This window comes from Elephas maximus, chromosome 9 (assembly GCF_024166365.1).
Source record: "Elephas maximus indicus isolate mEleMax1 chromosome 9, mEleMax1 primary haplotype, whole genome shotgun sequence".
In the NCBI taxonomy this organism is placed as follows: Eukaryota; Metazoa; Chordata; class Mammalia; order Proboscidea; family Elephantidae; genus Elephas; species Elephas maximus.
Genome location: NC_064827.1, coordinates 123,669,209 through 124,245,924, shown reverse-complemented (window position 1 = coordinate 124,245,924; position 576,716 = coordinate 123,669,209). Strand labels below are relative to the sequence as shown.

General features: G+C 41.1%; 2 protein-coding genes, 1 long non-coding RNA gene and 1 other non-coding gene across 5 annotated transcripts; 2 read left to right on the top strand and 2 right to left on the bottom strand.

Moving 5' to 3' along the window:
* The first annotated feature begins 186,833 nt into the window (after window positions 1-186,833).
* S1PR3 (sphingosine-1-phosphate receptor 3) lies at window positions 186,834-205,304 on the top strand. Of its 2 annotated transcripts, XM_049895582.1 has the most exons (3): window positions 186,834-186,896; window positions 187,711-187,918; window positions 200,082-205,304. In XM_049895582.1, the coding sequence occupies exon 3, from the start codon at window positions 200,237-200,239 to the stop codon at window positions 201,362-201,364; it is 1,128 nt and encodes a 375-aa protein (XP_049751539.1). In that variant the 5' UTR covers window positions 186,834-186,896; window positions 187,711-187,918; window positions 200,082-200,236; the 3' UTR covers window positions 201,365-205,304. The 2 variants fall into 2 exon arrangements, with proteins under 2 accessions (XP_049751539.1, XP_049751538.1); XM_049895581.1 differs by lacking the exon at window positions 186,834-186,896 and having other exon boundaries at window positions 187,624-187,918.
* An 8,483-nt stretch (window positions 205,305-213,787) lies between these two features.
* SHC3 (SHC adaptor protein 3) lies at window positions 213,788-506,059 on the bottom strand. The gene is made up of 12 exons (XM_049895033.1): window positions 505,148-506,059; window positions 397,715-397,785; window positions 338,299-338,362; window positions 333,818-333,937; window positions 329,976-330,029; window positions 324,486-324,537; window positions 274,130-274,256; window positions 255,785-255,935; window positions 254,724-254,811; window positions 252,717-252,911; window positions 248,143-248,438; window positions 213,788-213,916 (listed from the first exon to the last, which is right to left on the bottom strand). The coding sequence occupies exons 1-12, from the start codon at window positions 505,655-505,657 to the stop codon at window positions 213,788-213,790; spliced, it is 1,857 nt and encodes a 618-aa protein (XP_049750990.1). The 5' UTR covers window positions 505,658-506,059.
* On the top strand, window positions 407,935-408,045 carry LOC126083469 (U6 spliceosomal RNA). Its single transcript, XR_007518815.1, has one exon. It is a non-coding gene; the product is annotated as a U6 spliceosomal RNA (small nuclear RNA).
* A 40,733-nt stretch (window positions 506,060-546,792) lies between the features above and the next one.
* Window positions 546,793-560,316, bottom strand: LOC126082730 (uncharacterized). The gene is made up of 3 exons (XR_007518629.1): window positions 559,914-560,316; window positions 550,372-550,476; window positions 546,793-546,955 (listed from the first exon to the last, which is right to left on the bottom strand). It is a non-coding gene; the product is annotated as an uncharacterized LOC126082730 (long non-coding RNA).
* Between the last annotated feature and the right edge of the window lie 16,400 nt (window positions 560,317-576,716).

Sequence of the window (576,716 nt, the reverse complement as noted above, 5' to 3'; positions counted from 1 at the left end):
TGACAAGAGTAACTCGAAAGATTATATAGGAAACATAGGGGGCAGTATGTTTATGCTTATGGGAGAGGAACAATTCTAAAAGAGAGATGAGAATGACTACACAATTTGAAGAATGTAATCAACGTCATTGAATTGTACATGTAGAAATTGTTGAACTGGTGAATGCTGTGTGTATTCTCAACAACAACAATAAAAAATAAAATAAAATAAATTATTTAAAAAAACACTTGGAGGATAGATGCAATTTTTCTCAAACTTTGGCAAGCATCAGAACCACCTGGCTGGGGGAACTGTTAAACAAAAGTCGTTATACCGCCCCCAGAGTTTCTGACGCAGTGGGTCTGAGGGAGGGCCTGAAAAGTGCATTTCTGACAAGTTCTAGGCAACGCTGCGGCTACTGGTCCACACTTGGAGAACTACAGGATAAATGAAGCAAGATTGCGAGATGTTGATAATTGTTGAAGCTGGGTTTAGGGTACATGGGTTTCATTATGCTATTCCCTCTGCATGTGTGTGCTTGAAACAGAAAGTTTTTAAGATCTTTTAAACAATATGTTCTCTGCAACTGCTGAAAGCAAGTTGGAAATGTATGGACAACTCAAAAATCAAACCCTTTCCCGTATCTTTATCTACCCAGAGCTTCTATGAAAGATCAAGTGGCAACTCTAGTAGAAACTCAAAGCTTTGTTTTCTTCTCTCTCTTCTAACACTTCCTCAGAGGTCCTGGTGAGAGTAAAGCAGGCATAAATAAGCACTGGGAGCAAAAGAGAACTCACAGAGTGGTCCAAATGGTTCACTGCAATTGGAAGGTCTATCTTTAAAGACTATCAGGTAGCAGTAGAAGCAGTTAGTACTAAGGTTGGCTGTACATCCCAGAAACTCACCTGCCACCCACCCCCCACCACCAGAAAACAAAACAAAAAACAGTGCCTTAAACTGGAGAAATGTCCCTTTTTCCTTTTGGCGCTCCTGGGGTAGTCAGGAGCAGCCCCTCGCTCTGCCTGGTCTCGTGCCCCAAGATGTTCCAGCCCCAGGCAGAAATGAAGAGGAAGGGACAAAGGAAGTACAACAAAAGATGTGCTCACTCTGAGTCATCAGAAAAGTCCCTCAGGCCCCCACATGAGCCTCTCAGAGGGAGGCAGAGGCTGAGCCACGTGGCATGTAGTCAGAAGGGGAGGACCTGGACTGCAGGAGAATCAGAGCTCTTTGCCTAGAGTATGGTCGGACAAGACGTGTAATGAAACGATGACATGTTCTCTCTTTACAGTTCTGAACCCACCAAATTCCATAACCCCCCCTTTCAAACCGCTTGTGATTGTTCTATCAAGTGTCTTGTAAGAACCAACTGAGCTATTCAGAAAAAAAAGTGGCGAGGCTATATTATCATGCAATATAGGGGAAATAAGAGTACAATTCCCATGTAGACCATGTAAATGGGTGGAAATATATCCCCCTAAAATAGGTACTGAAGTCCTAACCTTTGGACCTGTGGCTGTGATCCTGTAAGGAAAAAGGGTTTTTCTTTTTAATGTTCATGAGGTCATATGGAGTAGGGTGGATCCTAAACCTAATCACTTCTAAGTTACAGAAAGATCAGAATAGACACGGAGACACACACAGGGGAAAGACAGACACCAAAGAAAGCCAAGGAATGCCAAAGAACTAAGGAACACCCAAAGCATACAAAGAAGGGATCAATATAGCCTCCATCCTGACGGGACTTTTAGCTTCCGTAAGTGTGAGGAAGTAAACTTCTGCTCTTTAAAGCCACCCTCTGGTGGCGTTTGTGTTACAGTAGCACTAGGAAACTGAGACCATATCACCTCATCAGCGATGGAACTTGAATGCCAGTCTCTCCAAGCAAAAAGAAAAGAGAAACCCATCACCTCGTCCTTCTCCACCCCAGCATTAATTGATGTAAGGGGGGAGGAACTGTCCTCTTTCACCTGCAGGACCAGCAGATATGTGTTTGTATCTCGCCTCAGTCCACAATGATTGAAGTGTGTGATTTCAGAATAAGCTATCTCATGTGCTTTTGCCGACCTAAAAATAGCTTCTTGTTGTTGTTATGTGCTGTGGAGTCAGCTCTGACTCATAGCAACCCTGTAGGACAGAGTAGAACTGCCCCATAAGGTTTCCAGGGAGCCCCTGGTGGAACTGAACTGTTGACCTTTTTGTTAGCAGCCCAGCTCTTAACCATTGTGCCAGCAGGGCTCCAAAAATAGCTTACATTTTAATATATAAAATCTCTTCTGGGACCCATGACAACCCTTTGGAATTGACAAAGCCGTTTACAGACAGAGCAGGAGTCTGAAATTTACCAAGAATCACCCTGCAGGTGGCAAAGCTTCTCCCAGGTGGCCTATGTGATTGATGGTGGAGAGAGCGAGGAAGAAGAGCTGTTACTTCCCATAAGGCCATTTGAAAGGTTCTTTAAATTGTTTTGCAAGTCAAACTTGGTCTTAAGATGATACTTGAAATGACACAGTATTTTTTACTTAAAGTTAAGGTAAAATGACACAATTAATATACACGTTCCTTGTAGAAAATTAAGAAAGAAATCATACTTCCATCATAAGCCCTACTAAGTAAATATATATATGTATGCATGTATACATATATAAGTATGCATATATAGGACGGCAACTAACAACATGCACGCACATATGTACATACATATTATATATATTATAGTATACATTTTACTAGAAATATTCTACTTTTTTGCATATGTATAACTGATTTTGATATAAAAACCTGAAGTTAACTAAGTGTTCAATAATTTTCACACCTTATAGAAAGCTTTAAAATAATTGAGGTTCAGGAGATAATGCCTGGGAATTTCAAACTTTGACTTAACATGGTCAATTAAAGTTCAGTGATGCCGAGTTTTACACACAATCTCCAGGTAATTTGGCAAAGCAAACCTCTAGGGCACTACAAGCCCTTGCCCTGACATGGGGGGATAGGAGGCTGCTGTTGGAGGCTCCACATCAGGCAGCATCAGTGTTCCTTTCCCAGGATAAAGCCTGTTGGAGCACTTACTAGGTGCCAGGTATTTGCGTGTGTTTTCTTCTTCTTTCCCCCTCAAGAAGCCAATGAAAGTGAGCTTCAAAGCCTGGCTGAGAGATGTGTGGCAAAGGCAAAATTCAGGCCCAGGCCTGCCTGACCAGGCCCATGCCTGTGTCAGGAAGGCTGCCTGCACAAGAAGCAGGGAGGAGGCAGCCAGGCTGGGCCTTGTCAGCTCCTATAGACCCACATAGCCTCAAAGCTCCCACACTGCAGGAGGTAGCACCTGGGGGGAAGATGGGCTCCTGCCGTGACTTCCCAGATTCAGGAACCACAGAGCCCATTTTCTCTTATGAAGAATGTTATACGGATGGTTGGCTTCCAGTCCAGCCCACAAAGTTTTTTATCAGGTTGTATAGAGGAAATGGGAGTACACTTCACACATACGTTAGCAAAATGATCGTTTGTGTGGGCCAGCCTAGGAATCTAGACACAATTTAACTATGTCTTTAATAAAATTGGGACCAAATTCCAAAAAGCAAGCTTGGAACCATTTGAAGGCAAGGGCTGGATTAAAGCACAGGAAGAACAATGTTGGAATTGGTTATTCATTCATTCCCACCCTACATCCTTTAGGAATTAGTAGCCCTACTCTGTGTCCCATCTGGGGGGATGTGAATATGGAAATGGAGATATGATAGGTGGTCATTTGGCAAACCATCATTGGAGCCTCATCTCCCAGCACCCATACCCTTGGGTGACCCCACACCCTTGAATTTGGGCTGAGCCCAAGACCTGCTTTAACCAATGGAATGTAACAGAGGTCATGCCAGGCTGTGCACTAAGTATAAAGCACTTAATCCTCCCCATAAACTACGAGATAGATCCTACTATTGCACCTGTTTACAGAGATGGCAGCTACACGGGATCACAAGCTAGCTCATTGCATTAATGTAAGTATGTGCTATTACACTAGGGCTGGCTCTGTGCTACTCTCTGTTAACCTTCGCTGTCGTCTGAAAGCAAAGCAAGTTGAGAGAAACAAGATTGTAGAGACTGTAAATTTTAAAGCCTCTCCTATGCTAAATTAGGAGCTGTCAGGGAAGAATACTTTCCCTAGAAGAGGCAAGATGATTAGAGTTGAGGAAAAATTAGTTAAAAATCAGTTGTCATTAATTCCAACTCATGATGACTCCATGTGTGTCAGAGTAGATCTGCTCTCCATCGGTTTTTCAATGGCTGATTTTTCAAAAGTAACTTTCCAGATCTTTCTTCTGAGGTGTCTCTGGGTGACCTGAACCTCCAATCTTTCAGTTAGCAGCTGAGCATGTTAACTGTTTACACTATCCACAGATTCTTATGACATCAGGAAGACTCGGAATCCTGAGATTCCAGAATCATATATGTTCCAGAAAGAGAATTTTTGTCTTGATTTGGTTTGGTACTGATTGCTATAGGCCATTTTGAATCAGACCATCATAAGGTTTACTATTCTGGGAATGACAAATTGAAGAGGAATGGCATAGCATTCATTGTCAAAAAGAGCATTTCAAGGTCTATCCTGAAGTATAACCTTGTCAGTGATAGAATAATATCCATACACCTACAAGGAAGACCAGTTAATAGCATTATTATTCAAATTTACACAGCAACCACTAAGGCCAAAGATGAAGAAATTAAACATTCTTGCCAACTTCTGCAGTCTGAAATTGATCAAACATGTGATCAAGATGCATTGATAATTACTGGTGTTTGGAATGTGAAAGTTGGAAACAAAGAAGGATTGGTAGTTGAAAAATGTAGCTTTGGTGATAAAAAACAACAATGGAGATCGCATGATAGAATTTTGCCAGACCAATGGCTTCTTCATTGCAAATACTTTTTCTCAACAACATACATGGCAACTATACATATGGACCTCAGCACATGGTATACAGAGGAATCAAATTGGCTACATTTGTGGAAAGAGATGATGGAAAAGCTCAATATCATCAGTCAGAACAAGGCCAGGAGCCGACTGTGGAGCAGACCATCAATTGCTCGTATGCAAATTCAAGTTGAAGTTGAAGAAATTTAGAATAAGTCTACGAGAGCCAAAGTACAACCTTGAGTATATCCCACCTGAATTTAGAGATCATCTTGATTTGATGCATTGAACACAAATAACCAAGGACCAGACAAGTTGTGGAATGGCATCAAGGACATCATACACAAAGAAAGCAAGAGATCATTAAAAAGACAGGAAAAAAAGAAAAGACCAAAACATATATCAGAAGAGACGTTAAAAGTTGTTCTTGAATGTAGATTAGCTAAAGTGAAAGGAAGAAATGATGAAGTAAAAGAGCTGAACAGAAGATTTCAAAGGATGGCTTGAGAAGGCAAAGTAAAATATCATAATGAAATGCGCAAAGACCTGGAGATAGAAAACCAAAACGGAAGAACATGCTTGGCATTTCTCAAACTGAAAGTACTGAAGAAAAAATTCAAGCCTTGAGTTGCAGTATTGAAAGTTTCTATGGGCAAAATATTGAACGATGCAGGAAGCATCAAAAGAAGATGGAAGAAATACACAGAGTCACTGTACCAAAAAGAATTGGTTGACATTCAGGAATTCCAGGAGGTAGCATATGATCAAGAACCCATGAAAATGGGAGCTGGTATTGATTTGTAGGAGTTATTTATGTAGTCTAGATATGATCCCTTTGTTGGATATTTGTATAAATGGCAAATAATTTGTGTCACTCTCCAGCTTGCTTTCTTATACTCTTAATATTGTCTTTTGATGGCTAGAATCTGTACTTATAGCCCTATTTTATTCTTGTTACTGGTTATTTCTTCTCTTCTCCCCTTCCCATCTCTTCTTTCTTCTCTTTTTTATTCTTTTTCATTCAGTTTTATTAGTCTTTCCAAAGAAGCAGCTGTTGGCTTTGTTGATTTTCTTTAATGTGTGTTTGTTCTATTTCAATGAACTCTGCTTTTATGATTTTTTTCATCAACTTTATTTGTTAAACTGCTATTCTTCTTCCAGCTTTTTGAGAGACATACATGAGTAGTCTATTTCAGTCTTTATTCTTTTTTAAATAAATTTTCCCTCTAAGAACTACCATATTTGTATCCCACAAGTCTTGCTATGGCATATTTTCATTGGCATTATTCTAAAATATTTTTAAATATTTATTGACCAATGGGTTTTTTAGAAGAGTATTGCTTAATTCTCAAGCATTTAGAGATTTTTTACTTTTCTACTATTGATTTTTTAAACCTTTTATTGTACTTTATGTGAAAGTTTACAGAGCAAACTTGTTTCCCATTTAACAATTTATACACAAACTGTTTCATGACATTGATTGTAATCCTCACAATGTGTCAGCACTCTCCCAGTTTCCACGCCAGTTTCCCTTTTTCCATTTTTCCTGCCTCTTCCTGCCCTCTCATCTTTGCTTTTGGACAGGCACTGCCCAATCGGTCTCATATGCTTGATTGTTCCAAGGAAAACCTTCCTCAAGGGTATTGTTTGTTTTATGTTGTTGCTGTGTTAGGTGCCATTGAGTCAGTTCTGATTCATGGTGATCCTATGTGCAACAAAATGAAACACTGCCCAGTCCTGCACTATCCTCATAATCTCTGTCATGCATGAGCCCATTGTTACAACCACTGTGTCAATCCCTCACGTTGAGGGTCTTCCTCTTTTTTTCGCTCACTCTCTACTTTACCAAGCATTACATCCTTTTCCAGGGACTGGTCCCACCTGATAACATGCCCAAAGTATGTGAAATGAAGTCTTGCCATCCTTGCTTCTAAGGAGCATTCTGGCTGTACTTCTTCCAAGACAGGTCTGTTTGTTCTTCCGGCTTGTTGTTGTTGTTAGGTGCCATTGGGTTTGTTCCAACTCATAGCGATCCCATGCCCAACAGAATGAAACACTGCCTGGTCCTACACCATCCCCACAATCATTACTATGCTTGAGCTCATTGTTGCAGCCACTGTGTCAATCCACCTCGTCGAGGGTCTTCCTCTTTTCCACTGACCCTGTACTCTGCCACACATGATATCCTTCTCCAGGGGCTGATCCCTCCTGACAACTTGTCCAAAGCATGTAAGATGCAGTCTCACCATTCTTGCTTCAAAGGAACATTGTGGTTGTATTTCTTCTAAGACAGATTTGTTCTTTCTTTTGGCAGTCCATGGTATATTCAATATTCTTCTCCAACACCACAATTCAAAGGCATCAATTCTTCTTCAGTCTTCCTTATTCACTGTCCGGCTTTTACATGCATATGATATGATGGAAAACATCACTGCTTGGGTCAGACGCATCTTAGTCTTCAAGGTGACATCTTTGCTATTCAACATTTCAAAGAGGTCCTTTGAAGCAAATTTACCCAATGCAATGTGTCTTTTGATTTCTTGACCACTGCTTCCATGGCTGTTGATTGTGGATCCAAGTAAAATGAAGTCCTTGAAAACTTCAGTCTTTTTTCTGTTTATCATGATGTTGCTCATTGGTCCAGTTGTGAGGATTTTTGTTTTCTTTATGTTGAGGTGTAATCCATACTGAAGGCTGTGGTCCTTGATCTTCATCAGTAAATGCTTCAAGTCCTCTTCACTTTCAGCAAGCAAGGTTGTGTCATCTGCATAATGCAGGATGTTAATGAGACTTCCTCCAATACTGATGCCCCATTCTTCTTCATAAGGTCCAGCTTCTCATATTATTTGCTCAGCATACATATTGAATAGGCATGGTGAAAGAATACAACCCTGATGCACACCTTTCCTGGCTTTAAACCAATCAGTATCCCCTTGTTCTGTCCAAACAACTGCCTCTTGATCAATGTCTGATATAGTGCTGGAAGATGAGTCCCCCAGGTTGGAAGGCTCTCAAAAGATGACTGGGGAAGAGCTGGCTCCTCAAAGTAGAGTCAATCTTAATGATGTGGATGGAGTAAAACTATTGGGACCTTTATTTGCTCATGTGGCACGACTCAAATTGAGAAGAAACAGCTGCAAAAATCCATTAATGATTGGAACCTGGAATGTATGAAGTATGAATCTAGGAAAATTGGAAATCATCAAAAATGAAATGGAACACATGAACATCAATATCCTAGGCATTAGTGAACTGAAATGGACTGGTATTGGCCATTTAGAATCAGACAATAGTATAGTCCACTATGCTGGGAATGACGGCTTGAAGAGGCATGGTGTTGCATTCATCAAAAAGAACGTTTCAAGATCTATCCTGAAGTACAACACTGTCAGTGATAGGATAATGTATATACGCATACGAGGAAGACCAGTTAATATGCCAATTATTCAAATTTACACAACAACCACTAGGGCCAAATATGAAGAAATAGAAGATTTTTCTCAGCTGCTGCAGTCTGAAATTGATCAAACATGCAATCAAGATGCATTGATAATTACTGGTGATTGGAGTGTGAAAGTTGGAAACAAAGAAGAAGGATCAGTAGTTGGAAAATATGGCCTTGGTGATAGAAACAATCCCGGAGATCAAATGATAGAATTTTGCAAGACCAATGACTTCTTCATTGCAAATACCTTCTTTCACCAACATAAATGGTAACTGTACACATAGACCTCACCAGATGGAACACACAGGAATCAAACTGACTACATCTGTGGAAAGAGAGACGATGGAAAACCTCAATATCATCAGTCAGAAAAAGGCCAGGGGCCGATAGTGGAACAGACCATCAACTGCTCATATGCAAGTTCAAGCTGAAACTGAAGAAAATCAGAGCAAGTCCATGAGAGCCAAAATATGACCTTAAGTATATGCCACCTGAATTTAGAGACCATCTGAAGAATAGATTTGATGCATTGAACACTAGTGACTGCAGACCAGACAAGTTGTGGAATGACATCAAGGACATCATCCATGAAGAAAGCAAGAGGTCATAGAAAAGACAAGAAAGAAAAGACCAAGATGGATGCAGAGGAGACTCTGAAATTTGCTTTCGAATGTCAAGCAGCCAAAACAAAAGGAAGAATTGATGAAGTAAAATAACTGAACAGAAGATTTCAAAGGGCCTCTCGAGAAGACAAAGTAAAGTGTTATAATGACATGTGCAAAGAGCTGGAGGTGGAAAGCCAAAAGGGAAGAACACACTCGGGATTTCTCAGGCTGAAAGAACTGAAGAAAAAATTCAAGCCTCGAGTTGTAATAGTGAAGGATTCTATGGGGAAAATATTAAATGATGCAGGAAGCATCAAAAGAAGATAGAAGGAATACAGAGTCATTATACCAAAAAGAATTAGTCAACGTTCAACCATTTCAAGAGGTAGCATATGATCACGAACCCACGGTACTGAAGGAAGAAGTCCAAGCTGCTCTGAAGGCACTGGGGAAAACAAGGCTCCGGGAATTGATGAAATATCAATTGAGATGTTTCAACAAACAGATGCAGCGCTGGAGGCGCTCATTCATCTATGCCAAGAAATATGGAAAAGAGCTTCCTGGCCAACTGATTGGAAGAGATCCATATGTATACCTAGTGCCTAGAAAAGTGATCCAACTGAAGGTGGAAATTATAAACAGTATCATTAATATCACACACAAGCAAAATTTTGCTGAAGATCATTCAAAAACGCCTGCGGCAGTGTATCGACAGGGAACTGCCAGAAATTCAGGCGGGTTTCAGAAGAGGATGTGGAATCAGGGATATCATTGCTGATGTCAGATGGATCCTGGCTGAGAGCAGAGAATACCAGAAGGATGTTTACCTGTCTTTTATTGACTATGCAAAAGCATTCGGCTGTGTGGATCATAACAAAATATGGATAACAGTGCGAAGAATGGGAATTCCAGAACACTTAATTGTTCTTCTGGCAGTCCATGGTATATTAATATCCTTCACTAACACCATAATTCAAAGGCATGAATTCTTCTTTGGTCTTTCTTATTCATTGTCCAGCTTTCATGTGATGTGAGGCCATTGAAAACACCACGGCTTGAGTCAGATGCACCATAGTCCTTAAAAGTGACGTCTTTGCTTTTTAATACTTTAAAGAAGTCTTTTGCCTCAGATTTACCCAACGCAATGCATTGTCTGATTTCTTGACTGCCACTTCCATGGGTGTTGATTATGAATTCAAGTAAAACAAAATCCTTGACATCTTCAATCTGTTCTTCATTTATCATGAATGTTGCTTACTGGTCCAGTTGTGAGGATTTTTTTTTTTTTCTTCAGGTTGAGGTGCAATCCATGCTGAAGGCTGTGGTCTTTGATCTTCATCAGTAAGTGCTTCAAGTTGTCTTAACTTTCAGCAAGCAAGGTTGTGTCATCTGCATAATGCAGGTTGTTAGTGAGTCTTCCTCCACTTCTGATGTCCCGTTCTTCTTCATATAGTCCAGATTCTCAGACATGGAGGCCTCCCATTTTTGTTTTGTAGACCTGTGTAATATTTGGCTGAAAGGTGAACTTTGGGAGTGGCTTCAGTTCTGAGTTAGAAGGGTGTCTAGGGGCCATAGTCTTGGAGGTTCCCCCAGTCTCTGTCAGACCAGTAAGTCTAGCCTGTTTTTGTGAATTTGAATTTTGTTCTACACTTTTCTCCCACTCTGTCCTGGACCCTCCATTGTGATCCCGGTCAAAGCAGTTGCAGGTGGTAGCTGGGCACCATCTAGTTCTTCTGGTCTCAAGCTAAGGGAGGTTGTGATTCATGTGGCTCATTAGTCCTTTGGAATAATTTCTTCCTTTTGTCTTTTGCTTTCTTCATTCTCCTTTGATCCTGAAGGGATAAGACAATTAGTTATATCTTATATGGACACTTGCAAGCTTTTAAGACCTCAGACACTACTCACCAAATAGGAAGTAAAACATTTTCTTTATTAACTAACCTAATCTAACCTCCTGCCACCGAGTCAATTCCAACTCCTAGCATCCCTATAGGACAGGGTAGAACTGCCCCACAGGGTTTCCAAGGAGTACTTGGTAGATTCGAACTGCCAACCTTTTGGTTAACAGCCATATCTCCTAACCACTATGCTGCCAGGGTTTCCCTTTATGAACTATGTTATGCCAATTGACCTAGATGTTCCTCGAGACCATGGTCCTAGGCCTCAGTGCCATCAGCTCAGTCCTTCGAAGTGTTCAGTTGTGTCTAGGAACCTTTATCAGATAAGTCATTGCCAATTTTTTTTTCCCCCAGTCTGTAGGTTCTCTTTTTACTCTCTTGGAGAAGTTTTTGATGGGCATAGGGTTTAATTTTTAGGAGGTCTCTTATCTAGTTTATCTTCTGTAGTTCATGCATTTTTAGTTATGCTTAATATTCTATTTATGCCATAGATTAGGGCCTCTAGCTTTGTCCCTATGTTTTCTTTCATGATCTTTTGCGTTGGTTTTCGTGTATGGTGTGAGGTATGGATCTTGTTTCATATTTTTCTGCAAGTGGTTATCCAGTTTTGCTAGCATCATTTTTTGAAGAGACTACCTCTTCCCCATTTAATGGATTTCAACACTAGGTCGAAGATTAGCTCTCCATAGCTGGATGAATTTACTTTTGGATTCTCAATTCTGTTCCATTGGTCTATGTGTCTGTGTTTGTACCAGAACCAGGATTTTTTGACTACTGTGGCTGTATAGTAGGTTCTGAGATTGGAAAGTGTTAAGCCTCTTACTTTTTTCTTCTTTTTCAATAATGTTTTACTTATCTGGGGGTTCTTTCCTTTCCATATAAAGTTGGTAATTAGTTTTTCCATCTTGCTAAAGGATATTGTTGGAATTTGAATCAGGAATGCATTGTACTTGCAGATCCCTTTTGAGTAGTATTGACATTTTTACAATGTTAAATCTCTCTGTCCATGAGTGTGGTATATTTTTCCATCTACTATTGATAAAAAAAAAAAAAAAAAAATTGATATTTAACCTAATTTCACTGTGGCCAGCAAACATATTCTGTATGAGTTCAATCCATTCTAGATTCTAAGGTTTGTGATTCTAAGGCCCACCACCCTAGAGGCACAGCTTATCCAACCACAGTTTTATATCCTTGAAGGAGTGAAAAACTCTCAAAACCTGTGGCTGCAGTAAAGAATTTCACATAATAAATGTGTATGCTCCCCTCCAGGAGGTAAAGTTTAATTCCATCTCCTTCCTCCCTGGATAATAGGCCAGATTTAGTAATTTGCTTCCAAAGAATACTGTAGACAAAGGGGGAAATGGTTAATTTTACAGTGGAGAAACCTGGAATACATCACCTAAACCCAGTGATGAAAGTTAACATCATTAGTGATGTTGAGTAAATATCATATACTCTCAGATATGATGTCATGAGATGGACACTTCACCTCTGTGGTATTTTTTCTAAAGCCCATACCCAGTCTAATCATGAGAAAAAAGAAAAAAGCATTAGGCAAAACCTGATTGGGGAACATTCTACAGGATACCTGACCTATCTTTCACAAGACTATCAAGGTCATGAAAAAGATGTAAAGACTGAAAAATTATCACAGACCAGAGGAGACTGGGAGGCATGACAACTAAATGCAGTGTGGTACCCTGGATTGCTCCCTGGAACAGAAAGAAGATGCTAATGGAAAAACTGGTGAAATCCAAATAAACTGTGGACTTAGATAATAGTAATGTACCAAGGTTGGTTTCCTATTTTTGACAAATGTACTATAGTGATGCAAGATATTAACAATGGGTGAAATTGGGTGACTGGTTTATGGAAACTCTTTGTACTAGCTTTGTAATTTTTCTGTAAATCTAAAATTATTTCAGAATAGATAATTTATAAAAAGAAGGAAGAGGAAGAGGAGATCGATGATGAGGAGGAGATAGAGAAGTGGAAGAAGATGCTGCATGGTTATCAGTTCATTTTCAGGGTAGTCTTGAGTCCTCAGTTCAGTCAAAGTGCTGTTTCTCCACATGAATTGGAAAACTGGGAGCTTCCAGTGGGTGAATTCTCCCAAAGAATATACAATACTTTTACAACTTTTACTGACACAGAACAAAGAGTCTTTGTTGCTCATAGGTCATATTCTATCAATATTAAGAGTATCCTTTATGGTCTACAACTTCATATGATAAAATTTAGTTAAGCCATTATTTTTGCTTGTGAGGGGGCCCACTAGCTTGCTCATTCATGCTAGCTCTGAAATCCAAATCTTAAAGTATGATTCTATCGATTTTGAAAATTTTTTCTTTTTTTTTTTTCCATGCTTGTTATATTTTTCATTTTCATGTCTCCCTGCTGTTTCAGGTAGAAGAAGAATTGCAAATGGTCAAGTCCTATGAAAAGAGTCTTCTTGGCACTGCTGCTGCCAAAGGAAAAAGGATGATGTTCCAGGAATTACACAGAAAAGCCCATTCTCACAAGCTTTCTGGCTGAACTGTGCAGCTGCAGGGGGTTTGTATTATTTTGGACACACAAGTGTGTGTGTCGGAATGCATATCCAATGAACCTGAACTTTGCCTTTCATTTTTCTCAACCTGGTTCTCACCAGAAATTTATGTGAAATGCTGTAGACATAAATCTTGATGTCTTGTTCACAACAACTCTGAGATCAATTATACCCATTACCAGGCCACAGTCTACAAAGAAGGAGAATTTTGGAGATCATTGCCTAAACAGTACTAACACCCTTGTCTTACGATAAATACCTTATTTCTCCTCCTTCAAAACCAAAGAAGTGATGTTGATTTATGGGTTCCAAACAGTGGACCTAAAATAGAACTTTGTTATGGATTGAATTGTGTCCCCCAAAATATGTGTTGGAATCCTAACCCCTATATTGTGGATGCAATCCCTTGTGAATAGATTTTTCTATTTTATATTAAGGAGACCATATCAATGTAGGGTGTGTCCTAAACCTGATCACTTCTGAGTTACAAAATGATTAGGCACAGAGAGAAGCCAGCACAAACTGAGGAAGACAGAAGCACACGTGGATATCACCAAGGAACCAAGGAACACTGGGGCTACACAAGCTGAGACAAGTATCTTTCCCCAGAGCTGACAGAGAGAGACTTCTCCTAGAACCAGTGCCCTGAATTCAGACGTATAGCCCCATAAACAGTGAGGAAAAAAATTTCTGTTCTTTAAAGCCACCGATTTGTGGTATTTCTGTTATAGCAAGACAAAGAAACGAAGACATACTCTAACTCATATCTAGTCCTGACCATCTAAAAAAAGAGCAGCAGGTGAGAGCAGGTAAGCTCACAGAGGGCTTTAAAGGAACCCTTGGGACAAAGAACTCAGATACCTCGTAACTGACTGTAAGAGATTCATATTTGTTCCGATTCCAAAGAAAGGTGATCCAACAGAAAACGGAAATTATCGAACAATGTCATTAACATACACAAGTAAAATTTTGCTGAAAATCATTAAAAAAATGCTTGCAGCAGTACATCAACAGGAAACTTCCAGAAACTTAAGCCAGATTCAGAAGACGATGTGGAACTAGGGATATCATTGCTGATGTCAGATGGAAAATAGACAATACTGGAAGGATGTTTACTTGTGTTTTATTGATTATGCAAAGGCATTCAGTTGTGTGGATCGTAACAAATTATGGATAACATTGTGAAGAATGAGAATTTCAAGACACTTAACTGTGCTCATGTGGAACCTGTACATAGGCCAGGAGACAGTTTTTAGAACAGAATGGGGGGATACTGCATAGCTTAAAATCATAAAAGATGTGCATTAGGGTTGTATCCTTCCAACATACTTATTTAATCTGCATGCTGAGCAAGTGATCTGAGAATCTGGACTATATGAAGAAGAACATGGTATCAAGATTGGGGAAAGACTCATTAATAACCTGCATTATGCAGATAACACAACTTGGCTTGCTAAAAGCAAACAAGATTTGAAGAACTTACTGATGAAGGCCAAAGGCACAAGGACAACAAAAATCCTCACAGCTGAACTAATAAGCAACATCATGAAAACAGACAGAATATTGAAGGTGTCAAGGATTTCATTTTACTTGAATCCACAATCAACACCCAAGAAAACAACTAACTTATTGCATTGGGAAAATCTACTGGAAAATACTTTTTTTTAAGTGTTCAAAAGCAAAGACATCACTTTGAGGACTAAGGTGCACCTGACTAAAGCCGTGGTATTTCAATCACCATATATGCCTGCGAAAGCTGGACAATGAATAAGGAAGGCTGAAGAAGAATTGATGTATTTGAATTAAGGTAATGGCAAAGAATATTGAAAATATCATTAACTGCCAGAGGAATGAACAAATCTGTATTGGAAGAAGTACAGGCAGAATGCTCCTTAGAAGCAAGGATGGTGAGATTTCATCTTATGTATTCTGGACATGCTATCAAGAGAGACCAGTCCCTGGAGAAGGACATCATGCTTGGCAAGGTAGAGGGCTCACAAAAAAGAGGAAGACCATCTATGAGATGGATTGACACAATGACTGCAGCAATGTGCTCAAACACAGCAATGATTGTGTGGATGGTGCAGGACCGGGCAGTATGTTGTTCTTTTGTACATATGGTTACTACAAGTCTGAACCAACTCAATGACACCTAACAGCAACAAAAAAAGGGATATGAATCTACAATTCCGAAAAGCTCAAAGAACCCCAAGGAGGATAAACCCAATCTACACCTAGACTTATTATAGTTGGGCCCTATAAGAGTAAGGATAAAGACAGAATCCTGAAAACAGTGAGAGAGAGGCAAAAAGTCACATACAAAGGATGCCCCATAAGATTAAGTGCCAATTCCTCTCAGACATATTGGAGATCAGAAGGCAATGGAATTTAAATTGCTGAAAGAAAAAACTGTCAACCAAGAATACTATACACAAAGAAAATTTCTTCCAAGAGTCAAGATGAAATTAAAACATACCCAGACAAACAGAGGCTGAGAGAGTTTATATCCACCAGACCAGCCCTGTAAAGAATACTAATGGGAGTTCTGTAGATGGAAGGGAAAAGACACTAGAGAGTAATTCAAAGTTATACATAAAAAGATTCTCAATAAAGGGAAATGCCTGGAAAAGAATAAGGGCTAATAATAAGGTATTCATGCTTGGTAATTCTAAATGTTTTGTCCTTCATGATTTTTAATAACAAATATATAAGGAGCAAAATTATGTTACAGGGTACATGAAATATAAAGACATAATTAGTGATAACAACAACAAAAAGGGGAGAAGATGGAATACATATAGAATTTCTTGTATGTTACTAAAGTTAAGTTGGTACCACCTTACCCTGGAATGAAAGACAAGCTGTTAATTGTTGTATTCATGGTAACCACTAAGAAAATATATTTTAAAAAAATACACAAAAGGAAAGAAGGGAACCAAATACAATAAACCAACAAAACACAAAAGTAAGCAGTATTAAAGGGCAAAGACAAAGAAGGCTTAAGACATACAAAAAATAGATAACAAAATGGCAGACATAAGTCACTTCTTACCTGTAATTACAGTGAAAGTAAATGGATTAAATGCTCCAATCAAAGACATGGAGGGGCAGAATGGATTAAAAAAAAATGATCCAACTATATGCTGTGTACAAGAGTTGCACCTTAAATCCAAGGACACAAACAGATCGAAAGAGAAAGAATTGAAAAAATATTCCATGCAAATAATAGCTGAATGAGAGCTGGGGTGGCGATTTTATTATTAGATAAGGTAGACTTTAATACGAAATCTGTTAGAAGAGATAAAGATGGATATAAAAGAGTCAGTTAATCAAGAAGATTTAACAATTATAATTATGTATGCAACCAACAATAGGGCACCTTAATATATACAGCAAACGCTGATAGGCTTGAAGGAATAAATAGTGCTACAATAATAGTTGGAGAATTCAATACACCACTTTAAATATTAGACAGAACATCTAGAAAGAAGATCAACAGGAAAACAAAAGACTTGAATGACACCATAAACCAACTAGACTTAACAGACATATATAGAACACTCCACCTAAAACAGCACAATATACAGTCTACTCCAGTGCACATGGATCATTCTCCAGGATAGACCACATTTTAGGTCACAAAGCAAGTCTCAATAAATTTAAAAAGCCTGAGATCATACAAAGTATTTTACCTGGCCACAATAGAGTAAAGCTAGAAATCAATAACAGAAAAAAAACTGGAAAATACACAATCATATGGAAATTAAATAACACACTATTAAAGTACCAATGAGTCAAGGAATAAATAAATAAATAAATCCTTGAGTCAAATGAAAACACAACATACCAAAACTTATTAGATGCAGCAAAAACAGTGCTCAGAGGGAAACTTATAGCAATAAAAGTCTACATGAAAAAAGAAGAAAGATCTCAAATTAACAGCCTAACTTGACAACTCCAGGAACTAGAAAGAGGAGAGGAAACTAAGCCTAAACCTACCAGAATAAGGGAAATAACAAATATCAGAGCAGAAATAAATGGAATCAAAAACAAAAGAAAATGAATAAAACCAAAAATTGGTGTTATGAAAAGATCAATAAAATTGACAAAACTTTAGTGAGACAGATGAAGAAAAAAGGGGTGGGGGGGAATGCAAATAAAATACGAAATGAAACAGAGGACATTGCAACTGACTCCGTGGAAATAAAACAATTATGACAGAATATTAGGAACAACTGTAGAGTCACAAACTGGATAACCTAGATGAAATGGAGAAATTCTTAGAAGCACACAACCTACCCAAACTGACTCAAGAAGAAATAGAAAGTCTCAACAGAGCCATAACAAGTGAAGAGATTGAATCAGTGATCAACAACATCCCAACAAAAAGTAAGTCCTGGACCAGATGGCTTCACTGGAGGAATTCTACTGAACATTTAGAGAAGAATTGACACTAATTCTTTTTAAACTCTTCCAAAAGACAGAGAAGGAAAATATTCCCTAATTCATTCTATGAAGCAAACATAACCCTTACACCCAAACCATACAAAGACACTACAAGAAAAGGAAACTACAGGCCAATATTTCTTATGAATATAGATGCAAAAGTCCTCAACAAAATACTAGCAAACAGAATCCAACAGCATAATAGAGTCATACAGAATGACCAAGTGGGATTTATTCCAGGAATGCAGGGATGGTTCAACATTAGAAAATCAATCAGTGTAATACCCCACAATAGAAGAAAAGAAAAGAACCATGTAATCATCTGTATGGATGCAGAAAAAGCATTTGAAAATCCAAACCCTTTCTTAATAAAAACTCTAAAGAAGATTGGAATAGAAGGGAAATTCCTCAATATGGTTCAGGGCTTATATAAAAAGCCAACAGCCAACATTATACTTAATGGAGAAAGACTGAGGGTATTCTTCTTGAAATTCGGAACAAGACAAGGGTGCCTGTTCTCACCAATTTTATTCAATATTGTATAAGAAGTCCTAAACAGAGCAATAAGACAAGAAAAAAAGGAGAGAAAGAAAGAAAAAGTTTCCAGATTAGAAAAGAGGTAAAATTATCTCTGTTCTTGGATGATATGATTCTATATACAAAAAACCTCAGAGTCCACAACAGAACTTCCAGAGCTAATCGGAATAGAAGGAATTTAGCAAAGTTTCAGGGTACAAGGTCAACAAACAAAAATCAGTTGGACTTCTACACACCAGCAGTGAGAAATATGGAAGGAAAATTAGGGACAAAATTCCATTTACAATAGCATCTAAGGGAATAAAATACCTAGGAATAAATCTAACAAGGGACATGAAGGACTTAACAATGAAATGATAAAACACTGCTGAAAGAGATTAAAGAAGACTTAAATAATTGGGAAAGAAAGTGTTCCATGTTCATGGATTGGAAGACTTAATATTGGTAAGATGTCAATACTACCCAAAGCAATCTAGAGATTCCATGCAATCCGAATCGAAATCCCATCAACCTTCTTTACAGAAATAGAAAATCCAATCCTCAACTTTACAAGGAATGGTAAGAGGCTCAGAATAGCTAAAGCAATGTTGAAAGAGAAGAGCAAAGTAGGAGGACTCACACTTCCTGATTTTAAAACATGCTATATAGCCCCAGTAATCAAAACAGCCTGGTACCAGTATAATAATAGACACACAGACCAATGGAATAGAATTGAAAGTCCAGAAATAAGCCCACACATCTATGGTCAACTGATTTTTGACAAGGATGCTGAGTACATTAGATGGGAAAAGAAGGGTTTCTTCAATATATGGTGCTGGGAAAATTGGATTTGCACATGCAGAAAAGTGAAACAGGACCCATGCCTCACACCATACACAAAAGCAAATTCAAAATGGATTAAAGACTTAAATGTGCAAACTAAAACCATACGATTTTTAGAAGAAAAAGCAGGGGCACTGCTGTCAGGCCTAGTTTTAACAATGGATTATCTAATATAATAACAAACTCACAAACAGCAAAAGACAAAATAAATAAATAGAACCTAATATAACTTAAAAACTTTTTTCATCAAAAGACTTTACCAAAAAAGTGAAAAACAAGCTACAGACTGGGAGAATATCTTCAGAAACCATATATCCAACAAGAATCTAATTAATGAAAATATATATAAAACTTGAACAACTTAAACAAAAAGACAATTAACCCCATTGCAAAGTACTTGAACAGACATTTCACCAAAGAGGACATTAAAAGATACTCGGCATCACTAGCCATCCAATAAGTGCAAATCAAAATCACAAGGAGATACCATTTCAATCCCACTAGGATGGCTTTGGACAAGTTGTCAGGAGAAACTAGTCCCTAGAAAAGGATATCATGCTTGGTAAAATAGAGGGTCAGTGAAAAAGAGGAAGGCCCTCAATGAGATGGACTGACACAGTAGCTGCAACAACGGGCTCAACCATAATAACAGATGTGAGGATGGTGCAGGACTGGGCAGTATTTCATTCTGATGTATGTAGGGTCACTATGAGTCAGCACCAATTCAATAGCACCTAACGACAAAAGGATGGCTAAGATAGAAAAAAAAGAATATAACAAAAGTTGGCAAAGATGTGGGGAAATTGGAGCCCTTATTCATTGTTGGTGGGAGTGCAAAATGATAGTGCTGATGTGGAAAACAGTTTGATTGTTCCTCAAAAAACTAAAAATAGAACTTACCATATGAACCAGCAATTCCACTCCTAGGTATATACCCAAAAGACTTGAAAGAAGAGACTAAGAGACTTGTACACTAATGTTCATTGTAGCACTATTCACAATAGCCAAAAGGTGGAAACAACATAAATGCCCATCAGTAGGTGAATGGATAAACAAAATGTGGTAAGTACATACAATGGAATACTACTCAGCCAGTAGGAGAAATGAAGTCTTGATACATGTTATGATATAGATGGGACAGAAAGACCTTTAGTGAGTGAAATATGTCATTCACAAAAGGACAAATACTGCATGACCTAGCTAGTATAAAAAAAACAATACAAGGCAAATATACAGAGAACAATGTTTATTAGTGGTTACCAGGGCAGAAGAGAGGTAGAAAGGGTATGTGGGGGGGGGGGGTGTTAACAGTGATGGAAATATCACATTGATTAAGGGTAAGTTTACACAGCTGATTATTATAATTATTATCAATAAGTTGTACACCTGTAAAAAGTTAAATTGAGAAAAGTTGTGTGATAGATACATTTACAACAATGACCAAAAAAGAGTAGTTGCTGAGGCTGTTTACGTACAACCAAAAACATCATGGGATTTGGGTCCTTGTTTAGGTCATGGTTTCATTTGACATTGAGTTAATCCATCTAATAATATGTTTAGTGGTTCTGCTTTATCTCCTGGTGCGTTGCTTAGTGCCTAGAGTATTAAAAGCTTGCAAGCAGAAGTCCAAGGCACAACAATTGGCCTCTAGTCACCTGGAGAAAGAGATGAAGAAGGAGAATCAAGAATAGGAGAAGGATGTGGAATGTGTGACTAGTTACCTCCATGCACAGCTGCCTCCTTTGCCACAAGACCAAAAGAACCTGATGGTGCACAGCTACCATTACTGACCCTTTTGATCAAAGATTCTGTAGAAGAATACTGATCAAAATGGGGAAAATGCAAAGCAGACTTTCAAATTCTCGTGGACTCCAGACTTCCTGGAGCCATGAAGGGTGGAGAAACTCCTGAAACTATTGCCCTGAGGTAATCTTTAAACCTTAAACCAAAAATAACCCCTGAAGTTTTCTTAGAACCAAACAATAGTTTAGCTTAATTAGTAAAAAACGTGTGCCTTCAGCGTTATGCTTTTTTTTTATTAACTTTTATTGAGCTTCAAGTGAACGTTTACAAATCAAGTCAGACTGTCACATATATGTTTATATACACCTTACTCCGTACTCCCACTTGCTCTCCCCCTAATGAGTTAGCCCTTCCAGTCTCTCCTTTCGTGACAATTTTGCCAGCTTCCATCTCTCTCTATCCTCCCATCCCCCCTGCCAACACAGTCTCAAGTGTCCACCTGATATAATTAGATCACTCTTCATCAGCATCTCTCTCCTACCTACTGCCCAGTCCCTTCCATGTCTGATGAGTTGTCTTCGGGAATGGCTCCTGTCCTGGGCCAACAGAATGTTTGGGGACCATGACCTCCGGGATTCCTCTAGTCTCAGACCATTAAGTATGGTCTTTTTATGAGAATTTGGGGTCTGTATCCCACTGATCTCCTGCTCCCTCAGGGGTCCTCTGTTGTGCTCCCTGTCAGGGCAGTCATCAATTGTGGCCGGGCACCAACTAGTTCTTCTGGTCTCAGGATGATGTAGGTCTCTGGTTCATGTGGCCCTTTCTGTCTCTTGGGCTCTTAGTTATCGTGTGACCTTGGTGTTCTTCATTCTCCTTTGATCCAGGTGGGTTGAGACCAATTGATGCATTTTAGTTGGCCGCTTGTTAGCATTTAAGACCCCAGACGCCACATTTCAAAGTGGGATGCAGAATGTTTTCATAATAGAATTATTTTGCCAATTGACTTAGAAGTCCCCTTAAACCATGGTCCCCAAACCCCTACTCTTGCTCTGCTCACCTTTGAAGCATTCAGTTTATCCCGGAAACTTCTTTGCTTTTGGTCCAGTCCAGTTGAGCTGACCTTCCATGTATTGAGTATTGTCCTTCTCTTCACCTAAAGCACTTCTTATCTGCTAATTAATCAGTAAAAACCCCTCTCTCACCCTCCCTCCCCACCTCGTAACCACAAAAGTATGTGTTCTTCTCAGTTTATACTATTTCTCAAGATCTTATAATAGTGGTCTTATACAATAGTTGTCCTTTTGCCTCTGACTCATTTCGCTCAGCATAATGCCTTCCAGGTTCCTCCATGTTATGAATGTTTCACAGATTCGTCACTGTTCTTTATCGATGCGTAGTATTCCATTGTGTGAATATCCCACAATTTACTTACCCATTCATCCGTTGATGGACACCTTGGTTGCTTCCAGCTTTTTGCTATTGTAAACAGAGCTGCAATAAACATGGGTGTGCATATATCTGTTTGTGTGAAGGCTCTTATTTCTCTAGGGTATATTCCAAGGAGTGGGATTTCTGGGTTGTATGGTAGTTCTATTTCTAACTGTTTAAGATAACGCCACATAGATTTCCAAAGTGGTTGTACCATTTTACACTCCCACCAGCAGTGTATAAGAATTCCAATCTCTCCGCAGCGTCTCCAACATTTATTATTTTGTGTTTTTTGGATTAATGCCAGCCTTGTTGGAGTGAGAAGGAATCTCATCGTAGTTTTAATTTGCATTTCTCTAATGGCTAATGATCGAGAGCATTTTCTCATGTATCTCTTAGCTGCCTGAATATCTTCTTTAGTGAAGTGTGTGTTCATATCCTTTGGCCACTTCTTGATTGGGTTGTTTGTCTTTTTGTGGTTGAGTTTTAACAGAATCATATAGATTTTAGAGATCAGGCACTGGTCGGAGATGTCATAGCTGAAAATTCTTTCCCAGTCTGTAGGTGGTCTTTTTACTCTTTTGGTGAAGTCTTTAGATGAGCATAGGTGTTTGATTTTTAGGAGCTCCCAGTTATCGGGTTTCTCTTCATCATTTTTGGTAATGTTTTGTATTCTGTTTATGCCTTGTATTAGGGCTGCTAATGTTGTCCCTATTTTTTCTTCCATGATCTTTATCGTTTTAGTCTTTATGTTTAGGTCTTTGATCCACTTGGAGTTAGTTTTTGTGCATGGTGTGAGGTATGGGTCCTGTTTCATTCTTTTGCAAATGGATATCCAGTTATGCCAGCACCATTTGTTAAAAAGACTATCTTTTCCCCAATTAACTGACACTGGGCCTTTGTCAAATATCAGCTGCTCGTATGTGGATGGATTTATATCTGGGTTCTCAATTCTGTTCCATTGGTCTATGTGTCTGTTGTTGTACCAGTACCAGGCTGCTTTGACTACTGTGGCTGTATAATAGGTTCTGAAATCGGGTAGAGTGAGGCCTCCCACTTTCTTCTTCTTTTTCAGTAATGCTTTGCTTATCCGAGGCTTCTTTCCCTTCCATATGAAGTTGTTGATTTGTTTCTCTATCACCTTAAAAAATGACATTGGAATTTGGATCGGAAGTGCATTGTATGTATAGACGGCTTTTGGTAGAATAGACATTTTTACTATGTTAAGTCTTCCTATCCATGAGCAAGGTATGTTTTTCCACTTAAGTGAACAAGTAGGTCCTTTTTAATTTCTTGTAGTAGAGCTTTGTAGTTTTCTTTGTATAGATCTTTTACATCCTTGGTAAGATTTACTCCTAAGTATTTTATCTTCTTGGGGGCTACGGTGAATGGTATTGATTTGGTTATTTCCTCTTCGATGTTCTTTTTGTTGATGTAGAGGAATCCAAGTGATTTTTGTATGTTTATCTTATAACCTGAGACTCTGCCAAACTCTTCTGTTAGTTTCAGTAGTTTTCTGGAGGATTCCTTCGGGTTTTCTGTGTATAAGATCATGTCATCTTCAAATAGAGATAATTTTACTTCCTCCTTGCCAATCCGGATGCCCTTTATTTCTTTGTCTAGCCTAATTGCTCTGGCTAGGACTTCTAGCACAATGTTGAATAAGAGCGGTGATAAAGGGCATCCTTGTCTGGTTTCCGTTCTCAAGGGAAATGCTTTCTGGCTCTCTCCATTTAGAGTGATGTTGGCTGTTGGCTTTGCATAGATGCCCTTTATTATGTTGAGGAATTTTCCTTCTATTCCTATTTTGGTGCGAGTTTTTATCATAAATGGGTGTTGGACTTTGTCAAATGCCTTTTCTGCATCAATTGATAAGATCATGTGGTTTTTGTCTTTTGTTTTATTTATATGGTGGATTACATTAATGGTTTTTCTAATATTAAACCAGCCTTGCATACGTGGTATAAATCCCACTTGGTCATGGTGAATTATTTTTTTGATATGTTGTTGAATTCTATTGGCTAGAATTTTGTTGAGGATTTTTGCATCTATGTTCATGAGGGATATAGGTCTGTAATTTTCTTTTTTTGTGATGTCTTTACCTGGTTTTGGTATCAGGGAGATGGTGGCTTCATAGAATGAGTTGGGTAGTATTCCGTCATTTTCTATGCTTTGAAATACCTTTAGTAGTAGTGGTGTTAACTCTTCTCTGAAAGTTTGGTAGAACTCTGCAGTATAGCCATCCGGGCCAGGGCTTTTTTTTGTTGAGAGTTTTTTGATTACCGTTTCAATCTCTTTTTTTGTTATGGGTCTATTTAGTTGTTCTACTTCTGTTTGTGTTAGTTTAGGTAGGTAGTGTTTTTCCGGGAATTCATCCGTTTCTTCTAGGTTTGCAAATTTGTTAGAGTACAATTTTTCATAATAATCTGATATGATTCTTTTAATTTCAGTTGGGTCTGTTGTGATGCGGCCCATCTCGTTTCTTACTCGGGTTATATGTTTCCTTTCCTGTATTTCTTTAGTCAGTCTAGCCAATGGTTAATCGATTTTGTTATTTTTTTCAAAGAACCAGCTTTTGGCTTTGTTAATTCTTTCAATTGTTTTTCTGTTCTCTAATTCATTTAGTTCAGCTCTAATTTTTATTATTTGTTTTCTTCTGGTGCCTGATGGATTCTTTTGTTGCTCACTTTCTGTTTGTTCAAGTTGTAGGGACAGTTCTCTGCTTTTGGCTCTTTCTTCTTTTTGTATGTGTGCATTTATCGATATAAATTGGCCTCTGAGCACTGCTTTTGCTGTGTCCCAGAGGTTTTGATAGGAAGTATTTTCATTGTTGTTGCATTCTATGAATTTCCTTATTCCCTCCTTAATGTCTTCTATAACCCAGTCTTTTTTCAGGAGGGTATTGTTCAGTTTCCAAGTATTTGATTTCTTTTCCCTAGTTTTTCTGTTATTGATTTCTACTTTTATGGCCTTGTGGTCTGAGAAGATGCTTTGTAATATTTCGATGTTTTGGATTCTGCAAAGGTTTGTGTTATGACCTGATATGTGGTCTATTCTAGAGAATGTTCCATGTGCGCTAGAAAAAAAAGTATACTTTCCAGCAGTTGGGTGGAGAGTTCTGTATAAGTCAATGAGGTCAAGTTGGTTGATTGTTGTAATTGGGTCTTCCGTGTCTCTATTGAGCTTCCTACCTGATGTCCTGTCCTTCTCTGAAAGTGGTGTGTTGAAGTCTCCTACTATAATTGTGGAGGTGTCTATCTCACTTTTTGGTTCTGTTAAAATTTGATTTATGTATCTTGCAGCCCTGTCATTGGGTGCATACTATTTAATATGGTTATATCTTCCTGATCAATTGTCCCTTTTATCATTATGTAGTGTCCTTCTTTATCCTTTGTGGTGGATTTAAGTTTAAAGTCTATTTTGTCAGAAATTAATATTGCTACTCCCCTTCTTTTTTGCTTATTGTTTGCTTGATATATTTTTTTCCATCCTTTGAGCTTTAGTTTGTTTGTGTCTCTAAGTCTAAGGTGTGTCTCTTGTAGGCAGCATATAGACGGATCGTGTTTCTTTATCCAGTCCGAGACTCTCTGTCTCTTTATTGGTGCATTTTGTCCATTTACATTCAGTGTAATTATAGATAAGTAAGTGTTTAGTGTTGTCATTTTGATGCCTTTTTATGTGTGTTGTTGACAATTTCATTTTTCCACTTACTTTTTTGTGCTGAGACGTTTTTCTTTGTAAATTGTGTGTTCCTCATTTTCATAGTATTTAACTTTATGTTTGCTGAGTCATTATGTTTTTCTTGGTTTTTATTTTGAGCTGTGGAATTGTTAGACCTCTTTGTGGTTACCTTAATATTTACCCCTATTTTTCTAAGTAAAAACCTAACTTGTATTGTCCTATATCGCCCTGTATCCCTCTCCATATGGCAGTTCTGTGCCACCTGTGTTTAGTCCCTCTTTTTGATTATTGTGATCTTTTACATATTGACTTCAATGATTCTCTGTTTTGAGCATTGTTTTCTTTTTAAAATTAATCTTAATTTGTTTTTGTGATTTCCCTATTTGAGTTGATATCAGGATGTTCTGTTCCGTGACCTTGTGTTGTGCTGGCATCTGATATTATTGGTTTTCTGACCAATTTCCTTTAGTATTTCTTGTAGCTTTGGTTTGGTTTTTGCAAATTCTCTAAGCTTGTGTTTATCTGTAAATATCTTAATTTCGCCTTCATATTTCAGAGAGAGTTTTGCTGGATATATGATCCTTCGCTGGCAGTTTTTCTCCTTCAGTGCTCTGTGTATGTCATCCCATTGCCTTCTTGCCTGCATGGTTTCTGCTGAGTAGTCTGAACTTATTCTTATTGATTCTCCCTTGAAGGAGACCTTTCTTTTATCCCTGGCTGCTTTTAAATTTTTCTCTTTATCTTTGGTTTTGGCAAGTTTGATGATAATATGTCTTGGTGTTTTTCTTTTTGGATCAATCTTCAATGGGGTTCGATGAGCATCTTGGATAGATATCCTTTCGTCTTTCATGATGTCAGGGAAGTTTTCTGTCAGCAGATCTTCAACTATTTTCTCTGTGTTCTCTGTCCTCCCTCCCTGTTCTGGGACTCCAATCACACACAAGTTATCCTTCTTGATAGAGTCCCACATGATTCTTAGGGTTTCTTCATTTTTTAAAATTTTTTTATCTGATTTTTTTTCAGCTATGTTGGTGTTAATTCCCTGGTCCTCCAGATTTCCCAGTCTGCATTCTAATTGCTCGATTCTGCTCCTCTGACTTCCTATTGCCTTGTCTAATTCTTTAATTTTATTGTTAATCTTTTGGATTTCTGAGTGCTGTCTCTCTATGGATTCTTGCGACTTATTAATTTTTCCACTATGTTCTTGAATAATCTTCTTGAGTTCTTCAACTGTTTTATCAGTGTGTTCCTTGGCTTTTTCTGCAGTTTGCCTTATTTCATTTTTGAGGTCATCCCTGATGTCTTGAAGCATTCTGTAAATTAGTTTTTTATATTCTGTGCCTGATAATTCCAGGATTGTATCTTCATTTGGGAAAGATTTTGATTCTTTTGTTTGGGGGGTTGTAGAAGCTGTCATGGTCTGCTTCTTTATGTGGTTTGATATCGACTGCTGTCTCTGAGCCATCACTAAGATATAAAAAAAAAAAAAAGACATAGTAGTGATTTAGTCTATAATTGCTCACTGAGTCTTATCTTGTTTTGTTTTCTTTCAATATACGTGGATGGGCTACTAGATTGTGCTGTCTTGATTGTTATAGCCCTTGACTTACTTATGACCTATTACCAGCTGGTTTGGGCTGTTGCCAGATATATATGCCTGAGTCTATTCACTATTCTTGAGTAGAATCTGATTTTGGGTCATCAAGTGTGTGCTGCACCCTAACACCTATCCACCTCGAGAAGTAGTGGTGATAGTTGTGTGCACCAGATTCTATTAGCAGCTGGGGTTCACACTCCAGGGGGGGCAGGATGCTGACAGGCTTCCCCCAAGTGTCAGTGAGGTAGGTGTGTCTCTATTCCTAAAGCACCTTGGTGGGAGGGCTCTGCAGCTGTACCTTAGGCCTCCAATGCAAGTACCTCTACTGATTGGTAGGTGTCACCCTCCTTAGACCCTAAGGCAAGAGGCTAGGTGGTCTGGGGGGAGCTTCAGCCCTCAGTTCCCTGTTGTGGGTCAGTTAGGGCTCTGTTGAATAAGCAGAGATATCAGACCTGGGAAACTTGTTTTTCCAGTAAATCCACTAAAAAATATATAGTCAGATCCCTGTCAGAACTGCCTTTGCATTATAACAGCCACCTTGTTCCCTGTAAGGATGAAAGCCCGAGATTTGGATCATATATGCTTGGCTGTGGCTGGTTCTGTGTTTTTAGTCCAATTAGGGAAGGATTTTTGGTCCCTGGGTTTTTTGTGGTTGCTTCTCTCAGGCCGGAAGAATGGGTTAGGAAAAGACCAAAAAAAAAAAAAAAAGGGAAAAGCAAAGCCTCCGCAGAGCCGGAGGCATTCTCCCTCTGGCTCAGGAAATTCCAATGTTAATGAAGCCGCCTGGGAAGGTGAGGGGAGGGTTCAGAAAAACAGCAGAGAGTAGCACCCCGGAATATAGCCAAAGTTGCTTATCTTGCTTGGGATGACTATTTTATCTGAGATTCCCGAGGGGCGTGTCGCCTATGTGTGCTGGCTGTGTGGAGATTGTCCCCAAGGGTCTGGCCCACTGAAGCCACGGTCAGATCCTCTGCTGCCAGTTCAAAGCCCAGCGCCAAGGTTCCCTTGCTGGGACGCTGCACTCCTGGCTCCAAAACCAGTCACCATCTTCTGGGGACTTCTCCCACCAGCTGGCTGGGCCCCCTCCCGGGGTCAGTTCAGGGGGCTAGGGCTGCGCCCTGTGTTTGCGCCATCACAGATGTCGTGTTCAGCTCCCCCGCGCCCAGTCCTAAGCCCGGCACCAAGGTTACCTGACTGGGACGCTGGCTCCAGGCTCCAAAAACAGTCGCTGCTTCCCCGTAGTTGTTCGTTCTCCGTCTCTGTCACTCAGGTCAACTCTTTAAATCTTAGTTGTTCAGGGTTCGTAGATTGTCATGTATGTGATCGATTCACTTGTTTTTCCGAGTCTTTGTTGCAAGAGGGATCCATGGTAGTGTCTACCTAGTCAGCCATCTTGGCCCAAACAAGCATTATGCTTTTTAAAGAACCATTTATATATATATATTTTTTATTTATATAGGGTCAAACTGATAACAGCAACTTGAAATTAGGTGGGAACCTCTGGGGGCAGTGAATTTACATTAATGGGGGAGAAACAACTCAGAAAAGGAGGGTGACAGTGGTTATACAACTTGAAGAATGTAATCAGTATCACTAAATGGTACATGTAGAAACTGTTGGTGTATTTTTCCTTTGTATATTCTCAACAAAAACAACAAAATAAAACACACACACAAAGGAAAAAAAATAAATTTTACTTTAGCAAAATTAAAAAGTTTTATACTTGGAATGACATCACCTCAGAGAATGGGATAAAATATTCACAATATATATATCTGACAAAGGACTTGCCTACAGAATATGAAATTATTTCATCTCAATAATAAGACAAACAACCCAATTTTTAAAAATAGGTACAAATTTGAATGGACACTTGACAAAAGAAGTTACACAAACAGCCAATTGACATGTGAGAAAATGTTTAACATCATTAGTCATTATGTAAAATTAAAAATAAAAAATGGCTAAAAAGACTGACAATACAGAATGTTTACAAGGATGTGATACAACTAGAACTCACATACTTTGCTAGTAGGAATGTAAAATGGTGCCACTTGGCAATTTCTTAAAAAAAAATTAAAGTTACACCTGCCATTCCCTTCCTAGGTATTTACACAAGAGAAATGAAGACCCGTGTCCACACAAAGACTTGTACTCCAATGTTCAGACCAGCTTTAATCACATGAAGAGCTGGAAGCAATTCAAAAGTCCATCAGTGGGTGAATGGATAAACAAAGTGGGGTATTACCATGAAGTGGAATACTACTAGCAATAAAGAGGAAAAACCAAAAAAAAAAAAAAAAAAAAATCCACTGCCGTGGAGTCAATTCTGACTCATAACAACCCTATAGGACAGAGTAGAACTGCCCTGTAGGTTTTCCAAAGCTGTACTCTTTACAGAAGCAGACTACCACACCTTTCCCCTGCCAAGTGGCTGGTGGGTTCCAACTGTCCACCTGTCGGTGAGCAGCCAAGCACTTAACCACTGTGCCACTAGAGCTCCTTAATAAAAAGAAATCACTACTAAAAATCATTATGACAAGAGAAGAAAGCGAAAAGCAAAGAAGTACATACTATATGATCTCGTTTACATAAAACTCCAGAAAATGAAATCAAATCTGTGGTGACAGAAGACAGGTCAGCTGTGCTGGGCCCAGGTGCCGAGGGAGGAAGGTGCTGCACAGGGGCATGAGGACATTTCGGAGGTGATGGAGATGTCCTGTATCCTAATTGTGGTTTCACAGGTGTCCATGTCTGCCGACAGTCATCAAATTGTACACTTCAAATGAATGCAGTTTCTTATACGTAAATCACACCTTAATAAAGTTGAAAAATCTAAAAAAAAAAAAAAAGAACCAAAGGTTCTAAAATTGCTGACTGTGGGTTTCCTGCCTTCCCGCTGGCATAGGGATCAGTCATGGCATTAGTCAAGGCCCAGGGCACACTGGCTACATGGGATAGGGGACTGCTTTGCTCATGAGGACTCATGGCTTTGGGGTGCTCGTGCCCCTCCTCTCTGTAATGATGATGACGGCACCATCTGATTGAATCCAAATGGTATTTAATATCTGCATTATATGGATGTGAAAATTGAAGCTCGGGGCTTCACAAGTGGTCCCTACAGCCAAGTTCAAAAATTTAAAAAATGTGTATATGCAGAGCTGGTCAGCTCGGAGTCCATACAGTCTTTCAGGAATCGTCGTTTACATTATTTTTATTTACAAACTTTACTTCTCACATTCTTCCTCCTCATCACCCTGACTGTTTTCTCATGCTGTCATCCTGGACACCCAAAGCTAACATTTCCTGGAGTCCATTTGGATTGCTGGGAAATTCTAAGGCTAAAAAAATTACTCTAGAATAAATGTTCCATGTCCATACATTTCGTGGAGCTGTTCTCCAGACCGTAAACCCCATGGAAGATGTGAGCATCTGTATATCATTAACCAGGAAAGCAGAGCTTGGGGAGGCTAACGGTGTGCTGAAGTCTAAAGTGAGGAAGAGGGGATCGAGGTCCAATGGACTGTCTTGATCTCGCTCAAGTGTGCATATCATTGAACAGACCACTCTGATGAGAAGCTACCCCTTAGAGGAGGGCTGGGAGGAGGGCTGGGCCCCTCCTAGCTAGCAGAAATCACTAAAGCCAAGAGGAAAATCACATTTTGAAACTGCCCTGCATCCAACTCAGTTAAGGAAATGGTGAGGCTAACCTTGACTCCCTCGGCCTCACCCGTCAACCACTGCAGTTCCCCATGTCACCCTGAAACCATGGTCCCCAAACCCCCACCACTGCTACTCTGGACTTTGAAGCATTCATTTTATTCAGGAAACTTCTTTGCTTTTGGTATAGTCCAGCTGTGCTGACCTCGCCTGTATTGCGTGTTGTCTTTCCCTTCACCTAAATTAGTTCTTATCTACTATCTAATTAGTGAATAGCCCTCACCGCCCTCCCTCCCTCCCTCCCCCTCTCATAACCATCAAAGAATATTTTCTTCTCTGTTTAAACTACTTCCCGAGTTCTTATAATAGTGGTCTTACACAATATTTGTCATTTTGCAACTGATTCCTCCATGTTATGAAATGTTTCACAAATTCATCACTGTTCTTTATCAACGCGTAGTATTCCATTCTGTGAATATACCATGATTTATTTATCCATTCATCTGTTGATGGGCACCTTGGTTGCTTCCATCTTTTTGCTATTGTAAACAGTGACGCAATGAACATGGGTGTGCATATATCTGTTCCTGTAAAGGCTCTTATTTCTCTAGGATATATTCTAAGGAGTAGGATTGCTAGATTGACGGTAGTTCTATTTCTAGCTTTTTAAAGAAATGCCAAATCACTTTCCAAAGTGGTTATACCATTTTACATTCCCCTCAACAGTGTATAAATGTTCCAATCTCTGCACAGCCTCTCCAACATTTATTGTTTTGTGTTTTTTGGATTAATGCCAGCCTAGTTGGAGTGAGATGGAATCTCATTGTAGTTTTTTCATTTGCATTTCTCTAATGGCTAATGATCATGAGCATTTCCTCATGTATCTGTTAGGTACCTGAACGTCTTCTTTAGTGAAGTGCCTGTTCATATCTTTTGCCCATTTTTGAATTGCATTATTTGTCTTTTTGTAGTTGAGTTTTTGCAGTAGATTTTAGAGATCAGGTGCTGATCAGAAATGTCATAACTAAAAACTTTTTCCCAGTCTGTAAGTAAATTTTTTACTGTTTTGGTGAAGTCTTTGGATGAGCATAGGTGTTTGATTTTTAGGAGCTCCCAGTTATCTAGTTTTTCTTCTTCATTGTTAGTAATGTTTTGTATACTGTTTATGCCATGTATTAGGGCTCCTAACATTGTCCCTATTTTTTCTTCCATAATCTTTGTCATTTTAGATTTTATATTTAGGTCTTTGATCCATTTTGAGCTCGTTTTTGTGGATGGAGTGAGGTACAGGTCTAGTTTCATTTTTTTGCAGATGGATAACCAGTTATACCAGCACCATTTGTTAAAAAGACTGTCTTTTCCCCATTTAACTGTTTTGGGGCCTTTGTCAAATATCAACTGCTCATATGTGGATGGATTTATGTCTGGATTCTCAATTCTGTTCCGTTGGCTTATGTATCTGTTGTTTTACCAGTACCAGGCTGTTTTGACTACTGTGGCGGTATAATAGGCTCTAAAATCAATTAGAGTGAGGCCTCCCACTTTGTTCTTCTTCTTCAGTAATGCTTTACTTATCCGGGCCTCTTTCCCTTCCATATGAAGTTGGTGATTTGTTTCTCAATCTCATTAAAAAATGCCATAAGAATTTGGATCAGAATCGCATTGTATCTATAGATCGCGCTTTTGGTAGAATAGACATTTTTGCAATGTTAAGTCTTCCTATCCATGAGCAAGGTATGTTTTTCCACTTACGTAGGTCTCTTTTGGTTTCTTGCAGAAGTGTTTTGTAGTTTGCTTTGTATAAGTCTTTTACATCTCTGGTAAGATTTATTCCTAAGTATTTTATCTTCTTAGGGGCTACTGTAAAGAGTATTGATTTGGTGATTTCCTCTTCGATGTTCTTTTTGTTGGTGTAGAGGAATCCAACTGATTTTTGTATATTTATCTTGTATCCTGATTCTCTGCTGAACTCTTCTGTTAGTTTCAGTAGTTTTTTTGAGGCTTTCTGTGTGTAAGATCATGTCATCTGCAAATAGAGATACTTTTACTTCTTCTTTGCCAGTCTGGATGCACTTTATTTCTTTATCAAGCCTAATTGCTCTGGCTAGGACCTCCAGCACAATGTTGAATAAGAGCAGTGATAAAGGGCATCTTTGTCTGGTTCCCGATCTCAAGGGGAATGCTTTCAGACTCTTTCCATTTAGGATGATATTGGCTATTAGCTTTGTATAAATGCCCTTTCTTACGTTGAGAAATTGCCTTCTATCCTACAGGGTTGCTATGAGTCAGAATCGACTCGACGGCACTGGGTTGAGTTTATTCCTATTTGCTGGCATTTTTTATCATGAATAGGTGTTGAACTTTGTCAAATGCCTTTTCTGCATCAATTGATAAAATCATGTGATTCTTGTCTTTTGTTTTATTTATGTGATACCCAGTGCCATCGAGTCGATTCCGATGGATTACATTAATTGTTTTTCTAATGTTGAACCATCCCTGCATACCTGGTATGAATCCCACTTGATCATGGTGAATTATTTTTTTGATACATTGTTGAATTCTATTGGCTAGAATTTTGTTGAGGATTTTTGCATCTAAGTTCATGAGGGATATAGGTCTGTAATTTTCTTTTTTGATGTGTCTTTACCTGATCTTGGTATCAGGGATATGCTGGCTTCATAGAATGAGTTTGGGAGTATTCCGTCCTTTTCTATGTGCTGAAATACCGTTAGTAGTAGTGGTGTTAACTCTTCTTTGAAATTTTGGTAGAACTCTGCAGCGAAGCTGTCCTGGCCAGGGCTTTTTTTTTATTGGGAGTTTTTTTTTTACCTCCTTTTCAATCTCTTCTTTTGTTATGGCTCTTTTTAGTTGTTCTACCTCTGTTTGTGTTAGTTTAGGTAGGTAGTGTGTTTCTAGGAATTCATCCATTTTTTCCAGGTTTTCGAATTTGTTAGAGTACAGTTTTTCATAGTAATCTGATATGATTGTTTTAATTTCAGTTGGGTCTGTTGTAACATTGCCCATCTCATTTCTTATTTGGGTTATTTACCTCCTCTCCTGTTTTTCTTTTGTCAGTTTGGCCAATGGTTTATCAGTTTTGTTGATTTTTTCAAAGAACCAGGTATTGGTCTTGTTAACTCTTTCAATTGTTTTTCTGTTTTCTATTTCATTGAGTTCTGCTCTCATTTTCATTGTTTGTTTATTTCTGGTGTCTGAGGGTTTCTTTTGTTGATCTCTGTTTGTTCAAGTTGTAGAGATAATTCTTTGATTTTGGCCCTTTCTTCCTTTTGGATGTGTGCATTTATTGATATAAATTGATCTCTGAACACTGCTTTGACTGTGTCCCATGGGTTCTGATAGGAAGTGTTTTCATTCTCATTGGAATGTATGAATTTCTTTATTCCATCCTTAATGTCTTCTATAATCCAGCCTTTTTTGAGCAAGGTATTGGTCCGTTTCCAAGTGTTTGATTTTTTTTCCCTGCTTTTTCTGTTATTGATTTCCACTTTTATGGCCTTTGGTCAGGGAAGATTCTTTGTAATATTTCAATGTTTTGGTTTTTGCTAAGGCTTGCTTTATGACCTAATACATGGTCTATTCTAGAGAATGTTCCATGTGCACTAGAAAAGAAAGTATACTTGGCTGCTGTTAGATGGAGTGCTCTGTATATGTCTATGAGACCAAGTTCGTTGATTATGACATTTAGATCTTCCCTGTCTTTATTGAGCTTCTTTCTGGATGTCCTGTCCTTCACCGAAAGTGGTGTGTTGAAGTCTGCTAGTATTATTGTGGAGCTGTCTATCTCACTTTTCAGTACTGATGCAGTTTGTTTTATGTATCTTGCAGCCCTGTCATTGGGTACATAAATATTTAATATGGTTATATCTTCTTCGTGTTTTGTCCCTTTAATCATTATATAGTGTTCTTCCTTATCCTTTCTGATGGATTTAACTTTAAAGTCTATTTTGTCAGAAATTAATATTGCCACTCCAGCTCTTTTTTGATGTTTGCTTGGTATATTTTTTTCCATCCTTTGAGTTTTAGTTTGTGTCTCTAAGTCTAAGGTGTGTCTCTTGTAGGCAGCATTTAGATGGATTGTGTTTTTAATCCATTCTGCCACTCTCTGTCTCTTTATTGGTGCAGTTAGTCTATTTACATTCAGTGTAATTATGGGTAGGTATGAATTAATTGCTATCATTTGATGTCTTTTTTGTGTGTGTTGTTGACAGTTTCTTTTTCCTACTTAATTTTATGTGCTGAGTAGATTATCTTTATATGTTGTCCTTTCCTCATATTCATTGTTGTCGATTTTGTTTCTGCTGAGTCTTTATTTTTTTCTTGTATTTTATTTTGATGTGTAGAATTGTCTGTCTCCTTTGTGGTTACCTTATTATTTACCCCTATTTTTCTAAATTTAAACCTAATTTTATTTCTTAGTATCACCTTATCTTCCTCTCCATGGGGAAGATCTATGGCTGCATTTCTTAGTCCCTCTTTATTTTTCTAATGTTGTCTTCTTTTTCATAATAACATCACTGTTACCCTGTTTTGAGCGTCTTTTTTTTTTTTTAATCTTGATTTTTTTTTTTTTTTTTTTGATTTCCCTGTCTGGGTTGACTTCTGATTGCTCTGCCCAGTGTTCTAGTCTTGGGTTGATAACTAATATTTTTGATTTTTTACCAAAGAACCCATTTAGTACTTTGGTAGTTTTGGTTTGGTTTTTACAAATTCCCTAAACTTTTGTTTATCTGGTCATGTCCTAATTTCACCTTCATATTTGAGAGACAGTTTTGCTGGCTGTCAATTTTTTTCATTCACTTTTTTATATAAGTCATCCCATTGCCTTTCTGCCTGTGTGGTTTCTGCCAAGTAGTCTGAGCATATTCTTATTGACTCTCCTTTGTAGGTGACTATTCGTTTATCCCTAGCTGCTCTTAAAATTCCCTCTTTATCTTTGGTTTTAGCAAGTTTGATTATAGTATGTCTTGGTGACTTTCTTTTAACATCTACCTCATGTGGAGTTCAATGAGCATCTTGGATAGATATCTTCTCACCTTTTACGATATCAGGGAAGTTTTCTGCCAACAAATCTTCAACAATTCTCTCTGTATTTTCTGTTATCTGTCCCTGTTCTGGTACTCCAATCAGAGGTAGGTTATTTCTCTTGATAAGAGTTGCACATGATTCTTGAGTTTTCTTCATTTTTTAAAATTCTTTTATCTGATTTTTTTCAAATATATTAGTGCCAAGTGCTTTATCTTCAAGTTTAGAAGCTCTGCCTTCCACTTGCTCGATTCTGCTCCCCTGACTCTATTGAGTTGTCTACTTCTGTAATTTTATCGTTAATCTTCCAAATTTCTGATTGCTGTCTGTCTATGGATTTTTCCAGCTTATTACATTTTTCATTATGTTCCTGAATAATCTTTTTAGTTTCTTCAATTGCTTTATCTGTGTGTTCCTTGGCTTGTTCTGTGTATTGCCTGATTTCCTTCCTGATGTCTTGAAGGGCTCTGTATATTAATCTTTTGTATTCTCCTCTGGTAATACCAGGAATGCACTTTCATCTAGAAGATCCCCGATTCTTTGTTTTGAGAGCTTGTCAAGGTGATCACGGTCTGTTTCTCCATGTGACCTGATATTGCCTGTTGTCTTTGAGCCTTCTATAAGTTATCATATTAGTTTATTTTATGTTTTCTTACTGTGTCACAGCTCCTTGCTTTGTTTTGTTTTGATATGCCCAAATGGATTGACTGAGTGAGCTAGCTTGATTATTTTTGCCTTTGGAGCTCTGACATCCTGTCCCCAGATGGCTAGAGCTGTTATTAGGTATATCAGTCTAGGAATCCATTCACTTTTCTTGTGTGAATTCAGCTCAGGTTTCCAGGTAGCTGATCATCAAGTGTGTGATACAGGCTCTGTCCTACAGTCTTAGAGGGGCAGGGGTGATTAGTGTAGGTACTGGTATCTGGTTGCAGCAAGGGTTCACACTTTGAACAAGGCAGGGACCTGAGAATCATCCCCCATGTGTCTCTGAGGAAAGCTTGTCCTTGTTCCCTAGATTGTAGAGGTGGGTGGGTTCTGCAGACAGAACATGGGCACCCAATGTTTTTGTTTGTAAGGACTTGGAGTTACTAGTTATCCTTGGACCCCTGTCATGGGTGTCTGGGTGACCTGAGTAGAGCTACCAGTTCCTAGGCCCCTGATGTGGGTAGGTGAGGGCCCTGTTTAATAGGCAAAGCTATGTCAAACATCAAACACCCACCTCTCTGCCGCAGAGCTGAAATGGTTGGAGTCTGCCAACAAGGATCTATTCTCCTGAAATAGGCCCACACAGGTCCATGCAGAGAGGAAAGTTACTCAAAACCCATGGACTGTTTATGCCTGGACAGGAGCCACTTCTGTCCTGAGCTCCCCCGTTTAGTGGAGCTGGGAAATTGTCTTTCCCCCTAATTCCAAGTTTATTCCTTCTCCAAGGCTGGGAGGATGGCTGTAGGCACTCAGCAGGGCCTATCTCAGGCCCAGGGAAGTCAGCCGTTGAAGCTAGCTTGGGGGGTTGGCATTAAAATATACGCAAGTACTTAGCTTTTGCTGAGAACGCCATTCTTCTCTGATTGCAGAGGTGTGAGTAGGCTGTGTGGCTGGCTGATTCTCCCTGAGGAAACTGCAGCAGAATGGTAGTACCAGCCTGCCAACACCGCTCCTGGGAATGGTGCCAGATGGTTCCCTGCAATTCAGATCCGATAACTCCTCTCTGCTTCTAAGCCATCTTTTTCTCCCCCTGCCCCTCAGTTCATTTTCTAAGTTTGCCTTTGATGTTCAGGGCTCCTAGCTTGTCATAAATGTACTCATTTCACTTGTTTTTTCAGCTCTTTGTTGTAAAGAGGGCTCACCGGAAGTGTCTGTCTGTTCCACCATTTTGGCTCTGCCTCCTCCAGGTCCTCTCTTAAGCTTGGCCCTTTCATACACTTGGAGACACCCCTAAAAAGACCTGAGAGTCAAGACAGGAAACTGGTTCTTGTTCTCTGGTGGAAGGAGGGACACGGGCATGTTCCCAGTATATTTGGGTTAATTCTGCAAACCACACATGGATGGCCAATGGAAGAGATACCTGATTGCTTTGATTGAAAGAGAAACTTATCTTTTCAATGTTTCACGTTGACCACATTTTTGAATAGTGTCAATCCTCGACACCCACACACTTCTGAAAGGTTTAGAAGTGCCACGTTCAGCAAAAGGAGAATACCAATGAGAAGGTATAAATTTCCAGCAAATTCTCACCAGATGTCCCCTCTAATCACCACACCAAATGTAAAATTCACTCTACTACGATGCATGTTTGTATGAATCACAAAACAATGATGATGAGTAAGACACAAAAGAAAAAGAACTATGGGGAAAAAAATAGCTTAAAGACCCTACAGATTTCCCAGAATTCAGTTACTTCATTAGAGCAAAGAATTCCACTTTTGTTGGCTTAATAGGAGACCAGTTGCTTAGGAAACTTCAGCCTTCCTGTGCTCTAAGGCCAGTGCTTTTCAAACGTTAGTTAATAGGCATGTAATACACCCACGCATCTCGTTAAATGTGGAGTCCCATTTAGTAGGTCTGGAATGGGGCCTAAGATTCTGCACATCTAAAAAGCTTGCAGGTAATGTCTTCTGTAATAGTCTGCAAACCATGCTATGTGTAACAAGGTATAGAATCCCAAAACTGACCATGAACTGTTAGCCTCATAATCATTCAGGTCCACCCAGGTGTACTGATCTGAACTGGCATTGTAACAGGATCCCTGGGTGATCTGAGGGCCACTCCGGAGAGTCTGATTTAGCAGGCACATGACGGGGGGCTGGAAAGCTACATGTTTACAGATTTCCTAAAGTGATTGACAAGTAAGCGGAAGGAAGAGGTATGCGGGAAGCAGGAAAACAGTGTTGGGCTCTGCAATCACATGGCCCTTACCATAGGTCCTCTCAGGCCCCAAATATATAGTTCAGGGGGTAGTCTAGGGATGTTGCATGTTACAAGTATTCAAAACGACCAGAAAGTTTGTCTCATGTGCTCCCAGGAAGCTCTGCTGTGACCACCTGTACAATCAGACCATGTTCTCTGCTGTTACTGTAGCAGAACAAATGAACCACAAGAGCTTCCTTGGGTGGGAGACTGTCAAATGATCTTTTTGTCCCAACACAAGGCTTGAGCCTTGATCTTTGAGATTGATCTGTAAATTTACAAGCCAGAAAAATCCACAAGCAAGGGTCACGAAGGTTCACAGCACATCCAGATGCCAATAGCCAAGACTTGTTTTCATCTGCTAATGGAGGCTTCTGTGGACATCAGAGCTCATTGATGAGGCCATCTTTTTTTTCTCCTTTCCATCTGTCTCACACCTACCTGATCATCTACTAACAAGAAAAAAATTTAAAGTAAATTGAAAATTTCATCTTATGACTGTCTCTTTTAAATCCAATCTATTAATGAGTTGTCCTCCAATCCTGATGCCCCATTCTTCTTCAAATAGTCCAGTTTCTTGGATTATTTGCTCACCGTAAAGATTGAATAGGTATGGTGAAAGGATACAACCCTGACGCACACCTTTCCTGACTTTAAACCATGCAGTACCCCCTTTTTCTGTTCGAATGACTGCCTCTTGATCCATGTACAGATTCCTCATGAGCACAATTAAGTGTTCTGGAATTCCCATTCTTCACAATGTTGTCCATAATTTGTTAAGATCCACACAATCAAATGCCTTTGCATAGTCAATAAAGCACAGGTAAACATCTTTCTGGTATTCTCTGCTTTCAGCCAGGATCCATCTGACATCAGCGATGATACCCCTGGCTCCACCTCCTCTTCTGAATCCAGCTGGAATTTCTGGCAGTTTCATGTCAATATGCTGCTGTAGTCGCTTTTGAATGATCTTCAGCAAAATTTTACTTGTGTGTGATACTAATGATATTGTTCAATAATTTCTGCATTCGCTTGGGTCACCTTTCTTTTGAGTAGGCATAAATATGGATCTCTTCCAGTTGGTTGGCCAGGAAACTGTCTTCCAAATTTCTTGGCATAGAGGAATGAGTGCTTCTAGAGTTTCATTCATTTGTTGAAACGTCTCGATTGGTATTCTGTCAATTCCTGGAGGCTTGTTTTTCATCTATGCCTTCAGTACAGCTTGGACTTCTTCAGTACCATTGATTCTTGATCATATGCTACCTCCTGAGATGCTTGAACTTTGACCAATTCTTTTTGGCATACTGATAATGTATTCCTTCAATCTACTTTTTTTTTTTAATAATTTTTATTGAGCTTTAAGTGAACATTTACAAATCAAGTCGGTCTGTCACATATAAGCTTATATACACCTTATTCCATACTCCCACTTACTCTCCCCCTAATGAGTCAGCCTTTCCAGTCTATCCTTTCGTGACAATTTTGCCAGTTTCTAACCCTCTCTACCCTCCTATCTCCCCTCCAGACAGGAGATGCCAACACAGCCTCAAGTGTCTACCTGGTACAAGTAGTTCACTCTTCATCAGCGTCTCTCTCCAACCCATTGTCCAGTCCCTTCCATGTCTGATGAGTTGTCTTCGGGAATGGATCCTGTCCTGGGCCAACAGAAGGTCTGGGACCATGACCGCCGAGATTCCTCTAGTCTCAGTCAGACCATTAAGTATGGTCTCTTTATATAAAGAGAATTTGGGGTCTGCATCCCACTGATCTCCTGCTCCCTCAGGGGTTCTCTGTTGTGCTCCCTGTCAGGGCAGTCATCGGTTGTGGCCGGGCACCATCTAGTTCTTCTGGTCTCAGGATGATGTAAGTCTCTGGTTCATGTGGCCCTTTCTGTCTCTTGGGCTCATAGTTATCGTGTGACCTTGGTGTTCTTGTTCTTCATTCTCCTTTGATCCAGCTGGGTTGAGACGCATTAATGCATCTAGATGGCCGCTTCTTAGCCTTTAAGACCCCAGACGCCACATTTCAAAGTGGGATGCAGAATGTTTTCATGATAGTAGTATTTTGCCAATTGACTGAGAAGTTCCCTTAAGCCATAGTCCCCAAACCCCCGCCCTTGCTACGCTGACCTTTGAAGCATTCAGTTTATCCCAGAAACTTCTTTGCTTTTGGTCCAGTCCAGTTGAGCTGACCTTCCATGTATTGAGTATTGTCCTTCCCTTCACCTAAAATAGTTCTTATCTACTAACTAATCAGTAAATAACCCTCTCCCACCCTCCCTCCCTCCCCCACTTGTAACCACAAAAGTATGTGTTCTTCTCAGTTTATACTATTTCTCAAGATCTTATAATAGTGGTCTTATACAATAGTTGTCCTTTTGCCTCTGACTCATTTCGCTCAGCATAATGCCTTCCAGGTTTCTCCATGTTATGAAATGTTTCACAGATTCTTCACTGTTCTTTATCGATGCGTAGTATTCCATTGTGTGAATATACCACAATTTATTTAACCATTCATCCGTTGATGGACACCTTGGTTGCTTCCAGCTTTTTGCTATTGTAAACAGAGCTGCAATAAACATGGGTGTGCATATATCTGTTTGTGTGAAGGCTCTTATTTCTCTAGGGTATATTCCAAGGAGTGGGATTTCTGGGTGGTATGGTAGTTCTATTTCTAACTGTTTAAGATAACGCCACATAGATTTCCAAAGTGGTTGTACCATTTTACATTCCCACCAGCAGTGTATAAGAGTTCCAATCTCTCCGCAGCCTCTGCAACATTTATTATTTTGTGTTTTTTGGATTAATGCCAGCCTTGTTGGAGTAAGATGGAATCTCATCTTAGTTTTAATTTGCATTTCTCTAATGGCTAATGATCGAGAGCATTTTCTCATGTATCTCTTAGCTGCCTGAATATCTTCTTTAGTGAAGTGTGCGTTCATATCCTTTGGCCACTTCTTGATTGGGTTGTTTGTCTTTTTGTGGTTGAGTTTTGACAGAATCACATAGATTTTAGAGATCAGGCACTGGTCGGAGATGTCATAGCTGAAAATTCTTTCCCAATCTGTAGGTGGTCTTTTTACTCTTTTGGTGAAGTCTTTAGATGAGCATAGGTGTTTGATTTTTAGGAGCTCCCAGTTATCGGGTTTCTCTTCATCATTTTTGGTAATGTTTTGTATTCTGTTTATGCCTTGTATTAGGGCTCCTAAGGTTGTCCCTATTTTTTCTTCCATGATCTTTATCGTTTTAGTCTTTATGTTTAGGTCTTTGATCCACTTGGAGTTAGTTTTTGTGCATGGTGTGAGGTATGGGTCCTGTTTCATTTTTTTTTTTGCAAATGGATATCCAGTTATGCCAGCACCATTTGTTAAAAAGACTACCTTCTCCCCAATTAACTGACACTGGGCCTTTGTCAAATATCAGCTGCTCGTATGTGGATGGATTTATATCTGGGTTCTCAATTCTGTTCCACTGGTCTATGTGCCTGTTGTTGTACCAGTACCAGGCTGTTTTGATTACTGTGGCTGTATAATACATTCTAAAATCAGGTAGAGTGAGGCCTCCCACTTTCTTCTTCTTTTTCAGTAATGCTTTACTTATCCAAGGCTTCTTCCCCTTCCATATGAAGTTGGTAATTTGTTTCTCCATCACATTAAAAAATGACATTGGAATTTGGATCGGAAGTGCATTACATGTATAGATGGCTTTTGGTAGAAAAGACGTTTTTACTATGTTAAGTCTTCCTTTCCATGAGCAAGGTATGTTTTTCCACTTAAGTAGGTCCTTTTTAGTTTCTTGTACTAGTACTTTGTAGTTTTCTTTGTATAGGTCTTTTACATCTTTGGTAAGATTTATTCCTAAGTATTTTATCTTCTTGGGGGCTATTGTGAATGGTATTGATTTGGTAATTTCCTCTTCAATGTTCTTTTTGTTGATGTAGAGGAATCCAAGTGATTTTTGTATGTTTATCTTATAACCTGAGACTCTGCCAAACTCTTCTATTAGTTTCAGTAGTTTTCTGGAGGATTCCTTGGGGTTTTCTGTGTATAAGATCATTTCATCTTCAAATAGAGATAATTTTACTTCCTCCTTGCCAATCCGGATGCCCTTTATTTCTTTGTCTAGCCTAATTGCTCTGGCTAGGACTTCTAGCACAATGTTGAATAAGAGCGGTGATAAAGGGCATCCTTGTCTGGTTCCCGTTCTCAAGGGAAATGCTTTCTGGCTCTCTCCATTTAGAGTGATGTTGGCTGTTGGCTTTGCATAGATGCCCTTTATTATGTTGAGGAATTTTCCTTCTATTCCTATTTTGGTGAGAGTTTTTATCATAAATGGGTGTTGGACCTTGTCAAATGCCTTTTCTGCATCAATTGATAAGATCATGTGGTTTTTGTCTTTTGTTTTATTTATATGGTGGATTATATTAATGGTTTTTCTAATATCAAACCAGCCTTGCATAATATCAAACCAGCCTTGCATATGTAGTATAAATCCCACTTGGTCATGGTGGATTATTTTTTTGATATGTTGTTGAATTCTATTGGCTAGAATTTTGTTGAGGATATTTGTGTCTATGTTTATGAGGGATATAGGTCTGTAATTTTCTTTTTTTGTAATGTCTTTACCTGGTTTTGGTATCAGGGATATGGCGGCTTCATAGCATGAGTTAGGCAGTATTCCATCATTTTCCATGCTTTGAAATACCTTTAGTAGTAGTGGTGTTAACTCTTCTCTGAAAGTTTGGTAGAACTCTGCAGTAAAGCCATCCGGGCCAGGCCTTTTTTTTGTTGGGAGTTTTTTGATTACCGTTTCAATCTCTTTTTTTGTTATGGGTCTATTTAGTTGTTCTACTTCTGATTGTGTTAGTTTAGGTAGGTATTGTTTTCCTAGGAATTCATCCATTTCTTCTAGGTTTGCAAATTTGTTAGAGTACAATTTTTTGTAATAATCTGATATGATTCTTTTAATTTCATTTGGGTCTGTTGTGATATGGCCCATCTCGTTTCTTATTCGGGTTATTTGTTTCCTTTCCTGTATTTCTTTAGTCAGTCTGGCCAATGGTTTATCAATTTTGTTAATTTTTTCAAAGAACCAGCTTTTGGCTTTGTTAATTCTTTCAATTGTTTTTCTGTTCTCTAATTCATTTAGTTCAGCTCTAATTTTTATTATTTGTTTTCTTCTGGTGCCTGACGGATTCTTTTGTTGCTCACTTTCTATTTGTTCAAGTTGTAGGGACGGTTCTCTGATTTTGGCTCTTTCTTTTTTTTGTATGTGTGCATTTATCGATATAAATTGGCCTCTGAGCACTGCTTTTGCTGTGTCCCGGAGGTTTTGATAGGAAGTATTTTCATTCTCGTTGCAGTCTATGAATTTCTTTATTCCCTCCTTAATGTCTTCTATAACCCAGTCTTTTTTGAGCAGGGTATTGTTCAGTTTCCAAGTATTTGATTTCTTTTCCCTAGTTTTTCTGTTATCGATTTCTACTTTTATGGGCTTGTGGTCTGAGAAGATGCTTTGTAATATTTCAATGTTTTGGATTCTGCAAAGGTTTGTTTTATGACCTAATATGTGGTCTATTCTAGAGAATGTTCCATGTGTGCTAGAAAAAAAAAGTATACTTTGCAGCAGTTGGGTGGAGTTTTCTGTATAAATCAATGAGGTCAGGTTGGTTGATTGTAGCAATTAGGCCTTCCGTGTCTCTATTGAGCTTCTTACTGGATGTCCTATCCTTCTCCAAAAGTGGTGTGTTGAAGTCTCCTACTATAGTTGTTCCTTCCAACTACTTTCGATGCTTCCTGTGTTGTTGAATACTTTCCCCATACAGCCCTTCAGTATTGCAACTCAAGGCTTGAATTTTTTCTTGATAAGCAACATCATGATAAATGGAGAAAAGATTGAAGTTGTCAAGGATTTCATTTTACTTGGATCCACAATCAATACCCATGGAAGCAGCAGTCAGGAAAGCAAAAGACACATTGCACTGGGCAAATCAACTGCAAAAGACCTCTTTGAAGTGTTGAAAAGGAAAGACGAGGATTAAGGTGTTCCTCACCCAAGCCATGATGTTTTCAATCACCTCATGTTCATGTAAAAGCTAAGAAAGACAGGAGAAGAATTAATGCCTTTGAATTGTGGTGTTGGCAAAGAATATTGAACATACCGTGGACTGCCAAAAGAATGAAAAAATCTGTCTTGGAAGAAGAACAACCAGACGCTCCTTAGAAGCAATGTCGGTGAGACTACGCCTCACATACTTTGGACATGTTATGAGGAGGGAGCAGTCCTTGGAGAACGACATCATGCTTGGTAAAATAGACAGTCAGGGAAAAAGAAGACCCTCAGCAAGATGGATTGACACAGTGGCTGCAACAACAGGCTCTAGCAAAGCAACAATTGTAAGGATAGGACCAGGCAGCATTTCATTCTGTTGTGCAGAGGGTTGCTATGAGTTGGAACTGACTCAACAGCACCTAACAACAACAACAACAACAAAGCACAATAATAGATGTGCGTGTGCGTGTTTCGATTTTATGCTGAAGATCAAAAAGTAGAACTCTGTCTGTGAAAATCTCCATCTTTATTTGGTCCAAAAGAAGAACTTAGAACTAACATATTTCAAGTAAACACGATTGGATGCAGCCCTTTTGATTATTTTTGTATATACATGATTCATCAAGATCAAAGATGCTTCAAATGTCAATGTTTAGATAATCTCCCAAGTGAAGTTGTAACAAAAGAGCTGTCCTTCAATTTTTAATTGTGTTAGGAGGATTTCCTTGTCTATGAGCACTTTCTGTTTTGTTTTTCCCCTCTTTTATTCTTTTTTTTTTCTTTTGTGTGATTTTGCTTCCTGTTGCTGGTATTTGGATCCTCTTTTTCATCTCTCCTTGTCTCCTGTGTTTTCTCTTTTCCCTTTTCCTTGATTCTTTCTTTCAGTTTTCACTTGCTCCAATGAAACACTGGTTTATTAAAATTCAGAGCAGGATGAGGTTTTTCTTTTTCATTTTTGTCTTTTTGTATGTTTTCCTTCAACAGATTATAAATGTATACATACTACCATGTGGCAACAAAATTTCAGGACATTCAAAAGTGTGGAACCACTTGTCTGCAGATGGTTTTATGATGCAACGCTCCACACTGCATCGCTCTCTGCTGGGCAGAGGGGCTGAACGGGGGCGCAAAAGCTATTTTGAGTTCTCTTTTCCTCTGTTTGCACAGTGACATTCATACCTGTTGGAGTCTCCCCATCTTCATAGTGCGCAATATAAAAAAATACAGAACACTTTTTCTAGAAGATTCCGGTTAACTAAGTTAGCTTTCCTCTAGATGTTCCTAGGTTTTGTATGTGTGTGTGTGTGTAGTAAAATATATATATAAACATTCGTCAATTCAACATTTTTTTACATGTAAAGTTCAGTGACATTGATTGCGTTAATCATGTTGTGCAACCATCACCCATATCTGTCGCCAAGCTTCCCATCATCCAAGTGTTTTCTAAATGCACATCCCTGTTCTAATTTATTCACAAGGTTCAGAGCAGCTCTGTTCCTTCTTACTTTGCCTCAGATATTTCACTCCATTCTGTTTTTCTCTCCTCGATTTTTCATACAGAACAGATTTCTCTGTCCTCAGAAATTTTAGTGTAATTCTGACTTTCAGACCATTCATTAGTCACAGAACAAAAGGCCAAGCTGGGCCTCCCCACATGTGTTTTCCTGACTGCTCTGTTGCCTCGTTGGGCTGGGATGGAGACTTAACCATGTGTGTCCTGGTTTGTGGCCAGCACAGAACTCTGGCTCCCAGGCTGTCAAGTCGAGCTTATGTGGTTTCATGGTGCTCTGTGCCAAGGAGAAGCTGGTGGGTGGCTGAGGAGTCATTCTCTGAACACACAAGATATCACTGATAGATGTGACAATCAGAGCAGACTTTCATGGGTGGGACAATGAGGTGGCCAGCTACACCTACGCTACCAGAGTCCAGAGTTGGTCAGACTCTAGAGGGCCAACTCCCACTCCCTAACATGCTCGTGGGCCTGAAGCACACGCTGTGGGCTCAGTGTATTAACTTCCCCATAGGCCTCTCATGTCAGTTCTTTGGTGCATTTTGTCCTCAAATTTACTCTACACAGAAACCAAATCACAGTCAGAAGGTATGTGACTGATTCATCATGAAAAAATGGTTTTCAAACAACCCATTCTGGCTATGTAGACCGAGTCAAACAGCAGTTCAGCGGCTTGCCTAGACACCCTACTGGAGCTGTTGGTGTCAAGGGCTGGCCAAGCTGGCCCACACACTGCTCTGCAGAGGTTCAGCATATGAGGTTTGCACACACCCCACAGAAGTGTGTGTCGCATGTTGACACATTGGAAAAACCATTTAGAAGTCTGATATTGATTACTTAAGGGTGTGTAGTTTTCCCTTTGGCTCAGAAAACAAGAAATAAAAAAAGTAAATACAAACACAATTGCAGAAGAATGAGCAGCTGCAAACAGCCTGGAAGCAAAGTAGCCATGTGGGCCTCCAGCCCCTTTAGGGTCCCAGTGAGCAGGTGGGGCCAGTTCAGCATCTCTAGGAGGCAATGGGGTGGTGCAATTACTGCCGACAGGCAGGCATGTGTTTCTGAAAAGTCTACCCCAGGTGATGCATTTCCCTTTTCTGACCCCTCTGAGAACCCATGGGCTGGTGTCCTTGAGGATGTCTTCCTAGGCCGATAGTCTATCTGGGGTGTTCCACATAACTTTCAATGTGAGAGACCATGAGTATTTGAGTATATAAAGAATAATCACGTGCATCATCTCAATTCACGGGAGAACCAAAAATCTAAGAGGCCTCAGGTCCCTACTACAAGGACATAGGCCAGCACATGTCAGGTGGCTCCATGTCAGGCCTCTGGTTCCAAGCCCAGCATTCTCTGGCTCCCTAGACTGAGGCTCCATTCCTGGGCTGTTGAGTAAAAGGCCCCAGGAACTTATCTTCCATCCCTTCCTGACCTGTAGCCCCAATAGCCTGCCTTCACATTGTGTTCTCCAGCTGAAAAAAACTTCTTTCAGATTTCCATCTGAAATCCAGTTTTTTATTATTGTTTCAAGTTTGAGCCAAATGCTTATCAAGGTCAATAACATCTTTGTCAGTAAAATTCTTTTAACCTTGTAGATAAATAACCCCAAGTGGCCTTTCACAAAACACATTTTAGAAACATTTTCAATGGGATTCAGCTCAGACAGGTGAGCCACGTGCTCTGTGTGAGGGGGTTCCTCACTGGAGTATCCTTAAAAGATGCTGAAGGATGGGACGTCTACCCTTCTTCCATCTGTATCTCAAATCAGACAACCTCATTCTTCTGATGGGAAGAGTTAAGCTGTGATGTTTAATTTTACGTGTCATGTTGGCTTGGCTAGGCTATGGCTCCCAGTAGTTTAGTCAAACACTAGTTGCTGTTCCATAACATAATGTAATGTAATGTAACGTACTGTAATCACTTTCCATAACATAATGTAATCTAATGTAATGTGATCCCTCAGTTGAAAAGGGAGTTTCTTTGAGATGTGTTCTACTTCCAGACTATAGAAGTTTTGGCAGAACACTTTCTCTCTCTCTTCATTCTGCATTCTTTCAGTCACCTGACCTATGGATTGTGGGAAGGAGAGTCTGTAGGAGGAGCCTCCAACCTGCCGTTTGACTTTGGGTTTGTCAGGCCCCACAATTGTATGAGCTAATTCCTTGAAGTAAATCTTCCTCTCTCTCTCGCCGTATATATATATATATATATATACACACACACACATATATATATATCACTGATTCTGTTTCTCTACAGATCCCTAAGACATAAGCCAATTAATTTATTCAATATCTATCGCATATCTTTTAAATTAAGATAAGATGGTTATTTGCCAAATTCTCTGCCTTCCAAAATTGCTCATCTGGGCACATGGACTACTTCCACAGTGCCCCCATTACTCCTCCACCCCAACACATCAGCTCTCTTCTTAGCTGGAGGCAGGTGACTGGCATTGGTGGCCAGGAGGGTTAGCTCCTTCTGCAGAAACTCGCAGCTGAGCCCACCTACTGCCCAGTTGTCCCTCGTACCCTTGCTAGGCAACTGTGTCCAAGGGTGATGGATGACCTCCAAGCAAGAGTATTTTTCCTGGAAACATCTGACATCCATTCCAAGTTCTTTCCCAGAGTCTTTCTTTAGCCGAGGAGGAAAGAGCCCTGCTGTGGACCGAGTGCAAATGTGGGCCAGATGATTCCAGCCATGCCAGAATTCCACAGACCGTGAACCATCTTCCCTGGCCCGAGGGTCTGTTTCCTATCAAGCAGGCAGTACTGGGGCAAGAGTTTCAGAAGGCACTTCCTTTTTCTCTTATTCCCACCAAACACTGATCTAGTATGTGGAAGTTCAATCTGGAGCATCTGTGGATCTCTAAAATTGTGAATTTCATAAGTAAATTCTCAGAAAGATATATCAGCTTGGCAGAAGCTTAAGAAAATTGTCAATTCAGAGTTTGACAGACTCGGTAGCATTCCTGGTGTGGAATTGTATCTCCTGGGAGGTCAGGTGTATATCAAAGGTGATTGCTGACCCCAGCTGTGGGGTAGGAATGAGGAAAAAACTGTATGCCAGTGTTTGCTGTGCAAAAGGACACAGATTGAAGTTTCTCCGTGATTCTCTCGAAACTAACAGAATCACTTCAGTTCTTCATAAACGTGAAACAACCCACGTAAAACCTTTCAAATTAATTACAAGGAGCATTTAAAAGGCAGTGGGGGAAGTTTTTATTGGAACGCACTGTGGGCAATGCTTTGAAGGAGTCTTATTTTTCTCACAGCCACCAGAGTTTTAAATGTACTGGTCTCTCAGCAGGTTACCTCCACTCTAAAATGCTTGGAATTCAATACATTCCAAATTAGCTGTTAGGGAGGGTTCATGTCGTAGCCCTTTAAGACTAGTCTATCTTATTTTAAAGGATTTAAAATGTTGAAAGAGGGAGCTTAATGGAGAGAGAGAGAAAAAAAAGGCAGGGAAGGGAAGGGAGAAGAATAAAAGAGAAAAGAAGGAGGAAAAGAGAAGATAGGAAGAGGAGCGGAGGGGGAGGGAAGAGTGAGAGAAAAAGATTGATTCCTCTAAAAAAGTTTCAGAAAACCAGATTTAAAAAGAAGTGCTCATTTCAGTTAAAAAAAAAAAACAAAACAACCATGTGGACATCTATGAGGGAAGAAAATGAGATGGACGTTCTGACAGGCAGAATTCTAAGATGGCTGTAAATCTTTTTTGTTGTTTTTTTTTTTTGTACTTTAGATGGAGATTTTCAGAACAAACTAGTTTCTCATCAGTTCATACACATATCGTTCTATGACGTGGGTTAACAACCCCATGACATGTCAACACTCGCCCTTCTCAACTCTGGGTTCCCTATTACCAGCTTTCCTGTCCTTCTTGCCTTCCTTTCCAGTCCCTGTCCCAGGGCTGGTGTGCCCCTTTAGTCTTGTTTTGTTCCATGGGCCTGTTCAATCTTTGGTTGAAGGGTGAACCTCAGGAGTGGCCTCATTACTGAGCTGAAGTGTCTGGGAGCCATACTCTCAGGGTTTCTCCAGTCTCCGTCAGGCCAGTAAATCTGGTCTTTCTTTTTGAGTTAGAATTTTGTTCTACATTTTTCTCCAGCTCTGTCCGGGACTCTCTATTGTGATCCCTGTCGGAGCAGTCAGTTGTTGTAACTGGGCACCATCTAGTTTCACTGGACTCAAGACTAAAGCTTTATGGAAGTAGACGGCCACATCTTTTTCCCATGGAGCAACTGGGAGTTTGATAAAGATGGCACTGAATCTGTAGGTCACTTTGGAGAGTATTGCCATCTTAATAATTGTCTTAGGCTGGATTCTTGGAGAAGCAAAACCAGCAAACATATAAAAATCTATACAGAGATTTATATCAAGGAAATGGCTCACGTGGTTGTAGAGGCTGGAACATCCCAAATTCAAAGGTCAGGCTGGAAGTTTCTCCTTCACGTAGCCCTGGGGACTGGAGAACCCAAGACTGGTAGGTCAGACAGCAGGGCTCTTGCTCACAGGCTGTGAAAATCAACAAATCCCAAGATCGGCAGGTAAAACAGCAGGTAAGCTGCTTTGCTCAAGTTCCAAGAGCCAGAGGTCAGATAAACAGGAGCCGGCTGCAGGATCCGGAGTGAGCAAAAGCCCCTGAGCCTTACCAGAGAGTCTGCTCATATTTGATGCAGGCCACACCCACAAGGAAACGCCCTTTCAACTGATTGGCTACTCACAGCAGATCCCATCTTGGAGGTGATCGCATTTTATCAAATCTCATCATGGGAGTGATCACATCATCATACAAGTGTCAAACTATATCATAACTGCCAAACCACTGAGAATCATGGCCCAGCCAAGTTGACGCACAACCTGAACGATCACAATAATATTAAAATTCATGAATATGGGCTACCATTCCATTGACTTAGATATTCTTTCATTTCTTTCAACAATATTTTGTAGTTTTCAGAGTAAATTTTTGCATTTTTTTGTTAAATTTATTTCTAAGTATGTTATTCTTTTTAATAGTAAGATCAATGAAATTGTTTCCTTAATTTCTTTTCCAATTGTTCATTGCGAAAGTGTGGAAATACAATAGATTTTTGTATATTTTATCGTGTATCCTGAGATCTTGCTGAACTCATTTAATAAGTTCTAATAGTAAACTTTTTAGTGGATTTCTTAGGATTTTGTATGTACAAGATCATGCCACCTGTCAATAAAGATAGTTTAACTCTTCTTCAATATGAATGCTTTTTTTTTTTTCCTGATTATCCTGACTAGACATTTCAAAACAAGTTTGAATACAAATGGAGAGAGCAGACCCCCCTGTTTTATTCCTGATTTTAAGGGGAAAGTGTTCACTTTTTCACCATTAAGTAGGATATTAGCTCTGAATTTTTCATATATGTTCTGTACCAGATTGAGGAAGTTCCCTTCTATTTTAATTTGTGGAGTGATTTTATTATGAAAAAATTTTAGATTTTATCAAATGATTTTTCTGCATCTATTGATATAATCATATATTTTGCATTTTTATTCTATTAATACGGTGTATTACATTAATTGATTTTCAGATGATAGACCAACTGAGGAATCCAACTCCTGTCTAAAAACCTGTATGTGATGTTTCAGGCATGACCATAGGCAATTTCAAAGGCTTTACCTGGCAGGCCTCAGGGAGAAAGCTGCCCTCCTACACCAGACTTGGTGCACAGTCAACGCATTGCCGTCTCTGAAAGGAGTCAGGTCTTTCACACATCTGCATTCCTAGCCCAAGATGCCTCCACAGGAAGGCCTTTGTATTGGGTGCCCTCAACCTAGGTCTCCCTTAGGCATCTCTGCAGAAGCCTCGTTATCAAGGGGAATATTGAAGACACTTTTCTTCGCTCAATATTTTTCTACAACCAGCCCTTCCCTCTTCCCTTCTACCCCTTACTTTCCTCTGTGAACTGCTGGAACCTTTTGTTCAGGACTTCCTAGCAGTGAGACAGGCCTGCATGTCTGTGCTGATCCACCTGACCCTCATCTGGGTGCCATTCCTGGGAAAATATGGAATTGAGGAGCCAGGCACCATTTTCTGGGTTTGATCTCCTGCTATACTATCTCTTGCTTATATTATGTTTATACCATTGTAGTAAGTGATTGAAGGCTAGACTGTCATTTTCACCTTCACTAGATGTCTTAATCCACTACTTTGGACACCTGGCAGCTCAGTTCAGCTCTCTCAGCTCAGCTTCCTGACACTAACCTTGCATTCCAGGGAAAATATTTAGATAATACAATACTTTTTAAACGTTGCTAGATTAGTTTGCTAGCTTTTTATTGCTGATTTTTGCATCTGTATTCATAAAAGATAGTGGCCTGTAGTATTCTTTCCTTGTGATGTTTTTGTCTGGTTTTGATGTTAGGATAATATTTACCTCATGGTGTAAGTTTAGAAGTATATCCTCTTCTTGTTATTTTTGGAGAAGTTTGTGAAGGATTCGTATTAGTTTTTTCATTAAATATTTGGTGGAATTCACTGGTGAAACTACCTATGCCTGGGTTTATCTTTGTGAGAAGTTTTCAACTCCAAATTTGATTCATTTACTTGTTATAGGTCTATTAAGATATTCTTGAGTCAGTTTCCATAATTTGTATCTTCTAGGAGTTTGCCCATTTCATCTAAGTTATTTAATTTACTGGCATTTAGTTGCTCATAAAGAAGCCCTAGTGGCTCAGCTGCTAACCAAAAGGTCGGTGGTTAGAACCCACCAGCTGCTCTGCTGGAGAAAAGACCTGGCAACCTGCTCCTGTAAAGATTAAAACAAAACCAAACCAAATCCATTGCTGTTCAGTCAATTCCAACTCACAGCTATCCTGTAGGACAGAGTAGAACTGTCTCATAGGGTTTCCAAGGAGCATCTGATAGATTTGAACTGCTGACATTTGGTTAATAGCCAAGCTCTTAACCTCTTCCCCACCAGGAATCCCCATAAAGATTATAGCCTAGGAAACCCTATGGGACAGTTCTACTCTGTCACGTAGGGTTGCTATGAGTCAGAATTGGCAGGATGGAAAACGACAGCAACAATGGCTGATAGCATTCCGTTATAATCCACTTCATGTCTGTACAATCACGTCTTCTCTCTTTTTTCTTTGGTCATTACAAATAAAGTGTTGTCAATTTTGTTAACTTTTCTAAAATCCAAATTTGGTTTCATTAATTTTCTCTATTGTTTTACTTTTCTCTATTTTTTAAATTTCTGCTGTAATCTTTATTGTTTCTTTCCTTCTGTGTGTTTTAGGTTTAGGTTGCTCTTTTTCTTTTTCTCAGTGTCTTAAGGTGGAAAGATAGGATATCAGTTTGAGATCTTTTTTGTTTTTAACATACATGCTTACAGCTATAAATTCTCCTTATGCCCTGCCTTAGTTGCATTCAATAAATTTTAAATTATTATGCCTTCATTTTAATTCCCCTCAAATAATTTCCTAATTTCCCCGTGATATCTTCTTTGAATCATTGGTTTATTTAGAAATGTATTGCTTAATTTCCACATATTTGTGAATTTCCTAATTTTTCTTCTATTAATTATTTTTTATTTTATTCCATTGAGGTCAAAGAACATACTTTGCAAGATTTCAATCCTTTTAAATTTACTGAGACTTATTTTATGGCGTTGCATGGGTTTTATCCTAGAGAATGTTCCATGTGTACTTGAGAAGAATGTGTATTCTCTTGCTGTTGTGTGGAGTGTTTTATAGATTAAAAAAAAAACAAACAAGTTAGCTATATTATATAGTGTTGTTCAAGTCTTCTATTTGTTTACCTAGCTTTTCTAACCATTATTGAGAGTGGCATACTACAGACTTAAACTTATTGTTGAACTGTCTTTTTCTTCCTTCCATTTTGACAGTTTTTGTTTCATGTATTTTGGAGCTCTGTTGTTAGGTGCATACATGATTATAATTGTTATATCTTCTGGATGGATTGACCCTTTTATCTTTATAAAGTGTTCCTGTTTATATATAGTAAGATTATTTGTTTTAAAGCCTAATTTATGTATTAGGATTGCCATTCTACCTCTTTAAGGTTGTTGTTTCTATGATATTTATTTTTCGATCCTTTTATTTCCAACCTAGTCGAACTTTAGAATCTAAAGTTTGTCTCCTGTTAACCCATTGCCATCAAGTCAATTCTGACTCATAGCGGCCCTATAGGACAGAGTAGAATTACCCTATAGGATTCCCAAGGAGTGCCTGGTGGATTCGAACTGCTGACCTTTTGGTTAGCAGCTGAACTCTTTACCACTTTGCCAGCAGGGTTTCTTTGTCTCCTGTTGTTGTTGTTAGGGGCCGTTGAGTTGGTTCTGACTCATAGCGACCCTATGCACAACAGAACGAAGCACTGCCCAGTCCTGTGCCATATTACAATCATTGTTATGCTTGAGCTCATTGTTGCAGCCACTGTGTCAACAACATGTCCAAAGTATGTAAGACGTAGTCTCACCATTCTTGCTTCTAAGGAGCATCCTGGTTGTACTTCTTCTAGGAAAGATTTGTTTGTTCTTTTGGCAGTCCAAGGTATATTCAATATTCTTCACCAACACCACAATTGAAAGGTGTCAGTTCTTCTTCAGTCTTCCTTATTCGTTGTCCAGCTTTCAGATGCATATGATGCGACTGAAAATACCATTGCTTGGGTCAGGTGCACCTTAGTCTTCAAGGTGACATCTTTGCTCTTCAACACTTTAAAGAGGTTCTTTGCAGCAGATTTACCCAATGCAATGCGTCTTTTGATTTCTTCACTGCTGCTTCCGTGGCTGTTGATTGTGGATCCAAGCAAAATGAAATACTTGACGACTTCAACCTTTTCTCCATTTATCATGATGTTGCTCATTGGTTCACTTGTGAGGATTTTTGTTTTCTTTATGCTGAGGTCCAATCCGTACTGACGGCTGTGGTCTTTGATCTTCGTTAGTAAGTGCTTCAAGTCCTTTTCACTTTCAGCAAGCAAAGTTATGTCATCTGCATAATGCAGGTTGTTAATGAGTCTTCCTCCAATCCTGATGCCCTGTTTTTCTTCTCCTGTAGACATCATATGTTGGAATCTTGATTTTTGTTCGACATTATCTGTCTTTTGATTGGATTGCCCAATGCACTCACGTTTAATTTATTATTGATATGGTTGGATTTATATCTGTCGTTTTACTTTCTGTTTTATATTACTTGTGTGTTTTTATTACACTGTTCCTCCTTTATTGCTTTTTAAAACTTTTAGCATTTTCTAGTGTAATATTTTAATTTTTTAATTCTTTTTTCAGTTTTCTTTATAAGTTATTTTCTTAGCAATTGTTGTTGGACTCACAATACACATCTTAATGTAACATAATTTACTTCCGATTGTTACTAACTTAGTTCCAATAAGATTAATGTTCCCCTTTTTGTGTTATTATGGTTGTTATACATATTATGTCTATATATATTACAAATCCGACACTACATTGTTATAATTATTACTTTATAAGACTTTATATTTTGCTAAAAAGCCGAGAGAAAAAAAGAAAAGCAAATGTACATTTTTAGAGTTTGCTATATTAACTTTATTATTTACTAACTATTTCTGATTTTTTAAATTTCCTTTTCTGGGTTCAAGTTACCATTTGGTGTCATTTTCTTAGTTCAGTAAAGTTTTGTCACTTATCTGCCTTTTTTGTGCTGTTACTGTGAAATGTATTTTATTTTTATATGTAATTATTGTTGTTCTTAGTTGCCATCAAGTTGACTCTGATTCATGACAAACTTACGTATAATAAAACAAATCATTGCTGGTCCTGTACCATCTTCAGGATCATTGGTGTGTTTGAGTTCATCGTTGTGGTTATTGTGTCAATCCATCTCATTGAAGCTTTGCCCTTTTTTTGCAATCTACCAACCATGATGTCCTTTTCTGGTGATTGGTCTTTCTTGATGACTTGTCCAAATTAACCCAGCTGAAGCCTCATCATTCTTGCTCATAAGGAGTATTATGGTTGTATTTTTTTTTTTTTCCAGACTGATTTGTTTGCTTTTCTGGCAGGCCATGGTGTATTCAATATTCTTCACCAACACCACAGTCTGAATATATCAATTCTTCTTCTGTCTTTCTTTTTCATTGTCCAGCTATTGCATGCATATGAGGCAACTGAAAAGACCATGGCTTGTGTCAGGCCCACCTTAGCCATTGTTATAAGTTGCCAGTGTCTCTTCAAAATACATTTTGGAATCCTAACCTATATACTTGTGGATGTAATCCCATTTGGGAATAGGGTTTCCTTTTTTATGTTAATGATGCCATATCAGTGTAGGATATGTCCTAAACCTAATCTCCTCTAAGTTATAAGGTGCAGCATTAACACAGAGATAAGCAAGCACATACGGAGGAAGACATATGTTATCTGAAAACAATGGAGGCAGGTGAGCCTACAAGCCCAGGGACTCCAAAGATTTCTGGCTACTAGGAGCTGAACTAGAAAAAGAAAAGACCTCCTTATAGATCCTTACTCTGAATTCAGACTTCTAGCCTTCTAAACTGTGAGAAAATAAATAGATGATCTTTAAAGCTAACCACTTGTAGTATTTCTGTTACAGCAACACTAAGAAACTTAGATAGAATTTGGTACCAAGAAGTGGGGGTGCTGCTCTAATAAATACCTAAATTGTGGAAAGGGCTTTGGAATTGGGTAATGAATATAAACTGGAAAAGTATTAATATGTTTGATACTAAGAGCCTAGATTGCCTTAAAAAGATTGCTAATGGAGCTATGCACCTTAAGGGTGAATCTCCTGAGGGCTCAGAAAGAATTAATTGAGAGCTGTGGGGAAAGCTTCTACTGTCATTAATAGAATGTTGCTAGAAACACAGACATTAAATGTTCTGCTGAGGCTGAAGAGGTTATTGGACAGTGGAGGAAGGGTAATCTTTTTTATGCAGTGGCAAAGAACGTGTTCAAATGTTTGGTGGGAAATAGCACTTGTAAGTAATAAACTTGGATATTTGGCTGAGGAAACTTCTAAGCAAGATCTTAAAGAGACAGTCTGTTTTCTCCTTGTTACAGTAAAATATGGGAGGAAGGAAATAATTTTAAAAATGAACTATGCAAATGAAACTAGAACTTTAAGATTTGGAAAATTCTATTGTAAAAACTAAGGATAGCTGGCTGCCTCTTAGAATTCTTCAGGCAAGAAACAGGCCAGTAGAGCTCCTTGGCTGCAAATATCTGTTGTCTTCCAAGAAAAGGAAAGAACCATCCCAGGAGCAGTTCCAAGATCAGCAAAACTGTTGAAAGGAGCATGAGAATGTCAAAGGGTGAAAAAATGACCTCCTGGGTTTCAAAGAGCCAGGTCTCTACCACCTTGGTTCTACAGGGTGGGGCTGCAATGCCATGGGCCAAGAATGAGGCTGCCACCCAAAGCTGAGGAGGCAGTACTGCCATGTCAGTGGCCCTCAAGAATGGAGTCACTCAAGGCCAACAGGCTGGAGTCACCACTCATGTGTGGACTTGAAGAATGGGGCCACCCAAAGCTGAGGGAGCAGTATTGCTCTCCTACTGGGTCTAGAAAGTGTAAGTAATGCCCAGGGCCAAGGGACCTCTATCCAGAATCCAGACAGCATGAAAAATGGTAGAGTCTGGAGGGCAGAGCCATTGCACAGATGGTCCCAGAGAATAGAGGATTATTCTCAAGATTTGAGAGCTGATGAAATTTGCCCTGCTGGGTTTTGAACTTGCTTGGTGCCTGTAATACCCTTCTTTCACTCCATTTTCTCCTCTTTGGAATGGGAATGCCTGTCTTGTGCCTATTCCACCATTGTACTTTAGAAACAGATAACTTGCACTCCAGTTTTTACAGGTCCACTGATGGAAAGAAATTCTGTTCCCAAATGGAACACATCCAGAAACATACTTGATTTAGGTGGTTCAGAAGATGAAATTTTGGATTTAGAGTTGATACTGGAATGCGATAAGGCTTTTAGGATGATGTGAAAGGGTGAATATATTTTGTATGTGGGAAGGATATAAATTTGGAGGGTGGTAAAGAGTGGAATATTATGGATTGAATTGTGTCCCCAAAAAATACGTGTTGTAAATCCTAACGCCTATACCTGTGTATGCAATATCAATTAGAAATAGGGTTTTCTTTGTAATGTTAATGAGGCCATATTAGTGTAGGATGTGTCCTAAACCTAATCGCCTCTGAGTTATAAGGAGTAACACAGACACAGAGATAAGCAAGCACACATGGGGGACAACAGATGTTATCTGAAGACAACGAAAGCAAATGAATCTACAAGCCCAGGAGCTCCAAGGATTGCTGGTCACAAGAAGCTGAAAGAGACAAAGAAATGCTGAATTCAGACTTCAAGTCTCCGAAACTTTGAGAAAATAAATTTACTTTCTTTAAACACACCCACTTGTGATATTTGTTACAGCAGCACAAAGAAATTAAGACAGCCATCAAAGTAACATCTTTGTTTTTAAAACTTTAAAAAGATCTTTTGCAGCAGATTTGCCCACTGCATTACATTGTTTGATTTCCTGACTACTAATTCCATGAGTGTTGATTGTTGATCCAAGTAGAATGAAATCCTTGACAACTTCAATTTTCTTCTTCATTTATCACGACATGGCTTATAGGTCCAGTTGTGAGAATTTTTGTTTTCTTCATGTTCAAGTGTAATCCATACTGAAGGATGTAGTGTTTGACTTTCCTCAGTAAGTGCTTCAAGTCATCTTCATTTTCAACAAGAAAGATTATGTCATCAAGTCATCTTCATTTTCAACAAGAAAGATTATGTCATCTATGTATTGCAGGTTGTTAATTAGTCTTTCTCTAATCCTGATGCTGCGATGTTCTTCATATAGTTCAGCTTCTCAGATTATTTGTTCAGCACGCAGATTGAATAAGTAAGGTGAAAGAATATAACCCTTCTGTACAATTTTTCCAATTCTGTATCTCTTTGTTCTGTTTGACTGACTGCCTCTTGATCCATGGACAGGTTCCACATGAGCACAATTAAGTGTACTGGAGTTTCCATTTTTCCTAATATTATCCATACTTTGTTATGATTCACACAGTTGAATGCCTCCACATAGTCAATAAAACACAGGTAAGCATCCTTCTGGTATGCTCTTCTTTCAACCTAGATTCATCTGAAATTAGAAATGATATTCCTCATTCTACATCCTCTTCTGAATCTGGCTTGAACTTTTGGCAGTTTCCTGTTGATGTATGGCTACAGTTGTTTTGTTTTTCAGGTTTTTTTTTTGTTGTTGTTTTTTATTTAGGGCTTTATCTATCTACACACACACACACACACATATATATATATTGTTGTTGAGAATATTATAGCAAAACATATACCAATTCAACAGTTTCTACATGTACCATTTAGTGACATTGATTATATTCTTTAAGTTGTGTAACCATTCTTACCCTTCTTTTCTGAGTTGTTCCTCTCCATTAACACAAATTACCTGCACCCTAATGTTCCTATCTAATCTTTCAAGTTGCAGTTGTCCATATGATCCCATACAGATAGTTCTTAAAAGAACATAATGCTCAAGGCAGATCTTTTTTTACTAAAAAAAAAAAAAATTTTTTTACTAGTTAAGCTAAACTATGGTTTGGTTTTAAGAAGACTTCAGGGGATGTTTTTGGTTTAAGATTTGGGTTCAGAGCAATATTTTCAGGGACTCATCCAGCCTTCATGGCTCCAGAAAGCCTGGAGTCCATAAGAATTTGAAATTTTGTTCTGCATTTTCCCCCTTTTGATCATAATTCTTCTATGGAACTTTTGATCAATATGTTCAGTAATTTTTTAGCTCCCTGGGTGCCATCCAGTTCTTCTGGTCTCATGGCAAATGAGGCAGTTGTTTATGGAGGCAATGAGCTACTGTCATGGATGGACTTGTGTTCCCCCAAAATATGTGCCAACTTCACCAAGCCATGATTACCAGTATTGTGTGATTGCCCTCCATTTTGTGGTCTCATTGTCTTCCATTTATGTGGTGTGTTGTAAATTCTGGTCTCTATGCCTGTGGTTATGGTCCCATTTGGGAGCGAGCTGTTCCTTATGATAATGAGGATTACGGTGGAATGCAACACCCTTACTCAGGTAAAAGGATACAAACTGAAGCCAGCCGAAGGAAGAGACACATAGGATGTAATCTGGAAGGATTCCAAATGTGAAGCTTTAATCATCTTCAGAGACACAATACCCTCTATATGTAGTAGTATGCATAAAGAATTGCCAGCCTAGGAAGCTCAACCAAGCTTTGATGCCCAAAGTTTTTAACTGAAGCTCATTACATAGGCATTATTGATTTAACTAAACCTCCAGCTCACTCTTCTTCCTGAGAGTCAAGCTGATATGATGTAGCTCAAAGTCCCAACCCTCTTATCACATGGTTGGTCTTTCTGGCATGGCCAGCCGCACCTTAAGGCAATCAGTGTGGCAGAACCCACCCTGAGTCATCTCATTAGCATAAACAAACAGGTGTGTTCCGAGAGGCTCACAATGAGTAATATAGACACTCCTATCTCTTGGAAAATTTCAAGGGTTAGAGGTTACATGCCAGGAACTAGAAACAAAGGCCAGACCTCTCTTTGGGCTGAGACCTGAGGGTGATGAAAGGAGAACTAGATTTCAGAGCAAGAAGTAACTAGGAAACCCAAAAGAGATGAGAGTGAAGAGGGTGATGGATCTGCCCTAAGCATTAAGAATGATTTTAAAATGAAGAGATGTACTGTTTTTTAAAAACTCATAACAACCTGAACTATAAATTTTAAACTATTGGCAACACTAGGACTTGTGGGTAGGTGGAGTAAAGTGAGGAGAAAGATGGTGTTTTCAGCATTTCATATTGGTGTGTGGAGAGAGAAGGATGCCACAGAAGTATTTTGGAGAAACATAATTAGTTAATATTTATGTTATAGATAAATAAATATTTTGTTATAAATATTTAAAATGGGAAGGGAATAAAAAAGTGTTACAGGAATTCCAATATAAAATGGAATGAATGAGAATAAAGAAAATTTGATTAAGAGACTGATAACCCAGTAGGAAAAAATGGGAAAATAAATGGGAAGATATTTCACAAATACAGTCAACAGCACATGAAGTTTGTCAATTGTACAATGCAGGGTAAGACTAAGATGAAGTATAAATACACACATTTGATGGGAAAGAAACAAAGATCCTGAGAACACCAACGGTGGGAGAGGATGTGGAAGGATGAGCTCTCAGACATGCCCCGGGGGAGTGCAAATCCCAGCAACCACTATGGAAATTCATGATCTCTTACAGTTGTATATCCATATACATACGACTCAGCAATTGCATCTTTAAGAGTGTAGCCAAGAAAAACCCTTGCACATTTGTATCAGAAGACCTGTACAAAAAGACCTGTTCACACTGGTTAAAAAAATAGAAACAATGAAAACGCCAGTCCACCAAAGAATGGAAAAATATGTTGTGGCATATTCACCAAAGGAATGTCATACAGCCATCCAGGTGACTGAACAACAGCTACAGACAACAGCATGACTCAGTTGTAGTTACATGAACTTGCATTAAAAAAGCAGTCTCAGGAGACTATGATATCCTTTTAATGAAGTTCAAAAATAAGTATGGCTAAACAATATACTTACCGCCCATCTGTCAGGTTGTCAAGCTGTGGTGACTTGCATGTTGCTATAATGCTGGAAGAAATCCTGGTGGGGTAATGGTAAGAGCTACAGCTGCTAACCAAAAGGCCGGCAGTTCAAAATTACCAGGCACTCCTTGGAAACTCTATGAAGCAGTTCTACTCTGTCCTATAGCGTTGCTATAAGCCAGAATTGACTTGATGACAATGGGTTTGTTTGTTTTAAATAATACTGGAAGCTATCTCACCAGTATTTCAAATACCAGCAGGGTAACCCATGGTGTAGGGTTTCAGAGGAGCTTCTGGGCTGAGACAGACTAGGAAGTAAGGCCTGGCAATCTAATTCTGAAAATTAGCCAGTGAAAACCTTATGTATCGAGACTTCAACTCACTTACTTTGGACATGTTATCAGGAAAGAGCAATTGCTGGAGAAGGACATTATGGTTGGCAAGGGAAAACCTCAATGAGATGGATTGACACGTTAGCTGCAACAATTGACTCAAACATACCAACAATCATGAAGATGGCACAGGACTGGGCAATATTTTGTTCTGTTATGCATGGTGTTGCCATGAGTTAGAGCCACCTTGACATCAAGTAACTATGACAGTAACAAACAATATATAGTTTAGGCATACAAATAATCTATTGAAAAGCAAAAAATGGGTAAACACAAAATTCAGCATAGCAAATGTAGCTCTTGAAGGAGTAAGCAGAAGTTGCCGTTATCTTTAAACATGTTCTCAGATTACTCTTTAATCATTTTCCAGATAAATCAGGTACGACTGCTGCTAGCAAATTAAAATTTTATGCAAGCTTTGTCCCAGCAGTTTTTCTGCACCAAGTAAATGTGTCATTTCCATTTCTATTTCCTTGCTGGCTTGTTTGAGAGTTTTTTTTTTTTTTTTTTTTAGTTCTTCTTTTGAGAGTAACCTTTCTTGTAGTGTGGAAATTTTCTGATACCTGGTGGGATAATGAAATGAAAGTATACTATATGTATGAAACAATTAAATGGTTAAGAGAGGAGTTATTTTTATTTTTTTCTTGGCAAAAAGCCCAGTTAAGTAATTCTATTATCCTTCTGAATGCATAGCATTTCAATGTGAGATTCCACGCTGAGGGGTGGAAGGCAGTGTGGACTGGAATTTGGCACTTTTTTTTAAGACCTAGGGCCTGCTCAGCTCACAGGAATAGAGGCAGGTACTTCCTAGATTCATGCCTGGTGTGAATTCATAATCTGAAAGGACTCTCCAAATGTAATGGTCCTTAATATCAGGTAAAGTTACAATGTTTTGCAGCTAACCTCTATTTATCTTGAAAGATGATTGAGCCCCAATGTCAAAGGATAGGATTCTTTAATTATAAATGGAATCCCACTATGATTCAAATAAAACTGACCATGATGCTACTGCCTACTTTTTGTGTACATGTCATTTAAAATAAGGCAATTCAGTGATCTAAGAATATTTACTAAGTGGGATTTTCATTTGGAAAGTAATGACAGCAGGAAGGCTGGACGACCTGGTGATTTCCATTTTTCTAAATTCTCCAAGCAACAGGAACATTAGGAAAAAATGACAGATCTAAGTGAGTATCTAGCCTTAAGGGAGCATTTTCCTAAATCACAGAGTTACATTACCAAAAGCCCACCAGAATTTTGAATCTCTTTAGATGGTACAAGGGTCACATTGCCTCTTCTTAACCAATTTGGTGAATCATCAATCCTTAAAACTTCCTCAACTTTTAATGGCCAGAGCACATCCCATTTGAGGAGTATACAGGCAGATAAACAGGCCCTTTTCCCTTTCCTTATTCTTTATATAAAGGAGAACCAAAGTGGTAGGAGGAGAAATAGGAGAGAATTGGCACTTCTTGGCAGAGGCATGGGCACAGAGCCAGGATGAATGAGTTCCTTGGGAGTAGGACACTGGTGGCATTGGAGCTCAGTCAGTCTTGGAACCTGCTGCCTCCCAGATGGTATAATGTCAGCGACATATGTGATGGGCAGGGCCTCTTAGCTGCAAGCCATCATGGTCACTGCTGACTGGGGAGAGTCTCATTGAATTTTTGTTGTGATTTACTCTTATCTTGATGTTAGGAAAATGAAGTTGGAAACTAAAGCTTTGCCAAGAACATTATCTGTATGTACCAAGAAAGTTGTATTTTTTTTTCCCCTCCCTAATCTAAACCCTGGTGGTGTACTGGTTAAGTGCTACAGCTACTAATCAAAAGGTAGGCAGTTCAAATCCACCAGGCGCTCCTTGGAAACTCTGTGGCACAGTACTACTCTGTCCTATAGGGTAGCTATGAGTCAGAATCAACATGACGGCAATGGGATTTTTGGTAATCTAAACCTACCTACCCCATCAATAAAATGATGGTAAAATAAAGAGGAAGATATTAGTATGAACCCATGTTTGTTTTAATGTAGATACAGATAAATACATATTGAAATAAATGTAGATACACAGCACTTAAGGGTAAGTGTGTACACATACATATTTTCCCTGGCTCTGTCTGCAGAGAGATCCTAGAATCAGTGGCACCCTAGGAGGAACAAGCACATCCAGCATCCAGATCTTAGTTTCTAAATTCTATTTTCCAGTAAATGAAACCAAAGCTTCCTGGAGAAATGATTGATAACAGAATGCGAGCAAGAAAAATACAAGGTAAGCCTGGAACATCATATAGTGCCAGAAATTAAGGAAGTACTCAAAATAGGGACAGATTACCCAATAAGCAAGGTAAGCATGTGCTTAGGGCATCAACAAAACAGGAGCACCAGTTGTCCAAAGCAAAGACCCATAGATGCCAAGAAGACAATACACAAGGAAAAGCAAGCGCTGTAGTGGAGGGGAGCCAGCAAGGCACTAAATGAAGTTGATACCAGCTCCAGGGCGTGAGAACATGCTAGCTAGAAATAAAGTTCATGCAGGGTCATGACAATGCCTATGCACAAGGTTGTTTAAGCTATGAGGTCCCTACCACTTCAACACCTTCATTGAATCTGTCTCCTAAGGTCTCGTCCTATGTAATCGAAACTCCTTATCTCATCAGGTCTCTTGGGGGTACACTATTTCTTTCCGATAAACAAGAGGTGGGGGTGGGCTGTCAAGTCTAACTCTTGCTACATTCACCTAATATGCAACTGGATCTGACATATGAGATTACTGGGCAAGGATGGATTATATTAGCCGAAAGCAGAGAATACCAGGAGGAGGTTTACCTATGTTTTGTTGACTAGTCAAAGGCATTCGACTCTGTGGATCATAACAAATTACAGATAACATTGTGAAGAATGGGAATTCCAGAACACTTAATCGTGCTCATGAGGAACCTATACGTAAATCAAGAGGCTCCTCAGAAGCAAGGATGGCAAGACTGTGTCTTACATACTCTGGGCATGTTGACAGGAAGGATCAGTCCCCGGAGAAGGATATCATGCTTGGTAAAGTACAGGGTCAGTGGAAAAGAGGAAAGCCCTCAACAAGGTGGATTTTCACAGTGGCTACAACAATGGGCTCAAGCATAACAATGATTGTGAGCATGGCAAAGAACAGGCAGTGTTTCGTCCTCTGGTATATAGGGTCACTATGAGTCAGAGCCAACTTAACAGCACCTAACAACAACAACAACAATGATGCAGATTATTGGATCCAAAGAGGGCCAAGTGATTGTCAGCATCACAGTGGACCATTTGAAAATTCATGCAGAATATTTCTGGATGGTAAACAAACAAGGTTCTGTAGCCAGAATATATTTCTAGTACGTAAAGCTAATGGTGAAAATTATATAAGGGATTGGCTGCTGTATTATGTATCAGTGAGCTCTGCATGTTGTTTGTTTGCAAAGTATTCGGTTCTAAATCATTTAATTATAGATTGGCTATGGATAGATTTAGTAATTGGTGCAATTTGAATATGATTGATAAACATGAAAACAGTTCAATTCATAGAAATTGCATGTTGTCATATTTAAATCAAATACATGGCTTTGACTTAATGCATGATCTAGAAACAAATTATTGAAGAACATCATATCGAAAAACCATTTTGCAACACATTGTTGCTGTCAAAAAAAAAAATCACTGAATGTGGGCTATCTTTTCGAGGAAAAAATGAAGTGTTTGGGTCCCCACAGAATAGAAATTTTGGGTTTACTTGACATTGTTACTCAGTTTGGTCCATTTTTAGTAAGTTACATCTCAAAATATTGTAATACAGGAAAAGGTAACCCATCTTATATGTCTGAAACAATGTATGATGAATTAATAAACTTAATAAAATGATATAGTTCAGTCAATTGTTTTCAGGGAAACAAGCAAAGCTCAGTATTTCAGTTTGTCTGTAGATCCCACTCCCGATCTTTCTCATACAGATCAGCTAAGTGTTGTTTTAGGATGCGCACCTCCAACAGATGGAAGACTGGGGCGGGATTTATCACACCTACTAGCTTCAAAAGTCACACCAGTGAAGAAATTGCAAATCAAGTATTTCACTACTTATGAGCGGTTTGCAGAACTGATCTTTCTAAGTGTAGAGGCCAGTCCTATGACAACGCTGCCAATGTGCTGTAAAGGCACGCAACGGAAAATTTTAGAAGTAACGAATGTGCCATTTTCATACCGCGTGCTGTGCGTTCACCTAATCAGATCGCTGCCCAGAAGCCGCTGATTTTTTTTTCTGCTGTTCAGTTGCTCTACACATTTTTTGCCACCTCTACTCACCAATGGGCAATTCTTAAAACATATTTAGGCAATGATTGAGTATTAAAATGTTTTTCTAATACACATCACATTTCTAGATGCCTTAGAAAATATTGCTGAAGACCAGACACAAAAAGTAGACACCAAAGGAGAAACTGCAACATCGTCAACAAAGAGCAAACACCAGAGTGTGCGTTTCTGTTGGCCACACGGGAGAAGCACCGCAAGAGTTCTCCTCAGAAGTAAGGATGGCAAGACTTCATCTCATGTGCTTTGGACATGTTGTCAGGACGTATCAGTTCCTGGAGAAGGTTATCATGCTTGGTAGCGTGGAGGATCGGTGAAAAAGAGGTAGACCCTCAGTGAGATGGACTGACACAGTGGCTGAAAAATGGGCTCAAACATAACAACAATTGTGAGGATGGCACAGGACCGGGCAGTGTTTCCATTCAGTGTACATAGGGTCGCTATGAATCAGAACCAACTCGATGGCACCTAACAACAATGTGGAATAATACATTGGAGCATTTCCTTGAACAAGTCAAGCTCTTTAAAATTCAGAAGTAAATTTAAAAACATGCACAGATCTCTAACAGTCATTAACAGGGTATTTACCTAATTTAAGAGAAGATTTTGAAAATTTCGAAAACACAACAAAACAAATATTGGCAAATACTGATTATCAAGCAGTTCACCATCATAGAAACATTAAATAGAAACAAGCAAATGATGGACATGCTTTCGGAAGTATTGAGTGCCAGAGATCAATTTCCCAAACCACGTATTATACTGTCATTGACATACTTGAATCTTGCATGAAAAGAAGGGTGAAAGTATACGAAGTTGTTTCAAATAGATTTTTATTCTTAAGCAATGTGGATATACCTGATGAAGGATGCAGGAAGGCATCCAAGGAATTAGTGCAGGCTTATCCTGATGACTTCAACAAACCTTTATCAAGAAGTGGGACAATTTCATTCTCTCACAAGAACTAAGTTTACAAATTCAGAAAAGACATATTTTACTCACGTAGGCACGTATGATTCCAAAGAGGGTAAAATATAATGCATGTTTCCCAATGCTGAAATTGCTTTACCCATATTCCTAATTTTAATGATCACAAACTGTACAACAGAATGCTCATTTCTATCCCTAAAGAGACTCAAAACCCTCAGGGTACAGCAATGATTCAAGACTCAATTCATTATCTTTACCATGTGTGGAAGCAGATATTGTTTGGCAGCTTAATTGTGATGAAATCATTGAAGAATTTGTAAGAGCAAAGAATAGAAAAAATGTTTTTAATTTACAGCATGTTAAAGATGAAGGATCTATAGAAAAATAAAATACAGTAATTTGTTGTGTTGTTTGTTTTCTGATCATTCAATATTTTATGACATCTCATTTGTTCATTTGTAATTATAGTATTTATTATGAAACAAGCATCAAAATTGAAGTATGAGCTGCTTAAAGCAAACTTGGTGAAAGTCAGTTTTTCCTTGTAAGAGAGCTATAGGGTTACACATTGTTGAAACAACTTAAGTTCACTGACTCATTTTCTTTGTTGGAATAATCTTTTTGTAGAAAATGCGGTATATAGTAAAAATTTTAGTACCCCACAGCCACTAAATTTTTTTTAATCCAGTTCTTATTTGGTTAAAATGGCACACCCCACTTCTGTGTTCAATCAACAATATTATATTTGCATTTAAAAAGAAGTTACATCACGGATAGCTACGAGACACACACACACTCACACACATAACTCACATATCCCATTTGAATGCTTGAGTAAGCAGAGTAGGGGACACCACAGATTATCAGCGTTTAGGGCTCTCACATGCCTTAATCCAGCCCGAACTCAAAAAAAGGAAAGAAAGAAAAAACAAGTCAGACTCATTTTGAAAGGACATAGGAGCCAACCTGAAATAACTCCCAATGGCCAAAGTGGGAACAAATTGAGCGACAAAATAAATAATGACAGTATTGATTGTAAGCAAGAAAATAAAATAAATATTCATGTGTACATGCTGAAATAAATAAATGATTAAAAAATAAATAAATGGGGAGATGCAAAAAATCTTCCTTAAAGAATCCAAATAATAAATGCAGAAGGGAGGTGGGAAATAGAAATCACTATTAGAATACCGGAGTAATAATTGCTGCTGACAAGGTCCGCTAAAGAATGCTAAAATTAGAGGGCAAAACTTTAAAGAGAAACAGAAATTAATGCAGCCTCAAAACATTAACATAACCCAAACAAGGCCCAAAAATATTTATTAGTTACTGTGGTAGCTTTAACATATGTCCACAAATTCTTCAATCTGCCTCCAGGAGGTGAATCTTACCTACTCTTCACTTGAGTTTTGGCTGGACTTAGTGATTCACTTCTAACCAATGGAGTATGGAAAGAGAAAAACGGTAATTTTATAAGAAAATGTTCTACATTCTATTTTGGTAGCATTTGGGGTCTTAAAAGCCTGTGAGCGGCCATCTAAGATACTCCACAGGTCTCACCCCTTTCGGGAGCAAGGGAGAAAGAAGAAAACTAAAAATACAAGGGAAAGAGGAGTCCAAAGGAGTAATGGACCACATCTATCACGGCCTCCACCAGACTGAGTCCAGTACAAGTAGATGGTGCCTGGCTACCACCACTGACTGCTGTGACAGAGATCACAATAGAGGGTCCCAGGCAGAGCTGGAGAAAAATGTAGAACAAAATTCTAACTCGAAAAGAAAGACCAGACTTGCTGGCCTGACAAAGACTGGAGAAACCCTGAGAGAATGGCCCCCAGAAACCCTTTCAGCTCAGTAATGAAGTCACTCCTGAGGTTCACCCTTCAGCCAGAGATTGGAGAGGCCCATAAAACAAAATGAGACTAAAGGGGCATGCCAGGCCTGAGGCAAGGACTAGAAGGCAGGAGGGGACAGGAAAGCTGGTAATAGGGAACCCAAGGTCAAGAAGTGAGTGTTGACATGTTGACGGGTTGTTAACCAATGTCATAAAACAATATGAGTGCTATCTCTTTACTGAGAAACTAGTTCGTTCTGTACTTCTTCTAAAGTACAATAGAGAACAGAAAAAGAAGTGGTAACTTCATAGAGGATAAATTCAGCAGACGCCACTTCTTAGTTTTGACAAATGTTCTGCACTTATATATAAGCTGTTAATACGAAGGGAAGCCAAGCGAAGATGAGAACACTCTGTATGATCTTATAACCCTTCTGTAAATCTAAAATGACTTCAAAATAAAAAGTTAAATTAAAAAAAGGAGAAGGTGATCCTCAAAGGCTGAAGTGCATGGTTTTAACTAGCAGAAATTTATTTCCTCACAGGTTAAGAGGCTAGAAGTCCAAATTAAGGGCATTGACTCTAAGGGAAGTCTTTCTCTCTCTGTTGGCTCTGGGGGAAGGTCCTTGTCTCTTTTTAGCTTCTGTTCCTCATTTCCTTGGCAATCTTTATATGGGATCAGTCTTCTCCCTTTTGTGTTTCTGTGTCTAATTTGTTCTTTTTGTATGTCAAAACTGCTTGGATTCAAGACACATCCTAGACTGATATGGTCTTATTAACGTAACAAATGGGATTATATCCACAGGTATCGGGATTAGAATTGTAATACATATTTTAGAGGGACACAAAAGGACCTGGTACATATTAGGTACTCAAAGAATGTTGGTTCCCTTCCTTTCCCATCCTACATTCTTTGTCTTACCAAGGAAACAGAATTCGTTTATAAAGTGGTAGCCATTGGATGTATTTTTTCTTAATGAGGTTGTAACCATTTTTGAATAGAGGTGGAATTTCAGGCATCAGAGACTAGCTAGGCGAGGGGGTGGGTGAAAGGCCAGTACGGTGTGTATGTACTAAAATGTGACCCCCACCATTTGGCTTAGCCAGTCTGCTTGCAGGAATTTTTCTGAAGGAAAAAATCACATGTATGTGCAAAGATTTAGCTATAAAGATGTTCACTGCTGTGTTGTTTATAATAGTAAAAAAGAAAAAAAATGCAACATCTAAGAATAAAGAGTTGAAATAAATCATGGTATGTCTGCAAAAGAAATGGTATGCAGCCACTATAAGAGAGGTTGAAGAACCTGAGAGCACACGGAAAAGTGTAAGAGTATATGGTTATATGAAAAAAGCAGGTTGAAAAGAGTACCTAAAATATATGGTTTTTGTAAAACACACACGCACACTCACACACAACAAAAGAAAATAAAGAAAGATGCCAAAATGTTCACAGCTCTGGGTGGTGGGAACAACAGTGGTTGTTAATTGCTTTTCATTCACCCATTTTTTCTAAATTTTATGGGAATTTGGCATTCTTGAACTATAAAAATCACAGAAAAATTTCTGTTGCTGAGGGTGACTTGGGAGGCTCCATAAGGTATTTTGAACCTGGAGCTCAACTTACATGGGAGTAGTTCCTGAGAGTGTGGAGTGGTGAGGAGCCACGGAGAGAGGTCTCTTGAAGGCTATTCACCTTTCCCCAAAATGTTTCTTTGCCTGATAAAGTGGAATTCTAGAAAGGTCCTTGCAAAGCCTGTAACAATCCTGTTCCCATTCTGTCAAAAGTGTTAAATCTGAGGGGCCTCTGGCTCACGCTTGCATGGTGAAGTTCACCAAGACCCCTGGGAGCTCCGTGAGTTCTTTTCTTCATCAGCAAATTCACCTCCTGCTGACACTTCTGAAATCCTTCCCTCTTCACATTCATCATCTTTTTTTTTTTTCTTATATTCTGAGAGTTTCTAATTGTACCTCTTTAGAGGCTCCTTGGCCTGGGGACGTAGTGGTCTAGAGAAGGGTCAGAGTTTGGGGTTTCATCCTCAATTGTCCCCCTTAGTGTAAAATTGTGCTTCCAAAAAGAAAGGCACTGAACCATGCAAATAAAATTGCAGAACTTCTACTTCTGTCACTTTCCATCTCATCCTTTTTTATTTCTATTTTTGTGATTATGTTATCATTCATATATGTCACTAGTGAGGCTTAGCAATTATAGAAAGATAAATGAATGAACAGCATGTATTAAGAATGCATTCAAAACATATTCCCCATGACTGCTTAATCAAAATAGACAGGGGACCGCTGGCCAGGTGGACAAAGCTAAAGCTCCTTCCACCACATGGACACTGGAACCTCGTCCAGCTTTGGGTCTCCCTGAACCTTTTCATTCCCTGTTCTCCAATCAACTGAACTATGTTTATCGTTCCAGCCCCATGGTTCCATTTTCTTTGCTCATTATAGCCTTTCTTATGGGACTGTCTTTACGTCCCTTTGAAGCTTATCAGTTTCTTCAATGCTTCTCACAGAGTCAATGCTAAAAGTAAAGTGGTTTTTTAAATGAGTGATTGAATTATTGAACAAATTAGAACAGCAAGTTCTCCCCACAGGCAATTAAAGCAGTGGTTAAGCATTCGGCTGCTAACCAAAAGTTCAGCAGTTCTAATCCACCAGCTGCTCCTTAGAAACCCTGTGGGGCAGTTCTACTCTGTCCTATAGGGTCGCCGCGAGTCGGAATCAACTGGAGGGCAATGGGTTTGGTTGGTTTTGGTTATAATCATTGAAAGTCAAGGCAGGAAAATTAACAATGCAAATCATGAGAAAAGAATAATGAAAGAACTGATAGGAAATATCGGGGCCATGGTGCCTGTTAGGGCTTTAGTTGCATTCCCCCCCAAATATGTGTAGGAATGCTGATCCATATACCCGTGGGTGTAATATTTAGAAATAGGGTTTTATTATGTTAATGAGACCATCTCTGTGGAGGGTGTGTCCTAAACCTAATCACTTCTGAGTTATGAAAAGAGCAGATTAGCAAGCACAAACTGGGGGAAGGCAGATGCCACATGAAGGTCGCCAAAGAACTGTAGAACTCTAGGGCTACAAACACTGAAAGAAACAAGGATCTTCCCTCAAGGAGACAGAAGGAGAGCTTTCCTCCAGAGCTGGTGTCCTGAATTCATATTTTTAGTCTCCTACCTTGAGAAAATATATTTCTGTTCTTTAAAGCCACCCACTTGTGGTATTTTTCTTAGAGCAGCTCTAGGTAAAAAAAAAAAAAAAAAAAATTTTTTTTTTTTTTAGCTCTAGGTACCTACTTGTATTTTGTTAGGGTAAAAAAAAAATTTTGTTAGGGTAGCTGAGAAAAATTAACCAGCATTGCCTTTTGGCTGATGTATGTATATTTTATTGGTCAATATGTCAGTTTTTTACCACAAGTTGCTCTGTCATGAGATGGCTGAGGAGCAAATGTATTTCCCGTGTCTCTTACCCAACCCCAATATTTTGTCCTCTTTGGGTTGCTGGATGCCAGCCCAGAGGAGCCTGGCGTATGCTTTCTCATAAGGCAGAGTCAGGATGCATGAGGCTGAGGGATTTACTCGGCACACAGTTACGACGAGCACAGTGACAAAAATCCCTCACTAGGCTGACCCTTTATTTTTATACTTTGATGTTTGTTTCCTTTAAAAACACACTAAAACAAAGTTATGTTTGATGACATTATGGACACAATAGAAGCCCACAGGACCAAGCAAAACAGCTGACAATAAAATGTTCCCAAAAAAGAACTCTTTATGTACCCTTCCAATTATTTAGTAGAGAATAAAGCAGGTCAGAGAGCACAAAAGATTTTAGCCATGGTAGTCTTCAGGGAAAGGAGCCCTGGTGGTGCAATGGTTAAACTCCTGGCTGCTAAGTAAAAGGTAGGTGGAATAAGCCCACCCAGCAGCGCCGAGGGAGAAAAGACCCAGCTATCTGCTTCCATAAATGTTACAGCCTAGGAAACCCTATATGGGACAGTTCTACTCTGTCATAGAGTTGCAACGAGTCAGAATCAACTCGATAGCACACAACAACAACAAAGTCTTCGGCAAGGCTGGGCCTTTTGACAAAAATGAGGGGGGGTGCAATTAGAGGAAACTGAAAATTGTATAAAAATTTTCAGGAATCTGTTCGATTGTGCTCTAAGATTCAAACAGTTTCCTTGAGAATATTCTGGGTAAACAGCACTGATCTCAGCAAATACACCTTGTTCCTTTAATTGTAAGAAGCACTGTTGATTCTGGCCCCCTTTCCAGCAGTTGTCCCCAGTGTTGCTTGGAGTGATGAAAACCCTGAGGAGAGAGGCCTTCCACACTGTGTCATGCACCCACATTAGGAAACAGTGACCTCGAGCTCCTCCAGGTCCTCCTGTGTGGGAGAGAGAGTTCAAAGAGAGCAGGGAGCTCTCTCCAGCTTACCAAGTCTGCCTCTTTTACCCTGGGCTGGGGATCCCGACATTGCAGAGCCGACATATGAAAGGAAGGTAAGGACTGAAAGGCAAACTAATGGGCTACTTAACACCCACAGGATTCATCACCGGACAGAAAGAGGAATACAGGTGGAGAACATCACCATAGCACTAGCTTTGATCATGCTGCTACTTCAGCAGTACAGTTAGTCATTTTTTTAAGTTAGTGATTGACTCTTTTTTTTTTTTGTACACATCCTTGGGTGGTACAAATGCTTAAGCACTCATCCACAAGCCAAAAGGTTGGCCATTTGAATCCACCTGATGTGTCTCAAAAGAAAGGCCTGGAGACCTGCTTCTGAAAGGTCCCAGTCTTCAAAAGGCTATGCAGCAGCTCTACTCTGCATACATGGTGTCGCCAGAAGTCGGGGTCTATTCAATGGCAGCTAACAATGATTTCTTTTTTTTTTTTGGTTAGTGAGTACATTTTTTCCAGGATATAAGCATTTTCTTGATTTAATATCAATGATTTACATAGAAAAATTAATACTCATAGCACACTTTGCCTCCTTTGCATTTTAATTATGTTTTATTTATTCTATTTAATATTTGTACTTCTACATAAAATATAGTCAATTCCGACTCATAGTGACCCTATAAGACAGAGTAGAACTGCCCCATAGTGTTTCCAAGGAGTGGCTCCTAGATTAGAGCTGCCAACCTCTTGGTTAGTGGCTGAGCTCTTAACCACTACACCACCAGGGATCCATATTAAATATAATTATATTATATATATATTTATTGTTATTAACTATTCCAGAAATACAAAAAGATGAACAGACAATAAAATAAACATTCAAGTACATTCCATCCAGTTTAAAACATTACCCCTGAGTGCCCTCCCCATAGTGTCCTTCTCTTTGTTCCACAAAGATGGTTGCCATGCCCAACCTGAGGCCCATCATCTCTACCCACTGTATTGTGCTATACTGTTCTTGGAATCTTACGGGAGGTTTTAGCGTGGCTATCTTTGTAAGTCTTTAAACATTATATAAATTGTATCATAACACATGTGTTTCTTCACAATTTGCTTTTTTCCTTGAGCATTTTGCTGTGGAAATTTATCTACATGATTAGAGATAAATCTGTCAGTTGTTTTCATTGCTTGGTGGCTAAACCACTGTCTGACTCTACTGTCACGGACTTAGCCAACCTTCTGGTGATGAACGTGTGGTTTGTTTCCAGCTTTCTACACTTAAAAATTGCTGCCATGAATATCCTTTGCGTGTATTCATTTTTAAGAGTTTCTGTATAGCACATACCTAATAGGAGAATTGCTAAATCATACGGTCTGCATATTAGATACTGCTTTTTCAAGTTTGTTTATAATAAAATTCTTTGGGTTTATCACAGATAAAGGTGCAAAGATGCTGCAGTACAGTAGGTTTATCGTAAATTTGGCCTTTCTGGTCTTGGGTTTGTAATTCTGCCAAAAATAATTGGCTGGGCCACAATCTTGCTATGCAGGTTTAGTGACTTATGGTCTACCAAGGGGATTGGTCAGTTCGTGGTCTGACTAGGAGAGCCATACCTTGAAACTGAATATAAGGGCTAATCTCACAGAGGTTCAGGGAGACCTCACTACCATCAAGAAGACTCTGGAGCGGAGCGTGCCTTTTGGACTCAGGATTCCTGCACTGAGAACCTCCTAGACTCAGAAGAGAGAGCTGTAACACTGAAGACAGTGCAAGATGATGTGACATGGTCCAAGACAGCAGCAGCAGTACAAGTAGCAGAAACCACAGGACCAAACGGCTACAGTGGTGCTTACTGGCCTATGAAGAGAGAGAGCTGAACTCCTTCAGGCATGAGGCTTGCAGGCAGAGCAGAGTGCCTCAGGGTAATTGCCAGGTAGAGCCAAAAGAGTTGCAACATGTGCCAGAGCAGGGCAAAGATCCAGGAAGGCCCAGAGGCAGAGGCAAGGCCCAACGAAGCCCAGAGGCCCAGAAGAAGCTGAGAACTGTCTTGGTTAGAAGCTACCCTGATTGAAAGTCTGTAGCCTCTCCCCTGAGTTGTTTCCTATTACTTCCAAGTAGGTCCTGACCCTGAGTTTTAGTCATTACTTCCCTAATAAACCTCATAACTGTGAGTATTGTCTGTGAGTTCTGTGTGGCCATTGCAATGAATTATCAAATCCAGTAAGTAGAGAGTACTGTCGGGGGCGGGGGGGAGGGGAGGCAGGGGGTGGCATGGGTGGTATCAGAAATGGTGAAAAGATTGGAGAGTGTAGGTATGTCCAATCTCCACCTCATAGAAACCGGTCTGATGCTGATCCTGACTCTTATCCCTCCTCCTGAAGTTAGGTATGTCCTGACTCTCTATTACGGACGCAGCTCTCAAACTCACCTGTGGCCTGAATTTCCTCTCTTGGAGCTCTCCCACAGGCTCTCAGGAGTGAGTGTCATAAACTCAACCATACTGAGGTATAATGACTAATATCTGTTAGGCTCAGAGGTTCAGACTAAATATCACCTGGTTTCAAAGGAAACCAAAAACCATCGCCATCGAGTCAATTCTGACTCATAGCGACCCTGTAGAACAGAGTAGAACTGCCCCATAGTTTCCAAGGAGCGCCTGGCGGATTTGAACTGCTAACCTCTTGGTTAGCAACTGTAGCACTTAATCACTATGCCACCAGGGTTTGGTTTCAAAGGAAATGAGTATCTAATTTAGCAAAAAAAAAAAAAAAAAATTTTTTTTTTTCAGCAGGGAGTGGCTAAGGGGGTGCAAGTTAGGGAGCGAGTGGGTTCTCTGTGTCCCTGAAGTCATGTGCATGGCAGCCACCAACCCCATGAGGATGTGTGGCCTGCGTGTCATTGTTGAATCCCAAGAGAGGAAGTCAACTGCAGAAACAGGAGGGGTGTTCAGCTTGGCCATGCCAGCGACACAAAATGTGTGTGTATGTGTGTGTCTGAGTGTGTGGTATGTGTGCGAGAGTGTGTATGTGAGCATGTGTGAGAGTGTGCGTGATTATGTTTGTGAGAGTGTGTCAGAGTGAGCGTATGAGTGTCTGAGTGTGTGGAGGGCAAAGTGTCCTTTATACTTCTTCTATCTGGTGCAATGGAATCTTCTATCTCTATCAAAATTTTTAAATTGCCTCTTTCTTTGTGGCTGGAGAGGCATGTTGGTTGATTTCCTCTGACGCTGGCTAATGCATGCAGGTCTTAAGCCATTACGGATAATTATAAAGAAGGTTACAATGCCCTCAAAGCAGTTGCTTCAAAACCAGACTTTTTTCCATCTCTTATGAGATGGGCACTTCAGTACAGGCAAGGAGTGGTTATTTTTCCCAGAACAGTTCTCAAGCACGGACGCCCAAAAACAAAAATAGAACTGGATAAAAAAAATATTAGCATACCCATAAGATAAAATCTGCCAGAGAAGCATCCTTGAGTTTTTGTTTTCGTTTTGTTTTTTGTAGTGAAAATATATGCAACAAAACATTTGCCAATTCAACAACTACTTCTTCAGCATGTATTTTATTTTTTTAATTATTCTGTAGATGAAGGTTTACAGAGTTAATTAGTTTCTCATTAAACAGTACACATATTGTTTCATGACGTTGGTTGCTAACCCTACCACATGTTAACATTCCACTTCTCAACCTTTGGTTCCCCACTACCAGCTTTCCTGTCCCCTCCTGCCTTCTTGTCCTTGTCCCTGGGCTGGTGTGCCCCTTTAGTCTCATTTTGTTTTATGGGCCTATCTAATCTCTGCCTGAAGGGTGAACCTCAGGAGTGACTTCGGTACTGATTTAAAAGGGTGTCTCAGGGCCGTTTGCTCAGGGTTTCTCCAGTCTGTGTCAGACCAATCCAACAATTTCTACAGGTATAATTCAGGGACATTGACTGCATTCTTCACGTTGTGCAACCATTATTGCTATCCTGTTCCAAATCACTCCACCATCATCAACATGAACTCAATGCCCTCTATGCAAAAGCTTCCCCTTTGCCCCTCCTCCCACCACTGGTAACCACTAATAATCTTTGGTTTCTGTATTTTTGCTTATTTTATGTGCTTCAGATCATATACAATTTGTTCTTTTGTGACTGACTTATTTCTCTCTCAACACGTTTCCAAGAGCACTTTTAAGTTTATAGAAAGGAAACTAGGTTAAAAAAAAAAAGATGCCTTGTGACTCTGACACTATGTGCATGACATTCTGTGTGCCTTCTCCGGTGACACGGAGTGCGACGCTGACACTGTGTGCGTGACGTTCTGTGTGCCTTCTCCGGTGACACGGAGTGCGACGCTGACACTGTGTGCGTGACGTTCTGTGTGCCTTCTCCGGTGACACGGAGTGCGACGCTGACACTGTGTGCATGACGTTCTGTGTGCCTTCTCCGGTGACACGGAGTGCGACGCTGACACTGTGTGCATGACGTTCTGTGTGCCTTCTCCGGTGACACGGAGTGCGACGCTGACACTGTGTGCATGACGTTCTGTGTGCCTTCTCCGGTGACACGGAGTGCGACGCTGACACTGTGTGCATGACGTTCTGTGTGCCTTCTCCGGTGACACGGAGTGCGACGCTGACACTGTGTGCATGACGTTCTGTGTGCCTTCTCCGGTGACACGGAGTGCGACGCTGACACTGTGTGCATGACATTCTGTGTGCCTTCTCCGGTGACACGGAGTGCGACTCTGACACTGTGTGCATGACATTCTGTGTGCCTTCTCCCGTGAGACGGAGTGCGACTCTGACACTGTGTGCATGACATTCTGTGTGCCTTCTCCCGTGAGACGGAGTGTGACTCTGACACTGTACTCACGATATTCTGTATGTGCTTTTTGTGGTGAGATGTTCTTCATGAAACCAGTCACAGAAAGTTGGATTTTCAGACAGCCAAGGGACACCTTTTCCGTAAACATGTCACATTCAACAACAAAAAGAATTTGCAGCCAGCACCAATTCTCTGAGAGTTTTTTTTTTTTTTTCCTCCTGTACTAGCAGTTTATCCTTAATCTGACTCTACAGTGTCACCCTGGAGACTCCAGCGCAGTTTATTTTAAGGCTCGGCTAATCAACAATGCCCACACACTCCTAACTGATAGGAAAAGCTCAAAGGTGGAATAGAATGTTCCCAGAATAGAAACTCTCACTGCTGGAACTCTCAGAGCCACCTGTATGCTGAACCGCGTCAGAGATGCTGTGGATCCTCTCTTCTCTCCACCTACATGCAGCAAGTTGGTGCTCATCTCCCTTCCTGGTGCTCCGAAGATGAGTGTTCCCATCCTTTGCCTGGAGACACTCCGTGAAACCACTCCTGCACAGACGACAGACAAAAGAAGAGCTGAAGGTCACAGCTATTGACAACACAGGCAAGGTTGTAAAAATGCACCTGAATTTTGTTAAATGTATACTTGAATTCCCCAAAAGAAATCAAGTTCAAACTTTCATATTCCAAATGCACCCGCTCAATGTTTTGGCATTTCCTCCATGAGTCAGAATCGACTCGATGGCACTGGGTTACTGGGTTCCACGTGAGTGTGCTCTTGTTAAAAAGGTTATTATTGTTGTTGTTGTTGGCTGCTGTCAAGTTGGCCCCTAATTTACGGTGGCCCCAGGCACGGTGAATGAAACACTGCCTAGCCCTACACCATCTGCATGACTGGTTGCAGATCCATTCGGTTTTCATTGACCGATTTTTCAGAAGTAGATCATCAGGCCTTTCTTCCTAGCCCATTTTAGTCTGGAAACTCCGCTGAAGCCTGTTTAGCATCATTGCAACACACAAGCCTCCACTGACAGACGAGTGATGGCTGCATATGAGGAGGACTGTCTGGGAACCTCACCCAGGTCTCCGGCATGGAAGGTGAGAATTCTGCCACAGAACCACCGATGCTCCCAGTAAGTGATTATCCCCTCCCCTCCCCTCATACACACACACTTAAAAAAAAAGTTGCTGAGCCTTATAATGGAAACCCTGGTGGCATAGTGGTTAAGAGCTACAGTTGCTAACCAAAAGGTCGGCAGTTCGAATCCACCAGGCACTCCTTGGAAACCCTATGGGGCGGTTCTACTCTATCCTATAGGGTCACTATGAGTCAGAATTGACTTGCCCACAATCAGTTTGGGTTTTTTTGGTGCCTTATAATAGTCTTCTAAACTTAACCCACCGGCCTAAAGAGCTCACATTTCTTTTAGCATTTATCCAGTCTTTACAATATTTCGAAGAGAAAGTAGAGACTTGATTTTACAGGTAGGCAAACTTGAGTGTGAAATGACTTGTTCATGTTAGTGCCTGCTCAGTGAGCAAAGAAAAGCTAGCATGTGTGCTGGCATCTGCCTCATTCAGTGGCTTGTTTTCCAGCCCCCAGCCTGCGGTCTCCGCAAGAAGGCTTAGAACATCCGCCATATTATCGGCGCCTCCCGGGAAGCCATCCACACTCAGCACTCACCCTCAGGCCCTGTAACCTCATTCTTGTCACCACTTGACCAACGCCAGTCTCACCAAAGCAGTGACTTTCAACCTTGCTGAGTCACGGGTTCCTTTGAAACTTTGATTAAAGCCTGGGGAACAAAGGCACTTGCTCCTGGAAACATTTTGCATACCTGTCCTCAGTTGTCAGTGACATCTTGCCAGACCACCTCAACAGCCAACAGCCCCTGCTTCTCTCTCTCACCGACCAGACCCTTCTGTGACCTCTGACACTGCTCCACAACACAGGGCCATGTCCTCCTACTTCCTGATAAGGTCTCCCTTATCTCCTCAGGGCCCCACATCCTCCCTGGGCCCTGAGCGCCTCCACTCTCCACACTCACTCTTAAATTTATGCACGGGTAGAATTTAACAGACCACGGGAGTTCCTTTATACTCTTGCATTGTTTGTGTCTTTCGCAATGATAAAGCTGTGAAATGTTCTTGTTCAAACACATCCCAGACCAAGGCAAACGAGACAAAAGCTTTTTTTTTTAAATTTCACTTAAGTGTACTCACTACTTTTATCAGCTTAAAATTATCAACACTTAATGAATTTAAAGCTCGGGAAAATGAATCCTCCTCTGTCATTTCTCTGAAAGAAAAGCATACACCCTAGTCTATTTAATGATGTAGCTGTTCGATCATTTTATTTTGATTTAGGAAATAATATTAGAGTCATTATTCCCAGTCCTTGAGCATAGAGAATGTGACCCAGCTGGGGCTGGGCTCACAAGGACTCACAAGGACACATCAACTGAGCCCTGAGATAAAGACAATAGATGGGACAGTCTTGGAAATTATCTTTTAGGGAAGAAAAATATCTTTTAGGGAGTCTTTCACATAAGCCAGAACATGAAAGACTTTCCACTCTTAACTTTTTTCTCTTAGCATTTAGTGAACAGAAAATTTGTTGGACCAATAAAGACCCTCCTGACTATCATTACTGAAACCTGTACCAACTATTGTTAAGAAAGACAATTCCAAATGTGAGATCACAGTTTCTAGCCAATCTGTGAAAAGACGAAGCTTTCAATGATTTTGCCCATTTGTAATGGTAATATATACTGTTGACTCTGTACCCATCCTTGGACTCGGGCGGACATGGCTGTGGCAGCCTGCTTGTCCGTTTTCCTACTTGTCTGTGTTGTAATTTCCTAAGACTCGGGCAGACATGGTTCTGGCAACATGCTTGTTTCCTTCTCAACTTTTGTCTTTTTTATATGTTGTAGCGTAAAAAAATCACAAAGTTTAGTAAGGCAAAAAGAAAGTTTTATTCAGTGTATATTCACAAAAGGCAAAAGTGGGATGTGGACAAGCATGTTGCTAGAGCCATGTCTGCCTGAGTCCAAGGAAATATTACAGAATAAGTAAGAATGGGAAAATGCACAAGCATGCTACCGCAGCCGTGTCTGCCTGAGTCCAGAGGCTATTAAAGTCATCAGTATATATTAACACTACAAAATAAGCAAAACCATTGAAAGCTTCACCTTTTCACTGATTGGCTAGAAACTGTGATCCTGCATTTTGAATTCTCCCTCTCAACAAGCATTGGTGCAGGGTTGAGTAACCTACAGTCAGGAGGGTCTTCATTGGTCCAACAAATTGTCTATTCGCTAAATGCTAATAGAAAATGACAAGAATGGAAAGTCTTTTGTGTTCTGTTTTACCAGAAAGTTAGACCAAGGTGGAACGGCAGGGATTTTCATGCGGGAAGATCATGAGTCTCGAGCAAACAACAGAACACCACACCCTGGAAAAAGAACCTATTATCAGCAATATTAATCAGAGCTTGCTTAGCTCACTTAACCACAAGGCTGTTTTTCTTGAGCAACCAGGTGCCCAGCATGCTCTGTGAAGAAAGAGATGACCACTATATGACCTCCATTAGAGACAGGAGGAAACCCTGGTGGCGTAGTGGTTAAGAGCTACAGCTGCTAACCAAAAGGTCGGGAGTTCAAATCCACCAGGCGCTCCTTGGAAACCCTAGGGGCAGTTCTACTCTGTCCTATAGGGTCGCTATAAATCGGAATCAACTCGATGGCAATGGGTTTTTGGTTTAGAGACAGGAGTGAGCAAAAGTCCCTCACAGGGAATCGAACTACGATCTTAACAAAAGGACCTCAACTGGGCATGTGCGAAAGTGACATAGCAGGCACTATGCTGAACAAGGGCAACTCCATCTTGAAAGAAACGTTCGCACATTTCATTATAATAAACTACTCCCCTTCCTAGAAGACCACACCTATTCCCAGAAAATCCTTGAATAAAGATGACACGATTATCCTACCCTAAACCATAAGAGCTTAAACGTCCCTGACTCTGGCAAGTCAGTGTTTTGGAGAGGCTTAGTCCCCCTGACTTCTTTTACTTGTCACAAGTAAAATAAACTTGCCAAAGTGAGGACCAACTCTGTCTCCCTTATGTACTCTCACTGAGGGAAAGACAAGGACCCTTCGTGTCAATTGGATACCTGGATATGGGTAACAAAGGTTCCCTAAAAGATATTTTCCAAGATTAAACTATCTGTTGTCTTTCTACCTCAGGGCCTGGTTGATGTGTCCTCGTGAGTCCTTGTGAATCCTTGTGAGCCCAGCTCCAGCTGGGTCACAAACTCTGTGCTCAAGGACAGGGAATAATGACTACTTTATTATTTCCTAAATCAAATATATGCCAAATAAAGCTTTCTTTTTGCTTTACTAAACTTTGTGATGTTTTTTGCCCTACGACAATTTTTATCTCTATTGTTTCTAAGAAAGGAGAAAGATAGATTGTGATAAAAAGAAAGAATCATGACAAAAAGGAAATCATAGTTTACTGGAGGTCAAAATACTAAATTTAGACTCCTCAGCACAGCCATAGATTTCTTAGAAGTGCTTCTTGTGAGGTAAACACCAAGGGGAAAAGGATGAGTCAGACTAGTTAGGGACTGCAAACATGGCTTGAAGTAATTTTTAGATTTTGAAAAGTTAATTTCTCACTACCTTTTCTAGATCGACCTTAGCTGTTTAGGAGAGTCAATGCAGAAACTAGTAAAATTCCTTGGGTTTTGAATTACTTGACCTGGCCTTTAAGTTCTCAGTGGTGTTCTATGGACATTGCTAAACTCTGCATGGCTTTGGACCTGCTTTTGTGTTACACAGAAAAATGCGTGTCTGGTTGATGGTGAAAATCAAAACCTCAGGATAACAAGTTCACCTCAGGGACGCTTTTGGGAGGTCATTCCTGTGTTCTTGTGGTCTGTACATTGAGAGCGTGTGTGTGTGTCCATTCAGTCCGTTGTCCTTAGGCATCCTTTCGAACCTTAAGCCTTAAGGAAACTGGTTTCCTAATGTTGCCTTTAGGTCCAACAATTGTCTAACTTAATTTGTAAAACATGTCCTCCTTGGGCCTTGTGAAGAATTATCTGTTTTGAGAAACAGAAACTCCAAGCTCAGACTAGAAGCTGTGGTTTAGGGTAAATTGTTATTATGAAAACACTGTTCTGGCCCTGTTTCCATGGCAATGTCAATGAGATGATGAGATGGGATATAAGAGTCTTTGGAGGTTTTCTTTCTCACCTTCAGAACATTTTTTACTCCCTTATGAATTGTATATTAAACAAACTTCAGTCATTTTCTGTTATTGGTTTAATGTGATTTTTGTTTTAACACCAGGAATTCTTTAAAAGCCCCTCAAAGTCCTACCTACAGTCAGCCTTCCCTGAGCCTGGCCCAAACCCATGATGGACAGTCTGGGCTATGCCTCTTACTATTTTTCAAAGCTCAAATAATTTGACATCAGAGGCTTCTCAGACGTGGGCAGCTGGAGCCAAGGGAGTCATGCCTTCTTTTGCAGGGTCTGGGGCTTCTGGCAGGAGGGGCAGAGAGTGAGGCTGGCTTAGGAGAGTGTCAGGCAGGCCTAGCTCAGCTCTTGCCCCTTTCAGCTCCTCCTCTAAGGCACCCCTTGCAAATGTGCATTGCACCACCCTGCCTCAGTAGTTTCTCCCTCCTTTCCCTGCGGTCATAGTCATGGAGTGGGAGTGCCTCCCTGTAGAGCCCAAATGTGGCTCTCATGGATTGAATTGTGCCCCCAAAATTATGTGTATCAATTCGGCAAGGCCATGATTCCCAGTATTGTGTGACTGTCCACCATTTTGTCATCTGATGTGATTTTTCTATGTGCTATAAATCCTACCTCTATGATGTTAATGAGGTGGGATAGGTGGCAGTTATGTTAATAAGGCAGAACTCAGTCTACAATATTGGATTGTGTCTTAAGCCAATCTCTTTTGAGATATAAAAGAAACAAGCAGAGAGATAGGGGGTCTTCATACCCCCAAGAAAGCAGCCTAGCAGCAGAGTGCATCCTTTGGGCCCAGGGTTCCTGTGCGGAGAAGTTGCTAGTCCAGGGAAAGATTGATGAAAAGGACCTTTCCCCAGAGCCAACTACAGAGAGAAAGCCTTCTCCTGGAGCCGGTGCCTAGAATTTGGACTTGTAGCCTCCTAGACTATGAGAGAATACTTGTGAAATTTCTGTTATAACAGCAGTAGATGACTAAGACAGTGGCCCTGGTCAGTGGGACGGGGACACCTGGCTTAGCCCTTGAAGGTAGATAAACACCATTCAACTCAACGTTAATAAAACCTGCACCTTTGAACAAATGATAGCATGCAGAGTGAAAATTCACCCATGAATTAATCACAGCTGGCGTGACCTGACGTCTTTTACTTTCTGCATCTCAGAGAGAATGAAGCCTGTAAGCCGCACTCATGGACGTGAATTCCATTCTGACTTCCAAGTCCAGGTCAACGCTGTTGCTGGGGCATTTGCTGCACCTTGATCAGAGCAGGGAGATAGGCTTTTGTACTGAATTAGGAAGAAACAAAAGGTGTTTCCCCTGGGGGTGGTTGGTTCCAGGTGTGGCCTTCTTTTCTCCAGGGTAAGGGAGGGGACAGTGATAGGCCCTGGTGGTTGGATGACAAGATGTTGCCAGCCAAGTGTAGGCTTCCCAGGACAACTTGGTTGTGGCCCATCTCCTAGACCCATCTAACAACTATCTATGCCCAGGAAGTCGGGGGAATGGACCTTCTGTGTTTGGAGAATCCAAAAGCAAAAGTGATAATGGGGTTAGAATCCCGGAGACAAGATTCAGGGCTTCAAGTGGGCCAGAGGTCAAAGCTGGGTTTGTTTGCCTTCAGGGGCTCTTGGCTGAGGTGGCTGTGGATGTCTGTCCAGGCTGGGCCTGAGAACGGAGATCAGAGGAGCTGAGTTCAGCATGAGGGAGGAGAGTTCTTGTGGAGTCGACCCACTTGGGCACAGAACAGGCTGTACAGGAAGCTCAGGCTCCCACAGGTAACAACCATAGAAAGTCAGTAGGGGTTTGCACCAACTGTGCATCCTGTAGCCACAACATCTGTGAGCTCTCTGAGAGAACAGGGCTCTGCTTAGTGAAGAAGGGAAGCCTGGTGGACGTACCCTCAGGCCTGCAGGAGAAACACCCTTGAGGTTTGTGTGCCTTCCAAAGGAAGGGCAAAGAACCCCTCAAAATTAGTGATACTAGTCAATTAGCTGGTGCAGCCCTGAGCCAGTTCTAATTAAATTCAAGGAAAGAAACATGGCATTCTTTGCTGGCCAAGTCAGGCAGTATGCCGCATCCTTCATATGATCCAACCCCTGCACTTATAATAGAGGAAATGGTGCTGAGATGCTACCAGAAGTTCAGAAAGGGCATAGTGGGGGTCCTTCCATGAGTGGCAACACTCTAGCCAGGGGTAGAGACGGGGAAGCCTATCCAGACCTACAGAAGAAGATTGGCTGGAACTAAATGGAACCCCAGAGTCCCTGGGTGTTACAAAGTGTTAACACCCTTGGCTGCTAACTGAATGGTTGGAGGTTTGAGTCCACCCATTAACACTGTGGAAGAAAGACTTGGCTATCTACTTCCAAAAAATCAGCCATTGAGAACCCCATGGAACGCAGTTCTACTCTGACACATAGGCAGTCGCCACGGGTTGGAGTCCACTCCACAGGAACTAGTAAATGGAACCTCAAGACTGTAAGCAGGCTTTGAGGTTAAGGTTAGTGTCTTCTCTGAATGAGGAACATAGTGCCATTCAGGGAAAGGAAGGCTAAAGTTTAATCTGTGAGCAAGGCTACTTCTGCAGGGACAGAAAAAGCCCAGGAGGTGGAAAAAGTCCTGGGATCTCAAAGACACACAGGTTCCATAGTAAAGCCCTTCCTCCCACGCGCTCTACCAGGCTTTGGGGAGCAAGACTGAATTCTAAGCCCTTCCAGGAGATAGAATAGAAGTTTCTGAATACACTTCCTTACCTGGGACTATCCACAGAACGCCTGTGAGGGAATGAAGGGACCAGGGTGCAGTGGCAAGGAGCGATGGCACTCAATGTCCCATGACAAGTTTCCAGATGCCAAACCCAAGGCTCTGCTCCTGAGCATCACCTTCCCTGGATGACAGAGTAGCAGGTGCCAAATTACCAAGAAGTGGGACTTCGTCCAGGTGAACATGCCTAGCTTATGCCTCTGAGCAGCTGCCTTTGTGTGAATTCAGAGTATGGTACTCAAATGTGCAGTTTCTCTGGGCCATGTGGAAGGTCTTCAAAGTTCAGGGTTTGCCAAACAAATTCTTTCTATGCTAACATGAAGTCACCCACAATTCATGGAAAGATCTTTCTACTATAATTAACAAGGAACTTCTTCAAGTTAACTGCTTTTGCTTCCAAGCATGGCTACTCAGAGAAGTGTGAAAGTTACATGCAATATCGACCAGGTGCTTTGGTACTTTGGTGTGTACTCGTCTTAACTACAAGGGGAAATGGTGGTTCAGTGGTAGAATCCTCACCTTCCATGAGGGAGACCAGAGTTTATTCCTGGTGATTTAGGAAATAATATTGTAGTCATTATTCCCTGTCCTTGAGCATAGAGAATGTGACCCAGCTGGAGCTGGTCTCACAAGGGCCCACAAGGACTCAGAAGGACACATCAACTGGGCCCTCAGATAAAGACAATAGATAGAATAATCTCAGGAATTATTTTTTAGGGAATTTTTCACATAAAGCCAATCAAACAGAACACAAAAGACTTTCCACGGTTATCTTTTTTCTATTAGCATTTACTGAATAGAAGATTTGTTGGACTAGTGAAGACCCTCCTGACTGTAGGTTACTGAAACCTGCAGCAATGATTAAGAAAGGCAACTGAAAATGTAAGATCACAGTTTGTAGCCAATCTGTGAAAAGGTGAAGCTTTCAATGGTTTTGTCCATTTGCAATGGTAGCTGATGACTCTGTAACCTTCCCTGGACTCAGGCAGACATGGCTGTGGTAGCATGCTTGTCCATTTTCCCATTCTTGCGTATTCTGTGATATTTCCTTGGACTCAGTCAGACATTAGCTCTGGCAGCATGCTTGTCAGCTTCTCAACTTTTGCGTTTTTGAATGTATGCCGAATAAAACTTTCTTTTTGCTTTACTAAACTTTGTGATTTTTTTTTTTTTTTTTTTTTACCCTACAACACTGGCCAATGCACTTTACGCACGGCCGCCACCAGCCTGCCAGTGCAGGTGTCTGTGTTGCTATGCTGCTGAACAGGTTTCAGCAGAGTTTTCAGACTAAGACAGTCCAGAAAGAAAGGCCTGGTGATTGATTTCTGAAAATCAGTCAACCAAAACCTCTGAATCACAATGGTCTGATCCCGTTGTGCACGGGGTCGCCATGAGTTGGGGGCTTATTCAATGGCAGCTAACAACACCTTAAGTATAGGAAAAGTTTTGAGGATTTACTTCCTGTGCAACTGGGCACTAACACCAGGAAACACCTGATTAACAGTGCCATCACATTATTAGAGCACTCACATACTTTTAGAGATATCCTGAAATTGTGAAGCTATTTTGAAGCATCTTCATGAGCGCTACATCAGTGGTTCTCAACCAAGGCTGATTTTGTCCCCAGGGAACATTTGTCAATGTCTGGAAGCCTTTTTGGTTATCACAACTGGCAGGAGTGGCGGAGGTACTTGCTATCGTCATCTAATGGGTCCCAGAGTTGTTGCTCAACATCCTACAATGCACAGGATGGCCCCTCACAAGGATGAATTATCCATCCTAAAATGTCATTAGTGCCAAGGATGAGAAGTCCTGCTCCACATGTTTTTTTTTTTTTTTTTAATTGATTCTATCTTTTAATGATTAGGCTAAAATTTCCCAAACATGCTGTGCTTTCTCGTGTATACATGGGCTACCCCTTTTCCATGTGTCTGGAAGCCCTTACCCATCCCCACCTCTCCCTGAACAAACCCACTCTGCCTGCTATGTGAGGTCCTAGACATACTACCCCACCCAGCTCCAGGTGGAGTGCTTGTGTCTCAGCTTGAGTCCTTCCAAGAACAGACCCCGAGACAACTTTGGCTACAAATAGCTTATTTGGAAGATGATTCCAGAAAACACTACAGGGAAGAGGGAAAGGAAAGAGGGCCAATGAGGGGTGTGTTGATGAGGGATTCACTACTGTGGGCACCCGGAGCTCAGGCTTGCCGGGACCCTCCATAGACTGGGTAGAACACCTTCAGAATTTTCCACCCAAGGAGCAAGGATAGTATAATCCACCATCTCTGTTCCTTCTTGGTGTGGATTGATCCTGGGGCACTGATTCCCCAGCACTTTCAGGGCCCAGCAGACTCCTAAGGACACGGAAGCCCAGGCAGAGGGCAGTGGTGTTTGAGGTCTAAGGCTGGGGCAGGTCCAGGAGCTGTCAGGGACTGTGCCGGCTCCATACCCCAAGTAAACATGGGCTGGGAAGCCTCCTGAGCACAGCTCCACCAAACAGCATCCACATCTCACAGTAACTAGGGCTGTTTGTCTACAAACACCTGTATAGCAGTGATTGTGTCATTTATCTTTGAATGGTGCTGGTAACCTCAAAAAGCCTTTGTTGTATGGAGGAATGGAATGAACACCTGCATTAGTGGTGACAGGCACTGAAGTGACTGATTCCACCAACACTGCCTAGCTTGGCAAAATAATAAGAAACTCTGAGAATCAATTAGTCAATCCACTTTACAAGAGTATTTGAAAACGTACTCTGTGCTCAGCATTGATCTGAGCTGATAACCTAACTGAGAAGAGTCATGCACCACAATCACTGGACTGACAAAACCCGGCAATGTCAGCATAACAAAAGATCTCTAGGTCCGCCTCCCAGGCCCTTGGCTTGAGCTAAATTGGAAGAACTTGAGAAAATCAAAGCCATGGGGATTTTGAAAGACCTTGACCAGCTTTCCCATCTGCCCTTCTTTTCCTAACATTTTATTATGGAAATTTTCAAATATACAAAACATTTGAAAGAATTTCACAGTAAACACCAATATTTTTTTTTTTTTTTTTTAGAGTCTAGTCTACCATTAAAATTTCACTGTACTTGCTTTGCGGAAACCCTGGTGACGTAGTGCTAACCAAAGGGTCAGCAGTTCGAATCCGCCAGGTGCTCCTTGGAAACTCTGTGGGGCAGTTCTGCTCTGTCCTATAGGGTGGCTATGAGTCAGAATCGACTCGATGGCACTGGGTTTGTACTTGCTTTATTACAAATCTATCCATGTATCCTTCCCTTCACCCACCCACCAATCCTCCACCCTCTACCTCTAAGCCAAATCACAAAATTAACAAGTCCAGATCTCTGTGTTTTATTTGTTCAGGGAAGATACGGCAATGACATCAAAGGCAACTATAAGAGGTAAAGAGTTCAGATTGAAGAAACTAACCTTTTACAAGAAAATATACCTTCAGGCCACATTATAAAGAGGCTTAAAATTATAAATTGCATAAAATATTTCCCAGGGTTACCTGTGGCCAAGCTATTCTCACACCTGCCCTCCAAATCCTTGGGAGTTGGCCAAATCCGTGAGCATACTGTAGACAGTTTAGTTGTGGCAGAGTATTGTTTCAGGACTGAAGAGAAAAGGCTGGGCTCATAAGGGTTGATGGGGGAAACATAGTCTCTAATGTTATGGCCACCACCTGTCTGTCAATTGGTTGTACTGTGGTGGCCTGCATGTTGCTGTGATGCTGGAAGCTATGCTACCAGTAGTTCAAATAGCAGCAGCGTCATCCATGTTGGACAGGTTATAGCAGAGCTTTCAAGCTAAGATGGGCTAGGACGAAAGGTCTGGTGATCTACTTCTGAAAACTAGCCAGTGAAAACCCTATGGATCACAACAGAACATTGCCCTATACAGTGCTGGAAGATAAGCCCCCTAGGTTGGAAGGCACTCAAAATACAGTGGCTGCAACAATGGACTTGTGCATACAAGTGACTGTGAAGATGGCACAGGACCAGGCAATGTTTCATTCTTTCGTAGATGTGGTAACCGTGAGTCAGAGCTGACTTGACAGCAACTAACAACGAATTGGCTGTGGACTCTCAACAGAGTCTGATGTCTGCAAGTCTAACCGACGTATCAGGAAATGGTACCCACAAAACCCACGCTGAAAATTTACCTGTGTTAACTTTAAATAGCTGGGAATTTATTTACTTAATGTTTTGGAAATAGAACTTTCAGTTTCTATAGGTATTAAGTATCAACATTTTGAACTCAATAAGATGGATAATATTATTTATCAAGTAATAATTCATTCATTTACTCTAACAATTCTATGCATTTTTGAGCAATTTTTAAAATTTGAATTGAAAAGAAATGCCTGGGAAGAATAATAGAAATCTTTAAAAGGAAAAGAATAGAGAGGGGAGAACATATAAACCACAAGGCCAAGATGACACTATAAAATGATAAAAGTAGGCAGGGAAAAAAATGAGATAAAAATTGAGAGAGAATGCTTGAAAAAGCAGAAAAATGTAAGTCGGAATCAGAACCAAACAAAACACAAAGTAATTAAGCAAAACTCTCAGACAGGAGAAAATACAACAAAGAAATTATATGTTACAATTTTGAGCACTACATACTACGGGCAAGATGAGAGCTATTTTATTTCCTTCTGCTCCGGGGACCCCCTCTTTCAGCTCAACAAAGAGTAATTTGTGTTTGTTCCTATTGAAACAACACACATACACACACACACAAACGCCTTCTTGTGTGTGGATGAGAGGCAATAGAACTGTTATGGAATGAATTGTGTCCTCCAAAAAGATATGTTGATGTCTAACACCAGTACCTGGGAATGTGGCTTTGTTTTGGGGGCAATAGAGTTTTTCATTAGTTAGCAGTGGGATCAAATGAGGTCATTCCAGAGTAAGGTGGATCCTAGTGCTAGTTCCTTCTGAGCAGTGTCCTACCAAAACAGAGTGACACACAGAGGAAGACAGGCACTATGCGACAACAACGGAGGCCGATGTATCTATAAGCAGCAAAGGAACACCAAGGGTTGCCAGCGACACCAGAAACTAGGAATGAAGCTCACAGAAGGAAGCGACACAGCTGAGACCCTGATTTGTTCTTCCAGCCTCCAAGACAGAGAGATGATACATTTATGCTCCTTAAAGCCCCCCTCTTCGTGGTGTTTTGTGATGGAGCCCTAGGAGATTAAGACAGTGGTGGACAGCGTGCTATTGGCAAGGGGTTTTCTGGGAACCCCGGGACCACACTGATGCTTGCATTACAACAGAGGTTTTGTCTTAGCCTGGAAGCTCTGCTGTAACCTGTCCACTTCCAGCAGAGACGTGAAAGTCCAGAGTTGCAGCCCCAACTTTCTGTCTCCTCCTATACTGTGTCGAGGAGGTACCTGGTGACCTGTAAGCACGTGAGTATCCTTGTCAGCACGTGAGTATCCTTGTCAGCCAGCACACACACCACTGATGGCTCATTGGAGGGAAGTCAAGCCCCTAGTTGCTTCACTCATTGACTGATTGACTCCACTGATTGATCAGCCTCTTAAGATACCAACATATTACAATGTTCAAGAAATACATATTAATTAATGTTTCCCAGTGCACTAAGCCCATACTGTATAACTTCCAGTGCTGAAAAAAAATAAAGAAATTTTAACTAACGTAAAAAAAAATCCATGTGGTGTTCCTAGCCTCCTTGGCAATAGTCTTCTCGATGGAATGCCTTCCTCTCATTTTTCCTGTTGTTGTTGTTGCTCTCAAATTAGCTTCAGTTCACGGTGACCCCAGAGAAACTTTGTCTTGGCCCACGTCATCTTCCAGATCATAGCTTAGTGTCAGATATTGTAACACCTTCTACTGAGTGAGACAATTCTGCAGGTTTCTATAGAATGCATGCTGTTCAACAGCTCATTTTCCAACTTTTGGAGAAGGTCTAAGAATACTAAAACAAAGATTTTTTTAATTCTACCTGTGAGTTTTACCAACTTGTGTTAATTTGTAAAAGTAAGTTATGATTATAGTAATTCCCCTGCAATTTACATACTAGCCCATATAAACACTTAAAAAGTGAAACATTTCCACTTTCTTTCTAAAGACACAGTGAAACTTGCGGCAGCCAGAACTCCATGGGACCGCCTTGTTTTTCTAGGTCTCGTAAGTTTTCCGCCTTTGACAGGCCACAGTCACCACTTTTCTATCACTCTTTATTTAGTGGAGAATTTCTGAGCTTTCCTTCTTTGATAGGTTCCTGCCTTACACAAGATTTCACTGTCACAGTTTTCGCTATCCAAGTACATTAAACACAGCAAGTATGTGACTTAAAATGAATGATTAAATAACGTAGGGATTATGTTGAAGGTGGCTTTTAAATTTAGTGGAAAAATGAGATAGAGTTGCAGAAAATAGAGAAGGGAATCTCAAAACTACCTATTTCCCTTTTGCAATGTAAAGGGGGCCTAACTCATAATAAGCTGTATTGTATTTTGCTTCTGTTCTGCTTTAAAAGGTTCCGTATCATTGTTCCGTTGAACGAGTCGCTGGAAGAGCTCTGGAAAGCATGCAAGGGCTGAACCAGGGAAGAGGCCTTGGCCAGAAGCAGCTGGACAGGAGATGACATCATGTCCCAGCTGCCTCTACTCACTGGGCTGAAACACAGGGTGGGCAGTGAAGGCTCTGGGGGCGCCCAGGCAGCTCGCTTCTGATGGGGTCACGGCAGGTTCCAGGAACACACCAAAGGGCTCCTCCGGCCTGTCTTCTCTCCAGGCTCCTAAATCAGTATACCTCCCTACTTAAAATCCTCCAAGGGCCACATGTAGGATAAAAACCCACACACCTCACCTGGCTAACAAAGATTGTAATAGGCAGAATAATTGCCCCACCCCAACCCCTAAAGATGTCCCCATCCTAAACCCTAGGGTTTGTAAGTATGTTAGTTTATCTGGCAAAGGGCAATTAAGGTTGTAGATGGAGTTAAAGTTGCTAATTGGCTGACCTTAAGATAGGGAAATTACTGTGGATTATCCAGCTCGGACCACTGTAATGATAAACCAAACCCATTGTTGCCATTGAGCTTACTCTGACTTATAGCGACACTATAGGACAGAGTAGAACTGCCTCACACAGTTTCCAAGGAGCAGCTGGTGGATTCGAACTGCTAACCTTTGGTTAGCAGCCAAACGCTTAATCACCATGCCACCAAGGCCCCACACTGTAATCTTAAGGGTCATTAAAAAAGGAAGAGAGAACCAGAGAGACACCATCATGAGAAGGACTTGGCCTATCATCGCTAGCTTTGAAGATGGAGGATAGGGCCACAAGCTAAGGAATGTGGGTGGCCTCTAGAAAATGCAAGGAAACAGATTTTCCTCGAGAATCTCCAGAAAGGAACGCACCCTGCCAACACCTTGATCTTAGTCCAGTGAGATCCTTTTGTGATTTCTGACCTACAGAACTGTAAGACAATAAATTCGTGTTGTTTTAAGCCACTAAGTTTGTGGTAACTTGTACAACAGCAACAGGAAGCTAATACAGAGGCTTTCAGGATTTGCCCAGGGCCAGTCTCTCTGGGCTTTGTTGTAGGACTCTCACCACGGGTCATTATGCTCTGGGTGACTGACTTTCTCATTCTGCCTTAAAGTGCCAAGCTGGTCCCCACCTCAGGACCTTTGCATTGGCTGCTTCTGCGGTTTGACCACTTGGCTATCCCTCACTTGACTCCCAGCAATTGCTTACAGGTAAGCACATCCTCAGAGGGGTCTTCCTTGACTTCTCCCCTTGAGTTCCCCTCCCCCAGTCACTCCCTGCCCATAACCATGCTGGTGACTTGGGAGGTAGAGGAAAATGGTTCTGTCACAGGCTCAGGAGTCAGATTGCTTTGGGTTGTGTTTTCATTTGGACCTTTACCTGTGGTGAGTTCTTTGGCAAGTGACTTAACCTTTCCATGCCTCAGTTTCCTCATCTGTTGTGACGGTTAAAACTGTAATACATGTGAAGTGCAAAGAAGCGTTCCTGGCACGTGGTTAACACTCAGTGCATTCTAGGCATCATCATCATCATCACTCAACCAGATGTGTTCTTGTGTATTTCATTGCTTTTTTAAAAAATCATCATTTAGTCTCTCCTCCCTGAAAGGCTGAAAGCAACATTGTCTGTCCTACTGAGGGAGAGACACACGATCAGAGATCACAGGATGAATGAACTGTCTTACGGAATCAAGGAAAAGGGCAGGATCAACTCTCACGCTTAGGTACAGCTCCTGAGTACATGATTCTATGTCATGAGCACTGAGACGTATTTTAAGCTCTCTTTCTGTGTGACCAAATATCTGTCTCCTTTGGGAATCAACAGCTTTAAAATAATGTCTTTGACAACTTAACAACAAAAGAGACAAATAACTCAATCATAAAATGGGAAAGGAATAGAATAGACATTTCACCAGAGAGGACATTCAAATGGCCACCAAATACATGAAAAGATGTTCAAAATCATTACCCGTTAGATAGATGCAAATCAAAACCACAAAGAGATGCCATTTCACTCCCACTAGAATTTTTTTTTAGAATGGCTAAGATAAAATAAATAAATAAAGAGCGAATGTTGGCGAGGATCTGGGAAAATTGGAACTCTTACCCATTGCTGGAGGGAATGTAAAATCGTACATCAGTGTTGACAAACAGGGTGGTGGTTCCTCAAAAATCTAAAACTAGAATTACCCTGTGACCCAGCAATTCCACTCCTAGGTCCATACCCAAAAGACTTGTAAGCAGAGACTCAGGGACTTGTACACCAATGTTCATCGCAGCACTACTCACAATAGCCAAAAGGTGGAAACAACCTAAATGCCCATTAACAGACGAATGGATAAACAAAATGTGGTACATACATACAATGGAATACTACTCAACCAGTAGGAAAAATAAAGTCTTGATACCTGCTACAATATGGATGGAGTTAGAAAACATTATGCTGAGTGAAACAAGTCAATCACAAAAGGACAAATGTATGACCTCACTTATACAAAAAGGCCAAAAAAAGCAAATGTATAGAGGCCAAAGCTTATTGGTGATCACCAGAGGCAGAAGGAGGGGAGAAGGGGTGTTAACAGTGACTAAAAAAAAATCACATTGACTATGGGTATGTCTGCAGAGCTGTCAATAAATCGTACGCCTGTAACAAGCTTAATTGACAAAAGTTGTATGATATATATTCTTACAACAATAACCAAAAAAAAAAAGAGTAGCTGCTGAGGCTCCTTATGAAAAACCAAAAACCTCATGGATTTGGTGCCTTGGTTTGGAGGTTTAGGGTCGTGGTTTCATGGGACATCCCAGTTAGTTGGACTAATAACATGTTTAATGCTTCTGTTCCACCTCCTAGCTTGTTGCATAGTGCCTGGGGCTTAAAATCTTGCAAGAGGCCAACGAAGGCACAACAATTGGTCTCTGTTCACCTGGAGCAACAGATAAAAAGGAGTTAGGAATAGGAGGAGAAAATGGAATGTGTGGCTTATTGCCTCCATGAACATCTGCCTCATTTGCCATGAGAGCAGAAGAACTGAATGGTGCTTGGCTAACATTACTGAACATTTTGATCAAAGAATCAACAAAAGAATCCTGATCAAAAGGGGGAGAATGTAGAACAGAATTTCAAATTCTTGTAGACTCCATACTTTCTGGAGCCATGAAGTTTGGACGAAGTCATGGAACTCTTGCCCTGAGATAATCTTTAAACCTTAAACCAAAAATATCCCCTGAAGTCTTCTTAAAACCAAACAATAGCTTACTAGTAAAGGATATCTACCTTAAGGATTGTGCTCTATTTATATGGGATAAACTGACAACAGCAACTTGAAAGTTTAGATAGGAAATTAAGGGCCAGTGAGTTTATGTTAATGAGGGGGAACAACTCAGAAAAGGAAGGAGAGATTGGTTGCACAACTTGAATGTAATCAATGTCACTGAACTGTACATGTAGAAATGGTTGAATTGGTATTGTTTTCCTGTGTATATTTTCAACAACAACAAAATAAATAAAATTTTTTAAAAAATATCTTTATTGAGGGAAGAAATGTTCATTGCAGAGGACCACCTCAAGGGATACCTGCAGACCTCAAGTGCTCCCCACTGTGGCTTGAGGTGACTTGGGCCAACAGCCACAGCTCACCAGATGCACCTACCCCCATTCGTCACACAGAGTGTGAACAGCCAAGCACTCTGCTCACTCCAGCCACTTTCATTTCTGTTTACTTTCTTAATTCTAGTAATCTCTTCATTTTCTGCTTTTCCTTTGCACTTTTCCCTCTCTCTCTTCGACCTCTTATAGTTTGAAACCCAAACTTAAGCATAGTTTCACAGGCTTCCTCAACTCTGAACCTAGTAAAGACAGAACCTCAGCTACTTTGGAACATCCCAGGTGCCCAGCCTGGCGACAAAATGGGCCAGGAATGGAACGTCCTAGAGAAAGAGCGATGATCCTCAAAGGCCCTCAGAGCCTCTACAAAGCCTTTGTATTAGTTTCCTGTAGCTGTTGCAACAAATTTCCCAGATGCATAAGTGTTGTTGCTTTTGTTGTTGTTAGCTGCCGTTGACTCATGAGGACCCCATTCACAAGGCAACTAAATGCTGCCTCATCCTACACCATCCCCACAATCAGTTGCATATCAGACCATTGTGATCCACAGGGTTTTCATTGGCTGATTTTCAGAAGTAGGTCTCCAGGCCTTTCTTCCTAGCTTATTTTAGTCGGGAAGTTCTGCTGAAACCCGTTCAGCATCGTAGCAGCACACTGACAGATGTGGTGGCTGCGCATGAGGTGCACTGGCTGGGAATCGAAACTGAGTTTTCTACATGGAAGGCGAGAAGCTTTTCACTGAACTACCACCGTCGCCAGAGGCACAAGTGAGAGGCTTAAACTCTTAAGTGTATGGTTTTATGAATACAGTTGTTTTACCTCCTGGAGATTTTTATTCTTATAACAACTATATTTGAAGTGAGTGCTTTAAAAACGCTTTGAAATTACCTTTGATCCTGGCTCTGAGAGCCACCTGCCAGGACGTGTATCACTGTGGCAGCTGCTGTCATGGCTGGTTAGTCGGGACGCTATGTTTCCCCCTCACCTTGTACATCCAGGCCTCAGAGAAAGCGAGGTTCCTGCCTCCACCAGGGTAAGTGAGAGGCTACCTTTCCCCACTAGAGCTGCCAAAGCATTTGGCACTGATATTGTTAGTCAAAGGTAGAATCACTGTAAGGCAAGGTGTTCAAGACTCTGTAGTAACAATGACAAAAGCTTAAAAAAATTTTTTTTTTTATTATAAACTTATGTTGAGTTTTATGGATCTAATTGTGTTCTACAAAAAGATATGTTGAATTGTGTCTCCCAAAAATGTATGTTGAAGACCTTTAAACATATATTTAACCAAGTTGTTCATCATCTGTTTTCAACCTTTGATGGTTGACTTGTATTCCCCCAAGATTTATATTGAAGTTCTGACCCCTGGTATCTGTGAACATGACCTTGTACTGAAATAGGGTCTTTGAAGATGGTATCAGTTAACACAAAGTCATCCTGGAATAGGGTGGGTACTAGTCCAATCTGAGTGGTGTCCTATAAAAGAGAAGAGACAAAGAGAGACATGCAGAGGGAAGATGGCCACATGATGACAGGGTTATGCTGTAGCTGAAAGCCAAGGAGCACCTGTAGTTAGCAGAAGCTGAGAGATCAAGAAGTGATCTTTCCCTACAGTCCTCACAGACAGCATTCACTCATCTAGACTCAAAGACTATGAGAAAATAAAATTCTGTTCTCATAAGCCATCCAGTTTATGGTCCTTTGTTATGGCAGCCCTGGGAAGCTAATACATTAACTTTCTGAAACAGAAGGGAGAAACTGGAAAGGACTTTGTAAATAATAAGTCATCTATTATAGCTCTGACAGAAGAATTTTTTGATAGCTAGAATGAATTAGACCAAAATATTTTCCCACTAGATTACAACTATAGGGGTAAGAAGCAAAAAGTTTCAGATATTGTTGGGAAGGTTCCTCCAGTGGGTTAAGTTCAACGGAATTAACTTCTTGGAAGTCAACATACGGAAATATTCCTGTATTAACTGCTCAATGCTTGAAAGCAAGTTTCAGAGTCTCCTCTGACATCCATCTTGGTCTTTTCTGTTTTTTCAATGACCTCATACTTTCTTCATGTATGATGTCCTTGACGTCATTCCACAACTCCTCTGGTCTTCAGTCATTAGTGTTCAATGCTTCAAATCTATTCTTGAGATGGTCTGTAAATTCAGGTAGGATACACTCAAAGTCATATTTTGGCTCTCGTGGACTTGCTCTGATTTTCTTCAGTTTCAGCTTGAACTTGCATATGAGCAATTGATGGTCTGTCGCACAGATGGCCCCTGGCCTTGTTCTGATTGATATTGACCTTTTCCATAGTCTCCACAGATATAGTCGATTTGATTCCTGTGTATTCCATCTGGTGAGGTCCATGTGTATACTTGCCATTTATGTTGGTGAAAAAAGGTATTTGCAATGGAGAAGTCATTGGTCTTGCAAAATTCTGTCTTTCAATCTTTGGCATTATTTCTATCACCAAGGCCATAATTTCCAACTACCGATCCTTCTCATTTGTTTCTGACTTTCGCATTCCTATCACCAGTAATTATCAATGCATTGTGATTGCATGTTAGATCAATTTAAGACTGCAGAAGCTGATAAAAACCTTCAATTTAAAGTCAGGAAAGATGTGCATCAGAGTTGTATCCTTTCACCATACCTATTCAATCTGTATGCTGAGCAAATAACCTGAGAAGCTGGACTACATGAAGAAGAACAGGACACCAGGTTTGGAGGAAGATTCCAATGCAGATGACACAACCTTGCTTGCTGAATGTGAAGAGGACTTGAAGTACCTACAAATGAAGAACAAAAATCACAGCCTTCAGTATGGATTACACCTCAACATAAAAAAAACAAAAATCCTCACAACTGGATCAATGAGCAACATCATGATAAACAGAGAAAAGATTCAGGCTGTCAAGGATTTCATTTTATTTAGATCCACAATCAACACCCATGGAACCAGCAGTCAGCAAATTAAAAGATGCATTGAGTTGGGCAAATCTGCTGCAAAGGATCTCTTTAAAGAAATCAAAGATGTCACCTTGAAGATGAAGGTGCGCCTGACCCAAGCCATGATATTTTCAATCGCATCATATGCATGCGAAAGCTGGAGACTGAATAAGGAAGACTAAAGAAGAATTGACACCTTTCAATTGTGGTGTTGGCGAAGAATATTGAATATACCATGCACTGCCAAAAGAATGAATAAATCTGTCTTGGAAGAAGTACAACCAGAATGCTCCTTAGAAGCAAGGATGGCGAGACTGAGTCTTATATACTTTGGACATGTTGTCAGGAGGGATCAGTCTCTGGAGAAGAACATCATGCTTGGTAAAGTACAAGGTCAGTGGAAAAGAGGAAGACCCGCAACGAGATGGATTGACACAGTGGCTGCAATAATGGGCTCAAGCATAACAATGATTGTAAGGATCGCTCAGGACCAGGCAGTGTTCCGTTCTGTTGTGCAGAGGGTCGCTATGAGTCAGAATGACTTGACGGCACCTAACAAGAACAACTGCAGTAGACATCCTATCTTGGGCCCGACTGCCACCAGGCCTCTTGAATAATATACACAAATTCTGCATAGTGACTTGTGGCATTGTTTTCTTTTGTCTGAATCCTGTGTGGCCACATGAGAGAGCAGACCTTCATGTCCCCCCAGATGGCATGTTTGCACACCAGGTAACTCTATATTCCTAGAGGTGAAAATCTCCCTGACGTCCTGAAATGTCATAGTCCTTCCTTTCATCGCATTTCCATGTCCCTATTTTTTTTTTTATTCTTGATCTCTAAGCTTGGGTCTACATTGTCTATCACTGTGACATGTCGAATGACTTCAGGAAGTTTTCATAATTGTTAAGGTTCTTACCTTGATGCACATCCTTCATAATCCTCCTTCTGTAAAGTGAACTGGGAGGAAGTACTACACAAAATTCTTCCAGGGCAAAATATGTCTGCATTTCTCAGTGAAATAGGAAAAGAGAGAGAGGAGAGCCCCACTGACAAACCCAAAATTTATGTTAAATATCAACTTCTTATTTATTTATTTTTTCTATGCCAACCATCCCATCATCTGTCTGTCAGTCTGTCATACTGTAGCGGTTTGCATGTTGCTGCAACACTGGAAGTTGTGCCAACAATATTTCGTGTATCAGCAGGGCCACCCATGGTGGACAGGTTTCAGTGGAGCTTCCAGATTAAGACAGAGTAGGAAGAAAGGCCTGGTGATCTACTTCCAAAAATTAGTCAATGAAAACCCTATAGTCACAAAAGAATATTGTCTGATACACTGCTGGAAGATGACTCCCCTAGGTTGGAAGGCACTCAAAATACACAAGGGCTACAACAATGAACTCAAGTATACCAATAATAGTGAAGATGGCGCATAACCAGGCAATGTTGCACTCTGTTGTACATGGGTTGCCATGAGTTGGAACCTACTTGACAGCAACTAACAACAATAACATCAACATGCCAAGTATCATAAAGGTCTTTGCTTTGAGAATCATCCTTGAAAAGCACTCAGAATGGGAACTGTCCTTGTTTTCTGAAGTAATTTATTCTCATGCTATTCATTTCTCCCGATTGCATTGTTTTTATCTATCATTCCAAAGTGCCTTAAAATTAAAAAAAAAAAAAGGCTGTATTCATAGTCTTATAAAACAGCCTTGAGCATTTCTTTGTTATAGTCTTTAATATTAATATGGCATTGTTCTATAACCATTCATCTTGCATTGAAAGTCACAGCCAGCAGAATAATCAATTTCCAAATCTTCATTATGAAAAACAATGAGTTTTCCTAGGACACCACCACCTAGGAATTCACACAACTCCTTTCTGCTGGGCTGCATGTGGCTGCGTTCCTGTCCGCCTTAAGAAACTCTCCCTCCTGAGATGTCCTGGAAGTTCCTGAAAGGTCTGTGAACCACCAGTTGTGACTGGGCAACAGCCACAAGCCAGAAGACCCTTGAGCCAGAGTTAGGCCTGACCAGGGGCTGCAGAGGACAGGCTTGTGGTTTCCACCAGTGCCTGTCAGCTCAGGCCAAGGCCCGTGTTCCTGCCAGACCCCTGGCTCTAAATCTAGCCCAGGGAAGCCTCTGCTTTGTCTGCCACCTCACATTTGTGTGCTAAGATGATCTTTGCATAGAGGAAACCCCTCCCCAGGAGTGAGATAGTCTGGCCTGGTCGCCACAGCTGACCACATCCTGCCCTGTCTAAGGCCAGTCTGGAGGCCTTTCATCTCAGTTCTTGGCAACTGGTCAGCCTGAGCAGTAAGGCAAGGCCTCCTTTCCCTGCCCCAAGGTGGAGTGCTGATTGGGGCTGGGAGTCCTTCCTTTCAGTCAGCCACCCAGGTTGTTGTCATTAGATGCCACACGCATGGCTGTCCTCTGAAGGATTTCTTAACCCTTCACTTCTTCAAAGGCACTCCTTCATCTTGGGTTTCATGATTCATTTTCCTTTCTTTTCTTTTTTCTGTGTGTGTATGTGTGTTTGTGCACAACCATCACCAACATTCACTTCCAAATGTTCATCACCCCAAATTCAGGATCCTTAAGCAATAGCTCCTATTCCTCTTTACCACCCCCTGGTAACCACTCAGCTATGCATTTGTTTATAAGTGAGATCATACAGTATTTGTCCTCTTGTGACTGATTTCACTCAGCGTGACATTTTCAAGGTTCATCTATGTTGCAGCATGTATCAGAACTTCATTTCTTTTTATAGCTGAATCATTTTTTATGGCTAATTTTCCATCCCCAGCTCTTGCAGTACAGTGACTCTCAAAGCTTGTCTCTTAACTTAAACCAAACCCATCACTGTCAAGTCTATTTCAACTCAGAGTGGCCCTATAGGACAGAGTAGAATTGCCCTATAGGGTTTGCAAGGAGCAGCTGGTGGATTCATACTGCCAACCTTTTGGTTAGCAGCTAAACTCTTAACCACTGTGTCACCAGCGCTCTGTCTTTTAACTTACTGCTTATGTTTAATCTATTTCCTAAAATAAAAGAGAGTTTTTGAGTAGAAGTTCATGTTGTTTGCCTTCAGCACGTCCTGTAACCTTACTGTGTCTCTGCATGGTAGAACAGGCAACTAAGAGTGGAAAGTCAACATTAAAATACACAAAGCAAGAAGTGGAGCCAACACAGCACTATAGACTGAAGCACCACACCATCCCTTCACAGCAAAAACCTGAAAAACTAAGTAAAACAGAGACAAACATCAGCCCTGGAACCTTAAGTGTCAAATGAAGAGATAAACAGCTCATTTCAGCACCAAATGGAATAAGAATCTGACAAAGAATGGAGAGCAAGGAGAGATATGGAGTGGAGGTCCCTTATCAGCTAACACAGCATGGATTTGCCATCTTGGACTCCTGTCGGAGGTTGGTGGACAGGGAGTACAGGAAAGCAGCTTCATGGAGCTCCCTGCAGGAGACACAGCACCCAGTAACCAGTGATACATGCTTTCCCACCCCTCACCCTTCTTCCCCTGGCTTCATCCACTGCTTCCCAGCAGGCAGAGGTGTCTTGGCTGGGAGTCTCCAGCTCCATGCTGCTTGGATTCACCCTGCTGACACTGGCTGGCTCCTTCAGTGGCATCTCTTTGTTGGTGGTGCTTTTTTTTTTTTTTTTTTGGCTTCTTTTTGTTCCTTCCCTGTCTCTCACCTCCTCCCCCTACTTTCTCTCAAACACCTGGCTCCGTGAGCCATCCTTGCTTCTTCTTGACAGGCTGTGAAGCATTGCTCACCTGGGGAACTGCTTCCCCTGTCCACACCGCCACACTGGTGGGATCCCTGGGGCCTTTTTTTTTTTTTTTTTTGCTTCATTCCTTGGTTTCTTGTCTTTCTCTACTTACCTTCTTTTCCTGCCTCCTGAATACCTGGTGCTGTGTACCATCTCCACCCTTTCAAACCAGGCTATACTGGGCGGCTCAGGAGCCACTTGCCTGATATATGCAGCCATGTAGCTGGGATCCCTGGGGGCATTTCTTTTTTATTTTTATTTATTTTTCTTTTTCTTCATGTCTGTTTCTCATCTTTCTCTACTTTCCTTCTTTTCCTGTCTCCTGAATACCTGGTGCTATGTGCCATCTCTACCATTTGTAGATGGGCTGTGTCTCAAGGCCTGGGAGCCATTTCCCTGGTTGCCAGTGGGATCCTGGGGGCATTTCTTTTTGTTTCCTTCTTTTTTTTTCTATTTTTCTTTATTCCTTTTCATTTTACTTCATTTCTCAGTTTCTCATCTCTCTCTACTTTCCTTCTTTTCCTCTCTCCTGAATAACTGGTGCTATGTGCCAGCTCCACCCCTGCTACATGGGCTGTGTCTTGAGGTCTGGGAGCCACTTCCCCAGTCACCGGTGGGATCCCTGGGGGCATTTCTTTCTTTTCCTTTTTAATTTTTATTTATTTATTTTCCATTTTGTTTTTCTCATTTATTGGTTTCTTTTTTCTCCACTCCAATGGCAGACTCCCTCAGCACTTTTTTTCCCCCTGAACCTGTTTCTCTGTCCTCTCTCTCTTCTTTCCCATACACATCTTAGTGCCACACATCACAACCTCCCCCTCTCTTCTGCCTACCTGTACTGTAAGCTGAACATTGCATCCCCAAGCAGCACAGGCATGGCCTACTGGAACCTGCTCTGCATTGACACCTGGCCCACCATGTCAGTCCCAGTAGATGCCACAAGCAACCCATCCCAGCCCCTCTCCTTAAGCTAGACCTGCCCTGTTGCACTAGAACTGAGCGGCTGGTCCTGCTCATTGGACAAGAGCTGAGTGGCTGGTCCTGCTCATTGGACAAGGAGGTGAAAATTATCATGCCTACAGATGAGCAAAAACCAAAGGATGCACAGCCTGCCTGCTCAGACATAACCAAATAAAACAAAAAATGAAGGATGAAACAAACAAATCTACTATCAATAAATGAAGAAAATAACTACTAAATGTCCCAAAGAGAGCAGACAATATCAAAACATGAAAGAAAAAAAAAAAGAACAGAATAGCTCCAGTAGGCAACCAAAATAAAATAACTTTCCAGTAGAAGAAAAGGCCCTGGAACTACCTGATAGGGAATTCAAATCTCTGATATTCAGAGCTATCCAAGAGTTGAAGCAAAAAGACAAAAATGAGGAAAAAATAGACAAATTCATGGAAAATACAGACAAAAAAATGGAAGAATTCAGGAACAAAATGATAAAATAAATTCACAAATAGAAATTATACAAAAACAACAATTAGTAATCCAAAAGGTAAACAACAAGATTTCAGAAATGGACAGTGTCATAGAAGGTCAGAGGAGCAGAGTTGAAAAAATGGAAGACAAGATCAGTAAAATTGAAGACAAATAGTTAGATACCACTTTCTTTGAGGAAAAATCAGAAAAATGAAGAAACCCTGAGAATGATGTGGGATACAATCAAAAGCAAAAATTTGTGAGCAATTGAAGTTCCAGAACAGGGGGACAAAACGGAAAACACAGAGAGGATCATTTAAGAATTGCTGACAGAAAACATTTGTAACATCATGAAAGATGAAAAGCTGATCGTCCAAGAAACTCAGCGAGCGCTATATAGGATAAAGCCAAAAGAAAATCACCAAGGTATATCTTAATTACACTTGCTAAAACCAAAGACAAAGAACGGAAGCTAAGAGCAGCTCAAGAAACACGAAAAGTCATATAAAGAGGGGAAACAATAAGACTAAGCTCTAGTCACTCAGCAGACTATGCAGGCAAGAAGGCAATGGGATAACATATATAAAACCTTAAAGAAAAAAAATTGCCAACCGAGGATAATATATCCTGCAAAATTCTCGTTCAAATATGATGGTGAAATTAGGACATGTCCAGATAAACAAAAATTACGGGAATATGTAAAAACCAAATAAAACTTACAAGAATTATTAAAGGGACTCCTTCAGACTGAGAGCAAACAACATGAGACAACAGCCTGATTCTAGGATGCAAGATTGCACCAGTCAGTTACCAACCTAGGAAATGAATTCTCGAGGACTATTCAAAACTAAAATATTTACAACAGGAAACCAGAGAGGTTAATTTGTAAATGACAACATCAGAACAATAAAAGAGGGAATAAATGGTGTAGGTATAGAACTTTCGAATGGAGAGGACGGCAAGGTAATACCGAGTAATAAAGGACTGATTCAAACCTAGGAAGATAGGGTAAACTTCAAGGTAACGATAAAGAAAGTTAACAAACCTACTCATCAAAATAAAGAAAATGAAAGTCTCAGGAAGAAAAAAATCTATGAAAACAAAAGAAATGAAAAAAAATCCACAAAGAAAAGGAATTTGGCACAGGAGAGTAAGAGAAACAAAGAAAACATCAGCACCACAAAAAAAAGCACTACAAAATGACAGCAATAAACTCACAGCTATCAAAAATTATACTGAATGTAAATGGCCTAAATGTACCCATAAAGAGACATACAGTGACAGAATGGATAAAAAAAAAAAAAAAAAAAAACAGGATCCATCAATATATTGTCTACAAGACACACACCTTAGAAACAAAGATGTAAATTTATTAAAAATCAAAAGATGTAAAAATATATACCAAGCAAACAGTTATCAAAAAAGAACAGGAGTGGCAATAGTCATCTCAGACAGGCTTTAAAACAAAATGCACCATAAAGGACAAAGAAGGGCATTATATAATGATTAAACAGATGATCCTTCATGAAGACACAACCATCATATCTATGCACCCAATGACAGGGCTCCAAAATACATAAACCAAACTCTAACAGCACTGAAAAGAGAAATTGACAGTTCCACTCTCGGTAAAGGACAGAACATCTAGAAAGAAACTCAACAAAGATAAAGAAGATCTGAAAGCCACAATCAGCCAACTTGAAATCATAGACTTTTATAGAACACTTCACCCAACAGCTGCAAAGTACACATTCTTTTCCAGCACATATGGAACATGGAGCATTCTCCAGAATACACTACATCTTAGGCCACAAAGCAACCTTCAACAAAGTCCAAAACACTGAGATAATACAAAGTATCTTCTCTGATCACAACACCATCAAAGTAGAAATTAGCGACAGGAAAAGCAAGGAACAAAAATCAATTGCATGGAAACAGAGTGCTTAAAAACCACTGAGTAATAGAAGAAATCAAAGATGGAATAAAAAAAAAATTCCTAGAATCAAATGAGAATGAAAACACATCATACCAAAACTTTGGGACACAGCAAAGGCAGTGCTCAGAGGTCAATTTATAGCAATAAATGCACACATCACAAAAGAAGAAAGAGACAAAATCAAAACATTAGCTATACAACTCAAACAAATAGAAAGAGAACAGCAAAGGAAGCCCATGGCCACCAGAAGAAAGGAAATAATAAAGATCAGATCGGAAATAAATGAAATAGAAAACAGAAAAACAATAGAAAGAATCAACAAAAGCAAAATTGTTTCTTTGAAAGGATCAACAAAATCAGCAAACCTCTCACCAAATTGACCAAACAGAAACAGAAGAGGATGCAAATAACCCAAATAAGAAATTAAATGGGGGACATTATAACAGACTCAACTGCAATAAAAACAGATCATAGCAGAGTATTTCAAAAAACTATACTCCGACAAATTTGAAAACCCAGAGGAAATGGACAAATTTCTAGAAACATACTACCTGCCCAAACTAACACAAAATGATGTTGAAAATCTGAACAGATCCTTAGCAAGAGATTGAAAAGGTAATTAAAAAAAAAATCCCAACAAAAAAAAGCCCTGGCCCAAATGGTTTCACTGGAGAATTCTATCAAACATTCAGAGAAGAACTTGCATCAGTAATACTCAAACTATTTCAGGACATAGAAAAGGAAGGAATACTTCTGAATCATTTCTATGAAGCCAGCATAACCCCAATACCAAAACCAGGCAAAGACACCACAAAAAAAGAAAATTACAGACCAGCATTTCTCATGAATATAGATGCAAATATTCTTAACAAAATTCTAGCCAACAAGATTCAGCATCATATCAAAAAATAATACACCATGATCAAGTAGGACTCATACCAGGTATGCAAGGATGGTTAAACATTAAAAAATTAATGTAATCTACCACATAAATAAAAGAATCACATGATCATCTCAACTGACGCAGAAAAGGCATTCAACAAAGTCCAACACCCATTCCTGATAAAAACTCTCAATAAAATATGTATAAAAGGGAAATTCCTCAACATAATAAATGGCATTTATACAAAACCAACAGCCAGCATCATTATTAATGGGAAGAGGCTGAAAACATCCCACTTGAGAACAGGAACAAGACAAGGATGCCCTTCTTCACCACTCCTATTTAACATTGCACTGGAAGTCCCAGCTAGAGAAATAAGGCAAGAAAAAGAAATAAAGGACATCCAAATTGGTAAAGAAGAAGTAAAACTGCCCCTATTTGCAGATGATATAATACTATACATAGAAAACTCAAAATACTCCATGAAAAAACTACTAGAACTAATAGAAAGATTCAGCAGAGTTGCAAGATACAAGATAAATATACAAAAATCAGTTGGATTCCTATACACCAAAAAAGATAATAATGAAAAGGAAATCAGGATAACAATACCATTTATAATGGCTCCTAAAAAAAAAAAAAAAAAAACAACTTAGGAATAAATCTAACCAGGGATGTTAAAGAACTACACAAAGAAAACTACAAAACCCTACTGCAAGAAACCAAAAGAGACATACATAAACAGAAAAACATACCATTCTCATGGATAGGTAGACTCAACATTGTGAAAATGACAATTCTACCCAAAGCAATCTACAAATACAATGCAATCCCGATCCAAATACCAACAGCATTCTTTAAAGAGATAGAAAAACTGATCATTAACTTGATATGGAAATGGAAGAGGACCTGGATAAGTAACGCACTATTGAAGAAGAAGAATAAAGCAAGAGGACTACCACTACGTGACCTCAGAATCTACTATACAGCTATGGTAGTCAAAACAGCATGGTACTGGTACAACGACATATACTGACCAATGGAAGAGAAATGAGAACCCAGATGTAAATCTATCCACCTATGGTCTCCTGATCCTTGACAAGGGTCCAAAGTCCACCAAATGGGGAAAAAGCAGTCTTTTTAACAAACTGTGCCAGCAAAACTGGATGTCCATCTGCAAAAAAATGAAACAGGACCCATACGTCACAACATACACAAAAACTAAAGCAAAACAGATCAAAGACCTAAATATAAAACCCAAAACTATGAAGATCTTAGAAGAAAAAATAGGATCAATGCTAGAGGCCCTAATACACGGCATTAGCAGGATACAAACCATAACCAACAACACACAAACTCCAGAAGATAAGCTAGGTAACTGGGATCTTCTAAAAACTAAACAATTATGTTCATCAAAGGACTTCATCAAAAGAGTAAAAAGCAAACCTACAGGCTGGGAAAAAAAAATTGGCTATTACAAATCCTACAAAGGTCTAATCTCTAAAATCTACAGGAAAATCCAACACCTCTACCATAAAAAGACAAATAAGCCAATTTTAAAAAATGAGCAAAGGAAATGTACAGACACTTCGCCAGAGAAGACATTCAGGTGGCTAGCAGGCACATGAGGAAATGCTTGCAATCACTAAAAAAAAACAAAAAAACAAACCCACTGCCATAGAGTCGATTCTGACTCATAGCAACCCTATAGGACAGAATAAAACTGCCCCATAGATTTTTTAAGAAGCACCTGGTGGATTCAAACTGCCGACCTTTTAGTTAGCAGCTGTAGCACTTAACCACTACGCCACCAGGGTTTCCCACTAGCCATTAAAAGAGAAATGTAAATCAAAACAACAATTAGATACCATTTCACTCCAGCATTACTGGCAAGAATGAATAAACCATAAAACAAGAAACATTGGACAGGCTGTGGGGAGATCAGAACTCTTATGCACTGCTGGTGGGAATGCAAAATGAAACCAGCACTTTGGAAAACGATGTGGTCCTTTCTTAGAAAGCTAGAAATACCATATGATCCAGCAATTCCATTCCTAGACAAATAAGAGCCATCGCCCAAATAGACATATGCACACCCATGTTCATTGCAGCATTGTTCACGATAGCAAAAAGATGGAAACAACCTAGATGCCTGTTAACAGATGTACGGATAAAGTATGGTACATACACACAATGGAGTAATACACAAGGATAAAGAACAATGATGAATCTGCACAGCATCTCACAACATGGATGAATCTGGAAGGCATTATGTTCAGTGAAATAAGTCAATCACGAAAGGACAAATATTTTATGAGACCACTGCTATAAACCCCCACATGTCTGTCAGTTTGTCGTACTGTAGGGGCTTGTGTATTGCTGTGATGCTGGAAGCTATGCCACAGGTATTCAGATACCAGCAGGGTGACCCGTGGAGGACAGGTTTCAGCTGAGCTTCCAGACTAATACAGACTAGAAGAAGGAACCCACAGTCTACTTCTGAAAAGCATTAGCCAGTGAAAACCTTATGAATAGCAGTGGAACACTGTCTGATATAGTGCTGGAAGATGAGCCCCCCAGGTTGGAAGGCACTCAGAAGATGACTGGGGAAGAGCTGCCTCCTCAAAGTAGAGTCGACCTTAATGACGTGGATAGAGTAAAGCTTTCGGGACCTTCATTTGCTGATGTGGCATGAGATTCAAAACGAGAAGAAACAGCTGCAAACATCCAGTAATAATCGGAACCTGGAATGTACAAAGTATGAATCTAGGAAAACTGGAAATTATCAAAAAGAAATGGAACACAAAAACATCGATATCCTAGGCATTAGTGAGCTGAAATGGACTGGTATTGGCCATTTGGAATCGGACAATCATATAGTCTACGATGCTGGGAATAACAACTTGAAGAGGAATGGTGTTGCATTCATCGTCAAAAAGAATGTTTCAAAATCTATCCTGAAGTACAACGCTGTCAGTGATAAGATAATATCCATACGCCTACAAGGAAAACCAGTTAATACGACTATTATTCAGATTTATGCACCAGCCACTAGGGCCAAAGATGAAGAAATAGAAGATTTTTATCAGCTGCTACAGTCTGAAATTGATCGAACATGCAATCAAGATGCATTGATAATTACTGGCGATTGGAATGCAAAAGTTGGAAACAAAGAAGGATCAGTAGTTGGAAAATATGGCCTTGGTGATAGAAACAATGCTGGAGATCGAATGATAGAATTTTGCAAGACCAACTTACGACTTCTTCATTGGAAATACCTTCTTTCACCAACATAAACGGTGACTATACACATGGACTTCGCCAGATGGAACACACAGAAATCAAATTGACTACATCTGTGGAAAGAGATGATGGAAAAACTCAATATCATCAGTCAGAAAAAGGCCAGGGGCTGACTGTGGAACAGACCATCAATTGCTCATATGCAAGTTCAAGCTGAAACTGAAGAAAATCAGAGCAAGTCCACGAGAGCCAAAATATGACCTTGAGTATATCCCACTTGAATTTAGAGACAATCTCAAGAATAGATGTGATGCATTGAACACTAGTGACCACAGACCAGATGAGTTGTGGAATGACATCAAGGACATCATCCATGAAGAAAGCAAGAGGTCACTGAAAAGACAGGAAAGAAAGAAAAGACCAAGATGGATGTCAGAGGAGACTCTGAAACTTGCTCTTGAGCGTCGAGCAGCTAAAGCAAAAAGAAGAATTGATGAAGTAAAAGAACTGAACAAAAGATTTCAAAGGGCCTCTCGAGAAGACAAAGTATTATCATGACATGTGCAAAGAGGTGGAGATGGAAAACCAAAAGGGAAGAACACACTCGGCGTTTCTCAAGCTGAAAGAGCTGAAGAAAAAATTCAAGCCTCGAGTTGCAATAGTGAAGGATTCCACAGGGAAAATATTAAATGACGCAGAAAGCATCAAAAGAAGATGGAAGAAATACACAGAGTCATTATACCAAAAAGAATTAGTCGATGTTCAACCATTTCAAGAGGTGGCATATGATCAGGAACCAACGGTACTGAAGGAAGAAGTCCAAGCTGCTCTGAAGGCATTGGTGAAAAACAAGGCTCCAGGAACTGACAGAATATCAATTGAGATGTTTCAACAAACAGATGCAGTGCTGGAGGTGCTCACTCGCCTATGCCAAGAAATATGGAAGACAGCTTCCTGGCCAACTGATTAGAAGAGATCCATATTTATGCCTATTCCCAAGAAAGGTGATGCAACCGAATGTGGAAATTATAGAACAATATCGTTAATATCACATGCAAGCAAAATTTTGCTGAAGATCATTCAAAAACGGCTGCAGCAGTATATCGACAGGGAACTGCCAGGAATTCAGGCTGGTTTCAGAAGAGGACGTGGAACCAGGGATATCATTGCTGATGTCAGATGGATCCTGAAAGCAGAGAATACCAGAAGGATGTTTACCTGTGTTTTATTGACTATGCAAAGGCATTCGACTGTGTGATCATAACAAACTATGGATAACACTGCGAAGAATGGGAATTCCAGAACACTTAATTGTGCTCTTGAGGAACCTTTACATGGATCAAGAGGCAGTTGTTCAGACAGAACAAGGGGATACTGATTGGTTTAAAGTCAGGAAAGGTGTGCATCAGGGTTGTATTTTTTCGCCATACCTATTTAATCTGTATGCTGAACAAATAATACAGGAAGCTGGACTATATGAAGAAGAATGGGGCATCAGGATTGGAGGAAGACTCATTAACAACCTGCATCGTGCTGATCACACAACCTTCCTTGCTGAAAGTGAAGAAGACTTGAAGCACTTACTAATGAAGATCAAAGACCACAGCCTTCAGTATGGATTATACCTCAATATAAAGAAAACAAAAATCCTCACAACTGGACCAATGAGCAACATCATGACAAACGGAGAAAAGATTGAACTTGTCAAGGATTTCATTTTACTTGGATCCACAATCAACACCCGTGGAAGCAGCAGTCAAGAAATGAAAAGACGCATTGCATTGGGCAAATCTGCTGCAAAGGACCTCTTCAAAGTGTTGAAGAGCAAAGATGTCACCTTGAAGACTAAGGTGCGCCTGACCCAAGCCATGGTATTTTCAATCGTATCATATGCGTGTGAAAGCTGGACAATGAATAAGGAAGACCGAAGAAGAGTTGAAGCCTTTGAATTGTGGTGTTGGCAAAGAATATTGAATATACCATGGACTGCCAAAAGAAGGAACAATCTGTCTTGGAGAAGTGCGGCCAGAATGCTCCTTAGAGGCAAGGATGGCGAGACTGCGTCTTGCATACTTTGGACATGTTGTCAGGAGAGATCAGTCCCTGGAGAAGGACATCATGCTTGGCAGAGTACAGGGTCAGCAGAAAAGAGGAAGACCCTCAACAAGGTGGATTGACACAGTGGCTGCAACAATGAGCTCAAGCATAACAATGATTGTAAGGATGGCACAGGACGGGGTAGTGTTTCGTTCTGTTGTGCATTGGGTCTCTATGAGTCGGAACCGACTCAATGGCGCCTAACAACAACAACAACTGGTATAAAAACTCATGAAAAGGTTTACACAGAGAAAGGAAAAATCTTTGATGGTTATGAGATATGGAAGGAGTAGGGAGAAAAAACAATAAGTAGACAATAGATAAGTGGTAACTGGTGAAGGGTAAGACAGTACACAATACTGGGGAAGCCAGCACATCTTGTACAAGACAAGGTGATGGACGCTCCATAGACACATCTGGACTCCCTGAGGGGCTGAATTACTGGGCTAAGGGCTATGGGGACCATGGTCTCGGGGAACATCTAGCTCAATTGGCATAACATAGTCTATAAAGAAAATATTCTACATTCTTCTTTGGTGAGTAGCATTTGGGATCTTAAAAGCTTGTGAGCAGCCATCTATGATACTCCACTAGTTTCACCCCTTCAGAAGCAAAAGAGAATGAAGAAAACTAAAGACACAAAGAAAAGATTAGTCCCAAGGACTAATGGACCACAACTGCCAAGGCCTGCACCAGACTGAGTCCAGTACTACTAGATGGTGCCTGGCTACCACCGCTGACTGGTCTGACAAGGATGACAATAGAGGGTCCCAGACAGAGCTGGAGAAAAATGTAGAACAAAATTCTAACTCATAAAAATAAGACCAGACTTACCGGTCTGACAGAGACTGGAGAAATCCTGAGAGTATGGCCCCCAGAAACCCTTTCATCTCAGTAATGAAGTCGCTGCTGAGGTTCACACTTTAGCTAAAGATCCCCCTTCGCTGTTAAGTCAATTCCAACCAACAGCAACCCTATAGGACAGAATAGAACTGCCTCACAGAGTTTCTAAGGAGCACCTGGTGGATCTGAACTGCTGACCTCTTGGTGAACAGCTGTAGCACTTAACCACTACACCACCAGGGTTTCCAGCCAAAGATTAGACAGGTCCATATAACAAAACAAGACTAAAGGGGCACACCAGCCCAGGGGCAAGGACTAGAAGGCAGGCAGGGACAGACAAGCTGGTAATAAGGAACTCAAGGTGGAGAGGGGAGAGTATTGACATGTCATGGGGCTGTAAACCAATGTCATCAAACAGTGTGTGTACTAACTGTTAAACGAGAAACTAGTTTGTTCTGTAAACCTTCATCTAAAGTACATTAAGAAACAAAAAATTTGGAGATTCAATTTGAGTCCACCCAAAGGAGCCTCAGAAGAAAGGTCTGGCAATCTGCTTCAAAAAATCAGCCTTTGGAAACCCTATGAAATGTAGTTCTACTCTAACACACATGGGATCCCTATAAGTCAGAGTCAATTCCATGGCAACTGGTGGTTTTTCTGGGTGGTTCAAATACAGGTAATCCCAGGACCCCACTGGAAACCAAGCAGAACCATGGTTTTGAATCTTGCTTGCAAATCTAATCACCTGATGCATGATATGGAATCATCTTATCAAAAAATAATTTGGCCTTTTGGTCCTCTTCCTGATCCTTGCCCCAGCCGACATTTATCAGAATTTATTGGGATGCCTTCCTGGTCTGACCATTACCCAGACTGGCTGGGAAGCAACACCTTGTAGTTGACCTTTACGTGGATTGGCTGGAGTGGGGGAGGGGTGCCTGGTAGTTGGCCTTTAGTTGGTGTGATGGTTAAGGTTGTGTTTCAATTTGCCTGGGACATGATTCTCAGTGGTTTGGCAGTTACGATGTAATATGGCAGCTGTGTAATGATGCAATCACTTCTGTAATGAGATCTGATATAATGTAATCAATAGTCTTCATGATGAGATCTGTTATAAGCAGTCAATCAGTTGAAAGGGCGTTTTCTCAGGGGTATAGTCTCCACTAATATAGGTGAACTGTCTGGCAAAGCTCTCTGGCTTTTGCTTGCTCTGGATTCTGCAGCCAGCTCCTGTTCATCTGACCTCCTGTTCTTGAGACTTGAGCTAGCAGCTTACCTGCCAACCTTGGGGCTTTCTAGCGTTTACAACCGCATGAGTCATTTCCTTGATATAAATCCCTCTCGATATATATATATTTATACACTTCACTGGTTTTGATTCTCTAGAGAACCCAGCCAAGGACATTTGGATTGGCTGGAAGCCCTCTGCAGTCTGACCTTTACCCAGATTGGCTGGGGGACCCGCCCTGTGACTGATAAAAACCCTAGAAAACAGAGGATCAGATGAGGTTCCCTGACCCAATATATTTCCTGACCAATATAGCCAAGAAGTGAGCACATCTTTTGACACTGGGAAACCTGTGCTATGACCCTCCCAGACCTGCCAGGGAGATGGAGGCAGCAGCTGCTACTGTATGAAACAAAAGGGGCAGAGACAACAAGCGGACCTAGGTGACAGCAGCAGAGTAAGAAGGCAGAGCCCTGGCCAAGAGCAGTAACACTCTGAAAGCAAGGAGCCACCTGCAAAGCATGTGCTGTTCGAGAGCTGTCTTGGGGCTGGCCAAGAGGAACTGGGAGCCAACCGAGAGGAGTGGCTGATAGCTGAGCCCACCAAGTGACATACATCACTGAGTTTCCTGTTGGGTGAACATTTCCTGGTGGGTGAAAATGAACATTACTTTTAGGGAAGGGTAAGCAGGTCTCCTTTGAGACATAGTGGGTTCCTTTGAGATGTTAAAGTTCCATGCTGGTACCCCTCCTGAACCTGGCTGTATGCAAGTCTTCATTGTTTGCTCATATCCTCTGTTTACATCCTTCTCTGTTATATTAAATTTACTCTTGCAGATATGCTGTTGCCTTCAGTTTTCTGTGACTGTCGCAATGCATTATCAAACCTAATAGAGAAAGGGAACCATTGGGGAACCAGGTGGTGTCAGAAATGGTGGGGAAGTTGGAGAACAGGAGTATATTTAACCCCCACTTCATAGAAACCAGTTTTGTGTCTATTGTTATTATCAGGGTTCTCCTTTCACCTGGGGTATGAAAAACACAAAGCCTGGAATTCATACCCATACAGCCTAGAGTGTGGAAGAAGTGCTGGCATCTTTCAAAGCTTCTAAATCACTCAAAAGTGTAGCCAGGCTTGAAATCTACTGTGTGACCCCCAGAGGTTCTCCTTGGCTTTTCTCAACTTCTCTCCACTCCCTGGCATAATGCTGCCCAGGTCAGCCCCCGAGACCTCTTGCCCTTCCCTCCTCTCAGCCCCATAGGACACCTATTTGGTCCTGTTTGGCCTTTTCTCAGGCCTAGGACAACTGGAAAATAAAGATGACACAGCAGGATCAGAGCAGGGTCAGGCATTTGTAACACATTAAATATACAGAAAATAAATGCTAAATTAAATATGCAATCAATGCCTACCCAGCGAAACTGGCCTTTTAACCACCTGAAGAAGCAGGGCCAAGATGGTGGAAAAGACAGACACTTCTGGCGAGCCCTCTTACAACACAGACCTGAAAAAACAAGTGAAATGATTATATTTATGACAAGCTAGGAGCCCTGAACATCAAAGGCAAAGTTAGAAAACAGACTGAGTGGCAGGGGGAGGAAGAGATGGTTCAGAAGTGGAGAGGAGTTATCAAACCTGAATTGCTGGGAGCCCTCAGACACCATTCCCGGGAGTGGCTGTGGTGGGCTGGTACTACCACTTGGCTGCAGTTTCCTCAGAGTGAAGCAGCCATCCACAAATTCTACTCACACCTCCAGAACCAGAGAAGAACGGTGCTCTTGGCAAAAGCTAAGTACTTGCATATATCTTACCATGCCCCCCACTCCCAAGATGGCTTCAGTGGCTGTTGATTTGCCTGGGCCTCAGATAGGCCTTGTTGAGCACCTAGAGCCATCCTCCTGACCTTGGAGAAGGAATAAATTCTAAATTGGGAGAAAAGATAATTTGCCAGCCCCACTAACCCGAGGGGCTCAGGACAGAAGTGGCTCCTGTCCATGCATAAATGGTCCATGGCCTTTGAACACCTTTCACGCCTGCATGGACCCATGTGCACCTATTTCAGGAGAATAGGCACTTGTCGGCAGACTACAACTGTTTCAGCTATGTGGTGGAGAGGTGGGTGTTTGATGTTCGACACCATTTTGCCTATTAAACAGGGTCCTCATCTGCCTACATCAGGGGCCTAAGGACTGGTGGCCCCACTCAGGTCACCCAGGCACCCATGTCAGGGGTCCAAGGATAACTGGTACCTCCCAGTCCTTACCAAAAACACATTGGGTGCCCATGGTCCATCTGCAGAACCCACCCACAAGTACACTCTAGGGAACAGGGACAAGCTTTCCTCAGAGACACTTGGGGGACAATTCTCATCCCCCTTCCTTGTTCAGGGTGTGACCCCCTGCTGCAACCAAACACTGGTACCTACACCAATCACCCCTGCCCCTCTAAGACTGTAGTAGAGAGCCTATACCGCACACTTGATGATCAGCTAGCTGGACACCTGAGCAGAATACGTACAAGAAAAGTGAATGGACTGCTAGACTAATATACCTGATAAGAGCTCTAGTCATCTAGTGACAGGTGTCTGAGCTTCAAAGGTGAAAATAATCAAGCTAGCTCACTCAAGCAACCCATTTGGGCATATCAAAATAAAACAAAGCAAGAAGCTAGGATACAGTAAAAAAAAAAAAAAAAGTAAGCAAACATAAAATAAACTACTACAAAAATTTATAGATGGCTCAGAGACAACAGCCAATATCAAATCACATAAAGAGACAGACCATGATTGCTTCAGCAAGCTCTCAAAACAAAGAATCAAGGGATCTTCTAGATGAAACTGCGTTCCTGGAATCATCATTGCAGAATACGAAAGATTAATATACTGAACTCTTCAAGACTTCAGGAAGGAAATGAGGTAATACGCAGAACAAGCCAAGGAACACACAGATAAAGCAGTTGAAGAAATTAAAAAGGTTATTCAGGAACATAATGAAAAATTTAATAAGCTGGAAGAATCCATAGTCAGACAGCAATCAGAAATTCAGAAGATTAACAATAAAATTACAGAATTAGACAACCCAAAAGAAAGTCAGAAGAGTAGAATTGAGCAAGTGGAAGGTAGAACTGGTGAACTTGAAGACAAAGCACATGGCAATAGTATAGTCAAAGAAAAATCAGTTTAAACCATTTTTAAAAAATCAAGAAACTTTAAGAATCACGTGGGACTCTATCAAGAGAAATAACCTACAAGAGATTGAAGTACCAGAATAGGGAGGGATAACAGAAAATACAGAGAGAATTCTTGAAGATTTGTTGCCAGAAAACTCTGATATGGTGAAAGATGAGGAGATACCTATCCAAGAAGCTCATTGAATGCCACGTAAGGTGGATTTTAAAAGAAAGTCACCAAGACATATTATAATCAAACTTGCCAAAACCAAAGATAAAGAGAGAATTTTAAGAGCAGCTAGGGATAAACAAAAAGTCACCTACAAAGAAGAGTCAATAAAAACAATCTCAGACTACTCAGCAGAAACCATGCAGGAAAGAAGGCAATGGGGTGACTTACATAAAGCATTGAAGGAAAAAATTGCCAGCCTAGAATCATACATCCAGCAAAACTGTCTCTCAAATATGAAGGTGAAATTAGGGCATTTCAAGATAAGCAAAAGTTTAGGGAATTCATAAAAACCGAACCAAAACTACAAGAAATACTAAAGGTAGTTCTTTGTTTAGAAAATCAGTAATATCAGGTATCAGCCCAAGACTAGAACACTGGACAGAGCAATCAGATATTAACCCAGACAGGGAAATCATAAAAATAAATCAAGGTAAAAAAAATGCTCAAGACGGGGAAACAGTGATGTTATTATGAAAAGACAAGAACATTAAAATAATAAAGAGGGACTAAGAAATGTAGTCATAGATCTTTCATATGGAGAGGAAGACAAGGTGATATAAAGAAATTAAAGTTAGGTTTAAATTTGGAAAAACACTGGTAAATATTAAAGCAACCACAAAGGAGACAAACTAACCTACACATCAAAAGAAAATACTGACTCAGCAGAAAAAAAAATCAACAACAACAAATAAGAGGAAAAGGCAATATATAAAGAAAAACTACTCAGCACAAAAAATTATGTGGAAAAAAGCAACTGTCAACAACACACACAAAAAAAAGACACCAAAATGACAGCACTAAATTCATAAAAAAAAAAAAACCTACCCATAATTACACTAAATAGACTAAATGCACCAATAAAGAGAGAGAGTGGCAAAATGGATCAAAAAACACAATCCGTCTAGATGCTGCCTGCAAGAGACACACCTTAGGCTTAGAGACACAAACAAACTAAAACTCAAAGGATGAAAAAATTATATCAACAATCAAATAAAAGCAGGGATGGCGATATTAATTTCTGACAAAATAGGCTTTAAAGTTAAATACACCACAAAGGATAAAGAAGGACACTACATTATGATTAAAGGGACAATATATTTTTTTTTATACCTGGAGTCTATAACCATATTAAATATATATGCACCCATTGACAGGGCTGCAAGATACATAAAACAAATTCTAACAGCATTGAAAAGTGAGATAGACAGCTTCACAATTATAGTAGGAGACTCCAACACACAACTTTCAGTGAAGGACAGGACATCCAGAAAGAAGCTCAATAAAGACATGGAACATCTAAATACCACAATAAACCAACTTGACCTCATAGGCATATACAGAACACTCCACCTAACAGCAGTCAAGTATACTTTCTTTTCTAGTGCACATGGAACATTCTCTAGAATAGACCAAATATTAGGTCATAAAGCAAGCCTTAGCAGAATCCAAATAGGTGAAACACTACAAAACATCTTCTCTGACCATAAGGCCATAAAAGTGGAAATCAACAACAGAAAAAGCAGGGAAAAAAATCAAGCACTTGTAAACTGAACAATACCCTGCTCAAAAAAGACTGGGTTGTAGAAGACATCAAGGATGGAGTAAAGAAATTCATAAAATCCAATGAGAATGAAAACGCTTCCTATCAGAACCTTTGGGACACAGAGAAAGCAATGCTCAGAGGTCAATTTAGATCAATAAATGCACACATACAGAAAGAAGAAAGGGCCAAAATCAAAGAATTATCCCTACAACTTGAATAAATAGAAAGATGGCAGCAAAAGAAATCCTCAGGCACCAGAAGAAAGCAAATAAAGAAAAATTAGAGCAGAACTAAATGAAATAGAAAATAGAAAAATAATTGAAAATTAACAAGACCAAAAACTGGTTCTTTGAAAAAATTAACAAAATTGATAAACCATTAGCCAAACTGAGAAAAGAAAAATAGGGGAGGAAATAAATAACCTGAATAAGAAACGAGATGGGTGATATTACAAGAAACGCAACTGAAATTAAAAGAATCATATCAGATTACAATGAAAAATTGTACTCTAACAAATTTGAAAATCTAGAAGAAATGGATGAATTCCTAGAAACACACTACCTATCTAAACTAACACAGAGGTAGAATGACTAAATAGACTTATAACAAAAGAAGAGATTGAAAAGGTAATCAAAAAACTCCCAACAACAAAAAAAAAGCCCTGGCCCAGACAGCTTCACTGCAGAGTTCTACCAAACTTTCAGAGAAGAGTTAACACCACTACTACTAAAGGTATTTCAGAGCATAGAAAAGGGCAGAATACTCCCAAACTCATTCTATGAAGGCAGCATATCCCTGATACCAAAACCAGGTAAAGACACAAGAAAAAAAGAAAATTATAGACCTATATCCCTCATAAACTTAGATGCAAAAATCCTCAACAGAATTCTAGCCAATAGAATTCAACAACATATCAAAAAAGTAATTCACCATGACCAAGTGGGATTCATACCAGGTATGCAGGGATGGTTCAACATTAGAAAAACAATTAATGTAATCCATCACATAAATAAAACAAAAGACAAGAATCACATGATTTTATCAATTGATGCAGAAAAGGCATTTGACAAAGTTCAACACCAATTCATGATAAAAATTATCAGCAAAATAGGAATAGAAAGAAAATTCCTCAACATAATTAAGGGCATTTATACAAAGCCAATAGATAACATCTTCCCAAATGGAGACAGCCTGAAAACCTTTCCCTTGAAATCAGGAACCAGGCAAGGATGCCCTTTATCACCACTCTTATTGAACATTGTGCTGGAGGTTCTAACCGGAGCAATTAGGCTAGGTAAAGAAATAAAGGGCATCCAGACTGGCAAGGAAGAAGGAAAAGTATCTCTGTTCACATATGACATGATCTTATACACAGAATACCCTAAAGAATCCTTAAGAAAACTACTGAAACTACTAGAAGAGTTCAGCAGAGCATCAGGATAAAAGATAAACATACAAAAATCAGTTGGGTTCCTCTACACCAACAAAAAGAACATCGAAGAGGAAATCTCCAAATCGATACCATTTACAGTAACCCCCAAGAAGGTCCAATGCTTATGAATAAATCTTACCAGAGATGTAAAGGACTTATACAAAGAAAACTACAAAACACTTCTGCAAAAAACCAAAAGAGACTTACATAAGAGGAAATACATATCTTGCTCAACATTTAACATTGTAAAAATGTCTATTCTACCTAAAGCAATCTGTAGATACAATGCAATTCTAATCCAAATTCCAATGGCATTTTTTAATAGGATAGAGAAACAAATCACCAACTTCATATGAAAAGGAAAGAGGCCCCAGATAAGTAAAGCATTACTGAAAAAGAACAAAGGGAGAGACCTCACTCTACCTGATTTTAGAACCTATTATACCGCCACAGTATACCGCCACAGTAGTCAAAACAACCTAGTTCTGGTACAATAACAGAGACATACACCAATGGAACAGAGTTGAGAATCCAGACTTTAATCTGCCCACATATGAGCAGTTGATATTTGTCAAAGGCCCAAAGTCAGTTAAATGGGGAAAAGATAGTCTTTTTAACAAATGGCATAACTGGATACCCATCTGCAAAAAAAATGATACAAGACCCATACCTCACACCATGAATAAAAACTAACTCAAAATAGATCAAAGACCTAAATATAAAATCTAAAACAATAAAGATCATGGAAGAAAAAATAGGGACAACGTTAGGAGCCCTAACACATGGCATAAACAGTATACAAAACATTACTAACAATGCAGAAGAGAAACTAGATAACTGGGAGCTCCTAAAAACCAAACACCTATGCTCATACAGAGACTTCACCAAAAGAGTAAAAAGATTGCCTACAGATTGGGAAAAAAGTTTTTAGCTATGACAGTTCTGATCAGCGCCTGATCTCTAAAGTCTACATGATACTGCAAAAACTCAACTACACAAAGACAAATAACCCAATTTAAAAATGGGCAAAGGATATGAACATGCACTTCACTAAAGAAGACATTCAGGTAGCTAACAGATACATGAGAAAATGCTCTCGATTTTTAGCTATTAGAGAAACGCAAATCAAAACTACAATGAGATTCCATCTCACTCCAACAAGACTCCTGATAAAAAAAATACAAAAAAATAAATGTTGGAGAGGTTGTAGAGAGACTGGAACCCTTCTACACTGCTGGTGAGAATGTAAAATAGTACAACCACTTTAGAAATCTGTTTTACACTTCCTTAAAAAGCTAGAAATAGAACTGCCATATGATCCAGCAATCCCACTCCTAGAAATAATTTAAAAAATCCTAGAGAAATAAGAGCCTTTACATGAACATATATATGCATGCCCATGTTCAATGCAGTACTGTTTACAATAGCAAAATGATGGAAGCAACCAAGTGCCCATCAATGGATGAATAGATAAATCAATTATGGTATATTCACACAACGGAATACTATGTATCAATAAAGAACAGTGAGGAACCTGCAAAACATTTCATAAAATGGAGGAATCTGGAAGGCATTATGCTGAGGGAAATTAGTTGCTAAAGGGCAAATATTGTATAAGACCACTATTATAAGAACTTGAGAAATAGTTTAAACAGAGAAGAAAATATTCTTTGATGGTTACGAGAGGGGGACAGGAGGGAGGGAGCAAGAGGGGTATTCCCTAATTTGATAGTAAAAGACTATTTTAGGTGAAGGGAAAGACAACACACAATACAGGCAAGGTCAGCACAGCTGGACTAAACCAAAAGAAAAGAAGTTTCCTGAATAAATTGAATGTTTCGAAGGCCACCATAGCAGGGGCCGGCATTTGGGGACCATGGATCTGGGGGACATCTAAGTCAGTTGGCATAATAAAATATATTAAGAAAACATTCTGCATCCCACTTTGGAGAGTGGCGTCTGGGGTCTTAAGTGCTACCAAGCAGCCATCTAAGATGCATCAGTGAGTCTCAACCCACCTGGATCAAAGGAGAATGAAGAATACCAAAGACACAGGTAATTATGAGCCCAAGAGACAGAAAGGGCCACATAAACCAGAGACTACATCAGCCTGAGACCAGAAGAACTAGATGATGCCTGGCTACAACGGATGACTGCCCTGAGAGGGATCACAACAGAGAGCCCCTGAGGGAGCAGGAGAGCAATGGGATGCAGACCCCAAATTCTCATAAAAAGACCAGGATTTATGGTCTGACTGAGACTAGAAGGACCTCGGTGGTCATGCTCCCCAGACCTTCTGTTAGGCCAAGACAGGAACCATTCCCAAAGCCAACTCTTCAGACAGGGATTGGACTGGAAAATGAAATAGAAAAAGATGCTGATGAAGAATGAGCTTCTTGGATCAAGTAGACTCATGAGACTATGTTGGCATCTCCTGTCTGGAGGGGAGATGAGAGGGCAGAGCGGGTCAGAAGCTGGCTGAATGGACATGAAAAGAAGAGTGGAGGGAAGGAGTGTGCTGTCTCATTAGGGGGAGGGCATTTAAGAGTATATGCCAAATCGTATATAAATTTCTGTATGAGAGACTGACTTGATTTGTAAACTTTCACTTAAAGCACAATAAAAAATTAAAAAAAAAAAAAGAAAATTGCTTTATTGGGATCCTCCTGCCTGCTCCTATGAGTGTGTCACTGCTTAGAGCAAAGAGCACCGTCTCACTGGTATCTTACCAGAAATCTGAAGTCCCTCCCAGCTCCCAATGATCCTATGGTCTCAGACACCCCCTCTTGTAGTCACTGCTGAAGTTGGGATTCAGGACCTTCTTTCTCACCCTTGCAATAGGTGATGTCTTGCAGCCAAGTTTGCCCTCCAAGTCCCTGGCCCCCAGATGTGCATCCTAACATGTCTATTGGATCAGGTTGCCTGCCTAATGCAAAACTTTCAAGGGTCTCATTGGCCTCCAGAAGACTGTTGGAAAGCCTTAGCATGACATATGGGAGCACCATAATCTGAGCCTTTGTGCTACTTCGCCATCTCCCTCCTCCTTCCCCCCAGCACAGAGACCTCAAGCCCTTTATAACCACATATAATTCCCAGAGGAAGTATACTCTGCAGGCCAGGTGCCTAACATCCAGCCTTCCACCACTGTTTATATCCATGCTGTCATTCTGATCAATAGAGGTCAGGCCCAACTCCTTCATGAAGCCTCTGCTGCCACTCTAGGCTGAGCCAGGCTGGGAGCCTCCACTGTACCTGTGGGTCTGCAATGACCTCTGTTATTGCCTCATCCTCTTGTCCTTCCCCTCTTGAGATCAGTTTACGGTTTATAGGCTTCTTGAGATCAGATATTTGGTTCTATTCATCATTGTATCTTCAATGCCAGTTATTGGTCTGATGTACTTTTTGATGTACTGAGTAAAGGAATAAACTAATAAATAGATGGAAGAGGAGGGGGCAGAGTAAATTATTTGGTTGCTCAAACCCCATTTGTTATTTTCTTTTTTGGGGGGTAGGGTGGTGAAATTTTACTACCGAATGCCACATTCCTCACACATACTTACCCTGTACCAAAACCAAACCCCTTGCCATCAGGTCGATTCTGACTCATAGTGACCCTACAAAACAGAGTAGAACTGCCCCATAGGGCAGGTGGAGTGGTTGGTGGATTTGAACTGCAGACCTTTTGGTTAGCAGCCAAGCTTTTAACCACCGCACCACCAAGGCTCTCACCCTGTACCAAGGTCTCCAAGATCCTATTCCATTATAGGACTAGGTTAAGGCAAAGATCTTGTCATTTAAACCAGGTTTAGGTGCATACGAGGCTCCTCAAGTGTAGTTCTTTGATTACAGCCCTTCAAGTACATTTTCTCTCAATCTGATGACCTGTGAACTGAAGAGACAAGTCATTTGCTCCTCACACACAGAATACACTGGTACGATAAGGATACATTAGTTGCTATGAACCCTGTCACAGTGGGACACACAAGAGTCACTGCTCCACAGCAATTCTAAGATCTATTTTGGCAACTCCTTAAGTAAGAGCAAAGATGTCACTTTGAAGACTAAGGTGCGCCTGACCCAAGCCATAGTATTTTCAATCGCATCATATGCATGTGAAAGCTGGACAATGAATAAGGAAGACCAAAGAATTGATGCCTTTGAATTGTGGTGTTGGCGAAGAATATTGAATATACCACAGACTGCCAGAAGAATGAACAAATCTCTCTTGGAAGAAGTACAACCAGAATGCTCCTTAGAAGCAAGGATGGTGAGAGTGCATCTTACATACTTTGGACGTGTTGTCAGGAGGGATCAGTCTCTGGAGAAGGATATCATGCTTGGTAAAGTACAGCGTCAGCGGAAAAGAGGAAGACCCTCAAAGAGGTGGATTGACACAGTGGCTGCAGCAACAGGCTCAAGCATAACCACGAATGTAAGGATGGCGCAGGACCGGGCAGTGTTTCATTCTGTTGTGCATAGGGTTGCTATCAGTCGGAACGAACTCTACGGCACCTAACAACGTAACAACAACACCTAAATAGGAGTCAGTACTACTACCTCCTTGGAATGACTCTCCATGATTCTTGGGTCAACAATCTGGGATCTTGATTCCATCCTTTGAGTCAGCCTTTCTTTTCCGAAAAAGGTCACATTTGAGTAGTTTTCTCACTGTTTCCTACCCGTAGAAGTTTGTTGGCCCAAAGGCCTCTTTTCATTGTATACTGTTTCTTGACCCGTTTAGTTCAAGCTAGTATACTTCTTTTAAAATGTTGTGGGTCTCCTATGAGTCCTATTGAGTTCACTCTATTAGACGCAGCCAGCACCAATATAACATTGTAACAAAAATCTCTTTAACAGTGAGCCCTTTTGTTCCTTGGGCTTCTTTGAGACAGCAGGGATAAAATATCCTTAAGTTTCTTAGAAGTTCTTAGATCTTTATGGGGTCTTAACAAAGAATTTTGCAGTCACACCCTCAGCTTCAATCTTTAGAATATGTTTTCCTGACAGTGCTCCAGATAGAATCTTTGTGTGAAAGCTAGTCTTTCATTTTAGCCATTCCTTAATTATTGCCATCTGAAGAGGCTGGGAATTTTTAAACTGAATAAGTCTCGATTCCTCTATGTTTAGCTTTCTCCCTTTAGCTCATATCTTTCCTCTCACATTTTACTATAAGCAACAAGAAGATCCTTAGCTAGATTACCCAGTGCATTAAGTACAATTTATACTTTTCACAGTACTTCAGGTGGCAGTGTTACTAAACTTTCTGCAGTTTGTCAGTTTCTCAAAAAGTTAAACATAGAATTACCTTATGACCCAGCAATTCCACCCTTAGGCATATACTCAAAAGAATTGAAAGCAGAGACTCAGACACTTTCATATCAATGTTCATAGCAGCATTATTCACAATCGCCAAAAGGTGGAAACAATCCAAATGTCCATCAACAGTTGAATGGATAAGCAAAATGTAGTATAAACAATGGAATATTATTCAGTCATAAAAAGGAATGAAGTTCTGATAGTGCTACCACTTGGATGAAACTAGAAGATGTTATACTAAGGGAAATAAGCCAGACACAAAAGGACAAATATTGTATGAATCCACTTATATGTGGTATTTCAAATAGGCAAATTTACATGGACAGAAGGTAGAATAGAGGTTACCAGGGAATGGGGTGGGGGGTAGTGGGGGATTATTGTTTATGGGTATAGAGTTTCTGTTTGGGATAAAAGATCTGGAAATAGTAGTGATGGTTACACAACATTGTGAATATACTTAACACTACTGAATTGTACACTCAGAAACAGTTAAAATGGTCAATTTTATGTGTATTTTGCCACAGTGATACCCCTAAGATACCTCACAAACGATAATTAAAAAATGCTCTTGAGGTTCATTTCAATAATTCATACCTCATTTAATTATCATAGAAAAAATAAGTACTTTGAAATAATCTCACAATAAAAAATTAGAAACACTGCAAGAAACAAATAACTGTAATAAAAACTAACACTTATAGACCATTTACTAAGCGCTCCATAGTTTTGGGAAACACTGGTGTCGTAGTGGTTAGGAGCTATGGCTGCTAACCGAAAGGTCCCTTTCCTCTTTAGACCACTAGGAGGTTTTAAAGGGTCACACCAGGAAAACAATATTCCAGCAGTTCCCTGTGTAGCCTGTTCCCACTTTGCGATGCTGAAGCCTGTGAACCACATCAAACACTGCTGTCTCCTGGGAACAAGGAAATACTGTGGTGAGTTAGGATCAAACGTGTGGGATGAGTTGAGGCTTGCTGACGGAGGAAGGGTGACTAGGAAGAGAAAGAGGAAAGAAAGATGTTCCTGTGCTTTTGGTAGAAGGAAAGGAGGGTTACTGAGGAAAACTATTCATTCAACCATATGAAATTGCCAGTACTTGGCCTGTTTTTAACCTGTGACAGCTTTTCTATGGTCCATGCTAATAAGATTACAAAAAGCTCTCAAGTGTATATTAAAAAAATAAAATGTATTATAAAACCTCTCTAGTTTACATGTCCTCAGTCTTCCACAAACCAAACATACAAACCCACGTACAGCTATGCCCATGCTGTCTTCATTCCCGTCTCCCCTTCCCTGACTCTCTTGCTCCCTTTGCTACCCCAAACAATAAGGAAAGAAATAAACTGAGCTCTCTAAGTTCCTGAGCCCCAGGAGTCCGTGAAGGCATCCAATCCTTACTTCAGGGCAGAACTTCTGTGAATTTTAAAATCAAAGCGACTACTGCAAATTTATCCAGATTCCTAGTTCAGTAGGTTGCTGTAGTCTCAGGATTGTGGGAAGTCAGATAAAAGCAGAGGAAAATCATAAACTAGAAAAGAAATTTCTGCCTGCGAGATTTAACCTACTATCTGAATCCTTATAGGTAGTTTAGAATCTTCTGTCACCTGAAAAAAAATGCCATTATGCTAGAATAAATTGACTTTGATTCACGAAGAATAGAGTTGACTCCATTCAATTAGAAGCTACAGGGGGAAAAATGGTACCAGAAGCTTCATAGAATATAACCATGCACATAAGCACTTAAAAATAAATCAAAGGGGGAAAAAACTTTGGAGCATTATGATGTTAAATTTAGGTGCTTAGGCTAACCAAGAGGAGAAAATGGATAAACTCAGGAAAAATAAACACTCCACAGGGAAACTATCCAGTTATCTGAAAATCTGAGAACCGGCAAGAACAACCCACAGGGGCCAGGCTTGATTTCTTCAAGGAGGAAATGTCCCTGAGAGCCACCAGCTCCACGCACTTCTCTCTGGGCTCAGAGAGCCCTGAGCTCTACGGCCATCCTGCAGCTTCCTCCATTACTCGGGATTCCAGGATTAAGGTCTAAGGCTTAAGGTTCTTTACTTCTATGAGCTCTACTGCATTGCCTGGAAGGAGGTTATTTCAGAACAGCCAGTCCTCCTGGAGACCACAGCTCAAGGGGCAGTGACAGGTTCAGCCATTCAGTCTGCTTCTTTCTCACTGGTGGTTCTAGACTCCAGCATTTGCTTTGGGTCCTGAGAGACTACAACTGCCTTCAAATTGCCCAATACAGCAGACTTGCTAAGTCTGTCACCAAAGAAAATGGATTTTCTGATTTTTACTTAAAACATTTTTCAATCTTCTTTTGAAATAATTATAGATTCATAGAAACTTGTGAAGATAGTACAGAGGGTCCCAAGTACCCGTCACACAATTTTCCCCAGTGGTTACCTCTTGCATAATTTTAGTGGTATGCCAAAACCAGGAAATTCTCATCGGAATGAATAGTGGGTGATCTAGTTCTACGCTATTTTATCACATATATATATATTCATGTGAACACCAGAACCATCAAGATACAGAACTTCTCCATCACCATAGAGATCCCCCTCTTGGTACCTTTTATATTCACACACCCTCTCACTTCCCAACATCCGTAACCTCTGACAACCACTCATCTGTCCTACATTCCTATAATCTTGGCATTTCAGATGTTACATAAATACATATAAATGGAATCATACAGTATGTGACCTTTCAAGATAGCCTTTTTTCCACTCAGCATAATGCCCTTGAGACCTGTCCAAGTTGCTGTGTGTATCAATAATTCATTCCTTTTTATTGACGAGTAGTATTCCATGGTAGCAAGCACTGCAGCATGTTTAACAATTCATCCATTGAGGGAGGTTTGGGTTGTTTCCAGTTATTCATTAGTACAAATACAGCTTCTATGAACAACCGTGTACCCACTTCTGTATGGGACATAAGTTTTCATTTCTCTGGGATAAATTCCCAGAAGGACAGTTGATGTTGACATGGTAAACGCATGTCCAGTTTTATAAGAAGCTGCCAGCTATTTTCCAATGTGGCTGTCTCATTTTGCACCCCCACTAACAATGTATGGGTGATCAAGTTTCTCTGCATCCTCGCCAGCATTTGCTATTTTCACTACCTTTTGATATAGCTATTCTAGCAGACATGTAGGGAAAGTGAATCGTGGCCTTGATTTGCATTTCTCTAATGGTTAGAGATGTTGAACATCTTTGCATGTGCTTATTTGCCATGCATATAGTCTCTTCATGTCTTTTGCCCATTTTCTATTCGAATTGTTGTTTGTTTTTTATTTTATTTATTGTCAAGTTTTGAGAGTTCTTTATATATTCTACATATGAATCCTTTGTCAGATATGTGATTTGCAAATAGTTTCTTCCAGTCTGTACCTTTCTTTTCATCTTTTTAATAAGGTCATTCACAGAACAAACATTTTTAATTTTGATCAAGTCCAATTTATTGATATTTTCTTTTATGGATCATGCTTTTAAAGTCATATCTATTCACTAAAGTCAATGTCCTCCTATTATCTTCTAAAAGTTTTATAGATCCATATTGAAATTTATATTTAAATCTACAATCCATTTTTAAGTTCATTTTTGTATGAAGTGTAAGGTTTAAGTCCAGGTTCCTTTTTTTTGTTTTTGCATGTGGGTATTCAATCATTTCATTCTACCACCATTTACTGAAAAAAGTGTTATTTCTCTATTGAATTGCTTTTGCAGCTTTGTTAAAAATCAGTTGACTGCATTGGTATAGGTCTATTTCTGGGTTCTTCTATTTCATTCCATTGACCTGTGTGTCTCTCCCTCTGAGAATCCCATAAAGTTTTGATTAATGTAACTACGAAAGTCTTGAAATTGGGTAAAGTGATTCCTCCCACTTCATTCCTTCTTTTCACGATCATTTTAGCTTCTTTGACTTTCCATATAAATTATAGCTAGATCTTGTCCATATCTACACAAAATCTTGCTGGAATATTGATAGGAATTGCATTGAACCTGTGGATCAAATTGGAAATAACTGACATTTTTATTATGATGAGTCCTCCAATCCATGAATATGGTATGTGTTTCCATTTACTTAGATCTTCGATTTCTCTTGTCAGCACATTGTTGTCTTCAGCAGAGAAGTCCTTTACAGTTTTTGTTAGATTTATACTTATTAGCAATTGTAGATGGTAGTGTATTTTTTATTTTGGTTTCTACATGTTTATTGTTAGTATATAGAAAAACAATTGATTTTTTTGTGTGTGTGTGTGGATTTTCTACCTTGCAGCCTTGCTTATTTGTTCCAGGAATTTTTTTTTGGTAGATTCCTTGGGATTTTTTATATGGACCTTCATTCCAAAATTGTTGTTCTTAGCTACTACTGAGTTAGCTCTGACTTATGGTATCCTTATGCAGAGTAGAATGAAATGTTGCTTGGTCCTGCCTTGTCTTCATGATTGTTGGTAATAGGGTTTTCATTGGCTAACTTTCAGAAGTAGATCACCAGGCATTTCTTCTTAGTTTGTTGTAGTCTGGAAGCTCTGTTGAAACCTGTGGGTGATCCTGCTGGTATTTGAAATACCAGTGGCATAGCCTCTAGCATTATAGCAACTCACAAGCCACCATAGTACAACAAACTGACAGATAGGTGGTAGATTTTGCAAATAGAGACAGCTTTATTTCTTTCTTTTTGAAAAAGTATGCCTTTCCTTCTCTTTTCTTTCTTTATTACACTGTCTAAAACTTTAATACCATGTTGAACAGCAGTGGTGAATCTTTCAGTCTTTTACTATTAAGTATGTTGTTAGTCATAGGTATTTTGTAGATATTCCTTACCAAGTTGAGGAAGTTTTCCTTTATTACTAGCTTTCTGACTGTTTTATCATGAATGGGTATTGACTTTTGTCAAATACTTTTTCTGCATCAATTGATATGATCTGATAATTTTTCTCCTTTAGCCTGTTAATATAATGAAATGCATTAATTGATTTTTTAAATATTGAACCAGACTTCCATCTCTGAAATAAAACCCACTAGGTCATGGTGTAATGCTTTTTATATATTGTTGAATTCTATTTGTCAATATTTTGTTAAGAATGTTTACATCTGTATTTACAAAGGATGTTGGTCTGTAGTTTTCTTTTTATGTACTATCTTTTTACAATATCAAGGTAGTATTTGTTCCATAAAATGAGTTGAGAAGTGATCCTTTCTCTTCTATTTTCTGGGCGAGATTGTGTAGAATAGGTATTAGTTCTTCTGTAAATACTTAGTAGAATTTTTCAGTGAGATCATCTGAGTCTAGAGATTTCTTTTTTGGGACTTTTAAAATTATTAATTCCATTTCCTTGATAGTTATTTTAAAAAAAAAAGCATTGCCATCAACTCAATTCTGACTCATAGTGACCCCATAGGACAGGGGAGAACTGCCCCATAGGGCTTCCAAGGAGCACTTGGTGGATTTGAACTGCAGACATTTTGGTTAGCAGCCAAGCTCTTAACCATTATGCCACCAAAACCCAAAAAACCAAACCCGCTGCCGTCAAGTCAATTCCTACTCATAGCGACCCTGTAGGACAGAGTAGAACTGCCCCATAGAGTTTCCAAGGAATGCCTGGTGGATTCAAACTGCTGACCCTTTGGTTAGCAGCCGTAGTACTTAACCAGTACACCACCAGGGTTACCACTTAATAGTTATAGTGTTGTTCAAATGATCTATTCATATTGTGTCAGCTGTGGTAATTAATATTTTTAAGAAACTGGTCCATTTTGTCTAAGTTGTCAAATTTACGGGTTGTAATATTCCCTGAAACGTTATGGGGCAGCTCTACTCTGTCCTATAGGTGTGCTATCAGTCAGAATCGACTCTACGGCGTGGGTTTGGTTTTTAGTTTTGATCCCTCTGATGTCTGCAGGGTCTATAGTGATAAATCCTGTTTCCATTTTTCTTTTCTAGCCTAGGTAGACATTTGTCAATTGTATGCATCTTTTCAAAGTACCAGCTTTTTGTTTTATTGATTTTTCTACTGTTTTTCTGTTTTAGTAAATTTCTCCTCTTATCTTTATGATTTCCTTCCTTCTGCTTGCTTTTGGTTTGTTTTGCTCTTCTTTTTTTAGTTTCTAAAAGTGAGAGCTTAGATTATTGATTTGAGACTTTCCTCTTTTCTAGTCTTAGCTCTTTTTAAAAACTTTTTAAACTAAGAAGGCATGTTTGTGCATCATTTCAATTCAATTAACCTAGAGGAAAAAACGTTTTACACATGTACATATTGTGTAAAATTAGGTAGAATATCTAGAATCCTTTTACAAATCCAGATATTTAGCAACATACTCATTGAACATGGGTGCAATGTACCATTTTCCAGATGAGCACACTGACGTTCAGAGATTAAACAGCTTGTTAGTTAAAGCAACAGAACTAATCAAGAATGCAGGTGGAAGTGGGAGAAGAAGTGATCTTTTTGATGCCCACTGCTCTCCCTGTCACAGCATGAGAATGGCTGTAAAGCTTGCAGGCTGGGGCAGGGGTTCACAGAAGGATCTGGGTGGTATCCATTCCATCTCCCCAAAATTGAGCCCACACTAGTGCAGTGCCCAGGAGCAGAAAGGGAGGTCAGCAGATGGGGCCTTCCTCCTCTCCTCCCTGTCTTCAGGCTCCAGCCAAGCAACGTTGGAGGGAGACTGCCCCCACCCTCAGGTGCTCAGAGGTGGTCATCCAGGCATGAAGGTCAGCACAATGTCTTTCAGGAGAGCTGCAGCCTCCAAAGTGGATCAACAAACCTCAACCGGACAAGGCATTTTTACCCTCATTGTTTTCCAAGAAAAAAAAAAAAAAAAAAAGCTGGGTCAAAACACAGCTTTGCCACTTACCAGCTATGTGACTTTGGGCATCTTTATGAATATCTCTGTGCCTCAGTTTCCTCCTCTGAAAAATGGGATGATACTGGCATTGACCTTCAGGGTTGTTTTGAAGATTAAGTTACTATTTACAAAGTTCTTTGAACAGTGCCTGGTAACGGTAAGTACTAGGCCTGTGTTTGCATTACTTGTTATTATTGTCCCCATCAGAACTCTTTCAACCACTTCTGTTTAAAATCCACGGGACTTTGATGTTGGGGGAATGAGGAAATTGGCAACTACTGTTTATGTTCTTTGTCATCCTCTCCCCCACCCCTACCACCAAGTAAACCTTTTGGTAGCTAAGAATAAACAAAAGCTATTCCACAGCACTTCAGACACTTGTTTAGAGAGCCAGGGGCACAGGAAGAATACACTAAACCAGTCTAAGCAGAACGCAAACAGGTTTGCTCATAACCACTCCACTGCATGTTATGGAAATGTTTAGATGAACAGGACCAGGGTACCAAAAAAAAAAAAAAAAACATTGATTCCAACTCATAGTGACCCCATAGAAAAAAGTAGAGCTGTCTACAGGGTTTTCAAGGAGCCACTGGTGGATTCAAACCACTGATCTTTTGGTTAACAGCCGAGCTCTTCACCACTGCACCACTAGGGCTCCTCTGAATTACAGTATATTGTGCATAAGCAGTTCTCAGTAAATGAAGAGTGCTGCTCCAGCAGGCACCCTCCCACGACTTCCCAGGTGTGGCATCCACCAAGACAAAGACACTTTTCTGGACTAACTTGACTAAGAGTATCAGGACTGCTAAAATCTAGCTACCCATCTGTAGGACTCAGAGGCTTGTGTCAGCCACAAGCCCCTGGCAATTCTCCTCCCTCCTCCAAAACAACAGAGGGAAAGAATCAAGACTTCCTCAATCCAAGAATGTGTCTTCCAACGCGCCCTTCTCATCTTGCTTTCAGAATGCAAAGGCGTTTAGTTTAAGGAAAACTCAGGCACGTTGGCACAACACACAACACAACAGTCCTTCATCCCTTCCCCAGGATGACTTCAGGGTTGCCTTTCTGTTTGCTCTCAATGAAGCTGAAAACTCCTACATCCTTTCCATCCTAAGTCCTTACTCATGAGGCCAAAAGAATTTACATTTTTTTCCAAATCTGAAAGTGAGAGTACAGGTAGCAAACTCTGAGTTGACCTATGTTCTTTGAACAATCATTATAGATAAACATTCTTGTGATCAATGCAGTAATGATGGACCCTGGGCAGATTATCTAACAGGCAAGGTAAGCACAATGCTTACCTTGCTTACCAGTAGTGAACAATTTCACATGGGTTTCGCCACATCAAAGATGTGTACAGATTAGTAAGTAAACACAACTAAGCCTGTGCTTACCTTGCTTACTGGATCATTCACCCCTTGTCAGTGATCGTGAATTTAAAAAGGGACTTGGATTCTGTAGGAAGGTGCTGTAGGGTTGGAAGAGAGACAGACACCAGCTATACCTAGAAGCAGAATGCTTGATGTGTTGAAGAAATGTGAAACTGTTCACTAAAGATGATCTGTTAAGCCTACTGGATAATCTGCCCCTGTGATGGAGTTATTGTTGCTGTCGTCAGGCGCCATCGAGTCAGTTCTGACTCCTAGCAAGCTTATGTAAACCAGAACAAAATGCTGCCAGGGCCTACGTCATCCTCATAATCATTGCTATGTTTGAGCCCACTGCTGCAGCCACTGTGTCAATCCGTCTCATTGAGGGTCTTGCTCTTTTTCGATGACCCTCTACTTTAACAAACATGAAGTCTTTCTCCAGGGATTGGTCCCTCCTGACAACATCTCCAAAGTAAGTGAAATGAAGACTCCCCATCCTTGCTTCTAAGGAGCATTCTGGCTGTACTTCTTCCAAGACAGATTTTTTTGTTCTTCTGGCAGCCTATGGTCTAGTCAACATTCTTCACCAACACCATAATTCAAAAGCATTCCTCTTTGGTCTTCCTTATTCATTACCCAGCTTTGCAAGCATGAGGAGAAATACCATGGCTTGAGTCAAGCCTGTGTTAGTCCTCAAAGTGACTTCTTTATTTTTTAACACTTTAAAGACATCTTTTGTAGCAGATTTGCCCAATGCAATACGTCTTTTGATTTCTTAACTTCTGCTTCCATAAGCATTGATCGTGGAGTCAAGTAAAATAAAATCCTTGACAACTTTAATATTTTCTCCATTTATCATGGTGTTGCTTATTGGTCCAGTTGTGAGAATATGGGTTTTTGTGTGTGTGTGTGTGTTGAGGTGTAATTCATACTGAGGGCTGTAGTCTTTGATCTGGGCAAATGTTGCCAGGCAGCTGTTTGCTGCAATAATTTGCTTCTCCTTTCTTGTAAAACATGGTTCCTTTAATGTGGTGGTAAAACAGCATGTCCCTCAACAGCATGACCAGGAAGGGAGTTGGGAGGCAGGAAGGACAGAGGTGTTTACGGCTATGCGAGAATGCGAATCAGCGGCTCTCCTGTTTAGGACTTCTGTGGACTTGAACCCTTGCCACTTTCTGAGCCTTTGTTGGCTCATTTGTAAACCTGAACGGGCGCTGTTCTGCTTCTGACACTGTCCCTGGTCCTTCACATGCAGCAGGAACTAGGTGAGTGCTCATTTTTTGCCCCATCATACCTATGCCTCTCCCTAAGTTTGTTTCTATGTTTAAAATAGATAAAACCAACAGTGTTCTCATTTACTATGAGATTATTTTATTTCGTATAATTATCTGCAAATTGAGTTCTTACAATTGAGATGGATGGAGGTGATATTGGGTACACTGATGAAAAATTGTTCTGGTTTTGTTTGGCTTTTTATTTAAACTTGTTGCCTCACCCAAATTCTTTTCAGATGATTTTCATTTTGCTTTCAGATAGTTTAAGAACATTTCATTCTACTACACAAAGGCTGAAAAGAGAGAGCGTGTGGTCACTTGTTCAAAAGGTGTTTTATCTCCATTCTTTTATCAGCCAGGATCCACTTTTGGAGGGAGGATTCACCCAAAAAAGGGATGTTATTGCTTGAATTTACCTTTTCATTATTAAAAGTATTGATGTACCTTTCACCAACAAGGATTTAGGGGTCCCCAGAAGTGCATGAACCTCATGTGATTGCGGGTTTCCTTGCAACTTTGGGATCACTCGAATTCTGTCTGGGCCAGAGAGAGCAGGGGGCAAGCAAGGAGAAGAAGGCAGAGCTCAGAGCCCACCGAAGGACAGAAGTGCCTGTGAGAGAGGCTTCAGGCTCCTCCCTTCTACGCTCACACCTTTTCCCCACAGCGATCGGGGCAATGGCTAGTGTTAAGGCAAGGAAGCAATCTGGCTGGGACCTTCTGTTCTCCAGGGGTCCCCCCATCTGCTGGCTACCAAACCTCAGCCTGGCCCTGGGCTCTTTGCCCTGCTGACACCACCAGGAACCCAAGTAGGAGCCTGGAGCCAAGTGAAGGGATACAGGGGAAGCCTATACTCTTCATGGCCCTGGTCTTCAGTCTCCAAAGAACCACGGAGGTGTGCTGCTGTGCAGAGCAGAGTTCTACTGGGCAATGGGATGGGGTGGAGGACAGCACAGCAAAGGGCAGGGAAAGGTTAATGGTGAATATCATGCAATATTGATCTTCTGATAAAAATGGTGCTGCCCTGAACACTTCTGTGCAGACATTTGTATACACCCATGCAAGTTCACTTAAATGATCAAGTCTCCCAACTTATTTTTCTTTAGCAGTAATATGTACACATGGTAAAAAAACAAAAAACGAAAAACACCCAAGTTATAAAGAAAGGAATAAACAAATAAACTAAGTTAATGCACACCACAACACCTAGTCCTACTCCCCAAAATATACGCAGTCTTCCAGAAATCTCCTATACAAGCATATGCAATAATATTTAACAACTTTATTAAGAATAAAGTCATGCCATATGTAATTGCAGTGTTATTCACTCATCTATGCCAAGAAATATGGAAGACAGCTTCCTGGCCAACTGACTAGAAGAGATCCATATTTATGTCTATTCCCAAGACAGGTGATCCAACCAAATGTGGAAATTATAGAACAATATCATTAATATCACACGCAAGCAAAATTTTGCTGAAGATCATTCAAAAACCGCTGCAGCAATATATTGACAGGGAACAGCCAGAAATTCAGGCTGGTTTCAGAAGAGGACATGGAACCAGGGATATCATTGCTGATCCTGGCTGAAAGCAGAGAATACCAGAAGGATGTTTACCTGTGTTTTATTGACTATGCAAAGGCATTCGACTGTGTGGATCATAACAAACTATGGATAATACTGCGAAGAATGGGAATTCCAGAACACTTAATTGTGCTCATAAGGAACCTTTACATAGATCAAGAGGCAGTTGTTCAGACAGAACAAGGGGATACTGATTGGTTTAAAGTCAGGAAAGGTGTGCATCAGGGTTGTATTCTTTCACCATACCTATTTAACCTGTATGTGAGCAAATAATCCGAGAAGCTGGACCATATGAAGAAGCACGGAGCATCAGGATTGGAGGAAGACTCATTAACAACCTGCATTATGCAAATGACACAACCTTGCTTGCTGAAAGTGAAGAGGACTTGAAGCACTTATTAATGAAGATCAAAGACCGCAGCCTTGAGTATGGATTACACCTCTACATAAAGAAAACAAAAATCCTCACAACTGGACCAATGAGCAACATCGTGATAAATGAAGAAAAGATTGAACTTGTCAAGGATTTCATTTTACTTGGATCCACAATCAACAGCCATGGAAGCAGCAGTCAAGAAATTAAAAGACGCATTGCATTGGGCAAATCTGCTGCAAAGGACCTCTTCAAAGTGTTGAAGAGCAAAGATGTCACTCTGAAGACTGAGGTGTACCTGACCCAAGCCATGGTGTTTTCAATCACATCATACGCATGTGAAAGCTGGACAATGAATAAGGAAGACAGAAGAAGAGTTGATGCCTTTGAATTGTGGTGCTGGCGAAGAATATTGAATATACCACGGACCGCCAAAAGAAGGAACAAATCTGTCTTGGAAGAAGTGCGGCCAGAATGCTCCTTAGAGGCAAGGATGGCGAGACTGTGTCTTGAATACTTCGGACATGTTGTCAGGAGGTACGAGTCCCTGGAGAAGGACATCACGCTTGGCAGAGTACAGGGTCAGCAGAAAAGAGGAAGACCCTCAACAAGGTGGATTGACACAGTGGCTGTAACAATGAGCTCAAGCATAACAAAGATTATAAGGATGGGGCAGGACCGGGCAGTGTTTTGTTCTGTTTCACATAGGGTTACTATGAGTTGGAACTGACTTGACAGCACCTAACAACAAGAACAACAACATACGTAATAGGTTGAATTGTGCCCCAAAAATATATGTCGAATTTCTAACACACTGAACCTGTGAACGTGACCTGACAGAAATAGTTCTTTGCAGATGTGATTAAGTTCAGGTGAGGTCATTCTGGATTCGAGTGGGCCATAATACACTGACTGGTGTCCTTATAAAGAGAGGGAGAGCCAGAAACACAGACGCACACAGAGAAGGCCACGTGAAGACAGAGGCAGAGGCTGGAAGGGTGTAGCCATAAGCCCTTGATGCCAAAAACTGCTGGCAACCACCAAAACACCTTTCTGGAAGAGAAAAGAACAATTCCTGGAATTTCTAATGGACTCTGAGTGAGAGTATGAATGGAAAAAGGTGACTTATTCAGGACATAATGACAGGGACAAGGTAATCTAATAATTGCAGAAGTCACAATTAAGTAATAGATTTAACTTCAGTTGACATTTTTTTCAATGAATGAACACTTTTTGTTGAAGAGTTCTGGTGGTGAGTCAAAGGCTCCATTTGGGTCCACAAAGGGTTATGGAACAAAATGCTAAGTTTCATTTTGAAAATCCATATCCACACCAAGACTTTAAATGCTCTTTCGCTGGAATTCTGTGTAAAGGAAGACATCAGAGAAGAAATGGCTCCAAGTTCATTAACAAGTCCACAGAGAGAGTATGACAAGACCAAAGTCCCCAACGTTGTCCAGTACTTCTTTCTACCCCAGATGTCTATAAATACAGAGAGCAGAGGATCCTCACTTCTTCATTCACTCACTCAGCAAACCCTACTGAGCCCCCAACACTCACCAGGCTCTGAGATACAGCAGAGAACAAGAGAACAGATTCTCGCCCTCTCAGAGCTCATATTTTCCAGGAGGACTCACAACAAATGGGTAAACAAAGAATTCCAGAAGATGGTAAGTGCTACATGAGAAATAAAACGAGATGGGGCCATGAAGAGTGGCTGTAAGATCGCTGAGGAAATGACGATTTAGCCTTAATAGTGAGGAGCGGAGCAGAGATGGATACCCAATAAGCACAATATGCACGGGCTTACTTGTGCTTCCTTACTAATCCATTGTTCACTACGGATTAGTAAATAAACACAATTAAGCCCGTGCATACCTTGTTGTTGTTGTTAGGTGTCATCGGGTTGGTTCCAACTCATGGTGACCCTATATAAAACAGAACGAAACATGGCCCAGTCCTGTGCCATCCTCATGATCATTGTTATGCTTGAGCCCAATGTTGCAGCCACTGTGTCAATCCATCTATTTGAGGGTCTTCCTCTTTTCGACGACCCTCCACTTTACCAAACATGATGTCCGTCTCCAGGGACTGAGCTCTCCTGATAACACGTCCAAAGTATGTGAGACGAAGTCTCGCTATCCTTGTTTCTAAGGAGCATTCTGGCTGTACTTCTTCGAAGACGGATTTGTTCATTCTTTTGGCAGTCCATGGTATATTCAATATTCTTTGCCAACACCGCAATTCAAAGGTGCCAATTATTCTTTGATCTTCCTTATTCATCGTCCAGCTTTTGCATGTGTATGAGATGATTGAAAACAGCATAGATTGGGTCAGGAACACCTTAGTCTTCAAGGTAACGTCTTTACTTTTCAACACTTTAAAGGGGTCCTTTGCAGCAGATTCGCCCAATGCAACACATCTTTTTATTTGCTGATTGCTGCTTCCATGGGTGTTGATTGTGGATCCAAGTGAAATGAAATCCTTTACAACCTCAATCTTTTCTCCATTTATCATGATGTTGCTTATTGGTCCAGTTGTGAGGATTTTTGTTTTCTTTATGTTGAGGTATAATCCATACTGAAGGTTGTCATCTTTGATCTTCATTAGTGTTTCAAGTCCACTTCACTTTAAGCAAGCAAGGTTGTATTACCTGCATATGACAGGTTGTTAATGAATCTTCCTCCAATCCTGGTGCCACATTCTTCACATAGTCCAGCTTCTCAGACTATTTGTTCAGCATACAGATTGAATAGGTATGGTGAAAGGATATAGCCCTGACACACACCTTTCCTGACTTTAAACCACACAGTATCCCTTGTTCTGTCAGAACAACTACCTCTTGATCTATGTAAAGGTTCCTCACGAGCACAATTGAGTGTTCTGGAATCCCCATTCTTTGCAATGTTATCCATAATTTGTTATGATCCACACAGTTGAATGCCTTTGCATAGTCAATAAAGCACAGGTAAACATCCTTCTGTTATTCTCTGCTTTCAGCCAGGATTCGTCTCACATCAGCTATGATATCCCTGGTTTCACGTCCTCTTCTGAATCCGGCTTGAGTTTCTGGCAGTTCCCTGTTGACATACAGCTGCAGCTGCTTTTGATTGATCAGCAAAATTTTGGTTGCATGTGATATCAATAATATTGTTCAATAATTTCTGCATTCGGTCAGATCACCTTTCTTGGGAATAGGCATAAATATGGATCTCTTCCAGTCAGTTGGCCAGGTAGCTGTCTTCCAAGTTTCTTGGCATAGACGAGTGAGTGCTTCCAGTGCTGCATCCATTTGTTGAAACATCTCAGTTGGTATTCTGTCAATTTCTGGAACCTTGATTTTTCACCAATGCCTTCATGGCAGCTTGGACTTCTTCCTTCAGTTCCATTGTTTCCAGATCACATGCATACGTTGCTTACTGGTTAATCCACCCCTGGTGTGGGGAACTAAATGTGAACACATCTTAGGGTGGAAGAATCCAAACAGGGGGCACAGCAGGCAAAGCTGTGGGCCTGTCGAGGAATGGAAAAAAGAGGTGGGGATCCCAGAAGTGGATCACAGAGGGCTTTCCCAGCCGTGATCAGGAACCAGTTTTCACAGAGTTGACCCTGACTCATGATGACCCCCTTGTGTGTCAGAGCAGAACTGTGCTTTATAAGGTTTTCAATGGCTGTGATCTTTCAGAAGACTGCCAGGCCTTTCTTCAGAGGCACCTCTGGTTGGTTCGAAGCTCCAACCTTTAGGTCAGCAGCTGTGCGTGTTTACCATTTGCACCACCCAGGGACTCCTCATGACAGGTTAGTGGGTTTACTTCTGAATGTAATGGGACATACTGGAGAGTTTCAATGAGCAGCATGATCTGGTTTATATTCTTAAAACACGAATTAGAAACAAAACAATGGATGCACACAGTAAGGTGGGTGAATCACAAAAGCATGGTGCTGAGTGAGGGGAGCCAGACTCCAAAGAGCGAAGAGTCTGTGACTGTAAAGCAGGCAAAACTACTCTATGGTGGAAAGAGAACCAGAACAGAGGCTGCTCAGAGACCAGGAGGGAGGATGGGGCCAGGAGTTACGAGGAAGGGAAGTGGACAGTATTAGAAGTTCTGCGCTTTACATTTCTGGAAGGTTTAGAAATAATTTAATTTATGTAACGCCTATTTATCACTGAGTGGGAACTAACTCGACAGAACCTAACAATGATGACATACATATTGATATATAATGTAATTTATGATATATATAATTTGCATAATTTGTAATCTTAGCACCATGTTTAGGAGCCTCGGGCACTCTGTGTGCTGAGCCTTGGGGAGCATATCCTTAACTGGGGAGGTGGGGACCCACTGTGAGAGGAGCGTACTCAGGCCGAATGGCCTCCAGGTCATCTCGTGCCCCTTATCCACAACCAGGGTTTCTGAACAAGGGGCGGGCGACCTAGTAAATGGACTTGGGTGGGAGCCCACACACAGGAACTGCTCCTTCCAATAGCCAATTTGCCTATGCTGGGCTTCTTAGTAGTGGATGGTTGTTTAAACAAGAGGAATTTATGTTTCCTTTGGTCTTAATAGGTAGTTGTAGGCTGCAAGAGATGACTTTCCAGGGAAGGCTTAAATTTTATGAACTCATTGGTGGAAAATATTTTCGCACTGCCTCTAACTCTTCTTTCCGCTATAAGCAAAACCTCACCTGTATAATGGGTGGAAACCTATTGCCATCAAGTTGATTCTGACTTACCGTGACTCTTATAAGACAGAGAAGAACTGCCCAGTAGGGTTTCCAAGGCTGCAAATATTTATGGAAGCAGACTTACGACATCTTTCTCTTGTAAAAGTGGCCGGTGGGTTCGAACTGCTGACCTTTTGGTTACCAGCGGAGCTCTTAACCACTGTGCTACCAGGACTCCTTATAACGGGTGAAAATAATGCTTTATTTACTCACTTTTTAAATGGGAGTTTTAACTCCATTTAATAACCTTGTGGCAGAAGATTAATTTTCACATACCTGGAGCAAGATGATAAAATATATTGTCGTCCGTTGCAGAAAAAAAGCAAGTTGTTGCTAAAAATTGCTACTTTTTTTTTTGTTGTTGTTGTTGATAGGTGCAACTTCAGCACCTAGAGCTCGGTAATTAAGTGCTGAATAAACAAGTGATATCTTGTTAATACAAGCGATCATCTGGTTTGAAATTTTCCCGTTTTTGATATAAAATATTTCAGATATACAAAGGACACAGACTAGAGAATAACGTAAGAATACTGTGTACCCACCGTCCAAGTTAAGAAACAAAGTATTACACAGATCGTTTCCATCCTGTGTGCATTCCTTTCCAATTGCTTTCCCCTCCCTCTGCTCTGAGAGAAAATCACAACCCACATTTGGTAATTACCACTTCTGTGCAGGTCTCCATTCTTCTATTCATGGGCAGGTATCTCCGAACAATATAAAACAGATTTTTCATATTTTAAAACCCACGTAACTGCTTACCTCCTCTATTTGTTTTTTAGGTTGCTTTCCCTCACTCAACACCGTCTTTGTGAGATGAATCCCTGTCGGTTCACTCAGCTCTACGGCACACGTTCCCTGCAGCATAGTGCTCCACCGCGTATCATCCCACGCTGAGCCCGTGTGTCTTCCCTTGGATGGGAGTGTAGCTTGTTTCCCATATTTGGCTGTTGTGGTAAAAAAAAAAAAAAAAAAAAATTGTGGTAGGCGGTTTTATAAACAGCCAGGCTCTTGGCTTTTAATATCGCTGTGCTGAAGACTCACAGATGTATCTTTCGAGCCCAGGCCTCTCCCTAGAAGCCTGCTCTGTGTCTCCACTCAGAGTCTCACAGCTGCTTCCCATTGATGAAGCTGCCAATCTAACTCTTCACTCTTCTCCCTCCATGGCACTCGTTAGGCTCAGTAAGCAGCACCTCCTTCCTGACTTCCATCTTTATCTCCTTCATCTGCAAGCTGTTGGCAAAGCCTTTTGGCTTCACCATGTCCTACCACCTCCTGCCACCCTCCTAGCCCAGGCTATCATAATTGATACTGTAATAGCCACAAAATATGTCTCTCTGGGCCACCCTTGCCCTCTAATGTCCGTTCTCCACGTGGCAGCCAGAACATCCTTCTACAATGTTGGTGTGGTTATGTCCCTTCTCTGCTCACTCAGAGTAAAACGTGAGTGATCCGGAGTCATACCATACCCATGAGTCCCACCTGATGTCATGCCTGTTGCATCCCCCGTCTCACTTCCTGTTACGTTCCCTCCCCTCCACTCCAGCCACACTGGCCTCCTGGCTCTCCCTTCAACATACCTAGCAAGCTGCTGCCTCAGGTCCTTTGCACTTGCTGGGCCCTGTGCCTGAGACCTTCCCGTGGTTCACCACCTGACTTCCTTCATGCTTCTTCTCCAGTGGTCCCTTCTCAGGGTGGCCTTCCCTGATGACCCTGTATAAAGTGTCACCCTATACCATCCTCCTCCTCCACTGCCCCCCTTTTTAATTTTATTGTCTTCACAGCATATTTTTATTTCATTTTCTGTGAGAGCAGGGACTCCGTTTTGTTTCTTGCTCTATCTCCAGATCCCGGGGATAGTGGCTCAATGTCTGTTGAATTAGGTCTTAGTAAATGCTTTCACACACTTTGTGTTCATGTACAAGAATTTCCTAGGGTGTACACCTTGAGGCTGACTCGCTGCATCTTTGGGCATGTTCCACTTTTCTGTAATGGGCATTTCACATTATAATTCCATGAGTATTACAGGAGGACTGTTTTTGTTCACATCTCCAACACTTGGCATTTTCAGACTTTTAAATTTCTGCTCATCTGATAGGTGTGAAATGCTATTTCATGACGGTTTTCATTTGCACATCTGGGACTATGACACATTTTAAAGAGTTCTTAATTAGTAGCATAATAGCTGAATCTTGGAGTTCTTATCTGTCTCTGATCAAAAAACCTGGAGAAATTTGTCAAGTGTGGGTACATTCAATAAACAGGCTAGGACTCGCTGGTAACCGTGTCCTGAGCTGGAGGAGTCTCAGTTTCTCTGTAAGAATGCTGCATGAGTTTCAGCACTAGTATTAAGGGGCAAAGGTTATCATCCCGCTGAGGAAGATGAAAAGGTAGCATTCATTGTTTGGTAGGATTTTTTCTGATTCGATTAAAGACTGGGTGTTTTCATGGTTCTGTATAGGAAGTGGCCGTGAACTTGAACTCTTGGAATATCTGTTGTGTCTAGATGCTGTGGCAGAGGGAGAGCTCAAGGAGGGACTCCTTAGGAGCTGGACTTCCCTGGGGGTGGTCAAATGGGACCATCTCTGACCTGCTTCTCTGTGAAGGCTGTGCTGGCCTGGGGATGGGCATGGCCTCTTGAAAGGGGGAAGCACGAATCCTGACAAGTTTCTTCCCTTACTCATCGGCATTGCCCCATAATTTAAAACAGTAGTCACTGGGGTGGGTGGCTTGTCTGGGAGGACATGGAGGACTGCTGTGGTAGGGAACAGATACTGAGGCTTCTGTTTGTGGTTATTTTCAATTTGAAATGAAGGAAACCATTGAGCTATGCTAAACCCATCGCCATCAAGTCCAATCCGACTCATAGCAACCCTAGAGGACAGAGTAGAACGGCCCCATAGAGTTTCCAAGGAGCACCTGGTGGATTTGAACTGCCAACCTTTTGGCTAGTAGCTGTAGCACTTAACCACTATGCCACCAGGGTTTCCAAGCTATGCTAGTATATACAAATTGGAGTCCCAAAGAAACCCTGGTGGCATAGTGGTTAAAAGCTACGGCTGCTAACCAAAAGGTTGGCAGTTCAAATCCGCCAGGTGCTCCTTGGAAACTCTATGGGGCAATTTTACTCTGTCATATAGCTTCATTATGAGTCCGAGTCAACTCAACCGGAACAGGTTTGATTTGAGTGATGTAAGGAGCCCTAGTGGTGCAGTGGCTAAGAACTAGGCTGCTCACCAAAGAAGTCTGCAGTTCAAATCCAGCAGGCACTCTTTGGAAATCCTGTGGGGCAGTTCTACTCTGTCCTATAGGGCCGCTATGAGTCAGAATCCACTCAACAGCAATGGGTTTGGGAGTGGTATAAATATTTAACCTGCTCCACTCCTAATGGAAAGGTTGGAGGTTCAAGTTCACCCAGAGATGCCTTGGTAGAAGGCCTGGTGATCTACTTCTGAAAAAGCAGCCCCTAAAAACCCTATGGAGCACGGTTCTACTTTAACACACATGAGGTGGCCAGGAATCAGGGTTGACTCCGTGGCAACTGGTTGGTACTGGCTGGTGTACGAAATTCACGCTGAGTCAGTGACACTCTGGTGTCGGCTGGTCACCTGTCATGTACGGTCCGGGGAGAAGTGGGCTGGCTGCAAGGTGGGGGTGGAGGGGTGCTCTCAGGCCCTGGGTGGGGCTCTCAGGCCCTGGGGATGCTCTCAGCCTCTTATGCTGAAGATTCAAAGTTAAGTGGTTCAGTGAAGTGAATTTCCACCTTATATTAACCCTCTCAGAAAGACTGTAAATTAAGAATTATACTAATAATTGCAGCTCAAGCAAACCGCAAGGAAAAGGAAAGGTTGATTTACACATTTACTTCCAATTTAAACATTTCATAAACCATATTTCAAAGTAAAAAAGATTAGGAAAAATATTTAAAAGATGGATATTACTCATGGCTAGTAATGATGAACCTCTCCTCAAGGGGGTTATGCCTTGAGATGGTAAGTGTGAGGTTTACAGGGCTAACAAGACAGCTTACACTCTTATTTTACCTTTTTTGTAGCCTTTTAAATGTCTTTTTATAGATATTTTATAATAGATATAATAAATTAAAATCGAAGTACTTGTTTCTAATTTATCAACAAATAGGCACACAGATGGGACACGTGCTCTAAGCGTCTTTACTGATGAAGTTGCGTGGAAGACTTAGAGACCACTGGTTAGAGGAGTAAAGAATTCTGGGGTGTTAGTAGGTGTACTGGACAATGCTGTGCCCCCTGATGTCCAGTTCTCCTGTTCCTTCAAGCTGGCAAAGACTGTACTTCCCAGTGCCCTGTGTGTGGGAGGGGCCAAGTGACAGCTCTGTGCAATGGGCCAGGAGCAGAATGGATGAAGCATTAGGTCTGGGGCAAGCCCTGCTTTTTTGCTCTCCCCTGCAATTGAGGAGGAAGCCTTGAGCTGAGATTCAGGGCCAAAAGATCTAAGCAGCCTGTACCACTGAGTCACCACATAGAGGACAGCTCCCTCAGAAAGGTGCCCAGAAAGAAGTGAGCAAAAGCAGACCTGTGGTTTCAGACTCTGAGGTCTTGAGAGTGTTTGTTACTGCAGCATAACTTGCCTATCCTAACAGAGTAGCTATCACAGTGAGAGAGCATGCCCAGATGGCCAAGCCTCTCACCAGTTTGACTTGAGGGGCCCTAGCCTCCCGTAGTACATTTAGCTGGCAAATGGACAGGAGCAGCCTTGAGGGCTGATGGAGAGGTGGAGCCACTAGCCCCAGGACATATCAGGAGAGATGAAAACATGATAACTTGGCATTTTGAATGATCAGGGTGTAGCTGGGCACTGCCTTCTGGTCCACAGGCATTTACCATTCTTCAGGGATTGGAAGACTCCAGGTTTGTCCTGCAAAGGCTCTCACAGGAAGGAAACGTGTGCTGGCCCCAGTTCTCTCCTGCATGAACACAAGGGCCATCTCTCATTCATAAGTTAGGTGTTGCTCTGAAGTGGCCCATCTCAGGTATACGGTGTACTTTGTAGTGTGGGCTGATGAATGCTCCTCACTTAGGCCAGAGCTGAGCTGGCAACTCTGGGGCAGCCTTAGGCTAGATCTCCTGGAGGGAGAGGATTCAGAATGTGTGTAGGGCAGGGCTAAGCAAGACAGAGGGAATCACTGGGGGGGGGGGGGGCAAACAGTTAACCCTTGAAGTGCTAACCAAAAATTGGAGGTTCAAGTCCACCCAGAGGTGCCTCAGAAGAAAGGGCTGGTGATCTACTTCTGAAAAATCATCTATTAAAAACCGTATGGAGTGCAGTTTATACCCTGACACACATGGGGTCACCAGGAGTCGGAATAAACTCAAACACAGCTGATAAGCAAGAGAGAGACAAAGTCAGCCAGGGAGCTCCCCCTCAGACCACTGCTCTATCACAGGCTGCTGGCATCAGCATACTGGAAGAAACCCCGTTTTATCTCCCATTTTTTTGTCTGGGACCACTGTTTAGATTTTACAAAATCGTATTCAGTCTTGATTTTGTGCGTTCACATTCTGCACGTTTCTCTCGATTGTGATTCTTTTGGCTCTGTCACTTCCTCTGTGGAGAGGTTACCACAGAGTTAAGAAGCACCAATGACCACATTTGGGGGAAGGCCTCATAATTTGTAATGTTCCCTCCAAATCACTCAGGCCAGGTTAAAATACAGAGTAGACCAAAGGTGAGAACACAGGCCCACGGAGACAGGCAAAGTCCAGGGTTAATTGTGGATTCAGAGTGAGCTTATAGACCATGTCAGAGACCGTTTTTTTAAAAATAAGGTAAGGCGTATTTACATGTGAATCTCCAGTACGTGACAAAGTAAGGAAATAACATCAGAAAGTGTTGGTTTTAACCAGCAGCAGCATTGTTCCCACATCTGCACGTTTCTCAGCAAACCCCATATCCGATTTTGGATTGAGAGGACATCCTTGCGCTGCTCGTGGTGCACCTGAAATCGTCCTCCCCACCTCCCTTTGGGTGACCAGATAATAACTACACAAAGCAGCTACTGTGTCCTGATTAACTAGAAAGGGGAGAGCTGGGGCCACCTCATCCTCTCTCATCTCTGCTTTAGCCCCAGTGCATGTTCCCCTGTTGCTCAGCTTTCCTGCTGACATTATAAAATAAAGTGGTCAAGTGTATTACTGTTTAATTACCTCCAAACTCTCTTGTCACTAAACAGCCACCATCCAAGTGGCTTCTCTTCAATTCTGTCTTTGAATCTCTATCCTAGCTTTCTGCTAGTGGCAAAGGCTTCCTGAGTTTCACCTGCTTATTTATTTGCCGAGTTGACTCTCACCTTGTTCCAGAGATGATTTCAGGCAGTATTGAAAAGAGAGCTAGACAGCTCCACAAGAATAGTAGGGAGACTTCAACATACTACTTTCAGTGAAGAACAGAATATCCAGAAAAAAGCTCAATAAAGACACAGAAGCTCTAAATGCCACAATCAGTAAACTTGACCTCATAGAGGTATACAGAACACTCTATCCAACAGCATCCTAGTATACTTTCTTTTCCATTGCACATAGAACATTCTCCAGAATAGACCACATATTAGGCAAAAAGGAAGCCTTAACAGAATCCAAAGGATCTAAATATTACAAAGCATCTTTTTTGAGCCTAAAGTCATAAAAGCAGAAATCAATACCAGAAAAAGCAAAGGAAAAAAAATTAAACACAAGGAAACTGAACACCTTGTTCAAAAACTACTGGGTTATCAAGGAAATTAAGGATGGAATAAAGAAATTCACAGATTAAATGAGAAAGAAAACACTTCCCACCAGAACCTTTGGGACACAGCAAAAACAGTGCTCAGAGGTCAATTTACAGCAATAAATGCACACATCCAAAAAGAAGAAAGGGCTGAAATCAAAGAATTATCTCTACTACTTGAACAAATAAAAAGAGAGCAGCAAAAGAAGCCCTTGGGCACCAGAAGAACACAAATAATAAAAATTAGAGCAGAATTAAATGAAATACAGAACAGAAAAGCAATTCAAAGAGTTAACAACATCAAAAGCTGGTTCTTTGCAAAGATCAACAAAATTGATAAACAATTGGCCAAACTGAAAAACAGGAGATGAAACAAATGATCCGAATAAGAAATGAGATGGGCAATATCACAACAGACCCAACTGAAATTAAAAGAATCATAAAAGAATACTATGAAAAACTGCACTCTAATAAATTTGAAAACCTAGAGGAAATGGACAAATTTCTAGAAATTTGTCTACCTACCTAAACTAACACAAACAGAAGTAGAGCAACTAAATAAACCCATAACAAAAGAAGTTGAAAAGGCAGTTTAAAAACTCCCAAGAAAAAAAGCCCTGGCCCTGACAGCTTCACTGGAGAATTCTTCCAAACTTTCAGAGAAAAGTTAACGTCACGGCTACTAAAGGTATTTCAGAGTATAAAAAAGTTGAAATACTCCCAAACTCATTCTATGAAGCCAGCATAACCTTGATACCAAAGCCAGGTAAAGACACCACAAAAAAAGAAAATTACAGACAAATATCCCTCATGAACTCAGACACAAAAGTCCGCAACAAAATTCTAGCCAATAGAATTCAACAACATATCAAAAAAATAATTCGCCATGACCAAGTGGAATTCTTACCAGGTATAAAGGGATAGTTCAACATTAGAAAAACAATCAATGTAATCCACACCATAAATAAAAGAACCACATGATCTTATCAAATGATGCAGAAATGCATTTGACAAAGTTCAACACCCATTTATGACAAAAAAAAAAAAAAAGTCTCAGCAAAATAGGAATGGGAGCAAAACTACTCAACATAATAAAGGGCATTTATACAAAGCCAATAGCCAACATCACCCTAAATGGAGAGAGTCTGAAAGCATTCCCCTTGAGAACAGAAACCAGACAAGGATGCCCTTTATCACAACTCTTATTCAACACTGTGCTGTAGGTCCTAGCCAGAGCAATGAGGCTAGAAAAAGAAATAAAGGGAACCCAAATCGGTAAGGAAGAACTAAAAGTATCTCTATTTGCAGATGATATGATCTCATACACAGAAAACTCTAAAGAATCCGCAAGAAAACCACTGGAACTAATAGAAGATTTCACCAAAGTATCAGGATAAAAGATAAACATACAAAAATCAGTTGGTTTCCTCTACACCAACAAAGAGAATGTTGAACAGGAAATCATCAAATCCCTGTACTATTTACAATAGCCCCCAAGAAGATAAAATAAAATTTATTGCTAAGATAAAATTAAAAAAAAAAAGATAAAATACTTAGCAATAAATCTAACCAAAGATGTAAAAGACCTATACAAAGAAAACTATACGACACTACTGCAAGAAACCAAAAGAGAACTACATAAGTGGAAGAGCATAACTTGCTCATGGATAGAAAGACTCAACATTGTAAAAATGTCTATTCTACCCCAAGTGATCTACAGACACAATGCAATCCCGATCCAAATTCCAATGGCATTTTTTAACAAGATCAGAAACAAATCAACCTCATATACAAAGGGAAGAGGCCCCAGATAAGTAAAGCATTACTGAAAAAGAACAAAGTGGGAGGCCTCACACTACTTGATTTTAGAACCTATTATACCACCACGGTAGTCAAAATAGCCTGGTACTGGTACAACAGATACATAGACAAATGGAACAGAACTGAGAATACAGATGTAAAATCATCCACCTACGAGCATCTGATATTTGACAAAGGCCCAAAGTCCGTTAATTGGGGAAAAGACAATCTCTTTAACAAATGGTGCTGGCATAACTGTATATCTATCTGAAAAAACAAAAAAAAATGAAGCAAGACTCTTACCTCACACCATGCCCAAAAACTAACTCAAAAGGGGTTAAAGACCTAAATACAAAATCTAAAACAATAAACATCACGGAAAAGAGGAAATAGGGACAACACTAGAAGCCCTAATACATGGCATAAACAGAATACAAAACATAACTAACAATGTGCAAACACCAGAAGAGAAACTAGATAACTGGGAGCTCCTAAAAATCCAAAGACTTCACCAAAAGATTAAAAAGATTACCTACAGACTGGGAAAAAATTGTTGGTTATGACAAATCCGATCAATGTCTAATCTCTAAAATGTACAAGATTCTGTGAAACCTCAACAACAAATAACTCAATTAAAAAATGGGCAAAGGATATGGACAGACACTTCACCAAGGAAGACATTCAGGCAGCTAACAGATACATGAGGAAATGCCCACGATCATTAGCCCTTACAGAAATGCAAATCAAAACTACAAGGAGCTAACATCTCACCCCAATAAGGCCAGCATTAATCCAAAAAACACAAAATTATAGATGTTGGAGAGGTTGTGGAGAGACTAGAACTCTTATACCCTGCTGGTGGGAATGTAGAATGGCACAACCACTTTGGTATTTGAAATAAGAGTCCTCACACGAATAGATACATGCACGTCCATGTTCATTGCAGCACTGTCCACAATAACAAAAAGATGGAAACAACCTAGGTGTCTGTCAATGGATGAATGGATAAAAAATTATGGTATATTCACACAATGGGGTACTACACACAATGATGGACCATGATTAATCCATGAAACATCACATAACATTGATGAATCTGGAAGGCATTATGCTGAATGAAATTAATCCTCACAAAAGGACAAATATTCTATGAAACAAATATTATAAGAACTCAAGAAAAGGTTTAAAGACAGAAAAAAATACTTCGATGGTTACGAGGATGGGGAGGAAGGGAGATGGGCATTCACTAACTATATAGTAAAAAAAAAATTATTTTAGGTGAAGGAAAGGACAACACACAATATAGGGGATTTCAGCACAAGTGGGCTGGACTAAAAGCTAAGAAGTCTCCTGAATACAACCATTTTGAGGGACAGAGTAGCAGGGGCGGGGTCTGGGGACCTTGGTTTTAGGGGACATCTAGGTCAATTGGCATAACAAAGTTTATTAAGAAAATGTTCTGTATTCCCCTTTGGTGAGTGGCGTCTGGGTCTTAAAAGCTAGTGGCCATCTAAGATGCATCAAATGGTCCCAACCTACCTGGAGCAAAGAGAATGAAGAACACCAAAGACACAAGGAAAATATTAGCCCAAGAGACAAAAAGGGCTGTATAAACCAGAGACTCCATCAGCCTGAGACCAGAACTAGATGATGCCTGGCTACCACCAATGTCTGCCCTGACAGGGAACACAACAGAGAGTCCCTGATGGAGCAGGAGAAAAGTGGGGTGCACAACTCAAATTCTAGTGAAAAGACCATACTTGATGGTCTGAATAAGACTGGAGGGACCCCAGAAGATCCCCAGACTCTCTCTTAACCCGGAACTAAAACCATTCCCGAAGCCAACACTTCAGACAAAGATTAGACTGGACTATAAGACATAAAATCATACTGGTGAAGAGTATGCTTCTTGGTTTAAGTAGATACATGAGACTAAACGGGCAGCTCCTGTCTGGAGGTGAGATGAGAAGACAGAAGGGGACAGGAGCTGGTTGAATGGATACGGGAAATATAGGGTGGAGTGGAGGAGTGTGCTGTGACATTATAGGGAGAGCAACAGGGTCACATAACAATGCGTGTATAAGTTTTTTTGTGTGTGTGTGACCAGCATTTTTTTAACTTTTTTTTTTAATTGAACTTTAGATGAAGGTTTACAGAACAAACTAGATTCTCATCAAACTGTTAGTACGCACACTGTTGTATGACATTCGTTAACAACCCCACGACATGTCAACACTGTCCTTTCTCAACCCTGGGTTCCCTATTAACAGCTTTCCTGTTCCTACCTTCTAATCCCTGCCCCAGGGCTGGCCCGCCCCTTTAGTCTTGTTTTGTTCCATGAGCCTGTTCGATCTTTGGCTGAAGGGTGAAACTCAGAAGTGACCTCATTACTCAGCTGAAAGGGTGTCCGGGGCCATACTCTCAGGGTTTCTCCAGTCTGTCAGGCCAGTAAGTGTGGTCTTTCTTTTTGGGTTAGAATTTTGTTCTACATTTTTCTCCAGCTCTGCCTGGGACCATCTATTGTGATCCCTGTCAGAGCAGTCAATGGTGGTGGCCGGGCACCATCTAGTTGTACTGGACTCAGTCTGGTGGAGGCCATGGTAGATGTGGTCCATTAGTCCTTTGGACTAACCTTTCCCTTGTGTCTTTAGTTTTCTTCATTCTTCCTTTCTCACAGGCTTTTAAGACACCAGACACTACTCACCAAAGTAGAATGTAAAATATTTTCTTTATAAACTCTGTTATGCCCAACTGAGCTAGGGGTTCCTGGAGACTATGGTCTCCACAGCCCTCAGCACAGCAATTTGGTCCCTCAGGGAGTTTGGATTTGTCTGTGGAGCTACTGTGGCCTTGCCTTGTACAGGTTGTGCTGGCTTCCCCAGTATTGTGTACTGCCTTACGCTTCATCAATGTTACTGCTTATCTTTTGTCTATTGTTTTTCCAACCCCACTCCTCCCTTCCCTCTTAACTATCAAATATTGTTTCTTTTTTTATGTAAACCTTTTTCATGAGTTTTTACAGTAGTGGTCTCCTGCAATATTTGTGCTTTCGTGATTGACTTTTTTTGCTCAGAATAATGTCCTCCAGATGCATCCATGTTATGAGATGTTTCACAGATTCATCATTGTTCTTTACCCTTGGGTTCCTTGGGTTTATTGCTGTCATTTGGTACTGTTTTTTTTTTTTTTTTTTTTGTGGTATTACTGTTTTCTTTGTTGCTCCCACTCTTCTGTGCTGAGTTCTTTTCTTGTGGATTTCTTTTGTTTTCGTAGATTTTGTTTGTATTGTAACTTTATGCTTTTCTTCTTTATTTTGATGAGTAGGTTTGTTAACTTTCTTTGTGGTTACCTTGAAATTTACCCTCATCTTCCTAGGTTTGAACCAGTCTATTATTACTTGGTATCTCCTTGCCTTCTTCCCCATTAGAAAGTTCTATACCGATACCATTTATTCCTTTTATTGTTCTGACATTGTTGTCATTTACAGATTAACCTCTCTGGTACCCTGTTGCAATTGTTTTTGTTTTGGTTTTTTGGTTTATGAGAGTTCGTTACCTAGGTTGGTATCTGGCTGGTAGAATCTTGCATCCTAGAGTCAGTCTGTGGTCTGATGTTGTTTGTTCTCAAACTGAAGGACTACCTTTAATAATTCCTGAAGTTTGGCCTGGTTTTTACATATTCCCTTAATTTCTGTTTACCTGGAAATGTCCTAATTTCACCATCATATATGAACAAGAGTTTTGCAGGATATATTATTCTTGGTTGGCATTTTTTTTCTTTCAAGTTTTTATATATGTCATCCCATTGCCTTCTTTCCTGCATGGTTCCTGCCAAATAATCAAAGCCTAGTCTCCTCTGTTATGATCCACACAGTCGAAATGCCTTTGCATAGTCATTAAACCACAGGTAAACATAAACATCCTTCTGGTATTCTCTGCTTTCAGCCAGGGTCCATCTTACATCAGCAATGATATCCCTGGTTCCACATCCTCTCCTGAAACCGGCCTGAATTTCTGGCAGTTCCCTGTCGATATACTGCTGCAGCCATTTTTGAATGATCTTCAGCAAAATTTTGCCTGTTTGTAATATTAACGATATTGTTCTATAATTTTCACATTCGGTTGGATCACCTTTCTTGGGAATAGGCATAAATATGGATCTCTTCCAGTCAGCTGGCTAGGAAGCTGTCCTCCATATTTCTTGACATAGATGAGTGAGCACCTCCAGTGCTGCATCAGTTTGTTGAAACATCTCAATTGATATTCCATCAATTCCTGGAGCCTTGTTTTTCGCCAATGCCTTCAGAGCACCTTGGACTTCTTCCTTCAGTACCATCAGTTCCTGATCATATGCTTCCTCTTGAAATGGTACCAAAAAAATCGACTAATTTTTTTTGGTATAATGACTCTGTGTATTTCTTCCATCTTCTTTTGATGCTTCCTGTGTCGTTTAATAGGTTCCCCATAGAATTCTTCACTATTGTAACTTGAGGCTTGAATTTTTTCTTCAGTTCCTTCAGCTTCAGAAACACCGAGTGTGTTCTCCCCGCCCCCCCACCCCACGTGTCTGTCAGTTTGCTGTACTGTGGGGGTTTGCGTGTTGCTGTGATGCTGGAAGCTATGCCACTGGTATTCAGATACCAGCAGGGTCACCCATGGAGGACAGATTTCAGTTGAACTTCCAGACTAAGACAGACTCGGAAGAAGGACCCGGCAGTCTACTTCGGAAAAGCATTAGCCAGTGAAAACCTTATGAATACCAGCAGAACTTTGATATAGTGCTGGAAGATGACCCCCAGGTTAGAGGGCACTCAAAAGATGACTGGGGAAGAGCTGCCTACTCAAAGTAGAGTTGACCTTAATGACGTGGGTGGAGTAAAGTTTTCGGGACCTTCATTTGCTGATGTGGCATGACTCAAAATGAGAAGAAACAGCTGCAAACATCCATTAATAATCGGAACCTGGAATGTACGAAGTATATGTTTTACTCATCTGTATGGATCATAACAAATTATGGATAAAATTGTGAAGAATGGGAATTACAGAACACTTAATTGTGCTCATGAGGAACCTTTATATAGATCAAGAGGCAGTTGTTCAGACAGAGCAAGGGGATACTGATTGGTTTCAAGTCAGGAAAGTTGTGTGTCAGGGTTGTATTCTTTCACCATACCTATTCAATCTGTATACTGAGCAAATAATACGAGAAGCTAGACCAAATGAAGAACGGGGCATCAGGATTGAAGCAATACTCATTAACAACCTGCATTATGCAGACGACACAACCTTGCTTGCTGAAAGTGAAAAGGACTTGAAGCACTTACTAAGGAAGGTCAAAGACCACAGCCTTCAGTATGGATTACACCTCAACATAAAGAAAACAAAAATCCTCACAACTGGACCAATGAGCAACATCATGATAAACGGAGAAAAGATTGAAGTTGTCAAGGATTTCATTTTACTTGGATCCACAATCAACAGCCATGGAAGCAGCAGTCAAGAAATCAAAAGATGCATTGCATTGGGCAAATCTGCTGCAAAGGACCTCTCGAAAGTGTTGAAGAGCAAAGATGTCACCTTGAAGACTAAGGTGTGCCTGACCCAAGCCATGGTATTTTTAGTCACATCATATGCATGTGAAAGCTGGACAATGAATAAGGAAGACCGAAGAAGAATTGTGGTGTTGGCGAAGTATATTGAATATACCCTGGACTGCCAAAAGAAGGAACAAATCTGTCTTAGAAGAGGTACAACCAGGTTGCTCCTTAGAAGCAAGGATGGTGAGACTGGACATGTTGTCAGGAGAGATCAGTCCCTGGAGAAGGACATCATGCTTGGCAAAGTACAGGGTCAGCAGAAAAGAGGAAGACCCTCAACGGGGTGGATTGACACAGTGGCTGCAACAATGAGCTTAAGCATAACAAAGATTGTAAGGATGGTGCAAGACTGGGCAGTGTTTTGTTCTGTTGTGCATAGGGTCACTATGAGTCAGAACCAACTCAACGGCACCTAAGAACAGCAGCAGTCTCCTCCGTATGTGACGTTTTGTTTTTGTTGACCTGCTCAAAGATTTTTTCTTTGTCTTTGGTTTTAGCAAGTGTGATTATGATATGACTTGGTGTTTTTCTTTGGGGTCTATTCTATATGGTGTTTGTTGAGCTTCTTGGGTGGTCAGCTTTTTATCATTCATGATATTAGGGAAGTTTTCTGTCAGCAGTTCTTCAATGATCCTCTCTGTGTTTTCTCTCCTTGTTCTGGAGTTCCAATCACTTGCAAATTTTTGCTTTTGGTTGTATCCCACATAATTCTTAGGGTTTCTTCATTTTTCTTCATTTTTTTTTATGATTTTTCCTCAGAGTGCTATCCAAATGTTTGTCTTCAATTTCACTGATTCTGTCTTCCATCATTTCAAACCTGCTCCTCAGCCCTTCTATGACACTGTCCATTTCTGAAATCCTGTCGTTTATCTTTTGGATTTCTAATTGTTTTTGTGTGATTTCTAGTTGTGAATTTATATTTCCCAAATTCTTCCATATTTTTGTCTGTATTTTCCATGAATTTGTCTGCCTTTTCCAAAAATTTGTCTGTTTTTTGCTTCAATGCTTGGGTTGCTGTGTATTAGAGATTTGAATTCCCTATCAGGTACTTCTAGTGCCTTTTCTTCTGGAAAGTCATCTGCTGTTTTATCTTGGACTCCTACTGGGCCCATCCTGTCCTGTTTTTTTTAATATATTTTGATATTATCTGCTGTCCTCGGGACATCCAGTAGTTATTTTCTTTGTTCCTTCATTGTAGATTTGTTTCATCCTGCTTTTTTGTTTTATTTGGTTATGTCTGAGCACTTGGGCTGTGTGTTCTTTGTTTTTTGCTCATCTGTAGTCACGATACTTTTCACCTCCTTGTCCAATGGGCAGGGCCAGTCATTCAGCTATGCTGCAGCAGGTCAAATCCAACTGAAAGAGAGGGGCTGGAATGGGTTTTTTTGTGGCACATACTGGCTTCGATAGGGCAGGCCAGGAATCGGTGCCGGGCAGGTTCCAGTAGGCTGTGCCTTTGCTGCTCGGAGGTGTGATGTTCAGTGCACAGTGCAGGTAGGCAGGAAAGAGGGGAGAGGTTGTAATGTGTGGAGCTAATAGGTGTATGGGAAAGAGGAGAGAGAGGAGAGAAAAACAGGAGTCAAAAACAAATAAGCAAACAAAGAGAAAAAAAAAGGTACTAAGGGAGTTGCCATTGGAGTGGAGAGATGAGAAACCAAGAAATGGAGAAATGCCTAAAGGGAAAAGAAAAAGGGAAAAAGGAAGAAAAATAACTAGAAAAGAATTTGGGAAAGAAAAAAAGAAAAGCTCCCAGGAGTCCTGGAGTCTCACCGGTGGGACTGCTAAGACTGGGGAAGTGGTTCCCAGGCTGCACCGTATAGCCTAACTAGAGGGGGTATAGATGTCACACAGCACCAGTTATTCAGGAGACAGGAAAAGAAGATAAGTGTAAAGAGACAAGAACTGAGAAATGACGACAGTCAGAAAGGGAAAAAGAGAGAGAAAAGAAAAAAAGAAATGCCCCCAGGTATCCTACCTATATGGCTGTGCAGATTGGGGGAGTGGCTCCTAAGCTGTGCAGTGCAGCCCAGCTAGAAGGGGCTCCCAAGCTGCAAAAAGAAAAAGAAAACAAACAAACAAAACAAAACCAAACAAAGCAAAACAAGGGGGGAAAAAAGCCCAGGGGTGCCACCAGCTTGGTGTCACAGGCTGGGGGAGTGGTTCTCCAGTCCAGTGTGGCTTCACAGTATTTTAGGAAGAAGCAAAGATGGTACATGGAGCCAGGTGTTCCAGAGAAAGGGGGAGAAGGTGGTAGAAGGCACTGAAGAAACCAAAAGAGACAGAAAGAACCAACAGCAGCTCAGGGGCCTGGCCAGAGTGGGCAGGGCAAATCCAATCAGCCTGAGGCCAAAGCAGTTGCCTCCCAGCCAACAGACTGCAGCTGGCAGGAAGCAGAGGAGGTGGGGGAAGGGGAGAGAAGCGGGGGCTAGAAAAGCATATATGGCTCGTTAGCAGGTGGTCTGTCTCCTGTTGGGAACTTTGTGAAGCTGCTTTCCCTACTCCCTGTCCACTGATCTCCGACATGGGTGGAGAAAATCCAAGCAGCACAGATGCCACGCTTCCCAGCCAGCTGAGCCACCGTGGCAGCCAGCCAGGAAGCTCTGGGGTAGAGCAGCGGAAAGAGAATGGGGGGTGAGAAAGTGTGTATTGCTGGTTACTGGGTGCTCTGTCTCCTGCTGGGAGTTCCAAGAAGCTGTTTTTCTGTGCTCCCTGTTGCCGATCCCCGACTGGAGTCCAAGATAATGGATGCGTGCTGTGTTAGCTGATGGGGTCCTCCGCACATATCTCTCCTGCTCTCCGTCCTCTGTCAGTTTCTTATTCCATTTGGTGCTTTGCTGAATATCTCTTCATTTGGCACTTCAGGTTCCAGGAATGACGTTTGTCTGTGTTTTACTTAGTTTCGGGTCTTTGCTGTGGAGGGACGGAGTGGTGCTTCTGTCTATGGCACCATGTTGGCCGGACGTCACGTGTATAAGTTTTTGTATGAGAAACTGACTTGAGATGTAAACTTTCACTTAAAGCACAGTAAAATAGTTACCCCCATTTCTTAAGAAATTGGGACAGTACCAAAGTTACTACCTCCCAAGAGTTTCCATCAAAATCAGTCCTCTGCTTTGGTAAGGAATGTGTTTGTAAAACATCAGAGTCATTTTTCTAATTGCTGAAAATGAGTATGCAACTCTGCAAAGATCAAAGGAAACATTTACTAAAGGGCAATGGTAAAAACTATAGCTTTGTGCTGAAGTTAGGTGGCACCTTTCTTTCAATAATTCAAACATACCTAGTTAAAACATAAGTTGCCTAAGCTCTCAGTCTTTCTACAGTAAGTGTAATGTTGGCTATCAGATTTTCTTATATGCCCTTAACATACTGAGGAATTTCCTTTCTATTCCAATATTCTTTAGGGTTTTCATCAAGAAAGGGTGTTGGATTTTATCAACTGCTTTTTGTGCATCCGTAGAGATGATCATGTGTTTTTTTTTTTCTTTGTCCTATTAATATGGTGTATTACTTTGATTGATTTTCTAATGTTGAACCATCCTTGCATGCCTGGAATAAATCTCAATTGGCCATGCTGTATGGCTCTTTTAATATGCTGTTGTATTCTGTTCAGTAGTATTTTGTTGAGGATTTTGGCATCTATCTTCATAAGAGATATTGGCCTGTAATTTTCTTTTCTTGTGGTGTCATTGTCTGGTCTTGGTATCTGGGTTATGTTTGCTTCATAGAATGAATTAAGGAGCATTCCTCCCTTCACTATCTTTTGGAATAGTTTAAAAAATATTGGTATCAATATTTCTCTAAATGTTTGGTGGAATTCCCTAGTGAAGCCATCTGATCCAGGACTTTTTTGTTGTTGTTGTTGAGAGGTTTTTGATCACTGATTCAATCTCTTCATATGTTATGGGTCAGCTGAGACTTTCTATTTCCTCTTGAGTCAGTTTGAGTAGGTTGTGTGCATCTAAGAATTTGTCCATTTCGTCTAGGTTACACAGTTGATCATAATATTCTATCATAATTCCCTTTATTCCTATCTGGTCACTTGTGATGTCTTCTCTTTTATTTTTTATTTATTTTGGTTATTTGTGTCTTTTCTTTATAAGTATAGCTAAAGGCTTGTCAATTTTATTCATCTTTTCCAAGAATCAACTTTGGTTTTGTTGATTCTCTCTACTGTTTTTCTGTTTTCAATTTTATTTATTTCTGCTCTGATCTTTGTTATTTCTTTTCTTCTGGTAACTTTAGGTTTAGTTTGCTCTTCCTTTCTAGTTCGTGGAGTTGCTGAGCTAGGCTGTTTATTTGAGATCTTTCTTCTTTCTTCATGTAGACATTTATTGCTATAAGTTTCCCCCTGAGTACTGCCTTCACTGCATCCCATAAGTTTTGTTATATTGTGCTTTCATTTTAATTAAAAAATAATAATAATAATACGACCGTAGTAATATCTTGTTCATCTAGTGCTGCTGTAACAAAAATACCACAAGTACCACACGTAGATGGCTTTAAAAAACAGAACTTCATTCTCTCACAATCCATTAGGCTAGAAGTTCGAATTCAGGGCACAGGTTCCAGGGGAAGGCTTTCTCTCTCTGCTGGCTCTGGAAGAGTGTCCGTGTTATCATCTTCCCTTGGTCTGGGAGCATCTCAGCACAGAAACCTCAGATCCAAAAGATGCGCTCTGCACCGGCACTGATTTCTTGGTGGTATGAGGTGCCCATGTCTCTCTGCTTGTTTCTCTCTTTTATATCTCAAAAAAGATTGGCTTAAGACACTATCTAATCTTGTAGATCTCATCAATGTAAGTGTCACTAATCCATCTCATTACAACACATAGGGAAATCACATCAAAGCACAAATGGTAGACAATCATACAATACTGGGAATCATGATCTAGCCAAGCTGACATATTTTGGGGAGACACAATCCAATCCATGACAAGGAAATTTGTGATTTCTCCCTTGATTCATTTGTAGTTTAATAATGTGTTGTTTAATTTTCATATGTTTGTGCATTTTCCAAGTTTTTTTCTGTTATTGATTTCTAACTTCACTCCATTGTGATCACAGAAAATACTTTCATGATTTCAATCTTTTAAAATTTGTTAAGAGTTGCTTTTTGGGTCCTAACGTGGTCTATTCTGGAGAATGATCTTGTACACTGGAGTAGAATGTATATTGTGCTGTTTTGGGGTGGAGTGTTCTATATATGCCTGTTAAGTCTAGTTGGTTTATAGGGTCATTCAAGCCCTCTGTTTCCTTGTTGATCTTGTTGCTAGATATTTTGTCCAATATTGAAAGTGGTGTATTCAACCCTCCAACTATTATTGTAGTACTGTCTATTTCCTCCTTCAATTCTGTTAATGTTTGCTTTACGTATTTATGTAGGTGCCCCGATGTCTGTGACTTACATATTTATGATTGTTAAATCTTCTTGATTAGTTGATGATTTTATCAATATATAATGTCCATCTTTATCTCTTCTAACAAGTTTTATCTTAAAGTCTACTTTGTCTGATACTAACATTGACACCCTACTCTCATTTGGTTGTCATTTGCATGGAATATTTTTCCATCTTATCACATTCAACCTATTTGTGCCCTGGAATTTAATATGTGTCTCCAGTAAACATCATAGAGTTGGATCCTGTTTTTCTTTTTTTTTAATCCATTCTGCCACTCTCTGCCTTTTGATTGGAGCATTTAATCCATTTACATTCACTGTAATGACTGATAAAAAGTGAATTCTGCCATTTTGTTGTTTATTGTGTCTTAAACCTTCTTTGTCTTGTCCTTTTCTACTGCTTGCTTTCATGTTTGTGGGTTTAATGTAGTAAGCCTTTTTGGTTCCCTTCTGCTTTCCTTTAGTATATTTAGTGGTTACCATGAATGTTACTTTGGACAGCTTTTATTTATGACATTCTAGGATAAGAAAACTCCGTAGAAGCAAGGGTGGCAAGACCGTCTCACATACTTTGGACATGTTATCAGGAGGGATCCAGTCCTTGGAGAAGGACATCATGCTTGGTAAAGCAGAGGGCCAGGAAAAAAGAGGAAGACTCTCAACAACATGGATTGACACAGTGGCTGCAAATATGGGCTCAAGCATACCAATGATTGTGCGGATGATGCGGGAGCAGGTAGTGTTTCGTTTTGTAGTACCTAAGGCCGCTATGAGTTGGACTCCCATGCTCTGTCAGTTTGTCATAGTGTAGAGGCTTGTGTGTTGCTGTGATACTGGAAGCTATGCCAACAGTATTCAAATACCAGCAGGATCACCCATGGTGGACAGGTTTCAGCTGAGCTTCCAGACCAAGAAAGACTAGAAAGAAGGTCCCGGTAGTCTACTTCTGAAAAGAATTAGCCAGTGAAAACTTTATAAATAGTAGTGGAACATTGTTTGATATAGTGCTGGAAGATGAGCTCCTCAGGTTGGAAGGCACTCAAAAGATGACTGGGGAAGAGCTATCTCGTCAAAGCAGAGTCGACTTTAATGACATGGATGGAATCAAGCTTTCAGGACCTTTATTTCTGATGTGGCACTACTGAAAATGAGAAGAAACAGCTGCAAAAACCATTAATAATCAGAACTTGGAATGTACAAAGTATGAATCTATGAAAACCAGAAATTGTCAAAAATGACATGGAATGTATAAATGTCAATATCCTAAGCATTAGTGAGCTGAAATGGACTGGTATTGGTCATTTTGAATCGGACAATCATGTGGTCTAATATGCCAGGAATAACCACTTGAAGAGGAATGGCATTGCATTCATTGTCAAAAAGAACATTTAAAGATCTATCCTGCAGTACAATGCTGTCAGTGATAGGATAATATCCATAGGCCTAGAGGGGTGACCAATTAATAGACTATTATTCAAAATTATGCACCAACCACTAAGGCCAAAGATGAAGAAATAAGATTTTTTTACCAACTTCTGCAGTCTGAAATTGATCAAACATGCAATCAGGATGCACTGACAATTATTGGCAATTGGAATGCGAAATATGGAAACAAAGAAGAAGCAGTGGTAGTTGAAAATATGGCCTTGGTAATAGAAATGATGCCAGAGATAACATGACTGAATTTTGCAAGATCAACGGCCTCTTTGTAAATGCCTTTTTTCACCAACATAGACGGTAACTATACACACGGACCTTATCAGATGAAATACAGGAATCGAATCCATTACATCCATGAAAAGAGATGATGGAAAAGCTCAATATCATCAGTCAGAACAAGGCCAGGGGCCGACTGTGGAACAGACCATCAATTGCTCATATGCAAGTTCAAGCTGATACTGAAGAAAATCAGAGCGAGTCCACAAGAGCCAAAATATGACCTTGAGTATATCCCACCTGAATTTACAGACCATCTCAAGAATAGATTTGACCCACTGAACACCAGTGACCGAAGACCAGACGAGTTGTGGAATGACATCAAGGACATCATCCATGAAGAAAGGAAGAGGTCACTGAAAAGACAGGAAAGAAAGAAAAGACCAAGATGGATGTCAGAGGAGACTCTGAAACTTGCTCTTGAGTGTCTAGCAGCTAAAGCAAAAGGAAGAATTGATGAAGTAAAAGAACTGAATGAACAGAAGATTTCAAAGGTCGGCTCGAGAAGACAAAGTAAAGTATTGTAATGACATGTGCAAAGAGCTGGATATGGAAAACCAAAAGGGAAGAACATGCTCGGCATTTCTCAAGCTTGAAAGAACTGAAGAAAAAATTCAAGCCTCGAGTTGCAATAGTGAAGGATTCCATGGGGAAGATATTAAACGACCCAGGAAGCATCAAAAGAAGATGGAAGGAATACACAGAGTCATTATACCAAAAAGAATTAGTTGATGTTCAACCATTTCAAGAGGTGGCATATGATCAGGAACTGATGGTACTGAAGGAAGAAGTCCAAGCTGCTCTGAAGGCATTGGCGAAAAACAAGGCTCCAGGAATTGATGGAATATCAATTGAGATCTTTCAACAAACAGATGCAGTGCTGGAGGTGCTCACTCATCTTTGCCAAGAAATATGGAAGACAGCTTCCTGGTCAACTGACTGGAAGAGATCCATATTTATGCCTATTCCCAAGAAAGTGATCCAACCGAATGTGGAAATTATAGAACAGTATCATTAATATTACACACAAGCAAAATTTTGCTGAAGATCATTCAAAAATGGCTGCAGCAGTATATCGACAGGGAACTGCCAGAAATTCAGGCCGGTTTCAGAAGAGGACGTGGAACCAGGGATATCACTGCTGATGTCAGATAGATCCTGGCTGAAAGCAGAGAATACCAGAAGGATGTTTACCTGTGTTTTCTTGATTATGCAAAGGCATTTGACTGTGTGGATCGTAACAAACTATGGATAACACTGCAAAGAATGGGAATTCCAGAACACTTAATTGTGCTCATGAGGAACCTTTACATAGATCAAGAGGCAGTTGTTTGGACAGAACAAGGGGACACTGTTGGTTGAAAGTGAGGAAAGGTGTGCGTCAGGGTTGTATTCTTTCACCATACCTATTTAATCTGTATGCTGAACAAATAATACAAGAAGCTGGACTATATGAAGAAGAACAGGGCATCAGGATTGGGGGAAGACTCATTAACAACCTGCATTGTGCTGATGACACAACCTTGCTTGCTGAAAGTGAAGAGGACTTGAAGCACTTACTGATGAAGATCAAAGACCATAGCCTTCAGTATGGATTACACCTCAACATAAAGAAAACAAAAATCCTCACAACTGGACCAATGAGCAACATCATGATAAACGGAGAAAAGATTGAAGTTGTGGAGGATTTTATTTTACTTGGATCCGTAATCAACAGCCATGGAGACGGCAGTCAAGAAATGAAAAGACGCATTACATTGGGCAAATGTGCTGCAAAGGACCTCTTCAAAGTGTTGAAGAGCAAAGATGTCACCTTGAAGACTAAGGTGCGCCTGACCCAAGCCATGGTATTTGCAGTCACATCATATGCATGTGAAAGCTGGACGATGAATAAGGAAGACTGAAGAAGAGTTGACGCCTTTGAATTGTGGTGTTGGCGAAGAATATTGAATATACCATGGACTGCCAAAAGAAGGAACAAATCTGTCTTGGAAGAAGTGCAGCCAGAATGCTCCTTAGAGGCAAGAATGGCAAAACTGCATCTTACATACTTTGGACATGTTGTCAGGAGGGATCAGTCCTTGGAGAAGGACATCATGGTTGGCAGAGTACAGGGTCAGCGGAAAAGAGGAAGACCCTCAATGAGGTGGATTGACACAGTGGCTGCAACAATGACCTCAAGCATAACAACAATTGTAAGGATGACGCAGGACCGGGTAGTGTTTTGTTCTGTTGTGCATAAGGTCACTATGAGTCGGAACCGACTCGACGGCACCTAACAACAACACCATCATTAATATCACATGCAAGCAAAATTTTGCTGAAGATCACTCAAAAATGCCTGCAGCAGTATATTGACAGGGAACTGCCAGAAATTCAAGCTGGATTTAGAAGAGAACTTGGAACCAGGGAACTCACTGATGATATCAGATGGATTCCTGTTGAAAGCAGAGAATACCAGAAAGATATTTTCCTGTGTTTTATTGACTATGCAAAGGCATTCGACGGTATGGATCATAACAAGTTATGGATAACAGTGTGGAGAATGGTTATTCCAGAACACTTAATTGTGATCGTGAGGAATCTGTACATAGATCAAGAGGGAGTCTTTCGAACAGAACAAGGGGGTACTGAGTGGTTTAAAGTCAGGAAAGGTGTGCATCAGGGTTGTATCCTTTCACCATACCTATTCAATCTGTATGCTGAGCAAATAATCTGAGAAGCTGGAGTATATGAAGAAGAATGTGGCATCAGGATTGGAAGAAGACTCATTATGCAGATGACACAACCTTGCTTGCTGAAAGTGAAGAGGACTTGAAGCATTTACTGATGAAGATCAAGGACCACAGCCTTCAGTATGGATTACACCTCAACATAAAGAAAGCAAAAATCCTCACAACTGGACCAACCAGCAACATCATGATAAATGAAGAAAAGATTGAAGTTGTCAAGGATTTTGTTTTACTTGTATCCACAATCAACACCTATGGAAGCAGCAGACAAGAAGTCAACAGATGCATTGCATTGGGCAAATCAGCTGCGAAAGACCTCTTTAAAGTGTTGCAAAGCAAAGATGTCACCTTGAGAATGAAGGTGCACCTGACCCAAGCCATGGTGTTTTCAATCACCTCATCAGCACGCAAAAGCTGGGCAATAAATAAGGAAGCCCAAAGAAGAATTGACACCTTTGAATCGTGGTATTGGCGTAGAAGACTGAATATACCATGAACTGCCAAGAGAAGGAACAAATCTGTCTTGGAAGAAGTACAGCCAGAATGCTCCTTAGAAGCAAGGATGGTGAGACTGCGTCTCACATACTTTGGACATGTTATCAGGAGGAATCTGTACTGGAGAAGAACGTCATGCTGGGTAAAGTGAAAAAGAGAAAGACCCTCAACAAGGTGGAATGACACAATGGGCTTAAGCATAGCAACAACTGTGAGAACTTTGCAGGCCTGGGCAGTGTTTCCTGCTGTTATGCATTGGGTCGCTATGAGTCAGAACCAACTAGATGGCACCTAACAACAACAAGGGTAAGTTGGTACCAAGTTAACTTCAGTAATGTATAAGAATTTCTAAATCTATACCATTCCTCTCCTCTACTTGTGTTGTTGTTTTATCACTATTTATGTCTTTATATTTCATGTGGCATGTAACATAATTTTATCCTTGCTTTTTATATATTTGTTATTAGAAAATACAAATGACAAAACATTTAGAGTTATCAGGCATAAGTATCTCATCTTATGACTAGCCCCTATGCTTGTCCATGCATTTCCCTTTATTATCTTTCTTTTCATGTATGGCTTTGAATTACTTTTTACTGTCTTTTTCCCCTTCATCTTCAGAACTCTCATTATACTTTTTGTTGGGGCAGCGTGGTGGATATGTACTCTCTTAGCTTTGTTTGTCTGGGAGTGTTTTAACTTCACCCTCATTCCTGAAGGATAGTTTTGCTGGATATACTATTCTTGGTTGACAGCTTTTTTTCTTTCAGCACTTTAAATTCACTGCCTTCTGGCCTCCCATGTTTCTGAGGAGAAATCAACACTTAATCATATGGGAGATCCTTTGTATGTGACTACTTCTCACTCACTGCTTTCAGGATTCTCCCTTTATCTTTACTTTTTCAGAGCCTAACTATGATGTGTTTTGGTGTAGATCTCTTTAGGTTTATCCTGCTTGGGGTACTTTGAGATTCTTGGAATTGTAGATTCATGTCCTTCATTAGATTGGGGAAATTTTCTGTCATTATTTCTTCAAGTATTCTTTCTGTGTCTTTTTCTTTCTCATCTCCCTCAGGAATTCCCGTGATATTAGGTCTTTTGTTGTGGTCCCATAATTCCATTAAACTGTGCTCAAACTTCTTGAGCCTCCATTCTTACTGATCTTCAGTGTTTGTAATTTTAACTATATTATCCTCTAATTTGTTGATTCTTCTGGCTGATTAAATCTGTCGATTAGCCCTTCTATTTTGTTTTTCATTTCAGTTATTGTCCCTTTCAGTTGCAATATCTCTCTTTTTAGATCCTCATTTTGGTCTTGCTTTGTCTTCCTAATTTCTTTTAGCTCTTTGACTATGTTTTCCTTAGTTCTTTAAACATGTTTAATGCTATTGTCTTATTTTCTTCCATTTTTTTGTTATTTGGTCATCCCTTTCACTTACTTCGTCACATTAATTTGAATGGGCCGTTATCTCTCTCTTCTTTGTGTGTCCTATGATTTTTTGTTGAGGCGTTGGAGTTTTTGAGGGTCTTCACATTCTGTTTCCCCTGTATTTGTTGTTTTTGTCTATACTACTTTCTATAAAAAAAACTCTTAAGCAGGCAGAGCTTTTGGCTTTTGCTTACTGTTTTCTCTCTCTGTGATAGCTCCTTTTCCCTCCCTGGTTTAATTGTGATTTGAAATTTCCAGATCTCATTTTTCTACTTTTAATCTCTTCCAAACACACCAGAGAACACAGTGGTCAGTCTGTCAACCGGGAGGCACCACCACCCAGGCAAGATATTATGTACTGATGAATCTGTCCACAAGGATGTGCATTCTCTCTCTGGTTATTACTCCCTTCTCTTCTGTTTCTGCAACCATGTTTTTAGTCAGAAAACCCACACCCAGCAAGCTCCTTTCAGGGCTAGGTGTTGCCTTCTGGTTTTGCCAGAGGCTTCCTTTCCTGCTCTGTGGGGCTACTTATATCTGAGTTTGCATTCAGGGGAACCACAGGCAGACTTTCTTCCTATTTAAGAAGAGGAGGGGCTGGCACTCCCCAGAAGGACCTCCTAGAGATCTGTCTTGTTGGTTTCAGAGCCCCAGTGGCCCTGTGGTGGTTGAAGGAGCAATCTCCCCTTAGGTGACCCACCTCTGGGCTCCACTGTAGAGAACCTTCTGTAGGAGTTTGTATCAGTCCAGCAGTCAACAGTTATGAGTTGAAGGAGGGGTAGTCACACATTCCAAATGGACCCCTGGAACAGTCTGTCTTGTTACTACCTGAGTCCCCCGCTCCCCCCCACCCCAGGTAGACTGCTGGCTGTGAGTGCAGTCTCCACTCAAGATTTCTGCTTCCTAGCACACAGCAGCCTCAGTCAGAAGTCCTCAATACCAACCAGAAGTGGGGGCAGACAACCCTAATTAACCCCCTAGGAGGTTTGTCTTTTTTATTTCAGAGGCGAAAGCTATGGGCTATGCAGGGAGGCAGGTAGAATGCTGACTATGGGATCAGATTCTACCACAGGAATCTACTGTAGCAATTCAAAGTCTCAAATTCGTTTAAATACAAATAATTTTTTTAGAACATGTTGCCAGGATGGTAATGACTGATGAATGCATATCCCTCTAAATTCATTTTAAAAGGTTGCCCTTCTTCATTTTTTCAAATCACCACATGTGGTAATCAACACTTTACTACCACTAAGATGCCAGTGAAGCCCTGGTGGTGCAGTGGTTAAGGGCTACAGCAAGTTATTGCTGCTAACCAAAAGGTCGGCGGTTCGAATCCACCGCTCCTTGGAAACTCTATGGGGCAGTTCTACTCTGTACTACAGGGCTGCTATGAGTTAGAATCAACTCGACTGCAATGGATTTGATTTGGTTTCGTTTAAGATGACAGTTAAAAACTTGAACTAAGTCCATTGAATAGATCAAGATTCATTCAACAAAAGCCAGTTAAAGTCCATTTTTTAAGGTAATTGAGGCCTTAGAGGGACTAAGTTAGTGTTAAATTCAGTTTTTTTGTCATGCTGAGGTTTCTTATTAAAGACCCCTTCCCTACTAAACTAAGAATTGATATTTTGTTGACACTAAAGAAATTGAAGAACAATCACATTGAACTTAAAACTTTCATATATTATTTTAAAATAGAAGCTATCGTTCTGGAGAGACCAGGCTATTAAGGAATGAATCCCTACAGTGAAACTTGATTGCAGTGGGTTCCCCAGGGGTGAGCTTAAAGGTAGATAGTTAAGACTTATCATGAAGGACTCATTCTTCTTTTGGTTCCTCTGTCCCGCTATCTTAGTCATCTAGTGCTGCTATGACAGAAATACTGAGACAGATAGAGTGAACTGTGCCTGGAGCTGAACAAAAGAGGTGTTAAAAGATTACCATCTAGAAGTTGGATAAACAGGGACCCACCCTGTCAGCATGAGATAAGATTGAAACAACCCGAGAACTACTCTCCTTCTTAGTGTTTTTCTAGCCCCCTTCTCCTTTACAGGCTCTGCGTGCACAGAACAACAAAGTGTGACCGCTGTTTAACCATCCTTAGCCCTCCGAAGATGGAGATGTAGTGCCGAAGATCAAGTGTGCTATATCCCATAATAAGTGATGCCAAGGGCTGCCTAGAGGACTCCATCTTGAATATCAGCGGTTTCCATCTTAGATTACAGATGCATGTGCAACCTAATTAGCACACACTGCCATTCTGAGAAGTACCCACCCCTTGAAAGAAGCCCACTAAATATTCGTTACTCCATTGTCTCCACTGAACCCATATAAGCCCTAGCCTTGCTTACCTTTTTGAGTCAGTCTTTGGAGAGACTTAGATCCCTGCTGACTCCTTTTGCTTGACTCAAGTGTAATAAAGCTTGCTGCAGATAAAGTTTGTCTTTCACGTGTGTTCTTACTCGGGAAAAGACAAGGACCCTTTGTGTCAGATTGGCAATTGGTAACAATACCACAAGTGGATGGCTTTAACAAAGAGAAATTTATTTCTTCACAGTAAAGCAGGCTAAAAGTCCAAATTCAGGGTGTCAGTTCCAGGAGAAGGCCTTTTCTCTCTTTAGGCCTTCTCATCAATCTTCCCCCGGACTAGGAGCTTCTTTGCATAGGAACCCCGGGTCCAAAGGATGCTCTCTACTCCTAGCACTGCTTTCTTGGTGGTATGAGGTCCCCAACTCTCTGCTTACTCCCCTTTCCTTTTTATCTCTTGAGAGATAAAAGATGGTGCAGGCCACGTCCTAGAGAAACTCCCTTTACAGTGGATCAGGGACATGACCTGGGTAAGGGTGGTATTACAATCCCACTCTAATCCTTTTTAACATGAAATTATAAACACGAAATGGAGGACAGTCACACTATGCTGGAAATCACGGCCCAGCCAAATTGATACACACATTTTTGGGGGGACCTAATTCAATCCATGACACCCGTCTCAGGAAGGTCTTCATGTAGGAAGGCCCAGTAGTCAATGTGGGTCTCTAATGGGCCTTGTGTTCCTTCCTCTCACAACTTGTCATGTACTGGAATGTTGTGGAGGGCTGGCCCAGAATGTCATCAGCTCCATTGGACAAGCCGTTGAGCTTTGGTTTAAGCAATATTTACAGTGTCCTTCCAAGATACCTACTGTTCCTGATCAGTGAGTAATGCTGAGACACAGTTGGCAAAATTTCCTTTCTGGATGTATGATCTTTCCTGTTAAAAATAGTCAAAAGGAGAAAACCACAATACAGACTACCAGGTGTGGTCTGTACATACACAATTCATCTTTAGGCTGTGGTTTAACATAGGTCTTCCTGGGCTCGCGGACCCCTGGTTGGTCGGGAGTGGGCTGTGGCTCAGGAAACCCACAGATGGAAGCCAACACACAGATGATGCTTCGAATCTTGAGGAAAAAAACTTTTTTTTCATTCCAACTAGTGACAGTAGCCAAGGTTACAAGAAAGCTATTTTATTATCATTTTTTTGTTTTTGTTGTTCTGTTTCTTATGTTACCTAATTGGCTCACCCAATCACTACAGGTTCTGCATGTTCCATTGTCCTTGTTGTCATGACTAGCCAAAATCCTGATACAGGAGATTTCCTCTGGGAGGCTATGTCCTCAGTGTTGGCACCAGGAGAAGGACCAGCTTCTTTTCTGCCTTAGATTGGCCTTATTTTGTGGGTGTTAAGGAATAGAACACAAGGCATCATAAAAGATATAAACAGCTCAAACCTGACAGTTGAAGGATATTTTCATATTGGATAAAAATAAATAAATAACTTGACACAATGACAAATATTGTCTGCTTCCACTTGTATGAAATATCTAGAATAGGCAAATCCATTGAGGCAAAAGATTAGCCTTTACCAGGAGAGAGGAATGAGGAGTTAAACAAAACAAAATACACAGTATAAGATATATATATATATATATGTCCTCTTTACAAAATACATGCAAAAAATATAGCAAAACGATGAGAAAAACATATACCAAAAAAAATGTATCCTAAAGAGAGTTGATTAACAACAAAAAAACCCAGACTCATGCCATCAAGTCAGTTCTGACTCAAGGTCCCTGTGTTTGGCCTTGACTACTAACGTAAAGGTTGGTGGTTTTAACTCACCCAGTGCCACCGTGGAAGAAAGCCATGGTGATTTGCTTCTGTAAAGATTACAGGCAAGAAAACCCGATGGAGCACTTACTGTATGTAGAACTTACTCTATAACCGATGGGGTTGCCACGGAGAGATGATAGAACTATTAACATCGGACAAAACAAAGTAATGAGAAATGAAAAATGGAACAATTCACTAGAAACACAGAGAATTTATAAGGCCTTTATTACATAAACTCAAAAGTACAAATTGAGAGAAACTGAAAACTTACAATCTTAGAAGATGCCTTTAACACACAGAGGTGTGTGAAAGGAAAAACCAGTGGAACAGTCAGAGTGCTTCTAAGGGCAGAGAAGAATTTAGCAGTATGGTGAGCACCCTTGGTTTAATACAGAACTGTAGGATGCTGCACCTTGACAGTTCAAAGCACGTATTAACAAGGACCACGTTGTAAGCACAGCAAACGTCTCAGCAGGAACCGGAGACTCTGTGTCCCACAGACCACAGCAAAACACACATGGGAGTCAGCAACAACAAGAAAACTGAAGTATCCATGTACTGGGCAATGTGTACAGAAAGAATTTCACGGTGAACACCTGCATACCCTCCATCTGGTTTCTATCCTTAACGTTTTATTATCAAGTATCTATTTTTTTTATTTACCTGTCCAAAGTGTGAAGAATTTTATTTCTAAAAAAAGGGGGGGGGGAATATATAACAAAATTTAACACTTGTTTATTCTCAGTCATGGATGCATAAATAGCTTTTATATTAATTACTACACTTTCCTGTGTTTTTGAAATATTGTAAGAAAGTAAAACAAATACTGTTAAGATAATATGCGCAGAACTGGTGGGGAGAGTTTACTGAACTCCCATGCTTCTCTGGCAATATACTTAAGATATGAATCCCTGGGTATGTTTCTATATAATACAGTTTGGGGAAAAGAAAATGAAATAGATAGAATCTTATCTACTGAGAAAGCCTTCGATTACAAATACAAGTATTGGCATAAAATTTCTAAAGCAGAGCAGCAACAAGGGGCTGGCTTCCAGCTTAGTGTTGTAGGTGAATTCCCCACCCAACTCTCTCACGTTGTCTGAGGGCTGCTCTGGTGACCACTGAGAAGGGCCTGCCAGCACAGGCAAGAATAGACGCTCCCTGGGGCCCACTCTTCCTAGGTTCCAGGCTCACCGCACCCAGCTCTGAGGTGCATACAGCCAGTTGCTCCCTCCTCCCACTCCACTGCCCTGTTCTCTGCAGACCTGGACTGCGGGGGGTGAGGGGCACCACAGGTTTTCCTCCTAAGACACTGAGATCCCTGAGGCCAGGTTCAGAGGAGCTTCTATCTGTGAAGGGTTGTCCTTCAGGCCATATCTCCCCACTCTGGGAAACATTAGCTGGGGGTGTTAGATCTGGCTGATTGTGCCTCTTTGCCCACATTGCTTAGGGTGGAGATGGGGAACCCTGAAGCTGGAAGGAGTGTCGCAATGTTAGGGCCGATCAGGCTGAGCCCGGTTCCTCATTTTTCAATGTGGGTAATGTGAGGTTCCCCCTTTTCTCTTCTTTTACTGCTGGTGAGGATAGATTTCCTTTCTTTTCTGGCCCTGGAGTTACGTGTTAGGTGAGAGGTGATCGGGATTCATCTTCCAACCACAACTAGGGATAAAACAGTACTTTTAATGAGTGGTGTTTTTCTTCTTTTAGTTATAGTTTGATTTTCCTTTGAGGGAAATACAGCAGAAATCCAACAGCATTTCAACACAAAATGATAGAAGACAATGAAAAGCAAATCAAATGTAGCTACAGTTCCACTTATTATTTTTTCATTGAGATATAATTCATATATGATAAAATTCACCCTTTCAAAGTGTACAATTTGGTGGGTTTTAGTGTATTCAAAGGTCCTGCAATCAGCACCTCTAATTCAAGAACATTTTTGTCACCCCAAAATGAAATCCTGTACCCATTAAAATTCATACCCCACTCTCCACCCTCATCCCCAGGAAACTACTAATCTACTTCTTCTTTATGGATTTGCCTTCTGTGTCTGGCTTCTTTCACTGAATTGATTTTTTCAAGGTTCGTCAATGTTGTAGCATGTATCCAAACTTTGTTCTCTCAGTTGTTGTTGTTGTGTGCATCGAGTTGACCCCGACTCATAGCAACACTATAGGGCAGAGCAGAACTGTCCCACAAGGTTTCCTAGGCTGTAATCTTTATGGGAGCAGATCGCCAGGTCTTTTCTCCCTTGGAGCCACCAGTGGGACGGAATTGCCAACTTTTCCATTAGCAGCCGAGGGCTTAACTATTGCAGAACCTGGGCTTCTTTCATTCTCTTTAAGGACGAATAATATTCTTTTGTATGGATATATTTGCAGAAACCCTGGTGGCATAGTGGTTAAGTGCTACGGCTGTTAACCAAGAGGTCAGAAGTTCAAATCCTCCAGGCACTCCTTGGAAACTCTACGGGACAGTTCTACTCTGTCCTATAGGGTCGCTTTGAGTCGGAATCGACTCGACGTTAGTGAGTTTGGTTTTTTGTTTGTTTGTTTGTTTGTTTATGTATATATTTTGTTTATCCATTTATCCATTCACTAGTTGATGGACAACTGGGTTTTTTTTGTTGTTGTTGTTTAGCTATTAAAATTAATACTACTATGAAGATTTGTGCACAAATTTTTGTGTGGACATATGTTTCAATTCTCTTGAACTGAAAAGGAGTGGAATTTACTGTTGAAAAAGTGAAAACAACTAGGAGTGTAATTGCTGAGTCATATGTTAACACTATGCTTAACCTTTGGGGAGCTGCCAGACTGTTTCCCAAAGTAGCTGTGCCAAGTTACACTTTCACCAGCAAGGTATGAGGGTTCCAATCTCTCCACATTGTCACTAACACTTATTTTCCAACTGTTTTATTACAGCCATGATAGTAGGTGTAGAGTGGTATCTCACTGTGGCTTTGATTTGCATTACCCTAGTGACTAATGCTGTTGAGCACATTTTCATGTGATTTTTGGTCATTTGTATATCTTCTCTAGAGCAAAGTCTGCCAGAATTCTTTGCCCATTTTTTAAATTAAACTATTTGTCTTCTTAATGATGTGTTGTTAGAGTTCTTATTAGATATGCTAAACCCCAAACCCATTGCCTTTGTGTCAATTCTGACTCATGGTGATCCCACGTGTTACAGAGTAGAACTGCTCCACAGAATTTTCTTGGCCACCAATCTTTTAGTTAGTAGTCAAGTGCAAACCATTTGCACCACCCAGGGACCTTATTAGATATATAACTTGCAAATATTTTCTCCCATTATGTGAGTTATCTTTTTCACTGTTTGATAGCATACTTCAAAGCACATTTTTAATTTCAATCAAGTTCAATTTACTTTTTTTGTTCTTGTTGTTGCTGTTGTTGGTTGCTTGTGATTTTGACATCATGTCTAAGAAACCAAAGTCACAAAGATTTAGACCTATGTTTTCTAAAAGTTTTAGCTCTTACAGTTTTATCAAGTTGTCTCAGCACTTACTTTTTATCAAGTTGTCTCAGCACTATTTGTTGAAAAGACCATTCTTTCCACATTGAATTGACATGGTGCCCTTGTCAAACATCAACTGACCACAGATGTATGGAGCTATGGACTCCGAATTCTATTCCATTGATCTGTTCTTATGTCAGTATCACCATAACTGTGAAATAACTTGGAAATTGGCCAATTGGGGTCCTACAAGTTTGTTCTTTTTCCAGATTGTTTTGCCTATCTCTTGTTTTTCCATACAAATTTTAGGACCAGCTTGTCTGTTGCTGCAAAAAACTTACCTGGTATTTTGACAGGGATTACTTTGAATCTGTGGATTAATTCAGGGAGTATTGTCATTTTAACAAAATAGTAAGTCTTCCAATCTGTAAACATGGGATGTCTCTCCACTTAGATTTTCCTTAATTTCTTTTCACAATGTTTTGTAGTTTTCATTGTATAAGTCTTACACTTGCTTCGTTAAATGTTTTCCTAAATATTTTATTGTGCTATTGTGGATAGAATTGTTTTCTTAATTTTACTTTTGGATTTTTCATTGTTAATATACAAAAGTACAATTGATTTTTATATTTGATATTTTTCCTTACTTTTCTTTTTTTAAGATAAAATTCATATAACATAAAATTCAACATTTTAACCATTTAAAGTGTCCAATTTACTGACTTTTAATATATTCATGACGTTGTGTAATCATCACTACTGACTAATTCCAGAACATTTTCATCACCCAAAAGGAAACCTACCCATTAAGCAGTCACTCAGTATTCCTCTTTTCCCCAGCCTCTGACAACCACTAAGTGGTTTCCTGTTTCTATAGATTTGCCTATTTAGTTAATGGAATCATACACTATGAGGTCTTTGCACCCGGCTTCTTTCATGTAGTGTAATGTTTTCAAAGTTCATCCATTTTATAGTGTGTATAGGGATTTCATTCCATTTCTTGACTGAATAATATTCCATTGTTCGAGCATGTCACATTTTGATGATCCATTCATTGACGGACACTTGGGCTGTTCCCATTTTTGACTATAGCAAACAGTACTGCTGTGAACATTTGTGTACAAGTTTTTGTTTGAACATATGTTTTCCGTTATCTTGAGTATATACCTAAGAATGGGATTGCTTGGTCATACGGAAATTCTATCCTTAGCTTTTTGGGAAACCACCAAACTTCCACAGCGGCTGCATCATTTTGCATTTCTGCCAGCAATCTACAAGGGTTTTAATTTTTCCACATCCTTGGCAACTCTTGTCATTTTTTAAAAATTATATCCATCCTAATGGGTGTGACGTGGTATCTCATTGAGGTTTTGACATGAATTTCCTAATGACTAATGATGCTGAGTAAATTTTCTGTGCTTGCTGGTTATTTGTGTATCTTCTTTGGAGAAATGTCTATTCGACCCCTTTATCCAGTTTCTAATTGGCTTGATTGTTGGTCTAATATTGACTTTTAATAGTTTTTTATGTATTCTGTATAGTAGACCCTTATCAGATGTTGGATTTTCTCCCATTCTGTGGGTCATTTTTTTCACTTTCTTGATTGCATCTTTTGATGCACAAAGTTTTTAATTTTGAGGAAGTTTGATTTATCTATCTTTTCTTTGTTTTTCTTCTACTTTTAGTGTCAGTTTAAGAAACCACTGCCTAATCCATGGTCACAAAAATTTACTCCTGTTCCCAAGAGTTTATCATTTTAGTTCTTCGGTTTTCTTTATTTGTTTGTATGTTTGTTTAAATGTTATTGTGATTACACAGCACAATCGGTTCCCACTTGACAATCTCTATACACCTTGTTCAATGACATTGGTTACATTTTTCACAATGTGTCAACATTCTCATTTCCTTTCAGGTTACAATAATGTCTCCATTAGTCTAGTTTCCCTGCCCCCCCTTGCCTTCTCACCTTTGCTTTAGGGTAAATGTTGACCTTTTGGTATTGTATGGATGTTTTTTTAAAAGAAGCACAGTATTCATGGGTCATATTGTTTATTTTATGTGCCAATCAGTTATTTAGCTGAAAGATGACCCCCAGGAGTTGTTTCATTTAAAAAGTATTTCAGGGTGATACTCAGGGTTTCATTTTAGCTCTTTGATCTATTTTGAGTTAATTAGCACAGAATGGCTTTCCATTTGCTTGGGTTGCTTTAATTTCTTTAGTTATGCTTTGTAATTTTCAGTGTACAAGTATACAAGTCTTGTACCTCCTTGGTTAAATTTTTTTGAAAATTTAATTTGTTGTTGTTCAAAATATATGGAGCAAAATATACACCAATTTAACTGTTTCTACATGTGCAATGACATTGAGTACATTCTTCAAGTAGTGCAACCATACTCACCATCCTTTTCTGAGGTGTTCCTCTCACATTAACATAAACTCACTGCCCCCTATGTTCCTATTTAATCTTTTGAGGTGGTGTTGTTACTTTGATCCTATATGTTGTCGTCGTTGTTAGGTGCCATGAAGCCGATTCTGCTCAAAGCCACCTATGCACAACAGAATGAAACGCTGCCTGGTCTTGTGCCGTCCTCATGTTTGAGCCCACTGTTACAGCCACAGTGTTAATCCATCTCATTGAGGGTCTTCCTCTTTTTTGCTAGCCATTTATTTTACCAAGCATGACTTCCTTCTCCAGAAACTGGTCCCTCCTGAAAACATGTCCAAAGTATGTGAGACAAAGGCTCACAATCCTCACTTCTAAGGAGCATTAAGTCTGCACTTCTTACAAAACAGATTTCTTCATTATTCTTGTAGTCCATGGTGTATTCAATATTCTTTGCCAACACCATAATTTAAAGGCTTCAATTATTATTCAGTCCTCCTTATTCACTCTCCAGATTTCACATGCACATGAGGCAATTGAAAATACCATGGCTTGGGTCAGGTACACCCAAAGTGACGTCTTTGCTTTTTAACAATTTAAAGAGGTCTATTTTTTTTTTTTTTTTTTTATTGTAGTAGATTTGGCCAAAGCACTACATCATTTGATTTCTTGACTGCTTCTTCCACAGCTGTTGATTGTGGATCCAAGTAAAATGAAACCCTTCAAAACTTCAGTATTTTTTCCTTTCATCATGATATTCCGTATTGGTCCAGTTGTGAGGGCTTTAGTTTTCTTTATATTAAGATGTAATCTATGCTGAAAGCTGTAGTATTTGATCTTCATCAGTAAGTGCTTCAAGTCTTCCTCACTTTCAGCAAGGAAGTTTGTGTCATCTGCATATTGTAGGTTGTTAATGAGTCTCCCTCCAATCTTGATACAGAGTTTTTCTTCATATAGTTCAGCTTCTCAGATTATTTGCTTAGCATACAGATTGAATAAATATGGTGAAAAGATATAACCCTGACAATCACCTGTCTTGGTTTAAGCCACACAGTATTCCTTATTCTGTCCAGATGACAGCTTTCTGGTCTATTTACAGGTTCCACAAGAGCACAATTAATTGTTCTGGAATTCCCGTTCTTCAAAATTTATCCACAATTTATTATTATCCACCCTTTTGAATGCCTTTGCAGAGTCAGTAAAACAGAGGTAAACATCTTTTTGGTATTCTCTGCTTTCAGCCAAGATCCATCTGACATCAGCAGTGATATCCCTCGTTCCAAGTCTTCTTCTGAATCCGGCTTGAATTTCTTGCAGTTCCTTGTTGATTTCCTGCTACAACCCTTTTTTAGTTATCTTCAGCAAAATTTTACTTGCATGTGATATTGTTCATTTTACTTGCATTAATATTGTTCAATAACTTCTGCAATCTGTTGGATCAACTTTCTTTGGAATGGGCATAAATATTGGATCTCTTCCAGTTGGTTGACCAGGTAGCTATCTTCCAAATTTCTTGGCATAGATGAGTGAGCACTTTTGGCATTGAAACATCTCAATTGGTATTCCATCAATTCCTGGAAACTTTTTTTTCACCAATGGTTTCAGTACAGCTTGGACTTCTTCCATCATTCTTTATCATGTGCTACCTCCTGAAATGGTTGAATGTCAGCCAATTCTTTTTGGTACAGAGACTATTCTTTCCATCTTCTTTTGATGCTTCCAGCATCATTCAATATTTTGCCCGTAGAATCTTTCAATATTGCAACTTGAGATGTGTATTTTTCTTCAGTTCTTTCAGCATGTTCTTCCCTATTGGTTTTCTAGCTTCAGGTCTTTGCACTTTTTGTTGTAATACTTTACGTTGTCTTCTTGATCTGCTCTCTGAAATCTTCTGTTCAGCTCCTTTAATTCATCATTTCTTCCATTTGCTTTAGGCACTCTATATTCAAGAGCAAGTTTCAGTGTCTCTTCTGACATAATTTTCATTTTTTGTTCCTTTTTTGTCTTTTTAATGGCCTTTTGTCTTCTTCATGTATGAGGTCCTTGATGTCATACCACAACTCCTCTGGTCCATGATCATTAGTGTTCAATGCTTAGGATCTATTCTTGAGATGCTCCCTAACTTCAGGTGGGATATACTCAAGGTTGTGCTTTGGTTTTCATTGACTTGTTTTAATTTTCTTCAGCTTCAACTTGAACTTGCTTATGAGCAACTGATGCTCTGTTTCACGGTTGGCACCTGGCCTTGTTCTGACTGATGATATTGAGCTTCTACATTATCTCTTTCCACAGACGTAGTCAAATAGATTCCTGAGATCCCATATAGGTAGTTATTAATAGATCTTAATGCTTGTCTTAGTTATCTAGTGCTGCTATAACAGAAATACCAAAAGTGGATGGCTTTAACAAACGTAAATACATTCTCTCACAGTGTAGGAAGCTAGAAGTCTGATTCAGTCACTGGATCCAGGGGAAGGATTTCTCTGTCTGTCGGCTCTGGGGAAAGGCTCTTGTCATCAATCTTCCCCTGGGTATAGGAGTTTTTCAGCGCAGGGACCCCAGGTACAAAGGATGCACTTTGCTTCTGGATGTTCTTCCTTGGTGGTAGGAGGTTTTATTTATTTTGTTGTTGTTGTTGAGGATACACACAGCAAAACATACATCAATTCGACAGTTTCTAGATGTACGATTTAGCGACAATGATTATGTTCTTTGAGTTGTGCAACCATTCTCACCTTCCTTTTCTGAATTGTTCCTTTCCCATTAACATACATTCACTGCCCCAAAAGGTTCCTATCCAATCTTTCAAGTTGTTGTTATCAATTTGACCCTATATAGATAGTTCTTAAAACAGCACAAAGTTCAAGGCAGACATTTTGTACTAGTTAAGCTAAACTGTTGTTTGGCTTTACAAAGGTTTCAGTGAATATTTTTGGTTTAAGGTTTAAAGATTATCTCAGGACAACTGTTTCAGGTGTTCAACCAATCTTTGTGGCTAAAGGAAGTATGGAGTCCATGAGAATTGGAAATTCTATTCTACATTTCCCCCCTTTTGATCAGGATCCTTCTATAGAATCTTTTATCAAAATGTTCAGTAATAGTAGCTGAGCACCATCCAGTTCTTCTGGTCTCATGGCAAAGGAGGTATTTGTTCATGGATGCATCTATCCACACATTCCATATCCTCACCCTAATCCCGATTCTCCTTCTTCCTCTGTTTCTCCAGGTGAATAGAGATGAATTGTTGTGCCTCACGTGGCTGCTTGCAAGCATTTAAGACCTCAGGCACTACACAATGAACTGGGAGACAGAACAGAAGCACTAAACGTGTTATTAGGCCAATTAACTGGGATATCCCAAGAAACCATGACCCTAAATCTCCAAACCAGTAACTGAATCCCACCAGGTTTCTGGTTGTACAGAAGCAGTCTCAGCAGCTACTTTTTTGTTGTTGCTGTCATAAATATATTTATCGTACAACTTTCACCAATTCAATTTTTAACAAGTGTACAACTTATCGATGGCAATTACAATAACTGGCTGTGCAACTCTACCTTTAATCAATATGATATTTCCATCACCTTTCACCCCTTTTCCCCTCCCTCCTGATCCCACTCCATCTGGAGCAAGGGAGAATGAAGAAAACCAAAGAAACATGGGAAAGATTAGTCCAAACGACTAATGGAACACAACTACCACAGCCTCCACCAGGCTGAGCCCAGCATAACTAGATGATGCCCAGCTGCCACCACTGACTGCTCTGATAGGGATCACAATAGAGGGTTCTGAACATTATGGAGAAAAATGCAGAACAGAACTTAAACTCACACAAAAAAGAACAAACTTATTAGTCTGATGGAGACTGGAGAAACCCAGAGAGCATGGGCCCCGGGCATCATTTTAACTCAGCACTGAAATAACTTCTGAGATTCACCCTTCAGCCAAAGATTAGACAGACCCATAAGATAAACAATAATACACATAGTTCAACCACATATATGAGACTAAATGGGCATGCCAGCCCAGAGGCAAGGACATGAAGACAGGAAGGGACAGGAAACCTGGATGAATGGAAATTGGGAACCCAAGGTGAAGAAGGGGAGAGTGTAAACAAGTCATGGGATTGGCAAGCAATGTCACAAAATAATATATGTATTAATTGTTTAATGGATTGCTCTGTAAACCCTCACCTAAAACACAATTAAAAAAAAAAAAAAAAAGGAAAGGACAGGAAAGAAAGAAAAGAACACAATGAACACCAGAAAAGACTCTGAAATTTGCTCCTGGACGTAGAGTAGCTAAAGCAAAAGGAAGAACTGATCAAGTAAAAGACCTGAACAGAAGATTTTAAAAAGCAGCTCCAGAAGACAAAGTATTATAATGAAATGTGCAAAGACCTGGAGATAGAAAACCAAAAGGGAAGAATATGTTTGGCAATTCTAAAGCTGAAAGAACTGAAGAAAAAATTCAAGCCTTGAGATGCAATTTTGAAGGATTCTATAAGCAAAGATGGAAACCTTGGTGGTGTAGTGGTTAACTGCTATGGCTGCTAACCAATAGGTCAGCAGTTCGAATTCGCCAGGCACTCCTTGGAAACTCTATCGGGCAGTTCTAGTCTGTCCTATAGGGTTGCTATGAGTCGGAATCGACTCGACGGCACTGGGTTTTTTTTTTTTTTTTTTTTTTTCGATGAGCAAAATATTGAACACTGCATGAAGCAACAAAAGAAGATGGAAAGAATACACAGAGACACTGTACCAATAAGAGTTGGTCGATGTTCAATCATTTCAGGAGGTAGTGTATGATCAAGAACCGGTGGTATGGAAGGAAGAAGTCCAAACTGCACTGAAGGTATTGGTGAAAAACAAGGCTCCAGGAATTGAAAAAAAAAACAAGGAATTGAGAGACTACCAATTAAGATGTTTCAGCAAATGGATGCAACACCGAAGTGCTCACTCATCTATGCCAAAAAATTGGAAGACAGCTACCTGGCCAACTGACTGGTTGTTGTTGTTATGTGCCGTCGACCGTATGCACAACAGAACAAAACACTGCCCAGTCCTGCGCCATCCTTACAATCGCTGTTATGCTTGACCTCATTGTTGCAGCCACTGTGTCAATCCACCTTGTTGAAGGTCTTTCTCTTTTCTGCTGACCCTGTACTTTGCCAAGGATGATGTCCTTCTCCAGGGACTGATACTTCCTAACGATATGTCCAGAGTATGTAAGATGCAGTCTCGCCATCCTTGCTTCTAGGGAACATTTTGATTGTACTTCTTCTAGGAAGGATTTGTTCATTCTTTTGGCAGTCCATGGTATATTCAATATTCTTCACCAATACGACAGTTTGAAGGCGTCAATTCTTCTTCGGTTTTCCTTATCCATTGTCCAGATTTTACATGCATGTGATGAGATTGAAAATATCATGGCTTGGGTCAGGCGCACCTTAGTAATCAAGGTGACATCTTTGCTTTACAATACTTTAAAGAGGTTCTTTGCAGCAGATTAACCCAATGCAATGCATGGTTTGATTTCTCGACTGCTGCTTCCATGGCTGTTGATTGTGGATCCAAGTAAAATGAAATCCTTGACAACTTCATTCTTTTCTCTGTTTATCATGACGTTGCTCATTGGTCCAGCTGTGAGGATTTTTGTTTTCTGTATGATGAGGTGCAATCCATACTGAAGGCTGTGGTCTTTGACTGGAGGACATACATATTCGTGCCCATTCAAAGAAAGTGATCCAACACAATGCAGAAATTATTGAACAATATCATTAATATCACACATAAGTAAAATTTTGCTGAAGAGCATTCAAAAACAATTGTAGCAGTACATTGACAGGGAACTGCCAGAAATTCAAACCAGACTCAGAAAAGGACATGGAACAAGGGATGTCATTGCTGATGTCAGATGGGTCTTGGCTGAAAGCAGAGAATACCAGAAAGATGTTTTCCTGTGTTTTTGACAGTGCAAATGCATTTGAATGTGTGGATCATAACAAATTATGGATAACATTGAGAAGAACGGCAACTCCAGAACACTTAATTGTGCTCATGTGAAACCTATATATGGACCAAAAGGCCATTGTTCAAACAGAACAAGGGAGGATGGTGAGACAGCATCTCATGTACTTTGGACATGTGGACATATTATCAGTAAAAAACAGTCCCTAGAGAAAGAGATCATACTTGGTTAGGTAGAGGGTCATTGAAATAGAGGAAAACCCTCAATGAGATGTACTGGCACAAACGTAGCAATGATTATGAGGATGGCACAGGATTGGGCAGTGTTCTGTTCTACTGTGTTGTACATCGTACACACATGGACTATGAGTATTATGAGTGGGAACCTATTTGACCACACCTACCAACAACAACAAATGCTACGTAGTATAAAGGAGTTAATTCAACACGTTTACTGATGAACAACTGGCCATTACAGTAACATGTGGACACAGGAGCCAATGTGCCTGGCTATGGTGAGGGGCCAAAGGAGCATGCTGCCTCCTCTCCTCCTCTTGACTTGGTGCTGTAGGAAGGAAATCCAGGCACATTATGTCCCATTTGTAATTTGAGACAGAAATGGCTGCTCAGGGCTTGTGGACAGGACACTGAGCAAGTCTGGAAGCTACACTGCTGGAAGGCTCAGGACAAACCCAAGTGAGCATAAGCAAATTGAATTATGTCAAACACTAGGTGGGTCACTCTCCCATGCTCACTGGAGCTGACAGCAATAGCACCAACTCCTAAGGGCAGGCTGAGCTTGGCAGCCTCCTGGGCAGTGAACTCCCACAGTTTCTGTGCATCTCAATGGGGAACAGCAGAGAAGGTCAACAAAGCCTCAGTAACTTCCACTCTGCTACTTTAATATGCCGGGTGCCCAGCCCGGCCAACCCACACCCAAACTTCGCTCCTTGCCCTAAGGGAAGGATGCGCTAGACTCGATCTCTGGAGGTTAAGACCGGTAAGTGGAGACCTTCCCCCTACCCCCCAGACTCCTGAAGCCCAGTGGCTGACTCCCTCCAGAGACTCCTGCCAGCCCAGATCCTGTCCACCCAGGAAACCGCAGGCTTGCCGTGGGTAACAAACCTTGGGTTCTTCCTTTTTGCCTTCTCCTTCCCCTTCTTCTCTCCTTTTTCTCCTTTCTGTTTCTGTTTTTCTCCTTCCCCTCACCTCAAAAAGCTTTAGTGTTTCTTTGTTCACTACCTTTGCTTTCCGCTTCCAATTGGAAAATCGTGGTAGCTGCCTTCTTGAGAATGTGTTTTTGTTTTTTAAACGCTTTGCGTTTGTTATCACCACAAAAGAGGCACATCCACGTGCAGGGCGGAGAGCCGGCTGAGATGGCCCGCTGGAGGTCTGTGAGTGGTGCTGCCACGTCCCCAAAGGGAGGGGTGCAGGGGAGGATTAGGGTGCACAGAGCCCTTCTTCCCAGCTGGAGTCTGGGTCTCTGCGTGGGAGAGGGTCGGGGCAGGAAAGGGAGGACGCGAGGGCGAGAGAGGGAGAGGGCTTAGAAGAGTGGACAAGTCCAAGTGAAACTTCTCCTAGGGACCAGATGCTTCGTCACAAGTTTCTGCCCTTAGCCGGTCAATTTCCAACGGAAATTATAATGATAATAAACGGCCCAAACCTTCCCTGCGCGGCCCGGCTTCTCCCCAAGGTTAACGCAGCGGGCGCGGGGGCCAAGTCTAACTCGCGTCTTCTCCCCAGACCTGGATCGGAATTTGTCCCCGCTACGTCCTGGGGTCCCCAGGGCCAGCACCCTGGAGGCTCGTCACACGGGCGCAGGGATGGAAGCTGGCCTGGGAAGGAGAGAGAGGAGAGGGCTTCCAAGGCCGCGGAGCCTAGGAGCTCTCAGGGAGCTGGTGGCGAGGAGAGAAGGGCAAACCGAGGGGACTGTGGAAAGGGGTGGGGACAACGAGGGGAAGGCGTCCAGGCCAGGTGAGGAATTTGGTCTGGGAGGGGCTCTGGGCTGGCGTGGGGCGGCTTGCGGCCCCAGGCGTGCCCCACTCGGGAAAGCGGCCGGTGTGGGGCGCGGGGAGACCCGGGCGTAGGGGAGATGGGGCCGGCGGGAGCGCGAGGAGATGGGGGCGGAGGAACCGCTGAGGCAGGCGCCGGAGGCCCCGCCCCGGCGGGCTACTGGAAAACTTTGCGCTCTGGCTGGTTGGCAGTGGCTGAGCGATCCTGTCCCGGAGACACACAACCGGGATCCCTCGCGAGCGTGGTGGCTGGACCGCGCGGGTGGTGAACCCGAGCTAGAACCGCAGCGCCCTGTGTCTGCCTCCCAGCTGGCACCCGAGCGGAAGAAGAGACGCCCCGGGCACCGCCGTGCACCGCCCGCCAGCATGCTGGTGGCCAGAGTGCCCTTCCAAGACCGAGGTGAGCCGGCGAGGTTCTATTCGAGTGGGGGCGGAGACCAGCTGGGCCCACTTTTCTGACAAAATTCCAACTGATCTTGGGCTGGACAGTGACGGGGCGGTGGAGCAGAGTGCGCCATAGCTGCCAGGGCTACCCACATCAGCATCCACTCTTCCCTTCTGCCATCCCGTTCCGGCAGCCAAAGCCCGGGTCGGAGTGATTAATTACAATTAAAGCATTTAAATGAGCTGGACTCTAATAACCTAAGTGAAGGAGAGGGTCCCCTTCCATGAGGAAGTTCTACCAGACCTTTTCCCTAGACAATGAAAAAGTTGGGCGCTCTCCCAGGGAGAGGACCTGGGGACGCTGCGGGGCATTGTGGTCATTCGCCTGGGGAAATCATTCCTTTTCATTATGTTCACCATAAAATTCCATTTGTCCTTCTATTTCTTAAACGAGGGGCTAGGCTGCCAGAATCCGGGGCTAGAAGGTAAAGTCCCCGCAATCTAAGAATGAGGCTCCCACGGAAAAGTACTGGGTTTCGCCTTCGTGGCTGAGACACAGCCTGGAGCAAGGCAGGGAAAGCCCTTCTTTGGCCTGAGGCGGGGAGCTTGTGGAAGCTTTGCCGCTTTTAGCGCCCAGCCTCTGTAGGTCTTGTCTCTGTCTTTCCATGTCTGTATCCCAGTCTGTACAGTCTCTGGTTGGTCTACATCTGTCTCTCTGTCTGGCACTGGACACTGCCAATGGCATATTTCTTTGTGGTGTTTTTATATTTAGATTTGAGAGGAACTTGCTGTTGGAATTTTTTAAAGGGAATACACCTTGCTTTGAAGATTTAGAAACCCTGGTGGCATAACGGTTAAGTGCTACAGCTGCTAACCAATAGGTTGGCAGTTCATATCTACCAGGTGCTCCTTGGAAACTCAATGGGGCAGTTCTCCTCTGCCCTATAGGGTTGCTATGAGTCGGAATCGACTCAGAGGCAATGGGTTTGGTTTTTGGTTTTTGTTTTGAAGATTAAGAAGAAGAAAGGGTGATAGCATGAGCAAAGTGGTTTTCTGGATGATTACTTTAAAAACAGAAGTGCCCACCACTAAACTGGAACTCTGAGTACTTCATTTATACGTCTTTCGAAATCCAGACAGTGGAAGTGGCAAATGGTGTATATAATCACATGTTCCTAATTCATCTTTTCAGTATTCTTTTCTTCATAGATGAAATCTTGCAGGTGTAATTAAGAAAAAATTTAATTCCTAGAAAGCGTGATGGCAGGACAAGGTTCTGAGAGCATGTGACTAAGGATGGCCTTGCCAGTGGCTGGTAGCCATGGTGACTGGGGGTGGTAGTGTGTGTCAGTGTTCTGGCCATGGTGACTGGGGGTGGTAGTGTGTGTCAGTGTTCTGTGCTCCCGAGCGTCCACATCTGCTCAATTCCCTTCTTAACTGACGCAGGGCTCGGCACTTAGGTGAGTGATTCCATTGGCATGGAAGAACCACACGTTGGGTTTTGTCAGTTAGCAGATGTCGCAGTGGGCCAACTCGTTGCATGAGCTCTAAGATATACCACCAGTTGCTGTGGGTTCGACTCCGACTCCTGACTACTCCATGTGTGTCAGAGTGGAACTATTCTCCATCGGGTCTTCAGGGTAGGTTTTTCGGTTGTAGATCACCAGGGCGCCTCTAAACCAAAACCAAACCCAGTGCCATCGAGTCAATTCCAACTTCTAGTGACCCTATAGGACAGAGTAGAATTGCCCCATAGAGTTTCCAAGGAGCGCCTGGCAGACTTGAACTGCCGACCCTTTGGTTAGCAGCTGTAGCACTTAACCACTATGCCACCAGGGTTTCCAGGGCATCTCTAGGTGGACTCAAACTTCTACCCTTTCTTTTTGCAGTTGAGCACATTAAGCATTTGCACCACCTAGGGACTCCAGGCTTCTCTTTGAAATGGCATTTTTTTCTTTGCATTTGGGAGTTATGTTAAGTGCACAGCCCAACTGTCCTAGTTTTCGATCTGGAAGCTATAACTCCCATTCCCTGCAGAAGGAGCCTTATTTCTCAAAACTCGTGCAATGATTTTCCTCTTTCTGGATATTAAGATACTAACTTGATTCCATGGCATCTCTTCTACCTTCCGAGAAATGCTTCAACATCTACAGTGTATGCGTGTATTTTCAATTATACAAAAATTGAGAATTTGAGCATGCTTCAACTCGATGGCACTGGGTGGCTGGGTTATAATCTTGGAACACTGAGGAATGCCCTACTGCAGAGTCCCTTTTGCAGCCTGGACTTTAGACATTGACCCAGGTGCTGACACAGTGGGCTAGCCGCCCTTAGCCCATCTGTTTACCTCAGCCAGAACTCCGTGTTGTGGGAGCTTTTTATTGCTTCACATTTGCCTTTGTAATTTCCTTATCAATTTTAGCGTCATCCAATACCACCCATTTGCCGTAACCTTTTTGTCTGATTAACTTGTAGGGATTTCCCGTAAGCTTTTGGAGCTGATACAATGCTTGGGAGAAAAGGATATACTGGGTGGAATCACATCCATTGTTGTTAGCTGCCCACGAGTCAGCCCAAGTCATGGCGACCTCGTGCGTTACAGAGCAGAAATGCTCCATAAGGTACTTTTGTCTGTAATCTTCGTAAAAGCAGTTTGCCAGGCCCTTCCTCTGCAGAGCTGCTGGGTGGGTTCACACCACCAACCTTTAGGTTAGCAGCCAGTTACAAAGCACTTGTGCCACCCAGGCTCCTGGAATCATACCTAGTTGTAGTTAATAACACAGATCAGCTATTGTTCGTCTCATGGCTTCTGGGCAGGAAGTCACTACCTTCATCTGCATTCTGTGTTTTTATTGTTTCATTTGTATTTTACATACATTAAGGGTGCAGAAACTAGGTAATACACAAAAAAGAAAAAATTTAAATCACCCTATCCCATACAGAAATCATAACTAAATATCATTAACATTTTAGGTGTATCCTTTTATATTTTTATGCCTAAATATGCATGTAAATATTATTTATATTTCATAAAATAATATTATTATACATCAACTTTTTTTAATTCAGTACTTGAAGTCTATTTAAATGACCCACATGAGTATAAAATCATGTTAAATGATTCAACATTGCACTAGAAAAATTAACTTTTTCCCTTTGATTTCTTCTTTTTAGCTTTTTTTTTTTTTTTAATTCTCATACCCCACTTCCTGCATTCCCTGGTAACACTAATCTGTCTTGATGGATTCATCTATTTTAGTTATGTCATCAAAGTGGGGCCATTCAACATTTGTCCTTTTGTATTTGTCTTCCTTTATTTAACAAAATGTTTTTAAGGTTCATCCACGTGGTAACACGCATCAGAGCTTCATTTGTTTCTATAACCGAGTAATATTCTACTCTACCACCTGTCAGTTTGTCCTGCTGTGGAGGCTTGTGTGAAACTGTGATGCTAGACAAGCTGTGCCACTGGTATTTCAGGGACTAGCAGGATCACATACGGTGGACAGGTTTCATCAGAGCTTCCAGACTAAGACAGACTAGAAGGAAAGACCTGGCAAACTACTCCTGAAAATTAAACACTAAAAACTTTATGGATCACAGCAGAACATTGATATAGAGCTAGAAGACAAACCCCCTAGGTTGGAAGACACTGAAAGTACGCAGTGGCTGCAACAGTGGGTTCGAGCATACCAATGATCGGGAAGATGACACAGGCCCAGGCAATGTTTCTTCCTGTTGTGCATGTGGTTGGAGCCCACTCCAGGCAAGTAACAACAACAACATTCCATTGTGTGTATGTGCCACGTGTCGTTGATCCATTCCTCTGTTGGTGGACAGTTGGGTTGTTACATTCTATTTCTGAGGCATTGAAACGGTATTTATAAGAGACAAGGCAATGGGCTAGTTAAGTCAAATCAGTGAAAAACTGTTCATTGGAGAGTGTTACCCAATGAGTGGATTTTCCCCGTTCAGCAATCGATATGGTGTCAGGCCTGCACAGTTAGGGCCTGGGGTGGGGTTCCTGAGTCAGTTTGTCCTTGATGATGCTACTCCATTTCCCTGACTTCACTGTTTTCAAAATATTTTAGTCAGATCCCTGAGATTAGCACTCCAGCTTTGTGCTAGTAGAATAGCTAGAAGCAATTTGGCTCTAAAATCATGCCAGTGAAGTTTTTGTCACCATTTAGATAAAGAACAAGGAGAAAGGTTGCAGCCACCCACCCAGAAAGCTTATCTCTGACCTGGTGTACGGGGTCAGGCCAACATGGACATATATGTGTGCCCAGCCCAGCCTGCCCATTTCAAGCTGTGGGACTAAGCGCAGGTGACCTCCTCCCCTTCAGCCTCAGTTTCCCCTGTGACATTCGGAAGGCAGATGTGCTGTGAGGACATGTGCCCACGTTTGGTGCATTGAATTAGTGTGGTGTGGCTGAGAAGGGATGGCAGAGATCGCAGAATCGGAGACTTCTTAGGCAGGATACCTCCTGTTCTTCCAGATGCACTGTTTGGCTTCGTTCCACACACCTTCGTTTGTCCTGTTGAAGTCTTGATAGAATTCAAGCCTGTGCCTTGTTAAGAGCAAGCAGAACAGAAAGAGTTTGAAAAGGGTTGAAAAGCAAAGGATCTAAAAGATCTCTTGTATCAAAATCAGCTGCCTTCCGATGGACGAAGCCCAGGAGACCTTTTCCTGAGGCAGACCCTGGGGATCTGTTCCGAGGTTTTCTGTGACACAGAGCCGGAGTATTTGGGCTTTCCCTGGACTGTACCCAGTTCCACACTAGCATCTTGTTTGCCAAAGAGAATGGCTTGGAAGCAGGAAGCCTGGCCAGGAAGGCTAATTCATTCCTGTGTTCTGAAGAAGAAAAGGGGGAAAAATGGCAAACCCTTACCTAGCTCATCTCTCATGGCTTTTACTTCACTGAGCAACTCTAGTAATGAACCTAGAGCTGAGTTCCAAACAGGCGGCTCCTGTGCGGGTGAAGTATGCATCTTGCAACGAATTAACTCTGAAACCATGAGTTGAAAAGATTTTGCTGCAGCCACAAAACTGCCAACTTATTATTTCCTTTCTAAATTCTTTTAGATGGGAAAAAACAATTCTTGCTTTCCAAGAAATTTTGCTTGTTGGCAAATGGCTGGTGTTTTAATTTAGTTTGGATGATGAACTCTTTGATTAAGCTGGGAAAATGTACAGCGTCATGCATCCGACCAGGAGAATGTTCTCGCTGTCTCACTGGGCCTTACTGTTATACCATTAAAGAGACAGAGAGAGAGACCAGACTTTGTGGAAATACTTTTCCCTTCTGTCCATAATTTGTTTATTTTTCAAATTGACGTGTAGAGAAAGTGAATTGCTAGAGTAAAAAGCACATCTGGAATCCATCTGACCTCCCCTCACAGGCTGCCCCCTCCCAGGGGGAAAGAAAGTGAGCCTCACTGACACTGACATGGGTCCAACTTGGGGTCATGCAAGTGGATCTAAAAGGCATCTTATTCCTTCTCAGCAAAAAGAAAAAGCATTGGTGTTAAAAGGCTTGGAGGTCAGCTTTGGTGACCCTGACTTAATGAGGGTGAAATGAAAATTCTTAGATACCAGGGTTTTTATTGAGTAGAACTAAGAGAAGTTCAGATGTGGGCAGTGTATCTCATTAAATACGAAATGACTGAAGATGCAAATTAAATACTAAAGGCCCTTGCAGAGTGGGGTGACAGGGACAGGTTTTCCTGGTTGTCAAGGCAAGATTGTTTGTTAAACACTGAGCAGTGAGTGCTTTGTGCTAGTGACAAGGGTTCGTTTAAATGGCAGCTCACTGTAGGAATCTGTAATTGTTGTAAGACCGCTAGTAATGAGAAAGAGCATTTTTATCCTGGCACTTTTCCTCATTCCCATACCTTCTGGAATGTGCCCCAGCTCTCTGAATATGTGCAAAACCAGCCAACACATAGCCACATTCACCAACTTGTGGCTTTATTTTTAAGTGTTCAGGTGGAAATGAAGCAATGGCCACACTTTAACAATGCCAGCGATAGAAACTTGCATTTTAAAATAAAATACAATGTAAGGATTTATAATATTTAAGTACTGCCCTCTGTTGATTGACCCCATTCCTCACACACACAGATTTTGCAGGACGGGGAGGTCCAGTACTTGTAGCCTCCGCAGGGACCCTTCCTCTTAAATGCTTATTCCTAGGGAAGCATGGCCCAGCACCTCCACAATGATAAACCTCCCAACTATAAGCCGACACAACACTCAGAAGTCAAGGGGACCCCACAGAAATGCAGGCACGTGTTCAGCAATAGCATGGCCTCAACCAGTCCTAGCCAGCACTTGGAAATTAGTCCATGTCCGATGGTGGAGAGCTCACACAGTGGAAGCGATGAGAATGAATTATCAATATCTACAGGCAGCCACATGCTTGTTTCTCGTGAGCACAATGTTGAGAGGAGGCCAGATGCAGCTCTATACCGTAGGGTTCCATTAACAAAAAGGTCAGAAACAGGCCAAACTGATCTAGGGGCTTAGAAGTTGGCATAGTGGTTGTGCTTGGGGGTGGGGAGGGGGTGGCTAGGAAGGGCACGAGGAGGCCTGCTGGGACCGGGGCCTACCCTTCTTGGTCTGACTTCTGGTGGGTGTTGAGGTTTTGGACTTTGACTGAGCCATGGGACGAGCTGGCTTCCCAGATAGCTTCCCTTTGGCCTAGCATTCAACTCTCAGGATGGGGCCTACTTTGTAATTTTGACAATCCAAAGAAAATAGGCTTTTAGATTCCAAAGACAGCTCAGATACCTTTCAGTTATGCAAAGGGAGGAGAATAGCGTTTAACATGGACGTTCTGAGAAATACGCTCCTTGAGCGACGAATATCAAATTAAGGAAATTATCAATCAAAGGTTGATGGGAAAAGAGGTTCACCCTCAAGTCATAGTTCTGCTGTGTCTCTGGCATACCTTATATTATTGTGGTTATTCTACTGCTATTAATTTCTATTGTTTCCTTGTGTTTTAATTTGTTCAGTTTTGTAAAAACCCTATACGTGTCAGGAAAAAGGAGGTGGGGCCTGAAGAGCCAGCTGTCTATTTGCTCTTCACACTCAAGTACAAGTTCAAGACTCACAATCTTGAAGAAACTCAGTTTGCCCCCTATCCATGCTGCATGGCAGAATAAGGTGGGGAGAGCGCTCACGAAAGATCACACAGTATATAAAGTGTTATATATGTTATGGGGGCCGCCAGGCCCTGAGGCACAGAAGACAAACTAATTTCAAAGGTCCTTGCAGCTTTCAGCATAGACACACGCGGTCACCATGCAGATACTGGAAGCCTCTGTCTCCCAGCTCAGGTTGGAATTCAAGGACAAATTCATGTTTCTCACCTTTTTACTAGTATAGTATATTTTCATAATTCAGATGATTCTGATATTAACTCACTTTTGCCCTCCTCCGTTTCTGAGGCAGAAGTCTTCCGGTGGTATGCCAAATGTGCTGGGGCATTTTAGATAAAAAACAGGGGGTGATGGTGTGCTGGAAAGAGGGAGATGGTCCCACTGACGGCAGGCCAGGCTGCCTCCTGTGGGTGGAAGGCCACTCTCACTGCTGTGCCCCGGGCAAGTCTGAGCCTTAGCTATTTCCCTCTTCAGCGGGGTAATGACTTCTGGCCCCAACATCCTTCTGCCCAGAGAAAAGAAGACACTCTCAGGAAGCTGGCTCTGGGCACCTTTTGTTTTTAACTCTCTGGAGGAGCTGCAGCTAACCAAACCAGTTGTCAGTGAGTCAACCCTGACTCATGGCCACCCCCACGTGTCAGAGGAGAACTGCACTCTGTAGGGTTTTCAGGGGCTGATTTTTCAGCAGTAGATCACCCAGCCTTTCTTCCAAGGCACCTCTGAGTGGATTTGAATCCCCAACCTTTCCATTAGTAGTTGAGCATTTAGCCATTAGTACCACTCGCAAAGAGCGTTTAAATTCTGCCTTTTTTCTGTGTCATTTCTTCCTTAAAAGGAAACACTATTGGTGTGATTTACTGACCTGTGGCTGTGTGAAATAGCAGAATGCTCACTGGTTTTAATGCAACACTGCTGTTAAAATGGTGATAAGACAACCAGAGAGGCATATGGTCTCCTCATGCTGGTGTTTTGTCACGGGTGAGGGCCATGGCATGGGTAGAAGCACCTACATGACTCCTCTGATGGAGTATGGAATCTGAGTGTCTTAGTCATCTAGTGCTGCTATAACAGAAATACCACAAGGGAAATTTATTTTCTCACAGTCTAGTAGGCTGGAACTCCAAATTCAGGGTGTCAGCTCCAGGGGAAAGCTTTCTTTCTTGTTGGCTCTGAAGGAAGGTCCTTCTCGTCAGTATTCCCCTGGACTGGAACTTTCTCCACTTCTAGTCCAGGTCCAAAGGATGAGCTTTGTTCCCAGTGCCTCTTTCTTGGTGGTATGAGGTCCCCCCTCTCTGCTTGCTTTCCTTTCTTCTTATCTCTTGAAAGATAAAAGGTAGTGTAGGCCACACCCCAGGGAAACTCTCTTAACAGTTGGATCAAGGATGTGACCTTTGTAAGGGTGTTGCAATCCCACACTAATCCTCTTTAACATAAAATTACAATCACAAAATGGAGGACAACAGCACAATACTGGGAATCATGGCCTAACCAAGTTGACACATATTTTAGTGGGACACAATTCGATCCATGACGCTGAGCAACATGTGGGCAGTGGGAATAGTGACTCTCCACTCACAGATTAAGAAATAAATAGATCAACAAATAATAAAGAACACAAGCATTGATTGAGTGCCTGCGAAAGTAGAAGGTGCTATGAAACATACTACAGATGCCAGCGTTGCTGCAAGTATTAAACAAGATCACCCAGTAAGTCATCCTCCGGACTAAATGGCACATACTCGTTGCTCAGGGAATGTCAGCTGCCATTATTATTTCTGGGGTGCCTAGGTAGTGCAAACCGTTAACACACTCAGCTGGTAACTGAAAAGTTGGAGATTCGAGTCCACCCAGAAGAAAGGCCTGGTCATCTACATCCAGAAAAATCAGCCGTTGAAAATCCTATGGAGCACAGTACTACCCTGACACACACGGGGTCGCCATGTATCAGAGTCAACTCAACCACAACTGTTTTTTTGTTGTTGTTTTTGTTTTATTACTTCTACTTGCAATGAAAAACTAAGTGGTATGCAGTCTCAGAGAAAAGTCACTGGGCACTGGGCTGATTCCAGACAGTGTTACTGAGCAGGTGGAATGACTTGGGCTTTAAGGATGATAAAAAATTAAATAAAATTAGAGGAGCAAAAGTGTAAGGGAGCTGCTGGGAAAGATGCCGAGCATCTTGACCATCTGCAGGAGTGTCTGCCGACAAGGCCAAGCTCTTCTTTGGGCTGGGAGAGGCGGTCCACCTTCTGTCCAGAAAGCAATAAGATGCCTCTTGGCTCAGGGTGGGCCACGGCCGGAGGAGGGAGTGTGGGAGCTAGGCTGCCTCTTACGGGTACCCCAGGGGACGGTGTCCCCCTCTAGTCCTTTAAAGGATGGCACTGAGTTTTTTTCTTTTTTTTAGCCATTATTAGCCCCATCTCAAAACTGATCTGCTTTTTCCTCTTTGAGGTTAGAAGAGGGCCTTTGCTAAACTATACAGCTTTCTTCCAGCTGTTGTTTTTAGATGCCATCGAGTGGGAGCTGACTTGTATTGACTTTATGTATAACAGAACAAAACATTGCCTGGTCCTGTGCCGTCTTTATGATCATTGGTATGTTTGAGCCCATTGTTGTGGCCGTTGTGTCAATCCTGCTCACCCCCAACCCGAAATTAATCAATAAGCAAGGTAACTACACCTGGCTTACCAGATCATTGGTGGTGAACAGTTTCATTTTTTTTTTCTTTGTCTCCACATCAAACGTTCTGCTTCTAGGTGTGGCTGGCATCTGTCTCTCTCCCAGCCCTGTCGCACCTTCCTACAGACTCGAATGCTCTTTTTAAATTTACAATCCCTGATGGGGACAGATGACTCAGTAAGCAAAGTAAGCACAGGTTTACTTGTGCTTACTAATCTGCAGTGACAATTTCACATGGGTTTCAAAGATGTGAAACCCATGTGAAATTGCTCACTACAGATGATCGGGTACTTTGATTATTGGAAAATTTGCCCCTGCATCTCACTGAAGGTTTCCATCAACTTCCCTGGTCTCCTGCTTTACCAAACACGATGTCCTTCTCCAGCAATTGGTCTTTACTGGAGACCCATCCAAAGTACAGAATTCAAAGTCTCAGTATTCCGTGATCCATAGGGTTTTCACTGGATAATTCTTAGAAGTACATCACACCATGCCTTTCTTCTTAGTTTTTCATAGTCTGGAAGCTCTGCTGAAACCTGTTCACCATGGCCAACCCTGCTGGTCTTTAAAATACTGGTGGCATAGCTTCCAGTGTCATAGCAACACACAAGCCACCACAGTAGGACAACCTGACAGACAGGTGGCGCAGGTATGTGACATCAGACCTGACCTCAAACTTCTCCGTCCTTTGTAACTTCACACTGGATTCCTCTCAGAGCCACAGAAGAGTTCCGCGGGGCAGTTCCAGGTAGAGGGCAGGTGGACACTGGAGTCCACGTGGTTTCAAGTACAACTGACACGCCTAAGTTCCATGACACAGGGAGATGTCTATGCAAAGAAACAGCAGGGCCACCTCTTCCAGATGTCAGGAAATTGAAGACCCTCAAACCAAGTAAGGGAGGGGAGGCTCTGACAGGGTCAACAGGGCCCCCCAGCATAGGTGGGAAACCTGTCTGAAGTCTCCTTTTCTTCTCACCTCCACACACCAGTCCCACCACAGAGCTCCCAGGTTCTGGAAGGACCTAGGCCCTCTGTTAAAAAGCCCCCCTGGGCCTCAGACCTGGAGTGAACTCCGTGAGTGGAGGACGCCTTCAGATTCCATCGGGCTCCAAAATGCAGGGCCCCATCATTAGAGAGTGGTCCATTTGGCTCTGGGTAGTATTTTAAACATTAAAAAAAAAAAAATCTTCACTTCATACACACAAATGAGCTGTTTTTAAATTAACCTCATTTGATCTTCATTAGATATTTAAATACCCAAATAAAATTAATTTAAAGTAACGAGACCACTGAAGATTTCTACATCAATAGTTGGGTCTACTTCATAACCAACATCACAGAAGTCAGATCCGTTTAGCCCAGTGGGTGGAGGTGGGAGAGGGGTGGAATATCCAGGGTCAAGGGGAGAAAGGATTAATGTTTAGCATCCAAAGAGAGTCTGGCTCCTTGGTTCACCACCTTCACCATCTCACTAGTGCTTCCAACGTTAGTTTCTTTCAGCTCAAACGCATTGATTTTGGTTTGGGAGATGAGATGTTCATATCTGAAATCCAGGGCTCTGAATGTTTTTAAGACACCCTGGAAATCTGTGTGTCTATCATTGCTTTCCCTTCCTTCCCTTAACTTCAGTAGGAATTGATTCCATTTTTGGTAAGTTTGCATTCCTTTCGTCACCTGTTCCAGCCATAGCTGCTCATTCCAAATCGGGTTTGGGGGGGCATGCATGGCATTATGGCTCTTCGTTCTTCAGTAGTTGTGCAGTGGGGCCTCAGGGCTGCAGCCCACCCAGATCCGGTTTCTGTCTCTGGCCTGGCACAGGGGAGGCTGTCCAGGAATTGTGGTTGCTTTCCCACCACATTGCCCCAAAGCTCAACCATCTGGGAGGTCCCGGGAATTAGGCCATCCTCCCAATCCCATCTGACTTTTTGTCCTGAGAAAATCCTTCGTTTCCCTCGTAGTAACTGGGTACAATTGTTTACCAGCTCCCATGGGGATAGATTGAGGATGAACTGGTTAGCATTTCTAAGTGCTTTGAGATTTCAGAAGAAAACCGAATTTGGGCCTGTGTATCATCATTTCATGAGTAAATGATCTTGGCGCTCACACACTGGCTTTCCCCGCCCGCTACTCCAGACACCAAATGACTTCTCATAGTCACCCTCAGTCGCTTATAAACTTGGCATGTATTTTAAAAAGCACTCCCTGCATCCTTGACATGCCCAGCCTTAAAAACGCTTTAGTATCCTCGGGCCTCTCCAGCTTGGCTGCTGTCATCGTTGTTTTGGTGGTGTTTAATTTTTTGATGGCACCCTTCCCTTTTGTCTTTTCTACAGGAACCTATTTTCAGCATCGCTACTGGAGTTTGGCATGTAATCCTTCCGAAGCCTGAGCTGCAGTCATTGTTTTTCTTTGAAAAGATTGCCTTGGAGGATGTTCCCAGAGCACCCTCTCGTGGATTTCGGAGGTAAAGTTCTGTGAATTCCAAGGGATGGCTGCTATCTTCATGCCCCAGGCAAAGCCCTCATCAGGGAACACAACGCTGCACGAACACTACAACTACGTGGGAAAGCTGGAGGCCAGGCTGAAGGAGGCCACGCAGGGCAGCACGTTCACCACGGCCATGTTCCTGATCATCTGTAGCTTCATTGTCTTGGAGAACCTGATGGTTTTGATCGCCATCTGGAAAAACAACAAGTTTCACAACCGCATGTACTTTTTCATCGGCAACCTGGCTCTCTGCGACTTACTGGCCGGCATAGCATATAAGGTCAACATTTTGATGTCAGGCAAGAAAACTCTCACCCTGTCTCCAACGGTCTGGTTTGTAAGGGAAGGCAGTATGTTTGTGGCTCTCGGGGCCTCCACCTGCAGCTTGTTGGCCATTGCTATTGAAAGACACTTGACAATGATCAAAATGAGGCCTTACGACGCCAACAAGAAACACCGTGTCTTCCTCCTGATCGGAATGTGCTGGCTCATTGCCTTCTCCCTGGGTGCCTTACCCATTCTGGGCTGGAACTGCCTCCACAACCTCTCCGACTGCTCCACCATCCTGCCTCTCTACTCCAAGAAGTACATTGCATTTTGCATCAGCATCTTCATAGCCATTTTGGTGACGATCGTGATCCTCTATGCACGCATCTATTTCCTAGTGAAGTCCAGCAGCCGCAAGGTGACCAACCCCAACAACTCAGAGCGGTCCATGGCCCTGCTGCGGACAGTGGTGATTGTGGTGAGTGTGTTCATCGCCTGCTGGTCCCCTCTCTTCATCCTCTTCCTCATCGATGTGGCCTGCAGGGTGAAGGCATGTGCCATCCTGTTCAAGGCCCAGTGGTTCATCATGCTGGCCGTGCTCAACTCTGCCATGAACCCCGTCATCTACACGCTGGCCAGCAAGGAGATGCGGCGGGCCTTCTTCCGTCTGGTCTGCAACTGCCTGGTCAGGGGCCGGGGCGCCCGCTCCTCGCCCATCCAGCCCGCTCTGGATCCAAGTCGCAGCAAATCAAGCAGCAGCAACAACAGCAGCCACTCCCCGAAGATCAAGGAAGACCTTCCCCAGACGCCCCCCCGTGTCACTGACAACAGAACACTAACAAATGGGATCCTCTGCAAGTGAGGATGCTGGCTTTTGGGAGCAAAGGGAGAGTCCACGCATCGCCCACCATTAGTTACAGGGAGAGACGGCGCCCCGCTCTGTGACCGTGTTCTTATTTATTGCATGCATCCTACCCACGGGGTTCTTCCAGAGCTGTGACTCAGGAAGCACATTGTATGTGGCCTGACAGCCTGCCCACTGTGGGAGTTGCCCAGGGAGCAGAACCTAAGGAATTGCCAACCCATTTCAGTGCAGACAGTGGGTGCACCTAGTCTGCATCAGGTTCTAGAGCTCTCCAACTGTATTAAGCGGCTGACATTATCAGCCGCTTGATACTGAATCTTCATCATTCTGGTTCACACATGTGCCTCTGGATGACATTAGGATAATTTTACACTCTGTTTATTTTGCAGAGAATGAATGAGTCTGTATTCATATATTTCTGTGTTACAGCACCTTTGTGGTTCACGTGTTTGCCATATGGCCCCTACATGATGTTGCAATAGACCAAGCAGCTATATAGCAGGTTATGTACGTGTGTTCTGATTGCGCAAACAGCTGAGAGGATACAGTTGTGAATTGAGTGGACATGCTGTTCTTAGTCTCCTCACACTGATATGAAGTCTAAGGTTATGCAAGATTTTAAGGTCTAAGTTCCCAAAAGATTTTGTCCAAGGCTGGTCCCAGGTATGCGGATCTGACTTTGCCTCTGTTGGAGGACCCTGGTGAATATGAGCTGGGTCTGTGGGCCTAGGTCCTCTCACAGCTGGGTCCAGCACTGTCATCAGTCACATGTCCCTGACATGGTTTTAAAGCAGATCAAAAAGCCAAATTACGTGATTATTTGGGGGTTTCTCCAAATCAGAGAAAAGCCAGCCAAGATCTTCTAGGAGCCCTGTGCTACCAGGCCACCCAAGGAACAAACCACGAGGGTAACGAAGGAAAGAACCACGAGAGTAACCAAGGAAAGAACCATTAGAGTAGCTAAGGAAGAAACCACAAAGGTAAAGCAATGAGACAAACCACGGGCCTGTTCAACATTTCCAAGTCGCCAGGTAGTAGTTTATCTAATGTAATGAAGAGTTTTTGATTCTATATTGGAAAAGCACCAAGTCAGTAACATCTACCATGTCGTCTCAACTGAATAACTGGCACCGTAAGCAAAGTTTCACGGCTTCCTGAAAGTTGACACTGAGAATAAGTAGTACTGACAGTAGTTTATCAGGCCAGAAAACATGATCTGGCACTTTTTGCCTTCTTCAAAAAGGTGTGTTTTAATACTAGGTACATGACACTAATTTTGTATTCCAACATAGGTTGAATCTATGTCACTCTGCTTACCTTATGAAGGGATTACTCAGAAGGCATTTATGTACATATTATTCCCCAAGGATTCTACATGTAAGCCAAATACGTGGAAAGAAAAATACCCATGTTTGTAGAGCTACCATAAGCATATGTTGATGTTTTCAGTTCTTTGTTAAAAAAAAAAGAAAAGAAAAAGACCTTCAGAAGGAGACTTACTTGTGTAAACCACTCCTCAGAGCCTCTTTACGTTTAGGTTCAGTGGGAATTAGGCCTGCATGAAGACCCAAAGAGTGGTCTTCATAAGTTCGTCACTTTTTCCAAGAGAAATTGACACCTGTTGTCAGAATCAGGTGGCTCTTACCGAGAAACATTTTTGTAGGTGCTAGGTAGTATTTGTTTGTTTTTAGGTAGTATCCACATACTGACCAAAGACCTTCTTCATTTTTGTCACTGTTAAGACCTTTTTGTAAGGAGATGATCATAGGTGGCCTTTTTTGCTGTCTTTTAACATCACTAAGAAGTAGCTTGCTCTCTAATCAAATAGCCTGAGAATACTGATGGGATTTCTAGAAAGCAAAGCATTAGGGTACTAAGTTAAGAAAACAGAAAACAATCAAATGCATTAAAGAGACAAAGTGTTTGGTATTGTATTTTCACTTAGGGAATGAAATGAATTTAGGACTTTATTTATACCATAATTTTGACTTGCTTTGGGGCCCTGGATCTCTCTTGAGCTAATATTACTAACACTTTGCATCATAACCCTGTCTTCCCTGATATCTAAGCATCTCAGCTTTCATCCATTGACCCTTCCAGGAAGCCCACAACTACCATTCCCATTAGGAGGTATCAACATTCATGGTATCATGTAGACTTCTTTGAGATAACCCAAAACTTTTAAGCCACTTGAAATAAAAGTACAGCAAAAAGTAATGGTGTTAGTTTGATGTATTCAAAAATTAAAAAATCAACCTTGATCCCAGTATGTACATTCATCACAGCTAGCCTGAGATGACTGAGAAATTGAGTGTTTCAAGGCCATAACCCTCAAGTTTGGCAAGAGGCAATCTTATCCACCACAGAGAAGCTGTGCATTAAATCTCATTTCAATTAGTAACCTTTACTATGTCCGGTGTGCGTTTGTTAAAAAAATTAAGCAAAAACCTTCATACAAATCCATTCTTGGGAGTCCATATTGTAGGGTTGTTACCCATGGGGCCACCACTTGGGTTGTGGAATGCAGCAACCTCGCTTCTCAACTGGTGCCAGTGCTTCTTAGTATTCCAGAATCTGAACCACTAGGAGAACCTCAAATATCCATTTTCTTCCTATATGCCCCCACTACCATAGATGATATATTTAGTGAAGCATCACTGGCTTGGGGACATTATATTTCAAGGAAGGTCAATGGATTGCCCTTTGAATAGGGAGAAAATCCTGAGAGTCACGGCAATAAAAGTACAGATAAAAGAGAGGGGATGTTTGGTTCTGCTGTTTGTTGTGATTGGTTCGTACACCAGGTGCAGCAGGAGAGGGCAGGTCAGAACCGGCCTTTTACGCTGCTGTTAGCTGCCACAGAGTCAGTCCCTGACTCACAGTGACCCTGTGCACAAGGGAACAAAATGCTGTCCAGTCCTGGGCCATGCCATCTTCATGATCGGTGTGTGATCCATAAGGTTTTCATTGGTTGATTTTCGGAAGTAGATCACTAGGCCTTTCTTCCTAGTTTGTCTTAGTCTGAAAACTCCACTGAAATCTGTTTAGCATCATAGCAACACGCAGTCCTCCACTGAAGTGGTGCAGCTGTACATGAGGTTCAAACTGGTATCTCCTGCATGGAAGGCGAGAATTCTACCACTAAACCAGCACTGCCTCCTACCCTTTAGCCTAGCTTTGTTCTTTACAAGTGGTAGGTCCTAGCCTCTCCGTCCTGTGTTGTGCATAGAGAGAAGCCCAGTGCTCAGGCAGACTATTCTACAGTGACACTTGTTAGGAAGAAATCCTTGCAACACAACTGGGGCTTCAGGCTTCTTGCCTATCTATCCACCTTTGATTCTGCCCAAGAGCCAACTGGTGGCACAGTGGTTAAGAGCTCAGCTGCCAACCAACAGGTCGGCAGTTCCAATTCACCAGCAGCTCCTTGGAAATCCTATGGGGCAGTTCTACTCCTTCCTATAGGGTTGCTATGAGTCAGAATTGACTTGAGGGCAATGAGTTTGGTTTGGTTTTTTGAGGAGCTAAATCACATTATTTAACCTCAATTCTCATTTGAATGTTCCTGCCCAGCTGCCTTTTGGACTCCACACCCTCAACAGATGGAGTAAGGCTTTGTTGTGATCATTTTTTAAGGAGTTCCCTGGGAGAAAAGAATATCGGCTTTGTATGGAAAAGTTTCAAATTCTCCTCCAACATGGCCTCTCTTTTGTGAGACAATGCAAGATCCACTACCCCAAGGAAGAGACTTTTCACAGTATTCTTTATTGCCAACAGACTTACAGTTACAGTCTTGTATATGATAGAATTCTTTAGAAAACAATTGTCTTTCTCCACCCTTTGAGCCTTGGTTTCTATGTAATGGTCAGGGACCTTTTACAGAAATATAACAAGGTTAGTTTTATAGAAAACTTAAATGATTAATTCCATGCTTTTGAATTGTATCTACAAGTGCAAAACCTAACACCTAAATGGGTTTTAGTAGCCAAGTCAAATATCCAAAGGGTTTGCTACATAATCAGAAATGCACACACCACGATTCTGATAATAAAGGCACATTTTTTGATAACCATTTACGAGGAGACGTGCAGCATCACCTACAGGTGCGTCACCATCCGCTCCTGGGGTACAGAGGACAATGACACCGGGAATGCAGTGCAGGCACCCCTACTTGACTGCCCTCGATGAGTCAAGGGACAGTAGCTGGAAGTCATCGTTTTCTAAAGAAGTGCAATGGGCTCATTCAATGTGAGGAGGGAATTGAAGCCAGTTCTCCTCACCCATTGCATTTTCAAATCTCCAGGATGTTGGCCAAATGGCATAGGTTTTATCATTTTTCATGGAGCACAGATTAGAAAACTTCAAATCAATTTTGTATTTCCACTCCTCAGGGATTCTCAAAAAGCCAATTCTGTTCCAATATCTAAATAGAAAGTGGTGAATTGTCAATAAGCAGAGACTTAGAGACCTTTACGATAATTCTTTTTTTTTTCTTTTCACAGAAGTGAATGGAAAACAAACCACAATATTTTCAAGCACTACTCATTTATCAATATGTATAATTTACCATCCAAGTGCTTCTTCAAAAGTAATAAATAACACATTAAATTTACATGGAGTTTTCTCCTAGTTCTTGGATTTAAACACCAAACGTTTAATTCTTGTTTAATTCTGAAGACAAATAAACATTGTTTCACTTAATTTTACAGTATTTACTCTGAAACAAGTTATATTTGAAAATCAAATGAACAAAGAACATCCCACTTGGAACCAACACAGTCATTACAAAAAAAGTCATTCGATGCTCAAAGATGGATTTGCCTGGTAATTTCTGCTTTAATTGTCACTAGAGTTTGATGGTTAGAAACTTTGGTTGTGGTGAAAATCCTAGATGACTGTGAATTAATTACCTCAAAACTAAGTACCACAGCATTTATTCCTCATGTGCATATTTTTATACCTATAGCATTTCAAGATGAAACAACAAAATAGAAGTTTAAAATTGTATGTGATCTTGTTTCTGGTGCATTCTTTAGTGAGAATGGTTCATCCAGCCTTTAGGAAGGAGCTACACTATTTGGGACCTAAGGGGTTCATTTGGTCAGGGCATTGGTGACAGCAGAAGAGGAAAGAAGCGATGCTGGAAGCAGTCTCCCCTCTGCCTCTAGCCTGCCCTGCTAACATCGGCAATTCAATTCATGCATTCCTGAACGTGTCCTTCCCTCTTCCTGGGGCCTCCCTGCCTCTGCCTGCCTCCTGTAAACTCAACATCTATCACCTACTTTGCAAAGCCTTCACTGACTCCTAGACCAAGCTGGGGGCTTTGTCTGCCGTGGCCCTATTGAACTTGGACCTGCCATCATTGTAGCAATTAGCACACTAATACCCTTGTGCCTGCATGCTCTTCCTAAGAGAGTATAAACAAGGCAGGCACTCACCAGAGTGTCTGTCACAGTTAGTTAGCTGTGCAGTAAATACTTGCTGCCTCAATGGAATAATGGACAAACAAGGTCAAGAGAAGGTGTGGTTAGAAACACCAAGAGGCTATGGTCAACTGTCAGGCGGCTGCACGGGGGGAGGCAAAGCTTGTCCCTCCCGTCCCTCCAAGCACCAAGCCTTCCCCAGCAGACAGGTGTGCTCTTTTCTTTGGTAAACACAATAGATGTCACTGCTGGATAAATGAGAAATGGAAGTCTGAACTTCCGTCTTGGCCCTCTCATCTTCTTCCCTTTCATCCTACCTCTGTCCTCTCGTCCTCTCCTTTCCTTACCTCCCCTCACTGGCTTCCTGCTTCTCCTGTGTCCTTCTATCATGTCCCGCCTCGATTCCCTGCTGCTCCTCGTGTCTTGTCTCCCATCCACATCCGCGGTATCCAGGACCCTTTCTCAAGTGTCCATAAATGCCAGGCCTGCTCCTCTCCGGACACTTGAGGTCCATGTTCCCCTTTCTAGTTATCCTTGTTAGTTAAAAAATTAAAACTCTGTGAGGAGTCCCAAGATGTACACACAGAGCCAATCTATATGTGTACCTGTAGATAGGTGCATATCTGTTTGAATACAATTATGTGTATATACATATACATATATACACATGCAACTGACATTCGCAAGTCCTGGTATAAAATTTCAATTTTTCTGGCTGCTATAAAATGTACCAGTTTTAAAACTGCATTTTTGCTTGCAAACTTATAAATATGTATAAACCCCATTATAAATAAATTGTAGCTGGCAGATGGCATTTTATCTGCCAGCAATAATCGAATGGAGTTATAAATGCTTATTAATCTTCCACTTTTAAACTCACAGCATGGGCCCTGGGATCTATGACATGAAGTGTTATAAAAACATAATTTTAAATTAGAGAAGGTGGAAAGTCATCAATGGGAGACCCGTGAGGGCTGGTGACCCACACTCATCAGTGGTTCTCAAAGCGTAGACTCCTGACTAGCAGCACCTTACAATTTATTTGAAATGCAAATTCACAGGCCCCACTCCAAATACACTGAGTCAGAAACACTGGAGGTGAGGCCCTGCAATCTGTGTTTGAACAAGCCTTCCAGGTGGTTCTATGCCTGCCTTCTTAGCGCCATCTGCTCATCTCAAACACCTGTGTCTCTGCCACAAGCTTCCCGCTCAGGTGTGCACAGGACAAGCCAGAGTGTGGTTGTGCCAGAAGCAACCTTGAACCACTGATGGGTTTGGTGGATGATATCCCAACTTCCCATAACTCCATTGGGTCAGCCCCAGGTGTGTTCAGTGCTGTCTCCCAGGGTTCGCCAGTGGGATCAGCTCCAGTTGCCCACGTCACAACAACTTGCTAGATAACACACTGTTTATCAGCTTCCTTCCCTTCCTTACTCCTGGGATCAGTGCCCAAATAAACTGCACACATGCAAATCCTATCTCAGGATCTGAAGAACTCAAACTAAGAGGAAGTGGAAACATTTCCTCTTCCATTCGAGTGACTCCCAGCTTTATGCTTTTTATGATGGAGCATAAACAAATCAAGGAGCGAAGAGCTCTTGCCATTTTTCATAGGGGTGAGCTTTATGGATAAGTCTCAAAGGGCCTTAATAAACCTTGCACTCAACCCTCGATTCAGCCACTAGCATCATGACCCTCCAGAAAGTCACCTGGCTTCAGTTTCCTCATCTGAAGTATGGGGCCCTTCAGCTGGGTCAGTCTAGGAAGGTTCCCGTTATCCCGTATGAAGCAGTGACAGTTTTAAGTTTGCAATACGTTCCATTTCATCTTTCTTAGGATTTGCTTTACAAGCTCCGTTGAAGAGCCAGATTTTCATCCTGAAACCTGGTAGAAAGGTTTGTCTGCATCCTGCAATGACATGTTGGCAAATTTGCCACAATTTCCTTTCCATTTCCAGTAAGGTGGTCACCCTTTCACAGAGAGGTATTTGTGGCTGGATATAAGCCAGCCAGACCTGGGCCAATGAGACAGAACGGGTGTGCATGTTTGTGAATGACGAATCCCAGGGGGCAGCCATTCTTCCTGCCTTACACCTACACGCTCGACCCTCCGACCACTCTCATGACCTTCAGCCCTTCTGTGTGGGTGGCCCACCAAGGCTTGGAAAGTCCAGTCATGACCACGAGACCCTGCATGTGCTGCAGCCCAGCTGACCCACGGCAATGTTCAGCCCTTCTGTGTGGGTGGCCCACCAAGGCTTGGAAAGTCCAGTCATGACCATGAGGCCCTGCGTGTGCTGCAGCCCAGCTGACCCACGGCCTCTGCTTCCTACCTGCCCCTCCAGCAGGCAGGAAATGGGCGACTGGTCTCCACACACAGTAACAGATTCAGGACCAGCTAAGGACCAGGACGAGAGCTTTAAAGCATTATTTTTATAAAGAACCTACCCAAGCTTCCAACGCTACCTGAAAGAAGCATTCTATTCAGGAGCCAGGGCCACCTTCAGGACCCTAGGAAGGGGGAAGAGGCAGGAGACATGTGTCCACTGAGGCCTGAGCACTAGGGCCCTCCTGGGAGTCATGGAAAAGTGCCCACTTTTACCCTAGGCTTGTTCTTCTTTCTAAGCTGGCCCTTTACCTCCTCACAATGGTGTGTCCCTTTCTAGCTTCATTCTAAATTTTTCATGACCTCACCTTCTCCACCGGAGGATCCTCAGAAACACCATATGTACCTATTGGCCTTTGTCTAGCCCCCAACCCCTCCCCCCTGCCACCTTCCGAAAAGACCTTAAGTAAAATTGTTGCTGTAATGACTTAGGGGTGGCAGCTGAGCAGACACCCAGTCATCTGGCCCCTCTAATATAAAAGGCCAAGAAAGTGCTAAGTTGAGCATAGTATTTTGGACTAGGACTTGTTTGAATGCTTTATCAGACTGCCCACCTGATTCCACAGGAGCAATGCAAGCGTAGCCTTGATAGCCGAGAGCCAAGGCTGGTTTAAGCCAGCAATGAACAGCCCCATAGAAGGCCTGGCAAGCTGCTCGGCAGAACTAGGGTGCAATTTTAAGAACAACCTTAATTCATGCAGAGTAGTGCGCATGGGAGGTCCCTGGGTGGCACAAATGATTTGAACTCAGCACAGATGATCTGAATTGCCAAAACACTGGCAATTCAAATCTACCCAGCAGTGCCGCAGAAGGAAGGCCTGGTAATCTACTTCCATAAAATTTAAAAATAAAACTGTTGCCATTGAGTCATTCCCGACTCATGGCAACCCCACATGTTATAAAGTTCCTCCATAGGGTTTTCTTGGCTGGACAGAAGGAGCCTGGTGGCACACTGGTTAAGTGCTCGGCTGTTAACTGAAAGGTCAGCAGAGTGAACCCACCAGCTGCTCCGCAGGGGAAGGATGTGGCAGTCTGCTTCCATAAAGATTTACGATCTTGGAAAGCCAATGGGGGCAGTTCTACTCTGTCCGCAGAGCTGGTATGAGTCAGAATTGACTCGACAGCAACGGGTTTTTAATCTTAAGAGAAGCAGATCACCAGGCCTCTCTTCCACAGTACTGCTGGGGGTTTGTAGCCGAGCACAACCTGTGCCGCCTAGAGACCTTCCGTAAGATTCCAGCCATTGGAAGCCCCGTGGAGTGCTGCTCTGCTCTGACATGCATGGGGCCCCCAGGAGTCAGAGTCGACTAGACAGCAGTGGGTTTTGTAGGCCTGGAAAGGAGAGTAGGCCTCCAGGGCAACTCAGCGAGAGCAGAGACGGGCCATTTTAGGAACGCTGAGCCCGTCCACTTGTGCTCCAGGCAGACACAGAGGCTGGCATTGCGTGGCAAGGTGGCCCCACAAGAGGGGCAGCAGCCCCGGGCAGACTCAGAGAGTCCAGGGTGAGCCGGTGTAGCAGCGCAGAGCAAGCCCAGCAGAGCCCTGGAGTCAGGGCCCTGGAGCCCAGGGGCAGGTGCTGCTCTGCCTGGTTGCTCAGCAGCCCTTCCACGCCCAGACAGACATGCAGTCTCATAAATCAGGGAAGAGGGGCCCAGGCTGGGTGGAGGGTAAGCCCCATCTCCTCTGTCTCTGCATTCTGAGCTGCAAGCACAGGGCTGGGCCGGCAGCAGCTCAGGAAATGCTGAGTGAGTGAAGGGCTGAGCCCTCGCTTCAGAGAGCTGACCCTGTGGCCTGGGACAGGTTGTAATGCCCACTGAGCCTCATTTTCTCCCTCTGTGAAGCGAGGAGTATAGTAATACCCCATCACATGGATGTTTGAAGGAAGAGATGAGCTGGCTTCTGCGGGCTCTATGGCACTTTCCAAAGGAAAGGGATGAACAATTGAAAAATCGCTGCCATCTGCCATGCCTGAAATCTGCTTCAATGGCTAAAAAGGAGTGCCAGTTTTCTCACTGGCACCATTTCGTTGTAAGTAATCTTGTAATCTGAGATTAGAAATATACGTTTTGAATTACTACGGAAAAGAAAAAAATTGACCCCCGATACTTGTACTTTTCTAAATTGATTCCCACATAAGAGTTACGTGTGTATGTATATACACACATGCACGTAGACCACCACTGAGACAGACAGTGCCTCCAAGGAGCGGGTTACTAAAACTATGGATTTCCACGGCATAAGTGCCCCAAGACCATAAAGAAAGCAGGCCAAATCTCAAGGTGTTCATGGTTCTTAAAATTTTCCCACTTTGCTCTTGCCCCTTAATATTTGCATTTTGGCCTTGCTCAAGTGCAGTGTGCAAGGATGTCAGAAAAAGTCATTTTATACACTCCTATCTAGGGGCCACTCACATGCAGGAGAATCACCCCTCCCCGGGAAGTCAAGCCTTCACATATGTCTGCAGGCCACAGCCTCCTAGAGCCTGGGGCACAGAGCGGTCCTGACGGCAGTCTACGTAGTCACGAGGCAGGAGCTTATTTCCACAGCTGCCCGGAACCCCCAGTTGGCTGCCATTCTGCTTGGGTGACTTGGAGTCCAGGATCAGCTCTGGATCTGAAACCAGAGCCGTCCCAGGAAGCAGTAGGGTGGTCTGGACAAGGGTCAGGACTCTCCATAGAGTTCTAATCCACTGCAGACTATTCTAGCAGATTGTTTTCACTGCTGTCTTGGACTCAATGGGCCTTCTAAGGGAAAAAACTCCAAAGAAGCCTGGTCCTTCCATCTCGACTACCTCATCTGCCTACTCACATACACAGAATTTTGCAGTTACTAATCACCAGGTTCTTTAAAATCTATTTCCATTCCACCCTAATCCTGTTCAGAACATCTTTCTTTTCCACTGGTCAAGGGGGAGAGGAGTTCATGCCGAGGGAATTCACAAGGAATCCTAGACCACTGCTCAGGGTGCCCAAGGAGGTATGAAGTCACCCATCTTTTAAAAGACAACATGTTTCAAATCAGGTGATGACCTCTACCTAGATATAAAACAAAGCTATCGATATTGTCAGCTTCCTAATACCAAGTGGCCTTGCAGGAAATCACAGTGTTTGATCTCAAAGGGGTTCAAGACAAAGCACTGCACATGGAACGTGCCCTTGTCCTTGAGGAGCTGGTAAACTTGGTTGTAGAGACAAGAAGACATTTCGCCCATCAATCATTCTGTAAGCAGAACCCCAAAAGGATTCCAAAAAATCCCAAACCTTGTAGCACATTTCAGGCAAATGTAAACCTGGGGGTAACAGCCAATTCGCCTGTTCCCAGGACCCAAGGCTGAGGAGATGCACTTACTTGTGCCTTCAGCACAGCTCTTACACATGCTTTTTTTTTTTTTTTTCCTTCTTCTTCCATAGCAGGGAAAGGAGCAATTTCACTAGCAGTTACCCCAAGCAGAAGAGTCTCTGGGTGGCACAAACAGTTAACACACTTGGCTGCTAACCGAAAGGTCGAAGGTTCAAGTCCACTTAGAGGCGCTTTGGAAGAAAGCCTTGGTGACTGACTTCTGAAAAATCAGCCACTGAAAACACTTTGGAGCACAGTTCTACTCTAATGCACATGGGTCGCCATTGAGTCAGAGCTGACATGACAGCGACTGGTTACCACAAGCAGCCTGTCATCAACTAGTTGGCCAGGAGGATAGATAAGCCAAACATTTGCCCCAATTATCCCTCAGCGGAAACTCATTTTGTCATTATACAGGTAAGAACAGAGAAGTGTTTGTTAATCAAGACCTCGATCAGGGAGGCTTGCTTATTTTGTACCAGACCGGCAGTAAAATGAATTTCCCCAAGAAGCCCTTGACGACAAGGTCTGACATGTGGTGAAGGATGACCAGTTCTCAGCCCAGCTGCAAGGAGCTGGAATGATGCCTGCTGTTTCATAAAGCCGCGTGCATCGCCCAGTAAAGAAAACCCAGGGCCCGCAGCGTGGAGGCAGTCGACAAGGCCCCAGCATCCTCAGGGAGGAGTCTGAGCTCCCAGCCAGAAAGCCCACGGTGCTTCACAGAGATTTAAACACAGAGCTGGACCTTTATGGGCAGCATCTTGACTTACTATTTCAATTCAGTTTTTATGATCTAACCCCTGCAGGGTTGCTATGAATTGGAATTGACTCAAGGGCAATGGGTTGGTTGTTGTAACCACTGTTTGCCTTCTATTGGCCTCATATTGTGCTTATTGGGTAAAGCCACAGGTAGCTTCTTCCTAAAGGAATTCCCCAATGGCATGGGTCAGTTGAATTAAATATTTACCGGGATAATGACAGTCAAACTTGTTGTTTTTTCATTAAAAACATACAGCACAGAACATTAACCTTATCTTTCTCAGTCTTAAAAAATATAGATATAGAGGAATAATTTGTACAGGATGTATAGGTATCTACACCTTTAATATGCATATGAGAACTTGGAAAATGTTTATTAAACTTGACCTGTAAGGAAGCCTTCCCTTTGGGGTTTTGAATAAGACCCCAAGCCTCCAGGCACTGCCCGATTTCCACAGCCCTGATACCAATCTGCCGAAAGAGGCCTGAGCTCCTTCGCATCCGTCGGCTGGACCAGTCAGTGCTTCCTTTCCACTGGCTGCTGGAGGCAGAGGTCACTCCCGGCAGAGACGATGGGTATGCCGTTCTCCAGGTGGTGGTTGATGAGATGGCCGATGCTGTCAAAGACCCTGTCCTTGGTGCGGATCTGCGAAGGAAGCCGAGGCAGGTTGAGAGTTCCGCAGGCTGAATACGGAGATCACGCCTTGCCCCCTCCTGCATATGGAAGCAGCCAGACCCTCTGAATTGGCACGCAAGGCCCAGGGTCCAGGTAGGAGCATTTCCCTGGGACCCTGCGGCTCCTCGCACTTTTAGAGATGGAAGCTGCCAAGACCCCTGGCAGCTGAGTATGATCAATTTGGTCCATTCATCTGTCCATCCCTCTGGAACCAAGCGCTGCAATGTCACAGGCCCCTGCTCTGGACACTGCCTGAGCCCCTCTGACCTCTGTCCCAAACCAGAAGCAGAGCCGGGAGACATGCCCCCACCCTCAGGCACCCTGGGGGCTCGGGAGCTTGCTGGCCTTCCCACGCTCGTCCTGCCTGCCCTGCTGCTGGTGGTGTTGGCTGCTGCAGAGTTAGTCCACCAATGACCTCATGAACAACAGAACTAAACGCTGCCCAGTCCTGCGCCATCCTCACGATCGGTGCGGGTCACAGGGCTGTGATCCATAGGGCCACAGGGTTTTCACTGGCTGATTTTCAGAAGTAGATTGCCAGTCTTTCCTTCCTCCCTGCCCAGCTACCACCTTAGAAACCTCTGTCCAGCTTCCTGCACTGCTGGGAGCTGTAGGCTTTCTGCTCTTTCTCTTCTAGGCCTTTGCGTGGCACTTCCTCGGCCCAGAATGTGCTTCCTCCCCCTGGGACTCTGCTTACTACTCCCTCTCCTTCAGCCTCAGTCTTCGGGCCAACACCTCACAGCCTTCTTCCTCACCACCCTCCCAGACAGGCCCATAGCACACCATGCTCCCATCAGGTACACCCCCTAGTTCTGTAGGGGCACTCCATGCAGCCTGTCAGGTTTCCCATGTAGGGGAAGCCGGACCATGACAGGCTGGGGCTCTGGCTCTCTCTTTCTGGATTCCTGGAGGCTGCGCCTGCCCTGACGAACCTTCCCTGAATGAAAGAATGAACAAAGGAACTAATGAATGCCTGACCAAAGTGTCTTAGCCTTCTAGTGCTGCCATAACAGAAATACCACAAGTGGATGGCTTTAAAGAAGAGAAATCCATTCTCTCACAGTCTAGTAGGTTACAAGTCCAAATTCAGGGTGTCAACTCCAGGGGAAGGCTTTCTCTCTCTGGCTCCTTGTCCCCAGTCTTCCCCTGGTCAAGGAGCTTCTCAGGTGCAGGGACCCTGTGTCCAAAGGAAGCGCTCTGCTCCTGGTGCTACTTTCTTGGTGGTATGATGTCCCCAATTCTCTGTTTCCTTCCTTTTCCTTTTATTTCTTGAGAGATAAAAGGTGCTGCAGGCCACACCCCAGGGAAACTCACTTTACCTTGGATCAGGGAAGTGACCTGAGTAACGGTGGTGTTACAATCCCACCCTAATCCTCTTTAACATAAAATTACAATCACAAAATGGAAGACAGCCACAGAATACTGGGAATCATGGCCTCACCAAGCTAATACACACACTATTGGGGGGACACAATTCAATCCATGACACGAGGTGCAAGGAAGAGTCTCCCTCTCTACTCTTCTCAGGGAGCCTGTGCCATGGGCCTGGGGACAGCTGGCCCACTGTCCTGAGCTAGTGCATCTATGGGCGTCCACCACTCTGAAGAAGGCAGCACAAGGCCTGTTGGAACCCAGTCTCTTAGGGTTTTTTTAATTCTCCTTTGAGAGGCTGAGATCCATGATAGGATTTATGGTGGGGGTGAGGGGGATATGACAGAAAGCAGACGCCTGGCCACATCCAGTTATGCCCCTCAACCCTCAGAGGGTCCTGCAGGATGTGCTACAGAGATCTGGGTGCCCCTGGCTGCTCCAGCCCCATGGAATTCCCTCTCCATTAGTCCTGGTGGTGCAGTGGTTAAGAGTCCTGCTGCTAACCAAAAGGTCGGCAGTTCAAGTCCACCAGCCACTCCTTGGAAACCCCATGGGGCAGTTCTACTCTGTCCTATAGGGTTGCTATGAGTTTCTGGAAACCCTGGTGGCATAGTGGTTAAGAGCTCTGGCTGTTAAACAAAAGGTCAGCAGTTCGAATCTACCAGGTGCTCCTCGAAAACTCTATGGGGCAGTTCTACTCTGTCCTATAGGATCACTATGAGTCGGAATCAACTCCTAGGGGATGGGTTTTTTTTTTCTTTTTTAGTACTCATATTAGAGGCCATTCATTCGTTCCATGGGGGACCAAGCTCTCCCCTCCTTCCCTCCTGCAGGGACACATTGGGGACTTGTGTTCTTCTGCCTATATGTTTGTTCAAGTTATCTTCCTTTCCCCGAACTCTTCACTGCATTCCCACCTCCCCCAGTGTGGCCACTCCTCTCCTCCTCTGTCACCCAACCAATGGGATATAGACTACAGCTTCCACCCAGATCCCACCTCCATGCCAAAACCAAACACCCTAGGGCGCTCTGCTGAGCAGCAGGGAGCAGCAGCAGGAGCCTTGAGATGACTGCAGTTTCCTTTCTCAGGGTCCAGCTCCAAGTCAGAGATCTCTCGTCATAGACCTCCGTAAGCACCAAACCTCCACAGGGGCCTCCTGACTCTGGGAAATGAAGCCTCTCTTGAGCATATTTAAAAAGGAATCTTTTTGCAAGACCTTCCAGCGTCTTCCAGCTAAAGTCAGTTCTCCTGGGGTTCTTTAGAATTCCTGACCCAGAAAGACTCTGGACAACATGAACAGGACACATCCTTGGAAGCTAGGGCACCCAGGAACCCAGCTTACAACTAGCATTGTCGGGTGTTATCTTGGCATTGATTATTTATCTCTGTTTCTTAACAGAAAACCCTGGTGGTGTAGTGGTTAAGAGCTACATCTGCTAACCAAAAGGTGGGCAGTTCAAATTCACCAGGCACTCTTTGGATACTCTATGGGGCAGTTCTACTCTGTCCTACAGGGTTGCTATGAGTCAGAATTGACTCGACGGCAATGGATATTCTTTAGCAGCAAGCACGTTTATATTCTAGGGTCCTTGGGAAGGATGGATGAGGATCTATGATGGGGGAGTGACTGGGTTCACCTCAGAACAACCTGGGGGGCTCCTAAGCCAATCACATCAGCAGGGTTTAGGCTCCCTAGGTGACTCAAATATGCCGCCAAAGCTGAGAACTACTGCTTAGCTTCTTTGGAGTACAGGCTGGTATAAACAAACATGGTGGGTGACACAGACCCTGATGCATGTGAATGAAGACATATATAAGAGATACATATGTACTGCCCAAAGAAAGAGAAATGCCCGATTTTCCACTCCAATAAACCCATTCCAATAAATACCCCCAGAAACCGCCATGGCAGGGACTCAGTGATGTCACTGAGCTCCGATTTCCCCATCCTTCCGTTCCCGAGCTCACCGTTTCCGCCATAGACAGTGATCACATGGGCATGGACACTGTGTGAAGGCGTGCCCATGAGCAGCTGCCCAGAGCACCAGCATATCCTGAACTCGGCAGTCATGGCTCTTTACCTGGATGGTCATCACAAGCGCCCAAGTGGTGGCAGAATGAAGTGTACAGAAGCCTCGCGCTCTTCTAATGCACAGGAGAGTTATAAGGATATCTCGGGGTGGGATGGTGTAGCTGGGGCAGTAACCCAGGAGGCCAGAGACTTGAGTTGTGGGCCTACTTTTGTTTGACTTAACACAGACCACTTCTCCACAGGGAGCCCAGTTTCCTCACAGGAAACAGGAGGTGGCTGGACCAGACCTTTGGAACTCTAACTCCAGGCAGCCCTGGGCTTGTAATGTCTGTTTTCCTAACTCTGTGGAAAATACAACACCAATTGTTTCTGTCAACTATCATAGCCAATTCCATCTTTTAAAAAACAAATATTTGAGAATCCCTGGATGGTGCAAATGGTTAACACGCTCCACTGCTAACCACAAGGTTGAAGGTTCAAGTCCACACAGAGCCACCTCAGAAGAAAGACCTGCCGACCCACTTCTGAAGCCCCATGGAGCACATTTCTACTCTGACAACATGGGGTTGCCATGAGTCGAGTCAACTCCACGGCAGCTGGTTGGTTTACTTGTTCTTTAGGAGCCTCCGAGTGGTGTCAACAGTTAACATGCTTGGTTGCTGACAGATAGGTTGGCAGTTTGAGCCCACCCAGAGGTGCCTCGGAAGAAAGTCCTGTTAATATACTTCCAAAACATAAAAGCCACTGAAAACATTCTGGGCACAGCTCCACGCTGACATCGCAGGGTAGCCGTGAGCAGGAGTCCACCCCACAGCAACTCTTTCTATGCAGTTGGGTAGGATGGTAAATTCTCCAAATGTAACTCTCTTATCCCAGGAGAGCAACTCAAGGGCCTGCTAGATCCCAAAGCCCAGGGCTCCTGGGCCAGGCTTCTGCTTCACCTGCCCTGTGGGGCCCAGGCTACTCCAGAAGGAGTGTTCCTCTTTGTCCAGCCACCAAGATGCCGTTGGATGAATTGGAAGCCACCAAGAAGTCCCGACCCAGCTGCTGAAGGAAAGAGGCTGGGACCACCCAACTCTTAGGGTCCCCAAAAGAGCCTGCCCCAGCGGATGCCATGGGTGACCAAAGGCAACGACCAGTCCACTCACAGGGGGAGGGCCTGGCCTCAGCACTGCCCAGGAGGGCAGAGCAAAACTCTAACCTGATACCTTCCTAAAACCCACGAACACAAGCAAATCTGACTGAGAGAAGGAAGGAAAAGAGTGAAATGAGCAGCAGACAGGAGTCAACTTTCCAGAGGACACTATCCCTCTGGGCTGGGAAAGCAGGCAGGATGCGCACGGGAACTGCGAGCTCCGGAGGACTAGTGGGAAACGGTGTTGTCTCATCGCCCTCTTGTGGCCAACATCAGAACAGCAGCCGCCGACCCAGAGGGCACCATTCAGAGACTGACGTTGGAAATGTGAGAGCAGGAAGGTTCCTTCATTGCTGGGTGTTGCTTTGGCACTGTAATTTCTATATGTCCTTTGTACTGAATGAAGGCTCAGTGCCAGGGTTGGAAATCAGCATATCATCAGCACGCCCAGTTGAAGCCTTCGTGTGTTCTGCTCAGCAGGGCGTTCTCCCCTATCCCTGCCCTGCAAGAGTTGGGATAGTCTTGCTAGAGCTGCTTCCCCAGCCAGGGTCCAGCACAGAAGCCTACATAGGCACCCTGACCTTCCTTCAGGGGTCCCAGAGCAGGCCCAAGAACCTGCATTTATCACAGGTTCCAGGTGATGCTGATGCTGCTGGTGGGGGGACCCCCTCAGAACCTCTGGGCTAGAATAGCTGAGCTCAAAGCTCCGTGGATCTATATTTCGCAGAACATAATACTGCCTTCCCAGGTCATCCAATGGGTCTGATTTGTATTATTTCCTGGAACGTAGCATTACCTTCCCAGTTCATCCAGCACGCACCCTCCCCGCCCCGCCCATTATCCAAAACCACCCCCACCCCAGTGGTCCATCACTGGATAAAAACCTGGTGCACCAAAACCTGTCACCCTGGTGGCCCCTCGCTGCCTCAGTGCACCAGTACATCCCTGGCAAGGAGTAGGCATTTCAGGTGAAACTTGGTCCATATCATCAGGTTCTTTCCAGAACCCCTGGTGCAAGCAGTCCAGTGCAGTGCAGAAGTACAGAGGCACCTCAGAGCTGGGTCCAGCCATGCCTCTTCCCAGCAGCACCCCTGGGGCAGGTTTCTTGACCTCTCTGAGCTTCCATCTCCCCACCGTAAAATGGATACCTCCATCATCCTACTGCATAAAGTTGCTGTGGGAACTAAATGACTCATACACAGGAAACATTTAGTACAAAGGATGTTGTTGTCGTTGCTGTGAGCTGCTGCCAAGTGCCCTCCACACACACACTCATGGCGACCCCATGCACAACAGAACAAAACACTGCCCAGCCCTGCACCACCCTCATGATTGGCTGCAGTCAGACCATTGTGATCCACACAGTTTTCACTGGCCGATTTTCAGAAGTAGATCACCAGGCCTTCCTAGTCCGTCTTAGTCTGGAAGCTTCCCTGAAACCTGTTCAGCATCATAGCAACATGCAAGCCTCCACTGACAGATGGGTGGTAGCTGTGCATAAAATGCACTAGCTGAGAATCAGATCCAGGTCTCCCTTGCGGAAGATGAGAATTCTACCACTAAACCACCACAAAGCCACAGTACGGGGCAAGCCACTTGAATTAATTTTACCATGCTGAGGAGTTAAACTCACGCTATAGGCAATGAGTGTCACTGAAAGGCCTGGAGCAGAGGAGTGCCATTAGAAGAGCTTCTGCTAGCAGGGGGCGGGGGGCAGTCTAGGACAGGGGATTGGGTTGGTGTTGACAGTTCCAGGGTCGGGGAGAAGGGGTGTCTTTCAGAGAGTGTGGGAGCCTGAGAAGGGCGGTGTTCTGGTGACCGAGGTATGGTGCTTGGGAGACTGTGGTATCGGGCACTGAGAGACAGAACCCAGGATGAGCAGTTCGGCAAAGAGGAAGAGAAGGTTCATCCCACTTTACATATGGCAGGTGTGAGTTGCCTAGGAAACATTTAAGTGAAGTTGCCCTGTAGGCAGTTGGAAATACTGTGTAAAGACTTGTGTTAACCAGCACTCTCAATCAGTGACAAAATAATCATGGCAGGTGTGTTAAAGGGTCGCACTGAAATGGTCACATCTCCCGATTGAAAGTCTGCTCACATTGGAGTCCGCTGCACACTCAGAGTGGTAGCCCTTTGTCTACTTCCTCAGCTTTGTTGGGATTCGCAGGATCTGCTGAGAGACCTCCACCCAAAAGCTCATTCCTGACTCCGACCTAACCCAGGTAGGATGAGATCAATCCTAGCCACATTGCCCAGACCTAGTTTGAAATTAAGGTGTGTTCCAGATCCTTCTGACCCAATGACCCAGCCTCAGCCCTGGACACGCACCAGCCCTCAGGGCTGCTTGCCAAGAGTCACCCTTGGGCTCTTGCACACCGTTGCTCACATCATTTGATCACCCCCCTCGCCCCACAGGAGCACATATTTTCTGCCCAAACAATCCAGCTTCCCTTTCAATAGGTCCCCAGAGCCCAGTCTTGAATCCCACCCAGGTGACTGGGTTCTGGATTGCTTTCCCCGACCCTGTGGCCCCAGCCTGCCCTGTGGGGACTAAGGAGAATGAGAAGGAGACTGATGGGCTCAGTTCAGCCTTTCCCCACCTTCCTCCCTTCTAGACCTAACCTTCCTTCCCTTCCCAGACCCAAGGTATGAGAAGCCTCCAATCATTTCGTTTGCCCAAGAGCCAGAAAATTCTGTTTACAACAATACCAAAACCAAAAACCCATTGTCATTGAGTCGACTCTGACTCATAGCGACCATATAGGACTGAGTAGAACTGCCCCATAGAGTTTCCAAGGAGTGCCTGGTGGATTTGCACTGCTGACCTTTTGGTTAGCAGCCATAGCACTAACCACTATGCACCCAGGTTTCCTATCCACCAGTAGAAAGGGGAAAAAAGTGGAGAGCTGACAGTTGTAGCCAGAAAGGAAGACATCAAAAAGGGTTACCAATTAGGGCTTTAGAGAAGAGCAGGAGAGCTGTGGACTCAGGAGCTCCAGTTCCCTGGGACAGGGTCATTAAGGAAGAAGGACCTGGCAGTCTACTTCTGAAAAGCATTAGCCAGTGAAAACCTTATGAATAGCAGTGGAACATTGTCTGATATAGTGCTGGAAGATGAGCCCCCCAGGTTGGAAGGCACTCAAAAGATGACTGGGGAAGAGCTGCCTCCTCAAAGTAGAGTCGACCTTAACGACGTGGATGGAGTAAAGCCTTCGGGACCTTCATTTGCTGACATGGCATGAGACTCAAAATGAGAAGAAACAGCTGCAAACATCCATTAATAATCGGAACCTGGAATGTACAAAGTATGAATCTAGGAAAATTGGAAGCCATCAAAAATGAAATAGAAGTCATAAAGATTGATATCCTAGGCATTAGTGAGCTGAAATGGACTGCTATTGGCCATTTTGAGTCAGACAATCATATAGTCTACTACGCTGGGAACAACAACTTGAAGAGGAATGGTGTTGCATTCATCGTCAAAAAGAATGTTTCAAAATCTATCCTGAAGTACAACGCTGTCAGTGATAGGATAATATCCATATGCCTACAAGGAAGACCAGTTAATACGACTATTATTCAACTTTATGCACCAACCACTAAGGCCAAAGATGAAGAAATAGAAGATTTTTATCAGCTGCTGCAGTCTGAAATTGATCAAATATGCAATCAGGATGCATTGATAATTACCGGTGATTGGAATGCAAAAGTTGGAAACAAAGAAGAAGGATCAGTAGTTGGAAAATATGGCCTTGGTGATAGAAACAATGCCAGAGATAGAATGACAGAATTTTGCAAGGCCATACGACTTCTTCATTGCAAACACCTTTTTCCACCAACATAAATGGTGACTATACACATAGATCTCACCAGATGGAACACACAGGAGTCAAATCAACTACATCTGTGAAAAGAGACACTGGAAAAGCTCAATATCATCAGTCAGAACAAGGCCAGGGGCTGACTGTGGAACAGACCATCAATTGTTCATATGCAAGTTCAAGCTGAAACTGAAGAAAATCAGAGCAAGTCCACGAGAGGGAAAATAGGACCTTGAGTATATCCCACCTGAATTTACAGACCATCTCAAGAATAGATTTGACCCACTGAACACTAGTGACCAAAGACCAGACAATTTGTGGAATGACATCAAGGACAACATACACGAAGAAAGCAAGTGGTCATTAAAAAGATAGGAAAGAAAGAAAAGACCAAGATAGATGTCAGAGGAGACTCTGAAACTTGCTCATGAACATCGAGAAGCTAAAGCAAAAGGAAGAAATGATGAAGTAAAAGAACTGAACAGAAGATTTCAAAGGGCAGCTTGAGAAGACAAAGTAAACGATTAAAATGACATGTGCAAAGAGCTGGAGATAGAAAACCAAAAGGGAAGAACACGCTCGACATTTCTCAAGCTGAAAGAACTGAAGAAAAAATTCAAGCCTCGAGTTGCAGTAGTGAAAGATTCTATGGGGAAAATATTAACGATGCAGGAAGCATCAAAGAAGATGGAAGGAATACACAGAGACATTATACCAAAAAGAATTAGTCATTTCAAGAGTTAGCATATGATCAGGAACCGATGGTACTGAAGGAAGAACTCCAAGCTGCTCTGAAGGCATTGGCGAAAAACGAGGCTCCAGGTATCGATGGAATATCAATTGAGATGTTTCAAAAAACAGATGCAGCGTTGGAGGTGCTCACTCGCCTATGCCAAGAAATATGGAAGACAGCTTCCTGGCCAACTGACTGGAAGAGATCCATATTTATGCCTATTCCCAAGAAAGGTGATCCAACCAAATGTGGAAATTATAGAACAATATCGTTAATATCAAACACAAGCAAAATTTTGCTGAAGATCACTCAAAAACGGCTGCAGCAATATATCAACAGGGAACTGCCAGAAATTCAGGCTGGTTTCAGAAGAGGACGTGGAACCAGGGATATCATTGCTGATGTCAGATGGATCCTGGCTGAAAGCAGAGAATACTAGAAGGATGTTTACCTGTGTTTTATTGACTATGCAAAGGCATTCGACTGTGTTTATCATAAAAAAATTACAGATAACATTGCGAAGAATGGGAATTGCAGAACACTTAATTGTGCTCATGAGGAACCTTTACGTAGATCAAGAGGCAGTTGTTTAGACAGAACAAGGGATACTGATTGGTTTAAGTCAGGAAAGGTGTGCGTCAGGGTTGTATTCTTTCACCATACCTATTTAATCTGTATGCTCAGCAAATAATCTGAGAAGCTGGACTGTAAAAAGAAGAACAGGGCATCAGGATTGGAGAAAGACTCATTAACAACCTGCATTATGCAGATGACACAATGTTGCTTGCCAAAAGCAAAGAGGACTTGAAGCACTTACTAATGAAGATCAAAGACCACAGCCTTCAGCATGGGTTGCACCTCAACATAAAGAAAACAAAAATCCTTACAACTGGACCAATAAGCAACATCATGATAAGCAAAGATTGAATTTGTCAAGGATTTCATTTTATTTGGATACACTATCAACTGCCATGGAAACAGCAGTCAAATCAAACGAGGCATTGCACTGGGTAAATCTGCTGCAAAGGACCTCTTTAAAGTGTTGAACAGCAAAGATGTCACCCTGAAGACTAAGGTGCGCCTGGCCCAAGCCATTGTATTTTCAATCACATCACATGAATGTGAACGCTGGACAGTGAATAAGTAAGAGCGAAGAAGAATTGATGCCTTTGAATTGTGGTGTTGGCAAAGAATATTGAATAAACCATGGACTGCCAAAAGAACGAACAAATCTGTCTTGGAAGAAGTACAGCCAGAACGCTCCTTAGAAGCAAGGATGGAGAGACTGTGTCTTACATACTTTGGACATGTTGTCAGGAGGAGTCAGTCCCTGGAGAAGGACATCATCCTTGGCAAAGTACAGGGTCAGCGGAAAAGAGGAAGACTCTCAACAAGGTGAATTGACACAGTGGCTGCAGCAATGAGCTCAAGCATAACAATGATTGTAAGGATGGCGCAGGAGCGGGCAGTGTTTCATTCTGTTGTGCACAGGGTCACTACGAGTCGGAACCAACTCGACGGCACCTAACAACAACAACATTTGTGTCCCTACAGAGAGGAGGGAAGGCTCCTTACAAATGAATATGTAGGAAGATGTTAGAATTTACCTATGTGTTTTTATTTCTTTAATTTTGCTAAATTTTAAAATCTTTGATAGAAAATGATCCAAGATCGGTGAACAACAGATGTTTATGTCAGGAAACAATTCTATTTTGACAGGAAAAGCATAAGCATCAGTAAAAGAATTCTCATTTAAAATGTTAGATGAGGATGAGCATTGTCCTGTCCCATCTTACCCATCCCAGGAAAATGACAACAAAGGAATAAACTTGTCAAACAAAAGACAAGGAGGGGAATCACCAGAGAATATGTGACCTCAACACACTGTTGGCTAACAAAAAAGATGAAAGCCTGTTGAAAGATAAAAAAGAGCAATGAAAAGGGACAGCCTCAAATGCTGGGAAAGAAACTGCAGCTGAGGAGTGATCTGCTCAACAGTGGAGGGAGAAGGGGTGGAGAGCTTTTAGGCTGCTTGGAAGACACCTCCTGAGTGCTTAAGCCCCTGGCTCCCAAAGTTGCCCCTCCTTCCGTTTTGCCTCCTTAGAGCCAAATTAGCATTTTGCCTCCAGGGAAGATGTCAGAGAACTTTTATACAAAGAAATTAAATGAGCTACCTGGGGAGAATTGAGGCTGCAAGAAGGGGATGGTAACCCCAAGTAAAGTTATCTTGGGAGGCCCCCATCCTAAAAGTCCAAGCCCCTTCTCTTCTCACCTCAAGCTAACCTGCAAGACAACACCCACCTGTATCCCCACCTACTCCACACTCACAGGTAGTCTCAGTCAGTCTTCTTTCCAATGCAGGTGACAGACTAGAGAAAGGACATCTCCCATATCACACAGAAGAGGCCACCCCAAGGAAAATTAACCCAGCTCCTGGTCTTAAATACCACAGGCAGTGAAGGGTGCCAGGCCTCCTAAGAACACCAGCACCATGAAGGAAGAAGATCATGATGAGCAAACAAAGCACTTGACTCCACAAGATAGACAATTTAAGGAACTAGGTGCATGGAAACTAAACAGAGGGCAAGAAAGACCTTTAGAACTAAATATGTTGTTAGGTTAGGATACGTCAAGTCATTTCTGACTCAAAGCGACCCTATGTACAACAGAACAAAGCACTTCCGGGTCCTAAGATATTTTCACCATCACTGCTATGCTTGAGCTGATTCTTGCAGCCACTGTGTCAATCCATCTTGTTGAGGGTCTTCGTCTATTTTGCTGATCCTCTACTTTACCAAGCACGATGTCCTTCTCCAGGGCCTGGTCCCTCCTGATAACATGTCCAAAGTACGTGAGATGAAGTCTTGCTATCCTCGCTTCCATGAAGCATTCTGTCTATACTCCTCCCAAGACAGATTTGCTTTTTCTTTTAGCAGATAATGGCATATTCAATATTCTTTGCCAACACCATAACTCAAAGGCAACAATTCTTCTTCAGTCTTCTTTATTCATTGTTCAGCTTTCACATGCATATAAGATGATTGAAAATACCATGGCTTGGGTCAAGTACACCCTAGCCCTCAAAGTGACAGCTTTGCATTTTAACACTTTAAAGAGGTCTTTTGCAGCAGCTTTGCCCAATACATTACATTGTCTGATTTCTTGACTGCTACTTCCATGGGCATTGATTGTGGATCCAAGTAAAATGAGATTCTTGACAACCTCAATCTTTTCTCCGTTTATCATAATGTTGCTCATTGGTCCAGTTGTGAGGATTTTTGTTTTCTTTATGTTGAGGTGTAATCCATACTGAAGGTTGTGGTCTTTGATCTTCATTAGTAAGTGCTTCAAGTCCTCTTCACTTTCAGCAAGCAAGGTTGTGTCATCTACGTATCATAGATTGTTAATAAGCTTTCCTCCAATCCTGATGCTGCCTTCTTTTTCATATAGCCTGGCTTCTCAGATTATTTCCTCAGTGTACAAACTGAATAAGTGTGATGAGTGGATATAACCCTGATGCACAACTTTCTTGATTTTAAACCATGAAGTTTTGCCTTCTGTTCAACTGCCTCTTGGTCTATGTACAGGTTCTGCATGAGCATGACTAAGTTTTCTGGAGTCCTCATTCCTCACAATGTTATCCCTAGTTTCTTATGATCCACACAGTTGAATGCCTTTGCATAGTCAGTAAAATACAGGTAAACATCTTTCTGGTATTCTCTGCTTTCAGCTAGGATCCAACTGACATTAGCAATGATATCCCTGGTTCCACAACCTCTTCTGAATCCTGCTTGAATTTCTCACAGGAAATTTGAATTATCTTCAGCAAAATTTTTTTTGTGGGTGATATTGTTTGATAATTTCTGTATTATGTTGGATCACCTTTCTTTGGAATGGACGCAAATATGGATCTCTTCCAGTCTGTTGGCCAGGTAGCTGTCTTCCAAATTTCTTGGCATGGACAGAGTAAGAACTTCCAAACTTGCATCTGTTTGTTGGAACTTCTCAGTTGGTATTCCATCAATTGCTGGAACCTTGTTTTTTGGCACTGTCTTCAGTGCAGCTTGGACTTCTTCCAATACCATTGGTTCTTGATTGTATGCTACCTCCTGAAATGGTTGAAAGTCGACTAATTATTTTTGGTACTGTGACTGTGTATACTCCTTTCCATCTTCTTTTGATGCTTCCTGGGTCATTCAATATTTTGCCCATAAAACCAAAAAAACCAAACACGTTGCCGCTGAGTTGATTCCAACTCATAGTAATCCTACAGGACAGAGTAGAATTGCTCCACAGAGTTTTGAAGGAGTGTCTGGTGAAGTTAAACTGCTGACCTTTTGGTTAGCAGGTATAGCACTTAACTACCATGCTACCAGGGTTTCAATTTTGTCCGTTGAATCTTTCAATATTGCAACTCTAAGCTTGAATTTTTCTCTTCAGTTCTTTCAGCTTGAGAAATGCCAAGGGTGTCCTTTCCTTTTGGTTTTCTAACTTCAGGTCTTTGCACATTTCATTATTATACTTCACTTTGTCTTCTCAAACTGCCCTTTGAGATCTTCTGTTCAGGTCTTTTACTTCATCATTTCTTCCTTTTGTGTTAGCTACTCGATGTTCAAGAGCAAGTTTCAGAGTCTCTTCTAACATCCATTATGGTCTTTTCTTTCTTTCCTGTCTTTTTTAAAGACCTTTTGCTTTCTTTATGTATGATGTCCTTGATGTCATCCCAAAACTCCTCTAGAGGGCGGGGCCAAGACAGCAGAATAGCCAAACGCTGTGAACCCTCTTACAACAAAGACCCCCAAAAAACAGTGAAACAATTATATTTATGACAACCTAGGAGCCCTGAACATCAAAGGCAAAGATAGAAAAAGGACCGAAGAGCAGGGGGAGAGATGGTTCAGAAGCACAGAGGAGTTGCCAGACCTGAATCACCAGGATCCGTCAGGCACTACTCCTGGAAGCAGCTGTGGTGGGCTAGTAGTAGCATTTGGCTGCAGTTTCTTCAGGGAGAAGCAGCCAGCTGCACAGCCTACTCACACCTCCAGACCCAGAGAAGTACAGCATTCTCATCAAAAGCTAAGTACTTATATGTATTTTACCACGCCCCCCACTCCTTAGCCAGCTTCAGTGGCTGCAGATTTCCCCAGGCCTGAGATAGGCCCTGTTGAGCACCTGGAGCCATTCTCCCAGAAGGAATAAATTCGCAAGTGAGGGAAAAAGTAATTTCCCAGCTCCACTAACCTGGGGAACTCAGGACAGAAGCGGATCCTGTTCAGGCATAGATAGTCCACAGACTTTGAATAACTTTCCCCACTGCATGGACCTGTGTGGGCCTATTTCAGGAGAATAGGCCTTTGTTGGCAGACTACAACTGTTTCAGCTCTGTGGTAGATAGAGAATGGGTGTTTGATGTTTGACACTGCTTTGTCTATTATAAAGTGCCCTCACCTACCCACATCTGGGACCTAAGGACTGGTGGCTCCACTTAGGTCATGAGCCACCTGAGAAAGGGGTCCAAGGATAACTGGTACCTCCCAGTCCTTACAACCAAAAATATTGGGTGCCCATGGTCTGTCTGCAGAACCCACCTACATGTACAATCTAGAAAACAGGGACACACTTTCCTCAGAGAAACCTGGCGGATGATTCTCAGCCCTCTGCCTTGTTCACAGCATGAACCCCTGCTGAAACCACATACCAGTACCTACACCAACCACAGATGCCCCTCTAAGACTGTAGTACAGAGCCTGTACAACATACTTGATGATCAGCTACCTGGACACCTGGGCTGAATTCATACAAGAAAAGTGAATGAACTCCTAGACTGATATACCTAATAACATCTCTAGCCATCTGGGGACAGGATGTCAGAGCTCCAAAGGTGAAAATAATCAAGCTAGCTTACTCAAGCAACCCATTTGGGTATATCAAAACAAAACAATGCAAGAAGCTACGACACAGTAAGCAAACATAAACTAATACAATAACCTATAGATGGCTCAGAGGCAACAGTCAATATGAAGTCACATAAAGAAACAGACCATGATTGCCTCAACAAGCTCTCAAAACAAAGAATCAATGAATCTTCTGGATAAAGGTGCCTTCCTGGAATTATCGGATGCAGAATTCAAAAGATTAATATATAGAACTCTTCAAGACATCAGGAAGGAAATTGGGAAGGAGATCAGTACACAGAATAAGCCAAGGAACACACATATAAAAGAGTTGAAGAAATTAAAAAGCTTATTCAAGAACATAGTGAAAAATTTAATACACTGCAAGAATCCGCAGAGAGACAACAATCAGAAATTCAGAAGAATAACAATAAAGTTACAGAATTAGACAACTCAATAGTCAGAGGACAAGTATTGAGCAAGTGGAAGACAGAATTGGTGAACTTGAAGATAAAGCTTGGCACCAATATATTTGAAGAAAAATCACATAAAAGAATTTTTAAAAATGAAGAAAGCTTAAAAATCATGTGAGACCCTATCAAGAGAAATAACCTATAAGTGATTGGAGTACAAGAACAGGGAGGGATAACAGAAAGTACAGAGAGAATTGTGGAAGATTTATTGGCAGAAAACTTCCCTGATATCGTGAAAGATGAGGAGGTATCTATCCAAGATGCTCATCGAACTCCACATAAGGTAGATTTTAAAAGAAAGTCACCAAGATATATTATAATCAGACTTGCTAAAACCAAAGATAAAGAGACAATTTTAAGAGCAGCTAGGGATAAAAGAAAAGCCACCTACAAAGGAAAGCCAATAAGAATAAGCTCAGACTACTTAGCAGAAACCATGCAGGCAATAGGATGACTTATATAAAGTATTGAAGGAAAATAATTGCCAACCAAGAATAATATACCCAGCAAAAGTGTCTCTCAAATACAAAGGTGAAATTAAGACACTCCCAGAAAAACAGAAGTTTAGGGAATTCATAGAAACCAAACCAAAACTACAAGAAATACTAAAAGTAGTTTTTGGTCAGAATATCAGGTACCAACCCAAGACTAGAACACTGGACAGAGCAATCAGAAGTCAACCCAGACAGGAAAATCAAAAAAATAAATCGAGATAAAAAAAATTCAAAACAGGGAAACAGCAAAATTATGTAAAAGAAGGCAACATTAAAACACTAAAGAGGGACTAAGAAATGTAGTCATAGATCTTTCATATGGAAAGGAAGACAAGGCGATATAAAGAAATAAAAGTTAGGTTTAAATTTAGAAAAACAGGGGTAAATATTAAGGTAACCACAAAGGAGACAAACTATCATACACATCAAAATAAAATTCAAAAATAGAGACTCAGCAGAAACAAAGGCAACAACAACGAATATGAGGAAAAGACAATATATAAACTACTCAACATAAAAAATTAAGTGGAAAAAAGAAACTATCAACAATACACAAAAAAAGACATCCAAATGACAGCACTAAATTCATACCTATCCATAATTACGCTGAATGTAAGTGGACTAAATGCACCAATAAAGAGACATAGAGTGTCAGAATGGATTAAAAAGCACGATCTGTCCATATGCTGCCTACAATAAACACACCTTAGACTTAGAGACACAAACAAAAACTCAAAAGATGGAAAAAATATATCAAGTGAACAACAATCAAAAAACAGCAGGAGTGGCAATATTAATTTCTGACAAAATACATATACAGACATGTACAGAACACTCCACCTAACAGCAGTCGAGTATACTTTTTTTCCAATGCACATGGAACATTCTCTAGAATAGACCACATATTAGGTCATAAAGCAAGCCTTAGCAGAATCCAAAACATCCAAATATTACAAAGCATCTTCTCTGACCATGAGGCCAATAACAGAAAAAGCAGGGGAATGAAATAAAACACTTGGAAACTGAACAATACTCTGCTCAAAAAAGACTGGATTATAGAAGACATTAAGGATAGAATAAACAAATTCATAGAATCCAATGAAAATGAAAACAGTACCTGTCAGAACCTTTGGAACATAGCAAAAGTAGTGCTCAGAGGTCAATTTATATCAATAAATGCACACATCCAAAAAGAAGAAAGGCAAAAATCAAAGAATTATCCTTACAACCTGAAAAAATACAAAGACAGCAACAAAAGAAATTCTCAGGCACCAGAAGAAAGCACATAATAAAAATTAGAGCGGAATTAAATGAAAGAGAAAACAGAAGAACAATTAAAAGAATTAACAAGACCAAAAGCTGGCTCTTTGAAAAAATCAACAAAATTGATAAACCATTGGCCAAACTGACAAAAGAAAAACAGGAGAGGAAGCAAATAATCCAAATAAGAAATGAAATTGGCGATATTACAACAAACCCAACTGAAATTAAAGGAATCACATCAGATTCCTACATAAAATTGTACTTTAAAATATTTGAAAATTTAGAAGAAATAGATGAATTCCTAGAAACACACTACTTACCTAAACTAATACAAACAGAGGTAGAACAACTAAATAGACCCCTAACAAAAGAAGAGATTGAAAAGGTAATCAAAAAATGCCCAAGAAAAAAAAAGTCCTGCCCCGGAGAGCTTCACTGCATATTTCTACCAAACTTTCAGAGAAGAGTTAATACCATTGCTACTAAAGGTATTTCAGAGTATAGAAAAGATGGAATACTCTCAAACTCATTCTGTGAAGCCAGCATATCTGATACCAAAACCAGGTAAAGACACCACAAAAAAAGAAAATTACAGACCTATATCCCTCATGAACTTAGATGCAAAAATCCTCAAAATATTCTAGCCAATAGAATTCAACAACATATCAAAAAAATAATTCACCATGACCAAGTGGGATTCATACCAGGTATGCAGGGATGATTCAACATCAGAAAAACAATTAATGTAGTCCATCATATAAATAAAATGAAAGACAAGAATCACATGATTTTATCAATTGATGCAAAAAAAGGCATTTGACAAAGTTCAACACCCATTCATGATAAAAAAAAACTCTCAGCAAAATAGGAATAGAAGGAAAATTCCTCAACATAATAAAGGGCATTTATACAAAGCCAATAGATAACATTTTCCTAAATGGAGACAGCCTGAAAGCCTTCCCCTTGAGATCAGGAACCAGACGAGGATGCCGTTTACCACCACTCCTATTGAACATTGTGCTGGAGGTCCTAGCCAGAGCAATTAGGCTAGATAAAGAAATGAAGTGCATCCAGACTGGTAAGGAAGAAGTAAAAACCCATTGCCAATGAGTCGATTCCGTCTCATAGTATCTCTATTTGCAGATGGGAACCCTGGTGGTGTAGTGGTTAAGTGTTATGGCTGCTAACCAAGAGGTCGGCAGTTCGAATCCACCAAGCACTCCTTGGAAGCTCTATCAGGCAGTTCTAATCTGTCCTATAGAGTCGTTATGATTCAGAATCAACTCGAAGGCAGTGGGTTTGGTTTTTGGGTGTATTTTCAGATGACATGATCTTATACACAGAAAACCCTAGGAAATCATCAAGAAAACTACCAAAGATAATGAAAGAGTTCAGCAGAGCATCAGGATACAAGATAAACATACAAAAATCAGTTGGATTCCTCTACACCAACAAAAAGAACATCGAAGAGAAAATTATCAAATCAATACTATTTACAGTAGTCCCCGAGAATATAAAATATTTAGGAATAAATCTTACACAGATGTAAAAGCCTTATACAAAGAAAGCTACAGTACACTTCTGCAAGAAACCAAAAGAGACCTACATAATTGGAAAAACATACCTTGCTCATGGATAGGAAGACTTAACATTGTAAAAATGTCTATTCTACCAAAAGCAATCTATAGATACAGTACAATTCCAATCCAAATTACAAAGACATTTTTTAATGAGATGGAGAAACAAGCCACCAACTTCATATGGAAGGGAAAGAGGCCCTGGATAAGTAAAGCATTACTGTAAAAGAAGAACAAAGTGGGAGGTCTCATGCTACCTGATTTTAGAACCTATTATACTGCCACAGTAGTCAAAACAGCGTGGTACTGGTACAACAGATACACAGACCAATGGAACAGAATTGAGAATCTAGACATAAATCCATCCACATATGAGTAGTTGATATTTGACAAAGGCCCAAAACCAGTTAAATGGGGAAAAGACAGTCTTTTAACAAACAGTGCTGGCATAACTGGATATCCATCTGCAAAAAATGAAACAAGACCCATACCTCACACCATGCACAAAAACTAACTCAAAATGGATCAAAGACCTAAATAGAAAACTGAAAATGATAAAGATTATGGAAGAAAAAATAGGGACAATGTTAGGAGCCCTAAAAAATGGCATAAACAGTATGCAAAACATTTCTAACAATGCAGAAGAGAAACTAGATAACCAGGAGCTCCTAAAAATAAACACCAATGCCCATCCAAAGACTTCACGAAAAGAGTAAAAAGATTACCTACAGACTGGGAAAAAGTTTTTAGCTATGACATTTCTGGTCAGTGCCTGATGTCTAAAATCTACATGAAACTACAAAAACTCAACTATAAAAAGACAAACAACCCAATTAAAAAATGGGCAAAAGACATGAATAGACACTTCACTAAAGAAGACATTCAGGTAGCTAACAGATATATGAGGAAATATTCATCACGATCATTAGCCATTAGAGACATGCAATGAGATTCCATCTCACTCCAACGAGGCTGGCATTAATCCAAAAAAACACAAAATAATAAATGTTGGAGAGGTTATGAAGAGACTGGAACACTTGTACATTGCTGGTGGGAATGTAAAATGGTACAACCACTTCGGAAATCAATTTGGCACTTCCTTAAAAAGCTAAAAATACAACTGCCATATGATCCAGCAATCCCACTCCTTGGAATATATCCTAGAGAAATAAGAGCCTTTACAAATAGATACATGCACACCCATGTTCACTGCAGCACTGTTTACAAAGCAAATAGATGGAAGCAACCAAGGTGCCCATCAACAGACAAACGGATAAACCAATTATGGTATATTCACACAATGGAATACTACGTAAGCATTGATAATGAAAAGTGATGACTCAGTGAAACATTTCATAACATGGAGGAACCTGGAAGGCATTATGCTGAGTGAAATTAGTCAGTTGCAAAGGACAAATATTGTATAAGACCACTGTTATAAGAACTTGAGAAACAGAGAAGAATATATTCTTTGACGGTTACGAGAGGGGGGAGAAGGGAGGGAGGGAGAGGGTTATTCACTAATTACGTGGTAGATAAGAACTACTTTAGGTGAAGAGAAAGACAGCACACAATACAGGAGAGGTCAGCACAGCTGGACTAAACCAAAAGCAGAGAAGTTTCCTGAATAAACTGAATGCTTTGAAGGCCAGCATAGCAGGGGCGGGGGTTTGGGGACCATGGTCTCAGGGAACATCAAAGTCACTTGGCATAATAAAATCTATTAAGAAAACATTCTGCATCCCAGAATGCGTCTGGGGTCTTAAACACTAGCAAGTGGCCATCTAAGATACATCAATTGGTCTCAGCCCAGCTGGAGCAAAGGAGAATGAAGAACACCAAAAACACAAGGTAATTATGAGCCCAAGAGACAGAAAGGGCCACATAAATCAAAGACTACATCAGCCTGATACCAGAAGAACTAGATGGTGCCCGGCTACAACCGATGACTGCCCTGACAGGGAACACAACAGAGAACCCCTGAGGCAGCGGGAGGGCAGTGGGATGTAGACCCCAAATTCTCACAAAAAAGCCAGACTTAATGGTCTGACTGAGACTAGACGGACCCTGGTGGTCATGGTCCCCAGGCCTTCTGGTAGCCCAAGACAGCAACCATTCCCAAAGCCAACTCTTCAGACAGGGATTGGACTGGACAATGGGATAGAAAATGATGCTGGTGAAGAATGAGCTTCTTGGATCAAGTAGACTCATGAGACTATGTTGGCGTCTCCTATCTGGAGGGGAGATGAGAGGGCAGAGGGGGTCAGAAGCTGGCGGAATGGACAGGAAAAAAGAAAGTGAAGGGAAGGAGTGTGATGTCTCATTAGGGGGAGACCAATAAATTTTCGTATGAAAGACTGACTTGACTTGTAAACTTTCACTTAAAGCACAATAAAAATTTTTTAAAAAAGAGCTAATAAAAAAACTCATCTGGTCTTCAGGTTTTTAGTATTCAGTGCCTCAAATCTGTTCTTGAGTTGATCTCTAAATTCAAGTGAGGTGTACTCAAGGTCATACACTGGCTCTCATGCAAATACTCCATGGCTCCCTCACATTTCTCAGCCTCTCTTGCAGTCCTGTTGGGGCTACTGGCCCGTGAGAGGGAGTGACATGTGTCATGTCCCCAGAAAGACAGCTGAGACTGGTTGTGTCCTTCACACTTCTCTCCTCCTTTAACAGCTATTTCAGAGCCCCTGTGTCGATGTCCCATCACCTCTGAGTACGTGGGTGCACACTTCCTCCAAACAAGATGGAAATGCCTGGATTACTGAGTCACTCATAGACCAGAGAGGCCTGGAGAGTCACCTGACACATGGGACTTGGCATACGTGGAAAGTGAAGCTTTGTTGGTTAAACTCCTGAGAATTCGCATTTCATTTGTTATACAGTACACCCGATACTGACTGATACAAAAGGGAACTTAAAAAATAACAGGGCTTTATTAAGTGATGGGATTAGAGGGCTTTTTGTTTTCTTAATTATTGTCTGAATAGAATAAAAAAACAGTAAATGTGGAGGTGTGAGGGGTTGTTGCTGTTTTGTATTTATGAATGCAAAAGGCCCAGTGGATGCTCTCAAATGTGCTATAATCTGAGACTACGTTAGCCAAGCCCATGTGAACTAGGCTTTTGGCCAGAAAGCCAGAGTTCTAAGCCAGCCCCTTTAGTGGTAGCAGCTTATTCAAGTATCAATCCAGGACCCACCTCACTTTGCTGGTCCTTCAAGGCCAAACAAATGAATCCATGACAAATGATCAGAGCATACTTTTAGACACAAGAAGTTTGACCGAATGAATTCGAAGATATAAAGGAAAAATAAACTCGTGTTTGAGACTCCATTCCTGAGGCTGCTCCTGCAGACCCAGCGACCGGCCTGTTTCCGACTGTTGTGTCAGGGTTAGTGTTCCCAGCACCCAGCAGCAAGGCTCTGAGGCCTGCCAGCCACCCTCAGTGATCTCAGGCTTGCTTACTTTGAGCTCTCAGTGGGAAGGCACACGGGTTGGTATACTCTCAGGTAAATTTAGACACAGAACTATTTCACATCCTCGTTTCTCTGAGTAATCTGTTCTGCCAAGTGCTCGCCTTTACAGTCAGGGTCTATCAATTACCATGAAGTCAGACGAATGAATACGGAAGAGAGCGTGCTCATGGTTTGTTTGGTGCATTCACAATGAGGAAGCAACATTACATTTTGACTAAGTCTCATTTTTAGTTTCTTTTTCAGATAAAAATGCCCTCAATAGAATCAATTAAACTAGATAATCATCAGATTGAGCAAAAAGTCCCCCAAAGAGTGGTTATTAGTATGTGTGACTTACACGTTTTCTCAACAGTACTACACATTTCCTCCCCAAACTGAAATTATGTGGACAGCACAGCTTTGGCTTCTGACTTGCTTGCATGTGCACACCTGCCTTAAACACGTTTAACCAGTTGCCGTGCAGTCAGTTCCAACACGTTCCACCCATGTCTGCCAGAGTAGAACTGCACGCCACAGTGGCTAACTCCTGGAAGTAGATCACCAGGCCTTTCCTCTGAGGTACCTCTGTGTGGACTTGAACCAACAACCTTTTGGTTATCAGCCAAGCACATTTCCTGGGCCACCCAGGGACTCTTTAACCACATTACCACAATTTCATTTCCTCCTGATTGTCTATATTGTCTTGATATTTCTTCTTGAATATACAATAAATATATTATTGGTGGTGAATTTTTTTTTATTATTATTCTTTGGTCTGTAAGGACTAAGTGAACAAAAATATCAAGATGTCATATTTAGCTAAATCTTAGCTTTTCTTTTTTTTAATTACCTAAAATTTTCAACCAAGATATCTTCTCAGAGTATTGTTTGGATTCTTTTTCTCCTTTTTTTTTTTTTTTTTAAAGATACAGCAACTGAACTATTAGCCAGCAGATTCCAATGGAAAGAACTTTGGACTGATTCCATTTAGAAAACCTTGCTTGTGGTTCCACATCTGCCAATAGCATGTGACCTTTAACAACCCACTTCACCTTCTCGAGATTTTGTTTCCTAACCTGTAGAAGTCTGGAGTTGAGCTATGCATTCATTCACCTGGTGTTTGTTGAATTGAACACCTACTATGTGCCGGGCACTGTTCTAAGTGCTGAGGATACAGCGATGAATGAAACTGCTACCCTCTTGTAGACTATACCCTAGTGGAAGGAGCTAAATCATAAATAAGTTAACCAATGTAGGAATTCACATTTGTGATAAGTGCTGTAAAGTAAAAATGAAGCAGGGTAAAGAAATAAGAGTGTCTGGGGATTCTATTCGAGATAAAATGGGTAGGGAAGGCTTCCGTGACAGGTAACATTCAGAGTTAGCTAACCTTAAGAGGGAAGTGTAGCCATGTAGTGTTCATACTCAAACCACATGAGGGCAGTGCAAGCAAAGGCAGCAAGGACAACTAAGACTGATTTCACTATTAACCCACACTCAAAAAACTCCCTCCCAAAGAAAGATTAGGTACCCAAATCCAGCAATGTATTAAACAAGTAATATGTCAAGATCAGGCTGGGCTTCTACGAGGTAGATGAGATCAGAAAATCTATCCATGCAATTTCCCCATCTTAATGGATTTAAGGAGAAAATTACATCATCTGAAAAGATACTGGAAAAAGCATCTGATAAAGTTCAATATCCACATGTGATGAAAATAATTAGGAAATTAGTATGAATAAGTTTCATGAGATCAACGATTTTCTTTTTCAACCATATGTATCCCAGGTATCCAAATATAAATGTCTACATTTACTAGACATTTGCTACATATTTGCTGAATGAATGAACGAAGTCCTTTAGAATGGTAAATAATCTACCAAAAGCCTACCGCAGACATCATTCTTAATTGAAAAAAGCCTCAAAAATATTCTCTTTCAAGTTGGGAACAAGGCAAGGGCACTGTCTCCTGCTCAATACACGAAGTTGGCTGTAGTCAGCATGGCTTTGGGGGGCAATGGTGGTTTAATGGCAGGAATCTCACCTTCCGTGCTGGAGACATGAGTCTGGTTCCCAGTCTATACACCTCATGCACAGCCGCCACCTGTCAGTCAGTGCAGGCCTGTGTGTTGCTACAACGCTTAGCCAGTGAAGATGGATCACAACAGTCCGATCCTTTTTTGCATGGGATCCCCATGAGTTGGGGCCAACTTGACAGCAGCTAACAACAACAAGTCAACACAGCGGAGCAAGGACAGGGGTTAGAAGGCAAAGCTGTCTCTGTTTACAAGGACATGATCACTATTCCAGTAAAGCCACTGAAATCCACTGTTCAGAAAGTTTCCTGGTAACAAAGTTTCTGGGCATAAAAATCACACTGTATTCCTCTCCCCACAGCAATACTTGTTGAGAAAAAGTAACCAAAGCAACATACCACTTACAACTGGGACCAAAGCCAGAAACTATAGGAAATTATCTAACAAAGAAAACAGAAGATGTTTCTGGAGAAAAATTTTGAAACTCCATCAAAAGAGATCTTAAAAACTAAAAGAGAAGGAGGCAGGGCCAAGATGGTAGAGTAGTCAGATGCTTTTGGTAATCCCTCTTACAACAAAGACAAGAAAAAAAAGTGAGGCGAATATATATACGACAAGCTAGAAGCCCTGAACATCGAAGTCAAAGTTAGAAAATGGACTGAGTGGGGCGGGGGTGGGGGGGAGAGACAGTTCAGAAGTAGCAAGGAGTTGCTGGACCTGAATCATTGTGAACCCCCAGGCACCATTCCCTGAAGCTACTGCAGGGGGCTGGTGTTAGCGTTTAGGACACAGTTTCCTCAGGGAGAGACAGCAATCCTCACAGCCTACTCACACCTCTGGAACCACAGAAGAATGGCACTCTAGGCAAAAGCTAAGTACTCCCACTTATTTTACTGAGCCCCCAGCCCCCAAGTCAGCTTCAGTAGCTGTTTATTTCTCTGGGCCTGAGATGGGTCCTGCTACATGCCTGAGCCATTTTCCTGGCCTTGGAGAAGGAATAAAATAACAACTGTGGGAAAAGATAACCTGCAAGCTCCACTAAGCTGGAGAGCTCAGGAGAGAAGCAGCTCCTGTCCAGGCACAAATGGTCCACAAACTTTGAATACCTTTCACCCCTGCATGGAACTGTGTGGACCCATTTCAGGAGAATAGGCCCTTGTTGGCAGACTGTGACTGTTTAAGCTGTGTGGTGAAGAGATGGGTGTTTGATATTTGACATTGTTTTGCCTATTAAACAGGGTCCTCACCCACCCAAACCAGGGGCCTAATAACTGGTGGCTCCACCCACATCGGAAACTCTGGTGGCACAGTGGTTAAGTGCTATAGCTGCTAACCAAGAGGTCGGTAGTTCAAATCCGCCAGGAGCTCCTTGGAAACTCTATGGGGCAATTCTACTCTGTATTATAAGGTCGTTATGAGTCGGAATTGACTCGATGGCACTGGGTTTGGTTTTTTATTGGTGCCACCCACATCACCTAACCACCCACAACAGGGATACAAGAATAACTTGTACCTCCCAGGACCTAAAAGCAAAAGCTTTGGGTGTCCATGGTCCAGCTGCAGAACCCACCCACTTATGTGTTCTAGGGAACAGGGATGTGCTTTCCTCACAGACACTCACGGGACAGTTGTAAGGCCCCTGTCTTGTTTAGAGAGGGATGCCCTGCTACAACCAGATACCTGTACCTACACCAATCACCCCTGCCCCTCTAAGACTGTAGGACAGGGCCTGTACCACACACTTGATGACCAACTACCTGGAAACCTGAGCTGAATCCATACAAGAAAAGTGAATGGACTCCTAGGCTCATATACCTGGTAATAGGTCTAGCCATCTGGTGACAGGACGTGAGAGCTTCAAAGGCAAAAATAATCAAGCTAGCTTACTCAAGCAGCCTATTTGGGCAAATCAAAACAAGCAAGAAACTAGGATACAGTAAGCAAACATAAACTAATACAATAACTTATAGATGGCTCAGAGACAATAGTCAATAACAAATCACATAAAGAAGCAGGCTATAATTGCTTCAACAAACTCTCAAGCCAAAGAATCAAGGAATCTTCCAGATGAAGGTGTATTCCTGGAATTACCAGATGTAGAATACAAGAGATTAATATACAGAACTCTTCAAGACATCAGGAAGGAGATCAGGCAAAATGAAGAACAAGCCAAGGAACACACAGACAAAGTAGGTGAAATAATTAAAAAGCTTATTCAAGAACACAATGAAAAAATTAAAAAGCTACAAGAATCCATAGAGAGAGCAATCAGAAATTCAGAATACCCAAACCCAGAAATTCAGAATATTAACAATAAAATTACAGAATTAGAAAACTCAATAGAAAGTCAGAGGAGCAGAACTGAGGAAGTGGAAGGCAGAAACAGTGAGAATGGAGATAAAACAATTGGCACCAATATAGTCAAAGAAAAATCAGATAAAAGAATTAAAAAAAATGAAGAAACCCTAAGACTCATGTGGAACTCTATCAAGAGAAATAATCTACAAGTGATTGGAGTACCAGAACAGAGAGGGATAACAGAAAATATGGAGAGAATTGTTGAAGGTTTGTTGGCAGAAAACTTCCCTGATATCGTGAAAGATGAGAAGATATCTATCCAAGATGCTCTCCAAACTCCACATAAGGTAGATTTTAAAGGAAAGTTACCAAGACATATTATAATCGAACTTCCAAAACTAAAGATAAAGAGAGAATTTTAAGAGCAGCTAGGGATAAACAAAAAGTCACCTACAAAGAAGAGTCAATAAGAGTAAACTCAGACTACTCAGCAGAAATTATGCAGGCAAGAAGGCAATGGGAAGACTTCTATAAAGTATTGAAGGAAAAAAATTGCCAGCCAAGAATCATATATCCAGCAAAACTGTCTCTCAAATATGAAGGCGAAATTAGAACATTTCCAGATAAACAGAATTGCAGAGAATTCGTAAAAACCAAACCAAGACTACAAGAAATACTAAAGGGAGTTCTCTGGTTAGAAAATCAATAATATCAGATATCAAACCAAGACTAGAATACAGGACAGAGCAACCGGATGTCAACCCAGCTAGGGAAATCACAAAAATTAATCAAGATAAAAAAATGCTCAAAACAGGGAAACAGCAATGTCTTTATGTAAAAGAAGACAATTTTAAAACAATAAAAGGGGACTAAGAAATGTAGTTATCAATCTTTCATATGATGAGGAAGTCAAGGTGACGTAAAGAAAAAAAAGTTAGGCTAAAACTTAGAAAAATAGGTGTAAATATTCAGGTAACCACAAAGGAGACTAACAATCCAACCCATCAAAGTAAAATACAAGAAAAAAATAAAGACTCAGCAAAAACAAAATCAACAACAATGAATAAGAGGAAAACACAATATATAAAGATAAACTACTCAGCACAAAAAATTAAGTGGGGGAAAAAAATGTCAATAACACACAAAAGAACACATCAATATAACAGCATTAACTCATACCTTTCCATAATAATGCTGAATGTAAATGGACTAAAGGCACCAATAAACAAAGAGTGGCAGAATGGAAAAAAAAATGATCCGTCTATATGCTGCCTACAAGAGACACACCTTAGACTTAGAGATACAAACTAAAACTCAAAGGATGGAAAAAAATATATCAAGCAAAAAAGGATCAAAAAAGAGCAGGAGTGGCAATATTAATTTCCGACAAAATAGACCTAAAGTTAAATCCACCACAAAGGATAAAGAAGGACACTACATAATGATTAAATGGACAATATACCAGGAGGATATAACTGTGTTAAATATTTATGTACCCAATGACAGGCCTTCAGGATACATCAAACTAACTCTAACAGCACTGAAAAGTGAGATAGCTCCACAATAATAGCAGGAGACTTCAACACACCACTTTTGGTAGAAGACAGAACATCCAGAAAGAGGCTCAATAAAGACATGGAAGATCTAAATGCCACAACCAACCAACTTGACCTCATAGACGTATACAGAACACTTCACCCAACAGCAGCCAAGTATACTTTCTTTTCTAGTGCACATGGAACATTCTCTAGAATAGACCACATATTAGGTCATAAAGCAAGTCTTAGCAGAATCTAAAACATCAAAATATTACAAACCATCTTCTCTGACGTTAAGGCCATAAAAGTAAAAATCAATAACAGAAAAAGCAGGGAAAAGAAATCAAACACTTGGAAACCAGACAATACCCTGTTCAAAAATGACTGGGTTGTTTAGGATGGACTAAAGGAATTCGTAGAATCCAATGAGAATGAAAACATTTCCTATCAGAACCTTTGGGACACAGCTAAAGCAGTGCACAGAGGTCAATTTGTATCAATAAATGCACACATACAAAAAGAAGAAAGGGCCAAAATCAAAGAACAAATACAAAGAGAACAACAAAAGAAACTCTCAGGCACCAGAAGAAAGCAAACAATAAAAATTAGAGCATAGTTAAATGAAATAGCCCAATAAATGAAATAGGGAACAGAAAAACAATTAAAAGAGTTAATAAGACCAAAAGCTGGTTCTTTGAAAAAATCAACCAAATTGATAAACCATTGGCCAAAATGACAAAAGAAAAACAGGAAAGGAAGCAAATAACCCAATAAGAAATGAGATGGGTAATATCACAACAGATCCAACTGAAATTTAAAAAAATAAGATCTGATTACTACGAAAAATTGTACCCTAACAAATTTGAAAACCTAGAATAAATGGGTGAATTTCTAGAAACACACTACTTACCTAAACTAACACAAACAGAGGTAGAACAACTAAATAAACCCAAAATAAAAGAAGAGATTGAAAAGATAATCAGAAAACTCCCAAGAACAAAAAAAGCCCTGGCCCAGGCGGCTTCACTGGAGAGTTTTATCAAACTTTCAGGGAAGAGTTAACACCACTACTACTAAAGGTATTTCAGAGCGCAGAAAATGATGGAATACTCCCAAACTCATTCTATGAAGCCAGCATATCCCTGATACCCAAACCAAGTAAAGACAACACAAAAAAGGAAATTATAGACCTATACTCCTCATGACTTAAATGCAAAAATCCTCAACAAAATTCTAGCTGGTAGAATTCAACAACATATCAAAAAAATAATTCACCATGACCAAGTGGGATTCATACCAGGATTGCAGGGATGGTTCAACATTAGAAAAACAATTAATGTAATCCATCATATAAATAAAACTAAAGACAAGAACCACATGATCTTATCAATTGATGTAGAAAAGGCATTTGACAAAGTTCAACACCATTCATGATAAAAATTCTCAGCAAAATAGGAATAGAAGGAAAATTCCTCAACATAGAAAGGGCATTTATACAAAGCCTATAGCCAACATCATCCTAAATGGAGAGAGTCTGAAAGCATTCTGCTTGAGATTGGGAACCAGACAAGGATGCCCTTTATCACCACTCTTATTCAACATTGTGCTGGAGATCCTAGCCAGAGCAATTAAGCTAGATAAAAAAATAAAGTGCATCCAGATTGGTAAGGAAGAAGTAAAAGTACCTCCATTTGCAAATGACATGATCTTATACACAGAAAACCCTAAGGAATCCTCCAGAAAACTACTGAAACTAATAGGAGAGTTCAGCTGGGTATCAGGATACAAGATAAACATACAAAAATCATTTGGATTCCTTTACACCAACAAAGAAAACATCAAAGAGGAAATTACCAAATCAATACCATTTACAGTAGCCCCGAAGAGGATAAAATAGTTAGGAATAAAACTAACCAGAGATGTAAAAGACCTATACAAAGAAAACTATGACACTACTTCAAGAAACCAAAAAAGATCTAAGTAAGTGGAAAAACATACCTTGCTCATGGATAGGAAGATTCAACATTGTAAAGATGTCTATTCTACCAAAAGCGATCTATGGATTTAATGCAATTCTGATCCAGATTCCAATGACATCTTTTAATGAGATGGAGAAACAAATCATCAACTTCATATGGAAGGGAAAGAGCCCCCAGATAAGTAAAGCATTACTGAAAAAGAAGAACAAAGTGGGAGGCCTCACACTACCTGATTTTAGAACCTATTATACTACTGCAGTAGTCAAAACAGCCTGGAAGTGGTACAAAAACAGATACATAGACCAATGGAACAGAATTGAGAATCCAGACATAAATCCATCCACATATGAGCAGCTGATATTTGACAAAGGCTCAAAGTCAGTTAAATTGGGAAAGACAGTCTCTTTAACAAATGGTGCTGGCATAACTGGATATCCATCTGCAAAAAAATGAAATAAGTCCCATACCTCACACCATGCACAAAAACTAACTCAAAATGGATCAAAGACCCTAATAGAAAATCTAAAATGATAAAGATCATGGAAGAAAAAATAGGGACAATGCTAGGAGCCCTAATACATGGCATAACAGTATTTAAAACATTATTAATTTTTAACAGTGTATAAACACCAGAAGAGAAACTAGATAACTGAGAGCTCCTAAAAATTAAACACCCATGCTCATCCAAAGACTTCACCAAAAGAGTAAAAACATTACCTACAGACTGGTAAAAGTTTTTAGCTATGACATTTCTGATCAGCGCCTGATCTCTAAAGTCTACATGATACTGCAAAAACTCAACTACAAAATGACAAATAACCCAATTAAAAAATGGGCAAAGGATATGAACAGGTACTTCACTAAAGAAGATACTCCGGTACCTACCAGACACATGAGGAAATGCTCACGTTCTTTAGCCATTAGAGAAATGCAAATCAAAACTGCAATGAGATTCCATCTGATTCCAACAAGGCTGGCATTAATCCAAAAAACACAAAATAATAAATGTTGGAGAGGTTGTGGAGAGACTGGAACACTTTTACACTGGTAGGAATGTAAACTGGTACAACCACTTTGGAAATCAATCTGGCACTTCCTTAAAAAGCTAGAAATAGAACTACCATATGATCCAGCAATCCCACTCCTTGGAATATACCCTAGAGAAATAAGAGCCTTTACACGAACAGATACATGTACTCTCATGTTTTTTGCAGCACTGTTTACAATAGCAAAAAGACGGAAGCAACCAAGGTGCCCATTGACAGATGAATGGATAAATAAAGTATGGTATATTCACATAATGAAATACTATGCATCGATAAAGAACAATGATGAATCTGTGAAACATTTCATAACATGGAGAAATCTGGAAGGCATCACGCTGAGTGAAACTAGTCTGTTGCAAAAGGACAAATATTGTATGAGACCACGATTACGAGAACTCAAGAAATAGTTTAAACGCAGAAGAAAATATTCTTTGGTGGTTTCTAGAGTGGGGAGGGAGAGAGGGAGAGGGGTATTCACTAATTAGATAGTAGACAAGAACTATTTTAGGTGAAGGGAAAGACAAAGCACAATACAGGATATGTCAGCACAACTGGACTAAACCAAAAGCAAAGAAGTTTCCTGAATAAACCGAATGCTTCGAAGGCCAGTGTAGCAGGGATGGGGTTTTGGGGACCATGGTTTCAGGGGACATATAAGTCGACTGGCATAGTAAAATCTATTAAGAAAACATTCTGCATCCCACTTTGGAGAGTGGGCCCTAGGGTCTTAAACACTAGCAAGTGGCCATCTATGATGCATTGATTGGTCTCAACCCACCTGGAACAAAGGAGAATTAAGAACACCAAAGACACAGGTAATTATGAGCCCAAGAGACAGAAAGGACCACATAAATCAGAGACTACATCAGACTATAACCAATGACTGCCCTGACAGGGAAGAAAACAGAGAATCCCTGAAGGAGCAGGAGAGCAGTGGGATGCAGACCCCATATTCTTGTAAAAAGGCCAGACTCAATGGTCTGACTGAGACTGAAAGGACCCCGGAGATCATGGTCCCCAGACCTTCTGTTAGCCCAAGACAGGGATCATTCCCAAAGCCAACTCTTCAGACAGGGATTGTACTGGAGTATAAGAAAGAAAATGATACTGGTGAGGAGTGAGCTTCTTGGATCAAGTAGCTCAAGTAATGTAATGTTTTAATATGTCTGTTCTCCCCCAATGTAACCTAAAAATTTAATTCAATTCCAATCAAAATCCCAACATGTATTTTTGAAACTTGACAAAGTCATTCTAAAATCTATGGAAGAATAAAGGTCTGAGAAATTCTTTAGAAAGTTCAGAAATTAATTTTGTTTAATTTATAAATTAATTAGTTTATTTAGTTGATTTCTATATTAATTTAGAGAAGGAAAATGAAGAGGATGATTCACATATCCTAATATTAAGACAGTTTCAAAGACAGTAATAAAAAAAGTATGTTGGCTGTGTGAGGAATAAATAGTCATAGCAAAAGAGCAGGATAGATCAAAAGCCCAGAAACAGACCCATGATATGAGAAAACTTAGTATGTGATAGAAGGAACATCACAGTGTGGTAGAGAAAAGGATTAATTATTTGGTACATGGTGACAGAGGAATTGGCTTACTAAATGGAAATTTAAAAATTTTGGGGTTACTAGTTCAAAATTCCAAAAAATTCAAGAACTTCCTTCTGAGTACCCAGTGTGTTTCTTCTTAGTTATGGAGAAAATATGCAGGCGTGTTTGCAGTGGCTTTAGCGTCCTCCTCTAGAGAGGCCAGTAAGTGGCACGTGAACTGGGCAGAAGATGGAATCCCAGGCTGTCCACCAAAGTGATGGTTCAACACACAGAAGGCAACTTGGTAGATCTCAAAAACACGTACCGAATGAAAAAAGGAAAAAACTGAATGATATTTATGGAACAATGCCTTGTTTGCAAATTTCTAAAACTCACAAACACAAAAAATATATCTCTGCATTTGTACATATATGCTTAAAAAAAAAAGTAACTACTAAAGAAAGTGGATTGAAAGGATGTCATTACATTCATGGGAAAGCAGTTGCCCAAGGTGGAGAGAACAAGACCTGTGTGCACCGATGGATGTTTAGAGAGTTCCAGGAGCTGAGGTGTGCAGACAACACAGCCTAGGCACCTGAGGTAACAAATTACCTCAGGAAGAGTTCCCTGCCCCGCTCAATTTCCTCACCACACACACACACACACACACACACACACACACACACAGATTGTGTTCAAGTCCAGCTGAAGATTATGGCTTCATCACTACCTATCAATAAGAAAACGCAATGCTTTTACTATCATTTAAGTAACTCTATCCTGCTCCTTTATTTTCATGAAATAAAGGGTTTAAATAACAATCCTAGAATTTGATCAATGGTTAGGTTAATCCAATTGCATTTATTAAATGTAGCAATTCTTGGGCTGTGCCAATGTGAAGTCAAATACATCCCTTGACTGGAAGATGTAAAATTCAGTCAAACCCATAGAATTATTTGGATACAACAATGCTGCCATAAATAGCTAACCTCCATGTCACTAGGCACTTTCCTACTTCTCCGAATGGGAAAACAGGAGGCTAAATGACAGGGGATTTGTTTCCTGCTCCATAGCATTTTACCATCTGCAAATGAAAATTTTATTAATTCAATTTCCAGAGATACAAATCAAAAGCCCAGGAGCCTGTACTTCCTTTTCCACTATGAATACATCTGGAAGAAAAACATACCCCGTTTTTTATTTACTTACTTTATAAAAATTATAGGGCATGAAAATCAGGCTTTCAGCCAGGGCCATGATCATTTTCCAAGTTTAACAACTCAAATGCAGACCTTTCCCTTATCTCCTATTGCCCTTCTGGTCTGAGAGCATAATTCCTTCTGTCTCTGTGCTCCTGGGTGTTAGAAGAGACATTTCAGCAGGTAGAGTTAGACATAGGAGGGGAACTTGTGGTCATCAAGGGCAGCAGCCAAGGGGAGACATAAAAGGTGGGTTTGAGCTTACTTAATGGAGGCGGCCTGCCTGACACCCAGCCCCCACCATGCTCACCGTGCCTTCAGGATCCACCAGCAGCAGGTGCTTGGCCTGGCCGTTGTGCATGCCCGTGAGGACGAAGGAACCGGAGTTTGTGGTACTTCTTCTGACCAGGAAGTCCCCATCCTTCTTGAGCAGCCCCTCCGCCTCCTTCCTGCTCATCTCTCCTTGGTACCATGGCTCTTCCTTTAGTTCTTCCACCATCTTGGCATCCGGGGCTCTGGGCGGGATGGGGCTGATGCACTCTACGGAGGCAGCCTTGCTTAACATGGGTCCCATGGTCTGGTTCTTGAGAGCATCTTCAAAAGGCTCTGTCAAGAACATTTGCCAACAACAAATCAACCCCAAGAAGAGCAAATGGTAAAAAGTAAAAAGTCAGCAATGGAAATACAAAGGCGACTTCTACAGAAAAAAAAACTTGAGAAAAATAACTGGCTGTTAATGTAATAAGGCATCCTAGCAAGTGTTTTAAAGCACAGCCAAAATTTTGGGATGACTCTTTCCAATAAGTCTGCTTTTCCAAGATAACTGGAATTTGTCAGTTGTGCTGAGGATTCGAGCACATGCTTTGTCCAGCTGGTTTGAATGACTTCACTTTGCACACTGCCTAATGCAAGAGGTCATGCGTATGGCATGCTATCTACTTTCTGGAACATTAGACCACCTCTTAAAATACCTGTACTCCTTCGGAATAAAAACCTACAAATACTCAGAGGAAATAAACAAAGGAAAAGACATGCTGAAAGGTTCTGATTTAATTCAGAACCTAAGTCCAAACCACCAAATGTTTATTTCAAAATCTTTGCATCAGACAAAATGTGAAAAGAGGAGAAAACTGGCATTTGTTCAGTGTTTTTTATGTGGCTTGCCCCAGGCCAGGAGATCTACCGTCCCTTGACCTTCACTCGTGTCCCTGTGGAAAAAGGCTCCTGTATGAGTGTCTGAGATCAAATCTGGCTTTATCCCCTTCAGAACACTCTTCTCACTGCAGCTTATCAGTGAATGTGGGATCGACCGCTCTCAAAGCAACAAATACCAGTGGCCCAAGAAAGAGCCAGGCATGTTTACTTAAATCTCATTGTTAGCTCTTCTAATAAGGTAATATGCACAAAAGTACCCTAAAACGGGTACACGGTATAAGTGTAAGGTATTATGATGATTACAGAAGACCACACTGACCATCCAGTACAATGCAAGCTACACAAGAGCAGAAACAGTCATGTCCTGGCCACTATTATATCCCCGGAGCCCAGCGCTGTTCCTGGGATATGATTTGCATTCTATAAATACTCAGTAAATGCTGTAAAATAAGACCCGTTTGTTAAACTTTAATAGACGATGGGCATAAGTAAGGTGAATAAATGAAACCAAAAGTGAGTCACTTTGACACTTGTTAACCCATTTATAGATTTGGGGAGAGGAAGAAGTTAAAACTATTGATTAAAATTATGTTTGAGAATTTTTCTTTTTTTTTCTACTTTTTTCCAGATTACCCTGAGTAGCTGAAAATTTGTATTATACGGTTTCTGCACCATCACCACCGTCCACATCAGAATGATCAGCACCTCCATTACCACCATCATCAGTTCCGTAAGAACCACAATTTACCACCATCAGCACTACCACTATCACCCCCACATTTGTCTTTATCAACACCATCATCACCACCATCACCACCAGTACCACCAGAACCACTATCAGTACAATCACCATCATCACCACCATCAACATCAGCACCCTCATCACCACCATCACCATCACCACCAGCACCACTATCACCACCATCAGCATCATCACCACCTTCAACATCAGCACCCTCATCACCACCATCACCACCAGCACCACTATCACCACCATCACCTTCATCACCACCATCACCATCAGCACCATCACCACCATCAATATCAGCACCATCATCACCACCATCAACATCAGCACCACCATTACCACTATCACCACCATCACCATCATCACCACCACCATCAGCACCATCATCACCACCAACACCATCAGCACCATCATCACCACCATCACCATCAACATCAGCACCACCATTACCACCATCACCACCATCACCATCATCACCACCAACACCATCAGCACCATCATCACCACCATCACCATCAACATCAGCACCACCATTACTACTATAACCACCATCACCATCATCACCACCAACACCATCAGCACCACCATCACCACTATCAGCACCACCATTACCACTATCACCACCATCACCATCATCACTACCATCACCATCAGCACCATCATCACCACCATCACCATCAACATCAGCACCACCATTACCACCATCACCACCATCACCATCATCACCACCATCACCATCAACATCAGCACCACCATTACCACCATCACCACCATCACCATCATCACCACCAACACCATCAGCACCATCATCACCACCATCACCATCAACATCAGCACCACCATTACTACTATAACCACCATCACCATCATCACCACCAACACCATCAGCACCACCAACACCATCAGCACCACCATCACCACCATCAGCACCACCATTACCACTATCACCACCATCACCATCATCACCACCATCACCATCATCACCACCATCACCACCGTCAACATCAGCACCACCATTACCACTATCACCACCATCACCATCATCACCACCAACACCATCAGCACCATCATCACCACCATCAACATCAGCACCACCATCAACATCAGCACCACCATTACTACTATCACCACCATCACCATCATCACCACCAACACCATCAGCACCACCAACACCATCAGCACCACCATTACCACTATCACCACCATCACCATCATCACCACCATCACCACCATCAACATCAGCACCACCATTACCACTATCACTACCATCACCATCATCACCACCAACACCATCAGCACCATCATCATCACCATCACCATCAGCACCACTAGCACCATAAGCACCATCTCACCGTCATGACCATCATTGTTTAGTCTTAGAGGTTCAAGATAAGTAAGACAGAATGCTGGCTTTACTTCTATTTCCCTACCTTCAATACATACCAGCTTCTCCCAGGCCCTTTCCACTTTCTGTCTCCCTTTCTCTAGTTTTGGAAGCAGTAGTAGTAGAAATCAACTGAAGGAAAAGGGGTTTGGCCCCTGTTTTTCCCAACTAAACCCCCAGTCCAATCTAACTTTCCTCAAGCTCTGGGACAGAGAGTCACTGGTAAGTTGACTATGTCAAGCAGTAACCCTGTCCTCACACACATAAAGCACCAAAAATATCAAGTGTTGAACCAGCAAGTGTGGACTTGGCCACCCAGCTCTGCCTTTCACAAGTGATAAAGTTATTTAACCTCTAGGTTCTCTGCTTCCTTCTCTGTAAAATAAGGGTAATAATAATATCATTCACCTGTAGGACTGTTGTGAACATTAAATAAACTCGCTAGTGTTGGTATCCTCTCCCTCCTTCTTCAGCTTGTAAAATTCAAAAGAGATTTGAAAAAGTAATTTTAGAATGTAAAACTATGACTTTTTGTGCATTTGGGAAGCTCTTTTGAAATTCTTTAATGACAATTTCCACTTGCATTAATCAGTTCATAAACAATTTAATTTTCCCAATCTCTATTCCCAATGAAAACTCCATGGTAGTCATCACTCTATATTGCCATCAAAGACAGCTTGCAGTTGCTCTCCTTACCTGCCTTGCTTCATCCCCGCACTTATCATTACCTACTAGCGCACATTTAGCTGTTTCCTTAAGCTCCCTGAAATAGAGACTTGTTCTGTTTTGTTTTCCTGTGCATCCCTAGTAAGTAGAATAGTATCTGGCACATGGTAGGCACTCAACAAATATTTGGAGAGTGTAGGGGAGAAGAGGAGAGAGAATAAGAGAAAGAGAGTATGTGTATACATGCAAGAGAAAGTGTATTGCAATTCCTTGTTTATATTTTGGTCTTGCTTAATAGACTGAGAGTCCCTTGAAAACAGGGGCTATGCCATTTCATCTTTGCATCCTAAGCAACTAAAACAGCATTTGGCACATAATGAAACAAGACCAGTTGCCATTGAATCAACTCCAACCCGTGGAGATTCTATGTGTGTCAGAGAACTGTGCTACATAGAGATTTTGATGGCTGATTTTTCAGAAATAGATCACCAGGCTTTTCTTCCAAGGCACCTCTGGGTGGACTTGAACCTTCGAACTTTTGGTTAGAGCCAGTTAACCATTTGTACCACCCAGGGACTCCTGGCCCATAATAGCCAATTAATATTTAAACAAACAAATATATGAATACATTTAATTATATACAGTTTGAATATATTTGCAGATCTTCAAAAGGAAAATTAATTCCAGAAAGAGAAAGAAACTGCTATGCCTCTTGACTGCAGAGAAGGTTGGCATGTAATCCCAAAGCAGAGATAGGACAAGTTCAAAAACCTATATACCCACCATCATAACCCAGACAAGCACAACTAATCATTTCCATTAATCCAAACCTTGCTAGCAGAAAACTCAGTAATTGCACAAATTTCAAGTAAAAGGCAATGTATAAAACAATCTCAAAAGAGAAGGAAACCTGAGGCAAATGGAAACTCACTCATGTCAAACAAATCTTTCCGCGGGCTGTTTTCTCCACTGCTGCTGGCGGCTCCCGTGTCCATGTTCAGTGCAGCTCCTGCCTGGGTCAGCCCAGCCTGCTGTGGGATGTTCTGGGTATTGACGTAGGTGGGTGCTACTCCTGGAGGGGCCTCAAGTGACTTTCTTTCTGGCATGCTGTAGATGTCCAAAGACCCTACAAAAAGAAGATGAGCCCTCTTTCTTCTTCTGATGTTAATGATATTCATGCATCTGTAGTTAAGCCACCAAACACTTAAAAGAGAAGTCCCTTAAGCTATCAATAAAAAAGAAAAAAATTCTTCCAGGTAGCTATCAGTGGGTTAAGTTCTCCCCTTCTGATTCTGTCACAACACGTGGATGTGTTCTGGACACTGAAAGTGTCCAGTCCTTCGTGCCAAAATGGGATCTGTGAGCCAATCTCAGGGCAGACATCCCTGATGGTTAGGAACCTTACCAAAGATTCTGGGCCTCCCTAACAGGAAACCCGTGAGAGTGGAGCACACAGCATGGGTGGTTGACAGGCAACATGGAAGAAAAGCCTGGTGATCTACTTCCCAGTCTCCTCATCCCCAGTATAAATGCCTTGATACCAAATAATTGGACAGGAGATTGACAAGCTTTATTTTAATTGCTCCTTTCTTTAAGTGCAAGTGAATGCTTTATAAAGTAACTCCATGCTACCAATACAATACAGGTGCTCCGATCCCCACTTCAGAAACGTACTTGGTAACAAACTAAGACATGTTCCTTGTAAACCAGAGCTGGCATTGCTGACGTGGGCTCCACAAAGGAACCCTGGGTGGGCATGTGATGGAGGATCCCCACCCTCCCCCCCGAGGCTGCGACATTACCACAGTGGGGTCCCCAGCTGGCGAGACCATGAGCTGAGGCACATCTTCAGATGTAGATATAGCAGTAGAGGCACAGTAGATGTAGGTGTAGGCTTAGGCATAGGCTTAGGCATAGGCGTGTGCAGAGAAGTAGGTAATAGACATAGAATAGGTGTAGGTGTAGATTAGATATAGGAATGGGTATAGATACAGATATAGAATAGATACATAGAAGGGTATAATACATTGAGAGAATAGATTCAGATGCATTTATTTATGTGCATGTATGTATCTAGAGAATATAGACTTACGTCAACAGATAGCTTCCCATCAGCTCTTAAACAATTATGTCTAAATCATTTTTAATGTGGGGTGTAGGTGCATTTTAATAGGTTTGATAAGATGTGGATGTGTCCTGTAATAATATCAGGGCCAACAAGAGACTTATACCCCAGTGTCCATCACTGTCCCATTCTGCTGTATGGGCATCTACCCACAAACCTAACTGCCATCCTCAGTGGCATTGAAAAAAGCAGGAATAAGATGCATATTATTCCCCTTGAGAATGGTTTCTCCCCTACAGCTTTGGGTGCATCTCAAAGGAAATTTTGTCTCTGGTGCTATATCAATCCCTAGCCTAGGGTAAAATTCTTTGATATTCCTCCTGAAGCAGTCCCCGGGAGGAGAGAAGTGGGAAGTGAGACAAGGAAGAGAAGGCAGCCAAAACAGGGCATGTCAATGAGCAAGTTACTGCTACGAGTCACTGGGGCTCAAGCCTGCTGGGAAGCTTATAGATAGCATAAACACCCTTCAGAGTTACCTTCCTATCCCCATTTGAAATTGGTCAAGGGTGCTCCTTGCAATGCCAGTTCCTCAGCACCTCTGGACACGCAATCTCTCATTCCAGAGGAGAATGTCTCCAGGCTCTGTGGGCCTGCACTGGTTCCTGGATTTTACAGCAGGCATCATTTAATTTGTGCCAGTGGACACCCCAGACAGCTGGTATTTCTATGATTTAATTAGGGATCTGCAGCACCAACCACAGGAAATATTCGTAGTAGGTTTCTCCCTTTCCACAAGAAATGAACTACCTACTGATAAGCACGTCAATTTTTAAAAACATTCTTGCTTCTCACCGACCTCACCTTGCCTCTTACCTTGTCTAACAGGTGGTTGTTGCCAGTCTTCACCGAACTTGTCTCCTAAGTGTCTTCCCTGGTAATAAGTTTGCTCTTTTCCTGCAAACTATAGACAGATATAAATACATACACCCAGATAAAAAATTATTCTCTTCTCATTTCACCATCTTTGTAGCAAGGACCTTAATGGTAGGCCAATTGCACCCCATATTCACACCTAGTTCTCCCTTCATGCTTCACAGCTGGCATTAAGATCTGGGAAATAGGTTTCTGCGAATATGAGGAGGAGTCTGCATCTCCAAAAAACTACACACACACCCCCTTGTTTTCATTACCCCCACATTCCCTCCTTAAGTGTGGCCATAAATTGAGCTTGTCCATATGCAGCTGCATCACTCAATATATCTTGAAATAAATTTCAACTAGAGAGTGTCTATGTGTCAGAATATACTTTCCATCCAACACATATACCTATGATCTGTTCATGCTTGGGCAAGTCCATCCAACACAATCCAGTCTATTTCTTCTCATTGTTAGATCCTTGATTTCAATGTTATTTTGACACTTTTATTGGCATCATCATTGATCACATTAGGTAGATGATGTTAAAAAAAAATCCCCAAAACAAAATAGATACATCATAACTATAGACGACAATTGTCTTATTAGAATTTTGAGTTGGAGGGAAAATCAAGGAAATGAGTAAAGGGGAACAACTCATAAAATGCTCAACATTTTAAGGGCCTAAATCCACTCTCTTTTCAAGGGCCCCAGAGCACCCCAGGCCTTTTAAAAGTCTCAAAATTTCCCTTATCCTCATTAGGACTACAGCATGAGGGAATTTGTCCTACACTGGGGAGGAAACCTCAGACTCCTTTCTCAAGAATCACAATAGAGTTCCAAGGCATTTGACTAATGCCTCGTCATGTTAAACAGAAGCCTCTCCTATCTGTGAAATCTGGTGGGCCAGAGTTCATGAGGTCTTCTGTCAAGGGGAGATAGAACATCAGGCTGAAACAAAATTGAAGGAAATAAAGTTTAGCTGGCCACCATTAAAAAAAAAAAAGTTCAAGATTTACCTGGGCTGTGTCAGGAACATAGGGCCTAACTTTCTGTCGAGCATCACGAAACCCCCCTGGAGGAGGCACCTTGTTTGGCATGCTATTGTAGTATGGATGGTCAGAATCATCTCCCTCTTCTTTGGTCCATGGCTCATCCAGACTCTGCATCCTGTAAAAAGAATATTTTCAAAAGCTTTGAGCTGACAATCAAGACTAACAAATCTACAGTGCTTATTGCCCAAAAATGAGTTTAGTCACTGACCCATCCCTAGTCACTAGGTGTCAGGCATATGTGAAAAAAGATGAGTGGTTTGGCTAAATATCCCTGCCGTATTCAGAATTCTACCCATTGGAAAAGTCCAGTCATGCCCGAAACAGGAAAAAACTTCTTTTGCAAGTATATTTTAATTTGGAAAGAAAGAAGTTATGCATAAGGATAACTAGATATTCATGGCACAGACACACATATGTCGGTCATAAAATTTACCCAAATTGAGACCAACTCAGAAACAGAGCTTTAGTTATATCAGCAAAAATGGCAGAGTAAAAGCCTCTGAAGATTCTCTCCTGCCCAAAAGCAATGAGAAAACTGGCATAAATTGCCAGAATCAACTTTTTACAGAATTCTAGAAATGAATGAGAGGCTTGCAGCAAATCACAGAGTGTTTATTCAAGAAATATAGCTGAATAGCAGTAACAATGGCAGTTTTGTGGCATTTTGACTTGCCCTATCCACATCTTCAGAAAACTTAACTGTGCTCAGGAGGGAGTCTTTTGAACAGAACAATGGGATACTGCATAGTTGAAAGTCAGGAAAGGTGTGCATTGGGGTTGCATCATTTCACAATACCTATTCAATCTGTACACGGAGCAAATACTCCAAGAAGCTGAACTCTATGAAGAACGGGGCATCAAGACTGGAAGACGACTCATTAACAACCTGTGATATGCAGATGACACTACGTTGCTTGCTGAAAGTGAAGAGGACTTGAAGCACTTACTGATGAAGATCAAAGACCACAGTCTTCAGTGTGGATTGCACCTCAACAAAAAGAAAACAAAAATCCTCAAAGCTGGACCAATAAGCAATATCATGATAAACTGAGAAAAGATTGAAGCTGTCAAGGACTTCATTTTACTTGGACACACAATCAACATCTATGGAAGCAGCAGTCAAGAAAACAAAAGACTCATTGCATTGGGCAAATCCACTGCAAGGGACCTCTTTACAGTGTTGAAAAGCAAAGATGTCACCTTGAACACTAAGGTGTGCCTGACCTAATACATGGTATTTTCAATTGCCTCCTATGCATGTGAAAGCTGGACGATGAATAATGAAGACTGAAGAAGAATTGATGCTTTTGAATTACGGTGTTGGTGAAGACTACTGAATAGACCATGGACAGCCAAAAGAATGAACAAATCTGTCTTGGAAGAAGTACAACCAGAATGCTCCTTGGAAGCAAGGATGGCAAGACTATGTCTCATGTACTTTGGACATGTTATCAGGAGGAACCAGTCCCTGGAGAAGGACATCATGCTTGGTAATGTAGAGGGTCAGTGAAAAAGAGGAAGACCCTCAACAAGATGGACTGACACAGTGGCTGCAACAATGGGCTCAAGCATAACAATGATCATGAGGATGGTACAGGCAGGATGGGGCAATTTTTCATTCTGTTGTACATAGGGTTGTTATGAGTCAGAACCAACTCAACAGCACCTAACAACAATGACAACAATATTCCTATCTCCATGGTGGCCTTGAATACCAAGAGGCCACAACCATAATGAAAAACAGCAGCCTGGAGCCTCAAGAGGAGGGAGAATATTGTCCTATTTCTTTAACACTCCATTCCCAGAGAACTGTCATTATTTGATCTGTCTGGTGGTTCCCTGGAAAACCCCACTCCCAAGGCTGTCTACATTTGACTTGATTCACAGTTTGCCCAGGGAAAAATGTCTTTTTCCAGGAGCATTTGTTGAAAATAGTTAGAGGCAATAGTTTAACAACATGGTAGCTTAAGGTGGTGGATAACAGTTGGGGCAAATAGTAGGCTAATCAAAAGGCTTAAAAGGAAAAGATGGGGAATGAGATGTCCACAAGGACATTGACATGCTCTGACATATTTCTGGGAATCTAGAAAACCACACACATGTGCTGAGCTGTGTACCTGTCCAGGATTATGTGCCTGCTCAGGAATGATCTGACACGGTCCTAAGCTTTTACCTATGGATGACTTTAAGCCCTGCAAAAGTGCACATACAGAACCTCTCAGCAAAGACTGGGAAACTTACTGGTTCCAGGAACCTAAAGAAATCTCTGGAATTGGCTGATCGCTAAGTTAGCCAAATAGAGATGTCAGAGACCATCTATGACAAAGACAAAGACTTTACAGAATCAGTTCAGAAAAGTCACTAGAACAAAGAACATCAAGAATAAACCCCAGAAAACCGTGCTCAGAGGTCAATTTGTACCAATGAATGTACACATACAAAAAGAAGAAAATGCAAAAATCACACAATTATGCCTACAACTTGAACAAATAGAAAGAGAGCAACAAAAGAAACCCTCAGGTACCAGGAAAAAACAAATAGTAAAAATTAGAGCAGAAATAAATGAAATAGAAAACAGAAAATGATTGCAACAATTAACAAGACCAAAAGCTGGTTCTCTGAAAAAATCTACAAAATTGATAAACCACTGGTCAAACTGACAAAACAAAAACAGGACAGGAAGCAAATAACCCAAATAAGAAATGAGATGGGTGATATTACAACAGACCCAACAAATTAAAAGAATCATACCAGATTACGATGAAAAATTGTACTCTAACAAATTTGAAAACATAGAAGAAATGGATGGATTCCTAGAAACACATGACCAACCTAAACTAACACAGAGGTAGAACAACTAAATAGACCTGAAAAAAATAAATAAATAAATAAGAAGAAGAAAACACAATAAAAAAAACTCCCAACACAAAAAAAGCTTTGGCCTGGACAGCTTCACTACAGAGCTCTACCAAACATTCAGAGAAGAGTTAACACCACTACTACTAAAGGTGTTTCAGAGCATAGAAAAGGACGGAATACTTCCAAACTCATTCCATGAAGCCAGCATATACCTGATATAAAAAGTGGGTAAAGACACCACAAAAAAAGAAAATTACAGATCTATATCCCTCAAGAACTTAGATGCAAAAATCCTCAACAAAATTCTAACCAATAGAATTCAACAACATATCAAAAAATAATTCGCCTTGACCAAGTGGGATTCATATCAGGTACACAGGGATGGTTCAACATTAGAAAAACATTAATGTAATTAATCATATAAATAAAAGACAATAATCACATGACTATCAATTGATGCGGAAAAGGCATTTCACAAAGTTCAACACCCATTCATGATAAAAGCGCTCAGCAAAATAGGAATAGAAGGAAAATTCCTCAACATAATAAAGAACTTGTATACAAAGCCAAAAGCCAACATCATCCTAAATGGAGAGAGCCTGAAAGCATTCTGCTTGAGATCGGGAACCAGACAAGGATGTACTTTATCACCACTCTTATTCGGCATTGTGCTGGAGGTCCTAGCCAGAACAAATACACTAGATAAAGAAATAAAGTGCATCCAGATTGGTAAGGAAGAAGGATAAGTATCTCTATTTGCAGATGACATGATCTTATACACAGAAAACCCTAAAGAATCCTCAAGAAAACTACTGAAACTAATAGAAGAGTTCAGAAGAGTATCAGGATACAAGATAAACATATAAAAATCAGTTGGATTCCTCTACACCAACAAAGAGAACATCGAAGAGGAAATCGCCAAATCAATGTCATTTACAGTAGCCCCCAAGAATATAAAATACTTAGGAATAGATCTTACCAGAGATGTAAAAGACTTACACAAAGAAAACTACAAAACACTTCTGGAAGAAACCAAAAGAAGCCTACATAAGTGGAAAAACACACTTTGCTCATGGATAGGAAGACTTAACATTATACAAATGTCTATTATACCAAAAGCGACCTATGGATTTAATGCAATTCTGATCCAAATTCCAACAACATTCTTTAATGAAATGGAGAAACAAATCACCAACTTCATATGGAAGGGAAAGAGACCCCGGATAAGTAAAGCATTACTGAAAAAGAAGAACAAAGTGAGAGGCCTTACTCTACGTGATTTTATCACCACAGTATTCAGAACAGCTTGGTACTGCTACAACAACAGATACATAGACCAACGGAACAGAACTGAGAATCCAGACATAAATCCATCCACATATGACCAGTTGATATTTGACAAATGCCCCAAAACAGTTAAATGGGGAAAAGACAGTCTTCTTAACAAACGGTGCTGGATATCCATCTGCAAAAAAATGAAACAGGGCCCATACCTCACTCCATATACAAAAATGAGCTCAAGATGGATCAAAGACCTAAATATAAAATCTAAAATGATAAAGATCATGGAAGAAAAAATAGGGACAACGTTAGGAGCCCTAATACATGGCATACGAAAAACCTAAACCTAGTGCCACCGAGTCGATTCCAACTCATAGTTAATACATGGCATAAAAAGTATAAAAAACGTTACTAACAATGCAGAAGAGAAACAAGATAACTGGGAGCTCCTAAAAATCAAACACCTATGCTCATCCAAAGATTTCACCAAAAGAGTAAAAAGATTACCTACCGACTGGGTAAAAGTTTTTAGCTATGACATTTCCGATCAGGGTCTGATCTGTAAAATCTACATGATACTGCAAAAACTCAACTACAAATAAAAGACAAATAACCCAATTAAAAAATGGGCAAAAGATATGAGGAGACACTTCACTAAAGAAGACATTCAGGTAGCTCCTAGGTACATGAGGAAATGTTCACAATCATTAGCCATTAGAGAAATGCAGATCAAAACTACGATGAGATTCCATCTCACTCCAACAAGGCTGACATTAATCCAAAAAAAAAAAAAACAACAAAATAATAAATGTTGGAGAGGTTGTGGAGATACTTGAACACTTATACATTGCAGAAGGGAATGTAAAATGGTACAACCACTTTGGAAATCGATTTGGTGCTTCCTTAAAAAGCTAGAAATAGAACTACTATACGATCCAGCAATCCCACTCCTTGGAATATACCCTAAAGAAATAAGAGCCTTTACACGAACAGATATATGCACACCCATGTTTACTGCAGCGCTGTTTACAATAGCAAAAAGATGGAAGCAACCAAGATGCCCATCAACAGATGAATGGATAAATAAATTACGGTATATTCACACAATGGAATACTACACATCCATAAAGAATAGTGAGGAATCTGTGAAACATTTCGTAACATGGAGGAACTTGGAAGACATTATGCTGAGTGAAATTAGTCAGTTGCAAAAGGACAAATATTGTATAAGACCACTATTATAAGAACTTGAGAAATAGTTTAAACTGAGAAGAAAACATTCTTTTGTGGTTATGAGAGGGGGAAGAGAGGGAGGGAGTGAGAGAGAGGGGTATTTACTAATTAGATAGCAGATAAGAACTACTTTAGGTGAAGGGAAAGAGAACACAATACAGGTGAGGTCAGCACAACTGGACTAAACCAAAAGCAAAGTTTCCTGAATAAACTGAATGCTTCGAAGGCCAGTGTATCATGGGCAGGGGTTTGGGAACCATGATTTCAGGGGACATCTAAGTCAATTGGCATAATAAAATCTATTAAGAAAACATTCTGCATCCCACTTTGAAGAGTGGCATCTGGGGTCTTAAACGCTAGCAAGCAGCCATTTAAGATGCATCAATTGGTCTCAACCCACCTGGATCAAAGGAGAATGAAGAACACCAAGGACACAAGGTAATTATGAGCCCAGGAGACAGAAAGGGCCACATAAACCAGAGACTACATCAGCCTGAGATCAGAAGAGCTAGATGGTGCCTGGCTACAACCGATTACTGCCCTGACAGGGAACGCAAGAGAGAACCCCTGAGGGAACAGGAGAGCAGTGGGATGTAGACCCCAAATTCTCATAAAAAGACCAGACTTAATGGTCTGACTGAGACTAGAAGGACCTCGGTGGTCATGGCCCTCAGACCTTCTGTTGGCCCAGGAGAAGAACCATTCCCGAAGCCAACTCTTCAGACATGGATTGGACTGGACAATGGGTTGGAGAGGGATGCTGCTGAGGACTGAGCTTCTTGGATCAGGTGGACACTTGACACCATGTTGGCATCTCCTGCCTGGAGGGTAGATGAGAGGGATAGAAGCTGGCAAAATGGACAGGAAAAGAGAGAGTGGAGGGAGAGAGCGGGCTGTCTCATTAGGGAGAGAGTAATTGGGAGTATGTAGCAAGGTGTATATAAGTTTTTATGTGAGAGACTGACCTGATTTGTAAACTTTCACTTAAAGCACAATAAAAATTATTTAAAAAAAAAAAAAAAAGCCCTGGCCAGGACGACTTCACTGCAGAGTTGTGCCATACTTTCAGGGAAAAATTAACACCACTACTACTAACGGTATTTCCAAAAAACCGAAACCAAACCCACTGCCATCGAGTCAATTCTGACTCATAGCGACCCTACAGGACAGGGTAGAACAGCCTCATAGAGTTTCTAAGGAGCACCTGGTGGATGTGAACTGCTGACCTCTTGGTTAGCAGCCATAGCACTTAGCCACAATGCCACCAGGGTTTCCAGAACATAGAAAAGGACGGAATACTCCCAAACTCATTCTATGAAGCCAGCATATCCCTGATACCAAAACCAGGTAAAGACATCACGAAAAAAGAAAATTACAGACCTATATCCCTCATGAACTTAGATGCAAAAATCCTCGACAAAATTCTAGCCAATAGAATTCAACAACGTATCAAAAAAATAATTCACCATGACCAAGTGGGATTCATACCAGTTATGAAGGGACAGTTCAACATTAGAAAAACAATTAATGTACTCCATCATACAAATAAGACAAAAGACAAGAATCACATGATTTTATTAATTGATAAAGAAAAGGCATTTGAGAAAATTCAACACCCATTCATGATAAGAACTCTCAGCAAAATAGGAATAGAAGGAAAATTCCTCAACATAATAAAGGGCATTTATACAAAGCCAACAGGCAACATCACCCTAAATGGAGAGAGCCTGAAAGCATTCCCCTTGAGATTGGGAGCCAGACAAGGATGCCCTTTATCACCACTCTTATTCATCATTGTCCTGGAGGTCCTAGCCAGAGCAGTTAGGCTACATAAAAAAATAAAAGGCATCAAGATTGGTAAGGAAGAAGTAAATGTATCTCTATTTGCAGGTGACATGATCTTATACACAGAAAACCCTGAAGAATCCTCAAGAAAACTATTGAAACTAATAAAAGATTTCAGCAAAGTATCAGTATACCATATAAACATAGAAAAATCAGTTGGATTCCTCTACATTAACAAAAAGAACATCAAAGAGGAAATTACCAAATCAATGCCATCTACAGTAGGCCCCCCAGAAAAAATACTTATTAATAAATCTTACCAGAGAAGTAAAAGACCAATACAAAGAAAACCATGATCCCACTGCAAGAAACCAAAAGAGACCTACATAAGTGTAAAAATATACTTTGCTCATGGATAGGAAGTCTTAACATTGTAAAAATGTCTATTCTACCAAAAGGGATCTATACGTGCAATGGAATTCCAATCCAAATTCCAACGACATTTTTTAATGAGATGGAAAAACAAGTCACCAACTTCCTATGGAAGGGAAAGAGGCCCTGGATAAGTAAAGCATTACTGACAGAGAAGAACAAAGTTGGAGGCCTCACTCTACCTGATTTTAGAACCTATTATATCACCACAGTAGTCAAAACAGCCTGGTACTGGTACAACAACAGATACACAGACCAATGGAACAGAATTGAGAGTCTAGACACAAGTCCATCCACATATGAGCAGTTGATATTTGAGAAGGCCCAAAGTCAGTTAAATGGGGGAAAAGACAGTCTTTTTAACAAATGACGCTGGCATAACTGGATATCCATCTGCAAAAAAATGAAACAAGACCCATACCTCACACCATGCACAGAAACTAACTCAAAATGGATCAAAGACCTAAATAGAAAATCGAAAATGATAAAGATCATGGAAGAAAAAATAGAGACAATGTTAGGAGCCCTAATACACGGCATAAATATTATATAAAACATTACCAACAATTCGGAAGAGAAACTAGATAAATGGGAGCTCCTAAAAATCAAATGCCTATGCCCATCCAAAGACTTCACCAAAAGAGTAAAAACATTACCTACAGACTGGGAAAAAGTTTTTAACATTGACATTTCCTATCAGTGTCTGATCTCTAAAATCTATCAGATACTGCAAAAACTCAACTACAAAAAGACAAATAACCCTATTAAAAAATGGGCAAAAGGTATGAACAGACACTTCACTAAAGAAGACATTCAGGTAGCTAACAGATACATGAGGAAATGTTCACCGTCATTAACCATTAGAGAAATGCAGATCAAAACTACGATGAGATTCCATCTCCTCCAACAAGGCTGACATTAATCCAAAAAAACACAAAATAATAAATGTTGGAGAGGTTGTGGAGAGACTGGAACACTTTTACATTGCTGGTGGGAATGTAAAATGGTACAACCACTTTGGAAATCGATTTGATGCTTCCTTAAAAAGCTAGAAATAGAACTACCATACAGTCCAGCAATCCCACTCCTTGTAATATGTCCTAGAGAAATAAGGGCCTTTACATGAACAGATATATACACACCCATGTTCATTGCAGCACTCTTTACAATAGCAAAAAGATGGAAGCAACCAAGGTGCCCATCAACGTATGAATGGATAAGTAAATTATGGTATTTTCACACAATGGAATACTATACATTAATAAACAACAATGGTGAAACCATGAATCATATCATAACATGGAGAAATCTGGAAGGCATTATGCTGAGTGAAATTAGTCAATTGCAAAAGTCAAATATTCTATAAGATCACTGTTAAAAAACTGGAGAAATACTTTAAACAAAGAAGAAAATATTCTTTGATGGTTACGAGAGGGGGGAGGGAGGGAGAGAGGGAAGTTTTAATTAGACAGTAGATAAGAACTATTTTAGGTGAAGGGAAAGACAACACACAATACAGGAGGTGTCAACACAACTGGACTAAACCAAAAGCAAAGAAGTTTCCTGAATAAATTGAATGCTCCAAAGCCCAGAGTAGCAGGGTAGGGGTTTGGGGATCATGGTTTCAGGGGACATCTAAGTCAATTGGCACAGTAAAATCTATTAAGAAAACATTCTGCAACACACTTTGGAGAGTGGAGTCTGGGATCTTAAACACTAGCAAGCAGCCACCTAAGATCATCAATTGGTCTCAACTTGCCTGGATCAAAGGAGAATGAAGAACACCAAGGACACAAGGTAATTATGAGCCCAAGAGACAGAAAGGGCCACATAAACCAGAGACTACATCAGCCTGAGATCAGAAGAGCTAGATGGTGCCTGGCCACAACCGATGACTGCCCTGACAGGGAAAGTAACAGAGAACCCCTGAGGGAGCAGGAGAGCAGTGGAATGCAGACCCCAAATTCTGATAAAAAGATCAGACTTAATGGTCTGACTGAGACTAGAAGGACCCTGGTGGTCATGGTCCCTAGACCTTCTGTTAGCCCAAGACAGGAACCATTCCCAAAGCCCACTCTCCAGACAGGGATTAGACTGGGCAATGGGTTGGAGAGGGATGCTGGTGAGGAATGAGCTTCTTTGATCAGGTGGACACATGAGACTGTGTAGGCGTCTCCTGTCTGGAGTGGAGATGAGAGGGTGGAGGGGGTCAGAAACTGGCTGAATGGACACAAAAAGAGAGAGTGAAGGGAAGCAGTGTGCTGTCTCATTAGGGGAAGAGCAATTAGTAGTATATAGCAAGACGTATATAAATTTTTGTATGGGAGACTGACTTGATTTTTAAACTTTCACTTATAGCACAATAAATATTAAACAACAACAACAACAACAAAAAGATCATTCAAAAGTGATCTCAGCAGTAAAGCGACAGGGAACTGTGAGAAATTCAAGCCGTATTTAGAAGAGGACATTGAACAAGCGATATCATTGCTGACATCAGATGGATCTTGGCTGAAAGCAGAGAACACCAGAAAGATGTTCACCTGTGTTTTTTGGATATACAAATGCATTCAACAGTGTGGGTTGTAACAAATTATGGATAACATTTCGGAGAATGGGAATTCCAGAACACTTAATTGTGCTCATGAGGAACCTGTATATAGATCAAGAGGCAGTCTTTTGAACAAAACAAGTGAATACTGTGTGGTTTTAAAATCAAGAAAGGTGTGTGTCAGGGTGTATCCTTTCACTGTATTTATTCAATATATATTCTGAGCAAATAATCCAAGAAGCTGGACTATTTGAAGGAGAACGGAGCATCAGGATTGGAGAAAACTCACTAAAAAAACCTGTGATATGCAGATGACACAACCTTGCTTGGTGAAAGTGAAAAGAACTTGAAGCACTTTCTAGTGAAGATCAAAGACTATAGCCATCAGTATAGATTACACCTTAATATAAAGAAAACTAAAATCCTCACAACTGGACCAATACACAATATCGTGGTAAACGTAGAAAATATTGAAGTTGTCAAGAACTTCATTTTAGTTGGATCCACAATCAACACTCATGGAATTAGCAGTCTAGAAATCAAGTGATGTATTGCCTTGGGTAAATCTGCTGCAAAAGACCTCTTTAAAGTGTTATAAAGCAAAGACGTCACTTTGAGGACTAAGGTGCACCTAATCCAAGCCATGGTGTTTTCAATCCCCTCATATGCATGAGAAAGCTGGACAGAGACTAACAAAGACCAAAGAATAATTGATGCCTTTGAATTATGGTGTTAGCAAAGAATATTGAACGGACTGCCAGAAGAATGAAGGGATCTGTTTTGGAAGATGTATAGCCAAAGTGGTCCCTAGAAGCGAGGATGGTGGGACTTCGGGTCACATAATTTGGACATGTTATCAGGAGGGACCAGTCCCTAGAGAAGAATATCATATTTGATAAAGTAGAGGGTCATCGAAAAAGAGGAAGACCCTCTACTAGATGGACTAACACAGTGGCTGTAACAGTGAGCTCAAACATAGCAACTATCGTGAGGATGGTGCAGGACCAGACAGTGTTCCGTTCTGTTTTACATAGGGTCACTCTGGGTCAATAACAGACTCGAGGGCACCTAACAACAACAACATATGGGATCAAAGTAACAATAGCAACTCAAGATTAGATAGAAACCTTAGGGGTTTATATTAAACGAGGGAAGAACAACTCAGAAAAGGCAGGGGAGATGGTTATGCTACTCGAAGAAAGTGATCAATGTCAAATGAATTGTACATGTAGAAACAGTTGAATTGGTATATATTTTGCCATGTATATTCTCAACAACAAAAAAATATATTTTTAAAAAATTTAACCAAGGAGGTACAAGACTTGTCCCCTAAAAAATACAAAGCATAACAAATAACTTAAAGTAACCTAAGTAAAAGGAAAGACATTCTATGCTAATGGATTGGAAGATTTAATATTGTAATGATGGCAATATGCCCAAAAGTCACCTGCAGATACAGTGCAATCTCTACCAACAACCCAAATGCATTTTTTACAGAAATGGAAAAGCTTATTTTGAATAACAAGTGAAATCTGGATAGCCAAAACAATCTGCAAAAAGAACAAAAAGTTGGAAAACTTATAGTTCCTAATTTCAAGGTTTATTACAAAGGTAAAGTAATCAAAATAGCATGCTCTGGAATTAAGATAAACATAAAGACCAACAGAATAAAATTGAGAATCCATAAGCAGACCCATACATCCATGGTCAGCTGATTTTCCATAAGAGTGTCAAGACCATCCTATTGGGAAAGAAGTCTTTTTAAACAAATGGTGCTGGACAACAGAACATCCACATGAAAAGGAATGAATTTGGATCCCTACTTCACATTTTATTAAAAAATTAACTCAAAATAGATCAAAGTGCTAAAACGAACCCTGAGACTCTCATCCTGAGATACTCTTTAAACTGAAACCAGTCCTGGAGGTCATCTTCCAGCTAAGCAACAAGTTGGCACATAAAATAAGCAATTTCAACAGTGGGTACTGTGCTCCTTGAAAAAAACATCTATATGGGACCAAATGGTCAACATTTACCCTAAAGCAAAGATGAGAAGGTAAAGGGGATGAGGAAACTAGACTAATGGAAACAGAATAACTAAAACAGAAATAATGAGAATGTTGATACATTGTAAAAAAAAATGTAACCAATGCCCCTGAACAAGTTGTATAGAAAGAAATTGTTAAATGGGAACTTAATTTGCCAGAAATTCAAGCTAGATTCAGAAGAGGAGGTGGAACCAGGGATATCATTGCTGACGTCAGATGGATCCCAGCTAAAAGCAGAGAATACCAGAAGGATGTTTACCTGTGTTTTATTGACTATGCAAAGGCATTCAACTGTGTGGATCAAAACAAATTATGGATAACATTGTGAAGAATGGACATTCCAGAACACTTAATTGTGCTCGTGAGAAACCTGTGCATAGATCAAGAGGCAGTCATTCGAACATAACAAGGTGAAGCTGCATGGTTTAAAGTCAGGAAAGGTGTGTGTCAGGGTTGTATCCTTTCACCATACTTATTCAATGTGTATGCGGAGCAAATAATCTGAGAATCTGGACTATATGAAGAAGATTGGGGCATCAGGATTGGAGGAAGACTTATTAACAACCTGCATTATGCAGATAACACAACCTTGCTTGCCGAAAGTGAAGAAGACTTGAAGCACTTACTGATGAAGATCAAAGACCACAGTCTTCAGTATGGATGACATCTCAGCATAAAGAAAACGAAAATCCTCACAACTGGGCCAATAAGCAACATCATTATAGACTGAGAAAATACTGAAGTTCTCAAGGATTTCATTTTACTTGGATCCACGATCAACAGCCATGGTAGCAGCAGTCAAGAAATCAAAAGATGCATTGCATTGGGCAAATCTGCTACAAAAGACCTCTTTAAAATGTTGAAAAGCAAAGACGTCACCTTGAAGAGCAAGTTGCATCTGATCGAAACCATGATGTTTTTAATTGCTTCTATGCATGTGAAAGCCGGACAATGAATAAGGAAGACTGAAGAAGAATTGACACCTTTGAATTGTGGTGTTGGTGAAGAATATTGATATATCATGGACTACCAAAAGAATAAACTGATCTGTCTTGGAAGAAGTACAATCAGAATGCTCCTAAGAAGCAAGGATGGTGAGACTGTGATTCACATACTTTGGACATGTTATCAGGAGGGATCAGCCCCTGGAGAAGGACATCATGCTGGGTAAAGTAGATGGCTAGAGAAAAAGAGCAACACCCTCAATGAGGTAGATTGACACAGTGGCTGCAACAATGGGCTCAAGCATAACAACGATTTTGAGGATGGTGCAGGATGAGACAGTATTTTGTTCTGTTGTACATATGGTCAGTATGAGTTGGAATCAACTCAACAACTGTGTAAATTTTCACTGAAAACACAATGAAATACTATTTAAACAAACATACATACTAATAAAACAAAACAAAAATGAAGTTAAAATGATAAACTCTTAGAAGGAAACATAAAAGTAAATTTTTGTGACCTTGGATTAGGCAATGGTTTCTTAAATATGACACTAAAAGTAAAAGCAAAATGAAGGAAAAAATAAAGAAGTCAAACTTCCTCAAAATTAAAAGCTTTCTGTATCAAAAGACACAGTCAAAAAAGTGAAAAAAAAAATAACCCACAGAATGGGACAAAATCATGTCTGATAAGGCTCTAATATACAGAATTTATAAAGAACTCTTAAAACTTAACATCAAAACAACAATCTACCCAATTTAAAAAATGAGTAAAGGACTTGAACAGACATTTCTCCAAAGAAGATGTACGAATAACCAGCAAGCACAGAAAATGTGTTCAATATCATTACTCATTAGAGAAATTCATGTCAAAACCACAATGAGATACCACTTCACACCCACTAGGATGGCTATAATAAAAACAAAATGACAAGTGTTGCCAAGAATGTGGAAAAATTGAAACCCTGGTAGATTGCTGGCAGAAATGTAAAATGATACAGCCACTGTGGAAAAGTTTAGTGGTTCTTCAAAAAGTTAGAAAAACATAGAATTGCCATATGACCAAGCAAATCCTCTCTTAGATATACACTCAGGATAACTGCAAACATATGTTCAAACAAACACTTGAACACAAATGTTCACAGCAGCACTGTTCACTATAGTCAGCAGACGGAGACATCTCAAATGCCCGTCGATGGATGAATGGATCATCAAAATGTGATATCCGCATACAATGGAATATTATTCAGTCAAAAAATGGAATGAAATCCTGATACACACTACAACATGAATGAGCCTTGAAAACATAATGCTACATGAAAGAAGCCAGACGCAAAGACCACACAGTATATAATTCCATTTATAGAAGTGTCCAGAATAGGGTGGTTGGGATAGAGACAGAAAACCACTTAGTGGTTGCCAGAGGGTGGGGAAAAGAGGAATGGGGAGTGATTGCTTAATGGGAGCAGGTGACCTTTTTGGGGTGATGAAAATGTTCTGGAATTGGACAGTAGTGATGGTTAACACATTATGAACATATTAAGAGTCATTAAATTGGACAATACCAGTTTGGATATTGAATTTTATGTTATATGAATTTCATCTTAATAAGGAAAAAATATTGAATGTAAAAATCTATTGTACTTTTACACATTAACAATGAAAAATCCAAATGTGAAATTAAGAAAACAATTTTATTCACAGTAGCATCAAAAAGAATAAAATATTTAGGAAAACTTATAATAAAGCAAGTGCAAGACTTATACAATGAAAACTACAAACATTGTCAAAATAAATTAAAGAAAATATAAACAAATGGAGAGACATCCTATGTTCATGGATTAGAAGACTTAATATATTGTTAAAATGGCAATACTCCCCAAATTAATCTACAGATCAAAATAATCCCTATCAAAATCATTCGTAGCTAGTTTTTTTGCAGTAACAGACAAACTGGCCCTAAAATTCATATGGAAATACAAAGTTGTAGGACTCCAACTTGCCAGTTTCAAACTTATTACAAAGCTACGGTGATCAAGGCTGTGATACTGACATAAGAACAGATATATAGATCAATGGACTAGAACTCAGAGTCCCTAACTCCATACAGTTACGGCCAGCTGATGTATGACCAGGATTCCAAGACAACTGAATGGGAGAAGAACAGTCTTTTCAACAAATGGCGCTGAGACAACTGGATAGCCATATATCAAAGAATGGAACTGGACCTCTACCTCATAACATATACAAAAATCAACTCAAAATAGATCAAAGACCTAACTGTAAGGGCTAACACTATAAAACTTTTAGAAACTTTGTGACTTTGGATTAGACATTGGTTTCTTAGGCATGATGTCAAAATCGCAAGTAACCAATGGCAAAAATAGATAAACTGAACTTGATCAAAATTAAAAATGTGTTTCAAAGAATGCTATCAAGACAGTGAAAAAATAACTCACATAATGGGAGAAAAATATTCACAAGTTATATATCTAATAAGGTCCCTGGGTGGGGCAAATGGTTTGTACTTGACTACTAACCAAAAGATTGGTGGTTTGAACCCATATGGTGGCCAAGAAAATCCTATGGAGTAGTTCTACTCTGTAACACATGGGATCTCCATGAATCAGAATCGACTCAAAGGCAATGGGTTTTGATGTGATATATCTAATAAGAACTCTTACAATGCAACACTAAGAAGACAAATAGTTTAATTTAAAAAATGGGCAAATAATTGGAGCAGACATTTCTCCAAAGCAGATATACAAATGGCCACAAATCACATGAAAAAGTGCTCAACATCATTAGTCACTAGGGCAATGCAAATCAAAACCACAGTGGGATACCACTCTACACTCACCACCGTGGCTGTAATAAAACAGATGGAAAATAACAAGTGTTACTGATGATGTGGAGAAATTGGAACCCTCATACATTGCTGGTGAAAGTGTAAATTGGTGCAGCTACTTTGGGAAACAGTCTGGCAGCTCCCCAAAAAGTTAAGCATAGTGTTACCATCTGACTCACCAATTCCACTCTTAGGTATTTTCAAATTTTCAATAGTAAATTCCATTCTTTGAATGTTCAGTTCAAGAGAATTGAAACATATGTCCACACAAAACTTGTACACAAATCTTCACAGCATCGTTATTCATAAAAGTTAAAAAAAAAAAGTGAAAATAATTCACATGTCCATCAACTAGTAAATGGATAAATAAATGTGGAATATCCATAAAATAAATATTACTCATCCCTAAAGAGAATGAAAGAAGCCCTGGTTGTGCAACGGTTAAGCACTTGGCTGCTGATGGAAAAGCTGGCAGTTGCATCCCACCAGTGGCTCCAAGGGAGAAAAGACCTGACAATCTGCTCCAGTAAAGATGACAGCCTAGGAGTTCTTATGTGGCAGTTCTGCTCTTACAAATTTTCAACTATATATTTCTAGTGAATTGTTCCTTTTCTCATTTTTCATTATTATTGCTTTGTCTGATATTAATATATAGTGCTATCATTTCTCCATGGCAACCCATATGTACAGAGGAGAACTACTCCATAAGATTTTCTTGTCTGCAATATTTACAGAAGCAAACCGTCACACCTTTAATCTATGGTGCCACTTGGTGGGTTTGAACCACCAACATTTACGTTAGTAGTTAAGGGTAAACATTGGAAACTTGGGTCAGGGTTGACTCAACAGCAATGAGCTTGCTTTTTTTTTTTTTCTTTTAATCATCTCCCCTGGAGACACATCTTTCTGGTATATGTTTTTCTCATCCTTTTGTTTTGTTGTATTTTGTAAAGAGCAAGTATATATATATATATATATATATATATATATATATATATATAAACCAAAAACCCATTGCCGTCAAGTTGATTCCGACTCATAGCGACCCTATAGGACAGAGTAGAACTGCTCCATAGAGTTTCCAAGGGGTGCCTGGGGGATTTCAACTGCCAGCCTTTTGGTTAGCAGCTGTAGCATTTAACCACTATGGCACCAGGGTTTCCATATATCTATATCTATATCTATATCTATATCTATATCTATATCTATATCTATATCTATATCTATATCTATATCTATATCTATATCTATATCTATATCTATATCTATATCTATATCTATATCTATATCTATATCTATATCTATATCTATATCTATATCTACATCTATATCTATATCTATATCTACATCTACATCTACATCTACATCTACATCTACATCTACATCTACATCTACATCTACATCTACATCTACATCTACATCTACATCTACATCTACATCTACATCTACATCTACATCTACATCTACATCTACATCTATATCTATATCTATATCTATATCTATATCTATATCTATATCTATATATATCTTAAACTGTATATTTTGTTTTGTTTGTTTTATCTCCCCATTCCTCTCTCTCCCAGTCCCTGGTAACTTCTCATCTTCTTTTGCCTCAATGGATTTGCCTACTCTAGATATCTCATATAAGGGGAATCAGACAATATTTGTCCTTTTGTGTCCTTACATATGTATTTTTTATTCAATATGAAAATATCCTTTAACTGTCAGGTTTGATCTATTTACATCTTTTATGATGCCCTGTGTTCTGTGTCCTGACACCCAGAAACTAAGACCAGTCAAAGGCAGAAACGATGCTGGTCCTTCTGGTGCCAACACCAAGGACACGGCCTCCCAGAAAGAACCTCCTGTATCAGGATTTTGGCTAATCATGACAACAAGGACAGTGCAACATGCAGAACCTATGGTGATACAGACCCATTTAGGTGACATATGGAAACATCAGACAGTTGGAGAGGAAACAGAACAACAACAACAACAACAAAATATATATATATATAACAATGAAATAGCTTTATTGTAAACTTGGCTACTGTCACTATAGTTTCAATGAAAAAATTTTTTTTCCCTCAAGATTCAAAGTGTCATCCATATGTCGGCTTCCATCTGTGGGTTTCCTGAGCCTCAGCCCATTCCCGACTAACCAGGTGTTTGCGAGCCCAGGAAGCCCCGTGTTAAACCACAGGGTGAAGATGGATTGTGTCACTGCAGAGCACATCTAGTAGGTTGTTATGTACTTAGGAGTATTTTTAAGAGGAAAGGTTATATCCAGAAGGGAAATTTTTCAAACTGTGTCTCAGCATTACTCACCGATCTTGAAGAGCAGGCATCTTGGAAGGACACTGTAAATATTGCTTAAACCGAAGCTCGAAGGCTTGTCCAATGGAGCTGATGACATCCTGGGCCAGCCCTCCACAACATTCCAGTATGTGACAAGCTGTGAGAGCAAGGAACACAAAGTCCATCAGAAACCCACGTTGACAGCACCTGGGCCCTTCTACATAAAGACCTTCCTGAGGCAGGACAGAGGGCCGAAAGGACAATGTGTCCTTCATGATATGTCTTAACTATCTATCTTTAAGCTCATCCCTGGGGAACCCCCCACAATCAAGTTTCATTATAGGGATTCATTCCTTAATAGCCTGGTCTCTCCACAACTATAGCTTCTATTTTAAAAGTTTTAAGTTCAATGCTATTGCTCTTCAATTTCTTTAGTGTTCATAAGATATCAATTCTTAATTCAGTAGGGAAAGAATTCTTAGCAAGAAACCTCCGCACAACAACAACAACAAAAAACTGATTTTAACACTAACTTAGTCCCTCTAAGGCCTCATTTACCTTAAAAAATGGACTTAAACTGGCTTTTGTCTAATGAATCTTGGTCTGTTCAATGGACTTAGAGCAAGTTGTCAACTGACATCTTAGTCATAGTAAAATGTTGATCACCACATGTGGCAATTTCAAAAAATAGGAAGGGCAACCTTTTAAAATGAATTTAGAAGGAGATTCACTCATCTGTCATTATCAATCCAGCAACATGTCACTTGCATTTAAATTAATTTGAAACTGTATTCATACTCTGAGAAGCAGCTTTTGATAAAAACTAGATGAAAATTAGGGGCGTCAGCAGGTCAGGACAAAGACCTCCACCCACAGGCATGGAGAGGCCCCCCCTAACTGCTTTACAACTGGTTGCCAGTTAGTCTGACAGGAACAAGAGCAAGGACACTGTCCTGGAGGAAAGGCCTTGAGCATGATGTAAAACAAGGCCATTAGGGAAAAGAGAGTCTAGTGGAAAAGGAACATAGGAAGCTCCCCACCTGCCCAAAAATACACCCACGGCTCCCCACCAAAGGAATCTCCACCTCCTATCCCTGTGCCCCTCCTGAGAAGTCCACAGGCCCTGTCTCCGTGACCAGCTGCAAGGTGGCTTTATTACTAATGGAGTGGAGGAGCTCTCCCAGGGGAAAATGATGAATGCACAAGCCACACTCCCCCTTCCTCCTCAGAGCAGTCACACCATAATTATATTCCAACAGGGCTTTCCTCCTGGAGCTCTTTTCATCCAGGCAGTGGGGAGGAATCTGCGTCAGGAGTTATTCCACCCAGAAGGCAGCCTCCAGGCCCCAAGTCCTCAGCCTCCTTCCCCTCCAGGCTCAGAGGGAAACGTACTTCTGGTAGACACCAGGAAAAGCACTTCTTGGGGAGATCTAGTGTAACTGTGTCGTGGCATTCAGAGAACAACACAATGCCTCGGACGTGCTGGTTCTACCTTCAGGTATGGTCAAAGGGATTGGTCTACAAGCATACAGGTGTACTAGCTGGTATTGGTATTATTGCAGCCACCACCTGGCTTCCTTACAAAGCAAGCCCACGTTACACACGTGTCACAGCTGCACAGCCTGTTAGCTGACTGGAATGGATGTGTCTCTCAAGCAAACAGGAAGCCAGAGGTGAGGCTTCAGTGAGGGAAAGCTAGAAAGAATCATCGTGCCTCTGATTTGTCCCTCCGGTTCCCAGCCACACTGCTCCGGCCCCCTCGTTCTGCTGCTCTGTGTCCCCTGCCACTCTGACACTAGTGGAGGGAACGGGCTGCTCAGGACTTTGGTGAGCCAGGACAAACACTGGGAAAGGGTCAACAAGTGTGTAGCTTATTTTTATTTTAAGGGAAAAAGCAGCAACCTAACATTTTAAAGCAGTCTCCGGGTGGTTCAAATAGGTAATATGCTCAGCAGCTAACTGAAAGGTCAGAGGTTCAAGTCCACCCAGAGGCACCTGGGAAGAAAGTCCTGGTGATCTCCTTCTGAAAAAGCAGGCATTGAGAATCTGTGGGGCGTAGCCGTGCTCTGACGCGTGGGGCTGCCACGAGTTGGAGTCAACGCAACAGCAGCTGGTTTTCGACATTTAAGACGGCTAACGAAGAACAAGATTTCTTCCGTGGGGCTGTGTGATTTCATTCCCAAGACCCATTTATCTTCTATATACCAGAGAACACTAAACCCTGAAAAGGGTTCTGTAAGTAAGTTCCCAGGACGTTCTGAAAAGCACAGGGCTCTGGGTCGAAGTGTGGTTGCCTGGTGAGGCTGGAGCCTTCCCAGTGTGGTCTACGAGTGGAGTGATGGACTGGCAGAGAGAGGGCAGAGACAAGCTGAACTTTCCGCACTGTCCCTGGCACGGTCCTTAGTGAACTGAAAAGTCATCATCTATTAGTTTGGTCTGATAATACCTTCTGTGAAATGATCTCTGAGAGGATTCGGGGAGGATGGCAGCATAAACCAACCATCATTCTGACCCTCTCCCACAAATACAACAAGAAACACAAGGAAATGGTACTCAGCTTTGAGAGAGTCTGGATTGAAGAGCAGAGGAAAGCAGTGGGGAACTGCAGACAAGCAAAAATCAAATAATCAATGAGTTGTGTAGAGTAAGAAAATTGCTTCTCCCACCAGCCTGACCCTACCCCCAGTCGTGTGGGCTACCGGCTGCTGTGAACAGAGGAAGTGGCCCCAGAAACGAAGCCTGCTTCCCTAACCACCACAGGCCCTGCCTGTACAAACAGACAGGACCACAAGCTTCTGCACTAAAATCAACCAGATAGACTTCCCTTGGGGCCCATTTGGGGTGTGCCAACACCTCCCCCACCTGGACACTGTCAGCAGCAAGTCTACTGTGAATTGCTATAAAGGACCCATTCAGTGGAGTCTGTTCTCATAGTCAAGACTCTACCTGCCTCCTTGTGTACCCCATAGCTCAGGCCTCTGAAACCAACAGGACAGACTTCCCAGGGAGTTGCCTCAGGTCTGTCTGCTCCCCCTTTTGATTGGTACTGAGGACTGCTAACTAAGAATTCTGGGTGCCGGGAAGCAGGCATCTTTAATGGAGGATATATCCACAGCCAACATAATGTGGCGGGGGGGGGGCGGTGAAGTCTTCACCCAGACACTGTCGCCTGCAAGCTGCTGTGCATTGCTACAGAGGATTCCTGTAGTAGAGCCTGATTCCATAGTCAGCACTCTATTTGCCTCCCTGTGTACCCCATAGATGTGACCTCTGAAATCAAAAGGACAAATCTCCCTGGGGCCAATTAGGGTTAACCTGCCCCCATTTCTGGTTGGCACTGAGGACTGCTAACTGAGGCTGGTGTGTGCTAGGAAGAAGAAGTTTTGAGTGGAAGCTGTACTCACAGGAAACAATCTACGGGGAGGACTCTGGCAACAATAAAGCAGACATCCCTGGGGGTCCATTTGGAGTCTGTGACAGTCCCTCCTCCAACCAGTAAATGTTGGCGGCTTGACTGATATGAACTCCTACATAAGATTCCCTACAGTGGAGCCAAGAGATGGTCACCTAAGTGGAGACCACTCCCCCATTCTCCCCAGGGCCGCTGGTGTTGTGAAACCAATAGGAGAGATCTCTTGGAAGTCTTCCTGGGCTCCTTCTGAAACAGAAGAAAGTCTGACGTGGTTTCCCTGAATGCCAACTGAAATATAAGTAGCCCTATATAAGAAAGCCTCTGGCAAAAACGGAAGCCAACACTAAGCCCTGAGGGAGCTCAGAGGGTATGGGTTTTCCGACTAAAAACGTGGTTGAAGAAACAGAACAGAAGGGAATAATAACCAGAGACAGAGGACTGTACCCCTGGTGGACAGACTGATTGTACATAATATCTCACCTGAGGGGCAGTGCCTGCTGGTGGACAGAATGACTACAGTGTGTTCTCTGGTGTGTTCAGAAAAGATTAAAAGTAGGAAAATGAGAAGTGGAAATTTCAAATCATAATTAAAACAGGGAGGGAGAAAGAGCCATCACAGAGAGGAAGAAGAAACAGCAAGAAAAAGCCAAAGGCTTTGCCAACCTAAGAATTTTTGCAGAAAGTAGTACAGGCAAAAACACCCAATACCGGGAAAAATGAGAAAGTGAACATCCTTGAAAATTCCAATGCCCCAACAAAACATCACAAGACACAGAAAGAACAGAGAAATAATGGCCCATTCAAATGAACATGACAAAGGGAGTGAAAGTGCATCAAGGAATGATCAAATAATGGGAAAAAGTGAAAGAATATAAGACAACAACAATAAACATAATTAAAGAACTAAGGGAAAACTTAGATGAAGAGCTAAAAGAAATAAAGAAAAACAATGCAAGGACAAAATGAGGATCTAAAAAAAGAGATATTGCAACTGAAAGGGACAATAACTGAAATGAGAAACTGAATAGAAGGAATTACCAACAGATTTAATCAGGCAGAAGAAAGAATCAGCAAATTAGAGGATAACATAGTTAAAATTACAGACACTGAAGATCAACAAGAGTGGAAGCTCAAGAAGGTTGAGCACAGTTTAATGGAATTATGGGATAACAATAAGAGACCTAATATACACATCATGCAAGTTCCAGAAGATGTGAGAGAGCAAGAGACAGAAACAATATCTGAAGAAATAATGACAGTAAATTTCCCCAATCTAACGAAGGACATGAATCTACAATTCCGAGAATCTCAAAGAACCCAAACAAGATAAACCCAAAGAGATCTACACTAAGACACATCATAGATTCACAAAAAGTAAAGATAGAGAGTCATGTAAGCAGTGACAGAGAAGCAGTCACATACAAAAGACCCCCAAAAAGGTTAAGTGTTGATTCTACTCAGAAACACTGGAGGCAAGAAGACAATGGAATTTAAAGTGCTGGAAGAAAAAAAAAAATGCCAACCAAGAATATTATACCACCCAGCTAAACCATCCTTCAAGAATCAGGGTGACATTAAAGCATTACCAGACAAACAGAAATTGAGAGTACATATCCACCAGACTGGCCTTATAAAAAATACAAATGGGAATTTTGGAGATGGAAGGAAAAAGACACTAGAAAGTAATTCAAAGTTATACATAAAAAGAAAGATCCCCAATAAAGGGAAATGCACAGACTAGCAATGAAGTATACATTATTGGTAATTCTAAATGTTTTGTTCTTCCTGTTTTTTAATAACAAATATATAAAAAGCAAGGATAAAATTATGTTACAGGCCACATGAAATATAAAGACATAATTAGTGATAACAACAACAAAAGGGGGGAGATGAATGGTATAAGTATAGAATTTATTGTATGTTACTGAAGTTAACTTGGTACCGACTTACCCTAGAATGTTATAAATATAAGCTATTAAATGTAATAGTCATGGTAACCACTCAGAAAATATATTAAAAAACATACACAAAAGGAAAGGAGAAGTGAACTAAAAAGACTCATTACAATACACCAACAAAACACAAAAGCAAGCCATAGTAAAGGACAAAGACAAAGAAGGCTTAAGACATGCAATAAACAAATAACAGGACAGCAGAAGTAAGTCAATTTTTACCAGGAATTACAGTGAATGTAAATGGAATAAATGCTCCAATCAAAAAGCAGAGAGTGGCAGGGTGGAATTGAAAAAAAAAAAAAAAAAGATCCAATTATATGCTGTTTACAAGACACACATCTTAAACCCAAGGATACAAATAGGTTGAAAGTCAAAGGATGGAAAAAATATTCCATCCAAATAATAACCAAAAGAGAGCTGGGGTGGTAATCTTAATATCAGACAAAGTTGACTTTAAGACAAAACTGTTAGAAGAAATAAAGATGAACATTATATAGTGATAAAAGTGTCAGTTAATCAAGAAGATTTAACAGTCATAAATACATAAGCAACCAACATCAGGGAACCTAAATATATAAAGCAAACATTGACAGAATTGAAAGAAGAAATATATACTACTACAATAATAGTTGGAGACTTGAATACACCACTTTCAATATTGGACAAAACATCTAGAAACAAGATCAACAAGAAAACAGAGGACTTGAATGACACTACAAACCAACCAGACTTAAAGGACATGTATAGAACACTCCACCCCAAAACAGTACAATACATCCTACTCCAGTGCACATGGATCATTCTCCAGAATAAATCACATGTTAGGTCAAAAAGCAAGTCCTGATAATTTAAAAAAGACTGAGATCATATAAAATATTTTCCCTGACCACAATGGAGTGAAGCCAGAAATCAATAACAGAAGAAAAAAAAAAAACCTGAAAAATACACAAACATATGTTTGAAAAAAGAAAATTACAGGTCAATATCTCATGGAAAGTAAACAACACAATATTAAACTACCAATGGGTCAAGGAAGAAATCAAAACAGAAATCACAAATTTACTAAAGTCAGATTAAAATTAAAGTACCATATACCAAAACTTATGGGTTGCAGTGAAGACAGTATTCAAAGGGAAAAGTACCGCAGTAAATGCCTATATGAAGTAGAAGAAAGATCTCAAATAAACAGCCTAATCTGACAACTGCAGGAACTAGAAAGACAAGAGCAAACTAAGCCTAAAGCTACCAGAAGGAAGGCAATAACAAAGATCAGAGCAGAAACAAATAAAATTGAAAACAGAAGAACAGGAGAGAGAAACAATAAAGCCAAAGTTGGTTCTTTGAAAAAAAACCAATAAAATTGACAAATCTTTAGCTAGACTTACAAAGAAAAGATGCAAATAACCAAAATAAAAAATAAAAGAGGAAACATTACAACTGACCAGACAGAGATAAAGAGAATTATGACAGAATATGAACAACTGTAAAACCTAGATGAAATGGACATATTCTTAGAAGCACAAAACCTACACAAACTGACTCAAGAGGAAATAGAAAGTCTCAACAGACCCATAAAAAGTGAAGAGATTGAATCAGTGATCAAAACCTCCCCAAAAAAAGTCCTGGACCACATGGCTTCCCTGGGAAATTCTACCAAACATTTAGAGAAGAATTGCCACCAGTACTGTTTAAACTTTTCCAAAAGATAGAGAAGGGAGGAATACTCCCTAATTCATTCTATGAAGCAAACATAACCCTGATACCAAAACAGGACAAAGACACCACAAAAAAAGAAAATTATAGGCCAATATCTCTTATGAATACAGATGCAAAAATCCCCAACAAAATAGCAGGGAACAGAATTCAACAGCATATTAAGAGTCATGCAGCATGACCACATGGGATTTATCCCAGGAATGCAAAGATGGTTCAACATAAGAAAATCAATTAACAAATAGAACAAAGGAAAAAAAAAAACACATGATCATCTCTATGGATATAGAAAAAGCATTTGATAAAATCCAACATCCTTTCTTGATGAAAACCCTAAAGAAGATTGGACCAGAAGGGAAATTCCTCAATATGATTCTGGGCATATATGAAAACCCAACAGTCAACGTACTTAATGGAGAAAGACAGAGAGCTTTCACCTTGAAATCAGGAACAAGACATAGGTGCCTGCTCTCACCTGTTCTCTTCAATATTGTATTAGAAGTCCTAGCCAGAGCAGTAAGACAAGAAAAAGAAATAAAAGGTGTCCAGATTGGGGAAGAAGAAGTAAATTTTTCCCTATTCATGGATGACATGATCCTAAATATAGAAAATCCTGAAGAGTTCGCAAGGAAACTTCTAGAGCTAACAGAGGAATTTAGCAAAGTTGTAGGGTACAAGGTCAACAAACAAAAATCAGTTGGGTTTATATACACCAGCAATGAGAAATCTGAAAGGAAGATTAGGGAAACAATTCCATTTACAATAGCATCTAAGAGAGCAAGATACTTAGGAATTAATCTGACCAGAGACGTGAAGGACCTATACAATGAAAACTATAAAAACGGTGCTGAAAGTCATTAAAGAAGACTTAAATAAATGGAAAGATGTTCCATGTTTATGGATTGGAAGATTTAATGTGGTTAACATGTCAGTACTACTCAAATAGATCTATAGATTCAATGCACTCCTGATTGAAATTCCAACAGCCTTCTTTACAGAAAGAGAAAACCCAATCCTCAACTTTATATGAAATGACAAGAGGTCCCAAATAGCAAAAGCAATTTGAAAGAGAAGAGCAAAGTAGGAAGACTCACATTTCTTGATTTTAAAACACACTACATAGCTACAGTAATCAAAACAGCCTAGTACTCGTATGAAAATAGACACATAGATTAATGGAGTAGAACCGAGAGTCCAGAAATAAACCCACACATCTATGATTTATAGGGTCTCTATGAGTCAGAGTCAACTCGAAGGAAATGAGTTTGGTTTGGGTTTTGGTAACCATGGTCAAATGATTTTTTACAAGGTGCTAGGTCTATTCAATGGAGAAAGAAAAGTCTCTTCACTAAATTGTGTTGGGAAAATTGGATTTCTCAGTGCAAAAAAATGAAATACAACCTATGCCTCACACTATCTAAATAAAAAATTCCAAATGGATTAAGGACATAGATGTGCAAACTAAACCATAAAATTCTTAGAAAAAAAAGCAGGGGCAATGCTGTCAAGCCTAGCTTTTCAACAATGGATTATCTAATATAACAACAAAAGCACAAATAGCAAAAAGCAAAATAAAATAAAGGGGAACTCATAAAAATTTAAAAAATTTGTCCATCAAAAGACTTTACCAAAAAATTTGAAGGACAAGCTACTTAGGAGGACAACATCTTCAGAAACCATATATCTGATAAGAACCTAGTAACTAAAATACACATAAAACTCTGGGTGGGGGGAGGGAGGATGGAAAAACACTAAATAGACAATAGATAAGTGATAACTTTGGTGAAGGGTAAGAGAGTACACAATATTGGGGAAGCCAGCACAACTTGTACAAGGCAAGGTCATGGATGCTCCATAGATACATTCAAACTCCCTGAGGGGCCAAATTACTGGACTGAGGGCTGTGGGAACCATGGTCTCAGGGAACTTCTAGCTCAACTGGCATAATGTAGTTTATAAAGAAAATGTTCTACATTCTACTTTTCGGTAAGTAGCATCTGGGGTCTTAAAAGCTTGCGAGCGGCCATCTAAGATACTCCACTGGTCTCACCTCATCTGGAGCAGGGGAGAATGAAGAAAACCAAAGACACAAGGGAAAAGTTGGTACAAAGGACTGATGGACCACAACTACCACAGCCTACACCAGACTGAGTCCAGCATAACTAGATTGTACCTAGCTACCACTACCAACTGATCCGACAGGGATCACAATAGAGGGTCCCGGACAGAGCTGGATAAAAATGTAGAACAAAGTTCTAACTCACACATACAAAAAAGACCAGACTTACTGGTCTGACAGAGACTGGAGAAACCCCGAGAGTATGGCCCACCAACATGCTTTTAGCTCGGTAATGAAGTCACTTCTGAGTTTCATACTTCAACCAAAGATTAGGCAGGCTCGTAAAACAAAACCAGACTAAATGGGCATACCAGTCCAGGGGCAAGAATGAGAAGGCAGGAGGGGACAGGATAGCTGGTATTGGGGAACCTAAGGTCAAGAAGGGGAGGGTGTTGGCATGTCATGGGATTGGCAGCCAATGTTACAAAACAACATGAGTATTAATTGTTTAATGAGAAGCTAGTTTGTTCTCTAAACCTTCATCTAAAGTACAGTAAAAACTAAAATATATATAAAACTTCAACAACTTAACAACAAATAAGCATAAAATAGTCAAATGACTTGAATAGACATTTCATCAAAGAGGACATTCAAACGGCCACAAAACACATGAAAAGATGTTCAGCATCATTAGCCATCAGAGATTTGTAAATCAAAACCACAATGAGATACAATTTCACTTCCGCTAGGGCGGTTAGGGTCACGATGAGTCGGAGCTGACTTGACGGCATACAACAACAAGGATAGTTAAGATAAAAAAAAAAAAAATGTTGGCAAGGACATGGGAAAATTGGAACCCTTACCCATTGTGGGTGGGAATGCAAAATGGTACAGCTGTTGTGGAAAACATTGTGGCAGTTCCTTAAAAAACTAAAACACAGAACTATCATATGACCCAGCAATTCCACTCCTACGTATATACCCAAAAGATTTAAAAGTAGAGATTCAGAGATTTGTAGATAGATGTTCATTGCAGCACTATTCACAATAACCTAAAAGTGGAAGAACCTAAATGCCCATCAGCAGATGAATGGATAGACAAAATGTGGTACAACATACTATGGAAGACTACTCAGCCAGTAGGAGAAATGAAGCCTTGATACATGCTACAGTGTGGGTAGAGATGGAAGAGCTTATGACGAGTGAAATAAGTCAATTACAAAAGTCAAATATTGTATGACCTCACTTACATAAAAAGACAAGAAAAGGCAAATATATAGAGACCAAAGTTTATTAGCGGTTACCAGTGGTGGAAGGGAAGGGAAAGAGGAGTTCACAGTGATGGCAAAATCACATTGATTGATTAAGGGTAGGGTTCCACAGATTATCATTGCAGTTGCTGTCAATAAGTTGTAACCTGTTAAAAGTTGAATTGGCAAAAGTGTGATTGATATATTTGCTGCAACAACAAGAAAAGAAAGAAAGAGTAGCTGCTGAGGCTGCTATATATAACCGAAAACCTCATGGGATTTGTTTTCTTGGTTTGGAGGTTTAGGGTCATAGTTTCATGGGACATCTCAGTTAATTGGCCTAATAACATGTTTCATGCCTCTCTTCCACTATTTCGATGTGCAGTGCCTGGGGCCTAAAAGCATGCAAGTGGCCATCTGAGGCACAATAATTGGTCTCTATTCATTTTTTTTTTTTTTAATTCATCCAGAAGAAACCCTGGCTTAGTGGATAAGAGCTACGACTACTAACCAAAAGGTCGGCAGTTTGAATCCACAGGTGCTCCTCGGAAACTCTGTGGGGCAGTTCTGTTCTGTCCTATAGGGTCGCTATGAGTCGGAATCAACTCGATGGCAATGGGTTTGTTTTTTTGTTTGTTTGTTTTTGGTATTCACCTGGAGCAACAGAAGGAGAGCCAGGAATAGGAGGAGGATATGGAATGTGTGGCTAATTGCTTCCCCGAACAACTGCCTCCCTTGCCACGAAATCAGAAGAACTAGAAGGTGCCCGGCTACCATTACTAAACATTTTGATCAACGATTCTATAGAAGAATCCTGATCAAAAGGGGAAAAATGCAGAACAGAATTTCAAAGTCTCATGGACTTCAGGCTTCCTGGATCCATGAAGTTTGGATGAACCTCTGAAACTGCTGCTGTGAGATAATCTTTAAAACTTAAACCAAAAAATACCCTCTGAAGCCCTCTTGAAACCAAACAATAGTCTAGGTTTACAAACAAAAATGTCTCCCTTAAGCATTATATTCTTTTAAGGACTATCTATATGGAATCAAACAACAGCAACTAGAAAGATTGGACAGGAATCTTAGTGGACAGTGAATTTATGTTAATAGAGGAGGAACAAATCAGAAAATAAAGGTGAGAATGCTCACACAACTCAACGAATGTAATCAATGTCACTAAATGGTATATGTTGAATTGGCATATGTTTTGCCGTGTATTTCTCAACAGCAACAAAATAAATAAAATTATATTCAAAAAAAGAAGTGCAATTTGGTTTCCATGGTAAACCTTCCAACTCCTAATGGCAGTACAATAGATAAGTGGTAACTTTCGTGAAGGGTAAGACAGTATACAACACTGAGGAAGCTAGCATAACCTGTCTAAGGCAGTGTCATGGGATCTCCATAGACGCATCCAAACTCATGGGACTACAAAGTGTTTTGAAAACAGAAAATCTCAGTGGACAAGGAAATATTTCTGGAGTACGGTAAGCAACTTATGTTTTAACTAGGCATGTTTGAATTATTGAAAGAAAGGTGCCACCCAAGTTCAGCATAAAGCTATAGGTTTTACCATTAAAAAATGTATATAGTTTTTACCATTGCCCTTTAGTAAATGTTTCCTTCGATCTTTGCAGAGTTGTAGGCTCATTTTCAGCAATTAGAATAATTACCCTGATATATTACAAACACATAACTTACCATAAAAGAGGACGGATTTTGATGGAAAACTCTCAGGAGGTAGCAACTTTGGTACTATTCCAAGTTCTTAATAAATGAGGGTAACTCTTGAGACTCATGCACTTGGAACACTGGTCAGAGTCAATGGTAGTGTTCCCACACAGGCAAATACCATTTCTGAGAAACCCACATTACACACCCCCCAACACAAATTTAAGCAAGCAATAAGCTGCCTGAAATCCTCTCAGGAGCAAGGTGAGGGTCAACTCAGCAAATAAATAAGCAGGGGAACGCAGGAAGCCTTTCCCACCAGCAGAAAGTTAGAATAGAGAATCAAAGACAACTCTTTGAGTAAAGAAATAACTGAAGAGAAGTGTTGGTGGCTGTTTAGTGATAAGGAAAGTTGGAGGTAACTAAACCGTAATACACGCTATCACTTTATTTTGTAATGTCAGCAGGAAAGCTGAGCAACAAAGGTACGTGCACTGGGACTAAAGCAGAGATGAGAGAGGCTGAGGTGGCCCCAGCTCTCCCCTTTCTAGTTAATCAGCTTCAGATCCCTCATCAGCTGAGCGAGCACAATCATGCCCACCATGCTAGGAGAGTGAAAATGCAGAGAAAGTGCTTACTCTGGCGGCTGGCACACAGTAGGTGCTTTGTGTAGTTATTATCTGGTCACCCAAAGAGCGGTGGGAAGGACTGTGATTTCAGGTGCACCATGAGCAGCGTAAAGATGTCCTCTCAATCCAAAATCAGACACGGGGTTTGCTGAGAAAATGGCAGATATGGGGACAATACTGCCGCTAGTTAAAACCAAGAACCTTGATGTTTTATTTCCTTACTTTGTCAGGCTTCTAAGATTCATACGTAAGTAAACACTACCTCATTAAAAAAAAAAAAAAAGCCTCTAATACGGTCCAGAAGCTCACTCTGAATCCCCAGTTAACCCTGGACTTTGCCTGTCTCTGTGTACCTGTGTTCTCACCTGAGGTCTACTCTGTATTTTAACCTGGCCTGAGTGATTTGGAGGGAACATGACAAATTATGAGGCCTTCCCTAAAATGTGGTCGTTGGTGCTTCTCGGCTCAGTGGTAACCTCTCCACAGAGGAAGCTACAGAGCCAAAAGCATCACAATTGAGAGAAATGTATAGAATGTAAACACACAAAATCAAGACTGAAAATGATTTTGTAAAATCTAAACAGTGGCCCCAGACAAAAAAATGGGGGACAAAATGGGGTTCCCTCCAGTTTGCTGGTGCCTCCAGTGGTCTGAAGGGGACCTTGCTGGCTGACTTTTTTTTCCTTGCTTATCAGCTGTCTTTGAGTTCATTCCGACTCCTGGTGACCCCATGTGTGTCAGGGTATAAACTGCACTCTGTACGGTTTTTAATAGATGATTTTTCAGAAGTAGATCACCAGCCCTTTCTTCTGAGGCACCTCTGGGTGGACTTGAACCTCCAACCTTTTGGTTAGCACCTAGAGGGTTAACTGTTTTTCACTCCCACCCCCACCCCAGTGATTCCCTCTGTCTTCCTTAGCCCTGCCCTACACACATGCTGAATCCTCTCTCTCCAGGAGATCTAGCCCAAGGCTGCCCTAGAGTTGCCAGCTCAGCTCTGGCCTAAGTGAGGAGCATTTCATCAGCCCACACTACAAAGTACACCATACACCTGAGATGGGCCACTTCAGAGCAACACCTAACTTATGAATGAGAGATGGCCCTTGTGTTCACGCAGGAGAGAACAGGGGCCAGCACACGCTTCCTTCCTGTGAGAGCCTTTGCAGGACAAACCTGGAGTCTTCCAGTCTCTGAAGAATGGTAAATGCCTGTGGACCAGAAAGCAGTGCCCAGCTACACCCTGATTGTTCAAAACACCAAGTTATCATTTCTTCGTTTCTCCTGATATGTCCTGGGGCTAGTGGCTCCACCTCTCCATCAGCCCTCAAGGCTGCCCCTGTCCATCTGCCAGCTAAATGTACTATGGGAGGCTAAGGCCCCTCAAGTCAAACTGGTGAGAGGCTTGGCCATCTGGGCACGCTCTCTCACTGTGATAGCTACTCTGTTAGTCAGGATAGGCAAGTTATACTGCGGTAACAAACACTCCCAAGACCTCAGAGTCCCACAGGTCTGCTTTTGCTCACTTCTTTCTGGGCAGCTTTCTGAGGGAGCTGTCCTCTGTGTGGTGACTCAGTGGTACAGGCAGCTTAGATCTTTTGGCCCTGAATCTCAGCTTAAGGCTTCCTCCTCAATTGCAGGGGAGAGCAAAAAAGCAGGGCCTGCCCCAGACCTAATGCTTCATCCATTCTGCTCCTGGCCCATTGCACAGAGCTGTCACTTGGCCCTTCCCACACACAAGGCACTGGGAAGTACAGTCTTTGCCAGCTTGAAGGAACAGGAAAACTGGCCATCAGGGGCACGGCATTGTCCAGCACACCTACTAACCCCCAGAATTCTTTACTCCTCTAATCAGAGGTTTTCAAGTCTTCCACGCAACTTCATCAGTAAAGACGCTTTGAGCACGTGTCCCATCTGTGTGCCTATTTGTTGATAAATTAGAAACAAGTACTTTGATTTTAATTTATTATATCTATTATAAAATATCTAAAAAACGACATTAAAAAGGCTACAACAAAGATAAAATAAACAGGAGTGTAAGCTGCCTTGTTAGTCCTGCAAGCCTCACATTTACCATCTCAAGGTACAACACAAGCCTGGGGAGAGGTTCATCGTTAATAACGATGGTTAACATCCATCTTTCAAATACATTTCTTAATCATTTTGAACTTGGAAGTGTTGATTTCTTATCATAACTCATTAGATTATCTTTTTTTTTTTACTTTAAAATATGGTTTTTGAAATGTTTAAATTGCAAGTAAATGTGTGAATAAACCTTTCCTTTTCCTTGCGGTTTGCTTGAGCTGCAATTATTAGTATAATTCCTAACTTACAGCTTTTCTATGAGGGTTAGTCCAGTTAATATGATGGAAATTCACTTCACCGAACCACTTAACTTTGATTCTTCAACACAAGAGACTGAGAGCACCCTAGGGCCTGAGAGCCCCCCTCCCCCACCTCGGGCCTGAGAGCCACCCCAGGGCCTGAGAGCACCCCAGGGCCTGGGAGCACCCTGCAGCCAGCCCACTTCTCCCCAGGCCCTACATGGTAGGTGACCAGCTGACACACAGAAAGAGTATCACTGACTCACTGTGAACTTCATATACTAACCAGCACCGACCAGTTTTCATGGAGTCAATCCTGACTCCTGGTGACCCCATGTATGTCAAAGTAGAACTGTGCTCCGTAGGGTTTTCAATGGCTGCTTTTCTAAAGGTCTTCCTCCAAGGCATCTCTGGGTGGACTTGAACTTCCAACTTCCAACTTTTCACTTAGTTACAGAGCACTTTAAATATTTATACCACCCCCAAACCTGCTGCTGTCTTGTTGATTCTGACTCATAGCAACCCTATAGGACAGAGTAGAACTGCCCCATAGGGTTTCCAAGGAACAGCTGGTAGATTCAAACTGCCAACCTTTTTAATTAGCAGCTGAACTCTTAACTACTGTGCCACCAGGGATCCTTGCACCACCCAGACACTCCAATTTTATACACTAGTTGTAAAAATGATAGGGAGGCAGTCTTTGACCTCCTCTAAATTCACAAGGGGAAAGGAGAATCAAGACCAAAAGCCTAAGGATGATTCCCAGCAGTCAGAGGTCTGACATGCCTTCTCTCTCCACCATCTTTACCAACTCTGACACCAACTGTCCCTCGCATAGCACTCTCTACTTCTCTGCTGGGTTCAATAATTCACTGCAATGAGCACACAGAACTCACAGACCATACTCATGATTATGGAGTTTATTAGGGAAGTAACAGGTTACAATTCAGGCTCAAGAACACTCAAGGATACAGTTCTTCCATCAGGACAGCCTCTTCTCAGCCATGCTCACAGACACACCTTTCCCTGGCCCTAGGATTCTGCCCAGGGGCACTCGGCTTTCTATCTTCATGGGCCAGGAAGCCCTATGTGTCATCTCATGCTCCCAGGTCTCTGCTGCCGAGGCTCTACTGCCGGGTTTCTCCTGCTACCACTTCACAGCATCTTCAGGGTTACAGCTCATTCTTTCTCGGTCTTTAGATTGCAGGAAATTCTCAGGTTGAGGATCCCAGATCCAAAGGACATGGTGGCTTCTAGCTGTTCTTCCTTAGTGGCAATGCAATCTTCTCTTTCCCAATTCCAGGTTGGCTCTTCGAAGCCCAGCAGGATGGCAAAATGGACCAATCCCCTTGGTAGGCCACAATCACCCTATCACACAGTCCGGCCAATCACTTCGGTGGAAGTTACAAAACTGTGGCTAGAATGGCCATACATAGTGATCTATGGCACCACACTAGTATAGCTTATTGCCTTCTTTCATTTCAGATTGAAAATAACCACAAAGGGCAGTCTCGATATCTGCTCCCCACCACAACAGACTGTCCTCCATGTCCTCCAGGACAAGCTACCACCCTCAGTGACCTGTTTTAAATGATGAGGTGTGATACCAGTGAGTAAGGGAAGAAACTTGTCAGAATTTGTATTTCCCCCTTTCAACTGGCCATACCCCTCCCCACCTCCCCCAGCACAGTCTTCCCAGAGATGCAGGTTAGAGATGGTCCCATCTGACCTCCTCAAGGGGAGCCCAGCTCCTAAGGAGTCCCTTCTTGAGCTCTCCCTCCGCTACAGTATCTAGACACAACAGATATTCCAAGAGTTCAAGTTCACAGCCACTTCCTATATAGAATCACGAAAACACCCAGAGTCATTACTCAAGTCAGAAAAAATCCTTCCAAGAAAAGAATGCTACCTTTTCACCTTCCGCGGTGAGGTGGTAACCTTCGCGTCTTAATACTAATGCTGAAACTCATGCAGCATTCTTACAGAGAAACTGAGACTCCTCCAGCTCAGGACGCAGGTACCAGCAAGTCCTAGCCTGTTTATTGAATGTACCCACACTTGCCAAATTTCTCCAGGTTTTTCGATCAGAAACAGATAAGAACTCCAAGATTCAGCTATTATGCTACTAATTAAGAACTCTTTAAAATGTGTCATAGTCCCAGATGTGCAAATGAAAACTGTCATGAAATAGCATTTCACACCTATCAGATGAGCAGAAACTCGAAAGTCTGAAAATGCCAAGTGTTGAAGGAGATGTGAACAAAAACGGTCCTCCTGTACTACTCGTGGAATTATAACGTGAAATGCCCATTACAGAAAAGTGGAATGTGCCCAAAGATGCAGCAAGTCAGCCTCAAGGTGTACACCCTAGGAAATTCTTGCACATGAACACAAAGTGTGTGAAAGTATTTACTAAGACCTAATTCAACAGACATTGAGCCATTATCCCTGGGATCTGGAGATAGAGCAAGAAACAAAACAGAGTCCCTGCTCTCACAGAAAATAAAGAAATAAAAATATACCGTGAAAACCCACTGCCGTTGAGCCGATTCCGACTCATAGCGACCCTACAGGGCATATACCGTGAAGGCAATAAAATTAAAAAGGGGGGCAGTGGAGGAGGAGGATGGTATAGGGTGACACTTTATACAGGGTCATCAGGGAAGGCTACCCTGAGAAGGGACCACTGGAGAAGAAGCATGAAGGAAGTCAGGTGGTGAACCACGGGAAGGTCTCAGGCACAGGGCCCAGCAAGTGCAAAGGACCTGAGGCAGCAGCTTGCTAGGTATGTTGAAGGGAGAGCCAGGAGGCCAGTGTGGCTGGAGTGGAGGGGAGGGAACGTAACAGGAAGTGAGATGGGGGATGCAACAGGCATGACATCAGGTGGGACTCGTGGGTATGGTATGACTCCGGATCACTCACGTTTTACTCTGAGTGAGCAGAGAAGGGACATAACCACACCAACATTGTAGAAGGATGTTCTGGCTGCCATGTGGAGAACAGACATTAGAGGGCAAGGGTGGCCCAGAGAGACATATTTTGTGGCTATTACAGTATCAATTATGATAGCCTGGGCTAGGAGGGTGGCAGGGGGTGGTAGGACATGGTGAAGCCAAAAGGCTTTGCCAACAGCTTGCAGATGAAGGAGATAAAGATGGAAGTCAGAAAGGAGGTGCTGCTTACTGAGCCTAACAAGTGCCATGGAGGGAGAAGAATGAAGAGTTAGATTGGCAGCTTCATCAATGGGAAGCAGCTGTGAGACTCTGAGTGGAGACACGGAGCAGGCTTCCAGGAAGAGGCCTGGGCTCGAAAGATACATCCATGAATCTTCAGCACAGCGATATTAAAAGCCAAGAGCCTGGCTGTTTATAAAACCACCTACCACAATAGCCAAATATGGGGAACAAGCTACACTCCCACCCAAGGGAAGACACATGGGCTCAGCGTGGGATGACACGTGGTGGAGCACTATGCTGCAGGGAACATGTGCTGTAGAGCTGAGTGAACCGATGGGGATTCATCTCACAAAGACAGTGTTGAGTGAGGGAAAGCAACCTAAAAAAGATACATACAGTAAGAAAGCAGTTATGTAGATTTTAAAATATGAAAAATTCTGTTTTGTATTTTTCAGCAATATATGCCCATGAATAGAAGAAAGGAGACACGCACAGAACTGATAATCACCAAATCTGGGTTGCGATTTTCTCAGAGCAGAGGGAGAGGGATGCAATTGGAAAGGAATACACACAGGACTAAAATGATCTTTGTAATATTTTGTTTCTTAACTTGGACAGTGGGTACACAATATTCTTACATTATTCTCTAGCCTGTATCCTTCGTATGTCTGAAACATTTTTACTAAAAATGGGAAAATTTCAAATCAGATGATCACTTGTATTAACCAGATATCAATCATTTTTTCATCATTCTATTCTTAATTACCGAGCTCCGGACACTGCTCTAGATGCTGAAGTTACACCTATAAACAACAACCAAAAAAGTAGCAACTTTTAACAACTTGCTTTTTACTGGAAGGGCCAATAATATATTTTATCATCTTAATCCAGCTATGTATAAATTAATCTTCTGCCACAATGTCACTAGATGGAGTTTAAGCCCCTGGTTTTAAAAGTGAATAAATAAAGCATTTCTTCCACTCATTACAAGGAGTCCTGGTAGCACAGTTGTTAAGAGCTCTGCTCTTAACTGAAAGGTCGGCAGTTCAAAACCACCAGCCATTTCTCCAGGAGAAAGATGTGGCAATCTCCTTCCGTAAAGATTTGCAGCCTCGGAAACCCTACAGAGCCGTTCTACCCTGTCCAATAGGATCACAAGGAGTTGGAATCAACTCAATGGCAATGTGTTTCCACCCCTTATACAGATGAAGCTTTGCTTACAGGGGAAAGAAATGTCAGAGGCAATGCTGAATTATCTTCCACCAGCGAGTTCATTATATTCAAGCCTCCCCCAGTAAGTCACCTCTTGTAGCTACAACCGTCTGTTAAGACCAAACCCAAAAACCCGTTGTGGTTGAGTCAATTCCGACTCATAGCAACCCTATAAGACAGGGCAGAACTGCCTTATATAGTTTCCAAGGAGCACCTGGTAGGTTCGAACTGCTGACTGTTTGGTTGGCAGCCAAGCTCTTAACCACTAAGCCACTAGGACTCCTAGAAGGTGGCTGTTGATATATGTAGAGATGCACTTGATATATGTAGAGATAAGAGCTTGGCTGCTAACCAAGTGGTCAGCAGTTCAAATCCTCCGTCCATTCCTTGGAAACCCTATGGGGCAGTTCTACTTTGCCCTATAGGGTTGCTTTGAGTCAGAATTGGCTCAACAGATTTGGGTCTTTGTTTTGTTTTGTTTTTAGGCATCTTATGGAAGCCCTAGTGACACAATGGTTAAGCACTCAGCTGCTAACCGAAAGGTCAGTGGTTCAAACCTACCAGCCACACTGCAGAAGAAAAGACCTGTCTGCTCCCATAAAGAAGACAGCCTAGGAAACCCTATGGGGCGGATCTATGTTATAGCACACAGAAACAACAACAACAGGCAGCCTATTGGTCTCAGCTTTAAACTGTCCTCACTGGCTTCATTAAACGTCACTCATTTTGTGACCCTTATCTCCTTCGGATGATGGTGCTACTTACCATACAACCAACTCGCTGGACTGACCTCATCTTATATGCAGATCTTCAGACTGTGGTTACAGTACTTCTGGCACATTAAGATGAAGTACTGAGTCCAAAGAAGGGAAAAATCAATCTTAATATAATAGTCTAAGTTGGCAGACCAAGTAGAAATTTTATTTTGCAAGTTGATGTCCAAGTGTCCGGTCCCCTACCCTCACCAAAAAGAAGTTGAGTGGGCATGAAGGGTAGGAAATTACCCTGCTTATGCCCACCCTTGGGTATCCCTATTCCTGCTCCTCCCTATGGCAGGGGCCAATGAGCTCATATCTTCTGGCAGAATAAATAGACCCTCCTTTGAGGTACCAGTCTACTTCCCAGATGATGGCCCTTCAAGTCATAGGCAGGCAAATTACAGCCCGTAGTGGAATGAACAATCTTAAGCAAAGGATTCTTCCCCCAACTGCTGTGTTGCCCACCCTTCTGCAGAATCTTCCTCTTGGGGCATGATGACTGAGATAAAAATTATTCAGAAGGGTAGGAAAGGCAAAAGGTTGGGAAGATAAAATATAAAAGCAAAATTTTTCTTGCAAGAGGCCACAGTATATGAGCAATGATGATTAACATTACAAGACCCAGCATTTCCTTGGCCACAAGAATCCCCTTTTGCCCAGTAATAATTACAAGTCACCATGAAATCAATTTGATCAAACACAAGTAAATAAAGCCTGATGACAAAGCATGGGTGTGTCGCTGCCAACCTAACCAGGGTCTGGAGAGCAATAGTCCTGAGCAAAGAACCTCTGAACACATTAAGCACATAAAGACATGTGAAGTAACCAATTACACAACTTAGGGACACCAACTGTTAAGCCTGGAAGCCCTCCTTGGGAATCAGTACAGACGGGGCCATTTTTTCCTACTATAAGCCCTACAGAGAGACATGGAAGTGGCTCCAGGCACACTGTTCCTCTCGGCTATTACTGTTTGGACACTTGGGCAAGCTTAACGTGCTCCGCATACCCACCCACCCCACACTCATGTACCCAATAAAAGATGTTAAAGATGTCTCCAGAGTGGACTTCAGACAGAGTTCTGCTCTGGTGCTGTGTTCAGATCAGATCATTGAACCCTTGGACCTCTCACCCAGGACTTCAGCTCCTTTAAATAATTTGGGCTAGACCAACACTCCACTCTCCTCCCCCTGTCAGTGCCCTATAGTCACTAGGACTTTAGGCCCCCTGGCCCCACTGGGGGCTCTACAGGAGCTCAGGGACCCAAAAGCAACCACCAGAAGCTGAAAAAGCTAATTGGAAACAGTGTAGACAGCTGGTTCACCCAGCTGGGCTTTGGAGACACCCAGGCATCCACTTAGTCTCTCCTCAGTCTCTTGCCCAAAATTAAGTCTGTAAGTCTGTAAGACTGTATATCATGGAGGGGAAATCTCAAAAGTCTTCTCCACAATTTTTGGTGAGGATGCTTCAGCCCTCATATGGAGCAAGTACATCAACTTGCTCCCAGAAATTTAAAAAACTGACCTTCTAATAATGTCTATATAAAAAGGGTATTATAGAAAATTAACTCAAATATTTTAAAAGTCTAGTTCATAACCAGAGTGAGATACGCTTTCACTCTCACTAGGATGGCTAAAACAAAAATAATAATAATAGCAAATGTTGGCATGAATGTGGAGAAATTGGAACCCTTATCCATTGCTGGTGGGAATACAAAATAGTACAGCCACTATGGGAAACAGTGTGGTGGTTTCTCAAAAAAAAAAAACTAAAAATAGAACTACCATATGGACCAGCAATTCCACTGTTACATATATCCCCAAAAGATTTGAAAGCAGAGACTTATACACCAATGTTCATTACAGCACTATTCACAATAGCCAAAAGGTGGAAACAACCTAAATGCCCATCAGCAGATGAATGCATAAACTAAATGTGGTACACATATACAGTGAAATACTACTCAGCCAGCAGGAGAAATGAAGTCTTGATATATGCTACAGTATGGATGGAGCTTGAAGACATTATGTTGAGTGAAATAAGTCAGTCGCAAAAGGACAAATACTGTATGACCTCATCTATATATAGAAACACAAGAAAAGGCCAGTGCATAGATAGAGACCAAAGTTTATTACTGCCTACCAGGGGTGGAAGGGGGAGTTCACAGTGGTGGAAAAACTGCATTGATTAAGGGTAGTCTTGCACAGCCGATTAAGAAAAAAGACTCTAATTTGGCCCTAAAATAAAATAGCTGGCTATTCCAGAACGAGAAAGAGGAAAGTGAGGACAAAACCTGGGTGGATGTGGATAGTAGTAAAGGTTTGTGGAAAAAGAATTTTGTAATGGCTAAGATTTGGTAGGTTTATTTATATGATTTTCAAAGGACCTTAGTATTGAATAGTATACTGAAGCAAAACTAGAATTTGGTTTTCTCTCTGTTAAAATGATAAACTTTTCTTAAATTTCTATCTTACTCTTAGTACAAATAAAAAAACAAAAAATAAGCCAGTTGATGTCAAATTGATTCTGACTCACGGCAATTCTATGTGTTTTAGAGTAGAACTATCAGAAGCAGATGGCCAACTGCCAACCTTTTGGTTAGTAGCCCCAGTGCCTAACGGTTTGCTTCACCCAGGAACTCCTTTACTCTTAGTAAGTTGCTGTAAGAGGTTATCTTTACTTTTCGAGCAGTCCACCTAGAAGGGAAAGATTCTGTGTTTTATAAGAATTATTTCCTGAGCTTAAAATGACTTTATCATGTCCTTGATTGTCTTAGAGAAGGAAATTTTCTCACTTTTGAAAGAGGTAACTATCGTGTTACATCCTACATTTCCTTTAAAACCTTTTATTGACACTTTGGTTAATAGGGATCCAAACATTTTTTCCTCAGTCGCATGATCTTATTCAGCCAAACTTTAAGACCTCCTGATGTGTGTGTGCGTGTTAGGTGCTTCCGACTCATAGCGACCCTATGTACAACAGAACGAAACACTGCCCAGTCCTGCACCATCCTCACAATCGTTGTTATGCTTGAACCCATTGTTGCAGCCCCTGTGTCAATCCATCTCATTGAGGGTCTTCCTCTTTTTTGCTGACCCTCTACTTTACCAAGCATGATGTCCTCCTCCAGGGACTGATCCATCCTGACAACCTGTCCAAAGTATGTGAGACGAAGTTTCACCATCCTTGTTCCTGATGAGTATTCGGCTGTACTTCTTCCAAGACAGATTTGTTCATTCTTTTGGCAGTCCATGGTATATTCATTATTTTTCTCCAACACCATAATTCCAAGGCATCAATCCTTCTTCTGTCTTCCTTATTCATCGTACAACGTTTACACGCATATGAGGTGATTGAAAATACCATGTTTTGGGTCAGGAGCGCCCTCATCCTCAAAGTGACGTCATTGCTTTCCAACACTTTAAAGAGGTCTTTTGAAGCAGGTTTGCCAAAACCAATATGTCATTTGATTTCTTGACTGCTGCTTCCATGGGTTTTGACATGGTTCCAAAGAAAATGAAATCCTTTACAACTTCAATATTTTCTCTATTTGTCATGATGTTGCTTATTGGTCCATTTTCAAGGATTTTTGTTTATGTTGACGTCTAATCCATACTGAAGGCTGTGGTCTTTGATCTTCATCAGTAAATATTTTAAGACCTCTTTCCTTTCAGCAATTGAGTTTGTGTCATCTGCATATTGCAGGTTGTTAATGAGTCCTCCTCCAATCCTGATGCCACATTCTTCTTCATATAGTCCAGCTTCTTGGATTATTTACTCGGCATGGAAATTGAATAAGTATGATGAAAGGATACAACCCTCATGCCCACCTTTCCTGACTTTAAATCACTCAGTATCCCCTTGTTCTGTTCAAATGACTGCCTCTTGGTCTATGTACAGGTTCCTCATGAGCACAATTAAGTATTCTGGAATTCTCTTTCTTTGAAATGTTACCCATAATTTGTTATGACCCACACAGTCGAATGCTTTTGCATAGTCAAATAAAACAAAGATAAACATCTTTCTGCTATTCTCTGCTTTCAGCCAGGATCCATCTGACATCAGCAATGATGCCCTTTGTTCCATTTCTGAATTCAGCTTGAATTTCTGGCAGTTCCCTGTCAATGTACTGCTGCAAAAACCTCCCGATAACGTTGATATTTTGCCTTTTCCAAATCTAATCATAAATGATATCTTCTTTTGAGATTGCCCAGGGGGCCTCTAAGTCACAAAGGATTTGTTCTTTCACTTTATTAAAAACAAAGGTATTAGAAATAATTAGGCTTATTTGATATGTTAAGAGTTGCATGAAATTGTTGTCAGAGTAAAACTGTGCTCTACAGGTTTTCAAGAGCTGATTTTTTGGAAATAAATCACGAATCCTTTCTTCCAAAGGATCTCTGGGTGGACTCGAACCTCTAAACTTTCAGTTAGCAACCAAGTGTGTTAACTGTTTGCGCCACCCAGGGACTCCAAAAGTTTAGTGTTAAAATCTGCTTTTCAGCAAATAATTGTTTCTTTTCTCCTCTTCTTCCCAAGAATACTCATGAATCAAAGAATCCCACAAGCTCAGATACCCTGTGGCACGTTCACCTGCAGTGTGTGTCTCATCTCCTGTTCCTCCGAGAATATGGGCTTCTGTAATAATGGTTTCAGAAGAGCTATCTGCCTTTAGGGAGGCACTCACTCAGGTTGGGACCTCGGGCTGTGGGGAGAGGTCTGCACAGGGCAGCCCTGCTGCTGCTTTCATTCCCGCATTAGCACTTCTGCATCCTGATGTCAGTAATATTTTTGTCCATGTGAATTAATCTTTATTTTAGCCTTCATTATTTTAGAATACTTAAATGATATAAGTTTTGCTATAAATATAATGTTTAACTTCATCCCAAAAGACACACATTCTTGTTTTGTTTTTCAACTAACACACTTAGGTAAGAAGTTACTTTTACTCATGACTTGTGACTCTCGGAAATACATTCTGGCAAATGAAGACTGCTGATTACTTTGGATAGTCTTATTACTACATGAACAAACTCTTCACCAAAGAGGCTATTCAAATGGCTGACAAACACATGAAAAGATACTCAGCATCATTAGCCTTCAGAGAAATGTAAATCAAAACCAAAATGAGATACAATTTCAGTCCAGGATGGATAAGATTAAAAGAAAAGGAAAATAATAAGTGGTGGAGAGAATGTGGAGAAAATGGAACCCACATCCATTCTGGTGTGAATGCAAAATGGTACCACCATTGTGGAACATAGCCTGCTAGTTCCTCAAAAAACTAGAGGTTGTTGCTGTTGTTGTTAGGTGCTGTTGAGTCCGTTCCAATTCCTAGCAACCCTAAGTACAACAGAATGAAACACTGCCAGGTCCTGCCCCATCCTCACAATCATTGTTATGTTTCATTCCATTGTTGTAGCCACTGGGTCAATCCATCTCTTTGAGGGTCTTCCTCTTTTCACTGACCCTCTACCTTACCAAGTATGATGTCCTTCTCCAGGTGCTCATTCCTCCTGGTAACGTGTCCTATGTATATGGCACGAAGTTTCACCATCCTCGCTTCCAAGGAGCACTCTGGCTGTATTTCTTCTTCCAAGACAGATTTTTGTTCTCCTGGTAGTCCATGGTATACTCAATATTCTTTGCCAATACCGTAATTCAAAGGCATCAATTCTTCTTCAGTGTTCTTTATTCATTGTCCAGCTTTCGCTTGCATGAGGCAATTGAAAATACCATGGCTTAGGTCAGGTACACCTTAATCCTCAAAGTGACATCTTTGCTTTTCAACACTTTAAAGAGGTCTTTTGCAGCAGATTTACCCAATGCAATGCATCTTTTGATTTCTTGACTGCAAAAAAAAAAAAAAAATTTTTTTTTTTTTACTTCCATGGGTGCTGATTGTGGCTCCAAGTAAAACGAAATCCTTGGCAACTTCGATCTTTTCTCCATTTGTCATGATGTTGCTTATCAGTCCAGTCGTGAGGGTTTTTGTTTTCTCTATGTTGAGGTGTAATCCATATTAAATGCTGTAGTCTTTGATCTTCATCAGTAAGCACTTCAAGTCCTCTTCATGTTTTTCTTCATATAGTCTAGCTTCCCGAATTATTTGCTCAGCATACAGATTGAATAAGTTTGGTGAAAAGATACAACCCTGAAGCACATCTTTCCTGATTTTAAACCAACATTAACCCCCTGTTCTGTTCGAATGACTATATCTTGGTCTATAGGTTCTACGTGAGCACAATTAAGTGTTCTGAAATGCCCATTCTTCGTAATGTTATCCATAATTTCTTATGATGCACACAGTCAAATGCATCTGTATAATCAATAAAACACACGTAAACATCTTTCTGGTATTCTCTGCTTTCAGCCAAGAAATATCTGATATCAACAATGATATCATTTGTTCCACGTGAAGAAAATGGAAACTTCATCCATTTCTGGTGAGAATGCAAAATGATACAGCTGTCGTGGAAAACAACCTGGCAGTCCCTCAAAACACCAGAGGGAGAGCCGCCATATATCCCCGTAATCCTACTCCTAGGTATGTGCCCAAGGGATTTAATAGAAGTGACACTAATAAACATACGTACACTTATATTCATCACAGCGGTATTTGCAATAGCAAAAATGTGTAAACAACCTAATTTCCCATCAATGGATGACTGGATAGACAAAACGTGGTACATACATACAATGAAATGCTACTCAGCAATAAAGAAAAATGAGTTCCTGAAACATCTCTCAATGTGGATGAGCTTAGAGGACATTACATTGAGCAAAATAAGTCAATCACAAAATGACATATTGTCTGTTCTCACTCTTATGAAATTACATGAATAGGTAAATATACAGAAATTAATGTTCTTTAGTGATTAGCTGGTGTGGGGGTGGGGGGGGAAGGAGACATACTCCCTAGGTAGCAGTTACTATTTTTTTATAATAATAGTAAAAGTGGCACTGAATGTGAGTGAGGCATACACAGCATGACTGATGTAACTGATGTCAGTAAGCTGTACATAGGGAAAAGGGGATGAACGGGCAAAGGCTAGGTTGTGTATAGTTTTGCAACAATAACAACAACCAAAACAAGGGGTGGTCTACAGATGTTAATACCAATTAGACATAACCAGTCACCTCATGGGATTAGTTCTCTTGGTTAGGGAGCTTAGGGTTATGGTCTTGTGGGACAATCCAATCAATTGGCATAACATACTCCTTAAAGTTCATGTTCTACCTCAGTATGGTAAGAAATGTCTGGGGTCTTAAAAGCTTACAAGCAGCCATCTAAGAACAACTATTGCTCTTTATTCATCAGGAGCAAAAAACAATGAAGGAAACCAAAAAATCAGAGAAAGAATTACACTATAGGACTAATTATCTGCATGAACCATTGCCTCCTCCACCTTGAAACCAGAAGAACTAGATGGTGCCCAGCGATCACTACCGAATGTTCTGATCAGGAACACAATAGATGAATCCTGATAAAAAGGGAGAAAAATGTGGAAAAGAACTTCAAATTCTTAAATAATCCAGACTTTACTGGACCTATTGAGGCTGAAAGAGTCCTGAGACTATGGTCCGAAATTGCTCTTCAAACCTAGAATTGAAACTATACCCTGAAATCATCTTTAAACTAAGCAATGATTTAGCACAAAGAGTACAGATTGTCCCCCTTGAGAACTGTGAAAGGTGTGTGACAGATATATTTACAATAACCAAAAAAAAAAAAAAAGAGAGAGAGAGAGGCTGCTTATGTACAACCAAAAACCCCATGGGTTTGTGCCTTAGTTTAGAGGTTTAGGGTCGTGGTTTCATGGACATACCAGCTAATTGGCTTAATAATGTGTTTACTTTCTGTTCTACCTTCTAGTAGGTTGCATAGTGCCTGGGGCCTTAAAAGCTTGCAAGCAGCCATCCAAGGGACAAAAATTTGTCTCTATTTGCCTGGAGCAACAGAAGAAGAAGGAGAGACAGCAATAGGAAGAGGATACAGATGCAGAACATGTGGCTAATGGCCTCTTTGCCATGAGACCAGAAGAACTGTATGATGCCCAGCTACCATTACTGAACAGTTTGATCAAGGATTCCATAGAAGAATCCTGATTAAAGGGGGTAAAATACAGAACAGAACTTCAAATTCTCATAGACTTCAGACTTTCTAGAGCCATGGAGACTGAAAGAATCCCTGAACCTATTGCCCTGAGATAATCTTTAAACCTTAAACCAAAAATATCCCCTGAAGTCTTCTTATAACTAAACAATAATTTAGCTTAACTAGTAAAAAATGTCTGCCTTGATCATTATGTTCTTTTAAGAACTATTTATACAGAATCAAAGTGACAACACCAACTTTTTGTGTGCATATTCTCAACAACAACAACAAAATTAAACAAATTTAAGTTAAAAAAAGGGAGGCAGAGCAATATGGCAGAGGAAACAATCACTCCCACTTATTGCCCCTGCAACTGACTCACTGAACAACAAATAAATACAGGCACAGGCTGAGATCTCCAAACTCTGGACAGAGTTGAAGTGTCTAAGAGTTGAGGTGAATCCCAAAACAGGAGAAAGGAAAAGCAGAGTGAGCAAAGAAGCCAGTAGTTTTTGGCTGCTGGCATCCAGAGGACTTGGCTCACTGTAGCCATTTTGGGACAAGGATGGCAACAGCTTGAACAAAGAACACAGGACAAGAGCTAAACTGACAAAAGTTTAAGGTGGCTCAGATTAGCCAGGGGCACGGGAAAGCACATATGCTGTCAGTGAGTGCTGCTGAATCTCACCAAGACCCAAGGTCAGTCAGCACTAGTACCTGGGACCACTGAAGCATCACAGGACCCATCCATCAGCCAGGGTGAGAAAAATACACCAAACAGGCAACACAGTGGGAAGCACCTGGCCACCTACCCACAACTAGGCACTGCAGGAGAGTCTGCTCAGTGCTGCCCATGAGGGAAAGAAATAAAGTCCTCTTCTGCCTCATCTTGGGAAAGATGAGTACCACCACTTCTACCTGTGGCCATTGGAAAAGTCCCATGCATGGGCAATTAGTCAGAGAGGAAAAACCAAGCCCCAATACTACAAAAGGGAAGTAAAAGAATCCAGCCCCAGGACTGCAACCATCTTGGGAAGGCTTCAGCCAAATCCACAGAAGACAGAGGGATCTTTACACCAGTAAAGTCAGCCACCTTAGGAAAAACCAGCCAGAGCAATCACCTAGAGGCCTAAAACCTTCCAAAACATCTAAAATCTGTGGAGATTAATCAAAACTCAATAGAAATAGACATAAATCTTCAGACAGAACTGCTGACTCAGTGTTGAAAGGACCAAAGGCCAGAATGACTGCTAGTGGAATTTAGGAGAAGATAGTGGAGGTAAACCTAAGATAAATAGTTCCTAGAAATAGAGAAAACTCCAAATTTTAAATTACCACAGTAAGATATTAAAATGCCACATGGTCAACAAAACATAATAAAACTTACAAGATCACAAGAGAAGAAGGCTCAATCAAAAAAAAAAAAATGAAGAATTGGAAATTTCTCCTACGGAGACCAGGATAATGGAAAAAATAGCACAGTTACAGACAATAGTGTTAAATATGTTTAAAGAAAGCAAAGAACACACAGAAAACATACTAATGGAATCAGGAAACAAAACAAGAAACTCAATAAGGAGATTGAGAAGATTTTTAAAAAACCAAAGAGAAATAATGGAACTGAAGATTAAAATAATTGAATTAAAAATGCGAGACATTCAACAATAGATTCGAGCAGATAGGAGATAGAATAAATGCACTAGAAGACACAGTGGCTGAATGTATTTAGTCTTCAAAAAAAAGAGAGAGAGAAAAGTGAACAAAGCCAAATGGAAATGTGGGATTCAGTTAAGAAATCTAACATTAGAATGTTTTGAACTCCAGAACATCACGGTAATAATAAAGGCATAGAAAGAATATTCCAAGAGATAATCACAGATAATTTCCCAGACTTGAGAAAGGAACCAAACCTACAAATACAGGAAGCTACATGAACTCCAAACAGAAGAAATACAACAAGGTTCACTCCAAGATACATTGTAATAGAATTCTTAAAAACCATACACAAGGAGAGAATTCTGAAAGCAGCAAGAGAACAACAGCCCAATAAAACATTTCAAGGGTCCACCATAAGAATTAGTACAGATTTCTCCCCAGAAACCCTGGAAGCTAGAAAACAATGGAGCAATACGTATAAAATATAGAAAGAAAACAATTGCCAGCCAAGAATTCCTTACTCAGCAAAGGTGTCATTAAAAAGTGGGGAGGAAATCAAGACATTTTCAAATAAATAGGAGCTCTGAGAATTTGCCACTACCTGACCAGTTTTGCAAGTAGTACCTAAGGGAGTTTTTCAAATGTAAAAGAAAGAACATTAAGCAAATACTTGAATCTACACACGTGAACAAAAATAAAAATTAAACAGATAGATCTCCAAAAAAAGTAACAGCATGGGCAAATATAAGGATCAAGGATATGATACTTTCTGGGAATAAACTCAGTAGTTAAGTCCCACAAGCAATATATCATCAAGTGCATAAGAAATAAGTACAAATTAAACCTATCAGATATAGGATATATACCGATGTCAATGGAGATTCATCAACAGAACAGGAGGTAGGAGGAGCATTAACAAGAATAATTGTATTATGTTAATATTGTATGTTACTTTTTGTATGTTAAACGTCGTGATTGCAAGTTGCATAATGTAATATTTGTGGCAACCACTAAGAAAACACCATAAAAAATACACAGAAGAAAAAATAGAAAAAAACAAAAAGGCTTATCAGTAAAAAACAGCTAAACAAAACAAAACAAAAAAATGAGAAATAAAAAGACAAAGAAGATATGACATTCAAAAAGCAAATAGCAAAATGATTGAAATAGACACTTCACTTTCAGTGATAACCTTAAATGTAAATAATCTAAACTCCTCATGCGAAATGCAGAGAGTGACAGAATAGATAGAAAAACACAATGTATCCTTTTGCTGACTACAAGAAACATGCCTTAGACAAGGACACAAACAGACTGAAAATAGAAGGATGGGAAAAAATTTTCATGCAACTAGTAACCAAAAAAGAGCAGAGGTGGTCATACTGATGTCAGATAAAATAGACTTTAAACCAAATGCTATTACAAAAGATAAAGAGGGACATTACTTAATACTAAGAGGGTCAATCCATCAAAAAGACATAACAATTATAAATACATATGCATCTAACATCAATGCTCCAAATACATGAAACAAATACTGTCTAATGTAAAAGGAGAAATAGGTAACTCCACAGTAATAGTTGGCTACTTCAACACACCATTTTCAATTCTAGATAGAATGTCTAAAAAGAAGATTGGTAAGGACATTGAGAGCTGAAATAAAACCATAGGCCAATTTGACCTAATGGACGTATATAGAATACTCCACCCATTAGCAGTACAATACACATTTTTCTCCAGTTCACATGGATCATTTTTCAGAATAGACCATATGTTAGACTACAAAATAAGCCTCAACAAATTTTAAGAGATTGAAATCTTACAAAGCACGTCCTGTGACCATAACGGTATGAAGCTAGAAATCAACAACAGGAAGAATAAGGAAAAAAAAATTACATTGAAACTAAATAAATACACTACTAAAAACTATTGGATCATAGGACAAACCAAAACTGAAATTAAAAAAATACTTGGAATCAAATGAAAATGAAAACACAACATATCAAAACCTTTTGGATGCAGAAAAGCACTGATCAGAGGGAAATTCATAGCAATAAATGCTTACCTGAAAAAAGAAGATCCAAAATCAATAACTTAAATTGACGACTTGAACAGATAGAAAAGGAATAGCAAAAGAAGCCCAAAGCTACCAGAAGTAAAGAAATAATAAAGATCAGAGCAGAAGTGAATGATGCAGAAAACAGAAAACAACAGAAAGAATCAACAAAATCAGAAGTTAGTTCTTTGGGGAAAGAAACTGGCCAGACTGACAAAAGAGAAAAGGCAAATAACCAAAATAGGAAGTGAAATTGGAGACATTACAACAGACCAAACTGAGATAAAGAGGATCATGACAGGATACTATGAAAAACCACACTCCAACAAACTTGAAAACCTAAATGAAATGGACGAATTCCTGGAAAAACACTACCTACCTCAACTAACTTAAATAGAGGTAGACAATCTAAATAAACCCATAACAAAAGAAGACATTGAAGATGTCACAAAAAAAGCTGCCAACACCAGCAAAAAGAAAGCCCAGGACCAGATGGCTTTGATGAGAAAATTTACCATTCAGAGAAGAGCTAACACCAATTTACTCAAACACTTCAAAAACTCAGAAAAGGAATGAATACTCCAACTTAATCTATGAAGTCAGCATCACCCTGATACCAAAACCAGGCAAAGATATGACAAAAAATGAAGTCTAAGAGGCCAATATCACTCGAGCATATAGATGCAAAATTTTTCAACAAAATTCTAGCCAACAGAATTCACCAAAATACAAAAAAAGAAAAAAAAAATCATATACCCTGATCAAGTGGGATTCATACAAGGATGAAAGGATGGTTCAACATTAGAAAATCAATCAGCATAATCCACCACATAAATAAAATGAAGGAAAAGAACCATACAATCATATTAATTGATGTAGAAAATCCAACACCATTTCCTGTTAAGAACTCTCAGCAAAACAGGCATAAAAGGGCAGTTTCTCAACATAATTAAGGGCATATATGCAAAACAAACAACCAACGTTATTCTCAATGGAGAAAGACTGAAAGCCTTCCTCTTGAGAATCAGAATGAGACAAGGATGCCCATTACCACCACTCTTATTCAATATTGTACTGTAAGTCTTAGTCAGATCAATAAGATAAGAAAGAGAAATAAAAGGTACTCAAATTGGAAAGGAAGAAGTAAAACTATCCCTATTCACAAAAATGACCTGATCCTTCACATAGAAAACCCTAAAGATTTCACAAGAAAACTGCCAGATCTAATAGAAGAATTCAGCAACATTGCAGGGTACAAGATCAACAGACAAAAATAAGTTGGGTTCCTTTACACCAGCAAGGAATATTACAAAAAGGAAATTGAGGGAACAATACCATTTACAATAGCCATAAAAACAATAAAATACCTAGAAATTAACCTAGCCAGGGACGTAAAAGATTTATAAAATGAAAATTATAAACATTACTACAAGAGACTAAAAGAGACCTACATAAATGGAAGAACATTCTGTCCTCATGGTTTAGAAGACTTAATATAGTGAAAATATCAATACTACCTAAGGTGATCTACAGACACAATGCAATCCCAATACAAATCCCAATAGCATTCCTCACAGGAATGGAAAAACTAATGACCAACTTTATATGGAAAAAGAAGAGGTCCCAAATAGCCAAAGCACTACTGAAGAAGAACAAAATAGGAGGTCTCACACTCCCCAATATCAAAACTTACTTTTGGATTACAGCCACTGTAATCCAAACAGCCTGGTATTCATTCACTGATTGGCACGTAGACCAGTGGGACAGCATTGAGAACCCAGAAATAAATCCATCCTTTTATAGACAACTGATTTTTGACCAGGGAACAAAATCCATGCAATAGGGAAGAAACACTCTCTTTAATAAGTGGTGCTGGCAAAACTGAATATCTATTTGCAGAAAAATGAAACAAGATCTGTACTTCACACCACACACAAAAACTAACTCAAAACGGATCAAAGACCTATATGTTAAACCTAAAACTAAGAAGTTCCAGGGAGAAAACTATGGGACATAATTTTTTTTATAAAAATAGGCTAAAAAACATAACTACAAATGCATAAGTAGCAGAAAACAAACTAGATAATTTGGATCTTATAAAAACTGGACACTAATGCTCATCAAAAGAGTAAAAGTTAACCTGCAGATTGGGAAAAAATCTTTGGAAACAACATGTCTGATAAGGGTCTAATCTCTAAAATATATTAAAAAATTTCATCAACAAGACAAACAACCCAATTAAAAAACTGGCAAAGGATATGATTGGACACTTCACCAAAGAGGAAATTCAAGTGGTCAACAAACACAGGAAAAGACCCTCAAGATCATTAGAGATCCAAATCAAAACTACAATGAGATACCATCTCACTACAGCTAAATGGCACTGATAGATAAAAAAAAAAAAAAAGACAATGACAAATGTTGGCAAGGATGTGGAACCCTTAGCCATTCCTGGTGGGATTGTTGAATGGTACAATCACTATGGAAAATGGTATGGCACTTCCTCAAAAATTCTGGAAATAGAACTACCTTATGATCCCGCAATCCCACACTTAACTATGTACCTTAGTGGAAGTGACAGGAACAGACATATGCAAACATATGTTCATTGCAGCATTATTTACAGAGCAAAAAAAATGGAAACAGCCTAAGTCCCCTCAGTGGATGAATAGATAAGCAAAATTGGGTACATGCATACAATGGAATACTACACAACCACAAAGAAAAATGATGAGTCCTTGAAACATATTGTAACATAGATGCACCTGGAGGACATAATGCCAGGTAAAATAAGCCAATCATATAAGGACAAGTATTATATGATCCCACTTGTATAAGAAGACAAGAATAGATATATACACAGAGACCAATGTTCATTGTGGTTACCAAGGGTGGGTGTGGGGGCGGGATCTACTCTCTTGATTATATATACTTATTATTTTGGTGATGGAGACAGTAGCACAGAATGTGGGTGTAAAGAGCACAGCTTGACCAAAGTAAACAATGCTACTAAGAAGTGTGCAAAAGAAAAGATGGTTGTGGTAAAGAATACGAAATATATAATTATACATATATAATATATAATTTGACAACAAAACCAACAATAACAGAGGAGGCAGGGCCAAGATGGCAGAGTAGCTTCTGGTGACCCCCCCAAAACAAGCGAAACGATTATATTTATGACAAGCTAGGAGAGCTGAATATCAAAGGCAAAGTTAGAAAATGGACTGAGCAGCAGGGGAAGAGAGAGGTGGTTCAAAAGCAGAAAGGAGTTGCTGGACCTGAATCGCTATGATCCCCCAGGTACCATTCCCAGGAGTCACTACAGCAGGCTGGTAGTAGTGTTCAGCCACAGTTTCCTCACGGAGAAACAGCCAGCCGCACAGCTCACTCACACCTCCGGAACCAGAGAAGAACAGCGCTCTTGGCAAAAGCTAAGTACTGCGGTATATTTTACCATGCCCCTGCCCCAAAGCTGGCTTCAGTGGCTGTTGATTTCCCCAGAGCCTGAGATAGGTTCTGCTGAGTGCTCTGAGCCATTCTCCCAGCCTTGGAGCAGGAATAAATTCACAGTTCGGGGAAAAGATAATTTGCCAGCTCCACTAACCCGGAGAGCTCAGGACAGGAGCGGCTCCTGTCCAGGCATAAACAGTCCATGGACTTTGAATACCTTTGCCCTCTGCATGGACCTGTGTGGGCCTGTTTCAGGAGGATAAGCCCTTGTTGGCAGACTGCAACTCTTTCTGCTGTGAGATGGAGAGGTGGGTGTTTGATGTTTGACATTGCCTTGCCTATTAAAAACAGTTCTCACCTATCCGCATCAGGAGCCTAAGGACTAGTAGCTCCACTCAGGTCACCCAGCCACCCTTGACAGGGGTCCAAGGATAACTGCTACCTCCCAGTCCTTACAACCAAAAACTTTGGGTGCCCATGGTCCCTCTGGAGAAACCACCCACCTGTATGCTCTAGGGAACAGGGACACACTTTCCTCAGAGACACTTGGGGGATGATTTTCAGCCCCCTGCCTTGTTCAGAGCATGACACACTGCTGCAACCAGATACTGGTACCTACACCAATCATCCCTGCTCCTCTAAGTCTGTAGGACAGAGTCTGTGCCGCACACTTGATGATCAGCTACCTGGACATGTGAGCTGAATTCGTATAAGAAAAGTGAATCCATTACTGATATACCTGATAACAGCTCTAGCGGTCTGAGGACAGGACGTCAAAGCTCCAAAGGTGAAAATAATCAAGCTAGCTCACTCAAACAACACATATGGGTATATCAAAACAAAAAAAGCAAGAAGCTATGATATGGTAAGCAAACATAAAATAAACTAATACAATAACTTATAGACAGCTCAGAGACAACAGTCAATATCAAGTCATATAAAGAAACAGACCATGATCGCCTCACCAAGCTCTCAAAACAAAGAATCAAGGGATCTTCAAGATGAAAGTGCCTTCCTGGAATTACTGGAGGCAGAATACAAAAGATCAATATACAGAACCCTTCAAGACATCAGGAAGGAAATGAAGTAATACACAGAACAAGCCAAGGAACACACAGATAAAGCAGATGAAGAAATTGAAAAGGTTATTCCTGAACATAATGAAAAATTTAATAAGCTGGAAAAATCCATAGGCAGCAACCAGAAATACAGAAGATTAACAAGAAAATTACAGAAGTAGACACTTCAATAGAAAGTCAGAGGAGCAGAATTGAACAAGTGGAAGGCAGAATTTGTGAACTTGAAGATAAAGCACTTGGCACCAATATATTTGAAGAAAAATCAGATAAAAAGAATTTAAAAAAGAAGAAGAAGCCTTAGAATCATGTGGTAGTCTATCAAGAGAAATAACCTACAAGTGATTGGAGTACCAGAACAGGGAGGGATAACAGAAAATACAGAGAGAATTGTTGAAGATTTGTTGGCAGAAAACTTCCCTGATATCATGAAAGATGAGAAGATATCTATCCAGGATGCACATCAAACTAAACATAAGGTAGATATTAAAAGACAGTTGCCAAGATATATAATAATCAAACTTGCGAAAACCAAAGACAAGAAGAGAATTTTAAGAGCAGCTAGGGATGAATGAAAAGTCACCTACAAAGCAGAGTCAATAAGAATAAGCTCGGACTACTCAGCAGAAACCATGCAGGCAAGAAGGCAGTGGGATGACTTATGCAAAGAACAGAATGAAAAAAATTCCCAGCCAAGAATCACCTATCCAGCAAAACTGTCTGTCAAATATGAAGATGAAATTGGACATTTCCCGATAAATAGAAGTTTAAGAAATTTATAAAAACTAAACCAAAACTACAAGATATACTACAGGGAGTTCTTTGGTTAGAAAATCAATAATATCAGGTATCAACCCAAGACTAGATCACTGGGCAGAACAATCAGATGTCAACCCAGGCAGGGAAATCACAAAAATAAATCAAGACTAAAAAATGCTCAAAACAGGGAAACAGTGATATTATTATGTAAAGGAAGACAACATTAAAACAATAAAGAGGGACTAAGAAATATAGTCATAGATCTTTCATATGGAGAGGAAGATAAGGTGATACACAGAAATAAAAGTTAGGTTTAAATTTAGAAAAATAGGGGTAAATAATAAGGTAACCACTAAGGAGACAAACTATCCTACATATCAAAATAAAACACAAGAAAACAATACTCAGCAGAAACAAAATCAACAACAAATACGAGGAAAAGACAATATATAAGGATAATTTACTCAGCACATAAAATTAAGTGGGAAAAACAAACCGTCAACAACACAGAAAAAAAGATATCAAAATGTTAGCACTAAATTCATACCTTTCCATAACTGCTCTGAATGTAAATGGACTAAATGCACCGATAAAAGGACAGAGAGTGGCAAAATGGATTGAAAAACACGATCCATCTATATGCTGCTTACAAGAGACACACCTTAGACTTAGAGACACAAACAAACAGAAATTCGAAGGATGAAAAAAAATATATCAAGCAAACAACAATCAAAAAAGAGCAGGAGCGGCAATATTAACTTCTGACAAAATAGTCTTGAAAGTTAAATCCACCATAAAGGATAAGGAAGGACACTATGTAATGACTAAAGGGACAATATACCAGAAGGATATAGCCATATTAATATTAATGCACCCAATGACAGGGCTGCAAGATACATAAAATGAACTCTATCAGCATTGAAAAGTGACATACACAGCTCCACAATAATAGTAGGAGGCTTCAACACACCACTTTCAGTGAAGGACAGGACATCCAGAAAAAAGCTCAATAAAGACACAGAAGATCTAAATGCCACAATCAACCAACTTGACCTCATAGACATACACAGAACACTCCACCCAACAGCAACCAAGTATACCTTCTTTTCTAGTACACATGGAACATTCTCTAGAATAGACCACATATTAGGTCATAAAGCAAGCCTTACCAGAATCCAAAATATTGAAATATTACAAAGCATCTTCTCTGGCATAAGGCCATAAAGGTGGAAATCAATAACAGAAAAAGCAGGGAAAAGAAATCAAACACTTGGAAACTGAACAATACCCTGCTCAAAAAAGACTGGGTTATAGAAGACATTAAGGATGGAATAAAGAAATTCATACATTCCAATGAGAATGAAAACACTTCCTATCAGAACCTTTGGGACATAGCAAAAGCAGTGCCCAGAGGTCAGTTTATACCAATAAATGTACACATACAAAAAGAAGAAAGGGCCAAAATCAAAGAATTATCCCTACAACTTGAACAAGTAGAAAGAGAGCAACAAAAGAACCCTCAGGCACCAGAAGAAAACAAATAAAAAAAAGTTAAAGCAGAACTAAATGAAATAGAAAAACAGAAAAACAATTGAAAGAATTAACAAGACCAAAAGCTGGCTCTTTGAAAAAATCAACAAAATTGATAAACCACTGGCCAAACTGACAGACAAAAAACAGGAGAGGAAGCCAATGACCCAAATAAGAAATAAGATGGGAGATATTACAATAGACCCAACTGAAATTACATGAATCATATTAGATTACTATGAAAAATTGTACTATAACAAATTTGAAAACCTTGGAGAAATGGGGGAATTCTTAGAAAAAAACTACCTACCTAAACCAACACAAACAGAGGTAGAACAACTAAATAGACCCATAACAAAAGAAGAGATTGAAAAGGTATTCAAAAAACTCCCAACAAAAAAAAAAGCCCTGGCCCAGATGGCTTCACTGCAGAGTTCTACCAAACTTTCAGAGAAAAGTTAATGCCAATACTACTAAAGGTATTTCAGAGCATAGAAAAGGACGGAATTCTCTCAAATTCATTCTGTGAAGCCAGCATATCCCTGATACCAAAACCAGGTAAAGACACCACAAAAAAAGAAAATTACAGACCTATATCCTTCATAAACTTAGATGCAAAAATCCTCAACAAAATTCTAACCAACAGAATTCAACAATATATAAAAAAAAAATAATAATAATTCACCATAACCAAGTGGAATTCATACCAGGTATGCAGGGATGGTTCAACATTAGAAAAACAATTAATGGAATCCATCATATAAATAAAAAACAAGAATGACATGAGTTTATCAATTGATGCAAAAAAGACATTTGACAAAGTTCAACACCATTCATGATAAAAACTCTCAGCAAAATAGGAATAGAAGGAAAATTCCTCAACATAATAAAGGGCATTTATACAAAGCAAACATCCAACACCATCCTAAATGGAGAGAGCCTAAAAGCCTTCCCCTTGAGATCAGGAACCAGACAAGGATGCCCTTTATCACCACTCTTATTCAACATTGTGCTGGAGATCCTAGCCAGAGCAATTAGGCAAGATAGAGAAATAAAGGGCATCAAGGTTGGCAAGGAAGAAGGAAAATTATCTCTATTTGCAGACGACATGATCTTATACACAGGAAACCCTATGGAATCCTCAAGAAAACTACTGAAACTAATAGAAGAGTTCAGCAGAGTATCAAGATACAGGATAAACATACAAAAATCAGTTGGATTTCTCTACACCAACAAAAAGAATTTCAAAGAGGAAATCGTCAAATCAATACCATTTACAGCAGCCCCCAAGAAGATAAATTATTCAGGAATAAATCTTACCAGAGATGTAAAAGACCAATACAAAGGAACTATAAAACACTTCTGCAAGAAACCAAAAGAGACCTACATAAGCGGAAAAACATACCTTGCTCATGGATAGGAAGACCTAACATGGTAAAAATGTCTATTTTACCAAAAGAGATCTATAGATTTAATGCAAGTCTGATCCAAATTCCAATCACATTTTTTAATGTGATGGAGAAAGAAATTGCTGACTTCCTGTGGAAGGGAAAGAGGCCCTGGATAAGTAAAGCATTATGGAAAAAGAAAAAAAAGTGACAGGCCTCACTCTACCTGATTTTAGAGCCCATTATACTGTCACAGTAGTCGAAACAGCCCGGTACTGGTACAACAGATACATAGACCAGTGGAACAGAATTGAAAATCCAGACATAAATCCATCCACATATGAGCCGCTGATATTTGACAAAGGCCCCACATCACTGGGAAAAGACTGTCTGTATAACAAAATTTACTGGCATAACTGGATATCCACCTGCAAAAAATGAAACAAGACCCATACCTCACACCATGCACAAAGACGAACTCAAAATGGATCAAAGATCTATACATACAATCTAAAACGATAGAGATCATGGAAGAAAAAATAGGGACAACGTGGTTGTTGTTGTTGTTAGGTGCCGTCAAATCGGTTCCGACTCATATTGACCCTGTGCACAACATAACGGAACACTGCCCAGTCCTGCGCCATCCTTACAATCGTTCTCATGTTTGAGCTCATTGTTGCATCCACTGTGTCAATCCACCTCGTTGAGGGTCTTCCTCTTTTCCACCGGACCCTGTACTCTGACAAGCATGATGTCCTTCTCCAGGGACTGACTTCTCCTGACAACATGTCCAAAGTATGTAAGATGCAGTCTCGCCATCCTTCCTTCTAAGCAGCATTCTGGTTGTGCTTCTTCCAAGACAGATTTGTTTGTTCTTTTGGCAGTCCATGGTATATTCAATATTCTTCGCCAACACCAGAATTCAAAGACGTTAACTCTTTTTCGGTCTTCCTTATTCATTGTCCAGCTTTCACATGCATATGATGCGATTGAAAACACCATGACTTGGGTCAAGCACACCTTAGTCTTCAAGGTGACATTTTTGCTCTTCAACACTTTGAAGAGGTCCTTTGCAGAAGATTTATCCAATGCAATGCGTCTTTTGATTTCTTGACTGCTGCTTCCATGGCTGTTAAGTGTGGATCCAAGTAAAATAAAATCCTTGACAACTTCAATCTTTTCTCCGTTTATCATGTTGTTGCTCATTGGTCCAGTTGTGAGGATTTTTGTTTTCTTTATGTTGAGGTGTAATCCATACTGAAGGCTGTGGTCTTTGATCTTCATTAGTAAGTGCTTCAAGTCTTCTTCACTTTCAGCAAGGAAGGTTGTGTGATCAGCACGATGCAGGTTGTTAATGAGTCTTCCTCCAATCCTGATGCCCCATTCTTCTTCATATAGTCCAGCTTCCCGTATTATTTGTTCAGCATACAGATTAAATAGGTATGGCGAAAAAATACAACCCTGATGCACACCTTTCCTGACTTTAAACCAATCAGTATCCCCTTGTTCTGTCTGAACAACTGCCTCTTGATCCATGTAAAGGTTCCTCAAGAGCACAATTAAGTGTTCTGGAATTCCCATTCGTCGCAGTGTTATCCATAGTTTGTTATGATCACACAGTCGAATGCCTTTGCATAGTCAATAAAACACAGGTAAACATCCTTCTGGTATTCTCTGCTTTCAGCCAGGATCCAATTGACATCAGCAATGATATCCCTGGTTCCATGTCCTCTTCTGAAACCGGCCTGAATTTCTGGCAGTTCTGTGTTGATATATTGTTGCAGCCGTTTTTGAGTGATCTTCAGCAAAATTTTGCTTGCATGTGATATTAATGATATTGTTCTATAATTTCCACATTTGGTTGGATCATCTTTCTTGGGACTAGGCATAAATATGGGTCTCTTCCAGTCAGTTGGCCAGGAAGCTGTCTTCCATATTTCTTGGCATAGATGACTGAGCACCTCCAGCGCTGCATCTGTTTGTTGAAACATCTCAATTGATATTCCATCAATTCCTGGAGCCTTGTTTTTTGCCAATGCCTTCACAGCAGCTTGGACTTCTTCCTTCAGTACCATCAGTTCCTGATCATATGCTACCTCTTGAAATGGTTGAATATTGACTAATTCTTTTTGGTATAATGACTCTGTGTATTCCTTCCATCTTCTTTTGATGCTTCCTGGGTCGTTTAATATCTTCCCCATGGAATCCTTCACTATTGCAACTCTAGGCTTGAGTTTTCACAGCAGCTTGGACTTCTTCCTTCAGTACCATCAGTTCCTGATCATATGCCACCTCTTGAAATGGTTGAATATTGACTAATTCTTTTTGGTATAATGACTCTGTGTATTCCTTCCATCTTCTTTTGATGCTTCCTGGGTCGTTTAATATCTTCCCCATGGAATCCTTCACTATTGCAACTCTAGGCTTGAGTTTTCTCTTCAGTTCTTTCAGCTTGAGAAATGCCGAACGTGTTCTTCTCTTTTGGTTTTCCATCTCCGGCTCTTTGCACATGTCATTATAATACTTTACTTTGTCTTCTCGAGATGCCCTTTGAAATCTTCTATTCAGTTCTTTTACTTCATCAATTCTTCCTTTTGCTTTAGCTGCTCAATGCTCAAAAACAAGTTTCAGAGTCTCCTCTGACATCCATCTTGGTCTTTTCTTTCTTTCCTGTCTTTGCAGTGCCCTCTTGCTTTCTTCATGGATGATGTCCTTGATGTCATTCCACAACTCATCTGGTCTGCGGTCACTAGCGTTCAATGGGTCAAATCTATTCTTGAGATGGTCTCCAAGTTCAGGTGGGATATACTCAAGGTCATATTTTGGCTCTCGTGGACTTGCTCTGATTTTCTTCAGTTTCAGCTTGAACTTGCATATGAGCAATTGATGGTCTGTTCCACAGTCAGCCCCTGGCCTTGTTCTGACTGATGATATTGAGCTTTTCCATTGTCTCTTTCCACAGATGTAGTCAATTTGATTTCTGTGTGTTTCATCTGGAGAGGTGCATGTGTATAGTCGCTGCTTATGATGGTGAAAGAAGGTATTTGCAATGAAGAAGTTGTTGGCCTTGCAAAATTCTATCATTCGATCTCCAGCATTGTTTCTATCACCAAGGCCATATTTTCCAACTACTGATCCTTCTTCTTTGTTTCCAACTTTTGGATTCCAATAGCCAGTAATTATCAATGCGTCTTGATTGCATGTTCGATCAATTTCAGACTGTAGCAGCTGATAACGCTAATACATGGCATAAACAGTATACAAAACATTACTAATAATGTAGAAGAAAAACTGGATAGCTGGGAGCTTCTGAAAATCAAACACCTATGCTTATCCAAAGACTTCAGCAAAAGAGTAAAAACATTACCTATAGACTGGGAAAAAGTTTTTAGCTATGACATTTCTGATCAGCACCTGATCTCCTAAATCTACATGATACTGCAAAAACTCAACTACAAAAAGACAAATAACCCAATTAAAAAATGGGCAAAAGATATGAACAGACAATTCACTAAAGAAGACATTCAGGCATCTAACAGATACATGAGGAGATGCTCACGATCATTAGCCACTAGAGAAATGCAGATCAAAACTACAATGAGATTCCATCTCACTCCAACAAGGCTGGCATTAATCCAAAAAATACAAAATAATAAATGTTGGAGAGGTTGTGGAGAGATTGGAACTCTTATACACTGCTGGTGTGAATGTAAAATAGAACAACCACTTTGGAAATTGATTTGGCACTTCCTTAAAAAGCTAGAAATAGAACTACCATATGATCCAGCAATCCCACTCCTTGGAACATATCCTAGAGAAATAAGAGCCTTTACACGAACAGATATATGCACTCCCATGTTCACTGCAGCACTGTTTACAATAGCAAAAACATGGAAGCAACTAAGGTGCCCATCAACGTATGAATGCATAAATAAATTATGGCATATTCACACAATGGAATACTACACATCGATAAAGAACAATGAGGAATCTGTGAAACATTTTATAACATGGAGGAATCTGGAAGGTATTATGCTGAGTGAAATTAGTCAGTTGCAAAAGGACAAATATTGTAGAAGACCACTATTATAAGAACTTGAGAAATAGTTTAAACAAAGAAGAAAATATTCTTTGATTATCACGATAAGGGGGAGGGAAGGAAGGTGGGAGAGGTGTATTCACTAATTAGATAGCAGATAAGAACTACTTTAGGTGAAGGGAAGGACAACACACAATACAGGCAGGGTCAGCACAACTAGACTAAACCAAAAGCAAAGATGTTTCCTGAATAAACTGAATGCTTCAAAGGCCACCGTAGCAGGGGCGGGAATTTGGGGACCATGCTTTCAGGGAACATCTAAGTCAATTGGCGTAATAAAATCTATTACAAAAGCATTGTGAATGCCACTTTGGAGAGTGGTGTCTGGGGTCTTGAATGCTAGCAAGTCGCCCTCTAACATGCATCAATTGGTCTCAACCCACCTGGAGGTAAGGAGAATGAAGAACACAAAGGACACAAGGTAGTTACAAGCCCAAGAGACAGAAAGGGCCACACAAACCAGAGACTACATCAGTCTGACACCAGAAGAACTAGATGGTGCATAGCTACAATGGATGACTGCCCTGACAGGAAACACAACAGAGAACCCCTGAGGGAGCAGGAAAGCAGTGGGATGCAGACCCCAAATTCTTGTAAAAAGACCAGACTTAATGGTCTGACTGAACCTAGAAGGACCGCAGTGGTCATGGCCCCTAGACCTTCTGTTAGCCTAGGACAGGAACCATTCCCAAAGCCAACTCTTCAGACAGGGATTGGACTGGACAATGGGATAGAAAAAGATGCTGGTGAAGAAAGAGCTTCTTGGATCAAGTAGACACTTGACACTATGTTGGCATCTCCTATCTGGAGGGGAGAGGAGAGGGCAGTGGGGGTTAGAAGCTGGTGGAATGCACAGTAAAAGAGAGAGTGGAGGGAAGGATTGGGCTGTCTTATTAGAGGAAGGGCAATTAGGAGTATATAGCAAAGTATATATAAATTGCTTTATGAGAGACTGTCTTGATTGGTAAACTTTCACTGAAATGATAAAAATTAAAAGATAAATAAAAATAATTTTAAAAAAATCTTAGCATTAAACTGCATATATTTTAAAATTATAATGCTATATATAATAAAAAATAGAGATAGAAAAATAAAATAGAAATAATTTGCTTTATATATAAATAATTACTAATTATTTAATTAACAGGTAAATAAACATTTTCTTAGTAGTGTAATTTGATCATTTTCATTTGGATTATAGTCTGTTGAGTACCTGCTGATGAGTGATAATTCAACCTTTCAATACAAGAATAAAAATGAAAGAAATCAGAATGCAAAAAAAAAAAAAAAAGATGCTCCCAACAGCCCTTGTCACCAGAGTATGTATCTTTGCCCTACAAGTATTGAACCAAGGAAATAATATTGGACATGAGCTGTCTTGGAAAAAGACATTATCTGTAATCTATCACTTATTTACTTGTGTCCTTTGGCCCTGCCTCCAGATTAACTACATAAACTATGGGTTCTTGACACCTGGAAGGCAAATGTAGATTCTCATCATAAATATTTCTAAATTAACCAAAAACGCATTTAAAAATATATAAACACTCTGGAAAAGGATAGCAATAACGGCTGTGCAACATAAAGAATACAATCGATGTCACTGTATTTTAAATGTAGAAACTTTTATATTAGCAGATGTTTTGGTGTGTGTATCTTCACCACAATAAAAACATTTTTAAAAAATGCATAATCAGAAATCAGCATGGAATAAGGTGAGCTTTTTTTTTTTTTATAACACTAACTAGGGATTTTGACCCATCTTTGTAGGATTTTGACAGAAGACTTTCTGGGACTTAAGAGGTCTCATGATACCTGCCTGTCTTATAACCCAAGGAACTACAGTGTCACGAGGCCTACTCTAGCACGCAGACCTCGGAGACCACTGCATGAGGATTTTGATATTTAAAAGCCCAAAAAGGAACATCTGCCCCCAGAATTTCTTACTAACCTGACTCCCAAATGGCAGAAACCATTCATACTAAACTCTCCACCTGGCCTGGGGGGAGAAAGAAGGAGAACTGAAGTAGTTGGGAGAAATCCCTTCCACTAGCTTCTAACTGGAAGGAGTAATATTGGGGTAGACACATCTGACATGGACGGAGGCAAAGCATGCTCCAAGATAATATTCCTGGTTGGGACGCTGCAGGCAGCTAGACAACCCTTTCTTCCCAAACTGTCTTCCAGGAAGTTGGGCCCACCCGTATGTGGAGAGCAGACATGTAATAAAAAAAAAAGTTGGCTGCAAGTTCTTTGGCACTCCTCCCAGTGAAGGGTGGGGTCTAGTCCCCGTGCCCTTGAATCTGAGCTGAACTGTGACTGCTTTAATCAATAAACTATGACAGAAGTGAAGTTATCCCTAGCCTTTCTGAGGACCACCAGCTTCCACACGGGTCTTGTGGAACCCAGAGCTGCCATGTCTCAAGTCTTGATGATGAGACCAGTTGGAGAGGTTCTGGGCCTCCACAGGGAGGGAACAGACCCTGATGAGCTTGGCCTTCTAGCCCTCCCCGCCAAGATATGAGGCACGCAAGTGAAGCCAAGTTGGACCTCTAGGCCATCCCAGGCACCAGCTAAAGACCACCCAACAACCCCCATTGATGCGACTGGAGCAGAAGGCATAGCCAGCTGAGGCCTGCATAGATCCCTGACTCATATCGTAAGATAAAATAGTTGACATTAAACAACTAAGCTTTGAGCAGTTTGTTACAGGGAATAGATAATTGGAACACCTCTCACTAAATAGCTCAAACAAAGAGCATCTCTGCTGGTGGTGTCCCCAAGTGCCGAAAACAGTGCCGAGGTCTGACAGCAGCCTTCACAATACTAATGCATGCAGCTCTCAGAGGGAACCTGGGCAGCACCACAGCGCAGGGGGTGCATGCTGATTGCCACACCTCTGAAAACGTACTGTGGGCAGATGCTTTCCTGGTTTGCCCTGTGGAACTCAATGGCAGCCTGTACATTATACAGTCCTAAATCAAGTTATACCTGGTTAAACTCCTTCAGACTAAAAAACTAGAGCCTTATTTCCCAACCTTGGCTGTGCGTTGTAATCGCCTGGAGAGCTTTTTTAAAATACTCTTATCTGGGCTCTTCCCTCAGAAATTCTGAGGTCTGAGCATTGGGATTTATAAGAGCTCTCCAGGTGATTCCAAAGTGCAGCTCATTTTGAGAACCACTGACCTAGGAGATGTTAAAACTTTCCAAAAAAACCCAAAAAATCAGTCTAGGATTGCTTGACATTTATTTGGAACAAACAAAAATAGAGAATTTCAACAGCTATTAGCCTTGGGCTCAAACTTGGAATTCTGTGCCTAGGGAAGTACAGCCTGTCAGCCCCTCCTTTTTTCCCTTTCCTCTTGCCCTGACTTGGAGGGGCACTGGGATGGTTGAAGGGGTTGACCTCTAACTGCCAAAAATGAGGCTTTTTCAATGGCCTTGGTGACATCCTCATTGTAACATAGCCTTCTGTCCCCTACCTACCTGTTATGAATTGGACTGTGTCCCCCCAAAACTGTGTGTCAACTTGGCTATGCCATGATTGTATTGTGTGATTGTCCTCCATTTTGCGATCTGATGCAATTTTCCTATGTGTTGTAAATCCTAATCTCTATGATATTAGTGAGGCAGGACTAGAGGCAGTTATGTTAATGAGGCAGGAACAATCTACAGGATTAGGTTGTTTCTTGAGTCAATCTCTTTTGAGATATAAAAGAGAAAAATGAGCAGAGAGCAGGGGGACCTCTTACTACCAAGAAACAAGAGCCAGGAGCACAGCACCTCCTTTGGACCCAGGGTCCCTGCACTGAGAAACTCCTAGGCCAGGGGAAGATGAATGACAAGGACCTTTCCCCAGATCCAACAGAAAGAGAAAGCCTTCCCCTGGAGCTGGTGCACTGAATCTGAACTTCTAGCCTCCTAAACTGTGAGAGAATAAATTTTTATTTGTTAAAGCCATCCATTCACTTATGGTATTTCTGTTATAGCAGTCCTAGATAACTGAGACACTACCTGAGACAAATAGTAGTTATCTGTTATTATTGTGTAAAAGCTGCTTCAAGTTCAAGAAGTATTGGGCTAGAATGTGTTAGCGAGGGGTCTTGGGGACAACACTTAGTTCATCTAGACCACCCGTGCCCCCTTCCTTTCTACCCTCAGAACTTTGTAATTACCCCACCTCTGGTTCAGGAATGAAAATGTGACCATCATAAAACAGGAAGGTATTGTATTAGAACCTCTCATCTACAGAATCCTCCCCACCTCACCCCCCCCCAAAAGATATGGTGAAGCTCCAGCTCATTATCTTCAACCTCGAGAAACCACTGAAACAGAAAGGCAGCCCCACTAACCTGGAGTTGGAAAGGTCCCAGGTGAATATTCTCACATACTATGTTTACAACCATCTTTGGCGGACAATTTGCAAGGTCCACCAACATGTCGCCTGTCCAGTCCTGCTGCTCTGTAAATGCCTCCTTAGGGGTAACCCCCAGCTCCCTCAGTAAGAACAGTACAATGAGCACATCGTTCTGCAGAGGGTGCCAGAGAGGGCTGTAGACGACTCCTGGTAGAGCCACCTCATAGTCTAGTCCATTCATTCTGCATGAGCTGTTTTGGAAATACATCCAAGACACAGTGTTGGGGCAAGGGGTACCAGAGCAGAATGTTAATATCTCATCTGTACTGAAATTTAAAATGGGGAAGAGAACACATTTGTGTATAGATATGGATAAAAAAAATCTACAAGGCACACTAGAAAATCTAAATTGTTGGTACCTGGGGCATGGGGTAGGAGGAGTACAGGACTCAGCAGTAGAAGAAACCATTATTTTGCATTGTTATAAATTTTGAATTGGAGTTGTGGTATGGCAGATCAGGGATTGTCTGTTATTCATGGGGTTTAAAAAAATAGTTGCTGTCAAGTTGATTCTGACTCTGATGACCCCATGTGTGTCAGAGTAGAACAGTGCTCCATAGGGTTTTCAATGGTGGTTTTTTTTTTCAGAAGTAGATTACCAGGCCTTTCTTCCACAGCATCTCTGGATGGACTCAAATCTCCAACATTTCTGCTTGCAGCCAAGCATGTTAACTCTTTGCACCACCCAGGGACTCTCATTCAAGGGTATGTTTTTATTTGTTAGCTGCCATTGAGTTGGCCCCCAACTCATGGTGACTCCATGCGCAGTGGAACAAAACGTTGCCTAGTCCTACATCATCCAGTTGATTGATTGTGGGCCAAGTGATTGTGATCCTTACGATTTTCATTGGCTGATTTTTGGAAATAGATTGTCAGGCCTTTCTTCCTAGGCTGTCTTAGTCTGGAAGCTCCACCAAAACCTACTCAGCACCACAGCAACATGAAAACCTCCACTGAGAGATGGCTAGTGACTGCACCTTGGGTGCATTGGCTGGCGAGGGATCCCAGGTCTCCTACAGGGAAGGAAGGGATTCTACCCCTGAACCATCACTGCCCCCTCATTCAAGGGTTAGCACATCCTTAGTCGGCCTCTCCCACCCCCAAGTTGTTGCCTACATTCCAAAGGATGAGATTTTTTTTTTAAATGAGTAAAAGAAATGGGGTGGTAGGCATTGGGGGGACTAGAGGAAAAGGGTCTATGAGAATGGAAAGTACTTGAAAGCCTCAAATGCTCTACCCATCCTGTGCTTAAGGTCCTAGAAGCTTTGAGGTGTTGGGGACAGCACTCTAAGCCTGGACTCTAGCCTGTCAGGCTGGGCAGGGTGGGGAAGGCTTCTGGGGTGGCAGTAGGCACAGATAAGGAGCTGGAGCTGGCAAGAGGACTAGGGGTTTGTAGTGTCTTCTGGGTGAAACCAAGGACACTTTCAGAGTCTGGGTGAAGCTGCTATTGTGCTGGTCAGGTGTACCAACTGTGGCCAAGGACACAGGTGTGCATTTGAAGCTCAGAGTCCAGTGTCTCCTAACCCAGGCAGGTGAGCTGTGCCCTTGACTGCCTGCAAACCTCAATTACCATTAGAAATACCTTGGGACACGTCCTCATTTTGTTGGAGGGGGCCGAGATAATGAGAAATATCTGGTACCTTGTGTTAAGACTGGCTACATGCGAATGAGAGATTAGAAAGGTCAAGTATTGCTTACCTCTGCGATTAACAGGGTCTTTAGCTACATAGGCAACATAGTCTGTTGTGTCCTGTTAAAGAAAAATGAGACATCCACATCACTAATCACAAGTGCGAGAGATAGACTAGTCCACATGCCAGAAAGCTTATGAGGACTCAACCCCCCATGGCTAAATACCAAATGCTGTCTAAATAGCAGCCCATCTGAGACAGCATTTCTGAGACCGTAATGTGGGCAGGAATCACTGGGGGTCTTGTTGAAACATAGATTCAGATTCAGTAGGTCAGGAGCGGGGCCTAAGGTTCTGCATTTCTAACTAGCTCCATGTGATGCTAAGGTTACTGCTCCATGGACCACACCTGGAGCAGTAAGGATGATAGGCACCAGTTCACCCGAATCGCAACTACCTCATAATCTGATTGAATTGATCCTGGGCATCAGGATTTTCTAGAAGGTCACCAGATGACTCTAATGTTAGCCAAAGTTGAGAACAACTGCTGCTAGCTCTGTCTTGAACCAAACCATACACCTGTTGCCTTCGAGTTGATTCCAACTCAGCAACAGAGTAGAACTACCCCATAGAGTTTCCAAGGAGCACCTGGTGGATTCCAGCTGCTGACCTTTTGGTTAGCAGCCATAGCTCTTAACCACTCTGCCACCAGGGTTTCCGTCTTGAACCAAAGGCAGGGGAGAGCAGCTGTCATTGAGGAGATTCCAATTTATGGTGACCCCATGTGTTGCAGATTAGAACTGAGCTCCATCGGGTTTTCACGGCTGTGACCTTTTGGAAGTAGATCACCAGGTTTTTCTTCTAAGGCAACTCTGGCTGGGTTCAAATTGCCAAGCTTTTGGTTAGCAGCTGAGCACTTAACTGTTTGCACCACCCACGGGCTCCTCTGTCTAGATCCAAAACCAAATAACAAACCCCTTGCCGTGGAGTCAATTCTGACTCATGGTAGCCCCATGTGTTGCAGAGTAGAACTGCTCCATAGAGGTTTTTTGGCTGTGAGCTTTTATGGAAGCAGATCACCAGGCTTTTCTTCCATACCACGACTGGGTGGGTTCAAACTGCCAACCTTTAGGTTAGTAGTTGAGCATTAACTGCTTGTTTGTGCCACTCAGGGAGCTTGTGTCTAGAACAGTGCTCCTCAAGTCGGGTTGGCCCCATAATTCCCTGTAACCCAGATAGGGCTCATTAAAGCAGATTGCTGGGCCCCCCACAGTTTTCTCAGTGGACCTGGGGTGAGGTTTTAAAATTTATGTTTTTGACAAGTTCCCAGGTGATGCTGATGCTGCTGGTCTGGGACACTCACTTGAGAACCACTGGTCTAGAGGAAAACCAGAAGTGGATTTGCAGAGTTTGTTTGCAAACACCCCTTCATGGATGGATGAGATCTGAGGGTTCTTTACTTCTTCTACTTAAGTTATTTTAATCCTTTGAGGTGTTCCAGAACTAATAGTTCTATCTAGAAGTCTCACCAGTCCACATCAAACATGGGCCCTCTAGCCAGCCCTTTCATATAAGCAGTGCAATGGAGGAAAATAAGACCTCGGAAATGTGCTAAGGCAACCGTGTGAATTTTAGTTTCTAAACAAATACTTAGAGGAACCAATAATTCTCTTAATTCTTTAAAGCAGAAAGACTTCCCTCCAAAGTTGATATTTTCAACATTCAAAAGAGTCTCGGGGAGTCACTGGTAAAGGTCTACCTCATTTTTCAGATCTTTCTCAAATGTTATTGCTACAATGGGCTTCAAGGTGATTGACCAGCTGCCAATGCCTTCAGCATCTAAAATGATTCTCTGTAGCAAGTTCTTTTGTGTTAGTCTCTATGGATGAGGAAAGATCCCCTTCTCTCTCTACAGGACTTTAGAAAAAACTCAAATGAGAGAGGGAGAGAGGGAGCAAGTGAGTGCGGGGAGGACATGTAACAGTTATTTAACACCTACTGCAGGCTAATGCACAATACATGACACTTTCCTGTAAATCATTTCCCCTGGAACTCACAACAACCCAATAAAACTAAATAGGAGAAGGAGAAATCTTCCAGGAGATTTCGAGATAACAGTCATTCTCCAAGATGAGGCTCATCTAGTTCTTTCCTTTTCCCGCTCAGACCACTGTTATTGGTATAGTTACAGACTGACTTGCAAAAGAGAGTGGAAGACCTGGCTTCTGGTCATTTCCACCAAGGATGGTCTGGTCAGAAGCTGAAGCTACTGGCAAAAAATAAGCACTAGAGCTTGAAACCAAAAAGACTCTTTCTGGATTCACGAGATGTTGATGTCAGAAGGAGTCCCTGGGTGGTACAGTTAACACACTCTGCTGCTAACAAAAAGGCTGGCGGTTTGAGTCCACACAGAGATGCCTTGGAAGAAAGGCCTGGTGATCTGCTTCTGAAAACTCAGCCACTGAAAACCCTATGGAGCACAGTTCTACTGTGACACTCATGGGGTCGCCATGAGTCAGAGCTGACTCAGCAGTAACTGGTTTGGTTTTCGGTTTTCAGTATCAGAAGGTGCCTAGAGACCATCTAGTCCAGTTCTCAAACTGAGGTCCACAGAAGCCCAGGGCTGGGCAGCTGCAATCGCCAGTGTTGGAGATGTCACCAGAGGTTGTTTTTTGTTTTAATTTTGTGTCTTCATTTCCATGACAATCTTAAAAATTAATACGAGAATATCCAGGATCACCTGGATGATCACTGTGTCATCAAGTTCTGTAGGCAATTTCAGTGCCAAAATTTTCATTTGGGTTTCTAACATTTTTGGTGCCGGGTTTTTAAAAAATTGGAGAGAAAAGAGCAGACAGGCTAGATATCTTTGTCCCCACTCGAAGCAAACTGATGTCACACTTGTACAAGATGTACAACTGAAGTTCTTGCTTGAATACGAGAAATTAGTAGAAGAATTGAGTCATCTGGGCGTACATGGTAGTAGAGAGATGTTGAACTCAAAAGGTTGTGCGCCATGGCGACCAGCTTCAAGTCACACTGGGAGCAGAGATTTAGTTTCTGCAAAACATTACCCACCACAGCAAATTGTTAAACTTTGAATGTTATTGCTTTACAGTGTTTATTTGTCTTTAACTTCTGCCCTGATTGCTCAGTGGCTTAAAATCTAGCTGCTAACCAGAAGGTTGGTGATTCGAATCCACCAGCCACTCCTTGGAAACCCTATGTGGCAGTTCTACTCTGTCTTATAGGATCACTATAAGTTGGAATCGACTCAATGGCAAGGGGTTTGGTGGGGTTTTTTATGTTTTTTTTTTTTATGAAAAGTATGAACATAAGGGTCATGCATAGTTTACTTTTCTATATAATTAAGCAGCATAATTAATGTGGCTGAATGCTAGAGGTGTATGCAAGGAGATTCTTTTTAGATTTTTACTCTGGTCAGAGAAGCTCTGTTCTGATTCCAAACCCTTATGTTGCTGCTGGGGGATGAGGCCCAGAAAGAGAAGTGAGTGTCCCTGTCACTCAGATAGTGGCCCAGCTAGAACTGAAAATCTGTAGCTTTTCTGATGCCAGTTTTGAACGTTTTCTGGCAGAGTGGGGGAGTACATATATTGCTATTCAAAACAATATTCTTGACATCGCCCAGTCACACAATGAGTTCACTAGGTTTCAAAGATGGGGGCTACAAAGTGCCAGTTCTGTACTTGACTCATGCCTTCTCTCACCCCCCCAAGGTCCTCTGAGCCCTGTCCATTGTCCCAGTATTCTTTTGCTAATCTTTTAACATTGCTAATAGTCTAATTACATAGATCTAATAATAATAGATTGCTATTACAGTGTGCTTTTTGAGGGGAGCGATTAATAGTGTCTTCTAGTCTGTTTTATTTGACATTTCAAAATACCACTTCCCCAACAGCTAAGCTGAGGCACTAAGCAATAGGTGACATATACACTTAGCAGTAGAAGGACTCGAACCTAGAATTGTTGGTTTTATTAAAACATATACTAACTGCAATGCATTAATTTTGTGGTTACAAACCAATATGGAACGGGAACTCATGTGCAATGTAATATACATATGGACTGGTTAAAAGGGAAAGTAACCAAGCTTCCTGCCCCTTGGTACCACGAAGTTTTCTGTAGCAACATAAAATATATTAAAAGTTATGGATTACTTTCAGGGTCACTGAATGGTTCCAATTATTATTTTTTTAATGATGAGGCGATGACATTTGAAAGAAGGTCATAGGCCTGTGGGCATCTTGGAGAAGAAAATAATTCTGAAGCAAGCGAATGTATGCGGCTTCTCATTTTCTAGCCCTTTGAATGTTCACTCATAGGTAAGACAGATCTTGGAAAGGCACAGGCTCTGGAGCCTGCAGTTGAAATCCCTCTCTTGGTCTGGCTTTCAATATGCCAACAGCAGTTCTATAGTCAGGCTAGCCAGGTAGAAGAAGCACAGGAGGAAAAGCAGATGAGATAAACACAAGGACGATGGGAAATCTCCTTTCCTGGGACTAGAGATAAACAGCGTTCCTGGTTTTGGAATAAAGAGTAATAGAAAGCACTCATTACTCAGGCTATCTTGGAGCGTTAAACTTCTAAGTAAAATTGGAGGGTTGCCTACGGATAATTTTGCCAAACAATGCAAAAAAAAAAAAAAAAAACCATCTGTAAACCATCATTATTTTATTATAAAAAAAGCTACTTAACTCCAAAAAGTAAAAAGGACATCTTCCTGGATATAGAAAAATTTTCTAATTGAATAAATTTACCTTTATGAAAAATTCACTCCATTTTCCTAATTTTTAGATATTTTCCTGGACTGGTAAAAACTTTACCCAGACCAATGTAAAATGAATATGATAACATTCTTGGGGGTGAGACTTTCTCCTCCTGACTGCTGGAAGGGACTTCCTTTTCTTCCCTATTCCTTCTCTATTTTGTCCCCTAGTGAATGATTTCCTACAAGAGTTTCTTTTAAAGGGTAGACTGTCAACAGCAAATAGGCAGTTAGTGTGTGGACATGCCCCTGCCTTTCACAGCTCTACAGCTTAGAGACAGAGCCACTGACATCACATAGGAGTCAAAAGACAGCAATGTCAAATTTGGAGAGAAAAAAGGCCAATTTTTAAATGCTCATGAATAAGCCAAATGAAGTAAATTCACAGCCTTCAAGTAGACTTAGCATATAAAGCTGGAGGGTCCTAGCAGAGGTCTGGTAGGAAAAAAGTGAGGCCAGCGTAGAGTCAAAATATTAGAATACCATGGCAACTGTGAAAAACTGGGGTGCTATTTTATTACCTCTTAAGAAGAGTAATGCCTCCAGGATTTCTGACAGTGTTTGGCTAATGAAATGAACATTAATGGTAGCTCCTTGTCATGGCTTACCCCTGAAAAAAATGATAGTTGAAAAGAGCTTATGAAATCAGGAGGGGGAGAAATGGTCACCATGGTTAACTTTCTTTCAGTGTCCTAAGGGGCACGCTTTGAGCAGGGATCTCTTCTCAGAAATCCCCCACAGGAGTATAAAAAGCCAGCTGTGGAGCACTTACCGGGTCTCCTCCGGAGGCAAAGGAGATGGACTGCATGTGATGGTTTGCAATGATCTGCCAAGGCCAAGACAAGAAACAGACATGCGTTAGTCCTCCTCCCATTTCCTGGAAAATCAACTGTTTGTTGGCAGAAAGTAATGCATCAACAAGGTTTCCTAAAGTGGGTAAAACTGGTGCCCACATAAAAATATAAATTCTTAAAGTAATAATAACAACAGGGTAATTTAATGATCTTTCACCACGTTAACAGGCGCTCATTGAGCTTCTGTGTCAGAATTATCTCATTTATGGCTCACAACGACCCTGTGATACAGAAATATTATAATCCCCACTCTACAGATGAGGAACCTGAGGCACAGAGGGGTCATGTGGCTTGCCCAAAGTACTAAAGTTAGTGATTGGCAGAGCTGCGATCAAACACAGGGAGTCCAACCTGGAGACATGGTCTCAACAACCCAGCCTCTTCAAGAAGAAGAATGTCTCAGCCATACACCAAAACCTTTAACTGTGTGGTTTCCAGGGTCTCCAATACAGACCTGTAGCTAGAAGTGGGGAAGCACACCCTGCCCCCTCTTCATCCCATTTTTACCATGTGCATATAAATTAGAAAGCCTGCAGCCAAGATTTAAAGCCTGTGCCATCTAAGGCACTCTCGTAATTTATCAATTTTAAAACCAGAGAGGGCCTTCCAAGTTAATTTTTAAAAGGGAAATTTCCATTAGCATTATAAACTGCAGCACACAATAGAATTTAGTAGAGACACTCAGTAAATTGGAAGCCGCCCTCAATTTAAAAAGCTACATAAGTCTTCCATGCTATTTTTATATTTGTAATGACATTGAAGTAGGTTTCAGGGGGTGGGAAGGGCATGCTTGTCGCCATTCCAACACAGGCAGCATTATTTCTGCAGGCCACCCCCCTCCCAGACCCTTGTAGCAGGCAGGCAGAATTTACACAGCTGCAAGTCTCCCATCCCTGTGAATTTTTCAACTTTTTTTCCTATAAAACTCTACACACAACTATAATTGAATTATGCAATAAAATAAATATTTTTAAATGCCTACTTTAGTTGTTGGCACTTGCAAAACTTAAGAATCTAGAAAAACACAAATATATAAAGGCATCTAAAACAACAAGGCTGACTGTAACCTGTGCCCAAGCTGAGTGGAGTGACAGTAATAGCTGCTCTTCACAGCACCCTCTGAGCCTGCCCGAGCTCCAGCTGTAAAGGGTTCCTAAGACAATGATGAAGAAATGGTGATTGCTAAGTCATGATAACCTAGGGCTTCCAAAGAACATTTGTTTCTCATAAGCTAGCTCTAAAACTGGGGTCTGGAAATCAAAGTGTGAACTATATGCTTTGGGGAAAAAATCAAAATCCTATGTGACCAGCAAGATGCATGCCTTCAGGTAAGACAGACACTGAAAGCGGGGATAAAAAAAATTAAAGCTATTTAACCTAAAGCTCGTGTTTCTCCTCTGAGGGTATTTCACTCTACTTGAGAACTCTGTAAAGAGTGTCTGCCAGGACTGGCTGTCTATAGACCAGTAGAGCCCCTCTCCTGTCTCTCTGGAATGACAAGGGCGGCCCAGCTGCAGCCCGTCTCAGTCAGCCCAACAGGAGAACCAGAGAGATGCATGCTGTGTGTGGGGGGGGGGGGGCGGGGGGCGGGGCGGGGAGTCACCCAATAGGCAGGTAAGTACAGTACTTACCTTGCTTACCAGATCATCTGTAGTGGACAATTTCACATTTTTTCACCACATCAAACATTCTGCTTCTAGGTATGGCTAGCATCTGTCTCTCTCCCAAACCCATAGCACCTTCCTACAGAATCAAAGCCGCTTTTCAAATTTACAATCCCTGACAGGGGTAGATGACCCAGTAAGCTAGGTAAGCACGACTTTACTTGTGCTTACTTACTAATCTGTAGTGAACAATTTCACATGGGTGTTACCACATCAAAGACGTGACATTGTTAATCAAGTAAACACAGTAAGCACTGTGCTTACCTTACCTATTGGGTAATCTGCCCCAGTGTGGCTTCTGCCAGACCCCCACAGACTTGCTCATGGCATCTCTCAGGGATCTGAGCTCAGTACTTACTTCCACCCACCTAAACCATGGGGAGCAAATGTGAATTGGACCCACCCCAGCATGCCCCTCAGAGCTGTCCTTGCCCCAGAAGGGAGCAGGGTCAACTGCTGCAGCCTCATCATTAACTGCTGTTCCTGAGTGTTTGTTGTCTGGTTTTTTTGAGGTGGAGAATAAGATAAAAGGAGAAATTGGAAGAGAAGGTCCCAAAGAATCAAGGGCTGTGTTCTGAGGAGTCCCAGAAATAAAAGGTCCAGCAGCCATACAGAAAAGAACGGATATGGGTGTCATGCGAATTCAAATTAAGTGTGACTAACCCATAAGTCACTAACCACCACCATGTGCATCTGCAATCCTGCAGCAGTTACTGACGCTCAGCCTTGAGACAGCGCCAGAGAAAGGTGAGACCTGCTCAACACTCTTTATCCACAGCCTAAGTGTTTGGTCAGCACGGCCCTTAAAGGGGCCAGTGTGAGAAGACAAGGGATGATGATTGATAAGATCAAAAGGATGCAGCAAGAAGTGCTATCCAGTGTGGTTCAAAGCCTTAACCTTGTCTCTCATTTCTACTCTGGACCTAGAATTCTTTTCAACATCTTTGGGTTGATCAGAGGAGGGGTAAATGAAGCTGGTAGTGCTGCTTGCTTATCTGGGGAATATGGAAATCAATAATAAAAATATAAATAACAGACATTGATATAATAGAGATAGGTATAACAGACATGGAGCCCTGGTGGTGCAGTGGCTAACAGCTCTAAGAGCTTGGTTGAATAGAGATAGATATAATAGATATAGATAAAAATGAAGATGATATAGATATAAATATAAAGGTAACTATGGGCATTCCTGGTAAAATACATTGCCTGTAAGACCCAGGAAGTATGTCATACAGAGGCCTGTGAATTGTCCATCTTTCCTCTGTGTGGGCACATCCTATTTCCAACTTTTTACTGCCAGCAGCAAGGCTGAGACTAAGCAGAACAGGTGAAGGATTATCACATTCACCTCTCCCTCTTTATATTTAATAAGCATTGTCACCGGTGTTGCCTCATTTGACCTGAAGCACTGCCCCGTTGATAGCCACGACAGATGCTGATGTAGCCACTTTCCAGCTGAAGAAGCAAATGATCAGAGAAACCTGAAAGATAAGCATTGCACAGGAATTCCCTCCTCCTAAACAGAATTAGCGTTAATAAACATTGTGGCTGTGTCTCCTCGATCTGCTCAGAACTCATTCCACACTGGGCATGCGATAGATACGCCACGTTTCATCATCTGTAAAACACTATCAATAACAGGGTGCTCCATCGTTATGAACCATCAGGAAAGAAAGACATTGTCAATCTAACCATGACATGCCACCCATTTCAAGGATGACAAAGTGTGAAAATAAAATGTGGGGTCATGGAGTCAATGAAATGTGGTTTAAAGGTAAATAAAACAGAGACAAGGACATTAGAAGGAGGTTCTACACATGCCTACACCTCTTTTTTACATTGCACATAAACCAATGATTTCATGCGTTATCTTAAAAAATAATAATAATTTATAGCAGAATTAAAGTGAAACGATTTTATCTATCACTCTGTTGGTGATACTCCCAAATGGGCCAATCAAAGTTTTGTAGACAATAAAGAATTCACACACATGTGTTCCACATGGACTCAATTAGACTGAACCTGGGAGCCCTGGTGGCACCCATCCTTACCAGGGGACTCAGCTGGGACCAGGAGGCCTAGCCCCTACAGACCTGTTTGGAGTCAGGTGTCCGCAGATTCAGGCTGGTGGTGGAAATGGTGAGAGAGATACTCATTCCTGCAAACTGGAGGTTGCTCTTTCCCAAGATGCTGGACAGCATTTTGCTTGGAGGCTGTGCAATCAAACAGCACAATTTTAGCTTTCTTTTACTGGAGGCCACATAGTCCAGGGGAGCCTATGTTGTTCGTGTCTAAACAGATGGTGATGCTAATATCTGCCCACAAAGTCTCTGCACTCCCAAACCTTGACCCTTTCCGCCTCATTAGGCTCTTAAAAGTAAATGTGCCAATGAATTAGCTGAGGGGTTGGGATTCAATACCAATACACAAATTAGGAAACTTGTAATATGCAAATTGATACAGCTAATATGCAAATGATGAATGAGGACTCTTGCTCCAGGCTGCCTCTGGCCACACTGGAGTGTGCCTCAGCCAGCCCTCTGCTCACTGGGGAGCACCCCATAAGCCCTCAGCTTTGCAGGCTCAGAAACCTGGTTTTCATCACACCAAGAGCCAAACCACTTCTCAGGGGCAAGCTAAAATGAACTAGCTCATGGGGCTTGTGAGCAGTATCAGAAAGTCATAAGAATGCACATTGCTGAAGGGACTAAATCCCAAAACTTTGACTGGAGTATTCTCCCGGCTCACGTGGATAGTCCAGTTAGAATCAACGGGCCTGGAGCCAGACAAGGACAGACAGACATGGTCTGACTCCAATGATCATCCTATTAGGCCAGGCACTTTCTCCAGGGTACCGGGTGGGCACTGCCAACACTTGTCTCTGTGCATTGCCAACCCAGCCTTTCTTTTTGGATAAGAACATTCTCTCTTTGATATGCTAATTACCGCTATTTCTTAACCAGACATGTACTGGTTTGAATCACCTGCTGAGCCATGTAAAAACAGAGATGGCTGGGCTCCACCCCTGAGATTTTGATAAGATATGTCTGTGGTACAGCACAAAAATATGTGTTGTTTCCGTCTCCTTCACTATGAAAACCACGAGGGTACCCCAAGATGTGCTGGTTGGTGATAGCCCCCATTGCTGCTGTCAGATGCCTTCTTATGTCTTATATTCAAGATTCTGAAGCCTTGCTAAAAAACCCACTGCTCTCAAGTTGATTCTGACTCATGACAACTCCCGAGAGCCTTTGGGGGTTGACCAGATGACAGGCCGGCCTGGCTGAGCCTTTGCTCAAAGTTCTCTGCCTGACGCTGTCTGGGCTTATGAAGTTCCCCCGGCTTTGAAGGCAGAACCTACCTGGAGCCCTGGGAATAGCCAAGGTGAGCACACAGCCTGTTCACAGGATCTGAAATTAAGAGCTCTCTGCCTGAGAACAGATTCACAGATACTTGGAATCTCTGAGGATTTCCCTACACTCTGTATAGGCAGAGTCTTGATTTGGGGTATTTAGTTATGTATTCACTAGACAATTAATTAAGAGTTTTTCTGTGCTTTCTTTTAGCCCAGGTGTTTTTTTTTTTTTTTTTTCTTCTGACCCAGTGTTCTTTGAAATGAAAAGATTCAATACGCTGGTTGAACACACAGCCTTTGGCGTCAGGTGGCCTGGGCCTATGGGCTTTCATCTCTGTACCTCAGGTTTTTTTTTTTTTTTAAGTGAAAGTATACACATCAAGTCAACCTCTCATACAAAACCTTAGATACATCTTGCTATATACTCTAGTTGCTCTCCCCCCTAATGAGACAGCACATTCCTTCCCTCCACCCTGTTTTCATGTCCATTCAGCCAGCTTCTGTCCCCCTCAGCCTTCACATCTCCTCTCCAGACAGGAGCTGCCCAGATAGTCTTACGTGTCTCCTTGATCCAAGAAGCCTCACTCCTCACCAGTTATCATTTTCTGTCTTGTAGTCCAGTCCAATCCTTGTCTGGAGAGTTGGCTTCAAGGATGGTTCCTGTTTTGGGCTAACAGAAGGTCTGGGGACCATGACCTCTGGGATCCCTCTGGTCTCAGTCAGACCGTTAAGTCTGGTCTTTTTACTAGAATTTGGGGTCTGCATCCCACTGCTCTCCTGCTCCTTCAGAGATTCTCCACTGTGCTCCCTGTCAAGGCAGTTATCAGTTGTAGCTGGGCACCATCTAGTTCTTCTGGTCTCAGGCTGACATAGTCTTTGATTTATGTGGCCCATTCTAACTCTTGGGCTCGTACTTACCTTGTGTCTTTAGTGTTCTTCATTCACCTTTGCTCCAGGTGGGTTGAGACCAATTGTTACATCTTAGATGGTCACTTGCTAGCATTTAAGACCCCAGATTCCACTGTCCAAAATGGGATGCAGAATGTTTTCTTAATAGTTTTTATTACGCCAATTGACCTAGATGTCCCCTGAAACCATGGTCCCCATACCCCAGCCTCTGCTACTCTGGCCTTTGAAGCATTCAGTTTATTCAGAAAACTTCTTTGCTTTTGGTATAGTCCAGTTGTGCTAACCTCTCCTGTATTGTGTGTTGTCCATCACTTCATCTAAATTAGTTCTTGTCTACTATCTAATTAATGAGTCCCTTTCTCCCTCCCCACTCTTGTAACCATCAAAGAATATTTTCTTCTCTGTTTAGCCTATTTTTTCAGTTCTTATAATAGTGGTCTCATACAATATTTGTCCTTTTGCATCTGACTAATTTCACTCAACATAATGCTTTCCAGGTTCCTCCATGTTATGAAATGTTTCACAGAATCATCACTGTTCTTTATCGATGCATACTATTCCATTATGCGAATATACCATAATTTATTTATCCATTCATCCGTTGACGGGCACCTTGGTTGCTTCCAACTTTTTGCTATTGTAAACAGTGCTGCAATGAACATGTGTGTGCATATACCCATTTATGTGATGACTCTTACTTCTCTAGGATATATTCCAAGCAGTGGGATTGCTGGATCGTATGGTAGTTCTATTTCTAGCTTTTAAGGAAGAACCAGACAGATTTCCAAAGTGGTTGTACCATATTACATTCTCCCCAGCAGTGTATAAGTGTTCCAGTCTCTCCACAACCTCTCCAACATTTATTATTCTGTGTTTTTTGGATTAATGCCAGCCTTGATGGAGTGAGATAGAATCTCATTATAATTTTGATTTGCATTTCCCTCATAGCTAATGAACGTGAGCATTTCCTCATGTATCTGTTAGCTATCTGAATGTCTTCTTTAGTGAAGTGCCTGTTCATATCTTTTGCCCATTTTTTAATTGGGCTGTCTTTTTGTAGTTGAGTTTTTACAGTAATGTAGATTTTAGAGATCAGCCACTGATCAGAGATGTCATAGCTAAGAACTGTTTCCCAATTTGTAGGTAATCTTTTTACTCCTTTGGTGAAGTCTTTGGATGAGCATAGGTATTTGACTTTTAGGAGCTCCCAGTTATCTAATTTCTGTTTTGCTATTTTTGCAGTTCTAGTAATGTTTTGTATACTGTTTACGTCGTGTATTAGGGCTCCTAGCATTCCTATTTTTTTCTTCCATATACTTTATCATTTTAGGTTTTATATTCAGGTTTTTAATCCATTTTGAGTTGGTTTTTTGTACCTCAGGTTTAAAAAAAATCTGTTGCTGTCGAGTGGATTCTGATTCATAGCAACCCTGTAGGACAGAGTACAACTGCCCCATAGAGCTTCCAAGGAGCGCCTGGTGGATTTGAACTGCTGACCTTTTGGTTAGCAGCCATAGCACTTAACCACTACACCACCAGGATTTCCCACCTCAGGTTTTATCATCTGTAAAATGAGGATATCCAGTGGTGTTCAAGAGCGGCTCATACCAGCTTATGAAAGTCAACTGTTAAGTTTTTAGGGAATTTGTGAACCAGTCATTAAAAATTAATTTGTGTAAGCTTATAATTAAATAAATTACATAAGTAGGATAATAAATACTCAAAATTCTTCACTTCCTAATTATTTCAGTGCACTGTACCATGCTTCTCAAGTTATGTCTATCAGTGCAAATACAGTATAAGGATATGCTCCTGCGTACTGCTGCCCAGCTCTATTTTCAGCAACATCATGTTGACAGCTTGAAACCAGCCATGGTGAAAATATTTATACCACAGAAATTGGCAAATGCTAAGATCAATGCTTCTCATCACTGCCCTCCTGATCCTGAGAGCTGGTGGTTAAAAGTTTACCAGTATACCACTGAGGATGTCTACCACAAAGAATTGTTAAAATTGAGCGAATTAGTGTACAGAAAGTGCTTGAAAGTATGCCTGTTGTGTTCCAAGTGTGCATTGTTATCACCATCTTCAGGGTTGAAGCCCTCGGTGAGCAGCATGGGTCTCTTGTTGGCTGTGTCGGCTAACTGACCCCTCTACCTGTCTGGGAAAAAGAAGAATCAATGCTCTTTTCATTTTCAAAAGTGACAAGAGCAAGGCCATAGACGTGGGGAAATGAGTGATTTGTGAAGATTAAAGATCCTGAGAGGTGAGATGAGAGAGAAGTCAGACACAGAACAGCGAGGATAGTACCTTCCTTTTCTTCATGGCTCCTCTGGCACCAGGAACAGCTTCACAAACACGGCTGATGGCTTCCCTTAAAAAGAAAAGAAGAAAGATCCATTTTATGACATACCCATCAGGATTATGCAACCCAGAGAGGCTACACTTACACATTCCCTGAGAAAATAATTATCTGTTTATTTCAGCACAGAAAATAGACCTGCCAGTTCAGCAGCCATTAAATTCTCTTCTAAAACCCCAAACTAAATAGAACACAAACAGGGCATCATAAAACCTCTGAATGGCAATATCCCAGGTTTTTTGTTTCACTTTGTTTTTTTGTTTTAAGCTGTCTCCTAATAGCGTAATTGCTATGATTCCATGTTTAAAAATCAGTACTCTAAAATGTACTCTTCCTGATGCTATCTTCATGGCTATATCACCGCACCAGGTCCCAATCTAACCACCACTGCTGTTGACCAAGGCACTTCTAAAAGTGAGTTAGAATACAGTTAAAAGAAATTTGATCCTCTGAGTTCTGTCCCATTTCTGCAGTTACTAAATATTATAAAATCAAGAGGGTCTTGAAGAAGGACTCCAGTGGTATACAAATAACCCATAAATGAAATAATATGCCAGGCAGCTCTAAGTAACAGGCATTTGTCCTAGGTGAATGAGGACACAGAGTCCTCAGTATAGAGGGAGACAGACAAGTTGCAGCCAGAGTTTCAGCTACAAGTTTACACAGGGCACCCAAGAGCACAGGTTGGGAAAGAGTGGGGAGGGGGAGAAATCAAGGCAAGATGGAGATTACTGCAGTCCTTCAAGTGCAAGAAACTGAGGGTCAACATGGAAGAGGAAAGGGAATAGGGAGGAAGGAGCTGGGGTTAGAACGCTTGAAAGCAAATAGTTTAATACTGTGAGCGGATATGGGTGAGAGATGAGGGCGAGATGAGCCAAATGTGACTCCAAGGTCAGGAGCCCAGAAGGAAGTGGAGTGGACTCCTCAACTCCCACATGAAGAAGGAGAAAATACCAAGAGAACAAGGAACACAATAAAGAAAACGGAATTGAAGGGCATGTGAATGACACAGAAGATAATGGGTTCTCAGAAACACTCTGCAAACTTTCCAAGCTGTATCCTTCTTGAAATTATTTTTTATCATCTACATGAAAAATAACTACCATGACACACAATGCTTTTAAGAGAAATATGTCATAAAATAGGGTAAGAGACTGTTAAGATAAACTCCATATTTGCTATTTGGTTCCTTGCAGAGAATAGGCAAAGAAATATTTTTTTAAAAGGGTCAGATACCATGAAAACTGTAAACTATAAATAACATGACTTGGAAAAAGTAAAATGAGAAATAAATTTTTCTGATGATGATGCTTACTTCTATTTAATTTATAATGATAACCTAACTGTGTTTATATCAAAATGATCAATCATCTGTCTTCCAAAGTACTTCCTAAAAGTAAAGTCCTTATTGATGAAGATCAAGTAATCTCTTCAGAAAAATATATAAACTCTAGTATTTTATATTTTATCTGTTTAATTAAAAAAAATTATTTGATACATCTCAGCACTGTGCTTATTATATTAAGTGATTTATTGAGCTAAGCAAAGCAGCTAAATATCTGATGGTCCCAGTAGGCTAGAAAGAGATTATATGGTAGAAAGTTTCCCGTAAGTCATTCTTTAAATATCTCTAATGAAGGTTGATTTATTTTGCCATCTACCAACATGGAGAATAAGAGGGGAAAAAAAAAAATCAGTCTCAAACAACAGTTATCAAAAAGGACCCACACCATCAAACATCTAACCTATCTAGGCCACAAAGATTTGTACTACAGGCCTCTGTTACTAATATACCACCTCTGGGAATGGAAGGTAGAAACTCAAAATTAGCACTAACAATATGATTATCAAAAAGGCATTGCAAATAATAAACTCTTGTATTGACCAAGTGTTTGCCTAGAAGGGCAGGCAAGGGCACATTCAGAAACTCAATCATTTGTCCTTAAAGTTTGCAAGTGAAAGACATTCCAGAAATTTCTCTGAGCCCACATACTCAAGAAAAGTCCTCAGGAATTCATGAAGAGGTTTTCAAATCAAACTGCTATTCAGAAAAATGCCCCCTTCATAACTGAGGTCTCTGGGTGGCACAAAGGGTTTGTGCTTGTCTACTAACCTAAAGGTTGGCAGTTAGGACCCACCCAGTGGCACCACAGAAGAAAGGCCTGGAAACCTACTTTTGTAAAAATTACAGCCAAGACAACCCTATGGAGCAGTTCTACTGTGTGACACATGGGGCCACGATGAGTCGGAATTGACTCAGTGGCAATGGTTTTGGTTTCTAATGTTCATGTGGTAACACGTGTGTGAATTTTGATTTCAGCCAGGCTGATGTTACCTATTTCTGTTTGAAATAGAAATGTGACATAACTGCCAATAATTGCAATATTTAGATGGCTAAAATTAGTAACTTTAACTCCAAAATCTAATTTTCAATGTAATTATGCTCACTTTCCCTCCTTAATGTTTAAGCACAGTGCATTATGGTAAGCAGTACAGTCTCAATTTGCTCATTTAGCAGAAATTATTTAGCTTTGTGTATTTCCATTTATTCCCAGATTGAGACTCAGATACCACTTTTTCCCTGTTTTTAACAACAGAGATTGCTTAACATTCTCTTCAGCATGACACCATCGAAGTAAGCCAAATCATCGCCTCAGAGCTCAGCTAATAAGAAAATAGAAACACTTGGCAGCCTATGTGGTAGTAACCAAAAGCCAGCCCTTCCCTAAGTGCTAGCCTTCGTTTACCCCATGATTTCACCACCTTTTCTTACTCAGTCTAAAATGCTCATCCCTGGAGCTGGTACCTTTCCCACAGTAGGCATTCAATCATTTTTTTCATTGGAATGTAGAATTTTAGAACCGGATCCTTTAAAATCACATAGTTCTATCTTTCTCCCTAATACCCACCTCATTGCCATTCCATCCCATCTCCTTAAAACACACACACACATATTTTATAGACTAAAACAACAAAATGTAGAAGAGTTTGTTTATTTCTGCACTTCCGCAGTTACATTCTAGCCGGAAGGGGGGAGGGACAACAAATACATATAATAAAAAAACTAAAGGAATAACATATGTGATAAATGTGATATTGTTATTGTTGTTGTTAGGTGCCATCCAGTCAGTTTTGACTCACGGCAACCCTATATACAACAAAATGAAACACTGCCCAGTCTTGCACAATTCTCACAATCATTGTTATGCTTGAGCCCATTGTTGCAACCACTGTGTCAATCCATCCCATTAAGGGTCTTCCTCTTTCTTTGCTGACCCTCTGCCTTACCAAGCATGATGTCCTTCTCCAGGGATTGATCCCTCCTGATAACGCATCCAAAATGTGTGAGACGAAGTCTCGTTATCCCTGCTTCTAAGGAGCTTTCTGGCTTTAAGTCTTCCCAGACAGATTTGTTCCTTCTTTTGGCTGTCTGTGGTATATTCAACATTCTTCGCCAGCACCATAATTCAAAGGCATCAATTCTTCTTCGGTCTTCCTTATTCGTTGTCCAGCTTTCATATGCATATGAGGCAATTGAAAACACCATGGCTTGGGTCAGGCACACCTTAGTCCTCAAAAGTGACTCTTTTCAACAAGAGATCTTTTGCAGCAGATTTGCCCAAAGCAATGCAACATTTGACTTCTTGACTGTTGCTTCCATGGGTGTTGATTGTGGATCCAAGTAAAATGAAATCCTTGACAGCTTCAATGTTTTCTCCAGTTATCCTGACGTTGTTTATTGGTCCAGTTGTGAGAATTTTCATTTATTTCATGTTGAGGCGTCATCCATACTGAAGGCTGTAATCTTTGATCTTCATCCGTGTTTCAAGTCCTCTTCACTTCCAGCAAATAAGTTTGTGTCACCTGCATAACTCAGGGTGTTAATGAATCTTCCTCCAATCCTGATGCCCAATTCTTCTTCATCTAGTCCAGCTTCTTAGATTATTTGTTCATCATACAGATTGAATAAGTGTGGTGAAAGTATACAACCCCGACACAAACTTCTGACTTTAAACCACACAGCATCCCCTTGTGCTGTTCAAATGACTGCCTCTTGGTCTAAGTACAGGTTCCTCATGACCACAATCAGGTGTTCTGGAATTCCCATTCTTTGCAGTGTTATCCATAATTTGTTATGACCCACAGAGTTGAACGCCTTTGCATAGTCAATAAAACACAGCTCAGTGTCTTTCTGGTATTCTCTGCTTTCAGCCATGAACCATATGATATCAGCAATGTTCCACATCCTCTTCTGAATCTGAATCTCTTCGGAATCTGCCTTGAATTTCTGGTAGTTCCCTGTCAATGTACTGCTGCAACCACATTTGCATGATCTTCAGCAAAATTTTATTTCTGCGTGATATTAATGATATTGTTCAATGATTTCTACATTCTCCTGGACCACCTTTCTTTAGAATGGTTACAAATATGGATCTCTTCAAGTCGGTTGACCAGGTAGCTATCTTCCAAATTTCGTGCACAGATGAGTGACCATTTCCAGTGCTGCATCCCTTTGTTGAAACATCCCAAGTGCTGTTCTGTCAGTTCTTGGAGCCTTGCTTTACACAAATCCGTTCACTGCAGCTTGGACTTCTTTCTTCAGTACCATTGGTTCTCGGTCATATGTTGTTGTTGTTAGGTGCCGTCGGGTCGGTTCCAACTCATAGCGACCCTATGCACAACAGAACAAAATACTGCCTGGGCCTGCGCCATCCTTACAATCATTGTTATGCTTGAGCCAATTATTGCAGCCACAGTGTCAATCCACCTCGTTGAGGGCCTTCCTCTTCTCCTTTGACCCTGTACTTTGCCAAGCATCATGTCCTTCTCCAGAGAATGATCCCTCCTGACAACATGTCCAAAGTGTGTAAGACACAGTCTCGCCATCCTTGCTTCTAAGGAGCATCCTGGTTGTACTTGTTCCAAGACAGATTCATTCGTTCTTCTGGCAGACCATGGTATGTTCAATATTCTCCGCCAACACCACAATTCAAAGGCATCAATTCTTCTTTGGTCTTCCTTATTCATTTTCCAGCTTTCACATGCATATGATGTGATTGAAAACACCATGACTTGAGTCGGGCACACCTTAGTCTTCAAGGTGACATCTTTGCTCTTCAACACTTTGAAGAGGTCCTTTGCAGCATATTTACCCAATGCAATGCGTCTTTTCATTTCTTGACTGCTGCTTCCATGGCTGTTGATTGTGGATCCAAGTAAAATGAAATCCTTGACAATTTCAATCTTTTCTCCGTTTATCATGATGTTTCTCATTGGTCCAGTTGTGAGGATTTTTGTTTTCTTTATGTTCAGGTGCCATCCATGCTGAAGGCTGTGGTCTTTGATCTTCATTAGTAAGCGCTTCAAGTCCTCTTCACATTCAGCAAGCAAAGTTGTGTCATCTGCATAACGCCCGTTATTAATAAGTCTTCCTCCAATCCCAATGCCCTGTTCTTCTTTGCACAGTCCAGCTTCTCAGATTATTTGCTCTTTATATAGTCCAGCCGCTTGTATTATTTGTTCAGCATAAAGATTAAATAGGTATGGTGAAAGAATACAACCCTGGCGCACAGCTTTCCTGACTTTAAACCAATCAGTATCCCCTTGTTCTGTCCGAACAACTGCCTCTTGACCTATGTAAAGATTCCTCATGAGCACAATTAAGTGTTCTGGAATTCCCATTCTTCCCAACATTGTCCATAATTTGTTATGATCCACGCAGCCGAACGCCTTTGCATAGTCAATAAAACACAGGTAAACATCCTTCTGGTATTCTCTGCTTTCAGCCAGGATCCATCTGACATCAGCAATGATATCCCTGGTTCCACATCCTCTTCTGAATCCAGCCTGAGTTTCTGGCAGTTCTCTGTCGATATACTGCTGTGGGCGTTTTTGAATGATCTTCAGCAAAATTTTGCTTGCGTGTTATATTAACGATATTGTTCTATAATTTTCACATTCAGTTGGATCACCTTTCTTGGGAATAGGCATAAATATGGATCTCTTCCAGTCAGTTGGCCAGAAAGCTGTCTTCCATATTTCTTGGCATAGACGAGCGAGCACCTCCAGCACTGCATCTGTTTGTTGAAACATCTCAATTGATATTCCATCAATTCCTGGAGCCTTGTTTTTCACCAGTGCCTTCAGAGCAGCTTGGACTTCTTCCTTCAGTACCGTTGGTTCCTGATCATATGCTACCTCTTGAAATGGTTGAACATCGACTAATTCTTTTTGGTATAACGACTCTGTGTATTCCTTCCATCTTCTTTTGATGCTTCCTGCATTATTTACTATTTTCCCCATAGAACCCTTCACTATTGAAACTTGAGGCTTCAATTTTTTCTTCAGTTCTTTCAGCTTGAGAAACACCGATCATATGTTACCACCTGAAATGGTTGAATATCAACCAATTCTTTTTGGTACAATGACTCTCTTTATTCCTTCCATGTTCTTTTGATGCTTTCTGCGTTCTTTTGATGCTTTCCCCCATAGAATCCTACAATATTACAACCCGAGACTTGAATTTTTTCTTCAATTCTTTCAGCTTGAGAAAAGCCAAGTGTGTTTTTCCATTTTAGTTTTCTATCTCCAGAGCTTTGCATATGTCATCAAATACTTTACTTTGTCTTCTTGAGTTGCCCTTTGAAATCTTCTGTTCAGCTCTTTTACTTCAAGAGCAAGTTTCAGAGTCTCTTCTGACATCCATTTTGTTCTTTTCTTTCTTTTCTGCATTTTTAATGACCTCTTGTTCTCTTCATGTATAATGTCCTTGATATCATTACACAACTCTTCTGGTCTTCGTTCATTAGTGTTCAATGCACCAAATCTGTTCTTGAGATGGCCTCTAAATTCAGGTGGGATATACTCAAGGTTGTACTTTGGCTCCTGTGGACTTCTTCTAATTTTCTTCAACTTCACCTTGACCTTGCATATGAGCAATTGATGGTCTGTTACACAGTTTGCCCCTGGCCTTGTTCTGACTGATGATATTGAGTTTTTCCATCATCTCTTTCCATAGATGTAGTTGATTTGATTCCTGTGTGTTCCATCTGGCAAGGTCCATACAAGGTCTATACAGTCACCATTTATATTGGTGAAAAAAAGGTATTTGTAATGAAGAAGTCCTTGGTCTTGCAAAATTCTATCAGGAAATCTCTGGCATGATTTCTATCACCAAGGACATATTTTCTAACTACCAGTCCTTCTTCGTTTCCAACTTTTGCATTCCAATCATCAGTAATTATCAATGCATCTTGATTGCATGTTTGATCAATTTCAGACCACAGAAGGTGGTAAAAATCTTTAGCTTCTTTATCTTTGGCCTTAGTAGTTGGTGTGCAGATTGGAATAATAGTATTAACTGGTCTTCCTTGTAAGCATATGGATATTACCCTATCACCGACAGCATTGTACTCCAGGATAGATCTTGAAGTGTTCTTTTTGACTATGAACAGAACACCATTCTTCTTCAAGCTCTCATCCCTGGCATAGTAGACCATATGGTTGTCTGGTTCAAAATGACCAATGCCAGTCCAGTTCAGGTCACTAATGCCAAGGATATCGATGTTTATGCATTCCATTTCATTTTTGATGATTTCCAATTTTCCTAGATTCATTCTTCATACAGTCCATATTCCTATTATTAATGGATTTTTGCAGCTGTTTCTTCTCATTTTGCACTGTGCCACATCAGCAAATGAAGGACCCGAAAGCTTGACTCCATCCACATCATTAAGGTCAACTATTTTGAGGAGACAGCTTTTCCCCATCATCTTTCGAGTGCCCTCCAATCAGAAGGGCTCATCTTCTAGTACTATATCAGGCAATGTTCTGCTGCTATTCCTAAGGTTTTCACTGGCTAATTTTTTCAGAAGTAGACTACCAAGTCCTTCTTCCTAGTCTGTCTTAGTCTGGAATCTCTGCTAAAATCTGTCCACCAAAAGTAACCCTTCTAGTATTTGAGTATAGGTGGCATATGTTTCAGCATCACAGCAACATACAAGCGCCTACAGTGTGACTAACTGACAGATCCATGGAGGAATGACTGAATAAATATGGTGAAAGGATATAACCCTAAGACACACCTTTCCTGATTTTATACCACACAGTATCCTCTTGTCCTGTTCCAACTGCCTCTTTGCCTATGTACAGGTTCTGCAGGAGCACGATTAAGTGTTCTGGAATTCTCATTCTTCCAAGTGTTTTCCATAATTTGTTACGATCCACACAGTCAAATACCTTTGCATAGTCAAAAAAAAATACAGGTAAACATCTTTCTGGTAATCTTTGCTTTCAACCAAGATCCATATGACATCACCAATGATATCCCTCATTCCACGTCCTCTCCTGAATCTGGCTTGAATTTCTGTCAGTTCCCTGTCAAAGTACTGCTGCAGCTGTTTTAGAATGATCTTCAGCAAAATTTGTGTGTGATATTTATGATATTGCTGGATAATCTCCACATTCTGTTGGATCACCCTTCCTTCGAATGGATCTCTTTCAGTTGGTTGGCCAAGTAGCTCTCTTTCAAATTTCTTGGCATAGACAAATGAGCACTTTCAGCATTGCATCCATTTTTTGAAACATCTCAATTGCTATTCTGTCAATTCCTGAAGCCTTTTTTTTTTCACCAAAGCCTTCAGTGCAGGTTGAATATTTTCCTTCAATACCATCTGTTCTTGATAATGTGGTACCTCCTGAAATGGCTGAACATCGACCAAATCTTTTTGGTACAGTTACTCTTTGCATTCCTTCTATTTTCTTTTGATGATCCCTACATTGTTCAATATTTTGCCCATAGAATCCTGCAGTATTGCAACTCAAGGCTTGAATTTTTTCTTCAGTTCTTTCTGCTTGAGAAAAGCCAAGTGTGTTCTTCCATTTTGGTTTTCTATCTCCAGGTCTTTGTCTGTCATTATAATGCTTTACTTTGTCTCCTTAAGCCACCCTAAGAAATCTTCTGTTCAGCTCTTTTACTTCATCATTCCTTCCGTTCTTTTTAGCTATTCACAATGATGAGCAAGTTTCAGAGTCTCTTCTGACATCCATTTTGCTCTTTTCTTTCTTTTCAGTCTTTTTAATGACCTTTTGCTTTCTTCATGTATGATATCCTCAATGTCATCCCACAACTCAACTGGTCTTTTGTCACTAGTGTTTGACGTGTCAAATCTATTCTTTAAATGATCTCTAAATTCAGATGGGATATACTCAAGGTCTTATTTTGGCTCTTGTGAACTTGTTTGAATTTTCTTCAGCTTCAACTTGAACTAGCATATAAGCAATTGATGGTCTGTTCAGCAGTTGGCATCTGGCCTTCATCTGACGGATGATATCGAGCTTCTCCATCTTTTATTTCCACAGATGTAGTCGATTTGATACCTGTGTGTTCCATCTGGCAAGGTCCAGGTATACAGTCACAGTTTATATTGTTGAAGAAAGGTATTACAGATGAATAAATCATCGATCTTACAGAATTCCATCATGCAATCCCTAGCGTCATTTCTAACACCAAGGCCATATTTTCCAACTACTGATCCTTCTTCTTTGTTTCCAACTTTCACGTTTCAATCACCAGTAATTATCAATGCATCTTGATTGCATGTTTGATCAATTACTGGGTGATAAACACTGGTTGATAATTACTAAACAGATGTTTAAAATTTTTATTATGCTAGAAATTCACATAAAAACCTCAGTAGGAAACTAGAAAGTGAAACAAAATGAAAGATGAACTATTGGGATTACTAAGAATTTGTTGACCAAAATCTAGAGCTCGAACAGAGACAAGATTGAGATTAATATTCCTTTTATTGTTTTAGTTACTAATTATAGCAATCACTGGAGGTCAAAAGTGATGTCACAGATGTCTTCGTTGGACAGATCAGGGAATTTGCTTTATTCATATGAACATTTTCATGGTTTTTTTTTTTTTTTAATCCTTTAGAACTCTAATAGTTGGGATGGAAAACGTCTTCTGCTGTCAACTCAACTACTTCCTGGTGCTGATAGGCCAACCAAAGACAGAAATATACACTCCTTAATTTCTCCTTTGGTCAGGCACAGTTTTAGCAATAAGCCAAGTTCTTGGGCAATCAGGATTCAATAACCACTCTGAAGAACTCCATGAACCTTCAGCAGGACCCCCTGAGGCTGTACTGGGCTTCCGAAAACAGGGAATCATCTGCAGACCCACCAAACTCTGCACATGTATGTCTTCACCACCAGCTTTTAAAAATTACTTATCTTTTTGGAGAGCTGCATCTTTTGAGACATCACAGCCTTGAATTGCTAATCAAATACCACAAGCACTAAAGACCATGATTCTACTGAAATCCACTTACTTAGTAGCAAAGCACTAATAGCACAAGAACCATGTGAGCCTGGCCCAAAGGACTTTAACCCTTTAAGCACTCATTCCAAAAACAACAGTGGACAGCCATGTGGCCTGACATTGTGCCAGGCACTGTGCTAAATGCTTTCAAGGTCTTGCCTTATTTAATCTTCACACACATAGGAAGTAAAAACCATGTGTGCCCATTTTATTGTTAAGGAAAGAAGTTAAGCAACTTGTCTGTCATGGAGTAAATTGTGTCTCCCAAAAATATGTGCCAGTGTGGCTAGATGATGATTCCCAGTATTGTGAGTTGTCCACCGTTTTGTGATCTGATGTGATTATACTGTGTGTTGTAAATCTTAATCTCTGGGGATGCAGTGGTTAACAGCTTGACTGCTAACCAAAAGTTCAGAAGTTTGAATCCCCTTGGAAACCCTATGGGGCAGTTCTACTCTGTCTTATAGGATTGCTGGCAACAGGTTTGGTTTGGAAGATGTATGATGTTAATGACGCAGGATGAGAGGCAGTTATGTAAATTAGGCAGGACACAATCTACAGAATTCAGACTCTAGCCTCCTAAACTGTGAGAGAATAAATTTCTCTTTGTTTAAACCATTCAATTGTGGTATTTATATTACAGCAATACTAGATAACTAAGACAATGTCTAAGATCATGAAGAAAAAAAATTTTTCTTTTCTTTTTTTTTTTCAGAACTGAAAAATGCCTGATTCTGGATTTTAACCAAAGTAGGAGCCCTGAGACCCACGTGTCTGTCAGTTTATCGTACTGTGGGGGCTTCCATGTTGCTGTGATGCTGGAAGCTATGCCACTGGTATTCAGATACCAGCAGGGTCACCCATAGAGGATAGGTTTCAGCTGAGCTTCCAGACTAAGACAGATTAGGAAGAAGGACCAGGCAGTCTACTTCTGAAAACAATTAGCCAGTGAAAACCTTATGAATAGCAGTGGAACATAGTCTGATGTAGTGCTGGAAGATGAGCCCCCCCAGGTTGGAAGGCACTCAAAAGATGACTGGGGAAGAGTTGCCTCCTCAAAGTAGAGTCGACCTTAAAGACGTGGATGGAGTAAAGTTTTTAGGACCTTCATTTGCTGATGTGGCACGACTCAAAATGAGAAGAAACAGCTGCAAATATCCATTAATAATCGGAACCTGGAATGTACAAAGTATGAATCTAGGAAAATTGGGAATCATCAAAAATGAAATGGAATGCATAACCATGGATATCCTAGGCATTAGTGAGCTGAAATGGACTGGTATTGGCCATTTTGAATCGGACAATCATATAGTCTGGGAATGACAACTTGAAGAAGTTGCATTCATTGTCAAAAAGAACATTTCAAGATCTATCCTGAAGTACAACACTGTCAGTGATAGGATAATATTCATCCACCTACAAGGCAGACCAGTTCATACGACTGTTATTCAAATTTATGCACCAGCCACTAAGGCCAAAGATGAAGAAATTGAAGATTTTTATCAGCTTCTGCAGTCTGAAATTTATGCAACATGAAATCAGCATGCATTGATAATTACTGGTGATTGGAATGCAAAAGCTGGAAAAAAAGAAGGATCGCCAGTTGGAAAATATGGCCTTAGTGACAGTAACAATGCCAGAGATCAGATGATAGAATTTTGCAAGACCAACAACTTCTTCATTGCAACATAAACGGTGACAATACACATGGACCTCACCAGAGGGAGCACACAAGAATCAAATCAACTACATCTGTGGAAAGAGATGATGGAAAACTCAATATCATCAGTCAGAACAAGGCCAGGGGCCGACTGTGGAACAGACCATGAATTGCTCATATGCAAGTTCAAGCTGAAACTGAAGAAAATCAGAGCAAGTCCATGAGAGATAAAATATGAGCTTGAGTATATCCCACCTGAATTTGGAGATCATCTCAAGAATAGATTTGATATGTTGAACACTAACGATCGAAGACCAGGCGAGTTGTGGAAGGACATCAAGAACATCACACATGAAGAAAGCAAGAGGTCATTGAAAAGACAGGAAAGAAAGAAAAGACCAAGATGGATGTCAGAAGAGACTCTGAAACTTGCTCTCGAATGTCGAGCAGCTAAAGCAAAAGGAAGAAATGATAAAGTAAAAGAACTGAACAGACTGTTTCAAAGGGTGGCTTGAGAAGACAAAGTACTTCTTTATGTATTATAATGACATGTGCAAAGACCTGGAGATAGAAAACCAAAAAGGAAGAACGTGCTCAGCATTTCTCAAGCTAAAAGAACTGAAGAAAAAATTCAAGCCTCAAGTTGCAATAGTAAAAGATTCTATGCCGAAAATATTAAACAACACAGGAAGCATCAAAAGAAGATGGAAGGAATACACAGAGCCATTATACTAAAAAGAATTAGTCGACGTTCAACCATTTCAAGAGGTAGCATATGATCAGGAACCAATGATACTGAAGTGGAAGTCCAAACTGCACTGAAGGCATTGGCAAAAAACAAAGCTCCAGGAACTGACAGAATATCAATTGAGATATTTCAACAAACGGATGCGGTGATGGAAATGCTCACTCCTTTATGCCAAGAAATATGGAAGACAGCCTCCTGGCAGCCTGACTGGAAGAGATACATGTTTATGCCTATTCCCAAGAAAGGTGATCCAATCGAATGCAGAAATTATAGAACAGTATCATTAATATCACACGTGAGCAAAATCTTGCTGAAGATCATTCAAAAGCGGCTGCAGCAGTATATCGACAGAGAACTGCCAGAAATTCAGGCTGGATTCAGAAGAGGATGTGGAACCAGGGATATCATTGCTGATGTCAGATGGATCCTGGCTGAAAAGAGAATACCAGAAGGATGTGTTTTATTGACTATACAAAAGCATTCAAACGTGTAGATCATAAGAAATTATGGACAACACTGTGAAGAATGGGAATTCCAGAACACTTAATTGTGCTCATGAGGAACCTTTACATAGATCAAGAGGCAGATGTTCATACAAAACAAGGTGATACTGAGTGGTTTAAAGTCAGGAAAGGTGTGCATCAGGGTTGTATCCTTTCGCCATACCTATTCAATCTGTATGCTGAGCAAATAATCTGAGAAGCTGGACTATATGAAGAAGAACGGGGCATCAGGATTGGAGGAAGACTCATTAACAACCTGTGTTATGCAGATGACACAACCTTCCTTGCTGAAAGCGAAGAGGACTTGAAGCTCTTACCGATGAAGATCAAAGACCACAGCCTCAGTATGGATTACACCTGAACACAAAGAAAACAAAAATCCTCACAACTGGACCAATGAGCAACATCATGATAAATGGAGAAAAGATTGAAGTTGTCAAGAATTTCATTTTACTTGGATCCACAATTAACACCCATGGAAGCAGCAGTCAAGAAATCAAAAGACGAATTGCATTGGGCAAATCTGCTGCAAAGGACCTCTTTAAAGTATTGAACAGCAAAGATGTCACCTTGAAGACTAAGGTACGCCTGACCCAAGCCATGGTATTTTCAATCACATACGCATGTTAAAGCTGGACAATGAATAAGGAGGACCAAAGATGAATTGACACCTTTGAATTATGGAGTTGGTGAAGAATATTGAATATACCATGGCTGCCAAAAGAACAAACAAACCTGTCTTGGAAGAAGTACAACCAGAAGGCTCCTTAGAAGCAAGGATGGTGAGACTGCGTCTTACATACTTTGGACATGTTGTCAGAAGGGATCAGTCCCTCAAAAAGGACATCATGCTTGGTAAAGTACAGGGTCAGTGGAAAAAGACCCTCAATGAGATGGATTGACACAGTGGCTGCAACAAAGGAGTCAAGGATAACAATGATTGTAAAGATGACATAGGACTGGGCAGTGTATCGTTCTGTTGTGCATAGTGTCTCTATGTGTCGGAACTGACTCAATGGCACCTAACAACAACAACAACAAGGAGCCCTGGTGTTGCAATGGTTAAGCACTTGGCTGTTAACCAAAAGGTAGGCAGTTCAAAGCTACCAGTGACTCTGTGGGAGAAAAGACCTGGTAATCTGCTCCTGTAAAGAATACTGCTTCGGAAACCCCACGGGGCAATTCTATTTTGTCCTTCAGGGTCACTGTGAGTTGGAATACATTCAACAGTGCACAGCAACAATAACAGTGTGCCACCAGGGCCATAAACCCACGTGGTATGAAATTCATGCCAAGTGGAATGTCCACAGAGAACAGAGTTCTCCTGGGCACCAGCTGCTGGACTTTTACCTTTGAGGAGCCTCTCTGCATGTTCTCCAACAAGGCCATGCACAACAAGGGCCTGGGTTGGTATCTGCTTAGAACCACAGGATGATATAAGACCTTAGAAATCCTTGACTTCAATTCTACTCCAGCAGGAGGTTGAAGGATGTGCAGGATGATGGATGGTGGGGATCAAAGGCCAAGTGTCATAATGTCTAAAAAATGGCCTCAAATGGGTAAACAAACCATGGTACTCAATGGCAATAAAAATGGCCAGACTATTAATGCATACAACAACGTGAAGGAATATTAAAATAATAACACTGAGTGGAAGAAGCCAGATATACTGAATGATTCCATTTACAGAAAACTAGGAAATGCAAACTCATCTATAGTGACAAAGCAGATCAGTGAGTTCCTGAGGCAGGGAGAGGCAGGAAGGAAGGAGTCGGGATGACAAAGGGGCATAAGGAGACTTATGGGGGTGATGAATATCTTTCAGTGTCTTGATTGTGGTGATGGTTTCATGGTTGTATATATATGCCAAAGTTTGTCAAATTGTATACTTTAAAAATGTGGAGTTCATGGGATGTCAATTATACCTCAATAAAGCCATTTTTAAAAACCCACCTTCCCTTTGTGCTGTGATGTCTACCTGCCTTTTATGTATTTTCTTCAAAAAGTCCACACAGTCCAGTGACAGTCTTAATGGAATTCCCATAATCTCCTGGTTAGACAAGATATTAAGGATTCGAATACAAGGGCTGGGTGGTGGTTAACAGTGAGGCTCTGTGCAAAGCCAGCTCTGACCCTTACTAGCTATGAATCCTGGGCAAATTACTTAACTTTCCTGTGCCTAAATATCTCCATTTGTAAAATGGAGATAAAATAAGGCCACTTTGCAGGTTAATTGAGGTGACAGAGTGAAATGCTTAGCCCAGATCTCAGTGTAGAACACACGCTGCATGTGAAGCCCTTCAGAGCCCCAGCAAGCCACTACCTCTTGGGGAGCTCTTCCTGATATTGAACAAAATCTGATTTCCTTTCACCTTTAGGCACTACAGGGTCGCCATGAGTTGGAATTGACTGGTCGGCAACGGGTTACGGTTTTATGGTTTTAGTCACTGGTCCTGCTAGTTCCAGCACCACACAGATTCATCCCATTTCTCCTCCGTGCTCTGCCTTCAAAAATCTGAAGGCCCCCCTCACTTCCTTACCAAATGATTTCTTTTCTAGGAGAAATCCCCAGATCCCACAGCTAAGGTCATAAAACGTGCTTCTCTGACAATCCAGCTTCCTGGTTGCTCTTTCCTGCATGCACAGAAATATTTCAATGGCCTTTTTAAGTTGCCAAAACTTCAAATTTTGTGTGATATATTTACAACAGCAACAAAAAAGCAGCTGCTGAGGCTGCTTACATACACTCAAATACCTCATGGGATTTGGTTTCTTCGTTTGGAGGTTTAGGGTCATGGTCTCATGGACCATCCTGGCTAATCAGCCTAATATCTTATTTAGTGCTCTATTCTGCCTCCTAGTTTGTTGCGTAGTGCCTAGGGTCTTAAAAGCTTGCAAACATCTATCCAAGGTACAACAACTGGCTCTATTCACCTGGATCAACACAGAAAGAAGAAGTCAGGAATAGGAGGAGGGAATGGAATGTGTGGCTAACTGCCTCCATAAACAACCACCTCCATTGCCATGAGACCAGAACTGGATGGTGCCCAGCTACTATGACTGAACATTTTGATCAAAGTTTCTATAGAAGAATTCTGATCAAAAAGGGGAAAAAGCAGATCAGAATTTCAAATTCTTAAGAAACACAGACTTTCTGAAGCCACTGAAGCTGGACAAACCCCCTACACTGTTGCCCTGAGATAATCTTTAAACCTTAAACCAAAAATATTCTCTGGAGTCTTCTTTAAACCAAACAATAGTTTAGCTTAATTAGTAAAGAATGTCTGCCTTGAGCATTGTGCTTTTTTAAAGAACTACCTATATGGGATCAAACTGACAACAGCAACTTGAAAGGTTAGATAGGAAGCTAGGGGGCAGTGAGTTTATGTTAATGGGGGAGGAACAATTCAGAAAAGGAGGGTGAGAATGGTTGCACAACTTGAAAAATGTAATCAACGTCACCGAATTGTACATATACAAATTGTTAAATTGGTGTATGTTCTGTTGCTTATATTCTCAACAACAGCAAAAATAAAATAAATTATTTAAAAAATAAATAAATAAAGTTGCCAAAACCTTACTCAGTACTTCTGTGGTCATCTCCGTAGGTGTGGCCACTAAGCTTCTATTGCTGCCACCTAAGATCAATGATTTGTTCCAGCTTATGTTACCTCGGAGATTCAAAGAGAATCTAAAGGCTACTACCCCTTTCTACATGAATCCTCCAGATGTCTGTCAGTTTGTCATACTGTGATGGCTTGTGTGTTATTATTATGCTGGAAACTATGCCACCAGTTTTTCAAATACCAGCAAGGTCACCCCCGGGGGACAGGTGTCAGATGAGATTCCTGACTAAGACAGATTAGGAAGAAGGACCAGGCAGTCTACTTCTGAAAATAATTAGCCAGTGAAAACTTATGAATAGAAGTAGAACATTGTCTGATAGAGTGCTGGAAGATGAGCTCCCCAGGTTGGAAGGTACTCAAAATACACAGTGGCCACAAGAATGAACTCAAGCCAATGATTGTGGAGATGGCACAGGACCAGGCAAGGTTTCATTGTTTCATACATGGGGTTGCCATGAGTTGGAGCCAACTCCAAGGCGACTAACAACAACCTCCCCAGAGATTTTCGTTCCACAGGGGTACAGCTCACGTAACACGTCCCATCCTAGACTTGTGTGGAGTCATTTGTAGACTTACAGGCAGGAGCTTACACTTCTATGTACTCAGTTTCATCATACCAGCCTTCTCTGATTATTCCAGCCTATAGGGTCCTATTGATATCCAACATCTCATAGATTTCCCCAGTTTCTGGGCAGTTGCAAATTGTATCCGTGTTTTCCAACTCTCCAATAAAAACTGTAGATGACAGTAAGCCTTAGAAGCAAGCTCAATTATACAACAGGAAGGAACCACTGGTTGACTAGGTTTTATAATGGAGGAGGTGCCACAAGAAAAATAATTGTGAAAGGAGGATGCCATAAAAGTGGCTGGCCTCAGATGTCACAGTTGCAGTGCACAGAAAAGAGAACAAGCAGTAAAGGCCCTCTTAGAGGAGCCTCCAGTGCTCAGTGGGATTGATGTCACCATTGGTTAGGATTGGAAATGAAAGCCAGCTGATACAGATTACACTGTGTTTCCTCCAGAATATGTGTTGGAATCCTAACCCCTCTACCTGAGAATGTAATCCTGTTTAGAAATAGGTTTTATTGTCATGTTAATTAGATCATACCAGAGTAGGTTGGGTTCTAAACCTAATCACTTCTGAGTTCTTAAAGAGTAGATTAGACACAGAGATGTGCACACACAGTGGAGGAGGAGGAGACAGATGTCATGTGAGGATCCTCTACAAGGCAAAGAACCAAGAACACCCAGAATTACCTACAAGGAAGGAATCCACACGGCAGAAGCCCTGATTTGGACATTTAGCCTACAGAACTGTGAGAAAACAAATTTCTGTTTTTTTAAAAGCCACCCACCTATGGTATTTGCATTACAGTAGCACTGGGAAACTAAGACAGTAACATAGTGATGAACTGCAAGACAGGTACCTGGGTGACAAGCAGGGCTCTGAACAGAGAGAGAAATTGTGAAGCATTTGACTAAGAGCTGCTGAACCAAAGGGACATCACAGGAGGGGCCTGTAGGCAGCCCCACAACAGGGGCATATGACTGTCCCACCAGACGGAGGATATGGATGAAAATGTAGTCCTGACACAGGCAAAATTAACGCTGAAGTACTTCAATAATCCGGAGATGAGGTGAGGAGCTTGCCTTGCTGAGAGCTGTATCTCCTAGGAGGGGTAGAAAATAATAAGGCGAACTTCAATCTTAAACCTAATTTTGAACCCATTCTGAACCCAAACAAGATACGACTGCGGTATAAGGAAGAGCCCAATTGGACAGAATGCAGGGTTTACGTGGAGAGGTGGGGCAGGGAGTAGTAGGAGGGGTCAGAGGCAGATGGTGGGAGGTCTGAAGTGCAAGGCTGAGGAGTCTGGACTCTGGGTCCCTTGTGATGGGAAGTGGTCTGCAGGAGCCTGAAGCTCCTAAGAAGCACCAGATGGAATGGAAGAGCCGCAGTAAATGCGAACGAGGCTCTTGCAACAGTAAACTGGTTGAGGAGACTTGGTCAGGTTCCTCCCAAGGGCGCCACAGTCTCTTTTCCACAAGTCTTCCTAGACGAACCACGTGGTCTCTTCCCTCAGCCTTCTATGTTCGTTTTCTCTGTAGAATGGTATCTAAGTCATTTGGGGTGCCTTCATTAGCGGGGGTAGCTCAGGAACCTAGGCGTACTCTTTAAGGCGTGAGAGATTGCTTCCGAATGAAGCCTTCGCCTTTACGATCCTGCAGATGGCTAGGTACAGGTCTCAGAGGCAGCTAAAAATAGGTTCAGTCAGCAGAAAGATTTGAAATGCAGCCCGTTTAACAGCCCTACGCCACACACAAACACTTCATCTGTAACCGTTCCACAGTGTCCTAAGTGATTCTCATCAAATTTTAGGGAGGAGAAAAAAAAAAAAAAAGTACCAGCTTTCCACGATTAACTGTGTTTGGGAGTATCCTCGAAATATTTGAAATTTTAAGGAAAAAAATTTAAGTTCCTGGATTTATCTGCTGTGATTTTAGATTTGTTTTTTAGGAGGTAGGGGCCAGAGCGGAAGGATAAATAGAGCTCTGCTGGAAACAAGCAGCGAGGGGCCAGTGGCAGGGAGCCGTGTTCAAGGATCAGATACTGGTTTCCTTTCAGCGGAAACAATATTGTGTGCTGGGGACAGGAGGTGAGGTGGTATTTCCCAGAGCAATCATAAGCGCTCTTAGGTTTCACTGTGGGTAATGCTTCTCTTTGTTGGGTTCTGCTTCTAACCCAGCCGGTAGGTGGGGTTCCTTTTCCTGACCTGGAAACACAGCACCTGAGGCCTGGCAGAAGGGGCGGAGGGCGGGAAGGAGCGCTTTGTGGGCTTCCTTCTCTCCCCACTCAAATCATTCCTGTCAAGACCTTTAAAGAGATAAAAGCAAGGAAGAGAAATTGCCCTCTATGTCACCAATTTGGGGACAAAAGAGAACCTTACCACGTAGTGTGCCTTTGGGCAATCAAGAGGTGATTTTTTTTCCCCCAACTCATATGTATTAAAGTTCTGCATAAACCTGTTGCCATGGAGACGACTCAGCCACATGCCCCACCCCCCATGAGTCAGAGTAGAACTGTACTCCACAGGGCTGTGACCCTTCAGAGGTAGAGAGCCAGGCCTTTCTTCTGAGGTGTCTCTGGGTGGACTCAAACCTCCAACCCTTCAGTTAGCAGCCCAGTGCCTTACCTGCACCACCCAGGGGCTCCTGGATATTCAGACAAACCTCAAATTCAGACCATCATCTTCCTTCTAGGTGACCACATTTTTGTATCAACTAGGCAAAGCACTGAGCTTCCACTCAGATATTTAGCCTAAGTTTAGAATTGGGAGGCCTGGCAAGTCCAGGAAAAAAAAAAAAAATAATTTCTTCCTAAGTCTAAAGCCAGTAGTTTCTTGACCACTGCACCAAATACCTCCTGTCCTTTGACTTTTGATAAAAGATTTAAATGAACATGACGTGAAACGCCATTCGGTTAGCAAACCGCCCAGGAACCCAAGCTCACAGTGGCACCGACTGGGACCCAGGGGTGAATGGAATGGTGAGTGAGCCTCATACACGCTTTCCCAGGCACATAGCTCACAGAAATAACACAAAGCCACTTAACAAACACACTGGCTTTCCAAAACAAGGACACAGGCTGGGTCAACCCTCAAGGTGTTAGAATTTAGACAGATACTTTCCAAATCCCTCCTCCATCAGCCCTGGCAAGAAAAGACCCTGCAGTTCCTTCCCCAGTAAGACCCTCTGGCTCCCTAGGCCCTCATTCTAGATGTATAAGCTTGTGTTAGGGGCACGGATGCAATTCTGACCTGTCACCTGCTGCCTCCATGACCTTGAAAACTACTTAACCTTGCTCTGTTCAGTCTGTTAATAGGGTTAATGATTAGACCTGCCCCTTGGGCTTTCTCCAGGATTAAATGGGATAATCTATGAATCCATGAAACCTCTTAGCCTCTTGCCTGGCAAGCAGCCAGTGCTAAGTAACTATAATGTTATCGTCATCTATATTCAAATCAAAGCTATGTGCCTTCCTTCAGAAGAAGAGTTTTAATTGATGAAGGCATATGAAATCACACATATATCCATATATCAGAGAGAGTTGTAAAGTCCTAGTAGCTAACTCTGGCTCCAGACACAATGTACATCCACATTAGCCATAGTCTGATTCATTTACAGACACATGATCCCAGAAGCCATAGAATTCTACTAGAAAATTCTAGGAAGAGAAGATTTGTATTTGTAAGCATAAGCTACTAAAAAGTTGATTTTTGGATTTGTATTAACAGTTTTATATTATTATACACACAGCGAGTATGTAAAAGGCTTGCCACAGTGACCTTGTTTCTCCCCACCAAGGCCCGCGTGAGCACGTCCCACAGTGCACACACACACTGTCCATACATATACGAGCGTCAAGTGCTTCCAAGCATCCGTGACTCTATTGCGCAAATCCTCAGGAAGTCAATGCTGGAACTGGAATTAAAACCAATTTTTCTATTTTCCAATCAAGGAGCCTTTGGCAAAGCCAGACACATAATAGTAAAACAGTTGTCAGTGAGCACAGCAAACACCAGGGAACCTTTCACCCAAAGGAAATGAAATCTTACTTGCTTGATTCCTGAAGTGAAAGACAACCTCATCTCAGCACGGTTTTCTCCAGCATTGGCCATTATGTGGTAGGTGTAACTAATTTGGAAATATTCTGCAGGATTGACAAGAATAAATACTCTCCAACATTAAGCTCCATTTAGAGGGAAAACGAAATGGATTACATGCCAGAGCCTTGGGTGGCCACTGTCACAAGATCTTCTTCCTTGCTCTTGGGGCAGTTGTAGGGAGGGGCCAGTGAGGGAAGAAGCCCTGAGGAGACAAGGCCTCTTCAAAGCCCAGGGGGTCAAAGAAGGAAAGGAAAGCCAGATAGCTCTCCCACTCTTGCTTTCCTGGTGGGCCTCTTGACTCATCTAAACCCCAAAATATCTCCCATTATTACTATAAAGTAACCCTAGAAGACCAGCAACATGAAATACAAGAAATCAAAATACAAACTCCTGGAAGTGAATACTTTACGGACACAACAAGTCTAGTTTTTTCAGAAATATATTTAATATCTGGAAAGTGCTACCACACAATCAGTAAAGGTATATTAAACAGGCTTTAGAGAAAAGAGAAGGAAGACAGGCTGAGGTGTGGGAGAAGGCAGTGAGAGAGCCACGGGAAAAGCAAAAGGCAGGCAGAATGAAGAGATGGGAGGTAGGAACACAGGGAGAGCGAGCGTCAGAGCTGAGGCATGCTGGCAATGCCTGTGTGGAGAATTCAGAGTGCCAGCGGGTGGGCAAGGACAACAGGAGGCTGCAAGGAAAGCCTTCAACACTGTCAGAGCGGTTCTCCAGAGTCCACGCAGGAAGTGTCTTTGTGTGAAGGCTCATCTGCAAGACAAGAGGAAAATGCTGCTTTTATTTTTCATTGCTTATAAACGATGATAATGGTATTCAAACCTTCATGTGGGAGGAACACTGTCTTGCAGTACTTATTTAGACAATAATATAAATTTGTAACATTGTTCTGTTGCAGAATCTGCCTCCATAATATATTTCCCTCTTCTGACCTGGATAAAGCCTGTTCATGATAGGACTGTTGTACTTGGAGAGACCATCACCTGTCAGTTTGTCGTAGTGTAGTGGCTTGTATGTTGGTATGATACTGGAAGGTATGCCATGTATGTATTTCAAATACCAGCAGGGTCATCGATGGTGAAAAAGTTTTGGTGGAGCTTCCAGACTAAGTCAGACTAAGAAGAAAGTCCCAGAGATCTATCTCTGAAAATTAGCCAATGAAAACCTTAATGGATCCCCACAGGACATTGTCTGACTTGCTTTGGACACATCATCAGAAGGCATCAATTGCTGGAGGAGATATCATGTTTGGTGAAGTAGAGGGCCAGCAAGGACAAGAGAGACCTTGGTGAGACTGATTGCTATTGCCGCAACAATGGATTTGAGCATGCCAGCGATCATGAAGATGACACAAGGCCAGGCAATGTTGCATTCTGTTGTACCTAAGGTCACCATGAGTCAGAGTCAACTCCAGGGCAGCCATCTGTCTATCTGTTTATCTATTTGGAGAGAGAGTTGCAAAGACTACCTGTCCCTTTCTTAGTCCTTATCTCTGACTTTTCTGTCTGTATTTATAAATTTCTATGCACATGTGAAAAGAAAGTCCCATTGATTTGATTTGGGGAACAGAAAGGGCAAAAGAGAATTAGAAGGGCCTGAGTGAAACCTTAGAAAATACAAACATACTTTCAAAGGAATACATTTAGGAGATGGGTTGATCTGAGTGTAACCTATGATTTCAGAGGCAGAGCTGGGGTCTGAGAAGGTGGAGACAGTGCATCAAGGGGGCAGGGTGGAGTGTGGGACATGGGCTGTCCTAGAACCCCCTGAGAACAAACATTCCTGGACCCGCCTCCCCTCCTGAGTGGGAAAGAGCCCACAGGTGCTCCAGGGACAAGTGCTCTGGCAGGGGATAGAGACAGGACTTCAAGGGCTCTTGGAGGCAGCCACACACCCAACATCATCTTAGCCATAGGAATCATCATTCCTACTTTGCAAGAAGAAAGTAAAAGGAATTCAACTCAGAGAAGCTATTTAACCTTTCTTAGAATCACATAGCCCTAAAAAAAAACAACCTTTGCCATCAAGTGGAGCCCAACTCATAGCGACCCTACAGGGCAGGATAGAACTGCCCCATAGGGTTTCCAAGGAGTGGCTGGTGGATTTGAACCGCTGAAGTTTCAGTTAGCAACCATAGCTCTTAACCACTACACCAGCAGGGCTCCACACAATCCTAGTGGAGTCAAAATCTGAATTTAGACCTTCCAGGCCCAGAGCGTAGGCTTTTCCCACGCCTGAGTAAAGACGCTGCTGGGTGTGGTGAGGAGTCCGGCCATGCCAGCACCCCTCGCTTCCTGCACTCAGTACATGCAGGAACCCCATGAGGGAGGCACTGTGAGCAGCCCCCTCAGAGTCAGGAAGGAGGCATGGAGCATGCTATGACACCTGGGGTGGCACAGCTCTAAGAGGCAGGCACACTGAGCTCCATGGCCCATCCCTACAGTGCTGCAGAAAGAGAGAATAAGTCCTGGCAGCCCAGCAGCTTGGCCTGTAAAGTAATACTGGGTAAGGGCCCTGAATCTCTGTGCCTTCATTTCCTCCAGTGAAAATGCTAAACATGCCCGCCCTACCTTTACAAGCTACCTGGCTCATCCGAAGATACACACACAAACACCTGTGAGGTCTATGAGTGCCCAGAATGGATGTCGTATACAGCAGGCAGCTGCTTCATCGCAGTGCCACATTTACTTTCTAGCCCAACACAAGACATGATATTATCCTTATTTATAGATGAGGATACTGTTTATCCTTCCACATTTCTCTCTCCTACCAAAAGACACAGAGAGCCTAGCCAGTTGATCAAGCCCATTGCGGCCTGAGCCAAGTGCAGCCCCTCTCGCGGTGTCGGGAGCCTCCTTATCTGCTTGTTGAGCTCCTCCAGAGTAGCTGCACTCTGACTGCAGGTGGGACATGCAAGAAGGCCGGGCGCTGCACTCAGGGGGCTCAGAACTGACCTGAGAAAACAAGACTGTATGCATACAGCCATGAGAAGGAATGAATAGCAATAACCAGGCAAATATTGTCTGATGGGGCAAATGGTTCAGAGAGAGGCAGGAACCTGGGGGTCAAGGGACGTCAGAGTTTGGAAATAATTTTCTACCTGAGCGGGAGCTGATGCCCTGGTGGAGTTTGCCTGGACACCCTGTTAGAAAGGATGCTGAGGACATTGTGGCCATTATTGCACCTGCCCCCCTTCTGTCTTCCTTAGGGAGAGGAGAGGGCTTCTCAAGAGGTAAGGAGGTGAGGCCTGGCCTGGGCCTTGGGGGCTGAGGAAAGTTTGGAGAAAGGGGACAAGCAAAGCACATGGCGATGGTGAGCAGAGAGGAGAGACTGACCCAGTGGGTCAGGAAGCACACTGGATGCAGCTACTGAGGACAGAGCGGCTGCCAGGAGCAGGACCCCAATGGAGCCCCAATGCAACAAGCAAGGAAACCACATGAGTGGCATTACAAACACGTAAAATGATTATCTTCTAGAAGAGTTTTAAGAAAAACGACTAGGAACTAATGTGATGATTAGGCAATATAGACAGAAACAAGAATCTTCTTCTCACAGCAATACCAGTTGCTATTGAGTTGATTCTGACTCATGGTAACCCCGACATGTGTCAGAGTTGAACTGTGCTACACAGGGTTTTCAGTGGCTGATTTTTCCAAAGTAGATTACCAGGCCTTTCCCTGAGGTGCCTCTGGGTGGACTCAAACCGTTAACCATCTGCACCACCCAGGGACTCCCTCATAGCAACAAGCACATAGAAATGGAACAGGCAGGTGACAGTCGAGAGCACTAGTCACACCAAGGACAAAAATGTACAAGACATAGGACTCGACGGACCAATTCAGGCATGGCCTGCTGAAGAAAAGAGTAAAATTTTATTGCAGGACGTAAAGCATGATCTGAATAAGTGGGAACTCATGCCATGCCCCCAAACATAAAGACTGAATATTTTTAAAATGTAACTTCTCCTCAAATGGGTTTGATTATAACTATAATCCTAATAAGATCTTTTCGAACTAAACAAAATGATATTAGAACACTACAGAGACCATAAAAAGGTCAGTGGTAAATCCTGAAGAGTCGACAAGAAAACTTCTAGAGCTAATAGAGGAACTTAGCAAAGTTGCAGAGTGCGAAGTCAAAAAACAAAAATCAGTTGGGTTTCAATTCACCATCAGTGAGAAATCTGAAAGGGAAATTGGGAAAACAATTCATTTACAATAGCATCTAAGGGAATAGAATACCTAGGGAGGAATAAAATAATGAGGAATGTGAAGGACTTATACAATGAAAACTATAAAACACTGCTGAAAGAGATTAAAGAAGGCTTAAACAAATGGAAAGATGTTCTGTGTACTTGGGTTAGAAGACTTAATATTGTTAAGATGTTGATCTATAGATTCAACACAATCCCAATCAAAATTCCCACAGCCTTCTTCACAGAAGAGATAGAAAAACCAATCTTCAACTTTATGTGGCATGGCAAGAGGCCCCAAATAGCTAAAATAATGTTGAAAGAGAAGAACAAAGTAGGAAGACTCACACTTCCTGATATTAAAACATACTATGCTGCTACGGTAATCAAAACAGCCTGGTACTGGTATAACAATAGACACATAGACCAATGGAAAGAATCGAGAGTCCAGAAATACATTGGCACATCTACGGTCAACTGATTTTTGACAAGGGTGCTAAGTCCATTCAATGGGGAAAGAAGAGTCTCTTCAATAAATGGTGCTGGGAAAATTGAATTTCCACATGCAGAAAATGAAACAGGACCCATGCTTCACACCAAATACAAAAACAAATTCAAAATGGATTAAGGACCTAAATGTGTAAATTAAAACCATGAAATTCTTAGAAGAACAAGCAGGGGCAACACTGTCAGACCTAGCTTTCAAGAGTGGATTATCCAATATAATAACAAAAACACAAACAGCAAAAGACAAAATAAATAATGGAACCTCATAAAAATTAAAAACTTTTGTTTGTCAAAAGATTTTATCAAAAAAGTGAAAAGACAAGCTTCCAATGGGAAATATCTTCAGAAATCATATATCCAACAAGAATCTAATAACAAAAATATATACAAAATTTCCTCAACTTAACTACAAAATGACAAATAACCCAATCATAAAATGGGCAAAGTCCTTGAATAGACATTTTGCCAAAGAAGACATTTGAATGGCCACCAGACACATGAAAAGATGCCCAGCATCATTGGCCATCAGAGAGATCCAAATCAAAACCACAATGAGATACCATTTCATTCCCACTAAAATGGCTAAGATAAAAAGAGAAAATAACAAATGTTGGCGAGGATGTGGGGAGATTGAAACCTTTATTCATTGCTGGTGGGAATGCAAAATGGTACAGCCGTTGTGGAAAACAGTGCGATGGGTCCTCAAAAATCTAAAAATAGAACTACCATGTGACCCTGCAATACCACTTCTAGGACTATACCCAAAAAACTTGAAAGCAGAGACTCAAAGAGACTTGTATATCAGTGTTCATTGCAACACTATTCACAATACCCAAACAGTGGAAACATCCTAAATGCCCATCAACAGACAAATGGATAAACAAAATGTGGTCCATACATATAACGGAACACTAATCAGCCAGTAGGAGAAATGAAGTCTTGATACGTGCTACAGTATGGATGGAACTTGAAGACATTATGCTAACTGAAATAAGCCAATTACAAAAGGACAAATACTGTATGACCTCGCTTATATTAAAAGACAAGAAAGGCGAATGTACTGAGACCAAAGTTCATTAGTGGTTACCAGGAGTGGAAGGGAGGGGGAAAGCGGGAGTTAACGGTGATGGAATTATCACATTACTTAAGGGTAGGGTTGCACAGCCGATTATTGTAATTGCTGTCAATAAGTTGGACACCTATAAAAAGTTGTTGGGAAAAGTTGTGTGATAGACATATTTACAACAACGACGAAAAGAAAGAGTAGCTGCTGAGGCTGCTTATGTACACCCAAAAACCTCGTGGGATTTGGTTCCTTGGTTTGGAGGTTTAGGGTCATGGTTTCATGGGACATACCAACTAATTGGCCTAATAATGTGTTTAGTGCTTCTGTTCCACCTCCTAGTTCAATGCATAGTGCCTGGGGTGTTAAAAGCTTGCAAGTGGCCATCCAAGGCACAACAACTGGTCTCTATTCATCTGAAGCACAGAAGAAGGAGGAGAGTCAGGAATAGAGGAGGATATGGAATGTGTGGCTGACTGCCTCCTTGACCAACCGCCTCCTTTACCATGACACCAGAAGAACTGGATGGTGTCAGGCTACCATGACTAAACATTTCAATCAAAGATTTCATAGAATAATCCTGATTAAAAGGGGAAAAATGCAGAACAGAATTTCAAATTCTCATGGACTCTAAACTTTCTGGAGCCATGGAGGGTGAATGAACCCCTGAAACTATTGCCCTGAGATAATCTTTAAACCTTAAACCCAAAATATTCTGTGAAGTCATCTTAAAATCAAACAATAATAATAATAAAAACCAAACCCAGTGCCGCCAAGTTAATTCTGACTCATAGTAACCCTATAAGACAGAGTAGAACTGCCCCATAGAGTTTCCAAGGAGCACCTGGCGGATTTGAACTGCCAACCTGTTGGTTAGCAGTCGTAGCTCTTAACCACTACGCCACCAGGGTTTCCTAAAATCAAACAATAGTTTAGCTTAACTAGTAAAAAAAAAAAAAAAAAAGGTCGGCCTTGAGCATTATGCTCTTTTAAGAACTATCTATATGAGATCTATTGACAACGTAAGTTTATGTTAATGAGGGAAGAACAACTCAGAAAAGGAGGCTAAGAATGGTTGCACAACTCGAAGAATGTAATCAATGTCACTAAATTATACAGGTAGAAAAGTTTACTTTGTATATGCTCAACGACAATAAGAAAATAAATAAATGTAAAAAGTAAAGTAAAGAAGATTACTAGTATAACCTCACAGTGAGGGAGATTTTCAGGTCTTAGAAAACTACAATCCATAAAGGAATGAGTGACAGATTCTAATAAAAATGTAGAAACTGATATGACAAAATATTTTCAGCATAACCAATTACTGCTTTGGCCATAAAGCTGGCAAAGATTAACAGCATTAATAACGCCTAGGGCTGTGAAGGTTTAGAGAAAGGGCTGCTCTCATGTATGGCTGGGAATCACGTAAGCTTCCGAGACAGCCCTGCAGCAGCCACTTTGGGGGTCTGCCCTACAGAAACCCATAAGGGCATGGGTCCAGGGGTGGTTACTGCAGCACCACCTGGCCTAGCAAAACAAAAAAAATATTGGAAGGCTGACAGAATTATCACATAGCAATACTGATTTGCAGCTATGAAAAATAAGGTGTTAGGTCCAGATCTACTGATCCATACTGGAAAGAAGGCAAGTGTGGAGTAGTAAGCGTGATACAAGTCCCATTTTTACCTGCAAAGAGGGGAACTTGTGTGTGTGCGTGAGTGTGTGTGTGTGTGTATGACTACAAAAAAAAAAATGTGGAAAGACAGCCACCAGCTATTAATATCAGCATGCTGAACAGGTATCAGCGGAGCTTCTAGACTAACATGAACTAGGAAGAAACGCCTGGTGACCTGCTTCCAAAAATCACCCAGTGAAAACCCTATGGATCACAATGGTCCGATCTACAACCTATCATGCAGATGGCACAGGTCTGGGCAGTGTTTTGTTCCATTGCGTGTGGGGCCACTATAAGTCAGGGACCAAATTAAGGGCATCAACATACAAACATCTACACTCCCCAAACTGCACACTTGAGATGAGTGGATTTTACTCTTTGTAAATCAGACCTCAGTGAAGCTAGGGAAAAGAAAAATAGCTACAAAAGAAAAAAAATTTTTTTTTTAATGAAATAAGGAGCATAGCCTACCTTATGACCCACGAATTCCTCACCCAGGTGCACATCCAAGAGAAATGAGGGCATCTGTGCACCCCAGGCTGGCACAAGGCTGTTGATGGCAGCCATGTGGTAATAAAGAGCAGACCACTGGGAGAGGAATGAATGAAGTTCACAGACAAAACGATGACAGAAAAAAAGAAGTCAGACACCAGGACACATGTGGCCACAAGCCAAACTGCTGTCTGTCAGTGGGTCAGTCAGTCAGTAGGTGACAATGGTCATTACAGTTTTAGGTGGGGGTGGGAGCGGATACTGACTGGGAGGGCACAGGGTCTTTCTGAGGTCTGGAGACATTCCATGTCTTGCTCTGGATGACAGTTACTCAGGTGTATGCACATGTAAAAAGTCTGTGGGCTCTGCACTCAACATTTGCGCACTAGAGAAGAGGCATGTTGTACCTCATACGTTATTTTTTGAAACCAAAAACAAAAGCAAGGAAACCAGCCAACAAGACTGAGATGTAATCTGCTGTGTCATTAGGAGCCATTGTAGCTTTTGAAGTTGGAAAAAAATAGGATAAAAGCAATTTCACAATAGGTATATGGTGATGATTTCACAGAGTGGGTGGGGGGAAGAGGTACTGGGCAAATTCTTAGGGGGTCTAACATAAGGGTCAGCCCATATGGTGAAGAGTGGAGGCCAGGGAGGGCCTGAGGTGGAATGGAAAGGAAAGCACAAACCCAAGAGCCATTTCCAAGAAGCATCCACACAATTTGAAGCCCAGGGCTCTAAGTCTGCTGACTGGGTAATGTCACTGCCCAAAGTAGGAAGATTTAGAAAGCAATAATAACCACAACTTGTGTTCACTGAGTGTTTACTTAGTGCCTGGCCCTGTACTACAACCTTCTCATGCATTCATCTTTTAATATGGTAGGGTCTATTATGACCCCAACTTTATGGATGAGAACTGAAGACAAGAGAGGTCAAGAAGCCTGTCTGATGTCACATGGCTGGGAGGTAAGGGTCGGAACTAGGTCCCAAGCAGTCTGGCTGCAGAGTGTGCATCTTAAGCCATAAATGGTGGCTTTGGAAGAAACATAACAAGTTCATTTGGGGGCACACTGCATCTGAGTTGTGAAGAAACACCACCCAAGAGGAGATCAAATGAGAGCTCATGTATGAAAGGACTTTGGGGTAATAAAGCAAAACACCCTACAAGAGCAAAAGATCATTTCCGTTAAACCCGGACGCTGAGGGACGTGCCACAATTATCAGGGCATTTGTGGCAGCCTGATGTAGCACTCTTGCAAGTCTCCTACCACTAGGCTCAAGTCACTCGGCCACAGATGGACCTGTTAGAATCATATCACGTTTAATCTTTTCCTTCATTTTGGGCTTAATTAAACCTTCAGTCTTTCTTGTCAAATGTATCCTTATTTTGCAATGCATTTTTATGCCTATAGTGATAGGATTTCTGCCTGAGGCTATAAATAATTGAGCTAAGCCTCTTTCAAACCTAAATGATAATATGCTTCTCTCAGGGCATGCTAGGCAGAGCCCTTCAGCACATCCTGTTCTCTGCAGCTATAAATAGGCTCTGTGGGCGTCTGGCCACATATTAGAAAACATCACCTCAGATGTAAACAAACCGCAGCTAAAAAATAATAAATAACCTATTTTTAAGCACATACATTTCAGAGGCTTACGTTCGATGGTATACGCTGCTACACATGGAGTTGTTGAATGAGGATGAAATAGTCAAATCCAGATGAAAACAATAATCTAAACAAACTCACAAAAATGTTACCCAACTAATAAGTAGGCATGATATGACTTGTGATTCCCCCAAAACTGGGACATCATCACTTGCTTGTGTCCCTAGGGTTCAAGAAGCCTGGAGAATGTGAGACAGGCCCCACCCAACCATCCCACCTCCACCCCTGTACTTGTACTTGACTCCCATGAGAATTGAAAATCTGAGAAGCTAGTGTTCAGTAAGACTAAGTGAATAGAATGGGGGAAGGAGAGTACCATAGTAATAACATGTATATACAACATAAGGTTAGATTAAATATATCAATGTGATTACTCACTATCATGCTTAAAAGGAAAATGCAGGGCACAAAATTTTCTATACAGCGTGGTTGCAAATGTGTGAAAAGTTAAGGAAAAAATTATTCTCCCCACTTTTGTACTTTATTTTCTAAAATTTCTATAGCGAGTATCCCTGTATTCGTTTTCTAATGGAATAAAACTAATTCTTCAGGCGTATAGGCTAACATGTGGCAGCAGTTTTAACTAGGGCTTTGAACAGGTTCAGTCACGGTTGACAAAGCAAAACCAGAACAGACCCCAATTTTAAAAATTTGGGTGATTCGGAGCCATAATCTGAACGGGAAAAATTATAGGTGGAAGACCTGGAATGGGGGACTCAGAAGAGGTGTAGTGAGCCCTTTCAGGAGTCTGATGCGTGAAATTGGATTATTGCCAGGACTGAAGAGAACAACACACATTCAAAGTGGCATGGCTGGCCGCCATCTTTGAGCTGGGAACTGCTGTTCCAACTCTGCGCAGAATCCAAAGGGCAAGAGATTTGGTTGCTATGCAACGTGTATGCTGCCCTTGTTTTCTAAGAGGGAGACTACATTTCTAGCAGGGCTTCCACCAGTAATTTTTCCCAGTCCGGTTATGGTTCCGGGTCACCCCAGTTTTTAAAATTCGGGTCTGTTCCAGTGTCACCTCAACCATACTGAACAGGGAAGAAGCAGTTCAAAGCCCTGGTTAAAGTTAAAAAAAATTGGCAAAATCTGAAGACAATTTGGGTGGTCGCACGTTGGAGGAGGGAGCAGCTACTGGTATCTACTGGGTAGAAACCAGGGATGCTGCCAAACGCCCTACAGTGCACAGAACAGCCCCACAACAGAGAATTATTCAGCCCCAAATGTCAATGATGCCAAGGTTGAGAAACCCTGTGTAGAACCCTTGTTTTTCTTTCCCTCCCATGGGGCACCAGTGCTGGACTCTCACTGTGGAGACAAGTACCAGCAATAGTTGTGGTGTTATTTCCAGGAGCAGCTAGGAATACGCAATGTGGATATGGGCTATTTAGAAGGAGGGAAATGTGCCGCCGGGAAGATGGAAGTCTTAGTCTCTAAAATCTTCGAAGGTGCCCATCCCACACACCCATGCTCCCCCAAGGAACACCTGGTGTGCAGTTCGCAGCAAGACCCAGTGCTTCCTTCCCATCATCTGGCTGTCTTGTATGTCCCAGGAAGGGGTGCAGAAAGAATGTAGGTGAGAACAGCCTGGGCTTCTGATCATACCTAAGCCCAAACATTAAAAAAAGGTGTTTTTAATTACTTCTTATAATATGGAAGGACACAGTTTCTTTTTTCCTCAATCGTTTCTTTTCTTTTCTCACCCTAGAAGAAGGGCGGGTCTATCAGGAAAACAGTGCCTTCAGGTTAGGAGATAAGCGGTGGTCAGAGGCAGCGGGGAACAAGGGAAATGTGACCAGCTGAAAACCATCTCCCTAGAGGAGGAGGCAGGATCAGACTTAGTCAAAATTTCCATCTCTCTTATTTGATATTTTAAGTGTTAAAGTAAGTTTAACTAAATCATAGGAAATTACAGATTGCCTAATTGAATTTAGTTTTCAGTGTTTAAAGGCTTTACTTCAAAGGAGTTATAAGCTGCTAACACTTAAATGATCCTAACAGATCTTCATTTTTCAGAGGTTATAAATAGCAAATAAAAATTTAAGAGAAAGGCCATTATACTCAGACAAATGAAGCCGTGTTTTCTAAAATAAGTGAGTTCTTTACAGTTAAGCAGATGCAAATGCACTAATTTTCATTTTAAAAAGACCCTGGAGACAGAAAGGAAAGAAAAATTATTAAATATAACTTTTTCCGCATGGAGTTTGTTGCATTAATCTCATCTTCTGAGCCGGTACTATTAGCCGTCTCATTTTTAGTTATTTTCCTGGACTTCTGAAAATGTAAGATCTAAAGGAGACTTGATTGAGCACCTACTATGTGCTACATGAGCCCCTATTATGTGCTAGATCACAAGCTCTCTGCAGATCCCTTCAGGAAGTGCCTGGGGTCTTTGTGGGCCTTCAGGAACTCAGAGACATAAGCTTATCAAGGGAATGCAAAACTCAAGTTTACAGGACAACTTGGCTCAATCTCCAATATATTTAGGCCCTCCAGACTTTATTCTTTTTCAATAATAAGCAATAACTACAAGAACTTTTAAGGCGCCCTGGTGGTGCAGTGGTTAAGCACTTGGCTGCCAACCAAAACCCAACAGACACCCTGGGTGAAAAATACATGGCAGTCTGCTTCCGTAAAGACTACAGCCTTAGAAACCCTATGGGGAGGGTCGCTGTGAGTTGGAATCGGCTCAACTGCAATGGGTTTTTACAAGAGATTTTAATGATGTGAAAATGCTTTTATTTCTAAGCGGAGAGGTGGTGAATACAGCCTTTTACATACAGTCTGAGCACTATTATATCAAGAATACATAAGTAAAATACACCACCTTAGCCAAATCACCAGAGTTGGCATCATCGGTATTGGGACAAACTGACATCGCATACCTCCTAATACAATACACCGAGAAGAACACAACAATTTCTATTGATTACTGCCAGAAATGCATAACCTGAAACAAATGGTGAGGAACCATCAGACAAGTTAAAAATGAGGAAAATTCTACAAAATAAGTGGCATGTAATCTGTACTCTTCATAAATGTCAATGGCAATAAAGAAACGTTGAGGAACTGTTTCAGATTAAAGGAGACTATAAGGAGACAGGTGTCAAGAAACTCTATGGGGCAGTTCGACTCTGTCCTAGAAGGCCGCTAGGAGTCGGAATTGAGTCGATGGCAACGGGTTTAGTTTAGGTTTTGGTAAGGAGACATGACAACTAAATGCAATGTGTGATCCTGGGCTGAATCCTGGACTTGGGGCAAAAAACAGCCATGAAGGACGGTATCAGGATAACTATTGAAATATGGATATGGACTGTGTATTTAGTAATAATGTTCTATCCACGTTAAAATTCCTGATTTTATAATAGTACTGTGGATATGTAAGAAAATGCCGTTACTCTCAGGAACTACACACTTAAGTATTTAGAGCTAAAAAGGCATGATATGACCAACTTATTTTCAAATGGTTCAGAAAAAAATTTAGAGACAGAAGATAAACAAATGAGGCAAAATTGGTGAATATAGGTAAATGGTATGCAGGAATCCTTTGTTCTACGCTTATAATTTCTCTGTTCATTTAAAATCATATAAAAGGTTATAAAAAATGCTGAGAAAAATTAAGGAAACACCACATTTAATCAAATCAAAGATGCCACGGACTTTAAAATGAATCATAATACATTGAGTCCACAGCTAAAGAAAAAACTACAGCTAATTAAACTATAGCACGATACTGTCTTACCACTTAAATTTTTTTCTTTTATACTTTTGAAAGAACTCTTTTCGATTTATTAGTGCATAGAATTTTATCACGTCTCTCTCTTCTACATATACAAAAAGAAATAGGCAAGCAAATCAAATAGCTTAAAGCATTCCTCAGACTTCTTCGCATTCTGAGTCCAAGATTTCATGTCTGTACTTTTCTGTGTATTATCATCCTCTGGGCCATCGAGAATGTAGGTGATACTGCGATTTTTAAAAGAATGTTCCATGACTATCTCCACTATTTTCTTCCAGGCCACTAATGGCCATTCTGCTATCGTCCATGCTTGGCCTTGCCAGAAGGGATCAGTGGAAGGATTTTGGTGACTATAAGGACACATGTTCCTGTAAGTGCTTGGAGACTAAACATTGAGGGTCAAGGTTGTCTAGTTGTGCAAACGTGACCAACAATCAAGTGTGCACATACCCAGCAAGGACAGCAGCCACACAACAGCCGCCAGCCTGGCAGAAAGAGATGTTAGGTGCCATTGATTACAAGATGAATCCAGGGAGATACCAAAATGAGAAAAGCATGCCTCTTCGCTTTGAAAGATGATATTTTAAAATATTAATGGTGTTGGGGTTGTGAGCAAGAGGCTATACTGCTTCTGTAAACTTCTAAATACACTCTGGTTTTCTATCAATAAGCATGTTAATTTGTTAATGTTATACTTACAGTCAGAAAAAAAAAGCACATCTTGATCCACAAAATATACTCACTCCATCTAAATTTCATTCCTGATTTTTTTCTGGGCACTCCTGTTTCCCAAGGCTCAAAATTTTTCACCATTAGTTTAGTCTAAGAAGCTTTTCTACTGTAAAATGCATTAATTGAACCAACAAATATTAACCAAAGGCCTGTGAGGGATAAAGATAAGCCAGACTCAGAGGAGTCCACAAAGGGTCTTAGAGCCTGGGAGGGACGAGAAGGTTTCACACTGAATCGGTTCTGAGATGCAGATTTTCATTTTTTTCACATCTTAACATTTCTGACCTCACTGTGTGCCAGACGGGAGCCATGATGTAAATGTCCACCACTCCTCTGACAGTGTGTCATACTGTGGTTGCTTGTGTGTTGCTGTGATACATAAATGTATTAAAACTCCCAGAATGGATATAATTAGCTTGAAAGAAAATTCTGGAGACTTTTCAAAGTCAGGTTCATTGAGGTATAATCGACATAGGGTAAAATTCATTCTCTTTAGTGTTTAGTTCTATATAAAAAGCACATGTAGTCATGTAACCCACTAAAAACCAAACCCACTGCTGTTGAGTCAATTCCAACTCATAGCGACCCTATAGGACAGAGTAGAACTGCCCAATAGAGTTTCCAAGGAGCACTTGGCGGATCTGAACTGCCAACCTCTTGGTTAGCAGCAAGCACTTAACCACCACACCACCAGAGTTTGCATGTACAAGATATCGAACATTTCCATTATCCCCAAATGTTCCCTTTTATGGCCAATCCCTTTTCCCCACTTCCACCCCCTGACAACCAGTAATCAGATTCCTGTCTCTATAGTTTTGCCTTTTCCTGAACGTTGTGGAAATGGAATCATATAGTCTGTAGTATTTTGTGTCTGGCTTTTTTCACTTAACATAATCCTTTTTGAGATTCTCCCATGCCTTTGCGTGTACTAGGATTTTGTTCCTTTCTATCACTAAATCATATTCCATTGCATTGGTGTACAACAATGGGTTTATCTATTCTCCAATCAAAAACAAACCCATTGCCACTGAGTTGACTCCAGCTCATAGGGTCCTGTAGGACAGAGTAGTACTGCCCCATAGGGTTTCCAAAGACCGGCTGGTGGATTTGAACTGCCCACCTTTTGGTTAGCAGCTGACCTATTAACCGCTGTGCCACCAGTAGATGAATATTTGCGCTGTTTCCAGTTTGAATCAATTATGAATAAAGTTGCTATAAGCATTCACATGCAGGATTTTGTGTGTCGTATGAGTATGTTTTCAACTCTCTTGGAAAAATACCTTAAGTAGGATTGCTGAGCGGTACGGTAGACGGACTATTTATAAGGAATTGACAGGCTGTTTTCCAAGGTGACTGTGCTACTCTGCATTCCCAGCAGCAACATTTTAGGGTGGCAGCTGCGGCACACCGCTGCCGGCCGTGGGCACTGTCAGGGGGCGGCACACCACTGCCGGTCCTCAGGGGGCGGCACACCGCTGCCCGCCGTGGGCACTGTCAGGGGGCGGCACACCACTGCCGGTCCTCAGGGGGCGGCACACCGCTGCCCGCCGTGGGCACTGTCAGGGGGCGGCACACCACTGCCGGTCCTCAGGGGGCGGCACACCGCTGCCGGTCCTCAGGGGGCGGCACACCGCTGCCGGCCGTGGGCACTGTCAGGGGGCGGCACACCGCTGCCGGTCCTCAGGGGGCGGCACACCGCTGCTGGCCGTGGGCACTGTCAGAGTGTTTGTTCTGTTGTGCTTCCTTTGCCATCCCAGCAGGGTTGTAGTGGTATCTCCACGTGGTTTTAAGTTGCACTTTCCTAATGTCTACTGATGTTGAGCAGCTCCTAATGGACTTATTTGCTATCCATAGCTCTTCTTCAGTGAAATGCCCTTAAAATCATTTTCCTATTTTTAAATCGGAAAGATTCATATTTTTTAAATCGGAAAAATTTTAAATTTTTAAATTTCTCTTCTTATTATTGAGCTGTAAAACTTCTTTCTATATTGTAGGTACAAGTCCTTTATCAGATATGTGTTTGTAAAACCCTGTCAGTGGTTTGTCTTTTCTTTCCTTTAGTAGTGTCTTTTGAAGAGAAAATGTTTAATTTGATGAAGCCAATTTGTCAACTGTTTCTTGTATGGTTTGTGCTTTTTGTGTCCTATCTAAGAAATCTTTGTCTGACCCAAGGTCACAAAGACTTTCTCGTATGTTTTAAGTCAGAAATTTTATAGTTTTAGGATTTACATTTAGGTCTATGATCCATTTCAAGATAATTTTTATATGTGGTGGAAGCTATGGATGGAAGCGTCTTCTTTTGCATGTGGATGTCTAGTTGCCTCAGTAGCACGTTCTGAAAAGACTGTCATCCTTTCTCCATGAGTTGTCTTGGCACCCATTGTCAAAAATAAATTTACCATATACAGGGGGTATATTTCTGGATTCTCTATTATTTCCATTAATCTATATGTGTGTCCTTATGTTGGGAAACCCTGGTGGCGTAGTGGTTAGGTGCTACGACTGCTAACCAACAGGTCGGCAGTTCAAATCCACCAGGCGCTCTGTGGAAACTCTGTGGGGCAGTCCTACTCTGTCCTACAGGGTCGCTATGAGTCAGAATCGACTCGACGGCAACGGTTTAGCGGGTATGCTGACACCTCACTATACTGACTGTATGGATAAGCATATATTTTGTTCACTCTAACTTTATTTTTCTTTCAAGGTATTTTGACTGTTCTAGGTCTTTAATAATTCTACATACATTTTATAAGTAACTTGTCAGTTTCTAATAAAATGCCCACTGATTTTGATTAGAATGTGTTAAACCTGTATATCAATTTGGGAAGGCTGACATTTTACCAATACTGAGTCTTCTAACTCATGAACAAGTACTGCTCTCTATTTATTTATATCTCCTTTAATTTCTCTCATCAATTCTTAGAAGTTTTTAGCAAGTCTTGCACATATTTCGTAAAATTTACCCCTAAGTCATGCTTTTATGCTATATTTAAATTTAAAAGGACTATAAATGGTCCTTTTAAATTTTATTTTCAAGTTAATGTTTTCTAATACAATTGATACGTTTATATTGTGCAGCCTTGCTAAACACACTTATCAGTTATCACACCTTTTATGTAGATTCTTCAAGATTTTCTATGTAGATGATCATGTCATCTGCAAAGGTAGTTTTTTTTTTCTTCCTTTCCTATTTGTATAGCTTTCTTTCATGCCTTATGACATTGACTAGGGTCTCCAGTGCAATATGGAATGAAAGTGAACATCCTTGCTTTGTTCCTGAGCTTAGAAGTAAAACATTCAGTTTTTGCCATTAACTACGATGCTCGCTGTGAATTTTTTGTGGATGTCCCTCTATCTGATTAAGGAAGTTTCCTTCTATTCCTCGTGTGCCAAGTGTTTTTGTTATGAATGTATGCTTGCTAAGGTAGAAAAAAGGGTCAGTGAAAAAGAGGAAGTGCCTCAACGAGATGGGTTGACACCGTGGCTGCAACAATGAGCTCAAACATAACAACGGGTGTGAGAACGGTACAGGACTGGGCAGTGTTTCGTTCTCTTGTACATAGGGTTGCTATGAGTCAGAGCAGACTCGACGGCACCTAAAAGCAACAACAAATGTTGAATTACGTGAAAGCCTTTTCTGCGTCTATTGAGATTTATTTTTTCTTTTTTAGTCTACTGATGGGCGGGGGGAGGGTTACACTGCTTGATTTTTGAATGTTAAACCAATGTTGCAAGCCTTGAACAAATTCCTTTTGTATATGATGTATCATTACAGTGAAACCTGTGAAAGTCAGAACTCAATGGGACCGCATTGTTTTTCCAGGTCTAGCAGGTTTTCCACCTCTGACAGGGTGCGGCCCTAGCACTTTTCCATTGCTCCTTTGAGTTTCCCTTCTCTGACAGGTTTTCACCTTCCACAGATTTAGGCTTTCACAGGCTTTCCTGTATATTTTTTATATACTGCTGCATTCAATTTGCTAATGTATTGTTAATTCTTTTGTGACTATGTTCATGAAGTATACTGGTCTGTAGTTTTCTTATAAATATTTGGTAAAATCTAGTTCTGGAGTTTTCTCTTCAGAGGGTTTTTTTTTTTTTTTTTTTTTTACTATGAATTCAACTTCTTCAATAGATATCAGGTTATCTTTTTCTTCTTGGTTGAACTTTGGTATTTTTGTCTTTCAAAGAATTTGCCCGTTTCAGCTACCAAATTTAGTGGCACAAAATTGTGCATAACATTTTCATATCATCCTGTCATTACCCACAGCCATGTCCCCACTTTCATTCCTGATATTGGTGATTTGGTAATTATTCTCCCTTTTTTCTTGATCACTCTGGCTAAGAGTTTATCAATTTTAGTGATCTTTTTGAAAATCAGTTTTGATTTCCAAGATTTTCTTTATTCTTTTTTATGATTTCAATTTCATTGATTTCCAATGCTCTTTAAATGGACTAAAGGACAACAAAGCATAGAAAAAACATGAATAGCAATGACTCTGAGTCAAGAAATGATTTAGTATATTCAGACTCTGAATTTGAAGTTTTTAAGAATTCTTTTTTTATATTGCTTATATTATACATAAGAGTTATAATGCTATATATAAATCTATGTCTGAAAAAACTTAAAACAGGTTAAATAGATGATAGACAGGTTCTAAGTGATAAGAAAACATTGTGTCATATTTTAATAGGCAGTGGTTTTTCTTTCTTTAGTGGTTATAAAGTAATGAAGTGTTTTATAATAGATGATATTTTAGAATAGATGAAATATGTTCTGTCTTTAAAAGTACAATATGATGTATAACAAGATGAAAACCTCTAGGTGAATTCAGGCAAAGTGGTCTTATAGCTCAGGGCAAAAGTAAACATGTCCGCGGCTGACTGCTGAGGACACAGACGATGTGGTGGGAGAACAGGACGGTATGTGGCTCAGTCTGGACTGAGCAAAGGGAGCATCATGGAGAGGTATAAGAAATAAATTTGGAGAAGTATGCTGGGGCTGGTCAAGTCAAACATTGAATGCTAAACTAAGAATATTTTTTTCTTTTTTTCTGTAAGTAAAGGATATCTGCAGAGACAAGACTCAGAGGACTTGACAACGGACTACTTCCGAGAAGGCACATGTCTAGTTGTCGCTGTTGCCGGCTACTGTGCAGTCAGCCGCCAACTCGTGGAGAGCCCCCACACGACAGAGCACAACCCGGCCTGGCCTTGCGTCACCCCGCAATCGGTGGCAGACCGGACCATTGGGGTCCACGACGTTTTCGTTGGCTGGTTTTTTTGTAAGTAGATCACCAGACCTTTCTTCCTAGTCCATCTTAGTCTGGAAGCTCAGCTGAAACCTGCTTAACATCACAGCAACACGCAAGCCTCTGCCCACAGACGGGTGGTGGCTGCAGATGAGATGCGCTGGCTGGGAACAGAACAGGAGTCTCCCGTGTGGAAGGCGAGGATCCTACCACTGGGCCACCACTGTGCCTCTGTATGTCCAGAGGGCAGCTATTAATCCAGTACTGGACTTCAAGAGAAAATTCAGAGGCAGAGATAGAGATTTGTGACTCATACCTGTGGAAGCATTATTTGAAGCAATGAGATTACCATTATGGAAAGGATATAATAAAAATATTAATATTACCTAGCATATCTTGAGCCCTTCAGTGTACAGTTACCATGTTAAGTACTCCTCAGGTATTAACTCATTCAATTCTCAACCCTATGAAGGAGGTGCCATTATAAGTCCCATTTTAAAGATGAGGGAACTGAGACACAGAGAACTTGAGTTACTCGCACAAGGTCACACAGCGGGAAAGTTGTATAGCTTGGCCACAAACCCAGAGAACCTAACTCTAAAACCTGCCAAGGGCAAACAAATACTTATGAAAGACATATTTTAGGGATAAATGAATTCAGAGAAAGAGACAGAAAAGGAGCAGTCAGGGAGGTGCATTCAAACAGAAATGGGCTCCTGACACGAGGATTATAAATATACACCATACCAGATGGCCCTTAAGAAAAGCATGGGGACAAATGCATGTATTCATTTTATGGATTCTATTTAAGCCATTCTAAGCCACCAAGTTTTCTATGCTCTTAGATTTTAAAATTTCTGGATGAGTGGGATCACTTGAAAATAACGGACTAGTTCTCAGAGCCGCAGTTTCATAGACCACCACCTGTCCGTCAGTCTATCCCACTACGGAGGCTCATGTGTTGCTATGATGCTGGAAGCTGTCCCACCGGTACTTCAAACACCAACAGGGTCACCCAGGGTGGACAGGTTTTACCAGAGCTTACAGACTAGGAAGAAAGGCCTACCTATCTGCTTCTGAAAATCAGTCAAAATCTTATGGATCATAACAGAATATTGTCCAATACAGTGCTGGGAGACAAACCCTCCATAGTGGCTGCAACAATGGACTCGAGCACACCAACAATCGTGAGATAGCACAGGACCAGACAATGTTTTCCTCCTGTTACATGAGCATTGCCACGAGTTGGAGCTGACCGCACAGCAACCACAAAGCTTCCCCAGGAGATAGCCAGCTTAGGGGGCTGCCAAATAAGTGGATGAGTGAATGAAAAAATAAATCTTAAGCCTTTGCATGTGAGGCTCCATGGTTTTTGACCTGTTCTGCTAAAACTCATCAGCTTGGTGAACTAGAGCTCGCTCTTTGCCTTCCTCCTGCCTCTGCCTATCTTAAAACCCTTCCTCTGCATGTTGACAACATCTGAGCACCTTCTGGCCACTTGCCCTTCCTGCCACACATCCTGCCAGATCACAGTTCAGCTGTGCAGCCAACTAGCTGTTTGAAACCAGGGCAGTCCCTGTGACTACTGCCTGCTACATACTCAGTGCCCAGAGGACCCTGCCACTCCTGCCAGGAATTGTCCCTGGGAAGATCTCCCACCCAGGGTCTCAGGGACACTTCTCAAGCTTGGAAGGCAAAAAATGCTCCCACTGGTAGAAACAGCTCCATAGCTTGCACTTGAACTCCACAATCGTCTTGTGAGAAAATTACGATGATCAAGTTATCCTGACATAGATTGTTAATCGGCACTTGAAATAAATGAGGAAACAAGGAAGGAGGGCAATGTCTGTATTTCTCAGTTACAGAAAAAAAAGAAAACTAGAGTGGCTTATTCAGGGGTTGAAGGTGAGAAAAGGAAAACAGATCAACCCCGGACCTCTCAGAAAGATGGCATCTCCTCCTTTCAATCTAGCTTACCCCGGCCCATCTCATCTCATCCCACTCCTCTCCCACCTCACTCCACCCCACCCACCCATGCCCCCCATTGCATCTCTCACCTATCCTTGCCATCCACAAGTCTCACCCCTTTATGTGCCTTCTCACCCCGCCTCCCCCATCCTATCCCATCCTAGTCTACTCCAAGCTGTTTGAGGTAGATAGGGACTCATCCTTTCTATATACTAAAATTTTTGTTAAGAAGACTTTTATTTTATTACATTTCCTTCTAATATTTTGTGAAATTCAGCTAAGAGCTGCTGAAGCACAGCCTGAAGGTCTCCCTGAGGATAGCTGCCACTCCCGGGTGAGTAACGCCGGGCAAGTGGGAGCCCCACACTCTCCTGCACGGGGGCCGCTCTGCCCCCACAACTGGCCCTTCTCCTTTTGTGCGTTCACCACATTCATCCCTCCTGACCACAGGCATCTTGCTTACAGGGGTCACATCACGTTCAGTCCCTGCACCTGCTCAAACCTGCTGAGCACTAAGTGGTCAGGAAATGCTTTTGATGGCTTTGGAACCGATGGATAACTTCCATCTTCCAAAGGTCCACACCTGCCCAGGGTGCTTCCTCGGGCAATCAACATGGCTTTCTGAAAGACGCAACCTTTGACTCAAGGGGCACTGTCATGAGTAGAGACTCCATTTTCTGTCAAATTTCAACTTGGCCACTGTCTAGCTGTGTGATGGCAGACAATTTGTATAAAGCTCTGACTCTCAGTTTCCTCACCTAGAAGGGCCAACCTGCCCCATGGGGTTACTTCCTGAGGAAAGATGACACATGCCCACATCACTATCTGAAATCATTCTGTTGAACTATAAAAAATTGCTGACTTTTGATCATTTTCATCCACAAAAAATGGCAAGTTCATATGGTCCTTCTTAATAGCTTATATATGTTTGTGTACATATTTTCTCTCACTCCCCACAACAGAAGGTAAACTCTTACTCAGTGTTTTAGTCCCATTATCTGGGACAACGATTGATAATATGTGCTCAATAAACATTGTTGAATGAGTGGATGACATGCTTAACACAGTGCCTGGAATATAGGAAATATTTGATTCAGTACTAGTGTTATTACTATTATTGTTGTTATATCAGCAATTAGCAAAGCAGGAACACAGATTGAAAATACTAGAAATACTGGCTTAAGTGAAAAGTAATGCCACATTGTCAAATATTGTGAAAATATTTAGGAATTTTAGTTTGTCTCGTCAATCCAATCTTTCTTTTCAGCTATAAAAAATAGCCTGGATTGAATTGGTTGATATTGATAATTAATGATATCAAATAATAACTGATATTCTTATATAGAGAAATTTATAAAGAATAAGCCAGCAGCAAAATTAAATTCATGACAGTGACCTTATCCAGACTTATGGAACACCTACTACTTGCCAGGTGTAATCTCAAGCACTTTGCAGGTGTCATCTCTAAGCCTCTCAACAAGCCCACGTCTCTAACACATATGGAGTTGCTATGAGTCAGGATCAATCTAATGGCAGCTGGTTTATCCTGAGCGGGCAGTGTTGGCTCAGTGGTAGAATTCTCGCCTTCCATGAAGGAGACCCAGGTTTGACTCCCAGCTGACGCACCTCACGTGCAGCCACCACCTGTCTGTCAGTAGAGGTATGCATGTTGCTATGATGGAGAGCAGGTTTCAGCAGAGCTTCCAGACTAAGACAGACTAGGAAGAAAGACCTGGCAATCTACTTATAAATATTAGCCAATGAAAACCCTATGGCTCACAATACAATATTGTCTGAGATACTGCTAGAAGATGAGCCTGCTAAGTTGGAAGGCACTCAAAATACACAGTGGCCACAACAATGGGCTCAAGCACACCAACAATTGCAAACATGACTGATAATTGGGTAACGTTTTGTTCTGTTGTCCATGGGGTCACCGTGAGTCAAAGCCAACTCAAAGGCAACTAACAACAACCTCCTGGCAACCTCCTCTCAGCGGGGAATGCAAGGTAAGTCCTGTGCCGTGCAGGTCAGATCAAGGAAGATGTTATCTGGTATCCGCCCTGGTGGAGGGTCCATACCGCACGTTTCCACAAATAAAATCTCATTTAATCCTTACAAAAGTAAATAAACCTATTAACACGTATTAAGGTTGCAGAGATTGAACATCAAAACAGAGCAGAGTGAATCCTATAGAAAACCAGAAATGTAAGTGTCCAATAGGGGCTACTGCGTTGGCCCTAAGGCAGCCCAGGTCCACCCCCAGACCCCTCTCAGGTGGACGTGCACTACCCTTGTGCCCCTTCACGTGTCTGGTTCAGGCCCTCGGTCCTTGGTGCTTGTTATAATTGCTGCGCCGAGTTGCACAGGCAAGACCCCAGTGTGGGGCAAGTTAAAGGGTGTTCACGAGCAACTCTGGTCACATTCCATCGACCCTCACAGACTGGCTTTAGAACTCACCCCAGGCAGGGGCGATTGCCTCAGTCTTGTGCGTCCCCTAAGTTGGCCATATACCCAAGCCAGACCGTTACTGCCGAGTTGACTCGCCCCTGGAGACCCCACGAGTATCAGAGTAGGACTGTGCGCCACAGGGTTTTGAATGGCTGATATTTTGGAAGTAGATCACTAGGCCTTTCTTCTGAGACACCTCTGGGTGGACTTCAACCTAAAATCTCCAACTTTTCAGTTAGTCAAATGTTTGTCAACCATTTGCACCTGCCAGGGGAAATCTGGGCTTCGGTTCTCTCTCTGCTGGGTAGCCTTTCCCAGCTCGCCCATCTCAGCCTGGACCTTCTTCCTGCGTTTCCACTGAGGTGTTCACATACCTGCACTTCAATGCTGTCCTGCTGCCTGGCGGCTCTGGGCCTCTCTCCTAAGCTGCAGGCCTCTGGGCCTTAGAACCCGCCCAGCCCATGGCTAGCATGGTGGGCACACAGATGAAGAGGACACAGACAGGGGGCACGGAATGATTCTAGACAGTGTTAAAACTCATGTAACAAAGAAGAAATGGGGCTGAAGGACTCAGCCTGTGTTAGTCCCAGAGCCAGGATGCCTATGCATGCCGGCAAGCTGGTGTTTTCAGAAAGAATTCTAAACTGCGAAAACACTATGTCCCTCCCTGCCAGGCCTCACCCCACCAGAGGCGCAGGGCTGCGAGAGGCTCAGCCCTGCAAAACATCTTCAGAACAAGTAAATTTAGAAAGAGCCAGGGTGGCTAAAATAAAAAGCTAGTGGTTCCTTCCACCTGTGGCTCTGTGATATCCAGATATGCCAAGGTGGGTGGGGAGGGGAAGGGTTATTCACGCCCTGTGCATTCCTTTCTAATCCCGAGATTCAGCGGACTTGGGGACACTCTTACAGATTTGCTCCTTCTGCTAGCACGGTGATCAGAAATCAACATCAGAGATGCTTGTTTTGTAGTGACAGAAGGATTCTAGAATACATAATCAAGCAGTGTAATTGTAAAGTCCAGCTCTGTGGCACACCAAGGACGTCCATGAGCAAAAAAGTCAGCCGTTTTGTACACAGTTGTACAAGTACACGTCTTAACACTCACTTAGGCAGTGGCATTCTAGAGCCTTTGGGTGGCACAAAGGTTAATGCACTCAGCTGCTAACTGAGAGGCTGGAGGTGCAAGCCCACAATGAGGCACCTCAGAAGAAAGGCCTGGCAATCTACTGCTGAAAATCAACCACTGAAAATGCTATGGAGCACAGTTCTACTCTGACACACATGGGGTTGCCAGGAGTTGGAGTCAACTGGATGGCAACTGGTTGGGTTTTTTTTTTTTCTTTTTCAGAATTAATTCCTCTATATTTACAAAATAAGAAATGGACAGAACCACCCTATGCCCTTCATTCATATAAAGCAGGCACAGCATAGTCCTGTCCACGTAGGATGGCATGTAGAGCTCATTTCACCTGTTCTCAAAGAGGAAGTGATGACAACAAAAGCTGAGCAAAAGATACTTAGTAACTGGACCTTCAGCTCACTTCCTGGATCTCCCAAAGGCTCTCTGCAAGATAGGGAGCACACCCCTTACCTGGCTTTCTTCCTCTATGCTCTATGCTTCGTCTTCTCCATGCATCTTCGCATAGCCTGAGCCATACCCTGAGGACAGGAGAGCTTCTAGAAATAACACAAAAATATTATTAGTAAATGTGACCTTTCTTAAAAAGGCACAATATAAATTGTTTCCATTGCCAAATGAACTTGTTATTAAATGTCCATGCAACACAGAGATGTTTAAGGCAGATGGTGGAGGGGTCACACTGGAAGTGGGGTGAATGGAGACGGTCCCCCCTTAAGCGTTCATGCACACAGGAATCGATGCAGCCAGAATCATCATGGAATGCACACGGATATGGACGTTCGGGACTCAGTGGAGCTGAAGGAACATGTGAAAATTTTTACCTTGGACTTTTATTTTTTGGAGAGCATTTATAGAAAGTCGGAAGCCGGAAGTGACCTGAGAACTGAGCTTTACCAAGCATGGCCAGTCACGCTCTGAGAAGAGAGGGTGGACAGAGCTGTGAAGCTGCGCTGAGATCCTGTCCGGCCTGCCCTCTTTCAGGTTGAAGATGACCCTCTCCATGCACAGGGCCAGTGAAGAGACGCCCCAGCAAGCCAGGCTGCAATCCCCACGGATAGCACGAACACAAAGTCAAGATTCAGAAACCTAAGTGTCCAGGGACTCTGCTTTCTTCTTTATATATATGGTTTGGGCTGCTTGCTATTCTGTTCAAACACAAGGCCCTGTCACTGCCTGTCGCCGAGTACTTTTAGACCAACACTATGTGGTTCCACATCCACCTTCTAACGTAAGCCCTCACAGAAATCATCAAACAGAGGAGATTCATCACGCTGGCCAGCTGATTGCCTACCCGTGGGCTCATTTATACCTTGCCTCATTGCTCTAATAATCTGAGAAGACTGTTAACGGTTTACAGTACGCTAAAGTTCAACACTCATTTACTAATGTCCATAATAAAAGCCTCCCAAGAGCCAATCCAATTCACTGAATAAGAACCAAAAAGGGAACACTTCCCTATAGATTTGATTTGGGTTTTCAACTTAAAGGAACTCTGTACCTCTCCTTGGAGAATTCTCCGAAAACCCCAGTTCTGAAGCAGAATCCTCACACTGATGTGTGCAAAGTGAACAGCGAGGGAGCTGAGCCCTGTCTGGGGCAGTGCTGTCTGGTCGCATGTAAATCTGGGCCAAATAAGCTCCAAGACAGACTCTTCAAGGCTCACTGAAACTACAGCTATTAAAATAAGGAAAACAAAAAACTTAAAATAGATTCAGGTTTCCGCTGCCTACAATTTGAAAGAACAGGCTCATGTTGAGCCCTGGACAATATATTATAAATCTATTTGCCGCTCACCCTAGAATTACAGCGAAACAACACAGGCTAAATCCACACATCCATGATGCCATGAGTGGAAGGGAAGCTTGAAGGTTATCTAATTAATCCCAGCAAAGCTGGAAGTCAGCTGGGATTATTTAGAACCAAAAATACTGGCCTGATGTTCACATTAATTGTTGGAGAAGGACAACATTGATTGCCTTGGGCTTAACTGTGTATATATTTACAGTCTTCCATGTTATGATTTGGAAACCTTGGTAGCACAGTGGTTAAGAGCTATGGCTGCTAACCAAAAGGTCAGCAGTTCAAATCCACCAGGAGCTCCTTAGAAACCCTATAGGGCAGTTCTACTCTGTCCGGGTTTCTGTGAGTTGGAATCGACTCGACAGCTACAGTTTTTTTTTTTGTTGTTGTTATGTTATGATTTAAAGTGTCTTTCAGAGATAAATAAAATATAATAGGGTAAGTAAAATAAAAATAAGCAGGTGAGAAAATCAAAGTCAAGGGGAAAGCAGGTAAGGCCAGCCTGGGCCAGATGACCAGGGGCATATTGGGAATGCCAAGTGTTCACCAGGGCGTGGCCTGACAGAATGCATGGAGCAAAAGGATTCACAGCCTCCATGGTGCACAAACAGGCAGGGGACTCATAGCCACCCAGTGCTAAGACAGAGAACGTTCTCCCTGGAATCCTCACTGTACACCGTGGCAAGGCCCACTCCTAGGGGAATTATGTTAACTGGTTGCCACTATCCCTCATCTCAAGATGAGTGCAGTAACAGCAAGGAGTTCTCTGGGAGCCACACAGAGAATCCAGACGCACCACTCTCTGAAGGCCAAGCCCACGCCCAGGATGGACCAGCCACAGGAATGGTGGCCCCCAAGTGTTTTCAGCCATAAAGACCTTGTGTGAGAGACCCTGGGTGGTACAAATGGTTAACACACTCAGCTGCTAACCAAAAGCTTAGAGGTTCACATCTTCCCAGAGGTACCCCCTGAAGAAAGACCTGGCAGTCTACTTCTAAAGAATTAGCCATCAAAAACCTATGAAAATGGGGAAGGAACAGTTTCTACAACAAATGGTGCTGGCAAAACTGGATTTCCACATATAGAAAAATGAAACAAGATCCATATCTCATGCCATATACAAAAACTAATTCAAAATGAATCAAGGACTTAAATGTTAAATTTTAAAACCATAAAGTTCTTCGAAGAAAATATAGGATCAAAGTTTTAAGGCCTAATTTTTTTCAGTGATAGATTATCAAACACAACAACTAATACATGAGCTACAGAAAACAAAATAGACAAATGGGACCTCATAAAGGTTAAATACTTATGTTCATCCAAAGACTTCATCAAAACAATAAAGAAACAACCTACAGTCTGAGAAAAAAATCTGTGGGAACAATATAACTGATTAAGGGTCTAATATCTAAAATACATAGAAAGCTTCTATAATTTAACAACAAAAAGAAAAACAACCCAATCAAACACTGGGCAAAAGACACTTCACCGAAGAGGGTATTCAAATGGCCAACAAACACCTGAAAAGATGCTCAACATCATTAGCCATCAGAGAAATGTAGATCAAAACCACAATGAAATACCATTTCACTCCCACTAGGTTGACTAAGATTTCAAAAAAGGAAAATAACAAGTGCTGGAGGGGATGTAAAGAAATTGGAACCCTCATCCATTGCTGGTGGGAATGCAAAATGGTACAGCTGTTATGGAAAAGAGTCTGGCAGTTCCTCAAAATACTAGAGGTAGAGCTGCCATCTGACCCAGTAATTCCACTCCTAGGTATATACCTTAGGGACGTAATAGAAGTGACACAAACAGACATATGCATACTGTTATGGATTGAATTGTGTTCCCCCCCCAAAATGTGTGTCAACATAGCTAGTCCATGATTCCCAGTATTGCGTGCTTGTCCACCATTTTGTCTTCTGATGTGATTTTCCCATGTGTTGTAAATTCTACCTCCATGATGTGAATGAGGTGGAATTAGTGGCAATTGTGTTAATGAGGCAGGACTCAATGTATGAGATTACGTTGTGTCCTTTGGGCCCGAGGTCCCTGCGCTGAGAAGCTCCTCAACCAGGGAAGATTCATGACAAAGACCTTCCCCAAGAGCTGACAGAGAGAGAAAGCCTTCGCCTGGAACTGGCACCCTGAATTCTAACTTCTAGCCTCCTAGACTGTCATAGAATAAATTTCTCTTTGTTAAAGCCATCCATTTGTGTATACCTGTTATAGCAGCATTAGATAACTAAGACACATACCTATGCTCATTGCAGCACTATTCACAATAACAAAAAGATGGAAACAACCTAAGTGCCCAACAATGTATGAATGAATAAGCAAAATTTGGTGCATATGTACAATGGAATACTAATCAGCAATAAAGAAAAGTGAGTTCCTGAAATATCTTACAAACGGGATGAACCTGCAGGTCATTGTGTTGAGTGAAATTAAGTCAATCACAAAAAGACAAATACTGTATGTTCTCACTTTTATGAAATTACATGAATAGGTAAATATACAGAAACTAATGTTCATTAGTGGCTACCAGGGATCGGAGAAGGGGAAAGAGAGAGAAGTACTCCTTAGGTAGTAGTCACTTTTTGTTTATAGAAACGGGAAAGGTAGCTCCAAATATGGGTGAAGTTTGCACTGCATGACCCGTGTAACTGATGTCAGTAAGCTGTACATAGGAAAAGGGATGAAATGGGCAAATGCTAGGTTGTGTATGGTCTTGCAGCAATAACAACAACTGGAAAAAGTGGTAGGAGACAGGCTACAGATGCTGATACTAAATAGTCATTACCAATCACCTCATGGAATTACTTCTCTTGGTTTGCGGGCTTAGGGTCATGGTCTTGTGGGACAATCCAGTCAACTGGCATCATATACTTCTTCAAGTTTATGTTCTACCTCCCAGTGTGGTAAGTAGTGTCTGGGGTCTTAAAAGCTTATGAGTGCCCAGCTAAGATACAACTATTGGTCTTTATTCATCGGGAACAAAAGACAAAGAAGGAAACCTAAGAATCAGAGAAAGAAATGGACTACAGGACTAATTACCTGCATGAACCACAGTGCCTTCTCCACCTTAAGGCCAGAAGAACTATATGGTGCCAGGATAACGTTCCGATCAGGAATACAACAGACGAATCCTGATAAAAATGGAAAAAATCTGGAACAGAACTTCAAATTCCTAAAGAATCCAGACTTACCAGACCTACTGAGGCTGGAGGAGTCCCAGGGACTATGATCTTGAGTTGTTCTTCAAATCTTGAATTGAGAGTCTCTCCCTGAATTCACGTTTAAACTAAGCAACAGTTTAACCCAAAGAGTAATGATTGTCACCCTTGGGTATGGTGTTTTTGTTTGTTTCTTTGTTTTAATAATATTTTATTGTGTTTTCAGTGAAAGTTTACACAGCAGATAAGGTTCCCATTCAACAATTTCTACACAAATTGTTCAGTGATATTGGTGGTTACATTCTTTGCAATGCGTGAACATTCCCCTTATTTCCATTCTGGTTGTTCCATTTCCAGTAATCTCGTTTCTTGGATCCCTTACCATCTCATCTTTGTTTTAAAGTAATTGTTGACTGTTTGGTCTCACACCAAAAAACCAAACACAAACCAAGTGCCGTGGAGTCAATTCCAACTCATAGCGACCCTATAACTTATACAGATGATTTTTAAAGGAGCACAGTACTCATGGTGATATTCTTCATTTTGTGAACCAATCTATTTGTTATACAACTAAAAGGTGACCTTAGGGGATAGTTTCAGTTCAATCAGTCCAGTAAGTCTAGATTCTTTAAGAATTTAGGTTGTGTTCCACATTTTTCTCCCATTCTATCAGTACCCATCTTTTGTGGCCCTGATCAGAAAGATCAGTAGTGATAGCCAAGCACCATCTAGTTCTCCTAGTCTCATGGTAGATGAGGCTGCGGTTCATTCAGACAGCCCTGTAGACTAGTTTCTGCTCTGATCTTTGCATTTCTGTCTTTCTTTTTTGCTCTGGGTGAATAAAGACTAATAGTTGTATCTTAGATGGCCACTTGTAAGCTTTTAAGACCCCAGACACTATTCATCAGACTAGGACATAGAACACAAACTTTATGAACTGTATTATGCCAATTGACCAATTTGTCCCATGAGGCTAGGTCCTAAGCCCTCAAACCCAAAAAAACAATCCCAGGAGGTGTTTGGCTATGTCACAGAAGTATCCATGACTGTGCTCCTTATGTTCTTTATTATATATATGAATATATATGCATGCACACACATACATGCATATACATACATCTATAATACACACATGTACACTCACATATAGTTGCATTTGCATGTTTTAAGAAAAATTATCTAGTTAAGACCAAAGACCACCACGTGTCTGTCAGTTTGTCATACTGTGGTGGTTTGTGTGCTACTGTGATACTGTAAGATTTGCCACCAGTACGTCAAATACCAGCAGGGTCACCCTTGGTGGACAGGTTTCAGCTGAGCTTCCAGGCTAAGATAGACTAGGAAGAAGAATCTGGCAGTCTACTTCTAAAAAAAAAAAAAAAAAAAAAGCCAGTGAAAGCCTTATAAATAGCAGTGGAACATTGTCTGATATATTGCTGGAAGACAAGTCCCTCAGGTTGGAATGCGCTCAAAATATGACTGGGGAAGAAATGCCTCCTCAAACTGAAGTTGACCTTAATCATGTGAATGGAGTCAAGCCTTAAGGACCTTCATTTGCTGATGTGGCATGACTCAAAATGAGAAAAAACGGCTGCAAACATCTATTAATAATTGGAACGTGGAACCTATGAAGTATGAATCTAGGAAAATTGGAAATCATCAAAAATGAAATGGAGCACATAAACATCAATATCCTAGACATTAGCCAGCTGAAATAGACTGGTAGTGGCCATTTTGAGTTGGACAATCATATGGTCTACTATGCCGGGAATGACAAATTGAAGAGGAACAGTGTTGCATTCATCATCAGAAAGAACATTTCAAGATCTATCCTGAAGCACAACGCTGTCAGCGATAGGATAATATCCATACACCTACAAGGAAGACCAGTTAATACGACTATTATTCAAAATTACAAACCAGCCACTAATGCCGAAGATGAAGAAATTGAAGGTTTTTACCAACTTCTGTGGTCTGAAATTAATCAAGCTGCAATCAAGATGCCTTGGTAATTACTGGTGATTGAAATGCAAAAGTTGGAAACAAAGAAGAAGGATTGGTAGTTAGAAAATATGTCCTCGTTGAAAGAAATGACATTGGAGATCACATGATAAAATTTTGCAAGACCAATGACTTCTTCATTGCAATTACCTTTTTTCTACAACATAAACGACGACTATACATGTAGGTCTTGCCAGATAGAATTCATAGGAATCAAATTGACTACATCTGTGGAAAAAGACAATGGAAAAGCTCAATATCATCAGTCAGAACAAGGCCAGGGGCCGACGGTAGAACAGATCATCAGTTGGTCATATGCAAGTTCAAGCTGAAGCTGAACTTTGAAAATTAGAACAAGTTCATAAGAGCCAGAGGATGACCTCGAGAATATCACACCTGAATTTAGAGACCATCTCAAGAATAGATTTGACACATTGAACACTAACGACCAAAGACCACATGAATTGTGGAATGACATCAAGGACATTACACATGAAGAAAGCAAGAGGTCATTTAAAAAACAAGAAAGAAAGAAAAGACCAAAATGGATGTCAGAAGAAACTCTGAAACTTGCTCTTGAATGTACAATAGCAAAAGTGAAAGGAAGAAATGATGAAGTAAAAGAGCTGAACAGAAGATTTCAAAGGGCAGCTTGAGAAGACAAAGTAAAGTATTATAGTGAAATGTGCAAAGACCAGGAGATAGAAAACCAAAAGGGAAGAACATGCTGTGCATTTCTCAAGCTGAAAGAATTAAAGAAAAAATTCAAGCCTTGAGTTGCAATATTGAAGGATTCTGTGGGGAAAGTATTAAACGATTCAGCAAGCATCAAAAGAAGATGGAAGGAATACACAGAGTCACTGTACTAGAAGGAATTGGTCAACATTCAACCATATCAGGAGGTAGCATATAATCAAGAACCAGTGGTAGTGAAGGAAGAGGTCCAAGCTGCACTGACGGCATTGGTGAAAAACAAGGCTCCAGGAACTGACTGAATACCAACTGAGATGTTTGAACAAATGGATGCAGCGCTCGAAGCACTCACTCTTCTATGCCAAGAAATTTGGAAGACAGCAGCCTCATCAACCAACTGGAAGAGATCCATATTTGTACCTATTCCCAAGAAAAGAGATCCAACAGGATGCAGAAATTATCGGGCAATATCATTAATATCACATACAAGTAAAATTTTGCTGAAGATCATTCAAAAGTGGTTACAACAAGTACATTGAGAGGGAACTGCCAGAAATGCAAACTGGATTCAGAACAGGGCGTGGAACAAGGGATATCATTGCTGATGCCAGATGGATCATGGCTGAAAGCACAGAATACTAGAAAGATGTTTACCTGTGTTTTATTGACTGTACAAAGGCATTCAACTGTGTGAACCATAACAAATTATAGATAACGTTGCAAAGAATGGGAATTCCAGAACACTTAATAGTGCTCATGAGGAACCTGTACATAGACAAAGAGGCAGTCGTTCAAACAGAACAAGAGGCTACTGCATGTTTTAAAGTCAGGCAAGGTGTGTGTCAGGGTCGTATCCTTTCACCATACCTATTGAATCTGTATGCTGAGCAAATAATCTGAGAAGCTGGTCTATAAGAAGAAAAACACAGCCTCAGGATTGGAGGAAGACTCATAAACAACCTGTGTTATGCAAATGACACAAATAGAAATAATGAGAATGTTCACACAATGTGAAGAATGTAGCCAATGTCACTGATCATTATGTCTAGAAACTGGACTGGGAGTGGGTTTCACTGTGTACATTTTCACCAAAAATAAATGTAAATTTAAAATCAGAAAGAAAGAAATCCCTATGGAGCTCTGCCACACATTGGGCCACTATTAGTTGGAGTTGACTCAAGGCAACTATTTTTTTTTAACCTCATGTGGAAACCCAGTAGCCTAACTTAGATAAAAGCAGAGGTCTGTGACTGAGAATGGGCTGGGGAGTCTGGCCCTGCCTACTTGGTGTTCCCACCTCTCTTAGGGAAATCCCAACCTGAGACCCCTCCCTCAGGCCTGTGGGGGCAGCACAGCTTGGTGTGAAGTCCATGCACATAGAACAGTGACTTCCTATGTATCTTTCTCAGATTACTAATTGGTGTCTGTCTTGGTCATCTAGTGCTGCTATAACAGAAATACCGCAAGTGGATGGCTTTAACAAACAGAAATTTATTCTCTCACAGTCTAGGAGACTACAATTCCTAATTCATGGCGCCAGCTCCAGGGGAAGGCTTTCTTTCTCTGTTGGCTCTGGGGAAGGTCTTGGCATCAATCTTCCCCTGGGTCTAGGAGTTTCTCAGTGAAGGGACCCCAAGTCCAAAGGACATGCTCTGCTCCTGGTTCTTCTTTCTTGGTGGTAGGAAGTCCCTTTCTCTCTGCTTGCTTCTCTCTCCTTTTATCTCTTATAAGATAAAATGGGATGAAGGTCACACCCCAAGGGAACTCCCCTTACTGATGTGGGCTGTGACCTGAGTAAGGGCTGTGACCTGAGTAAGGGTGTTGCATTCCACCCTAATCCTCTTAAACATAACCTAATACTGCTTCATCAACCATAAGCAGAGATTAGGATTTACAACACATAGGACAATTATATCAGATGACAAAATGGAAGACAACCACACAATACTGGGAATCATGGCTTAGCAAAGTTGACACATATTTTGGGAAGACAGTTCAATTCATGACAGTGGCTACAGTGCAGGCTGGGGAGGGAGTAGTTCCCATTCTGGCAAGTTTGGGCAACACTAGAAGAAGTCAAGAGTCACAGTTCTCTACAATGAATTCCTGGGTAGCCTTTAACATTTCAATGTGCAATGAGGGGGTATTGTGTGCCACATTCTAAAACCTACTGGGGGGCCATTTTAGGGAGTAAGAGTAAGGGGATTAGTCTTCTCTGCAGAAGACTGGAGGAACCCAGATCCACTGGCACGCACAACCATTCTTCAAACAGTCTTCCACAAACACTGGGTCTCCTGGCTGAGAGCCTGAAGAGCACTGAGCAGGGGTCAGTCTGAGGCTGAGCCCTGGCCAGGGCCTGGGGAAGCCCCTTGCCAGCCTCTTCTATGCAGCTCACACGAGGCCTCATGCTTGGGGACAATCCTTTTCTGAACACTGTAGTACTGTACCCACCATGCTGACTCCGAACTTGTACAAGGAAATGGAGCAAACACTGAAATAGCACCCCCTCTTATGTCCAGCCCTGTCATGTGGGCTCCCCATGGAGATATTGTTTTATTGCTTACAGCAACCACCTGAATAGGTGTGTAACAGTCTTACTTGGTGTGCAAATCGAGGCCGAGATTCCACAGGTAGAGATCAGTAGAGCTGGGCTCTGCACCCAGGCAGTCTAGCTGCCAGGGTTCATGTTCATCACTGTGGCAGCCATTGATGAGCTTAAACACGTCACCAGTGCCCCTGTCTCAGTTTTTAGTAATGGAAGGCTTTGATCAGCCACTTCAGCAACTGAGTATATAATCTAGTAGCCACTTCATCGTGTAGTTTTATGAATTATCTTTTAATAAGAGTTCAGTAACCCACATTCAGTGCTTTTGAATGCACCATGATAAGTCTAAACTCAGATGCCAACAGAATAAAACCAAGCTGACCCTGACAAAAAGGCCCAGGATACAGCTCTCAGAGCCTTCAAAAAATGTATGGACTAAGCTCAAGATTAAGGAATAGATAAGTAGGTGTTGATTATTTGTTTATAAAAATGGGCTTTATAAAAGGCATGGCTGAGTCCCTTTGGAAACACATTTTCTTGTGCCTGTGTAATATATCTTAATTACATTAGATTTCCCTAGGGCCTTTCAAGAAAGCCTTTAGCATATAGAGTAAAATATGGTGGTAGTTTAATCACAGGCATGTTTCATGCTCAGTTACCACTTAGGCATTAAAACCTCCACAGTATTCTTCTTGTGGATGTAAAGTGTCTGCTTCTGACATTGATCTGTCAGATCATTTCCTACAAGTGGTCTCCAGCTATTAACTAAAACGAGAAACATGTCACATGATAAAAATAAGGCAGAGACAGAAAGCATCCTGGAGACAAGGAAAGACATTTTCAAAAAGTCTAATAAAAGCCCAAGGCAGTTACAGTACAACCAGAATCTACCTCAAGTTTCCTGAATCCAAGATTGATGCTCCACTGGCCCTATCACTAAAACCTAAACGTCATGAGATTGAAGAAAGGCATCCGAACCTCCACACCCACCCACTCTGATCCACTGCTCTGGTCTAGAATTTTATTATTAACTTTGTCCATTTGGGTTCAACCCACAAAGAGTCCCAAGAGCCAGATCCTCATCAAAGGTAAACCTGGAGTCACCCACTCCGCTAGGAGGAGAGCTGGCCTCACAGTCATTGTGTACGTGCCTTTCTCCCCAACCCAGGAAGGCTGGCAAAGCTGAGTGTAGGTGTGTAATAAACACATCAAGAGAATTAAAATAACATGGAATTATCTTAGAATTTCTAGTACTTATAAAGGAATTTCAATAGAAATAATCAACAATTCTTTCCCAGGCTACTGTTACTCCTTTAACAACAACAAAACCAACACGAGAGAACTTGAACAGTGCCTCATAGGGCTCTCCTGTTCCCTCAGACCACTGTCCATGGAAGCTGTATTGCAGGTGCATTTTCATGAGTAGGATGAATGAATGACTGAATAGGTAAACATTCATACTTTCTTTTTAAATACTCTCATTTCATGATACCATTCCTTTGTTATTGCAATTTCCATGAATCTTTTTCTACAAATATGTGGAGGTGGATGCTTTTTTGCTGTTGAAAATATCCACAGCAAAACATACAATTCAGTAGTCTCTACATGTACAATTCAGTGACACTGATTACATTCTTCAAGTTTTGCAATGATTCCCAACTTCCTTTTCTGAGTTTTCCTCCCCATTAACATAAACTCACTGCTCCCTAAGGTTTCTGTGTAAACTTTTGAGTTGTTATTGTCACTTTGATCTCATACAGATAGTTCTTAAAAGAGTATAATGCTCAAGGCAGACTTTTTTTTACTAGTTAAGCTAAGCTATTGTTTGGTTTTAAGAAGATTTCAGGGGATATTTTTGGTTTAAACTTTAAAGATTATCTCAGGGCTACAGCTTCAGGGTTTCATCCAGCCCCCTTTGCTCCAGAAAGTCTGGAATCTATGCGAATTTGAAATTCTGTTCTGTATTTTCCCCCTTTCTATCAGGATTCTTCTATAGATTCTTTGGTTAAAATGTTCAGTAATGATAGCTGGGCACCATCCAATTCTTCTGGTCTCATGGCTAAGGAGGCAGTTGTTCATGGAGGCAATTAGTCACACATTCCCATATCCTCCTTCTATTCCCGACTCTCCTTCGTCTGTTGCTCCACACTAATGGAGACCAGTTATCATGCCTTGGATTGCTGCTTGCAAGCTTTTAAGACCAGAGCCTGCTCGCAAGCTGGTGGAGAGTATATGAACTTGTTCAAAATACTGATGATGTAAAGAATGGGTCTGGTTGCTAAATCACCTAATCCCATCAATATTTCTACTCTCAATTCAATGCATTTTCTTCCCTGTGTACATTGTTGGAAATTCTCTCCTAACATTCTAGATTTTCTTTTTCAAAAAGAAATAACACAATTCAGTACATTTTAAAGTATCAATCCTGTATTACAATTTTGTACATTAAAAAAACAAAGACAAATGCTCAGGTATCTCCATCTGCAAGCAGATTAACTACAAAAAGATCTTTCCATGTGGGAGGTCCTTCAAGGACACATGTGAAGAGACACATGTGATAAACAGAGATGAATGAGAAGATCTTGACATACAATCAGGTCCTGATCTACTCCTGCCAGCCAGTCACTGCACTCCCTGGGCCAGTCTTATTCTGGAAATTTCTAGGTTATTAACCTCTGATACCATTCCTTTTGGAAGTAAAATCACAGGAAGAGGGCTTACCTGGTAATTTGTGTTCTTGTACTGAAGTCAAGAGACCTCATTGAGCGCAGAACTTCAATGCACCCCAAGTACTGCAAGGGAAAAAACCATAAATAATGAGCCCAGAAATAGAGATGAAAAGACATTTATAACCGAAACAAGGACATTTATAGAAGTCATTCACATTTCCTAAGTTATATTTTAACTTCTTATTCTATTGTGAGGCTCTGTTCTGTTTCAATAAAAGCAATTACTCACTCCCATAAGAAAATATCCTTAGTGCTTATAATGGTACTATACTAGACTTTTATAAAACCCATTTGTATTTTCATTATATTTAGAAGTGTGTCTTTAGTAGTACATACAGTAAAATGGAGAAATCTTAACTGTATAATGCAATGATTGCTTAAGCATGTGTCTGCCATGTAACCACTGCCAGGCTTCAACATCATATACCTAGCCCTTCACAACACTTCTAGAGATTTATAATTTTTAAACAAAGGACAAAATCACTGTATGAACAACAATTTCGCCAGCACTAAAGTTTGATATCTAATAAACATATATGGGATTCTGTGAATAAACTTCCCTATAGGGTTGCTATGAGTCGGCATTGACTAGACGGCACTGGGTTCTGGGTATGAATAAACTATAGATTACCCCCAAAAGTGTTTTATTTTGGTTTTTCCAGAAAGCACTCTTCAGCATTATTTAGCCTATATTTTTAGAAATTCAAATTTATACTTCTACGTTTGTAGCTAAATTTTTATCAGATCAACACATGAAAATGTATATTTGTATGTAAATGTATGGACATAATTAAGTTATAGATAAAGAATTAGAATGGTAGAGATATAATATCTGCATTTCAAAGCCCTGGGGGTGTTTAAATTTAGAGTCAGCAAGAAGAGACCTCATGGTGTGATAGAGAAAAGGGCGCAGAGTTACATGAATACCATGAACAACGGGGAGAGATATGTGAACACCAATTCTTGGTGGTATGTGAACACCATTTCTTGGTGGTATGTGAATACCACCACCATCATTGCAAAGTTATGTAATTACCACAACCAACTTCAGAGAGTTTTGGGAATACCAGGACTGTGGTCACAGAGTTATGTGAATACAGACACTTTCACCATCAGTGAGCTCTGTGAATATCACACAACCAAGGTGGCAGTTACATGAATTACGTATCCAACACCACAGTTATGTGAATTCGACCATGATCACCATTGCAAAGGTTTATATGAATGTCACCAGAACAAACATCAGAGGACTATATGAGCACCATGACCTCTGCCAGAGCAGCATGTGAACACCATCACTACCAATGTTAATAGGGTTATGTGACTACCACCACCACCAACAATGCAGGGTATGTGACTACCACTACCTTCAAGGTTGCAGAGCGTGGGAATACCACGTTGACCATAACAGTTATGTGGATAACACTGGCCCCAATGTTGAGCATATGGGAATACCACCTCCACCATTACAGTTATGTGACTACCACCACCTCCAACATTGCAGGGTATGTGAATACCACCACCTCCAACGTTGCAGAGTATGTGAATACTGCCTCCACCATTACAGTTATGTGAATACCACCGGCTCCAATGTTGCAGGGTTACATGAATACCACCCCCACTGTCGCAGTTATGTGAATACTACAGCCAGTGTTGCAGAGAATGCCACCACAACCACTGCTGATGGTTTTTGTAATACCACCACCACCAACACATATTCATTTTAATTCTTCACCACCATTGCTAAGTTATGTGTATATCTCCAACAACATCACACCATTATATGAATACTACAACCACCATTGCATAGTCATGGGAGTGTAACCATGACTAAATTAGCAGAATTACATGAATACCACCCCTACCTTCTGAAAGTTATGTGAATACTACCACCAAGAGTTACGTGAAGACTCTGCAGACTTCACCACCATCACAATAGGCAGTGTCTCCCACTTTGTCTGTCATGGAGTTATGTGAATACCACCACTACCATGGAAGAGTTTTGTGAATACAGAAGTATCATCACTGATTTATGGGACTATCACCAACATCACAGAGTTACAAGAATACCACGAACACTCATGTCACAGGGTTGTGGACTACCATGACCAACATTGCAGAGCTGTGGTAAACATGACCACAATGATCATCACAAAGTTATGTGAATATCACCACAACATACTGATTGGAGAATCATGTGAATTACATGAGCCATGCCAGCAAATTACGTGATACCAGCACTGCCACCGTGGCAGAGTTGTGTGAACACCTCTGCTTCCCTAAAAGAGCTCCTTTAAGGGTAACAGAGATGACGCACTCTTGAAAAATCACCTTGTAAGTCAGTCTTATGGTGATGAGTGGGAAAAATGGAGTAGGGATAGGATGGAGAAGTGTTTAAAGAGAAACAGTAAAAAAACAGAGAAAGAGACTGGAAAGGTTGAAAAAGGTATGTGCGAAGGCCTAAATTAGAGGTGGAGAAAAGATGGAGGAATAGACAGAAGCTTCTGACGAACACTCTTTACAACAAAGACCTGAAAAGATGAGTGAAACGAGTATATTTATGACAAGCTAGGAGCCCTAAACATCAAAGGCAAGCTTAGAAAATGAACTGAGGGGCAGGGGGAGGAAGAGATGGTTCAGAAGAGGAGAGGAGTTACCGGAACTGAATCGCGGGGAACCCTCAGGCACCATTCCCAGAGCGGTGGCGGCAGGCTGGTACTAGCGTTCAGTTGCAGTTTCCTCAGGGAGAAGCAGCCAGCCGCACAGCCTACTCACACCTCCAGAGAAGAATGACGCTCTCGGCAAAAGCTAAGTACTTGCGGATATTTTACCGCACCCCCCCACCAAGGCGGCTTCAGCGCCTACTTCCCTGGGCCTGAGATAGGCCCTGCTGAGTGCCTATAGCCATACCCCCAACCTTGGAGAACAAATAAATTTGCTATTCAGGGAAAAGATAATTTGCCAGCCCCACTAATTGGGAGAGCTCAGGACAGAAGCAGCTCCTGTCCAGGCATAAATGGTCCATGGACTTTAAGTACCATTCCCCTCTGCATGGTCCTATGTGGGCCTATTTCAGGAAAACAGGCCCTTGTTGGCAGACTCCAATCATTTTGGCTGTGCAGTGGAGAGGTGGGTGTTTGATGTTTGACATTGCTTTGCCTATTAAACAGGGTCCTCACCTACCCACACCAGGGGCCTAAGGAATGGTAGGTCCATTCAGGTTACCCAGCCACCCATGGCAGGGGTCCAAGGATAACTGGTACCTCCCAGTTCCTACAACCTAAATCATTGGGTGCCCATGGTACATCTGCAGAATGCACCCACCTGTACACTGTAAGTAACAGGGACACTTTCCTCAGAGACACATGGGGGACGATTCTCAGCCCCTTGCCTTGTTCAGAGTGTGACCCCTGCTGTAACCAGATACTGGTACCTATGCCAATTACCCCTGCCCCTCTAAGACTGTAGGATAGAGGCAGTATCACACACTTGATGAACAGCTACCTGCACACCTGAGCTGAATTCATACAAGAAGAGTTAAAGGACTCCTAGACTGATATACCTGATAACAGCTCTAGCCATCTGAGGACGGGACGTCAGAGCTCCGAAGGCAAAAATAATCAAGCTATCTCACTCAAGCAACCCATCTGGTCATATGAAAACAAAACAAAGCAAGAAGCTACGACACAGTAAGCAAACATGAAATAAACTAATACAATAACTTATAGATGGCTCAGAGACAACAGTCAATATTAAGTCACACAAAGGAAGACCGTGATCACCTCAACAAGTTCTCAAAGCAAAGAATCCAGGGATCTTCTACATGAAAGTGCCTCCCTGGAAATACCAGAGGCATAATACAAAAGATTAATACACAGAATCCTTCAAGATATCAGGAAGGAAATGAGGCAAAATGCACAACGAGCCAAGGAAAACACAGATAAAGCAATCAAAGAAATTAAAAAGATTATTCAGGAACGTAACGAAAAATTTAATAAGCTGAAAAAATCCATAGACAGACAGCAATCAGAAATTCACAAGATTAAAATTACAGAAGTAGACACCTCAATAGAAAGCCAGAGAAACAGATTTGAGCAAGTGGAAGGCAGAATTTCTGAACTTCCCAATAAAGCATGTGGAACTAATATATTTGAAGAAAAATCAGATAAAAGAATTAAAAAAAAATGAAAAAACCTTAAGAATCACGTGGGACTCTATCGAGGGAAATAACTTATGAGTGATTGGACTACCAGAACTGGGAGGGATAACAGAAAATACAGTGAGAATTGTTGAAGATTTGTTGGCAGAAAACTTCCCTGATATTGTGAAAGATAAGAAAATATCTACCCAAGATGCTCACCAAACTCCACATGAGGTAGATGTTAAAAGAAAGTCACCAAGACATATTATAATCAAACTTGCAAAACCGAAGATAAGGAGAGAATTATAAGAGCAACGAGGGATAAATGAAAAGTCACCTACAAAGGAGAGCCAATAAGAATAAACTTGGACAACTCGGCATAAACCATGCAGGCCAGAAGGCAATGGGATGACTTATATTAAAAACTGAAGGAAAAAAATTGCCAGCCAAAAATTATATATCCAGCAAAAATGTCTCTCAAATATGAAGGTGAAATTAGGAAATTTCCAGATAAACAGAAGTTTAGGGAATTCGTAAAAACCAAACCAAAACACAAGAAATACTAAAGGGAGCTCTTTGGTTAGAAAATCAATAATATCAGGTATCGACCCAAGACTGAAACACTGGACAGAGCAATTAGAAGTCAACCCAGACAGGGAAATCACAAAAATAAATCAAGATTGAAAAAAAAACACTTAAAACAGGGTACCAGCGATGTTATTATATAAAAGAAGACAACATTAAAACAATAAAGAGGGACTAAGAAATGTAGTCATAGATCTTCCATATGGAGAGGAAGATAAGGCAATACAAAGAAATAGAAGTTAGGTTTAAATTTAGAAAAATAGGCGTAAATAACAACAGACCCACAAAGGAGACAAACTATCCTACACAACAAAACAAAATACAAGAAAAAATAGAGACCCAGCAGAAACAAAATCAACAACAACAAATATGAGGAAAGGACAATATATGAAGATAATCTACTCAGCAAAAGAAAATTAAGTGGGAAACAGAAACTGTCCACAAAACACAAAAAAGACATCAAAATGATAGCACTAAATTCACACCTATCCATATTAATGACCTAAATGCACCAACAAAGAGAGAGTGACAGAAAGGGTCAAAACACACAATCCATCTATATACTGCCTAGAAGGGACACACCTTAGACTTAGAGACACAAACAAACTAAAACTCAAAGGATGGAAAAAAATATATCAAGCAAACAACAATCAAAAAAGAGCAGGAGTGGCAATATTAATCTCTGACAAAATAGACTTTAAAGTTAAATCCATCATAAAGGATGAGGAAGGACACTATACAATGATTAAGGGGACCATACACCAAGAACATATAACCATATTAAATATTTACGCACCCAATGACAGGGCTGCAAGATACATAAAAGGAACTCTATCTGCACTGAAAGGTGAGATCGACAGCACCACAAAAATAGTAGGAGACTTTAACATACCACTTTCGGAAGGACAGGACATCCAGAAAGAAGCTCAATAAAGATATGGAAGATCTAAATGCCACAATCAACCAACTTGACCTCATAGACATATACAGAACACTCCACCCAACAGCAGCCAAGCATACTTTCTTTTCTAGTGCACATGGAACATTCTCTAGAATAGACCACATATTAGGTTGTAAAGCAAGCCTTAGCAGAATCCAAAACATTGAAATATTACAAAGCATCTTCTCTGACCATAAGGCCATAAAAGCGAAATCAATAACAGAAAAATCAGGGAAAAGAAATCAAACAATTGGAAACTGAACAATACCCTGCTCAAAAAAGACTGGATTATAGAAGATATTAAGGATGGAATAAAGAAATTCATAGAATCCGATGAGAATGAAAACACTTCCTATCAGAACCTTTGGAACACAGCGAAAGCAGTGCTCAGAAGTCAATTTGTGTCAATAAATGCACACATCCAAAAAGAAGAAAGGGGCAAAATCAAACAATTACCCCTACAACTTGAACAAATAGAAAGAGAGCAACAAAAGAAACCGTCAGACACCAGAAGAAAACAAATAATAAAAATTAGAGCAGAACTAGATGAAATAGAAAACAGAAAAACAATTGAAAGAATTAACAAGACCAAAAGCTGGTTCTTTAAAAAACTCAACAAAATTGATAAACCATTGGCCAAACTGACAAAAGAAAAACAGGAGAGGAAGCAAATAACGCAAATAAAAAATGAGATGGGCGATATTACAACAGACTCAACTGAATTTAAAAGAATCGTATCAGATTACTATGAAAAACTGTACTCAAATTTGAAAACCTAGAAGAAATGGATGAATTCCTAGAAACACACTAACTACCTAAACTAACACAAACAGAGGTAGAACAACTAAATAAACCCATAATAAAAAAAAGAGATCGAAAAGGTAATCAAGAAACTCCCAACAAAAAAAAGTCCTGGTGAACGGCTCCACTGCAGAGTTCTACCAAACTTTCAGAGAAGAGTTAATACCACTACTACTAAACGTATTTCAGAGCATAGAAAAGGACGGAATACTCCCAAACTCATTCTATGAAGCCACCATATTCCTGATACAAAACCAGGTAAAGACACATCAATAAAGTAAATTACAAACCTATATCCCTCTTGAACACAGATGCAAAAATCCTCAACAAAATTCTAGCCAATAGAATTCAAAAACATACCAAAAAAATAATTCACCATGACCAAGTGGGATTCATACCAAGTATGCAGGGATGGTTCAACATTAGAAAAACAATTAATGTAATCCATCATACAAATAAAACAAAAGACAAGAATCACAGGATTTTATCAATTGATGCAGAAAAGGCATTTGATAAAGTCAACCACCCATTCATGATAAAAACTCTCAGCAAAATAGGAATAGAAGGAAAATTCCTCAACATAATAAAGGGCATTTATACAAAGCCAATAGCCAACATCACCCTAAATGGAGAGAGCCTGAAAGCATTCTCCTTGAGATCGGGAACCAGACAAGGATGCCCTTTATCACCACTCTTATTCAACATTGTGCTGGAGGTCCTAGCCAGAGCAATTAGGCTAGATAAAGAAATAAAGGGCATTCAGGTTGGCAAGGAAGAAGTAAAAGTATATCTGTTTGCAGATGACATGATCTTATACACAGAAAACCCTAAGGAAACCTCAAGAAAATTACTGAAACTAATAGAAGAGTTCAGCAGAGTATGGGGATACAAGATAAACATACAAAAATCAGTTGGATTCCTCTACACCAACAAAAAGAACACTGAAGAGGAATCCATCAAATTAATATCATTTACAATAGCCCCCAGGAAGATAAAATAGCAGTGAATAAATCTTACCAGAGATGTAAAGAACTTATGCAAAGAAAACTACAAAACACTTCTGCAAGAAACCAAGAGACCTACACATGTGGAAAAACATACCTTGCTCGTGGATAGGAAGACCTAACATGGTAAAAATGTCTATTCTACCAAAAGCAATCTATAGATTTAATGCAATTCCAATCCAAATTCCAACAACACTTTTTAATGAGATGGAGAAACAAATCACCAACTTCATATGGAAGGGAAAGAAGCCCCGGATAAGTAAAGCATTACTGAAAAAGAATGAAGTGGGAGGCCTTAAAAAAACTCTACCTGATTTTAGGACCTATTATACCGCCACAGTAGTCAAAACAGCTTGGTACTGGTACAACAACAGGCACATAGACCAATGGAACAGAACTGAGAATCCAGATATAAATCCATCCGCATATGAGCAGCTGATATTTGGCAAAGACCCCAAAACAGTTAAATGGGGAAAAGACAGTCTTTTTAACAAATGGTGCTGGCATAACTGGATATCCATCCGCAAAAAAATGAAACAAGACCCATACCTCACACCATGCACAAAAACGAGCTCAAAGTGGATCAAAGACCTAAATATAAAATCTAAAACAATAAAGATCATGGAAGGAAAAATAGGGACAACGTTAGGAGCCCTAATACATGGCATAAACAGTATACAAAGCATTACTAACAATGCAGAAGAGAAACTAGATAACTGGGAGCTCCTAAGAATCAAACACCTATGCTCATCCAAAGACTTCACCAAAAGAGTAAAAAGATTACCTACAGACTGGGAAAAAGCCTTTAGCTTTGACATTTCCGATCAGCGCCTGATCTAAATCTACATGATACTGGAAAAACTCAACTACAAAAAGACAAATAACTCAAAAAAATGGGCAAAAGACACTTCACTAAAGAAGACATTCAGGTAGCTAACAGACACGTGAGGAAATGCTCACGATCATTAGCCATTAGAGAAATGCAAACCAAAACTACAATGAGATTTCATCTGACTCCAACAAGGCTGGCGTTAATCCAAAAAACACAAAATAATAAATGTTGGAGAGGCTGTGGAGAGATTGGAACACTTACACACTGCTAGTGGGAACGTAAAATAGTACAACCACTTTGGAAATAGATTTGGCACTTCCTTAAAAAGCTAGAAATAGAACTACCATACTATCCAGCAATCCCACTCCTTGGAATATATCCTAGAGAAATAAGAGCCTGTACACAAACAAATATGTGCACACCCATGTTTATTGCAGCACTGTTTACAATAGCAAGAAGATGGAAGCAACCAAGGTGCCCATCAACGGATGAATGGATAAATTATGGTATATTCACACAGTGGAATAATATGCATCAATAAAGAACAGTGATGAATCTGTGAAACATTTCATAACATGGAGGAATCTGGAGAGCATTATGCTGAGTGAAATTAGTCAGTTGCAAAAGGACAAATATTGTATAAGACCACTATTATAAGAATTTGAGAAAGAGTTTAAACAGAGAAGAAAATATTCTTTGATGGTTACGAGAGGGGGGAGAGAGGGAATGTGGGAGAGGGGTATTCACTAATTAGATAGTAGATAAGAACTACTTTAGGTGAAGGGAAAGACAATACACAATACAGGCGAGGTCAGCACAACTGGACTAAACCAAAAGCAAAGAAGTTTCCTGAATAAACTGAAAGCTTAGAAGGCCAGCGTAGCAGGGGCAGGGGTTTGGGGACCATTTTTTCAGGGAATATCTACATCAATTGGCATAATAAAATCTATTAAGAAAACGTTTTGCATCCCACTTTGGAGAGTGGCGTCTGGGGTCTTAAACATTAGCAAGCAGCCATCTAAGATGCATAAATTGGTCTCAAACCATCTGGGGCAAAGGAGAGTGAAGAACACCAAGGATTCAAGGTAATTAGGAGCCCAAGAGATAGAAAAGGCCACATAAACCAGAGACTACATCCGCTTGAGACCAGAAGAACTAGATGGTGCCCAGCTACAACTGATGACTGCCCTGACAGGGAACACAACAGAGAATCCCTGAGGGAGCAGGGGAGCAGTGGGATGCAGACCCCAAATTCTCATAAGACCAGACTTAATGGTCTGACTGAGACTAGAAGGACCCCAGTGGTCATGTCCCCCAGACCTTCTGTTGGCCCAGGACAGGAACCATTCCCAAAGCCAACTCTTAAGACAGGGAGTGGACTGGACAATGAGCTGGAGAGGGATGCTGGTGAGGAGTGAGCTTCTTGGATCAGGTGGACACTTGAGACTATGTTGGCATCTCCTGCATGGAGGGGAGAGGAGAGGGTTAGAAGCTGGTGAGATGGACACAAAAAAAGAGAGTGGAGGAGGGAGCGGGCTGTCTCATTAGAAGGAGAGCAATTGGGAGTATGTAGCAAGGTATATATAAGTTTTTGTGTGAGAGACTGACTTGATTTGTAAACTTTCACTTAAAGCACAAGAAAAATTAAAAAAAAAAAGATTCCTAAAAAAAAAAAACAAAACCTAAATTATCAGAGAAACCCAAATTTAAGACCCTCAGAGCATTTTTATGAGGTGTTTCAGTGGTAGAATTCTTATTTTCGTGCAGGAGGCCTGGGTTTGATTCCCAGATAATGCACGTCTGTCAATAGAAGTTTGTGTGTTGCTATGATGCTGAGTGGAGCTTCTAGTCTACAATGGACCGGTAATAAAGGCCTAGTGATATACTTCTGAAAGTCAGTCTATGGATAGTGTTCACTTCAGCAGCACATATACTAAAACTGGAACGATCGATACAAAGAAGATTAGCATGGCCCCTGAGCAGGGATGACACGAAAATTTGTGAAGCATTCCATATTTTTCTCTTCCAAGGCCAGCATAGCAGGGGCAGGTGTTTGGGGACCATGGTTTCAGGGGACATCTAGGTCAATTGGCAGAATAAAATCTATTAAGAAAACATTCTGTATCCCACTTCGGAGAGTGGTGTCTGAGGTCTTAAACATTAGCAAGCGGCCATCTAAATGCATCAATTGGTCTCGACCCACCTGGAGCAAAGGAGAATGAAGAACACCAGAGATAAAGGTAATTATGAGCCCAAGAGACAGGAAGGGCCACATAAACTAGAGACTACATCGGCCTGAGGCCAGAAGAACTAGATGGTGCCCAGCTACAACCAATGACCGCCCTGACAGGGAACACAACAGAGAATCCCTGAGGGAGCAGGGCAGCAGTGGGATAAAAAAAAATGCAGACCCCAAATTCTTATAAAAAGACCAGACTTAATGGTCTGACTGAAACTAGAAGGACCCCGTAGGTCACGGTCCCCAGACCTTGTGTTAGCCCAAGACCAGAACCATTCCCAAAGCCAACTCTTTAGACAGTGATTGGACTGGACTATGGGATAGAAAATGATACTGGTGAAGAATGAGCTTCTTGGATCAAGCAGACACATGAGACTATGTGGGCATCTCCTGTCTGGAGGGGAGATGAGAGGGCAGAGGGGGTCAGAAGCTGGGGGAATGGACACGAAAATAGACAGTGGAGGGAAGGGGTGTGCTGTCTCATTAGGGGGAGAGCAACTAGGAGTATACAGCAAGGAGTATATAAATCTTTGTATGAGAGACTGACTGGATTTGTAAGCTTTCACTTAAAGCACAATAAAAATTTTAAAAAATAAAATTAAAAAAAAACCCTATGGATCACAATGGTGTGATCTGCAACTGATCAGGGGGACGCTGCAGGGCCAGGCAGTGTTTTGTGCTGTTGTGCATGGGGTCACCATGAGTCTGAGGGCCAGCGCAACTGCATCTAATAACAAAAGCAGGTCATTTGTGCAGTAGTGATGATTCACAGGTGAAAGGCTGTTTGTTTGTTTCGCTTCTTTGTAAAGATGTAAGTAAAAATAAAAACAGCATGTTTCCAGCCTAAGTACTCTGTGGAAAGAACAGCTGTGGCTGAGATCTGAAGAAATGTGGTAATGCCGTTTCAAATGTAAACTACATTACTGTTTCAGAGTAAAATGGAAGCAAGTACAAAAATCCACGGGAGACAAAAGCCAGTGTGAAGGTAGGGATCACCGAGTCCTGATTCAGAGGAGGAAGCTCTGCTGCTAGCACTGGGACTCGGACAGGTTGCTCAGTGTCTCCATTTAAAGTGATCCCTGAAAACTTCCTTTCAGATTTAACTTCGCTTTGGCTTTTGACCTGTCTGGAGTATGGGAACCACCTTCTTTACTGAAAAACTTGTTTCCCTGTGTGTATGTTTGGGAAGACATGCTATTCAAGAGGTAATTTTTCTGTTTCATTGTCCTTTGAAAAATGAAAAGTTTTTACTACAATTTGATCCAAGAGGAGCAAGCGAAACAATACAAAAACAAACAAAGAAATCCTTCATCATCTCCTTCTCTGAGCCAAAGTTAAACCCATTGCCATGGAGTCAGTTCTGACTCCTGGCAACTCCATGTGTATGACAGTAGGACTGTGATCCATAGGGTTTTCAGTGGCTGGTTTTTGGGAAGTATATTGCCAGGCCTTTCTTACACGGTGCCTCTGTCTCCAACCTTTCAGTTAGCAGCAAGAGTTTAACAATTTATGCCAGCCAAGAACTCCTTCTTCCTTTACCACCTCCATTTAAGTCCACAGCTGGGGTAGGCATCACCCTTGTTCTCAAATTTCTAGGAGAGGATACAGTCTGTCCCCAGATTACCAATGGGTTCCATTCCCAAATCTGCTTAAGTTGAATTTGTACATAAGTCGAAACAGTTATGGTTCCGCATTTCACATCAGGTAGTCAGATGTTTAGTCAAATGTTTGTCTTCTTGTTGTTGTTAGGTGCTGCAGAGTTGGTTCTGACTCATAGGGACCCTATATACAACAGAACAAAATACTGCCCTGTCCTGTGCCATTCTCACAATTGTTGCTATGTTTGATATTGTTGCAACCATTGTTTCTATCCATCTCATTGAGGGTTTTCCTCTCTTTAGCTGACCCTCTACTTTATCAAGCATGATGTCCTTCACCAGGGACTAGTCCCTCATGATAACATGTCCAAAGTACGAGAGATGACGACTCGCTATTCTCATTTCCAAGTAGTATTCTGGTTGTACTTCTTCCAAGACAGACTTCTTCATTCTTCTGACAGTCCATGGTATATTCAATATTCTTTGCTAACACCACAATCCAAAGGCATCAATTCTTCTTCAGTCTTCCTTATTCATTGTCCAGCTTTCATATGCATATGAGGTGACTGAAAATACTATGGCTTGAGTCAGGCATGCCCTAGTCCTCAAGGTGACATCTTTGCTTTTTAACACTTTAAAGAGGTCTTTTGCACCAGATTTGCACAATGCAATCTGTCATTTGATTTCCTGACTGCTGCTTCCACGGGTGTTGATTGTGGATCCAAGTAAAACGAAATCCTTGGCAACTTCAACCTTTTCTCCATTTATCGTGATGTTGCTTATTGATCCAGTTGTGATATATTTGTTTTCTTTACGTTGAGGTGTAATCCATACTGAAGGCTGTGGTCTTTGATCTTCATCGGTAAGTGCTTCAAGTCCTCTTTGCTCTCGGCAAGTAAGGTTGTGTGTCATCTGCATATCGCAGGTGGTTAATGAGTCTTCCTCCAATGCTCATACCGACTTCTTCATATAGTCCAGCTTCTTGGATTATTTGCTCAGCATACAGATTGAATAAGTATGATGAAAGGATACAACTCTGACACACTCCCTTCCTGACTTTAAACCCTTGTTCTGTTTGAATGACTGCCTCTTGGTCTATGTGCCGGTTCTTCATAAGCATATTAATTGTTCTACGATTCTCATTCTTCTCAACATTATCCATAATTTGTTATGATCCACACAGTTAAATGCCTTTGCATAGTCAACAAAACCCGGGTAAACATTTTTCTGGTATTCTCTGCTTTCAGCCAAGATCCATCTGACATCAGCAATGTTACCACTTGTTCCACGTCCTCTTCTGAATCTGGCCTGAATTTCTGGCAGTCGAGGTACTGCTGCAACTCTTTTTGAATGCTCTTCTGCAAAATTTTACTTGTGTGTGATATTAATGACATTGTTTGATAGTTTCTGCATTTAGTTGGATCACCTTTCTTGGGAATAGACATAAATATGGATCTCTTCCAGTCAGTTGGCCAGGTAGCTGTCTTCCAAATTTCTTGGCATAGAAGAGTGAGTGCTTCCAGTGCTGCATCCATTTGTTGAAACACCTCAGGTGGTATTTCATCAATTCCTGGAGCCTTGTTTTCACCAATGCCTTCAGTGCAGCTTGGACTTCTTCCTTCAGTATCACTGATCCCTGCTCATATGCTACCTCCTCAAATGGTTGAACTTTGACCAATTTTTTTTGGTATAGTGACTGTGTATTCCTTCCATCTTCTTTTGATGCTTCCTGCATCATTTAATATTTTCCCCATAGAATCCTTCACTATTGCAACTCGAGGCTTGAATTTTTTCTTCAGTTCTTTCAGCTTGAGGAGTGCAGAGTGTGCTCTTCCCTTTTGGTTTTCCATCTCCAGGTCTTTGCACATGCCATTATAATACTTTACTTTGTCTTCAAGAGCAGCCCTTTGAAGTCTGTTCAACTCTTTTACTTCACCATTTTTACTTTTTGCTTTAGCTACTCAACATTCAAGAGCAAGCTTCAGAGTCTCTTCTGACATCCATTTTGGTCTTTTCTTTCTTTCCTGCCTTTTTAATGACCTCTTGCTTTCTTCATGCCTGATGTCCTTGATGTCATTCCACAACTTGTCTGGTCTTCAGTCACTAGTGTTCAATGCATTAAATCTATTCTTAAGATAGTCTCTAAATTCAGATGGGATATGCTCAGCATCATACTTTGTCTCTTGTGGACTTGTTCTAATGTTCTTCAGTTTCAGCTTGAACTTTGCATACGAATCGTTAATGGTCTGTTCCGCAGTCAGCCGCTGGGCTTGTTCTAACTGATGATATTGAGCTTTTCTATGGTCTTTTCCCACAGATGTAGTTGATATGATTCCTGGATGTTTGTAGCTGTTTTTTTCTCATTTTGAGTCGTGCCACATCAGCAAATGAAGTGTCCCAAAAGCTTGACTCCATTCACGTCATTAAGGTAGAGTCTACTCTGAGGAGGCAGCTCTTCCCCAGTCGTATTTTGAGTGCCTTCCAACCTGATGGGTTCATCTTCTGGCACTATATCAAACAATGTTCTTTTGCTATTCATGGCTAAATTTTTTCAAAAAGTAGACTGTCAGGTCCTTCTTACTAGTCTTAGTCTGGAAGCTCAGCTAAAACTTCTTCTATGGGTGGCCCTACTGGTAGTTGAATACAGGCAGCATAGCTTCCTGCATTGCAGCAACACGCAAGCCCCTACAGTATGACAAACTGACAGACACATGACCAATCCCATTGGTGGGCCACGGTTACCTTATTTGGATAGTCCCACTCAATCACTTGGATGTGGTGACAAAGGCCACACAAAAGCAATCCATCACAATGCAAGCTGATATTTATTACTAAGTTTTGGTGTCCATAAACATGTGAATTGTCTCCATTTATCATTTTTTTTTTTTTTTTTACTTTTAATAAGACTGTGCAGTTTCCTTTATACATATCTTGAACTTTTCTTCTTCATTGTAGTCCATGGCATTTTTCCTTTAATTGTGGCCACCACTGGGGATGGGAATTTGATTTGTCCATTCCGTGTCTATCTGGTTTTTGATAGCAGACAGAGAATCTATTGATTTGGGGTATAAATAGAAAGCTCAGACAATGAGCTCAAGAAAAGAGTGTATGCAGCTGTAGAATTATTTATGAAAGCTGGGCAATGGAGCCCAGAAACCCTCCCATAACCAAGTTCAAAGTGCCAAAGATACTGAAATACAAAAGAAAGTGCAAAGTCTTGGAAGACTAACCCAGGAAAAGTTCCTATATCTGCCTCATAGAAATTCTAGAAAAATATCAAAAAAAAAAAAAAATAGACGTGAAAAATGTTTAAAAACTAATAGAATGAAATGTTTGGTGCTGGATAGAGACAAGAGTGTTCATGACTTCTGGGCTCTGAGGAGAAATGAGTAAAAGGATCTGCAAGTTGACACATGGTGGCTTAATTTCAGGACAAGGGGATCAAGACAAAAACATCCCAATGCATCCAGTGAGGGAAAAAACACAGGTTACTTGGAAAGGAGGGAGAATTGGAGTAGCATTAGCATTCTATTTCAGCACCAAACAAATCAGTTGCCATCAAATTGACTCCTACTCATGGCGACACCAAGTGGGTCAGAGTAGGGTTTTCATAAGTAGATAACCAGACCATTCTTCCAAGGTCCCTCTGGGCAGACTGAAACCTCCAACCTTTCAGTTAGCAGCTGACCATGTTACCCGTTTGTACCACCCAGGGACTCCCAGCACCAAATACATGAAGACAAATAACATCTTCAAAAGTCTGAAGAAGAGAAGTATTGAAACAAGACTCTTACATCCACCTAAAGTAGCATTCAAGTGGGAGGACAAAGCAAAGACTCAGAAATTTAACCACCCACAGATGCTCACTGAAAGAATCAGTCTGGAAAAACAATGAGTACAAAAGAAAGGGGGATATAAGCTACAAAAAACAATGATAAGAAACAACAAAACTTATAGGTACACTTTACTCCTTAATAATTTTTGATACTTGACTTTAAATATATGTTTTTTTCAGGGATCTGGAACTAAAATCTCAGAAAACCTCTGCATGGATGGCAGGAGAGACATAAAGGTAAGATTGGGGAAGAAAAGGGAAAACATACTCAGGGCTGTTGTTTTTTACGGAGGTAGGTTGAGAACTGATTAAATTCTAGGCAGCACTAGAAAAATACAAGTTCTTATGTGTGTGTACAAAACTGAAACTGCTATAAGAATAAGAATAGAGTGATAGACTTCCAAACCACTGGAGAGCAAAAGGAAGAAAAAGAAAAATAGCCCAGCCAACAAAAAGAAGTGGGAGCTGGGTAGGGGGAGTCACAAATGCATGGCAAAGAAAAAATATAAACCAAAATGTGGGTAATAGTTCCAAACACCGCAATAATCCCAATCATTAGGAATGGATTAAGCACCCAATTAAAAGTCAAAGACTTTCAGGCTAAAAAAAAAAAAAAAAAAAATGTGCTAAACAAGGTGATAGAGAAAAGTTGAAAATACCAAGAAGATGGAACATATTCTATATCAGGCAAGCATTAACTAAAAGAAAGCAGAAATATAATGAATAATTATTTATCTCATTTACAATAGCAAAAAAAGAAAAAGCATAAAAGAGACTTAGCAAGAAATGTTCAGACCGACATGAAGAAAGCTTTCATGTCAGATGGCGGACATAAAGAAAACCTGCATACAGGCAGTCCCCAGCTTACAACATGGCTCCGTTCCAATGACTCTGTCTTAAGTTGGTTCTAACATAAGTTGAATGCCTCTTTTTTTAAAATTTTTGTTATTATTGCCTTTTATTATCAGTATTTTTATAAATCTGGTCTTTGCCTTTGGGGGTTGGAAACATTACATACAAACTGAAATATTTTAATACATACATACGTAAAAAATACACAAATCATAAAAATTTATACTGACCATGAAGAAGAGTTGGAAGACAAAGGCGTACTGTCAGTTGTGGTAATAATTCCACTTGTGAAAGGTTCTGGATCACCTGAAGTATCCCTGGGAATGAGTGTGGCGTTTCTAGTCAGCTAATTAGTGAGAGTTGTCTGCATGGTCCTTTTCTTTTACTCTTTATATATTTTTCAGTAACAACCCTGCTTCTCCAATCTGCCTATAGATTTTAGCAAAGCAATCAGTGTTTGAGTCCATGTTTTCAAGCAACTGAACCCCCTGATTTAATTTAGAAAATTAAATACATACAGCAGTGATTTGAACAGTAAATCATAAAATTGAGTATCTGTGCACAAACATCTGAGAATGAAAATATCAGCAAATTATAGGCTACGATATTGTATGTAGTACATATTACTAATGATAAGATGTACCGAAACCAAAAAATGGTTGTAAGTGTGCTTCCCTGTAAATTGAATACGTTGTGAGTGACTATCTGAATATGGGAAGACATACTGTGTTTTCTGGACAGGAAGAGTTCATTTTAAAAGCATGCCAAGTCTCCCTCAAATTAATCTACAGTCTTACTGTGATGCCAGTTAAAGTGCCAACAGGATTTTTTTCCCCAGAGAGTGGCAAATTAATTTTAAAGTTTGTATCATAAATAAAAATCCTTCAGAATACAAATATCTGAAGAAGATAAAAATAACAACAACAAAAAAACAGTTGCTATCAAGTTGATATCCAACTCGTGGCAACTCGTGTGTATTAGAAAAGAACTGTGCTCCACAGAGTTTTCAATGGCTCGTTTTTCAGAAGTAGATGGCCAGATCTTTCTTCTGAAGCATCTCTAGGTGGACTCAAACCTCCTACATTTCGGTTCCCAGCCAAGTGGGTTCACCTTTTGCACCACCTAGGAACTCCAAAAATAGCAAGGAACTAGTTAAACTTATGTGATGTTGGCGTGGGAGTAGACAGATAAGGCAAGGGATTAGAATAGAGACCACAAAACAAGGCAACTGCGGGGAATCACTGAGGAAAATAGGAGGCAGTCAAGAAATGTGATGATGTAATTAGCTACACATTTAGGGGGAAAAAAACGTATATTGAGACAGCCCTTCCCAGGGGAATTGGATATGGTGTGGTAGGGTGTGTGCTCCACCAAACTGTGATACATGACCGGCACACACCTTCCAGCATGCTCTGCCCTATGGGCAGCCCTGCCATCTTTACCTTATGCACAAAAATAAATCCCAAAAGGGTTAAAGAACGAAAGCTAAGAAACAAAATTATAAAAGCATTTCAAGAAAATAGAGAATAATATTTTCAATAACAAGACCCAAAACTCAAAGGCTATAATGAACTCATGAGAATTAATAATTTTCACTGAACAAAAAAATGACATGAATAACATTAAAAAACAAGTGGAAGACTGAGAAAAATTAAATTTAACAGACAAAAAAAAAGTCTTAAAAAATTTTTTTTTAAATGAGCAAACAACATGAACAGAGAATTCACAGACGATGAAGGACAGCTGCCAACATACATTTGAAAAGACTAGTGATCAGAGAAATTAAAATTAACACCAGAGAGAGATATACTTGGTCACCCAGCAAAATGGCCAAGTCGGGTGAGGATGCAGGAAAATGGGCCCTGAGACAATTTTGGAGAGAGTGTAAATTGGTGAAAGCTTTTTGGAAAACTATTTGGAAATAGCTATGGATATTAAAAAAATACTTGCTCTTTGATTGAATAATTTTATGTCTAGGGTTCTATTTGTAGGAAAGAAGCCCTGGTGTTGCAGTGGTTAAGAGCTATGGCTGCTAACCAAAAGGTCAGCAGTTCAAATCTACCAGCCGCTCCTTGGAAACCCTGTGGGGCAGTTCTACTCTGCTCTATAAGGTCGCTTATGAGTTGGAATCAACTCGATGGCAACAGGTTTCTTTTGGTTTTGGTTATGTGTAGGAAAACATTCCCATAAGTGCATGGAATTGCATTTGCAAAGATATTCATTGATTCAAGGCCTGTAAGTGTGAAAGACTGAAGTTGTCAAGGATTTCTTTTTACTTGGATCCATAATCAACACCCATGGAAGCAGCAGTCAAGAAATCAAAAGACACACTGCATTGAGCAAATCTGTTACAAAAGACTTCTTTACAGTGTTGAAAAGCAAAGATGGCACCTTGAAGACTAAGGTGCAGGTGACCCAAGCCATGCTGTTTTCAGTCACCTCATATGCACAGGAAAGCTGGACGATGAACAAGGAAGACTGAAGAACTGACACCTTTGAATTGCAGTGTTGGCAAAGAATATTGACTCTACCATGGACTTTCAAAAGAATGAAGAAATCTGTCTTGGAAGAAGTACAGCCAGGATGCTCCTTAGAAGCAAGGATGGTGAGACTACATCTCACTCACGTACTTTGGACATGTCATCAGGAGGGACCAGTCCCTGGAGAAGGGCATCATGCTTGGTAAAGTGCAGGGTCAGCAAAAAGGAGGAAGACCCTCAATGATATGGATTGACACAATGGCTGCAGCAATGGGCTCAAACATAATAACTGTGAGGATGGCACAGGACTGAGTAGTGTTTCCTTCTGTTGCACATAGGGTTGCTACGAGTTGGAACCAACTCTGTGACACCTAACAACAACAACAAAGTGTGAAAATTTGAAACCCACCCAAAAAAGTCTATCAGTAAGCAGGTAGTTAAACAATTAGGACAATCCAAACTATACTCCTAGTGCAATCATTTTTTAATTGATGCATACTTATAGTCTCCAAGAAACAGTCTCACTTCCACCCCCTTCTATTGGTTAAAGCAAGTCACAGGGCAGCCCAGATTCAAGAGAAGGGGACTACACAAGGGTATGAAGACGAAGAGGCGTGGTTCATTGGAGCCACCTTTGGGACATGTTTCCAGAGTCCATGAGGGTACAGACAGGACACTAAGATGGGGCAGATGCTGTGCCTGCGCCTGTGCGGAGCAGAGTGAGAGTAGTAATGGTGGGAAAGCATGCTTTTATCTCTTGTTTAAATATTTTACAACAAGAATGTGTTCATCTATTACTTGTACAATTACAAAATAATGAAAAACTAAAATATTTCCCACTAAAAAACAAGACTATGTTTAATAAAACTGGACCTCATATTGTCATGTCGAATTGATCACAACGTGACAAAAACATCCAGTGACTCTAGTGACCTCCCAGCTGTAATGTGAGCCAAAGATAATGGGTACAAGGAATCTGCAAGCTCCCTCCTCATGACCCACTTGAGAATCATCTCATTTTGATGACACCATTGGGGAGTAAAGTGGAGTCAATGAGACTGTTCGTACCCACCCTCTCTGACTGAGTCTCTGAGGTAGGCTACTTCTCTAACAGACATCAGGGATGCCCAGGCATTGAATTCCATCCCTGGCCATAGTAGGATTGGTTGGGATGGCTGAGTGATCCCAATCAAGCCAAGGAGTCACAGCCTCAGAGTTTTTACTGGAATTGCCTGGGCCGTCTACTGTCTAGGAGAGAAGAGGTCAAACACTGTTCTGGGAGTCATACAGCTGACGGTAAGTGGCTTTCCAGCTCCTTCAGTTACTAAATTTTCCCAGCCAGAGGAGATTAGGAGAATGCACAGCACTGGCTCCTATATGATTATCAGTGGGGATTCCTAGCCTAGCGACTATTAGAGGCATCTCCTAAAGTTAAGTTTGAGCTATGCTGTAAACAGACCTGTTATTTTTTAAGCATGGTCCATACATGAGGATATAACATCCATACTAAACCTTGAGAAAAATCTATTATAACTTGAATATTTTATTATTAGCATATTGAGCAATTTACCTTTTGGGTTTCTGGGACTGGGCCAACAAGTCTCTTAAATGACTTTAAAATACTTAGATAATCATTAAATTATAGCTATTAATAATATAAGCATTTGTTGCTAATTATATTTAAAAACCTCTTGCATCATTCATACCATTAATTAATACACATTTAACTGCACCTATTAGGATGCACTGGTAGAGAGAGACTGAATATGTCTCATATTGCCTTCAGCATACAAATAATCCAAGAAGTGATATGCAGATGATACAACCTTGCTTGCCAAGACTGATGATGACTGGAAGCACTTACTGGTGGAGGTCAAAGACTATAAAGAAATGAAAATTCTCACAACCTCAGTGATAAACATCATGATAAATGGTGAGGAAATCGAAGTTGTCAAAAATTTCATTCTATTTAGATCAACAATCATTTTCCATGGAAGCAGCAGTCAAATCGAATGATACATTGCACTGGGCAAATCTGCAGTAAAAGACATCTTTAAAGTCTTCAAAAAAAAAAAGATTTCACTTTGATGACTAAGGTGGGTTTGACCCAAGCTGTGGTCTTTTCAATTGCATCAAACGAATGCAAAAGTTGGACAATGAAGAACTGATACATTCAAATTGTGATATTCAAGAAAAATATGCTGTGGACTGCCAGGAGAACAAGGAAATCAGTATTAGAGGAAATACGATCGGAATGCTCCTTAGAAGTGAGGGTGGCAAGACTTCATCTTTCTTACTTTGGGCATATCATCAGGAAAGACCATCTGCCAAAAAGGACATCATGGTTGGTAAATTGGAGGGTCAGTGAAAATGAGAGAAACCCTAACAAGACGGGCTAACATAACAGTCACAACACTGGGCTCAAATATACCAACAATCATGAAGATGGCACATAACTGGGCAACATTTAATTCTGTTATACCTAAGATTGCCAGGAGTCACAGCCAACTCAACAACAACTAGCAACATATTGCCTTCAAAGACTTTATTGTTTTTGTTTTTGGGTTTTATACATGCCTATGAAAAACTACAGCATGGGGCAAAAAAAAAAAACTGTGACAAAGTGAGAATTAAAGATAAATTTCTGGGAAATCACGGAAAGGAACCATGGAACACCATAGATAAGAGCTCTAAGTAGAGGACAGTGGTTCTCAGAGTGTGGTCCCCAGGATAGCAGCATCAGCATCACCTGAAAATTTGATAGAAATGCAAATTCTTGAGCCCTACCCCAAAATTCTTGCAAGTCCTCCAGGGCATTCCGATGCCACTCAAGTTCAAGATTTGCCTGTATAGAGACTGATCTATATTTTCAATGTTCTCTATCTCGTTAGTGTTATACCCAAGCTACATAAGTTCAAATCTTTGTTCTTCCATTTAATAGTTGTAACCTTAGTTTTTCAGTTAGTTTTTTGTTCCTGTTGTTTTATTAAATTTCCTTGAACCTCAGTTTCCTTAAATACGAACACAGTCCTGGGACACCTGGTGACCTGGTGATATGGCAGATCTGTTCTTCTGAGACAGATAGGGTTAACTATGCTGGCAGAACAAAAGAGCTGTTAGAAGATTACCGTCTAGAAGTTGGGTAAACGAGAACCACACCTGTCAACATGAGATAAGGCTAAAACAATCCATGAATTACTACCTCCATCTGAGTGTTTTTCTAGTCCTTTCCCCCTTTACAGGCTCCACATGCACAGAAGAACAAAGTGTGACCGCTGTTTGACCTTCCTTGGCCAACCAAAGGTGTAGAAGTAGTGCAGAAGATCGGTGCGCCTTTGCTATATCACATAATAAGTGATCCCAAGGGCTGCCGAGAGGACTCCATCTGGAATATCTGCAGGTTCCATCTTGGATTTCAGGTGCGCTCACAACCTAATTAGTATGAACCGCCATTTTTAGAAGTACCCATCCCTTGGAAGAAACCCATTGAATATTCTTTATTGTCTTCACCAAACCCTTATAAGCCCTAGCCTTGCTTCCCTTTTCCAGTCAGTCTTTTGGAGAGGCACAAGCCCCCACTGACTCCTTTTACTTGTCACAGATAAAATAAACCTGTTAAAGCTGAACCCAAAAATTTGGGTGTATTCTTACAAGAGAAAGACAAGGACCCACTGAGTCCAGAGGGCCTCCGTGCCCACAGCGGTGACACTTCCACCTAAAGCCTGAGGAGGAGGAAGGGGCTGGATTCATGAAAACCCTGTAAAGTATTTCACACAACTCCTGGCACACTATGTGGCTTGAGATACTATTATTTGTGTGACTTTCCTTCTCACTTTTCCTTTATCCAAAATCCCTGGGTAACGCAAATAGTTAATGCACTTATCTGCTAGTCAAAAGGTTGGAGGTCAAGTCCACCCAGAGGCACCTTGGAAAAAAGCACTGGTGCTCTACTTCCAAAAAATCAGCCATTGAAAATGCCATAGAACACACAGCTCTTCTCTGACACACATGGAGTCACCATGAGTCAGCGTCAACATGGCAGCAATTGGTTTTTTCCTTCAGCCATCAAGCTTTCCTAGCCAGAAGAGGTTAGGAGAATATGATTACCTCTGTGATTACCACCAGTTCTTGCAGGCATCTTGATACATGTGGCTGAGGGCTCAGATTCAGTTCACACTTCACTAAAATGGTGAGCCTTTCCGTATATTATTTCCTCAAACTCTAAATTGCCTTGAGGATCCCGGGAGATCATGGCGAATTCCTATTTCCCACAATATGCCCTGTGTCCATGGTGACATATTGGTGACTAACCTCCCCCAACCCTGTTGGCTTCCTGCCTTTTCTGTTCCATTTGAGCCTACTCAGACTCACAGTTGCAGAGGAACTTCTTTGTCAAACTGCCTTTTACAAAATAATGGTCTTTGTCTTAGTGTTGTCGGCTGTTATCATTCTTTTATTATGTATTGAAGAAGCAGGCTTTCTCATTTATGTTCCTCTTGGTTCTGATGAATTTGAGTTTTCTTTCAGGGTCTTTGTGGGAGGCAGCCTTTCTCTGATAGCTCCTATTTCATGCCTATATACCCCCGTCATTTCTTTGAATTCTGCAGCGAGCTAGCTCAGTGTACTCTATCAGTGACATTTTCATTGCTCTTACGGTAACGCTTAATGTTTCTGCTTTTAACTTTTCTCATTCAGAAAAGCTAATTTTATTGTGTGCACTTACTGTGTTATTATCTTTAATAAAAGTGCTGCTTCTCATACTCCTTCACTTCCCAAAGAAAGCCTTCAGAAAAGTGCATGGGATTGTTTTGTTTGAATATCATGATCTTGGATTTTCAGAAAGTCCATTTGACAACTTTGCCCCATCAATTTATGATTTAGAATGTTTTGCCTCTGGGTCTGAGCAGGTTCCAGATGGAATGAAAGGGGCAGGAAGCCAACAGAGCTGGGGGAGATTAGTCACTGATAAAGCATATTTTATCTAACAAACTTTTAAGCACTGGGCTACCAACCGAAAGGTTGGCAGTTGGAGTCCACCCAGAGGCACCTCAGAGGTGATTTGCCTCTAGAACGTCACAGCCATAAAAATCCTATGGAACACAGTTCTACTCTGAAACACATTGGGTCACCTTGAGTTGGAATCAACTCCGTGGCAATGGGTTTGGTTTTGGTACAGACTCTGATGGCTCTTGTCTCTCCCTGGGAGACACAGGGCTATGGCCATGAGTGGCCTGGAGACATTGGCACATCTGTCCTTCTACCTAGAGTCTGAGGAGGATGAAAGGGCTGGCTTCGTTGTTGGAGCCAGGACTACAGAAGGTCCTCCTGTGATCTGGGAATTACAGAGAGAGGGCCAGGGTCCAAGAACATAGAAAAATGTTGGTGTTCATGACTTGCAAGGGTCCAGGAGGCCAGAGATGGCTTTCAGCATCCACTTGATCCTGGGCTCTGAAACTGAAGCTGCAGGCCCAGAAATTAATCTGGCTCTTACCTCCTGCTGGGAACTCCAGAGCCCGCGGAGCAAAACCTTTTTTTGCAGGGTTAATGTTTCAATGTGCTTTGAAAACTGCAAAGCAATACTGAAATTAAAACTATGTCTCTCACTCTTCAGGCCAAGCTGCTACCATACCCTGAGGCTGAAACCCCCAATCAAAGCCCCTTCCCTTCCTTTCTTTGTCTTGCTAACCACAGGCTTGTTTTGAGCAACATTTTTCAGGAAGTTCCAGCAGGTGAGTGGCTCTGACCACTAAACCAGGCCAAGCTAGACCTTGGAGCATGCGCAGATTGAGGAGATCATGTCCTTCACCCAACCCCAAACCCGGCTGTCACTGGAAGATATTTCCCTGCCCATGGTTTTACCAGAACCCATCTTAGACGCGAGGGGTTCCACCACATGGACATCCGATGGAAGATGATTCAACATCCAGACTTCCAGACGTGGACATGGGAGGCCTAAGGACGGAGAGTTCTGGGTACCAAACCCAACCCCATACACCATTGGAAATAAAAAGCTCTCCAACCCCCTCAGACAGGGAGCACATGGTCTTATGGTTGCTAGACCCGGTGTTGCTTCTTGTCTGTGCGGACAATAAACTTGCCACTTTCTGTTTCCCTTGCAATTAGTGTCCGTCCTATTTAGATGGGTTTGGGGGTAACAGGACAGGACAAGAACCCAAGTGGCGTTCTGTTAAAAGGCCACTGAGAAGTGTCTAGACACATCAATACCTGTGCCATCTCCTCCACTAGGGCCTCAGAGTGGCTGTGGGGCTCCTCCCTTGAGGCTTAGTGATTGTTCTTTGAGAGGGCCTCCTTCTGAGTTTTTTCACAGTGAGGATCCATTCACAAAGGTTCTTATGTAAAGAAAGACACAGGATAGCTTGAAATTCCATGAACCTGAGAAATAGTAGGGTCAATCACAATAAAATACATGTGCAAGTGCATACGAAGAGAAAGGCAAAGAATAAACAATATTGTCTTTTATTTAAAATAATAATAATCCAGACAAATTTCTTTCTTCATATTTTCTCTGCATAATTAAATTGCATCCATGCTTCTCTAGGTGCATTATGTGTGTAAAAGAGTGTGAGCGTGTGCATGAGAGCATGTGTGAAAATGTGAGGAAGTGTGAGTACATGTGAGAGTATGAGTGTGTGTGGGTGTGTGTGAGTGTGAGGGCGTGAGTATAGTTTGTCTCCATATGTGTGAATGTTTGTACGTGTGAGAGTGTATGAGTGTGTATGTGTGTTGGATTACATAAAGGAAGGACGTGGAAAAAAAAAGGACCTGATGTACCCCAGGGAGTTGGATGAGGGGGAGGAGTGGACTTGTCCTTTTATTTCACACATTTCTGAACTGTTGGGTTATTTTTGGTGGTAAGTATGCATTATTCTTATAATAAATTTTTTTTTTAAATATTTGTATAAACATTATGGAAAATAATTTAGCCATAGATATAACCCACTGCCGTTGAGCTGATTCTGACTCATAGCGACCCTATAGGAGAGAGTAGAACTGCCCCAAAGAGTTTCCAAGGAGTGCCTGGAGAATATGAACTGCTGACCTGTTAGTTAGCAGCCGTAGCACGTAACCACTACGCCACCAGGGTTTCCCCATAGATATAAGGAGGCTCAAAATAGTTCTTTTCCTCCAGAAACTCCATGCTTCAAATTAGAATATAAGGAACTGTAATTAACCTCCCCCCCCAACCACCAGATAAAGCTTCTTGCACAAAAATGTTCTATCAACTGTTATTTAGTATAACAAAAATTTTAGAAACAAGTTAAAGGCCCCATGTCGTCATCAGGTAGTAATGAACAATACTTGATTACTGAGGAAAAGCTTGTAATAATATTCAATGGAAAAACAGAAACACAAATATATACACAGTATGATTGTTGAGTGCGCCAGTGTGCTATAATCTCTCTCACCAACTCCCTAGCTGCTAATGACATAATACCTACTAATGGAGACTAGATGAAGTATATGCCATAGGGGAGGTGACTGGTCTCTGAAGAAATAAAGAACTTTGTTAAGCTATCTTAGTGGGATAAAGGAGGAAGAACTGCTTCTGATGCCAATAAAATTTAGAATACCATCAAGAGGTGGTCACCCACCCTAAACAGGGACAATAAATGATGTCCATTGCCTGCCTGGAGGCTTCCATTTTTATTACCGCCTTTATACTTTTTTTTTTTTTAATTTTTATTGTGCTTTAAGTGAAAGTTTACCAATCAAGTCAGTGTCTCATACAAAAATTTATATACACCTTGCTATATACTCCTAATGGCTCTCCCCCAATGAGACAGCACACTCCGCCCACTCTCTCTTTTCGTGTGCATTCCACCAGTTTCTAACACCCTCTGCCCTCTCATCTCCCCTCCAGACAAGAGATGCAAACATAGTCTCAGGTGTCTACAGGATCCAAGAAACTCTTTCTTCACCAGCATCATTTTCTATCCCATTGTCCAGTCCAATCCCTGTCTGAAGAGTTGACTTTGGGAATAGTTCCTGTCCTGTGATAACAGAAGCTCTGGGGGCCATGAACACCAGGGTCCTTCCAGTCTCAGTCAGACCATTAAGTCTGGTCTTTTTATGAGAATCTGGGGTCTGCATCCCACTGCTCTCCTGCTCCTTCAGGGGCTCTCTGTTGTGTTTCCTGTCAGGGCAGTCATCGGTTGTAGTCGGCACCATCTAGTTCTGGTCTCAGGATTATGTTGACTCTGCTTTATGTGGCCCTTTCTGTCTCTTGGGCTCGTAATCACCTTGAGTCCTTGGTGTTCTTCATTCTCTGCTCCAGGTGGGTTGAGACCAATTGATGCATCTTAGATGGCTGCTTGCTGGCGTTTAAGACCCCAGATGCCGCTCACCAAAGTGGGATTTTATTAATAGATTTTATCATGCCATTTGACTTAGATGTCCCCCGAAACCATGGTCTCCAAACCCCTGCTCCTGCTGCGCTGGCCTTCGAAGCAGGAAACTTCATTGCTTTTGGTTTAGTCCAGTTGTGCTGACCTTCCCTGTATCGCGTGTTCTTTCCCGTCACCTAAAGTAGTTCTTATCTACTAATTAGTGAATACCCCTCTCCCACCCTCCCTCCCTCCCTCCCACTTCTCGTAACCATCAAAGAATATTTTCTTCTCTGTTTAAACTATTTCTCGAGTGCTTATAATAGTGGTCTCATACAATATTTGTCCTTTTGCAACTGACTAATTTCACTCAACATAATGCCTTCCAGATCCCTCCATGTTATGAAATGTTTCACAGATTCATCACTGTTCTTTATTGATGCGTAGTATTCCATTGTGTGAATATACCATAATTGATTTATCCATTCATCCATTGATGGGCACTTTGGTTGCTGCAATGAACCTGGATGTACATATATCTGTTCCTGTAAGAGCTCTTATTTCTCTAGGATATATTCCAAGAAGTGGGATTGCTGGATCATATGGCAGTTCTAAGTCTAGCTTTTTAAGGAAGCACTGAATCGATTTCCAAAGTGGTTGTGCCATTTTACATTCCCACCAGCAGTATATAAGTGTTCCAATCTCTCCACAACCTCTCCAACATTTATTGTTTTCTGGATTAATGCCGGCCTTGTTGGAGTGAGATGAAATCTCATTGCGGTTTTGATATGCATTTCTCTAATGTGAGCATTTCCTCACGTGTCTGTTAGCTACTTGAATGTCTTCTTTAGTGAAGTGTGTGTTCATATCTATCATGCATTTTTTAATTGAGTTATTTGTCTTTTTGTAGTTGAATTTTTCCAGTATCATGTAGATTTTAGAGATCAGGTGCAGACTGGAAATGTCATAGCTAAAAACTTTTTCCCAGTCTGTAGGTAACCTTTTACTCTTTTGGTGAAGTCTTTGGATGAGCATAGGTGTTTGATTTTTAGGAGCTCCCAGTTATCTAGTTTTTCTTCTGTATTGTTAGTAATGTTTTGTATACTCTTTATGCCATGAATTAGGGCTCCTAACCTTGTCCCTATTTTTTCTTCCGTGATCTTTACAGTTTTACGTTTTATATTTAGGTCTTTGATCCATTCTGAGCTTGTGTTTGTGCATGGAGTGAGGTATGGGTCTTATTTCATTTTTTTGCAGATGGTGATCCAGTTATGCCAGCACATTTGTTAAAGAGACTGTCTTTTCCCCATTTAACTGCTTTGGGGCCTTTGTCAAATATCAACTGCTCATATGTGGATGAATTTATGTCTGGATTCTCAATTCTGTTCCATTGGTCTATGTATCTGCTATTGTACCAGTACCAGGCTGTTTTGACCATTGTGGAGGTATAATAGGCTCTAAATTCAGGTACAGTGAGGCCTCCCACTTTGTTCTTCTTTTTCAGTAACGCTTTACTTATCCGGGGCCTCTTTTCCTTCCACGTGAAGTTGGTGATATGTTTCTCCATCTCATTAAAAAATGTCGTTGGAATTTGGATCAGAATTGCATTAAATCTATAGATCACTTTTGGTAGAATGGACATTTTTACCATGTTAAGTCTTCCTATCCATGAGCAAGGTATGTTTTTCCACTTACGTAGGCTTCTTTTGGTTTCTTACAGAAGTGTTTTGTAGTTTTCTTTGTATAAGTCTTTTACATCTCTGGTAAGATTTATTTGTAAGTATTTTATCTTCTTGGGGGCTACTGTAGATGGTATTGATTTGGTGATATCCTCTTCGATGCTCTTTTTATCGGTGTAGAGGAATCCAACTGATTTTTGTATGTTTATCTTGTATCCCGATTCTCTGCTGAACTCTTCTATCAGTTTCAGTAGTTTTCTGGAGGATTCCTTAGGGTTTTCTGTGTATAAAATCATGTCATCCCAAATAGAGATGCTTTTCCTTCTTCCTTGCCAATCTGGATGCCCTTTATTTCTTTATCTAGCCTAATTGCTCTGGCTAGGACCTCCAGCACAATGTTGAATAAGAGAGGTGTTAAAGGGCATCAGAGTATTATGCTCTTTTTATTTTTAATTTTTTATTGTTTTTTTGTGAAATTTTACATAACAAATTAGGATCCCACTTAATAATTTTTATACAACTTGTACCATGACATTGGTTACATTTTTCACAATATGTCAACATTCTCATTATTTCCATTCTTTTTGTTGTTTCCATTAATCTAACTTCCCTGCCTCTCCTTAGCTTCTTTGTTTAAAGGTAAATGTTGACAGTTTGGTCTCACATAGTTGATTATTTGAGAGAGCGTAGTATTCACTGGTGATATTGTTTATTTTATAAGCCAATCTATTGTTTGGATGAAAAGTGGCCACTGGGAGTGGCTTCAGTTTCAAGTTCAAAGGATATCTTAAGGCAACCATCTCAGAGGCTCTTCTAGTCTCCACCATTCCAATAAGTCTGGTCTTCTGCAGGAATTTGAGTTTTGTTCTACATTTTTCTCCCTTTCTGTCCAGGACCTTTTATTGTGTCCCTGGTCAGAGTAGTAGGTAACTATAGCCCACTATCATCTATTTCTTCTGGTCTCAAGCTAGACGAGGCCGTGGTTCATAGAGGCTGTCAGTCCTGTGGAGTGGTTTCTTCTTTGAGTCTTTGGTTTCCTTCATTCTCTTTTGTTCTAGAGACCAATAATTGTATCTTAGGTGGCTGCTGGCAAGCTTTTAAGACCCCAGATGCTACTCATCAAGGTAGGATGTAAAACATTATCTTTATTAACTATGTGATGGGAATTTACTGAGCTGTCCCACAAGACTATGGTCCCGAGCATTTAAACCCAGTAATTCAATCCCATGAAGTGTTTGGTTATGTCTAGGAAGTATCCATTACTATGTCCCATATCTGGTTTATTAAATACATGAATATATATGCAACATACATAAACATGTGTAGACACATGCCTACACATACACCTGTACTTTCCTATACACATATATGCATACATGTTACCTATGTAACCACACACATATTTCTTTGGTTGTTATTATTGTTGCTGCAAAATTGTATGATATAGCATTTATGAAAATTGTCCCTTATTCTTGTACACTTGGTATTGTTGTTAGGTGCAACTGAGTGAGTTCTGACTTATAGTGACCCTATGTACAACAGAACAAAACACTGCTATACTTGTTGCTATACTTGAGCCCATCATTGCTGCAACTGTGTCAGTCTATCTCATTGAAGGTCTTCCTCTCATTTGCTGACCCTTTACTTTACCAAGCACGATGTTCTCACCTGGGGACTGGTCCCTCATAATAGCATGTCTTGCCATCCCTGCTTCTAAGGAGCATTCTGGCTGTGCTTCTTCCAAAACAAATTTGTTCGTTCTTCTGGCAGTTCATGGTATATTCAATATTCTTTGTCAACACCATAATTCAAAGCCATCAACTTTTCTTCTATCTTCCTTATACATTGTGAGGTTTCACATGCCTATTAGGGATTGAAAATACTATAGCTTGGGTCGGGCACACTTGGGTCAAAGTGATATCTATGCTTTTTAACACTTTAAAGAGGTCTTTTGCAGCAGATTTGCACAATGCACTAGGTTGTATGATTACTCGACTGCTGCTTCCATCAGTGTTAATTATGGATCCAAGTAAAATGAAATCCTTGAAAACTTCCATCTTTTCTCCATTTATCATGATGTTGCTTATTGGTCCAGTTGTGAGGATTTTTGTTTTCTTTATGTTAAAGTGTAATCCATACTGAAGGCTGTGGTCTTTGATCATCATCAGCAAGTGCTTCAACTCCTCTTCACTTTCAGTAAGCAAGTTTGTGCCTCTGCATAACACAGGTCGTTAATGAGTCTTCCTCCAATCCTGATGCCACATTCTTCTTCATATAGCCCAGCTTCTTGGATTATTTCCTCAGGATACAGGTCAAATAAGTATGAAGGAAGGATATAACCCTGATACACACCTTTCCTGACTTTAAACCATGCAGTATCCCCTTGTTGGTTTGAATGACTACCTCTTGTTCTATGTACACAGTTAAGTGTTCTGGAATTCCCATCCTTCATAATGTTATCCAAAATTGTTATGATCCATATAGCCAATAAAACACAGGTAAATACCTTTCTGATATTCGCTACTTTCAGCCAAGATCCATCTGACATCAACAACGATATCCCTCATTCCACATTCTCTTCTGAATTCGGCTTGTCTTTCTGGCAACTCCCTACTGATGTACTGCTGCAACTGCTTTTGAATGATCTTCAGCAAGATTTTACTTGTGTGTGATATTAATGATATTGTTCGATCATTTCTGCATCCTGTTCGATCACCTTTCTTTGGAATGGCACAAATATGAATCTCTCATCTGTTGGTCAGGTAGCTGTCTTCCAAATTTCTTGACCTAGGCAAGTGAGCACTCCAGTGCTGCATCTGTTTGTTGAAACATCTCAATTGGTATAACATTAATTCCTGGAGCCTTGTTTTTTTGCCCTTGCCTTCAGTGCAACTTGGATTTCTTCCTTCAATGCCAACAATTCTTGACCATAAGCTACCTCCCGAAATGGTTGAACATCGATTAATTCTTTTCAGTACAGTGACTCTGTGTATTCCTTCCATCTTCTTTTGATGCTTTCTGGGTCATCCAATATTTTGCCCATAGAATTCTTCAATATTGTAACTCGAGGCTTGAATTATTTTTTTTCAGTTCTTGCAGCTTAAGCAATGCCCACCGTGTTCTTCCTTCTTGGTTTTCTAACTCCAAGTCTTTGCACATTTGATTAAAATACTTTACTTCGTCTTCTCGAGCTGCCTTTCGAAATCTTCTGTTCAGCTCTTTCACCTTTTTTTCCATCTGCTTTAGCTGCTCTATGTTCAAGAGCAAGTTTCAGAGTTTCTTCTGACATCCTTTTCAGTCTTTTCTTTCTTTCCTGTCTTTTTAATGACCTTTTTCTTTCTTTATGTCCTTGATATCATCCCACAACTCATCTTGTCTTCATTCATTAACGTTCAATGCATCAAATGTATTCTTGAGATGGTCTCTAAATTCAGGTGGTGCCATGGATTGAATTGGATCCCCCAAAAATGTTTGTCAACTTGGCTAGACCATGATTCCCAGTATTGCGTGATTGTCCATCATTTTGTGATTTCATGTGTTTTCCTATGTGTTGTAAAACTTACTTCTGTGCTGTTATGAGGCAGAATTACTGGCAGTTATGTTAATTAGGCAGGACTCAAACTACAAGATTAGGTTGTGTCTTAAGTCAATCTCTTTTGAGATATAAAAGAGAGAAGCGAGCAGAGAGACATAGGGATCTCATACAACCAAGAAAGAAGCACCAGGAGCATAGCTCTCATCCCTTGGAACCAGGGTCCATGTGCTAAGAAGCTCCTCAACCAAGGGAAGATGGATGATAAGGACCTTCTCGCAGACCAGAGAGAAGTCCTTCCCCTGGATCTGGCACCCTAAATTCAGACTTCTTGCCTCTTAGATTGTGACAGAATAGATTTCTCTTTGTTAAAGCCATCTACTTGCATTTCTGTTATAACAGCACTAGATGACCAAGACAGGTGGGATATACTTAAGGCCATATTTTGACTCTTGTGGACTTGTTTTAATTTTCTTTAGCTTCAACTTGAAGTTGCATATGATCATACTTCTTAGTGTCTTCGTTTACCTTGGACAAGTTGTGCAGATTTCACCATATTGGGAACTGCCCTCTCCATCGTGAAAAATAACAAGTACCTACTATCTAGAAAGTGATGTCTCCCCATCCCTGGCCTATCCCTGGTAACCATCAAAGACCCTTACTTTTTATGCGTATACATATTCTTGACTTTTTATAAAAGTTAAACCACACAATATTCATCCTTTTGTGATCGACTTATTGCACTTGCATAATGTCCTCCATATTCATCCATGTTATAAGCTATTTCTCAGACTCCTCATTATTCCTTATATTCATGTACTATTCCATTGTATTTATGTACCACAATTTATTTATCCATTCATCTGTTAATGGGCATTTAGGTTGTTTCCGTTTTTTGCTATTGTGAATGCTCCTGCAATGAACATAGGTGTGCATATGTCTCATCCTGTCACTGCTCTTTTATCTCTAAGATATATGCCTAGGAGTGGAATTGCTGGATCACATGGCATCTCTATTTCTACCTATCTGAGGAATTTCCATACCCTTTTCCAAAATGGCTGCACCATTTCACAATCCCATCAGCAATGTATAAAAGTTCCAATACCCCCACAACCATTCCAGCATTTGTTGTTTTTTGTTTTAATCATTGCCATTTTTGCAGGGGTAAGCTGATACCTCATTGTAGTTTTGATTTGCATATTTCTAATGGCTAATGATCGTAAGCATCTTTTTATATATTTGTTGGGCGCCTGAATGTTCTCTTTGGTGAAGTGTCTGTTCATGTCCTTTTCCCATTTTTTGATTGGAATGCTTGTCTTTTTGTTGCTGAGTTGTTGAAGTTTTCTATGTATTTTCAAGATTAGACCCTAATCAGATATGTCATTACCAGAGGTTTTTTTCTCAGTCTCTAGGTTTTCTTTTTGCTCTCTTGGTGAAGTTTTTGAGGGGCATGAGTATTTAATTTTTAGGAGGTTCCAGTTATATCATTTATCTTCTGTCATTTGTGCATTTTTAATTCTTTTGTGCTTAAAGTGAAAGTTTACAAATCAAGTCAGTCTTTCATACTAAAATTTATATACACCTTACTATATATTCCTAGTTGCTCTGCCCCTAATGAGAAAGCACACTCCATCTCTCCGCCCTCTATTTCCGAGTCCATTCAGCCAGCTTCTGTCCCTCTCTGCCTTCTTATCTCCCGGCCAGACAGGAACTGCCCACATAGTCCTATGTCTCTACTTGATCCAAGAAGCTCACTCCTCACCAGTATCATTTTCTGTCCCATAGTCCAGTCCAATCACTGTCTGAAGAGTTGGCTTTGGGAATGGTTCCTGTCTTGGCCTAACAGAAAGTCTGGGGACCATGACCTCCAGGGTCTTTCTAGCCTTAGTCAGACCATTAAGTCTGGTCTTTTACGAGAATTTGAGATCTGCATCCTACTGCTCTCTTACTCCCTCAAGGATTCTCTGTTGTGTTCCCTGTCAGGGCAGTCATCGCTGGTAGCTGGGCACCATCTAGCTCTTCTGATCTCAAGCTGATGTAGTCTCTGGTTTATGTGGCCCTTTCTGTCTCTTAGGCTCATATTTACCTTGTGTCTTTGGTGTTCTTCATCCAGAAGAGTTGAGACCACTTGATGCATCTTAAATGACCGCTTGCTAAGGTGAAGACCCCAGACACCACTCTACAAAGTGGGATGCAGAAAGTTTTCCTAATAGATTTTATTATGCCAATTGACCTAGGTGTGACCTGAAACCATGGTCCCCATCCCCTGCCCCTGCTACGCTGGCCTTCAAAGCCTTCGGTTTATTCAGGAAACTTTTTTGTTTTTGGTTTAGAACCAGTTGTGCTGACGTCTCCTATATTGTGTGTTGTCTTTCCCTTCACCAAAAAGAGTTATTGTCTACTATCTAATTAGTGAATGCCCCTCTCCCTACGCCCCCCACTCTCATAACCATCAAAGAATACTTTCTTCTCTATTTGAACTATTTCTAGAGTTCTTATAATAGAGGTCTCATACAATATTTGTCCTTTTGCAGCTGACTCATTTCACTCAGCATAATGCCTTCCAGATTCCTCCATATTATGAAATGTTTCACAGATTCATCGTTCTTCTTTACTGATGCATATTATTCCATTGTGTGAATATACCATAATTTATCCATTCATCCATTGATGGGCACCTTGGTTGCTTCTATCTTTTTGCTATTGTAAACAGTGTTGCAACGAATATGGGCATGCATGTATCTGTTCATGTAAAGGCTCTTATTTCTCTAGGGTATATTCCAAGGAGTAGGATTGCTGGACTGTATGATAGATCTATTTCTAGCTTTCTAAGGAAGGACAAAATCAATTTACAAACTGATTGTACCACTTTACACTCCCACCAGCAATGTATAACCATTCCAGTTTCTCCACAACCTCTTCAGCATTTATTATTTTGTGTTTTTTGGATTAATGCCAGCCTTGTTGGAGTGAGATGGAATCTCATTGCAGTTTTGATCTGCATTTCTCTAGTGACTACTGATCCTGAGCATTTCCTCATTATCTGTTAGCTACCTGAATGCCTTCTTTAGTGAAGTGTCTGTTCATATCGCTTTTTTTTATTGGGTTATTTGTCTTTTTGTAGTTGATTTTTTGCAGTATCATGTAGATTTTAGAGACCAGACGCTGATCAGAAATGTCATCGCTAAAAATTTTTTCCTGGTCTGTAGGTAGTCTTTTACTCTCTGGGTGAAGTCTCTGGATGAGCACAGGTGTTTGATATTTAGGAGCTCCCAGTTATCTAGTTTCTCTTCTAGCAATTGTGCATTGTTAGTAATGGTTTGTACATGGTTTAGGCCATGTATTAGGGCTCCTAGCAGTCTCCCTATGTTTTTTTTTCTGTGATCTTTAACGTTTTAGATTTGATATTTAGGTGCTTGATCCATTTTCAGTTTGTTTTTGTGCACGGTGTGAGCTGTGGGTCTTGTTTCATTTTTTTGAGATGGATGTCCAGTTATGCAAGCACCATTTGTTAAGGAGACTGTCTTTTCCCCATTTAACAGACTTTGGACATTTTTCAAATATCAGCTGTTCATACATAGATGGATTTATGTCTGGGTTCTCAATTCTGTTCCATTAGTCTATGTATCTGTTGTTGCACCAGTACCAGGTTGTTTTCACTACAGTGGCGGTATAATAGGCACTAAAATCAGATAGTGTGAGGCCTCCCATTTTTGTCTTCTTTTTCAGTAATACTTTACTTATCTGGGGCCTCTTTCGCTTCCATATGAAGCTGGTGATTTGTTTCTCTATCTCACTCAAAAATGTCGTTGGAATTCGGACCAGAATTGCATTGTATCTATAGATCGCATTTGGTAGAAAAGACATTTTTAAGTCTTCCTAACCATGCAACCATGAGCAAGGTATGTTTTTCCACTTATGTAGGTCTCTTTTGGTTACTTGCATTAGTGTCTTGTAGTTTTCTTTGTATAGGTTTTTTACATCTCTGCTAAGATTTATTCCTAAGTATTTTATCTTCTTGGGGGCTATTGTAAAAAGTATTTATTTGATTCTTTCCTCTTCAAAGTTCTTTTTTTAGTATAGAGGTTCCAAATGATTTTTATATGTTTCTTTTGTATCCTGATACTCTGCTATACTATTAGTTTCAGTAGTTTTCTTGAGGATTCCTTGGGGTTTTCTGTGGGTAAGGTCATGTTACCTGCAAATAGAGATACTTTTACTTCTTCCTTACAAATCTGGATGCCGTTTATTTCTTTATTTTGCCTAATTCCTCTGGCTAGGGCATCCAGCGCAATGTTGAACAAAAATGGTGATAAACGGCATTCTTGTCTGGTTCCCATTCTCAAGAGGAATGATTTCAGACTCTCCATTTAGGATGATGTTGGCTATTGGCTTTGTATAAATGCCCTTTATTATGTTCAGGAATTTTCCTTCTATTCCTATTTTGCTGAGAGTTTTTTATCATGAATGGTGTCAAACTTTGTCAAATGCCTTTTCTGCATCAATTGATAATATTATGTGATTCTTGTCTTTTGTTTTATTTATGTGATGGATTACATTCATTTTTTTTCTAATGCTGAACCATCCCTGCATACCAGGTATGAATCCCACCTGGTCATGGTGAATTTTTTTTTTTTTTGATATGTTGTTGAATTCTAGAGGCTGGAATTTTGTTGAGGATTTTTGCATCTAAGTTCATGAGGGTTATAGATCTGTATTTTTCGTTTTTTGTGGTGTCTTTTCCTGGTTTTGGTATCCAGGATATGCTGGCTTTACAGAATGAGTTTGGGAGTATTCCATTTTTTCTATGCTCTGAAATACCTTTAGTAGTAGTGGTGTTAACTCTTCTGTGAAAGTTTGATAGAACTCTGCAGTGAAGCCATCTGGGCCAGGGCTTTTTTTTTTTTGGTTGGGTTTTTTTTTTTTGGTTGGGTTTTTTTTTTTTTTAATTACCTTTTCAATCTCTTCTTTTGTTATGGGTTTATTTAGTTGTTCTACCTCTGTTTGTGTTAGTTTAGGTAGGTAGTGTTTCTAGAAATTCCTCCATTTCTTTCAGGTTTTCCCAAATTTGTTAGAGTGCAATTTTTTGTGGTACTCTGATATGATGCATTTAATTTCAGTTGGGTTTGTTGTGATATCACCCATCTCATTTTGTATTTGGGTTATTTGCTTCCTCTCCTGTTTTTCTTTTGTCAGTTTGGCCAATGGTTTATCAATTTGGTTAATTTTTTCAAGGAACCAGCTTTTGGTCTTGTTAATTCTTTCAATTGTTTTTCTGTTTTCTATTTCATTTAATTCTGCTCTAATTTTTATTATTTGCTTTTTTCTGGTGCCTGAAGCTTTCTCTTGTTGCTCTCTTTCTATTTGTTCAAGTTGTAGGGATAATTCTCCAATTCTGGCCCTTTCTTCTTTTTGTATGTATGCATTTATTGATATAAATTGACCTCTGAGCACTGCTTTAGCTGTGTTCCCAAGATTCTGATAGGAAGTGTGTTCATTCTCATTGTATTCTCTGAATTTCTTTATTCCATCCTTAATGTCTTCTATAATCCAGTCTTTTTTGAGCACGGTATTGTTTAATTTCCAAGTGTTTGATTTCTTTTCCCTGCTTTTTCTGTTATTGATTTCTACTTTTATGGCCTTATGGTCAGAGAAGATACTTCATAATATTTCGATGCTTTGGATTCTGCTAAGGCTTGCTTTGTAACCTAATAATGTGGTCATTTCTAGAGAATGTTGCATGTGCACTGGAAAAGAAAGTATACTTGGTTGCTGTCGGGTGAAGCGTTCTGTATATGTCTATGAGGTCAAGTTGGTTGATTGTGGCATTTAGACCTTCCGTGCCTTTATTGACCTTCTTTCTGGACGTACTGTCCTTCACTAAAAGTGGTATGTCGAAGTCTCCTACTATTATCGTGGAGCTATATGTCTCACTTTTCAATGCTGTTAAGAGTTTGTCTTATGTATCTTGCAGCCCTGTCATTGGGTGCATAAATATTTAATATGGTTATATCCTCCTGGTATATTGTCTCTTTAATGATATGTAGTGTCCTTCCTTATCCTTTGTGGTGGATTTAACTTTAAAGTTTATTTTGCTAGAAATTAATACTGCCACTACTGCTCTTTTTTGATTGTTGTTTGCTTGATATATTTTTTTCCATCCTTTGAGTTTTTGTTTGTGGCTCTAAGGCATGCCTCTTGTAGGCAGCATACAGACGGATCATATTTTTTTTTTATCCATTCTGCCATTCTCTCTTTATTGGTGCATTTAGGCCATTTAGATTAAGCATAATTATGAATAGGTATGAGATTAGTGCTGTCATCTTGATGTCTTTTTTTGTGTGTTGTGGACAGTTTCTTTTTCCCACTTAATTTTTATGTGCTGAGTAATTTATCTTCATATATTGTCTTTTCCTCTTATGCGTTTGTGTTGATTTTTTTTCTGCTGGGTATTTTTTTCTTGTATTTTATTTTCATGAGTAGCATTGTTAGTCTCCTTTGTGGTTACCTTAATATTTACTCCTTTTTTCCTAAGTTTAAACCTAGCTTTTATTTCTGTATATCGCCTTCACTTCCTCTCCATGTGAATGATCTATGACTGCATTTCTTAATCCCCCTTTATTGTTTTAGTGTTGTCTTTTTTTACATAATGACATTGCTGTTTCCCTGTTTTGAGTGTTTTTTTAATCTTGATTTATTTTTGTGATTTCCTTATCTGGGTTGACATCTTGTTGTCCTGTCCTGTGTTCTAGTCTTGGATTGATATCCGATACTATTGCTTTTCTAGCCAGAGACCTCCCTTTAGTATTTCTTGTAGTTTTGGTTTGGTTTTTATGAATTCCCTAAACTTCTGTTTATCTCCAAATGTCCTAATTTCATCTTCAAATTTAAGAAACAGTTTTGTTGGATATATGATTCTTGGCTGGCAATTTTTCTCCTTCAATGCTATACATGTCATCCCTTTGCCTTCTTGCCTGCATGGTGTCTGCCAAGTAGTCCGAACTTATTCTTATTGATTCTCTTTTGTAGATGACTTTTCGCTTATCCCCGGCAGCTCTTAAAATTTTCTCTTTATCTTTGGTTTTTGCAAGTTTGATTATAATATGTCTTGGTGACTTTCTTTTGGGATCTACCTTGTATGGTGTTCTACGAGCATCTTGGATGACATCATCTTTCATGATGTCAGGGAACTTTTCTGTCCACAAATCTTCAACAATTCTGTCTGTATTTTCTGTTATCTTTCCCTGTTCTGGTATTCCAATCACTTGCAAGTTATTCTTCTTGATAGAGTCGCAGATGATTCTTAGGGTTTCTTCATTTTTTTTAACTTTTTTATCTGATTTTTCTTTGAATATATTTTTGCCAAGTGCTTTATCTTCAGTCTCACTAATTCTGCCTTCCGCTTCCTCAATTCTGCTCCTCTGACTTTCTGATGAGTTGTCTAATTCTGTAATTTTATTGTTAATCTTCTGAATTTCTGATTGCTGTCTCTCTATGAATTCTTGCAGTTTATTAAATTTTTCTTTATGCTCTTGAATAACCTTTTTAATTTCTTCAACTGCTTTATCTGTGTGTTCCTTGGTTTGGTCTGCATTCTGCCTAACCTCCTTCCTGATCTCATTCCTGACGTCTTGAAGAGTTCCGTATATTAATCTTTTGTATTCTGCACCTGGTAATTCCAGGAAGGCACCTTCATCTGGAAGATTCCGTGAGTCTCTGTTTTGAGAGCTTGTTAAAGTGATCATGGGTCTGCTTCTTCATGTGATTCGATACTGACGTTGTCTCCAAGCTATCTATAAGTTATTGTATTAGTTCATTTTATGTTTGCTTACTGTATCCTAGCTTCTTGCTTTGTTTTGTTTTGATATGCCCAAATAGGCTGCTTGAGTGAGCAAGCTTGATTATTTTCACCTTTGAAGCTCTAACGATCTGTCACCAGATGGCTAGAGCTATTATCAGGTATATGAGCCTAAGAGTCCATTCACTTTACTTGTATAGATTCAGCTCAGGTGTCCAGGTAGTTGGTCATCAAGTGTGTGGTACAGGCTTTGGCCTACAGTCTTAGAGTGGCAGGGATGATTGGTGTAGGTATAGGTGTCTTGTTGCAGCAGAGGATCATGCTCTGAACAAGGCAGGGTGCTGACAACTGTCCCTCGAGTGTCTGTGAGGAAAGTGTGTGCCTGTTCCCTAGAGTGCACAGGTGGGTGAGTTCTGCAGATTTACCATGGGCACACAATACTTTTGGTTGTAAGGACTGGAGGTTCCACTTATCCTTGGACCTCTGTTGCAGGTGGCTAGGTGATGTGGGTGGAGCAACCAGTCCTTAGGCCCCTGATGTGGGTAGGTGTGGACTCTGTTTAATAGGCAAAGCATTGTCAAATATCAAACACCCACCTCTCCACTGCACAGCTGAAACAGTTGCAGTCTGCCATCAAGGGCCTATTCTCCTGGAATAGGCCCACACAGGTCCATTCAGGGGGGAAAGGTATTCAAAGTCCATGGACTGTTTATTCCCGGATAGGAGCTGCTTCTGTCCTGAGCTCCCTAGGTTAGTGGAGCTGGTAGATTGTCTTTTCCCCCAGTTGTGAATTTATTCCTTTTCCAAGGCCAGGAGAATGGCTCAGGTTGCGCAGCTGGACCTCTCTCAGGCCCAGGGACATTGACAGCCACTGAAGCCGGCTTGGGGCCCAAGGGCATGGTAAAATAAATGCAAGTTCTTAGCTTTTGCCAAGAGCACTGTTCTTCTCTGGTTCCAGAGGTGTGAGTTGGCTGCGTGGCTTACTGTATCTCCTTGGGAAAACTGCGTCCAGAACACTACCAGCAGCCCTGCTGCTGCCACTCTGGGAATGGAGCCTGAGGGTTCCCAGCAATTCATTTCCAGCAACTCCTCTTCTCCACTTCTGAACTTTCTCTCCCTCCTTATGCTGCTCAGTCCATTTTCTAACTTTGCCTTTGATGTTCAGGGCTCCTAAAAAAAATCATTTCACTTGTTTTTTTGGGTCTTTGTTGTAAGAGGGATCACTGGAAGCATCTGACTGCTCCACCATCTTGGCCCTGCCTCCTCAGTTCCCTCTCTCTCTTTTTTTGATAGACTATGCTGAAAATGAGGTCCTGTAATTTTGACCCTTTTATCCTTTGGTGTGCTACTGTAAATGGTATTGATTTCTTGATTTCCTTTACAGATTCTTCCTCATTAGCGTGGAGGAACTCAACTGATTTCATGTGTTGATCTTGTACCCTGTCACTTTGCTGAATCCCTCTACTAGTTCCAGTAACTTTCTTGTGCACCCTCTAGGATTTTCTATGCATAGGATCATGTCTTCTGAGAGTAAGGGTAGTTTCACTTCTTCCTTTCCATTTTGGATGCCTTTTTTTTCCCTTTCTTGCCTTATTGCTATAGCTAGAACTTCCAGTACAATATTGAATAAGAGTAGTGATAAAGGGCATCCGCGTCTCCTTCCTGTTCTCAAGGGGAATGCTCTCAATCTTTCCCCCATTGAAAATAATGTTGACTGTTTTGCATATATACCCTTAAATATGTTGAGGATTTTTCCTCCTATTCCTATTTTGTTGAGATTTTTTATCAGGAAACAGTGTTGGATTTTATCTTGAATTTTATCAAGTGCCTTTTCTGCATCGATGGAGATGATCATGTTATGCTTTGCTTTATTTATGTGGTGAGTTACGTTGATTTATTTTCTAATGTTGACCCATCTTGCACCCCACTTGATCGTGATTATTATTTTTTTCATGTATTGTTGAATTGTGTTGGCTACAATTTGGTTGGGAATTTTTGCGTCTATATTCATGAGGGATATTGGTCTGTAATATTTTTTTTTAGTGGTGTCTTTGCCTGGTTTTGATATTAGGATTATGCCAATGTCATAGAATGAATTAGGGAATATTCCTTCCTTTTCTGTGTTCTGGAATAATTTTAGTAAAATTGGTGTCGCCTTTTCGCTGAATGTTTGGTGGAACCTTCCAGTGAAGCTATCTGGGCTGGGGCCTTTTTCAGTTGGGAGTTTTGTTTTTGTTTTTAACACATCTTCTATTTCTTCTTTTTTAATGGGTTTGTTCAAATTTTCTACCTCTATTTGTGTTAGTTTGTTTTTATTATTCGTGTTAGTTTAGGTAGGTAGTGTGTTTCTAGTAATTTGTCTATTTCTTCTAGATTTTCAAATTTGTTGGAGTACAAGTTTTCACAATATTCTCTTACGACTCTTTTTATCTCAATTTGTTCCATTGTAATGTCACCTCATTTCTTATTTTGGTTATTTGCATCTTCTCATTTTTTTCATTTGTCAGTTTGGCCAGTGGTTTGTCAATTTCACTGATCCTCTTGAATAATCTACTTCTAATATTGTTGATTCTTCCTGTTGTTTTTCTGTTTTCTATTGCATTTATTTCTGCTCTATTCTTTATTATTTCCTTTTTTCTAGTAACTGTGAACTTCTTTTGCTGCACCTTTTCTATTTCTTCAAGTTGTAGGGAAAAATATTCATTTTGGCCCTTTCTTCTTTTTTATGCATGCATTTATTGCTATAAATTCTCCTATGAATACTGCTTTTGCTATGTTCCAAAAGTTTTCTATATATTGTTTTCACTCTCATGTAAGTCTAAGAATTTTCTGATTTCATTTTTAATTTCTCCTATTACCCAATAATTTTTTTCAGCAAGGTGTTATTCAGTTTCCATTGTTTAATTTTTTCCTTGTTCTTTGTATTATTGATTTCTAGTTTTATCGCAGCTTGCTCTGTGGTCTAATGTGTGGTCTGTTCTGGAGAATGATCCAGGTGTCTTGGAGAAGAATGTGTACCATGCTGCTATTTGGTGGTGTGTTCTGTATATGCCTATGAAGTCGAGTTAGTTGATTGTGTTATTTAAATCTTCTGTATCTTTGTTGAGTTTCTTTCTAGTTTTGTCCATCATTGAAACTGATGTGTTAAAGTCTTCTACTATTATTGTAGAACTGCCTATTCACTTTTCAATTCTGTCAGAGTTTGTTTTATGTATTTTGGAGTTCAGTCATTGGGTGTATGAATATTTAATATGGTTAAGTCCTCTTGATGAATTTATCCTTTAATCATTATATAATGCTCTTCCTTGTTTCTAATCATGGATTTTGACTTAAAATCTATTTTGCCAGGGATTATTATTGCCACGCCTGCTCTCCTTTGGTTACTGCTTCTGTGATACTTTTTTCCGTCCTTCGATTTTTAACATAATTATGTCTTTGTGTCTAAAGTGTGCCTCTTGTAGGCAACACATTGATGGGTCATGTTTTTTTAATCCATTCTGCCACTCTCTGTCTCTCAGCTGGTGCATTTAAACCATTTACATCCAGTGTGATTATCAATAGGTATGAATTTACTGCTGACATTTTGTTATGCTTTTATTGTGGAGCTTAACGGTTTCTTTGTTCCATTTAATTTTCTGTTGAGTTCTTTTTGCTTATGGACTTTCTTTGTGTTTCCTTCTTTGTTGTTGATTTTATGTTTGCTGAGTCTTTTTTACTTCTTTTTTATTTTGGTGAGTATATTTATTAATTTTCTTTGTAGTTACTCTGAAATTTACCTTTTTCTTGCTAAGTTTCAAAGTCTGTTATATCTTGATATCACCTTAACTTCCTCTCCATATGGAAATTCTATGACTACACCATTTATCCCCCTCTTTGTTTTGAAGTCGTCATTGTTTACAGATTGGCGTCTCTGGTTCCCTGTTTTCAGTTTTATTTTGCTTCTAAGAATTCATTACCTGAGTTGCTATCTGGGCAATGCTGTCATGTGTCTTCATCTCAGGTTGTTTTCTGATGTTGGTTCTCTGTATGAAAGACTCCATTCAATATTTCTTGTAAGGTTGATCTGGTTTTTTCAAATTCCCTTAATTTCTGCTTATCTGGGAATGTCCTAGTTTTATCATTGTATTTGAAAGACAATTTTTCATGGTATATGGATCTTGGTTGTCAATTCTTTTCTTCCAGGGTTTTATATATATCATCCCGTTGCCTTCTTGCCTGCATGGTTTCTGCTGAGAAATTGGAGCTTAGTCTTACTGGTGCTCCTTTGTAGGTGATATTTTGTTTTTCATAAGCTGCTCTCAGATTTATTTCTTTGTCTTTGATTTTGGAAAGTTTGATTATAATATGTCTTGGTTACTTTCTTTTGGGGTCTATCCTGTATGAAGTTCATTGATCTTCTTGGATGGAAACCTTTTCACTTTTCATGATATTATGGAAGTTTTCTGCCAATAAATCTTCAACAATTCTCTATGTGCATTTTTTTTCTCCTATTGTGGAATACCAATTATACATAAATTATTCCTCTTGATAGTCTCCCACATAACTCTTAGGCTTTCTTCATTTTTCTTCATTCTTCTGTCTGATTTTCCTCGAACAATTTAGTACCAAGGGATATGCCCTCTATTTCACTAATTCTTTCTTTCATTGATTCAATTCTACTTCTATGTCCTTCTACTGAGTTATCTATTTCTGATATTTTACTGTTAATCTTCTGGTTTTCTAGTTGTTGTTTCTGTATGTTTTCTAATTATTTATTTATTTTGTCTTTTTTTTTCTTGCATTTTTTTTAAATGAATTCTTCTAGGGTTTTGTCTGTGTTTTCCTTGATCTCTTTGAGGATTCTATATATGTCTTTTGAATTGCTTGTCAGATAGTTCTATTACCAGGGGCAGAAACCTTTATTTTGATCACTTGTTTAAGCCATCTTAACCTATTTCTTCATATGCTTTGTTATTGTCTGCTGTCTCTCAGGCATTAAGTTTGGTGCTAGCAGTTAACATATTCTGTGGAAGTCAGAGCAGGGCATCTCCATATCCACTGTGAGGAAATTTTATCCAAATGGACAGGGTAGGCCTGCTGTGTGTGCATAAACTGGCATCTCAGTAGGTGGTGAGGTATCAATGGGTTTCAGTGCAAGTGCAGGTGGTTTGCAAGAACTCTTTAGATGCAGGATGTGTGCTGTTGCAGCCAGTGTATGTTAGATGAGGGTGCTAGGATTTCTTGCTTGTCATTTAGCAGAGATGTAGCTGGTATATGACTAGTATTGCTGTTGAAGTGATGTGTCTGTCCGGTCAGACACCTGGGTGTGTGTACAGGAAGCATTCTTGTTGGTTGCTGGGTTGGTTGCTGTGTATGCATACCACTAGTTGCCAGGTGATTGGGGCAAGGGTGCATGGGTCACAAGTCACCAGGTGGGTGACACAGGAACTTGTACAACCAACTGACAGGTGGGCAGGGTGGCACAGGGGTGGTCAGAGTCAGTGAGCACAAGCCTCCAGTTACAGGTCTGATAGCATGTGAGCATGTACTGTGGATCACTGACAGGCGTGGCTGTGCAGGGATGGGGTGAGGTGGGCTCAAGACTCCAGTTGCAGGCCCGAAGGCATGGGAGCATGTGCACCAAGGATCACTGGGGGAGAAGATAAGGACCTCAATGCTGGTCACCAGGGGGTAGAGAGTCATGCTCCCCCAGTCTCTGATGTGGGTGCTAAGGCATTCCCCACAGAGTGCAGCTGGCAATCAGGACCCTGCCCCAACCACATACCAGGGGGGCTGTCGAGAGTCCAGTCAGGTGGGGAATCTCTAGCCACCATTTCAAGGATCCTCAACTCTGCCAGTGCTACCCACCCAAATGATCAGGGACTGCCACTGGTGAATAGTTCTGTCCTTATTTCCTGGCTCCCTCCCTGCTCTATGGTCACCTAGATCCCTAGGACACTCACCTGCCTTCCAAACTTTCCCTTCTTAGATCCAGCTCATGTTCTGTTCACCTTGCTTCACTCCGAGTTTGTCTCCTATTGGGGTTTCTGTGAAGTTGCCTTCCTGTGTGCTCCTCACACCAAGGAACGCTGCTTGTCTTAAGATGGCCACACTGCACCAAGTCAGCTGCTAGGGCACCTACAGACTATAAGTCCCCTCGTTCACTGTTTTAATTCAGTCTCTTCTTCCCTTTGGTGTTTGATCTACTTCTTTATCATTCTGTTTGCTGTTCTCAGTGCTCAGATTGTCATCTGCATCTGCTTCTCTTGGTTTCTCAGTTCTTTTTTGCAAGGGAATGGCAAGTTGTGTGTGACTAAGCTGCCATCTTGGGCTGTTTCTCTTTTAAGAATTATCTATATGGAATCAGTGATAACAGCAACTCAGAAGATTAGATAGGGACATTAGGCAGAAGCGAATTTTTGTTAAAGGAGAAGGAACAACTCAGAAAGGGAGGGTAAAAATCGTTCACAACTTGAACACTGTGATCAATGACACTAAATGTTACACGTAGAGACTGTTGAATTGGTGTATGTTTTGCTGTGTATAGTCTCAACAACAGAATAAATAAAATTATATATAAATGAATGAAATCACAATTCCCATGTGTGCAACAGAAGACTGACACAGAAGCATTCAGAAGAACCCAAGAGAACAGACAGCATTAAGAGAACTCCAAGAGAATGCCTTAATCTGTTGATTTAGGACAAGCTTAATTCTGATTCCTGAGCCAATTGTTTACAAGAGGAATGTGATGACAATGTTTAGCTTAGCATAATCAAGACCATCCCTAGGGATGGGAATCAATTCCTGAAACATATTGCTGCAACAAATGTGAAAGGCACAGATGAACATTGGGAAATCAACCACACACACACACACACAAAACACAAAAGGACAAAGAAATTGAGACTGAATGGGTAAAAGAACATTTAAGTGACACAGAAGACAGATTCAGATATAAGTGGCAGAAGTAAACAGTACAGAGAATGAGTAACAGTGAAAACTTCCCCAGAAGTGAAGACACACATCATCATTTGAAACAAAATTAAAAGAACAAATGAACAAAACACTCCCACGTCTTGGTGTAGTATCAAAGCAACAATGGAACAATGAAACAGAATGAGAATCCAGATGTGAATCCTTCCACCTAGGCAAGCTGATCTTTGACAAAGGACCCTTGTCTAATAAATGGAGAAAAGACAGCCTATTCAACAAACCGTTTTGGAAAAAACTGGATGCCCGTCTGTAAAAATGAAACAAAATCCACACAGCATACCATACACAAAAACTAACTCAAAATGGATCAAAGACCTAAATATAAAATTTAAAACATTAAAGATCAAGGAAGAAAAAATAGAGACAACACAAAAACCTGTTGCCGTCCAGTCGATTCTGACTCATAGCAATCCTACAGGACAGAGTAGAACTGCCCCGTAGGGTTTCCAAGGAGGAGCTGATGGATTAAAACTGCTGACCTTTTGGTTAGCAGCTGTAGCTATTAACCACTGCACCACCAGGGCTCCAAGACAACACTAGAGGCCCTGATATGTGGCATAAATAGAATATAAACTATAACTAACAATGCGCAAACACAGGAAGATACACTAGATAACTGGGAGCTTCTAAAAATTAAACACTTTTGCTCATCAAAAGACTTCAAAAAAGAGTAAAAAGAGAACTGATAGACTGGGAAAAAATTTTTGACTATGACATATCTGACAAGCATCTCATCTCTAAAATCTACAAAATATTTCAACATCTCAACAACGAAAAGACAAACAATCCAACTAAAAAATGGGCAAAGAGTAAGAACAGGCACTTCACCAAAGAAGATATTCAGGATGCTAACAGACACGTGAGGAAACGTTCACGATCAATAACCATTAGAGAAAAGCAAATCAAAACCACAATGAGATACCATCTCACCCCAACATTGCTGGCACTAATCAAAAAAACAGGAAATAACTGTTGGAGAGGTTGTGGGGAGATCGGGACTCTTATTGCACTGCTGGTAGAAATGTAAAATGGTGCAACCACTATGGAAAATGATATGGCATCTCATTAAAAAGCTAGAAATAGAAATGCCATATGATCCAGCAATCCCACTCCTAGGACTATATCCTAGAGAAATAGAGCCATCACATGAATAGACATAATGCACGCCCACGTTTTTTGCAGCATTATTCACAATAGCAAAAAGATGGAAACAACCTAAGTGCCCATCAACAGATGAATGGATAAACGAATTATGGTACACACATACAATAGAATACTATGCAACAATAAAGAACAATGATTAATCCGAAAAAAATCTCACAACATGGATTAATTTGCAGGTCATTATGCTAAGCGAAATAAGTCAATCACAAAAGCACAAATACTGTATGAGGCCGCTATTAAAACCAAAAAAAAAAAAGGTTTACACACACAAAAAACATTATTTGATGGTTACAAGGGAGGAGAGGAGAGGCATGGGGAGAAGAAATCTCTTACTAGATAGTATACAAGGGTTTACTTTTGTGAAGGAAAAGACACCACAAATACAGGGGAAGTCAGCACAACCTGACTAAGGCAAAGTCACAGAAGCTTCCTAGACACACCCAAATACCTGGGAAGACTGAGTTACTGGGGCTGAGGGCTGGGGACCATGGTCTCAGGGGATATCTAGATCGATTGGCATAACATAGTTCATAAAGAAAATTTTCTACATCCTACTTTGGTGAGTAGCATCTGGGGTCTTAAAAGCTTGTAAGAGGCCGTGTAAGATACATCTATTGGTCCCAGCATGTTCGAAGCAAAGGAGAACGAACAAAACCAAAGTATATAGGAAAATACCAGTCCAAAGGACTAATGTACCACATGAGCCTCAGCTTCCACCAGCCTGAGCCCAGATGAACCAGATAGTGCCCGGCTACCACCACCAACCACTCTAACAGGGATCACAATAGAGGGTTCCAGAGAGAGCAGGAAAAGAACATAGAAAAAAATGCAAATTCACACAAAAAAAGACTTACTGGTAACCCCTGAGACTACTGCCCCCTGGACATCCTTCTAACTCAGAACTGAAGCCACTCCTGAAGTCCATATCCCACCCAAAGGTTAGACAGGCCTATAAAACAACTGGACCGATAAGCAACAACATGATAAACAGAGAAAATACTGAAGTACTCAAGGATTTCATTTTACTTGGAGCCACAATCAGCACCCATGGAAGTAGCAGTCAAGAAATCAAAAGATGCATTGCATTGGGCAAATCTGTTGCAAAAGACCCCTTTGAAGTATTGAAAAGCAAAGATGTCACTATGACAAGTCATAGTATTTTCAATCGCCTCATAAGCATGTGAAAGCTGGACAATGAATAAGCAAGACCAAAGAAGAACTGATGCATTTGAATTATGGTGCTGACAAAACATATTGAATATACCATGGACTGCCAGAAGAATGAATAAATCTGTCTTGGAAGAAGTACAGCCATAATGCTTAGAAGCAAGAATGATGAGACTTCATCTCACATACTTTGGACATGTTATGAGGAGGGATTAGTCCCTAAAGAAGGACATCATGCTTGGTAAAGTAGAAGGTCAACAAAAATGAGGAAGACCCTCAAGGAGGATTGACACGGTAACTGCGACAACGAGCTCAAGCATAACAACGATTGTGAAGATAGCGCAGGATTGGGCAGTGTTTCGTTCTGTTGTACATAGAGTCACTATGAGTCAGAACCAACTGCACAGCACCTAACAAGAACACAATAAAACAATAACACTTGTGAGGAACATGCTTCCTAGTTCAATCAAGTATAGGAGACCAAAGGGCAACATGTGCCCAAAAGCAAAGATGAGAAGGCAGGAAGGGATGGGAAAACTCAATGAATGGACACTGAGAACCCAAGGTGAAAAGGGGAAAGAGGAGAGTGCTGATGTAACCTGACCCTACCAATGCCCGTAAATTCCCATCAGTCCCTAAACTAGCCCAAATCAGAATTGGACCGCCCTGTATACACCGAAGTCCAGCTGTGACCACTAATTGACCTTAACAGAGGATGCAGCAACAGAAGGAACAAATCAAAAGGATCATCCAGACCCTATTCCGAAGTGAGAAATCCGACAAGAACCACATCACCTCCTGTTTCCTGCCACCTTCTAGAATTTTCCCTCCCCAGTATGCCTATGTGGCTGCCATCTTGCTGCCCAAATCACATATAAACCGATTTCCCATAGTTCAGGGAGCCAGATCTGAGGAACTTTCTCCCAGCTCCTTGCTCTGTGCATTGCAATAAAGTTACTTTCTCTTTCTTAAAGACCAGTGCCCAGATAAATGGCAAGTCTGGGAGTGCTGGACAAGGACTCACCTTTCCAGGTTCCATAACACTGACAGGTTGCAGGGATTGCAACTGATATCACAAAACTATTTGTGTATAAAATTTTTGAATGAAAATCTAATTTGCACTGTAAACTTTCACCTAAAGCACAATAAAATTTTTTAAAAAAGAATTATCTGGGAGAGGGGGCCAAGATGGCTGACTAGGTAGACACTACCACGGATCCCTCTTGCAACAAAGACTCGGAAAAACAAGTGAATTGATCACATACATGACAATCTAAGAACCCTGAACAACAAACACAGATTTAAAGAGTTGACCTGAGTGACAGAGACAGAGAACGAACAACTACGGGGAAGCAGTGACTGTTTTCGGAGCCTGAAGCCAGTGTCCCAGTCAGGTAACCTTGACGCCAGGCTTAGGACTGGGCCCAGGGGAGCCGAACACAACATCTTGTGATGGTGCAAACACAGGGCGCAGCCCTACCCCCCTGAACTGAACCCGGGAGGGGGCCGAGCCGGTCTGCACGGGTGGCGTGGCGACGTGGCTGGTGGGAGAAGTCCCCGGGAGGCAGTGATTGGTTTTGGAGCCGGGAGTGCAGCGTCCCAGCCGGGGAACCTTGGCGCCGGGCTTTGGACTGGGCACAGGGGAGCTGAACACAGTATCTGGTCACAGCACAAACACAGGGCACAGCCCTACTCCCCTGAACTAACCCCAGGAGGGGGCCCAGCTGGTCCGCGGGGGCGGCGCAGCAACACGGCTGGTGGGACGAAAAGTCCCCAGGAGGCAGCGACTGATTTTGGAGCCAGGAGTGCAGCGTCCCAGCAAGGGAACCTTGACGCTGGGCTTTGGACTGGCAGCGGAGGATCTGACTGTGGCTTCAGCAGGCCGGACCCTTGGGGACAATCTCCACACAGCCAGCACACATAGGCAACACGACCCTCAGGAATCTCAGAGAAAATAATCATCCCAAGCAAGACAAGCAACTTTGGCTATATTCCGGGGTGCTACTCTCTGCTGTTTTTCTGAACCCTCCCCTACCCTTCCCAGGCGGCTTCATTAACATTGGAATTGCCTGAGCCAGAGGGAGAACGGCTCCAGCTCCACGGCTTTGCTTTTCACATTTTTTTTTTTTTTTTTGGTCTTTTCCTAACACATTCTTCCAGCCTGAGAGAAGCAACCACAAAAAACCCAGGGACCAAAAATCCTTCCCTAATTGGACTAAAAACACAGAACCAGCTCCAGCCAAGCATATATGATCCAAATCTCTGGCTTTCATCCTTACAGGGAACAAGGTGGCTGTTATAATGCAAAGGCAGTTCTGACAGGTATCTGACTGCATTTTTTTTTTTTTTTGGATTTACTGGAAAAACAAGTTTCCCAGGTCTGATATCTCTGCTTATTCAACAGAGCCCTAACTCACCCACAACAGGGAACTGAGGGCTGAAGCTCCCCCCAGACCACCTAGCCTCTTGCCTTAGGGGTCTAAGGAGGGTGACACCTACCAATCAGTAGAGGTACTTGCATTGGGGGCCTAAGGTACAGCTGCAGAGCCCTCCCACCAAGGTGCTATAGCAATAGAGACACACCTACCTCACTGACAATTCGGGGAAGCCTGTCAGCAACCTGCCCCCCCTGGAGTGTGAACCCCAGCTGCTAATAGAATCTGGTGCACACAACTATCACCACTACTTCTCAAGGTGGATAGGTGTTAGGGTGCAGCACACACTTGATGACACAAAATCAGATTCTACTCAAGAATATTGAATGGACTCAGGCATATATACCTGGCAACAGCCCAAACCAGTGGGTAATAGGTCATAAGTAAGTCAAGGGCTACAACAAACAAGACAGCACAATCTAGTAGCCCGTCCACGTACATTGAAACAAAACAAAACAAGATAAGACTCAGTGAGCAATTATAGAATAAATCACTACTATATCTTAGTGATGGCTCGGAGACAGCAGTTGATATCAAACCACATAAAGAAGCAGACAATGACAGCTTCTACAACCCCCCAAACAAAAGAATCAAAATCTTTCCCAAATGAAGATACAATCCTGGAATTATCAGATACAGAATATAAAAAACTAATTTACAGAATGCTTCAAGACATCAGGGATGACCTCAGAAATGAAATAAGGCAAACTGCAGAAAAAGCCAAGGAACACACTGATAAAACAGTTGAAGAACTCAAAAAGATTATTCAAGAACATAGTGGAAAAATTAATAAGTTGCAAGACTCCATAGAGAGACAGCATTCAGAAATCCAAAAGATTAACAATAAAATTACAGAATTAGACAATGCAATAGGAAGTCAGAGGAGCACACTCAAACAATTAGAATGCAGAGTGGGAAATCTGGAGGACCAGGGAATTAACACCAACATAGCTGAAAAAAAATCAGATAAAAGAATTTAAAAAAATGAAGAAACCCTAAGAATCATTTGGGACTCTATCAAGAAGGATAACTTGCGTGTGATTGGAGTCCCAGAACAGGGAGGGAGGACAGAAAACACAGAGAAAATAGTTGAATATCTGCTGACAGAAAACTTCCCTGACATCATGAAAGACGAAAGGATATCTGTCCAAGATGCTCATCGAACCCCGTTTAAGATTGATCCAAAAAGAAAAACACCAAGACATATTATCATCAAACTTGCCAAAACCAAAGATAAAGAGAAAATTTTAAAAGCAGCCAGGGAGAAAAGAAAGGTTTCCTTCAAGGGAGAATCAATAAGAATAAGTTCAGACTACTCAGCAGAAACCATGCAGGCAAGAAGGCAATGGGATGACATATACAGAGCACTGAAGGAGAAAAACTGCCAGCCAAGGATCATATATCCAGCAAAACTCTCTCTGAAATATGAAGGCAAAATTAAGATATTTACAGATAAACACAAGCTTAGAGAATTTGCAAAAACCAAACCAAAGCTACAAGAAATACTAAAGGAAATTGTTTGGTCAGAAAACCAATAATGTCAGATACCAGCACAACACAAGGTCACAGAACAGAACATCCTGATATCAACTCAAATAGGGAAATCACAAAAACAAATTAAGATTAATTAAAAAGAAATGCTCAAAACAGGGAATCATGGACGTCAATATGTAAAAGATCAAAATAATCAAAAAGAGGGACTAAATACAGGTGGCATAGAACTGCCATATGGAGAGGGATACAAGGCGATATAGGATAATACAAGTTAGGTTTTTACTTAGAAAAATAGGGGTAAATATTAAGGTAACCACAAAGAGGTATAACAACTCCATAACTCAAAATCAAAGCCAAGAAAAACATAACGACTCAGCAAACATAAAGTCAAATACTATGAAAATGAGGATCTCACAATTTACAAAGAAAAACGTCTCAGCACAAAAAAGTAAGTGTAAAAATGAAATTCTCAACAACACACATAAAAAGGCATCAAAATGACAACGCTAAACACTTATCTATAATTACGCTGAATGTAAATGGACTAAATGCACCAATGAAGAGACAGAGAGTCTCGGACTGGATAAAGAAACACGATCCGTCTATATGCTGCCTACAAGAGACACACCTTAGACTTAGAGACACAAACAAACTAAAACTCAAAGGATGGAAAAAAATATATCAAGCAAACAATAAGCAAAAAAGAAGGGGAGTAGCAATATTAATTTCTGACAAAATAGACTTTAAACTTAAATCCACCACAAAGGATAAAGAAGGACACTACATAATGATAAAAGGAACAATCGATCAGGAAGATATAACCATATTAAATATTTATGCACCCAGTGACAGGGCTGCAAGATACATAAATCAAATTTTAACAGAACTGAAAAGTGAGATAGACACCTCCACAATTATAGTAGGAGACTTCAACACACCACTTTCAGAGAAGGACAGGACATCCAGTAAGAAGCTCAATAGAGACACGGAAGACCTACTTACAACAATCAACCAACTTGACCTCATTGACTTATACAGAACTCTCCACCCAACTGCTGTTAAGTATACTTTTTTTTTCTAGCGCACATGGAACCTTCTCTAGAATAGAGCACATATTAGGTCATAAAACAAACCTTTGCAGAATCCAAAACATCGAAATATTACAAAGCATCTTCTCAGACCACAAGGCAATAAAACTAGAAATCAATAATAGAAAAACTAGGGAAAAGAAATCAAATACTTGGAAACTGGACAATACCCTCCTGAAAAAAGACTGGGTTATAGAAGACATTAAGGAGGGAATAAGGAAATTCATAGAATGCAACGAGAATGAAAATACTTCCTATCAAAACCTCTGGGACACAGCAAAAGCGGTGCTCAGAGGCCAATTTATATCGATAAATGCACACATACAAAAAGAAGAAAGAGCCAAAAGCAGAGAACTGTCCCTACAACTTGAACAAATAGAAAGTGAGCAACAAAAGAATCCATCAGGCACCAGAAGAAAACAAATAATAAAAATTAGAGCTGAACTAAATGAATTACAGAACAGAAAAACAATTGAAAGAATTAACAAAACCAAAAGCTGGTTCTTTGAAAAAATTAACAAAATTGATAAACCATTGGCCAGACTGACTAAAGAAATACAGGAAAGGAAACAAATAACCCAAATAAGAAACGAGAAGGACCACATCACAACAGAACCAAATGAAATTAAAAGAATCATATCAGATTATTACGAAAAATTGTACTCTAACAAATTTGAAAACCTAGAAGAAATGGATGAATTCCTGGAAAAACACGACCTACCTAAACTAACACAATCAGAAGTAGAACAACTAAATAGACCCATAACAAAAGAAGAGATTGAAACGGTAATCAAAAAACTCCCAACAAAAAAAAGCCCTGGGCCGGATAGCTATACTGCAGAGTTCTACCAAACTTTCAGAGAAGAGATAACACCACTACTACTAAAGGTATTTCAAAGCATAGAAAATGACGGAATACTACTCAACTCATTCTATGAAGCCACCATCTCCCTGATACCAAAACCAGGTAAAGACATAACAAAAACAGAAAATTACAGACCTATATCCCTCATGAACATAGATGCAAAAATCCACAACAAAATTCTAGCCAATAGAATTCAACAACATATCAAAAAAATAATTCACCACGACCAAGTGGGATTTATACCAGGTATGCAAGGCTGGTTTAATATTAGAAAAACCATTTATGTAATCCACCATATAAATAAAACAAAAGACAAAAACCACATGATCTTATCAATTGATGCAGAAAAGGCATTTGACAAAGTCCAACACCCATTTATGATAAAAACTCTCACCAAAATAGGAATTGAAGGAAAATTCCTCAACATAATAAAGGGCATCTATGCAAAGCCAACAGCCAACATCACTCTAAATGGAGAGAGCCTGAAAGCATTTCCCTTGAGAACAGGAACCAGACAAGGATGCCCTTTATCACCGCTCTTATTCAACATTGTACTAGAAGTCCTAGCCAGATCAATTAGGCTAGACAAAGAAATAAAGGGCATCCGGATTGGCAAGGAGGAAGTAAAATTATCTCTATTTGCAAATGACATGATCTTATACACAGAAAACCCCAAGGAATCCTCCAGAATACTACTGAAACTAATAGAAGAGTTTGGCAGAGTCTCAGGTTATAAGATAAACATACAAAAATCACTTGGATTCCTCTACATCAACAAAAAGAACATCGAAGAGGAAATCACCAAATCAATACCATTCACAGTAGCCCCCAAGAAGATAAAATACTTAGGAATAAATCTTACCAAGGATGTAAAAGACCTATACAAAGAAAACTACAAAGCTCTACTACAAGAAATTAAAAAGGACCTACTTAAGTGGAAAAACATACCTTGCTCATGGATAGGAAGACTTAACATAGTAAAAATGTCTATTCTACCAAAAGCCATCTATACATACAATGCACTTCCAATCCAAATTCCAATGTCATTTTTTAAGGTGATAGAGAAACAAATCACCAACTTCATATGGAAGGGAAAGAAGGCTCGGATAAGTAAAGCATTACTGAAAAAGAAGAAGAAAGTGGGAGGCCTCACTCTACCTGATTTCAGAACCTATTATACAGCCACAGTAGTCAAAACAGCCTGGTCCTGGTACAACAACAGACACATAGACCAATGGAACAGAATTGAGAACCCAGATATAAATCCATCCACATATGAGCAGCTGATATTTGACAAAGGCCCAGTGTCAGTTAATTGGGGAAAAGATAGTCTTTTTAACAAACGGTGCTGGCATAACTGGATATCCATTTACAAAAAAATGAAACAGGACGCATACCTCACACCATACACAAAAACTAACTCCAAGTGGATCAAAGACCTAAACATAAAGACTAAAACGATAAAGATCATGGAAGAAAAAATAGGGACAACATTAGGAGCCCTAATACAAGGCATAAACAGAATACAAAACATTACCAAAAATGATAAAGAGAAACCAGATAACTGGGAGCTCCTAAAAATCAAACACCTATGCTCATCTAAAGACTTCACCAAAAGACTAAAAAGACCACCTACAGACTGGGAAAGAATTTTCAGCTATGACATCTCCGACCAGTGCCTGATCTCTAAAAATCTATATGATTCTGTCAAAACTCAACCACAGAAAGACAAACAACCCAATCAAGAAGTGAGCAAAGGATATGAACACACACTTCACTAAAGAAGATATTCAGGCAGCTAACAGATACATGAGAAAATGCTCTCGATCATTAGCCATTAGAGAAATGCAAATTAAAACTACGATGAGATTCCATCTCACACCAGCAAGGCTGGCAGTAATCCAAAAAACACAAAATAATAAATGTTGGAGAGGCTGCGGAGAGATTGGAACTCTCATACACTGCTGGTGGGAATGTAAAATGGTACAACCACTTTGGAAATCTATCTGGCATTATCTTAAACAGTTAGAAATAGAACTACCATACAACCCAGAAATCCCACTCCTCGGAATATACCCTAGAGAAATAAGAGCCTTCACACAAACAGATATATTCACACCCATGTTTATTGCAGCTCTGTTTACAATAGCAAAAAGCTGGAAGCAACCAAGGTGTCCATCAACGGATGAATGGTTAAATAAATTGTGGTATATTCACACAATGGAATACTACGCATCGATAAAGAACAGTGACGAATCTGTGAAACATTTCATAACATGGAGGAACCTGGAAGGCATTATGCTGAGCGAAATTAGAGGCAAAAGGACAAATATTGTATAAGACCACTATTATAAAATCTTGAGAAATAGTATAAACTGAGAAGAACACATACTCTTGTGGTTACAAGGGGGGGAGGGAGGGAGGGTGGGAGAGGGTTTTTTACTGATTAATTAGTAGATAAGAACTGCTTTAGGTGAAGGGACGGACAATACTCAATACATGGAAGGTCAGCTCAACTGGACTGGACCAAAAGCAAAGAAGTTTCCGGGATAAACTGAAGGCTTCAAAGGTCAGCGGAGCAAGGGCGGGGGTTTGGGGACCATGGTTTGAGGGAACTTCTAAGTCAATTGGCAAAATAATTCTATTATGAAAACATTCTGCATCCCACTTTGAAAGTTGGCGTCTGGGGTCTTAAATGCTAACAAGTGGCCATCTAAGATGCATCAATTGGTCTCAACCCACCTGGATCAAAGGAGAATGAAGAACACGATAACTAAGAGCCCAAGAGACAGAAAGGGCCACATGAACCAGAGACCTACATCATCCTGAGACCAGAAGAACTAGATGGTGCCCGGCCACAACCAATGACTGCCCTGACAGGGAGCACAACAGAGAACCCCTGAGGGAGCAGGAGATCAGTGGGATGCAGACACCAGATTCTCATAAAAAGACCATACTTAGTGGTCTGACTGAGACTAGAGGAATCCCGGAGGTCATGGTCCCCGAACCTTCTGTTGGCCCAGGATGGGAACCATTCCCGAAGACAACTCAGGAGACATGAAAGGGACTGGACAGTGGGTAGGAGAGAGATGCTGATGAAGAGTGAGCTAATTATATCAGGTGGACACTTGAGATTGTGTTGGCATCTCATGTCTGGAGGGGGGATGGGAGGATAGAGAGAGTTGGAAGCTGGTGTAATTGTCACGAAAGGAGAGACTGGAAGGGCTGACTCATTGGGGGAGAGCAAGTGGGAGTACGGAGTAAGGTGTATATAAACTTATATGTGACAGCCTGACTTGATTTGTAAACGTTCACTTGAACCTCAATAAAAGTTAATAAAAAAAATTATTTGAGGTTGTATTCAAGCAAGAATTAAAATAAATCCAATGTAATGGAATGGGAAGCAAGAAGCGATGTTGAAAAATCAACAAAATTAATTAAGGAGGAGAGGCTAAGATGGCAGAGTACTCAGACGCTCCCTGTGGTCCCTCCTACAACAAAGATCCAAGAAACAAGTGAATCAATTATATATGACAATCTAGGATCCCTGAACATCAAAGGCAAAGTTGAGGGATTGGACTGAATGGCAGGGGGAGAGAGGGATGGTTCAGAAGCAGCGAGAAGTTGCCAGACCTGACCCAGCAGGAACCAGCACCCTGCAGGCCAGGTCAGCTGTGCACAGTGAGGCAAGCAGTGGCACTCGGGATGCATTTTTTACATCAGGAGAGACTAAGCAGTGGATAGCTTACTCATATCTCCAGAACCAGTGAAAAGCGGAGCTCAATCAGCAAAAGATAACTACATGCATCTAAGCTACTGTGCAAATTAAAAAACACCCCTTTGGGAAAAACCTTTCTCCCATTTACCTGACCCTTCCCCACTCTATACCAAGTCCTGAGTTGGCTTCAGAAAGTGCCATTGTCCCCTGGGCCAGAAACAGGGACCGTCACTCGGCCTGAGTCATTCTCCTGTCCTTGGAGAGGGAACAAATAAACAAACAGGAAAAAAATAATCTGCCAGCTCCCCTAAGCCAGGAACTCAGGGTAGGCACAGCTCCTTTGCCTAGGCACAGGGATAAGGGGTCCATGAACTTTGAATGCCTTTCACCCCTGCATAGACCTGTGTGGGCCCATTTCAGTAGCACAGACTCTTATTAGCACAGTACAACAGTGTATATACCTGAAGCCTAACTTCACCTGTATCACCTATATGGTGGAGAGGCATGTTCATGACATTTGACACTGCTCTGCTTCTTAACCAAGGTCCTCACCTACCAACATAAGGGGCCTGAGGACTGGTGGCTCCACCCATGCCACCTAGCTGCCCTTGACTGGGGTCCATGAATAAGTGGTACCTGTCAGTCCTTACAGCCAACATCATTAGATGCCCATAGTCTGGCTGCAAAACCCATCCACCTACATGCTCCAGGGAAGGGAGACATGCTTCCCTCCCAGACAATCATGGGTTGCTCTCAGCGTACTGCCTTACTCAGTACTTGATCCCCTATTGCAGCCAGATACTGGGGCCTACACCAATCACCCCTGCCTGTCTAGGACTGTAGGTAAGAGCCTGCACCACACACTTGGTGACTGACAACCAGGACACCTGTGTTGAATCCATACAAGAAAAGTAAACAGACATCTGAGCTCTCATACCTAGTAACAGATCTAACCACCAGGTGACAGGACGTTAGAACTTCAAAGGTGCCAATAATCAAGCTAGCTCAAATGAGCAGCCTACTTGGGCTTATCAAAACAAAACAAAACAAGAAGCCAGGACATAGTAAGCAAACATAAAAAAATAAATATAATAACTTGTTGATGGCTTGGAGACAACAGTCAATATAAAAACACATAAAGAGGCAGATCCCGATGGCTTCAGCAAGCTCCCAAAACAAAGAATTGAGAAATCTTCTGGACGCAGAAGTTTTCCTGGGATTACCAGAGGTAGAATACGAAAGATTAATATACAGAACTCTTCAAGACATCAGGAAGGCGATCAGCAGAACAAGCCAAGCAGCACACAGATAAAGCAATAGAGGAACCTAGGGAGGTTACACAACAGCAAAATGACAATTTTAACAAGCTGCAAGAATCCATAGACAGACAGCAAACAGAAACCCAGAAGATAAAATAAAATTTCAGAATTAGCCAACTCAATAGAAAGTTATAGGAGCAGAATTGAAGAAGTGGAAGTTAGAATTAGTGAGACTGAAGATAAAGCACTTGACACCAACTTATTTCAGGAAAAATCAGATGAAAGAATTTTAAAAAATTGAAGAAATTCTAAGAATTATGTGGGACTCTATCAAGACGAATAACCCACGAGTCACTGGAGTACCAGAATGGGGGGATAACAGAAAATACAAAGAGAATTGCTGAAGATTTACCAGCAAAAAAATTCCCTAAAACTGTGAAAGATGAGAATTTGTCTACCCAAGATGCTCATCGAACCCCGCACAAGGTAGATCCCAAAAGAAAGTCACCAAGACATATTATAATCAAAGTTGCCAAAACCAAAGATAAAGAGAGAATTATAAGAGTGGCTAAGGATAAATGAAAAGTCATATATAAAGGAGAGTTGATAAGACTAAGCTTGGATTACTGAGCAGAAACCATGCTGGCAAGAAGGCAATCATGACATATATAAAGACTTGAAAGAAAATGATTGCTAGCCAAGAATTACATATCCAGCAAAACTGTCTGTCAAATATGATGGTGAAATAAGGACATTTCCCGATAAACAGAAGTTTACGGAATATGTAAAAACCAAACCAAAATTACAAGAAAAACTAAAAGGAGTCCTCTGGTTAGAAAAAAATAACATCAGATAACAACCCAAGAATAGAACACATAACAGAGCGACCAGATATCAACCCAGATAGGGAACTCACAAAAATAAATCAAAGCTAAAACACTGAAAATAGGGAAACAGAGACATCATTATGTAAAATACGACAGCATTAAAACAAGAAACAGGGACTAAAAAATGTAGTCATAGATCTTTCATACAGAGAGGAACGCAAGGCGATATAAAGAAATAAAAGATTGCTTTAAACTTAGAAAAATAGGAGTAAACATTAAGGTTACCACAAAGGAAACTAACAACCCTACACATCAAAATAAAAAGCACGAAAAACATAGCCTCAGCAAATACAAAATCAAAACCAATGAAAAAGATGAAAAGAAAATACATAAAGAAAAACGACTCAGCACAGAAAATTAAGTGGAACAAAGAAACTGTCAACAACACAAAAAAATGACAGCACTAAACTCATACCTATCAATAATTACGCTGAATGTAAATGGACTAAATGCACCAATAAAGAGACAGAGACTGACAGAATGGATAAAAAACATGATCTGTCTATATGCTGCCTACAAGAGATACGCCTTAGACTTAAAGATAAAAACAAACTAAAACTTAAAGGATGTAAAAAATGTATCAAGAAAACAACAAGCAAAAAAGAGCAAAAGTGGCAATATTAATTTTGGACAAAATAGAGTTTAAAGTTAAATCCACCACAAATAACAAGGAAGGACACTATATGATGATTAAAGGGTTAATACACCAGGAGGACATAATGATAATAAATATTTATGCATCCAACGACAGGGCTCCAAAATACATAAAACAAACTCTAACAGCATTGAAAAGAAAGCTAGCTCCAGAATAATATTAGGAGACATCAATACACCACTTTTGGTGAAGGACAGAACATCCAGAAAAAAAGCTGAATAAAGACATGGAAGATCTAAATGCCACAATCAACCAACCTGACCTCATAGACATATACAGAACGTTCCACCCAATAGCAGCCAAGTATACTTTCTTTTCCAATGCACATGGAACATTCTCCAGAATAGACCACATATTAAGCCTTAAAGCAAGCCTTAACAGAATCCAAAACATCAAAATATTACAAACCATCTTTTCTGACCACAAAGCCACAGAAGTACAAATCAATAACAGAAACAGTAAGGAAAAAAAAAAAAAAAAACAGACACATCAAAACAGAACAACACCTTGCTCAAAAACAACAGGGTTATAGAAGAAATTAAGAATGAAAAAAAGAAATTCACAGAATCAACTGAGAATGAAAACACATCCTAGCAGAACCTTTGGGACACAGCAAAAGCAGTGCTTAGAGGTTAATTTATAGCAATAAATGCACACATTCAAAAAGAAGAAAGGGTCAAAATCAAAACATTATACCTACAACTTGTACAAATTGAAAGACAGCAGCAAAAGAAGCCCTCAGGCACCAGAAGAAAGAAACTAACAAAAATTTGAGCAGAATTAAATTAATAGAGAATAGAAAAAAACAATTCAAAGAGTTAACAAGACCAAAAGCTGGTTCTTTGAGAAGATCAACAAAATCAATAAACCACTGGCCAAATTTGCAATAGAAAAACAGGAGAGCAAGCAAATAACCTAAATAAGAAATGAAATGGGTGATATCACAACAGAACCAATAGAAATTAAAAGAATCATAACAGAATACTGTGAAAAATTGGAACAAATTCAAAAACCGAGAGGAAATGGACAAATTTCTAGAAACACACCACGTACCTAAACTAACACAAACAGAGGTAAAACAGTAGAACAAGTAAATAAACCTATAAGAAAAAGAAGAGATTGAAAAGGTAATTTAAAAACTTCCAACAGCAACAACAAAAAGCCATGGCCCTAATGGCCTCACTGGAGAATTCCACCAAACTTTCAGAGAAGTGTTAACACCACTACTACTAAAGGTATTTCAGAGCAAAGAAAAGGACGGAATACCCCCAAACTCATTCTATGAAGCCAGCATAACCCTGATACCAAAACCAGGTAAAGACACCACAAAAAAAGAATATTACAGACCAATATCCCTTATGAACAGACACAAAAACCCTCAACAAAATTCTAGCCAATAGAATTCAGCAACATATGAAAAAAATAATTCACCATGACCAAGTGGGATTCACACCAGGTATGCAAGGATGGTTCAACATTAGAAAAACAATCAATGTAATTTGTCACACAAATAAAACAAAAGACAAGAACCACAGGATCTTATCAATTGATGCAGAAATGGCATTTAAAAAAGTCCAACACCCATTCATGATAAAAACTCTTAGCAAAACGGGAATAGAAGGGAAATTCCTCAGCATAATAAAGGGCATCTATACAAAGTCAACAGCCAACATCATCCTAAATGGAGAGAGTCTGAAACCATTCACCTTGAGAATGGGAAGTAGGCAAGGATGCCCTTTGTCATCACTCTTATTCAGCTTTGTGCTGGAGGTCCTAACCAGAGCAATTAGGCTAGATAAAGAAATAAAGGGCATCCAAATTCATAAGAAAGAAGTACAAGTATCTATATTTGCAAATGATATGATCTTACACACAGAAAACCCCAAAGAATCCACAAGAAAACTACTGGAACTTATAAAAGATTTCAGCAAAGTATCAAGATACAAGATAAACATACAAAAATCAGTTGGATTCCTCTACACCAACAAAGAGAACTTCAAAGAGGAAACCACCAAATCAATACCATTTACAGTGGCCCCCAAGCAGATAAAATACTTAGGAATAAATCTAACCAGAGACGTAAAAGACATATACAAAGAAACCACAAGACACTACTGCAAGAAACCAAAAGAGACGTGCATAAGTGGAAAAACATACCTTGTTCTTGGATAAGAAAACTCAACATTGTGAAAATCTATTCTACCAAAGTGACCTATAGATGCAATGCAATTCCAATCCAAATTCCAATGGCATTTTTTAACGAGATGGAGAAGCAAATCACCAACTTCACATGGAAAGGAAAGAGGCCCCGGAAAATTAAAGCATTACCGCAAAAGAACAAAGTGGGAGGCCTCACACTACCTGATTTTAGAACCTATTTTATGCCACAGTAGTCAAAACAGCCTGGTACTGGTACAACAGATACATAAACCAATGGGACAGAATTGAGAATCCAGACGTAAATTCATCCACTTATGAGCAGCTGATACTTGACAAAGACCTAAAGTCCGTTAATTGGGGAAAAGGTAGTCTCTTTAACAAATGGCGCTGTCATAACTGGATATTCATCTGCAAAAAAAATGAAACAAGATCCATACCTCACACCATGCACAAAAACTAACTCATAATGGATCAAAGACCTAAATATAAAATCTAAAACAATAAAGATCATACAAGGAAAAATAGGGACAACGTTAGGACCCCTAATACGTGGCATAAACAGAATACAAAACATTACTAACAATGCACAGACACCAAAAGAGAAACTAGATAACTGGGAGCTCCTAAAATTCAAACACTTATGCTCATCCAAACACTTCACCAAAAGAGTAAAACGACAACCCATAGACTGGAAAAAATTTTGGGCTACGACAAATCCGATCAGTGTCTAATCTCTAAAACCTACAAGATACTGCAAAACCTCAACAATAAAAAGGCAAATAATCCTGTTAAAAAATAGGCAAAGGATATGAAAAGGCATTTCACCAAAGAAGACGTTCAGGCAGGTACCGGATACATGAGGAAATGTTCAAGATCCTTAGCTATTAGAGAAACGCGAGTCAAAACTACCATGAGATACCATCTTACCCCAACAAGGCTGGCATTAATCCAAATAACACAAAATAATAAATGTTGGAGAGGTTGTGGAGAGGCTGGAACACTTATACACTGCTGGTGGGAATGTAAAATGTTACAACCACTTTTGAAATCAATTTGGCGGTTCCTTAAAAAGCTAAAAATAGAACTACCATAAGATCCAGCACTCCCACTCCTTGGACTATATCCTAGAGAAATAAGAGCCCTCACAGGAATAGATATATGCACACCCATGCTCACTGCAGCACTGTTCACAACAGGAAAAAGATGGAAACAACCCAGGTGCCCATCAAAGGATGAATGAATAAACAAATTATGGTATAGTCACACAATGGAGTACTATGTAATGATAATGAACAACTATGAATCCTCCAAACATCTCATAATATGGACAAACCTGGAAAACATTACAGCTGAGTGAAATTAATCAGTCACAAAAGGACAAATATTGTATAACCATTATAAGAACTTGGAAACCCTGGTGGTATAGTGGTTAAGTGCTACAGCTGCTAACCAAAGGGTTGGCAGTTCGAATCTGCCAGCAGCTCCTTGGAAAACTATATGAGACAGTTCTACGCTGTCCTGTAGGGTCACTATAGTCAGAATAGACTCAACGGCACTGGGTTTGTTTTGTTTTATTATTTCTTTGTATTATTATTTCTCAACAGCACTCGGTTTGGTTTTTTTTTTTATTATAAGAACTCAGGAAAACGTTTAAATATTCTTTAGTGGTTACGAAGGTGGGGAGAGATGAAGAGGGATATTCACTAACTAATTAGTAGACAAGAATCATCTTAGGTGAAGGGAAGGACAACACACAATATAGGGGAAGTCAGCACAACAGGACTAAACCAAAAGCTAAGAAGTTTCCTGAAGACAACCAAACACTTCTAGGGACAGAGTAGTAGGGGCAGGGTCTGGGACCATGGTTTCAGGGGACATCTAGGTCAACTGGTATAGCAAAGTTTATTAATAAAATGTTCTGCATTCCAATTTGGTGAGTGGTATCTGGGGTCTTAAAAGCTAGCAAGTGGCCATCTAAGATGCATCAATTGGTCCCACCCCACCTGCAGCAAAGGAGAAGGAGGAACACCAAAGACACAAGGAAAACATGAGCCCAAGAGACAGAAAGGGCCACCATCAGCCTGACCATCAGACTCCATTAGCCTGAGACCAGAAGAATATGATCGTGCCCAGCCACCAGCAATGACCGCCCTGACAGGGAACCCAACAGTGTCCCTGATGGAGCAGGAGAAAAGTGGGATGCAGAACTCAAATTCTAGTAAAAAGACCAGACTTAATGGCCAGAAAACATGGCCCCCAGACTCTCTGTTAGCCCAAAGCTAAAATCATTCCTGAAGTCAACTCTTCAGACAAAGATTATACTAGACTATAAGACATTAAATGATACTTGTGAAGAGTATGCTTTTAGCTCTAGCAGATACATGAGACTGAATGGGCAGCTCTTGTCTGCAGTTGAGATGAGAAGGCAGAGGGGGACAAAAGCTGGCTGAATGGACACGGGAAATACAGGGTGGAAAGGAGGAGTGTGCTGTCACATTATAGGGAGAGCAACTAGGGTCACATAACATTGTGTGTATAAATTTTTGTATCAGAAACTAAAGTGAAGTGTAAACTTTCAGTTAAAACACAATTTTAAAAAATGGAAGGAAAAAATTAATTAAATCTAAATAAGTCTTGTGGTTATGTTTTAATATAGCAATAATCCGGAGTTAAAATCCAGTGTCAACACGGAAAGAGGCATGGGCATCGGAGAAGCAGAACAGCAATGAAGAGAAATGAAAGAGTGCTGAGGCTCTCCTCTCCTTTGGGGTAGAATAGTTACTGGTTACCTCCAGATATTTTAACTAGTATTAGATAAATCCTAGTTTAACTTTGTACATTAAAATTTTCATTAATTTCAAATAGCAAATCCATATACAACAAGCTGATCGACTTCATTAGTCATCAAGTAAATGCACATTAAAACTCCAATGCATACACTACACACCCATAAAAATGATGAAATGGGAAATGCGATATCAAGTGTTGGTGGGAACGTGGAGCAACAGGAACTCTCATTCAATACTGCTAGGAGTGTAGATTGGGGCAGACATCATGCAAAACTTTGGCATTTTCTTCTGAAGCTGAACATGTACATACCCTAAGGCCCAGCAATTCCACTCGGAGACAAATAATCCAGATATCCACTGTGATGACTAATGTTATGTGTCAACTTGGCTAAGCTATGATTCTTAGTGGTTTTGCAAACATTATGTAATCAATCACCTTCCATTTTGAGATCTGATGTGAGCACCAATCACTTGAAAGGGGAGTTTATATATAAATGGATGTTCTGGCAAAGTTAGCTCTGTTTTTCAGCACTGTACTCTCTTGTCACCTGGTCTCCATTTCCTGGGCCCTAAGCCTGCAGAAGTCTCTGGCCTGCTGCCCGACCTGCAGATTTTGGTTTTGGCAGCTCCTGCAACCATGCGAGCCAGGAGAGGTTTTCAGCCTGTTGCCTGACTCACAGCTTTGTGACTTGCCAGCCCCCACAGCTGCTTGAGCCATTTCCTGGAGGTAAATTTCTCTATGTATAGATTTATATACACTTCATTGGTTTTGCTCCTCTAGTGAACCCAGACCAAGACATCCACCAAAAGAAACGTACAAAGATAAGCATAGTAGCACTACTCATAATAGCCACAAATGAAAAATACCAATATCCATCAACAGTATAATGAACACATAAATTGTGAAATATTCACACGATGAGAATAGAAAAATCTCAGCTACAGGCAACGGCTTATCTCTGTAACTGGCAAAGAAGGCTCTTTAGCCAGTCAGTATTCATTCAAGAAATGGTGACTGAGTCCCTGCTGTGTGTCAGTCACTAGTTGGGGGCTGGATAGAACACCAGAGAATGAGATAAGTGAGGTCCCTGCGCTCACCAAGGATTCGTTCTGGTTCGGAAGGTAGGTAATAAAAGTGAATAAATAATCAACTCTTCACGTCTCTCTTGGGCTTCATGTGCCCACTCTCCTTCCACACTCCTGACAAAGCACACCATTCATCCCATCTTCTCCATCACACACCTTCTTTGTGCATATGCAATTCCTCCTGCTGGAATCCCTTCTTTCTGCACCTTCCTCCTCTTTTTCACTTCTCAGACCCCTTCTAAGCCTTAATGATGCAGATCAAATATTATACTGCTAAGGAAGTCTTCCTCCACCCCTCAAGTAATAACCTTCCTTATCTTGCGAGAACAGTCTCTACGTTGTTATTGTTGATCTCTGCGTGTTTGCACTGTCATGTTTTTACTTTTTATCACGAATCATAATGCTTGCCACACAGAATGTAAGATCTGTATGTGGCTGAAATCCAAAATAGAGAAAACGTAAACCTTTCAGGCTCTCTGGCATTGTTGGTTGTCTTCTCCGTCCCTGTTGACTCCCTAACACCACAGCTCGTCTCCTGTGCCATCATCCCAGTACACCCAGCACAGACTCCAGGATCCCATTAAACATTTTCTCCCAAAGAGTAATCTACAGGACAGGGTCCCTATTCCTCACTGCATTCCTAATGCCTAGTCCAACACCTGCCATGTAATGGGTACAAAAGAAATTCTTGTTGAATATATTCAACAAGGGCTAAAGCAATTAAAGATGCTTTTGACAACCCTCCGATGATTAGAACTAGAGAGCGTGTGGCATGACTCATGTTTTTTTTCATTAACTTTTAATTTCACTTATTAGCACCAATTTGTATTGGTTTGTGATTTGTAATGTACTTAAGCGTTCTCTGTATTTCTCCAAAATTATTCTGGAATTTAGATATGTGACTCTGGAATTGGCCTTGCCCCTTAGCTATATTGATCCAAGTGAATGTCTGAGAAGGTGCATATTGCAGTGAAAGAGCACCCAGAAGAAAAGTATCTGTGCGGTCTCAGCAAAGGCAGAGGGAGGGGTAAAAAGTGCATTAGATTTGCAATTTCTCGTGAGTCTATAATTACTTTTGAAATTAAAAGTTATAAAAAAAATTTTTCAGAGTGAAAGAATCCAGTCTGAAAGGCTGCATACTGTATGATTCCAACTGTATGACATTCTGGAAATGAAAAAACTATAGAGATAGTAAAAAGGCCAGGGGTTGCCTGGGGTTCGGGGGAAGGAGGATGGATGAATAGGTGGGGCACAGATATTTTTAGGGCAGTGAAACTATTCTGTATAATACTGTAATGGTGGATACATGAAATTATATATTTGTCAAAACCCATACGACTATACAACACAAAGAATGAACTCCAATGTAAACTGTGGAGTTTCGTTAACAATAATGTATTAATATATTTTCATCAATTCTAACAAATATACACTAATATAAGAATAGGGGGAACTGTGGGGGTATATGAGAATTCTCTGTACTTTCTACATAATTTTTCTATCAACCTAAAAATGTTCTAAAAAATAAATTTTATGATGAGGCTATTTATGTACAACCAAATGCCTCGTGAAATTTGGTTCCTTGGCTTGGAGGTTTAGGGTCATGTCTTCATGAGACATCCCAGTTCATTGGCTAATAACATGTTTAGTGATTCTCTTCTACCTGGAAGTTTGTTGCACAGTGCCTGGGGTCTTAAAGCTGGCAAGCAGTCACCCAAGGCACAACAATGGGTTTCTATTCACCTGGAGCAACCGAGGAAGAAGGGGAGTCAGGAATAGGAGGAGGTAATAGAATATGTGGCTAATTGTCTCCATGAACAACTGCCTCCTTTGCCATGAGACCAGAAGAACTGGTTGGTGCCTGACTACCATTACTGAATATTTTGATCAAAGATTCTATAGAAGAACCCTGATCAAAACGGAGGACATGCAGAACACAATTTCAAATACTCATGCAAACTTTCTGGAGCCATGGAGGGCAAATGAACCCCTGAAACTATTGCCCTGAGATAAACTTTAAACTTTGAATCAAAAATATCCCCTGAAGTCTTCTTAAAACCATAGTTTAGCTTAACTAGTAAAGAATGTTCTGCCTTGAGCATTGTGCTCTTTTAAGACCTTTCTGTATAGAATCAAATTGACAACAGCAACTTGAAAGATGACATAAAATCCAAGCTTTTTAAGTGTACAGTTCAGTGGTTTTAGTTTATTCACAATATTGTACAGCCATTACCACTACTTAATTCCAGGACATTTTCACTACCTCAGAGAGAAACTCCATAGGCATAGCAGTCACTTCCCACCCGCTCTTCGCTCCCAGCTCCTGGCAAACACTAATCTACTTTCTGCCTCTACAGTTCTGCCAATTCTGAAAATTTCATACAAATGTAATCATATACTATGTGGCCTTTATGTCTGGCTTCCTACACTTGACATAACGTTGTGACAGGTATCAGCACTTCATTCCTCTTTATAGCTGAATATTACTCCATTTGTACGGATATGCCACACTCTGTTTATCCATTTCTCAGTTGATGGACGTTTCGGTTGTTTTCACTTTGCGGCTATTATGAATAATGCTGCTGTGAATACTCACATACAAGTTTGCATGCATGTGTGCGTGTGTGAAAGAATGTATGTTTTCAGTTCTCTTGGGTATATAACTAGAAAAGGAGCTGCTGGATCACATGGCAACTCTACGTTTAACTTTTTGGGGAACTGTCAAACTGCTTTGGTCTGTGGCTGTACCATTTTACATTCCCACCAGCAGTGTATAAGGTTATATATTTATAAAGATTCCTATAAATAATAGCCTTGAGATTATTTAAAAGTTACTGTCCACACTAGGGAAACCCTGGTGGCGTAGTGGTTAAGTGCTATGGCTGCTAACCAAAGGGTCGGCAGTTCAAATCCACCAGGCATTCCCTGGAAGCTCTATGGGGCAGTTCTACTCTGTCCTATTAGGGTCACTATGAGTAGTCAAAATCGACTCGACGGCACTGGGTTTGGTTTTGGGTTTTATACACACTAGAGGAATGGGTCATACTCAGTAAATTTGATCAATACCGTTAGTATTTTTTTTTTCATTTAAAATATCATCAATAAGGACAATACTCAATACACAGAAGGTCAGCTCAACTGGACTGGACCAAAAGCAAAGAAGTTTCCGGGATAAACTGAAGGCTTCAAAGGTCAGCGGAGCAAGGGCGGGGGTTTGGGGACTATGGCTTAAGGGGACTTCTAAGTCAATTGGCAAAATAATTCTATTATGAAAACATTCTGCATCCCACTTTGAAATGTGGCGTCTGGGGTCTTAAATGCTAACAAGCGGCCATCTAAGATGCATCAATTGGTCTCAACCCATCTGGATCAAAGGAGAATGAAGAACACCAAGGTCACACGATAACTATGAGCCCAAGAGACAGAAAGGGCCACGTGAACCAGAGACTTACATCATCCTGAGACCAGAAGAACTAGATGGTGCCTGGCCACAACTGATGACTGCCCTGACAGGGAGCACAAGAGAGAACCCCTGAGGGAGCAGGAGAACAGTGGGATGCAGACCCCAAATTCTCATAAAAAGACCAGACTTAATGGTCTGACTGAGACTAGAGGAATCCTGGCAGTCATGGTCCCCAAACCCTCTGTTGGCCCAGGACAGGAACAATTCCTGAAGACAACTCATCAGACATGGAAGGGATTGGACAATGGGTCGGAGAGAGATGCTGACAAAGAGTGAGCTACTTGTATCAGGTGGACACTTGAGACTGTGTTGGGGGGAGATAGGAGGGTAGAGAGGGTTAGAAACGGGAAAAATCGTCACGTAAGGAGAGACTGGAAGGAGGGAGTGGGCTGACTCATTGGGGGAGAGTAAGTGGGAGTATGGAGTCAGGTGTATATAAGCTTATATGTGACAGACTGACTGGACTTGTAAACTTTCACTAAAAGCACAATAAAAATTATCAAGATTAAAAAAAAGAAAACCAAAAAAATAAAATATCATCAACATGAACTAACCACTGATAGCAGAAGTCATGATAGAGGACATCTTTGGTAGGGTACTGACCAGATGGGGCACCAGGGAGCCCATGAAGGCTGGGAATATGCATTCAGTCTTGGTCTGTATGGTGCTTGCATGAGTGTGATACATGTTCACTGAGCTGAACACTCAAAGTTGAGCAGTCTACTATATGTACATCCTATTGAATAAAAAAGAATAAAAGATCATGGCTTCCAAGAGTTCTTGAATCCTTATTTGTTACTAATGGAAATGCAAAATGGTATAACCACTGTGGCAAACAGATTTCTCAAAAAGTTAAACATAGAACTACCATATGACTCAGCAATCCCAATCCTCCGTATACACCCCAGAGACTTTAAAGCAGGGACACAAATGGGAAACTTGTACATCAGTGTTCACCACAGCACTCTGCACAATAGCCCAAAGGTGGAAATAACCTAAATATCCATCCACAGATGAATCAATAAACAAAATGTAGGATATAACTACAAGGAGATACTACTCAGCCATACAGAGAAATGGGGGAACCTTGAAAACATCACTCTGAGTGAAATAAGTCAGACACAAAAAGGCAAATATAGTATGCCCCCACTTATATGAAATATCTAGAATAGGCAAAAGTATAGAGACCAAAGTTTATTCGTGGTTACCAGAGGGAGGAGGGAAGGGGTAGGAGGGAGGCATTACTTAGGGACACTGAATTTCTGTTAATGGTGGTGGAATAATTTGGAAATGGGTAATGGCTGTACAACATGATGATCATAATCAGTGTATCAATCAATGTAATCAATGTAAAAAATGTTGAATCAGCAAAAGTTTTGTTACATATATTTTTACCACAATAAAACAATTTTTTAAAAAGGGAGTCCTTGGCGGAATACTACCAAACTCATTCTATGAAGCCACCATACCCCTGGTACCAAAACCAGGTAAAGATACCACAAGAAAAGAAAATCATAGACTTATATCCCTCATGAACATAGACATAAAAATCCTCAACAAAATTCTAGCCAATAGAATTCAACAACTTATCAAAAAAATAATTCACCATGACCAAGTGGGATTCATGCCAAGTATGCAGGGATGGTTCAACATTAGAAAAACAATTAATGGAATCCATCATATAAATAAAAGACAAGAATCACATGATTTTATCAATTGATGCAGAAAAGGCATTTGACAAAGTTCAACACTCATTCATGATAAAAACTTTCAGCAAAATAGGAATAGAAGGAAAATTCCCCAACATAATAAAGGGCATTTATACAAAGCCAATAGCCAAAATCATTCTAAATGCAAAGGGCCTGAGAGCATTCCCCCGGGAACCAGACAAGGATGCCCTTTATCACCACTCTCATTCAACATTGTGCTGGAAGTCCTAGCCAGAGCAATTAGGCTAGATAAAGAAATAAAGGGCATCCAGATTGGCAAGGAAGAAGTCAAAGTATTGCTATTTTCAGATGGCATGATCTTATACATAGAAAACCCTAAGGAATCCTCCAGAAAACTACTGAAACTAATAGAAGAGTTCAGCAGAGTATTGGGATACAAGATAAGCATACAAAAATCATTTGGATTCCTCTACACCAACAAAAAGAACATCAAAGAGGAAATCACCAAATCAATGCCATTTACAGTAGCCCCAAGAAGATAAAATAAAATACTTAGGAATAAATCTTACCAGAGATGTAAAAGACTTATACAAAGAAAACCACAGTACACTTGTGCAAGAAACCAAAAGAGATTACATAAGCGGAAGAACATACCTTGCTCGCGGATAGGAAGATTTAACATTATAAAAATGTCTATTCTACCAAAAGCAATCTATACATTTAATGCAATTCCAATCCAAATCCCAACGACATTCTTTAATGAGATGGAAAAACAAATCGCCAACTTCATATGGAAGGGAAAGAGGTCCCCGATAAATAAGGCATTACTGAAAAAGAAGAACAAAGTGGGAGGCCTTACCTTACCTGATTTTAGAAACTATTATACCACCACAGTAGTCAAAACAGGCTGGTACTGGTTCAACAACGGATACATGGACCAATGGAATAGAATTGAGTATCCAGACATAAATGCATCCACATATGAGCAGCTGATATTTGACAAAGGCCCCAAAACAATTAAAAGGGAAAAGACAGTCTTTTTAACAAATGGTGCTGGCATAGCTGGATATCCACCAGCAAACAAATGAAACAAGACCCATACCTCACTCCATGCACAAAAACTAACTCAAAATAGATCAAAGACCTAAATATAAAATCTAAAACAATAAAGATCACGGAAGAAAAAATAGGGACAATGTTAGGAGCCCTAATACATGGCATAAACGGTATACAAAACATTATAAAGAATGTAGAAGAAAAACTAGATAGCTGGGAGCTCCTAAAAATCAAACACCTATGCTCATCCAAAGACTTCACCAAAAGAGTAAAAAGACTACCTATAGTTTTTAGCTATGACATTTCTGATCAACACCTGATCTCTAAAATCTACATGATACCCCAAAAACTCAACTGCAAAAAGACAAATAACCCAGTTAAAAAATGGGCAAAAGATATGAATAGACCCTTCGCTAAAGAAGACATTCAGGTAGCTAACAGATATATGAGGAAATGTTCATGATCATTAGCCATTAGAGAAATGCAGATCAAAGCCACCATGAGATTTCATCTCACTCCAACAAGGCTGGCATTAATCCAAAAAACACAAAAGAAGAAATGTTGGAGAGGCTGTGGAGAGATTGGAACACTTCTACACTGCTGGTGGGAATGTCAAATGTTACAACCACTTTGGAAATCGATTTGGAGCTTCCTTAAAAAGCTAGAAATAGAAGTACCATATGATCCAGCAATCCCACTCCTTGGAATATATCCTAGAGAAATAAGAGCCTTTATACGAACAGATATATGCACACTCATGTTTACTGCAGCACTGTTTACAATAGCAAAAAGATGGAAGCAACCAAGGTGCCCATCAATGGATGAATGGATAAATAAATTATGGTATATTCACACAATGGAGTACTACGCATCCATAAAGAACAGTGAGGCATCTGTGAAACATTTCATAACATGGAGGAACCTGGAAAGCATTATGCTGAGTGAAATTAGTCAGTTGCAAAAGGACAAGTATTGTATAAGATCACTATTATAAGAACTTGAGAAATAGTTTAAACTGAGAAGAAAACATTCTTCTGTGCTTACGAGGTGGGGAGGGAGGGAGGGTGGGAGAGGCGCATTCATTAATTAGATAGTAGATAAGAACTACTTTAGGTGAAGGGAAAGACAGCACACAATACAGGGGAGGTCAGCACAATTGGACTAAACCAAAAGCAAAGAAGTTCCCTGAATAAACTGAATGCTTCGAAGGCCAGCGTAGCAGGGGTAGGGGTCTGGGGACCATGGTTTCAGGGGACATGTACGTCAATTGGCATAATAAAATCTATTAAGAAAACATTCTGCATCCCACTTTGAAGAGTGGTGTCTAGGGTCTTAAACGCTAGCAAGCAGCCATCTAAGATGCATCAATTGGTATCAACCTACCTGGATCAAAGGAGAATGAAGAATACGAAGGACACAAGGTGATTACGAGCCCAAGAGACAGAAAGGGCCTCATGAACCAGAGACTACATCATCCTGAGGCCAGAAGAACTAGATGGTGTCCGGCTACAACCAATGACTGCCCTGACAGGGAACACAACAGAGAACCCCTGAGGGAGCAGGAGAGCAGTGGGATGCAGACCCCAAATTCTCATAAGGCCAGACTTAATAGTCTGACTGAGACTAGAGGGACCCCAGTGGTCATGGCCCCCAGATCTTCTGTTGGCCCAGGATGGGAACCATTCCCAAAGCCAACTCTTCAGACATGGATTGGACTGGACAATGAGTTGGAGAGGGATGCTGATGAGGAGTGAGCTTCTTGGATGAGGTGGACACTTGAGACTATGTTGGCATCTCCTGCCTGGAGGGGAGATGAGAGGGTGGAAGAGGTTAGAAGCTGGCAAAATGGACACGAAAAGAGAGAGTAGAGGGAGAGAGCGGGCTGTCTCATTAGGGGGAGAGTAACTGGGAGTGTGTAGCAACGTGTATATGGGTTTTTTGTGAGAGACTGACTTGATTTGTAAACTTTCACTTAAAGCACAATAAAAATGATTAAAAAAAAAGGGAGTTCTTGGAATTATTATATTTTTAATGCTCATCTCTTTCTTGTGAATACGTGTTCATTGTAGAAAATTTGGAAAATACAGACAAGTATCAAAAAATACAAATCATTTATAATCAGTCTACCCAGAGAAAAGTTGATATTATGATCAATGTTGTTTGAAGTCCTATAACAGCTCCACTTCCATTCATTGCCTTATGGAGCAGCAGACTCGGGGAGGCTCTTTGTCAACACCCATCAACTTCAACATAACACCAGAAGTTTCAGCCACAAAGACAGCCACCCATGTTGCTCCTCCAGTACTTGTACTCCATGACATCTGTTCCCTATATCCACCCTTCCACCCAAATGACTTCAAATTCAGTTAATGGTTATCGCCTTGTCACTTGGCCTCCATGAAGTTACTGCTGTGGCCCCAGAAATGATTTGCAGAAGCTGGGAACCCACAGTAGGAACCAGGAGGAGCACTCCACCACCGCCACCTTCCTTCCCATCATGTCTCATCCTCGTGTCCACATGGAGGCAGGGAGAATGGCATCAAAACACCCTATCACGCAGACGGGTTTCACAGGAGCTAGGAGGCTGAGCTGACACAGCTGGAGTCACGATCTTGTAATATAACAGTTTCTCCCCTGAATAAAGCAAATACGAATAATCAACCTCTTTGACTAAAGACAAGAGTTGGCCCTGACTCATCGAACTTAGAAGAGGTGAGGTCTGAATTTAATAACAGGACCGCAGATGGCTCAAAGAGCTCATATCCATTAAGCATTTGCCACATGCCAGGTACTGTGACAAAGCTTTACAAACATTTAGTCACTTCATTCCTTCTAACGACCCTGTAGAGATGGTGCCGCTATTACCCGCATTTTACAGATAATGATGTGAGCCACAAATGTGGTTCCAGTACATCCAGGCACAAAGGGTATGTGAAGAAGGTAATGCTTGTGACGGTCTTGTAGAAATGGGGGTGTGGGTGTTGAAAGGGCTGATGACATACTGCAGTTTTCTTACCTCCTTTGCCAGAACAAAAATTCAGGCAAGAAATTAGCCCTTTGGTTTACATCCTAATCCTACGTCTCAACTTCTTTAGTAATACAACAATTCCCTTTTTATCTTTCATTTCCCAGAGAAAATTATGTTAATACAAATGTCATATAGGTTTTCATCAAAAGATCTAGTGACTTTGTGCTAGCTGGTGGCATGTGTCATCTGACTCATTTACGCTGAGGAAGCTGAGTCAGACAGAGGAAGTATGACTGGGGTTTGGTTAAAAGTAAACCGTTGTGCTTCACTTCATTTGAAAATCACAGTAATGCAATTTACTATACAGCTATTCAAAGTCAAAGGAAAAATACTCCAAAAACACATGTAAGTATTGCAGCTACAGCCACCATCTGGCTAGCATGTGAGGAAGGCAAAGCTAACCAGCCATTTTTATTCTAATGTGGCTCCATTTACCACTCCAGACCTCACTGTGACACTAAGCTACCAGCTTAGCTTTAGGACATGCATTTTCTCCCCTTGGGCATTGGTTTCTTCATCTGAAAACAAAAAATGATTGTTGGACAAGCGGGCCCTGAAGTGGCCTGTCTAGCTCCTCTGTGTAGCTGAAGCCTCCCGACCACCCTGGCAGGTTGTTAGGGGTAGAATTGTGTCCCCTAAAAAGATCTGTTGAACTTCTAACCCCCGTACCTGTGAATGTGACCTTGTTTGGGGAAATTGGGTTTTTATTTTGTTATGATAGTGAGGTTATACAAGAGCAGCGTGGGTCCTAAAGGTAATCCCTTCCGAGTGGTGTTCTATAAAAAGGGAAGACAGACATGAAGAGTCACACCAGAAGGGAAGATACTGGCTCCAACTCATAGGATCCTTGTGGATAGCAGTACAGGACGATGCTCAATCCTGTCTCATCTTCATGATCATTGATATGTTTGAGTCCTTCGTTGTGGCTATTGTGCAATGCCTTCCAATCAGAGCTTAACTTCTAGCACTAAATCAGGCAATATTTTGTTGTGATCCATACGGTTTTCCCTGGCTAATTTTTGTAAGCAGATCTACCAGGCCTTTCTTCCTCAGTCTGGAAGCTCTGCTGAAGCCTGTTCTTTATGGGTGACCCTGCTGGTGTTTGAAATACGGGTGGCATAGATTACAGCATCATAGCAACACAAAAGTGACCACATCCTCTACAAGCCAAGGAATGCCAAAAAACACCCAAGACTACAGAAGATGAAAGAGTCAAGAAAGGAACTCCTTATAGAGCTGATGCTCTGATTTGGACTTCTGGCCTCCAGGCTTGTGAGAAAATAAATTTCTGTTCTTTATGTGGCATTTTTGTTATCACAGCAATAGATAACTAAGACACAGGGCTGTGCCAAGTCGTCAGTCCTCCTTCTGGTCAGATAGAACCACTCCTGTTCATCTTTCCTGTGGACACTCTGCCTTGTGCTGCAGCTTCAGTACTGGCCCTCTGTTCTATTGGATTGGGGCTGTACCTGAATTCCCTGGCTTTGGGTCCCATCCTGTGCCCTTAAGCCCGGAGTCTGCTTTACTCTCCCTGCTTGCAGGGAACCACCAGCTGTCTCTGAAACCTGGACCAGAGTCTGGTCTTGGGGTCTCAGCTTACCTAATCGGGTCCAACCCATCCACCCCACCAATGGCTAACAAGTCCTACCTTACAGGACACATGTGCGTCACCCAGACTTAACAGGGCATATCAGGCTCTGTCTCCTATGGGAATATCAATAAAGCCTTGCCGCCAACGGGCAATATGCTGATGTGTTCAGGGTGTCACTGAACCCAGCAATGCCACCCTCAACAGCCACATTGAAGAAGAAAGACTAGCTACTGACTCTGACCTCAACTCACCCCTGTCACTACACCTGGCTTCCAAATCATCACCTACCTGCTTCTCAACCTGGTAGCCTTTACATGCACTTCTTCTGCCTTCAATTTTTCTCTCTGAAAGCCCTCCTGATGGTCAGTCTCAGCTCTGGTTAACTTGATATGGCACCTGGCTATTCAGCTGTCTCTGCTGTTTTCAGTTGTGGTTGAGTTGATTCCTACTCATGTGACACCACGCATGCAGAGTAGGACTGTTCTATAGGGCTTTCAAGGCTGTGACCTTTTAGAAGCAGATAGCCAGACTTGTCTTTCAAGATGCCTACGGGTGCGTTCAAACTACCAATCTTTCGGCTAATAGTCACCATTTGCACCACCTGCCCCTTATACGAGGAATTCTTGCCCAGGTCGGTCAGCCAACCCCATCTACCTCTTTGTAGGAGAAATAGTTTTTCTATTTTCTATGTCTTACTTGAGAAGTTTTATAATTTACGTTTTACATTTAAGTCTATGATTCATTTAGAGTGAATTTTGTATAAGTTATGAGGTTAAGTCAAGGTTCTTTTTTACTTTTCTTGACCTATAGATATTCATAGGATTAAGGTGCGCCTGACCCAAGCCATGGTATTTTCAGTTGCACCTTATGTTATGTGAAAGCTGGGCAATGAATAAGGAAGACCAAAGAAGAATTGATGCCTTTGACTCACATACTTTGGACATGTTGCCAGGAGAGACGAGTCCCTGGAGAAGGACATCACGCTTGGTAAGGTAGAGGGTCCGCGAAAAAGAGGAAGACCCCCGGCAAGATGGATTGACACAGTGGCTACAATGGGCTCAAACATAGCAACGATTGTGAGGATGGCACAGGATGAAGCAGTGTTTCATTCTGTTGTACATAGAGTGGCTATGAGCTGTAACTGACTTGAAGGCACCTAACAACAACAACAACAATGGATGTCCAATTGCTCCTACCCTATTTGTCAAAGAGGCTATTCTTCCTCCATTGAATTGCTTTTGCATCTTTGTCAAAAATCAGATCAGCATATTTGTATAAGTCTATTTCAGAGTTCTCTATCCTGTTTCATTGACTTATGTGTTTATCCCAGTACCACACTGTTTTAATTAAATTACTTCAGCTTTAAAACCAAAAACCAAACCCATTGCCGTGGAGGCAAATCCTGACTCATAGGGACCCTACAGGACAGAGTAGAACTGCCCCATCGGTTTTCCAAGCTTTACCGAAGCACTCTGCCGCATCTTTCTCCCAAGGACAAGCTGGTGGGTTCGAACTGCTGATCTTTCACTTAGTAGCAGAGTGTTTAACCACCGTATAACCACTTTCAATTCTATGTATCTTTTAAATTTCTTTCTTTGTTCCATGAATTATCTACAAGTATGTTGTTTAATTTCCAAGTGTTTGAAGATTTTCCTGTTGACTTTCTGTTATTGATCTCTAATTTGATTCCATTTTTGGTTAGGAACATATTCAGTATGACTTCAGTCCTTTTAAGTTTGGTCATATTGGTTTCGTGATCCAAGGTATGATATATCTTGGTGACTGTTCTATGGGCACATGAAAAGAATGTTTACCCTGCTTTAGTTGGTGGTATCCTCTATGTACGTCTATTACATCCTGTTGGTTGACTGTGTTGTTCAGTTTGTTGTGTATCCTTGCTGATTTTCTGTCTAGAAGTCCTATCAATTGCTAAGAGTGGGCTGTTGAAGTCCTCAACTATAATTGTGAATATGTACTTGCATTTTTGCAACTTTCCTTGTTACAAGAATAGGTTCACATCACACACACTTTGTTGCTCCATGCTTTTTTCACCCAAAAATCCCTTGTGAAAATCCTTCCAAGTCGACTGTAATAAGACTCTAACTCACAGTTTTAAATGGCTACAAAGTAGTCTACAGTATGAATACAGTAGAATCTATTCGACCATTCTATCATGGGACATTCGTTTTGTTTGATGTGTGGAACAATTTCCAGTGGCAATTCCACTGGCCTTCTCAGTTCCAATTCTGAGTTTTGATAGCAGAGGCTGACTATTGGAAACTGGCAGTAGCTGAGTGGTCTACAATAGGTGGTAGGGGTGGGCCATGGAGGTAAGACTATATTGAGCCTTTTGATAAAACAAAGTGTGTCTCTGGAAACCACTGATAACTGTGCTTGTAGATCATAATGAACAAGCATAAAGAAAGCCCTAACATCCTTTCTTTAAAAAAGAGTAGCTGTATCTTCAACAAAGATAAAATTATCTCTTCTCATGTAATCATATGAACCAAAGGCCTGAATTAATCACAGGACAGAACAAAGAGTATATACCAACCCTGGCCAAAATTGTAATTCCATCAAATTCAATTCCTGCGATCAGGGTCTCTTATCTCTATCATTACTATATTTTTTCTTCTTAGTTTTTGATGGCACACGTTTTCAATATTGTGATGTATGATTACTAATTGAGTGTGTTTAAATTTTTGGTTGGTAATATGAATTTTGAGAAATATGATCTGGCAATATAATCTGCCAATGAGACAAGTGGCACTTGAGCCTCACCGATCTGTGGCATGACAGTATGTAACTGAGAACTAAGTATATAATTTATTGCTGGCGCCTTTCCGTTAGGTTACATAGGGAACCTCTGGTTTTCCAAATATGACACAAAAAAACCAAAAAATCCAACAGGGCACCCTAACTATCACACAGGGAAGTCATAATTGTGCTTGCAAGCCTTATCTCACAGAAATAATGGGGAAAAAAAGGCAAAAGTTTAAAAAGCTAACACATCCAGGAAGTGTCCCCTAGTAGAATGCTCAACCTAGGTAACAATGCATCTCCAACTCCAGTCTGCTGAGCTTCACACATTTCGAAAGGGACCCACCTTGACACTAAATACATTAGAACTGGAATAACACCTTACTTCTGAGGTCCAGAGGAATCAAAAGTGGCTGGCATACCATTTAGGCCAATGGTAATGCGAAAAGATTTTAAATGTAATTTATAAACCAGAATATGAACAGAGTAGCGTACCCAGGATGTAGTGAGATCAGATTGTTGAAGGAATAAGAAAGGTTAAGCTTAGAGAAGAGCAGGCTAAGGCAACCTATGTTTCCAGCTACCTGAAGGACTGTCATCTGGTAAAGAAGGAGATCAGCTCTGTAGAACTTTAGAGAGCAAAAGCTGGCCAAATGGATAAAGACTATAGAAAATAGACTCAGTCCAATCCAACAATGGCCAGTAGTGGGCTTGTGACTCCATTAAATAGGGGGCTCCCTGCCACTGAATGGATGCAAAGAGAAGCATGCTACCCAAGGATTCTAACCCTGGGCAAGGTGTTACATTGGGTGCATTCTAACTCTGAGAGGCTGTGGTTTATGCTGGGGACAAATGACAGTGATATCAATCTGAGGCTTTGCTCTGATGGCAATCATCCTGTGGCAGAACGGCTTGCCCATGGTCCTCTGCACAGCCACGCTTGCTGCGACCTCCAAAGCATTCCTAGTGCTGACTCTCCTGTCTGAAACATCCTCCCACCCCTCCACCTACTGCATCTGACTAATCTTCCAAGACTCAGAAAAAAAAAAAATCCCACCTCCTTTGTGAGGCCTTTCCTGATAACACCAACCCACCACTGATCTCTAACCATATATTTAGCATCTCACTGAACATGGGTTTTTCTTTTAATCTGGAGCAGCTTTTCTGCTCAACTGGATTGCAAGTTCCTCTTAGAAAATCACCCTGCACTTCTTTTAAAATCTCCAGTACCATATACAGAACAAGGCACGTAATTGAGCCCTCAAAAAATACCTGTACAATCATTTCACCAGTTCTTTTCCATAAATCCTGTGCTTTAATTAGAGGTGGGAGTACATAGAAACGTTGAGGAGTTTAGCTTTCTGTTGGGAAATTTCCTGGTGAAATTTGCCTATACAATATTTTAACTTAATAACAACCATTTGTGACTCTCATTAAATTTGGACCTCTTACTGAAACCCTCCTGTAATGAGCAGAAGAAAACAGAGAGCACAGGCCTGCTAATAATGCTTCCCATGTGTGGAACAGCCTGCAAAGTCTCTGGGCGGACGGTACCTTATGTGCCAGTTCACATAAAGAACAATTATCAGGGAATTTACAAATAACGACAGAGTTCAAAACGGGCCTTTTTGGAGTTCTGTTCTTAATCACCAACCATACACCAACAGGTCCCTATATCACCTTGACCAGTCTCTCACCATCTGTCCAGTTTCCCAGTGCCCACCAGCCACCTTTATTCCTCTTCACATTTTAAATGTTTATTCCCCTCTTCCCCCAGGGAAGTCCTAGGAAGAGCTGGTCACTGCTTTTCCTAAAATTTATGGCCTTCTCTCACATGTGAAAACCTCCCCCTAGATTATGACTCCCTTGAGAGCAGAGACCATGTAATTCATCATGGATTTACAGGGGCCCAGGTGCTAGGCATCTGGTAGATTCTGACTTATTAAAACAGTTGCCATGGAGCCAACTCATGGTGATCCCAAGCGTGTCAGAACAGATTGTGTTCCACAGGGTTTTCAATGGCTGATTTCTTGAAGTAGATCACCAGATTTTTCTTCTGAGGCATCTCTGATTGGACTCAAATCTTTCACTTAGCAGCCAAGTTAGTTATCCACTTGCACCAACCAGGGACTCCTCTCACTTAATACATATTGAATTCATGAACACAAAGATGACTACACAGCACTGTGGAGGCCTGAGGAATGAGCCACTAACTCTGCCTGCATGGGAGAGACAATAGAGAACAATGGCTTCTTATTTGGGCTGAGTCAGGAAGGCTAAAGAACATTATTCTAGGCTAAAATGGGATGGAGAGAAGGGGGCCTAGAGGGGAAGAACTTGAGCCAAGGCCAAGATATGACTTGTTAGTGAAAAAACAAGTTCTTTCATGTAGCTGGAGTACTGGGGAGCAGGAGACAAGAGATGAGGCTCAAGAGTAAAAATGAGGGCAAACTGTGAAAGGTTTAGTTAGGGGTCGAATTGTGTCCCTCAAAAAGGTATATTGAAGTCCTAACCCCTATACATGTGAATGTGACCTTGCGATAATACCTTCGAAGATATTCTCATTTAAGTCATACCAGGGTAGGGTGGGTCCTAGTCTTAATCCCTTCTAAGTGGTGTCTTCTAAAAGGCGAGAACAGGCAGAGAGAGGGTCACACACAAGAGCACCACATCACGTGAGGAAGAAAAGAAAAGCCAGAAAATTACTGGGGCTACCAGAAATTGAAGAAACAAGGAAGGATCTTACCCTAAGGCAGGAAGAGAGAGAGCATGGTCCTGTCAACACCCTAAATTCTGACTTATAGCATCCAGAACTATGAGAAAATAAAATTTCTGATCTTTGAAGCTACCCACCTTGTGGTATTTTATTATGGCAGCCTAAGAAACTAATACAGGTCTTATGTCCACAATAGGAAGCTTGGATTTAATTCTGTAAGCAAAGGCAAGCAACAGAGAGTTTTACTTTAGGGGATGAGATGACAGATAAGTATTTGAGAAAGATAAATGATTCGTTACATTAAAAGAAAAAGGTGGAAAACATTTATCTTATTAAATGTTGATAAACCCCTTGATAAAACTCAACAATCATTTCAGAGTTTCAAAAAATTTGAAAACCTAGGATTATAGGAAATTTTTCTTGTAAAAGTGTATATAATAACAAATATCATCCTTAATAGTTGAATACAGAAAGACTCACTTTAAAGTCAGGAGCCAGAAAGTAACCTTCACTAAAATAATTAATCATTGTACTCAAAGTCCCAGCCAATGCAAGAAGATAAGAAAAAGATTAATATTAGCTAAAACTTTTTATTCTACACATAGGCAAAAACTTTTGCCCACGTGGAAAGACACATGTAGTAGAATGTTCATTATTTTATTATTTGTGAAAAATAGGAAAATATCTAAATGTCTAACAATACGGAGCTGTTCAGATAAAATTTAGTTCATCCATATATTTGAACACTAAGAGAATGCCAAAAAGAGTAAAGCAGAATTACATGTACTCGTCTTGAAAGATCTCCAATGCACATTAAGTGAAAAAAGCAAGTCACAGAACAATATGTGTAGAATGCTCTCATTTGTCTAATGGAAAGGAAGAAGAAGAAGAAGGTAAAAGTAAGAAGGAAAAAGGAAAAAGACATGTCTGTGGGAGACATGCAAGTGTGTGCACACACATTGGAAAATAAATAGCAAATGGTTGACAGTATTTCTGAGACCAGTAAGAAGTACTGGGAATGGAGCTAAGGGAAAATTTTCACTTTTTACTCTGTATTATTTGTGAATTGTTGGAAACATGTCAGTGAGACTATATCATATGTTTTTCTCTAATTTAAAGAGTTTTTCCAGAAAAAAAATACCTGCAAAACCAACTAGCTTATTGCAATAATTTAAGCAAGAAATGGTGAGGCCATGAATCAGCAAGACACTGCTGAGGAAAAAAGAAATTTGAAATGCTTTTGAGGTAGAAATGACAGAATTTAGCAACTGAACAGATGTAATGGGTTTAGGAAAAGAAGTATTCAAAGATGACTCTGAAGTCTCTAATTTGAGCAAGTGGGTGAACAGTGACACCACTAACTAAGGAAGGTAATTCAGGAAAGAAAGGTCATGAATTCAGTTGGAGATGTGCTACTACCAGGAGACCATGAAAGAGTGGATGGACAGACTGCATGGACAGTAAGCACACAGGACTGGGTCAAACCCATCACTGGTCCAAGTGCCATCACTTCTAATTGTCTAATTGCCTCTACTTAAATTCCTGCCTTTCGAGTCTGTTCTCCAGAGAGAACAGAATAATCTTTTGGAAAATCTGCAATGACTTCACACTGGACCTGCCAAGGTCAAAAGAGCCATGTAAGCCTGGCCCGGCCTCCCACTGGCCCTTGCCCTGACTACCCTCTTCCTGGCTCAGTGCAGGAACTGGCCAACTGGCTGCTCTTTGCCTCCATCACTCCCCTCCATGGGAATTAGCCACACACACACACCTGTACCCATGAACTAACACATATTCACACACATCCCCAACCATCTTCCCAAAAAGCTTCCACCCATCATTTAGATTTTCGTTTAGTATCATCTGATCAGACAAATCATCTCGGAGATCTGCATGGCCACAACAAATGTGATCCCCCCATACTGTCTCTCTCATCTCTCTCCTCCATTAGCACAAAAAGGGCAGAAAGCATATCTGTTTAATTTACTGTTTTATCACCAGGTAGTATCTCAGGCCAGGCCTAATCCAGAATAAACTAGAAACCAGCTGCCATCAGGTCAGGGTAAAACTCTGCTCCATACGGTTTTCAATGGCTGATTTATCAGAAGCAGATCACCAGGCCTGTCTTCTGAGGTGCCCTGAGTGGACTCAAACCTTTAACCTTTCGATTAGCTGCTGGGCATGTAAACCATTTGCACCACCATGGACTCCTACCCCAAAATAAGAAAACCAAGCCCGTTGCCATTGAGTCTATTTTGACTTATAGTGACCCAATAAGATAGAGTAGAACTGCCCCATAGAGTTTCCAAGGAGCACCTGGTGGATTTGAACTGCTGACCTTTTGGTTAGCAGCCATAGCACTTAACCACAATGCCACCAGGGTTTACCCCAGAATAGAAACTCGATAAGTACCAACTGAGTTAAATAATTGATTAATACATTGATATAGGAATAAATTAATGAATATATAAATGGAGAACATAAGAGTATTCAAAAACAATCCAGAAACAAAAATAAGAAAGAGGTCTACAAAGAAGCAGAAATGGCAAGACAGATGTTGGAGGTCTTTGAGAGAAGGGCTATGGTCAACAGTAGCAGGAGCTGTGAAGAGGGAGGCCATACTGGAAAAGAATGTAAAAAAGGCTTTGGATTTTATAATTAGGGAACCCTGATGAACCTTTTCCAGAGTACTGTCTGTAGATCAGGAAAAACCAGTTGTTGCATGTTGACGTGAATAAGAAGAGGGCAAGTGAAGTAAGGAAGGAACAGTACAGAAGGGAAGGATGGATGCTTAAAGGGAAGGCAAGAAGAAGGAAAGGTTTTATGGGGTTGAGTAGACCTAAAGATGTCTATAAACAAAAACCAAACCATTTGCCGCTGAGTCAGTTCCAACTAATAGCGACCCTGTAGGACAGAGTAGAAAGAACTGCCCCATAGAGTTTCCAAGGAGCAGCTGGTGGATTTGAATTGCCATCCTTCTGGTATTTAAGTCTGTTGTGTCTGTGTGATGTAAGCACTCTTCAAACCTGTGCTACCATGCATCTCCTCCCACCTCCTAGTGGCGGAAGGGTAGTAGCTTGAAATCAGCCACAGTGGAAGCATTTACACCAGGGAAATTGGTAAACATTACAAATCAAGTACACCCCTGACCTGGGGATCTTCATCACGTCAGTCAACAGACATAGCAGGGGTGAGGGAACGGGGCAACAAAAGGGTTAGAGTTCGTGTTCAACACTGGAACATCAGAATTCTCCCTGCTGGTCACTGTTTGATGAACCTTTATTTTCTTCTCCCACCCGAGTTAATAAGTCACTCTGCAAGTGAGGTTATTATCTATTACAGGAGTTGCTACTTCCAGTGAAAATTCACAGCTCAGTTCTTTAGATAGTACAGTCATCACCTCCTCACCAATAACGATCCTTAAAAAATCAGTGTCTCCAAAACCCTGCGAGTATGGGCCTCGGGCACCTTTGTAACTGAGTACTGAAGTCACTCCTTAGGTTCACCCTTCAGCCAAAGATTAGACAGGCTCATAAAACAAAATGAGACTAAAGGGGCACACCAGCCCAGTGGCAAGGACAAGAAGGCAGGAAGGGACAGGAAAGGTGGTAATGGGGAATGCAAGGCTGCAGAAGGAGAGAGTGTTGACACATTGCGGTGTTGGCAACCAATGTCACAAAACAATATGTGTATTAATTGTTTAATAAGAAACTAATTTGCTCATTAAACAACTAGGCCAATAAGCAACATCATGATAAGCGGAGAAAAGACTGAAGTTGTCAAGGATTTCATTTTACTTGGATTCACAATCAACACCCATGGAAGCAGCAGTCAAGAAATCAAATGACCCATTGCAATGGGCAAATCTGCTGCAAAAGACCTCTTTAAAATGTTGGAAAGCAAAGATGTCACCTTGAAGACTAAGGTGCGCCTGACCCAAGCCATGGTGTTTTCAATTGCCCCGTATGCGTGTAAAAGCTGGGCGATGAATAAGGAAGACTGAAGAAGAATTGATACCTTTGAATTGTGGTGTTCGTGAGGAATACTGACTAGACCACAGACTGCCAAAAGAAGCAACAAATCTGTCTCGGAAGAAGTACAACCAGAATGCTCCTTAGAAGTAAGGATGGTGAGACTACATCTCACATACTTTGGACATGTTATCAGGAGGGATCAGTCCCTGGAGAAGTACATCATGCTTGGTAAAGTAGAGGGTCAGAGAAAAACAGGAAGACCCTCAATGAGATGGATTGACACAGAGACTGCAACAATAGGCTTAAGCGTAACAATGATTGTGAGGATGATGCAGGACCGGGCAGTGTTTCGTTCTGTTGCACATAGGGTCACTATGAGTTGGAGCCAACCCGATGGCACATAACAACAATTTGCTCTGTAAACCTTCAACTAAAGCACAACAAATTAAAAAAAAAAAAAAATCATTGTCTCCAGTTCAGAGACCTAAGGAAAGGACGAGGCGGGCCATAGGAGCCAGGTGCTACCATAGTTCATAGCCATGTGTGGGGACTAAGATACGTGGGCTCTACTTCAGCTTCCCCTCAGTCATATGGATGTGGAAACACAAAGAGTAGAGGTATCCCAGATTCTGGGAGCAGGTGGCACTCAGGGGCTGCATGGCCAGTACAGTCCTCTTCAGCGCCCCCTCTGGCTCAGTGCTAGCATGCCCATCTGACTGCTCACCTTTCATTCAAAGCCAAGTTGCTTAAAGAAGCTGCACCCTAGCTATTTCCATTTTCTGATAATATTTATTGGTTATTTGTTCTTTGTAGCCTCTGTGGCACAAACAGCTAACCAATCATTTGCTCATCTATAGATTGGCAGTTCAAGTCCACCGAGATGCACCCAAAAGAAAGTCCTGACAATCTACTTGCAAAAACTCAGCCATTGAAAACCCTGTGGAGCACAGTTCTACTCTGCACACATGAGGTTGCCATGATTCACAGTTGACTCAATGGCAACTAGTTGGTTTTACTTGTTTTTTTAGGAGTTTCTGAGTGGTATAAACAGTTAACACACACAGCTGCTAATGGAAAGGTTATCAGTTCAAGTCCGTTCAGAGGCACCTTGGAAGAAAGACCCAGTAATCAACTTCTGAAACATCACGGCCACTGAAAACTCTACGGAGCATAGCTCTGCTCTGACACACGTCGAGTGACCATGTGTCAAAGTCAACTTCATGGCAAGTGGTTACTGTTCTTTAATTATCAGTTAAATTGTTAATTTGGTCAAAGCAGATGAACAGAAACATATCAAAATACTTATTTTAAAATCTGGGAAAGCAAATCAACAAAACAGTATTTGTAAAATACTATTATTGTTATTATTTGCAAACTAGGAAAAAAATATATGCTTTGAATTCAATGTTAGTGGTGAAATACCCTGATCAAGTTTATACCTTTTCTACCTCCTGGTGCACCTGTCCTTGGGTATGACTCTGTAACAAAAACATATAAGATGGTTAAATTTTCTACTCGTGAACATGCTCCTACCTCATGTGATAGCATAAAGCATGCCACACGTTTCTCAAGGCAGGAGGCCATCCAAGCTTCCATACACTCAGCAAGTGTGCAAACTGAAGCCATAAACCCTCGCCACATGGTACTGGAAGGACTTTTCACAGCTTTTCTTGTGAGCAGGGGTCAAAGTTTATCTATCTTTATATCCCAGCCCCTAGTACAGTGTCTATCCTTAGTCAACCCTCCACGAATGTTTGAGGAATTTCTAAGATGTGTCTCCGTTTGGTGTCCCAAGGAACTGTGACAAAATCTGAGACTATTTCAGGCAGTGCATTTTGTCTTTTCTTATCCTGCATCTCAGGGACTCTGAATTCCCATAAGTGCTTGGGGTTGGCTAGTCTAGATAAGGCTTCAAAAGCTTATGTATTAATTGGTATCTATTATTACAATTTGGGAAAACACCATTTCCGGAAGGACTGTCCGATTGCTGGCAAAGACCCACACTGACAGGGAAGTGGAGTGGCCCAGTGGAGTTTGAGCAGGGCTAGGTAGGAGACACAGCTCCGCCTCAATCACCTGGGGGCTGCAGCCAGTTAGGGGCATCTCCCCAGAGTCTAATTTCACGAGAAGAAACAGTGGGGGCCTGCTACAGCTCCCCACAGCACTGCCACAGGACTATGGAGTCAAATGTAGTGATGTTTGAACACACTTTGAAAACTGAACCTACTCTGCCATATTTGTAACCATTATTAAACCATCATAATAAATAGTTGAACTTGTCAATGATTTCATTCAACTTGGATTAACGATGAATGTCCGTGGAAACAGCAGTCAAGAAATACATCAATATACTGCATTGGGCAAATCTGCTGCAAAGGATTTCTTTAAAGCAAAGATGTCATTTTAACAACTAAGGTGCACCTGATTCAAGGCATGGTCTTTTCAATCACCTCACATGCATGCAAAAGCTGGACAATAAAAAAGGAAGATGGAAGAATTGATGCATTTGAACTGTGATGTCAGCAAAGAATACTGAATATACCATGGGCTGCTAGAAGAATGAACAAATCAGCCTTAGAAGAAATACAACCAGGATGTTCCTTAGAACCTAGGATGACAAGATTTCAACTCGCTTACTTTGGACACATCAGCAGAAAAGGCCAAAGGCTAGAAAAGGCCATCAGGTTTGGTAGAGGGTCAGCAAAAACCAGGGACGCTCTCGATGAGATGGGCTGACACAGTAGCCACAACAACAGACTGAAACACACCGACTAACCCTGAAGGCGGCACAGGGCCTGCGATGTCTTATTCTACTGCACTTGGGCTCACCAAGAGTCAGAGCCAACTCAATGGTCACTAACAACAGTGACAGGAAGCTCAGTGATGCGATTTATTAGCCACAAACGTCGTGTGCTCTCTGAGCACGAGGAGGGAGGCACCCAACAGACCCGCACAATTGCAGGAACACCGCTTGTTCTCATTATGTAAGGACCCCTTCCTTTATAAAAGAACTTCGATCATCCAGATCACAGCTCAATTCACGCCAAAGACACGCCCACAAAACTCAGTACAGCAACAGATCAAACAAAGTCTGTAAATTTCTCCTAAATAATTTGAGGGCAGGAGGAGGGCTGTGAGTTGACACCTGTTGAAGTTGGAGAAGGATGAGGGCGTGATGGGTGATAGGTACCTGGGGGCTCATTATACTGTTCTCTGTTTTTACGTTTATATGTTTTGTATGTTGTATGTATGCTTGAAAGTCTCAAAAAAATTTTTTTCAAAATTTTATAAGAATTTTAAAAGGAACCAGGTGAGTGACCTTGCAAGGCACACATAGCTGCAAGCAAGAGAAGGTAGATGATCAGTACAAGGTGAGTTGGGAAACTGGTGGGATGTTTCTCTGGAGGGAGGACTTGGGGAATTACTATAGAGATACTCTGAGAGACTCTGAGGTCAGATGGACAAATAAGAGGGTCTGGAGACCTTGCCACCTGTCTGACAGTGGAGCCCAGCCTCCTGATGTTGACATTTCTCCTGATCCTTCCTCTCATCATGAAAAAGTTACTGTTCAGAAGTAGATTATCAGGTCTTTCTTCCAAAGCCCCACCAGGTGGACTCAAACCTCCAACCTTTCTGCTAGCAGCCAAAGATGTTAAGATGTTAATCATTTGCACCACCTGGGGACTGGCTGTCAATTCACACACACACACACACACACACACATACACACACACACACACACACACACACACACTCCCCCCTCAGATTCAGAGAGGGTTGGACAAAAGGAGTCAAAGCTCTCTTTCTCTCCTGGCTCTCTAGACTCCTCCCAGCAAGTGAGAGTGCAGGGACCTCCTATCTGAGTGGCCCTCTGCTTAGGAAGACCTGAGGGGTCCAAACTGAGCCCAAGGAGGGAAGAAGCAAGAAGGCATGAGCTCCATGCTGGAAGACAAAGAGAGTTATTTGGGATTCGACTTGGTACAGCCCAGTGCCCCACATAGGAACTAAACTGTGAGCTTGCCACAGGCCATATATATCCTCTATAAGCCTGGAGTGTAGCTTATGCAGCTAAGAGGGGCCGTGGGGAGAGACCACCAAGGCTGAAACACAACTGTTTTATTCACTTTATTAACAGAAAAACTAACGTACTTGAGGGTGATGAAATACACAAATACCCACATAATTAACATTTAGTCACCATATTCACATCCATCTTCAAGAGGATCAGTGTGTTACTGTGAGAGGCTGACTCCTCAAGACGAAGAACACTCACAATAGTCACATTTTCATTGTTTTGTCTTTCTTTAAAGAGCTTTTTTTGTTTGTTTGTTTTTCTAATCCTTCTTTAGCCCTTTCAAGGCTCAATTATGTTCTCCTTTGAATTTTTTGTTGGTACCTTGTGTTTTCATTAATTGAAAGCATGTTGATTAAAGGATCAATTCAACATTTTTGTTATGAGTTATGGCTTTTGATACCCATTATCTGGGACCTCATAGGTCCTGTGCATCCTAAATCCTGCCGGCATGAGTCAATGATAAAATCGTTTTGTTTGTTTGTTTTTAATTTCTTTAAAATTTGCAAATATGAGGTAAAACATGAAGGCACTGGGCAATGACTGCATATACATTTTATTCTAGTCTCCTTCTTAGCCTTTTTATTATTTTTCATGAAACTTTTCAAACATGGTACAATGCATTCTTCCTTACTGCAAAAGCAGTACTTACAGCCCAAATAAATAAAGCCAAGGGATTTTTTTAATCTCAGGAAAATTACCACTAAAATGCATCGTTCATCACTGCAAAAGCAAAGCAGTGCTAACAGCTAGAAACAGAAGCAGCTGCCCTGGAATTCTGCAGAACTGCTCACAGCCGTGCATTCCACACGTGGAAGCGGTGATTGGGCCCTAAGATTGAATGCAGGGTAAGAATAACTTATAGGAGTTCAAGCCTTGAAAAGTACCACAGCAATGCATTATTCCTTATTGCAAAGGCATTATTTACTGTCAGAAACTAGAAAAGCAGGGAGCCAGTAACATCTGGAAACAATGAATGGCATAAAGGAGAAAATGGTCACTATGACTGAATGAAGTCTAGCAATAGTTTATTATAGAGATAAGTATATTCTTATGAGAACATAGTAACTGGGAAAAATGGTGAGGAGGCTTATCTCATAGAAATACAGGCAAACCTGTCAAAAGTTTAGAAAATTCACACATCCAGGAGGTATCACCTAAGATAATGCTCAATCTACACAAAAATGAGGCTCCAATTCAGTGTTCTTGAGTTTCACACATTTCAAGAGGCTCCCTCCCACCTTGAGGCTAAATGCGTTAAACACGGGCTACCTCCTTCCCAAAGAGCTCCAGAGGCATGAAAAGTGGTTGGGATACTCTTGTCCCAGAAACCATAAAAGGACTCGGGAAAATGCTTTGGTATTTCTGCTAAAAACCAGGCTGGCGGCTAGTTCTTCACCGATAGAGTTAAAACCCTGTTTTCATTTTAATTTTTTTTTTAATATAAGGTTTGTATTTGGGCAGGTGGCTTTAGAAAGTTTTAATATTTGCCCAGTAATAAGCAATAGTATTAAACATATTGTCAGCAGGTCCCTACAGACTGCCAAACAATTATACTTAATGGGATTTGATAAAATGAAATTGGTCAGGATGATCTTAGCAGAGAGCACTTCTGTTGTGAGATTGGGTTCAGGCCAAGTTTCATCTGAAGGGCTTGTGCAAGCTTAAGTTCTTATAATTAGGATGAAATCTTTGTTTCTTTTCCTGTCTACTCAATATACAGAAGTCAGGAAAAGCCTTTTTGAGGGGATTCTTCACTTTAGGAAAATACATTTCAGATGGCACACTAGGGCAGCTTCAGGTCTGAAACAAACAGCACTGTAACAATGTACTCTTTGAGTATTTTTTCTCAAGTCTCAGCTTTGAGAGGCTTCAGATATTCGGACAGCTTCTGGGGACTTCAGTAACCTGTGGGCTCTAATGGAAGACAAGAAGGCACCTACTCCTCCTCCTTGGCTCATCCCTCCTCTGCAGTTTCTCCCTCACCTTCTAGGTCTCACCACAGTTCCTCAAGGAGCCTGAACTCATGGCTAGAATCCCAAATCTTCACTGCATGGTGGCCAGCTATGGAACAAAACAAGTGGGAGCCCAGAATCCATAAATCAAAGAGCCCATGGAGCTAAGTTAAGTGGCCACCATCCGCCTTGGCAGGAGTGAAGGGCTTGTCCCAGCCAGAGGCACTGGCCAGAAGCGGAGATGTTAGCTCACTGGCAAGAGCTGCAACCGGTCCTTTTCCTCCAGGGGTGTCCAGTGGCACCAAGGTACATACTGCATCTTCCCCAAGATGAGGAAGCACAGTGCTCCCTGTAACTATGGAAACTCAGCCTTTGGCACCTAGCATCTTTCTGACGACCTAGTGGTTCACGGGGAGATTCCAACTCCCTACCCCACCCACTAGTATAACTAGTGCCATTCCGTGTATTTGTGATCATGGCTATTCTAAAATTCTGAAATGATCTTTCAGGGAAAAATCACCAATTCTAATACTGGGAGACACAAACTAACGTACACAGCAGTGGACTGTCGTTGTTGCTGCTGCGGCTGCTGCTGTTGTTCTTTGCGGGGGGCGGGGGAGGTGGAATTAAAATGGGGACAAAACGTGAAGCTTTTTTCACCTCGACTGAAAATGGCTGGCGAACTTGCAGGAACAAAAGCAGCTGGTAAGGCTTGTTGTTCGGCTGCACACACACATACACAAATCGCATGGTCAACATCCATCCTATTGTGTGGTACTGTTACACACACACACATACACACACACACACATCATGGTCAATATCCATCCTAGTATGCAACTACCCACACCTACTATAATCAACATCTATCCTGTTGGATAAGTACGACACACACACACCAACCACGTTCAGCACCCATCCTATGGTGCAGTTACATGCACACCATGATCAGTCTTCACCCTATTTGGCAATTGGACACACACACACACAATCAATATCCATCCTGGTATGAACACACATGCACACACACACACCAACTAGGGTCAACATCCACCCACTCTGTTGGCCATTCCGATGCTTAATGCCTTCCACCATAAAGATATATTTTATCCACTGCATATTGCAGATCTCTTACAACAAATTTCAATTTTTTTCTTGCCCTTTACTCAGAAAATATGCACAACTGGCCATTTCCTTCCATTACATCTGAAACCCTCTTATTTCTAAATTAAGTAATTCCACTTAATTTTATTTTTCTTTGGATAGTTTCATTTAAAGTGCTGACTCATCATCGTGGCTCCCTCTGAACCCCAACAAATGTTCTGAGTCTGGCCCTGGCCACAGCAACCCAGCGGGGAGCTAAGCAGGGGAAGCACACTCCAGATATTACATTTCATTTCTGTAAGTCCACCTCTTCTCAACACTGGATACTGGTGCGAGGACCTGTCCTATTCAGGATGTCCCGCCACTTCTGCCTTGGCAAGGCTCCCAAGACACAGACACTGACCCCAGTACACTTCTCTCACCTTCCTGCAGTGGGAAAAGCAAGGTCCAGAAGGTGGACTGACTTCTCAAGCCCCACTAAAGGAAGTGGCAAAGTGCAGCCCCTGTCCAGATGTGCTAGCTCTCAGCTGGGCCAGGAAACCTCAGTAGGCCTAGTTTGGGCTTAGCGCAGGCTTAGGGCATCCTTCACGCCATGCCTATTTGCTGGAACATCTGTCAGTCTCCTAAGTGTGTTTTGAATGTTTGCTACCTAGGTTTTCAGTTACCAGGACTTTGATTAAATAGTATTTATCATATATTCCTCAAAAATGTGACATCTATTCAAAGATAAATTTATTGGAAAGGCAGTAGAGCAAGAAGTCTATTCTCTATAGAATCAAAAGAGATGATCATGTGATTCTTCTGTTTTATTTATGTGGAGTATTACGTTGATTGATTTTCTAATCTTCGCATAGCTGGTATGAATGCTACTTGGTCAGGGTATACTTTTTTTTAATATGATGCTGAATTTGACTGGCTAGAATTTCGTTGAGAATTTTTGCATCTATATTCATGGCAGACATTGGTCTGTAATTTTTTTTGTGTGTGTGTGGTGTCTTTGCCTGGCTTTGGTATCAGAGTTATGCTGGCTTCATAGAATGAATTCAGAAGTATCCCTTCCTAGTCTATGATCGGAAATAGTTTGAGTAGTGCTGGTGTGAGCTGGTGGTAGAATTCTTCAGTGAACGCATCTGGGACAGAATCGTTTTTCGTTAGGTGTATTTTTTTATTACCTTTACAATCTCTTCTCTTGTTATGGGTCTGTTCATATTTTCTACCTTAGTTTGTGTTAGGTTTGTGTAGGTAGTGTGTTTCTAGAAATTTGTCCATTTCCTCTAGGTTTTCAAATTTGTTGGAGTGCAGTTTTTCACAGTACTCTGTAATAATCCTTTTTATTTCAGTTGGGTCTGTTGTAATGTCCCCCATTTCATTTCTTATTTGGGTTATTTGCTTCCACTCCTGTTTCTCTTTCGTCATTTTGGCCAACAGTTTGTCAATTTTGTTGATCCTTTCAAAGAGCCAACTTTTGGTTTTGTTGATTCTTTCTACTGTTTTTTTATTCTGTATCGCATTTATTTCTTCTCTGATGTTTATTATTTCCTTTCTTCTGGTGGCTGTACGCTTTCTTTTCTGTTCTCTATTTGTTCGAGTTGTAAAGCTAACATTCTGATTTCATCCCTTTCTCCTTTGTTGATGTGTGAGCACTGCCTTTGCTGTGTCCCAAAGGTTTTGGTATGATGTGTTTTCATTCTCTTTTGATTCTAGTAATTTTTTTATTCCATCTTTGATTTCTTCTATTACCCAGTGGTTTTCAAGCAAGGTGTTACGCGGTTTCCATGTTTTTTTTTTTTTTCCTTGCTCTTCTTGTTATTAATTTCTACTTTTATGGCACTGTGATCAGAGAAGACACTTCGTATTATCTAAATGTTTTGGATTTTTATTGAGGGTTGCTTTGTGGCCTAAGATGCTATCTATTCTGGAAAAAGTTCAATGTGCACTAGAAAAAAAACGTATACTTTGCTGTTGTTGGGTGTTGTTGTTGTTGTTGTTGCTAGGTGCCATCAAACTGATTCCAACTCATAGCAACCCTATGTACAATAGAACGAAACACTGCCCAGTCCTGTGCCATCCTCTCAATCATTGTTATGATTGAGCCCATTGTTGCAGCCACCGTGTCAATCCATCTCATTGCAGGTCTTTCACTTTTTAGCTGACCCTCTTCTTTACCGAGCATGGTGCCCTTCTCCAGGGACTGATCCCTCCTGACAACATGTCCAGAGTATATGAGACGTAGTCTCGCCATCCTTGCTTCTAAGAAGCATTCTGGTTGTACTTCTATCAAGACAGATTTGTTTGTTCTTTTGGCAGTCCATGGTATATGCAATATTCTTCACCAACACCACAATTCAAAGGCGTCAATTCTTCTTTGATCTTCTTTATTCATGGTACAGCTTTCACATGCATATGAAAAAAAAAGCATATGAGGCAACTGAAAACACCATGGCTGGGTCAGGCACTCTTTCAAGTTGACTTCTTTGCTTTTTAACATTTTAAAGAGGTCTTTTGCAGCAGATTTGCAATGCGTCTTCTGATTTCTTGACTGCTGTTTCCATGGGTGTTGATTGTGGATACAAGTAAAATGAAATCCTTGACAACTTCAATCTTTTCTCCATTTATCATGATGTTACTTATTGGTCCGGTTGTGAGGATGTTTGTTTCCTTTATGTTGAGGTATAATCCATATTGAAGGCTATAGTCTTTTATCTTCATCGGTAAGTGAGACACAGACCCCACGGTGCTGTATTTACCTGGATTCTTCCCCTACAGTGTTGTATTGAAAAATGGGTTCCTTTGCTGAGCTCCCCCACTTCCTGCTTTGCATTCAAATCCTGGTTTTGCTTGGAGGTTGTATGTAAACCCCATTGCACCTGCATGGTATGATTAAGAATGTTGCTTATGTAACTTGTATGAACTCCCTACTTGTAAACATCTTTAAAATTACCTTGCCTGCCTGCCCTTGAAGAGCCGTCTTGGCAGCAGCAGTTCCAACTGACTCTGTTTCCTTCTGCAACGAAATGAAGTGGCCTTTCCCGTTCTCCCACCTCAGTCTCTCGTTTATTGGCCAGTACGAATCACGCCAAGCACAAGCCTGGGGTTGCCACCCGGTAACATAAGTGTTTCAAGTCCTCTTCACTTTCAGCAAGCAAGGTTGACTCATCTGCATAACGCAGGTTGTGCTGTTGGGTGGAATGTTCTAAATATGTTTATGTGGTCAAATTGGTTGATTGTGGCCTTTAGACCATCTGTATCTTTGTGGAGTTTCTTTCTAGATATTCTTTCTTTTACCAAGAGTGGTATGTTGAAGTCTCCTATTACTATTGTGGAACTGGCAATTTCTTTTTTCAATGCTATTAGACCTCGTTTCATGTATTTTTGAACCCTGTCGTTGGGTGCACAGATATTTATTATAATTGTGTCATCATGGTGAATTGTCCCTTTAATCATCATATAATGTCCTTCTTTTTCTTTTATGGTGGATTTTGCCTTAAATTCTATTTTATCTGAGTTGAGTATTGTCACTCCTGCTCTTTTTTGATTGCTGTTTGCTTGATGTTTGTTTGTTTGTTTTTTCCATCCTTTGATTTTTAACAGATTTATGTCTTTGTGTCTAAGGTGTGTCTATTGTAGACAGCATATTGATGGATTTTTTTAATTCATTCACTCTCTCTTTAAGGGTGCATTTAAGCTATTTATGTTCAGTGTGATTATGATAGGTGTGAGTTTTTTGCTGTCATTTTGTAGTGCTTTTGTGTGTGTATGTGGTGCTGAAGTTTTCTTTGTTCCTCTTACTCTCCTGGGCTGAGTTCCTTTTGTTTGGAGAATTTCTCTTCATTTCTTTCATTTTTGTAGACTTCGTGTTTACTGAGAATTTATGTTTTTATTCTTTACTCTGATGAATAGATTTGTTAATTTTCTTTGTGTTTACCTTAAAATTTACCCCATCTTCCTAAGTTTGAACCTGTCTTTTATTACTTGATCTCACCTTGACTTCCTCTCCATTTGAAAGCTCTATACCTATATCATTTATTCCCCCTTTCATTGTTCTGACATTGCTGTCATTTACATATTGATGTCTCTGGTTCCCTGCTGTAAATTCCAACACCCATTCTTGAGAAAAAAACTTTCAATAAAATAGGAACAGAATAAAGGGCATCTACCTACAGCCAACATCATTCTCAACAGAGAGGCTGAAAACATGTTCCCTGAGAACAGGAATGAGACAAGGATGCCCTTTATCACCACTGCTATTTAACATAGTGCTGGAAGTCCTAGCTAGAGCAATAAGGCAAGAAAAAGAAATAAAGGGGCATTCAAATTGGTAAGGAAGAAGTAAAATTATCCCTGTTCGCATGCATAGAGAACCCAAAGACTCCACAGGAAAACTACTAGAACTAATAGAAAGATTCAGCAGAGTTGGGAGGTACAAGATAAACATACAAAAATCAGTTGGATTCCCATACGTCAATAAAGGGAACTACAAAAAGGAAATCAGGAAAGCAATACCATTTTATAATAGCCCCTAAACAATTAAATACTTTGGAATAAATCTAACCAGGGATGTAAAAGACCTATGCAAAGAAAACTACAAAACACTACTGCAAGAAACTAATCATTAACCTTATATGGAAAGGAAAGAGGACTGGGATAAGTAACGCATCACTGCAGAAGAAGAACAAAGTAGGAGGCAATACCTGACCTCAGAACCTACGATACAGCTACAGTAATCAAAACAGCTTGTTACTGGTACAATGACAGAGACATTGACCAATGGAACCAAATTAAAAAACCCAAATAAAAATCCATCCATTTACAGTCACCTAATCTTTGACAAAGGCCCATACTCAATTAAATGGCAAATTAAGAAATGGTGCTGCCAAAACTGGATATCCATATTTAAAAAAATGAAAACAGGACCCACACCTCATACCATATGCAAAAACTAATTCAAAATAGATCAAAAACCTATGTATAAAACCAAAAACTATAAAGATCATGGAAGAAATTATAGGGTCTACAAGAGGGGCCCTAATGTATGGAGTAAATAGGATACAAACCATAACTAACAACACGCAAACACAAGAAGAGAAGCAAAATGCTGGGATCTTCTAAAAATTAAACACTTATGCTCATTAAAAGAGTAAAAAGAGAACCTACAGACTGGGAAAAAAAATTTGGATGTGACATATCTGACAAAGGCCTGATCTCTGAAATATATAAGAAAATCCAACACCTCTGCAACAAAAAGACAAATAATCCAGTTAATAAATGGGGAAGATATGAACAGACCCTTCATCAAAGAAGACATTCAGGCAGCTAACAGACACATGAGGAAATGCTCAAGGGCGCTAGCCGTTAGAGAAATGCAAATTGAAACTATGATGAAATATCATCTCACCCCAACATTACTGGCACTAATCAAAAAAAAAAAAAAACAGAAAATAACAAATGTTGGAGACGCTGCGGGGAGATTGAAACTCTTATGCGCTGCTTGTGGGAATGCAAAACGGTACAATCATTTTGGAAAATGATATGGCACTTTCTTTAAAAGCTAGAAATAGAAGTACTATAGGATACAGCAATCCCACTCCTAGGAATATATCCTACAGAAATAAGAGTTGTCACAGGAATAGACATATGCACACGCATTTCATTGCAGCATTGTTTACAATAGCAAAAAGATGGGAACAACCAAAGTGCCCATCAACAGATGAGTGGATAAACAAACTATGGCATATACACACAATGGAATACCACGCAATGATAAAGAACAATGATGAATCTTCGAAACATCTCACGACATGGATGAATCTGGAGGGCATTATGCTGAGTGAAATAAGTCAATCACAAAAGGACAAACACTGTACGAGACCACTATTATAAAAACTCATGAAAAGGTTTACACACAGAAAGAAACAATCTTTGATGGTTACACCAGATGGAGGAATGGGGAGGGAAAAACACTAACTAGACAATAAATAAGTGGTAACTTTGGTGAAGGGCAAGACAGTACACAATATTGGGGAAGTCAGCACAACTTGACCAAGACAAAGTCATAGAAACTTCATAGACCTATCCAAACTCCCTGAGGGACCAAGTTACTGGGCTGAGGGCTGGGACCATGGTCTTGGGGACATCTAGCTCAACTGCCATAACACAGTTTATAAAGAAAATGTTATACATCCTACTTTGGTGAGTAGTGCCTGGGATCTTAAAAGCTTGCGAGTGGCTGTCAAAGATACATCTACTGGTTCCACCCGATCTGGAGCAAAGGAGAATGTAGAAAACCAGACACAAGGGGAAGATTAGTCCAAAGGACTAACGGACCAAAACTACCACAGCCTTCACCAGACTGAGTCCAGCAAAAGATGGTGCCCAGCTACCACCACCTACTGCTCTGACAGGGATGACAGTAGAGGGTCCCAGACAGAGCTGGAGAAAAACTTAGAACAAAATCCAAACTTACAAAAAAAAAAAAAAAAAAACAGACTTACTGGTGTGACAGAGGCTGGAGAAACCCCAAGAATATGGCCCCCAGACACCTTTTTAACTCAGTACTGAAGTGACTCCTGAAGTTCACCTTTAAGCCAAAAATTAGACAGGCCTATAATTTTTTTTATAAAACAAACAATAACACCACATATACCAGACTAAACTGGCACACCAGCCCAAAAGCAAAGACAAGAAGGCAGGAAGGCACATGAAAACTGGGCAAATGGAAATGGTGACTCCAAGGTCAAGAAGGGGAGAGTGTTGACACATTGTGGGATTGGCAACCAATGTCACAAGACAATTTGTATATTAATTATTTAATGAGAAACTAATTTGCTCTGCAAACTTTCACCTAAAGCACAATTAAAAATTTTTTTTGAATTGTTTATCTTTCAGAATTATTTTTTCTTGAACATGAATATGAAATGAATGACATAATCCAGTATTTCTGAGAATCAGGTATTTCTTGAAACAACATTTACTATTTTCTAACAAAAAGAAAAACAGACCCTGTCAAAAGTCATCACAGGTTGTCTACCCATTTGTGTAAGTGTGCACAAACATTTAACACACCAGCCACGCTTCCAGATCAAATCAATAACTTTGTCTATCAATGTCAAAAGAACTTGTTAAACATATTTCAAAACATTTGGATAATATTCATATGCAAGCTACCCATATTATCAGGATTTTTAAGCTGTTTTAAGAATGGATCAACTTTTAAAGTTAGACTTCTCAACAAGAAATTTTTTTTTTAATCTAGAACGAAAACGATATTCAATCAATTTCCACGTAATAAAATATCATGGATATATTTTAAATAACTTTGCTGATGACTATTTTTATGATCTTTGCTCACTGTTACTGAAACAATATAGTGCTCAGAAAAGAATATTTAAGATATTTTTATAGTCTGTCAACTGAAGAAAAAAAATACCAGTTAAGAATAAATTTTAGAATAAATGCATTTTATAAAAACCATCTATAAAGACCAACACAGTATTCTTAAATAACACAAATAATTTATACCTCCCTACATATCTTCAGATTCATAAATGGAAGAAATAAAATAATTTTGAAAGCGTTCTGGTGAAAACAAGGCCTTATTTCAAAAGGAAAACAATCCAACACAACAGAAAACAGTTCGTTCATTTTCTGATTGTTACAATCTGCTATGAATAGCTTGGAGCGAAGTGTTAGTACAGTCCATGGACTGAAACCTGAGTAAGTCTGAGTGAGCCTTCACAAATATTTATGAATAGCATAATCCAATTTCTCACTGAATGGGGAATAGCTGTAAGCTGCGAGCACCCCAAAGTCACAGCTTTTAAATCAGGCCTCCCAGTTCCTGCTATTGGGCCCTCAGTTCAGAGGATTTCACGCCAGCCGTCATCACTTCTTACCCTGTTTTAAGTCAGTGATGTGACATGCCCTTCTTTGGGGACCCAGCCTGGGGCTAAAGGCTAACCTCTGTGTAGCACCCGCAGCGTTGGCTCCCTGCTCAGGCTACACTGCCCACATCATAAGATGGACTCAGGCAGTTCTAAAACTGAACGGCAAGCTTCTATTTGTCTTCAGACAGTACTATTTCAGTCCAGCAGCTACTTTTAAGAACTGAACCCTCCCCGCACCGCACCCCCCCCCCCGCCCCCTACCATGAACTGTTTGTGTCTTTTCTAAAGCTGTTGGGCCATGGGCCACGTGCCCATAAAGCAAAAAGCAAAAAACGAAACAAAAATACCAAACCCATTGCCGTCAAGTCCAACTCACAGCGATCCTACAGGACAGAGTACAACCGCCCCATAGAATTTCCAAGGAATGGCTGGTGGATTCAAACTGCCATGCATTTGGTTAGTAGCCGAGCTCTTAACCACTGCGCCACCAGCGCTCCTAGGAGGAGGAAAGCTTTACAGCCTTTGGGACCTGCTAAAGCCCATTAGCACAATCCAGGGACAGCTGGGGTTCTGACCAAACATTGGCCTTAGACAAGTAGAATTTTAAGGTGGGCAGCTAGTGTAATCAACACTTGTTCGTATGTCTGTTAGCCTGTTATGTCCAAATATGAAACTGATTTAAGTTTTTAAATGGAGTTATAAATGAAAATATTTATTGTCGTTGCTATATGGGTTTTTCTTTTCTATCAAAGGAATATTTTCTCGTTCTTTCCTATTTATGATACCAAAAGGCAAAAACAAGTGTCACGCATACTTAGGGGTAAGCAGGTTTGTGGATGAGGCCTGTCTCCCAGAAATGCAAAGCGTGAGGCTGCTGCCCTGGGAGCCTTCCGTGTTTGCATAACCTCGGGTGCTGTGACAGCAAACACACATCCCGGGCATGAAGGACTGATTAAGCATGCCAGGAGCTCTGAATCGTAGTGTTGCTCAGGAGAACTTTTTCCATTCTTAAATTTTATAACCTTCATTATTACTACTACAAGCTGCTGGACAAATAGTTTGAAGTTTACTAGACGATCAAAATTCACCAGAGTTCTGTATTTAAAAGATTCCACGTGACTGGAATGTTTAGAAAGAGATTCTAAAATATTTTTGAATAATAGTTTTTGTGTGCAATATCTTAATGTTATCTATCTATAAGTAGGTATTTCTATGAGAGGGAATTCTATAATTATACAGCATATAAATTTTCCAAGAAACTGAAAAACATTTGGGGCTCATCCTGAATTTAGAAAATAAATAAATAAATAAAAACCAAAGAGAAATAATAAATTCTTTTCCAAACCCTAAACCTTTAGATTTTTCAAATAATATCCAGTCATTTTATTATAAAGATTACCCATTTTATCTACCAGAAATCTTTTAAAGTAAAATAAAACTATTCACAAATCAGTAAATAATACCAAAATAATATTTCTTTCAGCTTTATATTTTTCCAAGAAAATAAGTTTATGCTTTTGAACACAACATAGGCAATGCAGAAATTTGCACATGTGCACCAACAGAGGGCCACGTGGTCACGTGAATCAAACACACAAGAACGTGTCCTTTAGTATCTGATGTCCTTTGCTGCCTGACTTCAAACTTCTCCAGGGAAGCCAGGGGGCAATGCCGTTCACAGCTGCTGGTAAGGAAGGGGGCGAGCCGATGATGAGTGCATGAAGCAGCAATTAATCCTGCTAGGCATCCTGAGTCACCTCCGCCCTTTAGGGTGAGGTCCGACACAGTAATCCAAAAACCCAGAAACAGCTCTGCGCAGAGCCGGCCCTCTGATGATTTGGCAGCCTGTTACTGCTGGGGCTAAGTCACGAACCTGAGCTACACAGGATGCCTAAGCCTCTCTGACTTACTTTAGGATGTTCATCACCGTTTTGCCCCATCTGACCTTTAGAACTGGACGTCTGCCTTAGTTCTTCAAAAAGCAAGAGCAGAGCCCTAAGCAAAGTGAATGTTTTGGGTTTTTATCAAGAAAACTTTCAACGTATAAGTTTTAGAGTTCTGCCTCAATTTGAAAACTATCCTCTATATTCAGCATGACAAGTATAAAACCTTTGCCAAGATCTATTTTTCTATTTTAAATGTAGGCTTTTTCTTTCTTCCTTTCTTTTTTAAGCTTGCAATTATACTAACACTTTCTAGAAGTAATATACCCTGGTGTTGCTTTTTAACCTCGAAATTGTCAGGGTTTTTGTTTTCTTTTTTGCTTTTGGCTCCAGATTATATAACTTAAATAAACAATACAAATAGACTATTCATTTCGTTTTATAATAAACACATCCAAATATGCATATTTTATGCTATTCTACATCCCTTTTGGTAAATATAATAATCCATTTTCAGAAGCTAAGATTAAATTAAAAAGCATACTCAAAAAGTGAAGAGGCCCTATTTTGACACTGGTCATCACATTAATTCATAAGTACTTTTTTATATAGGTAGAAGTAAACCACAAAGTTAACTCTTTCTCTAACTGGTTACAAAAACCACCAAGAGACTGTATGTTACACGAGGACGTGTTCTGTTGAATTTTTAAACTTGATCTGTACCCAATATTTACAGACCAGACACCCTGCCAGCTTCTCTGTGCTATTAACTACACAGTAGGGATAGTTTGCGTCTCACTTCTTTTTAAATAAAAAGCAATGCCTTGGAATGACAGGACTGAAATTAGATGGCTTTGGCCACTCTGCACCTTGGGCAGTGTATGTCTAGCAGAGCTTGAGAGCCATACAGTAGTGGGTCAACGCTGCCTCGGGCACCAGGAGAACAGTAGTAGGTCAACGCTGCCTCGGGCACCAGGAGAAAACAAGCCCTTAGCCAGACTAACTGAACTGTGCTGAGTATTTGATTCCTTAAATGTCATAAAATGTGTCCATGAGGAAGGAATTGTATTGGACACATTGTGTGAGATTTTATATTCCTTGTGTTGGAGGAAAAAAAGTCCTCTCCAGCCTGTGGCTCTAGGGGCCCCAGCCTCCCCCTCTTTAAAAAAAAAAAACAAAAAACTTTGAGCCTATTTAAATGGAAGGTTACAGCCACTGAAAAAAATACTCCCTAATTCTCCTTTTGATGCTGTAAACCAACAACCTGAAGTGTGAATGAGAGACAAACACCAAAGAAACCCTTGCTGAGTTAGGATGCACATCTATCTTATATAAAGCCTTTGGCTTCCACGCAAAGAGCTGGTAATTCTACAGTGGGGAAAGAAAACACCACGCCTAAGGGTCCTGGAAAACAGAACTGAAGTAGTGATAGTGCGTGCATTTTTCATGCCGAGGAGGCTGCCCCAGCTCCTCAAAGTGTTTTTAATGGATGGCAGGTGCTGCAAGCCCCACCGCTTACAGGGACAGGGGCTGAGGCTCAATAAATAGGCACTAGCTGGACACATTGCAGAGAGGTGGCAACAGCGCATCAGAAGAGTGGGTCAGAAGGAGGTTAAACCGATTTTTTTTTTTCCAATTTCCCCCAGTGGTTGCGGGAAAGGCACATTTGGAGTTCCCACCTCACTGCTGCCAAGCTAGTTGATTGCTAAGGAACGCTCATTTCCTCTCCTAGGGTGACAGTCACCGAGCTCCCTGCCTCCAGGCTGCGGAGCCCCAGCAGGGAAGGAGTCCGGAAAAGAGCTTATCCCCCCACCCCCCGCTTCTCCACCACCACCGCCACCATCACTCACCCGGGGCCCTTGGCACCCACCTTGACGACGTACGTCACTCCGGGCCCCAGGACCTGGTCGCTGGCGTGCAGCCAGCCCCGGGGGTGCCTGGGCAGCAGCTCCTCGCCGGGCCGGCCCTTCCTGGCGGCGCTCATCTCGCTCGGGGCCGGCCGCGCACTGCCTGGGGCCGGGGCGCGGGCACATGTGCGGTCCGGGGCGCCGGCGGCCAGGCTGGGAGCGCTGCAGCTGCCGGTGAGCTTGGCGCCGGCCCGCTCCCTCGCGGCGGACGAGAGGCTACGGAGGCCCGAGGTGGAGAGTTTCAGGTGGGACACCTTGTGGAGCAGGTGGCCCAGGCTGCTGGGCCCATCGTCCGGCGCTTTGCGCAGCGCCTCACTGGAGACCAGGTAGGGGGACGCCGCGGAGGTCGCGGGCACCGCTGAGACCTTGCCGCCGCCGCTGCTGCCGCCGCTCATGGACAGGTTGTGGATAAGTTCATCGACTGATGTCACCGAATCATTCCTGAAGCGATTATACTTGGTCCGTTGCAGCATGCCCTTCTATCTGTTCGCCTGCATTCGCTCGGGCGGTGCGGGTGCCAGCCCCGGCGCAGACCGCCTCGCATAGCAGGCGAGCCACACTCTACGGAGCAAGGACAAAAAGTGGGGTGCGGGTGCCCCCGGCACAGTTTTTTGGAAGAAGGGAAGAGGGGCAAGAAAATTGTGCCCTCCCACCATGAAAAACAACAACGACACAGGCCCGACCCAGAAGGAGAATGCTCATGGTTCCACGGTTGATTTGGAAAAGTAATAGTTTCCTCTGATAGCGATCCCAGCTGCTCAGAGCTGCCAAGTCTCACAGCAGAAGCATGACTCACTCAGTGAGAAGACCCTTCTCAACAAAGGCTCGGGGAACACTGCAAATCACTTCCTGTAGCAAAAAGGGAGGGGGGAGAAAAAAACTACCTCCACCCACTGACAGCACACTAGAGCCAATCAATTCTCAAATTTCCTTTTCCTACCTTCCCAGATATTTCCTTCTAACCTTTGGTTTTCACCTCCCTGCCTCCCCACCCTGTGTTTGTGTCAAAGGTAACCCAGTGCCTTCAAATAATCAAATCAACTTTCTGAAACCCACGGTTCTGTATTACATTTTCATCTTTCAAGCTCAGCCCATCTGTGTGAGCCCTGAAGTGTCTGACAGCCATGCGATAAAATGTGACGAAGCCTTTTTAAGAATCAGATCTTCATCAAATCCTGATGAATTCTGATCTGGAAAGCAACAGTAATTTTTAAATGGCAAAAAAAGGAATATTCACTCCCATGTCACCAATGTCCTGGGTTTTTCTTCTTTTTCTTCTCAAATCAACAGAGCAGCCATGCCAAGCGTCTTTGTGGCAATGCAGTGGCTCAAAAAAAATTTCTTAATCTGCATATGAACTTGTGCCCAGTGTGAATCCAGGTGTGTTCCCTGTTAATTCTCCGCAGCCTTTCTTAGCCAGGGTCAAGTGGAATTCCTATTCTGGAAGAAGAGGAGGGGGGCTTCTTTGATGGGAGCCAACAGGCTCCAGCAATCCATTCCAAAGGAGCTGTGTCAGAAGCTTCATCCCAACTGAACGCGCTTGTTTCGTCGCTAAGAAAAGCTTGAAACACATTTCAATATCCCATCAGTTGCCGCTTGCAACCCAGCAGTGAGGAAGGAGGAATGCAGTTGGCCTTGTGACACATAGAGCCACAGAAAAAAAAAAAAAAAACACCGTCTTTTCAGCATTCAGACTCCTGGAAGGGAAACACAGCGGCCTTCTTCCTCCTCAGTTAGGAGACCTGGAAATTCACGGCCCCAGAAGCTCTGGAGCCCCACTCCTGCCTGCGGTTAGTCAGCTCGGCTCGTCTCCATCCTGCGTTAGAGAACTTGCCTGACACAGGGAGACAGACTCCAAGTTTCCCAGCCAACTTCTAGGCAAGCCGCTGAGTTTACCTCTAGCCTGCTCTTAGGCCACCCTGAGCCCCTCACACCCCACGCCTACATGTCTGTGGCACCTGAAGAGCCAAGTCTTGAAAGAGTTCTAAGGAGCAGGGTTTAACGAGCGAGGCCCCGGGCGCGCGGAGCGAAGCCCGCTGCCAGGACCCGGGGCGGGGAGGCGCCCTGCGTCCCTGCGCCCGGGGAACCGGCTCCAGCGAGCGCCCGCCCGCCCGCCCGCCCGCCCGCCGCCGCCGCGGCCGCGGCGCTAGAACAGCCACACAGCGCTCCTTTCTCCTCTTACCCCGGCTTGCATAGCAACAGCAAACACACACCCCATAGATGATTTCGACTGTTCTCAAAGCCCCCCCAAATCTAAAACAGAATGGCTCTCTCATCCCCAGACCGTGATCTTCATTAGAAGCAGATAAAAACAGCAAAGTGTGAATGGAATTCTGTTTGTGTGAATGAAAGGGCCGGCTGGCAAGCCAGCGTTTCTGTGAATGAAGCGGGCCTGCAGCCGCCGCCAGGCACTCCCTCGGCCAATGAGCAGGCACCCCGATGACTCATTCAACAAAGCCTTGCTCGGTAGTGGAAGGTTCCATTTCCACCAAGGGCGGGATCGTCCGTCCGACGGCAGCGGGGCGCGGGGGGGCGCCGATGGCACAGGTCTAGGGACGGAGGAGCCAGCCGTGGTGGAGAGAGGAAAAGCTAGTTTTGGCAGAGCTGGAGAAGCCTTCGTCAGGTGTGGGTGTGAAGAGAACCCTTCCGGAGGTGAGCTGCGCCCGGGCCTGCCATTCAGCGCTTCCTTTACAGCCGGGAGCGGAGACGAACGTGCCCGCTCGCGCGGCGTTTGTTGTGAATGCACACGGGCCGCACACTCCCGGCCCCGGCGTCTGGTCCTCGGTTCCTTTTTATGAAAGGGATACCGAAGGCGCTGGTTCTTGTTCAGCATCTCCGAGACGGGGAGGGGCAACCCACAGCTACAGAGTTAACCCTTTAACAAACGGGGGGCTCGCTTATTTTACTACGGTGAGGCAAGGCGGGGGAATTGGTCGTTTAAAAACATAAATAGCAATTTGTATCCTGGAGAAAAGCAGAAGAGAAACCTCCAGAGGCCTCTCAACATGAAAATGGAAGCAAATTCCACGCACAGAAGCTGAGTCCTTCGTTCACCAGGGAGCCTTTGGGCTCTTGCTTTGCGGCTGGGAAAGCTTATTTTTAGACACTATTCTGAAAATTCTTGTTTTATCTGGTTTCTCAGCCTGCAACCACAGAGAGATGGATGAGGGAGGAGATTGCTAGGTTAGGTAATGATAAATTAAATTTCCATAGCCTGGCAACACAGAAGAAAACAGAAAACTGTTAAGAAGGCAGCCTTGAGGCTCAAAAAAAAACTGGCCATTTGGGGTCATTTGTGGTCAGCCTTTCCAGAATACTGTGGTTTTCTTTTTAAATTGATACACTAAGAGTGTTTTGGATTTGGACTGCACCATAACAAACTAGCACAAAATTAGTGATGGAAACAACACAAGTTTATTTTCTTGTTTATTTCTGGAGGTCAGTAAAACAAAATGAATCACATGGGGATAAAATCAAGGTGTCCAGCAAGGCTGGTTCTTTTTTTGTTTTTTCATTTTATTTTGTTGTTGTTGTTGAGAATATACACAGCAAAACATACACCAATTCAACAGTTTCTACATGTACCATTTAGTAAAATTGATTACATTCTTCAAGTTGTGCAACCATTCTCACCCTCCTTTTCTGAGTTGTTCCTTCCCTATTAACATAAACTCTCTGCCCCTTAAAAGGTCCCTATATAATCAAGTTGCTGTTGTCAGTTTAATCCCATATAGATAGTTCTTAAAAGAGTATAATGCTCAAGGAAGATTTTTTTACAGTTAAGCTAAATTATTGTTTGATTTTAAGAAGGCTTCAGGGGATATTTTTGGTTTAAGGTTTCAAGATTATCTCAGGGCAATAGTTTTAGGATTTCATTCAACCTTCATGGCTCCAAGAAGTCTGGAGTCCATGAGAATTTTAAATTCTGTCCTAGTATTTTCCCCCTTTTGACCAGGATTCTTCAGTAGAAGCTTTGATCAAAATGTTCAGTAATGATAGCCAGGCGCCCAGTTCTTCTGGCCTCATGGTAAAAGATGCACTGGGGGAATTAGCCACACATTGCATTTCCTCCTTCCATTCCTGATTTTCCTTCTTCATCTGTTGCTTCAGGTGAATACAGACCCATTGTTGTGCCTTGGGTGGCTGCTTGCAAGCTTTTTAAGATCGCAGGCATTATGCAATGAACTAGGAGGCAGAACAGAAGCACTAAACATGTTATTAAGCCAATTAACTGAGAAGTCCCAGGAAACGTTAACCCTAAACCTCCAAACCAAGGAACAAAACCCCATGAGGTGTTTGGTTGTTGTACATAGCAGCCTCAGCAGCTAATCGCTCTCTTTTTTTTCTTTTTTTGTCTGTGTTACTTATACACATATCTATCAAACAACTCTTGCCAATTCAACTTTTTACATATGTACAACATATTGACAGTGATTACAATAATCAACCATGCAATCTGACCCTTAATCAATGTGATATTTCCATGCTGTTAAACTCCCTTTTCAACTCTCTCTCGCCCCTGGTAACTACTACTAATCTTTGGTCTCTATGCATTTGCCTTTTCTTGCCTTTTTATATAAGTGAGGCCATAAAATATTTGTCCAGGGCTGGTTTTTACTGGAGGCTTGAGGGGAGAATCCTTGCCTTTTCCAGCTTCAAGGGGCAGCCCGAGTTCCTTGACTCAAGGCCCTTCCTTCATCTTCAGTGTTGCAAAATCGCATCTCCCTGATAGCTATGAGTCAGAATCGACTCAACGGCAGTGGGTTTTTTTGGTTTTTTGATCTTTCGCCGGCTGACCACAACAGGGAAATGTTCTTTCCTTCAAGGACTGATTAATTCAGGATAATTTCCATGTCAAGGTCCTTAACCTCATTTTCATCTGCAAAGTTCCTTTTGCCATGTAGAATAACATATTCACAGGCTTGTCAAGGAGAGAAATTGATAGCAGATATCTTGCTTTGATTTTTGGGTATTCTTACCCACAAAACTAAATATTTACTTTAAGGTAACCCCTGACCAAAATTAATCAGGCTGAGGCTTTTCTTTCACCAGGAGTTGTAAATCCTTTCTTTTCCGTTGGAAACCAGGTTTACTAAATTTGAATGTCAAAAGATATGGCTGGGTAAAAAGGCAGAGACTATCTTGTGACCTGATATCCATTGATCTTTGTAAAAAGAGGGAGAGCAGGGCTTAAGCAGTCATGTTAATATTAGCCTATGTTTGGTCTCCTATACTTCTCCCTCCTCTTTTCTTTATAAGCCCCACTGTACCAGCTTCTTCCAGCCATTTGCTTTTTCTGGAATCTAGACGGCCTTCCTATAGGAACAAATCTGTCTTTGAAGAAGTACAACCAGAATGTTCCTTAGAAGCAAGGATGGTGAGACTGCATCTTGCATACTTTGGACATGTTGTCAGGAGGGATCAGCCCCTGGAGAAGGACACCATGCTTGGTAAAGTACAGGGTCAGTGGGAAAGAGGAAGATCCTCAATGAGATGGATTGACACAGTGGCTGCAACAATGGGCTCAAGCATATCAACGACTGTAAGGATGGCGCAGGACTGGGCAGTGTTTCGTTCTGTTGTGCACCTAACAACAACATGGTCACAGTATAACTGCAGCACGTCCGCACACCTATTCATACACTCCATTGTCCACAGAGACAGGGGGAAGTGATCGTTTTTTCTTGCGTCTCCTTTTAAGATCACAGAAATCCTTCCAGAAGATTCCTTCTCCTATCTTAATGCCCAGCACTGGGTCACATGTCCCCTTGGGAACAAAAATTGGCAAAGAGAATCTGATGATCATGAGCAACTAAGACCTATCCCTGGGAGTGGAAGTAGACTGCACACAGCCACAGAGGATCTCAACAGGACAGTGCTCTGCAAACAAGAAAGAGGAGTGACAGATCTGGGCAGGCAACCAGCAAGGCCTGCCATATTGAAAGGTCTACTGTCTGCTACCCAAAATCTCGGCCATAAAAGTGGGTCCACAGTTTCAGACATGGCTGCAAAAACACACAAAAAGACATTCTTAGCTTCCCAGACTGTAAATTAGGCTTCCCACACATTCTGTTTTGTATCCACCCCTGGTGATACTCATGGGTGGGGCTTCACACCATCCCTTCCTGGACCATACCTGCTGTCCCCCAAAAGTTCTTCTTGGGGCTTTCTGCCTTTCTCACTAACCAGGTGTCATTGTTTCATGGTGGGAGTGTTTCCTGGTGATGAACCGGCTCTGATAACCACATTTTCTCCCCCTCTCTAAGAAGGTTCACCAGGTGGGCAGGAGAAGAGAAGGATGGCAGGGTTAGCAAAGGAGAGCGCACAGCAATCCAGAAGATACTGAGGGACCACGAGAGCTACTCCTATTTCACCCTATCCTATAGGTCATACGCATTTGACATATCCAGAAAAAACGCTCATCTGCAGCCCCACAACCTTGGGAAGCAGAATGAACAGAGTCCCCCATACGAAGCTTTGTATCAGCCGAGAGCTGCACTCCACGGTTACTCTAGGAGCAAGGATGCGGCACATTCTGCATGCTGTTGCTTTCTCCGAGGAAGCCTGGTTGGTTTCCCGAGAATGTGCCGTGGCCTAGGCCTCGGGGAGACAGCACTGTCCTCAAGAAAGCCTCATGGTAGCAGAAGAAGCAGAAAATCTAAAATTAATATTATAATCCAGGATGTTCAGTGAATTTTAATATACGTTAGATACAAAAAACATTCAGAGGGGACCATTATGAACTTGGCCTGAGGATGTTCACCACACTGGGGAGCTGATCCCCAAGCAGAGTTTTGAAGGATTGCTAACCTCTTCCATGGAAGCTGAGGGAGAAAGACATGTCAGGTATAAGGCACCATATTGGGAAAAGCTCTGAGGCAGGAAACAGCACTGTGTTTTCTGGAATCACATGTAGGCTGGAGTAGCTGTAAAACCAAGTTCAGTGGGGGAATGTCAGGAAGCTGAGCAGCTAAGAGGGCCAGGTGGGGAAGACCTGGTAATAAGCTTTGACTTCTTCCTACATGAAATGGGGACACATGGAAAGGTTTCAGAAGAGGTGCCATTTTATGTTGATCGCCCTGGTAGTGCTGTGTGGTGGCTCTGAGGAGTTGAGAAGGGCTGTAGATAGCATGCCACTTTAAAAAATGAGAGCTTGAACATAGGCAAGAGCAATGAGATTGGAATGGAAAGAATGAAGTCGAGAGCCATTCAGGGAGTGAAAAAGTATCTGCTGTGGTGACATGGAAGGATGAGGAAAAGTGAGGCAGGTTGGGTTGTCTGGAGGCAGAAGCTGAGACAGAATTTGGGGGGCAAGACGCTTACAGGGACAAACTCCTATGGAAAGGAGGGGTGGTAACAGTATTGGACAGAGGAAGAAGTTGGCTATGATGCAGCCACCGGTGGGTGGGGCTCTTGAGTAGGTAGTAGCCGCAGAGGGTCCCACATGGGGCCTTCACAGCCCCCGTCCCATTACAGCATGGCCTCCAAAGAGGTGGCCAGGAGTTGCAGTGGAGGCATCTGCACTCCCGTAGCTGAGCTAGAGGTCCTTTGAGAAGAGGACTCTGGGCATTTTGCACCTCTACTCCTCCCATGGACAGGCCCAGTTATCTGAGTGGGATGACTGGGCTGACGTAAGTCTCATTCATCAAGTTAGCAGGCAGATGGTAAGTTGGAGGGCAGGATGAAGGGCCAGGGCTGACAGCAGGAGTCAGCAATGGACTGTGGGACATACGGAGGACAGAGACAAAGGAGCCACAGAAGGAGGCAAGAAGGTTTGGAAGTCTCAGAGAGACTATAGCTTGAGTTCTTTAGTATACACAACAAAGAGCAGGGCAAGTGAACTGGTGTCCCTAATGTCTGAGGCTTCTAATGCATACGGGGATGGAGCAGCCTCCTCCGGAGGGCTCAGGGGAGGTCCCGCCTCATAAAGACTGGAGACTGGGGTCATTCTGGGATGTCAGGGATCTCATACATCCTGATATGTGGGAAAGGGAATGGCTGGGCAGTCGGAGGCAGGTTGTATAGAAGGGAAGAAAGGGAGCCACACCTGGAGTTGACCATGGAGGAGGGACTGAGGTAGATCCTGAGAAGGGTCTGGAGACACAGGGGACTGACTAGCTCTCTGCAGGAACCCTCAAGTGTCCACGTACCCCTCCTGTTCTCCCGTGGGGATAGACAGAGGATTGGGGAGGGCAGAGGAGCAGGAGCAAAGCTGAGCGTGAGGATATCTGAAGGCTCTGCTCCCTGGTTTCTCCGTGACAGATCACCAGATGATAGGAAACTCATGGGCTTAAACCGTGCACTCCTACCAACAGTTAGGCACCGAGATGCCCTGTCAAATGTGAAAAGCACACCTGGCTGCTCACCCTCAGAGGAGGCGTTGAGGGCCAGCTGTGCCAAGGGAGGGTCCAGTCAGGCATGGCCCACCCTTCCATGATGACCAACATAAGTGATGGCCGGATAAGGCCCACAGTTCCTGGTGAAGTTAATCTGCCTCCTCAGTGGAAGCTACTCTATAGCTCTGCCTCTGCAGAACCACACTGAGCCCTTCTTGCGGGTTTGCACTCTCATCTTCTCAGTCCTAAGATGTAGCCCCTATAATCACCCCATCTTACAGATGAGGACACTGAGGCAGGGAGAGGTTAAGAGCCCCACAAAGATAATCCACAGGGCTACTGCATTGGTGGCACCTGAACAGAACGAAAATAACAACACAGCCACTACCACCCCATACCATTGTAATAGTGACCAAATGGTGCCTGGACAAAATAGAAGTGCTGTGCAGGCTCAGAATGAGGCATTTTTATCATTATTGGGGAAGATTGGGTCACTTCCTGCTTTACACACAGAATGGGGACTAAGTAATCCCTGGAGAAAGTCTACCCATAAACAGGCTTACTTAGGGAAGATGAGAGAGAAGAGTAAGGTTCCAGCACACTTTGAATACAGAGACACCATTAAGCAAAGAATAATTATTCTTTCAAAAAGAATAATCCCAGTGGACAATCCTTCAGAAAAAAATGAGAGAATTACAAGAATTTTCACTCTCAGGTATAGCTAGGTGGCTACTATATGCTTAAAAATTGTTTCCTGATTAAAATAAATAAGAATCTTATTGTATTTGTAAAAGAATAAATTGTAGATTTTTCTGAGGAGTAATCAATCCATTTAGAACTGTTTTAAGAAGACACCGTATTCTCTTCAATTCCTTAACCTACATACCTAGCTTCATTTTGAACAATTTTGTGTTCTATGTATTTCCTCTATAAAATCTACTTGTAGAGATTTTTCATTTTATAAGACAATCTTCACAAATATGTGTAATGGCTGAGTAGCACTCCATGGAGTGAGGCATTTTAACTTTCTGAGCCCTTCCCCTGCTGGGCACGGTGGTTGTTTCTAATTTATCAGTACCATGAACACTGCCCTTGCATAGCACATTTTGCATCCGTTGAGTTATTTTCTCAATATTAGTCACAAGAGAATGGAATTTTAATAACTCTTGATTTATATTGCTAAACGTTGTTGTTGTTAGGTCCCGTCAAGTGGGCTCCAACTCACGGCCACCCCATGTACAAAAGAAATGTTGCCCCGTCCTGCGTCATCTTCATGATTATTGGTATGAAGGTCAGCAGTTTGAATCCTCCAGGCGCTCCTTGGAAACCCTTTGGGGCAGTTCTACTCTGTCCTATAGGGTCGCTATGAGTCGGAATCGACTCGACGGCAGTGGGTGTGGGATGAGCCTAACGATACAGCCACTGCGTCAATCTATCTCACTGAGTATTTCCTTCATTTTTGTTTGCCCTCCCCTTTATCAGTCATGATGTCCTTTTCTAGCATTTAGTCTTTCGTGATGACATGTTGAAGTCTCACTATCGTCTCTTCTAAGGAGCATTCGGGTTGTATTTCTTCTAAGACTGATATTGTTAAATGGCTCTCCTCAAATCACTAGACACATACCAATTTCACTGCAACTTCATCAGCTTTTGATTTTTCTTACTTTTGCTGTTTTCGTAGTTGCAACACGGTACCTCAAAGTTAATAATTGTGAGATGGTTACTCAGGGGTTGATAGTTTAGGACTGGTGGAGCAGATACCATACTTCTGCCTACATTTTTACTAGCTGACTCCAAACCAGAAGTGTGAGATCTGCCCAGACCTCAATAAAAGCAAAGTTTGCCTGTGGACTTCAGCCTTCACTTTTTCTTCAAAAGTGGCCTTACTTTGAACCTCAGACTCATCTTTCTGAATCCACATTATTGTTTTAGCTATTTTTAATTCAAATTATTTTTGCCAGACTTTCTGTAGGTTTCTCACTATAGTTGGCAAATGCTTACTGGTTTTATTTTTTCTGATAAACTTTTAGCATGTATCGTCTCATATGCTTGCAAAAGCTGGACACTGAATAAGGAAGTCCGAAGAACTGACGCCTTTAAATTGTGGTGTTGGTGAAGAATATCGAATATGCCATAGACTTCCAAAAGAACGAACAAATCTGTCTTCAAAGAAGTGTAGCCAGAATGTTCCTTAGAAGCAAGGATGGCGAGACTACATCTCACATACTTTGGACGTGTTATCAGGAGGGATCAGTCCCTGGAGATGGACATCGTGCTTGGTAAAGTAGAGGGTCAGAGAAAAAGAGGGAGACCCTCAACGAGTTGGACTGACACAGTGGCTGCAACAATGGACTCAAGCATAGCAACAATTGTGAGGATGGCTCAAGACCGTGAAGTGTTTTGTTCTGTTGTGCCAAGGATCTCTATGAATCAGAACTGACTCAACAGCACCTAACAAGAACAACTACATAATTATGCATAATATAGTTGCATTCTATCATATAATTGTCTTAGACTGGGTTCTCTAGTAAAGCGAAATAAGTGAACCATATATGCTTGTGTGTGTTGTGTGCGTGTGTGCACATACATGCATATATACATACACATACACACACACACATATCCCAAAACCAAAAAACTGGCTGCCGTCGAGTTGATTCCAAATCATAGCAACCCTATAGGACAGAGTAGAACTGCCCCATAGGGTTTCCAAGGAGCAGCTGTTGGATTCAAACTGCTAACCTTTTGGTTAGCAGCTGTAGCTCTTAACCACTGTGCTACCAGGGCTCCATATACACTACACATAGAGAGAGAGAGAGAGAGGTTTATCTCAAGGAAATGCTTCACACAGTGGTAGAGGCTGGTAAGTCCCAAGTTCGTGGGTCAGGAGTCAGACTAGAGGCTTCTGATTCATGTAGCTACAGGGGCTGACAAACCCAAGATCGGCAGGTAAGACGGCAGGCTGCTGGCTCATGGGCTGCAGAAGCTGATGAATCCAAGATTCAAGAGTTGCTAGCTTATGTCCCAAGAACCAGAGGTCAGATGATGATGAGCTGGGTGCAAGATCCAGAGCGAGAGCCTTACTGGAACACCTATTTATATACTGGAGGTTGGACACATCCTCAAGGAAACTCCCCTTCAACTGATTTGCTGCTTACAGCACATCACATCAGGGAGTAGATTACATCACTACATAACTGCCAAATTACATCATTATACAACTGCCAAACTACATCATAGCTGCCAAGCAGTAAGTGTCTATTCCAGTGTGAACAAAACGCTGTGTTTCTATGATGCAAGCAGTTCAATGTAACCAACCTGCCACCAGGTTGCTGGCTGATCACCTTGAGGAATGGTGCCATATTGGGACTCAGTGTTAGTCTCTGCTGCTGGCAGATTGGGCAGTGGCGTAGCCAGGCTGGCCTTAGTGAGTGGAAGTCCATGTTGCTGAGTCCCTGCATAACCTCCATCTCTGCCACCATAGCCACTTTGTTCATGAGCTCATTGAGCAATGATGGGAGTGGCTGGGGAAAGAGGATGACTGATTTCCACGGGACGTGTCATACTATCCACTTGATTGTTAAAATCTTCCTTTGCTGAGGTTACTCTTTGGTGAGCAGTCACACGAGACAAATATTTTCACTTCCTTGGCTCATTCAGAGAGGTCTATCCACATACCTCTTCCCCATGCCTCCTTGTCATCAATTTTCCAATCATGTTCCTTCCAATTCCCTGACCATCAAGCCAAACCGTTGGTCACAGCCCATGAATCAGTATATAGTCACACATTAGGCCATTTCTCCTGTCAAGAAAAGTGAACAATCAACTGCACTGCTCGAAGTGCTGCCCATTGAGAGAATTTCTCTTCACCACTGTCCTTCAGGGAGATCCCAGAAAGGAGTTGTAGTGCTGCCACTGTCCACTTTTGAGTGCTGTCTGCATAGTACACAGAACCATCTGTAAACCAGGCACATGTTTTCTCTTCCTCAGTCAACTGATCATAATGAACTCTCCATGAGGCCATAGGTACAGACTGGGAGAGGAATGGTAATGTCACAGAGGTTTAGACCATGGGCATTTAGGCCACTTTCTCATGTACCTTATTTGTGCCTTCAGGTCTGGTATATACAATTTCCATTTAATGATGGAGTGCTATTGTGCACATCCAACTCTGTGAGTCAAACAACACCTAGTTCATGATGGGAAGTTCAGGCCACATGGTGACTTTGTGGCCCATGGTTAAATGTTCAGTCTCTACTAAGGCCTAATACCAAGCAAAAAAGCTGTTTTTCAAAAGGAGAGTAGTTATCTGCAGAGGGTGGCAGGCTTTGCTCCAAAATCCTAAGGATCTGCACTGTGATTCACCAATAGGGGCCTGCCAATGACTCTAAACAGCATCTTTGTTTGCCACTGACACTTCAAACATCATTGGATCAGCCAGATAAAATGGCCCAGGTGGCAAAGCAGCTTGCATAGCAACCTGAACTTGTTTCACAGTCTTCTCTTGGTCTGGGCCCCTCTCAAAACTAACAACTTTTTGAGTCACTTGATAAATAGGCTGGAGTGGCACACCCAAATGAGGGATATATTGCCTTCAAAATTCAAACAGGCCCACTAGGTGTAGCGTCTCCTTTTTAGTTGTAGAAGGGGTCAAATGTAACAATTTATCACTTTGGAAAGAATATCTTGACATGCGCCACACCACTGGACCCCTAGAAATTTCATCAAGGTGGAAAGCACCTGAATTTTCATCTGGTTAATTTCCTACCCTCTAGCACACGAATGTCTTACCAACGAGTCTAGAGCCATTGATGCCTCTTCTTTACTAGGTCCAATCAGCATAAAGTCATCAATGTAATGGACCAGTACGATGTCTTGGGGAAGGGAAAGGTGATCAAACTCTGCAGACTAAATTATGACATAGGGCCGGAGAGTTGATATACCTTTAAAGTAGGACAGTAAAGGTGTATTACTGGCCTTGCCAGCTGAAGGAAAACTGCTTCTGGTGCTCCTTTGAAACAGGTCTGGAGAAAAATGCATGAGCCAGATCAGTAGCTGCAGACCAGGTACAGGGAGATGGATTAATCTGCTCAAACAATGAAACTACATCTGGAACAGCAGCTGCAATTGGAGTCACCACCTGGGTAAGTTTTCCATAATCTACAGTCATTCTCCAAGATCCATCTGTTTTTTGCGCAGGCCAAATAGGCAAGTTGAATGGGGATTTGGTGAGAATCACTACCCCTGCATCCTTTAAGTCCTTGATGGTGGCAGTAATCTCTGCACTCCCTCCAGGGATGCAGTATTGATTTTGGTTTACTATTTTCCTAGGTAGGGGCAGTTCTAGTGGCTTCCATTTGGCTCTTCTTTTTATCATAATAGCCCTTACTCTATTTGTCAGGAATCCAATGTGGGGGGTTCTCCCAGCTGCTGAGTGTATCTATTCCAATTATGCATTCTGAAACTGGGGAAATCACTACAGGATGGGTTCAGGGACCCACTGGACCTACTGTGAGATGGACATGAGCCAAGACTCCATTAATAATCTGACCTCCATATGCCCTCACTGTCACTGCTGGGCCACAGTGACGTTTTGGGTCTCCTGGGATTAGCGTCAGTTCAGAGCCAGTGCCCTGTAATTCTCGAAAAGGCTGATTATTTCCTTTTCACTAAAGAACAGTCACTCTCATAAAAGGCTGTAGATCCCTTTGGGGAAGGTTGGGAGAAAGATTAACAGTAAAAATTTATGGAAGTTCAGTGATGTCCTTCCTCAAGGGATCCTGGCCTCCCCTTCATTCAAGGGGTTTTGTATCTGTAAGCTGGCTCAAGTCTGGGAATTGATAGCAATTCAAGTTAGACTGCCTTTTGCTTGACCTAGAATTCTTCTGCTTGTACAGATTAAGTAAATATTTAGTAGATTTCTGATCTATTTCACACCTAGGGACACCTTGACTAGGAAGCCAGTACCATAAGTCCATACAAGTTAGACTATTCTGATTACCGCTTTGACTCTGCTGTCCATTATGGTAACCAAGCCCACCTTGTCTTTGTTGACTGAGTGCCGCCACTTGGTCCATACCACCATGGGCTCCAATCAGCCCCATTGTAGTTAACCCAAAAAACCTGTTGTTGTCAAGGTGATTCCAACTCATAGCAACCCTATAAGGCAGAGTAGAACTGTGCCATAGAGTTTCCAAGGAGCACCTGGTGGATTCAGACTGCCGACCATTTGGTTAGCAGCTGTAGCTCTTAACCACTACACCACCAGGGTTTTTCCATTGTAGTTAGGTGTCTTAATTCAGTTAGGATAGTTCCCACTGTCAAATGTGACTTACATAAGAGAGTAACCACAGCGGTCTTCAAGGATGCTTGGGCTCCCTTCACAAATTTGTTCCTCACAGTTGTGGTAAAAGTTGTGTCCTCTGGACACTTCATGTGTGGGTCTGTGGGTCTAATCTGATAAATCCACTCTAACATGCCAATTTTCCTAAGTCTTTTGGTACCTTCTTCTACAGTTTACCAAGGCAGGTGAGGTACTTCACCTTGATTTAGTGTAGGCCACCATGTAAAATCCATGCTTCAGAGAACGAACCAAATTAACTATTAGATCCTTCGTAACCTCTGGAGCTGAAACACTGAATGAAGAATCTGTGCTCAGTTGGCCGATATCAATAAATTCAAATGGATCCATCTTTATATTCATTGTATCATTATCCCACACCTTAATAGCCATTCCTACATATATTTCCCAGGTTTCTGTTTGCACATATTAGAAAAGTCAGTTCTTTTGGAGTATAGTGTACCTCCTCCTGAATCACAATTTGTACCTCACCTTTTGGCTTTGCTGGGGCTTAAGTCTCGTTATAGGTCTAGAAGCAAAAAATGGGTGTGGAAATGTGTTCTGAGAACATTCAACAACTTCTTGCAAGGCATCTGCCTCAGATGATGCCCCAGGAAATGACACTGACATCTCCCCAGGAGATGACTTCAGACACAGCTGGGTTAATCTCATCAGATGGGGATGGAGGGCTAATGGTTTTATTAGGGAGGGTGACTTAGCAAAGACGGACTAATCTCTTCAGATGGGAGTGAAAGAGCTGATTCTGTTGGCAGGAGTGATTCAACAGAATTTAGGGGCTCAGTGTCCCCAGTTTCTTGATTATCTGTCCATACTTTCCCATCCCAAGTTTCAGGATCCCATTTCTTCCCAACTTTAACTGAAGACACCATTCAAAGTTAGGAATTCAATTGATGTTGTAATTCAGCCACTCTTACTATAAGACTCTGGGTTTGGTTTTCAGCAACATCAGCTCTGTTAAGTATGAGAAATAAGGCTTTCTTTCAGGTCATGACTGGCAACTCTGAGGTCATTTATGCTGTGCTTGCACTGTGACTCTGAAGCCCTGAGCTCACCTCTTTCTTTCACCACTTTGTCTAGTGAAAGTTGGACCAACCAACCAACTTCTTTATACTTCTCATTCTGACAAAAATGTAGAAAAGTTTCAAACATGTGATCACCCAGAGCCTCATCTCTCACCAATACCAGACCTATTGGTGGTGACATTTTGCATATTTCTATTGCCACCTCACCTGTGGATTAGCAGTGCCTTCTTTACTACTGGACTTATCAACATCTTTAAGGCTAACTAGACTTGAGACCCTATTTAGAAAAGTCATTCTTACAATTATATTTCTCCAGAACTGCTCTCAGTACCAAATATCTTAGGCTGGATTCTCTAGAGAACAAAATCAGAGAAATGTATAGATAGATATAGATTTATAGACAGAGAGTAAAATTTATCTCAAGGAAATGGCTTACATGGTTGTAGAGGCGGGCAAGTCCCAAGTCCATGGATCAGGCATCAGGCTGGAGGCTTCTCCTGACTCATGTAGCTACAGGGGCTGACGAACTCAAGAGGAGCCAGATCAGACTGGCACTGGGCTTCAGGGTAAGGAGCAAAGGGGAGAATATGAGAGGGTGAGACTGGAGACAAAACCAGATCCAGGCCATTAGAGCCTTGGAGCCCAGGTGAAGAGTTTGAATTGCATTCTGAAGGCAAAGGGAAGTAACCTGAGGGATAAAGCAGGGGCTGGTATGATCCTATTTGCTTTTTGTGAAGATCACTCCAGGTGCTGTGTGGAGAAGGGGTACGGTAGACAGAAATGGTGTTGTTGTTAGGTGCCCTTGAGTTGACTTCGACTCATAAGGACCCTTTGTGACAGAGTAGAACTTCCTCATAGGGTTTTCTAGACCATAATCTTTATGGGAGCAGATCTCCAGGTTTTTCTTCCATGGAGCTGCTGGTAGGTTCTAACTGCCAACCTTCCCATTAGCAGCCGAGTTCTAATCCATTTCATCACCAGGGCTCCTTGGTAGACAGAACAATGGCCCCTAATGATGTCCTCATTCTGATCCCCAGAACCTGTGAATATGTTACCTTATATGGGAAAAGGGGCATTGATGATGGGATTTAGTTAAGGATCTTGAGATGGGGCATGATCTGGGATTATCTGGGTGGTCCCAATGTAATCACAGAGGTCCTTACCAAGGCAAGAGGGAGTCAAGAAGGTAAGAGTTAGAAAGGTGATGTGATGACAAAAGTAGAGGTTGGAGCAATGTGCTTTGAAATGGAGGGAGGGGCCATGTGCTCTGAAATAGAGGAAGCTGGAAATGGCAAGGGACAGATTCTCTCCTACAGTGTCCACAAGAAACACATCATTGCTGACACCTTGGCTTTAGCCCTATCAGACCAGTGTTGGACTTCTGACCTCTGGAACTTTAAGACAATAAATTTGTGTTGTTTTAAGCCACCAAGTTTATGTTAATTTATTATGACAACAATGGGAAACTAATTCAGATGGGTGAGAGGGAGGGGCAGAGTGGAAGGTGTGGCCAGTTTGGAGGTTGTTGAAGTAGTCCCAGAAGAGAAAAGATCGTTGCCTGGGTTAGGGCCAACAATCCCACACTCAACATGTGCCAAGGGCAGTGCTAAGTACTGAGGGTAAAAAGACAATAGACATTCTAGAAAAAGAGCATTGGGCTGCAGCAGTCTGTCAGTCTTCCATCAGAGCCCAGGCCACACCATTTCACATCATACCTGTTTCATCCTGCCTTTGAGGTTTTTCTCCAATGCTCTTTTCCTCTCCATTTTTTCCCCATGCTTTGTCATTACAGGCCCCTCCTATACTGCCAGCCACTTCCAGTTTTTCCTATGGAGCCTCATCTCTCAGTCAGTGGTGCTCTTTAGCATCAGTGAAGGCTGCCCACAGTGAGGATGCCCAAAATGTAAGCCTGTGAGAAGCTCTGCTCAAGCTCTTCGGGGACATAGCCCCACAGACATTCAACATTCTAAAGGAGGGGAGGCTGGCAGGACAAAGCACCATTTCCTGCTCCCCTGCTTTACACAAAACTCTGCTCCTGTCCTCCAGAAGGCAGAAAGCCCCTCTGGGCATCAGGATTTCTGACATAGTAGATTCTAAAGCCTTGCTTAGTTAGTTACCATTTCCAGAGCTTACCTGCTCCTGCAGCTGGGAATCATCCTTGTGGCTAAAGACAAAGGCTGTTGTAATCCATTTACTTCCCTTTCCTTGGTCGGAATGGAAATTCAGCAGGTTACTGATGACAAAGCTGGTCCCTGATGGCTTGGCAACCTTAGCCTCCTTTTCTTCAGATAAATAATCTTCTTAAATTCACCTTTTTTTTTTTCTTTTTAAATTTTATTGTGAGGAAATATATGCAACAAAACATTTCAATCACTTTTATGCGTACAGTGCCATTAATTATATTCACCATGTTGTGCAACAATCACCACTCTTCATTTCCAATTTTTTTCATTGCCCATGATAAAAACTCTGGACCCCATAAGCAATAATTCCACATTTCTCCTTCCCACCTGGTCCTGGTAATCACTAATGAACTTTAGTCTCTATGCATTTGCCTATGTGTCTGCCTATTCTGAATATTTCATGTAGGTGGGAACCTACAATATTTGTCCTTTTGTGTCTTACTTATTCCATTCAGCATAATGTTTTCAAGATTTATCCACGTCATACCATGTATCAGAACTTTGTTTCCCTTTATGGTTCGATAATATTCCACCACTGTATGTTTATACTACATTTTATTTAGCCATTCATTTATTGATGGACACTTGGGTTGTTTCCACCTCTTGGCTATTGTGAATGCTGCTACAATAAACATTGGTGTACAAGCATCTGTTTCAGTCCCTGCTTTCAACTCTTTTGGGTGAAATTTCTGGCTCTTCAGGTAGTTCTATGTTTAACTTTTGGAGGAACCACCAAATTATCTTCCACAGTGGCTGCAACATTTTATAATCTCGCCAAGAGTGAATGAAAGTTCCACTGTCTCTACATTCTCACCAACACTTGTTATTTCCCATTGTAGGGGTGAAGTGGTATCTCATTGTGGTTTTAACTTGCATTTCACTTTTCTTCATGTGTTGCATTTTCTAGCCTTATACAAAATTTTCTCTAAACTTCCTCCAAATTGTTCTAATCCCTTGTTAGTTGTGAATTCCATAATTTAACCCAACCCACCAGTTAAGACACAAATAGTATCCCTACCCATGACCATGTGGATCATCAGATCACGGAAGGACAAGGCCCTATATTGTGTTGTAGCACTAAACAAAACCTTCACTCCGTGAAAATTGAAAGCAAAGAGTTTTGTTGAGGAATAGTACAGCTCAACTGGGCAACACTAAGGGAAACTAAAAAGTGGTCTGCAGAGGCTAGGCAAAGGAGGGTTTTTATACATACCCTGTAGAAGAACAAGAAATTCTTTCTTCATAACAGTTAATTTTTACCATGTGCCACATGCTTCCTTAGAACAGTCTGTACAAACTATTTTTCTGAGAACAATCTTGACATATTTTCCTGAAACATTCTTGGTACATATTTTCTGAGAACAACCACATCGCCTGTCCCCTCCCTTGTTTGCCCAAGAGTGGTCCAGGTTAACCCTTCATTGTGTGCTCAGTCTGAACCCCTCTGTACTTTGAATGTTTTCTAGCAAATTCCCCCCTTTTGATCAAGATCCTGCAAGGGGGTGATGATCACTCATAAACAAGTATCCCTTCTTCTGCAAGGACTTTCATCTCTTGTTGTGGACACTCTGTATTTTACCTTGTTTCAGGGTCACATTTAATCTTTGGCTGTTTGAATCCACCAGGTGTTCCTTGGAAATCCTATAGGGCAGTTCTGCTCTGTCCTATAGGATCACTATAAGTCAGAATCAACTTAATGGCAATGGGTTTGGTACAGGTTTTGCCATGCAATTAGGCCTCATCTTCAGGGTGAGTAGTTTCCTCTTTGGGATTATGGCAGCAAACAAGGCCACATCGGAGGAACAATTTCAGAATAAGCTCAGACAACAAGGGTCAACATGAAACACTCAAGGGAAGCAAAGGTGGGTCCAAGAAGCAGGGGCTTAGTTATTGCTGAAGGTTTCCAAAAATTTAGTTTCCTTAAAATATGTAATCCTGTGAATAGCAAGAGAGTTTCATTCTTATGACAAGCATTAAACAGGCACTTCATATAACATTTAATAAGACCTATATGGTGACATTTAGAATGATTAGCCATGTTTGCAGTATAGAGAATAACAGGAATCAATACCATTGTGTAACTAACTAAAAATATCTAAAAAGGGAGAATCAGGCATAAGAGGTATAGAATGTAGCCAAGTGGGCTTTTGGCAAATTTTCCTGATATCTTGTTCTACTTCTTCTGTGGTATTGACCCAAACACAGTAGGAGGTGTTTGCTATGGCATAAATTCCTCTTTGTTGGGTTAGAAGGAAATCAAGAACTAATATCTAACAAAACTTTACTAAGGGACTTTGAAGACTTTTGTTGAGCAGTCACTCCATCTGCAATATCATTAGCAATTTGAGCCATAGTAGCAGATAAATTATGAATAGATTTTTCAACCTGAGGGATACCTTAGTTGGGCAGGAGTGCTTGAAGGAATAACTATGCTATTTCAAGATTTTTAGCTATTGGGTAATGATTTGACACCCAACCCACACCCACTGCCGTCAAGTCGATTCTGACACAGAGCCCCTTTCATTCCGAATAAGAAACTTTAAATCATTAGCCCAATGTAAACTTTCATCATAAAAGTGAATATCCAGTGGAACTCCCATAAGGCCCAGTGTGCATTGACCCACCATACTCCAGCTATCTGAACAGGGTATTTGAGTCAACTTCTCAGGGGAAAGCCATAACCTAACAGATAGCCTATTTAAAGGTGATATTATAATTTACAGTAGCAGTTAGCATGAGGCTGAATTTTCATACCTAGAGCATGGGTGGGGGTGGCAAATCCAACATTCAGTCAAATTACTAGCACTGGCTACAGAATGGGATAACTTAACAGAGGCAGTTTCCTTCCATGAGCTACGGAAGGTTATTAAGAATAAAAAGGTACCACAACCTCCACCAGACTGAGTCTAATACAACCAGACAGTGCCCAGCTACCACCACTGACTGCTCTGACAAGGATCATAACAGAGGGTCCTGGACAGTGCTGGAGAAAAATGTAGAACAAAATTCTAACTCATAAAGAAAGACCAGACTTTCTTGCATTATAGAGACTGGAGAAACCCTGAGAGTATGGCCCCCAGATACTCTTTCAGCTCAGTAATAAAGTTACTCCTGAGGTTCACCCTTCAGCCAAAGATTGGACAGGCCCATAAAACAAAATGAGACTAAAGGGGTATACCACCCCAGGGACAAGGACTAGAATGCAGGAGGGAACAGGAAAGCTGGTAATAGGGAACCCAGGGTTGAGAAGGAAGAGTGTTGACAGGTCATGGGGTTGTTAATCAATGTCATAAAACAATAAGCGTACTAACTGTTTAATAACAAACTAGCTTGTTCTGTAAACCTTTATCTAAAGTGCAATTAAAAAAAAAAAGAATAAAAAGGTAAAGACTAAACAAGGTTTCATAATGAATGAGACTACTAGGTGATAAGGTCACAGGTATAGGTTGGCAGTTCAAACCCACCAGCCACTCCAGAGGAGAAAGATGTGGCAGCTGGCCTCTGTAAAGATTTACAGGCTTGAAAATCCTCCATGGCAGTTCTACTCTGTCCTGTAGGATCGCTGTGAGTCAGAATTGACTCAGCAGCAATGGGTTTGGTCTGGGGTTTAGACAACAAAGCTAGTAACATAAAGATAGCTACTACTGTTAAGCAGAGTCCATAAAACTCAACAACTTGCAACATCCAGCAGGCCTTGTTCCATGATCTTGGGACTTCAGAAGTCATTTGCTTCTGGCCTCTGGAGAGTTTCAAGGTAATCTTTAGTTCTCCAGAGGGCTGGCTAGTCCAGAGAGGCAGTTTAGCTATTTTTAATGGAGATAAATGAATCCAAGGTTTTGTTGTTGTTAGGTGCCTTCAAGCTGGTTCTGACTGATAAGGCCTTATGTACAAAAGAATAAAACACTGCCCGGTCTTGTCCCATCCTCAGAACCAATGCTGAGTTTGAGCCCATTGTTGCAGCCGCTGTGTCAATCCATGTCACTGAGGCTCTTCTTCATTTTGCTGACCCTCTCCTTTACCAAGCGTGATGCCCTTCCCCAGGGACTGGTCCCTCCTGATAACATGTCCAAAGTACGTGAGATGAAGTCTCGCCATCCTCGCTTCTAAAGGAGCATTCTGGCTGTACTTCTTCCAAGACAGATTTGTTCATTCTGGCAGTCTATGGTACATTCAATATTCTTCTCCAACACCATAATTCAAATGCATCAATTTTTTCTCTTGTCTTTGTTATTCATTTTCCAGGTTTCACATGCAACTGAAAATGCCATGGCTTGCAAATCTGCAATGTTCTCTCAGGTCATTCCCAATTTCTAAATAGCCTACAGGCCATTAGAAAAAGGGCACCCATAACTAAAATAAATTGTTCCGTTTCTATCATGTCCTTCTGATCATAGCCTGAACACATGTTACCACATGGAAGATAGCTTTTATTACTTACAATACAACAAACAAGCAGTTCCTCTGTCTCAAAATCTGTCTGGGCAGAGATGATGACTTTTCCATACAAACCTAACTTTGTGTCATGGGTGAGAGACTTAAATGGGACAGTGACATGATTTGCTGTCCCCCATGACTTCTGGAAACCGTCACTATGACTATAGATTCTTCCATATCTGCCCTCTACCTGACATCAAGGCAGAGAAACACAGTGGGAGCCTACCTCCTGCCAGTCTCTCTGTGGCCAGGAAGGTCCACTTAGGTGGGCTATAAGCTTAATGCTATGTATACCCTGCTAGAACCATAGCTGAGGAGATGAAGAAAACTTCCTCTCCCAGCTATGTTATGCCCCCAGCCTACATGACTAATTTAACCCTGCTGATAAACATCCTAATGCATCATGTCCCCCTGACTTCCTGAGAAGGGAGGATGGTTAGCCCAGAATTGCATCCTTTTATCCTTGCTAACAAACATCAGGCCTTAGTGGGGTTTGGGGAAGTATGGGTTGTTTTGAGGCCTAAAGATGCCAGCAGGGAGAGGAATGGAGAAAACCATGGCTTCCTGGCTTGTCTCAAGGACTGCGTCATCATACAATCCTAGTTAAGTGAATCTCAGAAGAGCAGTTTGGCCCCAGGACCTTAAGCTGTGCTCCCTAGAGCCAGTAATGATGGAGATGTTTGTTTTCATAGGCCAATGTCATGTACCATCATGGCTCATTCTAATCACCACTCGGGTAGCCATGTTGTCTTCCCACAGGAAAAGAGTGTGCTGGCCAGGTAGGCCTCTGCAGCTGGTTGGCTTGCAAGTCATATTTCTCTCTGTGAATTATCCAATCAGGCTCTGACCCATAGGTCTCTTTCTTCCAGTCCTCTTCAGATGCTGCACTAAGTGTGAGGGAAACTATACATCCTGCTTTCAAACTGGAGTCTCTGGGTGGTGCAAACTGTTAATGTGCTAGGTTACTAGCCCAAAGGTTGGAGAATCGAGTCTACCCAGAGAAGCCTTGGGAGAAATCCTGGTGACCTACTTCTGAAAACTCAGCCACCGAAAACCCTGCGGTTCACAGTTCTACTCTGACATGCATGTGGTCACCATGAGTTGGACTCCACTCGATGTCAACTGCTATGTATATGTATACATATATTTGTTGCTGTTGTTGTTGTGAGTACAGACACGAAAACCACTGAGTGCACTGCAGTATGGCAGGTGCTCTCACAGGGCTTTACAGGCACATGGGGACGCAGAGGAGGGAGTGTGGTGGTTGTGTTGGTGGGGCAAGGTCAGGGTCAGTGGCCACAAGAGGATGTGATGAGAGGGCCAAGGGGTTCGAGGCCAACTCTGCCTTGTGAGCCAAGCATTGAGTAGTTAGGCATGGCTGCATGTTGGTTTTGGGGTGCGGAGGTTTGGACACTGACTATCACTGAAAGCCCCAAGGTCAAACTGAGGAGTCTGCAGTTAACCCTTTGGTTACTGGAACCCCTGGAAGTATGTGAATTCACTATTCACAGGATGAGAGTTACAGTTTGGGAATTCAGATGAAGAATAGACTTGTCAGGTGAGAGATTGGAAGCAAAATGACCCATTGGGAGACATCTGTTCTCCTACCATTGCCCAAATGGGGATGAGGGGGTGGTGATAGGGTGGAGAGATGAGATGGGTCTAGACAGCTCACAGAGCTCCTGGTCTGCAAACCAAGAGGGAATTTTCTAAGCCAGGCCCTCCCTCTGCAGCCTCTTTGGGAACCAGCCAGTCTCTCTTCTATGGACGTACCACTTCAACAGAGACCACTCTCTTTCTGAAGCTGTCTCAATCCTCCACCTCCCAAATCTCTATTTTGAAAGATTTCAAACCTATACAAGAGTTGGAAGAATAAATCAGTGAGCAGCCATATATCCTTCGTCCAGATCCACAATTATTGACATGTTGCAGTATTTGCTTCTTCTCTTCCTCTCTATTTGAACATATGTTTGAACAATTTGAAAGTACACTGCAGATATCATACCTCTTCCCCCCTAACTACTTCAGGGTGGTTTCTTAAGAACAAGGGTGCTGTGTCTTCTCGGGGGCATCTTATTCAGAGGCATACCATTGCCAAACTATCAGTAATGGTATGTTTGAGCACTCATTTAAGACATGCCTGCCAGATTTGTCTACTGTAAAGTTGCCTTTCTTCAACATTCTCCATTAAAAAAAAAAAAAAAACTATTTGTAATATGACATTGCTTTTGAAAAGCTTTTTTTTTTTTTTTCCTGATATCATATATCCAATTTGCCTAATGAGGACTAGACATGTAACACTATAACATCCTAACATGTTGCTTGTTTAGAAAGGGGAAAGCCCAAATTTCTATACTACCCACTGTGATACCAAGAGACTTTTATTCCTTTAACAAGACTTCCAAGTGCTCCTGTCGGTGTCGACAGGGTGCTAGTGGGCCACAGGATGATGGTGAAATGTGCTCCTTCCCCAGAGTCTAACTAGGAGAAAAATTCGTGTGCACAGCTGACTTCACACAATCTTAAGATCCAAGAAATGATGGAGCATAAAAACGTGAATAACTCTTCTGACTAAGAGAACAGAGTAGGCAGGTTGGCTTGGGGCTTTGCAGAATTGGGGTGAGGGTAGCAGAGGAGGGAGCAATTTGAAAACTACCTCCTCCCCCTAGTAGTCTAGGTCAGTTAAGATGAAACAGCTCGATACCAGGAAATGACATCCGCTACATGGTCAATATCCCCTAGGAGAGCCTCTGGGAGAACTGTTGTGCAGTGTGGATGGTTCCCCAGCCCATCCAAACTCCACAGCCCAATGGTAGGGGCAGAAAGCAGTGTGCTAGAGGAAGTGACTCTCAAAATTGAAGATTGGCCCTAGAAATAGATTAATTTCCTTTCATAATCCGTTACAGATCTGCCATCTATAACTGAACCTAAAAGTTTTAAGTCCAGGGATCTACATTTTCAGGTTAGGCTGCCCTAGAGTTAAGCTGCATTGAATGTAATACCCATGGTATGCAGTTGTCCTTGCTGTAGTTTTCAGGAGCCTCACCCCTCGACTTTAGGGGATTCCTCCAGGTCTAGGGTTGACAACATGTGTTCCATACCACTCACAGAAAGCAAGCCTGTCCATGGCAGGATTTGTCATTTCTGACTAAACCACTCTTGGTAAGTGTCTGCTTCCACCGTTCTCTCCTCCCGATTGTTTTAACTGTGCTTTTCTTGACTCTCTCTACTTCTGTTTTTTTATTCCTAAAGTGGGGCCGCCAGAAATGCACTAAGTATTTCAGGTGCAGGTGCCAAGAATGGTGGTGTCACTATTGAAAGATGGTACTGTCAGAGAAGGACGTTGGCCAGGTGAAGAGAAAACAGCAGAACCTGGAGAAAGTATGTCATCTAAAAGCATCATCTTCTAAATTTTTTAGTGTTATGTACTACTTTTATCATTTAAAAAGTCAAAAAGTTCCTATAACTCCCTGAAAAACCCATAAACCAATTGCCATTGAGTAGATTCTGACTCATAGTGACCCTGTAGTACAGAGTAGAACTGCCCCATAGGGTTTCCAAGGCTGTAATCTTTCCTGAAGCAGACTGCCACTCTTTCTTCCATGGAGTGGCTGGTAGGTTTGAATTGCTGATCTTTTGGCTAGCAGCTGAGAGCTTAACCACTGTGCCACCAGAGCTCCTTATTCAGAGGTATAAGAAAATCTAACTTGCTGCACTCAAGTCAATTCCATCTCATAGTGACTCCATGGGACACAGTAGCACTGCCCCATAGAGTTTCCAAGGAGCAGCTGTTGGATTCAAACTACCAACCTTTTGGTTAGCACCCTGAAATCTTAACCACTATGCCACCAGGGCTTCAGAGGTATAAAAACCAACCAAACCCACTGCTGTCAAGCTGATTCTGACTCATAGTGACCCTATAGGACAGAGTAGAACAGCCCCATGGAGTTTCCAAGAAGTGCCTGGCGGATTTGAACTGCCAGCCTCTTGGTTAGCAGCCGTGGCACTTCGCCACTATGCCACCAGGTATAGGGCTTACTTAATTGCAACTGAAGAATGTATTCAGTGTCTTCACCCAATTCAGTTTAGTAGTACAATTCCACATTAAAATGAAAAAATGGGAAAGATCTGAGGGCTTTTTTTTTTTTTTAAATCTGAAAAAGATCCAGAAATGCTAATGCTGTGAGCACAAGAGTGACATCTGTATTCTTCAGACGCGTGATGCTGCTTTGCATAAACTTGCAGAGTTTGTTCAGCAAACGAGAGTATAATCAATCACCAAAGCGGGAGAGGGGGGCCTGAGTCATGACTTGGGATCCAGATGGATCATTCAGGCATATAGAGTCCGTGGCTCAAACTCAGGCTAGACTGACGAAATCAGAGAGTGAGTGTTCAACAGATGTATACAATGCATACAGTGTGTATAATGTATTTGTTGCTGTTGTTAGTTGCCATACAGCCAGCGCTGGCTCATGATGACCCCACATACAACAGAATGAAACTTTTGCTGGTCCTGTGCCATCCTCACAATAGCTGGAATGTTGGAGCCCACTGTGGGGCCACTATGTATTTTGAGTGCCTTTCAACCTAGGAGGTTTATCTTCCAGTACTATATGACAATATTCTGTTGTGATCCATAGGGTTTTCACTGGCTAATTTTTTAAGTAGACAGACAGCCAGGCCTTTCTTCCTAGCCTGTCTTGAATTTAAAATCCATGGTATTTGAAATACTGGTAGTACTGCTTCCAGCATCACAGAAACTCACAAGCCACCACAGGAAGACAAACTGACAGACTGGTGGTAGATACAATGTATTAATATTCTAATATACAGCCACTGCTCCAAAACACACCACCTATCTTTCTAGGGGCAATTATCCTCATCCAAGTTTGAAAGACTCTTTTTTTACTTCTTCTTCTTCTTTTTTTTAAGTAGTAGTGGTAGTATAGTCGTAGTATTATTGGGGTGAAAATATACACACAAAAACGTTCGCCAATACAACAGTTTCTACATGTAAAATTCAGTGGTATTGATTACATTCCTCTTATTGTACAACCAATATCACTACCAAAGTTGAAAGACTCTAGAGTTAGAAAATTCACCACAGTGATCATGATTTGAACAACAACAAAAAAAGACACCTTCGAGACCAACGGAAATTTGAATATGGCCTGGTTATTAGATATTTTTAAGGGTTTTTTTGTTAATTTTGTTAGATGTGACAATGATCTGGATGGTTATGTTTTCGATACAATACTATGAGTTAGAGATGATGCATTTTGAACTCTACATGCTTGAAATGACAGGCTTTCTAAGATTTACTTTAAAATGCTCCAGAAAAAAAAAGTTGAAGGGACACAAGGAAGATTGGCAAAGACCGGCAAAATGACAACAAATGGGAAATTCAATGATGGGTACATGGAAGTCATGATGGCATTCTGTCTGCTTTTTTGTGGGTTTGAACATTTCCATAATAAGTTAGTAAAGACCAAAAGGATATTCAAAAACACTGCCACAGAATCCAATTTTTGTTGGATTTTTCATGTTAACATTTTGATATAAATGTGCTTTGTCCAAGCTTTTTATACTTTCTAGACAATTTAAATTAAATTAATTTAAATTTTGCTGAAGATCATTCAACAGCAGTTGCAGCACTACAGCAATAGGGAACTGCCAGAAATTCAGGCTGGTTTCAGAAGATTTTCAGAAGAGGACGTGGAACCAGGGATATCATTGCTGATGTCAGATGGATCCTGGCTGAAAGCAGAGAATACCAGAAAGATGCTTACCTGTGCTTTATTGACTATGCAAAAGCATTCAGCTGTGTGGATCATAACAAATTATGGATAACATTGGGAAGAATGGGAATTGCAGAACACTTCCTTGAGTTCATGAGGAACACGTACATGGATCAAGAAGCAGTCGTTTGAACAGAACAAGGGGATATTATGTGGTTTAAAATCAGGAAAGAAAGGTGTGTGTCAGGGTTGCATCCTCCCATCATACCTATTCAATCTGTATGGTGAGCAAATAATCAGAGAAGCTGGATTACGCAGAGAAGACTATGGCATCAAGATTGAAGAAAGACTCATTAACAGCATGTGATATGGAGATAATGCCACCTTTCTTGCGGAAAGTGAAGAAGACTTAATGAATTGTCTGAAGAAGATCAGACTACAGCCTTCAGTATGGATTACACATCAACAAAAAGAAAACAAAAATCCTTACAGCCAGACCAATAAGCAACATTATGATAAATGGAGAAAAGACTGAAGTTGCCAAAGATTTCATTTTACTTGGATCCACAATCAACACCCAGGGAAGAAGCAGTCAAGAAATCAAAGGACGCATTGCATTGGGCAAATTTGCATTGGGCAAATCTGATGCAAAAGACCTCTTTAAAGTGTTGAAAAGCAAAGATGTCACTTTAAGGACTAAGGTAGGCCTGACTCAAGCCATGGTGTTTTCAATCACCTCATATGCATGAGAAAGCTGGGCAATGAATAAGGAGGACCAAAGATGAATTGACGCCTTTGAATTACTAAGATGGCAAAGACTATTATACCATGGACTGCCAAAAGAATGAACAAATCTGTCTTGGAAGAAGTACAGCCAGAATGCTCCTTAGAAGCAAGGATGGCAAGACTTTGTCTCACACACTTTGGACATGTTATCAGGAGGGATAAGTACCTGGAGAAGGACATCATGCTTGGTGAAGTAGAGAGTCAGCAAAAAAGAGGAAGACTCTCAATGAGATGGATTAACACAGTGGCTGCAAAAATAGGCTCAAGCATAACAAAGATTTTGAGGATGGTGCAGGACTGGGCAGTGTTTCATTCTGTTGTACACAGGGTCATTTTGAATCCGAACCAACTAGATGGCACCTAACAACAACAACAACAGATGATCTAAAGGATGTTTGGATAATAGTAGTTTACAAAAATGAAAATGCAATATCTCTACCCACTATTACCATAGACTTGATTATCATAGCTTGCAGAAAAAATCTTTTGATAGTTTGTTTCTAAGGACTATGGTCCAGTCAGGGAGGGGGCATGTACCCACACTCCTGGAGCACCTAAGAACATGAACCATTTTCCAGATTCTTTCCTATATTCACAACCAGATACTTTCAGACTATTCCAGCCTTAAGAGGCATATCTCCTTGTCCCTGCCCCTCTTATAATGTCATTCAATCATTCATTCAACAACTATTTATTGGGTGCTCACATTATGTTTGGTAAAGTAGAGGGTCAATGAAAAAGAAGACCCTCAGTGAGATGGAGTGACACAGTGACTACAACAATGGGCTCAAGCATGACAACGATTTATGAGGATGGCACAAGACCAGTCAGTGTTTCCTTCTGTTGTACATAGGGTTGCTATGAGTTGGAAGCAATTCAACAGCACCTAACAACAACAACACATGTGCCAGTAACCATACTGGGTGTACAATGAGGAAGACAACAGACATAGTCCCAGATTATAGACTCTGACAAAGTCAAAGTTTGGAGAGCTCTAGGGGCCTAAGGATCACAAGCTGGCATGAGTCAGGGACAGACAGAAAGAATGATATTGAAGCTGAACTCTATAGGCTGAGGAGGGTTTGCATGAGAATTCTTCTAAGCAAAGGAATGGTGTGTGCAAGGTCTGGGAATGAGGTGAACCCTAGCTGTGGAAGTGGTTGAGAGGATCTGTACCCTCGCCCCCCAAGAAGTCCCATGTTGGGAGCACTCTCTCAGCCAGCTCCATGCCTCGGCGTTCTCTCCTCCTCCTTCCAATCTTCCTGAGTTCAAATGTGTTCCTCTCTTCTCGCTAGTTGGAGGTACCCTCCAGGAATGAGCCAAGTGATTCTGCATATAAGTTAAATGCTCTGTTATTTGCATTTACAACTGGAATTGCATATTATAATAACAATAAAATAAATGATAATTTAAGTGTTTAATTTTTTTCATTAGAACTATTTTAAATAACAAATTTAAAAACACCACGATAAGAGCCATCACAAGAATAGACATGTGCACACCCATGTTCATTGCAGCATTGTTCACAATAGCAAAAAGATGGAAACAACCTAAGTGTTTATCAACAGATGAATGGATATACAAACTATGCACATGCACACAATGGAATACTACACAACAATAAAGAATAATTCTAAATTGGCAAAACATTTCACAACATGGATGAATCTGGAGGCCATGATGCTGAGTGAAATAAGTCAATCACAAAAGGACAAATAATGTATGAGACCATTATTATAAAAGCTTATGAAAACCTTTACACACAGAAAGAAACAATCTTTGATGGTTACGAGGGGGGATGGGGAGAAAAAAACAGTAACTAGACAATAGATAAGTGGTAGCTTTGGTGAAGGGTAAGACGGTACACAGTACTGGGGAAGTCAGCACAACTTGACCAAGGTAAGGTCATGGAAATTTCATAGAAAAAGCCAAACTCCCTGAGGGACTGAATTACTGGGCTGAGGGCTGGGGACATCTATCTCAATTGACATAACATAGTTTATAAGGAAAATCTTTTACATCCTACTTTGGTGAGTAGCATCTGGGGTCTTAAAAGCTTGTGAGTGGCTATCTAAGATACTTCGCTGGTCTCACCCTATCTGGAGCAGGGGAGAATGAAGTAAACCAAAGACACGGGGGAAAGATCGGTCCAAAAGACTAGTGAACCACAACTACCACAGCCTCCACCAGACTGAGTTCAGCACAGTTAGGTGGGTCCCAGATACCACCACCAACTGCTCTGACAGGGATCACAATAAAGGGTCCAGGACAGAGCTGGAGAAAATGTAGAGCAGAATTATAACTCACAAAAAAAGACCAGACTTACCTGTCTGACAGTGACTGGAGAAAAACTGAGAGTATGGCCGCCGGACACCCTTTTAACTCAGTAGTGAAGTCACTCCTGAGGTTTACCATTCAGCCAAAGATTAGACAGGCGCATAAAACATGATGAGACTAAATGGTCACAACAGCCCAGGGGCAAGGATGAGAAGGCAGGAGAGGACAGGAAAGCTGGCAGTGAGGAGCCCAAGGTTGAGAAGGGGAGAGTGTTGACACATAGTAGGGGTGGCAACTAATGTCACAAAACAATATATGTACTAGTTGTTTAATGAGGAACTAATTTGCTCCGTAAACCTTCATCAAGCCTTCATGTACAATTTTTAAAAAATGATTTAAGAAAAAAGTGAAAAGACAAGCTACTGACTAGGAGAATATCTTTGGAAATCATATATCCGACAAGAATTTAATAACCAAAATATATATATAAAACTTTGACAACTTAACAACAAAAAGACAATAACCCAATCCTAAAATGGGCAAAGGACTTGAATAGACATTTCACCCAAGAGGACATTCGAATTGCCACCAAACACATAAAGAGATGTTCATCAGAGAGATGCAAATCAAAACCACAATGAGATACCATTCCACTCCCCCTACGATGGCTAAGATTAAAAAAAAAGAAAAGAAATGTTTGTGAGGATCTGGGGAAATTGGAACCCTTATCCATTGCTGGTGGGAATGCAAAATGGTACATCCATTGTAGAAAACAATGTGGCAGTTCTTCAAAAAACTGAAAATAGAACTACTATATGACCCAGCAATTCCATTCCTAGATATATACCCAAAAGACTTGAAAGCAGAGACTCAAAAAGAGACTTGTGCAATGTCACCACACACCTGTCAGACGGCTAAAACAAAAAATAACTACACCACCGAATGCAGGTGAGGATGTGGAGAAAATGGATTTCCCATATGTTGCTCTTGGGACTGTAAAATGGTATAACCACTCTGGAACATAGTTTCGCAGCTTCTTAAAATACTAGAATGTAGCTTCCATATGACCCAGCAATTGCACTCCTGGGCATTTATCCCTGAAACGAGTCACTCTCTTGGACACCAACTGGAAAGACAACCTTGGTTACAACTCTGAGGATAAGAACCAGCAGAAAGCTGGTTCCTACGAGGCACAGGTCAACTGTATCCCCATTCTCCAACTCTTCCACCATTTCTGACACGAGCTGCTCCCCCTGCAGCACTCTTTCTCTGTTGGGTTTGATAATTCACAGAGAACTTAAAGAAACACTCTAACTTCAACAAAAACTTTAATAACAAAACAGGATATAAACAAAGAATAAAAAGAAACAAAATCTGCATTCAGTGAGGTTTGGGTGGTTCCCGGCATAAGGTCTCAACACCTAAAAGGGAACCCACTTGCCTCTAAGAAAGTGCCCTCTTACCTTTCCCGGATACCAGTGTTCATTTTCACAAACCAGGAAATCTTTCAAACAGGAACTGTTCTGTAACGACACTTGGCGGGCTCCACTGTGGGCTCCACTCAGCTGGCTCCCACCTCTCTCTGCAGGGTTTGGCCTTTACGCTCTGCTGCCACCACCCAGGTTTGCCCCTCTTCTCTGTTTCTCTTCTGATACTGTAACAAGTTTACTCAGTCGGGGGGGTTCTCAGTGTAGGGCCCAGTGTTCAAAGAACTAGCTTCCCTCCTGGCTTTTGTTGATGGGGTGGCCTCATTTGCGCCTCCATGTTCTACAGTTTTTATCAGTCACTGGACAGCCCCCCCCCCCCGGCAAAACCCAATAAATCCAGGTAAAGGTCAGCCTAGTCAGGGTTCCCTAGGCAATCCAGATAGAGGTCAACTCAGGCAGGGCTTCAGAACCAGTACCAAATGGCTAAATTGCTTTTTGATAAGGTGATTCCATACCAAAGTCCCAGAGAAATAAAAACTTACGTTCATGCAAAAATCTGAACACAAATATTTATAGCAGCATTATTTTTAACTGCCAAACACTGGAAACAACCCAGACATCCTTCAGTGGGTGTTTGAACAGCGGAACATCCATAACACGGAATAATGCCGTTGTTGTTAGGTGCTGTGGGGTCAGTTCCAGCTCACAGCCACCCTATCTACGTACAACAGAATGGAACACCGCCCAGTCCTGCACCACTCTCACAATAGTTCCTGTTTAAGCCCATTGTTGCAGCCACTGTGTCAGTTCATCTCATCGAGGGTTGTCCTCTTTTTCACTGACCATCTACTTTTCCAAGCGTGATTCCCTCTGCAGGGGCTGGTCCCTCCTGATAACATGTCCAAAGTAAGTGAGACAAGTTTTGTCATCCTCACTCCTGCGGAGCACTCTGTCTGTACTTCTTCCAAGACAGATTTTTTTGTTCTTCTGGCAGTCCATGGTATATCGAATATTCTTCACCAACACCATAATTCTAAAGACATAAATTCTTCTTCGGTCTTAGCAATAAAAAGCAATGAACAATTGATATACACAACGACCTGACTGAATCTCTAGAGAATTAGGCTGAGTGAAAAAAGTCATTCCAAAAACATCACATGCTGTATGATTCCACGTATCTAACGTTCTTAGGGTTGTTATGAGTCGGAATCAACTCGACAGCAACACATTGGTTGTTTGGTTAACATCCTTAAAATGACAAAATTATGGAGATGAAAAGCAGATTAATGCTTGCCAGGGATTAAGGAGGGGTTGGAGTTGTGAGGGAAGTGATTGTGGCTATTAAAGGGCAACGTGAGGAATCTTTGTGGCATGGGAACATTTTGTACCTTGACATTGCTTGTGATATTTGACTATAGATTTGCAAGATGCTATCACTGGGAGACATGGAGTAAAGATACATGGGATTTTTCAGTATTATTTCTTAAAATTGTATATGAGTCTAAAATTATCTCAAAAGTAAAAGTTCAATAAAAATTTAAAAATTAAATGAAGAAAAATACAAATTAATTCTTCAAAAAATGCAAGGCACAGTGTATTTAGTGCGCAACATTTTGCATAATAAAAGGGAGAAAATAAGAATTCAAAAAATACGTATGTAATTAGGAACTATGATATGAGCTCTAAAGAGAAATGACTGAGGTGGTCTAAGACAGAATAATAGTAATGCTGAATTTATATTGGGTGGGAATAGAGAGTATCCAGAGGCCTTTCTGGTGAAATGACTTTCAAACTGAGACCATGAGTGCATGGCCACACTAAGACAGGGCTAGAGCCATTTTCTTAAAATCATTGTCTCCTTAGGACAGCCCCTTACCCAGCCCATTTCCTGAAGTTGTCTTTCTCCTCAGAACTTCCTTGAAAAGAAACAGCCACCTGCTAGCCAGAACTGGCTGAAACGGGTCCTACCCTCCATCTTGGCACTCCAGATAACCTTTAGCTCATGAACTGCCTCATGCATGGTAAATTCTCTGCCCCTGGGTGGAGAGCTAACATGCTATTGAACAAAAATGGCTAACTTCCTTCTGTGTGGAAAATCAAACCGGTCCTTAGAAAACGCTTATACATTCTAGAATGCTCTGTGTCTGTGTGTGCCATTTTGTATTCTAAAGCTGATCCTGCCTATATAAACCAGCCTCGGCAAGCTGCATACAAGCAGCCTCGGGCCGCACTTAGCCCTGACTGTCTTCTCGCTTGGTCAGCCAATAAAGTTGCTGTTCATACTCCCCAGCTTGGTCTCTGTCTTTTTGGCTCCAGACTGAGTCACGCCAAGCAGAACCTGGAGTTCCCAGCAACAATACCAACCCCAAAGAGTTTTGAAGGAGGGCTCTTTTTTATGAAAAGAGACATAATACTAATACTTAAAAAATAACTGCTGACTAAATTCCTTAAAGTTATCCCCAACAATCATTTGCCAGGCCCCTGGCCAGTTGTCTGTCAATATTTCATTTTTAATAAAGTCAACATTTAAAGAAAAGAACCCCTCAGGGGTCTTGTGCTAAAGCTATTTATTGTCGAGTTTAGAAATTGCCCAAAGGGAATTAGCCCTGGAAATTCTAAGAAGAAATTTGTTGCAACCTGCTTAGTCCCTTTCAGGGCCTTCTGGGCTGTAAACACACCGTTTCATTTAATTTCTGCAGGTCTTTTTTTTAAGCTGGAGGTTGATGCTGTTTCAGGCTGAGAAGGAACAGCCCCGCCTGGAAGTGCTGCTGTGATATTAGCAGAAATATTATTTGATTTAAAAAACAGTTGCTTTGGCGTCGACTCTGACCCATGGTGCCCACTGTGAGTCAGAGTAGGACTGTGCTCCACAGGGCTTTCAAGGGCTGGTTTTTTGGAAGTAAATTGCCAGACCTTTCTTCTGAGGTGCCGCAGGTGGACTTGAACCTCCAACCTTTCAGTTAGCAAGCAAGCATTTAACCATTTTCTTCCCCCAAGGACATCATTATATGATTTATACCTTTTTCAATAGCCGGAAGAAAGAAAGCAGCTTCTAAAATGTCATTAGTGATAAGTGTCAGTTGATCTTTCTGCCCTGTTGGTGTATAGTGTCTCAGTTGTTACGGAACTCTGAGGTGGACACGCTACTCTCCTGCAGGAATTCTTTAAACCCCATCTTTGTATGGCTGACTCTATCTTGACTTGCTACAGAGCTGATACAAACTCCTACAGAAAAAAATTATCAATCAAGAATACCATACACACATATTCACACAATGGAATGCTACACATCGATAAAGAACAGTGATGAATCTGTGAAACATTTCATAACATGGAGGAACCTGGAAGGCATTATGCTGAGCGAAATTAGTCAGAGGCAAAAGGACAAATATTGTATAAGACCACTATTATAAAATCTTGAGAAATAGTATAAACTGAGAAGAACACATACTTTTGTGGTTATGAGGGGGAGAGGGAGGGAGGGTGGGAGAGGGTTTTTTACTGATTAATTAGTAGATAAGAACTGCTTTAGGTGAAGGGAAGGACAATACTCAATACATGGAAGGTCAGCTCAACTGGACTGGACCAAAAGCAAAGAAGTTTCCGGGATAAACTGAAGGCTTCAAAGGTCAGCGGAGCAAGGGCGGGGGTTTGGGGACCATGGTTTAAGGGGACTTCTAAGTCAACTGGCAAAATAATTCTATTATGAAAACATTTTGCATCCCACTTTGAAATGTGGCGTCTGGGGTCTTAAATGCTAACAAGTGGCCATCTAAGATGCATCAATTGGTCTCAACCCACCTGGATCAAAGGAGAATGAAGAACACCAAGGTCACACGATAACTAAGAGCCCAAGAGACAAAAAGGGCCACATGAACCAGAGACCTACATCATCCTGAGACCAGAAGAACTAGTTGGTGCCCGGCCACAACCGATGACTGCCCTGACTTGGAGCACAACAGAGAACCCCTGAGGGAGCAGGAGATCAGTGGGATGCAGACCCCAAATTCTCACAAAAAGACCATACTTAATGGTCTGACTGAGACTAGAAGAATCCCGGCGGTCATGGTCCCCAAACTTTATGTTGGCCCAGGACAGGAACCATTCCCGAAGACAACTCATCAGACATGAAAGGGACTGGACAGTGGGTAGGAGAGAGATGCTGATGAAGAGTGAGCTAATTATATCAGGTGGACACTTGAGACTGTTGGCATCTCCTGTCTGAAGGGGGGATGGGAGGATAGAGAGAGTTGGAAGCTGGCAAAATTATCACGAAAGGAGAGACTGGAAGGGCTGACTCATTAGGGGGAGAGCAAGTGGGAGTATGGAGTAAGGTGTATATAAACTTATATGTGACAGTCTGACTTGATTTGTAAACGTTCACTTGAAGCTCAATAAAAGCTAATAAAAAAAAAAAAAGAATACTATACACACAGAAATTGTCCCTCAAATATGAAGGTGAAATTAAAATATTCCCAGACAAAAAGAAGCTGAGAGAGTTCATCCCCACAGACTTTCCCTACAAAAAATACTAATGGGAGTTTTGCAGGTGGAAGAGAAAAAACATGAGAAAGAGATTCAAAGACATACATAAAAAGAAAAATCCCTAATAAAGGGAAGTGCACAGTCAAGTATAAGGGCTAGTAATAAGGTATTCAAGCTTGATAACTCTAATTGTTTTGTTCTTTGTGTTTTTTAATAACCAAAAAAAAAAAAAACCCACTGCCATTGAGTCGATTCCGACTCATAGAGACCCTGTAGAACAGAGTAGAACTGCCCCATAGAGTTTCCAAGGAGCGAGTGGCAGATTCAAACTGTTGACCTCTTCATTAGCAGCCATAGCACTTAACCACTAAACCACCAGGGTTTCCTTTTTAATAACAGATGTATAAAAATCATGATAAATCAGGACACATAAAATGTAAAGACAATTAGTGATAACAACAACAAAATGGGGGAGGGATAGTATAGGTATAGAATTTCTTCTATGTTGCTGAAGTTAAGTTGGTACCAGCTAACACTTGTTGTTGTTAGGTGCTGTCAAGTTGGTTCTGACTCACAGCGACCCTACAGGATAGAGTAGAACTGCCCCATAGAGTTTCAAAGGAGCAGCTGGTAGATTTGAACTGCCAATCTTTTGTTTAGCAGCCAAGCTCTTAACCACTAGGCCATTAGGGCTCCAACTTACACTAAAAAACCCAGTGCCATTGAGTCGACTTACACTAGGATGTTATAAATAAAAACTATTAAATGTAATATCCATGGTAACCACTAAGAAAATATCTATAAAACATATACAAAAGGAAAGAAGAATGGAAACAAAATGGCTCATTACAATTAAAAAACAAAACACAAATCAGTAGTAAAGAACAAAGACGAAGAAGGCTTAAGACACACAATAAATAACAAAATGGCAGAAGTAAGTCACTTCTTATCAATAATTACAGTGAGTGTAACTGGACTAAATGCTCCAAACAAAATGCAGAGAATGGCAGAATGGATTAAAAAAAAAAAAAAAAGATCCACCTATATGCCGTCTACAAGATACACACCTTAGGCACAAGAATACAAATAGGTTGAAAGTGAAAGGATGGAAAAAAAATATTCCATGCAAATTACAGCCAAAAGAGAGCTGGAGTGGTAATCTTAATACCAGACAAAGTAGGCTTTAAGACAAAATCTGCCAGAAGAGATAAAGATGGGCATTATACAGTGATAAAAGGGTCAATTCATCAAGATTTAACGATCATAAATATATGCCAGAGCACCTAAATGTATAAAGCAAACACTGATAGAATTGAAGGGAGAAATAGATAGCACTACAAGAATAGCTGGAGACTTCAACACACAACTTTGAATACTGGACAGAACATCTACAAAGAAAAAGAGAAAATATGCAAATAACCAAAATAAGAAAAGAAAAAGGAGACATTACAACTGATCCAATAGAGATAAAAGGAGTTCTAAGAGAGTATCGTGAACAAATGTACGGCGACCATCTGGATACCATGGATGAAATAGACAAATTCTTAGAAGCACACAGCCTACTCAGACTGATTCAAGAGGAAATAGAAAATCTCAACAGACCCAAAACAAGTGAAGAAACTGAATCAGTGACCAATAACCTCCCAGCAAAACAAAAGTTCTGTTTGATAGTATTCCCCATATGGCTTCACTGGGCAATGCTACCAAACATTTAGAGAAGAATTGACACCAATCATGTTTAAACTCTTCCAAAAGGTAGAATAGGAAGGAATAATACTCCCTAAGTCGCTCCGTGAAGCAAACATAACCCTGATACCAAAAGCAGAAAAAGACACCACAAAAAAGAAAACCACAGGCCAATATCCCTTATGTATATAGATGCAAAAATCCTCACCAAAATACTAGCAAACAGAAACCAATAGCATATTAAAAGAGCCATACACCGTGACCAAGTGGGCTTTATTCCAGGAATGCAAGGACGGTTCAATGTTACAAAATCAGTCAACCTAATACATCACATCAATAGAACAAAGGAAAAGAACCACATGATCATTTCTATGAATGCAGAAAAAGCATTTGATAAAATCCAACACCGTTTCTTGATGAAAACCCTTAACACGGTTGGAATAGAAGGAAAGTTCATCAATACGGTTCAAAGCATATATGAAAAGCCAACAGCCAACATTATACTTAACGGAGAAAGACAGAGAGCTTTCCCCTTGAAATCAAAAACAAAACAAGGGTGCCCTCTGTCACCACTTGTATTCAATATTGTATCAGAAGTTCTACTGAGAACAAGAAGACAAAAAAAAAAAAAAAAAAGAAGAAACACAAGGTATTCAGATTGGAAAGGAGTAACATTATCTCTGTGAATGATATGATGCTAATTACAGAAAACCCCAAAAAGTCCACAAGAAAGCTTCTAGAGCTAATAGAGGAATTAGGCAAAGTTTCAGGGTAGAAAGTCTACAAACAAAAATCAGTTAGGTGTTTATACACTGGTAATGAGAAATCAGAAAGGGAAATTAAAGAAATGATTCCATTTATAACAGCATTTAAGAGAATAAAATACCTAGGAACAAATTTAGCCAGGGATGTGAAAGACCTATACAATGAAAAGTATAAAACATTGCTGAAGAGATTAAAGAAGATTCAAATAAATTGAAAAATGTTCTGTGTTCATGGATTGGAAGACTTAATATAGTAAGATGTCAATACTACTCAAAGTTATCTATGGGTTCAACACAATCCCAATCAAAATTCCATTAGGCTTCTTTACAGAAATGGAAAAACCAGTCCTCGACTTCATATGGAAGGGCAAGAGGCTCCAAACAGTAATGCAAAGTTGAAAGAGAAGAACAAAGTATGAGAACTCACACTTCCTGATTTTAAAGTATATTATACAGTGATAGTAATGAAAACAGCCTGGTGCTGGTATAACAATGGACATGTAGACAAATGAAATAGAATTGAGAGTCCATAAACAAACCCACCCATCTATGGTCAACTGATTTTTGGCAAGGATGCTAAGTCCTTTAATGGGAAAAGAAGTGTCTCTTCAATAAATGGTAATGGAAAAATTGGATTTTCACATGCAGAAAAATACAACTGGATATATGCCTCACACCATACACAAAAACTAATTCAAAATGGATTAAAGACCTAAATCTAAAAACTAAAACCATAAAATTCTTAGAAGAAAACGGAGGGGTAACACTGTCCTGCCTAGCTTTTAGCAATGTATTATCTAATATAATAACAAAAGCACAAACAGCAATAGACAAAATAAACGGAATCTCATAAAAATTAAAAACTTCTGTTCTTCAAAAGACTACGAAAAAAGTGAAAAGATAAGCTACCACTGGGAGTATATCTTTGGAAACCATGAATCCAACAAGAATCTAATAACCAAAATATATATTAAACTTCAACAACTTAACAACAAAAAGACAACCCAATCTTAAAATGAGCAAACAACTTGAATGGATATTCACCAAAGAGGACATTCAGATGGCCACCAAACACATGAAAAGATGCTCAACATCATTAGCCATCAGAAAGACGCAAATCAAAACCATAATCAAATACCATTTCACTCTCATGAGAATGGCTAAGAGTAAAAACGATCAGAAAAAAACAAATGTTGGCAAAGATGTGGGGAAATTAGAACCCTTATCCACTGCTGGTGGGAATGCAAAGTAGTACAACCATTGCAGAAAACATTGTGGCTCTGTCTCAGAAAACTAAAACTAGAACTGCCACATGGCTCAGCAATTCCACTCCTAAGTCTACATTCAAAGACTTGAAAGCAGTCTTGCACATCAATGTTTATTGCAGCATTATTCACAACAGCCAAAAGGTGGAAACAACCTAAATGCCCATTGCTATGGGTTGAAGTATGTCCCCAGAAAAAGCAGAGATGGGGTAAGATAGATGCCAAGATGCATGGAGATCTCCAAGGAACCAGGAAGCATAAGCTCCAATGGCAAGGCCTTCCTCCAGAGCATAGAGAAAGCCTTCCCCTAGAGCCAGCATTCTGAATTCAGACTTCTGGCCTCCTAAACTGTGAGAAAATAAATTTGTTTGTTAAAGTCATCCACCTTTGGTATTCTGTCATAGCAGGACTAGATAACTAAGACACCCAACAAAAGATGAACTGATAAACAAAATGTGGTACACGTGCAACGGAACACTACTCAGCCAGTAGGAGAAATGAAGTCTAGATGCATGCTACAATATGGATGGAGCTTGAAGACGTCATGCTGAGTGAAATAAGTAAATCACCAAAGGACAAATATTGCATAACCTCTTTTACATAAAAAGACAAAAATTGTTTAAAAAAAAACAGGCAAATGTATAGAGATCAAAGTTTATTAGTGGTTACCAGGGGCAGGAGGGAGGGGGAAAGGGGAGTTATTGCTTATGGTGTACTGAGTTTCAGTTTATAGTGATGGATAAATTTCATTGATTAAGGGTACATTGATTAATGCAAAACGTTGAATTTGCAAAAGTCGTATGATAGATATATTTACAACAACGACAAAAAAAAAAAAGAGTACCTGCTGAGGCTGCTTGTGTACAACCAAACATCTCATGAAATTTGGTTCTTTGGTTTGGAGGTTTAGAATCATGGTCTCATGGCACATCCTTGTTAATTCGCCTAATTACATGTTTAGTGCTTCTCCTAGTTCATTCAAGGCACAGCAGTTGGTCTCTATTCACCTGGAACGACAGAAAAGGAGGAGAGTCAGGAACAAGGGGAAGACGTGGAATATGTGGTTGATTGCCTTCATGAACAACTGTCTCTTTTGCCATCAGGCTAGAACTGAAGGGTGTCTGTCCACCGTTACTGAGCATTTTGATTAAAAAAAAAAATTCTATAAAAGAATCCTCATCAAAACGGGGAAAATGCAGAACAGAATTTCAAATTCTCATGCAACCTAGACTTTCTGGGGTCTTGAAGACTGGACAAACCCCTAAAATATTGCCCTGAGATAATTTTTAAAACTTAAACCAAAAATATCCCCTAAAGTCCTCTTGAAACCGAACAGTAGTTTAGCTTACTTAGCAAAGAATGTCTGCGTTGAGCATTGTGCTCTTTTAAGATCTATCTATAGGCGATCAAACTGACGACAGCAACTCTAGAGATTAGATGATAAACTTAGCGGGCAGTGAGTTTATATTAACGGTGGAGTAATAACTCAGAAAAAGAAGGTGAGAATGGTTGCATAAATCTTTACGTAAGCAGATTGCCACATCTTTCTCCTCCGGAATGGGGAGTGGCCGGTAGGTTAGAACTGCTGACCTCTAGGATAGCAGCCAAGCACTTTTACCACTGAGTCACCAGGGCTCCTAATTATAAATATATGTACATATTAATTTAGATTTAAAATATGGGTGTTTGATCTCGAGCCTTTGGATGCAGACCTGCCACAAACACGTTTTGAAAAAGAAAAGGGGAAAAAGTCAGGGTGCATTCATTTCTTAAACACACTGAGAACTACTGTAATTATTTCTATATGAAATTCTCGCAAGCCTCTCCTGTCTGCTCTTGCTGGCTTCTTCTCCAGGAGTTACAATGCATTTCCATGGCAACACTGTTGCTAAGGGGGAACCCCTTTAAGTACCTCAGCTATTATCTGCAGCTGTGAGATGGCGTTAGCCTGAGAGGCCAGGTTGGTGGAATATTTAGATTTAACTTAGAATCATTTTCCTCCGTATATTTACAATGAATTCACCAGAAACTGTTAGAGATCATCCCCATGGGGGGGGGGGGAGAATTATGAACACTTCCTAGATTATTCTCTGAGCTTTTATGCCCTTCAGATTACATCAGCCTTCCTTTTAGGATCTTATCACCATTCTCTTGTGGCTTACATTCTAGAATTATAAGAAAAAAAATAATAGCAATTACAACATAAGACCAGTTTTGTTGAATGTTTATAAATGGCAAATATAAATCAAACATAAGTTGTCAGAGACAAACATCATTTTCAATCATTAATTTGATAGATTTTAAACAGTCAATGTTTAGAAAGCCCAAAGGAAGCAAATCAAAATATTTTTGAAATTTCCCTTTCAATGTCTCTGAAATCATATTCTGGCAAACAGATTGTAACATTTCATTAGAAACCCTGATTGGAACCCAGAATCTTTCATCGAGCCAACTTTTATTTAATTTTTTCTTATGTATAAGTTTTATTATTACAAGTAATAAGTCCTTAAAATGGACTAAGTTTTCTGATTCCATGTACTGTCAGTTTCAAAAGTAAGAGGGCTGTGGGGTCTGCCTAACCGGCTTTTTGTTGCCTGTCTCGGAGCTCGGCATGATGAAAGAGGACTTTTCTGATGATACCAGGGACGGTAGTCATTATGGATTGAATCGTGTCCCTCCAAAATGTGTGTCAATTTGCCTAAGCCATGATTCCCAATATTGTGTGATTGTCCACCTTTTTGTCATCTTCCTATGTTTTGTAAATCCTACCTCTACGACGTTAATGAGGCAAGATGATTAGAGGCAAATATGTTAACGAGGCAAGACTCAATCTACAGGATTAGGTTGTGTCTAGAGTCAATCTCTTTTGAGATATAAAAAAGAGAAGTGAACAGAAAGACAGGGGGACCTCATACCACCAAGAAAGCAGAGCAGGGAGCAGTGCACTCAGACACTCCTAGACCAGGGGAAGACTGATGACAAGGACCTTCTCCCAGAGCCGACAAGACTGAGGGAGTCTTTCCCTAGAGGCGGCACCCTGAAATCTGACTTCCAGCCTCCTAAACTGTGAGAGAATAAATTTCTCTTTGTTAAAGCCATCCATTTGTGGTATTCCTGTTATAGCAGCACTAGATAACTAAGACAGTAGTCTTTGGCCAAAGAGGGAATTGAAAACCTTACCCACACATGCACGGTGCAAATGGTTAACACATTCAGTCCATTAACCAATAGGTTGGAGGTTCTAGTTCACCCAGAGGTGCCTTGAGAGAAGGGCCTGACAACATACTTCCTAGAAATCAGCCACTGAAAATCCTACGGAGCACAGTTCTATCCTGACACGTGCGGGGTCACCATGAGTTGGAACTGACTCAAGGACAACTTTTTTTTTTTCTTTACTGATTTATCCAGCACCTCATCCCAGCCCGTGTGGAAGAGCAGTGCTGAGTCAGGAAATGAATGAACCCTGTCTTGACTGTGCTGGACATTCATTGCTTGGAAAGGCCATGCTGCATCCAAGCCTCTAACCCTCTAGCAACTTGCTTGGTGATGGGAAAGAGATCACAGCAGTCCAGCTGTTCCAGCCAAACCCCAAACACAATACTCAATGCTTTGGCAAATCTCACCTTGGAGATCACTCTAAGAACACACATTAACAGTCAGGAAGGCTAGGCTGGTGAGGCCCAGGAGACACAGCCATAGCTACTTCTCAGCAAACCTGTGCAGCGGAGGATGTGTCAAGATGGGGTCCACTTGTCGTTAGCTGCTGTCCAGTCAGCCCCCGATGCATGGTGACACCAAACATAACGGAATGAAATGCCGCCACTACTGCACCATCCCCATGATCAGCTGCAGATCCATAGGGTTTTCATTGGTATCCATAAGGTTTTGGTTGGCTGGTTTTCAGAAGTAGATTGCCAGATCTTTCTTCCTAGTTCATCTTAGTCTGAAAGCTCCACTGAAACCTATTTGACATCACAGCAACACGCAAGCCCCCAATGACAGACAGGTGGTAGCTGTGTATGAGGTGCGTCAGCCCAGAACGAACTCCAAGCTTCCAGGGTTTGCTCCTCCCCAACTCCTTCCCACCTTGGGACCCATTCCTGCACACTTATCACTTATCAGGATGAGGAAAAGTTTGAAGAAGAGATGAAAGTGAACTTTGTCAGGGTTTTTGCCTTTACGGCGACCAACTATTCCTGTTTGCCTGCAACAGGGGAGCCCATTTCCCCCTGGAGACACTCGCAATTGTCTTGTTGTTGAATATGTACCTGTAAAGTTCACAATTTTATCAGGCTCCTAACTTTTCTTCTCTTCTAAGCATCTACTATTCCTATGTGGTCACCCTTCAGTTTTCATGCCAAGACCTCATCTCAAGATTCAGATTCAACTTGATAGACAGATACTTTACAAGAAACAAAAATACCTGCAGGCAGGAATGAAAATGAATTGCCCTTGCATTTCCCTGTTAATTCACTAGCCCTTTTCGTTCAGTTTATTATTGTGGGAAGTGTGTCCCATAGACAAGCTCCTGGAAGACAAAAGAGAAAGCCACATTTAGTTGGCACAAACAATCTGACTCCATCATGCCACAACCCAATCATTTCAACTTCTTAATAACTGGACGAGACCCCTACTTGGTCAACCCGAGTAGCAGCTGCCTATGTCCAGATTTGTTAGGACCATAGAAAATCACCAAATCAACTTCTGGCGCTTTGAAAGCAGAGCAGTGAAAGACCAGAGGGACAGGGTTTAATGGAGAACAGACAGGAGAGGCTAACTCTGTCCCAGTGGGAGGAATGAAGCCGGGCTTGGAGTAGACAGTGGCCAGGTCACAAATCAGGCCTCAGTGGCCCTTCAGACCCACGTCCTCCACAGCCCTCCCATCCCTACATCACTAACTTTGAAAACTAAACTTAAAGTAGCAACCGTGTGCTGAGCACTGACAAAGCGGCAGGCACTCTGCCTAGCTGTTCACGTACCTCATCTCACTGAATTCTCTCAAATCCGAGACCCAGGCTGAGGAAACTCGGGCTTAGTGAAGCCAAGTTACTTGCTTGAATGTGGGATAGCCAGCAAGTGGGGAACTGAAATGTGAGATCAGGTTTATTTGCCTCAAAAGCTTGTGCTTCCACCAGTGACCACTGGCCCCATGTAAACACTCTCATTATAACTCCATTTAAAAAAAAAAAAAGGATGAATGCTTGAAGGACCTATCAGCTCAGGAAGTGCTGATCCATAATAAAAGCTGTTGCTGTTGTTGTTGTTGTTCTTTGGTACCCTCAATTTGATTCCAACTCACAGGGACACTATGTACAATAGAACGAAACACTGCCCAGTCATGCACCATCCTCACAGTTGTTGCCATGCTTGAGCTCATTGTTGCAGCCACTGTGTCAATCCATCTCGTTAAAGGTCTTACTCTTTTTTTGCTGACACTCTACTTTACTGAGCATGATGTCCTTTTCCAGGGACTGATCCCTCCTGAAAACATGTCCAAAGTACATGAGACCAAGTCTCGCCATCCTTGCTTCCAAGGAGCATCCTGGCTGTACACCTTCCAAGACAGATTTATTTGTTCTCCAGCAGTCCGTAGCAGATTCGATATTCTTCACCAACACCATAATTTCTAAGGCCTCAATTCTTCTTCGGTCTTCCTTATTCATTGTCCAGCTTTCACATGCATATGAGGAGATTGAAAATACCATGGCTTGGGTCAGGTACACCTTGGTTCTTAAAGTGACGTCTTTACTTTTCAATACTTTAAAGAGGTCTTTTGCAGCAGATTTGCCCAATGCAATGCGTCTTTTCATTTCTTGGCTGCTCCTTCTGTGGGTGTTGATTGTGGATCCAAGCAAAATGAAATCCTTGACAACTTCAATCTTTTCTCAATTTATTATGATGATGCTTACTGATTCAGTTGTGAGGATTTTTGTTTTCTTTATGTTGAGGTGTAATCCATACTGAAGACTGTGGTCTTTGATCTTCATCAGTAAGTACTTCAAGTCCTCTTCACTTTCAGCAACCAAGGTTGTGTCATCTGCATTATGCAGGTTGTTCATGAGTCTTCTTCCAATCCTGATGCCAAGTTCTTCTTCATATAGTCCAGCTTCTCGGATTATTTGCTCAGCATACAGATTGAATAGGTATGGTGAAAGGATACAACCCTGACGTACACCTTTCCTGTCTTTAAACCACGCAGTTTCTCCTTGTTCTGTCCAAACAACTGCCTCTAGATCTATGTACAGGTTTCTCATGAGCACAAGTAAGTGTTCTGGAATTCCCATTCTACCCAATGTTATCCCTAATTTGTTATGATCTACACAGTCGAATAACTTAACGTAGTCAATAAAACACAGGTAGACATCTTTTTAGTATTCTCTGCTTTTAGCCAGGATCCATCTGACATCAGCAGTGATATCCCTGATTCCATGTTCTCGTCTGAATCCAGCCTGAATTTCCAGCAGTTCCCTGTCGATATACTGCTGCAGCCACTTTTTAATGGTCTTCAGCAAAATTTTGCTTGCATGTGATATTAATGTTTGATAATTTCCGATTCGGTTGGATCACTTTTCCTGGGAATAGGCATAAATATGGATCTCTTCCAGCCTTTGGCCAGGTAGCTGTCTTCCATATTTCTTGGCATAGATGAGTGAGCACTTCCAGGGCTGTATCCGTTAGTTGAAACATCTCAGTTGATATTCTGTCAATTCCTGGAGGCTTATTTTTTACCAATGCCTTCAGTGCAGCTTGGACTTCTTTCTTCAGTGCCATTGGTTCCTGGCCGTATGCCATCTCTTGAAATGGTTGAACATCGATCAATTCTTTTTGGTATAATGACTCTGTATATTCCTTCCATCTTCTTTTGATGCTTTCTGCGTTGTTTAATATTTTCCCCACAGAATCCTTCACTATTGCAACTTGAGGCTTGAATTTTTTCTTCAGTTCTTTCAGTTTGAGAAATGCCAAGTGCATACTTCCCTTTTGGTTTTCTTTTTCCAGATCTTCGCACATGTCATTATAATACATTACTTTGTCTTCTTGAGCCACCCTTTGAAATCCTCCGTTCAGTTCTTTTACTTTTCATCATTTCCTCCATTTGCTTTAGCTGCTCAACATTCAAGAGCAAGTTTCAGAGTCTCTTCTGATATCCATTTTGGTCTTTTTTTTTTTTTTTTCTTTCCTGTCTTTTAAATGACCTCTTGCTTTCTTCATGTATAATGTCCTTGATGTCATTCCACAACTCGTCTGGTCCTCAGTCATTACTGTTCAATGCATCAAATCTATTCTTGAGATGGTCTCTAAATTCAGATGGGGTATACTCAAGGTTGTACTTTGGCTCTCGTGGACTTGTTGTAATATTCTTCAGTTTCAACTTCAACTTGCATATGAGCAATTGATGGTCTGTTCTGAAGTTGGCCCATGGCTTTGTTCTGACTGATGATATTAAGCTTTTCCATCCTCTCTTTCCGCAGATGTAGTCGATTAGATTCCTACGTATTCCATCTGGTGAGGTCCATGTGTATAGTCACCATTTATGTTGGTGAAAAAAGGTATTTGCAATGAAGAAGTTGTTGGTCTTGCAAAATTCTGTCATGCAAGGCATAATGCTACCTCCATTTCTACCCACTATACAAGTAACATAAAAACACTATCAAAAACTCACAGAATATTATCCGTCCCGAATCAGAATGGCATCTACTTCCTTTATCCAGAGATGATGTTTTGAGACTGCTTGCACAGTTGCATCATCTCTCTCTCTCTCTTTTCACACACACACACACACACACCCCTCTCCACATTATTTTCTGGAGTCCCTGCCTCTGAATGGATGTAGATAGATTCAGGGGAGAGGGTGGAGTTGCAAAACAACAAGATTTCACCCCAAAACACGTCAGCAATGTGGTACAGATGGACTACCCAGCTTTCAGACTGGCCAAACTCTAGGAGGCGTATGTATAATCTCTTCCTAAATTTTGTTTTGAGGTAAAGCCAGGATAGGTTTTTCTCAGTCTACCTCTGTCTACTTAAGGCAGAATAAAGATGGCTGCAAATGCTTTGCCACTCCCCTCCATAGAGGTGTGGTGTCCATTTCCACTCTTCTTGGATGCAGACTAGCTTTGACCAATCAAATATGGTGAAAGTGGTACAATGGCAGTTATAGGCCCCGTCTTTAAGAGGACTGACAGCTTCTTCCTTGATCTCTTCAAGCCCTGAGCTACCATGTAGGTAGTCTGACTACCTGGAGGCCACCATACTGTGGGGAGACAAACCTAACAATGTGGAGAGTTTGTGTGGAAAGAGAGGAAAAGAGAGAGGACAAGCCAACCCCCAGATATCTGAGTCATCCCAGCCGAAGCCTCAGAAATGGTGGAACAGAGACAAACCATTCATGCTGTGCCCTGTCCAAATTCCTGACCCACAGAATCATGAAATAAAATAATAATTTGTCATTTTAAACCACTAAATTTTATGGTAATTTGTTACTCAGTTTAATACATAACTAAGAAGCCCTGGTGGCACAGTGGTCAAAGTGCCTGGCTGCTAAACAAAAGGTGAGCAGTATGAACCTATCAAACAGGAGAAAGATGTGGCAGTTGGCTTCTGCAAAGATTACAGCCTTGGAAACTCTATGGTGCAATTCTATTCTGTCTTATAGGGTCACTAGGAGTCCTAATTAACTCAACAGCAATGGGTTTGGTTTTTGGAATACATAAATGAAATTTTGCAAGGTTGGTGTAAAAATGACTTGGGAACAGTGTCTGACCTCTTCCAACCCCACAAGGGGGAAGGAAAATGAAGATCAACAGCACAAGTCTGACTCCCATGAGATGGAGGCCAGATAAGCCTCCTCTCTCTGCCGTCTTTACTAATTCTGACACCAACCATCTCTCACATAGCACTCTCTACTTCTCTGCTGGGTTCTATAATTCATTGCAATGGCCACACAGAACTCAAAGACCATACTCACAATTATGGGGTTTATTAGGAAAGTAACAGTTACAATTCAGGCTCAGGAGCAGTTAAGATATAATTCTTCCCTCAGGATAGCCTCCTTCCAGCCATGCTCGCAGGCACACCTCTCCCTGGCCCTCCATCTCTGCCCAAAGGCAATCAGCTTTCTCTCTCTGTGGGCAGGGAAGCCCACTGTGCCATCTCCTGCTGGCAGGTCTCTCCTGTTGGTCTCTCCATTCTTGGTGATGGTGGGCTCCTCCCTCTGCTGTGGAATTGGCTCTCTTTTAAGGCAAAACTGACAAATCCCCTTAGTAGACCACAATAACCCTATCACACAATCGCATGGGTGGAAGTTACAAGACCATGGCTGGAAAGGCCACACACGAAAGTAATTAATCACACCGCAGTTGGTGATAGTTCGTAAGAGCTCCATCCCAGGCCTCATGTCTATCTACACACCCTCCTTGGGTGAGCTCATCCTTCTCCATTTCTGTAAATTCCATTTCTATGCCAATTACCTTTCTTCTTAGATCCAGATGTATATTTCCATTTGCCCACCTGATCATCTCTACTCATACATGCCATATGCATTTCACACTTAACGTGTCCAAATGCAACTCTTGATTACCGTAGTAATAGAATGGCGGTCCCTAAAAAGACATGTCCACATCAAGTTCCTGGAACCCAAGAAGGTGATCTTATTTGGAAAAAAACTGTCTTTGTTTAAGTTAAGGATCCTGGTTCATCTGAGTGAGCCCTCAATCCAGTGACAAGCACCCTTATAAAAGACATGGACAGATGAAGAGGAGGCCATGTGAAGATGCAGATGGAGATTGGAGTGATTCCGTCAAGGAATGCTGACAGTCATCAGAAGATGGAAGAGGCAAGGAAAGATTAATTTACCCTAGTGTCGCCATGAGTCAGAAACGACTCAACAGCAGTGGGTTTGGTTTTGGTTTCAGTGTCTTCAATGGCAGTTTGGCTCCACCAGCCACTCCTTGGAAACCCTATGGGACAACTCTACTCTGTCCTGTGGGGTTGCTATGAGTTGGAATTGACTCAACAGCAATGGGTTTGGTTTTTTTATTGTCTTCAGAGGGATCATAGCCCTGCCAACATCTTGATTTCAGACAGCTGACCTTCAGAATTATGAGAGAATAAATTTTGGTTGTTTTAAACCACCAAGTTTGTGATAATTTATTACAGCAGCCATGGAAATTAATGTAATTGTCCTGTTTGGTTACCAACAACACAGACTAATTCTGGGTAACTTGAGCAAAGCAGGAATGTAGTGGTAAACTGGACTATAGGACCAGGCTTAGGTAAGAATATAAGGATGCAGAGCCCAGCGAAGCCCCTGTACTAGAATCATAGCTTTAATATGCCATCAGTATTGGGCACCTACTGTATTGGGACATCTGGCCCCAGGCTTCCAGACAGCAGTTATTGCAGCAGTCCCCATGACTGCATCTTTGCATCATTTCTGTAGGATGCCAAGCCCTGTGCTCACGCACCCACTGGCCAGTCAGCAGCCAGGACCTCTGCTCTTTTGTTTCTGAAGTGGGGACCAGGCCCTACTCCTTTCTAAATTCAATTCCCACAGAATAGGGTATCATAAACCACAGATGCTCATTAGCCCTCCCTCACGGCAGGTCCCCTCACGCTTCCCCATCTCCATTTATCTTACTACCACATACCCAGTTACCAAGCAGAAACCTGAGCATATTGCTTGATTTTTCCCACTCTCTCACCCTCTACATCCAAAAACCAAGAAACCAGACCAGTTGTCATTGAGCTGACGCTGACTCATGGAAACCTCATGTGTGTCAGAGTTGTGCTCCATAGGGTTTTCAATGGCTGATTTCTCAGAAATACATAGATTGCCAGGCTTTTCTTCCAAGGCACCTCTGGCTGGGTTCAAACTGCCAACCTTTGGGTTAGAAGCCTAGTGCTTAGCTGTTTGCACCACCCAGGGTCTCCCAATCCACCCACGAATCTTATAGATCTGACCTCCAAGATAGGTCCCAGGTCATCTCCTTCCCTCTGTCTCTACTGCTCCTGTTGTTTTCAGTCATTCACCTTGTTTAAAATGGCAGCCAGAATGAGTCTTCTAAAATTATGAAGCTGTTCATGTACTTTCTCAGCTTAAACCCCTCCAGTGTTTTCCCACTAAACTTAGAGTGAAACCCAAGCTCTTTGCTGTCCTGGCACTTTGTCCTTCATCGCCTTGTTTATGGACACCTGACAAGAAGCCTGCCCAGGCTTGTAGACCTCCTATCCCTGGGCTTTTGCATGTGCCACTGCCTTCATGTAGAAAATTCTTCTCTTTCAGTGGCATACTTTTCCACACTTCAGGTGCCAGACCAAATGTCTTCTCTTCTGAGAATTCTTTCTTTTTCCAATCTCTAAATAGCTCCTGTCAGCCTCTATACTGGCCACCCAGTGTAAGTTCCACAAAAAAATGAGGCTGGCTGGTCTTGCTCATTGATGTCTCCCCATTAACTTACCCAGTGCCGCCATACACACCCTACTGAATAATAAGTGAATGAATGGATGGATGGATGAACTGGTTGTCCATAAATATTAATTTTGGTCAATGATACGAATTTTTCTCCTTTTCATGGATAATTGAAAGGAAGGTAGAAAGAGTTTTCATGGTGTGGGGGTGGAGTGGAGATGGCCCAAGTGGCATTTTAAACTGGAAAACCCGTTCTATGCTATTTGGGAAGGAGGAGTTTCCCTGGATCTGTGTTTGTGTGTGCATCCTGTCATGTTTGGCATTTCCTTCTGGTCTTTAGGAAATCTCACTTCCTCCCTGAGACATGGACATGAAGGAAACAGCAATGAGGAGCTAACAGAAGAGCTTGTTTCCATTTACCAAGTTAAGCATCAGACCTAAAGGTGCAGATAGCTGGCTGACATTGTCCTGGAGGAAAGAAGCTTCCTCGTGGTGTCACTCTTAGGAAATACTCACCATGGACTGGAGATGGGCTTGGGAGATGAGGCCTGTGCTCTGGCCCCAGCTCTGCTGCCAAGTAGCTGAGTGATCAGAAGAAAGGTCACTTAAACTCTCTGGACCCAATGTTCTCATTTGTGAAAAAGAAGTACAATTGTTAAGTTTTGTTTCAGCTCTAAAGTTATAGAAACAATGATTTAGTCTCCAACAGTGAGCGACTATGCTTGAAGCCTGAGCCCCCACTGAGAGAATGACGACTAAAGCCCACCATGCCTGTGACACCTGAGCAATGGGTCTCTTGCTCACACAGCATGTGCATAAAGGCAAGGCCTGGCACCATCACCGCCAAGCCACCAGTGTGAGTGCAGGAGAGTTTGATCCTTGGGAAAGTCTTCCATTAAAACTGCAAAATTTTTACAGTTCTTTCCAATGACAAAATCTCTATGTTTCAAGCTCCTTTGCCTTAATAAATAAAAATTATAAAACACAGTTAAGTGTTATAATTAATTCAGTCATCGTTACAATGTCATTGTTATAATGAATTCTCCTCCTGCGTGTAGTAGACAGTACAGGGAATTATTTTGGATATGAACGTTATCCAAGATACAATCCAGAATTTCCCTTTTCTTTAGACCTTATGCATTAGCTTTATTTTTATTGTAATTTCCTTTTTGTTCCAAAATAAAGGAGAAAATGTGCCACTGCGATGACCTGCTTCCCAATAAAGTCACTGCCCTCTCAGTAAAATTGATGTTAACTCGCAGGAGAGAGAGAGGCCTTGTCTTAGTCTCCTAGTGCTGCTGTAGCAGAAATACCACAGCAGGTGGCTTTCAACAACAAACATTTATTTTCTCTCAGTTTAGGAGGCTAGAAGTCCCAATTCAGGGCGCTGGCTCTAAGGGAAAGTTCTCTCTGTCTGTCAGCTTAATTCTCCAGCCCCACCGTTCCCCGGTTCCTTGGAGATCTTCATGTGGCATCTATCTTTTCCGCCATTTGTCCTTGTTTGTCTCTGTGCCTAATCTGCTCTTTTTATCACTCAACATAGTTGGGTTTAAGACACACCCTACACTACTATGGCCTCATTAACATAACAAAGAAAACCCTATTTCCAAATGGGATTTCATCCACAGGTATAGGGTTAGGATTCCAACACATTCTTCTGGGGGGACACAATTCAATCTGTAACAAGCCTTCTCTGTGAAGGGCACTTTCTTCTCCACCACCATCCACTATCACTGGGGCGGCATTTATTCATCCAGTGACTTCTGTTTCAGGAACACACTTCACCGGTCAGGTTAACTTCTCTCTGAGGACAGAGAACGGTGCTGTGACTTTGGGTCACCACGCCCTGTTTTTTCTGGGAAAACATCATCCTTTATGGTTTTTCTTGGCTACTGAAGATCCTGAAAGTCATAGAGCATCATTACCTCCATGCTAGTACTTGAGTGCACCTGACTTCTAGAAAACCAACCATTACAGTATCATCCAATTCAGCCAGTCTCTAAGGCTAATTTTCAAATCACCTTCTATACACCAAAAGTATCATTGAGGAATTCATTTGGGGCTGTGAGAGAAAACCCAGCTAAATGAAACTTTATACTAATTAAGAGTTATTTTTTTCTTCATACAAAAAGCATTAATTCAGCAGATCAAGAAGCTGAGGATTCTGTATATGAGGACTGTTGGCCAGGAATCCAAACCGGGTCTCCTGCATAGCAAATGGGAATTTTACCACTGAGCCGCCACTGACATTCATTATAACCCATAAAACCCATTGCTGTTGAGTCAATTCCAATTCAGTAGTGGCCCTATAGAACAGAGTAGAACTGCCCCAGAGGGTTTCCAAGGAGTGGCTGGTGGATTCGAGCCTGAGCTCTTAACCACTGCACCACCAGGGCCAATTTTCATTATAGAGCCCTTAAAAGACTCAGAACCTGGAGGTTCCACGCACCTTAGAAGCCAGGAGGACAGATAGGCTTAAAGAGGAAAAGGGCTTGAGAGAGCAGGACTGAGGTAAATCCCCAGTTATCCCCCCACTCCACCCTGCACAGGCCTACCTTCCACCACAACAGGGATATTCTCTGGAGAGGACAAGACAGAAGGTGTCTGGCCTGGGAGACACCACACATAGTTGAGAGTGGGAGTGCTAAAGGGAAAAGAAGGTATTTAGAGAACATTTACATACTAAATGCAGAGAACCTGTTAGCTCTCTTCTTCCCTTATCTCCCAGAAACTGGCAGCCAGGCCAGTACCCAACAGGGGGAGACTGATTTTGTGTGGAATCTGTCCAGCTCAAGGAGAAAACCAAAAGATACTGACTTTGGGGATCTCCCCACAAAGGTCTGACCAAAACCTATGTGGAAAAATACCCAACTGAAAGACCAGACAAGTGCCTAGAGCTCCCAAATGCCTCCTAATGCCCTTTTCGTAAATATGAGCAGCAACCAAGTAAGTACCACAAGACATCTGAAGAAAAGCCTCTGAATGAAAAAACTGAATGAAGACAGACTGAAAAACCAACAGGAACAAGCAACTTGGAGGAAATGGCCAAAACTAAGGAAAGAAAGTTTCAAAAATGTCATTAATATCCTCAGATAAGAGAAGAACAGAAAGGTATTTTAAAAGGAGAAATGAACCTTTTAACTCATCTCCTGAAAATGAACAAATATAAAATAAGAAATTAAAATTCAATAGACAGATTGGAAGGTAAATAGATGAAGTTGGAGAGGATCCGCTAGAAGGCAGAGCAGGAGGACAGAAGACAGGAGGACAGAAGAGAGAAGAGATAAGAGCATTAGACACCCCATCAGCAGACACAACATCATAATGAGGACAGTTTTAGTAGCAGAGATCAGTGAAAACAAAGAAGAGGAAATCATCCATTAAAAAAGTCAAGGAAATTTCCCAGAATTAAATTTTCTGTTTGGAAAGGCCCCAACTAATGTAGAACATCATAAAACACCAGGACATTGGGATCAAAGAGAAGATTGTACAATATGACAAGGGAAAAAAAGTAAGTTATGAAAAAAGAGTGAGGAGTCTGTATGTCGAGAAAACAATGGAAATATGACTCCAAAACAGAGAGAAAACTATTTCTAAACCATTATTTAACACCCGTCATAATTACGTGTGAAGGTAGAGTCAAGATATTTTCAGACATACAATTTTATTCAAATTGACTTCTCATGCATCCTTTCTCAGAAAGCTGCTAGAAGTATGTTTCTCAAAATTTAATGAGAGGATTCTAATGCAGTAGGTCTGGAGTGGGGCCTGAGATTCTGCCTTTGTAACAAGTTCTCGGTGATGCTGAGGCTATTGGTCCTCTAGGCCACACTTGGAGTAGCAAGGAATTACAGGATGTGTGCCATCAAAGGAAAGGAACCCACAGAAAAGATGACATGGGACACAGGAAATGGAGATTCAACACAAGAGAAAAGAGAAGAATCTCCAGGGTGATGATGAGTAATGGTACCAAGATGACAGCAGAGCCCAGGACTGACAGCAGCCAGTCCAGATCAGAGAAGGGCAGAAGACTCTAGGAGAGTTTTCCAAAGAAGGTGAAACTGATGGACTACCTAATGCATCTTAAACATATTGTTGTGTAGTTGTTAGGTGCCATCGAGTCGGTTCCAACTCATAGCAACCCTATGTACCACCAAACGAAACACTGCCCTGTCCTACACCATCCCCCACAATTGTTGCTGTGTTTAAGCCCATTGTTGCAGCCACCGTCAATCTATCTTGTTGAAGGTCTCCCTCTTTTTTGCTGACCCTCTACTTTACCAAGCATGATGTCCTTCTCCAGGGACTGGTCCCTCCTGATAACATGTCCAAAGTATGTGAGATGAAGTCTTGTCATCCTTGCTTCTAAAGAGCATTCTGGCTTTACTTCTTTAGGAAGTTAAAGTACATGGTGGAGAGTTTGAGACTGAATTAGTGGTAAGAACACAGAAAAACTAAGCAAAAAAAATTAAAAACTTCAGGAAATCTTTTAAAAGTTTTCAAGAAAGAAAAGATAATCATAGTATACTATATGGCTCAGCTGTAAAACACATTTATATAATCATTATTATACAACACTAGTGATTTTTAAAAGGAGCCCTTGTGACTCAGAGGTTAAAGTGCTCGGCTGCTAACCTGAAGATCAGTGATTCAAACACCCCTGCTACTCCATGGAAGAAAGATGTGGCAGTCTGCTTCCATGAAGATTACCGCCTTGGAAACTCTATGGAACAGTTCTACCATGAGTCAGAATCAACTGGAGGGCAACAGGTTTGGTTTTTTGGTTTTAGTGATCTTTAAAGGAGCCCTGGTGACACAATGGTTAAATGCTTGACTACTAACCAAAAGGTTGGCAGTTTAAATCCACCATGGCTCTGTGGGAGAAAAGACCTGATAATCTGCTCCCTTAAAGATTACAGCTAGGAAAGCCTATGGGGCAGTTCTACTCTTTCCTATAAAGTCATTATGAGTCGGAATCAACTCAATGGCACACAACATGTGATCTTTAAAAAGTATTAAATAACTATATTGGGGGAACAGGTATAGGAAGTGTGACTATATGGGAAGAACAAGAGCTGGAGGCTCCCAGGAGTGGGCAATGGGTGAAAGAGGAATTGGTGGGCCAGCTTTTCACAGAAAGCATTATAGAATTATTTGATTCTTGAAGTTATATGTATGTATAACTTTGATCATAATAAAAATAATTTTTTAAAGCTAATGATGCAGATTTTAGCAATTCAAAATAAATAAGAGCTTAAATAAGGATGGACACCATGGAACTTTATAGTATCTTTATAGAAAGGACTTCTTAAGTACAAACTAAATTTCATATGTTAAACCAGTGGGGTGCTAGTAAATGTTTAACAACTGGGTCTCAGAGCAAGGAGTTGGGGGGGAGGTTTGATCCTGATTTACAGCATTTGCCATTTTCGTGGTGTAAATACTCCCACCATGACTGGTATCAAGCTACCAACGCAACACTACTGAAGGTAGAGTTGGGAAGAGGTGGACACAACCGCTCTCATGAATCAGTGTCAACTGGCTCCATGGATAATCCACTTTAAGAGAATGAGTTTTCCAAGAATTTTATCATATAAATTTTTTATATTCAAATACATGGAACTAATTACAAATGAAACTCATCTATTTATTAAAACAAGCTATTTGGAATCATGACATTAGAAGTTAATACAACATTCAATATTTCACATGAATAAAAAGAAATTTCTTTTTAAATATTCTATAATTCAGTTCTCACGATCAAGACAATTCTTCTGCCACAACCAGCCTTAAGCACTTGAGTACAACAGGCTCCTTTATATCTCAGAGAATTGGTTGCGTTGGAACTTCCCTAATCTGACTTTTAGAGACTCTGAAATTCTGTGATCTGGGATGTTCAGAGGTCCTGTGCATAAAACATTAGAGCAGTGAACACTTTCAGAACCCTCACTCTCCCACCACTTCACTAAGCACTCTACATGTGTTAATTCACATACTCCTCACAACAACCCCATGACAGAGGGACTGTTAGTATCCCCATTTTACAGATGCGGCACAGAGAAGTCAAGGGAAATTTCAAGGTTGCACAGCTTATAGATGTAAGCTAACCTATGTAGCTGAGCTCCAGAAAACATTTTTAACCACTATGGTGGTGGTTCACAGACCAGCAGCATCAGTATCAATGCCAACTTGTAAGAAATGAAAATTCTACTGAATCAGAAACTTTTGGGGTGAGGCCAACAATTTATACTTTAATAATACCTCCAGATGATTCTGGAGAACCACTACTCTACAGTATTTTGATCATTAATGTTGTGTGTCAACTTGGCTGGGCCATTATTCTCAGTGGTTTGGCAGTCATATGATGATGTGATCACTTCCATGATGAGATGTGATATAATGTAATTACCTCCATGATGGGATCTGCTGTGAGTAGCCAGTGAGGTGAAAGAGAGTTTCCTTAGGGGTGTGGCCTGTATCAAATATAAGTGGACTTTCTGGCAAGGCTCATGGGTTTTTGCTTGCTCTGGATCCTGCGGCCACCTTGTGTTCATCTGACCTCCAGTTCTTGGGACTTGAGCTAGCAGCTTACCTGCTGTCTTGCCTGCCAATCCTGGGATTCATTGGTCATCACATTCTGTGAGCAAGAACTCTGCTGTCTGACCTGCCGATCTTGGGTTTACCAGCCCCTGTGGCTACCTGAATCATGAGAAGCGTCCAGCCTGACCCACATACTGGGGACATTCCAGCCTCTACAACCATGTGAGCTGTTTCTTTGATATAAATCTCCCTCCCTCTATATATTTACACACTTTACTAGTTTTGCTTCTCCAGAGAACCCAGGCTAAGACAAGTATAATGCCTCTAATTATATTTCTTTCATATTATCTCCCTTTGCCCTCTCATACATTATGAATAATTCCATCATTTTTATCTTCCAAATCACTAATTCTTTATTCAACTATGTCTAATCTGCTGTTAGGCTCATCCAGTGAGTACTTGATTTCAATACTTTTTTTTTTTTTTCTGTAAGTTCTATTTGGTTCACTTTCAAATCCTTTTGGTCTTCTTTATAATTCTTTGTTCATTACCCTCTTTTCAAACATCTTTATTTATTAAAACATATTAATTATAATTACTCTATATCCTGTGTTTGATAATTCCAATATCTGGAGATGTTAAAGACCTATTTGTATTGATTATTATTGTTCATGTTTCTCACTCAAGATAACTTGTTTCTTTCTGTGATTTGCTCACTTTTATTCTAACTTCAATTATGAGAATGTTTCAATGTTTAGGATAAAGGTGGATTCCTTCAGAAAGGCTGTGAATTTATTCCAACAAGCTTCCTGGAAGAATCGTCAATTTGGGATTCTGTGAAAAATAAATTCCAAGCTTTTAGGGCCACCCAAGAAGCATGACTTCAAGCTGAATGTCTATGTGAACACTGGTTTGTGGAACAAATTCTCAGGGAGGTGTTTTTTCCTCACCAAAGGGAGTAAGGCAATCATCTTTGCAGCCCCCATGGGGCAGGGAAAGTTTACTTCTACTCCCCCCTTACACTGAGGGAACAGAACTTGGGTGGCCCCAGCTTCACGGGGGGAGAGTCTTCAATTAGACATTATACCTCAGGTGGACCCTGGGCTTTGTCTCCCGTTCTCTGCATTCTGTGAGGTTGTGACAATAGGCTGAAGCTCACCTGGTTCAGCAAATTTTCTCAAGGTGAACGCTGGCTTCAGCAATCAGCTGACCTCTTTGGGTTCTTGCTTTCACTTACTTTTTGTCCTTGCTCCTTACTTTCTTTCCAGATTGCTGATGGATAAGAATATTTTTTATTATTATTCAGTATTTTTAGCTGTTTTCGCTGAGAGAGTTGGGAGGTGTTCTTGCATCATAGCAACATGGAAACCTCCACCGTCAGAGGGTGGTGGCTGCAGACGAAGTGCATTGGCTGGAGATCAAAGCCGGGTCTCCCACATGGAAGGCGAGAACTCTACCACTGAACCACCGCTGCCCTCTATTTCTAATCTTCCCTTGCAGGCAGAATTTAGTTTTCAATAGTCAGGCTCTAGCAGCTTCCCCTTCCCCTTAGCATTTAAGCCAAGCAGAGGAAGACACCTATAAACCACCCAGGCTGGATTTTTCTGCATTTTGAATCAGTAAGCTCAGAATGAAGGCCTATGGGCCTACCTATCAGAAAAGAGCATAGATGCGTGAGTACAGAAGAGCAGGAAGGGTTTAAGCATAGTCTTTTTCTCTTTCTGTTTCTCTTCCCTTAATTGTCAATGCCTAGAAGGTGGCACTCAGGGTCCGGAGGGATCCTTTCTTCCCTGCTTGCTGGCTCAGCCATGGTGTGCTGGTGACAGCCTGGCTACCTCCTCCTGGAAAATGAGAGCTGTGCTCCCTGCCTTGCATTAGGCCATATGGCCCAAGGAGACACTGTGCACAATGAGAACAGTGCTCCCTACCCTGCAGGTGGCTGTGTGGCCCAAGAAGACACCGTCCACAATGAGAGCAGTGCTCCTTGCCCTTCAGGTGGATGTGCGGCTCAAGGAGGCACCGTCCACAATGAGAGTAGTGCTCCCTACTCTGCAAGGGGCTGTGTGGCTCAAGAAGGTACCGTCCACAATGACAGTAGTGCTACCTACCCCGCAGGTGGCTGTGTGGCCCAAAGAGGCACCGTCCACAATGAGAGTAGTGCTCCCTACCCTGCAGGTGGCTGTATGACCCAAGGAGACTCTGTCCACAAAACCAGGATGCTGACACCAGTCCTGCTCCCCTTCCTTCCATCCATCCCACACAAGAACAGCGAGGCAAGGGGTTTCCAGACCTGTTGTCTGCATCAGTACCCCAAAGTGGGATGAGAGGAGAGACAGCAGGTACGTGAGACCCAATGGGCTCTAAGCTTTCCTGTCATCATCAGATTCCCAATTCCTTGCCTCATCATTGCCTTCCTGAAATGTGGCATCCCTGGTGCTTCTCTCAGGAGCCAGCTCAGAACCAGGCATGGCTCTTCTCTTGCTACCATTTACTTGATCTCCATGTAGTTCTTCACATTCTAATATCAGTGGTATAAAGGGTGGGGTCTGTTGCCTGGACAACCTGGTCAGGTCAGCCCTCGGCTTTGGCTCCCATCACTTCTGTGTCATGAAACATGCCCCTTCGCCCTCCCCCAGGACTCCCTGCCATTTTCTCTGCTTCCCTCTAAGGCCTGCTGACCTTAGGCCTTCTTCTCAACCTACTGATGGCCCTTCTAGGCATGATGATCTCTCTCCCTCTGTCAATACAGCGAATCCCCTTTGGATTTGAACCACTGGCTTAGGCTGACCAGAACACGTCACAGGGCACACTTTCTATTTAGTTCCCTGCCTTTCTAACTGATGAAAGTTATTGAAATCTGACCTTTGAATATGTGGGCTGTTACCTTAAAAATAAAAAGCTGCCAATAATAGGAAGAGAAAGTTCAAAAATGAAGCCGCTACAGATGGGGAGCCTGTGTGCATCCACTCCTCTTTCTTGCAAGAAGAAAAGCTTTTCTGTTACTTTTCATCAGTGTGTCAGAAAACAGAGGACAGCTTCCAGGACCTGCACCATGCATCCCATCTACATGGGCTTCCTGGTCATGCCAAGGGTCATGCCTGCCTGGCCCTCAGGCCTACTCTGAGCCTATCGGGTGGTCCTGGAATCCACTCGAGGATATTAACTAGTCTTTAAAGATCTTTTTGCCCAGAAAAAAAAAAAAAAAAAAACAACTCATCAAATGGAAAAAACACGGGACACAAATTATTGAATTTAATAATTCAGGTTTTTAAAATGTCAATTGCAGACTTCTAGTTTCAGAACAAGAGACAGTAGACTCACTTTTTTCTGCTCCTCTCTTCTAAATACAACTAAAAGCCCTAGAAATAACTGAACAGACAATGATAAAAGTACTCTGAAAGCAAGAATAAATAAGACAACTGACTGGGGACATTGGGACTTGAGGGAAGACAAGACACAGAGTTCCTTGGATTTTCTTTTTGTCTCTTATATATCCTGGGCTGGGCACTGGAGCACCTACAACCTGGAACAAACAGGCATAGGTAATGGGAGAAAAAGAAATAAAAGCCTGCTCTCTTAGGCCAAAGGACCAGGAAAAGAGAAGCCCAAGAGAGACCTAGTGGGGACCCCCCACAATGACCCCACAGCATCAACTGGCTGGTCTGCACCCAGTGGCAGCTTCAAAGCCACAACAGGCTAACCCAACCCTGTTCCACACCAGGGCAAGGCAGGCCAGTCCACCTGCTGGAACAGCAACAACACAGTCCAGTGTCTCCCACTCTCCAACCAGCAGCATAAGGAGACCCAGGCCCACAGAATTCTGCCACGCCCCCAGAAAGTGGCCCTGTGACAATAGGTAGCCCAGGCCGGAGTCACCTTCATTTGCAGGTGACATTCACAGAGATTATGTCAGCTCCCCAGCAGCACCAGAAGAAGCAGATCAAAATAACATTGCAAGGACACTGAAAACTAGCCTGCCATTGGAACTGAAGCCCAAAAAAGTAGGCAGTAGCCTATATGCTAAACCCAAACAGGTAAACTGCCTGACAAAATAGGAGTCAATAGGATCAAGAGTCTCCTAACATAATAAACAAAATGTCCAGGATACAATAAAAAATCACTCATCATATTTGAACAAGAAAAGAAAATCAATTGACACCAATACGGGAATCAATTGATGCTAGAATTATCTGGCAAATATTTTAAAGGAGTCATCACAAAAATGCTTAAATAGGAAATTACAGATTATCTTGAAACAAATAAAAAAAATCTCAGCAAAGAAATAGAAATTATAAAAAGAATCATATGGGGATTACAAAACTGAAAAATAAAATAACTAATTTTTTTTTAACACTCACTGGATAGACTCAGTAGTAGGGTGCAGATGATGAAAAAAAATTTTTTTTTTTTTTTTGCAGATGATAGAGGAGAGAATTAATAAATATGAAGACAGAGCAATAGAATGTATGTAATCTGAACAACAAAGGTATAATAGACTGGAAAAAAATTAACAGAGCCTCAAGGATCTGTAGGGAGACAACAAAAGACCTAACATTCATAGCATCGGAATCCCAGAAGAAAAGGAGAGAGAGGATGGGGCTAAGAAAGTATTCAAAGAAAAATAGCTGACACCCTCCACAAATTGGCAAAAGACATATACCTACAAATTCAAGCAGGTAAACAAATCCTAAATTGGATCAGCCCAAAGAAATCTACACCAAAACACATCACAATTAAACTTCTGAAAACTAAAAACAAAAACAAACAAAAAACTTATAAACAGTCAGAGAAACATATTACCTAAAAAAGAACACTAATTTGAATGACAGCACATTTTTCATAAGAAACTATGGAAGCCAGTAGAAGGTGGCACAACATTTTTCAAGTCCTAAAAGAAAAAAAAAAAAAAAGCTGTCAACTGTGAATCCTATATCTGGCAATATCATCCTTCGGTAATGAAGTGAAAGGAAAGACATTCTCAGATAAAGGAAAACTAAAAACATTTGTTGCTAGCTGACTTATCCTTTAAAAAATCATTCTGAAAATCCCCCAAACAGAAGAAAATGTTAGCAGAAGTAGACTAGGCCCTTCAGAAATAGAAAAAATAAAGCAAAATGGGTAACAGAATGGGCAAAACAGAGGTAAACATAATAAACTATCCTTCACCCCATGAGCTTCTGTAGTTATATTTTACGGTTGAAGCAAAAATTATAACACATCTGATACAGTGCTCAATATATGTAGAGGAAATATTTAAGACAACTAAACTTAGAAATTGAAAAGGGCAAAGGGACCTAAACGGAAATAAGGTTTTTACCCTTAAAATGATAAAATGTCAACAACTGTAGGCTGTGATAAGTTAAATATGTGTAGTGTAACACCTACAGCAATCATTAAGAAAACTATCCAAAGAGATACACTAAAAAAAAAAAAAAAGTAAATAAATCAAAATGTCACCAAAAAAGAAAAAACATAAGACAGAAACGGAACAAACAGAAAACGTATAATAAAATGGCACACTTAGGTAATATTAATAATTAATAATTACTCTAAATGTAAATTATCTAAATATACCAATTAAAAAAGAGAAATTGGCTAAGTGAATTTAAAAAAAAAAAAAAGACCTAATATAGGTTGTCTTCAAGAAATTCACTTCAGGGACTGCAGCTTCGGCTTCAGTCCTGAGAGTTCCAGCCTCCTCTTCCTCGACAGCCTGCCCGACGGATTTCTGTCTTACCTTGCCAGCCCCACAGCCATGGAAACTCTACCTCCTAACCTTGTGGATTCTCATCCAAGGATCCATGCTCCTTCTCTGGCCATTGATTTCTCCAAGTCTGAATTGTTATTTCTGAAGAACACTCTCAGGGCACAAGCAAGACAGTAAATGGTTCTGCCCAAAGGTTGGTTTCTGATTGCTGTTTCTGGCTCTGCTTGACTGATTTTAGAGAAAAAAAAAAAAAAAACTGGCCACCTGTTCCTCCTCACTCTATCACAGGGAAACCCTGATGTTTGACTGGTGAAAATGTTAAAAGCTGCTCAGTACAGAAGGAAGAGGAACCTTAGGAGTAGCAAGTTGCTGGTGCCTCCGCAGCATGTGCAAAGTATTCAGTTAAACATCCAAGTTTTGCAACAAACGCTTTGAAGCAGACAGACTAGGGAGGAGCTCGTGGCTAGCAACACACCCTGGCTGATGTCATCAAAAGTAAGGCCTGAAGTGGGGAGACCAGTAGGGGTCTGCACATCTGCCTGTGAGCCAAAAGAACACTAAGAGAGGAAAGCACGTGTGGAACTCCATTTTGACAGTATGGTACACACTTGGATTTCCAGAATCTGTTCTTTCATGGATAAAGAGAATTTTCTTCAATCCTAAGAATGAAAGATGGAAAAAGGCTCAAAGCAGAATTAAGTCAATTTGGGAAGATAATGTAAGGGTGAGCCTCTTTGGTAGGCAGATGAGGCTGCTATCTACCGTATGATTTCAAGGCACCATAAAAGCATTCAGTCTCAAAAGTTGCCTAACCATACTTTTACCAAATCCTTTAATTCCAATATTAAAGATCCATTATTTTGGTTTCAATCATTGTTTTATTAAAATGTTAACGATTAGTGCTCACCAGGAAAAGAATAATAACAATACCTTAAATAGTAAAAGGTTTTCAAATTTTTTCATGGGAGGTAGCATGGAAAGAAAACTACGGCATCTACAACCTGAGCTGGGGCAGGGTGAAAAAAATAAAAAATTAAAAAAAAACATGAAAATAAGAGAAGTTAAATGGAGTTCTGTCAAGAATATAGAGAATATAGAATATAAAAGAATATAGAGGGAAAGAACTGGGACCAAAAACAATCTCCTGAAACTTTGAACTGATACCTTTACTAGGGGAAAGTTACAAACAAAATTAAGACTTTACACGGATGAGGAAAGAAAGGGTGGGAAAATGTTGGTTTACACATCAAAAAGAGTCAAAAAAGGTAGAGAACACAGAACAATTAGCAATGGCAAAACACAGAGGGCTAAAGGGAGCAAAAAAGGAAAAAAAATCTGATGAGCCTAGGAAGCCCACATCTAGAGGATAGAAACTAATTTTGGAATGTTGGAGAACCAATGGTAAAGTTATGGAGTGAAGAAGAATAGAATAAAAAACAGAATGGAGTAATTTGAGCAATATTGGTATTCAGTTTTCAAAGTAAGGTAAAAGAATATAAATTCAGGTCTTCTTTGTAAATATAAAAGAGAGGACAAACAGAAATAACCAGACCGAAGACCACTCACTCCTGGGAAAGAAACTAGAAAAAAATTTTAATTTCAAAATGTTTAATTTGTATTACAAACAGTATTGGGATTGAGATGCTGTCTGGTGGGAATGCCACCTCCCATTCAATATGCAATAGGAGGGTCAAGCTCATGAAAAGATTCCTCGGCGATTCTTAGACATTCTGTTCCTATGAGGTTTATCTACAGTGGCTATAATATGCTTTAATATGTTTGTCTACATATAAGTACATTTAATTCTAGAGATCCTGTGAAGAAGAGATTACACGCTTTGTGCCTTTTCTAGCATTTCTCTTTAACCAGCAGTACAAATCCCATTAAATTGTTCCTTAAAAGAAAAAAAGGAAATTCACTTCAAAAATAATGACAATTCGGTTAGAAATGAAAACAGAGAAAAAGATGTATTACTCAAACATTAATATAAAAAAGCAGAAGTGGCTATATTGATATCAGATAGAGTTCAGAGCAAAGAAAATTACCATGGAGCAAGAGGAACATTACATAATGATAAAAGGATCAAGCCACTAAGAAAACAGCAATACTAAATGTGTATGCACCAAACAACAAACCTCAAAATACATGAAGCAAAAGCTGATAGAGATCAAAGGAGGCATAAACAAACCCACAATTGTACCTGGGGACTTCAACACCCCACTTTCAGCAATTGATAGAATTGCAGGCAGAAAATGAGCAAGGATATTAAAAAACACCATCACACAACAAAATCTAACAGGAAATTTCCAGAATACTCCACTCAATGACAGCAGACCACACTTGCTTTTTAAGCACCCATGGAACATTCACCAGGACAGACTATATCCTAGATCATAAAAAAAAACTTAAAATTTAAAAGAATTAAAATCGTACACAGTATGTTCTCTGATCACAATGGAATCAAACTAGAAATTAATACCAGAAAGACAACAGGGAAATCTCCAAACCATTAGAAATAAACAACACACTTTTAAATAATTCATGGGACAAATAGGAAGTCTTGTAGGAAATTTTTAAAATACATAGAACTGAATGAAAATGAAAACAGAACATATCAAAAGTTGTGGGATGCATTTAACAGTACTGAGGGGGAAATTTATACCACCAAATGGCTACATTAGAAAAAAACAAAGATTTCAAAACAAAAGTTCATACCTCAAGAAACTAGAAAAACAAGAACAAAATGAATCCAAGGAAAGCAGGAGGAAGGAAATAATAAAGAGAAGAGGAGATAGCAATGAAATTCGAAACAGGAAAACAACTAAAAAAAATCAATGAAACAAATGGCTAGTTCTTAAAAAAAAAAAAAAATCAAATTGATACGCCTCTAGCAAATCACAAAGACAAGATACAAATCACCAATATCAAGAATGAGGCAGGAGGTACCACTACAGATCCTACAGCCATTAAAAGGAAAATAAGGAAATACGACAAACAACTTTAGGTTTAGCTATTCAACAATTCAGACGAAAGGTACCAATTCTTCAAAAATCACAAACTACCATAACTCAGTCAGGATGATTAGCCTGAATAGAGCTGGATTTGTAACAAAAAGGCCCCCAAAGAACTCTCCAGGTCAGATGTTTTCACTGGAGAATCCTAAGAAAAACTTAAAGAAGAATTAACACCAATTTTGCACAATCTCTTCCAGAAAATAGAAGAGGAGGGGATTTTTCCCCAGGAGTGAGTGGTCTTTGGTCTGGTTATTTCTCTTTGTCCTCTCTTTTATGTTTACAAAGAAGGCCTGAATTTATATTCTTTTACCTTACTTTGAAAACTGAATACCAATATTGCTCAAATTACCCCGTTCTCCTGTTTTTTGTTCTATTCTTCTTCACTCCACGACTATACCATTGGCTCTCCATTTATATATATATAAACATTTGCAGTTTTAAACTTATAAACATTTGCAGTTCTAAGCTTTATCGAGTGTAAAATTCAGTAACATTAATTACACTCACCGTGTTGTACAACCATCACCACTATTTCCAAATGTTTTTCATCACCCTAAACAGAATCTGAGCGCCACTTAAACAGCAACTCCCTATCTCCCCCTCCTCCCAGCCCCTAGTAAACAAACTTTGTCTTTGTGCTTTTGCCTATTCTACACGTTTCATATATTGAAATTCTACAATATTTGTCCTTTTGTGTCTAACTTTTTTCATATAGTATAATATCTTCAAGGTTAATCCTTGTCATACCATTTCTCGTTATGGCTAAATAATATTCCATTGCATGGATGTACCATATTTTGTTTATCCATTCCTCTATTGATGGACACTTCAGTTGTTTCCCTCTTTTGGCTATCTGAATAATCCTGCAGTGGATATTGATGTACAAGTATCTGTTTGAGTCCCTGCTTTCAATTCTTTTGGATATATACCAAGAATGGAATTGCTGGGTCGTATGATAATTCTATGTTTAACTATCTGAGAAACTGCCAAACTGTTTTCCACAGTGGCTGTACCATTTTACATTTCCACCAGCGATTCACCAGGGTTCCAAATTCTCCATATCCTCATCAATACTTGGCATTTCCCACTTTTCTGATAATAGACATCCTAGTGATTGTGAAGAGGTATCATATTGCTATTTTTATTTTCATTTCCCTAATGATATTGAACATCTTCTCATATGCTTACTGGCCATTTCTAGATCTTGCTTGGAGAAATGTCTATTCAGAACTCTTTGCCCATTTTTTGATTGGGTTGTTTGCATTTTTACTGTTGAGTTGTAGGAGTTCTTTATATAGTCTAAATACGAAACTCTTTTCAGATATATGATTCCCTAGTATTTTCTGCCATTCTGTAGGTAGCATCTTCCCTTTCTTGTTAAAATCCTTTGATTCATAAAAGCATTCAATGTTTAAAAATTTTTTATTGTGCTTTAGGTGAAAGTTTACAGCACAAATTAGTTTCTCATTAAAAAAATTTATACACAGAGACTTCCAGCAACCATGGTGCCATAGGCAGAAACACCACGCCATCCCTCCACAGCAAAGACCCAAAAAACTAAGTAAAACAGAGACAAACATCAGTTCTGGAACCCGAAGTGTCAAATGAAGAGAAAAGGAACCCAGTCAAGCACCAAATAGAATAAGAAACTGACAAACAACAGAGAGCAAGGAGAGATACATGTGGAGGTCTGCTATCGGTTAATGCAGCAAGGATTCGCCACCTTGGACTCCTGTCAGAGATCGGCAGACAAGGAGCACGGGAAAGCAGCCTCATGAGCAATACATACTTTCCTAACCCCGACCCTTCTCCCCCCACCCTTGGCTTCCTCTGCTTCGCACTGGCTGCAGTCTTTTCACCCGGAAGCAACTATTTCAGCCTCAGGCCACTTGGATTCACCCTGCCCACACTGGCCAGCTCCCTGAGTGCCATTTGTCTGTTGTTCGTGTTGCTTTTTTCCATTTCTTTTGGTTTCTTCCATGCTTCCCACCACCACCACCTCCCCCTCTTTTTTCTCTTGAACACCTGGCTCCATGTGCCATCTTTGCTTCCTCTTGAAAGGCTGTGAATCACCACTCAACTGATGAACCATCCCACCAGCTTGCAACACCATGCTGGTTAGACCCCGGGGACTTTTTTTTTTCCTTTCTTTCTTGTGTTTTATTTTGCTTTTTTCTGTTTTGTTTTGTTTATTTGTTTGAGAGTGTTCTGTCTCCTGCTGGAAACTGCAAAGCTGCTTTCCTGTACTCCCTGTCCACCGATCTCCGATGCGGGTGGGGTGAGTGAAAGCAGCATGAATGTTGCACTTTCCAACCAGTTGAGCCACCACTGCCAGCCAGGAAGCACAGAGGTAGAGCAGCAGGGAGAGGATGAGGGGGTGTGAAAGCATGTATTGCTGGTTACCGGGTGCTCTGTCTCCTGCTGGGAGCTCTGCAAAAAAAAAAAAAAAAAAGAGCAGAAGTGGCAATACTAATCTCAGGTAAAATAGACTGTAAAAGAAAATCCACCCCAAAAGACAAAGAAGGGCACTATATAATGATTAATGGGACGATCCATCATGAAAACTTAACCATAATGAATATCTATGCACCCAATGACAGGGCTCCAAAGTACATGAAACAAACTCTAACAGCACTGAAAAGAGAAATTGACAGTTCCACGATAATAGTAGGAGTCTTCAACACACCAGCCTCAGTAAAAGACAGAACATCTAGAAAGAAACTCAACAAAGATACAGAAGAGCTAAAGGGCACAATCAGCCAACTTGACCTCATAGGCATATACAGAACACTCCACCCAATAGCTGCAAAGTACACATTCTTTTCCAATGCACATGGAATATTCTCCAGAATAGACCACATCTTAGGCCACAGAGCAACCCTCAACAAAATCTAAAACATTGAAATAATATAAAGTATTTTCTCTGACCACAATGCCACCAAAGTAGAAATTAACAATAGGAAGAGCAAGGAAAAAGAATCAATTATATGGAAACTGAATAACACCCTGCTTAAAAACCACTGGGTAATAGTGCCCACCACTGGGTAATAGAAGAAATCAGAGATGGAATCAAACAATTCCTCGAATCAAATGAGAATGAAAACATCATACGAAAACCTTTGGGACACAGCAAAGACAGTGCTCAGAGGTCAATTTATAGCAATAGATGCACACATTGAAAATGAAGAAAGGGACAAAATCAATACATTAACTACACAACTTGAGCAAATAGAAAGAGAACTGAAGAAGATGCCCACAGTCACCAGAACGACAACTTAGATGAATGTTGGGTAATTAAGCTCATGTATTTCTCACAATTCTGTGGAGTAGTTACTTTTTTTTTTTCCACTTTAGATATAAGGTAACTGAGGCTCACAGAGGTTAAGTAACCTGCGCAAGGTTATCTGCTGGTTAAATGCAAGAGCTCACACACAAAAAAGTCAATTTCTATGCCTATGCTGCTTTTTCTAGTCGTTGCTAATACGCACCGCTCCATAGCAGCCAGTTGAGGCCATATTTCATTGGTGAAATGTTTCAGCATTTATCATTTCCAGATTCGCATTCGTATGAGGACTAAGTCAAGTTTAATTTCACCAGAAGCTCCTCCCATCTTTAAACGGTTTCGATCTGGCCCTGGCTGTTGTCATTTTTGTAGCAACTGTCACTTGAACTCAAGTCTGATCTCTTCTAAATCCTTACTCTTGCTGGCCTCACTGCTCTCCTGGTACTCTGAACTTCTTTGCTTCTGTCTCCTATGCTTTTCACATGCTGGCTCCTCTACCTCACTCCCATACTCACCCGGAGAAGCCTTACTTATCCCTCAGTTCTCATCTGGAACATCCCCGCTGCATCTTCCTTCATACCTTTAGGTGGGGGTGGGAACATGGTGGATTAAGCAGTGTGAGCTGGAGGTGAGCTGTGGACAAAGCACAGTTGGTTCCCATAGGAGGCTGAAGGCTGGAGCCATTGGATGGTCAGAGGCTTGAGCCACTGCCATGACCCTCAAAACCAGAAGCAAGTTTAGCACAGTTGGTTCCCATAGGAGGCTGAAGGCTGGAGCCATTGGATGGTCAGAGGCTTGAGCCACTGCCACGACC

What these genes read in the sequence shown, in the direction of transcription:
- S1PR3 (XM_049895582.1), top strand. Translation starts at nt 200,237, where the DNA reads ATGGCTGCTATCTTCATGCCCCAGGCAAAGCCCTCATCAGGGAACACA.
- SHC3 (XM_049895033.1), bottom strand. Translation starts at nt 505,657, where the DNA reads ATGCTGCAACGGACCAAGTATAATCGCTTCAGGAATGATTCGGTGACA. An exon ending in TTGCCTCCGGAGGAGACCCG is followed by an intron (nt 324,538 to 329,975) that starts GTAAGTGCTCCA and finishes TTTCTTTAACAG; the next exon opens with GACACAACAGACTATGTTGC. An exon ending in ACAACCACCTGTTAGACAAG is followed by an intron (nt 252,912 to 254,723) that starts GTAAGAGGCAAG and finishes TTCTTTTTGTAG; the next exon opens with GGTCTTTGGACATCTACAGC.